General features: G+C 38.4%; 4 protein-coding genes across 9 annotated transcripts; 3 read left to right on the forward strand and 1 right to left on the reverse strand.

The window, feature by feature from the left end:
• Positions 1-33,884: 33,884 nt before the first annotated feature.
• Positions 33,885-113,186, forward strand: KIF2A (kinesin family member 2A). 3 transcript variants are annotated; one of them, XM_064272391.1, is made up of 21 exons: positions 33,885-34,054; positions 68,793-68,887; positions 70,055-70,174; positions 71,699-71,753; positions 75,351-75,473; positions 76,051-76,151; positions 82,418-82,513; positions 84,526-84,580; positions 84,982-85,144; positions 87,140-87,230; positions 87,365-87,428; positions 87,990-88,081; positions 88,280-88,422; positions 88,745-88,949; positions 89,641-89,751; positions 90,744-90,811; positions 95,183-95,296; positions 96,202-96,352; positions 101,990-102,091; positions 107,624-107,759; positions 109,499-113,186. In XM_064272391.1, the coding sequence occupies exons 1-21, from the start codon at positions 33,991-33,993 to the stop codon at positions 109,582-109,584; spliced, it is 2,235 nt and encodes a 744-aa protein (XP_064128461.1). In that variant the 5' UTR covers positions 33,885-33,990; the 3' UTR covers positions 109,585-113,186. The 3 variants fall into 3 exon arrangements, with proteins under 3 accessions (XP_064128461.1, XP_064128458.1, XP_064128448.1); XM_064272388.1 differs by lacking the exon at positions 95,183-95,296 and having other exon boundaries at positions 33,890-34,054; positions 75,351-75,416; XM_064272378.1 differs by lacking the exon at positions 95,183-95,296 and having other exon boundaries at positions 33,891-34,054.
• DIMT1 (DIM1 rRNA methyltransferase and ribosome maturation factor) lies at positions 112,385-124,826 on the reverse strand. 3 transcript variants are annotated; one of them, XM_003408055.4, is made up of 12 exons: positions 124,624-124,824; positions 124,204-124,277; positions 122,355-122,441; positions 120,191-120,252; positions 120,013-120,106; positions 119,878-119,927; positions 118,332-118,455; positions 118,107-118,199; positions 117,030-117,094; positions 116,340-116,403; positions 114,837-114,943; positions 112,385-113,160 (listed from the first exon to the last, which is right to left on the reverse strand). In XM_003408055.4, the coding sequence occupies exons 1-12, from the start codon at positions 124,700-124,702 to the stop codon at positions 113,118-113,120; spliced, it is 942 nt and encodes a 313-aa protein (XP_003408103.1). In that variant the 5' UTR covers positions 124,703-124,824; the 3' UTR covers positions 112,385-113,117. The 3 variants fall into 3 exon arrangements, with proteins under 3 accessions (XP_003408103.1, XP_023401261.1, XP_023401262.1); XM_023545493.2 differs by lacking the exon at positions 122,355-122,441 and having other exon boundaries at positions 124,624-124,826; XM_023545494.2 differs by lacking the exons at positions 124,204-124,277; positions 124,624-124,824 and having other exon boundaries at positions 120,191-120,254; positions 122,356-122,385.
• Positions 124,827-131,038: 6,212 nt separating this feature from the next.
• On the forward strand, positions 131,039-375,583 carry IPO11 (importin 11). 2 transcript variants are annotated; one of them, XM_010588166.3, is made up of 30 exons: positions 131,039-131,225; positions 156,725-156,868; positions 159,455-159,555; positions 169,711-169,783; positions 171,237-171,440; positions 190,787-190,919; positions 198,315-198,373; positions 211,844-211,892; positions 213,211-213,281; positions 215,524-215,716; positions 216,412-216,564; positions 217,658-217,701; positions 224,262-224,352; positions 226,179-226,226; positions 227,014-227,119; positions 236,534-236,660; positions 237,952-237,985; positions 238,187-238,227; positions 239,485-239,601; positions 243,744-243,857; positions 254,292-254,407; positions 263,104-263,180; positions 266,675-266,754; positions 267,136-267,216; positions 276,043-276,138; positions 276,837-276,950; positions 282,922-283,043; positions 327,234-327,329; positions 338,399-338,483; positions 374,123-375,583. In XM_010588166.3, exons 2-30 carry the CDS (start codon positions 156,731-156,733, stop codon positions 374,285-374,287), a joined length of 2,928 nt encoding a protein of 975 aa, XP_010586468.1. In that variant the 5' UTR covers positions 131,039-131,225; positions 156,725-156,730; the 3' UTR covers positions 374,288-375,583. The 2 variants fall into 2 exon arrangements, with proteins under 2 accessions (XP_010586468.1, XP_064128440.1); XM_064272370.1 differs by lacking the exons at positions 327,234-327,329; positions 338,399-338,483; positions 374,123-375,583 and adding an exon at positions 300,629-300,764.
• Positions 301,481-311,634, forward strand: LRRC70 (leucine rich repeat containing 70). Its single transcript, XM_064272399.1, has 2 exons — positions 301,481-306,764; positions 307,243-311,634. The coding sequence occupies exon 2, from the start codon at positions 307,254-307,256 to the stop codon at positions 309,153-309,155; it is 1,902 nt and encodes a 633-aa protein (XP_064128469.1). The 5' UTR covers positions 301,481-306,764; positions 307,243-307,253; the 3' UTR covers positions 309,156-311,634.
• Positions 375,584-576,716: the final 201,133 nt, after the last annotated feature.

Below are 576,716 nucleotides of genomic sequence, written 5' to 3' on the forward strand. Positions count from 1 at the left end.
CCCCACCCCCAACCCCACACCATCTTCTTGGCTGGCTCTGCTGTCTTTGCTGCTCGTGCAGCTCTCTCACAAGCTAGCAGTCTCTGGACAGACAACTCTGCAGGCCGACCTCCTGAGCTTCAGACAGGTTCCCAGCACCTCGGATGTGGTTTCTCCCACTGCTTGGGCCAATTTTTGGTCTCTGCTGGTTCCTGTGCTGTCAGCCCTAAACCGAAAAAACTAAACCCAGTGCCATCGAGTCGATTCTGACTCATACCGATCCTATAGGACAGACTAGAACTGCCCCATAGAGTTTCCAAGGAGCAGCTCGCAGATTTGAACTGCTGACCCTTTGGTTAGCAATCCTAGCACTTAACCACTATGCCACCAGGGTTTCCCTCAGCTGTAAGCGCATTACAATTCTCAGCCCACTCCTCTCAGGCCTCTCTGCTGTTACTTTAGTTGGCACTGGCTTCTGCTTCGCCTGGCCTCTGCTGCTCTTTCTCTTTCTCTGCTGTCTACCTAGTCCAGAGTTTCTGCTGCTTCTGGTGCCAGTTCCTTCTGAGGAATTACCAGTCTCTTAAAAAAAAATTTTTTTTTTTTTTACTCTCCAGGCTGACTACCTACTCTTTAATTTAGTACTGCCAACTATCTGCCCCACCAAAACTCTTTTCCTTCTTCCCCACTGGGATATAAGATCCCTGAGGACAGGGCTACTTGTTTTGTACACTGATGCATCCCACATACCTACAATAATAGCTAATACATTGCAGGCATTCAATATATTTGCATTAATGAATGAGTGAATGAATTCTCTTAGGAGAATTTTGCGGATATTCAGTCTACAGTGCTCTCAATTTCAGAAACAGTTTGCAAAGAATTCTTTGATAGCAAATTCACTATCATATATACTGTATTATTTAACAACAAAAAACTTGGTCATGAATTTTTATAGAGTACTTTGCATACCTCCTTTTACAGTTTATATTTATTAACATTTTCATCCACACACACACACGCAACTCTAAATAGCATGGTACCTCGTTTCTTCTAAAGCGAAGCCTGTGATTTCTGTTCCAATGAGATGCCCATTGAAAAGACTGATTTTCCCTAGAAATGGAAACTTAGAAAATGCTAACCTGAAATTCGCAAGTGTGGTTATTTAGGACAGCTTGCTGGGTTGCATCATAGGGTACAGTTACTTCTAACAAGAACCGTCTGTTCTCAATTTATTGCTACTGAGTTGTTGGAAATTTTGTTTTGCTTCACATTGCCAGTTTCTGAAAGAGGCCAGTATCTTGTGAGGTTTCAGGAAGTTCCCTTTGAAGTCGGCACTCCAACAAAAACAGGAACTAGATCAACTGAGAGCCCATGAAGTTGGCGCGAGGATTTATTTCAGTAGTGCTGAATTCTCAGGGGACTTTCCTCTCCTGGGAAAAAGCACCCACTTTTTCACCATCTGTCTTGAAAGTTAGGGAAGGGTAAGTAAATGTCATTATGCAGATTAGAAAGGCATTCATACTATTATATTTAAGTATCATTCAAACCAATCATTTCTTCATAAAAAGCAAAGAAAATAATTCTAAAAATATTTAAGTAAAAAAATGATCAGACAATGACTAGATTACTAAGTTTGTAATAATGGGTAGCAGAAATACAAATGTTGTTTCATTCTTTTAATCCTTGTGGAGATATGTTAATAACTTCGAAGAGGAAGATAGGTAATCAGCCACCGAAGTTCTTTGGTTACCCCTGGAGCAATGTTCCCTTCAGCCAATCTACCCATCACTCATTCATGTGAAGCAAGTACACTTTAGAAGGTAATTTAAAGACCTTTAGACTTAAGGTCCAAATGGAGGACCATTTCTCTTCAGGCAACTTTTCTATCCTTCCAAGATACTATTTTATAGCAAATAATGAAGATTTGTTAAAAGAAAAATTACCTTCTTAAAATACATATTAATAAGAATCAAGGGTAGCCAGTCCTGGTGGTGCAGTGGTTAAGAACTCGGCTGCCGCCCGGAAGGTCAGCAGTTCAAACCCAGCTGCTGCTCCTCGGGAGGAAGATGTGGCAGTCTGCTTCTGTAAAGATTTGCAGCCTTGGAAACCCTACAGAGCAGTTCTACTCTGTTCTGTAGGGTCGCTATGAGCCGGGATCAACTCGATGGCAATTTTTTTTTATCGCTCTTTTAAAAACCCCAGTAAGTACTATTTTAGCCATGTGACTTTCTACCTGCCCCTAACTGGTTTTTAATGAAACTTGATTACTATTGTTGAATAGATAATCTGAAAGTCCTTGGAGGATAAATAACTAGAAGTTGTATTTCATTCCATGTAGGAATCTTCAACTGAGCTTCTCCACAGTTAAAACCTCAGGGAATGTTCTCTTGCTTCTTCTATCTACCATTTTCCGGTGTTTTGATATTATTTTCTCAAACTCTTTGGCATGTAATAGAGACTTTACTTATCCCTTGGCCTCAGTAACAATGAATAGCTCTTTGACCTCTTCATAGAAACCATTTCATCATTTACAAGTCAGCTTCTGGAATATTCCTAAAGTGGATGTTGTGGTGCCCTGCCCAGATCCATCTTTAAGACCGAGGCACTCATTTCTCTAGTTGTAGGAGTGTTGGCTACTGAGAACTCACAACTGAGTTCCTATTAAGGAATTGCCCCCCCCACCCCTCCAACTCCCACCCCTTCCCCCCTACACCCCCCAAAAAAACAAGCCAGTTGCCCTTAAGTCACTTCCGACTCATGGCAATCTCAGGTGTGTCAGAGTAGAACTGCACTCCATAGGGTTCTTCAAAGGCTTTGATCTTTCAGAAATAGATTTCGAGGTCTTACCTCTAAGGCAGCTGTGAGTGGATTCAAATCATCAACTTTTCAGTTAGTAGCTGAGCACTTAACTCTTTGCACCACCCAGGGATTCCATTTACCTCCCAACCCCCTGCCTAAGAAAGCTGCCTCATGCAAGACGCATTCCCCTCCCCCAGGGGTACTCACACCCAAAAACTGGCCCATGTGCAGGAGTACAAAAGCCCCCCTGTCTCATCTTGGGACAATTCTAGCTTTTGGCTAAACATTCTAGCTCTAAAGCTACCCATGGAATTGGTGGAGGCCTTTGTTGTCACTGCATCACAGTTCACCTTCTCCTTCTGCTCAGCCCTCCTTCTTTCACACTCCTGCAGGTATTAATCCCAAGACCATGTCCCAGTAAATTTCCTGTATACTAATCTTCATTTCAGAGTCAGCTTCCTAGGAACTTTTACCTGTGATAATTCTTTTGTTATACTTAAACCACCACTTTCAGTTATCATTTAAAAACCTAAAATTTTGATGATGGCTTGTATACTAGTCGTGGTATAACACACAATTCCAAAACGTTAGTGGCTTAATCCAATAAAAACGTGTTTCTTAACCCATTGCGAAACCCTGATGGCATGGTAGTTAAGCGCTATGGCTGCTAACTAAAAGGTTGGTAGTTTAAATTCACCGGGTGCTCCTTGGAAACCCTATGGGGCAGTTCTACTCTGTCCTATAGGGTCGCTGTAAGTCGGAATCAACTCAACAGCAATGGATTTGGTTTTTTTGGTTTAACTCATTGCATAATTCGTTGCTGTTTAATGGAGTAAAGAGGCAGTATAATGGAGGCTCAGCTCCACATAACCCAGACTCCTTCCATCTTTTGGCTCCACCCTCTTCTAAACCCTTAGAGTCCTGTCCTTCAGCTGGCAGATGAGGAAAGGAAATAAGAAGCATGCATGGGAGTTTTTTTTAATATATAATTTTTATTGTGCTTTAAGTGAAAGTTTACAAATAAAGTCAGTCTCTAACACAAAAACTTATATACACCTTGCTACATACTCCCAGTTACTCTTCCCCCAATGAGACAGCCTGCTCTCACCCTCTACTCTCTCCTTTTGTGTCCGTTTCGCCAGCTTCTAACCCACTCTACCCTCTCATCTACCCTCCAGGCAGGAGATGCCAACATAGTCTCAAGTGTCCACCTGATCCAAGAAGCTCACTCCTCACCAGCATCCCTCTCCAACCCATTGTCCAGTCCAATCCATGTCTGAAGAGTTAGCTTTGGAAATGGTTCCTGTCCTGGACCAACAGAAGGTCTGGGGACCTTGACCACTGGGCTCCTTCCAGTCTCAGTCAGACTATTAAGTCTGGTCTTTTTAAGACAATTTGGGGTCTGCATCCCACTGCTCTCCTGCCCCCTCAGGGGTTCTCTCTTGTGTTCCCTGTCAGAGCAGTCATCAGTTGTAGCCAGGCACCATCTAGTTCTTCCGGTCTCAGGATGATGTAGTCTCTGGTTCGTGTGGCCCTTTCTGTCTCTTGGGCTTGTAATTACCTTGAGTCCTTGGTGTTCTTCATTCTCCTTTGATCCAGGTGGGTTGAGACCAATTGATGCATCTTAGATGGCTGCTTGCTAGCGTTTAAGTGCATGGGAGTTTTGATAGCCTGGAAGGGCACACTAAACTTTACTAACATATCATTAACCGGAACTCAGTCATATAACCTCATTAAGTCAAGGGGGGCTGAAGAGCACTAGCAGTCTCTGCTAGACATTTATTAAATACTTGTGATCTTCAAGTCTTCCATTTTCCATGACCTGCAACATTCCTGTACTATCACTCAAGGACTGAGGCATGGTCTCTCTACTTCAACAAAATTTTCTGTAGTGTTTGTTTCTTTTCTCTTTCTTCCTTCTTGTATCTTTAACAAATAAGGACTTTTAAGAAAAACAGAACCACAACATCACTATCATATCTAATAAAATTAATAATAATTCATTAATATAACTATAGGATATGTGCACATTTCCTTGATTGTTCCCCAAAAAGTTTTTTCTGCAGTTTTAGTTCATGGACAGTTAGTGACAGCCATGTTACTGCAATTGGCCATGTCACTGCTCCACTTAAACCTTCCCAAAATGTCTGAAGGGTTCTTCTTTTTTGACTACTCTTATGATTTTGTAACAATTACAGCCACGTTGTAAATGAAGTTCTAAATCATAAACCAGCCTTTTCCTTCATGAATGATTCTTTGAGACTAGCTGGTGATTTATTTGTGTTTTCTTTTCCATAGATAGTCTTCATTCATTTTACTTACTATTACCCTTATATCCATAATATTGGCGCCATTCCTGCTACTGCCTCTTCAGGATTAATATGATTTACAGAAAAAAGTTTCCACACCTTCAGAAAAATCTCTCCTTCCAAAAGATTTCCCAATCTTCAAGTTCAGCAATAAGGACATACGTTTACCCGATAATTTGTTTCAAATAAGATTTTATATCTTCAGGTTATAGTTGGGGTATTATATAAAAATGATGTGATTACAAAAATAAAAGCTTAAATGCCACATTTTTTTTTACATCTTTAAATGTCACGCAAATAATTTCCATCAAGAGGTTAGAAAATGAACTGAAATTATTCATCCAATCTGCTTTACATTTTTAGCACCATCTCTCCTAGTACACACTCAAATTATAAAATGAAGCTTAATAGATTTCTGAAAATATTCCTAAAAGCTGACTTGTAATACAGCTACTAATGAGACACTCTTAAACTCTACTAAAAATTCCATAACCCTATGGAAAATTGCACCTAGCGACTTTAAATTCTGCCTTTAACTCTGCAAAGCCCAGACAAATTCAAACCCTAACCAGAGATCCATTTACTATATGAACACCTTTGATGCATGACACATGATACTAATGTCCTACAGAGCTCAGGACAATACTGACATCCATAAATGCCATGGCACTTGTATTAGTTGGGATTTTTGGTTGTAGGTAGCAGAAAATCCAACTGAAACTTCTAAAACAATGAAGTGAATTTATGGATTATGTTCCTGAAAATTTCAAAAGTAGATCTGACTTCAGATGAGCTTTCGTTTAAAACAGCAGCTTAAGAAGTAAGACAACTATCCAGTTTCTCTCTCTCTCAACTTCTTGGCTCTGTTTCTTCAATGTTTATGCTATTTTCACCAGGCCCTTTCTTTGTGATCACAAGATGGCTGTCAACAACTTTGGGACTACTTTCTCCCAGGTCCATTTTCTAGCAGAAAAGAGACAGTTTGCTTTCCCAACAATTCAAACCAACTCTGAGAATTTAGACTGTACCTTTTTGGCCTGAAATGGGTCATATTTCCATCTATTTACCAATCATGAGCTCTGGAGGATGGAATACAGCGATTGGCTTAAGCCAATCACAGCCTACCCTTGGAGCTGTTGAAGGAGGGATCAACCACACCTAAACAATATGATTGAGAAATTCAAAGTACTTGCTAGGAAGAGACAGGGGAAGACAACAACAGTTGTTCACTACAATACTAAACCCAAAGTTACTCACTTGGGCCTTCTCCTGGGATAAAGTGTAAAGGGCAATATAAACCAAAAAACCAAACCCATTGCCAATGAGTCAATTAAGACTAGTTTTTGCTTTGTATTCTATTAATTTGAACTCTGAAAGAGGTTTTAGGTGAAGATATACTTCATTGCAGGTAAATAATTTCTTCTCAAGATATTAAATGTGGTTGTAGAATTTCATGGTACCACCACTTGATAATAAACTAGAACATCAGATTCCAACAAAATCTTGTCATATGAAGGTATGTTCTTTAACATCTTTCTCTAAATTATAAGTTATCTATAGACCCTTTGGCTTCTATCTTACCTTGTTCTTGCTTCCCAAGCCACTGTGTATACGAGAAAAATTACAATATCTTCTAATGATTATCTTTTTTCTTTTTAAGAATCAAAGCACTATATATATCGCTCTCCTTTATCCTATATGTTTTATAAGTAATCAGATTCTATTCTTTATATTTCCTATATCTATCTGTCCTTTTCCTCTCCTCCTGTCACCCCACTAACCCAAACTTGAATACTTTCATACCTGGACTTCTCATAAGTCTCCTAACTGACTATTCCGATGCAAGACTCACCTCCCTCCAAATTGTTTGGCATAACACTTCTAGACTAATATTCCTTAAATAACTATAAACCAACCAACTAGCTGCCATCAAGGTGATTCCAATTCATGATGACACCATAGGTATCAAAGTAGAACTGTGTTCCATATGGTTTTCAATAATTGTGATCTTTTGGAAATAGATAGCCAGGCCTTTCTTTCAATGTGCCTCTGGGTAGATTCAAACTGCCAAACTCTTGGTTAATAGCTGAGCACATTAACCATTTGCACCATCCAGGGACTCCTTAAATAACTATTGTTGTTGCTGTTGTTAGGTGCTGTCAAGTTGGTTCCAACTCATACTAACACTATGTACAAGAGAACAAAACACTGCCCAGTCCCGTGCCATCCTTACAATTGTTGCTATGTTTGAGCCCATTGTTGCAGCCACTGTGTCAATCCATCTCATCTAGGGTCTTCCTCTTTTTTGCTTACTCTCTACCTTAACGAGCATAATGTCGCTCTCCAGGGACAGGTCCCTCCTGATGACACATCTAGAGAACATGAGACAGTCTTGTCATCCTCGCTTCCAAGGAACACTCTGGCTGTACTCTTCTAAGACAGACTTGTTTGTTCTTCTGGCAGTCCATGGTATATTCAGTATTCTTCACCAACACCATAATTCAAAGGCATCAATTCTTCTTCAATCTTCCTTATTCATTGTCCAGCTTTCGCATGCATACAAGGCAGTTGAAAATATCATGGCTTGGATAAGGCGCACCTTAGTCTTCAAGGTGACATATTTGCTCTTCAACACTTTAAAGAGGTCTTTTCAGCAGATTTGCCCAATGCAAAACTTCATTTGATTTCTTGACTGCTGCTTGCATGGGCATTGACTATGGATCCAAGTGAAATGAAATTCTTGATAACTTCAATTTTTTCTCCGTTTATCATGATGTTGCTTATTGGTTCAGTTGTGTGGATTTTTGTTTTCTTTTTATTGATGTGTAATCCATACTGAAGGCTTTAGTCTTTGATCTTCTTCAGTAAGTGCTTCAAGTCCTCTTCGCTTTCAGCAAGCAAGGTTCTGTCATCTGTATATCACAAGTTGCTAATAAGTCTTCCTCTAATCCTGATGCCTTATTCTTCTTTATATAGTTCAGCTTCTCAGATTATTTGCTCAGCATACAGATTGAATAAGTGTGGTGATAGGATACAACCCTGACGCACACCTTTTCTGACTTTAAACCGTGCAGTATCCCCTTGTTCTGTTTGAATGACTGCCTCTTTGTCTATGTACAGGTTCCTCATGAGCACAATTAAGTGTTCTGGAATTCCCAATCTTCCCAATGTTATCCATAATTTGTTATGATCCACACAGTCAAAGCGTTTGCACAGTCAACAAAACACAGGTAAACATCTTTCTGATATTCTCTTCTTTCAGCCAGGATCCATCTGATATCAGCAATGATATACCTCATTCTACTTCCTCTTTCTGAATCTGGGATGAACTTCTGGCAGTTTCCTGTTGTACTTACTCCTGCAACAACTTTTGAATTATCTTCAGGAACATCTTACTTGACATGATATTAATGATATTGTTTGATAGTTTCTACATTTTGTTGAATCACCTTTCTTTGGAACAGGCACATATATGGATCTCTTTCAGTCATTTGGCCAAGCAGCTGTCTTCCAAAGTTCTCAGCATAGATGAGTGAGCACTTTTAGCACCGCATTCCTTTGTTGAAATAACTGTGATAACTATAGCAACTACTTATGAAGGACCTATTTTGTGCCAGGTGCTTTACAGCTTTAACATCATTTTATTTAATCATTATAAAAACTCTGTGACATAGCTATTATCCCCATTTTATACATGAGAAAACTGAGACTCAGAAAAGTCAATAACGTGCCCAAGGCCACACACATAAGAAGCAGGTACGTGGAACCAGATAAGTCATACTTCAAAGCTCGTGCTCCTTCCATTATATCATGATGCTGCTCTATGACATTTCTGTTCTCAAAGAAGTTCCATACTAAATCCATTATCAAAGGTAAACATCTCTGCATGGCTATCAAGGCCTCCATCATTATATCCTACCTACAGGTTTTTACAGTTACTCCCAATGAATACATCTCTCGTCTGATGGGCTTCTTCAACTTCCCTCCTGTAAACCGGCCATGTTCATCACCCTGTACTTCTGCAGAAAAAAAAAAAAAAAATCTTGATTGTAAAAACAATACCAACTAATTTAAAGGTCAAGCAATATAAAAATGACTAAAGTAGGAGGCGGAGCCAAGATGGCGGAATAGACAGATGCTTCCGGCAAGCCCTCTTTACAACACCCAAAAAAACAGGTGAAACGAGTATATTTGTGACAAGCTGGGAGCCCTGAGCTTCAAAGGCAAGCTTAGAAAACAAACTGAGGGGCAGGGGAAGGAAGAGACAGTTCAAAAGAGGAGAGGAGTTACTGGACCTGAATCGCAGGAAGCCCTCAGGCACCATTGCCGGAGCCGTGGAGGCGGCGGGCTGGTACTAGCATTGGGCCGCAGTTTCCTCAAGGAGAAGCAGCCCGCCACACAGCCCACTCACAACTCTGGAACCTGAGGAGGACGGCGCTCTGGGCAAAAGCTAAGTACTTGAGTATATTTTACTGCCCCCCCCCACCCCCAAGCTGGCTTCAGTGGATAGGCACTGTTGAGCACCTAGAGCCATCCTCCCGGCCTTGGGGAAGGAAAAAATTTGCAACTGGGGGAAAAGATAATTTGCTAGCTCCACTAAACAGAGGAGCTCAGGACTGAAGCAGCTCCTGTCCAGGCATAAACCATCGATGGACTCTGAGCACCTTTCCCTTCTGCATGGATCTGTGTGGGCCTGTTTCAGGAGAATAGGCCCTTGTTGGCAGACTCCAACCATTTCAGCTGTGCAGTGGAGAGGTGGGTGTTTGATGTTTGACATTGCTTTGCCCATTCAACAAGGTCCCCACCTACCCACATCAGGGACCTACGGACTGGTAGCTCCACTCAGGTCACCCAGCCACCCGTGACAGAGATCCAAAGATAACTGGTACCTCCCAGTCCTTACAACCAAAAACTTTGGGTGCCCGTGGTCCATCTGCAGAACCCACCCACCTGCATGCTCTAGGGAACAGGGACATGCTTTCCTCAGAGACAATCAAGGGTCAGTTCTCAGCCCCGTGCCTTGTTCAGAGTGTGACCCCCTGCTGCAATCAGATACTGGTATATATGCCGATCACCCCTGCCCCTCTAAGACTGTAGGACAGAGCCTGTACCACACACTTGGTGATCAGCTACCTGGAAACCTGAGCTGAATTCATACAAGAAAACTGAATGGACTCCTAGACTTATGTACCTGATAACAGCTCTAGCCATCTGGGGACAGGACGTCAGCAATCCAAAGGTGAAAATAATCAAGCTAGCTCACTCAAGCAACCCATAGGGGGATACCAAAACAAAACAAAGCCAGAAGCTATGACACAGTAAGCAAGCATAAACTAATACAATAACTTATAGATGGCTCAGAGACAACAGTCAATATCAAGTCACATAAAGAAACAGAACATGATCACCTCAACAGGCTCTCAAAACAAAGACTCCAGGGATCTTCTAGATGAAAGTGCATTCCTGGAATTACCAGAGCCAGAATACAAAAGTTTAATTTACGAAGAACTCTTCAAGACATCAGGAAGGAAGTAAGACAATATGCAGAACAAGCCAAGGAACACACAGATAATGCAACTGAATAAATTAGAAAGATTATTCAGGAACGTAATGAAAAGTTTAATAAGCTGGAAAAATCTATAGATAGGCAGCAATCAGAAATTCAGAAGATTAACCATAAAATTACAGAAGTAGACAACTCAATAGAAAGTAGGAAGAGGAGAATTGAGCAAGTAGAAGCTAGGATTTCTGAACTCGAAGATAAATCACTTTCCACTAATATATCTAAAGAAAAATCAGATAAAAGAATTAAAAAAAATGAAGAAACCTTAAGAATCACATGGGACTCTATCAAGAGAAATAATCTACGAGTGATTGGAGTACCAGAACGGGGAGGGATAACAGAAAATACAGAGAGAATTGTTGAAGATTTGTTGGCAGAAAACTTCCCTGATATCGTGAAAGATGAGACGATATCTATGCAGGATGCTCATTGAACTCCACATAAGGTAGATCTTAAAAGAAAGTCACCAAAACATATTATAATCAAACTTGCCAAGACCAAAGATAAAGAGAGAATTATAAGAGCAGCAAGGGATAAACAAAAAGTCACCTACAAAGGAGAGCCAATAAGAATGAGCTCGGACTACTCGGCAGAAACCATGCAGGCAAGAAGGAATTGGGATGACATATTTAAAAAATTGAAGGAAAAAAATTGCCTGCCAAAAATCATATATCCAGCAAAACTGTCTCTTAAATATGAAGGTGAAATTAAGACATTTCCAGATAAACACAAGTTTAGGGAATTCATAAAAACCAAACCAAAACCACAAGAAGTACTAAAGGGAGTTCTTTCATTAGAAAACCAATAATATCAGGTATCAACCCAAGACTAGAACGCTGGGCAGAGCAACCAGAAGTCAACTCAGACAGGAAAATCCAAAAAAACAAAGCAAAATTATTCAAAAAAAAAAAAAAAAAAAACTCAATACAGGCTAACAGCAATGTTACTATATACAAGAAGACAACATTAGAATAATAAAGAGGGACTAAGAAATGTAATCATACACCTTCCATATGGAGAGGAAGATACGGCAATACAAAGAAAAAAAGTTAGGTTTAAATTTAGAAAAATAGGGGTAAATAATAAGTTAACCACAAAGGAGACAAGCCATCCTACTCATCAAAATAAAATACAAGAAAAAAATAGAGACTCAGCAGAAGCAAAATCAACGATAACAAACATGAGGAAAGGACAATGTATAAAGACAATCTACTCAGCACATAAAATTAAGTGGGAAAAAGAAACTGTCAACAACACACAAAAAAAGACATCAAAATGATAGCACTAAATTCATACCTATCCATAATTACCCTGAATGAAATGGAGTAAATGCACCAATAAAGAGACAGAGTGGCAGAATGGATTAAAAAACAAGATCTGACTATATGCTGCCTACAAGAGACACACCTTAGGCTTAGAGACACAAACAAACTAAAACTCAAATGATGGAAAAAAATATATCAAGCAAACAACGGTCAAAAAAGAGCAGGAGTGGCAATATTAATTTCTGACAAAATAGACTTTAAAGTTAAATCTATCAGAAAAGATAAGGAAGGACACTATATAATGATTAAAGGGACAACACACCAAGAAGATAAGACCATATTAAATATTTTTGTACCCAATGATAGGGCTACAAGATACATAAAACAAATTCTATCAGCATTGAAAAGTGAGATAGACAGCTCCCCAATAATAGTAGGAGACTTCAACACAGCACTTTCAGTGAAGGCCAGGACATCCAGAAAGAAGCTCATTAAAGACACGGAAGATCTAAATGCCACAATCAACCAACTTGACCTCGTAGACATATACAGAACATTCCACCCAAGAGCAACCAACTATACTTTCTTTTCTAGTGCAAGATGGAACATTCTCTAGAATAGACCACGTATTAGGTCATAAAGCAAGCCTTAGCAGAATCCAAAACATTGAAATATTACAAAGCATCTTCTCTGATGATAAGGCCATAAAAGAAGAAATCAATAACAGGAAAAGCAGGGAAAAGAAATCAAACACTTGGAAACTGAACAATACCCTGCTCAAAAAAGACTGGATTATAGAAGACATTAAGGATGGAATAAAGAAATTCATAGAATCCAATGAGAAAGAAAACACTTCCTATCAGAACCTTTGGGACACAGCAAAAGTGGTGCTCAGAGGCCAATTTATATCAATAAATGCACACATCCAAAAAGAAGAAGGGCCAAAATCAAAGAATTATCCCTACAACTTGAACAAATAGAAAGAGAGCAACAAAAGAAACCCTCAGGCACCAGAAGAAAACAAATAATAAAATTAGAGCTGAACTAAATGAAACAGAACACAGGAAAAACAATTGAGAGAATTAACAAGACCAAAAGCTGGTTTTTTTAAAAAAAATCAACAAAATTGATGAACCACTGGCCAAACTGACAAAAGAAAAACAGGAGAGGAAGCAAATAACCCGAGTAAGCAATGAGATGGGCAATATTACAACAGACCGAACTGAAATTAAAAGAATCATATCAGATTACTATGAAAAATTGTACTCTAACAAATTTGAAAACCTAAAGAAATGGACGAATTCCTAGAAACACACTACCTACCTAAACTAACACAAACAGAGGTAGAACAACTAAACAGACCCATAACAAAAGAAGAGATTGAAAAGGTAATCAAAAAACTCCCAACAAAAAAAAACCCTGGTCTGGACTGGTTCACTGCAGAGTTCTACCAAACTTTCAGGGAAGAGTTAACACCACTACTGCTAAGGGTATTTCAGGGTGCAGAAAAGGACAGAATACTACCAAACTCATTCTATGAAGCCACCATATCCCTGATACCAAAACCAGGTAAAGACACCACAAGAAAAGAAGATTACAGACCTGTATCCCTCATGAACATAGATGCAAAAATCCTCAACAAAATTCTAGCCGATAGATTTCAACAACACATCAAAAAACAATTCACCATGACCAAGTGGGATTCATACCAGGTATGTAGGGATGGTTCAGCATTAGAAAAACAATTAATGTAATCCACCACATAAATCAACTCGACGGCATTGGGTTTACCACATAAATAAAACAAAAGGTAAGAATCACATGATTTTATCAATTGATGCAGAAAAGGCATTTGACAAAGTTCAACGCTCAGTCACGATAAAAAAAACTCTCAGCAAAATAGGAATAGAAGGAAAATTCCTCAACATAATAAAGGGCATTTATACAAAGCCAATAGCCAACATCTTCCTAAATGGAGAGAGCCTGAAATCATTCCCCTTGATATTGGGAACCAGACAAGGATGCCCTTTATCACCACTCTTATTCAACATTGTGCTGGAAGACCTAGCCAGAGCAATTAAACTAGATAAAGAAATAAAGGGCATCCAGATTGGCAAGGAAGAAGTAGAAGTATCTCTATTTGCGGATGACATGATCTTATACACAGAAAACCCTAAGGAATCCTTCAGAAAACTACTGAAACTAACAGAAGAACTCAGCATAGTATCAGGATACAAGATAAACGTAAAAAAATCAGTTGGATTCCTCTACACCAACAAAAAGAACATTGAAGAGGAACTCACCAAATCGATGCCATTTACAGTAGTCCCCAAGAAGATAAAATACTTAGGAATAAATCTTACCAGAGATGTAAAAGACTTATACAAAGAAAACTACAGTACACTTCTGTAAGAAACCAAAAGTGATACATAAGTGGAAAAATGTACCTTGCTCATGGATAGGAAGACTTAACATTACAAGAATGTCTATTCTACCAAAGGGGTTCTATACATTTAATGCAATTCCGATCCAAATCCCAACAACATTCTTTAATGAGATGGAGAAACAAATCACCAACTTCATATGGAAGGGAAAGAGGCCCCGGATAAGTAAAGCATTACTGAAAAAGAAGGACAAAGTGGGAGGCCTTACTTTACCTGATTTTAGAACCTATTATACTGCCACAGTAGTCAAAACAGCCTGGTACTGGTACAACAACAGATACGTAGACCAATGGAACAGAATTGAGAATCCAGACATAAATCCATCCACACTTGAGCAGTTGATATTTGACAAAGGCCCTAAAACAGTTAAATGGGGGGAAAGACAGTCTTTTTAACATATGGTACTGGCATAACTGGATATCCATCTGAAAAAAAATGAAACAAGACCCATACCTCACTCCATGCACAAAAATGAGCTGAAAATGAATCAAAGACCTAAACATAAAATCTAAAACGATAAAGATCATGGAAGAAAAAATAGGGACAAGGTTAGGAGCCCTAATACATGGCATAAACAGTATACAAAACACTGTTAAGAATGCAGAAGAAAAACTAGATAACTGGAAGCTCCTAAAAATCAAACACCTATGCTCATCCAAAGACTTCACCAAAAGAGTAAAAAGACTACCTACAGACTGGGAAAAAGTTTTTAGCTATGACATTTCTGATCAGGGCCTGATCTCTAAAATCTACATGATACTGCAAATACTCAACTGCAAAAAGACAAATAACCCAATTAAAAAATGGGCAAAAGATGTGAATGGACACTTCACTAAAGAAGACATTCAGGTAGCTAACAGATACATGAGGAAATGTTCACGATCATTAGCCATTAAAGAAATGCAGATCAAAACTACAATGAGATTTCATCTCACTCCAACAAGGCTGACATTAAGACAAAAAACACAAAATATTAAATGTTGGAGAGTCTGTAGGGAGATTGAAACACTTATACACTGCTGGTGGGAATGTCAAGTGGTACAACCACTTAGGAAATCTATTTGGCACTTCCCTAAAAAGCTAGAAATAGAACTACCATACAATCCAGCAATCCCACTCCTCGAAATATATCCTAGAGAAATAATAGCCTTTACACGAACAGACATATGCACACCCAAGCTTATTGCAGCACTGTTTAAAATAGTAAAAATGGAAGCAACCAAGGTGCCCATCAACGGATGAATGGATAAATAAATTACGGTATATTCACACAATGGAATACTATGCAACTAAAGAACAGTGAGGACTCTGTGAAACATTTCATAACATGGAGGAACCTGGAAGGCATTATGCTGAGTGAAATTAATCAATTGCAAAAGGACAAATATTGTATAAGACCACTAGTATAAGAAGTTGAGAAATAGTTTAAACTGAGAAGAAAATATTCTTTTGTGGTTACGAGAGAGGGGAGGGTGGGAGGGTGGGAGAAGGGTATTCACTAATTAGTTGGTAGATTAGAATTACTTTAGGTGAAGGGAAAGACACACAATACAGGGGAGGTCAGCACAACTGGACTAAACCAAAAGCAAAGAAATTTCCTGAATAAACTGAATGTTTCAAAGGCCAGTGTAGCAGGGGCAGGGGTTTGGGGACCATGATTTCAGGGTACATCTAAGTCAATTGGCATAATAAAATCTATTAAGAAAACAGTCTGCGTTCCACTTTAAAAAGTGGCATCGGGGGTCTTAAACGCTAGCAAGCAGCCTTCTAAGATGCATCAATTGGTCTCAGCCCACCTGGATCAAAGGAGAAAGAAGAACACCAAGGACACAAGGTAATTACAAGCCGAAGAGACAGAAAGGGCCACATGAACCAGAGACTACATCATCCTGAGACCAGAAGAACTAGATGGTGCCTGGCTACAACTGATGACTGCCCTGACGGGGAATATAACAGAGAACCCCTGAGCGGGGAGGAGAGCAGTGGGATGCAGACCCCAAATTCTCATAAGACCAGACGTAATGGTCTGACTGAGACTAGAAGAACCCCAGTGGTCATGGCCCCCAGACCTTCTGTTACCCCAGGACAGGAACCATTCCCAAAGCCAACTCTTCAGACATGGATTGGACTGGACAATGGGTTGGAGAGAGATGCTGGTGAGGAGTGAGCTTCTTGGATCAGGTGGACACTTGAGACTATGTTGGTATCTCCTGCCTGGAGGGTAGTTGAGAAGGTAGAGTGGGTTAGAAGCTGGCAAAACGGATATGAAAAGAGAGAGTGGAGGGAGAGGGTGGGCTGTCTCATTAGAGGGAGAATAATTGGGAGTATGTAGCAAGGTGTATATGAGTTTTTATGTGAGAGACTGACTTTATTTGTAAATTTTCACTTAAAGCACAATAAAAATTATTTTTTAAAAAAGTGACTAAAGTAGAAAACAGAAGTCCACCATATTTGGAGTAAGCATTAGGGATGAAATACAGGTCATGGATGTCCGAAGAAATAGTGATTTTTACATTTTGTCCTATGTGGCATCAGAATGGTTGCATCAAACCAGCCAGATAAAAAAATATGCCTTGTTTGTTTTCCTTTCTGCCATCTGCCTATTTAAAGCCCAGTCATCTTCCAGGGCCTAGATGAAGCCACACCTCTTGACCCTTACTCCTTTTTTAAATATCCTCTGAAGTTCCTGGATGCTCATAAACAAAACACATAATTTAGCATCAGGAAATCTTCCCTGACTGCTGCAGTTCTCATTGATTTTTCCCCTACTCTCTACTTAGAGCTTGTACCACACAATTTAACACTTAATTACATATTGCTTGAATTGTTTGCTATTGTTCCTTGTGTGTAGGGTAGATGACAAGGATGTGGGTGGAATTGGATTATGGGGACCTGGGCTAGGGCATGGATTTACAGAGCCATAATATAGCGATAAATGCAAAGGCAGCCTTGGGAACAGCTAACCCTGAGAAATGACAGTAAATTAGGTTGTGAATTTAGAGCAGAGGCCTGAAGCAGGTTTTGTACTGGAGCCTGAAGTTAAAACAAAGCAGTAGGTTAAGGCCAAGAATTTGGCTAAAGATCTGGAAAGCCACAAGAATGAAAGGTGGTGAGGCAGGGTGTGGGGTAATAATAAAAGTGATGATGATATATTACGCTTAGTTCAAATACTGTGTGGCACATAATTGATGTGTAACACCAAAGCATCAAAACAACATCAGAAATTGCTTGATTTTACCAAAATTCTAAACGTGCCTATACCTTGGCTCAGAAATTTCACTTTTAGAAGGTTATCCTAAAGAGCTATTCAAACAACTGTATAACATGCATGTATTCAACATTGTTAATAAAAACAAAAAATAACCCTGATGAAGCAGGAGGAAAGTGGGGTGCAGAACTCAAATTCTAGTAAAAAGATCAGACTTAACAGTCTCACTGAGACTGCAGAAACCCCAGACGATATGGCCCCCAGACTCTCTGTTAACCCAGAACCAGAACCGTTCCTGAAGCCAACTCTTCAGACAAAGATTAGACTAGACATAACACATAATATCTTACTCACGAAGAGTGTGCTTCTTAGTTCAAGTAGATACATGAGACTAAATGGGTAGCTCCTGTCCAGTGGCAAGATGAGAAGGCAGAAAGGGACAGGAGCTGGTTGAATGGACACAGGAAACCTGGGGCGGAAAGGGGGAGTGTGCTGTCACATTATAGAGAGAACAACTAGGGTCACATAACAACATGTGTACAAATTTTTGTACGAGTAACTAAATTGAGCTGCAAACTTTCGCTTAAAGCTCACTAATAAATTATGAAAAAAAACAAAAAATAAAATGGAAACAGGCCAAATATTCATCTATAAATGCTTGTTTGCTTGCAGTCTCCACTAATATCCACGCATATGATAAAATAATAGCCAGCAGTTAAAAAGAGGTAGATCTATGAACGTCGGCATGGAAAGAGGCCCAAAATATATTTTAAGAAGAAAGTTTCAGAACAGTATACACAGCATGATATCTTAAATATACAAATTACAGAGGTATAGTTATAGGTGCTTAATGGACTCAAAGGCAAAGGGTTTTTTTTATAATGGATATTTTCAAACATTTTTCAAAGCGTCATCTCCTAATACTGCTCCTGATAAATACCAAATCACCTCGAGTAGATGCTAAAAATACATATTCCTGAACTTTATGCTATATATACTCAATCAGAATCTCCGGTGAGGGGACCCAAGAACCTAGATAATAATCAGACCACATGAATTTTGTGCCCCGTAAGGTTTGAGAATTACCGCCTTAATATGGTACTTAACAGTGGTTACTTCCAGGGAGTGGGATTTGGAAGGCAAGGAGGGTTTCTTCTGTTATTTTATTTTATTCTCTTCTGTATTTTTTTAATTTTTATGAATATTTACTATATATGTAATAATCTACATCCACTAGAGATTTTTCAGGTTTAGATGACTGAAACATTAAATGCCAATTTTCCGGTCCATATAAATGAGAATACACATTACCAATTTAGTTTATTCAGGAGGAAAAAAGACTATCAAATCAAAGACTATACATTTGACACTATATAAAGAAGAGTTATCAAATTTCTTTCTTTATACAACAAATAGCTGTTGAGCATCTGTGTACCAGATGCTGTTCTATGTGCTCAAGACAGAGTGAAAAACAAGGTTTCTACCCTCAAGGAGCTTACTTTAAAGTGCAGGAGGAGGCAACCAAAAGGTAAATAACTAAGCAATGTAACTGAAGATTGTTTTAACAAGATTATGTGATAGAGGACAAGGTGGGGGTGAGGTAGGGTGTCAGGGAAGGCTTTTTTGAGAGGTGATTTTTGACTGAGAAGAGTAAAATGAGAAGAGTCAGTCAAATGAAAAATTGAGCAAGAGTGACAATCCTGCTTTGGGGCAGGGAGGAAAACCCACCCATTGCCGTCGAGTCGATTCTGACTCATAGCGACCCTATAGGACAGAGTAGAACTGCCCCAGGGGCAGGGAGGATGGGGGAAGAACTTGGCGTATAAGAGGGACAGAAAAGAGCTCTGTGAGGCTGGAGCAGAGCGAGCAGAACACCAGACGAGGCTGGAGAGGTGGGCCAGAGCTGTATCATAGAGACCTGAAAGGAATTTAGATTCTATTCTAAGAGTAAAGAGAAGCCAGTAATTTGTTTTTGAGAAGGAAATTATCTCTTTTGCATTTTTAAGTGATCACTTTCATACCCTTTGAGCTGGTATTCCTGCTTGGAAGAATGAGTCTACAAGAAAAAAAGTTTGACAAAGATGTTCATAATAGGGATTTTAAAGCCATACAAAAGTTAACACATTCGAACTATATGTGAACAAAAAAGGATTCAGAAATATTATGGAGTACTAATACGGCCATTAGGAGTCCCAGTAGCACAGTGGTTAAGAGCTCAGCTACTAACCAAAAGGTCGATGGTTCGAAACCACCAGCCGCTCTGTGGGAGAAAGATGTGGCAGCCTGCTTCCATAGAGATTACAGCCTTGGAAACCCTATGAGGCAGTTCTACTCTGTCCTATAGGGTCGCTATGAGTTAGAATCAACTCAATGGCAACAGGGGAATATGGCCATCAGGAGCCCTGGTGGCACAGTTGTTAAGTGCTCAGCTGCTAACTGAAAGGTCAGCAGTTTGAACCTACCAGGGCCTCCGTGGGAGAAAAGACCTGGTGACCTGCTCACGTAAGGTTTAAACCCATTGCTTTGGAGTAGATTCTGACTCATAGCTTACCACCTGGGTAATCCTATGGGCAGACCTAGTCTGTCATATAGGGTTGTTGTGAGTTGGAATCTACTCAACGGCACACAACAACAATATGGCCATTAAAAATTACAAGTGTGTGGAATATAAAAACATGTTAAAAAAGTAATAAGAGACAAAGCCAAGCAAAAAAAGAAGTCTTATAACAGAAAACTAACTCTGTGATGTGAAAAACAACAAGCAACTTCGTAACATATTTACACTGTTGTAAATGTATATCCTATGTCCTAGACATTCTCTGTCGATGCTCTGTAAACTATATTTTCAATTTAAACAAGGAAATCAAACAGCCATGAAAGATAAGTATGTATATTAACAACGAATTGAAAACAAAGGGATATTTTTGAGTTTACCATTTATTGGAAGCTTTGCTTTCTGTACAGTTGTTTAAATTCATAACAAAATAATCAGGTGCTATCCTTTGGTTTATCCATTAATATGGAGCCCTGGTGGTTCAGCAGTTAAGAGCTCAGCTGCTAACCAAAAGGTAGGCAGTTCGACTCCACCAGCTGCCCTTGGAAACCCTATGGGGGCAGTTCCACTCTGCCCTGTAGGGTTGCTATGAGTCAGAATCGACTCAACGGCAATGGGTTTGGGTTTTTTTGTTGTTGTTGTTATCCTTTAATAAGAAGAAACATTTCATTGAAACCTCATCCTCTCTATTTGTGCCTAACTTGGAACTGAATACATTAAGCAAAAACTAACGCTGGTCGTGGTTTTTAAAAAACAATCATGACACACAGACCAATGGAATAGAATTGAGAACCCAGAAGAAAAATCTATCCATCTATTAGCAGCTGATCTTCAACAAAGGGTCAAAATCCATTCAAGAAGAAGAAACAGTCTCTTTTACAAACGGTGTTGGCAAAACTGGATGTCCATATGCAGAAAAATGAAACAGGATTCATACCCCATACTATGCACAAAAACTAACTCAGAATGGACAATTGACCTACTTGTTACAATTAAAACTATAAAGTTCCTGAAAGATAACATAGGGTCAGAACTAGGGGACCTAATTTTTGGCATAAATAGCCTATAAACAAAACTAAAAACACACGAATGACAGAAGATAAATTAGATAACAGGGACCTCCTAAAATTAAATACTTATGCTCATCTAAAGACTTTATCAAGAGAGTAAAAAGAGAATCTACAGACTGGGAAAAAACCTTCGGCAATGACATATCTGATAAGGGTCTAATCTCCAGAATACACAGAAAATTTTAACAACTCGACAACAAAAAAATAAACAACCCAATTAAAAAATGGACAAAGGATATAAACAGACACATCACCAAACAGGACTGTGGTGCAATGGATCACTTTTATATGGCCTTTCTCATCATGGTCTTGTAACTCTCATCAAAGGATTGGGTAAAACTATGCAAATAAGGTGATTGTGTCCCACCAAGAGAACTGGACATCTTGCTAATAATGCAAATAAGATGTGTGGCACCCTTGTGGAAGTGGGACCCTGAAAATAAGGTGTATGGAACTCTAACAAGTGAATCCGTCAATTTTCCAATCATGCTTAAAATGAGCCATCCCTGAGGTGGACAGGGAGGACCTCGCTATTGCCAAGAAAGAAAAGCTGAGAGAGGAGCACATCCTTTGGACCCGGTGTCCATGCACTGAGAATCTCCTAGACTTGGGAGGCAGAAAGCTGTTATACTGGAGATGGCACAAGATGGCACGAAGTGGCGGCGAACACAGCAGAGAAATGGCAGCAGCAGGACTAGGAGACCAGCAGGAGACAGTGCAATGGTCTTCCCAGCCCAAAAGGCAAGAAAGTTGAGCACTTTTGGGCAGGGGGCTGGCTGGCACAGTGGGGTGCCTCCAGGCAATTGGTAGAGATAGGCTTGTTGACTCATGGAGCTAGAGAGCTGAGTATTTTGGGGCCAAGGCTTACTGGGAGAGTGGGGTGCCTCTGGGAACTTATCAGAGGAGCTAAGGAGTTATGTAACACTTGCCTAAGCAGGACAGAGGCCAGGCCAGCCAAAGAGGCCTGGCGGGCCGAGAGCTGAGGGGTCAAGAGCCCACTAGAGGCCTGCCTGTGGGCATAGCCAACAAGCTGTCCTGACCAAAGAATTGTATCCTGAGTTGTTCTTGATCTTGAATTGTAACCTGTTATTTCCCTAATAAACCCTGTAATTGTGAGCATTGTCTGTGAGCTCTGCGTGTCCACTGCAACAAATTACTGAACCCAGCAGAGAAGTAGAGAGTGAAATGGGAGGGACAGCTGGTGTCAGAATTGGTAAAAAGTTTGAAAGGAGGAGGTATGTCTGACCTCCACCTCATAGCAATCAGCCTTGGGCTATCACTGCTGATGGTGATTCTCTCTTCCCCTCATGAAGTTAGAGGGGGTCAGATGCCTCTGCCGTGCCATTTTTACAAGGACATTCAGGAGGCCACAAATACATTAAAAAACACTCATGATCATAAGCCATTAACCCACCCAGTGCTGTCGAGTTGATTACTGACTCATAGCGACCCTAAAGGACAGAGTAGAACTGCCTCATAGAGTTTCCAAGGAGTGCCTGGCGGATTCAAACAGCCGACTCTTTGCTTAGCAGCCATAGCACTTAACCACCACGCCACCAGCATTTCCCGTTAGCTTTCGAGAGAAGCAAATCAAAACTACAATGAGAGAGGAACAACCAAGATGGCGGAATAGACAGATGCTTCCGGCAAGCCCTCTTTACAACAAAGACCCAAAGAAACAAGTGAAACAAATATATTTGTGAAAAGCTGGGAGCCCTGAGCTTCAAAGGCAAGCTTAGAAAACGAACTGAGGGGCAGGGGAGGAAGAGACCGTTCAGAAGAGGAGAGGAGTTACTGGACTTGAATTGTGGGGAGCCCTCAGGCACCATTCCCGGAGCGGTGGCAGCAGGCTGGTACTAGCATTCTGCTGCAGTTTCCTCAGGGAGAAGCAGCCAGCCACTGCAGCCTACTCACACCTCCGGAACCTGAGAAGAGGGGCGCTTTTGGAAAAAGCTAAGTACTTGCAAATATTTTACCGCGCCCCACCCCACCCCCAAGCCGGCTTCAGCGGCTGAATTCCCTGGGCCTGAGATAGCACCTAGAGCCACCCTCCCAGCCTTGGGGAAGGAAAAAATTTGCAATTCGGGGAAAAGATAATTTGCTAGCTCCACTACCGGGGGGAGCTCAGGGCAGAAGCAGATCCTGTCCAGGCATAAACCATCCATGGACTCTGAGCACCTTTCCCTTCTGCATGGATCTGTGTGGGCCTATTTCAGGAGAATAGGCCCTTGTTGGCAGACTCCAACCATTTCAGCTGTGCAGTGGAGAGGTGGGTGTTTGATGTTTGACATTGCTTTGCCCATTCAACAAGGTCCCCACCTACCCACATCAGGGACCTAAGAACTGGTAGCTCCACTCAGGTCACCCAGCCACCCGCGACAGAGATCCAAAGATAACTGGTACCTCCCAGTCCTTACAACCAAAAACTTTGGGTGCCCGTGGTCCGTCTGCAGAACCCACCCACCTGCACGGTCTAGGAAACAGGGATGCACTTTCATCGGAGACACTCGGGGGTCAGTTCTCAGCCCCCTGCCTTGTTCAGAGTGTGACCCCCCTGCTGCAATCAGGTACTGGTATATATGCCAACCACCCCTGCCCCTCTAAGACTGTAGGACAGAGCCTGTACCACACACTCGGTGATCAGCTACCTGGAAACCTGAGCTGAATTCATACAAGAAAACTGAATGGACTCCTAGACTGATATACCTGATAACAGCTCTAGCCATCTGGGGACAGGACGTCAGCAATCCAAAGGTGAAAATAATCAAGCTAGCTCACTCAAGCAACCCATAGGGGGATACCAAAACAAAACAAAGCCAGAAGCTATGACACAGTAAGCAAGCATAAACTAATACAATAACTTATAGATGGCTCAGAGACAACAGTCAATATCAAGTCACATAAAGAAACAGAACATGATCACCTCAACAGGCTCTCAAAACAAAGACTCCAGGGATCTTCTAGATGAAAGTGCATTCCTGGAATTACCAGAGCCAGAATACAAAAGGTTAATATACAAAGAACCCTTCAAGACATCAGGAAGGAAGTGAGGCAATATGCAGAATAAGCCAAGGAACACACAGATAAAGCAATTGAAGAAATTAGAAAGATTATTCAGGAACATAATGAAAAGTTTAATAAGCTGGAAAAATCTATAGATAGGCAGCAATCAGAAATTCAGAAGATTAACCATAAAATTACAGAAGTAGACAACTCAATGGAAAGTCAGAGGAGGAGAATTGAACAAGTAGATGCTAGAATTTCTGAACTCAAAGATAAATCACTTGACACTAATATATCTGAAGAAAAATCAGATAAAAGAATTTTAAAAAAATGAAGAAACCTTAAGAATCATGTGGGACTCTATCAAGAGAAATACTCTACGAGTGATTGGAGTACCAGAACGGGGAGGCATAACAGAAAATACAGAGAGAATTGTTGAAGATTTGTTGGCAGAAAACTTCCCTGATATCATGAAAGATGAGAAGATATCTATCCAAGAGGCTCATTGAACTCCACATAAGGTAGATCTTAAAAGAAAGGCACCAAGGCATATTATAATCAAACTTGCCAAAACCAAAGATAAAGAGAGAATTATAAGAGCAGCGAGGGATAAGTGAAAAGTCACCTACAAAGGAGAGCCAGTAAGAATGAGCTCGGACTACTCGGCAGAAACCATGCAGGCAAGAAGGAAATGGGATGCCATATTTAAAAAATTGAAGGAAAAAGATTGCCTACCAAGAATTGTATATCCAGCAAAACTGTCTCTTAAATATGAAGGTGAAATTAAGACATTTCCAGGTAAACACAAGTTTAGGGAATTCAGAAAAACCAAACCAACACTACAAGAAATACTAAAGGGAGTTCTTTGGTTAGAAAATCAATAATATCAGGTATCAACCCTAGACTAGAACACTGGGCAGAGCAACCAGAAGTCAACCCAGACAGGGAAATCCAAAAACACAAAGAAAGATTATATAAAAAAAAAAAATACAATGAGATACCATCTCACCCTAATAAATGAAAATGATTTTAAAAAAAAAAAAAAACAGCAAATGCTGGCGAGGTTGAAGGGGACTGGAACTCTTACACTTTCCTGGTGAGATTTAAAAAAACGGTACAACCACTATGGAAAACAGTATGGTGATTCCTCAAAAAGCTAGAAATAGAAATACTGTATGATCCAGGTGTATATTCTAGAGATATAAAAGCAGTGACACAAATAGACATATGCATACCTATGTTCATTGCAGCATTATTCACAATAGCAAAAAGATGGAAACAACCTAAGTGTCCATCAACAGATGAATAGATAAACAAATTGTGGTATATACTATACAACTATAAACAATAATGAGGAGTGCACAAAACATCTTATAACATGGATGAATCTAGAGGACATTATGCTGACTGAAATAAATCAACCACAAAAAGACAAATATTGTATTGTCCCATTATTACAAAAAGGCAAGAATAGATATACACACAGAAAGCAATGTTCTTTGGTGGTTACCAGGGATGGGAGGGAGAGGAAGGGGGGAATCAGTTTCTAGGTAGTAGATACTTCCTACTTTTGGTGATGGGAAAGGCAATCCCAAATATGGATGAAGTCAGCGCAAGACACTAAGAAGTACACAGAAACAGGGACAATTTTGGTAAATGCTACAACATACACAATTTTTTAACAACAGTAAAAGCAGCCAAAAAATGTGCATGGTTGCATAGGTAGATATAGATGCATATATGTGTACAGGAAGGCATATGCAAGTAAATTCATGTGCATGTATAGGTATATCTGTAGGCATATGCATATACACATTTGTGTGCGCTGTATGTAACAAACCACATAGCGGGCACAGTTATAGAGACTTCCTAGACATATCCAAACAACTCATGGGATTGGTTTACTGGGTTAAAAGCCTCCCGACCATAGTCTTGGGGGACAACTTAGTCAACTGGCATAACACAGTTCACAAAGACAACGTTCTATATCCTAGTTTGGTGAGTAACAGCTGGGGTCTTAAGAGCTTGCGAGAGGCCATCTAAGATACAATTATTGGTCTCTTCTCATATGGAGCAAAAGAGAGTGAAGGAAATCAAAGGCTCAAGGAAGAAACTACATAGAACCACAGCCTCTTCTAACTTGAGACCAGAAGAACTAGATGGTACCTGACTACCACTACCAACTGTTGTGACCAGGGACATAATAGAAGATCCCAGACACAATGGAAGAAAAACATAGAACAAAACTCAGTTCCTAAAAAAGGCCAGACCTACTGGACTGATAGAGCCTAGAGAAACCCCCAAGATTATCGCCCTAAGATACTCTTTGAACTTGAAATTGAAGCTATTTCTGCAGGTCACCTGTCAGCCAAAGAATAGATTGCTTATGAAATAAACAATATCACCTGTGAGTAATGTGCTCCCTTAAACAATTTACATGAAACCAAACTGTCAACATACACCCAAAACCAAAGATGAGGAGGCAAGGAAGGGAAGGGAAGCTAAATCAATGGAAACAGAACAAAAAGAATGGAAATAATGAGGATGTTGACACATTGTAAAAATTGCAACCAATGGCATGGAAGAATCTATATAAAAATTGTTGAAGGGGAATCTAATTTGCTGTGTGGAGCCCTGGTGGTGTGGTGGTTAAGAACTCAGCTGCTAACCAAAAGGTTGGCAGTTTGAATCCACCAGCCGCTCCTTGGAAACACTACAGGGCAGTTCTACTCTGTCCTATAGGGTTGCTATGAGTCGAAATCGACTCGACAGAAGTGGGGTTGGTTGGTTGGGTAATTTGCTGTGTTAATTTTCCCCTAAAACACAATAAAATATTATTAGAAACAACAATTAGAAGGCGTAGCACACGCCACCTCTCATTTTGTATTATACGACTGATGCTCTATGAAAACTTCACAACACAGCTTTCCAAGCTCCTGAATTAATAAGAATTATTGTAAGGAATACGTAAGTTGCTTTTAGTTTGGATAAAAAAAATACACCACTACAAATGGTGAAAAGACATCTGTTATTTATGAGTTTAAATTCATCATATTTTTGAAACTCTGGTATAAGGGAAATCTCTAGATTTCTTATAGTTGAGAGGAATTAGTCATGCAAATTAAAATTAAAGCAAACATTACATTAACAAGTACAAATATTAGGAACGTCACAATGTAGATCATAATTAAATGTGACATTGTATCGTTTGATATTTCTATATAGATCTAAATCCAATATGGACTTTAAGGTCCTTGTACATTAGCTCTCCATCAATAGATTACGATTAAGACAATCCTATGCCCTATCAAAAAGTGCAAGTAAAAGAATCATAATAAAGAAGTTGGACTAGGAAAACAATCAATCAATCAATGTCTGTTTAGTGCCCAGGCCCTAAGTGGCAAATGTGTAGAAAATACTGTATTGTGGGAATTCAGGGGTAATTAATAGTTCTCAACTAGGTGCACATACACCTCAGAATCTCCTGACGATTTTTTTTTTTTCCATAATAGTTTATTGTGTTTTAGGTTTAGGTTTAGGTTCTGGTTCCCGTTCAACAATTTCTACGTAAGTTGTTCAGTGATACTGCTTACATTCTTCACAACACATGAACATTCTTGTTATTTCCGTTCTGGTTGTTCTGTTTCCATTAATCTAGTTTCCTGTCCCCTTACGGTCTCATCTTTGTTTTAAGAAATTGTTGATCCTTGGTCTGATATAGGTGATTTTTTAAAGGTGCACCATACTTAAGGGTGATATTATTTTTTGAGTCAGTTTGTTATTTAACTACAAGATGACATTAGAGGTTAGTTTCAAATCAAGGTCTGAAGGGTATTTCGGAGCAATTGCCTCGGGAAGTTTTCTAGTCTCCATCAGTCCAGTAAGTATGGTTTTGTTTCTGTTTTTTAGAAATTTGAGGTTCTGGTCCACATTTGCCTTCCATTTTACTAGGGTCCATCTCTTGTGGCTCTGATTAGAATGACTGGTAGTGCTAGCAGGGCATCCTCTAGTTCTTCTGGACTCAGGGTAGATTAAGCCGTGGTTTGTGTAAACTACTTATCCTGTAGACTAGTTTCTTCTTTGAGTCTTTGGTTTACTTCTTTCTTTTTTTGCTCTGGGTGAGTAGGCCAATAATTGTATCTTAGATGGCCGCTCGAAAGCTTTTAAGACCTCAGACATTACTCACTAAACTAAGATGTAGAACATAACTTTATGAACTATATTATGCCAATTGACTGAGATGTCCTACGAGACTATGGTTACATAGTCCTTCAAACCCAGACATTCCTTCAACCCCAGAAAGCTAATTCCGTGAGGTATTTGGTTATGTCTAAGAAGTATCCATAACTCTGTCCCCTCTCCTGATGAGTTTTTCAAAAACAGACTACCCTAAGCCCCACCTCTTGAGATTCTAAACCAGTAGGCCTAAGGTAGGGAGTCCCTGGGTAGTGCAAATGGTTAAGTACTTGATTACTAACTGAAAGGTTGGTGGTTCAAACCATCCAGAAGCACCTTGAAAGAAAGCCTTGGCAATCTGCTTCTGAAAGGTGACAGCCATTGAAAATTCTACAGAGTGCAGTTCTACTCTGAAACACATGAGGTCACCTTGAGTCAGAATTGACTGGACAGCAACTGGTGTTTTTGTTTTGTTTTGTTGTTAGGCCTGGGTAGAGCTTGCACCTCTATATCTGTTTAAAAAAAAAAAGTAAAACCCTGTTAGGTTCTTCTGGTGAGCATGGTTAGGTAAGGATCACTAGATAGAATGGTTATGGTAGGCTGGATTGGTGGAGAAAGCCCCATAAAGAGAAACTTTAGATGTTCCTTGCTAGGTGCGAAGCGTTTAAATAGGTAGAGAAGAAAAGAGGAGGACAAATCATTCTAGTCGCTGGGGCAAGACGTGCCACACTGAGCAAAACTGAGAAGCAGAAATGGGCAAGCACTCTTTGGGGGAGAGTAGTAGGCCATTCTGCAAAGAATTCAAGGCAAATAAAGATGCTAGAATGTCCACTGGGTGTGGTAATTAGAAAGTAATTATTTGACTTTTAAAAATATAAGGCAGTAGAGGATTGAATCCAGATTTAGGAGTTAAGAAGTGAATGGGTGGTGGAAAATCAAGGCAGTGGGAATTTAGAGCACTCATCTGAGAATGTGGCAAGGAAAGGAAAGGAAAGCAAAAAATAGAATGGAATTTAAATAGTAAGAGGAAGACCAAGAGATTTTTTTCTGGAGAAGGGAGCCTGAACATGTTTGCAGGAGGTAGAATGGAATGCAAAGGAGAAGAAGGGACAGTTTAGAGATAGAGTATAATTGGGATATATATGTCCCAGGGTTAATGTATTTGTTTAAAGCCTGAGGTACATCATAGAGAGATTACACCAATTTAATTAGAATTAAAATTTGAATAAATTTACGGGAATTGGAATCTCTGACAACCAAAAAGTCTCTAAAAAAAAGTCCAGAGCAGAAAGTGAATAGTAGAGGGAAAAAAAGTTTCTGCCAACCGTGCCTATTTCTCCCACATGATCCCAGACCCACAAACTTTGTGGAAGTAATCCAGGATAGATAAAAAAAATTGAATGGAAAAGCTTCAAATCAGAATACAAATACATATAATCTGAGCTAGAACTGGAGCTAAACTGTATCTCTGTTCTTCCACAAGGAACAGGTAACCCCTTAAGGTGAGTGCTGGCTCTGGCCTCAAATCTCAGTTACTAGCTTAATGGCCTCTTCCTTGGAGTAACCCCTAGGGTTTGTGTACTAATAATCCAACGCAGAGAAGCAAAACAACAACAATGAACAACAAGGCATAATAAGGAATTCCAATAATTAAAAATTTTTGAAATGGATTATAAACTCAGAATTCATAAAATAAACCAACATCAGCCACTCTTAGTAAGATGGGTGATGGAAATGGTTTTTGAGCAAGAACATTCTGTCAGTTAAAGTTAGGGTAGACTAGAGCAGGTAAAAGAATACAACCCGAACTGTAGAGTTCTTGCTATCCTTTTGATATGAGGTGATGAGGGTCAGAGCCAAATCAATGTGTTTAGTTTTATATCACTGGATACAAAATCCTAACTAATGATTTGAGGATTACAAAAGAGAACTAAACTTTTTTTTTAATGAGATAGTTTTACTTTGTATTAAACTTTATAAATTTCCAAGTACCTTTTATTATTTCATTTGACCTTCCCCAAAACTTTGTGCAGTTGGCACCCATGTTCATTGCAACACTGTTTACAATAGCAAAAAGATGGAAGCAACCAAGGTACCCATCAATGGATGAATGGATAAATAAATTATGGTGTATTCACATAATAGAATACTACACAACGATTAAGAACAACAATGAATCCATGAAATATCTCATAACATGGAGGAATCTGGAAGGCATTATACTGAGTGAAAATAGTCAGCTGCAAAAGGACAAATATTGTGTGAGACCAGTATTATAAGAACTCTAGAAAAAGTTTAAACACAGAAGAAAATATTCTTTGATGGTTATGAGGGTGAGGCAGGAGGGAAAGAGGTATTCACTAATTACATAGTTGACAAGAACTATTCAAGAACTATTTTAGGTGAAGGGAAAGACAACACACAATACAGGAGAGGTCAGCACAACTGGACCAAACCAAAAGCAAAGCAGTTTCCTGAATACAACCGAACGCTTCGAATGCCAGAGTAGCAGGGGTGGGGGTCTGAGGATCATGGTTTCAGGGGACATCTAGGTCAATTGGCATAGCAAAATGTATTCAGAGAACTTTCTGCACCCACTTTGATAACAGGCGTCTGGGGTCTTAAACGTTAGCAGGCATCCATCTAAGATGCATCCATCGGTCTCAACCTACCTGGAGCAAAGGAAAATGAAGAACACCAAAGACTTATGGTAAAGATAAACCCAAGAGACAGAAAGGGCCACATAAACCAGAGACCCCATCAGCCTGAGACCAGAACTAGATGGTGTCCAGCTACCACCGATCACTTCCCTGACAGGAAACACAACAGAGAATCAGGACCAGGATAACAGTGGGATGCAGATCTCAAATTCTCGTAAAAAGACCAGACTTAATGGTCTGACTGAAACTAGAGGGACCCTGGAGGTCATGGTCCTGGATTTTTTGTTAGCCCAAGACTGGAACCATTCCTGAAGCCAACTCTTCAGACAGGGATTGGACTAGACTATAAGATAATGAATGATACTGGTGAGGAGTGAGCTTCCTGGCTCAAGTAGACACATGAGACTACGTAGGCAACTCCTGTCTGGAGGTGAGATGAGAAGGAAGAGCAGGACAGGAGCTGATGAATGAACATGGGGAATACACGGTAGAGAGGAGGATGTGCTGTCTCATTAGGGAGAGAGCAACTAGGAGTACATAGCAAGGTGTGTGTAACTTTTTGTATGAGAGACTCACTTGCTTTGTAAATTTTCACTTAAAGCACAATAAATAAATTAAAAAAAAACTTTGTGCAGTTGGAAGAATGGAATTTATTATCTCAGGTTGATCAAACATGTAACAGAGACACAGAACAGTTTAATAAGTTAATTCATTCAACATTTGTTGAGTGCCTACTATGTGCCAGGCACTGTTCTAGTTAGGGTTGTGTATCTTGCTAATGCTTGACCCAGAGTCAGAATCCTTGATCCGTTATTGTTGGTGGAAATGTAGTCACACTGCATTCATTTATGGCTGCTATTCAGTGGCCCACTTGAATACTAAACCCATGATGCAAAGTTTATAAATACAGATGCTGGGGCATACCAAATAGCATAAGTCTTTTGGGTATGACTTGGAAAGGTTTTTGTGTTTTGTACATTAGGCAAATGGTATGTCTCACACATGTTCATGGAACAGGATGATGTATATACAAAATACCTTTGTATACTGATTAAAGATTGTCTCATAACCCACAGGGTGCAAGGTATGTAACCGTGTATAAAATATGTTATGGAATAATTTTAAATTTATAGCTTTATAGCTCAATGTCTTTGGATTCTTTAAAGAATTTTCAAGCAAATAAATAGATGCTTTATGCATTAGTCATAGAGACATTAGAGAACAGGCTCTATTAGACACCAACTCAGTTGCTAAAACTCTTTAGATTTTCAAGAAAAAAAAACTGAGCCCTGATTTGGTCAAATTCTATTCTGAAACAGAGGTCTTGAAGTGAAATGTACAGTAATTTCTGGAATGTAAAAAACCCAACCCAGTGCCGTCGAGTCAATTCCGACTCATAGCGACCCTATAGGACAGAGTAGAACCGCCCGATGGAGTTTCCAAGTAATGTAAAAGCAGACGTTGTTTTCCACATGGTCTAACCAGTGTTTTTCATATAAATTAAATGGCCCAAATCCACTTTACAACGGATTTAAGAGGTTTTCTTCTTTTGACAAGTATACCTCCAATATGTTTAAATTACAGGTGAGCTCGAGTCTTTTAATGCTTTTTGTTAGGGTCTACTGGACTCCATTACCTATATTAGTTGAAAACTCTAGGACTGTGCATGTATGTATATGTATCCGGTTTCCAATTTTTAAATTTTGAAACAGTGTTTTTAGTTACAACGAGATTAACAAATACTAGAGAAAGTGGGGCACGAAAAATGTTTCCTCAACATCAAGTCCCAATACTAGAAGCAAGAGCCACAGGTTTGGAGGTTTGTACACGGTGCTGGAAACATGGTTTCCAGGATCCCTGCCAGGATGGAGAGTCTTGCTCGCCACATTGCTGATGTGGTCAAACTAGTCAAGTGACTCTGCAGAAAATGCACAGCCCTTAGTCAAGCTGATGTATCTGACCTCCATCCTTGAGTCATTGTAGTTGGCTTTACAGGCCAGGAAAAATAAGTCTTGAGCCCAATAGTAGGGCCAGGATACTAGCATCTGATGCACCATAAACGGAAGTCAAGGCCGCGCCAATGCAGGGCTTCTTTTTAAGCGGCGATGAGCTAAGAGGCAAGGTCAGGAAGAGGCAGATCTTCATTCCCTGACTTATAGAGTGGCTGACCATAAAGCTGTTCCGTTTCTTTCAAAACTGGATGGGAAACCTGAACCAGGTGTGCCTTGGGAGGATTACCTGGGTCAGCCACCTCTATATGTGGGGTGACACTTTCAGATGAAACACCAAACTCATGCCGTCACTGGCCAGTCCCAAATTTGCATCGCTCAGCCCCGCACTCCACCCAGAAAACCCTGAAACCTCAAGGCCCTCAATCCTTTGCAGCAACAGCTTCAACTCATAAAAGCCAGGGCGTAAAGAAAAGCACCGGCTCGGAGGATCCCGCCTCTTTTAGGCCGCGCGCTGAAATCAAACTCGACGCAGACTTGTGGGGGGCCGGGCCGCGCGCACTCCGCTCCCCGACCCAGGCAAGCCCGGGCCGCCGCCCGCCCGCAGCAGAGCTGGGCGGGGCCGCCTCGAGACAGCGGAGAAAAGGGAGTCTAGGAGGAAGAGACGCCGGAGGTGCGCTCTGCGCAGGCGCGCGGCGCCCCGCCTCCCCAGCGTCGGCTGCTGGGCGGGAGGAGCGGGCCCTCCTACTCTCCGCGGCGCCGCCTCACGGCCCCGTCCCTTGCTTCACCCCGACGGCCCGGTGTGCGCGTCCTCCCGCCGGCCTGCAGGCCGGGCGCTTCCGCCTGCCCCGCCGCTGCTCCTCGCGGCCCCAGCTTGCGTTCACGCTGTCGCCCGGGCCAGCGCGGCCGCGGGCAACCGCTCCCCCTCCCGCACGTACCCCGCCCCCTCCCTGCCTTTTCCGCTCTCCGATCCCCCTCCCTCGGCCCGCAGCCGCTGCTCCAGATGAGGTGATGGCAGCGTCCAACTTCGGCAAGATCCAGATCGGGATTTACGTGGAGATCAAACGGAGCGATGGTGAGCCGCGTCGCGGGCCTGGCCAGCCCCGCGTTCCGGTGTACACGGAGGGGACGCGGGCGCCGGCCGCCTCATTGATTGCTCCGTGGGCTGTGGGGGCGGGAAGGCGGCGGCCGTGGCGCTTTTGTGTGTGGCTTGTGTGCGGGTGAGGCCGGCGTGGGGTCCGCCCGGGGCGCCGCTGTAGTGCTGGGGGCGGGGAGGGGCCTTGAGGAGGGCTGCGGGGGGCTGGGCCGCGGGGGACGGCGGGCGGGCAAGGGGCCCGGGTGTCGCGGCCTGCGCCTGTGGGGGCTTCGGGCGGGCGCGGTGGCCGGGAGGACGGCCCCTCGCTCCGCCTGCGATCGCCATCCTCTCCGGCGGCTGCAGCCCTGAAGGGAGTGGGCTTCGTGAGGGCTGACCCTGCCGCGCGTTTCCTCCCGGCCTCTTCATTTTTACTGGCCTCTTTGAACGTTGGGGGTGGGGAGGATGCAGAGCAGTGATTTCAGCGTGTGCAGAGCCGACTTCTGCTTCAGAGGCTGAGATGGGGGGGAAGACCGATTCCGCTGGTTTAAACTGCTGTGTGGTTGTCAGGCCTCTCCCCCGGCTCTCGTTTCTGGAGCTTGTTTCTTCATTTTTGCTAGCCCCTTTTTTGGGAGAACGATGTAGAGAATGTCATGCTCAGCCATGAATAAGGATGGGGGAGCAATGGGAAGAAATAGTCGATAAGCTTTTCAAAGATGATGAGACTGAAAGGGAAAGAGAGGAGATGAGCGCCGTCAGTGCGAGACATTGCCCAGAGGGTGGGGGCGGGCGACCGGATGTTGATATTTTCACACCCCCGGGAGAGGTAAGAGGGAAGTGTGAGGGGCGGTGAAGACATGTTTAATAATAATTAAAAAAAAAAAAAAAGGCTTGTGTGTCTTTCTGTAGATTCCTCTTGGGGAAAATGTTTATTTCAGTAACTTTGGGTGGGGAGTGAGGCACGCCGCCAGACTTGGAAACAACCTATGTCGTAAAGGAGAGAAGTAAAATTCTTTTCTTTCGGTGTGAATATTGAAGGAACTAGAGGTGTGTGATGTTCTTGACTGACTCTGCCTCGCTAAACCAATTTCTTTAATTTATGGCTTACTTTCTGTCCCTTAGCCTAGTCTGTAGCAATCTTGGTATCACATCCGCATCGTCTGGGTTTCTACGAAGTTCGACCAAGTTATGGGAAGCTAGATTGACTTATCTGTGTGATATACTGGAAGACCCAGTATAGGTGATGGATTTTTTCCCCCTTCTTTGTACTTCAGGTCGTTTGTGTTAGCAACTGGAAGCATCATTATCCTGTATGTAAAAAGATAGATTATACCCATTGAGCTTTAGAAGTTAATGGTAACACTAGTGGGAAAGAGATGTCTCCTTTACTTGGGTTGGGGTTTCTTTATTTTTTTTTTCTCCTCAGATTAACTTTATTGGAACAGCGCTGTGTCATTTCCTTTTTAGGTGAATGTGATTTCGCTGTATACCAGCAAAAGTAGTATTTACATATAATTTTCAAAACTTTGGGTGCAATAAAATGTATCTTTTTAACCTTCTTATAAACCTTTCATTATGAGTGTTAACTGTAAAATCTGTTATTGGAAAAAGTAGCATTTATTTGACATTTGAGAGGTTTGTATGTTTTCAAGGCATTTTTCTGAGTCGACATCTTTTTTTAAAATGTATTGAGCTTGAAGCTGTATTGGTTCTTCTGGAGTTCTAGCCTCTTGTTAATTGCTGTCAAGTCAATTCCTAGAGCCTTATAATATTCTTTGCCCTATTCAGCCTGTACCAGAAATTCTCAGACATACAAGAGTATTGTGTTCTTATATATGTGTTAGTAACCTAAACTCACATTTCAAAAGCAATTTTCCCGTAAGAAATAATGGTAAAAAATGGAAATCTTTACAATGTGTATTATCCTAACCTAGTAGTTTTGTGATACTGCACATATTTATGGGCCTTGGGTGCATGATGGAGTTGGTGGAAGACAAAAGATAAGTTGAGAATTTGAAAGGAATAATCATTTGCATTTAATGATGGTGTTTCATAGTAGAAACTGATATATCAGAGACCTCCCTCAAGCTTTTCCTTTTTCCCTTTAAAGACACTTTTGCTTCCTCCCCCTTGTATAGCAGATCTGTGTTGAGTAAAACACTAGTGGTTATTGTAACTAAAATAAACTTTACTGTTTGATGAGCACTAATGCCTGAGACAATAGAAATCACATAAATGAAGAAGGGCTGCTTCAGATGGCTATTAACTAGTTACTTGACGTTCTGCACCTTGTTAGTGGTAATCCTTGTCCTTTTTTCAGACCAGGCTTTTCTCATCAGTGATGCTTATATGTTAGGGCATGTTCCAAGGGCAAACAGGTAAACTTAAGATGATTTATACTATCTTTCAAGACCCTGCTCAAAAACTAATCCCAGCAAGTCTTCACTGTGCTAAAACCAGATGGCCAACTTGCCTCTGACTTCCTCAGTCACTTTGTACCATTCACTAGACATCATATTTCCTTGACTATTAGTATTTAGGTACATTTCTCTTAATATTATGCTTTCAAACTATACTAGGGGAGGGGTGGTATGAAGAATGCAATGGTGGGGGGATGGCAGGCTAATAGACTGTTAAGTTCCCTGTATTCCCCTTATGTGCCTGACAGGGTTCTTTGCATTTGTTTTTGAGTAAATCATCCATTATTGGATTTTTGGTTTTCAACATTATTTTAATTAACCACTCAGACGAAATCTTACTGGGAGGTGAAAGTTCCATCTAGGCTCATCTGTACTGCAACTATTCTACTATGACCCCCCACTGCCTACACTGGCCCCTTAGTTCAGGATCCCCAGATTCCATTGAAACTGAGTGATCTGCTAAGGCTAACTTGAGTTTTCTGGTATTCTAAGGTTAGAGATGACAGGAGTTAGGCTTGGACTACTGAGATTGTTCCCAGCCATAGATGATAATCTAGTATGAAATTGGATTGGTTTCTGGAAATGGACACTTACGTGTAATTTATTCTCTTGCATTTGTCTTTTAACTTTATGATTCAATTCCTTAAAGTCCAACGACTCTAAAAACTACAATATTAACTGTTGTGTAGCTTAGTCTTATTGGCAGATTTTAAAAACTGCACTGTTAAAGCATTTCTTACTGGTTGTACAGCGTCTGTGACTACGTTTTGGTAAATGGGGGAGGGATAAGAAATGTTGAATATTTCGAAGCTGCAGCCAAGACGGGATTATTTTGGGGGTCATTTAGTCACAATGTTGATATATAGGAACTGAAGGAAATCAGGATGTCTAACCTAGAAGGATTCTTGGAGATAATCTAGTTGTCAGTTTTACAAAGGTAGAAACTTAGTCTCAAATAAGTGGATTGTCTAGGTTTATACAGCTTGTTAATGACAGCCATGTATGTCTTGCATAGCAGAGAATCTATACTGTTAAGAACTGTAGCGGTAAAGAGAGAATTCTGTTACTTCAGAAACATACTGATTTCTACAGCCAGATAAAGGTATAGGAAATTAACTTCTTATTTGGGAAAGCCACCAGAGAGCAGTGTCACAGAGCCCGATTGGAATGATTCCTGGTAGAACGTGATACAGTATAGTTACTAAAACCAAAAAACCAAATCTGTTGCTGTTGAGTCAGTTCCGACTTATAGCAACCCTATGGGACAGAGTAGAACTAGAACTGCCCCATACAGTTTCCAAGGAGCGCCAGGTGGATTTGAAATGCCGACCTTTTGGTTAGCAGCCGTAGGTCTTAGCCACTACGCTACCAGGCTTTCCGTATAGTTACTAGAAGATCACAAAACCAAGAATAAATTTGTAGGACTGTGAAAAGAAAATATTGCTGCTTCTTAATTAAACGTTGGTGAAAAAGTGTTTTTGATTAGCCCTGAAATCCATGGGAAATTGAAAAATTTCAAAGAATTTTTGTTATTTGGGAATTTTGGAGCTTAGGGCAGGCAACCTTTAGAAAAGGTTTTAAATGGCCTAATTCTCATATGGGAATTCCACAACACTTAATTTTGCACATGCAGAACCTATACATGGACCAAGAGGCAGGCATTCAAACAGAACAAGGTGATACTGCACGGTTTAAAATCAGGAAAGGTGTGTGTCAGGGTTATATCCTTTCACCATACTTACTCAATATGTATGCTGACCAAATAATCCAAGAAGCTGGATTTAATGAAGAATGCAGCATCAGGATTGGAGGAAGACTCATTAACAACCTGATAATATGCAAATGACACAACCTTGCATGCTGAGAGTGAAGAGGACTTGAAGCACTCACTGACTACAGCCTTCAGTATGGATTACACCTCAATATAAAACAAAAATCGTCACAACTGGACCAATAAGCAACATCATGATAAGTGGAGAAACTTTTGAAGTTGTCAGTGATATCATTTTGCTTGGACCCACAATCAGTGCCCATTGAAGCAGCAGTCAAGAAATCAGATGACGTATTGCATTGGACATATCTGCAAAACACCTTTCTAAAGCATTAAAGCAAAGATGTCACTTTGAGGACTAAGGTGTGCCTGACCCAAGCCATGGTATTTTTAGTTGCCTTATATGCATTCCAAAGCTGGACAGTGAGTAAGGAAGACCAAAGCAGAACTGATGCATTTGAATTATGGTGTTGGTGAAGAGTATTAAATATACCATGGTCTGCCAGAAAAATGAACAAATCTGTCTTGGAAGAAGTACAGCTAGAATGCTCCTTAGAAGGGAGGATGATGAGGCTTCATCTTACATACTTTGGACAGGTTATCAGGAGGCACCAGTACCTGGAGAAAGACATCATACTTGGTAAAGCAGAGGGTCAGCAAAAAAGAGGAAGACCCTTCAGGAGAGGGATTGACACAGTGGCTCAAACATAGCAATGATTGTGAGGATGGCACAGGACCGGGCAGCATTTTGTTCTGTTGTACATAAGGTCACTATGAGTCAGAGGGGACTCAGAGGCACCTAACAACAACAACAACAATTCTCCACATACTTTGCAACATTTAATCTTCTGGTAGTTCATCTGTATGTCATTGTATAGGTTTTTGGCAAATAGAACGTGTGTATTTAGGTAATAAAAATGAACCACATAGCAATTTATTGTTTTTAGGTTCAGTTTTGTAACTCTGATTATGGGGATGGGATGGGAGAATTTATAGATTAATAATATCCTTTTATATGGTGACTAGCATGATAATGGTTCCATATATGTATTTGTTAGGCCTTCATAATTTGCCAAAAACCTATTGCTGTCAAGTTCATTCCGACTCATAGCAACCCTATAGTACAGGGTAGAACTGCCCTATAGCGTTTCCGATGAGTGCCTGGTGGATTCAAACTGTCGACCTTTTGGTTAGCAGCTGTAGCTCTTAACTACTATGCCACCAGGGTTTCCATAGTTTGCCAAGTGCTTCCAAATGTGTTGTCTACTTGGATCCTCGTAGAAACCGTGAGGTAAGCAAGGTAGAAAGGTGGTAGAGTTAACATTTTTACTGAGGTGAAATTCACGTAACATACAGTTAACCATTTTAAAACACACGGTTCAGTGGCATTTAGTGTAATCACGGTATCGTGCAACTACCACCTCTCTATAGTTTCAGAACTTTTTCATCACTCCAGAAGATACCCCGTAGATATTAAGCAGCCACTCCCCCATTTGCCCTCTTCCTTTGTCCCTTGGTAGCCACTAATCTCCTTTCCGTCTCTATGGATTTGTCTGTCACGGATACATCATATAAAGGGAATCATACAATAGTCAACCTTTGTGTCTGGCTGCTTTCACTTAGCATAATGTTTTCAGGGTTCAGCCAAGTTCTGGCATTTATCAGTACTTTGTTCTTTTTTAATACTAAATAATAATCCATCGTATGAATATACCATAAGTTGTCTACCCATTCATCTGTTGATGAACATTGGAATTGGTTCTGTCTTTTGGCCATTGTGAATAGCGCTGCTATGAACATCTGTGTACAAGTTTCTCTGTGGACATATCTTTTCATTTCCCTTGGGTATATGCAAAGGAGTAGAATTGCTTGGTCATATAATAATCCTGTGTTTAACTTTTTGCAGAACCACCAGGCTGCTTTCCACAGCAGCCACACAGTTTTTCATTCCTACCAGGCATGTATGATGGTTCCAATTTCTCTAAGTCCTTGTTTTGTTTTGTTTTTTAAAGTCATCCTAGTGACTGTGGAGTGGATTTTCTTTGTGGACTTAATATAGAAAATTGAATAAGCTCATGGACATTGGAGTCTTGTCTAAAGAAAATTTAGATTAAACGGAGTATCATCTCATTGTTGGTTAACCCTAAGTTAACTTTTTGCTACTCTCTCCGAAGAGTGAAATGAAGAGGATATCCTTTTTTAAAGTTACGCTTCTAATTCTAGTCCTTCCCTATGGCCTTCTCATTTTTGGCTTTAACTGTTTTTCTCCCAGGGTGGCACAGATGGTTACGTGCTAGACTACTTTTGGTTTGAACTCACCCAGAGGCACCTTGAAAGAAAGGCCTGGTGGTCTGCTTCTAAAAGGTCACAGTCTTGAAAACCCTGTGGAACTCAGTTCTATTCTGCAACTCATGGGGTCACCATGAGTCAGAATCAACTTCAGAGCAACTGGTTTGGTTTAGTGTTTATTTTTCTCACTATCTACCCATAAAGCCTGCAGTTCAAATGGACCTTCAGTGGTGTACGGGAGTATTTAGGTGTATAGATCTTAAAAGATTATGGCATGTCACAAAATAATATCTCACATTGCTCTGTTTTCTTACTGCAGATATGAAATACAGTTTTATTTACAGCCTACTGTATGTCAAGCAAGGGAGCCCTGGTGGCACAGTGGTTAAAGTGCTCAGCTGCTACCTGAAAGGTCAGTGGTTTGAACCCACCAGCTGCCCTGTGGGAGAAAGATGTGGCAGTCTGCTCCCATAAAGATTTACAGCCTTGGAAACCATATGGGACAGTTCTACCGTGTTCTCTAGGGTCACTTTGAGTCAGAATCGACTCGATGGCAGTGGGTCAGGTATTGGAAATACAAAAAGGATAAGGCACACACATAGTTCCTGCTCTCAAACGTAAATAAATGACTGATATGTAGTGTGATTAGTACTGATAGAGAATGCCATCTATGTGTACATCATAATTACTGCCCTTTTGAGGTTTAGGTCCTTGAGTTAGACTCTTAAAGTTATGGGTCTTCTGGATGAAAAGTACATGTTACACATGCTGCCCCCTCACCTCCTCTAACCATGACCGTTATCATTCATGGCATGCTTTCCTGATGAATCCACATTCAGCCTTGGAATCCTTAATGTCGTACTGCCAGCCTTGGTAGACCCCGTTAGTCAGTTGACATCTTCATCATTTGTCATTACTGGCCTATTTTCTCTAATATCCATTTGAGTTATAACTTTTAACCTCTGTTTTGATATCTGAAGGAATAAAGTCGATTCAGTTTACATTTCTGGCAGACGTGCCCCTGGCAGCAGGTTTCTCTCTCGATATCCTGGGTTGGAGTGCAGGTAAACACAGGAACCAAGGTAGCAGAGCATGAAAACAAGTAGAACCAGCTACAGGTGCCAGTGGCTCCACACAGTATGGCCAAGGGACTATAAGAATCAGACATCTTCCTGGTCTATATTTTGTTTACTGTCAGAGATTTTTTTTTCCAGGTTTTGATTGGCCATTAATTTTAATCAGACTTCACCTATATAAAAGATTTTAAAGGAAAGACAGGATAACAAGGGGGCATCCTTATAGTAAAAGTGCTAAGAGTCTACAACCAGCTAAGAATGACCCTTTTGATCTTAACTCTTGACCAGCAGCTCTCTTTCCAGCCTCACCTTCGTATCTTACACCTTCCACACTGCTGCTTGAATTGTTTCTCTAGTAAGTCAACCTAGGTGATTGTTGATACCTGAAGGGAGTTAACATTTGTGTGTCCATTTGTAAGCCAGTTGCTTTGCTAAACGTATCATATACGGCATCTTGTTTGATTTTTACGACAACCTATAAGGTAGATGAATCTTCCGCAGTTTACAGAATAGGAACTCTTTACTGCACGGAACATGTAAACTGTAAAGTATTTAAGCCTTAAGAAAGGCCATTTCAGACATTAACATCATATGCGTTGTTCAAGGCTTTGGTAAGTATTTTAGGTGTATGGGATATGGGTATATTTAGTGTGAAGATTAGAAATGTAGTTGTGGGATTCTCTTTCCAGACTGGGTAGGGCAAATATAGTAGGTCACAACCCTGACTGCTCATTAGAATCACCTATGCATTTGGGGGCGGGGGGTGGGGGAATTAAACAAAGGAACAAAAACCCCACCAATATCTGGGTCTTTTGTCTAGATATTCTGTTTTAATTGGGTAAGTGTGGAATGAGGCATTAGCATTTTATTTCAGTGTGCAGCCAGGGTTGTGATCTGTTATTTTAGAAAAAGTGCCATCTCCTAACAGTGATCTGACAAGATTTTATGGAAAGTGAAATTTAAGTGGTGGGAAGAAGATGACCAGTAAATCGCTTTTGTGGGGGAAGGAGACATTCCAGGCATGTGGCACAACATCAGAGGAGCCCCTGATCTGGAAACAGAGGGCAGTCAGGTAAAGAACGATTTAACCAGACAGAAGGCAGAGTGAACGTGAGGAAATAAGGGAGGAGTGATCTGTGATAGCTTTTTAAGACATGGAAATAAAGGTGAGGTAAGGATCTTGGAATTAATTTCTAGGATGCTTGGAAGCTACTGTAGGACTTAATCTCCTGAAAGCAGTAGTAGGAGTTGGTGATTAGTGATAGATTAGAGGGAGAGTAGAGCTGAAAATGAGAGCTAGCAAGGATAAGATTGCATTATTGTAGGAGGGTGAACAACCTTAAGGATCAGAGATGAGCTACAGAAACACTGCAAAAAGAGTTGCTGTCATATGGTGATGTATCACTTGGGCTGAGGAAGCGACAGAGTTGAAAAAAAAGACTAAACATTTGGAAAGTCTCGAGTGTAGGTTATAAAATCTCTTCAGTTCTGTTTAATCAAGCTAATCCTGTTGATGAACACAGTATGGATGACTGGATAGCCTGTATGCAAAGAAGGCGTCTAACTCACCTGAGGCAGTTTACTGTTTTTGCCACTAATATCTTAAAAGTGAGTGAGTGTAAGATTTAGGTCACTTCAGGTGAATTTCCACATGTAGATCAGGAATTTACTATTCTGTAACTAACCCTTTTGCCCTCTTAAGACTGAGCTACAGTGTATTAGCCAAGGCCCTCTTGGAATTCCTGGAAGGGAACAGGAAGGAAAACCTGTATTTAAAGAATCTGGTTTTAGCCTTTAGTTTTTAAGGGATGAAGGTTTTTGATTTCTTGAAATGCAGCTGTTCTCTACTTTTTCTTTGCTCTTATTTTTGGCTCTTTTTTTTTTTTTGTGCCCTGGCTTTTGCCATCCCTTTTTCGTCCTCAAGATTCTGAATGACATATCGGCATTTAGAATCTTGTAACTGCTATTTTAGGACTTAAAAAAGGGATAGGAAAACATTAGGTTTTAAGAGTCAAAGCCACTTTTGAAGTAATGGACCAATTAATGACAAGAATCAATAATTTTTTAAGAGTGAGTATCAACCATAAATGGTTGAAGTTAAGGTAAATTTTTGCTCTTCGTTTTTGTCATGCTCAGTCATATTGGCCAATATGAAATATTTAGGGTGTGTTGATGAGAAAATTTTTTATCATGCAATGGGAGGGACTCGGATATAAGTGCTTGACAACCTTTGCCATAATTTCTCTCCTGCAGCCCTGGACATTTTGAGTTTATGTAAAGTTCATATATCATGACAAATACCCATGTGTTGTGTATGGAAACTTCATTCCTAAGATCAAATGGAATCTATAGTACCTGTTCTACTTGAATGATAGGGAATACTTTCTGTAAGCTGTGCACATGAAATTTCATTACATTGTATTTCATGAAAATTGAGTTGGGGGTGCAAATAACATTAGACTTCTTTTTGTTTGTTTGGTAGTATTTTTAAGCCTGTAATTTACTATGGTAGATAGTAGATAATTAGTGAACTGCCTATATTATATTTAGAAAACAAGACTAAATTAGAGGTCCTAATTGAGTGAAGTAAGTTTTAGAATTTAACCAGACACAGCTCTTTGATGAAATACTGCTCTTGGTCAAAACTTGGCTTATACTTTTATAATGAGGAAAATGATGTGTTCAACATTACACATAAATGAGTAGCAAATCTGAGATTAGAACACAGATTGTTGCCAGATTCTACACTGTAATTTCTTTTAGAAAAATTCTTTGTGTACTATGGATATTTCAGGCATTGGAAGTCAAATATACATAATGCTTTCATTTTTCTTCCTATATTATAATTTACTCTCAGGTGTTTTATTAATCCAAGTAGTCGCTTTATCCGATGCCCTTTGAGGGTGTGGATAAAGGACTTTTCACTAGGAAAGATTACTGTGTCAGTTAAAATAGTAAATAGCTTTTACACGCGATGCAAGCGCTCTGTGTCTCTGTAACTTCTTTTGAAAAAGAAATTATGGTCGTCTCTAGTCTGTCTGTCATTGCCTAAATTTAGGCCCTTCTCACTGACAAGAATTTCAAAAGCTTAGACAGGTACCATGCTGTCATGTCAAAGAATGCTTTCTATCAGATGAGCAGCTATATTGTCGGGAAAAAAAACCAGATTATAGCAACTTGCTAAGAATGTGCTGACATAATAGACCAGTTTGGGTGTCTGTTCAGATTTAGTGATCTTTATTTTACAAAATTGTTATTTGAACTTGTTTTGGAATTCTATGTAGGTTGCATTTTTACTGTTGTTTTGTTTCCACAGTTATAGCTGAGGATTGACTATAGCATGACCCTAAATATATATGTATATTTTCTTTGTATGCTCCTCGAGTTGCAGTTTCATTAAGAGTGGTACATTGCCTTTAACCTTACATGTTCTTTAGGGTTCCTATTAAGAGCCATTCTTTAATTAAAAGTAAATAGAGTAGCAAAGTGTATATGGGTTTTTGTGTGAGAGACTGACTTGATTTGTAAACTTTCACTTAAAGCACAATAAAAATTATATACATAAAAAAAGTAAACAGAACTTCTTGTTTTCTTCCTATCCTTCAGATCTTTACTTCTTTATTCACGTAGGCGCTTCTTTGTCTATTCTGTTAAATGATAGTGTTCTTCAGGGATTGGTTCTCAACCTGCTGTACTTTACAGTCAGTATTCTCTCCCTGGGTAAACTAAATGCTTCTCTTCAGCCCAGGCCAAAAAAAAAAAAAAAAAAAATCCATTGCCATTGAGTCAGTCCCTGCTGATAGGGACCCTATCAGACAGAGTAGAACTGTCCCATAGAGTTTCCAAGGCTGTAAATCTTTATAGAAAGCAGACTGCCGCGTCTTTCTCCAGTGGAGTGGCTGGTGAGTTCCAACTGCCAACCTTTCAGTCAGCAGCCCAGCACTTTAACCAGGGAGACATCTCAAATTCATCATGTCCAAAAATGAACCCAACGTCTACCCTCTTTCAGCCCTGCAAATCTGCATCAGTATCTCTCATGTCTTCCTTGACTTGTTCTTTCTTAATACCATATCCTATCACATTCTCTTGAATCCATACACTTTTTCCATCTGTACAACTATCGGTCAGGCTAGCATTATATCTTGCCTGTACTGTTGCAACAAATTCTTAATAGGTCTCTCCATCTCTGGTTATTAGTTTTTGAAAGTAATTTTCAATCAAATAATTTTTATCCCCTCATGTCCTTGGTTAAAACTTTTTGATAGCTTCCTCTTCTGCCCTTGATATGTATAAAGCTCAACTCTAATATGGCCTGCAAGACTCTGAACAATCTGACTTGCCTCTCCAGTCTCATTTCTTTCCACTTTGTTTAACGGACACTATAGGAGGAGCTCTGGTGATGCAGCGGTTAAGACCTCAGCTGCTAACCAAAAGATAGGCAGTAAACCCTATGGGGCAGTTCTACTCTGCCATATAGGGTCACTGTGAGTTCGAATCGACTTTACAGCAATGGGTTTTTGGTTCCATACTCTAGGTACAGTGAACACCTCACTTTCATCTAACCTAGGTAACTGCTGCTTCTCCTTTACGCTTCTGTTAAATATCTCATCTTTAGGGAGGTCGTCCTTGATTCCTAGACTAGGATGGGTCCCCTGCTTTATGTTCCCCTACTCCTCTCTGCTTACCCTGTCAAATACTCGTAAGATTGTATTAACTGTTAGTTATCTCTCTGGCTCAGATCCAAGTTCTACTGTATCCGCAGTGCCTAGCAAAGGGTCTCTACACAAATATATTTGCTGAACCAATGATTAAGTGAATTTCTAGCTTGGGCTGTTCTTTCAATTCTCTGTCTATTCAAGTTTTGGCATTCTAAAAAAAAATTGGTTTGTATTCATCTCAAGGCGTCAAAAGTATGACATGACAAGGTATGTGTCATTGCTTTTAATGCATACCTTTAATTTTCCTTTTAAGTTTAATTATCTGTTTTTAACAGCAGTCAGTGGTTAAAGCACTTGGCTGCTAATCGAAAGATCGATGGTTCGAACCCAGTAGCTGTTTCGCAGGAGAAAGATGTGGCAGTTGCTCCTGTAAAGATTATAGTCTTGGAAATCCTGTGGGGCATTTCTCCTTTGTCCTGTAGTGTTGTCGTGAGTCAGAATAGACTCCGGCAGTGGGTTGGTTTATAGTAAATCCAAAGTTCTGTAAGGGTGTATACCTTCTTCCTCCTCCTCTCCTCTGCAGCCACCCTGTTCTCCCACAGGAGACAACAAGTATTACCAGTGTCTTGTGTATTTGCATCAGTGTTTTTTGTTCGGTTGGTTGGTTTTTTGCATTTTCGAGCAAATATGTGTTTGTGTATGTCTATTTATATGTGATATAGGTATGTGTACGTATGTATTTTTTCCCTTACAGATGGTATATGGTACACGCTGGTGCTTCTTTAAAAAAAAAAAAAAAAAAAAAAAATTTTTTTTTTTTTTCCATTTAGCAATGTCTCGGAGAACCTTTTTCTTGAGTCCATAAATTTTCTCATTCTTTCTCATAGCTGTATTTTATGACTGATTAAATATACCACAATCTTCTGTTGATGACATTTAGGTTGTACCTAATCTGTACCTACTACAACCTATACTGTATTGAATAACGTTGAACCTTTTTCATGTTATACATATGTGGATATATCTCTAGGAGAAAGTCCTAGAAGTAGAATTGTTGGTTCATAAAGTTGTATATTTGTAATTTTGGTAGATTTTGCCTTCCATAGAGAACGTATAAATTTACCTTCCAGCAGTATCTAGGGTTCCAATTTCTCTATATCCTCTCCAGATGTTGTTATTGCCTGTCTTATTATAGCTGTTCTGTTGTTGTGTGCCTTCAAGTTGATTCCAATTCATCATGACCCACCCCGTAGAACAGAGTAGAACTGCCCCATAGGATTTCTTTAGACTGTATTCTTTACAGGAACAGATCACCAGGTCTTTTCTCTCAAAGAGCAGCTGGTATGTTTGAGCTATGGACCTTTCAGTTAGCAGCTGAGCACTTAGCCATTGCACCGTCACGCTCTTAGCCATTACAGTGAGTACGAAGTGACATCTCATTGTGAGTTTGATTTGTATTTTCCTAATAAATAATGATGTTGATTATCTTTTCATGTGCTTATTGGCCATTCGTATATCTTTGGATAAGTAAATTTAAGTCTTTTGCCAGTTTTTTTGTTGTGTTATCTTTTGTTGTTGAATTGTTAGAATGCTTTATATATTCTAGATATATACTAGTTCCTTATCAGATATATGATTTGCAAATACTTTCTCCCATCCTGTTGATTGTCTTTTCACTTTTTTGATAGTGTCCACTGAAGCACGAAAGTTTTACATTTTGATAAAGTCCAGTTTATTTTTCTTTTGTTGCTTGTGCTTTTACTGTCCTGTCTAAGAAACCATTGCCTAATCTAAGGTATGACCTACTCCTTTTACTTTCTTCTACCATCTTCTCCATGGCCTATATTACCTGAGATATTTATATATGTTCTTCCTTGGTCTTAACCTCTTAAAACAGAGAGCAGAGTAATTGGGCATTTGTCAGCAAATACATTGCAGTTCATTGGTGTTATCCATAAGACCTTGGGTATGTTTAAATTCTACCCTTGAAGTTATCTGTCTTTGTTACCAGGGCTTAAGGGTGGTAGATGGTTGCCTATTGTATGTGTAGGTGTGTATATGTGGTATAATGTGCCTGGAGTTCGAAGAGACCATACTAAACACAGCATAGAACCAGGCATAAAGCGATTCATGGAAGGTAGAGTTCAAACTCGAACTATGATAACATCTTGTACTTCATAATCATATCCTATATATGATTTTTAAACAAATCAGTGGCATGTGATTCAGTTTACTAAAAAATTATCAGCTATACTAAAACAGCAGCAAAAGCTGGGAAATGAAAATAAATGGATTAAAAAAAAGGGGGTTAAAGTAAAAAGAATGTTTTAAAAACTCATAAAATTATATTTCCATGTGTACTGAAGTAAATATGGATGGATTGATATGATATCTGGGATCTGCTTCAAAATTATCCAGGAGTGATGGTGGGAGGCATCCCAACAGGATTGGCCATGTGTTAAATATTAATGAAGCTGAATGAAGAGTATATGGGGGTTTATAATATATTGTACAGTAAAACCCATCAAAGCCAGAACCTGTGTAAGGTGGAAGCCTGTCAGAGAAGGAAAACTGGAATATTTTCCACTAAAACAAGTGATAGAAAAGTGGCAAGACTATGCCGCGTCAAAGATGGAAAACTTGTGAGACCTGAGAAAACAAGGCAGTACCATTGAGTTCTGGCTCTTACAGGTTTCACTGTATATGTTTGCAGTTTTTCATAATAGACTTAAAAGAATTTTTTTTTTAATAGAAACAGTTAAAACAAAATGACTCTCCAGACCTTATCTTTCTCCTGAGCTTCGGACCTGCCTTCTAGATATTATATTAGCACATAGATTTCCTGCTAGTATCTCAAATTTAACTCATCAAAAATGGAGCCCAATTACTTTTTCCTTACATCTCTTGTATTTTCCTGTATTCCATATCTTGGTTAATGAAAACACTGTATACCTAGTCTCCCAAGATAGAAATTTCATAGATATTGTCAGCTTCCCTCATTTCCTGAATATTTTTGCTCCTCACTCACTGCTCTTCTCTTCAACCCTGGCCTCTCAGTTCTTTAACCTTTGTTGCAGTGGTCTTGACCTCCACCTCACCTCACCTCACTATACCTTGGCATTCTTTTCTTACCAATACCATTTCCATAATGTCACTTAGAGGCGCTGATTCTTCACTCACCTACCCGCCTCCCCTTTTCCTTTCCAGCGTACTCCCTCGAGTATCCTGACTCCATTAGTTTTTTGACCACATCAGGATTTGCAATCTTACTATTTTTTATTGTTCTTGCAAAAAACTAAAAAAAAAAAAAAAAAAAACCAAACCCATTGCTAGTCAAGTTGTTTCTGACTCATAGCGACCCTAGAGGACAGAGTAAAACTGCGCTGCAGGGTTTCCAGGTGTGGCTGGTAGGTTTGAACTGCTGACCTTTTGCTTAGTAGCTGAACACTTAAAAGCTGTGCGACCAGGGCCTTAGTTTCCCTCAAACCCTCACTTGCCTCCTGATAAAAGCACTCCCTTGTACGTATAATGTCAACTACCTTTACTCTTTCTTAATTGACAACCCCAAATCACTTTCTTATATATATTTTAAATACCCTTTCCTATTTCTTAATTGGCTGAAAGTGATTGCAGGGGAAAAATGTTGAATTTTTGTGACTGATCGCAATTTAAATTCATGACTGCTTACCTTGAATGAACAATCATATCCATAGTCCAGTCATTCATCTTTCCTTGCAGACTTTTTTTTTTTATAAAATCCTTAGTATTTATCTACTCAGCCACACTCCCAGCAGATGACCTTGTTCGCTGTTTCACCACTGAAAGATGTAAGTGATTACAAAAGAACTTCCACACATCTACCATATCCACCCACCTGCTAGCATCTGTGCCTATAACTCTGCCTTCCTTACTCTTGCTTTGGATGTGTGTTTGCCTGTTCCTATTTTAGGCCGAAACCCTGGTGGTGTAATGGCTAAGTGCTATGGCTGCTAACCAAGAGGTTGGCAGTTCTATTCTGTTCTATAGGGTTGCTGTGAGTTGGAATCTACTCGACAGTAGTGGGTTTGGTTTTTGGGTTTTATTTTAGGCCAGTTTTCTCCACTTGTGTGCTAGATCCTATCCCTACTCACCTACCCAAAGTCACTACCTAAGCAGCTCTCGCCTATCTGTGCTGCATCATTAGTTTTTTATTTTGTTTTTGTTTCTCTATTAAATCATTCCATCAGCATATTGCAATGGTTTTTTTCTTTCATCTTAAAAAAAAAAAGACCTGGATCCTACTTTCACTTGTAGGTATTGCTCTTACTTAACCTGTGGACAGCATTTCACACAGTTGATTTACTTTACCTTTCTTGAAACACCTTCTTCACTTAGCTCCTAGGACTCTACTCCTGGTTTTTTTTGTTGTCGTTGTTGCTGCCGCTGTTGTTCCTTTTTTTTCTTCCTGCTAACTTCTTGATCTTCTTTGGTGGTTCCTCATTTTCTCCCTAACCTCCATACATTGAATACCAGAACTTATATCCCTTTTCTCTTGGTGATCACTTCTATTTTCATGGCTTTAAATACCATCCATATCAGTGTTCTCCAGGCTTTTTTTTTTTTTTTCCATTATCATTTCCCCAGAGAGACTTTTTGGACATTTCTTTCCAAACTCCGCCCCCCTCCCCTGATGTTTTAATACCACAGATATAGTATATATCTGTAAATGTGCTATGGCCCTTTGAAGGGCCACAAACCATTGTGGTATCTTAAGATCTCCCCCTCCCAAGAACCAAATTTTGCCCCCTTGGGGGGTGTTATTACCCCTATTGAGAAAGCATGCCCTAAAAAAAATGCTGAAAATTCTGAAGTTTATAAGCCTGGGATATCCCCAGTGCATCAGACAGCCAGTTGCTACCTCCACTAGATGTCCAATAAAAAAACCAAACTAAACCCACTGCCATTGAGTCGGTTCCGACTCATAGCGACCCTAGGACAGAGTAGAACTGTCCGATAGGGTTTCCAAGGAGTGCTTGGTGGATTTGAACTGCGGATCTTTTGGTTAGCTGCTGTAGCGCTTAACTACTACGCCACCAGGGTTTCCAGATGTCCAATAGGTATCTCAAATTCAATATGTCCAAAACCAAACTCATAAACTGGCACTTACCTATCTCTCCACGTTGAGCATCGTTGGCTCTACCCTTCTTTGTGCACCTTTTGCTTTAGCCACTTTGGATTTACTATTCTGCATTTTAACCTAGTTGTAAAAGGGCTTAAAGGAGTGATCGGTTATTCTCACAATCCAGACTGGCTAGGCATTTAAAGTAGAAATTTCCCTGGCTCAGAACCACTTACCATCATTGGCTTGCACGGGTAGATTGAAGCAGGGATTGTGATGACAAATTCCTGGGGGAAGTAGTGACATTGCCAGCAGGGATGGAAATTTCAGCAGAAGGCAAGGACTCTTATCTTACTCATTTTTGTATTCCTCCTACCTAAATATGGCCTTTACTACTTGAAAGAAGTTGTGGGTAAACATTCTGAAACTGGTCTGTTGTTCATGACTGCAGCAACACAATAATGCATGTAGGAATTTTGTGTAGTACTTAAAAGTGTGACTATTTTAAAATTAAACTAAGTCAGTTTTAATAATGGCTGATTTAACATTGTACTGGTATCAGCATTTTTCAATTTTATTTTTAATGTTTAAATGTAAACATCATTATTATTTGGCTTGGGTAAGCATTTTCATATTCTCTTCTGGTTCAGAATAGTGCTTTTTGGAATGTATTTTTGAAAATCCCTTATGATGTGTTTGTAACATTCTTTAAAGTTTCCAGGAGAGCTCTTCAATCTTGTTATCCTGGGAGACTGGAAAGACGGACAGCTTTTTAACACTGGGGGCTTTTCCCTATTAGTGTTGGCATATGCCACTGTTTCTATAAACAGTAGCAAGTTTCTTTTCCAGGTCTTATATGGGGCAGTTCTACTCTGTCACTGGGTTTTATATGGTAAGGTTTATCTCATAGTAGAATATTCAGATTGCTTGATTTGTTTATCAGCAAGATAGTCTTTAGAAGATTCTTGGTGTTGTCAGTCTGCTTGGCATCCTCTTTAGCACTTCTTTGACTTTGACTAAACACTTATTTTTTTTTTTCTTATTGTGCTCAGTCACCCAACTTCAGGCCTTAAATTTTCTAACAACAGTTAGGAAAGATAACTGAAAACCAAATTGAATGCCTTAACATTTTATGGTGTTTTTGGCAGTTTTCTAAGCTATGTCTAAATTTCATTAGTAAATACATGTACAAGTCACATTGCTTGGGTTACTGCTCCTGAAAACTGTTGAACATTCCAAAAGATCCCTGTGAGCCTAAGAGAGGATTGTATCTAATGTTGCTATAAAAAGTTTACATAATAGCCCAGCTGTATGGGTGTAGAATTCCCTTTTGAGTAAATAAGAATTTAAGCCAAGGAGCCAGTTAGATTGCATTGCTCAGTGTGTCTAGTGGAACATCTGTGAAAGGCAGTTCTTCACAATTTTGGACTATTAACACGTTATTTTAACAACACAGTAAAACTCAAGATTATAGATAGCAAATCTTTTATTCTCTAACAAATGAACAAAGATATGTTTTGTATATTGTATTAGTTGGAGGAATAGATAAGAATGTGGACTTAAGATCATACATGTGGTGAGTAGCATCTGGGATCTTAAAAGCTTGTGAACAGCCGTCTAAGATACTCCACTGGTCCCACCCTACCTGGAGCAAGGGAGAAACCAAAGACACAAGAGTAAGATTAGTCCAAAGTACTAATGGACCACAACTACCACAGCCTCTAGCAGACAGTCCAGCACAGCTGGATGGTGCCCAGCTACCACCACCAGCTGCTCTGACAGGGATCACAATAGAGGGTCCTGGACAGAGCTGGAGAAAAATGTAGAACAAAATTCAAACTCACAAAAAAGACCAGACTTACTGGTCTGACAGAGAATGGAAACCCTGAGAATACGGCCCCCAGACATCTTTTTAACTCAGTACTGTGGTCACTCCTGAGGTTCACCCTTCAGCCAAAGATTAGACAGGCCCATAAAATAAACAATAATACACATAGCTCAACCATGTATAGGAGACTAAATGGGCACACCAGTTCAGGGGCAAGGGCAAGAAGGTAGGAGGGGACAGGAAAGCTGGTAACAGTGAGCCCAAGGTCGAGAAGAGGGGAGTGCTGACCTGTGATGGGGCTGACAACCAATGTCACAAAACAATATATGTATTAATTGTTTAATGAGAAACTAAATTGCTCTGTAAACCTTCATGTAAAATACAATTTAGAAAGCATTGCAAAAATCTTATGTTTCCTAAATATAACGGGCAAATGATGAACCAAGTCTTTAAAAGCATAAAAGTGTATTTCTTCCCTCTCGTTTTTTTTTCTTTGGTTGTTTCCATATTGGTAGTCTTTAGATCTTATTTATCATGTACTGAGATGTCTGTATTTTTTATTGTTTTATCTTCATGTTTCTTTTTTTAAATTTTTACTTATTTTAGCTAGAATCATAACTATGTAACTTATCATGAATTTTAGTTTTTAGCTTTTCTACATGCAATTTTATACTTTTAAACATATCTTCCCCACTCCCACCCCAAAGTAAGCAAAATAATGTAAGAAAACTCTGATTTCATGCTTTTTGCTGGTGTCATGACCCCTTTGTGACATTTTTCTTATTACCCATATGTAAATTCAGAGTGAACTGTTCCAAAAAGCTGCACATTTGGCCCTTCTAAATGATAATTTTGTTAAAATTGTTAGTTTGCATTATGGTCAATTATTACAGCAAAACAGCCCACAGATCTGAAGTTTACTTGTCACCCCCAGAGGAACTGAGCAGTATTAAATTTATACAACTCTTTTCAAAACAATGGACAGTTGAGGTAAGAATTTGAAAAATTATACTTTGTGTGTAATACAAACAAAATTTGTCTCATTTTTAAGTTGTATTTTCTTCATGAAAATCCTTAACTGTATCATTCCCCTTTTTCTGTCCTAGTGTCAGAACCCTAGCTTTGTGTTTAAAGTCTAAGAAGGGAAAGGGAAATGGTAGAACTTTTTAATTTAGTTATAAACAGTAACATCTTAAGTGTGATAAACCAAAACAGAAAGGTCTCTATGTTTGGCGAAGTCATATCCCCCAGGGATTTACTAAACAGCAACAGCGCTGTTAGCAGTGTCAGCTGAGGCATTATTTGTGTCCTTCTCTAATGACTCCTTGTTCCACCAAAGCTATTGAAGAAGGTGTGATGCTTACGTAGTGCTCATTAAGGATTCTTCTTACTGTTGTTTAGATTAGCTAACAGAACCTGTATATTTGAGTTTGACTTTTGGATCTGCTACTGATTTGCTGTAATGATCTCTGACAAATCACCAGATTCCTTTCTGTCCTCATTTACTGGTCAGTGACATATAGTAACAGATTGACATTTATTTACTGTGGGAGAGAATATAAATAATAGATCATAAACTACTTTGAAGTAGTTGACAACACCAAGAAATAACGTGTGAATATTACTGTGTAGTTGCAAGTGTCTTTCATTTTCTAAATAATGCTCTTAGTAGCATCCTTTGGTTGTCATGTTTAGTTTTATTGTTTGAAAGCAGCATTTTGGCAATCCTTACTCTCCCAACTTTTCGCCTTTTACCTTAGGGTATTAAATCTTTATATTGTAAAATGATAAAGAGGTGGCTGTTTTTCATGTTCTTGAAAGAACATTATTTTAAAATGGTTTTACTGAGTTGCAGAAAGGACTTGTATCTTAAGACAAGCCTTGTTAGACTACAAAAGCTAGTGAACATAATTATAACAAAACACTTTTGTTATGATTCTACTTGGAAAGATGCACTCAGATGTTTGGATTTGCATTCTACACTGGCATTTGCGTCTTTTAACTAAATATACAGTTTGTTTGACTAGAATCAGTATTTTATACAAAACTAAATTATTGTTTTAAGGAAAATGGGAAACCTAATTAAGACAGACTATAATCAATCACATGATATATAGTGGCAGCGTTTTGAGGTCAGTGTGTTCTAAATTAATTTATTAGTATTCTGTTCTGGTAGGAGCTGGACTGTCTTGGAAGAAAGTGCTTCTTTTAGATGTTTACCAACTCCTTTGAGTAAGCATATGTGTTTTACTCATCGCCTGGAAACAACGTTGTTCTGCCAGGCACTTGCTCTTATTGTGTGATTTTATAATTTAGAGTAATATTTATTTCTTTGTTCTTCTGAAAATGAATATATATGCTTTTTTTTTTAAGTTTGTTTTATTTTTTTCCTTTGAGTCTCTGCTTGGGGAGAGGAGACAACTAAATTTTATTAGCATACTTTTTAAAGTCTTTAAAAAAGATCATTTCAAGTTATGCATTGATAATCTGATTGAAAATTGATGGGGTTGCTAGAGACTTCATTAAGAATAGATCCACCAGAGAACTGTATATTTAAATTTATTGGCATATAATGTAGATTTTTGTATTTGCTTTTATTACATAGCTACATACACACGAAAGATCAATGTCTATTAGTTTTTTTGAAAGTATTGTAGTAGATTTAGTTAATGTCATTTAAAAGCATTAATTTTTCTCATTTTTAAATTTATCAAACTTTAAATAAAAAAGTAGATTTTAACAATTTTAAAGGATTTGGAAATCACATAAACAATCTTGTCATTCAGATTTTATTTTTACTCATTTCAGTTATGCTCTTCTCACATACTCAATTCTGAAAATTTTATTGAATCTTAGTATTCTTGGAAGTATGAAAAGAAAATTTCATAGACATCTGAAGAGGGACAAATAATGTTCACTTTTTGGGAAGACTCATCATATGTATGCTCATGTATACCTCAACCCTATGATTAGTGTAATTAGAAATAGAAAAAAGCATGGAGTTTGTAATGCTGGGTATGTCAGAAACAGCTGCAGTCTTTTTAGAAACCGCTTGGGTCTAAAAAGAATTGATCATTGCTTTTTCATACTTTCCCTGATGTTCTACCACTGTATCCTTTTATTAAATACATACATTTATTAGTATTTTAAATAATCTGATTTTTAAATACTTGCAATGAAATTTTATTAGTATTCTTGGCTGGTTTATTTTGGCTCTTATCTCCTACATTTGAAACAAAATTATACTTTATATGCTAGACAAAGTTTATGCCAGCCTAATTGGTTGCTGGCATTTCTTAGCCTCACAGCTGCTCTGGATTCAGCTGTGAACTAGGAAACATATAATAGGATCCTGTTTTCAGAGACCAAAAGGCAATTGTAACGTAAAAAATTTGTTTTTGACAGCTCAACATACATATGTACTCTTTGAATGACAGATTAAATAGCACTAATATACCAATCTTAAGTAACGATCTTAATTTTAAAGACTAGAAAGTCCTGAAATATAGAATCCATATGTCATGGATTGAATTATGTCCCCCTGAAAATGTGTGTATCAATTTGGCTGGGCCATGATTCCCAGTATTGTGTGGCTGTCCTCCATTTTGTGATTGTAATTTTATGTTAAAGAGGATTAGGGTGGGATTGTAAAACCACCCTTACTCAGGTCACCTCCCTGATCCAGTATAAAGGGAGTTTACCTGGGGTGTGGCCTGCACCACGTTTTATCTCTCAAGAGATAGGAAGTAAAGAGAAGCAAGCGGAGAGTGGGGGACCTTGTATCACCCAAGAAAGCAGTGCCAGGAGCAAAGCATGTCCTTTGTACCTGGGGTTCTGGTGCAGATTAGCTCCTATTCTGGGGGGAAGGTTAATGAGAAGGCCAACAGACACCCTAAATTTGGACATTTAGCCTACTTTAACTGTGAGGAAATAAATTTCACTTGGTTAAAGCCACCCACTTGTGGTATTTCTGTTATAACAGTACTAGATGACTAAGACACCATGTAAGTGGTACCTTTCTTCAGTGGGGCAAAAAAAAAAAAAAAAAATGCCAAAGCCTTTGCCATCAAGTTGATTCCATCCAACTCATAGCAGCCCTGTAGGATAGAGTAGAACTGCCTCATGGGGTTTCCAAGAAGCTGCTGGTGAATTCGAACTGCCAGTGTTTTGGTTAGCAGCCTAACCCTTAACACTGTACCACCAGGGCTTCCAGTGGGGCAGAGATGGCTTGAATTTGGGTATTTGTTTTTTTGTTCGGTCATTTGTGGCTTCTTTCTTTTAAAAATAAAATTGTTTGTCTTAATATTTACCAACAGATATTAAAAAGTTGAGACTATACTGTTTTCCCTTTATTTTCAGCATAAAAAAGTTGTCTTAAATGATGTAAACATATTTCTTAAATGAACTGCATAGACTGTCTTTGGAATAAAGGTTACAATTTTTAAGTATTTTATTATATGTTTGTTTTTTATTTAGCAGATTAATTTTTATAAATTATCTCAACAGATATTATATTTGGGAGTTTTATCTTAAGATAAATTTGGGGTGAAATTTACTTTTCTTTTAGGTTGAACCACATGAAATTGTCATTTTTTAGGTCTTAAAAAGAGTCAAAAGCAGATTTATTTTTAACCGATACAGTCGTGTCCCACTTAAGGTCAGTAGTCTATTCCTAAAATTAGATGTTGTGTGTGAAAATGCTGACAGGGAGCCTATTTGCCTTTTATTTTAAATGGAAAAAAATTGCATTGCATTGCTCATCAGCCTTAAATTCCTAACCAGTTTTAAAAAACATAACTGACACTGTAAATCATTTATAGTTAAGTGCCATTCGTCATCAAAAATAATGTGTTAACAATCATTTGTTTTATATGCAGTACAATCTTTTGTTATAATTTCTTCAAGTTTTTTTTATTATTTTGGCATTCATTCAACACAAGGCAAAATAATGAAAGGACAGGTTGTTCTAGATTAAAATGAAACTTAAGAGATAAAACACCCAAATATAATGGTGGATTGTTTGGGTACTGATATAAATAACCCAACTATAAAAAGATATTTAGGGAACATTGTGGGAAATTTGAGTATGGACTTTATACTACTTAATATTATTAATATTGTTCGGTTTGATAATGATATTGTGATTATTTAAGAAAATGTTCTTATTAAATGTGTGTTTGGAAGTATTTAGTGATGAAATATCTGGGATTTGCTTTAAAATAATTTGGTAAAAAAAAGTGAAGAAAATATGAAAAAAATATTTTAAATTATTAGATGTAGATAAAAGATATATGGGGTTTTTGCTGGTCAGGCCCTTTCCCCTGTTCTGCTCTGCCTTACATCACAGGGGCTTCCTCTCGAAGGCTGTTTCCTAGGCTGCTTTTTAGCTGACTTTCTTCTTGGTGAATAGGAGGCGCTAATGGTTGAAGATTTTTTTTTATTTGTGTATTTCTTATAAGACCATGACTGAAACAGGGTTTTACTATATCATGTTATCCATTTTATGTGTGTTTGACATTTTTCATAATTTCTTTTAGAAAAAATGTTGCTTTAGAGGTTAAGAATTACACATTGGATTGTTTTTGGCTATCTAGAGGTGGTTGTTGACTTCGAACAATTTTAATAATAATGATAGCCTAAAAAAAAAATTTTTTTTTTTTTAATGGAAGTGGGTTTAAAGAAGCAGTGGAAAAGTTTTTGTTTTTGGTAAAATGGTACCTAAGTACCTGCTCTAACCCTCCTTGTGAAAACAACTAAAATGTTGCATAAAGTTCTTTAAAAACAAAAAACAAAACAAAAACAGTGTTCCTGAAACATGTGAACTGTCAGAAAAATAAGACATACTTAGGCCAGGGACTGTGCTAAAGGTGGAAATCCAAAGACGTTAGAGGAGCACTGACCTGCTTTTATCTAGCAGATAGTTTCCAAACAATGAGAACCTAAGCTAATGTTTTCCTTCTTCGTGGCGTGTGGGACACAGGAGCTAAAGCCTAGGCCCTAGTCTCCCCAATAACACTGGTGTTCCTAGACAATTAGTTCTTTAATATAAGAATGCATTAGAAACTAACCAACCACTTATCTTGGAAAATTGCCTGTGTTAAGTCAGGATTCAGGAGGGGAAAATGTGACTATGTCACAAACAAGCTCTATGCCAATTTGAAGCTAGGATTCATACTACCTTCATGGAATGGAAAACCTCATGTCTCTTTGTGAACCTTTGAGAAAATGTATATTCTTTTTGGGGGGGAATCTACCTTCATCCTAGATCTCAAAGAATTCCCAAAATAAAACTTGAGGGAAAATGAATAGCTCTTTGTCAAAAATCACTGAACAAATGGGGATGCACAGCACTATGAATAGAATCGGCAGAAACAGATTTTCAGGGGCATAGAAAATAACTATTTCCTATGATTTTCTTAAACAGAAAAGACAAATTGGAAAATCTGTAAGCCCTCACTATCCTGATCCATTCAGTTCCTGAGTTAGGGTAGTGAATTCGAATAGCAGGAGATACTGCATTATTGGAATCTTTTTGGTTTCTGTATTTTGGATAGCAAGTAGTGAGAGTTTAGATGATGAGGAATTAGCTAGGAAAAGATTTTGAATGTATGTACTCTGAGGACTCAAGTAGTAAGTTTTCAGGCAGCAAAAGAGACAGACAGCCTTATATGCTGAGGCCATGAAGCTATAAAGAGCGAACAAGTAGATTGGAAAAATGAGCAAATAAATCTTCTAAAAGTGAAAAGCATTTTTAAAAACGAATGCAGGAACACAGGTATGCAGGGCACTGAAACTGCTTTTGCCGTTTAGGCATTTGATGAACCCGACAATAATGAGCCACAGTTTGCGTGGAGTGCAGGGGGGAAAAAGCCCAGCACTTACACAGAGTGGTGGGTGGTAGTATTAATGCTCTGCACTAAATATTTCCAGCTCCTTCTGCCTTGTAGGCATATGATAGAATTGCTCTTCCCTATTCCCTTGGAAATTAGGCATGGCCATGTGACTTGGCTGATGAAATTGTAAGTATAAGTGATATATCATTTCTGGGTGGAATCTTTAAGATCTAGATCATGAGTTAACATATTTTTTGTCCCCTGCACAGCAAGCATTGAAAAATAGTAACGGAGACTCCCTCAGCCTGAAACGCTGAGTGAGGACAACATAGAATAGAGTCCCCGTTTCATCTATGATGACCCTATAACACAATCAAAAAAGAAAGCTTTATTTTACATATCTCAGATTTTGGAGGTGGTGTGTTAACGTAGTATAACCTAGCCTATCCTGACTGATAAGTGGGGAGACTAATAAAGTGGATATTCCCATAAAACTGAGGCCACAAAAGACTAAAGCCTGAGTCATTGTAGACCAGAGGTAAATCCATTCCATTCACATCTACTCCCGCCACATCCAGAGAGGATATTAAAGACCATTTCTGGAAAGTTGATACCACAGGTTAGCCTTCCTATTGATTTGTTGTCCAAATTGATATCATCTGGATGGTCTGAAAAATCTGAAGCTTGAGTATATAATTTAAATAGGTTCTGGAATGATCGAATTCCAGGCTGCTGACAGAGCAATTGAAGTCTTCTCTGTAAAACCACAATTTGATCGTAGCCCTCAAAAAGTTCTACCAGCAAGGCATTATGAGTAAGAGCCACCAGAAATAGACATCAGAAAGAGGATCTCTTAAGACTTTAGATATTGCTATTATTAGACAGATTATAAAATAATTGTGTTTACTATGTTTAAAGAAATAAAAATCAAGAATGAAAATATTTCCATAGTACAGGAAAGTTAATATAAAAGTTAGCAGATTTGATAAAGAAACAAAACATTTGAATTATAAAAATGTAGGAAGTTAAAAACTTAATGGTTGCATTTATCACTGTAATATTAGACAAAGGTTTTAAGAAAATTAGTGACCTGGGAAATAGGTCAGAGTGAATTACCAGCAAGCAATCTAGAAAGGCAAGAGGTAGAAAGCTTGAAAGAAAAGCTAAGAGAGATGAAGGATGGAGTGACAAGTTGTAAATTTAATCAGAGCTTTAAAAGGAGAGAAAAAAGAATGAATCGAGGCAGTATTTGAAAAAAGAATGAATAGAGGCAATGTTTGAAAAAAATAATTGCGAATTTTTTTAAGTCTGTGAAAGATACCAGTCCTTAGATACAAAAGGCCCAGTGAATGCCCAGAAGGGTATAGTGAAACTACTGAACACTGAAACATAAAGACCTTAAAAGCAGCCTGAGGAAAAAGCAGTTAGCCTTCAAAGGAGCTACATTTAGATGAGTACGATTGTCATCTGACATCTTAACAACAACAGTGGAGTATCATTAATGTGCTGATGGGGTAAAAAAGCTATCACTCTGTAACAGGTCCAGTAGAACTTTATGCAATGATGGAAATATTTCTCCTCTGCCCAGTTTATTAGCCACTAGCCATGCGAGGCTATTGAACATTAGAAATATGGCTAGTGTGACTGAGGAATTGAATTTTTCATTTTATTTAATTTTAATTAAATTTACATACACGTGTAGCTAATAACTACTGTATTGGACAGTGAAGCTCTAGAGTGAAGTTAAAAATACATTGTTAAACTAATTTGCTCTGTAACTCTTCACCTAAAACACAATAAAATTAAAAAAAAAATTATCAGACAGTAAAAAACTGAGAGATTACCACGGGTAGATCCTTACTGAAGTGAATTTTTCAAGGTGTTCTTCAGGCAGAAAGAAAGTGATCTCATATCATAGGAGGACTGATAGGTAAAAAAGGTGTGAAGAGCAAAGAACGTGGCAAATATGTGGAAAAGCCCCAACAAATATTAACTGTGTAAAACAATAATATTACATCATATGAAGTTAAAAATATAATTAAAATGCATGACAAGAATCACAAGTCAGGAGAGGGGGAAGAGGGTAAAAATATTAAGAGTGCAAGTTGTAGTTTCTAAGACTCACTAAAAGAACAGAAAGAGAAATCCAAATTCCAAAATAGAATGAAGAAAAACAATCAGTTCAAAAGATGGCAAGAAAGGAGAGTAAAAGATACGTAAAAAAGGCAGATCAACTAGAAAGCACAATATTACCAATAAATGTCTTTAAAAAGCCAAACCCATTGCCATCAAGTGAATTCCAACTCGTAACAACCCTATAGGACAGGGTAGAACTGCCCCATAGGGTTTCCAAGGAACGGCTGGTAGCTTTGAACTGCAGACCTTTTGGTTAGCAGCCGAACTCTTAACCACTGCACCACATGTAAATGGGCTTAAAATGCCAGTTAAGCCAAAGAACTTTTACTAATCTAGCTGTGTATACTGTTTATAAAAGAAACCTGAAATAAAATGATCTAGAAGAGTAAAAAATGAAAGGATGTGAAAAGATTTATCAGAAAGATACTAACAGTAAGAAAGCTGGTGTGTTATTGTTAGATGACATCGAGGTGGTTCTGACTTATAGCATCCCTTTGTCCAACAGAATGAAACACTGCCCAGTCCTCTGCCATCTTCATAATTGTTGCTGTGTTTGAGCCTATTGTTGCAGCCACTGTGTCAATCCATCTCTTTGAGGGCCTTCCTCTTTTTTGCTGACCCTCTACCATACCAAGCATGATGTTCTTCTCCAAGGACTGGTGCCTCCTAATAACATGTCCAAAGTACATGAGACAAAGTCTTGCCATCCTTGATATCCTAGCTGGTATAACTATGTTAATATCAGACCATGTAAACTTCAAGGCAAACAAACTTAGTAGAAATGGAGGGGGTCACTGATAATAATAAAAGTTTCAGTTCACCAAGAGAATATATCGATTTTAATTTTGAATGCACTTTTCAGTAAAGCAAAAATTGATCTATAAATAGAAATAAGCAAATCCGTAATTATAAGGAAGATTTTTAAATACCTTTCACAATAATTGATAAAACAAGCAGAAAAAGCAAGAACTTAACCCAGTTAAAAAGCTTATTCTATTAAAAATTGAATACTGAATCTGACAATTTCAAAACTCATATTTTTTTCAAACACATGTAACGTTTATAAAAATTGATCATTTAATGGTCCGTTACACAAATTTTAACACATTCCAGAGCATTAGTATCAAGCAGAATATGTTCTTTCACCACAGCAAAATTAGGAAAGAAATACAGAGTGATACTCAGCTACTCTGCATTAAAAAAAGAACCCCCCCAAAAAAAACCAAACCCATTGCCATCGAGTTGATTCTGACTCATAGTGACTCTATAGGTTAGGGTAGAACTGCCCTATAGGGTTTCCAGGGAGCAGCTGGTGGATTTGAACTGCCAGGCTTTTAGTTAGCAGTCAAATGCTCAACCACTGTGCCACCAGGGCCCCATGCACTAGGAAAGTCATTAATTATTTGTAGCTGTCTTTATTCTGGTTAGTCAGGTATCTCACCTTTAGAAATTGTTAACAGGATATTCAGAAAGCCCACATGTGTTTGGAATCTGAGTAACAATTCTAGGTAACTCATGAGTCAAAGAAGGAATCATAAGGAAAATTATAAGATAGTTGGAACTGGGCAAAAACAAAAATGCTATATATAAAAATTTCTAGGATGCTGCTAAGGCAGTTCTTAGAGGGAAACACATAGCCATAACTGTTTAGGAATAAGGAAAAAAGAATAACAATGAATGAGCTAAATACTCACCTTAAGACTTTAGGGAAATACTGAAAAATATATACAAAGTTCATGGGAAGAAATAATAAGGGCAGTAATTAGGTACTTAAGGTCCCTAGGTGGCACAAATGGTTTATTGAACTAAAGGTTGGCGGCCGAATCCACGTAATCTGTAGAATCCACTCAATCTCTGTCGCTGAAGAATAGGCCTGGCCATCTACTGTTGTTAAGATAATAGCCAAGAAGACCCTATACAGCAGTACTACTCTAACACATGTGGTCATCATGAGTCAGAATCATCTTGACAACTACCAAGAACAGTTAAGCACTTAAGAACATGTAGTAAAGCGGCTCAATAAAACCAGATGTTTGTTCTTGGGAAAACACAAATAAAATGGACACATTTCAGGTGAGATTGATCAAGGAAAAAAAAGTTACAAAAAAATTTGGAAAAAATGGGTATCAGTACAGATGCCACAGGTATTAAATGGATAATAATTGGATATTATGAACAACTTTATGCCAGAAATGTGAAAAATTTTATTAAAAAATTCCTGGAAAAATATGATTATCAAAACAGGAGTAGAAAACTATAATAATCTTATAATTAATAAGGGAATTAAATTTTCTCAAAATAAAAACCCAAGCCAAGGTGGTTTTAACAAGTGCCTACCAAACATTCAAGGTTCAAATAATTCTAATGTGATATTAATTACTCCAGAGTATGGAAAGGGGAAACTCCACTACAAGTCATTTTATAAGGCTAATATAACCATGATACCAAAATCTAATAAGGCTAATATGATAAAGGAAAACTAGCCAATATCACCCTTGAACAATGGTATTTTGGAAAAAAAAAAAAAAGTGCAATTCTTTTCAGACTCCATACAGGTAGTATTTTGTTATCATTTGTTTATTTGATGTTTGGTTAATTTGACAAGCTAATTCTAAAATTTATACAGACGTGCAAAAGGCCAAGAAAATTAAAGAAACTTAAAGAACAGTAAGGCGAGAAGGTTTATTCTACCAAATGGCAAGACTAATTGCAAGCTATAGTAATAATTAAGATGATGTAGTTTTGGTTCAGGGAGAAAGAAATAGACCCAGGCATAAGGCTTGAAATATGACAGGTAGCTAAATAGAGGAAAGAAGGGCTTTCAGGAAATGGTACTGGAACACTTTATTTTCTATATGGAAAAAAATGGAAATTGTGTTGTTGTTCTTAGTTGCCATGGAGTCAATTCCATCTTATGGTGATCCCATGTGTGCAGAGTAGAACTGCTCCATAAGTTGTTCAAGGCTGTGACTTTTTTGGAAGGGACCCTGATGGTACAATGGTTAAGCCCTTAGCTGCTAACTGAAAGATCAGTGGCTCCAACCCACCAGCTGCTCCATGGGAGAAAGATACAGCAGCCAGCTTCCCTAATGATTACCTCAGACCCTGTGGGGCAGTTCTACTCTGCCTGTAGGATCGACTTGACAGCAACAGGTTTGTTTTTTGGTCTTGACTTTTGGAAACAGATCGCCAGGTCTGTCTTCTAAGGCACTGCTGGGCGAGTTCGAACCACTGATCTTTTGGCTAGTAGTCAAACATTGTTTGCGCCACCCAGAGAACCACATTAAAATTAAGAACTTAAATTTATCAAGAGGCTCCATGTTGTTGTTCTGAGCTGTCAAGCCGATTCCCACTCATTGCATCCTTACGGTATAGAGCAGTACTGCCTCATAGGGTTTCCTAGGCTGTTAGCTTTATGAGAGCAGATCAACAGATTTTTCCTCCTGCAGAGTAGGGCTAAACCAAACCCATTGCCGTCAAGTCGATTCCAACTCAGTAGGGCTAGAGGGTTCAAAATACCGACCTTTCTGTTAGTAGCTGAGCACTTAACTCTTGCACCACCAAGGCTCCTTAAAGGACTTCGTCAAGAATGTGAAAGATGAAAATATATGCAACCCATATGACAGAAGCTATATTACCAAGACATAGAGAGATTCCTATGGAAAAGCAGTAAGAAAAAGGCACTCAAAAAATATTTTACGGAAGAAAAAACCTGAATGGCTAACAGGCAACCTCATGAAATCAGAGAAATTGGAACCACAATATGACACTATTAAATCTGACAAATACTAAGTATTATTATAGATACGAAGCAGTTGCTAGTGAGATTACAAATCATTACAGGTACAGCTACTATAAGAAACGTGGTGGCATTCACTAGAAAAGTTTTATATGTGCATACTCTGTTATTCTGTTATTTCTTAAGTTTATATCCTAGGGAAATGCTTGCACGTTTGTACTAGTTCCCATGAGTAAGAATGCCCATGGTACCATTGTTCCTAATAGCAAAAACTTAAAAAACAACTCAGATGTCCACCAACAATGGAATAGAAAAAAAAAATTTTGGCACAGTCATGTAATGAAATAACACTGTAAAAATGAGTAAACTACAATTATATACAACATAAATGAATCTCAGAAATACAGCATTGAATGAAAGAAAAAAGACTTAAAGTAGTGTTAATCCATATATATATATATATATATATAATCTTAAAAATAGGAAAACCGTGCAGATCTTTTATATTGCATTCACAGGTGGTAAAACTATAACAAAAAGCCAGGTACGATTATCTTAAAAATCAAGATAGTGGTTACTTCTCAGAGTGAGGAAGGGAAAAGAGAAGGGGATACAATTAAAAACTTGTTGCTGTCAAGTCAATTTCAACTCAACGAACTTACAGGACAGAATAGAACTGCCCGATAGGGTTTCCAAGGAGTGACTGGTAGATTCCTGTTGCCAACCTTTTGGTTAGCAGCTGAAGCTCTTAATCACTACACCACCAGGACTCCTAGGAGGGATATGTGTGGGGTTTCAAAGGCACTTTTTTAACCTGGGTGGTGGATATACTCTACTGTTTTAAAATGAGGAGGTATGTATTATACATTCTTCAGTATAAATTATATAATTCACAATAAAGTAGATGGGGAATCAAAGAGAGTTAAAGGACAGTAAATTAATGAATATGGAGCATAAGAATTTTCTCTAAATGAACCAGAAAAATAGGATGGTATTTGTTTGGAAGGCCATGTGGGAAGATTTTCCCAGGTTCTAAGGAAGAGATTTCCAATCCTGGTTTCTCTGAGCTATAATGTTGTATCTCTGGTAGTCTTAATTACCATCCATTCTTTGATCCCTATTAACAACTGAAACTTAGGATAAAGGATCGTTGTTCTGCCCCTAGTACCACCATCCAGGCTTGAAACTTTCCTGCTATTTCTATATCTTGTCACCAAATCAGTGATTTTTTTCCTTTAAGAGAGCTCACATATACCTGTTCTTTTATTGTTTAATGTCTTTATTAACAGATACTTGCTATTTGACTTTTGAAAAAATTAAGTGGTAAATTTTTATTACAATAGAAAATGAGGTACTTGTTATCTCAATTGAACCAGATATGAAATACATTAAAAAAAAAAAACTTTTAAAGGTATATTGAGAAAAGTGAAGCTTAAGAAAAAGCTTTTATTAGAGACATCTCTAGGTAAAAATAATAAAAACCCATGCAAGTACTGCAGATACTTCTAGTTATCTGATCAACTGGCAAAAAATAAGCACTTAAGATTTTGTTCTGCTTCAGTCTTTTTTCATTTCTTAGTTACTGAAATTTCATATTCATTTCTTGTTGAACGAGTAAACTGGGTTATGGTAGAGATAAGCCAGTTTTCCCAGTCTTTCCCTGCCCAACCTCTGGAGCTGATCACTGCTTTTGACTCTTTCAGCTTGTGGTTTAAGACTTTTGGGGTGACTGTCTGCATTAGTAGTTGAAGTTGCAGAGGTGCCAGTGTTGACTATTGATGCTGGGTGTCAGCTCCTTGATTTTCTCTAGCTTCAAGTGGCCAGAGGCAGAGAGAGGGAGTGAAGCATGGGTGGCTGCTTCAAGTTATTCTTTATGACATTTTAATATTCATGTCATTCATTTGTGACATTTCCTGCTTGGAATTATCCTTTTTGGTGATCTGGTGTTCAAATACATCTTCCTTGTGGTCACTTCCTATTGATGAAGTCATACCGGTATCTTATATCAAAACATTTCACTTTGCCCAAAACCTTTGTTTGTGGTAAACTTCTTGTCCCCACTAGTGGGTATTACTGTTATGAGACTGCCAGGAGAATTGAGGGTGAATGTGGCTGCTGGATCTCAGCTTCGCCACGCATGTTGTGAAGATGGTGATATGAGGCTTGATGGAACAAGGGTAGCTCCTGCCAGGATGTGATGGTAACAAGGCCTGCACCACAATGAGCACGGTGAGCTGACAGCCTCCGTTAGTACCTTTTGGACCCTTAGCATTTGAGCTGAGGCCTTGTGCTTCCTGGGAAACCATCACCCGGTGACTGAGCATGGCAGAGTTATGAGGGCCTGTCCGCTCTGACTCCGTACAGGATTCCTAATGGGCAGTCTTTGCTCGGAGCCCTACCAGGTTAGCTGAGACTGTCAGATCTATATCAGGGTCTGAGGTTTTCTCTGCGCCATCCTGTTTCCTATCCCCTTTCTTTAACAGGCTTCAGATCTGTATCATGATCTGAAAGTTTTCCATGCCCAGTCCCTGTTTCCTCCCCCCTTTATCTTCCACAGGCATTACCCCCTAATAAACCTCTTGCACGCCTAACTCTATCTCCATACGACTAAAGGTATTTAAATAGGGGCTTCAGTTGTGACCATTTATCATATATGCTGAAAATAAACTTTCTGTCTCATCCAATTTCTTGAATTCATGGTTTTGGTGAGTAGCAAATTGATGTATAGACAAAGTTCATTCCCTAATCCTGAGTCTTTGGAGCTCCCTTGTGAGAAAGGTAGTATCATTTGTTTTCTAAAAAAAACTTAAGGTTATAAAATTGTATATAACAGTGTTTAGGAATCCCACGTTTGTGACATTTTTTAAATGTATTAAATTTTATTCTCACTTAGGCCGAATACATCAAGCAATGGTAACATCTTTAAATGAAGATAATGAAAGCGTAACTGTTGAATGGATAGAAAATGGAGATACAAAAGGCAAAGAGGTATGATTACTGGCTTAATTTCTAGTCCTGCAATCAAGATTCTGAATATGTAAACAAAACAGAAAAGTATATCATTTTTATATAGTCCATATATTCTTTATAATTCTCTGAAAACTATTTAAATGGTGATAATTTTCACTCAAAAAAAGATATTTTTCCTATATATCTTACGTGATTGGATGTGTCAGTCCTGTTAATTATATTATGCAAATATTGGTATATGAAGATGTACTACTCTTTTAATCCAGTTCATAAAATTTAAAAGTTGCTGTGGTAGTTAATTACGTGGTTCTGTTGATCATTTTATTGTTAGCAATTCACGGGATCAAGATTCACACAGAAATGCCATTTTAAGATAAATTCTTTAAATGTGTGTAGATTATAATTCTAGATAATCCAGTTTGCAAGACAGTACCATCATCATTGTTGTTGTTAGGTGCCCTTGAGTTGGTTCTGACTGATAGTGACCCTGTGTACAACAGAGTGAAACACTACCCAGTTCTGCGCCATCCTCACAGTTGTTGCTATGCTTGAGGCCATTGTTGCAGCCACTGTGTCAATCCATCTTGTTGAGGGTCTTCCTGTTTTTCACTGACCTTCTGTATAACCAAGCATGATGCCCTTCTCTAGGGACTGATCCCTCCTGATGACATGTCCAAAGTATGTGAGACATAGCCTTGCCGTCCTTGCTTCTAAGAAACATTTTGTTTGTCCTTCTTCCAAGACAGATTTGTTCGTTCTTCTGACAATCCATGGTATATTCGATATTCTTTACCAACACCGCAATTCAAAGACATCAGTTCTTCTTTGGTTTTCCTTATTCATTGTCAAGGTTTCGAATGCATATGAGGAAATTGAAAACACCTGGCTTGGGTCAGGCACACCTTAGTCTTCAACGTGACGTCTTTGCTTTTCAACACTTAAAAGAGGTCTTTTTGCAGCAGCTTGCCCAGTGCAGTATGTCTTTTGATTTCTTGACTGCTGCTTCCATGGATGTTGTTTCTGGATTCAAGTAGAATGAAATCCTTGACAATTTCAGTCTTTTCCCCTGTTTATCATGATGTTGCTTATTGGTCCAGTAATGAGGCTGACATTTATTTGAAAATTAAGGGGTTAATTGTCAAAATAAACTCTCAAAATATGTGTGTATTTGTGTTTTTTAAACAGATTGACCTGGAGAGCATCTTTTCACTTAACCCTGACCTTGTACCTGATGAAGAAATTGAACCTAGTCCAGAAACACCACCACCTCCAGCGTCCTCAGCCAAAATAAACAAAATTGTAAAGGTTAGTGATGAAAATTCAGAATAGGGTGTATGTGCATGTTGTCTGGTTTAAAATTGTTAGGCTGTGAGCCGTATCAACAAAATTTTCTGCTTTGTAAACCAGGCATGTGAACGTAAGGCTTAACTTTCAGTTTATGTTAAGCGTATTGACATTGGCTGCTTAGAGGTCATTAGTTATTGTGGTTGGGTGCCACCGAGACTATTCCAACTCATAGTGACCCCATGTAACAGAGTAGAACTGCCCCACAGGGATTTCTTGTCTGTAATCTTTACAGAAGCAGATCTCCAGCTCTTTCTTCCATGGGCCCACTGAGTGGGTTTGAACCACCAAGCTTTTGGTTTGCAGCCAAGTGCTTAATGGTTGCACCACCAGGGCTCCTTAGTGGTCATTGTTATTGTGTTATATGCCATTGAGTCAGTTCCAACTCAAAGCCACCCTGTAGGATGGAATAGAACTGTCCTATAGGGTTTCCTAGGCTATAATCTTTATGGAAGCAGACTGTGACAGCTTTCTCCCGTAGAGCAGCTGGTGGGTTTGAACCACTAACCTTTTGGTTAGCAACCAACTGGTGATCGCTGCACCACCAGGACTCCTTTAGAGTTACCACTTATAAATGAATTTTTTGTAGTCATCTTCAAAAGCCTGGGAGGATCTTCATAGTTTATCCTGCTTAGGATATCATTAACAACCTTTGCTGTGAATTAGAATCACCTGGGGAGTTTTTAAAAATACTGATTCTGAGGCCCTACCACCAGATTCAATTTTATTTTCTCTAAGGGGAGGCCCTAGCATCAATATCCTTTTAATAGTACCTATCTGATTTGAATGTACATTCAGAGTTGAGAATCACTGCATTAATTGGTATCTTTTTTTCAGGTGAAGAAGTAAAATCTGGGTAAATAAATAATAGGACTGAGAATTTGCTGTCCTAATCTATATAGTGTCCAAGTCTTTGAAACGCCAATGAAACATTTTTAGGGTAACGTGGCCATGAGCATTTCATAATATTTTGATATTTCTGTTTAGCCATGAGCTCTAAACTGTCTAAAACTAATATTTTATTAATTAGCCCCTGCCTTTCAGAGATGAAATTTATTATGTACTTTTGGCTGGATAGCATGGTGATTAAAAGCACACACTATAGTGAGAATGCCTGACCTTGGGGAAGTTGCTTAACCTCTCTTTACTTCACTTTTCTCATCGGTGGAACAGGAATAATTGTAATAATGTCCTCATAGGTTGTGAAAATTAAATGAATTAATACAAATAAAGTGTGTAGTGCAGTGCCTGGCTCATGTTGATTCCTAAATATTTTTGGAGGGGAGGGGATAGAGAGGAAAAAATATCTCTTATATAAAGGAGCTAGAATAATGACAGCATTAGTAGTAATTCTTCAGTAGGTTATTTATAATTTTTGTCCATTTAGTTTTATATATCGTATGTCTGCCTACTTTAGTTAAATGAAGCTGATATATGATGTATGTATATAGAAAGAAAATGTAATGAACATTTTTTCTTTTATAGAATCGGCGGACTGTGGCTTCTATTAAGAATGACCCCCCTCCAAGAGACAATAGAGGTAAAGTAAAATTCTATTAATTTTGTCTATTGACTTCTTAGTATGGCTGTGACAAGTTAAATCAAAAGTAAATGTTATTCTTAATGTTAATTTTTTAAACTTGGCTAATTTGAAGATTGGTACCTCTTTGGTTTCCTTGATAGAGTAATGTCATTAATAAAAAAAGATTTAAAAATGTGTGTGATGAATATGAAACTCTATGAAATAATACAATTTTTGATCCATCTTCCATCTACCCAGTAATTTGCAGATTTGAGGAGAGTATTGTGAGGAAGAAAGGAGCAGGACAAGTGTCAGTTAATTGATTTCACAAGGGTTGATTTAATCATCGTGATATTATTAAACAATTTTCTGGCCAGCAAGCTTCCAAAAAGGGCCATGGGTAACTCTGAAGTTGAACTAAAGTTGAACAGGTATCAATTGCAGTTAACTGCAGTTCAGTTCTTCTATAAATTTTCAACCAAACATAATTAATTCCTTTTCTTCTATTCAGCAGTTCAGACTTCTTTCTAATAACAGTGTTTGTATGATTAGATGGTGGGGCATGAGGGGCACATAGGTATTATAGGTATAGGAACATAGGTAGTATATATAGTATATATTCCAGATTGGAAGTAAAGGGAAAATTCCTTACTTTAAATACTCTTCTTTAAGCCTTTGAACATTTGTATTTCTTTGTACCTTTATGTTCGTTTTTCCACTTTTAAAGCATCTATATTGGGAAATTCTCTGCAGAAGATTAACCTATTAGAGGAACAAAGAGTGGGATTTAGAATACAGGGAGGGCTGAACCGCTTTCAGGTTTTTAGTTTCTGCACTTCTGTATTGTATGAGGTTTTAAAAATGTGAATGCATTTAAATTTATATTTTATACACACATGTATATTTTAATAATGTTTATTAAAAGATCAAGCTTGGCTAGCCAGAGCAATTAGGCTAGGGGAAAAAAAGTATACAAATTAGGAATGAGAAAGTAAAACTATCCCTTTTCGCAGATAACACGATCTGATACATAAAAACCCCAAAGGATCCACAAGAAAGCTATTAGAACTAATAATTGAATTCAGCAAGGTGTCAGGATGCATGCACAAAAATCAGTAGGGTTTCCATACATGAGCAGTGAGCAAGTGGAAAAGGAAATTAACAAAACATTACCATTTACAATAGCATCTAAAAAGAATAAGCTTCCTTGGAATAAATTTAACCAGGAAGGTGTACACAGAAAACCATAAAACATTACTAAAAGAAATTAAAGATGATCTAAATAAATTGAAGGACATTCTGTCTTTGTGGATTGGAAGGCTTAATACAGTTAAGATGTCAGTACTACCCAAAGCAATCTGTTAGTTCAGTGCAGTCCTAATCAAAATTCTAGCAACCTTCTTTGCAGGAGTGAAAAAGCCAATCCTCAAGTCTATATGAAAGGGCAAGGGACCCTGATCAGCTGAAACAGCCTTGAAGAGTAAAGGAGGAGGATTAACATTTCCTGATTTCAAAGCGTACCATTAAGTCACAGTAATTTAAATAGCCTGGTATTGGTATAATAACAGACATATAGACCAAATGAATAGTATTCAGAGTTCAGAAATAAATTCATACATCTGTGGTTACCAGATTTTCAATGGGGGTGCTGTGTCCATTCAATGGGGAAGGAAGAGTTTCTTCAATAAATGATGCTGGGAAAATGGAATTTCTGCAAGTCGAAGAATGAATTAGAGTCCATGCCTCACACCATATAACGAAAACCAACTCAGAATGAATCGGGAACCTAAATGTGAAAAATAAAACAATAAAATACTTAGAAGAAAATATAGGGATGTGGCTTCTGTGCCTAGTTTTTAATGATGGATTATCAAATATAACAACAAAAGCACAAGCAACAAAAGACAAAATAGATCCGTGGGACTTCATAAATTTAAATGCTTTTGTTTGTCAAAGGACGTTATCACAACAGCAAAAAGAGAACTTACAGGTTGGGAAAACATTTTCAGGAACCATATATCAGATAAGGGTCTAATATCCAAAATATGTTTTAAAAGGAAAAAAAAAACCTTCTACAACTTAACAAAAAGACAACCCAGACCAAAAATGGACAAAGGATTTGAACAGGCATTTTACCAGAGAGGTTATTCAGATGTTCAGCAAGCACACCAGTGTGTCATTAGCCATTCAGCCCGTTGCCATCAAGGCAAGTCCGATTCTTAGTCAGACTATAGGACGCAGTAGAACTGCCCCATAGGGTTTCCAAGGAGCAGCTGGTGGATTCAAACTGCTGTTTAGGTTAACAGCCGAGCTCTTAACCACTGCACCACCAGGGCTTCCATTAGCCATTAAAAAAAAAAAAAAAAAAAAACCCATTGCCATCAAGTAGATTCTGACTCATAAAACCTATTGACTCATAGGGACCCTAAAGGCCAGAGTGGAACTACCCCATTGGGTTTCCAGGGAACACCTGGTGGATTTGAACTGCCGACCTTTTAGTTAGCAGCCATGGCTCTTAACAATTATGCCACCAGGATTTCTGTATGAAAACCATTAGGGAGATGCATATCAATACTATAATGAGATACTGCCTAACCCTCATAAGAATGGCAGTGATCAAAAATATATATGTAAAAGGAAAATAGCAGGTGTGAGCAAAGTTGTAGAGAAACTGGAACTCACATTCATTGCTGATGGGGATGTAAAATGGTATAGCCATTGTGGAAAGAGTTTGGTGATTCCTCAAAATGTTGACTATATGTAACTACCATATGACCCAGCAATCCCAATCCTGAGTATATACACAGAAGTGGTGAAGGCAAGAGTGCAAAGAGAAATCTGTATACCAGTGTTATTGCAGCACTTTTCACAATAGTCAAAAGATAGAAATAACTGAAATGTCCATCAGCAGATGAATGGATAAACAAAATGTGATGTCCGTACACACAGTGGAGTAATTACGCAGCCATGAAGAGGAATGAAGCCCTGGTGCATGGCACTATGTTGTAGATGAACCTTGAAAACATGCTGAATGAAATAAGTCAGGTGCAAAAGGACAAATAGCGTATGATCTTAATTATATGAAATATGTAGAAACCAAAGAGTATTAGTGGTTACCAGGGGTGGGAAATAGGGGGAAGGGGAGAGTTTTTGTTTAGTAGGCATTGAGTTTATGTTGCTGGTGGTGCAATGATTTGGAAAAGGATAGCAAGAATGGATGTACAACTTGAAGAATCATTGTTGCTGAATTGTACGTGTAGAAATTACTGAGATATTGTATATGTTTTGTTACATGTATTTTTACCACAATAAAATTTTAAAAATCAAGCTTGGCTTTGTTTTTTGTGTAAATTATTTAGATTGAGTTTTTGAAGCTAAAATTACACTGGTAAAACCAAAGTAGATAATGTGTTATGTTGAAAACCTTTTAGCTTATGTCAGTTTATTAAACAGAATTGATTGTTATATGTTCTGCTGACACCTATATAAATTGAAAAGTTGGCAGTTCACTAGTATGGCTTTTAAGTATCAGTGTTTTTGAGGTATCTTAGTCCTTTTTACCATGGTTCACCTTTACTAATTTTCTGTTCTGACTTAAATTTTTTTCACTTACAGTGGTTGGTTCTGCACGTGCACGGCCTAGTCAGCTTCCTGAGCAGTCTTCATCTGTGCAACAGAATGGTAGTGTTTCAGATATATCTCCAGTTCAAGCTGCAAAAAAGGAATTTGGACCCCCTTGTATGTAAATCATGTATCAAGGATTCAGTCATTCTAGGCATACATGTATTCTCTCTTGGTCATCCTTTTGAGTTCCCAAATGGTAAACAGTCTAATTACCAGCTTGACTGCAGATGTCACTTTATCACTGTGGAAAATTTAATTTTTTTCTTTTTCTGTTTAGTCTGTTGAGTTTTTAATTGTATTTGTTGAAGAAAGGCGTTTTTGTTTGAATGTAAAATTACAACAGTATTTCAGCTACTTTGAATTTAAAAATTTGCCCAGATGATAATTTATCAAATGTAACAGAAGAAATTCATGTGTTTCTTGATCCTTTCCAATTTTTATGATTCTAAACCAAGAGATGACATGTATCAATCAATATGTTTGAGTCATTTTTATTGGCTCTTTATTTGTATATTGTCCTGTTCTTAGTTTTGTTAAAACAGCTCATAAGTAAAGTTCACATAGTTGCTGTAGGCATGCTTTGTCACTATGTACTTTTTTGTGTGTGTGTATGGTGAAATTATACATACAATTTTTGTATAGCACCCTAAAAAAGAAAACTACTTCTACAGCTCATATGTTTTTCTTTCAGCACGTAGAAAATCTAATTGTGTGAAAGAAGTAGAGAAATTACAAGAAAAACGAGAGAAAAGGAGATTACAACAGCAAGAACTTCGAGAAAAGAGAGCCCAGGTTTGTAACATAAAACATATATTTTGTTTACGCACCAAGTGAAGATTAGACTACGTTGGTGAAATTGATTGACTTGGGAAGAAAAAGTTGAGGCATTCATTTAAAAGTTTTAATAATGGTTCCTTAAATTAGATATTGAAGACTAATACGAACTCTTGTGAAAATAAGTTACCGTAACAGATTTTTATTATATGTACTTTTCACGTTTTAGTGTGTATGGGTAGCCCCGTTTATTCCATTTTGAATAATAAACCATTGTATTACAGAATTTTAATGCAAATATTATAACATTCAAGAATAATAGACATTTAATTTTAAAAATGATCTAAAAATACAGTTAGAAAAATATTCTGTTAAGGTACATGATCGTACTTTAATTTCATTACTGTTTTTCCATTGTTAATAAGTTCAGCATGTCACAGTGAAGGGGAGAAATTCTTAGTGTTTATACTAAATATTGAATGTTTGCTTACTCATGAGGTTGTCCCTCGTATTATTAATTACCTTATAGGTGATTATTTCATTATTACACAGAAAAGCTATATTTAACTGTTGTTTATAAAACAAGAAAGCTTTTTATATGTAATTTTGTTCAGTTCATCTTAATATTTTTTCAAAAACACCTTTTTATGGGGTGAAAGTTATTTATGTTATAAAGGATTTCTGTATACCATCATGTCTCTGTGTAATTCCTGAGTTTTGCTTCATAGTAAAGTGGCCATTCTTAAAGATGACACTAAAGTGATTCAAGATAAAACTACCTAAATTTTAATTATCATGGATTTTTTTTTTTAATCATCATCTATGTTTTAGGCTCATCTATTTCCAGGTGGATAAAATCCTGATCATAAAATACAATTGTCGTGTATAAACATAAGAGTATAAATAACGTACATTTCATTCATTCTTCCTAATCTTCTCACATTGGTACCTTCCTTTTCCTTGCCCAGGAAAACTGAGATTATTATAGCCAATTTTTTCTCTTTGGAACAAATTGAAGAGAACCAAGGAAAAGAAAATATATAATATATGGTTAGAATAAGCTATAACCTGTATGAGGGCAAGTATGTAGTATGGTGGCTGGCACAGAAAGCACTCAGTAAATGCTGAAGTTTTTATTTATATCCTAAATGAAAATTACATATAAAACCCTTTCGGTTAGTGAATTACTTGTTAACATCTCAGTAGTTCTGTCCGATAGTCATATTAGTTAGATGTATTAATACTGCCTTTGTCGCGTTACTTCAGGCTTGGAGATTTTGAGGTTCCTTTAAAAAAAAAAAAAATTAGCTTTCATTTAGGTTCCCTTCAAAAGCAGAAAACCAGTGTTAAATTAAAATCTGAGATGTTAGAAAGATTCTAGTTTGAGCACAGGAAATCCTGTTTAACAACACATACCCCAACTATAGCATAATGGAGGTTACATTTTATAATAAAATATGTGCTGTATGTTGTTATTCTTAGGTGCTGTCAAGGCAGTTTCGACCCATAGTGACCCTATGCACAGCAGAACGAAACACTGCCTGGTCCTGTGCCATCCTCACAATTGCTGCTGTGCTTGAGCCCATAGTTGAACCCACTGTGTCAGTCCGTCTCGTTCAGGGTCTTCCTCTTTTTTGCTGACCCTCTACTTCACCAAGCACGATGTCTTTCTCCAGGAACTGATCCCTCCTGATAACTGGTTCAAAGTATGTGAGACGTAGTCTTGCCATCCTTGCTTCTAAGGACCATTCTGGTTGTACTTCTTCCAAGGCAGATTTGTTTTTTCTTTTGGCAGTCCATGGTATATTCAGTATTCTTCACCAACACCACAATTCAAAGACATCAATTCTTTGGTCTTCCTTATTCATTGTCTAACTTTCACATGCATATGAAGCAATTGAAAGCACCCTAGCTTGGGTCAGGTGCACCTTAGTCTTCACGGTGACATCTTTGCTTTTCAACACTTTAAAGAGGTTCTTTGCAGCCAGTTTTCCTGGTGCAGTGCATCTTTTGATTTCTTGATCGCTGCTTCCACGGGTGTTGATTGTGGATCCAAGTAAAATGAAATCCTTGACAACCTCAATCTTTTCTCCGTTTATCATAATGTGGCTTATTGGTCCAGTTGTGAGGATTTTTGTTTTGTTTATGTTGAGGCATAATCTATACTGAAGGCTGTGGTCTTTGATCTTCATTAGTAAGGGCTTCAAGTTCTCTTCACTTTCAGCAAGCAAGGTTGTGTCATCTGCATATCAAAGGCTGTTAATGAGTCTTCCTCCAGCCCTGATGCCTTGCTCTTCATACAGTCCAGCTTCTTGGATCATTTGCTCAGCATACAGATTGAATAGGTATGGTGAAAGGATACAACCCTGATGCACACCTTTGCTGACTTTAAACCATGCAGTATCCCCTTGTTCTGTTCGAAGCTGCCTCTTGATCTTTGTATAGATTCCTCATGAGCACAATTAAGTGTTCCGGACTTCCTTATTCTCGGCAATGTTATCCATAATTTGTTATGATCCACACAGTTGAATGCCTTAGCATAGTCAGTAAAACACAGATAAACATCTTTCTTGTATTCTCTTCTTTCAGCCAGGATCCATCTGACATCAGCAGTGATATCCCTGGTTCCACATCCTCTTCTAAATCCAGCTTGAATTTCTGGCAGTTCCCTGTTGATATACTGCTACAGCTGCTTTTGAATGAACTTCAGCAAAATTTTGTGCTGTATAATACTCTTAATATTAAAAGATAGTCTACCTGTACCGTACCCGTTGCCATTGAGTCGATTCCAACTCATAGCAACCCTATAAGACAGAGTAGAACTGCCCTATAGGATTTCCAAGGAGCGGCTGGTGGATTTGAACTGCCGACCTTTTGGTTAGCAGCCATAGTTCTTAACCACTACACTACCAGGGTTTACAAAAGATAGCCTACTATGTGGTTTTTACCTGGCTCCTTAGTAGGAGCGTGATATGGTTAATTTCATATCTTTTTTTAAAAAATATTTTCTCTTTGATTGGAGTTAGCAGTACTAACATAGAATACTTTGTGGACAGGGCATAAGTTTTCTTTGTTTTTGTGTTCTGACCAGAGTTAATTTCACAAAAGTTAATTTAGTTATAGATATGTAGTTGAATTAATATAAACATTCATGTATTTGGATAGTTTCTTTACAAAGGAGCTACGTGACAAAAGCTTCGTTACAAGGGGACATTGTCGTATAACATAGGCCAGCTGTTACTCTGAAGTCTTTATATCCTCTAACATGGTATGTAAAATTTTGTGTTTGTGAGTTCACCTTCTTCTCTGGCGAAGACTTTGCTTTGAACTGATTCTCAAAAGGATACATAACTCAATTTAAGAACCACTGAATTGGGCTATAGGGACCCTGGGTAGTCTTTAAGAGTTCCGTTCTTGAGATCGGATTAATGTGTCTTTTTCCTGAGCTGGCACCACCTTCTTCAGTCTATTATATGCTGAGGAGATCTCAGCAAACATTTACTGAGTACTAGCCCTGTGGTAAAAGGCAAATCAGGCAAGATCCCTGTCCTCAGCTCAACCAGTCACAGTATTTCTTGCTTGAGCTGACACCTTATTCTAAGACTATTTATCAATCACATTTTGTATAGTATTCATTTTTACCTAAATTTTAAAATATTCATAAGGCACAATGTAATAAAGATAAATTCATGACACCATCTATCAGTTATATTTTATGTAATGATTAGAATACTTCTTTATATTAGTCTTACATTCTAAGTAGGTAAATTAGATGAGTATCCTTCTGAGGTACTTTACTGTAGTTATGAATAGTACCAGAGTCAGGAGTATCTAAGTCCTTAGCATGTCATAGAAGGCCTTGTGTGATATAGCTATATTAGCTCTCTAGGCTTAATTGCTTTCTGCCTCTCCCACTTTAGTTTATGCTCCAGCCACGCTTCCAAGCCTCTGCCTGAAGTGTAACTTCTCCCTTACCTCCCTACTTGTTCCTTTTTGCTTCTTTGCCTGTCTGTCTCCTGTTTAGCTGAGATGTTATCTCCTTCCCTGGCTCTCTTGGCCTGCATTAGGTGTTTCTGTATCACAGCGTGTTTACTTCTAAGTGTTAACTTTTCTTCCCCTACTCTTGACTGGACTTTATCAGGGCACATGCTGATCTCATTTTCTGTAGTATCCTTGGTGTCCAACCCAGTGATTCATAGCAGGTGCTCAGTGAAAACTTAGCTAAACATAAGCTAGCTCAGTAATCATCTCTGCTGCTTTTATGATTGCAATTTTCTTTTTCTGTCTGAGGTTTTCAGTTGAGCTGATGGCAATGGTAGGCATGTTTAGATGTGAAAAATGGATCTCTATTGTACCCCTCCAACATTCCCTTCAGATGGTAGCAAAGCCATTTAATAGCAATGGTGAAATTACATAGAAGACTGGTTCCTTATCCCTCTACAGATTTTCACATATTAGAAGCTTTGTAATTATATATATACCTCCTCCATTGTGCTTGGATGGTATCTATTCTCAGAACTTGTTTCTCTTAATAAAACCGTCAAGATTGTGTCCTTATTTAGGAATATGTTCAAATGCTTTTTATCGTGTTAAACTACCGGTTGAGGTGTTATGTTGCAGACTTGTGGAACCAGTATAAATATTCACCCTGAATTAATCTTATTATATCTGAAAGCGACCTGAGAATGACCATATGGATTTTGAAATAAGTTATACACAGAGTAGATGTCCTCTGATATATAGCACAGATGCCACCTGGTGTTTGCTGTGGGTACTTCATATGTTCTTACACATTTTGTGATTTCTTTCTCACTTCACGTTCTGCTTATCAGTTGACACAGTTGGTTAATTGAAGAAGGTTGATTGAAAGTCTCAGTAACGGTTTTGAAATTTGGTTACATTTGAAGCGAATCTCAATATGATGTATGAAAAAGTTGACTTATAATAGTCATTAATTTCTTACTCATGACTAGGAGAGGCTATTGAATATTGCCATTTGTATATTAACTTGAATTTTCTTAGTTTTGAAGCAAAACAGTAAGTTTCAATCAGCGTTTAATAATTTTGAGTTTTAAAGATGATCTTGGCTTTTTATTCTTTTAAGTTCTATGTTTTATCAATTGGGGCTTGTGTTGCCATACATTAGCTCTTTTTAGAGGGTCAGAAAAAGGAGATAAACATAAATGAATCCATTTTTCTACTTTGTTAAAATACTAGATTAAGTTTCAGGATTAAGAAAATTTTCATTTAAGAATTAAGGATTAAAAAATTGGAAGCCGAATCTGATTAAATAAGTTTTTCTAAAATTTAAGTTTTTTTAGAGTCCTTTGTTGATGGTTTAGATGAATACTGTTCCTATCTTGCTCTCTTTTCTGGGATGATTAAGGTTTACGTATAACTAATGAATTTTTGAAATAGATGAAATATGGCTTTAATGAGCCTTTGGTTTGGAGTTAGCAAAATACAGGTAGACAAACAGAATTGTGTTTTTAAAATGAAAGTGACTCGTGAGCATGTTATTAAATCTGAACGTAGAAACTAAATTATAGTTAGTACATCTTCAGTTTAAATTTGGGCTTGGGTGTGACAAATGACACACCTATCCGATTAATTAAGGAGCCCTGGTGGCACAGTGGTTAAGAGATGGGCTGCTACCCAAAAGGTTGGCAGTTTGAATCTACTAGCTGCTCCTTGGAAACTGTGGGGCAGTTCTACCCGGTCCTATACGGTTATTATAAGTTGCAATTGACTCGATGGCAACAGGTCTGGTTTCTTTGTTCGTTTGGTGATGCAAATGCTTTTAAGCGCTCGGCTGCTAGTTGAAAGACTGGCATTTCGAACCCAACCAGCAGCTCTGCAGGAGAAAAACCTGGCAATCTGCTTTCATAAAATTAAAAACCAAAACCAAACCCATTGTTGTCAAGTCGATTCCAACTCATAGCAACCTTACAGGACAGAGTAGAACTGCTCCATTGGGTTTCCAAGGCTGTAATCTTTATGGAAGCCAACTGCCATATCTTTTTCTCACAGGGCACCTGGTGGGTTCGAACCACCAACCTTTTGCATCGTAGCTGAGTGCTTAACCACTGCACTACCAGGTCTCCTTTATCGTAAAGATTACAGCCTAGAAAACCCTATGGGAAGTTCTCATAGGGTCCCTTTGAGTCAAAATTGACTCGACAGCACCTAACAACATTAGTTTTAATTTTCAAACTATGTAAAAATAAATGCAGCATATAGCATTATCATACCATAAATGATAAACTCTCTTTGTCTTTTTATAGGATGTTGATGCTACAAACCCAAATTACGAAATTATGTGCATGATCAGAGACTTTAGAGGAAGTTTGGATTACAGACCGTTAACGACAGCAGATCCTGTGAGATTCTTTTTTTGTAAACCATTGCTCTAGAATTTTTTATATTGCAAGTAAAAACCTTTATTTTAGGTATATATAAAAGTTTGATACCCACTAAACTCTTAGCATATTTAGTTGTGTATTTTCTTCCTCTCCTTATGGGTGTGTATTCCTCACATTTTAAGAAGAAAATCAAGAAATCATCCATGTTTATTCTTATCTCCCACTATTTGATATGTCAGACATGCTCTCCACAGAGATGTCCTTTTCAAAGCAAGCCTCCCTGTCTCTGGAAGGGCAGAGCCACAGTAAAAGTGATTGTTGTCAGAAGACAACAATCTTCTGTTTCCTTTCCGATCCTCACTTACACCTTGATCTCATTTCCAGGTGTATTTTCTCAGTTCCAGGTTTGGGCTATAGATCCCACCATCATTCCAATGAACTTTACTATTAATTGATTTGTTATTTTAAAATAAGTGAAATAAATGTTATCCTGGCTTTTAAAATGATAGTTATCGAGGGCTGCCATAGACCAGAAACCTAGTGCTTGACAAATGTTCTGCTGTCCCATTACTCAACTCCTCTTTGTTGAAGAATGAGAATTTATTGGACAGGGAATACTTTTGCGAGTATTTGGTACTTGGGAAAAATAACCCATCTAACGTAATGTTTACAGAAGGTATGGATTACACAGGAGCCCCAGTGGCCCAGTGGTTAAAAGATTATGGTTTGAAACCACCAGCAGCTCTGCAGGAGAAAGATACGGCAGTCTGCTTCCGTAGAGATTTACAGCCTTGGAAACCCTGTGGGGTCACTATGAGTCGGAATTGACTCGACAGCAGTGGGTTTGAGTTTTGGTTTATTGGTTACACAAGGAGCTCTGATGGCACAAATGCTGAAGTGTTTGCCTGCTAACTGATAGGTTGGCGATTCAAACCCCCACCCAGTGGCTCTACAGGAGAAACCTGGTGATCTGCTCCCATAAAGATTACAGCCAAGAAAACTCTTTGGGGCAGTTCTCTTACATCACATGAGGTCACTAGGAGTTAAAATTGTCTCAACAGCACTTAACAACAACAACATTGGTTATGCAAGATATGTTTGTGTTAGACCGATGTATTATATGGAATTTAAGAGAATCGTTTAACACTTGTATTCCGTATATTTTAGGCCTTGATACCCCTCCATGTGTTTAACCTATTACATCTGAGCTCATTGTTTTGGAGAGGAATTTGCAAACTCTGAAAGGACCTGATAGTAAATATATATTTGGCTTTCTGGGTTGTGGGATCTCTGTCCCAGCTATTCACTTCTGCCACTGTAGTGCAAAAGCAGCCATAGACAATACATAAATGAAGGGGTGTGACTGTGTTCCAGTAAGACTTTACAAAAGCAGGTAGTGGGCCAGATTGGGCCTGTAGTTTATAGTTTTCCCATCCTTGCTTTATGATATTTATTCTATTATTAAAAGGAGCCAGGTATTGAGAACATACATCTTATGAAGAAATATTGATGTGTAAGAATTGGCACATTTATAAAATCGTATAAATTATTTTGCATAGTAATCCTTTGGGAATTATGTTTCTTGCCTATGGTTACCTTTGCTGACAACTTTCCCTATAATCAACCTGAAAATAGACCACTTGGAAGAAATTTTTACATCTGTTGTACACGGTACTACCAAGTTCAACAAATAGTTGTATACACTAATTATTCGTTGAAAAACGTAAGATAGCTTCTTAAACATGAACCTTATGCTCCTAAGAACAACAGTAGTACCAGACCCTCTGTAAAGTTATTTACTAAGGTTGATGGTTTACCAAATAACAAAATAAACAAGTGTCTATTGCACTCAGAGTTTTAGAAATAATTGTGTGTAACACCATTAAAAGTTGTGTGAGCTAATTTGTTTTCTAAGTTTGCTTATCATATTTATGTTATGCATAAATTCCTAAAACCACTGGAGGAAATATTGCATGATTGATTTTTCCATATTTTGTTACCGCTGATAATCACTAAAATATTTTTCATAGATTGATGAACACAGAATATGTGTTTGTGTAAGGAAACGACCGCTCAATAAAAAAGGTATGATGCTTAATGAGTTCTAATAAAAGATTAATTTTATCTTATTTGTAATGTATCTTGATAGTTGCATAAATTACATTGGTTTGAAAGAGTTAGATATATATCGTTTTCTTTCATTTGTACATAACCATTAGGTAGATTTCTATGGCTACATTTATTGATTTGTTGTTACTTTGAGTCATTGCCATTCTTGGTTCTTGCTTCACAGAAATCTTAATTTTTTTTTTTTTTAACTTCATTGTTGAGATATTTTGTCTTATTGAATAGCATATCTGTGGGCATATCTTTATGTTTAAAAACTGATTACTTTTATCTAAATTCTTACTACTTAAAATTATTTTTGTACATTAATTCAAATGCTGTGCAAATTACTGGACATTGGTTTTCATTTATTCTTTTAGAAACGCAAATGAAAGATCTTGATGTAATCACAATCCCTAGTAAAGATGTTGTGATGGTACATGAGCCAAAACAAAAAGTAGATTTAACAAGGTACCTAGAAAACCAAACATTTCGTTTTGATTATGCCTTTGATGACTCAGCTCCTAATGAAATGGTTTACAGGTAGGTAAATTCCTTTTGAATCAGAACTTCGTTCTTATCCCTTGCATTCATTTATCACTACCGTAAAATTTACATTGATTTCAGCATCTCTCTCCAGAAGTGTATTACTCTTTCATTCTGAGTTTAAACAAAGAAGAAAATATAATAAATGCTGTATGAATATTAAGACTTGTTCTCTTTAGTGCTTCCAAAAATTACTTTTCATTACTGATTTATTTTACATATTATACACACATGCACACATGCCATATTTATGGATAAGAAATTTCCATGTCTAGAAAATGTTAACATTTCTGTTACCTTTGGGAATGGGGTGTGGTGAGAGGGACTTTTGTCTTTCACTTTTAATTCTTTGTACTATTAAAAAATTTTGAAAATACTTGGTAAGTTCTGTAAATCTACTTGTATCTTCCTAATTTTTATCATCCGAAAGCTTTGGGATAGTTTTAGTGCATGAAATTCTTATAAGGTCATGTATTCAGTTTATAAACAGTACAAACTTACATGTATTATACTTTGATATCCCAAATTTTTATGCCCAGTATACATGTTCATGCATCAGTTACCAAATATTTCTAACAAGTTTAGCATCATTGCTATCTTAACCTATATGGAACTATCTTTGCAACTATTTCAATGCTCTGTTTTGTTGCCCTTTTATCATATAAAAATGACTGGATGTAAGAAAATTAAACAGTTATTAAGACTACTAAGAATTGAAGGTATTAAGAATGAAACTGTTGAGACCAACTTCATTGGCTTTAAGGTAGTAAACTGAGAGTTCAGTTGTAAGGAAAGTGAACAAAGTTAAAGAACATATGAAATACTAGAAATTTTGTGAAGAATGTGTTTAAAAAGGGAATTAAATTGGATAATATTTTTTAGCTTTCTGAGAACAGTCTTCTCTTCCCCCTCACTCCCTCCTCTGCTTTCATTCCTGCCTCATAAAATACTTGTTTGACTTCCATAATCATTTTCAAGAAATCATTATAAATTAAGGTATATTTCTGTCTACTTGCTAGATTTAGTAAACACTTTGTCTCACCCTATATGTATGCCAGTATTAATCTTATCCTTAACTTTTTTAGATTGAGAAGTTACACATACTTTTGTCTAATTGCCCTGCAGATGCAGACTCGTTTCTAATTCTGTTTAATCAGAACTTCTCCTTTTTTTCTGTATTCTTTAGTTTTACTGTATCCTTAAAAAATCAGCAGAACTATATACAGTGTTCCACTTACATTATGTTAAAGCCTGTAGAAAACATAGATTTGTTTCTTATCATACTTTTCAGTGCTCTGCTCAATGAAGAAGTATTTGTTGTCCCCCCTGCCCCCTTCTTTTTTAACTGTATTGGTGGATTGTACCAACACGATTGAAAAATAATTCACACAGCCGTAGTATTTTGTCATCCTTTTTCTGAGTCAAGACTGTCAACTCAGAACTCAAAATCTTACAAACATAATTTATATTCTTTTCCTATATGTAAAAATTACTTGTCCACATTCCAGCAAATCTTAATCATTTTTCTCTTAAATAGTCAAGAGAACATTTTTGCAAGTTTTTTTTTTTTCCTCCAATAGCTTTTCTCTATTGAAATTATCACTTTCTTGATTCTGTTTTGATTGAAATTGTAAGGGGATCCTTTTTTTTTGGAGGAGGAGGAATATTTGGTTTCATCATACATGTCTTACTTGCCTTGTTAATATTACTGTTTTTTTATTATTTCTTAAAACTTTTCCCACTTTCCTCTATGTAAGTCATAACTCAGTTAATATTTTTATTTTGCCCATCACCATTGTTAACCATTGTTTTGGAATTATTGCATGAAATCATATGCTTTAAATATGCTTTAAACAATTCTGGAATATAGTTAATTAATATTTTCCATAAACTATTGGGTTCAGTTGTGGCTTGTAAGACTTGGTATTAGTGTTGTTGTCTGTTTAACTTAAATATTGACAGCAAATTCTGACAGATGCATTTAATTTTAAGGTTTACAGCTAGACCACTAGTGGAAACTATATTTGAAAGAGGAATGGCTACATGCTTTGCTTATGGGCAAACTGGAAGTGGAAAAACCCATGTAAGTAATTCACTGAAGTTACTTCCTGGTGTGAAGCTACGTTATTTTTCTTATAACTTAATTCTAAGACCTCAATTCTTAAGACTTTTTCCTGAATAACAGCTATTAATGTTTATTTTCTTTTTAACATATAGACTATGGGTGGTGACTTTTCAGGAAAGAATCAAGATTGTTCTAAAGGCATTTATGCATTAGCAGGTAACCGTTGTTTTTACATATAGTTTGCAATATTCTCACTGGATTTTATTCAGGTGGCTTTGAAATAAGACTTTTGGAAATATTGTCCAGGTTTTTAAGAGCACCCGCAAATACTATACTTACTGCACATCATATTAATTACAGGTTACCAGATTGCTTGAAAAGAACTATGGGATTAAGCTTTTGGAGACAGAAATCATGATTATATTTGTGACAATGTAATCTGGCACATTGTCGGGGTATTTGTTGAACAGTTGAATTGTGAGAAGTTATGTTTCGTATGGTTACAAGAGTAACCTTATTATGACCAGTTATAATTTTATGCTATTTAGAAGAGTAAGTAGTAGCATGCTTTTTTGGAATGTGAAAGAAGTACATCTGGACCTTAAAAAATGTAAACAAGAACAATTACTAGTCTTGTTTTAAAATTAATTTCAGTCTTTATTTTCATTATTGCTATTTTCATTCAAGACATTAACTTCTCTAAAAAGAAGAAATTTGAATTGCTTTTAAAAGATATCTATTACCTTAACAATTTTCTGTATTTGAAATTCTTGACAGCACGAGATGTCTTTTTAATGCTAAAGAAGCCAAACTATAAGAAATTAGAACTTCAAGTATATGCAACCTTTTTTGAAATTTATAGTGGAAAAGTAAGTAAATTTTTTATGTGTACTGGAATATTTTATTAAAATTTGTTAGGAGATTTTTTAAAATGTGCTTTGGAACTTTTCAGCTTTAATGTTGAGCATTACTATAAATTTAAAAATTTCAGCCTTTGACTCATTTTTTAGAACTGATTCTTTCTTTTCTGAAAAACTAGTTAGCTAATTTAACATGGTTTTTTGCAGGTGTTTGACTTGCTGAACAGGAAAACAAAATTAAGAGTGCTAGAAGATGGAAAACAGCAGGTTCAAGTGGTGGGATTACAGGAACGGGAAGTCAAATGTGTTGAAGATGTTCTGAAACTCATTGACATAGGCAACAGTTGCAGGTAAATTTTCTCATTTTAATTAAGAAAGGGAAACTTAATTTCCTAATCAGTCTTAGATTCCTTGATATAGTATAACAACAAAATGAAGGTGTTAGTCAGTGCACCTTGGAAGTAAAAATCTTTGTTCATAAAAACTTAAGTTGTACATGTAACGTTTGAGCGACATCTATTATATGGATATCATACTACAAATTGAAAGTATTGTTAGCTCAAAATCTTTCTTTTGTATTTAAATGATGAAACTTTTTTTAATGAAAATACTGCAATATGAATATGTATATCGAAGTTGTCATATGTCAAAATTTCCTTAATCACATTGTAGAACATCCGGTCAGACATCTGCAAATGCGCATTCATCTCGGAGCCATGCAGTGTTTCAGATTATTCTTAGGAGGAAAGGAAAACTACATGGCAAATTTTCTCTCATTGATTTGGCTGGAAATGAAAGAGGAGCTGATACTTCGAGTGCAGACAGGCAAACTAGGCTTGAAGGTGCTGAAATTAATAAAAGCCTTTTAGCACTCAAGGTAAATTAAACATTTTATTGTAAAAGGTCTTTCTCTTTTATTGTTTACTCAGCCACAAAATGAGAATATTTGTTTTGTCCAGTGTGTAAGAGAGGCTATCAAAATTTAGTTTATATTTAGCTGTAGATTTATATTGCACCCAGTATTTTTCTTTGCACACATTATTCATTCATTTTAGGTTAGAGTAGCTAAGGGATCTGTGAGTTGACAGGCTACTGAGGGAGATTCCAAAGGACCGTAATTAGTCAGACTCTGATTAAGGAGGGCAAGGAACCACAGAACTGAGCTAAGAAATAGCTTCTCAGAAAAAATGTGGAACAACTTTCAAAAAGTTAGGCCAGGCTGTATATCTGTTTCTTAAGTAGAAAACCAAAGGTTGGAAGAACTGTAATAAAGTATATTGTGCTTTTTCTTTTGGATTGCCACTTTAAAAGCTTAAGATTTTAGTTATTGCCTGTCACTGCTAAATACTAGTCAGAGCCTCCATAAGCATCTTTTGGAATAATGATCTAGGGTTTTTGTTGTTGTTGTTTTGTTTTTTCATTTTCTTGAATTAGGGCTTACGGGAACATCTTTCATAAGCTATAAAACTTTTAGTAGAATTTTCAGAGCTGGTCAGAGACACCTTTAAAAATGTTAAGATTACTCTTTATAAGAGGCCTAATCTGAGACTTACTTTCTTCGTTTTCAGGAGTGCATCAGAGCCTTAGGTAGAAATAAACCTCACACTCCTTTCCGAGCAAGCAAACTCACTCAAGTGTTGAGAGATTCATTCATAGGTGAGAACTCCCGCACCTGCATGGTAAGTTATTTTTGGTTTTGTTTTTTTCCCAAGGGAATGACCATATACAGCATTTGTGGGAAAATGATGACATATATTGACAATCATTTGAATCTTTTATTTTAAGACATATAGTGATACTTAAGATGAGGTCCCTGTGAGTGTGATGGAGAGGATTATATTACAGTTGTCATGCATTCAGCTAGTTCCAACATCTGGGGCTTCCTGAGCCTTGGTCACCATTGATTGTCTTTTTTCTTGAGTATGGGTTACACTTTCCTTTTTCTTTGTATGTCTAGAAATTTTGGACATTATGAATGAATACATTATAGAGACTCAGTTCTGTTCTTGTGAAGATGATTGATTTTTTGTTTTGTTTTAAACGACAGCTCACTCAGCTAAACTTCAAACTCTTATTTCCTCTGCAGTAGTCTACAACTGAAATTAAATCTCTGTTTACTTCTTTTAGACTTAGCTATGTTGTTTGGAGTTCTAGTTTGGGGGTCAGCCAGAGATTTGGGCAGTGAATAGTTAATATGTAGAATTTGAGATCCCTCATTTGCTGTTCTCACCTTTCTGGACTTTTCCCTTCACTTCAGCTACAGTAGTTGGCTCCTCTCCCCAACTCTGTCCTTTGGTTTCTTAACCAAATACTACTGCAATTTTCTAATCAAGTTTTTGTTGTCAAGTTTGCCCTCAGGCAAAAAGCTGCAAAAAAAATAAGAGGAGGGGGTGGCCAGTCAATTTGTGCTCTTCCCTTCTTCTAGGTGTTGACCTCCTCCATTTTCTGCCAGGATTTGATCATTTTCTGGTACCTTCAGAGAGTTGTTTGTTTTAACCGAAGTTTGTAATTAATCTAATCATGACTGTGAGATAGCAAATTATCTTGAAGTTCAGATATCATTAATCTTTATTTTTAGATATCAGTGTTAAGACCGGAATGAACTATATGTCGGTGTTGTCGTTTTGATCATTTATAATGTTTTCTTTACCTTTGAATTTTTCTCCCATAGATTGCCACAATCTCTCCAGGGATGGCATCCTGTGAAAATACTCTTAATACATTAAGATACGCAAATAGGTATGAGAGATGGTTCTCCATTTTGAAATTTGAAGCAAATAGAGTCATATAGAGTATGATTTAATATGTGATAAGGCAAATCTCACTGCATTGTTCTTTAAATTTTCCAAAAAATTTTTTGTGTGTTATTCTTTAAGATGATATTTAGAATCATTTTGTCAAGTTCTAAAAATATTTGAAACTGTGTTGTATAATTTGGGAGGGGATTGATATCTTTAGTAGGATTAGTCTTTCTATCCTAGAAAATGATATTCTTTTCATTTCACAAAGTTATATTTCATAATATTGTATTACATTTAAATCACATGTAAATTCTCTTATTAAGACTCTAAGTCAGTACATTTGTAACTTGAACTTAGAGATAAAATTCCTCTTTGTAATCCATTTCTAGTGTGGAGATTCTCTTAATTTTACTGAACACAAGAATTTGTCCTATTTCTTTCTTTTAATCATTATGGAAATTTTATTTTTAGCCTTTTTCCAAAATGTATACAGAAACGCATCCAAGACATTAATGAACAATTTAATGAACACCTATAAAGTAAAAACTCTCGTCACCAGATCAGGACATAGAACATTGCCAGCCACCAGAAGGTCCCCTTCCTGATCATTAGTGTGCCCCTTTACAAATCATGAATAATATGCCCAAATCCATCAATTCCTGTCATGATGTAACCACTGTCCTGACTTGTATGAAATAATTTTTCTTTTTTCTCTTTTTAAAAATTGTTTTACTACCTACAAGTGCATGCCTGAGCAATATCATGTAGCTATATTTGAACTTTACATAAATTAAATCATATCCTTTATTCTTCTGTGTTTTGCTTTTGTTTCAACTGAAGATTTTTTTTTTTTTAATTTAGATGAAGGTTTACAGACCAAACTAGTTTCTCATTAAGCAATTAATACACAAATTATTTTGTGACATCTGTTGCCAACGCCACGACATGTCAACACTAGCCCCTTCTTTACCTTGGGTTCCCCATTAGCGGCTTTCCTGTCCCCTCCTGCCTTCTTGTCCTTGCCCCTGGGCTCATATGCCCATTTGGCCTCATTTTGTTTTTATGGGCCTGAATCTTTGGCTGATGGGTAAACCTCGGCAGTGACTATTACTGAGATACGGGGGCCATTCTCTCAAGTTTTCTGCAGTGTCTTGTCAGAATAGTAAGCCTGGTCTTTTTTTTTGTTATTGTTGAGTTTGAATTTTGTTCTACATTTTTATCTAGCTCTATCCAGGATCCTCTACTGCGATCCTTGTCAGAGCAGTTGGTGGTGGTAGCTGGGCACCATCTATTTGTACTGGATTCAGTCTGGTAGAAGCTGTGGTGGTTGTGGTCCGGAATATTTTTTTTTAATGATAAAAACTGTTGGAAAGTATAAACCTGTTGACATTTTGTAAAAAGGCATTAAAATATAATAGCTTCTTTTAAAATGTAATAGAATTTTAATTATTTTCTAAATTTAGTCCTTTTTAAACTTTGAATTATAAGTTCATAGCTGCAAAGGCTTATTGTATTACTTTTAATGGACATTTTGGTATGGTGTATTTTAACATTAAAATGCTTGTGTCTACACAAAACTTCCAAAATTGTCATGGGAGAGATGAGGACCAGTTTAGTACGGTAGAATCTTGACATGTTGTAAAATTTAGAAGAACACAGTTTCATGTTGAATTTTTCCTAGGTGATGGTGTTATATTTCAACTACTTGTTTCATTAATAAGATGAAGTTTTGAGAATGTGATACAGCTTCGTGAAGAGTGAAAATTAAATTAGGGTTAAAGTAAAATAAACAAAAACCCTCCATGTTATGAAACCTCTCAAATATTGTGAAAATACTGTATCTGGCCATTCCTCTAGTTCATTTAGGTCCATGTAAAATGTTCTGATTTGTTATCATAATATAATTCACTTATAATATGGCTGACCATCTGGGACAAATAATTCTGTCTCACTATTTTTAAACAGTCAGGCAGAAGTTGTTCTTCTTTAATATTAAATCTATCTCCCCCTATTTAGGCCATGTAGAAAACTGGTCAAAATTTTCTCCTGTTTTAATAATTCTGAATAACATACCCACATGCATCAAATTTAAAAATTAAGCTTTGTTGGTTGTCTTATCACGGAAATGGATAAACATTTATTTTGAATGTGCATTTTGAGGTTATGCTAGTATTAAAATTTATACACTTTTGGGAAATTGGTTATATCTCTAGTGTTTAAAATTCTTTGCTTTTTAACACTCAGAATAGTGATTGAAGAGTTTTAGTTATCAAGTCAAAATGCCTTTTAATACTTGCGTCACCAGTTAGTGGCAACAGGGCCTCAGGAAGATTCCTTAACTTCTCTGTGCCTCAGCTTCCTCACCTTTAAAATCTGAAGATTAGTAATCATGTCTATCTTAAAGCATTGTTTTGCGGATAAAAGATGATCTCTGTAAAATGTTTAGCATGGTGTGTGGAATACATTAAGTGTATTAGTAATTATTCCTATTGTTATTTTAGTTAGCAATTTGGTTTTAAAAATTAAGTTAGATGTGAAAACAGTATTCTTTTGAATTCTTAGAATCGTATACTTTAGAAGTGGCTTGTGGGAGTTGGGAAATTATTTATGGTAATATATATTGATTTCAATAAGGTGACAAGTCAATTTGTAATCAGATGACAAAATTGAGATATTTTAGAGGAGAGTAGTGGGAGAAACTTTCAGAGTGGAAGGAGTGGTTTGTCTCTAGGCAAAACAAGTCCAAGATGTGTTTAAAAAATCAAATAGTAGCCTCTATTCTGAATCAGAGGAGCCCCGGTGGCATAGTGGTTAAGAGCTTGGCTGCTAACCAAAAAGTTGGCAGTTTGAAGCCACCAGCCGCACCTTGGAAGCTCTGTGGGGCAGTTCTCCTCTGTCCTATAAGGTCATTATGAGTCGGAATTGACTTGATGGCAATGGGTGGGTTTTTATCCTGAATCAGAGAGGATTATTTTTGGGTAATGGAAGAAGTTAGAATGATTGGATTTTGGATGCAAGAGTGATTTAAGAGTTTTTTTAAGGGCATATTTGAAGACTCTAATTCTTGTATATACTCTTGAGCAGTAGGGCTTTGAATAGAGGAAAAATGTGTAAATAGGAAGTAATGGACTGTCTAAATTAGGAGATTCTGAAGCAGGTAAGAAATGGGATTGGGAGTAAAAAGAGTTAAGTCAGTATTAGAAATTTAGATTTGTTAACATGTTTCATGAAAAAGCTTTATAAAGTGATTATAAAAGATGAATGGCAGATGAATCTAGTATTGAGCCTTTGACAGTAAATACTAATAGGTCAGAGAAAGATTGTAAGTAGAAGAAATATATTAGTTTGAATTATGCAAAAGTATTGGTATTTGACTATTTTTTACTTATAAAAACAGAAATTTCTTATAGCTCATCCTGAGAGAAGTGAGGAGGGAAACAATATGCTTAGTATATTGAGGTGGTTAAATAGCATGGGGTTTGTACTCATACCTAGAGCTGATCCTTGGGTCTGCCATATTCTCATTGAATGACCTGGGGTAAGAGAGACTTTATTTCTCTGAGCTAGTTTTCTCATCTATGAAATGGAGATAATAATATCACAAGGTTTTTATAAGGATTAAATAACATAACGCCTAAAAATTGCTAGTCATAATACCCGGCCAGCACTTGATAAATGTTGCCTACTATTGTGAAATGGGGTTGGCCAAAAAGCAACATAGGGAATCACAAAGATGGGAACAGAAACGCCATAATTTGGCTAAGTAAAACTATTATGGATGGTAGCAAAAGCAATTTAAATTTTATTGCCAAAGGCTTAGGCAACTTTCTTAACCAGGGCTCTTCATCTAAATCACCAAACACAAAATTGTGTAAGTAACTGACAATTCTCTCAGTTCTCTTAAGGATGCTTCATAGTTGGTACCTTTCTGGATGAATAGGAGAGAAGTTAGTTCATTACAAACAATGGATGCCTTTAAGACATTGAGGCTTAATTCTCCTGGGTCATGTTTAAGAGACTGCAAGAGTCTGGATGACATACTAATGCTAATAAACAGAATATTCATGGTATCAACTGCAGGAGGAAATAGATTGAATGGTCATGTAGTTAAATATAAGGGGCATTTCAAATTTAGACGATAGCCGAGTTAAACTTCCAGGTAGAATTATGAGACAAGGGGAAAATAGAAAGGAAGGAAGGATTTGGGACTATAAGGCCAGGGGATGAATAATCTAAATACATTAAATCACAACAGTATTGATTTTCTTTCTAAACAAATTAAAATGAATACTAAATGAAAACTTGAAATGTACATTGCTGTTTTTACAAGAGCGTTTTCTTTTAATTTGTTGCTGTTTTGGTGCTGCAGAGTAAAGGAGTTTGGAATTAGTCCATCAGACATTCCCTTCTCACAGGGTAGTGGCAGTCGCCCTGATCTCTCTCCTTCTTATGAGTATGACGACTTTTCTCCTTCGATTACCAGGTCTACTTCATTCTATATATAAGATGTTTATTCTAACAGTTTCTTTTGAATTGTGTTGTGTATAAAACATTTTATTTACTTCTTTTGTCCTGAGCCATTTTATTTTTCATTTCCATTGCATTTGGCAGGTGGTGGTTGTACTGCATGATCTGCATTTTTATGTACTTTATTAATTTTTTTGCTTTAAGCTGTTGATTTAGTATTTAGGCTTCCTGTTTGCCTTTATATATTTCAAGGATGATATCACTTTTGTGTATTTATCACTAAAAGTTAAAGTGTTATGTTTAAAATGAAGTTTACCTTTATTCTGTGTGATCTTATAATTTTCCTTGTCTGCCAGCAAATAACAAGTATCCTCTTAACATAGAAAGCATACCCTTACCCAAATGTGTAAATTTAAGTATAACAGGTAAACATTTTTTAAATAGTAGAACTTATACGTTAAGTTCTATTATGTTTATATATATAACAAATATAATTACATGCAGCTATTTTAATTGAGCATTATGACCACCAAAAATCTGCAAAGGGTTATGAGATTCTCTGATTTCAGCAGTGATCCATTCATTGATCTAAATTACGTGGTTAACGTTTTTTCTGTTTGTATAATTTAATAGCAACGATTGTCTCTTATTTTCCCTAAAATACTGAATCTATATACTTTGCTAATTCTCATTTTTAATTTTGCATTAGTAATTATATTTAAACTAATTATAAAGTTGCCTAGGTAAATTTCAAAATATATACCCAAACATCCCCTTAGTATATCCACAGATTTCAGGTAAACTTGACCTGTAAAGCTGACATCATCAATATGTTAATTGACTTCATATTGAATAGTCTGATATTTCTTGTTTTTCTGCAGGAGCCTATATTAATTTCAGATGCCTTTTATATATTTATAGGGTGAAAGAATTGACTGTGGATCCAACTGCTGCTGGTGATGTTCGTCCAGTAATGCACCATCCACCAAGTCAGATTGATGACTTAGAGACACAGTGGGGTGTGGGGAGTTCCCCTCAGAGAGATGATTTAAAACTTCTTTGTGAACAAAATGTGAGTGACATAGTTGTAACGTCTAATCTTACTTCATTTTATCAGTAGTGGAACTGAATAATTGAAAACTATCATTTAAGTAAGGGGTCAGCAAACTATGACCTGTGGACTAGCTATCTGTATCTTTATAAACAAAGCTTTATTGGAACACAGCCATGCTCATTTATATGTTGTTGTGCTGCTTTATCACTATAGCAGCAGGGACAGAACATATGACCCACAAGCTGAAAATATTTACCATCTGGCCCTTTAAGAAAGTTTGCTGACTCATGATCCAAACTTTTTTTTTTAATACTGATATTAAAATTTGGAAATTTTAAAATTTTGGTGGAAAAAACAAGTTAGAGAATTATATACATAGTATATCGCATGTAAAAAAAACTGTAGACATTCATATGTTTTTAAAATATGCTGTACTATATCAGTAATTTATTTTAAGAAAGATCAAAAGTCAAATATGTTAAAACATTAATATTTGTTAAATCTGGCTGTTTTTCTGTATGTTTGAAGTATTTAGTGATATTTATAATTTAAAAACTTGATTCACCAGTTACTCAAAAAATAGTAATAAAATACATGCCAATTGTATAATGATAGAAAGGTATAAAGAAATAACAAAAAAGCACAACAATACTCGTTTTCATGTAATTACTTTTAATACATTGGGAAGAGGGGTGTGATGTAAAAGTTGAAGCATGTAGTTATTTAACTTTATTTTAAAATGTATACTCTATATAGTTTTATGGAGCCATGGTGGCATAATGGTTAAGAGCTCGGTTGGTAACCAAAACGTTGGGACTTTGAGTCCACCATTTGCTCCTTGGAAACCCTATGGGGCAGTTCTACTCTGTACTATAGGGTCACTATGCATCAGAATCTACTTGACAGCAACAGGTTTGGTTTGGTTTGTGTTTGTTTTTTATATAGTTTTATATCATTTTTTCTCCATTAAGAATCCTATTGTAAGAATTTTCTCATAATGATAAAAGGTGGCATTTATTAATTGCTTACTATGGGATATAAGTGTTTGTTAAGCATCTTACTTATTGTCTTATTTAATGCTCATAACTCTGTGATAGATACTATCATTATCCCTACTTTATATCTGAGAAAACTGATATTCTAAGAGGTTAAATAACTTGACCAAGATCCTTCTAATTTTTACGTGCTGAAGCTAGGATTAAAATCTGGGCCTTTTTTGTTCCATGGCCAAATCTTATGTCAGCTAAACTACTTGCAATAAAATATTCTTTATAAACATGGTATTTAATGTAAGCATACCCCTAGATTACCTCACAATTAGTCGTTAGCTAGTTTTTATACTCTAACCACCCAAACCCACTGCTGTCAAGTCAACTCTGACTCATACCGAACCCTGTAAGACAGTAGAACTGCCTTATAGGGTTTCCAAGGCTGTAAATTTTTACGGAAGCAGACTGCCACATCCCCACCACCGCCCCTGGAGGGGCTGGTGGGTTCCAACTGCTGACCTTTTGGACAGCAGCCAAGAGCTTTAACCACTGTGCCATCAAGGGTCTTTTAATACTTACTAACTAGCAGATATTAAATCCAAAATATCCTGGAGTAACAAATGAACATAGTACTTTTTGTTACCTTGTTCCAAATCACTGTTTATTGTTGAAGCATTGGTCATTAGTTCTCAACCAGGGGTGATTTGGCCTCCTGAGGTAAAATGTCTGGAGACATTTTTAGTTGTCACAACTGGGGTATTGATACTGGCATCTACTAGATACAGGCCAGGGTTGCAACTAAACATCCTACAATGCACATAACAGAACCAGACACAAAGAATGTCAGTAGTGCTGAAGTTGAGAAAACCTGGTAGCTTAGTATCTAGGGCTGCTATAACAGAAATACCGCAAGTGGGTGGCTTTAACAAACACATTTGTTTTCTCACAGTTTAGGAGGCTAGAAGTTTGAATTCAGAGTTCAGCTCTAGGTGAAGCCTTTCTCTGTTGACTCTGAGTGAAGGTCCTTGCCTCTTTTCATCTTTTGTTCCTTGGTGAGGTGGTCTGGCATCTGTCTTCCCCCAACTGTGCTTCCTTGTTTAATCTACTCTTTTATATCCTAAAAGAGATTGATTTAAGACTCACCCTACACCAGTACTGCCTCATTTACATAACAAAGAAACCCTATTTCCAAATGGGATTATAACCACAGGTATACCCAGTGCCATCGAGTCGATTCTGACTCGTAGCAACCCTGTAGGACAGAGTAGAACTGCCCCATAGAGTTTCCAAGGGACGCCTGGTGGATTCAAACTGCAGACCCTTTGGTTAGCAGCCATAGCACTTAACCACTATGCCACCAGGGTTTCCAACCACAAGTACAGCAGTTAGGATTTACAGCACATATTTTGTGAGCGACACAATTCAATCTATAGCACCTGGTTTAAAATGAGAATTCTAAACTTTGAACCATAGAAGTTAAAAAACTAAAAATGACCTTCTGGCCTCAGTCCATCCCCCTGCCCCAAAAGTTTTGAAGGAGATTGTATTTGTTCTTGGAATCTCTTAAACTCTGAGTTGTATCTAGATATGGTGCTTTGCAAAGATGTGTGAAAACTAGCAGAAGATAGATACTCCCTATTTCCATTTTATTCTTGCATCTGCAGGGCTTCTTTATTTGAAGAGTTGGACTAGGTGACAAAAGCTAATCCAAAGGCTTTAAGCATAACATCATGAGTTCTGCTTGAGAGAGAGTGAATTTCTTCAACTTTGCCACCACCCCCAGGGAACTATCTTAAGATGATAGTTTACCATTAACCTTTATTTAAGTATGGGGACGTGGGTACATACTCTCATTACTATATTAAGTCTCAACAGTAGGTTAAAAGGGGATAGTCTAGGCCATGTCCTAGGGATAAAACTCATAGGTAGACAAATGAGAGCATAATCAAATGCATTTAGAATTCCAGAAGTAGAAGAAATTTGTATAGAAAAAAGTATTATCAGTATACCGCATGGAAGGGATAGAAATTTGCATAGTATCTTGAAGCAAGGGAAGAAAGAGGACATTCTTAGGATTAGGAGATGAGCTGGGCAGATAAAATGAGTAAAGGTGTATTGAGTGTGCGTGTGTTTATTAGAGAATATGAGCAAATACCTACGTGCCCTGATAAAAGGCAGCTTTTCCTAAAGATGAAAAAGTTCTTTGACCAACTTGATTATATACACCTTTAGTAATGGTAGGTTATTAATGAAAGAGATGTTGACTTATAATGTTTAATTTAGCAAAAATACGCATATATATGTATATTTAGAATCGTGTATTTTATTTGAAAAATAATTTTTTCCTACTCAAATGTTATTTAAAAATTTTATGTATACTTCTACCTGGTTGTCTTTATCACTAGAGCCACATTTTGAGGAAATAAAATAATTCATTAGACACGGGGGTTAGGAAAGAAGCCCAAAAAAGATAGCTAGTCCAGAGAAGTTTTGACTAAATGTAGGGTCAAAATGTGGATATGTTGTATACTTGTGTGGTTTTCTTACTAATGAAGTAAAATTGTGAATTGTTGAGATACCCGTAAAAACTGATAAGCAAATCGTATAGTGCAATTATGAAATTAAGATTTCACAAGACTTTATCAAATGCTTTATTAAAAATCATCAACTATGTTCCTACCATCCATGAAATACACGCAATCATATATTCTGGGTCAGTAAAAGTAGCACTTCCAATATACTATTTTAGAACAGAAGGTGATGAAACTCCACCTGTAGGAGCCAGAGCTTTGTGTTAATTGGCTTTTTCCATTTGCTATAAAGTATATCCATTTCATCATTTTTCTCCCCCTCCTTGTGGGTTTTCTTATGGTTATATTATCTAAGTTGTATTTGCTTAATTTATATAGATTCAGACAGTATTCTTCCCGTAAGATGTTAAAGAACCAGGTTTAGCTTCTAAGATTATAATGTCAAGTATATAATGTATTTTAGCTGAGGTGAATATTTGAAACATTTATCTAAAGTCATCATGCAAATTAGCCCTGGTCTGGGTCTCCCAATTTTGAAAAATATTTTAGTAAGAGGTAGTCCTCCAGAAAAGAGCTCTCGTGGTACAGTGGGTAAGTACTCAGCTGCTAACCAAAAGGTGAGTAGTTTGAACCTACCTAGCATCTCTGCAGGGGGAAGACCTGGCAATTTGCTTCCCTAAAGATTACAGCCTAGAAAACCTTATGGGGCCAGTCTGCTCTATCATATGGGGTTACTATGAGTCAAAATTGACTCAACGGTACCTAACAACAACAGTCCTTTGGAACATTAATTTGAATGTCACAGTCATAAAAGAATTGTCTATATATATCTCTCCTCTGGTGAGAAAACATTTATGTATGTGCGTGTGTGTATAAATTGTAGTTAATTTAATTTTATTTTTTGAGTTTTTAAATTTTATTTATAATTCTTTTTTTGTTTTTATTGTGCTTTAAGTGAAGTTTACAAATTAAGTCAGTCTCTCATACAAGAGTTTATACACCCCTTTTCATATACTTCTAGTTGCTCTCCCCCTAATGAGACAGCACACTCCTTCTCTCCACCCTGTATTCCAATGTCCATTCAGCCAGCTTTTGTCCCCCTCCAGACAGGAGCTGCCCACATAGTCTCGTGCCTGCTTGAGCCAAGAAGCTCACTCCTTGCCAGTATCATTTTCTATCTTATTAGTCCAGCCCAATCCCTATCTGAAGAGTTGGCTTTGGGAATGGTTCCAGCCTGGTGACTATGACCTCCAGGGTCCTACTAGCCTTAGTCAGACCATTAAGTCTGGTCTTTTTACGAGAATTTGAGGTCTGCATCCCACTGCTCTGCTTCATCAAGGATTCTCTGTTGTGTTCCCTGTTGGGGCAGCCATCGGTTGTAGCCGGGCACCATCTAGTTCTTCTGGTCTCAGGCTGATGTAGTTTCTGATTTATGTGGCCCTTTCTGTCTCTTGGGTTCATAATTACCTCGTGTTATTTGGTGTTCTTCATTCTCTTTTGCTACAGGTGGGTTGAGACCAATTGATACATCTTAGATGGCCACATGCTAGTGTTTAAGACCTCAGACGCCACTCAACAAGTGGGATGCAGGATGTTTTCTTAATAGATTTTACCATGTCAATTGACCTAGATGTCCCCTGAAACTATGGTCCCCAAGCTCCCACCCTTGCTACTCTGGCCTTCGAAATGTTTGGCTTATTCAGGAAACTTCTTTGCTTTTGTAGTTAATTTTATTTTAAGGTTGAGAATAAAGTAACTGAAACAATGACAATCCCTTTTTGAAAAGTAGACAATACTGAGGGAATGTTTGAGTATAATTGTAGCTGGCAATAAATGTATTTTTGAAAAGTTCCACTATTCCAAATCCAAAAGAGATTACTTTTTTAGTGTAATTCTGCAATAAAGCCAGGGGTTTAAATTTCTTACTTAATATGCTTAAATTTTGGTTATCTTATTGAGTGTTAAATATTTTTGACTCATAGAAATTGTGGCTTTGCCTTTCATGTGTGTTTTAGTACTCTTTGCCATTTAAACTTTTTCAAATTCTAAATGACAGTTTTGCAAGTGGTATTGAAAAACTACCTGTATAACATGACAGTGCAAACTTTATCTTTTTCAACTGTGTTTATTTTAAGGAAGAAGAGGTTTCTCCACAATTGTTTACTTTCCATGAAGCTGTCTCACAAATGGTAGAAATGGAAGAACAAGTTGTAGAAGATCACAGGGCAGTGTTCCAGGTAAAGTCAGACAATACCCGTCATCAAAATGTTTCTTTAAATGAATTAAAGTTTTCAGAATTCTTCAGATATCCTGCTGTTCTAAAAACTACTTGTTTATATGTGTTGCACTGTCTGTCAAGGTTCTCTCTAGCTAACCGTGCTAGCTGCACTAATTGTATCAATTTAATCTAGGGAGGCTGTGATCATTCCACATGCCAACTACATCCTGCAGAAATCTAAGCTTCCTCTTCCTGGTCATTTCACACCCCAGCTGCTCCGTGCAGCCCTTTCTTTCTCATCCCTATTCACCCTAGGCTAGGGCAGTAGGCAGCACTGCTCCTCTGTTTCTTATGTCTGGTAATCTATTAGAACAACTCACAAACCCCAGGGAAAGGAGCTATCTTTAATCTAGCAGAAAAAGGATACAAACACACGGGGCAAGGTTTGGGAGGGATCTCAGCACAGAACTTCCATGTCCCCCAGAGGGCGCGCTTACCCTTATAGCATCAGATGCTTGCCATCACCATCCGCTAAGCACCATGTGAGCCACTGTCTGCCAGGGGCTTTATTGGCCTCACCAGGTGGCCATGATAGATTACATCATGCCTCCTGAGGCTAAGTCAGCATCAGGCCCCAGGTGGTCCCTCTTGGTCTGGTCATCATCCTGTCTTTGGCCTCAGGTGTGGTCAGATTCTCAGGCCCACTACCGTTTTCTTCATGTTAGGCCAGTTTATTTGACAGCAGTAAGAAGTTCTAAAGGGTATTAGCAGTTGAAGAAGCGTCAGTCTTTGCAAAAAAAAGACGACTGCTTCAGGACATGCAGAGTTAGTGCTATGACTGAGCTGTCTGTGACAGACTGAGTAAGGGTTGTTGTGTCCCTGCCTGTAGCGGTAACTCCTTACTATTTATGCTATTGTGTTCTATCTATTAAAAGCACTGTACGATCCTCCTTTATTCACCCTTTTTTAAAAAGAAAATATCCTAGAAGGTGATTTTTATGACTTCCTGTAGTATGGATACTTCCTGAGGAAAAAAAAAACCTCAGTCTTCCTTACTGTATTCTTTCTCCGATGTTGAAGAAGTCTTTATCTGTCAGCAAATATTAAGGTGCTCGTCAGCTCTAGATCATTCAAGCACCTGTATGAAGGGCTCAAATATATGAGAACACTATTTCTTAATAGGGTGTACATTCATTAAAACTGTCAGAGTTAAGTCCTTATTAGTAGAATCTCTTTAGAGGCTTAAGTATTGCAGTAAAGTCACAAAAAGACAAGAGTCTCACAGCTGTTGCTTGCAGAACTGGGTGTTCTGACTCTCAATTTAGTATTCTTATAACAATTCCACATAACTGTTACTCCGTACTATAATCTGTTATTTCTCAAAATAGGGTTTTGTTTTTAAAAACTAAGTGTATAGCTGAAGGATAAGAAAAAAATTATGGTGTGTGTGTATGTTTTCTAATTTTTACACACACACACACACACACACACACACACACACTTTCCAACAGATGCCTATACATAGGTTAACCACTTCTGCCTGGTGATACACAGTCTAGTTTTAATTAGCCATTAAAGTGCATTGGTGTTTGGAAAGTTTAGACTGTAACTATCCTAAAAAGCCACAAAGCACCCATTTTCATATCCAAAAAACTCTTTGATTCACAATAATCTCACTTTGTTAACAATATATATGATTTATGACATTGCTAGAAAATGAAACTCATGAATTCCACGTATTTAAAATTGGTTAAAAGAAAAAAAAAAAAAACGAAGTTTCCTTGTAGCATTTCTGAACAGTAAGTAGCTACTATTCAGTGGCTTCATTTGACTGTTCCTGAAATTGGCTACCTAGTGGTCCCTTATAGTAAAAATAATATTGAAGAGCTAGTATCCAGAAGTTAGGGTTAACTCTTGGCCCCGCCACTCTTAGGCCCCCAACTGATATGTTAATTCCAGACAACTTACAAGTTCTAGGTTACCATGTTGTTGTTAGATGCCATCAAGTCAGTTCTGACTCATAGCACAACAGAACGAAGTACTGCCCAGTCCTGTGCCATCCTCACAATTGCTGCTATGCTTGAGCCCATTGTTGCAGCCACTGTGTCAGTCCATCTCATTGACAGTGTTCCTGTTTTTCGCTGACCCTCTACTTTACCGAACATGATTTCCTTCTCCAGGGACTGATCCTTCCTGACAACATGTCCAAAGTATGTGAGACGCAGTCTCGCCATCCTTGCTTCCAAGGAGCATTTTGGTTTTACTTCTTCCAAGACAGATTTGTTCATTCTTTTGGCAGTTGATGGTATGTTCAGTATTCTTTGCCAACACCATAATTCAAAGGTATCGGTTCTTTTTTGGACTTCCTTATTCATTGTCCAGCTTTTGCATGCATATGAGGTAATTGAAAATACCATAGCGTGGGTCAGGTACACCCTAGTCCCCAAGGTGACATCTTTGCTTTTGAACACTTCAAAGAGGTTTCTTCCAGCCGATTTGCCCCTGGTGCAGTGCATCTTTCGATTTCTTGTCTGCTGCTTCCATAGGCATTGGTTGTGGATCCCAGTAAAATGAAATCCTTGACAGCCTCAGTCTTTTGTCCATTTATCATGATGTTGCTTATTGGTCCAGTTGTGAGGATTTTTGTTCTCTTTATGTTGAGGTGTAATTCATACTGAAACCTGTGGTCTTTGATCTTCATCAGTAAGTGCTTCAAGTCCTCTTAACTTTCACAAGCAGGGTTGTATCATCTGCATATCGCAGGCTGTTAATGAGCCCTTCTCCAGTCCTGATGCCCTATTCTTCATGTAGCCCAGCTTCTCGGATTATTTACTCAGCACACAGATTGAATAGGTATGGTGAACGGATACAATCCTGACGCACACCTTTCCTGACTTTAAACCATGCAGTATCCCCTTGTTCTGTTAGAATGACTGCCTCTTGATCCATGTACAGAGTCCTCTTGAGCACAGTTAAGTGTTCTGGAATTCCCATTCTCCATAATGTTATCCGTGATTTGTTATGATAGTCAAAACACAGGTGAACATCTTTCTGGTATTCTCTGCTTTCAGCTGGGATCCATCTGACATCAGCAGTGATATCCCTGGTTCCACGTCTTCTAAATCTGGCTTGAATTTCTGGCAGCTCCCTGTCCATATACTGCTGCAGCTGCTTTCGCATGATCTTCAGCAAAATTATGCTTGCATGTGATATTAATGATACTGTTTGATAATTTCCACATTTGGTTGGACCACCTTTCTTGGGAATAGGCATAAATATGGATCTCTTCCAGTCAGTTGGCTAGGTACCTGTCTTTGATATTTCTTGGCATAGATGGGTGAACACTTCGAGTGCTGCATCTGTCTGTTGAAACATCTCAATTTGTAGTCTGTCCACTCTTGGAGCCTTGTTTTTCGCCATTGCCTTCAGTGCAGCTTCCTTCAGTACCAGCAGTTCCTGATCATATGTTAACTCCTGAAATGGTTGAACGTCCACCAGTTCTTTTTGGTATAGTGACTCTGTGTATTCCTTCCATCTTGTTTTGATGCTTCCTGTGTTATTTAATATTTTCCCTGTAGAATCCTTCAGTATTGCAGTTGGAGGCTTGAGTTTTTCCTTCAGTTCTTTCAGCTTGAGAAATGGCTGAGTGTGTTCTTTCCTTTTGGTTTTCTATCTCCAGCTGTTCACACATCATCATCATACTTTAGCCTTCTCGAGCTGCTCTTTGAAATCTTCTGTTCAGCTCTTTCACTTCATCATTTTTTTTCCTTTTGTTTTAGCTACTCAGTGTTCAAGAGCAAGTTTCAGTTTCTTCTGGCATCCATTTAGGTCTTTCCTGTCTTTTTAATGACCTCTTGCTTTCTTCATGTATGATGTCCTCGATGTCATTCCACAACTTGTCTGGTTTTAGGTCATTAGTGTTCAACGCATCAAATCTGTTCTTGAGATGGTCTCTTAATTCAGGTGGGATATACTCAAGGTTGTACTTTGGCTCTCATGGAGGTGTTCTAATTTTCTTCACTTTCACCTCGAACTTGGATACAGGTAATTGATGGTTTGACCTGCAGTCGACCTCTGGCTTTGTTCCGACTGATGATATTGAGCTTTTCCATCCTCTCGTTCCACAGATATAGTTGATTTGATTCCTGTGTATTCCATCTGGTGAGATCCACGTATATAGTTGCCGTTTATGTTGGTGAAAAAAAAGTATTTGCGATGAAGTTGAGTTTGTAAAATTCAGTCATGTGATCTCCAACATTGTTTCTATGACCAAGGTCATATTTTCCAACTACCAATCCATCTTTGTTTCCAGCTTTTTCATTCCAATCACCAGTCAGTGAATTCTGATGGCACGTTTGATCAATTTCAGACTGCAGAAGTTGGTAAAAATCGTCAGTTTCTTCATCTTTGGCCCTAGTGGTTGGTGCGTAAATTTGAATGATAGTCGTATTAACTAGTCTTCCTTGTAGGCGTATGTATGTTATCCTATCACTGACAGCGTTGTACATCAGGATAGATCTTGAAATGGTGTTTTTGACGATGACTGCAATGGTATCTCTCTTCAAGCTGTCATTCCCGGCATAGTAGACCATATGATTGTCTGATTCAAAATGACCAATACTAGTCCGTTTCAGCTCACCAGTGCCTAGGATATTGATCTTTATGTGTTCCATTTCATTTTTGATGGTTTCCGATGTTCCTAGATACATACCTTGTACATTCCAGGTTCCAATTGTTAGTGGATGTTTGCAGCTGTTTCTTCTCATTTTGAGTCAGGCCACATCAGCAAATGAAGGTCCCAAAAGCTTGACTCCATCCACATCATTAAGGTCAACTGTGCTTTGAAGAGGCAGCTCTTTGCCAGTCATCTCTTGAGTGTCTTCCAACATGGGGGCTCATTTTCCGGCAATTTATCGGACAGTGTTCCGCTGCTATAAACATAAGGTTTTCACTGGCTAATTCCTTTCAGAAGTAGACTGCCAGATCCTTCTTCCTGGTCTGTCTTAGTCTGGAAGCTCAGCTAAAACCTGTGCACCGTGGGTGACTCTGCTAGTATTTGAATACCAGTGGCATAGCTTCCAGCATCACAGCAACACACAAGCAACACACAAGCCAGCACAGTACGACAAACTAGGTTACTATAACCCATTGCCGTTGAGTCGATTCTGACTCATAGCGACCCTATAGCCCCATCATACTGCTCCGTAGCTTTATTATTCCCTTTTTGCCTGTTTAGGGATAGCTGTTGAGGTTTTGACACTTACTTTGCTCGTTGATATTTATGTGTTTGAGTCATTCCCTCCCCACAAGCTGAACCCAAGGTAGAATAAAAGCAGGAAAATTAAGTCAGCTTGCATGGCCCGTCATGTGTGTTTGTGTTCGAATGAAGGAAATACTCCTTAATTTTACTATCTATAAATAGAAATCTTTAATGTTTATTAATATTTTAGAGGATGCCATGGTAAGGATGTTTATGTTTAACAAAATTTGTAAATTGGTTTCTGCCTTAACCTAGAGACTTACTGGGTTATTTAATTTTTTGTTCCTTTAGGAATCTATACGATGGTTAGAAGATGAAAAAGCTCTCCTAGAAATGACTGAAGAAGTAGACTACGATGTAGATTCATACGCCACACAACTTGAAGCTATTCTTGAGCAAAAAATAGACATTTTAACTGAGCTACGGGGTAATTGTTTTTTCATTTTAGTGATTGAAATTTGCTTAGTATTTGTATGTATATTAGTGGGAGGATTTCATATTGCAAGAGGACTTCTGAAGTGAAAATTATGGTCACCATTTAGTGTTTTCTTTCCAAAGATATGAAGACAAAGATACCCTAAAAAACATGGAGTATCATTTGCAGTTCTCTCTAGTTGTCTTGATTTTTATCTTAATCTTTTCTTAAGAGAAGGCTATCCTATTATTAAAGAAGAAAAGATATTTTAACAAATTAGTAAATTCTACACACACGCACACTCAGATCTTTAAGTAGGCCAGTGCTTTTTAAAGAATTATTTCCTTTGAATTAGGACTATTCAGGATCATCTTTCTATAACCTCTGGTCTACATTTTCTTTCTGTGCATGTTGCCATCTTTGAACGCTTGTTTTAAGAAAATTAAGTAGAAGCTTTCAGGAAGACTTCCTTTTTTACCTTGCTCTTGAAGGGAAGTAGCTGAAATGGCCACTAAAGCAGCTTCTTGGCTCTGTTATGCTTGCCCAGGATATAATGCATTCTGATTTTTTTCCTCTATAATATGTATCATTCAACTTAATTGACTTCCTTTCCTTAATTTTCTCAGGTTCCATGTATATTTAGCATATTCACAACTTTGAGTAAATTACTATCAAGATATTATTCAGTCCTTTCATAGGATTTTTTTTTTTAACCATCCAGAGATAATTTTGTTATTAATATAAGAAGTTGGAGAGCTATATTAGCAGGCCTCAAATCATGAATTCTCAAATTCCTTTCTAGTTTTCAGAAAAGTTAACTTTTTAAACATCATTGTGTTTCTGAAGAGGGGAGTTAAATTGAGGTTCCAACTTTGTATCTTCTTTTTTTTCTGAAGGTTATATAGGCTAAATGTTCATAACCTCAGCATTATTGACATATTGGGCAGGTAATTGTTTGGGGTTGGAGGCTGTCCTTTGCGTAGTATGATGCTTAGCAACATCTTTGGTCTCTACCCATGAGATACCTGTAACACCACCCCAGTTGTGACAACCAAAAATGTCTCTAGACATTACCAAATGTCCCCTGAGGGGCAAAATCACAGTCAGTTGAGAACCACTATTACAGTTTCTTATCTTTACACCTGTTATTTGCCTTTGCCAATTTGCTTATCTGTTTCTTATTCTTATTAGAGTCTGAATCAGTACATGATAGTAGCATAGAATATGTAAATGTGTATTTAAAATATTAGTAAAAATGGTATCTTCCCCATTCCATTCACAATCTCTGATGAAAAAATGAGCCATTTCTTTAAAAAAAAAATTCAAATATTAAATTTCATAGCTTAAAAAGATAAAACAGGAATTAGGGGTGGGAATATCCTAATATTGAGAGAAATGTCGGTTTTATAGTTTAATAAGACTGACAGTTTCCTTTTGGACACAAGTGTACATATTTTACATACATATACAGCCTGCGTATATTCCAAAATGAATTGAAATAAATTAAAATTGTACTAAAAAGAACAGAAGCCTGTTGAAAGATAAAAATAGGTATTTTCAGGAATCTGTAATGAAACTGTTGGTCTAGTTGGACGTTGCATTTAATTCTGTGTTTCCAGACAACAAAGACCACAAGGAAACATACTGAGTTATTGCTACGAAATAAGACTTGCCTTGCTGAGACCCATAAAGCTGTGTACCATATTGCGTGTAATACAGTACTTACTCCTGTGTTCTTTTCTTTCTCCCAGATAAAGTGAAATCTTTTCGTGCAGCGCTACAAGAAGAAGAACAGGCCAGCAAGCAAATCAACCCTAAGAGACCCCGTGCCCTTTAAATCTGAGTTGCTGCTGAAGGATCTCAGAACCCTCACTACTTTAATAACGTCCAATGGTTCAGCTGTAAGGGCCATTTGAAAGTTTGAAATTTTAAGTGTCTGTGGAAAATGTTTTGTCTTTTACCTGAATGACATTTCACTTTTGTGAAACGCTCTTTTGTCCACAAAATGCTTCTAGTTCAGGAGGCACAACCAAGAACTGGGATTGGTGAAGCATTTTGTTTCATTTATGCAAATAGTGATTTACTTTGGAGATCCTTGCCAATTTCTGTATGATGAAGTAAGATTGCGGACTTGATCCACGGGTAGTAGGGGGAAGCCACAGCATTTCCTTTTAACTGTTCAATTTTTGTAGCAAGACTGAGCGGTTTTAAATCCTGTGCGTGCATGCATACCTCATCAGTGATTGTACATACCTTGCCCACTCCTAGACACAGCTGTGCTCACCTCTTCCTGCTTTGTGCCTTGACCAAGGCTATTGACCCTAAATTTCTGAAGCACAGCCAAGATAAATTACATTCCTTATTTGTCATTGTAAATTACCTTTGTGTGTACATTTTTACTGTATTTGAGACATTTTTTGTGTGTGACTAGTTAATTTTGCAGGATGTGCCATATCATTGAACGGAACTAAAGTCTGTGACAGTGGACATAGCTGCTGGACCATTCCATCTTATATGTAAAGAATTCTGGAATTATGAAATTTAAAACCATATAACGTGGTTATAATTTTCTTAGCATTTTCTTTGTAAAGAACTAAAATATAAACTAGTTGGTGTAAAATAAAAATGAAATTCTGAGAAGAGTTTTATCTTAGGATAATACATATATATGCAGTGTGTGTTCCAGTGTGGTGTTAACAAGATTAATAGTGCAATTTGATCCTTACCAATACCATTACTTGAGTCGAAGTGTCCGTTAACACCCAGAAATGTACCCTTTTAATGTACTGTTAAAGGAAATTGGCTTCTGCTGCATGAACATTTACATGTACATTAAAAATAGAACTGCTAGTTGAAGCAAAGTATAGACAGTACCTAACAACCTTAAAAAAGAATTTAAGCTAAAAAAAAGTTGACTTTGCCTTAAAAGGCACCATCTAACCCAGGCTCCACGTAGGACCTAACGTGTGATGTTTTACCATTATTTGGTGAAAATCTGAATTCTTACCGGTAGGTTGCAGTGGCATATGCTGCTTTTTAAATGGCAGCACTTATTTTTACAGATCGCTACTCCAGGGAAGAAAAACTGGCCAATTCTCATGTAAATATTTTGTTAGAAGATTTCTACTTCTCTCTAGGAGTTTTCCCTCAGTTCCCAGGATAGGGTCCAGGAATAGATTAACAACAACAACAACAACAACAAAACCTCCCAAGGATGTATTTCGATTTACTCTAAGGGAACTATTAGCTCATTCTTACAGACTCAAAGGGAAGCTATGAATAGAGAGTCACCTGAGCCAGATTCTCTACTTCACTGTTCGTAGAACTCAGAAGGTAGTTGTGGGAAATCCTAACACCGTGGTGAAAAGCTCCTTCTTGGTAAACATGAAATCTAAAACAAATGTAGATTTTCACAATGTGCTTAGGAAGAAATCTATGGAATGACTTTTAGAGAGAATTTACTTCAATACAATCACATTTGTTTTGGAAGGGACTCAGGTTTTCTTGCAGCTGTAACGTATGTTATATTTGTGTTTATTTCAACAAGAGAGAACAAATGGAGAACTGTTAATTGACCTCGCAAGGCTGTGAAAAGGGTAGTTTTGGGGACTTAACCAACCTCCAAAGGACAATAAAGAGAACTTGCTCATTGTAAAAGCACAACAGATTAGCTTTATTATTTATATTAGGTGGGTACTATCTTTGGAAGGTCTTCTCCGATAGACAAATGTGTTGCCTTTATTATGACTGGCTTCATTCTGGTTCAGTAGTCAAAGTATTTAAAAAATCAGTAGTAGGAGATCTTAAAGGTGTTATATAATCTGATCAGTTTTACAGATAGGGGAGGGAGGAAATTAACCTAAGAAAGCTGAATTAAATTTTAAATTAAAATCTTGCTATTTGGGGATATACAGAGATGGTACAAGTGAACTCTGTCAGTAATTCTGTAAGATAAAAAAAATCCAGCACTCAAAGTATACTTAGTATTCAGATAACAAAAGTGGCTTAATGCAGCTACTATTTAACCTTTTTTTGTTCTTTACTACTTTCTCAGACTTGAACACTGATACCCCTCTGTTAATAAATAAGAACATGCATTATTTTAATTATGTAGGAATGGTTAGTATATGACATTAAAACCAGGTTTCCAAAAAATCTGTTTTAGGCAAACAACTTATCTTCCCTTCTGGGTTTACTCAGTGTACTTTTTGCTAAATTAACTTGGAAATTTTCCTTCTATCATGTGAGGTATAAAGAAAGTGAAATTATCAAGAAGATATTTTTATTAATTTTATTGTATAATCAGATACTATAATTATTAAAGGACATTAATAGCACTTATTGATGATTTAAACATAGTAGCTCATAAAGACCTGTTTATGACATACATCAAAATTCTTAGTTTTAAAACAGCTTAAAACTAAGCATCAGATATGGGTGGAGGGGGGAAGCTGGAAAGTTTATTTTTCCAGAAGTTATATAAATATTGGGAGCCTGTAGTTTTTGGGAAAATGGCTGTTTTTCACATTTTTTTTTTTTTAATTAAAAGACAAGACTTTTTGATTTATAAAACACTTTGAAATTTTGTTAATCCTTTAACTATCTCCCCAAGAAAAAACATACAACTTCACAGTTGATTTCATTCTAACTGAACTTTATTTTACAGGTAAAAGGAATCATGTCCACAAGTAATATGCCTGGCACCACATGGTGACAGTAGCAGATTCAGGCTTACACAGAACCCTGATGTAGTCTGATGCTATAGGATAGGTAAAGGGGTGCGCAAAGGAAATTAATAGCAATTGTATAGGATAAACGGGAAGAATGAGAGAAGCTAAGAAAACAGTCTAAGAAACACAGGAGCCCTGGTGGCACAGTGGTTAAGAAACCATTGTTTTACTGTACATGTGAATAACAAGAAGAAATGGTATGGGAAAAATGTGACTAGCAAAGCTTATTTTAACTTCACTACTTGAGGGACAGAGCCCAAAAAGGTCCTCACAGTAATATATACAATAGTAAATAGAGTTAAAATCTTTATACAATAAACTGTAAGAAATGATAAAGTATGATAAAATGTAAAGTTGTGCCTGTCTGCAGCTCTTGAACTTGATTATTATGTATGGATTGGACCCTATATATTAAAAACAAACCAAAAACAAAATTCAACAAAAAACTTTGGGCACTTAAAACTGACTGACTACCTTAAAAACTGAGAGTAGTAAATGGTGACAACCATAGTAGTAAATCAAAAAGTAGTCAAGCAAATATTGTCCCAATGGTACAAAACGTAGTTCATCTTCTCGAACTATTAAAAATACATAATTCCAGTTTTTTTCTTGACTTTGAAAAATGCTGCTTTCCAGATACCTAAGAAAAATGGATGCCTTCTGCATTGAATCCATGTAGCAATCTGAAAAAAAAAAAAAAACCCAAAAATGGGATGGTATTAAAAAGCTAATATCCAGCACGTAACATTGTATAGTTCCTGTACCATGAATTCTAAAACATGAACACATCAACAAACCCATGAAGCCTACCCTCTCCTAACACCAGTCACTGAAGAAGCCTCATTCTCCAAATAAATTTACAAGGTATATATTGATTAAAATCATCTATGTTAGTGCTTTTGTCACAGCTCATACATCTGAAGTTATAATGCATTTGACCCAAATCATCTTATACTTCATTTGTCCCAGGCTTGGCACTCTTTCCACTTCAACATGGTAACTGAACAAAAAGCTGTTTGGATTTAGAGGCAGAAGTCAGATGAATGACTAATCTTACGGGCCCATTCTTCCTCTCTGAATTCACTGCTGTTGAAATTCAGATTAAATACTTACACATTGCTTCTCTCTGTGGTTACCTATATACATATCAGAGTCTAGCTGGCAAACTGCATGTGCTCAATAACAAGGGAATTTGGTGAGAATGGAGGGTAGCAAGATTAAATATTTTCTATTTTGACCTGATATTATTTACAGCCTGGCTCATACGAACAGGTCAGATGGGTTATAATGCCTGAAAAAGTACTTAGGAATAATGTTCGACTCACAGGCTTAACATCTAATAAAGGTGAGTAGTACTGCTAGCCTGCCAATAAAATAGAACAGACACCACGTTTGTCGTAGTTATACAGACTCCTTTCTAGCTTAGGAAAGTCAAACCAATGACTTTGTAACAATCTACTCTCATTTTTATTCAGCTTCTAGAATGTGGAAGCTTTAAAAGTGAATGAGCTAAATAGGTAAGAACTTGATTTATTATAGGAGTTAAAAAGTGTTTATAATTTAAAATAATTGAGTGCAGGTTAATAATTACCTGGATTATTTAAGCCTGCTTTCATAGACTTGGAAACCCTGGTGGCGTAGTGGTTAAGTGCTACAGCTGCTACCAAGGGTCGGCAGTTCGAATCCGCCGGGTGCTCCTTAGAAACTCTATGGGGCAGTTCTACTCTGTCTTACAGGGTTTCTATGAGTTGGAATTGACTCGATGGCACTGGGTTTGGTTTTTTTTTTTTTTCATAGACTTTCTTGCTTAATTCAAGAGAAACAAATTTTGGTCTAAATTTCTCAGATCATCATTAAACCTTTATTTTACCCTAGATGTGTAGAACTTGCCTCAGTTACAAAACAACTACCTATATATTTCTAAATGGATAACCAGGCATGACTGTAAATGCCATTACTTCATGTTTAAGATCTATTTAACAATAGCTATTTCCAACCAAGAAAAATGAATCAGATCCAGTTACAGCTAAGGAAATCATTCTACCTTACAATCTACTTTGAAAGAGACAAGCTGTTAAGACTGTCTGTGAACAAATGGGGGTGGGGAGAAGCAGGGAGGAAGGACAGAAAAACACCACACAAAGGTTATCTTCTGGCTCTGACTGTTCTTTAAAAAAATGCTCATTCTGCTGTAGCTAGCTAGCTTCCATCTTCTACACCAAATACTATTCCATGCCATGGAAGTGCTATGCAATAACTCTCCCAGGTAGCACCTTACACTACTTAAAAGCCTTTAAATCTCTTAATCTGAAGGTATCATGATAAATGTAAACACTTAGGAAAAGAGAAATGTAATTACCTAATGAAGTCATCTATGTCCATGGAACGGGCCCGTTTGTCACTAAAACCTGTGTTGGTTAGGATTTGCTGTATTTTATCTGCTATGCTGAAATCTTCTGGTATTATCTATCAACATAAGATCAGAATAAATGAACAACATACCTTTAATGAAGTCACCCTGACTCTTTTTTTTTTAGCTTAGTAAGTAACAAAATAGTTACCTTTAATAAATATATTAATGACAATTTGGAAACCTTGATTATGCAGATTAAGAGTTGGATCTCTTGTTAATTAACTGATTAATGTTTACCACATACTAAATACCCAGGAGACCCTGAATGAGCTAATTGGGAATACTGCCCTTTTTCTTCTTTAAAATCCCCAAATAGTTACTAGTTTCAGGCTTCATAACATAAAGCTGTAAACTATAAAGCAGCTGTTACTCCTTTTGAAATAACTCCTTTTTCTGCCACAAATTTCAACTCACCAAATAATTCTGCTCAAACTGATGACTTCTCCAACCCCTGAGAATATTAAATACTTCATACTTAATTCACATTTTTCATCCAAAGATTTTTCTTAATCCAGTTTAATATTCTCCTACTTAGGCAGATGTTTAGTAACTGCTCATAAAAAAGAAAATGGGATAGCAATGTGGTACATTATACCATACGGGACCTGAGTCATAAACACAAAGGAAACTTGCGTATGTCTGCTAAAGTAAACTAAAAAAGCTAAGAAGTTAGTGGACACCACATACTCCTTACCTGTGGATATGTGTTTGCACTTCTACACAATATTTAAAAAACATGTTGCACACATAATGTCTAAGAAAAAAGGCATGAGGCTCACCACAAGAAATCTGCTATTCAGCCTATAGTTTAACCATTTCAATTTCTGGGTATAAAAAAAGTTACAGAGCAAATATCCATTGCCATCCAGTTGATTCCAACTCGTGGTGACCCTGATTACAAACTAAGACTGCTCCATAGGGCTTTCTTGGCTGTAATATTTATGGAAGCCAGGCCTTCTGAGGAGCTACTGGGTGGGTCTGAACCACCAACCTTATAGGCTATAGTGAGCCAAGTCATTTGTGCCACCTGGGACCTTCTACAAAGCCAATGTTTAAATCTGTAATTGCTATGTAAGCAAAAAACTAGAGCCAAGAATGGATGGTCACAATTCAGAGGACGGGAAATAGGGACAAAATTATTTTAAGCCCTGAGCAAGCTACATAGACCTAAAGCTTTGAGAAAGTTATGACTAAGCTGAATCTGATTCTCAACTAAAAACTGTCACTTAAAGAGGAGAGAGCAGAATAACAAAAATTGTTCAGATCTGTTCCACAGACTATAGCAGCACTGATCTCTCAGAATTCAAGTTAGAGTTATATCGTCTTTCAAGTATACTGTGGAATACTTACGAAACGTGCAAATTAAGAAACTTGTAATGACAGATTCAAAAGACAGGGACATTTGAAAGACAACAAATCACTGAAACTACAGAAACATTTTCTACTTACAGTATTATGGAGGGAACAGTGAATTCTGTAGTTTTTCTCCAGCAGCTGTTGCACAGCACTTGACCTATAGCATAATGAAGTCATATTACTATTATTCCAAAATCGAGATTATAAATTTCCTTTCTGTTAACTATGCTCCATATTGTGAAATTAAGAAAAGGTATTTCATCTTTAAATTTATGGAACCACCACAAACATTTAAAAAGTAAGAGTCATAAACATCTCTTTAAAGTCTTAGAAAAGTTCTCCTAGATTCTACAAAACATTGTCTCAAAAAAAGATCCCAAAACCATTTAAAAATATGGCTCTCAGTTCTCTTTTATTGCCCTTGGATCCAAAATTAATATATTACATTTTTCAGGTAATAATGGCATGAATCCTTCACGAGTGTGGAAGGGGTCCATCAAAGCCCAGTTTTACTGAGGAAAAACTAAGATGTATGGTCAGAGTTTCCATGGGATTTTTTTTCCCCATTTTACCAAAAAAACCTGTTCTGACTCCCAACACTAGGAACTTTCTTCATTAAATTCTTCTGCCACCTAAAGTGCCAAATTAGTTAAAAAGGTGAAATATGTCTGGAAATGCTTAAGTTTTACGCTTAAGGTAGCTGCTCAGGAAATGGATCAAATTCTAGCACTTAGTTTCTGGGGTAGTGGTCTCTCATACATTATACGTGAGTGAAATACTTACTTAAATGCAGCAGACAGTGTCTTGTTTTTCCTAACAAAGGTGATTCTTACTAGGCCATCCCATTCCTGAAACAGATGATGAGTATTTTCTTACAAAATACCAAACTCCTTGTCCATTCCTGCTAGGTATTATTTTGTCTTTCAATATACAAAATTGGAGGAAACCTTCTAGAGTGATGAAAATGTTCTATATCTAGATCTGACCGGCGCACACATGCAAAAGCAAGACGTATACTTCAGAGTTTTGCACTCTTCTATACTTCACTGAATGATTTTATCCTCAAAAAAAAAAAGTTCCACATCTGAACAATGAGCAACATGGCATTTATTTAAACCTAAGTATCATTTTCAAAAGGAGCCCTCGTGATGCGATGGTTAGAACTCTCAGCTGCTAACTGAAAGGTCGGCGGTTCAAACCCACCAGTGGCTCTATGGGAGAAAAGTCCTGGCCATCTGCTCCCATAACGATTATAGCCCAGCAAACCCTATGGGCTGCTTCTACTGTCTTATAGGGTCACTGTGAGTTGGAATCGACTAGATGGCAACAGTTTTGGTTTGGTGTATCATTTTCAAAATCAACATGATTCGAAACAGACATGATTTAATATACAGCCTGAACTCACATAAACCACTCCATTTACCACTAGCCATGTTTTTATCCAACATGACTATACTAAGGTTTTACATCAAATGGTCTGGCTTTTTCTCTTTTTAAATGGCAAAAACAAAAATTCTGATTTCAAAGTATTACCTACAATATTATTCTAACACACTATTTTCATTTTATCTTGTATTCCAAAGTCATGTTCAAATAGATTGTTTTCCATAGCTATAATCTTGAGTGAAATGCAGCTGCATTCTAATATTTTTGCCCATTGCAAGCATTTCCATTGCTTTTTGTGGTCTTTACAACTATTTTGCTTCAAATTATTCTACCTACTCCATCATAGATGTATTATAAATAATATTTTCCTATTTTTGAAAATTTAGGTTGATTAAATATTTGTTGCTACAGATACACATTTTCCAGCATGTACTTTTTTTTTCTGTATTGAATGAGCTAGTATTTTAACCTTACCTGAAAATTGATAGGTGGTGGTGGATTCTTAGGTTCTATCCTTACAACACTGGATTCTACCTTGGGTGGTGGTCTGAAGTTATTCTTTCCAACCTATAAATCAAAAAATGTTGTACCAGTCCTTAAAGTTAAGTTAGTAATCAAGGATGCTCTCCCCAGGGAAGGCACAGCAAGATACTGAAGGATGAGATAGGCTAGATTGTTTCAATAATAAAAATCACTTACTTTCATTAGATGGTCTACACGTGCTAACAGCTGTGTGTTAATAGAGAGTCTGCAGTATAACTTATCTCCAGGTTTTGCAACCAGTCGGAGGGCAAATTCTCTTTGAAACATAAGTATGGCACATCTGAAAAGAAAGTAGAAGGGTACAGGAAAATGGTCATTTCCAACTGATAAATTTTCTTCAGAGAGAAATAGTGAAGCAGTTATCTGTGGTTAATGATAATTAGTTCAGTTGGTTAGAATACTGGAGAACACTTTCAGCCTTAGCTTTATTTATTAGCACAAAATGAGTCAGCTGGCTTTGTTTTTATAATGGCTGTACCCCTCACCACAAGGAAGCCAGCGAATATAAGATCTCAATGATCAGAGGAGAACGTATTTTAGATTACCACTTCTGGGGAAACAAAACCAAAACACACAATATTGATATTCATGGTGTAGCAAACGCCCTTCTTTCCAGAAGAGCTGAGGCTGGAGAGGCAGGTTGTGACATTCGGTGTTCCTGATTTAACGGATTAAGGCATGTGGACTATTTATTTAGTAGGCAATGGGGAGGGTTTTTGAAAGCTCTTGAATAGGAGAAGAGAATCTTCAAAGCTGAACTTTGACTTTCCGAACTTTTTTGACAATGAGCTGCACTGAGAAATGCTTTTAACACTGCATTCCAGGCCACTAACACCTGTGTATAAGTAAATGCATTTATATAACAAAAATTTCATGAAACAATAATCATATGGACCACAGGCAATACCCTCTGTTCTGTGTAATTAAAAATAAATAAATAAAAAGATGATCATGACTCACTAAGGTGCTTTCATGACCACAAAGGGGTTTTTAGTCCCTGGGTGGTGCAAACAGTTCAGCACTGGACTACTAGCCAAAAGGTTGGCAGTTCAAGCCTACCCAGAAGCACTTCAGAAGACAGGCCTGGCGATCTGCTTCTGAAAGATCACAGCGTTGAAAACTCTACGGAGCAGTTCTACTCTGCACACATGGGGTTGCCAGGAGTCTAAATCGACTCAATGGCAAATAACAACCACAAAAAGGGGTTTTTGACTGGCAGTTAGGCAACTACCAGTATGGACTGTACTAGAGACCAGTTAGGAGGCCACTGCAATCGTCTGGACAAAGATAATAAAAACCCTGACCTACAAAAAAGAAAAGACCGTTAGGAGGCCACTGCAATCGTCTGGACAAAGATAATAAAAACCCTGACCTAGGGTTAGAAAATAAGGGAAGGCTGTGTGGCCTCAGAAACAATACTTAGACAATACCTCCCCAAATAATGAAAGGAGGGAAAGGAAAGAGTGAAGAAGGAAAGAAGGGAGAAAAAGAGGGAGACGAAGAAGGGGAGGAAGGAAAGTAGGGAGTGAGAGAGGGAAGGAAAGGAGGAAAGACCTTCACACAAATCATTTATTTTCTACAAAACAAATTCTCCAGTAGTCTTCCAAATGAGTGGATTTTCATAACTGGTTATCTGTTATTCATGGCCTAAACTGTCAATCTTTCTAAAATTTGGTAATAAGGTTGGTCTTTGGTCACATACCTGAAGAAAGGTCGGTGCAGCAACAACTTGAAGACAAAAGGAGAAGAGATCTGTAGGAGAATTAACTAGTCATTTCCAGGAAAGACACACCAGAGACACATTAAGGAGACTGTCCCTAACAGTTTGAGGACATACCTGATAAGGCAAATTTGCCACACAAGCATCAAAGAATGGTAAATCTGCTTTCAACACATCACCCACCATAACCTGAAGTTTGCTGGCCAGAGGGCTGATAATAAGAAAAGAAGAAATTAAAAAAAAAAACTTGTTTTGAGAGATTGAAATGCACTTTGATTGTATTACGTATACTCACGTGCCCTGAACTCTTTTGTGAAGCTCAGCTACCAGCCTTGGGTCAAGCTCGCAGGCAACTACCTAAAGTAAAAAAGTTTCTTTAAAATTGCAAATGCTTAGTTACACACAGTTTTACAACAATTTTTTTAAGTTTATTTAAATTATGGAATATAAATCTTTTCTTGTTATCCCAATAACTCTCACATGATTTAAATTTCTTTTCCCAATTCTACCGTCAATATTCTTTCAATTCTACCTTACTCTACAAGTTCAAACAAAAAAACACCCATAAAAGTAGACAACCAGATTATGTAAGAATTTTTACCCAAATAATCAACAGAATGGACATGTTTTATCTGACTACATGCTGTGTAACTGAACTGCTACAGAATGTCTGTGTAGTCAAATTTCCTTACACTGAAGCACCGAGAGCAAATGTCAACTGCTCTTAGAATCACTTCTCTCATGTACTAAAGTCTACACTATACACCATAAATAACTTCTCAAGTAAATGAAAAGGGATATGAAATAATAGCTGAAATTGTAATTTTATTATAATATTGGCTGAGGTTTCACTGATTTCCAGGAAGGCCATGTCTACAGGTTAGATGTATGTGCTGCTTATCCTGGTCACCTCCAGGATTCATCCTACACCTTTCTGTCCTGGATTGTGCAGTGATGGAATCCAGCTCCTTAGGCCTTTGACCTCTGGTTGGGTTGGGATTAGCCAGTGTCTAATGCCTGCCCCATACCTTGCGCAAGTTCTGGCAGTGGCTGCCTTCTGCTATAAGTGGCCCCTCTTCACTGGCTCCTGCTCTCACTAGCCTCTGGTAACAAAGCTCCCTCCCCTTTCCCCTTCAGGCTTTTGGGTGGTAAATGTTCGCTTCAGTTGCTAGTCTTTGGCTTTTATTAACCCTTACCGTTTCCCTTAACCCAAACCCACACTGATAAGCACTTCAAAGTGTGCTGCCTGCTTCCACCAGGGGGCGTTAACACTGGACAATGGTTCCATTTAATTGGATGCTGGGTCAACCAAGACAAGACGCACAGAAGGTACAGCAGTAGCCAGGTGGTGCCCTGATTTCAGAGGCCTGAGCTCTAGCTTTGCAGGTCTCCTCCCCTGAAGTTCTGGATTCTGGTAATTACATTCTTCTCCTGTCTTAGTTATCTAGTGCTGCTATAACAGAAATACCACAAAGTGGATGGCTTTAATAAACAGAAGTTTATTTTCTCACAGTTTAGGAGATTAGAAGTCTGAAATCAGGGCGCAAGCTCCTGAGGAAGGCTTTCTCTCTCTGTCGGTTCTGGCGGAAGGTCTTTATCATCAATATTCCCCTGGTCTCGGAGCTTCTCAGCACACGGACCCCAGGTCCAAAGGAAGCACTTCACTCCTGGTACTTCTTACTTGGTGGCATGAAGTCCCTCCCTCACTGTTCACTTCTCTCTCTTTTAAGATAAAAGGTGATGCAGGCCACATCCCAGGGAAACTTCCTTACATCTGATCAGGGCTATGACTAGAGTAAGGATGTTGCATCCCTCCTTAATTCTCTATAACATAACCTAACCTTGCCTCATTAACCACAGGCAGAGATTAGGATTTAAAACAACACATAGGAAAATTACATCAGATCACAAAATGGAGGACAACCACACAATACTAGGCCTCATGGCCAAGCCAAGTTGACACACATTTTGGGGGGATACAATTCAATCCATAACCTCCCTTTGTTCTCCCAGGCCTAGAGGTGTTAACTGCTCTTTGCAATTATTATTCAAGGTTCCCATTTTGTTTTTTCAGTATTCTAACAACCATATAATCAGTTCTCTATTTTAAATGCCCTGGGTTGAAATACCTAATATAGTTTCTCATTTCCTCACTAGTATATCCCATTTTTTCTAAAATAAAGTTCCTAGCAAGGAATCAAGGATTACTATTAAGATAAAAACAAAAAACCAAATCCAATGCCATCGAGTCGATTCCAACTCATAGCGACCCCATAGTGTTTCCAAGGAGCACCTGGTGGATTCGAACTGCCATCCTTTTGGTTAGCAGCTGTAGCACTTAACCACTACACCACCAGGGTTTCCACTATTAAGATAATAACAATTAATTAAAACACCTTTGTTAGCCAGCTGAGCTTGCTAGTCATTTCTGACACCAAAATGTTCAATTTCCATTTTACCTTTTTTGCCTTTTCTAACAACTTTACAGTCATGTTGCCAGTCCCAGGTCCAACTTCCAGGACCACATCAGTTGGTCTTAAGGCAGCCTAAAAGCAAGCATAACATTAGCTCTTCCGGCACATCTGAACACACAGTTTAATTTACACCTGAACATCTTTGCTCAACTGGACCAATAAGCAACATCATGATAAAAAGAGAAAATACTGAAGTTGTCAAGGATTTAATTTTATTGGGATCCATAATCAACACCCATGGAAGCAGTAGTCAAAAAATCAAAAGACACACTGCATTGGGCAAATCTGCTGCAAAAGACCTCTTTAAAGTGTTAAAAAGCAAACACATCACTTCGAGGACTAAGGTGAGCCTGACCCAAGCCATGGTGTTTTCAATCGCCTTATATGCATGTGAAAGCTGGACAATGAATAAGGAAGACTGAAGAAGAATTAATGCCTTTGAATTATGGCGGTGGCAAAGAATATCGAATATACCATGGACTACCAGAAGAATGAACAAATCTGTCTTGGAAGAAGTACAGCCAGAATGCTCCTTAGAAGCAAGGATGGCGAGACTTTTGTCTCACGTACTTTGGACATGTTATCAGAAGAGACAGGTCCCTGGAGAAGGACCTCATGCTTGATAAGGCAGAGGGTCAGTGAAAAAGAGGGAGACCCTTGACAAGATAGACTGACACAGTGGCTGTAACAATGGGCTGAAATGTAGCAATGACTATGAGGATGGTGCAGGACTGGGCAGTGTTTCGTTCTGTTGTACACTGGGTCGCTATGACTCAACTGACTGGACAGCACCTAACAACAACATATTTGTTTATAAGCTCTCAGGAAATCTTTGTCTACATTTTTAGGAGCTTTCTTCATGATTTTAGTGCTTCACAAAATTAGCTCATAAACATTCGGTGTAAGTGGAAATCTAACACCTCTCTTCAACTTTAGAAGTCAGAACAGCAGTTCTTTCTGGGATTGTCATTCCACTTTCTACTTTGGAAGTGACTCCTATAGCACTTTCTCACTAACTTTGTTCATATTACACAACTTCGAATGGGAAAGGATTGTATATGATTACCTTGCCTGAGAATCACAGTGTTGGACCAGGAATTCTCAACCCATGTATGGATTTCAGGGGATGCAGGAATACCCAGAAATTGTACTTAAAACTGGTATATGTACACTGCTGCAATATTCTGGGTCCAGAGCTTTCATCAGGAAATGCTCAAGAATCCATGAGTAAAACAGGTTAAAAAGCAAGGCTAACGCTCATTTTGCAAATGATACTAGATCAGAATGAGATCACAGAACTATGTAATGCTCTTTCTATAGCTTCAAGATGCTTCCCAGTTAATGTAAACTTTGCAACCACAAAAGTAATTTGCACCACTTATATCTCACATCCTAGCTCCCAATCATCCATAACAAAAAGAAGTCACCAATGACCCATACAGAAGGCATATTTCAAATAATTTATATATGACGTTGGATTGTACCACATAAGCTTTTCTGGGGAACAGTCTTCCTAATGAGCAAACAGAAACCGACAGTGACATCTGGTGACTAGGACAAAAAGAATAAAAAAAATAGCAACCTGTAATTCAACAAGTACAAAGGTCCTGGTAATGAAGTGGATAATCTACAGAAAGAAAAGAACTTGGGGACAGAAGAAACCCACACCTACAGATTGAAGCACATCATGCAGAAGACAGCATGTGAATCCTACATAAGTCTTCACCGATTCAACAAATATTTACAGAGCATTTACAGCAGGCATGCTCTCTGCGCTTAAGTATTCCTCAAAGCAAAATTACTAACTCAACTCTCTTTCCTCTTTCACACCCACCTTATCGATAATGCTGTTAACAATGAGGGGATTTTTCAAAATGTGTTGCCCAATCCCAGTGTTGAACATGAGTCCTGGAACAACAACAAAAAAAAAAAAACAAAATAGCTTTAATTTCCCAACCTGATTAGACATTAGACCGTCCTGGAGAAGAAAGCAGAAAGCAGAATGGGATGGGGGAAGACTTCTGCAACAACCAGAGACACCAAACGTCGATCTTGGAGCTGGGACTGACATAGCGCTTTAAGCCCATCCCTTCAGCGGACAAGGCCGAAGGCGGCGTGGGGGCCTGCGAGCCGGCCGCGTTCCGGGAGCCCCAGACTTCCGCGCTCACGGGAGCGGCCCCGGCTCGGGTTAACGTGTGATCAGCCCCGCTGGAAGGCCCGGCCCACGCCCAGACCCCCTCCCGGCTGCCCGGACCTCCGGTGCTCTTCAGCTCCTGGCGCTGTTCCTGCCGCTTCCGGCGCCGGACGCTCGCCCCCGACTTGACTTTCGGCATCTCTGCGGGGTGCGGGCTCCGAGGCCCGAGAAGGTCAGGAGGACCAAAGCCGGCAGCCCGAGCCACGGCACCACATGGTACTCGCCGCGCCCCGCCACACGCGCCACTCCTGGCCACGAGGGGGAGGGGCGAGCACCCCGCGAGGTGAGCCCCGGGCTCCGCCCCCAGGCAAGAGGGCGGACCTTGGAGCCCAATGGCTGCTGGGAATTGTAGTCACGAGCCGGAGGAAAGTCTACCCTCACCGATTCCGGCAGTTTGGATTGGCTGTCTAGTTTAGAGTCAGGGGCGGTGTTTCTCGTCCCTAACCCCACAGGAGTCACTTAAGCACCGCAGATGGCGGTGTAAGTTCCACGTTGTGGAGATTTAAATTGTATGCGATTAGGCCCGCGATTGCTTTATCAGGCCAGGTTCCGGGATCGCGGGAATTTAAAACAGGTATTTTCCCTCTGGTTTCCCCGCAGGTCCCCAAAAAACACGGTGGGGTGGAAAACCCAGGATCCTTTGGAGCGGTGAATTTCTACACTGCTAGCGTTTTGGAAAGGACCTCTGAGAGTGGAATTAGCTTTTTGTTTCACTAGGGCTACTGGTTGCTTTACTTCCTTTATTGTCACGTCATTCATTTCCTACACATTTACTGAGCTCCGGGTGTGTATCAGACACTGCTGGATGCTGGGGATTCAAAGTTAAACAAGAAAATGCCTTGCTCAAAGTTCCGTTGAGAGAGAGAGGCCAAAAAAAGTGCAAAATGCTGTAAATGTACTAATAGATATTAGGTATGCGTTGGGTTTTGCTGTAGGACATTGTACTCGACTGTAAGCTCCAGGAACACGAAGTCCACATCTGTTTTGACTGTCAGTGTAATGACTTTTAGTTTCTAATTTTTCTAGTGTACCCTATTGCCTTTAAGAAACAGTTTCTTCCTATCATTACTATGACTCTTCCCTGTGCTATTAATTGCCCGAAGTTCAAAGCCTTGGTTTTACTCTGTCCTTTCTTTGTGGTAATTCTAACTCAGGAAAAAACTCATAACCTAGTAGCATCTTCAACTACCTATTTCATTCCATTAATCATGTATTTATTCCACAACTTCTGGAGAGTCAACAGTGTGCCAAGCAGTGAGTCAAATACTGGAAATAAAAAGATGAACATAAAATGATCTCTGCTGGCCCTAACCGGTTTTAACAGGTTTTCAACACCATCTTGGCACTTTAAGTGATTAGGCCATTAGGATGTGGAAACAGGGGTATCATTGTTGATGTCAGATGGATCCTGGCTGAAAGCAGAAAATACCAGAAAGATGTTTACCTGTGTTTTATTGACTATGCAAAGGCATTGGACTTCGTGGATTATAATAAGCTATGGATAATATTGCAAAGAAAGGGAATTCCAGAACACTTAATTGTGCTCATGAAGAACCTGTACATAGATCAAGAGGCAGTTGTTCAAACAGAACAAGGGGATGCTGTGTGGTTTAAAGTCAGGAAAGGTGTCAGGGTTGTATCCTTTCACCATACCTATTCAATCTGTATGCTGAGCAAATAAACTGAGAAGCTGGACTATATGAAGAAGAATGGGGCATCAGGATTGGAGGAAGACTCGTTGACAACCTGCGTTATGCAGATGACACCACCTTGCTTACAGAAAGTTAAGAGGACTTGGGGCACTTACCGATGAAGATTGAAGACCACAGCCTTCAGTATGGATTACACCGCAACATAAAGAAAACAAAAATTCTCAGAAACTGGACCGATAAGCAACATCGTGATCAACATAGAAAAGATTGAAGTTGTCAAGGATTTCATTTTATTTGGATGCACAATCAACGCCCAAGGAAGCAGCAGTCAGGAAATCAAAAGACGCATTGTATTGGGCAAATCTGCTGCAAAAGACCTCTTTAAAATGTTGAAAAGCAAAGATGTCACATTGAGGACTAAGGTGCGCCTGACCCAAGCCATGGTGTTTTCAATTGCCTCATATGCATTCGAAAGCTGGACGATGAATAATGAGGACTGAAGAAGAATTGATGCCTTTGAATTGTGGCATTGGTGAAGAATATTGAATATACCATGGACTGCCAAATGAAGGAATAAATATGTCTTGGAAGAAGTATAGCCAGAATGCTTCTTAGAAGCACGGATGGCAAGACTACGTCTCACATATTTTGGACATGTTGTCAGGAAGGATCAGTCCCTAGAGAAGAACATCATGCTTGGTAAAGTAGAGGGCCAGCAAAAATAGGAAGACCCTCAACAAGATGGATTGATACAGTGGCTGCAACAATGGGCTCAAGCATAACAGTGATTGTGAGAATGGCGCAGGACCAGGCAGTATTTCTTTCTGTTGTACATAGGGTCACTATGAGTTGGAAACAACTCGATGGCACCTAATGACAACAAAACAGTAGCTCATTAAGTGCAAAATACATATAAGCACCTTGCCTCTGTGTAGAGACTTAACACGCTAACAAAGGAAAATTGACCTCTTCCTCCATCCCAGGGAATCAAATCCTTGTCTAAAGAAAAATGCATAGTCATCCCCAGGCTCTGGCCACCTTCTCAAAGATCGATTCTGAATATTTATTATAAATTTACATTTCCTTGTCTGCTCTCTGTAAAAGCTCCCCGCCTCAAGCTACCTAGGAGCATTCTTGGAAGTGGCAGCACTGACTGTTCCTTTCCTTGCGCCACAAAATAAACACCTTCCTCACTGGTAGATGGGCAAGGAAACAAAACATACCAGTTGAGACATCCTAAATACAGTTTTAATGAATTTTACCTTTTAACATCAATATAATGTAAAATTCAGTAGATTCTAAAATATAGTTAAAAAATTAAATCTTTGATTATCATGAATTTAAGAATCAGATATATCCGAAGTAAAAATTAATCACAGAGATGTAGTACATAAAGCTAATATGTTTCCTGGACTCCAAAGATAAGACTACCACATTGAAAACAAAATAACATCATCAACAACAACAAATGAAGAAGCTTAACTTAAAAAAAAAAATTAGAAAATACAGAAAGTAGAAAGAACGTGAAAAAATTACCTATAACCTCACTACCCACTGATAGCTTTGATGGGTGTTTTGGCATTTTTTTTTTAATTTTCTTTTAGTATTTTAGCGACACATGTTTTTACATAGTTGAGATCATACTGTATATAAAACTCACTTAAATAATTTCTTTTCTAAGGAACCGCACAAAGCACAAAGTTAAAGAAATCCCAAATTTCCAACTCTTCCAAATTTCTGTACTACTCCATCATCTCTAATATCAACTACTCTCCCTCCTGTCTTTGGGTTCTATAATTCACTACAGGATCTCATAGAATTCATGAACCATATCAAGGAAGTGGCTCATGCAGTTGGAATAATGGACCCTTTAGGAATCTAGGAAGTGGAGTAGTAATTAAGAGCTATGGCTACTAACCTAAAGGTCAGTAGTTGGAATCCACCAGGCACTCCTTGGATACTCTACGGGGCAGTTCTACTCTGTCCTATAAGGCCACTATGAGTCAGAATTGACTCAACCACTATGGGTTTTTGGTTTGGGGATCTAAGGAAAAAGTCTATGACGTAGAAAAATGCACATGCAAAAATTTTCCATACACTTGGAAGTTCCATCTACAGCTACTATGAGTCCAAAATCTAGTCATATACTACATCCAAAACAATATGCATAGCTTGATAAATAATTTCATGCTACTGCATTTCATTGCCATATTCCCAGATTCTTTGGAGGAAAGGGCAAAAAATGCATACAAATTAAAGTCTTTTGGGGTTCTGAACTGGTATTGTGTCTGTTCAGGATATTTTTTTTCTTTTTTTATTGTGTATTCAGGATATTTCTGAAATATAAATTCCGTGTTTCCCCCAGCGTATGGTTAAGAATTGAAACAGGAAAGGAGAAAGTTGAAGCAATTGCTAAATTAATTGAAACATTGGCATCCCTCACCCCTCAGGCTCAAGTAGATTCCAAGAAAATAAGTACAATGACAATGCAACTCTTCACTTCAAAATAATTATATTATTATAACTAACTTTTATTAAATATTTAGTATGTGTCACTATTCTAAGTGTGTTTTTTTCATGTACCAAGTATTGAACTGTAAACATTTTATATGATTTATTTTATTAATCCTCATCACCACCTGTCGTGGATTGAATTGTGTATCCCAAAAATATGTGTCAACCTGGCTAGGCCATGATTCCCGGTATTGTGTAGCTGTCCACCATTTTGTGATTTGATATGATTTTCCTATGTGTTGTAAATCCTACCTCTGTGATGTTAATGGGGGCCCTGGTGGCACAGTGGTTAAGAGCTAAGGCTGCTAACCAAAAGGTCAGCAATTCAGATCCACCAGCTGTTCCTTGGAAACCCGATGGGGCAGTTCTTCTCCGTCCTATTGGGTCACTATGGAATCAAAGGCATCGGGTTTGGTTTGTTTGGTTTTATGATGTTAATAGTGCAGGATTAGAGGCAGTTATGTTAATGAGGCAGGACTCTTTTGAGATATAAAAAAAGAGAAGCAAGCAGAGAGACAGGGGAACCTCACACCACCAAGAAACAGGAGCCAGGAGAATCGGGTGTCCTCTGGATCCAGGGTTCCTTGCACTGAGAAGCTCCTCCACCGAGAAGACTGGAAGATTGATGACAAGGACCTTCCCTCAGAGCTGACAGAGAGAGAAAGCCTTCCCCTGGAGCTGGCACCCTGAATTTGGACTTGTAGCCTTCTAGACTGTGAGACTTAACCACTACTTCACTTCCTAGATTCCTAAAGCATCTATTATTCCAATAGGTTAAGATTTACTTTTCTAAACCAATTTCTTCCTTTTAATTTGAATTAGGTAATTTATTATTTTTTTTTACTTACTACACATTTCTTTATACCTTGTTACTCCAAGTGTGATCCATGGAGCAGCAGCACTGGCATCACCTAAAAACATGTTAGAGATGAAGACTCTCAGGCCCTATCTCAGACCAACTGAATCAGGGTCTGTATTTTAACAAGATCCCCAAGTGATTCTATGCACACTTAAAGTTTGAGATGTGCTACCTTTCAGTAAAATCAGAAGATACAGTCAAGCAAAAAGAAAATAAAACATGCCTACAATACCATCCAATTAGTGATAGACACTTAACACAATGGCATATAAAACTCTTTCAAACCCTCCTATACATATTTATTTCCAAAAATGGAACCTTACTGAACATACTGTTTTGTAAACCACTTTTTTCACTCAATGATGCATTGTGAATGTTAACATGTGAACAAATACATTTAAACATTTTTAAAAGTTAAGTGGTCATTTTTAATGACCAATTTATATTTAATTATATGTGGATTATTTAATCTCTTTCTTGGTGGTAATTTAGGGAATATTTATCTTTTTACTTAAAAAAAAAAAAAGCCCTTGTGTGATGAACGTTCTTGTAATACAGGGCTTATTATTGCCTTGTTCGAATCCTAACACTGTCACTTACTAGCTGTGTGACTTCAGGCAGGTTACTTCTCTGCGCTTCAGTTTCCTCATCTGTAAAATGGGCATAATAGGGGCATATACCTCATAGGGTTGTTTTGAAGATTAAAATAGATGATTCACGTAAAGATCTTAGAATTGTACCTGGCACACTTTAAGTTCTCAATAAATGTCACCAAATATTATTATTGATCTTTATGAACACTCCTAATTTTTCTTTTTAATGACAAGATGATAAGAAAACTTAGGTCATCCAGCTAGTAACAGAGGCAGAGGCAGGCAGGACTGGATTTCCTTTTAAAATTATTCCGCCCTTACTATCCCTATGGAGTAGAGCCCCCAGGAAGTTCTGGAATTTATATTGTAATAATTTTTCTTTGCTGCTAAAAAAAAAAATTTTAATGCGACAGAGTCAAACTGCCCCATAGAGTTTTCTTGGCTGGGGCCGCTTGGGGGATTTAGAACCTTTAAGACTTATGGTTAAGCAGTCGAGCATTTAATCGTTGCACCACCAGAGCTCCCTACGTGTAGAATATCAAGCCCATTCCCGTCATGTCGATTCGGACTCATAGCGACCCTATGAGTGGAATAGGAAAGGGGACATAGTCCTGGTTTAAGCTTCAGCCAACCAAGACGATACTCGATTTTCCTGGGAATGGGGCAACAGAAAGTCCGGTTTCTATGGTTACGGATCTGGCCGCTTCCAGGGTCCCACCTCCAAGTACTGAGCAAGCGCATACCCTGATTTCCACAACGGACGCCTTTGCCTTAGCTGAGGAAGCCCCTCCCTCCTCTTCCTGCCCCTAGCCTATCGCCTTCTTTCTTTGCCCTTCCATGCGCTTTGGTGCCTGTGACGCAGTTTTCGCGCGTCCGCGTCGTTTGGAGCTGCGACGCTGAACATGGCGTGTTCCTAGAAGCGGCTTTCGACATCAGTAGGCGGCGGCGTGTGGACTAGAAGCGCGGGGCGTGGGACCAACCGACGCCGCTTCGTGTTCGGGAGTAGGAGCAGGAGAGCCGGGCCATTCCGGACCGAATCAAACGGTGAGGCCCCGGCCTGACAGTCCCCGAGCGCACGCGAGCGGAAGGGAGGAGTGGGTTGGGCAGCGGAGACCCAAGGAACGGGGGAGGAACGTGGGGCTACCGGGGACAAGGGATAGCAGTGGCGAGGCGAGGGCGGCCTGCAGGCGTGGCTTTCTGCATAACCGTAGGAACCTCTGGGAGCTGGGCGCGCACCGAGTGAGCCCGGGGTGGAGAAGCATGGCCGCGGAGGAATAGGGCGCTGGGAGGCAAGGACCGTGTGCCAAGATGAGGAGAGCGGAGGATACCCATTGGGGCTCCGGTTGCGGGCCAGGATGATGCATTTGCCCTTGCGGGATAGGTAGTGCAGATTTTGAGAGAACGTGATGGTCTGTAGTGTAAAACCAGTGGTTTTTTTTTTTTTTGGCTTATATGACACTGTAATGGCAATTCTGTGAAAGCTTTAAGCGTTATACCCTTCCCTTGTTATTAATGGAAAAGTAAAGAAAGGTACATATGAGAGGAGCTTCATGCTGAGGTATGGTCGCCAATGCTCAAGCCCAGCGACTCCTTGCAGTTTTATATTTGGGGGTATTTCATGCAGTAAATACGTTTTGAGGTCTTTTGCATTTGTTATTTTTCTCCATTTTATGACATGGTGGGTGAGGGATTTACCTTTCTTATCTCAAAGTGATTTGACTAAATTGCTAGAATTGGTAAATTGCCTGCTGGTGCTAAGGTGGCACATGACATACTTCCGCCATTCCCGTTTTAAAGGAACTCATTTCTAGTGTGGTCAACAACAACAAAACCAAACCCATTGCTCTCAAGTCAATTCCAACTCCTAGTGACCCTGTGAGTGGAATAGAACTGTCCCATATGTTTCCCAAGCCTGTAAATCTTTATAGAAACAAGACTGCTGGATCTTTCTCCCACAGAGCGACTGGTGAGTTCAGACTGCTGCCAGAAAGTCAGCGCTTAACTGCTGTGCCATCAGGCCTCCTCTCCAGTATGACCAAAAAACAAAACAAAAAACCAAAAAATAACCATTGCCATCAAGTCAATTTCAGCTCATTGTGACCCTTTAAGACAAAGTAGAACTGCCTCATAGGGTTTCCAGGGCTGCAGTCTTTGTGGAGAATACCTGGTGGCATACTGGTCAAGAGCTCGGCTGCTAATCAGAAAGTTGACAGTTCAGATCCATGAGCTACTCCTGGGAAATCCCTTAGGGCAGTTGTACTCTGTTCTGTAGGGTCCCTATGAGTCAGAATTGACTCCACGGCAATGGGTTAATCTTTACAGAAGCAGACCACCATATCTTTCTTCTGCAGAGTGGCTGGTGGATTCCAACAGCTGACCTTTTGGTTAGCTTCTGAGCACTGTAATCACAAGGGCTCCTTTCTAGGGCGGTAGTGCCCTTGAAATTTGGTTATTTTTCGGGAGGGAGTAAGCAAGAGCACTTTACTGCAATAATGTTTTTTTTTTTTTCTTGGGTAAGGCAGCTCCTCTATTTTCACGTTATTTCAAACTTCTCTGTTTAGTGCAGATACTTCAGGTTAAGGAGAGTGACTCTGCTTTCTGAGACATCCATTGCATCAGATCTTTTCTGACATCTTTCTTCACTGAGGAAGATTTATGTGAAATTAGAATGAGAATTTCCTTTCCTTTTTGCTATAGGATTGTAATTCTTCCCCTGGAACCTAGCACAGGGAATACTGCAAACGGTTTAATTATAGCTGTGGTTTGTGGCCATGTACTAATTGCCCTAGGACAGGGACCTGTCTTTGCCCTACTTTCCGTGCCTAAAGCAGAAGAAATTTTTTACCGTAAACATTTTGAGTGGAAGTTCTGTTATAACAAATACGTAAAGATTATTTTGTAATTAATATAAAAATATTTAGATTTTATGACAGTGTATATGTATTTGCATTCAGGACCAAACTAGAATGCAGAATAATCCTGGTGGACATGTGGCAGTTCAAATATACTGAAGATTTTTCCAGAAATATGCATATTTACAGAGATAAAAATATTTCTGTTTTGGGAAAGCTGATTTGTTTAAGGGAAACCCTGGTGAGCTACGGCTTGCAAATCAAAAGGTCATCAGCGTGAATCCCCCAGGCGCTCCTTGGAAACCCTTTGGGACAGTTCTGCTCTGTCTTACAGGGTTGCTATGTAATGGAATCGACTCGACTGGCAGTGGATTTGGTTTGGTTTGGTAATTTAGGATTTTAACCTTTGTATGTATGTGCATATGTGTTCCCACGTGTGTGTTCTCATTCCTCTGAATTTGGTGTTACTAATGGTGATAATGATTTTTCCCCCTTTATTTGTACCAAATGGGCATTATAGTTAATTTCAGCATGGTAAGACACATTTAGTGCACGTGCGAGCCTGGTGGGTCTTTGACTTTCTAAATATCAGGCTAATTACAGATAAGCACACAATTATAAACTTTGTGTGGCTAGTAACTGCTCCTGTTTTCCACGATGGCTATTAACCTACTGTCTTCCCTCCTTACTCTCCACGATAATATTATCTTCTTCACAGAGAAAATGCATTGGGTGGGAATTTCATTGCTTTCTCTCCTCTTTCACCTGCGAACATGTCTTCCTCTACGTGTCTGTCTCTTAATTGTGCTTCAGGTTTTTTCTCCTCAGTGACGAATTTTCCTCAGTTACCTCTTTTTCAGTTTCAACTGGCACTAGGCAGAATTTAAACATATGTAAGCCTCTCATAAGGAGCCCTGGTGGTGCAATGGTTAAGCACTCAGATGGTAGCTGAAGGGTTGGTGATTCGAACCCACCAACCGCTCCATGGGCGAAAGACGTGGCAGTTGGCTTCTGTAAAGATGGCAGCCTTGGAAACCCTATGGGGCAGTTCTCTGTCCTGTAGGGTCGCGATGAGTTGGAATCGACTCGGTGGCAGTGGGTTTGGTTTTTGCCTTAAGCCTCTCGTGTCGAATACCCTCTCCCTCCCTTTTCAGGTTGTTTTATGATTTACAGTAAAACCTGCTAAAGCTGGAACATGTGTAAGGCAGAAACCTGTTGAGAAGGAAAATGCGAATATTTTCCAGTAAAATGAGTGATAGAAAAGTGGTAAGAATGCACACTGTCAAAGGTGGAAAACTTATGAGACCCGGAAAAACAAGGCAGTCTGGTCAAATTCTAGCTCTCACAAATTTCACTGTAATTTCCTTAAGTTTCATGAAAGAGTTATCTGCGTTCATTTTCTCCATATCCCTTATTATTCTTTTTTCAGTATATTGCGGTCTGCTGGTCCCCTGAAGTCACTGAATTTGGTGGGGTGGTGATCACTGTTGACCATTTGACATTTTTGGCCACTGGATCCTTCTTGAAATTCTCTTCTTTAGCTTCTAGGGTACCATCTTTTCTTTATTACTGCCTATGTCTTGCCTAACCTTTTCTTTTCTTATCTTTTTTCTTTAACTGCTTCATTCTGGGATTCTGTCTTCTGTTCTCTTCCCACTGCCTACTCTCCTTAAATGGTCTCATCTCTGGTGACTTCAGCTGCTCTTTCTATTTCAATGGCTCTCAAATCTCTGTCTCTTTAACACAGATTGTTTTTCAACTCCGACTTGTTGTGGTTGTGTTAAGATACCTTAAACTTATATCAAAAAAATTATATTTCTCTCCCTTCCTGAAGTTGCTTCTCTTCCTCCTGTGATCCAAGCACCAATGAGTTGGAGACACCAAGAGCCTTAAAACTCTTTCCACTTATTACCCTTGTGTGCCATCCCTATCCTTAAGTATCTAACTACAGGAAAACCTGTGAGAGCTGGAACTCAACAGGACTGCCTTGTTTTTCGGGGCTCACAAGTTTTCTGCCTCTGATAGGGTGCAGTCTGTCGATTTCTGTTAGGGGAAAATATTTGAGTTTTCCTTTTCTGACAAGTTTTTTGCTTTACACAGATCCCAGCTTCCACAGCTTTTACTGTGTTTACCAAATCTTGGCTATTTCACCTGCTTTTTCACTGCTGCTACTACCTTAGTTCATATTATCATTTATTATCTGGATTTTTGTGTAAACTGCCTAGATGATTTCCCTGCTTCCAAGGATGTTTACCACCCCTCCCACCCTGTCTTTTTCTGTAGGCAGACTGTGGTGTTCTGTAGTCCATGCAAACCTTCAGATTAAAATCCAAACCACCTAGCGTTAAAAATAAGGACCTTAGTTTTTTGAACCTTGCTTGCTTTTTCTCTTTTCACCTGCCTCACATTCTTGGGTCATGCCAAACTATTTACAGCCCTCATAAATGGTAGGATATTCTGAAAAATTCAAACTTTTATGTGTTGTTATACCATCTGCCTACAGTGTACCCACTGCTTGTCTGACAAACCCCCATAATGCACTTATCTGGATAACTCCTACTGAACTTCCAGGACTCATCTCAGTGCTACCTTCTTCCGCTCTGGGAACTCTTCCCTAGCTTCCCTAGGGTGAGTTAGGTCCTCATCTTATGTTTTTCCAAAAGCAGCTTATTGTAGCCTTTGTACTGTACTGTAATTATAGTTTTTCCTTGTCTTTTTTTCCTTTCTAGACATGAATGCAAAGACTCCCTTATTTATTTTTGTATCTCTCAGAATAGTACCTGGCTAATAGAAGCTGCTTTACTGAATACTGTGAATGCAAGTTGAATATCCAGAGTTAACGATAAAGGTGGAATGTTAGACTGAGGTGAAGGTTAGATGGAGTAGTCTTGGAAAGTCAGAGATTTGGGTACTTTTTGTGGTGTTACACTCCTGTAAGCAGAGATTGGGATTTATTTATTGAATTTATTTAACAAGTATTTATTCATCACTTTCATATATGCTAAGTTTTATTCTGGGAATATAGCTTTGAATAAATCAAAGTCTCTAGTCTCTGAACAATAAGCACATGTATATTAGAATGTCAGATAGTTAAAAGTCCTATGCAGAAAAGTTAAGAAGGGTATTAGGACCAGAGAGACTGGTTGAGGGATGAGCTATTTTAGATTGGTAAGGGAACAGTTCTTTGAGTAGTGGACAATTTGAGCAGAGACTGGAAGGAAGTGAATGAACAAGACATGCAGATGTCTATAGGCAAAAGCTTTCCAGCCAGAGGAAACAAATTCAATAAAGAAAGAACCAGACACATTTTACATAGCCGTTTCCCTAAAATGGACACGTTGTCTCTAACTCTGTCTTAACTACCGACAATAAAGATGACTATTGTCTTTACCTTTGTCTCTTTGTAAGTCTCTGTAGGAGTTTTTTTGGTTATAGCACCTGAAGTGGAACTACTGGATCATAGGGTATGTACATTTTGTTGTTAGGTGCTTTCGAGTAGATTTCAACTCTCAGTGACCCTATGTACTACGGAATGAAACACCACCTAGTCCTGTCCCATGTTCACAATTGTACTTGAGCCCATTGTTGCAGCCACTGTGTCAGTCCATCTTGTTAGGCTCTTCCTCTTTTTCGTTGACCCTGTACTTTACCAAGCACGATGTCCTTCTCCAGGGGCTGATCCCTCTTGATAACATGTCCAAAGTATGTAAGATATAGTCTCACCATCCTTGCCTCTAAGGGGCATCCTGGTTGTACTTCTTCCAAGACAGATTTGTTTGTTCTTTTGGCACTCTGTGATATTCTTCGCCAACACCACAATTCAAAGGCATCAATGATTCTATTTTCCTTATTCGTTGTCCAGCTTTCACATGCATATGATGCGATTGAAAATACCATAGCTTGGATCAGGAGCACCTTAGTCCTCAAGGTAACATCGTTCCATTTCAACACTTTGAAGAGGCCTTTCACGGCAGATTTGCCCAACGCAATGCATCTCTTGACTTCTACTTCCATGGGTGTTGATTGTGGATCCAAGTAAAATGAAATCCTTGACACCGTCAGTCTTTTCTCCGTTTATCGTGATGTTGCTCATTGGTCCAGTTGTGAGGATTTTGTTTTATTTTGAGGTGTAATCCATACTGAAGGCTACTGTCTTTGATTTTCATCAGTAAGTGCATTAAGTCCTCTTCACTTTCAGCAAGCAAGTTTGTGTCGTCTGCATAATGCAGGTTGTTAATGAATCTTCCTCCAATCCTGATGCCCTGTTCTTCATACAGCCCAGCTTCTTGTATTATTTGCTCAGTATGCGAATTGAATAGGTATGATGAAAGGATACAACCCTGGCGCACACCTTTCCTGTCTTTAAACCAATCAGTATCCCCTTGTTCTGCCTGAACAACTGCCTCTTGATCTATGTACAGGTTCCTCATGAGCACAATTAAGTGTTCTGGAATTCCCATTCTTTGCAGTGTTACCTGTAATTTGTTATGATCCACACAGTTGAATGCCTTTACATAGTCAGTAAAACACACGTAAACACCTTTCTGGTATTCTCTGCTTTCAGCCAGGATCCATCTGGCATCAGCAGCGATTCCCCTGGTTCCACGTTCTTTTCTGAATCTGGCCTGAGTTTCTGTCAGTTCCCTGTCAATATATTGCTACAGCTGCTTTTGAATGATCTTCAGCAAAATTTTATTTGCATGTGATATTAATGATATTGTTCGATAATCTCCGCATTTGGTTGGATCACCTTTCTTGGGAATAGGGATAAATATGGATCTCTTCCAGTCAGTTGCCCAGGTAGCTGTCTTCCAGATCTCCTGGCGCAGAAGAGTGAGTGCTTCCAGCACTGCATCTGTTTGTTGAAACATCTCAGATGATATTCCGTCAATTCCTGGAGCCTTGTATGCCTTCAGTATAGCTTGGACTTCTTTCTTCAGTACCATCAGTTCTTGATCATATGCTGCCTCTTGAAATGGCTGAACGTTGACCAATTCTTTTTGGTATAATGACCCTGTGTGTTTTTTCCATTTTCTTTTGATGCTTCCTGCGTCGTTTAACATTTTCCCCGTGGAATTCTTCACTATTGCAGCCTGAGGCTTGAATTTTTTCTTCAGTTCTTTCAGCTTGAGAAATTCCAAACGTGTTCTTCCGTTTTGGTTTTCTTTCTCCAGCTTTTGAACATGTCATTATAATACTTTGTCTTCTCGAGCCACCCTTTGAAAGCTTGTGTTCACTTCTTTTACTTCATCATTTCTTCCTTTTGCTTTAGCTACTTAACGTTCAAGAACAAGTTTCAGTGTCTCTTCTGACATCCATTTCGGTCTTTTCCTTCTTTCTTGTCTTTTTAATGACCTCTTGCTTTTTTTATGGATGATATCCTTAATGTCATTCCACAACTCGTCTGGTCTTCAGTCGTCAGTGTTCAACGTATCAAATCTATTCTTGAGATGGTCTATAAATTCAGGTGGGATATACTCAAGGTCATACTTTAGCTCTTGTGGACTTGTTCTCATTTTCTTCAGTTTCCAACTTGAACTTGCACTTGAGCAATTGATGCTCTGTTCCGCAGTTGGCCCCGGCCTTGTTCTGACTGATGATATTAAGCTTTTCCATCCTCTCTTCCCACAGATGTTGTCAGTTTGATTCCTGTGTATTCCATCTGGTGAGGTTCACATATATAGTCGCTGTTTATGTTGGTAAAAAAAGTATTTGCAATGAAGAAGTTGTTGGTCTTGCAAAATTCTGTCATTCAATCTTCGGCATGTTTCTGTCACCAAGGCCATATTTTCCAACTACTTTTCCTTCTTTGTTTCCAACTTTTGCGTTCCAATCACCAGAAATTATCAGTGCGTCCTGATCGTGTGTTTGATCAATTTCAGACTGCAGCAGCTGGTAAAAATCTTCAGTTTCTTCATCTGTGGCCTTAGTGGTTGGGGCGTAAATTTGAGTAATGGTCTTATTAACTGGTCGTCCTTGTTGGTGTGTGGATATTATCCTATCACTGACAGCATTGTACTTCAGGATAGATCTTGAAATGTTCTTTTTGACAATGAATGCAACGCTATTCCTCTTCAATTTGTCATTCCTGGCATAGTCGACCATATGATTGTCTGATTCAGAATGCCCAATGCAAGTCCATTTTAGCTCACTAATGCCTAGGATATCGATCTTTATGGGTTCCATTTTATTTTTGATGATTTCCAGTTTTCCTTGATTCATACTTCGTATATTCCAGGTTCCAATTATTACTGGATGTTTGCAGCTGTTTCTTCTCATTTTGAGTCGTGCCATATTAGCAAATGAAGGTCCCGAAAGCTTGACTTCATCTACATCTTTAAGGTCAACTCTACTTTGAGGAGGCAGCTCTCCCCAGTTGTCTTTTGAGTACCTTCCAACCTCGGGGGCTCATCTTCCGGCAGTACATCTGACAGTGTTCCGCTGCTATTCATAAGGTTTTCACTGGCTTATTTTTTTCAGAAGTAGACTGCCAGGTCCTTCTTTCTAATCTGTGTTAGTCTGGAAACTCAGCTGAAACCTGGGTGACCCTGCTGGTGTCTGAATACCTGTGGCGTAGCTTCCAGCATCACAGCAACATGCAAGCCCCCACAGTATGACAAACTGCTAGACATATGGGAGGATATGTACGTATATTTACTTAATTTCATTACAGATGGCAAGAGCGCTCTCCAAATTGGTTGTACCAGTATATACGCCTTGCAGCAATGCCTAAGTGTTTCTGTCCATGTATCCTTGGCAGCACTGAATATTGTTGTAAAGTCAATGACTGTCTAGGTGAACTCTCTCTACAAGAATTAGATTCTTCTAAGATAAAGCGTTATAGACGGTGATGTTCTGGACCAGTAATTAAACTACCAATCAAAGAAGATTATATTTGGAGAGGACTGATGATCGTGTGCCCCGATGATCAGGAGCCCGGGTGGCACACTGGTTAAGGGCTTGCCTGCTCACCTAAAGATCAGCGGTTCGAACTCACCAGCCACTCTGCGGGAGAAAGATATGGCAGTCTGCTTCCATAAAGGTTACAGCCTTGGAAACCCTGTGGGGCCAGTTCTCTTATAGGGTCGCTGTGTGTCAGAGTTGACGCAATGGCAGTAGGTTTTTTGGTTTAGATGATCATGTGTTTAACACTTAAACTTATCAAAAGGTTTTGACTAAACTTTGATTAGTTCTAGTCTGTTAGTTTAGGCTGTAGGTATTATTTTGATTCAAAGAACAATGTCTTGCTCAAAATCAGGCTTCAAACTTCTATCTCTTTGTTTTCACCAGAGAAGGAACTTTAACAGTGATAAGCATAACTGACGTTCTCTAATAGTTTTTATACAGATGTGTATTTCTGTGTTTCAGCTAAAGAGGGTGATGGTAACGTTAGTTGGGGCCTCACAGATGGGCACTTCTGGGTTGGGGTCACTGTTGTTTAGGATAAGGTCCTTAACTTTTCCTGCTAGCCCAGGCACAATCAGCCTTGGAGGACTTTCATGTCTACCCAACAGGCAAGACACTTAATAGCAATTTATCAATGCCATTTTACTAATAACTCAGCAAGACCCAAATACTAAGGTTTATTAGAGCGTACTTCTCTTGCAGCAGCCTTCTGCCCTGTTGACTATCTTCTTACATGTTCTGTAATTGACCCATTTATTTGTTTGCCTCTACCCACTAGAATAGAAGCTCCATAAGGTCATGAGTTTTTATCTTTTTAGTTCATGGATGTATCTCAAATGCTGTACGATGTCTGGCATTTGTAATTTTTTAATAAAAATTTGTTGAATGAATGAATGTAGAAAAAATTACATGCCAAGTAAGTGTTGGAAGGTTGATTGGTGAGTACAGGATTAGAACAAAGGGAGTTAGTTAAGCCCAGTGGAAAGTATTGTTAAATTTTGTTGGCTCGATGTATCCCATTTTACCGAACGGACTGTTCATCCATTGATTGATCTACTCATTTTTATCATTTCAACGTTCCATTATTTTTGGAATATCTTGTGGATATTTTTTTCTGTGATATAATTCGTATTCTTTCTAGGAGGATTGTTTCTTTGACCTCTTTCTGTCTCACCTTTTCTAAGTCTGCTTTTCACCCTTAGAAATTACAATTTACCGTATTGCTGTGTTTACTTAATGGGACGTTATTGAACATTTGCTCCATCCCTGACACTCTGCTCGGCACAGGCATATATAGATGAATAAACCCAGTTCTTGCCTTTAAACAGCTCCCAATTTAGTAGATGAGAAACAAGTAAACAAGGTGGTAAGTGTAGTAGTAGAAATGCATACTAGGTGGAATGGTTGCACGGAGGAAGGAGCGCTTTATTATCTGGTGCAGTTAAAGACTTCCAGAGGAGGTGATGCCTGCTGTGAACAGCAGCTTTAGTCACCTCTGTGTCACGGTCCATTAGCTGCCATTTAAAAAGAAAACGCCTTTTATTATGAAAAAGTTTAGACATGTACAAAAGTATGTAGAATTATATAATGAACCCCCGTCCATCCATCACCCAGCTTTAACAATTATCAGGTCATAGTTAGTCTTATTTCATCTACCTGTTTCTCCTCTAACTAAATTTGTAGTGGGATCTAGAAGCTTGGTCAGATGCAGATTTATTTATTTTTTCAAGCTGTCGTTCTTTTAAGATTTTGGTTTCTGAAAGTAATAAATGCCCCTTCCTTTAATTTCTAATATGGCAACTTTTATGTTTTGATAATCTATAAACTCTTCCCTGATCTTCTTCACAGAAATTCCTTTCTTTCTTGTTTTTGACATGTTGTTTTTCTCTAGTTTGATTTTGCCTCCAAGCAGTTTAGCAATTTTATAATATCTCTATTTCATAATTCCTCAAAAATATATTTTCTGCCTCTTTTTCTTCTCTTTTAGGCTTTGTTTATAGATCATGATTTGACTTACAGGAATGTGACTATCTTTGAAAAAGATGGTGTCTTTCTCTCCTGTCCCGGTGGAAATGTTCTACGCTAATACATTGCAAGGAAACCCTGGTGGCATAGTAGTTAAGTGCTATGGCTGCTAACCAAGAGGTTGGCAGTTCAAATCCACCAGGCGCTCCTTGGAAACTATTGGGCGGTTCTGCTCTGTCCTGTAGGGCCGCTATGAGTTGGAATTGACTTGACGGTAGTGGGTTTGGTTTGGTGGGTTTAATACATGGCAAGCAGGTTACTTCCTTGGTGAGTTATTTGTCCAGTGCCTGTTCTTTCAGGAGAAAAAATGGAGATTCAGAAACCTACTTTCAGGCTTCTCATGTCAGTTTCACATTGACATGCATTTGCGCATTCTTTTTACTCTTTTATCTGAATACTTATCCTTCTTTTTGGAAACCCTGATGGCGTAGTGTTTAAGTGCTATGGCTGCTAACCAAAAGGTTGTTAGTTCGAATCTACCAGGTGCTCCTTGGAAACTAAAGGGGCAGTTCTACTCTGTCCTATAGGGTTGCTGTGAGTCAGAATCGATTCGACGGCAACGGGTTTGGTTTTTTTTCTTACCCTTCTTTGTATGTGGAATACTCAATGCTTTCTTCACTATGGGGATTCCATTCTCCTCATAGCACTCTGCCTGCTCCTATTTCACAGTTTCACAGTCTCCTTTGTGCTAAAATGTTGCTTACATTACAATTTCTTAAATTCCCTCATGTATGTTTTGAGTAAAGCTCAAAACCACATTCCAGTCTTCATTTCACATTCTCTTTTCTATAGAGTAGCATTTAACTATAAGAGTGGTTGCAGTGCTGCAAGGAAATTCCTTGGTAGTCATGTTTTGCCTCAAGGTAGGGTTTTAATTTTCATCTTTTGAATCTCGTCTTCCTTGCATTGCATTATTCTTTAGGCTCCCGTTTATTTCTTCCCCTCAGAAATGCTATTCTCAGCATTCTTTGCCCAAACCTATTTAACCCTGAAAACCCTTGCTACATTTCTAGGTGTCCTGGTGAAGTGGTCAATAAGAATTCCAGCACTCCCCTTTCTCCTCACTCCTTGAAGAGGAAAGGATCCTAGGGAACTATTCTTTGAGATGTGATACTTACTTCTTGCCATCAGATGGCACTGCAGATTTTTTCCTTTAGTTTTATAACTTTAGGAATTGTAGACTTAATAGTACATTATATGGTGAAGAAACAAGTTGATGTGGGAACTGTAGTGGAGTTGACTTAAAGATGAAATTAAATACATTACTGCTAACATAAAATTTTATTTTTCTTTTATGTGATGCATATGTATTGCATATAATATGGGAAGCTTAAATGAAAGAAAATCATCAGTAAATTAGAATTTGTCGTTTGATTTTTTTCCCATACTGTTTGTTAACTGTTCTAAACTGTTGTCTTCATAAACACCAAGTAATAAGAATATTAAGTGCCTTTCAGAGATGACACTTTGCCATTGACTGCAACTCTTAGAGTCCCCTGGGTGAGGAAAATTGTCTTTTGGTAAACATTTCCATCACAGATCGAGGTGATGTGGTAGACCTCTTGCTGCTTTGCTCAGGGTATCTACCCTTACTACTGATGACCACGTTTGTAATTTTTTCTGCTGAACTCGATGATGTGCAAGTGTGACCTCAATATACGCTTTAACATGGCATATTTTGTTTTTCTCATCATACAGGTAAAATGTGTATGTAACAAGAATCATCATAATCCCTGGGGCTACCTTAATACAACTCTTGCTTATAATGTGAGATTTCGTGCCTATTTTAAAAATATTTTTATTCTTAGGAATTTTTATATTTGTATAATTTTGTACATATATTTTATATAATACTTTTTGTTTTAACATTGTGCATAATCCTGTAATTACAAAACAGACTTATTTAAGAAAGAGTAGCTTTTAAGTCCTGATTGGATTAGGCACATTTAGGATTGTAATTTCCAGGTACATTTCTACCACCACACAGGAGTTTGGAGTATGTAAGACAAGGCAGGAAAATAATCTCTTTTCCTTGATGTATATATGTTTATTGTGTATCTTTTCCCAAACTAGACCAGTTTGTCTTTGACATTGTGGATGAACTGTCATAGGAAATACTTGGGTAACCCTGATGGTTCTTTAACTTGAGGGCATTTGGAAATACATGGGAGCATCTTTCTTTCTGACAATCCCTTGGAAGTGTTATTGGCATATGGTGTGCACAAACCCAGGGATGAATGCAAGCTCAGGGAAGAATTTTCCTGCTGAACGTCCATTGTTGAGAAACTCTGACACGAATCCAAACGTGCTATATGAATTTGAGCCACATTCAAGTCCTTATAGCGTGTTTGGATTCATGTCAGAGTTTCTCAGCAATAGAGGAGCCCTGGTGGTGCAGTGGTTAAGAGCTGGGCTGCTAACCAAAAGGTTGGCAGTTCAAATCCACCAGCCACTCTTTGCAAAGCCTGTGGGGCAGTTCTCCCCTGTCCTGTAGGGTCGGTATTAGTCAGAATTGACTAGGTGGCAGTGGATTAGTATATTTGGGAGGAGCCTTGGTGGCACAATGGTTAAGTGTTTGGCCGCTAACTGAAAGGTTGGCAGTTCGACCCCACCAGTGGCTTGACAGGAGAAAAGACCTGTCATATGCTCCCGTAAAGATGACCAGCCTGGGAAGCCCTATGGGGCAGTTCTGCTCTGTCCTGTAGGGTCACTATGAATTGGAATCAACTCAGTGACACGCAATATATTTGGAACCATCCTTGGCTTATGACAAAAGTCTTATGTCCTTTATTTTTTAAATTATACTTTAGGTGAAAGTTTACAGCTCAAGTTAATTTCTCATACAAAAATTTATACACATACTGTTATGTCACACTAGTTGCAGTCCATATAATGTGACAGCACACTATCCCTTTCCACCCCAGATTTCCTGTGTCCATTCAACTGGCTCCTGTCCCTTTCTGCCTTTTCATCTTGCTGCTGGACAGGAGCTGCCCATTTAGTTTCGTGTATCTACTTGAACTGAGAAGCATACTCTTTATGAGTTTTATTTTATGTTTTATAGTCCAGCCTAAGCCTTGTCTGGAAGGTTGGCTTCAGGAATGGTTTCAGTTCTGGGTTAACCGAGGGTCCAGGGGCCATGTCTTTGAGGGTTCCTCTGGTCTCAGTCAGACAATTAAGTCTGGTTTTTTCCTGTGAATTTGAGTTCTGCACCCACTTTTCTCCTGCTCGGTCAGGGACTCTTGTGTTCCCTGTCAGGGTGGTCATTGGTAGTAGCAGGCACCATCTAGTTCTTCTGGTCTCATCCTAATGGAGTCTCTGGTTTATGTGGCCCGTTTGTCTCTTGGGCTAATATCTTCCCTTTGTCTTTCAGTGTTCTTCATTCTACTTTGCTCCAGGTTGGGCTGGGACCAATTGATGCATCTTAGATGGCCGCTTGCAAGCTTATTTTAAGACCCTGGACACCACTCCTGAAAGTGGGATGCAGAACATTTTCTTAATAAACTTTCTTATGCCAGTTGACCTAGATGTCCCCCCAAATCATGGTCCCAGACCCCCAGCCATGCTACTCCATCCCTTGAAGTGTTTGGTTATGTTCAGGAAACTTCTAAGCTTTTGCTTTAGTCCAGTTGTGTTGACTTCCCCTGTATTGTGTGTTGTCCTTCCCTTCACCAAGATAATTCTTGTCTTTTTTTTATCTAGTTAGTGAATTCCCCTGTCCCTCCCTCCCCACCCTCATAACCATCAAAGAATGTTTTCTCCTGTGTTTAAACCTTTTCTTGGTTCTTATAATAGTGGTCTCAAACAATATTTATACTTTTGTGACCAGTAATTTCACTCAGCATGATGCCTTCCAGATTCATCCATGTTGTGAGGTGTTTCACAGATTCATCATTGTTCTTTATCATTGTGTGGTATTTCATTGTGTGTGTATTCTGTAATTTGTTTATCCATTCGTCTGTTGATGGGCACCTGGGTTGTTTCCATCTTTTTGCTATTGTGAACAGTGCTGCAGTGAACATGGGCGTGCATATATCTATTTGTGTGACTGCTCTTATTTTTCTAGGATATATTCTGAGGAGTAAGATTGCTGGATCTTATGGTACTTCTGTTTCTAGCTTTTTTTCTTTTTTTATTAAGTTTTATTGAGCTTCAAGTGAACGTTTACAAATCAAGTCAGTCTGTCACATATAAGTTTACATACATCTTACTCCGTACTCCCACTTGCTCTCCCCCTAATGAGTCAGCCCTTCCACTCTCTCCTTTTGTGACAATTTTGCAAGCTCCCACTCTCTCTATCCTCCCATCCCCCCTCCAGACAGGAGATGCCAACACAATCTCAAATGTCCACCTGATATCATTAGCTCACTCTTCATCAGCATCTCTCTCCCACCCACTGTCCAGTCCCTTTCATGTCTGATGAGTTGTCTTTGGGGATGGTTCCTGTCCTGTGCCAACAGAAGGTCTGGGGACCATGGCCACCGGGATTCCTCTAGTCTCAGTCAGACCATTAAGTATGGTCTTTTTATGAGAATTTGGGGTCTGCATCCCACTGATCTCCTGCTCCCTCAGGAGTTCTCTGTTGTGCTCCCTGTCAGGGCAGTCATCGATTGTGGCCGGGCACCAACTAGTTCTTCTGGTCTCAGGATGATGTAGGTCTCTGGTTCATGTGGCCTTTTCTGTCTCTTGGGCTCTTAGTTGTCGTGTGACCTTGGTGTTCTTCATTCTCCTTTGCTCCAGGTGGGTTGAGACCAATTGATGCATCTTAGATGGCCGCTTGTTAGCATTTAAGACCCCAGACACCACATTTCAAAGTGGGATGCAGACTGTTTTCATAATAGAATTATTTTGCCAATTGACTTAGAAGTCCCCTTAAACCATGGTCCCCAAACCCCCGCCCTTGCTCCGCTGACCTTTGAAGCATTCATTTTATCCCCGAAACTTCTCTGCTATTTCTAGCTTTTTAAGGAAGCGCCAAATCGATTTTCAAAGTGGTTGTACCATTTCACATTCCCACCAGCAGTGTCTAGATGGTCTAGTCTCTCCACAACCTCTCCAACATTTATTATTTTGTGTTTTCTGGATTAGTGCTAGCCTTGTTGGGGTGAGATGGTATCTCATTGTAGTTTTGATTTGCATTTCTCTAATGCTAATGAGTGTGAGCATTTCCTCGTGTATCTGTTAGCCACCTTAGTGTCTTTGGTTAAGTGCCTGTTCATATCCATTGCCCACTTTTTAATTGGGTCACTTGTGTTTTTGTTGTTGAGGTTTTGCAGTATCGTGCAGATTTTCAAGATTAGACCCTGATCGGATATGTTGTAGCCAAAATTTTTTTCCCAGCCTGTAGGTAATCTTTTTATTCTTTTGGTGTCTTTTCATGAGCATAAGTGTTTGATTTTTAGGAGCCCCCAGTTACCTAATTTCTATACAAACAAAAAGAAAAAAAGAAAAAAAATTTTTTTTTTTGGTATATTGTTAGTTATGGTTCATGTTGTCTATGCCATGTATTAGGGCTTCTAGCATTGTCCCTATTTTTTCTTCCATGATTTTATTGTTTTAGATTTTATATTTGGGTCTTTGATCCATTTTGAGTTACTTTTTGTCCATGGTGTGAGTTATGGGTCTTGTTTCATTTTTTTTTGCAGATGCATATCCAGTTATGCCAGAGCCGTTTGTTAAAGATACTGTCTTTTTGCATTTAGCAGACTTTGGGGCTTTGTCAAATATGAGCAGCTCATAGGTGGATAAATTTACATCTGGATTCTCAATTCTGTTCCACTGGTCTATATATCTGTTCTTGTGCCAGTACCAGGCTGTTTTGAATACTGTGGTGGTATAATAGGTCCTAAAATCCCATAGTGTGAGGCCTCCCACTTTGTTGTTCTTCTTCATTAACGCTTTACTTCTCCGGGACCTTTTCCCTTTCCATATGAACTCGGCGATTTCTTTATCCATCTCGTTAAAAAAAGTTGCTGGAATTTGGATTGGGATTTCATTGTATCTGTAGATTGCTTTGGGTAGAAAAGACATTTTCACAATGTTGAATCATCCTATCCATGAGCAAGGTATGTTATTCCATTTATGTAGGTCTCTTTTAGCTTCTTGCAGTAGTGTCTTGTAGTTTTCTTTGTATAGGTCTTTTGCATTTCTGGTTAGATATATTCCTAAGTACTTTATCTTCTTGGGGGCTATTGTACATGGCATTGATTTGGTGATTTCCTCTTTAAATTTCTCTTTGTTGGTGTAGAGGAATCCAGCTGATTTTTGTATGTTTATCTCATATCCTGAGACTTTGCTGAAATCTTCTATTAATTCCAGTAGTTTCCTTGTGGATTCTTTCGTGTTTTCTGTGTATAAGATCGTATCATCTGCAGATAAGGGATACTTTTACTTTTGTCTTACCAATTTGGATGCCCTTTATTTCTTTTTTCTTACCTTACTGCTGTGGCTAGGACCTCCAGCACAGTAATGAATAAGAGTGATGATAAAGGGCATCCTCGTCTGGTTCCCTTTCTCAAGGGGACTGCTTTCAGACTGTCTTTATTTAGGATGATGTTGGCTGTTGGCTTTGTGTAAATGCCCTTTATTCTGTTGAGAAATTTCCCTTCTCTTCCAATTTTGGTGAGAGTTTTTATCATGAATGGGTGTTGGACTTTGTCAAATGCCTTTTCTGTATCAATCGATAAGATCATGTGGTGGATTACATTGCTCGTTTTTCTAATGTTGAACCATCCCTGCATACCTGGTATGAATCCTACTTGGTTGTGGTGAATTATTTTTTTGATAGATTGTTGAATTGAACTAGCTAGAATTGTTGAGGATTTTGTGCCTATGTTCATGAGGGATATAGGTCTGTAATTTTCTTTTTTTTGTGGTTTCTTTACCTGGTTTTGGTATCAGGGTTATGCTGGGTTTACAGAATGAGTTCGGGAGTATTCCATCCTTTTCTGTGCTTTAGTAGTAGTGGTGTTAACTCCTCTCTGAAATTTTGGTAGAATTCTCTAGTGAAGCCATCAGGGCCAGGGCTTTTTTTTTGTCGTGAGTTTTTAAAAAATTACTTCTTCAATCTCTTTTTTTGTTATAGGTTTATTTAGTTTTTCCACCTCACTTTGTGTTAGTTTAGGTAGGTAGTGTCTTTCTAGAAGTTTGTCCATTTCCTCTAGGTTTTCAAATTTGTTGGACTATGGTTTTTCATAGTATTCTGTTATGATTCTTTTAATTTCAGTTAGTTCTGTTGTGATATCGCCCATCTCATTTCTTATTCAGGTTATTTGCTCTCTCTTCTACTTTTCTATTGTCAGTTTGGCCAGTGTTTTATTGATTTTGTTGGCCTTTTCAAAGAATCAGCTTTTGGTCTTATTAGCGCTCTCAATTTTTTTTTTTTTAATTCTCTATATCGTTTGATTCTGCCCTAATTTTTATTATTTTCTTTTCTTCTGGTGCCCGAGGGCTTCTTTTGCTGCTCTATATTTGTTTAAGTTGTAGCGTTGATATTTTGATTTTAGCCCTTTGTTCTTTTGCATGTGTGCATTTATTGCAATAAATTAACCTCTGAGCACTGCTTTTGCTATGTCCCAAAGGTATCTGGTTGAATGTGTTTTCATTCTTATTTGATTCTGTGAATTTTATTCTCTTCTTTATTTCTTCTATAACCTAGTAGTTTTTGAACAAGGTATTGTTCAGTTTCCATGTGTTTGATTTTTTTCCTTAACTTTTTCTGTTATTGATTTCTGCTTTATGGCTTTATGGTCAGAAAAGATGCTTTGTAATATTTCTATGCTTTGGATCCTGGCCTAATATGTGGTCTATTCTGGAGAATCTTCCATGTGCTTTGGAAAAGAAAGTGTACTTGGCTGCTTTTGAGTGGAGTGTTCTGTGTATGTCTATGAGATCAAGTTGGTTGATTGTGGCATTTGGATTTTCCAGTCTTTGTTGAGCTTCCTTCTGGATCTTCTGTCCTTCACCAAAAGTGGCGTGTTGAAGTCTCCTACTATTATTGTGGAGCTGTTTCTCTTTTCAGTGCTGTTAGGGTTTGTTTTACATATTTTAGAGCTGTGTAGTTGGGTGCATAAATATTTATTATGGTTATGTGCCCCTGGTATATTGACCCTTCAGTCGTTATATAGTGTCCTTCCTTATCCTTTGTGGTGGATTTTGGTTTAAAGTCTCATTTGTCAGAGATGTATATTGCCACTCCTGCTCTTTTTTGGTTGCTATTTGTTTGATATATCTTTTTCCATCCTTTGAGTTTTAGTTTGTGTCTTTGAGCCTAAGGTGTGTCTCTTGTTGGCAGTATATAGACGGATAGTTTTTTTTTTTTAATCCATTCTGTCACTGTCTGTCTTTTTATTGGTTTATTTAGTCCATTTACATTCAGCATAATTGTTGATAGATATGAGTATAGTGCCATCATTTTGATGTATTTTTGGGTATTTGTGTGTGTTGTTGACAGTTTCTTTGTTCCACTTAATTTTCCGTGCTGAGTCGTTTTTCTTTATGTATTTTCTTTTCATCTTTTTCATTGTTGATTTTGTATTTGTTGAGTCTTTATGTTTTTCTTTTTTATTTTGATGTAGGATTGTTAGTTTCCTTGGTGGTTACCTTAAAATTTATCTCTATTTTTATAAGTTTAAACCAGTCTTTTATTTCTCGGTATCATCTTAACTGCCTCTCCATATGTAAATTCTATGACTACTTTAGTCTCTGTTTTTTGTTTTAATGTTGTCACCTTTTACATATTGATGTCTCTGTTTTCCCTATTTTCAGTGTTTTAGAATTGACTTATTTTTATGACTTCCCTATCTGGGTTGATACCTGGTTATTCTGACCTGTGTTCTAGTCTTGGGTTGTTACCTGATATTATTGATTCTCTAACTGGAGGACTCCCTTTAATATTTCTTATAATTTTGGTTTGGTTTTTACAAATGCCCTTCTGTTTTTCTGGAAATGCCCTAATTTTGCTATCATATTTGAGAGACAATTTTGCTGGATATATAATTCTTGGCTGGTAAATTTTTTCCTTAAAGGCTCTATATGTGTCATCCCATTGCTTTCTTGCCTGCATGGTTTCTGCTGAGTAATCAGAGTTTAGTCTTATTGATTCTCCTTTGTAGATGACTTTTCATTTATCCCTAGCTGCTCTTGAAATTCTCTATCTTTGGTTTTGGTTTGATAATAATCTGTCTTGGTGACTTTCTTTTGGGATCTGTCCTGTATGGCATTCAAAGAGTTTCTTGAATGGATACCTTCTCTTCTTTTATGATTTCAGGGAAGTTTTCTGCCAACAAATCTTCAGCAGTTCTCTGTGCTTTCTGTCATCCCCCCCACCCCGTTCTCGTACTACAGTCACTTGTAGGCTATTCCTCTTGATGGTGTCCCACATACTTCTTAGAATTGCTTCATTTTTAAAAATTCTTCTATCTGATTTTCCTCAAAAAATAAATTGGTGTCAAATACTTTTATGTTCATTCTCATTAATTCTGCCTTACATTGCCTCAGTTCTGCTCCTCTGACTTTGTATTGAGTTGTCTAATTTTGAAATTTTATTGTTAATCTTTTGGATTTCTATTTACTGTCCCTCTGTGGATTCTTGTAGCCTGTTAAATTTGTCATTTCGCTCTTGTATAATCTTCTAAGTTCCTCTGTTTCTTTGTCTGTGTGTTCCTTGGCTTGGTCTGCGTTTTGCCTGATCACCGTCCTGATCTCTTCAAGAGCTCTGTATATTTAATCTTGTAAATTCTGTCTCTGGTAATTCTAAGACCTTTTCTTAATCTGGGATGTTTCCTGGTTCTTTGTTTTGATTGCTTGCTGAAGCCATCATGGTCTACCTCTTTATGTGATTTGGTATTGACTGTTGGCCTGTGAGCTATCAATAAGTTATTATATGTATTTACTTTTTGTTTGCTTATTGTGTCCTAGTTTCTTACTTTTTGTTTTGATATGCCCAAATAGGCTGGTTGTGTGAGCTACTTTAGTTACTTGCGTCTTGGAAGCTCTTACGCCCTGTCACCAGGTGGTTAGAGCTGCTCCTAGGTTTGTGAACCCAGCGGTCCATTTACTTTTCTTGTGTGGATTCAGCTCAGGTGTCCAGGTAATTGGTCACCGAGTGTGTGCTGCAGGCTCTCACCTACAGTCCTGGACGAGCAGGGCTATGTAGGGGTGATTGGAGCAGACACAGGTATCTGGCTGCAGTCAGAGGTTATATACTGAGCAAGATAGGGGGCCGACGGCTGCCCTTGAGTGCCTGGGTGGAAGGCGTGTCCCTGTTCCTAGAGTGCGTAGGTGGGTGAGTTTTGCAACTGAACTTTGGGCACCCTGTGCAGTTGGCCATAAGGACTGGGTGGCACCACTGCTTCTTGGACTGCTGTTGCATGTGGCTAAGTGGAATAGGTGGAGCTACCAGTCCTCAGGCCCCAGATGTGGGTAGGTGAAAAAAACCTGCTTAATAGGCAGGGAGGTGTCAAATGTCATGAATCTGCCATTCCCCCTTCACTGTTGTATTTGGAAATAGGCTTCAGATATAAACCTTGTTGTACTATACTAATAAGGATCTACACTGTTGAAATGGGCCCACATAGGTCTAGGCAGGGGTGAAAGGCATTCAGAGTCCGTGGACCCCTTATACATGTGCCTAGGCAAAGGAGCTGTGCCTTCCCTGAGTTCCTGGCTTAGGAGAGTTGGCAGATTATTTTTTCCTGTTTGTTTTTTGTTAATTTATTCCCTCTCCAAAGCCAGGAGAATGACTGGGCGTGTGCGACAGTTCCCAGTTCTGGCCCATGGGACAAGGCAATTGCTGAAGCCAGACCAGGACTAGAGCAGAGCGGGGAGGGGGCGGGTGAATGGGAGAGAGGTACTTCCTAGAGGGGGAAGAGTTTTTTGGACAATTCCGTGTGGTAGGTTAGACGCTTGCGCTCAACTTTTGCAGATCCAGCCCCGCTTTCCCCTAGTTCTGCAGGTTTATGCGTACTCTTCACCACTTGGTTTCTCTCAGTTTGGAAAATATATCCCAAGTGCTACTCCTTGCCTGAGCCCATGTGCACAGGCTGATCCAGCCTGCAGGGTGTTGGCCAGGTCAGGTCTGGCAAATCTTCGCTGCTTCCGAACTATCTCTCCTTCCTCCTGCGGCTTAGTCCAACTCCTCAACTTTGTCTTTGATGTTCAAGGCTCCTGTTGTTGTTAGGTGCTGTTGAGTCAGTTCTGACCCATAGTGAACCTGTGTACCACAGAATGGAACACTGCCTGGTCCTGCACCATGCTCACAGTCGTCGTTATGCTTGAGCCCGTTGTTGTAGCCACTGTGTCAGTCCATCTCAATGAGGCTCTTCCTCTCTTCCACTGACCCTGTACTTTACGAAGCATGATGTCCCTTCTCCAGGGACTGATCCTTCCTGATGACATGTCCAAGGTATGTAAAACACAGTCTCATCATCCTTGCTTCTAAGGAGTGTTCTCTCTGTACTTGTTCCAAGACAGATGTGTTTGTTCTTTTGGCAGTCCATGGTATATTCAATACTCTTCACCAGAACCACAATTCAAGGCGTCAATTCTTCTTCAGTCTTCCTTATTCATTGTACAGCTTTCGCATGCATATGATACAATTGAAAATACCATGGCTTGGGTTAGGTACACTTTAGTCTTCAAGGTGACATCTTTGCTTTTCAACATTTTAAAGAGGTCCTTTGCAGCAGGTTTGCCCAATACAATGTGTCTTTTGGTTTCTTGACTGCTACTTCCATGGGTGTTGATTGTGGATCCAAGTAAAATGAAATCCTTGACAACTTCAGTCTTTTCTATGTTTATCATGACGTTGCTTATTGGTCCAGTTGTGAGGATTTTGTTTCCTTTGTGGTGAGGTATAATCCACCCTGAAGGCTGTGGTCTTTGGTCTTCATTAGCAAGTGCTTCAAGTCCTCTTTACTTTCAGCAAGCAAAATTGTGTCATCTGCATATAGCACAGGTTGTTAAGGAGTCTTCCTCCAATCCTGACGCCCTGTTCTTCATACAGTCCAGTTTATTGGATTATTTGCTCAGCATACAGATTGAATAGATACGGTGAAAGGATACAACCCTGACACACACCTTTCCTGACTTTAAACCAATCAGTATCCCCTCGTTCTGTCTGAACAACTCCCTCTTGATCTATGTACACGTTCCTCATGAGCACAATTAAGGGTCCTGGAATTTCCATTCTTCCCAGTGTTACCCATAATTTGTTATGATCCACACAGTCGAATGCCTTTGCGTAGTCAATAAAATACAGGTAAACATCCTTCTTGTATTCTCTGCTTTCAGCCAGGATCCATGTGACATCAGCAGTGATACCCCTGGCTCTGTGTTCTCTTCAGAATCCGGCCCGAAATTCTGGCAGTGCCCTGTTGATATACTGCTATATCTGCTTTTGAATGATCTTCAGCAAAATTTTGCTTGCGTGTGACATTAATGATACTGTTTGATAATTTCCATATTCTGTTGGATTACCTTCCTTTGGAATGGGCACAAATAAGCTATCGATGGTACTGAAGGAAGAAGTCCAACTTGACCCTGGTAACAATGAGTAAACTTTGTTCTCGGTACATTTTCTTTGTCTTTTTTATGTAAGTGAGGTCATACAATATTTGTCCTTTTATATTGGCTTATTTCACTCAGCATAATGTCTTCAGCCTCCATCCATACCGTTGTTGTTGTTAGGTGCCGTCGAGTTGGTTTCGACTCATAGTGACCCTATGCACAACAAAATGAAACACTGCCCAGTCCTGAGCCATCCTTATAATCGTTGTTATGCTCGAGCCCATTGTTGCAGCCACTGTGTCAGTCCACCTCGTTGAGGGTCTTTCTCTTTTCCACTGACCCTGTACTCTGCCAAGCATTATGTCCTTCTCCAGGGACTGATGCATACTGTAGCATGTATCAAGACTTCATTTCTTCTCCTGGCTGAGTAGTATTCTGTTATATCTATGTACCGCATTTTGTTTGTCCTGCTTATCACAGTTTGTTAATGAGTCTTCCTCCAGTTCTCATGCCACGTTCTTCATATAGTCCAGCTTCTTGGATGTTTGTTCTGCATACAGATTTAATAAGTATGGTGAAAAGATGCAACCTCGCAGCACACCTTTTCCAATTCTGAACCACAAAGTAAATCCCTTGTTCTGTTCGAATGAATCCATCTTGACCCAGGCATACGTTTTGCACGAGCACAATTAAGTGTTCTGGAATTCCTGTTCTTCATAGTGTTATCCGTAATATGATCCACACAGTCAAATGCCTTTGCATAATCGATAAAACACAGGTAAGTATGGTTTTGGTATTTTCTATTTTGAGCCAAGATACATGTGACATCAGCAGTGATATCACTTCTCCTGAGTCGTCTTCTGAATCTGGCTTAAACTCCTGGCAGTTTCTTGCCTATGTACGGCTGCAGCCCTTTTTGGATTATCTTTAGTAGAATTTCACTAGCGTGTGATATTAGTAATGCTGTTTGATAATTTCCATATTCTGTTTGATGGCCTTTCTTTGGAATGGGCAGGAATATGGATCTCTTCCAATCAGTTGGCTGGGTAGCTGTCTTCTAAATTTCTTGACATAAATGTGTAAGCACTTCGAGTGCTGCTTCTCTTTGTTGAAATATCTCAATTGATATTTTGTCCATTCCTGGAGCCTTGTTTTTCACTAATGTCTTCACGAAGAGCAGCTTGAACCTCTTCCTTCATTGCTAGCAGTTTTTGATCATATACTGCCTCCTGAAATAGTTGAACATTGACCAGTTCTTTTTGGTACAGTGACTTTGTGTATTCCTTCCATCTTCTTTTGATGCTTCCTGTGTGTACTATGATTTGAAGCTTGAACTTTTTCTTCAGTTCTTTCAGCTTGAAAAGTGTTGATCATGTTCTTCTCTTCTGGTTTTCTAACTCCTGGTCTTTGCACGTTTCATTATAGCACTTTACCTTGCCTTTAGCTTCCCTTTGAAATATTCTGTTCACCGCTTTTACTTCATCATTTCTTCCTTTTGCTTTAGCTATTCTGCCTTTTAAAGCAAGCTTCAGAGTCTCTTCTGAAATCTGGTGTTTTCCTTCTATTCTGTCTTTTTTCAGGAAGAGCTATTTTAATTTTCTGTTGAACATTTTTCCAAAAGCATTATTTTTGGATATAAGTTTAGTTTTTATTTTATTTAAAATGTTTTGGATATGTACCATTGGTGGCACATAAGGTAATACTAGGAGGCACTTGCCAGTGAGCCAAAGGATTCCTGTTCTATTTTTTTTTCTTCTAATTTTGTCAGGGATAAAGTTGGGTACTAGTATGTGACTAACACTTCTCCAACATTAATCTGTTTTTTTAAACAAAGACAGAAGGCATTATGCTGAGTCTTATGCAGGCAATGATAGTTAAGCAGAATTTAGTAACTTTCATTTTTCTTTCTTAAAAATTTATTATTACCTTCTATTTATGGCACAATGAAAGACAGGTTCCTTTAGAGATAAATCTATTTAAGCAAAAATGAATTCTGGGAATTTTAAGTAAGAGCATAAAAAAAACCAAAAACGAAACGCATTGCCATCTAGTCAGTTCCAACTCATAGCAACATAGAAAAGATACAAATCTGGCAGAAACATGAAAGAATAGGTGAATGATTGAAGTATAGTAGTGATTCAGCATATTGATGCTTTTTTTCTCCCTTTGCTTATTTGTCTTTACATTGTTTGTCTCCACTGTTAATTTTTTTTATGTATAACATATAGTCAATTATGTTAACATCATTGGCAGGTTTCCATGGATCTCAATAGCGCCAGCACTATTGTTCTTCGGGTCTTAACCCAGGCCACCAGTCAGGATACTGCTGTGTTAAAACCAGCTGAGGAACAATTGAAACAGTGGGAGACACAGCCAGGTTTCTATTCAGTGTTGCTGGTAAGTTTGTTCTAAAATAATTTACTTTTATTTTTGGTAAAAGGAGACACCATTATTTAAATTGTTCTAAAAACCTAATTGCATCGGTGATTTACTGTAGTGAAACTGATCCAGATGTTTGGCAGTTGTTGCTACTGCCATTAATTCAGGGCATGGCTTTTTGAGGGTATTTAAGAAATATTTATTGATGGATGAATGAATAAATGAGCAGCGTGTTGGTAGTATCTCCTGTAAGGATTTTTAATTTTAACACGTTGATGCTGACCATAGGACTATAGATGGTACTCTTTAATGTCTTCTCTTTATCTCTACCCCAGTTGTGTTATGTTGCCAGAGTTGTTCACATCTCTGCACTGCAGCCTTAGGGTCAGATATACTCTCTTAATGTATTTTATTTTAATACATTATTTTTTTCCTTTCTTATCTAAAAATTTTATGTTCTTGAGATACCTGATTTTTTCCTGGGTGTTGTGGGAAATACAACACTGTCAGTGATAGGGTGATATCCACATGCCTACAAGGAGGACCAATTAATATGACTATTACTCAAATTTTCACACCAACCACTATTGCCAAAGATGAATAAATTTAAGATTTTTACCAACTTTTGCAGTCTGAAATTGATCAAACATGCAATCAGGATAATGTATTGATAATTATTGGTGATTGGAATGTAAAAGTTGGAAATGAAGAAGGATCAGTAGTTGGAAAATACGACCTTGGTGATGGAAATGATGCAGAAGATCTCATGCTGGAATTTTGTGAGACCATGACTTATTCATCAGCAATACCTTTTCTCAACAACATTAATGGCAGCTCTACGTGTGGACTTTGCTAGATGGAATACACAGGAATCAAATGGAGTACATCTGCAGAAAGAGATGATGGAGAACCTCAGTATCATCACTCAGAACAAGGCCGGGGCTGACTGTGGGACAAACCATCATTTGCCCATATGCAAGTTCAGGTTGAAGCTGAATAAAATTAAAATAAGTCCATGAGAGCCAAAATACGACCTTGAGTATATCCCACCTAGATTTAGAGACCAGCTCAAGAATAAATTTGATGCGTCCAACAATAATGACCGAAGCCCAGCTGAGTTGTGGGATGAAATCAAAGACATCATGCATGAAGAAAGCAAAAGGTCATTAAAAAGAAAAAAGAAAAAAAAAGGCAATGGTTGTCAGAAGAGACTCTGAAACTTGTTCTTGAACAACGTATTACAGCTAAAGCGAATGGAAGAAATGAAATAAAAGTGCTGAACAGAAGATTTCAAAGGGCAGCTTCAGAAGACAAAGTAAAGTATTATAATGACATGTGGAAAGAAAGACCTGAAGTTACAAAACCAAAAGGGGAGAACACGCTCAGCATTTCTCAAGCAGAACTGAAGAGAAATTCAAGCCTCCAGTTAAAATATTGCAGGATTCTATGGGTAAAATATTGAATGATGCAGGAAGAATCAAGAGAAGATGGAAGGAATACACAGAGTCATCGTACCAAAAGAATTGGTTGACTTTCAGCCATTTCAAGAGGTAGCATATAACCAAAAACTGCTGGTATTGAAGGAAGATGGAGGTCCAAGCTATACTGAAGGGAATGGTGAAAAACAAGGTCCCCGAATTGATGGAGTAAAAATTGAGGTGTTTCAACAAATGAACGCAACTCTGAAATCATTTGCTTGTCTATGCCAAGAAATCTGGAAGAGAGCTGTATAGTTATCAGACTGGAAGTGATCCATATTCTTGCCCATTTCAAAGAAAGGTGATTCAACAGAATGCAGAAATTATTGAAGAATAGGATTAATATCACATGCAAGTGAAATTCATGCTAAAAATAATTAAAAAATGGTTGCAGCAGTACACTGACAAGGAAATGGCCAGAGTTCAAGCCAGATGCTGAGGAGGTTGTGTAACTAGGGATATCACTGTTGATGGCAGATGAATCTTGACTGAAAGCAGAGAAAACCAGAAAAGATGTTTATTTTTGTTTTATTGAGTTTGCAAAGGCATTCAGCTGTGGATCATAACAAATAGTGGATAATATTGCGAAGAATGGGAATTCCAGAACACTTAATTGTGCTCATGAGGAACCTGTACATAGACCAAGAGACATTCCTTCCAGCAGAACAAGGTGATACTGCCGTGGTTTAAAGTCAGGAAAGGTGTGCGTCAGGGTTGTATCCTTTCCCCACACTTATTCAATTTGTATGCTGAGTAAATAATCCGAGAAGCTGGACTATAAAAAAAAAGAACACGGCATCAAGATTGGAGGAAGACTCATTAATATGCTGCAGTACACAGATGATACAACCTTGCTTGCTGAAAGTGAAGAAGACTTGAAGCACTTACTGATGAAGATCAGACTACTTACTGCATACTTATTACTCATCTTAAAATTAGTGTACTGCTTAGCAGGTTTGCTTTTTATATGAATTGTTGAGCTATATTTATAAAGTAAAAATATGACATATAGTGATTAAATTTAGACAAAACATTGAATGAAAAGCACACTTTAGTACCTTATATTGGGTATTTTAATTTTAAACTTACTGCTTGTACATTCTAATACCATGTTTTTTGTTCACAGAATATTTTCACCAACCATGCTCTGGATATCAATGTAAGGTGGCTCGCTGTGCTGTATTTTAAAAATGGGATTGATCGCTACTGGAGACGTGTAGCACCTCAGTGAGTTCTCCCCCCCACCCTGCCCAATATAATCCTTTTTAAACTCAAGGTATAAAAATGTATCTGCTTATTTTCATTCTTTATATAAAAGAATGTGTTAACTAGTGAAGAAGAAAAGTTATTTTTAGTTAATTACAAATCAACATCTTTATTATTTTTCTCCATGGGTTTTTTTTTTTTTTTGTAGTGGGTAGGTGGTGGTGGCGTGTGGACCTTTTGCTTGTGAAGATGAGAGGATCTTTAATTTTATAGATAAAATAAATGCTGAGTGAATTAGGCATGTTGATTAAAAAAAGGTTTTTATTTTGGGAAGTAGAACATTAGGATTTTGAAAAAAAAGTCATTGAGAATATCATAGGTCATTTGTGAACCAACTGGGTGTTAATTCCTGAGTTATTTGTGGTCCCGATGGGGTAGTGCACGTGTGTAATCTAATCAGATTCAGTTGTAGCTTTTATGTAGGTAATTAAGTGAGTAGATGTCTCTTAATAGTTAATTACGTGCTGTAAAGGTAGTGTAGACATGATCCTGGAATTTGAGAGGAAATACTGAATTTTTACACAATGATGAAGAACAGGGATGAATCCGGGAAACATCTCCCAACATAGATGAATCTGGAAGGCATTATGCTGAGTGAAATTAGTAGTCACAAAAGGACAAATACTGTATGAGACCACTATTACAAGAACCAAGAAAAGGTTTAAACACAGAAGAAAACATTTTTTGATGGTTATGAGGGTGGGGAGGGAGGGACAGGGGAATTCACTAACTAGATAGTAGACAAGGATTATCTTAGGTGAAAGGAAGGACAGCACACAATACAGGGGAAGTCAGCACAGCTAGACTAACGCAAAAGCTAAGAAATTTCCTGAACACAACCAAACACTTCAAGGGACAGAGTAGCAGGGGCGGGTGTCTGGGGACCATGATTTCGGGAGACATCTAGGTCAATTGGCATAACAAAGTTTATTAAGGAATGTTCTGCATCCCACTTTGATGAGTGGTGTCTGGGGTCTTAAAAGCTAGCAAGCGGCCATCTAAGATGTGTCAATTGGTCCCAACCCACCTGGAGCAAAGAAGAATAAAGAACATCAAAGACACAAGGAAAATATTAGCCTAAGAGACAGATGGGCCACATAAACCAGAGACTCCATCAGGCTGAGACTGGAAGAACTAGATGGTGCCTGGCTACCACCCAATGACTGCCCTGACAGGGAACGCAACAGAGAATCCCCAAGGGAGCAGGAGAAGAGTGTGGTGTAGAACTCAAATACATGTAAACAGACACTAGAGGAATCTCAGAAGACATGGCCCTTGGACTTCTGTTAACCCAGAACTAAAACTGTTCTCAAAGCCAACTCTTCAGGTGAAGATTAGACTGGAGTGTAAAACTTGAGATAATACTTGTGAAGACTGTCCTTTTTAGTTCTAGTAGATACATGAGACTAAATGGCAGCTCCTGTCTGGAGGTAGGATGAGAAGGCAGAAAGGGATAGGAACTGGTTGAATGGACATGGGAAACTCAAGGTGGAATGGGGGAGTGTGCTGTCACATTATAGGGATTGCAACTAGGGTCGCATAACAATACGTGTATAAATTTCTGTATGAGAAATGGACTTGAGCGGTAAACTTTCACCCAAAGCACAACACAAAATGAATTTTGCAGAATAAGTAATAGTCTTTATTCTCCAGTAGATGGCACTATAGCTGTGTAAATCCTTATACCCATAAAACATTAATTAAAAAAAAAAAGTGTGTACTTCAACGGGCACAAAAAACACTGCCTTTGAGTAATATTGGAAGCAACCAGAAAGTTTTAGGCTGTACTTTTGTTTACTGTAGTGTAAAGCCAGTGCTTCTCATTTTAGGGTTGATCTTCATTTTGGGAGAAATAAAATATTAGTGAGAGAAATTGTGCATTACTGGGTTACAGAAGACTGCCTAGCAGCACGCACTCTTCTGCTGCCGTACCCAGTTACATCTTAAATGTCTCCTAAAATTCATTCTAATTCATGGAGATGATAAGGAGCCCTGGGGGAACAGTGCGTGGTTAAGTACTCAGCTGCTAAGGAAAAGTTTGGTGGTTTGGACCCACCCAGCGGCTCCATGGAGAAAAACCAAACCCGTTGCCATCGAGTTGGTTCCGACTCATAGCGACCCTATAGGACAGAGTAGAGCTTCCCCATAGGGTTTCCAAGGAGTGCCTGGTGGATTTGAACTGCCGACCTTTTGGTTAGCAGCTGTAGCACTTACCCACTACGCCACCAGGGTTTCCCCATGGAGAAAAGACCTGGTGATTTTCTGTCTTAGAGATTACAGCCCAGGAAATCCTATGGGGTAGTTCTGTTACACAGGGTCGCAGTGAGCTGGAATCGACTCAACAGCACACAACAACAACAACAACAACCTGAAGATGATGGTCATAAATGACTTTATTGAAGGCAGAGTAAGCTACGATTAAATATTTCAGATTGTGCTTTCACATAAATAATTAGAAACTGGAATTTAGTTTAAATTTAAAAAGTTAAGGAGAAACCATATTAGGTAGTTAAATCTCAAGCCGTGTCTTTTAGTATACATCAAAGTAAAGTCTAGAAGGTTCATGAAAGTACTTAGGAAATGACCCAAGGATTGCACATTAGTCATTGAATTTATGTTGACATTTAATGCACTTTAAAAATCTCCTTAAGATTGTGTATGTATTTAGGTTTCATTTTATGTAGTTCCTGGAAACCCTGGTGGCGTAGTGGTTAAGTGCTACGGCTGCTAACTAAAGGATCAGGAGTTCGAATCCGCGAGGTGCTCCTTGGAAACTCTATGGGGCAGTTCTACTCTGTCCTATACGGTCGCTATGAGTCGGAATCGACTCGACAGCACTGGGTTTTTTTTTATATAGTTCCTACTCTGACCATTATTTTCACAGAATAGGAATTAACAGACTTAAGCTTATACATCATTACTGTATCCTATGCAATTTCATTTAGGTTCCGCTTAATTAGAAATGATCCAGTTTCTGCTTGAGATACACTCTGAATTCATCTAATGATAGTATATGCATAAAATCAAAGGTGGAATGTTAACTATTATTAGAGAGTTGCTAAACACATGCTAAAAGCAAGGTTAGTGACTTCGTTTTATTTAATATGTATATATTTTTTGCATGGTCTCAATCTGTTGAGTAGCCAATTTTTATACCTTATAGTAATTAAAATTATGAATACCATAAAAACTGCTGGACCTGACTCCCTGGTATAGGAGAAAAGTTAAATTTCAAGCTTGCAGTGAAACATTACAGGAGGAAACACTATTTCCGGGGTTTCATGACAGAAGGGAGTTATTAAAGTTGGAAAGTACTGCAGAGTTATAAAAAATTAGATCATTTCTAGTGGGAAAACATAGGCCTACATTGGGCCTTGACTCTGTGTTTTTTAATGTTGTTTTCTCATTAGTTTATTAGCTTTGAGAAAGTCACTTAAACACTCTAGGTTTCAGTCTCCTCATATACAAGTAGACTTATGATGTATTCGAGTTATGACAAACTGCACTTATGACCTCTGTTTTTGTTTTTTTTTTTTGGTACATCTTATTGTTAGTAATATGTACTGCATACATGTTTGCAGTTATCGTTCTCAGATGTCTGCTTACAGTTGTTCAGAGGTTGAATTTGTAAAGATACTGATAATGAAAGACAATAATAATGAAAACTAAAAAGGAAAAAACAAAAAAAGTTATTCTACTTATGTCAGAACCACTTTAGGATGGAGTCATCGAAGTGGAACCCTGTCATAAGTCAAGGACTGTTTGTTGTTGTTAGGTGCAACAGTGATTCCAACTCATAACGACCCTGTGTACAATAGAATGAAACACTGCCTAGTCCTGCGCTACTCTCGCAATCATTGTTACACTTGAGCCCATTGTTGCAGCCACTGGGTCTTCCTCTTTTTAGCCGATCCTCTACTTTACCAAGCGTGATGCCCTTCTGAAAACATATCCAAAGTATGTGAGATGAAGTCTGGCCATCCTTGCTTCTAAGGAGCATTCTGGCTGTATTTCTTCCAAGACAGATTTGTTCGTTCTTCTGGCAGTCCATGGTATAGTCAGTATTCTTTGCTACACCACCATTCAGAGGTGTCAGTTCTTTGGTTTTCCTTATTCATTGTCCAGCTTTCACATGCATATGAGGCAGTTGAAAATACCTGGGTAAGGCGCACCTTAGTCCTTAAAGTGATATCTCTAAAGAGGTCATTTCCAGCAGATTTGCTCAAGGCAATGTGTCCTTTGACTTCTCAACTGCTGCTTCCATGGATATTGATTATGGATCCAAGTAAAATGAAATCCTTGACAACTTCAGTCTTTTCTCCGTTTATTATGATGTTGCTTATTAGTCCAGTTGTGAGAATTTTTGTTTTCTTTTTTAAGGTACAGTCCATACTGAAGGCTGTGGTCTTTGATCTTCATCAGTAAGTGCTTCAAGTCTTCTTCACTTTCAGTGAGCAAGGTTGTGTCATCTGTATTACGCAGGTTGTTAATGAGTCTTCCTCCAATCCTGATGGCACATTCTTCTTTATATAGTCCAGCTTCTCAGATTATTTGCTCGTTGTACAGACTGAATAAGTGTGGTGAAAGGATACAACTCTGATGCACACTTTTCCTGACTTTAAACCATGCAGTATCCCCTTGTTCTATTCGAATGACTGCCTCTTGGTCATGTGCAGGATCCTCGTGAGGACAGTTATGTGTTCTGGAATTCCCATTCTTCACAGTGTTATCTGTAATTTATTATGATCCACACAGTCGAATACCTTTGCATAGTCAGTAAAACACAGGTAAACTTCTTTCTGGTATTCTCTGCTGTTAGCCGAGATCCATCTGACATCAGCAATGATATCCTTTTGAATCTGGCGTAAACTTTTGGCAGTTCCCTGTCAATGTGCTGCTGCAACTGCTTTTGAATGATTTTCAGCAGAATTTTACTTGTGTGGTATTAATGGTGTTGTTTGATAATTTCTGCATTCTGTTTGATCACCTTTCTTTGGAATGGGCATGAATATCTATCTTTTCCATTCACTTGGCAAAGAAACTGTCTTCCAAATTTCTCGACATAGGCAAGTGACTACCTCCGGTGCTGCATCCATTTACCGAAACATCTCATTTGGTGTTCTGTCAATTCCTGGAGCCTTGTTTTTCACCATTCCTTTCAGTGCAGTGTGGATTTCTTCCTTAAGTACCATCAGTTCTTGATCATATGCTGCTTCATGAAGTGGTAGAATGGTGACCCATTCTTTTTGTATGGTGACTCTATTCCTTTCATCTTCTTTTGATGGTTCTTGCATTGTTCAATATTTTCTCCATAGAATGCTTCAGTATCGCAGCTTGAGCTTCAGTTTTTTTTTTTTTCAGTTCTTTCAGCTTGAGAAATGCCGAGCGTGTTCTTCACTTTTGGTTTTCTAACTCCACGTCTTTGCACACTTCATTCTAATACTTCGACATCTTGAGCCACCCTTTGAAATTTTCTGTTCAGCTCTTTTACTTCATCATCATTTTACATACAGGGCTACCTGTACAACTATCAGCAAGAGCTAGATAGGGCATTCCCAGCACCTCAGAAATCTTAGTGTCCCCGAACAGTCATCTGTCCCCAACTCCCAAACAAAGGTAAGCATCATCTAAAATCTCTCACCATGGGTTAGTTTTGTTTTTGAACTTCGTATAAGTAGAAATCATGAAGTATGTTCTCTTTTATGTCTGACTTAGTCAGCTTTGTATTTGTGAGATTTTTCCATGTAGTTGCATGGAGCAATAGTTCACTTTTTTACATAGAATTATAGGCAGCTGCCAGCTTCCATTCCAACGACTACATCATAAGTCAGTTCTTAACATGAATTGAATATTTATTTATTTTTTCATTATTAATTGCCTTTTATTTTCAGTGTCTTTGTAAATCCGATCTTTATCTTTGAGGGTTGGGAACATTACATATAAACTTACAGATATATTTTAATAATACATACATAAAAAAAAACACAAATCATAAAAATTTCCTCTGAAAATGAAGAAGAGTTGGATGACGTTGGCATTTTGTCAGTTGCAGTAGTAACTTCACTTGTGGAAGGTTCTAGATCATCTGGATTATCCCTAGGAATGGAGATTGTGTTTCTGGTCAAAAAATTAGTCAGAGTCGTCTGTATGGTTCTTTTCTTTTTTCTTTACATATTTCACTGTAACGTCTCACTACCTCCTGAATCTGTGTCGACTTTAGCGGAGCGACCGGTAATTGGGTCTATGTTTTGAAGTAACTGTAGCCCCGATTTAGTTTAAAGCACTAAATCTGTGGGGGATTGATTGGAACACTAAATCTTAAAATTGAACATCTGTTAGTGAACATCTGAGAGATAACGTCAGCAAATTACACGTTGCATCATTGTATGTCGTACCTATAAGTAACCAGATGTATATAAAGAAAAAAAAAAACCAGAAATGGACGGTCCCAAGTGTGGCTTGTTGTAACTCGAATACTTTTAAATCTAGGACTACCTGTATAGTATTGCATTTTAGGAACACACAACACTTATCTATCTGTTCTGCTTTTGGTGGGCAATCAGTTTGTTTCTGGTTGATTTTTTTTATTCTATCGTACTAAATATATACAACAAAAATTTGCCATTTCAGCCATTTTTACGTGTACAGTTCAGTGACGTTAATTATTGTGATAGTGTGCAATTATCACCGCTCTATGTCCAATTTTTTATATCACCCTTAACAGAATCTTAATACCCCTTGAGCAACAACTCCCCATTTTTTCCTCCCATCCACCCTGGTAACCACTTTTTAGTCTGTTGTAGATATTTCATGTAAGTGGAATCATATAATTTTAGTCCTTTTATGTCTGATTTACTTCACTCAGCATGTTTTCAAAGCTTATCCATGTTGTAGCATGTATCAGAACTTCCATTTTTCTTTATGGCTGAATAATATTCTATTGTGTGTTTACAGGCAGTCCATGGGTTACAAATGTCCAACTTACATACAACCCGTAGTTATGAACCAACCCCTGTAAAACCTGTTTTATTAAAAATTCGAGGTGTATACAGTGGTTCATAGTAACAAATGGGCACTACTTTGCCACACGCATCAAAGCATTATTATTATTATTATTATTATTGTATTATGTTAAAGATGTTTTATCTGGAAGTGTTCAATTTTTTTATGTATAGAAAGGTACAGCATATACTGTATACCAAAACAAACATTTGACTAAGTGACATTAGATACTAACTATACCTAACTGTTCCTGCTTATGTACAATTTCTACTTAAAGATAAACTTAGGAACAGAACTTGTTCGTAATCCAGGTATTGCCTGTATTCTACATTTTGTTTATCCATTTATCTCTTGATGGACACTTGGATTGTTTTTACTTTTTTTGGCTCTGATAAACAATGCCACAATGAACATTTGCATCCCTGCTTTCAAGTCTTTTGAATGTACACTTAGAAGTGGAATTACTGGGCCATGATTATTCCGATGATCCCTGTTGGCACAGTGGTTAAACACTTGGCTGCTAACTGAAAGGTTGGCGGTTCAAAGCCATCAGCTGCTCCACAGGAGAAAGACCTGGCAATCTGCTTTCATAATGATTACAGCCTAGGAAACCCTATGGGGCCGTTCTGGCTATGATGGAGTAGCTGATATCAGCTGAAGCATCCCAACAGGATCAGCTATAGAAGTTGTATACAGCAACAACCTTAGATTAACTAGTTGCTGTCAGTTGCTTGTAACTCCTGGCGACCCCATGTGTTTCAGAGTATAACTGCACCATAGGGTTTTCCATGGCTGATTTTTCAGAAGTAGATTGCCGGGCCTTTCTTCCCAGGTGCCTGACTGGACTCCAATTTCCACCCCTTAGGTTAGCAACCATGTGCAGTAATTGTTTGCACTATACCAAGACTCCAGATTAGTATTCCACTTTTTGCATATAATGCAAGAACCTTGTAATACTTTAACTCCATTTACTCCTTCCTGTCTTTTGTGCCATTGTTGTTGGGAATTTTAATTCCAGATGTAAGTTAAATTTCACAAAATACTATTTTATCCGCAGTTAGTATTCAGTTAAATTTACTTTTGTAGTGCTCTTCGTTCGTTTTGGTGTTACCATTCTTCCATCTGGGCTTATTTGTCTTCTGCCTGAAGAACTGCCTTTAGTATTTTTTTTTAGTAAACATTTGCTGGCAGTGAATTCTGTCTCAGAAGCAGAAGTTTTTTTGTACCCTTCAATCTAGATGTTTTCCAATGACCTATCTTCAAGTTTATTACTTTGATTTATTGCATTTTTCAGTTCTAGTATTTCATTTGGTTTTTTAAAAAAAGATTCATGTGTTTTTGTGAAATTCTCTGTCTTTTTTACTTATTTTCTTGAACTTGTAATTATTTTAAGTGTGGTTTTGATAACTACAGTAATTATATCTCTTATTTCTATTTGTTTATTCTTTTGGTTTCAGTAATTTTTTCCTGTTTCTTTATATGCCTGGTAATCATTGACCGAATACTGAACATTATGTTGGAGAAAAATTGAGAGGCTTTGAATGATGTTATCTTTTTCCAGAGAGAATTCAGTTTTCTTAGGGAAAATAGAGTATAAGCAGAGCACATTGATTCAGTTGAGGTTGGTGTCTTTCTGGTTTACTCTTACTCCAAGGTCTCTGTCTAGGGCAGTCATCAGCATTATGATCGTTTGAGCTACAAGTTGTGTTTATGAATATATTGTCTTCGTTGGTAGGGCTTGCACTTCAGTTTTTCTCTCTCCATCACTGTGAGACTTGCTGAAATCTCTGAGATTTAACTTCTTAGCTGTTGCTTTCAGCTTGATTTCTTGTTGGCAAATGCCTCAGGGTAAAATGTATGATTCATCACAGTTTATTTCCCCACCTTTTGAGACCTTGGTCTCTCAAACCCTGACTGCCTAGGTTGTTTTAAAATATTTGCCTTGGTTACCTAGTGCTGCTGTAACAGAAGGTAGCTTTAAAGAACAGAAATTAATTTTCTCACAGTTCTGGAGGCTGAAAAGTCCAAATCAGAGTCCTGGCCTTGTTGATTCCTTCTGTGGTGTGATTCCTTCTGTGATCCTCTCTGTCTGGTGTTTGCCAGTGATCCTTGATGTTCCTTAGCATTCCTTGGCCTCTGTCTTCCCCTTGTGTATTTCTTTGTCTTTTCAGCTCTTTTAATAACTCGGAACTGATTAGGTTTAGGATCCACCCTACTCTGATGTAACTTCATTAACATAACAAGAAAAATCCTATTTCCAAACAGGATCACATCCATATGTACAAGGGCCAGGGATTCAACACGTACTTTTTGGGGGGAGGTGGGGGACACCATTCAATCCATATAATGCCTTAAAACTTTTTAACTGTGTACAACTTTTATAGCTGATCTATACGGATGCTTCATCTGATACCAGCTACTTCATCATAGCAGTACTGATACCAGCTACTCTATCATAGCCAGAATGAAAAAAAAACTTAAAATGAAGGTTTTAAAATTTAATTTTTAAGTAAATAATACATTCATACAGTTCAAAATTCAAAATGTTTAAAAGTTATACAGTGAATATTCTCCATCTCTGTCCTGTGTCTAGTTTCTTTCCTCCTATGTGGTCAAAATTATTAGTTTTATGTTTATACTTTCCAAAGATATGAAATGAGAGGTTTTAAACTGATTTATAATAAGTCTTCCATCCCAGATATTTTTCTAATTCTGTATCGCTTTCCCCATAGAACAACCCGCTCAGATTTTATAAATGAAGTGAGCAGAAAAGCAATATTTACTCATACAATTCTGTTTTAGCCAATCATTAATTTCTTTTGTAGCCAACTTTTTACATCAGTTAAAGTGAACATTGAAATATCATAATTTTCCTTTGTTTTATTTCCTATTCCTTATTTTGTAGTGTTTCACTTCTATTCAATTGTAAAGGAATTTTATGCTTCTAAATTATTTGATGTGCAAATACACAAGTAATGGGACTAAGCATATTTACCAAAAACAACTGGGGACACCTTGTTTGAAAGACTTTTATTGGTAAAAGTCATAGTAGTGCTTACATGCATTCATCATTAGGTAACATTCTCTTTCATAACAAATACCTTTTTTTTACAGTGCTCTCTCAGAGGAGGAGAAGTCTACATTGCGTGCAGGGCTCATCACCAACTTCAATGAACCAATAAACCAGGTTAGTGAGAAAGTGAATGCCGATTAATCTTTTTCTTAATTTTTGCTTCTTTTCTAATCTAATTTTGTTTCTTCAATTTAAAAAAATCTTATTACATAATATTCATTTGTGATTTATACACATATTCTCTGTTGGTTTTTTAAAATCGAGAAACAGTTCTAGCTATTAAGAATTTTGGTTAGATTTGGCTATTAATAATTTAAAACTCAGAAGTCATTATAAGGTAAATTAGTACAATTCTTAACTTACTTTCTCAATTTTTTAGCCAGATTTAAATCACATCTCTGACATATTTATAGTCTTAACCGCATAGAAATTAATTTTAATGATTTATATTAAAAAACTTAAAAGAAAATACAGAATGTCTTCAGGTTTTTGTCTGTTTCCTGTATCCGTCGCATTTTCAATTCCCACTGCATTGTGGGGCATAGTTATAAAGTTTAATTTTTTCTTTCTGTCATAGTGAGATTTTTCTTTTATGAATAAAGTAAGTTTTTTTCTCTGAGTCCAAAAACTCTTAAATTTGTCCAAGTTAATGCTATTTGTTATACTTGATTTTAATATTTGAATATTAAAACACAATTTAAATGGTGGTGCTTCAGCTTTTATCTTGACTTCTTTTATGTTGTCCTACTTCTCTGCTTTGTAATTCAGAGACATGGAGAAGAGTGATAACGGAGGGAAACCGAGTTCTCTGATTGGGACAGGAGGTGATTGGGAAGGTTTTGGTTGACTGAGGGTTCACTCTCTCTCTGCCTTAGTGTTCTGTCAGCCAGCATTTGGGAAACATTGACCTGTAGATATATCATTATTTAAATACTTAATATTTGATGTTAGTTTCTAGCCTTAAGTCAGTAGTTCTAGAACTTTGTGGTCTCAGGACCTCCTTATATTATTAAAACAGAAGACCCCGAAAGTGTTAGATATATTGATATTTACTGTATTAGAAGTTAAAGCTGAGAAACTCTAAAAATACTTCTTAGTTCATTTAAAAAAAAATTATTTGCCAACATAAATAACATTTAAAAATAAAAAATAGCTATTTCTCAAAACACTAAAAATTAGCAAGAAGAGTGGCATTTTGCATTTTTGCAAATCTCTTTAATATCTGGCTATTAAAAAGAAGGCATCCAGCTGTTTATATCTGTTCTTTCATTTAGTTTGTTGTGATACGTTGTTCTGGTTGAAGTTACATGAAGAAAATACAGCCTTACACTGATAGGTAATTGGAAGACGGAGGACCCCACACTTCCCTGAAAGGGTTGTAGGCCCCCAGGGATCCATGGACTATACTTCAAGAACCACTGTTTTAAAACAATTGTTTAATGAAACTGTATTCATTTTTGTCAAGTGTACAATCAACAGAAAATGTTATTTTCAACTGTGAATGTTTTCTGTATCCATTGCTTTGATTCTATACATTTTTTTCTGATGATTAATCTTTTCCCTCTAGATTGCAACTCAGATCGCAGTGCTGATTGCAAAAGTTGCTAGATTAGATTGCCCTAGACAGTGGCCTGAACTGATTCCCACTCTCATAGAATCTGTTAAAGTCCAAGATGATCTTCGACAGCACAGAGCATTACTCACCTTTTATCATGTTACCAAGACTCTGGCATCTAAACGACTGGCTGCTGATAGAAAATTGTTTTATGATGTAAGTGATTTAACATAGCTTTGATTATGAAAACTGTGTTATTTGTATAAAAATGACTATAGTTGTACCTCAAGGTTAATGTTTTATTGAAAGATTATGAATTCTTCTGTTATGCTTCAAAAAGGTTCAGGTTAAAGCTTGACATAACTGGGAAAGGTAGAGACCTTTAACTGTGTGTTTTAGCACCATTTGTTGAAAAGGCTTTCTTTCTCCATTCCATTGTTTTGACACTTTTATATTTGACTCTTTTTCACCGATTGAAACAGTGATTTCATATGGTTCAGGCTTACGTTTTGAACTGCACCATGCAATGCTGATGAGCCTCAAAAATTATTAACAATGTCTTGCTTACTATTGGTAATTGTAGAGAAATTAAAGGTTAGAAATCATATTATAAGGCCACATAGTAGGGCCTCATGAAACTGTTTAAAGTGTGTTCTGAGCCGTGCATACTCTCCAGAAGAGAAAGGGAAGTATAATGTTTTGTAGAAGGTTTTTTTGGCCTTTCTTTCCTCCCTCAACTGAAATACATTTATTGCTCTTGGTTTTCCCCAACGAGCAGGCTTTTCCCTGTGAATTTCCAGAGTTCCTTTAGCCCCTAAATTTACCATATACTCTTAAGCAGCCTTTCCCAGACCTACTTTGTTCAGTACCCTATCCTGGTCCCCAGTTTGCCTTCCATGTGTAGGAGTGTTTCATTCTTATTTATTTGTTTTTTTTTGAAATATAATTTTATTTTGTTGTTGCTGAGAATATACACAGCAAAACATAAACTAGTTCAACAGTTTCTACGTTTGTGTGACCATTCTCACCCTTGTTCCTCCTCCATTAACGTAAATTCACTGTCCCCTAAGGTTCCTATGTAATCTTTTGAGTTGCCGTTATCATTTCTGATCCCATATAGATAGTTTATAAAAGCACAGTGCTCAAGGCAGACCTTTTTTTTTTTTTTTTTCCCAAACTAGTTAAGCCAATGTATTGTTTGGTTTTCAGAAGACTCAGTGGATATTTTTGGTTTAAGGTTTAAAGATTCAGGGCAGTAGTTTAAGGGGTTCATTCAATCTTCATGGCTCCAGGAAGTCTGGAGTCCATGAGTATTTGAAATTCTGTTCTCCATTTTCCCCCTTTTGATAAGAATTTTTCTATGGAATCTCTGATCAAAATGTTCAGTAATGGCATCTGGGCACCATCCAGTTATTCTGGTCTCACGGGAAAGGAAGCAGTTGTTCACGGAGACAGTTAGCCACACATTCCACGTCCTTCTCCTGTTCCTAACTTTCCTTCTTTCTCTGTTGTTCCAGGCTAGTAGAGACCAGTCGTGCCTTGAATGGCCAGGCACTTATGCATCGAACTAGGAGGTAGAACAGAAGCACTAAACATGTTATTAGGCAAGTTAACTGGGACGTCTCATTAAACCATGCCCCTAAACCTCCAATTTCATGAGGGTTTTGTTTGTACATAGCAGCCTTAGCAGCTAGTTTTTTTTTTTTTTTGGTAATTGTGAATATACTTAATATGTGACTTTTGCTAGTTCAACTTTTTACAAGCGTATAACTTATTGACAGCAATTGCAATAATTGGCTGTGCAACCCTACCCTTAATGTGATTTTTCCATCACTGCTGACATCCCTTTTCCCCCTCCATCCCTCCCCTGGTAACCACTAACAAACGTTGTTCTCAATACTTTGTATTTTCTTGTCTTTTTTATGTAAGTGAGGTCATAAAATATTTGTCCTTTTGTGATTGACTCATTTCACTCAGCATAAAGTCTTCTAGCTCCATCCATATCGTAGCATGTATCAAGTCTTAATTTTTCCTACTGATTAGGTAGTATACCATTATACGTATGTGCCACATTTTGTTTATCCGCTCACCTGTTCTGTTGATGGACATTAAGGTTTGTTCCACCTTTTGGCTATTGTGAGTAGTGCTGCAGTGAACATTAGTATACAAGTCTCTGTCTGAGTCTCTGCTTTCAAGTCTTTGGGAGTTTTTGGGTCATATGGTAGTCTGACAGTTTGTTGTACTGTGGTGGCTTGTGTATTGCTGCGATACTGGAAACTCTGCCACTGGTATTTCAAGAGCCAGCAGGATCACCGTTGGTGGATAGGTTTCACTGGAGTTTCCGGAGTAAGATAGACTAGGAAGAAGGACCTGGCAGTCTACTTCTGAAAAAATTGGACGATGGAAACCTTATGGATAGCACCGGAACACTGTCTGATACAGTGCCGGAGGATGAACCCCTCAGGTTGGAAGGCATTCAGAATATGACTGGGAAAAGCTGCCTCCTCAAAGTAGAGTCGACCATAATGATGTGAATGGAGGCTGCCAGAAATTCAAGCCAGGTACAGAAGAGGACGTGGAACAGGGAGTATCATTGCCGATGTCAGATGGATCTTGGCTGAAAGCAGAGAATACCAAAAAGATATTTACCTGTGTTTCATTGACTATGCAAAGACATTTGACTGTGTGGGTCTTAACCAATTATGGATAACATTGTGAAGAATGGGAATTCCTGAATACTTAGTTGTGCTCCGGAGGAACCTGGACTTAAACCAAGCAGCAGTCTTTCAAACAGAACAAGGGAATATTGCGTGGTTTAAAGTCAAGAAAGGTGAACATCATGATTGTAAATCTTTCACCATACTTAGTCTGTCTGCTGAGCAAATAATCAGAGAAGGTGGACTATATGAAGAACAACACTATGTTAGGATTGGAGGAAGACACATTAACAACCTACGATATGCAGATTACACAGCTTTGCTTGCTGAGAGCAAAAAGGACTTGAAGCACTTACTGATGAAGATCAAAGACTGCAGCCTTCAGTATGGGTTATACCTCAATGTAAAGAAAACAGAAATCCTCACAACTGGACCGACAAGCAACATGATAATAAATGGAGAAAATATTGAAGTTGTCAAGGATTTCATTTGGCTGGGACGCACAATCAATGCCCATGAAAGCAGCAGTCAAGAAATCAAAACGACACATTGCATTGGGCAAGGATGCTGCAAAAGACCTCCTTAAAGTTTTGAAAAGCAAAGATGTCACTTTAAAGTCCAAGGTGCCCCTGACCCACGCCATGGTATTTTCAGTCACCTTGTATGCATGTGAAAGCTGAGTGGTGAATAAGGAAGACCAAAGAAGAATTGATGTCTTTGGATTGTGTTGGTGAATAATATCGACTATACCACGGATTGCCAAAAGAACGAACAAATCTGTCTTGGAAGAAGTACAGCCAGGATGCTTCTTAAAAGCAAGGATGGTGACACTTTGTCTCACGTGCTTTGGACATATTATCAGGAGGGACTAGTACCTGGTAAAGTAGAGGGTCAATGAAAAAGAAAGACCCTCAGTGAGTTGGATTGACACAGTGGCTGCAACAATGGGCTCAAGCCTAGCACCGATTGTGAGAATGATGCAGGACTGGAAAGTGTTTTGTTCTTTCGTACATAGAGTCACTATGAGTCAGAACCTGCTGGAGAGCACCTAACAACATCAACAATAACAAGGTAGTTTTATTTTTAGTTTTTTGCCTGGTTTTGGTATCTGGTATGCTGGCTTCATAGAATGAATTCAGAAGTACCCCTTTCTTTTCTGTGTTCTGAAATAATTGAGTAGTAATTGGTGTAAACTCTTCCCTGAATGCTTGGTAGAATTCTCCAGTAAAGCCATCTGGGCCAGGGCTTTTTTTGAGGGGGGAGTTTTTTTATTACCTTTTTAATCTCCTCTCTTGTGATGGTTCTGTTCAGATTTTCAACATCATTTTCTGTTAGTTTGGGTAGGTAGTGTGCTTCTAGAAATTTGTCCATTTTCTCTAGGTTTTCAAACTTGTTGGAATATAGTTTTTCAGAGCACTCTGTTATGATCCCTTTTATTTCAGTTGGGTCCCCCATTTCATTTCTTATTTAGGTGTTTGCATTGTCTCCTGTTTTTCTTTTGTCAGTTTGGCCAGTGGTTTGTCATTTTTGTTGATCCTTTCAAAGAACCAACTTTTGGTTTTGTTGATTTCTTTCTATTGTTTTTCTCTTTATTTCATTTATTGCTGCTCCGCTCTTTATTATTTCCTTCTTCTGGTGGTTGTGGGCTTTTTTTTTTTTTTTTTTTTTTTGCTGTTCTCTGTTTGTTGGAGTTGTATAGCTGATGCTTGGATTTTGTCCCTTTTTTCTTTCTGATGTTGCATCCATTGCTGTAAATTGACCTCTGAGGACTGCCTTTGCTGTGTCCCAACGGTTTTGGTATGATGTGTTTTCATTCTCTTTTGATTCTCGGAATTTTTTGATTCCATCTCTGATTTCTTCTATTACCCAGTGGTTTTTAAGCAGGGTGTTATTCAGATTCCATGTAATTTTTTTTTTTTCCTTGTTCTTTCTGTTGTTAATTTCTACTTTGATAGCATTGTGGTCAGAGAAGATACTTTGTATTACCTCAGCGTTTTGAATTTTGTTGAGGGTTGCTCTGTGGCCCAAGATGTGGTCTATTCTGGATAACATTGCAAATGTGTTGGAAAAGAATGTAGTTGCTTTTCCATACTCCCTGTCTGCCGAGCTCTGATGTGGGCAGGGTGAACCTAAGTGGCATGGACCCTGCACTTCCCACCCAGCCAAGCAACCACAGCCAGCTAGGAAGCTGTGGAGACTGAGCAGGGTGGAGAAGAATGAGGGGTGGGAGAGCGTATATCGCTGGTCACCGGGTGCTGTGTCTCCTGCTGGGTGCTCCATGAAGCTGCTTTCCCATACTCCCTGTCTGCCAGTCTCCGACTGGAGTTCAAGATGGCAAATCTGTGCTGTGTTAGCTTATAGGGGACCTCTGCACATATCTCTCCTTGCTCTCTGTTCTCTGCCAGTTTCTCGTTCCATTCGGTGCTTGGCTGAATTCTTTATCTCTTCATTTGATGCTTAGGGTTCCAGGACTGACATTTGTCTCTACTTAGTTTTTTGGGTCTTTGCTGTGGAGAGACGGCGTGGTGCTTCTGTCTGTAGTGCCATGTTGGCTCTGCTTCCTCTTTTTACTTTTTTGAGGAACTACCACACTGTTTCTACAATGGCTGTGCCATTTTGCATTCCCATCAGCAGTGGATAAGAGTTCCAATTTCCCCACATGCTTGCCAAGATTTGGTTTTTTTTTTTTTTTTTAATCTTAGCCATCCTAATGGGAGTGAAATGGTACTTAATTATGGTTTTGATTTGCATCTCTGAAGGCTAATGATGCTGAGCATATCTTCATGTGTTTGGTGGCCGTTTGAATGTCCTCTTCGGTGAAATGTCTATTCAAGTCCTTTTCCCATTTTATGATTGGGTTGTCTTTCTGTTGTTGTCAAAATTTTATATATGTTTTGATTATACTTGTCGTGTATCTGGTTTTTGAAGATGTTTTCTCAGTCGATAGGTTGTCTTTTCACTTTTTTGATGAACAAAAGTTTTTGATTTTATGACGTCCCATTTATTTGTCTTTTGCTGTTCGTGCTCTTGTTATTAGATAATGCATTGTTGACAGCTAGGGCTGACAGCATTGCCTCTGCTTGTTTTTCTAAGAATTTAACGGTTTTACTTTGCACATTTTAAGTCCTTAATCTATTTCGTATTTGTTTTTGTGTGTGATGTGAGTATGGATCCTGTTGCATTTTTCTGTATCTGGAAATCCAATTTTCCCAGTACCATTTATTGAAGATTGCTAAAGATCTCTTTAAAGTGTTAAAAAGATGTCACTTTGAGGACTAAGGTGCGCCTGACCCAGGCCATGGTATTTTCATTTGCCTTATATGCATGAGAAAGCTGGACACTGAATAAGGAAGACCAGAGAAGAATTGACATCTTTGAACCATAATTTCCTTTTCATATTTCCCATTGCTGGTATATAGAAGCCCCACTGGTGCGTGTTTATTGACTTTGTACCCTGCAACTTTGCTAAATTCATCTATTAGTGCTAGAAGTTTCCTTTGGGTTCTTTCAGATTTTCTATATATAGGATCATATTATTCATGAATAGAGATAATTTTATTTCTTTTCCAATGTGGATACCTTTTATTTTATTTTCTTGTCTTAATGCTCTAATGTAGTATTGAATAGAATTGGTGACAGCAGACTCCCTTGTCTTACTCCCGATTTCAACGGGAAAGTTCTCAGTCCTCTTAATCAAGTGTAATGTTGGCTGTTGTCTTTTCATATATGCCCTGAATCATATTTAGGAATTTCCCTTCTCTTCCAATCTTCTTTAGAGTTTTCATCAAGAAGGGATGTTGGATTTTATCAGATGCTTTTTCTACTTTTATAGAAATGATCATGTGTTTCTTTTCCTTTGTTCTATTGATGTGGTGTGTTAAGTTGACTGATTTTCTAATGTTGAACCATCCCTGCATTCCTGCAATGGAGTGCTTCGTTGTTTAAGAAGGGAGACAACCCGATCCTGAGTGGTAAGGAATCAGTGAAGAGTATGCAGCATGTGGAAGAGAAGGGAGACTGTCCAGTAAAGAGAGATTCTAGGAGAAAAAAGTAGTTGGCCTAGTTTGGTTCTGTTTATAATGCCTTTATTCTTCCTACAAAGAGTCAACTTTTTGTCTCTTGAGTACTTATTTTGTCTTTACTCGTACTATAGTACTTCTTCTTTGAGAGTGAGATAGGGAAGGAGAGTAGTGTATAATCTTGTGCTGTCCTTCGCGTTCAAGCATTAGTTCTCAATCTGTCACAAACAGATCAGAAGTTTTCTGGGCCCTGCTTGTGGAATCCTCACCTCTGTGCATATGGCTTGGGAATCTGCCTTTTTAACAGTCTCTTTACCCACTGTCATTGAGTCGATTCTGACTCATAGCGACCCTATAGGACACTGTAGAACTGCCCCATAGGGTTTCCAGGGAGCGCCTGGTGGATTCAAACTGCCAACCTTCTGGTTAGCAGCCTTAGCTCTTAATCACTGTGCCAACTGGGTTTCCAACAGTCTCTTCAGGTGATGCTTAGATACACCAAAGTTTAAGCCAGAACCACATTATGTCCTTTTTATTGGTAACCCTTTAGGTTTAAATAGGAAGTCTTACAGTCATCCAAGGATGTTCAGTATAAGAGAAATTCTTTTTGTTGTTCATAAGCCTACTTTTTAAATTGTCAGTTTTGCTGAATATCAACAAGGCATAAAGAAATGCACACTTTATCCTTTTAAGACTTTCTATGAATACCTTTTTTGTTTTCCTCACCTTTATCCTAACCTCAAACTCCTCCACCTCTGGGACTTACTCTTATGCTGGTTTAACAAAGTCAGGTGTTTAAAAGATTGAGTTTCAGTTGCTCTTTATTAAAGGGTACCCTTCTATAGGAGTGTTAATCCTTAGTTCTTCTTTCTCAAATTGTACTTACCAATGTGCCTTGGCTTTCAGGTATAATTTATATTCAATCTAGGCAATCTCTATAAATTAATCTAACCAGGGGCTTTATTCTGAATAGTTTGTGTCAGTTAGCTTCCTGATCACATCAGCTTTCTTGCTTGGTTTTCTTGTAGTGTGTGTCTTACAATGTCTCCACGTAGAATGAAATATAGGCCTACCTATCTTGTACTTACTTCCAGGATAGTATTTTCCATACTGAGCTGCATTGTAATTGCTTACTTATCTTTCTCAGATCCACTACACTATGAATTTTATGAGAGATGTTTTTATTGTTATACTTCTATTACCTAGCTGTCTTAGTTTCCTAGTGCTACTGTAACACAAATACCACAAGCGGGTGCCTTTAAAGAACAGAAATTTGTTTTCTCACAGTTTAGGAGGCTAGAAGTTTGAATTGAATGCACCAGCTCTAGAAGAATGCTCTCTGTGTGTCATCTCTGGCAACAGGTCCTTGTCTCAGCTTCTGTAGCCCTGGTGTTCCTTGGTGATGTTCACAAGGCATTTATCTTCCTCCTCTTTGTGCGTGCTTCTTTTTCTAACCTGCTTTTTTTTTTCAAGTCATAATTGACTAGGTTTAGGATATACCCTACACTGATATGGTCTCAATTAACAAAACAGAGAAAACCTATTTCCAGTCAGGATTACATCCATGTATATAGCTGTTAGGATTCCAACACATATTTTTATGGGACACAGTTCAATCCATAGTACTAAACCAGGTGCACGTAGTGGTTGGTGCTTGCAGTGCATTGAACTGCTTTTATATGGCCTTCCAACCCATGCCTTGTAACTCCCACAAAATGATTGGGTTCGGAACTGTGCAAATAAGGTGCATGGAATCCTTGCGGGGAATGGACAATCTTTTAATGCAAATAAGCTTCATGGCACCTTTGCAGATGTGAGACTATGCAAATAAATTGAATAGTGGCCCACCAAGGGGATTGGTCAGTTTTGCCATCCTGCTAGGCTTAAGAAGAGCCAATTCTAGAGGCTGAGGGGAATCTCACTACCGTCAAGAAGAAGCGCTGGGAGTGGTACACATCCTTTGGACCCAGGGTCCCTATGCCGAGAACCTCCTAGACCCGGGAGACAGAGCTATAACACTGGAGAGCTGTAACACTGGAGAGAGCAGAGGCGCAGGACCGGCAGATGGTTGCTGTGGGCTTGCCAACCTATGGACTGAGGGAGCTGTCAGCTTTCTGGTGGAGTGGGGTGCCTCTGGGCATTTACAAGTGGGGTTAAAGAGCTTTGTAACACTTGTCTGAGCAGGGCAGATGCCAGGCCAGCTGGGGGTAGAGGCCAGGAGTGAGGCTTGCCTGACTGTGGGCATGATAGAGAAGGAACTGAGAAGTTGGAAGCTGTCCTGATTGAAGAACTGCATCCTGTCTACTGAGTTCTTCCTGTTACTTCTAAGTTAATCCTGATCCTGAATTATAACCTATTACTTCCCTAATACACCCAATCATTGAAAGTATGGTCCATGAATTCTCTGTGACCATTGCAATGAATTATCAAACTCAGCAGAAAAATAGAGGGTGCTGTGGGAGGAATGGCTAAAGTAAGAATTGGTAAGAAGGTTGGAGAGTGGAGGTATGTCTGAACTTCTCCTCATGGGAATCAGTTTTGGGCTGATGCTGATCTTGATTTTCCTCCCCCCTTGTGAAGTTAGAGGATGTCTGATTCCACCATTTTACAGTGTTCAATAACTGTTTGCTAAAGAATAAATGATGACAAGGAGAATTGTTCTTACATACAAATGTTCTTGTTAAATTGCAAAACTTCAAATAGAAAAAGGATTTTTTTTTTTAGTGCCACATGCCTTTATTTTTTTTTCTGCTTTCCACTAGATTTTTTTTTTTTAATTGTGCTTTAGATGAGTTTACAGTTTCTCAAACAAAAATTTATGCACACATTGTTATATGACCCTAGCGGCATTCCCTATAATGTGATTATACATTCCTCCTTTCCACTCTGGATTTCCTGTGTCCATTCAGCTAACTCCTATCCCTTTCTGCCTTCTCATCTTGCCTCCAGGTAGGAGCTATCCATTTAGTCTTGTGTATCTGCTAGAACTAAGAAGGACACTCTTCAAAAGTATCATTTTATAACTTACAGTCCAGTCTATTCTTGGTCTGAAGAGTTGGCTTCGGGAATGGTTTTAGTTCTGGGTTAACAGAGAGTCTGGGGGCCATGTCTTCTGGAGTTCCTCCAGTCTCAGTCAAACCATTAAGTCTGGTCTTTTTACAAGAACTTGAGTTCTGCACCCCACTTTTCTCTTGTACAGTCAGGGACTCTCTGTTGTGTTCCCGGTCAGGGCGGTCATTGGTGGTAGCTGGGCACCATCTAGTTCTTCGGGTCTCAGGCTTATGGAAGCTCTGGTTTATGTGGCCCCTTTTGTCTCTTGGGCTAATATTTCCTTTTGTCTTTGGTGTTCTTCATTCTTCTTTGCTCCAGGTGGGTTGGGACCAATTGATGCATCCTAGATGGCCGCTCGCTAGAAAAAGCAGGATTTTTTGGAGAGTATACAGATCTCAGGATACCTGGAAAAAAACAGATTAGCAACTTTCATTTTGGAGTGGAGTAGCTGAACCTAGAAATATATTGAGTATAGTAGGGCCTAGCAAGACATGTGTGCTGGCGTTTGGGTATAAGACGAGTTGCTTAAGTGGAGGTAGCATATGTGGGAAGTCAATATAAAGAGAAATTTTGCTAATTAATAAAGCTGCCCCTATTATTTTGGTAACCCGAAGTGTAGAAGGAAACCCTGGTGGCGTAGCGGTTGAGGGCTACGGCTGCTAACCGAAGGGTAGGCAGTTCAAATCTGCCGGGTGCTCCTTGGAAACTCTTTGGGGCAGTTCTTCTCTGTCCTGTAGGGTTGCTATGAGTCGGAATCGACTCGACGGCACTGGGTTTTGTTTTGTTTTTTGGAAGTGTAGAAAATCTTCCTTTTAATAATGTGTTTACTGTAATGCCAAGATGGTCTTCAGGTACCAGATTAGTTTTCCACATAGAAAAATGTGATGTCACAGTTAGGCTAGTTGCTATGGCAAAGTAGTGCATTGTGCACTTAAAACTGCTCGCTGCTGCTCAGTGTGTCCCAACAATTTTACATCCTTTTTTTCCTCCACAGTAAAATAAAGTAAGCTCTTCTCAGGGAGAAATCAAAATCAACAGTTGGGAGAAAATTGTTTTGCAGTAACAAAATTGAGCTTGATTTGACACAAAAAGGAATTTGTTTTCTATAAAACGGTATACCTTTTCATACAAAACTGAATTAAAAAAAATTGAGAGCAAATAGAGTTAAGATAGAAATCTGGATACCATGAAAGCAAGCAAATTTAAGGCACAAATAGTAATTCTGATGTAATTATAAGTGTACTAACTAAAATCTCATAGGTATGTTGTGTAATCAACAAAGGAAGATGTTATGGTAGCTGAAGTAATCTAAACCCCAAAACAAAAAAATCTTTTGAAAGCAAAACAGTCCTCTTGTTTTTAGAAATATGGGCTAACAGTTACAGAAATGAAAACATACATGGACAGTAATCTGGGAATGAGAAGAATATTTCTTTTTAGTAAGCAGTTTTGGGATTTTGAACAAGATACTTAAACTTTGTGATTCTTTAAAATTCCTTTCAGTTTTAAAATGCTGTGTGGTAAAGTGATGTGAAGTTATAGTACTTCAGAAGAGTCTTCCTGGTAAGTTACTGAGTTTTCTAAACAAAGAAAGAAAACAGAACCACATAGCTGCTTTGATTGGTATAGGGTAGATCCCTCAGCCTCATAGCAAAGACTTTTCAGACGTACTTCTTACAAACTTATACGAAACTTACAACATGGTCCTCCAGGGGCATTCCTAAATAGTTGAGATTGTGAATGTTGAATTTGAGAATGCTAAGATATCACTTTCTAATAGCCCTAACCTTTGAATTATTTATAGTATAGTAAAATTTTTTTAAAAGATAAAAGTACTTATAAGCAAATTGTCACGTAGGTTAAGTAGATCTTGCTTTCACCTTTGTTTGGCTAAGACACTAAATGCCATATTGATTCTGGATCCTGTCTCTTGCTCTACTGAGTTTTATATTGTCTTTTAAAACATATTCAAAATATAGCTCTTATAGTTTATAAAGGATCATTTCTTTTTTTTTGATTGAACTTTAGATGGTTTACAAAACAAACTAGTTTCTCATCAAATAGTTAGTACACACTTTTGTATGACATTGGTTAACAACCCCACGACATGTGAACACTCTCCCTTCTCAACCCTGGGTTCCCTTTTACCTGCTTTCCTGTTCACTCCTACCTTCCTGTCCCTGCCCCAGGGCCGGTGTGCCACTTTAGTTTTGATCCATGGGCCTGTTCAATCTTTGGCTGAGGGGTGAACCTCAGGAGTGACCTCATTACTGAGCTGAAAGGGTATCCAGGGGCCATACTCTGAGGGTTTCTCCAGTCTCTGTCAGGCCAGCAAGTCTGGTCTTTGTTTTTCAGTTAGAATTTTGTTCTCTGTCTGGGACCCTCTATTGTGATCCCTGTCAGAGCAGTCAGTGGTGGTAACTGGGCACCATCTAGTTGTACTGGACTCAGTCTGGTGGAGGCCGTGGTAGATATCGTCCATTAGTACTGTGGTCTAATCTTTCCCTTGCGGCTTTAGTTTTCTTCATTCTTCCTATAAAGGATCATTTCTGCTGTGAACTTGTGTGGGGATTTGTGTGTGTGTTTATGCCTGTGTCTTTGTGTGTTACCCTGGGCTTATATTGATATGAGGGAAACATGAGCTTTCTGGTGGCAAGTTTCTTTAGGGGAGGAGAGACTCAACATGACTAGCTTGATCCAAACAAAAAGGAGCTGTGCATTGGACAGAAGAGAAGATTTTGAGTAGCATGGTGCATATCCTTCCCGTATGAGAATGCTGCATTGGAGCTTTAATAGATACCTAGTGTCCTTAACCAGGTGCTTAGCTACAGAATTGGAATATGAAACAAAGGTGCATGTTGAAAAAAAAATTCATGCTACTATTTCTTTCTTCTAGTTTCCTGTCTCAGACGCTGTATGCCTTCATTCAGCAGTACCTACTGCGCCAAATCAGGCAGAGTCACGGGCTTTGCATACCTACAGTTATCATTTAAAGTAGTGCTTTCCTACTGAGCGTTACTTTTTAGGGCCAGAAAGGAGGAAGAAGTGGTAGATCAAGGTCTAACTTTGCCATTAATATCATCCTAAATTTGGTCTCATTTATTTATTTAAGAAATAGGGATGAAAATTTTGAAAACTGATGAAAGTTATATAAGCTGGAATGGTACACCCTTTGATTACTTGAATTACTAAATTTTCTCATACATGTTTTAGAGTCAGATTACAAGAGGAAACAGCACAATTTTGTGGAGCTAAATAGAATTTTATTTTAAGGAAGTTAATTCCACTGTGATGAAAATGCTTCCCTTTTCCAAAATTTGTGACGTTAAGTAAGTTTTGGTGTAGTCTTCAGAGATGTTCTCTGGTATTTTTGGTCCTTTGAATTGGGGGTGAGTGAGGAGGAGTTTATGTGTAGTCTGTATGCTGTAATTTGCATTATGCATATGCTGGTGGTAGATTCTGTTAAAGGGATACCAGAGACCCACTGCCATGGACTTAATCCGGACTCATAGCCACCCTCTAGGACAGAGTAGAATTGCCCCCTAGAGTTTCCAAGGCTGTAGATCTTTACGGATGCCGATGGCCACATCTTTTCTCCCCTGGACCGGCAGGTGGGTTCGAACTACTGACCTTGCAGTTAGCAGCTCAGAGCCCTTTGCCACCAGGGCTCCTGTTAAAAGGATCGTCTCCTGATAATAGAATTAGTGCCTGAAAAAATTGTAATAGTTAAAACCTTTTGTTTTAACTAACATTACTTTAAGGAGTCTTGGTGGCACAACGGTTAAGCACTTGGCAGCTAACTGAAGAGGTTGGCATTTCAACCCACCCAGTGGCTTCTGGAGAGAAAGACCTGGTGATCTGCTTCCATAAAGATTGCAGCCTAGGAAACCCTATGGGTCAGTTCTGCTCTGTCACATGGTATCGCTATGAGTCAGAATCAACTCGAGGGCATCTAACAACAACCGTTACTTCAAAATAAATTTAAAATACAATATGACAATATTCAAATATTATCCTGGCAGATTCTCCCCTAATGTTTTCCTTCTTGAATTGGCGCTATGATCCATTTAGTCAACCCTTTTCCTCAAGTTTAATCTTAGTAAAAAAGAAGATGACCCTGGATGAAATGGATTGACACAATGGCCTGAATGGTAGGCTTAAATGTAGCAATGATTGTGAATATGGTGCATGGCATAGGACCGGGCAGTGTTTTGTTGTATAGGATTACTGTGAGTCGGAAACTCCTTGAAGATACCTAACAGCAACAACAGTCATACTTTTAATTGAGGAACTAGGAAATGGTTATCATCTTTTTCCTTAGTGAGTTCTGGTTGTGTATGCTATCACCAGGTCTTTCTCCCTCGGAGCCACTGGGTGAGTTCCAACTGCCAGCCTTTCAGTTAGCTGCTGAGCAAGTGCTAGCCATTGTGCCACTGGGGCATATTGAGTCTGGTATATGTTGGTAGAGGGAAGGTATTGAGAATTGGATAAAAGGCCCCCCTGGCTCTCATGACTAGTGAATGATACCAAAAAACCCCAAATCTGTTGCTGTGGAATTGATTCCGACTCATTGTGACCCTATCAGACAGAATAGAACTGCCCCATAGTGTTTCCAAGGCTGTAATCTTTATAGAAGCAGACTGCCACATCTTTCTCCCACAGAGTGGCTGGTGGGCTCAAGCCACCAATGTTTCAGCTAGCAATTGTGTGCTTAACCACTATGCCTCTAGCTCCAAATTACAAATAAGGTTAAGCCTAGACAATAATAGAATACAAGAATTTTAAACTTCATTTTGTGATGTGTAATCAGTGGGTTTTTAATTTTTAATCCAGAGGTCTCCATCACACTATATTGTCTATTTAAATTTTGCTATAGTATATACTATAATTAGGGATTAATCTATATGTATATGAGCCTTTCTAGATATTTTGATGACCCAATATTGGTTTTCATGCTGTGATTTTCACGTTTTATCAAGAAATACCAGCAATATACTTTTAAAGAGCAAATCCAACCAAATACGTACATATACATATGCATAGATGCCTAAGAAGAACATACAATATATTAACTTTCACTTCAAGCACAATTAAAAAGTTGTGAGGTGCCATCCAGTCTACACTGACTCATAGCCACCCTGTATACAACACAACGAAACACTGCGCAGTCCTGTGCCATCCTCATAGTTGTTGCCATATTTGTCCATCTTTCACTTGCACGTGAGGTTATTGAAAATACCATGGTTTGGGTTAGGCGTACCTTAGTCTTCAAGGAGAAACCTTTGGTTTTGAGCACTTTAAAGAAGTCTTTCATAGCAGATCTGCCTACTATAATGCGTCTTTTGATTTCTTGACTGCTGCTTCCATGGGTGTTGATTATGGTTGTTGTTGTTGTTAGGTGCCTTGGAGTCAGTTCTGACTAATAGCAATCATGGGTGTTGAATGTTTATCCAAGTAAAACGAAATCCTTGACAACTTCAATCTTTTCCCTGTTTATCATGATGTTGTTTATGGGCCCAGTTGTAAGGATTTTTGTTTTCTTTATGTTGAGGTATAATCCATACTGAAGGCTGTGGTCTTTGATCTTCATCAGTAAATGCTTCAAGTCCTCTTCACTTTTCAGCAAGCAAGGTTGTGTCATCTGCATAACGCTGATTGTTAATTAGTCTTCCTTTTCATATAGCTCAGTTCCTTGGATTATCTGCTCAGCATACAGATTGAATAGATATGGTGAAGGGATACAACCCAGACTCACACATTTCCTGACTTTAAACCACGCAGTGTCCCCTTGTTCTGTCCGAACTACTGCCTCTTGATCTACATACAGGTTCCTCATGAGCACAATTAAGTGTTCTTTAATTCCCATTCTTCTCAATGTTATTCATAATTTGTTATGATCCATGTAGTCAAATGCCTTTGCATAGCCAGTAAATCACAGGTAAACATCTTTTTGGTATTCTCTGCTTTCAGCCAGGATCCATCTGACATCGGCAGTGATATAGCCCTGGTTCTGCATTCTCTTATGAATCCGGCCTGAATTTCTGGCAGTTCCCTGTTGAAATGCTGTTGTAGCTGCTTTTGAATGATCTTCAGTGTGTGATATTGTTCGATAATCTCTGCCTTTTTTTTTTTTTTTTCTTTAAATCTCTGCATTTGGTGGGATCACCTTTCTGGAGAATAGGCATAAATATAGATCTCTTCCAGTTGATTGGTCAGGTAGCTGTCTTTCAGATTTTTTGGCATAGATGGGTGAGCACTTTCAGTGCTGCATCCGTTTATTGGAACATCTCAACTGGTATTCCATCAATTTCTGGAGCTTTGTTTTTCACCAATGCCTTCAGTGCAGCTTGGACTTCTTCCTTTAGTACTGTTGGTTCCTGCTAATGTGGTACCTCTTGAAATGGCTGAATGTTGACAAATTCTTTCTGATATAGTGACTCTGTGTATTCCTTCTGCCTTTTTGATGCTTTCTGTGTCATTTTTTATTTTCCCATAGAATCCTTCAATATCGCAACTCGAGGCTTGAGTTTTTCTTTCAGTTCTTTCAGCTTGAGAAATGTAGAGTGTGTTCTTTCCTTTTGATTTTCCATCTTCAGGTCTTTGCAGATATTTTAATACTTTATTTTGCCCACTTGAGCTGCCCTTTGAAATCTTCTTTTCACCTCTTTTACTTCATCATTTCTTCCTTTCGCTTTAGCTACTCGACATTCAAGAGCAAGTTTCAGAGTATCTTCTGACATCCATTTTGGTCTTTTCTTTCCTTCCTGTATTGGTCTTCATCAGTAGGTGCTTCAAGTCCTCTTCACTTACAGCAAGCAAGGTTGTGTCATCTGCAAAATGCAGGTTTTTAGTGAGTTTTCCTCCAATTCCGATGCCCTGTTCTTCATGTCATCCAACTTCTAGGATTATTTGTTCACCATACATATTAAGCGATTATGGTGAAACAATACAACCCTGACGCACACCTTTCCTGACTTCACACCACACAGTATTCCGTTGTTCTGTTCATGACTGCCTTTTGATCTATGTACAGGTTCCTCATGAGCAAGACTAAGTGTTCTGGAATTCCCATCCTTTGCAGTGTTATCCGTAATTATCCAAAAATTAGATAGGCCTTTAAAACAAAAAATAATACACATGAGGAATGTACTTCTTAGTTCAGTCAAATATAGGAGACCAAACAGGCAACTCCTGTCTAAAAGCAAGATGAGAAGGCAAGGAGGAACAGCAGCTGGACGAATGGACACAGGGAACCCAGGGTGAAAACAAGGAGCATACTGTCATATTGTGGGAATTGCAACCAGTGTCACAGAAGAATTTGTGTATAAATTTTTGAATCAGAAATTAACTTAAGCTGTGAAGTTTCTACTAAAGCAGAATTAAAAAAAACAAAAAAACAAACTTGTTGAAAGAATTGAAGTGATGTCAAGTAACACTGGTAGAAAGAAACTTCTTTATAAAGACAATTGTGATGAACAATTTTAATAGAATGTCTATGTAGAAGCTAAGCAAGTAGTTTAAGGAGCAGGTGTAAAGAAGGGTATAAAATAATTTACAGTGTCATTTTGTTGTAAACAAGAATCTGATTCAGAGTATAACAATTTTTTGGTCGTGTTTGAAATTTGGATATGGCACCCTTTTAGTTTTGTTTTATATCCTGCATAAAGACAGTACAAAATGGATCTCTAGAATTATAGCCAAGTCGGTAGGTATCTTTTTTTTTTTTTGGTTGAAATATTTGCTACATTAAGAAATTGTAAATTTAGTTTAAAATTTAAATTTTAACCCTAACATAGAATTCTCACCACATCATTGCCTCCAAATTGTATTCTTTTACTTTTCTTTCGGCTGTCAAATATTTTTTGATTTATACATTTGAAAAAGTGTAGGATGTTATATTATAAATTAAACAGTAAGTATAATAAGAATTAGAATTACGGATTTTCCAACTCAAGAAATGTATTTTAGCCTCATACTCTCTGAAAAACTTCACTTAAGTAAAACTATTGAGTTTAAAGGTTATTGAAGTTGTAGATAAAACTTAACCACATTTCTTCAGTAAAGTTTAGTTTTACTTTCGATTATATCCCTTCTGATTAGATTGAGTGCTTGTTTCTCTGCTATAACATTATTAGATGAGATAATGTCAACTTTAGGATCTTACTCTTTACGACACTGCTGCTTGTACTATAACATTACATTGATTGAGATAATGATCAATATAACGTATTGGCTGTAATGAAACATTTGGATTAAATAACTTCCTTTTCCTCTTTTGAATCTATTACACGTATATTAAAGTGACTTAGTAAGTAGTTATTGTACCTGTTGTCAGGCACATACACAAGACAACAGAAGGTAAAGGCCAACCCCTTACTGATTCAAGTGGTAAAGTATGAACCACTTTTAGAGAAAGGAAGTTAGCCAGAGGTACCAGTTTCTCAAGATCCTGTCCCACACACTAAAAAGGATGACACTGCAACAAAGTGGGCTGGATGACTTCGAGTTTTGGGACACCACGTTGCTGAGGAAACCCTGGTGGTGTAGTGGTTAAGTGCTACAGCTGCAAACCAAAGGGTCTGCAGTTCGAATCCACCAGGCACTCCTTGGAAACTCCATGGGGCAGTTCTACTCTGTCCTGTATGGTTGCTATGAGTCAGAATCAACTTGATGGCCACAGGTTTGGTTTTTTGGTTTTGTTTATTGCTGAGGAGCGAATTCTAGATTCTAACTAAGTGGTTTTATAATTTGCAGTTTTATTCTGAGGGGAGGTGATGAGAAAGTGTCTCAAGAGAGCAATTCAGGGGAGATAGGAAAGGAAGTGTGAGACAGTCTTATAGCAGTTCCTTATGACCCTCCATCCTTTTGTGTTCTTGGAGGATCACAAGATGTTCTGCCAAGACTCAGGTTAGCTACAGTTCTAGCCTTTGCCTGTGAGGCCGGTGTGGATAGGTTCAGGGTCACCAGGAACACCTGGTTCTCTACACCTGTAAGTGTAGGCCATTAAAAATACTGAAGTAATAGAAATAGAACTTGAGTTTTGAAATTAGTATATTAACAGAATTGCCTTTCTGTTTGCTGATGCCTAACATTTTAAATATAGTATTTGATCAACAAAAATGATTTATCTTTAATAAGTATTCTTAAGTACACTAATAATAAAGTCATTATATACTTCCACCTAATTTTTATTTAAAGTAAATGGCTATATAGGGTCAGCTAGGTTGCTTTGAGAATTTCTGGAAAAAACTGAAGATTATCACTGGAATATGGTGCTGCCTCAAAGTGGGAGGCAGAAGCCAATAATTCTCCATATGAGAGACAGTTTTTAGAAATACCAGAACACACTAGCAAAAGCAGCCTGATAAGCCATATGCTTTGTAAGTTTTTGGTGTTAAATACCAATAAAACATATGGGTAGAACTGACAGAGATAGATAATTGATCTCTTTGTATATCTTGATGTATTGATTTACTGATATACTCAGTGACAGTCCATAAACCAGTGGCTTACTGAATTTTGCTACCTCTTGGTGAATAAATAAAAGAAGCAAGTATCAGACTCCAATGCAGGCATTAGATTAAGTACTGTTTCAGCAGACTAATGTTTTAGATGTGTGTGTGTGTGTGTGTGTAGCAGCAGCCAATGTATTATATATTAACGAAGCTCATTATGACTAAAAAAATTGAAACATTGCCTTATATGACTTGACTATTTTAAATTTTATTGAAAATATATGTTTAATTGTAAAACCAAAATGTATTACTTTGTAGGTCTTGTTGGTTACTGAAATCTAAAATACATTGTAAGCAAATTTGTTAATATTTCTTTGCAGTTAGCTTCTGGAATTTATAATTTTGCCTGCTCTCTGTGGAATCACCATACAGACACATTCCTGCAACAAGTTTCTTCTGGGGATGAAGCTGCAGTTCAAAGTTCACTAGAACGAACTTTACTATCATTGAAAGGTACTATTAAACTTAATACAGATATATTTATTTTGAAATATCAGTCCTGGATGGATTTTCTGTTCACACTTGTATTGGGAGAATAAAGCATTACATTCTCCCTCAGAGATAGAGGCTTACTTTGCAGTTGCTTTTCTTTTGTGCAAATAGCTCTTCCTCCACCCTGTCTAACTTACGTTTATCTTAATATAGTTAAACAGGTTACATATGCACTGCACCACTTGACTGTCAGTTTGTGGTACTGTGTTGACATGTGTATTGCTGTGATGCTGGAACCTATGCCACTGGTATTTCAGTTACCAGAAGGGTCATCCATGGTGGGCAGGTTTCAGTGGAGCTTCGAGTTTAAGACAGAGTAGGAAGAAGTACCTGGCAATCTACTTCTGAAAAAATTGACTAGTGAAAACCTTATGAATAGCAGCAGAACACTGTCTGATAATAGCGCTGGAAGATGAGCCCTTCAGGTTGGAAAGCACTCGAAATATGACTGGGGAAGTTGCTTCCTCAAATTGTAGTCAATATTAATGATGCACATGGAGTTGAGCTTTCGGGACCTTCATTTGCTAGTGTGGCACAACTCAAAATGAGAAGAAACAGCTACAAACATCCATTAATTAGAACGTGGAATGTATGAAGTATGAATTTAGAAAAATTGTGACGCATGTAATGCATAAAGATCGATTTCCTAGGCATTAGTGAGCTGAAATGGACTGGTATGGGCTATTTTGAATCGGAAAATCATAAGGTCTACTATGCCGGGAATGACAGATTGAAGAGGAATGGCATTGCATTCATTGTCAAAAAGAGTATTTCAAGATCTGTCCTGAAGTACAATGCTGTCAGTAATAGGATAATATTCATACGCCTACAGAGAAGACTAGTTAATATCATGATTATTCAAATTTACACACTAAGCACTCAAACCAAAGATGAAGAAATTTAAGATTTTTACCAACATCTACAGTCTGAAATTGATCAAAAGTGCGATCAGGATGCATCGATAATTATTGGTGATTGGAATGTGAAAGTTGGAAACAGGAGGAGGATCCATAGTTGGAAAATATGGCCTTGGTGATAGAAATGATGCTGGAGATAGCATGATGGAATTTTTCGAGACCAATGGCTTCTTCATCGCAAAAACCTTTTCTCAACAATGTAAAGGTTGACTGTACACATGAAACTCACTGGATGGAATACACAGGAAACGAATTAACTACATCTGTGGAAAGAGACGATGGAGAAGTCAATATAATCAGTCAGAACAAGTCCAGGGGCTGACATGGAACAGACCATCAATTGCTCATATGTAGGTTCAAGTTGAAGCAGAAGAAAATTAAAACGAGTCCACAAGAGCCAAAGTATGACCTTGAGCATATCCCACCTAAATTTAGAGACCATCTCAAGAATAGATTTGACATGTTGAACGCTGACGATTAGATGAATTGTGGGATGATGTCAAGGACAACATACATGAAGGAAGCAAAAGGTCATTAAAAAGACAGGAAAGAAAGAAAAGACCAAAATGGATGTCAGAAGAGAGTCTGAAATTTGGTCTTGAACATAGAGTAGCTAAATGGAATAGAAGAAATGATGAAGTAAAAGAGTTGAACAGAAGATGTCAAGGGATGGCTTGATAGGTCAGAGTAAAGTATTATACGAAAATGTGCAAGCAAATATAGGTAGAAAACCAAAATGGAAGAACACGCTCAGCATTTCTGAAACTGAAAGAACTGAAAATTCAAGCCTTGAGTTGTAATATTGAAGAATTCAGTGGGCAAAATATTGGACAATGCAGGAAGCATCAAAAGAAGATAGAAGGAATACACAGAGTCCCTGCACCAAAAAGAAGTGGTCGATGATGACACATTTCAGCAGGTACCACATGAGCAGGAACCAATGGTACTGAAGGAAGAAGTTCAAGCTTCACTGAAGGGAATGTCGAAAAAGAAGTCTTCAGGAATTGACGGAATATCAGCTGAGATATTTCAACAAACGGATGCAATGCTAGAAGTGCTCACTCATCTAAGCAAGAAATTTGGAAGAAATTTGGCTGAAAGTAGAGAATTCCAGAAGGATGTGTACCTGTGTTTTATTGACTATGTAAAAGCATTTGACCATGTGGATCGTATCCAGTTATGTATAACATTGTGAAGAATGGGAATTCCAGAACACTTACTCGTGTTCATGCAGAACCTGAACATAGACCAAGAGTCAGTCGTTAAAACAGAACAAGGGGATACTGGATGGTTTAAGATCAGGAAAGGTGTGCATCAGGATTGCATCCTTTCACCATACTTATTCAATATGTATGCTGAGCATATAATCTGAGAAGTTGGACTGTACAAAGAATAACGTGGCATTTGATCTGGAAGAAGACTCATCAACAGTCTGCGATATTCAGATGACACAACCTTGCTTGCTTAAAATAAAGAGGACTTGAAGCACTTACTAATGAACGTCAGAGACTGCAGCCTTCAGTATGGATTACTCCTCAACTTAAAGAAAACAAAAATCCTCGCAGCTGGACGAATAAACGACATTGTCATATATGGAGAAAATATTGAGGTTGTCAAATATTTCATGTGAACCCACAATCAATGTTCACAGAAGCAGCAGTCAAGAAATCAAATGACGCGTTGCATTGGGCAAATCTGCTGCAAAAGACCTCTTTAAAGTGTTGAAAAGCAAATATGTCACTTTGAAGACTAAGGTGCACCTGATTTTAGCCATGGTATTTTCAGTCGCTTCATGTGCATGTGAAAGCTGAATAGTGAATAAGGAAGACGGAAGAATAGCTGCCTTTGAATTATGGTGTTGGTGAAGAATATTGAATATACCACAAACTTCTAGATAAACAAACAAATCTGTCTTGGAAGATATACAGCCAGAATGCTTCTTAGAGGCAAGGATGGTTAGATTTCTTCTCACATAGTTTGGACATGTTATCAAGAGGGACCAGTCCCTGGAGGACATCACACTAGAGGGTTAGTGAAAAAGAGGAAGAACCTCAACGAGATGGAGTGACACAGTGGCTACAACAATGGGCTCAAGCATAATAATTATGAGGATGGCGTAGGCCTGAGCAGTGTTTCTTTCTATGAGTAGGAATGACTTGATGGCATCTGACAACAACAACAACGTTTCTATCACTGAGGCTTTTAATGTGTTCCTTTCAAATGCTTACTTTTTTTTGCTTCTAATTTATACCTTCCCATCATGGGCCCCTACCCTTGTCATTGACTAGCTAATTTTCCTAAACTTTTTCCTCTTTTGATTGAGTCGTGTCTTTCTCCTCTTATCTTCTTGAGAGGCTCTATCTTTCTTGTTTGTGTGTCAGGTTCACTTGGATTTTAGAAGGTGATTGATGGGATGCCCTCATGGACCTCTCTCTTCCTGTGTTGTGCTTGTAGTTGTTCCCTTACCATAACTCCATTTCACCTTCCCTGTGCTCAGTTATTTATCTTGATGAATATGTACCTAGGTTCCTTTTCCTTTATAAAACGTACACACTTTACATTTACACTTCTCTCATTCCCTGTCCTGATCTCTCCTGCCCTGATTACTAAGATTCTTTTAGTGTGTTTTTCTTAGTTGGATCTTAGGCAGCCTTTGCTTTTTGTTTATTACAGCTTATTTTTCATCTTTCTAAGGTTTTTTCATAAGTCTTTTTATCGTATTTGCTTTAATACTTGGAATCCTATCACACAGTCTTGGCACTGCCGTACATTAATCAGTAGATGCAATCAAAACCTAAATGGTCAGCACATTTGGTGAAACCTGTGGAAAAACCCGTGAGTAATTTTAAAGGACAGTTAACAAGTATAAGCCGTTTCACAAATGATCTAGACAAGGGAGCAGAGATGGTTTTGTTACCATCTTGAGGAACAAATTAAAGGACCTTAGATAAATGTTGACTGAGAAAGAATTAGAGAAAGTGATAAAAGGTTGTATATACCAAGTGATTATAGTTCTGTATGTCATTGTTAAGGACTCTTTAAGAATTCTTTTGTCCCCCCCCCAAAAAAACTTAAAAGTTATTGTATTAATAAGACAAAATTCATTTTTATTAAATTATTATGTTTTAAAAATTTATGTATTTTTTGTTGTTGAGAATATATGAGCAGGGGGAAGAAGAAAGCAAGAAATGGCTGGTGCATTGAACTGCCGACCTGTTGTTTAGCAGCCATAGCTTTTAACTGCTTCGCCTCCAGGGCCCCACGTAAAGCGGAAACATACACGAGTTCAGCAATGTCTACATGTACATTTCAGTGACATTGATTATGTTCTTTGAGTTGTGTAACCATTCTCATCCTCTTTTTCTGAGGCATTCCTTCCCCATTAACATAAACTCCTTGTCGCCTAAGGTTCGTATCTAGTCTTTCAAGTTGCTCTGACCAGTTTGATCACATGTAGATAGATGTTAAAAGAGCATAATGCTCAAGGCAGATATTTTTTACTAGTTAAATTAAACTATAGTTTTAAGAAGACATTGGGATATTTTTGGTTTAAAGTTTAAAGATTATCTCAGGGCAATAATTTCAGGGGTTCATCCAGCCTCAATAGCTCCAGAAAGTCTGGAGTCCATGGGAATTTGAAATTCTGTTTTCGTTGTGTTCTCACCCTTTTGATCAGGATTCTTCTATGGAATCTGATCAAAATATTCAATAATGGTAGCCGGGCACCATCCTGTTTTTCTGGTCTCCTGGCAGAGGAGGCAGTTGTTCATGGAGGCATTTAGCCACACATTCCATTTTCTCCTGCTATTCCTGACTCTCCTTCCCCTCTTGCTCCAGTGGTTGTACCTTGAAGGGCTGCTTGCAAGCTTATAAGCCCCTGGGATCTATGAACTAGGAGTCGGAAAAGAAACACTGAACATGTTGGTAGGTCAGTTAACTGGGATGTCCCATGAAACCATGACCTTAAATGTTCAAACCAAGAAACCAAATCCCATGAGGTGTTTGGTTGTACATAAGCAGCCTCAGCAGTTACTCATTTGTTGTTGTTGTCATCCTCAGCACATCTGCCACACAACTTTTGTCAATTTAACTTTTTATAGGTGTACAACTTATTGACAGCAATTAATTAATTGGCTGTGCAACCCTACTCTTAATCAGTGCAATTTTTCCATCTCCATAAACTGAAACACAGTACTCCATAAGCAATAATCTACCCCTCACCATCCCTCGTAACCACTAATAAACTTTGCTCTCTGTAACTACCGACAGGATGCAACAGCTCTACTCTGTATCAGCCTGCTTTGAAGTTTTCAATACCTTTCCATCTCAAGGTCTTAGACATAATTTTTAAGATATCCTCCCCTGGAAAATCCTATTTTCCTTTAAAGTACTTATTGTGTATAGTTATAAATTTCTGTCCTGTTATGATTTAAGAAATAAGGCTAGAGTTTTTGTTAACTTGTAATCATTTAGAATCCTATAGACATGCTTGTATTCGTTACTTCAGCAAATTCACAGGTGCTTGGCACTGGGGAGAGAAAGATAATGAAATGGATACCCAAATACATGTAAAATGACATCTTTGAGGGGCCCTACAATGTTATGATAGCTGATAATATGGTCAAAAAAAAAGCAATTCCCTGAGAATGTGATGTTCAAGCCAAGATCTTTAAGGATAAGTGACAGTTAACTAGGCTAGAGAATGGAGGAAGAATCCTTACAGGTAGTGGGGACCAAAATTTTGTGGTGAGAAAGAGCTTATGCAGAATAAGAAGCTCAAATTGAACACTATTATCCCCTAGTATGATGCAGTAACTTCTTAGTTGTATATTATTGATGGTATCAAATAGAAGGTCTCATGGTCAGTCACATTCTAAACCTAATTTTAATACACTGCTTTTAGGCTTCACCCCATGAACACTATCTAAATGATAACTTTTTAGTTACATAGATAGCAGTGCTTATTAGGGAAGTGCCTTTAAATTTTGTAGAGTCTGATGCTGTTATCATCCTCATTGTTGCTGAATTGTGTAAGTGTTGTACGTATATTATAGCATTGAATCTTTTAATAATCATGTGTTGTTATGTGCAGTGGTGTTGATTTTCGACTCATGTTACCCTATGTGACAGATCTTAAAACTGCAGAATGACTGCATAGGGTTTTCTAGACTGTAACGTTTACAGTCGAGAGGTGAATTGACACGGTGGCTGCAACAGTGAGCTCAAGCATAACAACGATTGTGAGGATGGTGCAGGACCGGGCAGTGTTTCATTCTGTTGTGCATAGGGTCGCTATGAGTCAGAACTGACTCAACGGCACCTAACAACAACAATGTTTACAGGAAGAATTTCTGGTGGCACAGTATTTAAGCCAGTTTGTCTGCTAACTGAAAGGTCAGCGGTTTGAACTCTCCAGCAGCTTTGCAGGAAAAATGACCTGCGATCTACTCCCTTGAAGATTGCAGCCTAAGAAACCCTATGTGGCAGTTTTATTCTGTCATATATAGGGTTGCTGTAAGTTAGAATCTACTCAGTGGCACACGACAGTCTTTATGGTAGCTGATCACCGCGTCTTTCTCCTGCAGAGCAGCTGAGTGGGTTTGAACTGGCAACCTTTTGGTCTGGAGCCAGGCAAGCGCTTAACTGTTGTTACACCAGGGCTTTTAGTAACCATGTAGGGTAGGATTTATTATTCACATTTTATAGATGAGGAAAGTGACATCTAGAAAAGTTGCCCAAATTAGTACAGTTATAGATGGTAGAGCTAGGATTTAAATCTAGCTCTGACTCTGAATCTCTTACCTTAGTTTTCTCCTTGTTTACAGCAGTTTGTTAGTATTACTCATAAAATATGGAGTAATACTGAGCATTATAGTCTATTCCAGATTTAGAAATAGAGTACAATATAATACCATTGAATCTTTTAATAACTATCTGTTGTTGTTAGGCGCCATTGGGTTGATTTTTGATTCATAATGACTCCATGTGACAGGGTAGTTGAGTTGTTTTATTCCTTTTGAGGAGATATATTTCTATTAATGTAGTCTAAAACGGAATGAACCTGTTCGGTTACTCTTGTGTCATAGCTTAAAGTTTGTGGAGGTAACCTTCTTAATTTCTACCTGAAGGGTTTATTGCAGATGATAAGTGCTAATAATTATATAAATTAAACTGAATTTTGCAATATGGTACTAGAAACATAAGTAGTTGTGATCTCTAGGAGTCAGGAAAACTAGGCTTTATCTTTCTCACTAGCTGTGCAACCACATTTCCAAGGGATTACTGTTCTGTATCCACTAAATGAGAGGATTAAGCTAGACTAATCCCAAAATTGATTAGACTTTGTAATTTTGAGTCTGTTTTTTATTATCATCGTGATTTTAGTGGGATAAAATATGAAAGAAATAAGATACAAGTAAACCTTGGTTTTACTTTTCAGTGCTGCGTAAGTTAACTGTTAATGGATTTGTGGAGCCTCATAAGAATATGGAAGTGATGGTAAGTATAGAAGTAATTTATTCTTTGTTACTTCTGGAAAGTGTTCGATATATTCCTGAATGTTTTTAAGCATGTTCTTTTTCTTAAGGAACTTCTTGGCATTTATTTAAAAGTTTTTGTTAACTGACCACCTAGTTTTTTTTTTTTTTTACCATTGATGTATGTTATGGAAACCCTGGTGGCGTAGTGGTTAAGTACTACCGCTGCTTACCTAGGGGTTGGCAGTTTGCATCTGCCAGGCGCTCTTTGGAAACTGTGGGGCAGTCTACTCTGTCCTTTAGGGTCGCTATGATTCAGAATTGACTCGACGGCACTGGGTTTGGTTTGTTTTTTTTTATGTATGTTACAGTGTACTTTTAAACTTCTAGTCTGCTTCTGTTACATCAATCTGGCTGTTGGATAAAAGAGAGGGAATAGGCCCGTGATATTTCTCAAGAAGCAATGGTATATTGAGTATTAACATTCTTATGAATTTGGATATTATTTATAACAACCAGGCACACTGTAGATACTTATAGCTTTGACTTTTTTTTTTTGCCTTTTTATTTTTATATATTTAAAATTAATTTTTTTTTTTTTCTCTGATCATAATGTTAATACATGGTCTTTGCAATCAAAAAACATATATATACGCAAGAGGGAAAAACCCCATTCAGAAGACCATTATAAGTTGTGGTCTATATTCTTTGTATATAGCCATCTACTTTTTTCTGTGCAAACATATGTAGCTGCTGTTTCCTTTTCTAAACAAAACGGGACTATGCTGTGCTTTAAAAAGCAAAACCAAACCCATTGTTGTTAAGTTGATTCCTACTCATAGCGATGCTATAGGACGGGATAGTACTGCCCCATAGGGTTTCCAAGGAGGGACTGGTGGATTCGAACTGCCAGTCTTTTAGTTAGCATCCCAACTCTTAGCCGCTATGCCCCCAGGGCTCCCTATTATACTCACTAAGGTCTGTATTAGTTCTCACAGTGCATTTAGCTTAGCTAAATCTTTGCTTTCTGTGGATTGCCTTGAGGTCTGCTCAAGAGTTGAGGAAAAAAAGTATATCTAATTGAGTCTTAGGGCCTGCCCTACTAGATTTGGCTGGAGCCATTCTGTCTGTTATTTTTTAACTTTAATATATTTTGTATACCAGTTAGAGTGATGGAAATAATGGTTCTCTTTTAAAGGAGTTTAAAAATGACTAATACACACCGTTATACTGTGATGCCTGTTTTGTCTATAATAGCATTACATGCTTATTTTTTAAAAACTTAAAAAATGCAGACACTCGAAAACAAAGTGTTTAAAATCTCACTGTCCAGAGTATCACTACTGTTAAAGCTTGTAAGTATACTTTAAGACATCTTATATATACTCTTCTACATAGTTTCTTTTTCAATTTTTTAAAAATTTTCTATGAATAGCATTTTCTATATGCCATTTCCTTACCTGCTTTTTTTCCCCCTAAACTTACTATATTATGGATAGGTTTTCCATGTCAGTAATAGTGTTATATGTCATGTTTTTTAATGATTGCATAGCACACTTATATCATTACTGCCAATGGACATTTTTTTAAAAAAAGATAAAATCAATATAGACTATCTATAATTTACTTACCCAGTTATGTATTGATGGACATATAGGTCATTTTTAATTGCTAATAAATGATGCTAAAATAAACATTTTGGTGTATATGCCAGTATATAGTTTTCTAATTATCTCTTTAAGATAAATTCCTAGAGATGGAAGTGTTGGGTTAACATGTGTGCACTTTTAAAATATTGTTGATACATATTAACAAATTTCCAGAAGATATATAAAAAATTAACCTCAATTTTAAATACTTAAGCATTTTAAAATTTATGTGCATTGCTATACTGCCAAAAAAGATTTTCCAAAAATTAACTGGACTACTGCCCTTCAATTTCCTCACTGAAGTTTTGGTTTTGTGAAAGCCGGGAGTTTGTTTTGTTCACTGTTCACCTCAGAGTTTAGAACCAACTTCGCCATGTAATAAATGCTCCATTATTATCTGTTGAATCAATGAATGTATGATATAGAAGCAATTTGTTAAAAGGCTCAATAATTATCTTCAATTGTAATATTATTCTGAGTTTCTTAAAGTTATGCTGACTAAAAGTGATTATGTTCATATTTGTTTATTTCATTGACAGCAAATTGATTTGACTCATATTCCTACAAGCTGGAATAGTGGTTCTAGTAGATACTGTCTAGAGGTGTCAGTGTTTTGAAAGCCTTTACCACTTTTTTTTTTCTTCAGAGTCCCCCTCCTCCTGTCTATAGAAACTATACGTCAGCCTTTACATAGTTATAAATATTTTGTTATATGTAGCATTTAAGGTGTATTGACTCTTTAGAGAGAGGATGAAATTTTAATAAGTAAGGGATGAAGCACTCTTCAGGATGGATTACACCTCAGCATAAAGAAAACAAAAATCCTCACAACTGGACCAGTAAGCAACATCATTGTAAATAGAGAAAATAATGAAGTTGTAAAGGATTCCATTTGGTTCCACAATCAACGCCCATGGAAGCAGCAGTTAGGAAATCAAACAACATATTGCATTGGGCAGATCTGCTGCAAAAGACCTCTTTAAAGTGTTAAAAAAGCAAAGATGTCACCTTAAGGACTAAGGTGTGCCTGACCCAAGACATGGTATTTTCAGTTGCCTCACGTGCATGGGAAAGCACCAAGAGCCAAGAATTGATGCCTTTGAATTATGGTGTTGGGGAAGAATATAGAATGTACCATGGACTGCCAGAAGAACAAACAAATCTGTCTTGAAAGAAGTACAGCCGGAGTGGTTCTTAGAAATGAGGGTGTTGAGACTTCATTTCACATACATTGGGCATGTTATCAGAAGGGGTCATGTCAGTTCCTGGAAGGCATCATGCTTGGTTAAGTCAGTGAAAAATAGGAAGATCCTCAAGAGATGGATTGACACACTGGCTGCAACCATGGGCTGAAACATAGCAACTGTTGTGAGGATGGCTCGGGACTGAACAGTGTTTTGTTCTGTTACACATAGGGTCTCTATGAGTGGGACCTGACTTGATGGCACCTTACAACAACAAAAGGGACAACTTTTTTTTTTTAATTTTTATTGTGCTTTAAGTGAAAGTTTACAAATCAAGTCAGTCTCTCACACAAAAACTTATATACACCTTGCTACATACTCCCAATTGCTCTCCGCCTAATGAGACAGCCCACTCCCTCCCTCCGCTCTCTCTTTACGTGTCCATTTCTCCAGCTTCTAATGCCCTCTACCCTCTCATCTCCCCTCCAGGGAGGAGAAGCCAACATAGTCTCAAGGGTCTACCTGATGGAAGAAGCTCACTCCTCACCAGCATCCCTCTCCAACCCATTGTCCAGTAAAAGGGACAGCTTTTTAAAATCCTAAAAATATGGGCGTCAAAACGTGCTCAAGAAGCAGTATATAATAGTGATGAGATTTTGGGCTCTGGTGACAGGCAGATTTGGATTTGAATATTGACTTGGCATTTTTTGATAGTTTTTTTTTTTTTTTTTGATAGTAATCCCCAGTAGTTCAGTGATTCTTAACCTTTTTTGGGTTGCCTGTCCCAAATCATATCATGAGATCTATAGATAAAAAAAAAACTCTGTCCTAAAAATAGCACATTTGAACTTACAGCATTATTTTTGGGAATCCACTGGCCTACTGGAAACCCTGGTGGTGTAGTGGTTAAGTGCTACGACTGTTAACCAAGAGGTCGGCAGTTTGAATCCACCAGACGCTCCTTGGAAACTCTGTGGTGCAGTTCTACTTTGTCCTACAGGGTCGCTGTGAGTTGGAATTGACTCGACGGTGGTGGATTTTTTTTTTTTTTTTTTTAAACTGGCCTACTAGAATCCTTATCCATATTCTTGAACTTTGGTATGCCATTAGAGTCTTTCTGACTTAATTTTGTTTTTTTTATTTACTTTTTTGAGCAGTTCAGCTATTTGTAACGACTGATATTTCATGACTTTTGTCATTGGCTTTCAAGATGATACAAAAGAAGACTGGAGATACCATCTCTTTACTCTGTTGTTAGCTTTCATTTAACACAGTTGAAAATTGAGAATTTTTCATTTGTTGCCCAAAATGACAAAAGAGAAGTTTTATGATTTTTAGATGGAATGAAAGATGGGCGCTTTCTTTTTTTTTTAATTAATTTTTATTGAGCTTTAAGTGAAAGTTTACAAATCAGGTCAGTTTCTCATACAAAAATTTACATACACCTTGCTGTGCACTCTTAATTGCTCTTCTCCTAGTGAGATAGCACAGTCCTTCCCTCCACTTTTTCTCCTTGTGTCCATTTGGGCAGCTTCTGGCCCTTTCTGCCCTCTCGTCTCCCCTCCAGACAGGAGATGCCAACATAGTCTCATATGTCTACTTGATCCAAGAAGCTCGTTCTTCACCGGTATCATTTTCCATCCCATATTCCAGTCTAATCCCTGTGTGAAGAGTTGGCTTTGGGAATTGTTCCTGTCTTTGGGCTAACAGAAGGTCTGGGACCATGGACTCCGGGGTCTTTCTAGTCCCAGTCTGACCATTAAGTCTGGTCTTTTTATGAGAATTTGGGGCCTGCCTCCCACTGCTCTTCCACTCCCTCAGGGGTTCTCTGTTGTGTTCCCTGTCAGGGCAGTCATTGGTTGTGGCTGGGCACCATCTAGTTTTTCTGGTCTCAGGCTGATATAGTCTCTGGTTTCTGTGGTCCTTTCTGTCTCTTAGGCTCATAATTACTTTGTGTCTTTGGTGTTCTTCAATCTTCCTTGCTCTAGGTGGGCTGAGACCAATTGATGGATCTTAGATGGCCACTTTCTAGCATTTCAGACAAGGTGGGCATTCTTTTTTTTTTTTTTATTTTGAGCTTCAAGTGAACGTTTACAAATCAAGTCAGTCTGTCACATATAAGTTAATATACATCTTACTCCTTACTCCAACTTGCTCTCCCCCTAATGAGTCAGCCCTTCCAGTCTCTCCTTTCGTGAAAACTTTGGCAGCCTCGAACTCTCTCTATCCTCCCATCCCCCCTCCAGACAGGAGATGCCAACACAATCTCAAGTGTCCACCTGATATTATTAGCTCACTCTTCATCAGCATCTCTCTCCCACCCACTGTCCAGTCCCTTTCATGTCTGATGAATTGTCTTCGGGGATGGTTCCCGTCCTGAGCCAACAGAAGGTTTGGGGACCATGACCGCCGGGATTCCTCTAGTCACATCCAGACCATTAAGTATGGTCTTTTTATGAGAATTTGCGGTCTGCATCCCACTGATCTCCTGCTCCCTCAGGGGTTGTCTATTGTGCTCCCTGTGAGGGCAGTCATCGATTATGGCCGGGCACCAACTAGTTCTTCTGTACTCAGGATAATGTAGGTCTCTGGTTCATGTGGCCCTCTCTGTCTCTTGGGCTCTTAGTTGTCGTGTGACCTTGGTGTTCTTCATTCTCCTTTGCTCCAGGTGGGTTGAGACCAGTTGATGCATCTTAGACGGCCGCTTGTTAGCTTTTAAGACCCCAGACGCCACATTTCAAAGTGGGATGCAGAATGTTTTCATAATAGAATTATTTTGCCAATTGACTTAGAAGTCCCCTTAAACCATGGTCCCCAAACCCCCGCCCTTGCTCCGCTGACCTTAGAAGTATTCATTTTATCCCGGAAACTTCTTTGCTTTTGGTCCAGTCCAGTCCAGCTGAGCTGACCTTCCATGTATTGAGTGTTGTCCTTCCCTTCACCTAAAGCAGTTCTTTTCAGCTAATTAATCAGTAAAAAAAACCCACTCCCTCCCTCCCTCCCCCCCTCGTAACCACAAAAGTATGTGTTCTTCTCAGTTTATACTATTTCTCAAGATCTTATAATAGTGGTCTTATACAATATTTGTCCCTTTGCCTCTGACTGATTTCGCTCAGCGTAATGCCTTCCAGGTTCCTCCATGTTATGAAATGTTTGACAGATTCCTCGCTGTTCTTTATTGATGCGTAGTATTCCATTGTGTGAATATACCACAGTTTATTTACCCATTCATCCGTAGATGGACACCTTGGTTGCTTCCAGCTTTTTGCTATTGTGAACAGAGCTGCAATAAACATGGGTGTGCATATATCTGTTTGTGTGAAGGCTCTTGTTTCTCTAGGGTATATTCCAAGGAGTGGGATTTCTGCATTGTATGGTAGTTCTATTTCTAACTGTTTAAGATAACGCCAGATAGATTTCCGAAGTGGCTATACCATTTTACATTCCCACCAGCAGTGTATAAGAGTTCCAATCTCTCCGCAGCCTCTCCAACATTTATTATTTTGTGTTTTTTGGATTAATGCCAGCCTTGTTGGCGTGAGATGGAATCTCATCGTAGTTTTAATCTGCATTTCTCTAATGGCTAACGATCGAGAGCATTTTCTCATGTATCTGTTAGCTGCCCGAATATCTTCTTTAGTGAAATGTGTGTTCATATCCTTTGCCCACTTCTTGATTGGGTTGTTTATCTTTTTGTGGTTGTGTTTTGACAGAATCATGTAGATTTTAGAGATCAGGCGCTGGTCGGAGATGTCATAGCTGAAAATTCTTTTCCAGTCTGTAGGTGGTCTTTTTACTCTTTTGGTGAAGTCTTTAGATGAGCATAGGTGTTTGATTTTTAGGAGCTCCCAGTTATCCGGTTTCTCTTCGTCATTTTTGGTAATGTTTTGTATTCTGTTTATGCCTTGTATTAGGGCTCCTAGGGTTGTCCCTGTTTTTTCTTCCATGATCTTTATCGTTTTAATGTTTATGTTTAGGTCTTTGATCCACTTGGCGTTAGTTTTTGTGCATGGTGTGAGGTATGGGTCCTGTTTTGTTTTTTTCCAAATGGTATCCAGTTATGCCAGCACCATTTGTTAAAAAGACTATCTTTTCCCCAATTAACTGACACTGGGCCTTTGTCAAATATCAGCTGCTCATATGTGGATGGATTTATATCTGGGTTCTCAGTTCTGTTCCATTGGTCTATGTGCCTGTTGTACCAGTACCAGGCTGCTTTGACTGCTGTGGTTGTATAATAGCTTCTGAAATCAGGTAGAGTGAGGCCTCCCACTTTCTTCTTCTTTTTCAGTAATGCTTTGCTTATCCGAGGCTTCTTTCCCTTCCATGTGAAATTGGTGATTTGTTTCTCTATCACCTTAAAAAATGACATTGGAATTTGGATCGGAATTGCATTGTATGTATAGATGGCTTTTGGTAGAACAGACATTTTTACTATGTTAAGTCTTCCTATCCATGAGCAAGGTATGTTTTTCCACTTAAGTAAGTCCTTTTGAATTTCTTGTAGTAGAGCTTTGTAGTTTTCTTTGTATAGGTCTTTTACATCCTTGGTAAGATTTATTCCTAAATATTTTATCTTCTTGGGGGCTACTGTGAATGGTATTGATTTGGTGATTTCCTCTTCGATGTTCTTTTTGTTGATGTAGTGGAATCCAAGTGATTTTTGTATGTTTATTTTATAACCTGAGACTCTGCCAAACTCTTCTATTAGTTTCAGTAGTTTTCTGGAGGATTCCTTAGGGTTTTCTGTGTATAAGATCATGTCATCTGCAAATAGAGATAATTTTACTTCCTCCTTGCCAATGCGGATACCTTTTATTTCTTTGTCTAGCCTAATTGCCCTGGCTAGGACTTCTAGCACGATGTTGAATAAGAGCAGTGATAAAGGGCATCCTTGTCTGGTTCCCATTCTCAAGGGAAGTGCTTTCAGGTTCTCTCCATTTAGAGTGATGTTGGCTGTTGGCTTTGCATAGATACCCTTTATTATGTTGAGGAATTTTCCTTCAATTCCTATTTTGGTGAGAGTTTTTATCATAAATGGGTGTTGGACTTTGTCAAATGCCTTTTCTGCATCAATTGATAAGATCATGTGGTTTTTGTCTTTTGTTTTATTTATGTGGTGGATTACATTAATGGTTTTTCTGGTATTAAACCAGCCTTGCATACCTGGTATAAATCCCACTTGATCGTGGTGAATTATTTTTTTGATATGTTGTTGAATTCTGTTGGCTAGAATTTTGTTGAGGATTTTTGCATCTATGTTCATGAGGGATATAAGTCTGTAATTTTCTTTTTTTGTGATGTCTTTACCTGGTTTTGGTATCAGGGAGATGGTGGCTTCATAGAATGAGTTGGGTAGTATTCTGTCATTTTCTATACTTTGAAATACCTTTAGTAGTAGTGGTGTTAACTCTTCTCTGAAAGTTTGGTAGAACTCTGCAGTGAAGCTGTCCAGGCCGGGGCTTTTTTTTGTTGGGAGTTTTTTGATTACCGTTTCAATCTCTTTTTTCGTTGTGGGTGTATTTAGTTCTACTTCTGAATGTGTTAGTTTAGGTAGGTAGTGTTTTTCCAGGAATTCATCCATTTCTTCTAGGTTTGCAAATTTGTTAGAGTACAATTTTTCGTAATAATCTGATATGATTCTTTTAATTTCATTTGGTTCTGTTGTGATGTGGTCCTTCTCGTTTCTTATTCGGGTTATTTGTTTCCTTTCCTGTATTTCTTTAGTCAGTCTAGCCAATGGTTTATCAATTTTGTTAATTTTTTCAAAGAACCAGCTTTTGGCTTTGTTAATTCTTTCAATTGTTTTTCTGTTCTCTAATTCATTTAGTTCAGCTCTAATTTTTATTATTTGTTTTCTTCTGGTGCCTGATGGATTCTTTTGTTGCTCAGTTTCTATTTGTTCAAGTTGTAGGGACAGTTCTCTGCTTTTGGCTCTTTCTTCTTTTTGTATGTGTGCATTTATCGATATAAATTGGCCTCTGAGCACTGCTTTTGCTGTGTCCCAGAGGTTTTGATAGGAAGTATTTTCATTCTCGTTGCATTCTATGAATTTCCTTATTCCCTCCTTGATGTCTTCTATAACCCAGTCTTTTTTCAGGAGGGTATTGTTCATTTTCCAAGTATTTGATTTCTTTTCCCTAGTTTTTCTGTTATTGATTTCTAGTTTTATTGCCTTGTGGTCTGAGAAGATGCTTTGTAATATTTCGATGTTTTGGACTCTGCAAAGGTTTGTTTTATGACCTAATATGTGGTCTATTCTAGAGAATGTTCCATGTGCACTAGAAAAAAAAGTATACTTTGCAGCAGTTGGGTGGAGAGTTCTGTATAAGTCAATGAGGTCAAGTTGGTTGATTGTTGTAAGTAGGTCTTCCGTGTCTCTATTGAGCTTCTTACTGGATGTCCTGTCCTTCTCCGAAAGTGGTGTGTTGAAGTCTCCTACTATAATTGTGGAGGTGTCTATATCATTTTTCAGTTCTGTTAAAATTTGATTTATGTATCTTGCAGCCCTGTCATTGGGTGCATAAATATTTAATATGGTTATGTCTTCCTGATCAATTGTCCCTTTTATCATTATGTTGTGTCCTTCTTTATCCTTTGTGGTGGATTTAAGTCTAAAGTCTATTTTGTCAGAAATTAATATTGCTACTCCTCTTCTTTTTTGCTTATTGTTTGCTTGATGTATTTTTTTCCATCCTTTGAGTTTTTGTTTGTGTCTCTAAGGTGTGTCTCTTGTAGGCAGCATATAGACGGATCGTTTTTCTTTATCCAGTCCGAGACTCTCTGTCTCTTTATTGGTGCATTTAGTCCATTTACATTGAGCGTAATTATAGATAAATAAGTGTTTAGTGTTGTCATTTTGATGCCTTTTTATGTGTGTTATTGACAATTTCATTTTTCCACATACTTTTTTGTGCTGAGACATTTTTCTTAGTAAATTGTGAGATCCTCATTTTCGTAGTGTTTGACTTTATGTTTGTTGAGTCGTTAACGCTTTTCTTGGCTTTTATCTTGAGTTATGGAGTTGTTATACCTCTTTGTGGTTACCTTATTACTTACCCCTATTTTCTAAGTAAAAACCTAACTTGTATTGTTCTATGTCGCCTTGTATCACTCTCCATATGGCAGTTCTATGCCTCCTGTATTTAGTCCCTCTTTTTGATTATTGTGATCTTTTACATATTGACTTCAGTGATTCCCTTTTATGAGCCTTTTTTTTTTTTTTTTAATTAATCTTAATTTGTTTTTGTGATTTCCCTATTTGAGTTGATACCAGAATGTTCTGTTTTGTGACCTTGTGTTTTGCTGGTATCTGATATTATTGGTTTTCTGACCAAACAATATCCTTTAGTATTTCTTGTAGCTTTGGTTTGGTTTTTGCAAATTCTCTAAACTTGTGTTTATCTGTAAATATCTTAATTTCGCCTTCATATTTCAGAGAGAGTGTTGCTGGATATATGATCCTTGGCTGGCAGTTTTTCTCCTTCAGTGCTCTGTATATGTCGTCCCATTCCCTTCTTTCCTGCATGGTTTCTGCTGAGTTGTCTGAACTTATTCTTATTGATTCTCCCTTGAAGGAAACCTTTCTTTTCTCCCTGGCTGCTTTTAAAATTTTCTGTTTATCTTTGGTTTTGGCGAGTTTGATGATAATATGTCTTGGTGTTTTTCTTTTTGGATCAATCTTAAATGGGGTTTGATGAGCATCTTGTATAGATATCCTTTCGTCTTTCATGATGTCAGGGAAGTTTTCTGTCCTCCCTCCCTGTTCTGGGACTCCAATCACCCGCAAGTTATCCTTCTTGATAGAGTCCCACATGATTCTTAGGGTTTCTTCATTTTTTTTAATTCTTTTATCTGATTTTTTTTTCAGCTGTGTTGGTGTTGATTCCCTGGTCCTCCAGATGTCCCAGTCTGCATTCTAATTGCTCGAGTCTGCTCCTCTGACTTCCTATTGCGTTGTCTAATTCTGTAATTTTATTGTTAATCTTTTGGATTTCTACATGCTGTCTCTCTATGGATTCTTGCAACTTATTAATTTTTCCACTATGTTCTTGAATAATCTTTTTGAGTTCTTCTACTGTGTTATCAGTGTGTTCCTTGGCTTTTTCTGCAGTTTGCCTTATTTCATTTGTGATGTCTTGAAGCATTCTATAAATTAGTTTTTTATATTCTGTATCTGATAATTCCAGAATTGTATCTTCATTTGGGAAAGATTTTGATTCTTTTGTTTGGGGGGTTGTAGAAGCTGTCATGGTCTGATTTTTTATGTCGTTTGATATGGACTGCTGTCTGCGAGCCATCACTGGAAAACTAGTTTTTCCAGAAAATCCGCTGACTGGGATGCTGGCTCCAGGCTCCGAAAACAATCGCTGCGTCCCCCGTATTTGTTCGTTTTCCGTCTCTAAATCTGTGTTTGTTGTTCAGGGTTCGTAGATTGTTATGTATGTGATCGATTCACTTGTTTTTCCGTGTCTTTAAAGCAAGAGGGATCCGAGGTAGCGTCCACCTAGTCCGCCATCTTGGCCCCGCCTCTCAAGGTGGGATTTCTTAAAGAGACTAATAGCAGCGTTCTAGACCTTAGTGATGGCAAAATTAATTTTCCAAGTAAAATCGCAGACTCTAAGTCCTTAGATGGTAATTAAAAAAAAACCAAACCCTTTGCCGTCAGGTCTATTCCAACTCACAGTGACCCTCTAGCACAGAATAAAACTGCCCCAGGTGTTTTTCCAAGGTTGTAATCTTTCTGGAAGCACACCGTTACATCCTTTTCTTGTGGACTCTCTGGTGGATTTGAACCGCTTACTCTTGATTAGCAGAGCCAAGTACTTGACCACTGTGCCACCAGGGTTGATTTTTCCTCAAACTCAAGAATTGGTGAATGAACGTTTATTTCTGAGGGCAAAGAGGAAATGTATTTTATTCCAGTTAGCCATTCTTCAGGAAGTACTTTATCATGCAGTATTTTGTGAAATAATGGAATGCATTTTGCTAAAAAGACACCTGACAATGTTCTTGTTATCTTTTGTTTTTTAAGTACCAAAATTTATTGATACAAAGAAGTTTATGTTTAAATTCTTACTAAAATTTTTAATAAAGTTGTTTTTCACGATCCCTTTATTTTTATTATAGTAAATTATTCATATACACATGTGCACATATATGTAAAAATACATATAGCGTGTATCAAGGTTGTATCCTTTTGTCATACTTATTCAATCTGTATGCTGAGTAAATAATCTGAGAAGCTGGACTATATGATGACGAATGAGGCATCAGAATTGGGGGAAGACTCAATAACAACCTGCGATATGCAGATGACACAACCTTGCCTGCTGAAAGTAAAGAGGGCTTGAAGTACTTACTGATGAAGGTCAAAGACCACAGCCTTCAGTATAGATTACACATCAACATAAAGAAAACAAAAATCCCCATAACTGGACCAATAAGCAACATCATGATAAATGGAGAAAATATTGAAGTTGTCAAAGATTTCATTTTACTTTGGTTTACAATCAGTGCCCATGGAAGCACCAGTCAGGAAATCAAAGTATGCATTGCATTGGGCAAATCTGCAAAAGACCTCTTTAAAGTATTAAAAATCAAAGATTTCACCCTGAGGACTAAGGTGTGCCTAATCCAAGCTGTGGTATTTTCAAGTTGCCTCATATGCATGGGAAAGCTGGACAATGAATAAGGAAGACTGGAGAAGAGTTGACACCTTTGAATTGTGGTGTTAGAGAAAAATATTTAATATACTGTGGACAGCCAGAAGAACAAACAAATCTGTCTTGGAAGAAGTACAACCAGAAGGTGCCTTAGAAGCAATGATGGTGAGACATTGTCTCACATAGTTTGAATGTGTCATTGGGAGGGACCAGTCCCTGGAGAAGGACATCATGCTTGGTAAAGTGGAGGGTGAGCAGAAAAGAGGAAGACCCTCAATGAAATGGATTGACACAGTGGCTGCAACGATGGGCTCAAACATAACAATGATTCTGAGGATGGTGCAGGACTAGGCAGTATTTCATTCTGTTGTACATAGGATCGCTATGAGTCTGAACCAACTCGACAGTACCTAACAACAAATAATGTAAAAAGGCTCATTGGACCCAGGTGGTAAATGGCAATGATTGCATGTTCTGTTATCTGAGGGGTAGTGTGTCTGTTACTTGAGGTTAAGAACTTCTGGTTTAAGTAGTTGGTACCACATATTATTTAATTTTTGAGCATTTATTATTGCCAAACACTGTTCCTGGATTCTGGGACATTACAGTGAACAAAGTAAAGTTCTGCATCTCAATGAGCTTACATTCTAGTGGGAAGAGACAGATAATAAAGACAAATAATAAGTCAGGGTTATAAGCACTATAAAGAAAAATAAAGCAGAGTACGGAGAATAGAGAATACTTAAACAGAATGCTTAAAAATTTTTTATTTATTGCAAAGTGATTTAGGTAACTGAGTAAAGAGGTGAAATATTACAGTTCTTTTCTTGTGGCAGACTTGTTTATAATAGTGAAATATATTTTACTTTCTCTAATTTTAACTTACTTTTTCTAATTTTTTTCAGGGGTGTTATGTTTTAATATCCTTGAAAAGGTATAAGGCAAATATTAATAACAAAATAAATTGAGACACTTTAAAAATACTATTTTCTAGGGTTTTTTACATGGCCTATTTGAACGTCTGAAACAGTTTCTGGATTGCAGTAAGTACTCCCTTGACAGCACTGTTGATGGCAGAGGGCTTATTCATGGACAGCTCCTGCCCTGCACTTGCACGTCTGGAGACAGTGTTATGACCAAGCGCCCCATTTGTTGGTCAATCTGGGTGGGCTCTTGGTAGCTGGGAAGATACTAGATATATAATTATTAAAGTAAATTTTTAAATTAAAGTAAAATTATTTAATTAAAGAAATGTATTTCTTAATTAGATGGATATGGTTAAAATTAGTTACCTTTTATCTTCATAATTCTCTGGAGTTAAATTAGACCCTTAGCTATATCTTCATAAACCTATTTTGTCTTGAGTACTGAGGAAACTTTTTTATTTTTTATTTATTTTGTGTCCATTCCTTTCTCTATACTTACACTGTTACCACCCTGTTTCAGGCAGTTATGCATGACAATCATTTGTTTAACAAATACTCATTAAGTGCAAACTATGTGCCAAATGCTGTTTAGATTTATAGACCCTCTTTTAGTACATTTTATGCATTACTTTAAGTCACCTTTAACGATACTTTCATTTTGTAAATTCCTTTCTCATTAACCTTCACTGGCTTACTTTTAGGACCCTTTGTAATACACTACTCCTTACTATCCCTTCACAACCCTACGCCAACATTGTACTCTGTTAGGGTCAAATCAGCCTTCTTGCAGACACACACCTATTCTCTATGCGAACTTTTGCGTCTATGCCTCAGCCATAGGGTTTGCCTTTTCTCAAATGCCTCCGTGTGTCAAGGCCAAGTGAAATTAACTTCTGTTGTGTGCATTAAAAAAAGTGCATTAGCCCTCAGTAATTTTCCACTTCTCTGAACTTCTAGAGCTGTCTTAATATATGTGTAAGAAAGGTTAGCATTTATACTTGATTTTGATATTACTGGTAGTCTGTTTATGTTCCTCTCTTTCGTAAATGGTAAGCACCTTTGTGATAAGAATCTTGTTTTATACATCTTCTACTTCTAGGTCTTTGTTCACACGAATGTGTGTATATACAAAATATACACACATCTTGTATGTATTATTTTAAAATGGGCTCAGTTCATAGTTTAGGCTTAATTTTGTGAATTATGGTACTGAGGACTATTGTAAAGTACAAATCTTGATATTCTTTTTTAAAGTTTATTTTTAATAGTTTGTTTAGAGCTGAGAATGTACAGTAGTGAATTCATGATGCAAAATATTCATCATTATTACAATACATGCATAAATAATACAGTATTAGTTTTGAAAAATGTTTTCGCATTGTCTTCATTGTAAACTTACACACTTGTACTAATATTTGAAATGTATTTTTTACAGGTAGAAGTATAGGTACAGATAATTTATGTAGAGATAGATTGGAAAAGACCATCATTCTTTTTACTAAAGTGGTGAGTTCTCTTTTGACTATAAATTTTTCTCAAATATGGTATGTTTATTCATGTCTAGGTGTTTTTATTTGAGTAAGGAAAATGACATTTTTATAACCATACCTGTTCTGGGGACTGCATTGCTTTAAAATAGAAATCTTTAGCCTATTTTCCCTTCTTACTGAAGATTCAGTAATAGGGTTTTAATGTGCTGTTCTTATTTTTATGGTTAGGTAGCAGTTACCCTCAGTTTCAGTTGTCTTGATTTCTTCAACTCTTATATCCAAAATAGCCCCAACAGCACAAGCCCAACTAACACAAGATCCAGCATAAAACTGACACAGATCCTTTAAATTAAAAACCAGAAATACAAAGCCAAATAAACAGGATGGTGTGGCTAGTCAATGGGGCTATGTTAGGATACATCACTGACGCCAGCCTACATCTCTGTTACTGTCAGTTCCTGCTCAGTATGTCAGTTACATAAGTAAAATTGAAAAACTACCTTTTAGATAGTTTGTTTGAAAAACATTAATTGTTGAGCTGCCGTATTTTTCAGTTCTTTCTTTTAGTTCTTAAGGTAATAATGTAAGGTAAAAATTCATATTTATGTTCTCTGGAGCTTTAGTAAAGCTTTGTAAAATGGAAAATTTCAAATATACCCTCAAATTCAGGGAACCGAATATCTGAGCCCCATGAAGTCATCACTCAGCTTCAACACTTAGCAGCACAGGGTCATGGTCAGTCCTTTTTTATATGTGTGTATCCCTGTGCCCCCTTCGCTGGTTATTTTAAAGCAAATCTCAGGTAGCGTGTGTGTGTGTGTGTGTGTGTGTGTGTGTGTGTGTACAGCATATATAGTATTCTCTGCAAATATTAATTAAAATAGTGAATTAAGCAATGGGATTTAAAACAAAACAAAAAACTTAAACACCATTATACATTTAAGCATTGGTAATGATTTCTTGGAGTCCCTGGGTGGTGCAAATGGTTTAATGTGGTAGGCTGCTAACCAAAAGGTTGGAAGTTCCAGTCTACCCAAAGGCTTTAGGAAGGAAGGCCTGATAGCCACCGATAATTTTATGAGCGGCCGATTATTGTTATTGCTGCCTGTAAGTTGTATACCTGTAAAAAGTTGTGTTGGCAAAGAAAAGAAAACCCCTATGATCACAGTTCTACTCTGAACCATGCATTGACTCTATGGCAACTGGTTTTTAATGACTTTTTAATATAATCTAAATATGTAGTCAGTTTTCAGATTTCTCTGATTGTCTCGTAGGTTTTTTATAGTTGGTTTGTTTGACTTAAGACCCAAATAGTGTCAGCTCCCTTAATGTCTTATTCTTTTCCTTGATAAGGAAGGGTAATGTTCCCTCACTGACGAAGTGGGTCACTTCCGTGTCCTCAGTTTGACCGCTTACACCTCTGTTGTTTCACATGTAAACGTGTGCCTTTGCTCCTAACGCCCGTATATTTCTTATAAATTTATGACTAGATCTAGAGACTGGATCACATTTGGGATTTTTTTTTTTTTTTCCACCTACTGAGGGAGGGGTGGAAATGGTAAGAATAATTTTAGGTGGTGCTGTGTATTTCCTGTTGCTTCACATCAGGAGGCACCCAGTGTCTGGTTTTCCCTTGCATTGTGTGGCTAAGATTGATGAGTGACCTATCCATTATAAAGTTGTCCAACAGTTCTTCCCCCATTGATTTTAGCTGCCGTTGATGATTATTGCTTAAATCCATTGTTTGATTAGGGAGTATAAGATGATGGCATTCTAATTCTATTATTCCTTTTTTATTTATTAGCTGAGTTGACTAAAGAAGAAATCTCCCTCATCAGCTATTTGATACACCAAAATAGAGTTCATGCAGTAAAGGCAGGATACTTTTTTAATTCTTTCCCTGTACCTATTTTTAAAAGCCTGTCTTTTATATACCTGTACTTTTTGTATCATATTTACCCACGGCTATCAAATTTTTTTTTTTTTTATCAAATTAAAATACGAAGTGAGTCTGTATTGGACCCTGTTCCTGAAGTAATAGAAAGTTCTTGTTATGAGATATATTTTGATAATTAATACATGTTATATGATGTAGCCTAAGCAATGCTGTGTTACATATAAAACTACATACATTCCCCACTAAGGTTCGACACTTGTTAAATGTTTATAAGCAACATTATAACATAAGGTGTACTTATGGAATGATTATATTCGAATATGAAATTGGGAAAAAAACATTTTTTTTCTTTTCTTCCTAGCTTTTGGATTTCCTTGACCAGCATCCCTTTTCATTTACTCCTTTAATTCAAAGATCACTGGAGTTTTCTGTAAGCTATGTTTTTACAGAAGTTGGTGATGGGGTTACATTTGAACGATTCATTGTCCAGTGCATGAATCTTATTAAGATGATTGTCAAAAATTACGCTTATAAGCCATCGAAAAATTTTGAAGGTAATGCTTTACTGGTAATATTGTTTTTTCACTTTATTATTTTAATCTAAGTGTGAAGTAGTTGCTGTTTCTATACAGTTGTTTCTTTTTTTTTTTTTTGAAATTTAGTCATTTAAGTTGAAAAAATAAAATGTCTCTGGGACATGAAATAGAGGTAACGATTAGAGTCTTTATTATGTGAACGGTAGCTTTTAAAAACCATACAGTCTATTTAGTCAGTTGTCTGTTTGGGGGCACAAGAAAAGATCAATTAAAGTTTAGGAACTTTACAAATTAAGTACTACAGTAACTACTGCAGCTCATGTTATATGCTGTATTCATTTGAACAGTTAAAAGCTTTCTCTGAGTTTATATAAAGGTTAAGTTGTTTGTTAAATTACTTGGAGTTCTTTCATGTGTATATGCACAAAGATGAATGAGGCAGTCTTGAAAGAGAGAGACATGAGTAAGTCACTTCAATGTGGTGTGATGACACAGCATGGTAATATACAAACTGTAGTGGTAAGATAGAGACAGGACTGATATGGGTGTAATATGAATAAAGGAGAGGGTGTCTTTGAGATTTGTTTTTAATGAAAATTTATACATAAGCGTATGTTTTCCCCAGAATGTATTTTTTATTTAAGTTATGTAATTATACTTGAATAGAATGTTTGTTTGGCTGTACCATTAACTTGGAAATTTTATTTTTCTAGATAGTAGCCCTGAAACTCTTGAAGCTCATAAGATTAAGATGGCATTTTTCACATATCCCACTTTGACAGAGATTTGTAGGCGATTAGTCTCTCATTATTTTCTGCTAACTGAAGAAGAGCTGACAATGTGGGAAGAAGACCCAGAAGGCTTTAGTAAGAATTAGTTTTTCAGTTCTAGTATTGCTTTTCTCCCTCCACCATAAATAGATATCATCTATTTGACTGATAAGTATGATTACATTTTATCTTAATATAGTACATTTGATCCTAGGGTCTTGGCTTTTTAAAACTAATTTGTCATCCTCTCTTTTGTTACCTGTTGAAAAATAGAAAATGAATGGCTTGTTCAAATATGATACAGAATGTTGTCCAAAAAGAGACCTTTTTAATTTTTACAGACTTTAACAACCATATCATGTATTTCAAAACAAAAATATAGGTAGAATGAAAGAAAATCAGAGAATTATTTGTCAAATAAAGTGCCTGTGTGAATTGCTTTGGCTATGGTAGGACATAGGCTAGATTTTAGCCTTTATTCATCCCTTTGGCTGAGTGACCTTGTGTAGGTATACATGCATGTCTCGTCTTATTTTAAGAAAGCCTTAAACTTTTGAAAGGCTTATCTTCCTCTCTTTGTTACTTAGAAATAATTTTAATTTATTTAAAAGATAAATCATTCCACTCCACAATGGATCTTTTTTTGGTTAGCTTTTTTCTATTAGTTAAAATCTTATGTGTTATTGCTTTCTTTATGTAATATATGTAATATTGTAGCATGAAGCACTGAGTCCCTCAATTTTTAAAAGTCTGGAAGTATTGCATTTTAAATATAAGCTTAGGTAATTTATGGGGAATGTGACTATAATCATTTTAACTTCAAAAATATGATTATTGAAAATGCAGTGATTCTCAGGATTTTAGTGATACAGTATACCAGGTAATATCAGATATTTTGGAAATGTTGAAGTACTTTGAACTTTCCTCCATAAAGAATTTTTAATGAAAATGAGAATGCTTATGGATGTAAGCCCTTGATAGGTTACTGTGAGATACACAGTGGTTTATATAGTACATCTTAATGACGTATGTTTAAGACCTTTGTTTCCAGGATTTGCTTTTAGTGTTTAAAACAGTTCACACAAATATTATTCTGATGTAATTCAGATCTTTGCTTTGCAAACTGAGATTTTGGAAGCACGATTGTTGCACTTTTGGAGAGCATCATTTGTCATATTTTTAATTGCAGCAGTGGAAGAAACAGGAGGAGATTCTTGGAAATATAGTTTAAGGGTAAGTATTAAATTGAATGAAAAATTGATAGGGGAAAGCTTTATGTTTCCATAGCTCTTGATAAAGAATGACATTGCATTCAAGATTCTAGGCATTATGTTAGACAGACAGGAAACAATTTATTTATAATTGCAAGAAACTATATTTGAGAGGAAAGCACTTAATTATGAATTTCACTCCAAATTTTTCTTATTGTTAACTTCAGGTTTGCAAAGTGAATTTTTCTACATTTTGCAGTCAAATTCATTGGAAAGTAATTGTCAATGCATAAATAATGTTTATGAAAGTGAAAGTTGCTGCTTTTTGACTAGAATGATGCTCCCCCCCTAAAGTAATTATGAGGCTTTTCTGTTTTTTTTTTTTTTTTTTGAGTATGTTTTCAGTGAAAGTTTACAGCTCAAGTTAGTTTCTCATACAAAATTTTGCACACACATTATCATGTGACGCTAGTTGAACTCCCTGTAATGTGACAGTACATTCCTCCTTTCCACCCTGGATTTCCTGTGTCCGTTCAACCAGCTCCTGTCCCTGTCCGCCTTCTCATCTCGCCTCCGGACAGAAGCTGCCCATTTAGTCTCATGTGTCTACTTGAGCGGAAACCCTGGTGGCGTAGTGGCTAAGTGCTATGCCTGCTAACCAAAAGGTCAGCAGTTCGAATCTACCAGGCGCTCCTTGGAAACTCTGTGGGACAGTTCTACTCTGTCCTCTAGGGTTGCTATGAGTCAGAATCAACTCAATGGCAATGGGTTTGGTTTGGTTTTGGTTATCTACTTGAGCTAAGAAGCACACTCTTCATGAGTATCATTTTATGTCTTATAGTCCAGTCTAATCTTTGTCTGAAGAGTTGGCTTTGGAAATGGTTTTAGTTTTGTGCCCACAGAGAGTTAGGGGGCCATGTCTTCTCGGGTCCCTCCAGTCTCAGTCAGACTATTAAGTCTGGTCTTTTTACCAGAATTTGGGTTTTGTACCCTACTTTGCTCCTGCTCCATCAGGGATTCTCTGTTGTGTTCCCTGTCAGGATGGTTGTTGGTGGTACTCGAGCACCATCTAGTTATTCTGGTTGCAGGCTGGTGGAGTGTTGGTTATCCCTAGCCACTGTTAAAATTCTTTCTTTATCTTTGGTTTTGCCAAGTTTGATTATAATATGTTTTGGTGACTTCCTTTTGGGATCTACCTTTTGTGGAATTCAGTGAGGTTCTTGAATAGATATCTTCTCGTCTTTCACAATATTGGGGAAGTTTTCTGCCAACAAATTTTCAACAATTCTCTCTGTATTTTCTGTTATCTCCCCCTTGTTCTGGTACTCCAGTTGCTTGTAGTTTATTCCTCTTGAAAGAGTCCCACATAATTCTTAGGGTTTCTTCATTTTTTTAAATTCTTTTATCTGATTTTTCCTCAGAGAAGTTGGTGTCAAGTGCTTTATCTTCAGTCTCACTAATTCTGAATTCTGTTGCCTCAATTCTGTTCCTGTGACTTTCTTTTGAGTTGTCTAATTCTGAAATTTTATTGTTAATCTTTTGGATTTCAGTTTGCTGTCTCTCTGTGGGTTCTTGCAGCCTGTTAAATTTGTCATTGTGCTCTTCTATAACCTTCTTAAGTTCCTCTGTTGCTTTGTCTATGTGTTCCTTGGCTTAGTCTGCTTTTTACCTGATCTCCTCTCTGTTCTCTTGAAGAGCTGTGTCTGTTGATCTTTTGGATTCTACCTCTGGTAATTCCAAGAAGTTCTCTTCCTCCAAAATGTTCTGGATTATTTGTTTTGGGTGCTTGCTGAAGCCATCATGGTCTCCCTCTTTATGTGCCTTGATATTGACTGTTGTCTTCTAGCCATCAATAAGTTATTACATTTATTTATTGTATGTTTGCTTACTGTGTCCTAGCTTCTTATTTTGTTTTGATATGCTCAAATAGTCAGGCCATGTGAGCTGGTTTGATTATTGGCGCCTTTGAAGCTCTCATGTCCTTTCACCAGGTGGTTAGTGCTGTTACTAGGTATGTGAGCCTAGGAGTCCATTTACTTTTCTTGTATACATTCAGGTCAGGTGTCCAGGTAGTTGGTCACCAAGTGTGTGGTGCAGGCTCTCAGCTACAGTCTTAGATGGGCAGGGTTGATTGAAGTAGGCACAGGTATCTTGCTGCAGTAGGGGGTTATGCGCTGAGCAAGGCAAGGGGCTGACGGCTGCCGTTGAGCGTCTGGGAGGAAACTGTGCCCGTGTTCCCTAGAGTGCGTAGGTGAATGGGTTTTGCATCTGGACTGTGGGCACACAGTGCTGTTGGCTGTAAGGTCTGGGAGGCATCACTTCTTGGACCTGTGTCGTAGGTGGCGTGGGTGGAGGCACCAGTCCTCAGGCCCCTTCTGTGGGTTGGTGAGTACCCTGCGTAATGGGCAGAAGGGTGTCTAGTGTCTCTAATTGCCACTCCACCTTATAACTGATAAGAGTTGAAGTTGGGCTTTAGGTATATACCGTGTTGCACTATGCTAATGAGGGCCTGTGCTTTAAAAATGGGCCCACACAGGTCTGTGCAGAGGTGAAAGGTTTTCAAAGTCTGTGGATCTGTTATGCTTGTGACTAGGCAAAGGAGCTGTGCCTGCCTTGAGTTCCCAGCTTAGGGGAGCTGGCAGATTATTTTTTCCCTGTTTGTTAACTTGTTCCCTCTCCAAAGCTGGGAGAATGGCTCAGGGCTTGTGATGGGTCCTACTTCCTGCCCAGACCAAGTGAAGAACTGGGAGGGAACAGGTAAATGAGAGAGAGGTTCTTCCCAAATGGGGTGATTTTTGATCCACGTGGTAGGTTAGATGCATGTACTTATCTTTGGCCAGTTGAACACTGCTTCTTGTTAGTTCTGGAGAGTTGAATATACTCTCTGCTGCTCCGTCCCTCCCAATGTGGAAAACGTGCCCCAAGCGCCTTTGCTTGTCTTACTGTATACACCAGCTGATCCAGCCTACAGAGTGACGGTTCCCATGGGTCTAGTCTGGCAACTCCTCGCTGCTTCTGAACTGTGTCTCCATCTGCCGCTCAGTCCAATTCCTCAACTTTGCCTTTCATGTTCAGCGTTCCTAGATTGTCATATATTATCGATTCACTTATTTTTTTTGGGTTGTTGTTGTAAGAGGGACCGTAGGAAGCATCTGACTACTCCACCGTCTTGGCCCCTCCTCTTCTTTTTTTAATTGTGTTAAATGTATATATAACTCAACATCTGCCATTTCAACCAGTTTTTATGTGTACAATTCAGTGTCATTAATCGCATATACCATGTTATACAGTTATTACTACTATCCATTTCCAGATTTTACTATTCACCGTTAATAAAAATTCAGTGCCCCTTAAGCCATAACTCCTCCTTTCTTCCTTCTTCACACTAATCACTAATCAACTCTGGTCTCTGTGCATTTTCCCATTCTAGATATTTCATGTAATTGGGATCATATAATATATGTCCTTTTGTGTTTGACAAATTTCACTCAGCATAATATTTTCAAGGTTCATCATGTCATGCATGTATCAGAACTTCATTTGTCTTTATGGCTGAATAATATTCCATGGTATGCATATACCATTTTGTGTACTGTTTCACTTGTTCGTGGACACTTGAGTTGTTTTTACCTTTTGGCTATTGTGAATAATTCTGTAATGAACATTGGTGTGTAAGTATGTTTTCACGTTCCTGCTTTCATAGTATTGAATATATTTATAGGAGTAGAATTGCAGGGTCATGTGGCACTGGTTTTTGTTTTTGGGTATGGTTAATCTATGTTTAACTTTTTGACCAACTGATAGTTATTTCTTTTACCATCTATTGTGAGTCTTAGAGACCAGGGCCATTGTTTTCAGTTTTAAAAACCAAACCTATTGCCATTGAGTTGATTTCGACTCATAACGACCTATAGGACAGAATAAAACTTCCCCATAGGCTTTCCAAGGCTGTAAATCTTTATGGGAGCAGATTGACACATCTTTCTTTTGTGGAGCAGCTGGTGGGTTTGAACCTCCCAGTTTTTGGTTAGCAGCCAAAAACTTAACCACTGTGCAACCGAGGCTCCTCACTTGTAGTTACGAGATACTTTTAAGGTTTTTGATATGGAACGTGTTTTGCCTTTGAGGAAGATTATCAAATTGGGTATTAAGCTATTCTGTTTGTTAAGACTTATGTTTACATAATTAATTGTTGTTGTTGTAAGCCCTTTGAGTGAATTTCGACTCAGGGACCCTATAGGACAGTGTAGAACTGTCCCATAGGGATTTCCTAGGCAGTAATCTTTGCAGAAGCAGATTGTCCTAGCTTTCTACCATGTAGCCATGGGTGGTTTCAAATTGCTGACTTTTTGGTTAGGAGGTGAGTGCTTAACCACTGGACCACCAGGGCTCCTAGATAATTAGTTTAGTCATTGTTTTTTTAAAAAGCTACATTACTGTTTTTAGGTTTAAACCGGTAAAATTATTAATGCTTTAAAATTTTCTTTTAATTCAATATTTTAATTATTAAAAATTTTCTCTTACAAAAATAAGAGCCTTTACACAAACAGAGATATGCACACCCATGTTCATTGCAGCACTGTTTACAATAGCAAAAAGATGGAAGCAACCAAGATGCCCATCAGCAGATGAATGGATAAATAAATTATGGTATATTCACATAATAGAATACTGCCCATTGATAAAGAACAATGATCAATCTGTGAAACATTTCATAACATGGAGGAATCTGGAAGGCATTATGCTGAGTGAAATTAGTTACAAAAGGACAAATATTGTATGGGACCAGTATTATAAGAACTCAAGAAATAGTCTAAACAGACAAGAAAATATCCTTTGATGGTTACGAGAGTGAAGAGAGAGGGAGAGGGCGAGAGTGGTATTCACTAATTAGGTAGTTGACAAGAACTATTTTAGGTGAAGGGAAAGAACACAGTACAGGCGAGGTCATCTCAATTGGACTAAACCAAAAGCAAAGAAGTTTACTGAATAAACTGAACGCTTCAAAGGCCAGTGTAGCAGGGGTCGGGGTTTGGGGACCATGGTTTCAGAGGACATCTAGGTCAATTGGCATAATAAAATCTGTTAAGAAAACATTCTGTATCCCACTTTGGAGAGTGGCGTCTAGGGACTTAAACGCTGGCAAGCGGCCACCTAAGATGCATCGTTTGGTCTCAACCCACCTGGACCAAAGGCGAATAAAGAACACCAAAGACACAAGGTAATTATGAGCCCAGGGGCCATGTAAATCAGAGTCTACATCAGCCTGAGACCCAAAGAATTAGACGGTGCCCAGCTACAACCGATAACTGCCCTGACAGAGAACACAACAGAGAACCCCTGATGAAGCAGGAGAGCAGTGGGATGCGGACCTCAAATTCTTGTAAAAAGACCAGACTTAATGGTCTGATGGAGACTAGAAGGACCCCAGACCTTCTGTTAGCCTAAGACAGGAACCATTCCCAAAGCCAACTCTTCAGACAGGGATTGGACTGGACTATAAGATAGAAAAATGGTACGGGTGAGGAGTGAGCTTCTTGGCTCAAGTAGAAACATGAGACTGTGTGTCTGGAGGGGAGATGAGAAGACAGAGGGGGGCAGAAGCTGGCTGAGTGGACACGGAAATACACAGTGGAGAGAGGGAGTGTGCTGTCTCACTGGGGGAGAGCAACTAGGAGTGTATAGCAAGGTGTATATAAATTTTTGTATGAGAGACTGACTTGATTTGTAAACTTTCACTTAAAACACAATAAAAATTAAAAAAAATTTTTTTTCTCTTGTGGAAAATTTCTGACGTATTAAAAAATAGAATTATATCAAGAACCTTCTATATTCAAAGCTTAGTTTATCATTTATCAGCTCATGATTAGTGTTTTATATAAATACCACTCCTCTCCCAAAACATGGGTTATTTTGAGGCAGATCCCTGAGATGACATATATTTCATCTGTATATATTTCAGTGTGTGTGTCTGTAAGATTTTTTTAAGTGTAGTGCTCAATACCTTAAAAATTTAATCATCATTTCTTTATATTATGAAATAACTAGTGATTCAGTGCTTTTAAAAACAAAATGAATTGCTTTTTTATGTAGCTAACACCGTGTCTTCTGTTATTCTTTGTGTCTGTTAAAAGGATACTGCTTCATGTGGATTGAATACATAAGTTGCTGTTATTGTTTATATCATTACTAAGAAAGTATATAATTTTTAAGATATTAATTTCTCATCATTTATAGTACTGAAGCTATAAACGAATGTGGCCCCAGAATGATTTAATTTATTATGCTTAATTAATAATGTAACCTATTTATGTTCTGTAGCTTTAATTTTTTGAATTTGTAGTACCAAAATGATTGGGCTATTAAACCTTATTTTGTGAATTAAATGATTACGTGAATTCTTCCCATGGTGGTCTTTATAAAAAAAAATAGTGATTATTTTGAACAAAAACAAATCAAGAATTGCAAACATTTTCAAAGCTTTAGGATTTTAAGAATATGTATGCTTTGTTTTAGTGTAGAATTATTCAGTATAATATACCTTTGTTTTTATTAGGAATTTGTCTTTTTTTTCCTCTCTAGCCTTGCACTGAAGTATTATTTATAGATATATTCCATGAATATAATCAAACTCTTACTCCTGTACTTCTAGAAATGATGCAGACACTTCAAGGTGAGGTATATTTTGTGATACTTTTAATTTATCCATTTATTTAATGTTCATTTCGAATGGTTTGAGGGCCAGATATGTGCAATGCATTATTTCCTATGTCATGTAATGAATATGAATTGAGAAAGAAAGGAAATGTGCCTTCCTAAAGGTGTAGCATTTAAGACAGGCCTAGAATTATAGTTTGGAATATGTAGTTAGATTTTGCTATAATAGCAGTATAATAGCAGCATAAACAAAAACAAATAACAAACAAAAAAGAACCCATTGCTGTCGACTTAATTCCGACTCATAGTGACCCTATATAGAACAGAGTAGAACTGCCCCAATAGGATTTCCAAGGAACAGCTGGTGATTTGAACTGGTGACCTTTTGGTTAATAGCCAATCTCTTAACCACCATGCATGTAGCAGGCAGTAAAGTATATTGCTTGGGGAAACAGTCAATCTGGAGCATGTTCTGGAAAGTAGTGGGAGAAAAGGTTAGAATATAAGTTGGAATGGTGTCAGTGGGACAGGAAAGAAGATGATAGATTTAAGAGATAATGGGGAAGTGAAATTTATGGCAATTGATCATCGTCCTTTGTACACAAGTAATTATTTAGCTCTTGACAGTGATTTATGATTTGTGACTTTGCTGCTAGGCTGTAAGTTTTAGGAGTTTGCGATTGTGTCTCTTGTTCACACTTTATTCCCAGTGCTTGGTATACTCAGTAAATAATTTGGTTATTGACTTTTTGGCAGTTGATTGAATTTGTTGGCCATAAGGGAGAATTATCAAAGATAATTCTGAACTTTTGAGTCTGGATAATAGACAGAACAGTTGTCTTGTTAGTAGAGACTGTTGATGGAGATACACTTTAGGAATGTATCTATAAGGAGCCTTGGTAGAAGAAAAGGGGCTCTAGGACAGAAATTGAGACTTTGAACTGTAGTGATATGAGGAAAGGGAAAGCCCCCTTTAAAAGAATCAAAAAACAAACTATCACAGACATACAAAGAGCAGTATGAGGGTGTATCCTGGAGAAGAGCATGTTGTCAGAAGTGTTAAGTATTGTAAAAGGCAGAAGGCAGCAGAATCCTCTGAGAGAATAAAATTGTCAGATTGGTTAGGAATTAAATTGTAAGGAATCAAGGATTGAGTGGTGATACAAAGAAATGACAGCAATAGAGAAGTTCCTGCAGGACAGGAGATTTCTGATTTTGTTTGTAGTAGTAAGAGGATAAAGAAATAGAAGAGCTAAAGAGAGGGAGGAGAGTTGATGTAGTAAGACTTGAAGAGAGATTGGCACTGATAAAGACCAGGGCACTGTTAAATGGGAAGGAACACAGGGAGTGACTGCCTAGTTCCCAGATCCAGTTGAGGAGTGCTACTTCCTAAAAAATACAGAGCAAAGCTGAATATTTTCTGTGGATAATAGGGAAATTTAGGGTATTGGATGGCCGCTGAAGTAAGGGACAGTGCCAATTTGTGAAAATTATGGGGTTGAAGGAATTAAATATGTTTAGGATAGCCCTGGGGGCACTGTGATGGGTCAACAAGAAATGAATAAAAAGATTGCAGAGCAATTCTGAAGGTCAAAGTCTGGGATAGATCACTGTGTGCTGGACTAAATCTGTTCAGTTTTCTTACTGCATCTAACGCCTTGAGACAAGGCAAGAGTTGGAGAGGAAAGAGTATTATGTAGGTTACAGAATTATTGTTATGTCGTTTCCCCAATATGTTATATACGATTAGAAAACTAAACAAGTTGAGTTTAAAATAAAAAGTACCTTTTTTTAAGTTTAAAGATTAGTTTTATTTACTTTTACTGATGCTTATCTTTTCAGGGCCCACCAATGTGGAAGATATGAATGCACTCTTAATCAAAGATGCTGGTATGTTAAACTTAAGCGATTTAGAAACATTTATTTGTTCAATAGATTGAGTCTGTTTTGTGGCAAGTTCTGAGCATGGAGAGATGGGGTACAAGCCTAGCTACAACAGCAGCTATCTGGTGGGGTAGATAACTGAGTAAGTATACAATTAATTACAACATAGAACAGGATGATTCATGCTGACAATGGTAGTAATCAGGTAGTGCTGTGGAAAAATACAAGTTAGTTTTCATGTGCTAAGGAAAAGGCTGCTGGAGAAGTCTAATGTGAGAACACAGGAAACAGGAGTTAGCTGTGAAAGGGAACGGTGCGGAAAGAGGGTTCCAGGCAGAAGGAGCAGTGTGTACAAAGACTTTAAGAGGAGAAAGTACAGCTAACTTTTTGAGTCGAGTTCTTTGGTTAAACTAGAACATGGAGGTTAAGGGGTTGTGGAATGGTGGAAAGAGTAGGCTGGAGAGAGATAAGCAGGGGCCAGTCAGATAATATCACATCCATTTGGAAACTTTTGAATTTGACTTAAGTATTTCTAAAAGAATTTTATTGTTTCTGAAGGCACTAGGGAGTATTTAGGAAAAACAGTAAAATTACTTAAATAATGTTCTAAAATGGTCTATATAAATAATTTCCATGATTAACATTGCATATTTCCCTTTACTTACATATACGTATTTCAAAATAGTCCCTAATGCTTAGCTTTTACATGAAGACATTTAGCATTTTCTATTCATAAGATATAATAATTGACTAAAAGTCCTGTATCTAAATAAAAAAAAATTTTTCTCCTCAGTGTATAATGCTGTGGGATTAGCTGCTTACGAGCTGTTTGACAGTGTTGATTTTGATCAGTGGTTTAAAAACCAGCTTCTTCCAGAACTACAGGTCATTCACAATAGGCAAGTATAAAATTTGTTTTGTTACATACTTACTTCACCTTATTAATTTTCTAAGGAAGATACGGCATTAAAATTGGTTACACTTTAAAAAAAATCACAATATGACTAAGCAGGTAGTGGCTAGTGTAGAAAGGAATAGACCTGTGAATTTCATAACTGATAAGTAAGCAAAACAGATTACTGTTTTGTTATTTTACTTCAAATGTGAATTGTGACACCTAGGAAGTATCTGATGCTATATAAGAGAGTTTGCAGGAGAAAAGAAGTAGGACGTTATGGAAAGGAAAAATAGAGGTCTCTGGGACCCAGGAAGACAATATGCACAAAAGGAAACCATTTGGAGACTTAGGAAGATCTGGGCATGTTGTCAGAATTGAAAAACCAACTAAAATAACGTGTACAAATGGTAACTGCTTTGGGATCACAGACAGCATATGGCAAGTATTTGGGGAGAGAGTGGAGAGGTGGCCAAAGCATTTTGAACACACTTTAGGCTCTTATCAAGATGCCTAATTTACCGGGCGCTTCTTGGAAACTCTATAGGGCAGTTCTACTCTGTCCCATAGGGTCGCTATGAGTTGGAATTGACTGAAAGGCGACAAGCTAACGAGTTTTAATTCAACAGTATAGATCCTTCTGACATTTAGTAGGATTTTGCCCCATGCATAAGTTTTATATACATTTAAGAACTTGCCTCATTGTTTTAAGTGCTGAATGACTAAAATCAAAGGTTTATTTTTTTATTTTTTAAACAGTTTTCTAAACTATATATATCCATATAAAATAAAAAGAGTTTCATAAATGATAAAGTTTTATAAATTATTTCTTAGTTTAAAATTGTTGTTGTTAGGGGCCATCGAGTTGGTTCCGACTCATAGCAACCCTGTGCACAACAGAACAAAACACTGCCCTGTCCTGAGCCAGCCTCACAGTCGTCGTTATGCTTGAGCTCGTTGCAGCCACTGTGTCAATCCACCTCGTTTAGCGTCTTCCTTTTTTCTGCTAACCCTGTACTCTGCCAAGCATGATGTCCTTCTCCAGGGACTGACCCCTCCTGACAACATGTCCAAAGTATGTAAGACGCAGTCTTGCCATCCTTGCTTCTAAGGAGCATTCTGGTTGTACTTCTTCCAAGACAGATTTGTTTGTTCTTTTTGCTTGTTAGGTGCCTTTGAGTCAGTTCCGACTCATACTGACCCTGTGCGCAACAGAACGAAACACTGCCCTATCCTGAGCCATCCTTAAAATCGTTGTTGTGCTTGACCTCATTGTTGCAGCCTCTGTGTCAATCCACCTTGTTGAGGGTCTTCCCCTTTTCCACTGACCCTGTACTCTGCCAAGCATGATGTCCTTCTCCAAGGACTGATGCCTCCTGACAACATGTCCAAAGTATGTAAGACACTGTCTCACCATCCTTGCCTCTAAGACGCATTCTGGCCGCACTTCTTCCAAGACAGATTTGTTCGTTCTTTTGGCAGTCCATGGTATATTCAATATTCTTCCCCAACACCACAATTCAAAGGCGTCAACTCTTCTTCGGTCTTCCTTATTCATTGTCCGCTTTCACATGCATATGATTCGATTGAAAATACCATGGCTTGGGTCAGGCGCACCTAAGTCTTCAGGGTGACATCTTTGCTCTTCAACACTGTGAAGAGGTCCTTTGCAGCAGATTTGCCCAATGCAGTGTGTCTTTTGATTTCTTGACTGCTGCTTCCATGGCTGTTGATTGTGGATCCAAGTAAAATGAAATCCTTGACAACTTCAGTCTTTTCTCCGTTTATCATGATGTTGCTCATTGGTCCAGTTGTAAGGATTTTTGTTTTCTTTATGTTGAGGTGTAATCCATACTGAAGGCTGTGGTCTTTGATCTTCATTAGTAGGTGCTTCAAGTCCTCTTCACTTTCAGCAAGCAAGGTTGTGTCATCTGCATAACACAGGTTGTTAATGAGTCGTCCTCCAATCCTGATGCCCCGTTCTTCTTCATATAGTCGAGCTTCTTGGATTATTTGTTCAGCATACAGATTAAATAGGTGTGGTGAAAGAATACAACCCTGACACACATCTTTCCTGACTTTCAACCAATCAGTATCCCCTTGTTCTGTCCGAACAACTGCCTCTTGATCCATGTAAAGGTTCCTCATGAGCACAATTAAGTGTTCTGAAATTCCCATTCTTCACAGTGTTATCCATAGTTTGTTATGATCCACACAGTTGAATGCCTTTGCATAGTCAATAAACCACAGGTAAACATCCTTCTGGTATTCTCTGCTTTCAGCCAGGATCCATCTGATGTGAGCAGTGGTATCCCTGGTTCCACGTCCGCTTCTGAAACCAGCCTGAATTTCTGGCAGTTCCCTGTCGATATACTGCTGTAGCTGTTTTTGAATCATCTTCAGCAAAATTTTGCTTGTGTGTGATATTAATGATATTGTTCTATAATTTCGACATTCATTTGGATCACCTTTCTTGGGACTAGGCATAAATACGGATCCTTTTTTTTTTTTTTTTTTCTTCCAGTCAGTTGGCCAGGAAGCTGTCTTCCATATTTCTTGGCATAGACGAGTGAGCACCTCCAGCGCTGCATCTGTTTGTTGAAACATCTCAATTGATGTTCCATCAATTCCTGGAGCCTTATTTTTCACCAGTGCCTGCAGAGCAGCTTGGACTTCTTCCTTCAGTACCATCGGTTCCAGATCATATGCCACCTCTTGAAATAGTTGAATATCGACTAATTCTTTTTGGTATAATGACTCTGTCTATTCCTTCCATCTTCTTTTGGTGCTTCCTGCGTTGTTTAATATTTTCCCCATGGAATCCTTCACTATTGCAACTCGAGGCTTGAATTTTTTCTTCAGTTCTTTCAGCTTGAGAAACACCAAGCGTATTCTTCCCTTTTGGTTTTCCATCTCCAGCTCTTTGCACATTTCATTATAATACTTGATTTTGTCTTCTCGAGACGGCCTTTGAAATCTTCTTCTACTTCATCAATTCTTCTTTTGCTTTAGCTGCTCGACGCTCAAGAGCAAGTTTCAGAGTCTTCTCTGACATCCATCTTGGTCTTTTCTTTATTTCCTGTCTTTTCAGTGACCTCTTGCTTTCTTCATGGATGATGTCCTTGATGTCATTCCACAACTCGTCTGGTCTGCAGCCACTAGTGTTCAGTGCATCAGATCTATTCTTCAGATGGTCTTTAAATTCAGGTGGGATACGCTTAAGGTCATATTTTGGCTCTCGTGGACTTGCTCTGATTTTCTTCAGTTTCAGCTTGAATTTATATAGGAGCAATTGATGGTCTGTTCCGCAGTCGGCCCCTGACCTTGTTCTGACTGATGATATTGAGCTTTTCCATTGTCTCTTCCACAGATGTAGTTAATTTGATTTCTGTGTGTTCCATCTGGCGAGGTCCATGTGTATAGTCGCCGTTTATGTTGGTGAAAGAAGGTATTTGCAATGAAGAAGTCAGTGGTCTTACAATATTCTATCGTTTGATCTCCGGCATTGTTTCTCTCACCAAGGCCATATTTTCCAACTACTGATCCTTCTTTTGTTTCCAACTTCCGCATTGCAATCACCAGTAATTATCAATGCATCTTGATCGCCATGTTCAATCAATTTCAGACTGTAGCAGCTGATAAAAATCTTCTATTTCTTCATCTTTGGCCCTATTGTTTGGTGCGTAAATTTGAATAACAGTCGTATTAACTCGTCTTCCTTGTAGGTGTGTGGATATTAGCCTATCACTGACAGCATTGCACTTCAGGATAGATCTTGAAACGTTCTTTTTCATGATGAATGCAACACCATTCCTCTTCAAGTTGCCTATATGATCGCCTGATTCAAAATGGCCAGTACCAGTCCATTTCAGCTCACTAATGCCTAGGATATCGATGTTTATGTGTTCCATTTTATTTTTGACGATTTCCGATTTTCCTAGATTCATACTTCATACGTTCCAGGTTCTGATTGTTAATGGATGTTTGCAGCTGTTTCTTCTCATTTTGTTACGTGCCACATCAGCGAATGAAGGTCACGAAAGCTTTATTCCATCCGTGTCATTAGAGTCGACTCTACTTTGAGGAGGCAGCTCTTCCCCAGTCATCTTTTGAGTGCCTTCCAACCTGGGGGGCTCATCTTCCAGTACTATATCAGACAGTGTTCCGCTGCTATTCATAAGGTTTTCACTGGCTAATGCTTTTCAGAAGTAGACTGCTGGTCCTTCTTCCTAGTCCATCTCAGTCTGGAAGCTCAGCTGAAACCTGTCGTCCATGGAAGACCCTGCTGGTATCTCAATACGGGTGGCATAGCTTCCAGCATCACAGCAACACGCAAGCCCCCACAGTATGACAAACTGACAGACATGTTGAGGAGTTTGAAATTAGACACTAAAAAAATATTCCAGATGGCTTTTTTTAAAAAAAATGTGCAGTTCTGTTTATTTACTTTTGTTTACTTAGTGCCTATCAGAATTGTAGTGTGTGCTGTCCAGCTGATTCTGACTCATTTATCAGTGGCCCTGTATACCTAGCGTGTCATAATAGATGACTACCTTAGTTGAGTACATTAATAAATGAATAGAAGGCCTGTGATTCCACCCATATGTGGATCATTTTATAAATATTTAACGTCAGAGTTACAGAGCTGGAGATTCTTTATAAGTAAAAAGTAGTTTTGACCAGCAAGTAGCTATTTCTCTATTCATTTATTTGATTAACAGCTTTTTTAGCACTTGGAATTTGCCAGGTCCTGTACAGCCAGTGGCGAAATAAGATAGACTCTTCCTCTGCCCTCAGGGGGTTATTGGGTCTTTGATGGGGAGAAAACTTCAGTGAGGAAATAGACATTGTGGTTTGATTATCTTTAAGCCCTTGAGGCTATTTAATTTAGACCTGTAATGTCTAGCACTTTAGCCATTCGCCATGTATGGCTATTGAGCACTTGAAATATGCTTAGTGCAACTGAGGAAATGACTTCTGAATTTTAATTAATTTAAATTTAAAAACTGAAGCTCTGTAAAATATGCAGTGATTACATGTTGAGAAATGATAGTATTTCGGTTATGTTGGGATAAGTAAAATATTAAAATTTTACTTTTTATTTTAGTGAGGGTACTAAAAATTTTTAAATTGCACGTTTGACTTGAATTATATTTCTGTTGACAGAGCTGGCCTAGACCATTGTTTCTTAAACTAGTGTGTGTATGAATCACCTGGGGATCTTGCTAAAATGCGAGTTCTGATTTATTCGGTCTGGGCATAAGATTTTGTACTTCTAGCGAGCTGCTGGTCCAGAGACCATATTTTGAGGAACAAACTGACATCTAATCTTGACTCTGCCCTGAAGTGACTGTGTCCTGGGAATGTACCTTCCTGGGGGTCATTCTTTTTATCCAGAAGAGAGAGTTCAGTGTGGTAATCCCAACGGTCTCAGTCTAAAAATTATGCTTTACTTAAAAAAAAAAGAAAAACCCAGCTCGTTGCCTCCGAGTTGATTCTGACTCATAGCTACCCTATAGGACAGAAACATAGAATTTCCAGGCAGTGCCTGGTGGATTTGAACTGCTAACCTTTTGGTTAGCAGCTGTAGCTCTTAACCACTACGACACCAGGGTTTCCATGCTTTTCTTAAGTCTCGTTTATTTCCACCTCTCTGACTTTGTTCAAAAAGTTCCTGTCCCTTGAAATGACATTTTCTCATTTTTTGCCCAATAATGTTTATCTTTTTTTTTTTTTTTTTTTGGCTTTAAAGAACAGAAATTCATTGTCTCATAGTTCTGGAGGTTCAAAGTCCAAATCAGGGTCTCAGCCATGTCAATTCCTTTCTTATAGGTGATCCCAGGTGTTTCTTAGTTCCTTGGCTTGTAGACAGTCCTCATGTGGTGTGTCTTTCCCCCGTGTGTATGTACCTCCGTGTGTAATATACTCTTTTTAACTCAGAAGTGATTAGATTTAGACCCCACCCTACTCTGATATGATCTAATTAACAGACAGACAAAAAAACCATCAAACTGGTTACTGTTGCATCAATCCCAGCTTATGGCAATGCCCTGTGTATCAGAGTAGAACTGTGCTTCATAGGGTATTCAGTGGATAATTTTTCTAAAGTAGATTGCCAGGCCTTTCTTTCAAGATGCCTCTGGGTGGACTTGAACCTCCAACTTTTTGGTTAGCAGCTGAGCTCTTAATTGTTTGCACCACTCCCAGCATAAGGGCAGAGAGGGATGGTTTATCAACAGGAGGCACCAGAACAGGACCTGGAATGTTATTAAGAGCTAAGGAACTTCTTGTTCTCTCTTCTCTCTGTCTCTGTCTCTGTCTCGCTCTCAGAAATGGGGCCTGGGTTACCCATAGAACAGCACCTATCACGCTTCCTGGAAATGTTTCTCTATGATGCCTCCTCTGCTACACTGTCAGCCCTCTGGAGGGCCCATCTCTATAGCTCCAGTACCAAGCACAGTGTCTGCTATATTGTGGGTACTCAACAAAGATTCCTTGAATGAATAACGTTTATTCATTTACTTCCATAAGTAAATGATAAGGAAAGCCCCTGTTTACAAACCTGTTTTTTTTTTTTTCATTTTTTAATTTTTATTGTGCTTTAAGTAAAAATTTACAAATCAAGTCAGTCTGTCATACAAAACCTTATATATACCTTGCTATATACTCCTGGAAACCCTGGTGGCATAATGGTTAAGTGCTATGGCTGCTATCCAGAAGGTCAGCAGTTCAAATACACCAGGTGCTCCTTGGAAACTCTATGGGGCAGTTCTGCTCTGTCCTATAGTGTTGCTATGAGTCAGAATTGACTCAGCGGCAGTGGGTTTATATACTCCTAGTTGCTCTCCCCCTAATGAGATAGCGCACTCCTTCTCTTTACCCTGTATTTCCATGTCCATTCAGCCAGCTTCTGTCCCCCTCTGTCTTCTCATCTCCCCTCCAGACAGGAGCTGCCTACATTGTCTCATGTGTCTACTTGAGCCAAGAAACCCACTCCTCACCAGTATCATTTTCTGTCTCCTAGTCTAGTAAGTCCAATCCCTGTCTGAAGAGTTGGCTTCAGGAATGGTTAATGTCTTGGGGTAACAAAAGATCTAGGGACCATGACCTCTGGGGTCGTTTTAGTCTCAGTCAGACCATTAAGCCTGGTCTTTTTATGAGAATTTGGGATCTGCATCCCCCTGCTCTCCTGTCCATCAGGGGTTCTCTGTTGTATTCCCTGTCATGACAGTCATCGGTTGTAGCCGGACACCATCTAGTTCTTCTGGTCTCAGGCTAATGTAGTCTCTGATTTATGTGGCCCATCTAACTCTTGGGCTCATACTTACCTTGTGTCTTTGGTGTTCTTCATTCTCCTTTGTTCCATGTGGACTGAGACCAATTGTATCTTCCAATAATGTTTATTTTAAAGGATTGCTCAAATTCCATCTCCCCTTGTTTTCTCTAACTTTTCTAAAACCCTAGTATACATGTATCTTTGCGTTCTTTAATTTTTTTAGGTGTGTTATAAAGTGTTTGAAGGCAGAAAACACTTGTCCGTATATATTTCAACTTTAATGATGATTCTTTCTAGTGCTTGGTAGTTGTTTAAGGTTGCGATTTTCTAAACAATGTCGTATTACATGCAGAATATAAATGTATATCATTTTGCCACTTAAATTTATATAATATCAAGAAATAGTATGTAGAATTATTTTTTATTAATATTTTATTTATTTTGATGTTGAGAATATACACAGCAAAACATACACCAATTTGACAGTTTCTACATGTCCAATTCAGTGACGTTGATTACATTCTTCAAGTCGTGCAGCCATTCTCACCCTCCTCTGAGTTGTTTCCTCCCCTACCAATACAAACTCACTCACTCCTGAGGTTCCCATCCAGACTGTTGAGTTGCTTCTGTCAACTTGATCCCATACAGGTAGTTCTCAAAAGAGCACAATGCTCAAGGCAGATACCTTCCACTAGCTAAGCTAAACTATTTTTTGGTTTCAAGAAGACATCAGGGGGATACTTTCGGTTTAAGGTTTAAAGATTATCTCACAGCAGTAGTTCTGGGGGTTTGTCTAGCCTCCATGGCTGCAGAAAGTCTGAGTCCATGATAATTTGCAATTCTCTTTTACATTTTCCCTGTTTTGATCAGGATTCTTGTATAGAATCTTTGATCAAAATGTTTAGTAATAGTTTTTCTGGTCTCATGGCAAAGGAGGCAGTTGTTTGTGGAGGGAATTTAGTATGTGAAATTCTAGGAAACAGATAATTTAACTTCCTTACTGTCATGGATTAAAGTATGTCCCACCAAAAATAAGTGTATCAACTTGGTTAGGCCATGATGCCTAGTATTCTGCGGTTGTCCTCCATTTTATTGTTGTAATTTTATGTTAGGGTTAGGATGAGATTGTAACACCCTTACCGGGTCACATTCCTGATCCAGTGTAAAGGGAGTTTCCTGGGGGTGTGGCCTTGCACCGCCTTTTATCTCTCAAGAGGTAAAAGGAAAGGGAAGCAAGCAGAGAGTTGGGGACCTCATATCACCAAGAAAGGACAGGGAGCAGAGTGTGTCCTTTGGACCTGGGTCCCTGATCCTGAGAGGCTCCTCGACCAGGGGAAGATTGATAACAAGGGATCTTCCTCCAGAGCCGACAGAGAGAAAGCTATCCCTTGGAGCTGACACCCTGAGTTTGGACTTGTAACCTCCTACACCGCCAGAGAATAAACTTCTCTTTGTTAAAGCCATCCACTTGTGGTGTTTCTGTTAGGGCAGCACTAGATGACTAAGACGCATACCTAAAGAACCTTTATTTACCTTAGCAAAATTGACCATAGTAAAAGAAAAAAAAATACTTTTTTATAAATATCATTATGCTTGATAATCTTAGTTATATTCTGTATTGATTACCCCCTGTAAAGTTAGAAAGTTTAGGTGAAATTATTGTTAAGGTCATGTGAATATTATATATAAGCCTTGAGGTCTCTCACAGTGTTCTGAAAATAATCTTTATGGAATTAACAGAATTGGAATGGAATGGTTACATATTGGAGCTCCTTTATTATGACTTTTTCGGTCCCCTCCAACCTTAGGTTTGGGTATTAGCTAGTTACACATATTCTGGTTATCTATTTTTGGTTACTTGAGGAATAGAAATGGACTTAGTTTTTATGTACACATCTATGTTACATTTCTTTAATGCAAAAGAATCAGGGCTATAACATATCTACCTAAGAATTTTCACTTAGGTTGGAAATTTACTGTTAATATTTTATATTATGGTACAGTTAGAGGTAGCTTTTGAACTTTTATGTAAAAAATGGGTATTGCATTTCTTATTACATTTTGATTTAGAATGACTAAAAGCACTCAGTGAAATAGGCTTCTTAAATTATTTAACATTTTTATTTCATGACTTTTCTTTAGGTATAAGCCATTGCGACGCAGGGTGATCTGGCTCATTGGTCAGTGGGTTTCTGTGAAATTCAAGTCTGACTTAAGACCAATGCTATATGAGGCAATTTGTAACTTACTTCAAGACCAAGATTTAGTGGTATGTTGCCTAAATGTCTTAAAATAGCTTATTTTTTAAAGTTTATCCTGTGTTAAAGTTCAAATTCAGAAATGGTGTTCATCTTTCTTCAGAATGTTTGTGGCCTGTCATTTGCGTGGTTATGTTCCTTGGTGTGGATTTGGCAGTATTTAACGTTTGGTGAATGTTTCTAATCAGCATCTGAAGACCTCAGAAGCTCCTGTAAAGTGATGAAAACTTTCTCTCTTTGTGTGTAAATGGTTGCAGAGAGAAAACCAATTGCTGTTACAGATGTGGAGCCCTGGTGGTGTAGTGCTTAAGAATTATGGCTGCTAACCAAAAGGTTGGCAGTTAAAGTCCACCAGTTGCTCCTTGGAAACCCTTTGGGGCAGTTCTTCTCTGTCCTATAGGGTCTCTATGAGTCAGAATTGACTCAATGGCAGCAGGTTTGGTTTGGTGTTTTTTTATTACAGATGTAGGAAGAATAGCATCTAAGAAAGTAATGACTCCGAACCAGTATATAAGAGTTTTAGATTTATTTTAAAAAGTATAATACAGAATTTAGTTGTGGCTTGGGATCACGTTACTTAAAGTAGAAATTGTAAGTGTTAGCCAGTACCAAAATGCTGATCAAGTCAGGAGTAAAACCTGAAAGATGAGGAGATAATGTTGTTATGAATTGCCCAGGTATCTTGCTGATTCATAAAGAAAATATGATTTGAGAGGGTCAGGAGCTTGTACAAACCTATATGATACAGACACCTACATATTTCTGTATATGTGAACTTGGGAATTTAGAAGATCTCAGGGTATATCTTTTGAGTATTTCAGAGATTTACTGTAATTGAGGTTATAGATGAGAATTAATGCTCTTTCTCTTTCCCTCTTTCTTCTTTTCTTCCTGTTTTATTCTTCCCTCGCCTTTCACTTATGTATTTCCTAGCTTCCCCAAAACTACCTTGCTTTCCTGTTCCTCTTCTTCTGGCATCATCTACATGCTATTCTCAGTCCCACCGTCTTTACACATCTATGACAAATGATCTTTCTTCCCGGAAGTACCCACTGGATTAAAGGCTTCTTAAGCAAATTCTGTGAAACAGAGAAGGGTGGGACTAGACACTACCTCATATTTTTAGGCCTTAGTGTAAAATAAGGGGATTATCTTGTATTTCTGGATGTTAACATGCTCTGTGACTTTAATGTTAACAAAAAGAATGAAAAAAATTGATTTGGAATAAGTTTTTTCCTTTTGCTATTAATGATGTTTAATAATTCTAGAATGATTAAAAAGTTATGCTGTACATTCTTTTAGGTCCGTATCGAAACAGCTACAACTCTGAAGTTAAATATCCTTTAAGAAATCTAAAAAAAGACTTCATCACAGAGAATTTTGTTAATAGCACTTTAAAATTGAGAATTATTTTGTGAAATTTTTTTATGGGATAGTTTAAATATAATTTTGATTGATTTATTATATTTGTTTTATATACACTTTATCTTGATAAACTGCATATATTAGCTCTCAGTATTCCTTAACTGCTCTTCACCTGTTGATGATTTTGAATTTCGAACTGATCAGTTCCTACCGGTAAGAATACTTATTTTCAGATTTTAAAAGAATTTTTGCTTATGTCTTTGGAACATGAAGTTTTATATTATTTTATAGCAAGTAACATATATCTGTTATTTATTAAAGCTCAGTTTAAAAGTATATTGGATTCTTTTGAGGTCATTAACGTCTATCAATGATTGTTCTGCTCAGTTTACTGTTTATTCTGTTGATTTATGTTAGCTATCTTGTCATTTATTTTGAAGTTGACTCCTAAACTTTTTCTTTTCTCACAATTGTAAAACATCAGTTTTTTGGTTTTATGTATGTATGTTACTTTTTACTCCTTAGGTTACCCACCTGTATTATTTGTTTATATATATTTGTATCATACACTAGATTGCAAATTTCTCGAAGAGCAGAATATGAAGTCTTTCTAATTTTTTTATTCTTGACTATACCCCCTGCACCTAGCATGGTGTTTTCACATAATTTATACTCAGTAAGCGCTTGTTAAATATGTCAATAAAACTGGGGTGAAAGTGTGTGTTCTTTTTAAGAGAACTAGGTGAGAACAAAGTTGTATGATGTCTGTATTTCTTCTGGGGGCCATAGATGGAGAAACTTGTAGAACAGTGATTTTTCTTTAATAAAAGAATCTGTCTTATATTTGGATGAAAGAAGTGTATTTTAGGAATCTGTATAAAAATGAACTGAATATCTGAAAGAATAAATGTTTGTTTTATGAAAGTATCTGGCAGCTTATAATTTGTTATTTCCTAACGTAATTTTCATAGCGTTGGGTATTTGTTTTCTGCTTCCTAATAGCAGACCGCCATTCTTACAATAACAAGTACATGATCTATGTAAATGTATGTCTCCATGCAGCATATGTAAAGGGCCGCAGACAGCTGGCATGTGAGTGCAGTAATTGGTATTCTTTTTGCTTTAATTAGTAAGCCTTGAAAACAAAACATTTTGTGATTGGCAACAGGCATATGTTGAAGAGCAATGACAAGACACTGTAAACAGTTTACTTAGCAGTGTAATGTTGAAACACACAGTTTAGACAGTTTTCTTCTGAAAATGTTATTTATAAAACAGACACATTTTGCAGCAATGAAGAAAATCACTGTCTTAAATATCGGCAGCTTGAACACTTTGAATGCTAAAAGTTTTAGCTTTCGGTTTGTTTGGTTTTTATTGCTTTGATGTTATGATTTAATTTTATTTCTGTCTGCATGTATGTAGAGGTTTTTACGTTTCTATTCTGAACCTTTTATTTCCTATCTGCAGTATTTGGAAACCATGTTCACACTACTTTTTCAGTTACTGCAACAAGTTACAGAATGTGACACAAAGATGCATGTTTTGCATGTCCTTTCTTGTGTGATCGAAAGAGTCAACATACAGGTAATTTTGTTGTAAAACATGAAAATAAATGTCAGAAAGGTGAGTAGAGTATATATGTGTACAATTCATTAACATCTTTACTTTCTTTGCTTTACCTACATTGTTTAAAACTTAAAACATTTATTACGATGCTTCCAAGTTATAGGTTGTGATTTTAGTTACATGTGATTCAAAACTGACATTTATACTCTTGAGATTTAATAATAAAATCACTAAGAAAATTAGGATTTAAAAAATTGCATCAGCAAGATAAAGATGTTTAGAAAGCAGAAATTTCTACCCCTTAGCAAACCCTGTTTACACTTAATAATACTTATAAAAATTCAGTGTGTTTAAGGGCATACCCACAGGTATATGGCAGCAAACATAAATTTTCTTAGAAGTCTGCTATTTTTACTGTAAAAATTAAGTTAGTTTTTCAGTCCAGTCCTCATTATATCCGTTTGATTTAATATAAATATAATGAGTCAGAATTGACTCGTTGGCAGTGGGTCTGGTTTTGATTTTTAGAGTTCTTGACGGTTAAATTTTTCAGCTTTCCTAATCATTTTTAATCTTTGGGACAAATTGATAATCCGGGAAGCTGCACTGTAATTATCATGTGGCTTCTTATACCCTAGTTCACCACTGCATATCCTTGTTTGAAAAGCACTAAGGTGAATCTGTGAGATATTGGTGAAAGATAATTGATTTGGAGTCCACAGACTTGAAGTCTACTCTTGGATTTGCTGTTAGTGAATTCTGACAACTGAGCCTGCTTTAAGTGTTATTGGATTTTGACAGTTCATCATCTTAACTAACTTTATTATCTTTATTCAAAAGCTTATACTTTTCAGGCTCATAATTCTGCTTTTGCAATCCAGAAGACCTCAGTTCAAGTCCCTGACTTTGCTATTTAGCTTGGGCAAGGTCTTTAACCTTTTTTTCCTCATGTATAAAATGATGAAGATAATCCTGAGCTCACCTATTTCACAATGTTTCATGGATAATTTGAAATTATTTCAATTATTATAGATATCCAGTATGCTTTAGAATACTGTACAATTGCAAAAATTATTATTTATATAAAATTGATGAAAACAAATTTGGTAATTTTTTATAATTTTATTTGGATATCATTTGGCTAGTGGAACTTTCTTAAAGAAAAATGTTTTTCTTTGTGTAGAAATGAAGTTTCTTACTTATGTCTTTGTAAACCTCTAACTAAACCTTTTACCTCAAAAGTTTCAAATTCTTCTTGGTTAGTAAATTTAAAAATGCTTTTGCATTTCTATCCACACTCTTTTCTTCAGAACACAAATAGCTTAAGCAGCTCAGGTGACAGTATCATCAGTAAGTAATAATAAGATGTATTTATCCAATAATAATTTTTATATTCAGAACTCGGACTAAGATAAGAAATGGTTAAGAAAAATATTTTCAGCAGTCTCATTCTTGGACTTTTTCCTGTGTTAACCTTTGAACAAACCCATCATTTATATACCCTACAATAATCTTCCGTATGCTACGTTGGATTTTTGTCCACTAGTTTGCAAACACTTTGAGCCATCTTACAGTAGTGCTTTCTGACACAAAATAGTTTAAGTTTTAGTGAAGTTACTAGCTTTGTACCATAGTGTGTAATTATCTGAATATTATATTTGTCTACTTTTTGAAAAAGGAGGTGAAGATGTACAATTAAATTATCCCAATACAAAGATCCTGTAATGATGATGTAGTTAGAAAAAAGATGGAAATGATCAGGCATGATGTCAGGCAGACAGTCTTGGACTTGTGCTTTCTAATGGAAAATAATAAAAGCCTGTGTGAAATATTAAATATCTGTTGAAAATTGTGTCTGAAAGAGGACGCATCATCAGGAATTTATAATATTTTTGAAACCCCGTGGGGTTGGAACCCTTGTTAAAACATTTGTTAAAATGTCACATACTTGATTTTTCATGTGTTTTCCGTAATAGATTGTGAAGGAAAGTGGAGATCTCCTTACATGTGAACTAACTAATGAGACCATAATACGCATAATACTCCCTCCATTCTGTTTTTTTTTTTGGTGGGGGAGGGGTACCAAAAGATCAGTACGTTTAATGTATGTTTTCACCTCAGTTGTGCTACACTGATTGCTAAACTTCTATTGTAGTGTTAGTGTTATTTAGCTTGATGTATATAAACGTTCTTAATTCCATTTGTTTTTAAAATATTATGCAAGTAATTGATAATTGGCCTATCAGAAAACTGTGGTTGGTAATTATTTTCAGAATTGTCTATGGGTAATATTTTTTCTTTCACATCTTCTCATTTGAAAATTTCAAACACATAGAAAAGTTATAAAAACAGAACAGTCAGCACCCATGCACCCTTTGCCTAGATGGATTAGTTACTAACATTTTACCACATTTACTATGTATCTATGCACATATATAGACTTTTTGTTGTTAAACCCTTTGAGCTTTAGTTGCAGACATCATGATACTTTACCCTGGTATTAGACCACTCCTTCTTAGGAGATGTATATTCCTCTTGCACTGGAACCATAATACTGTGTTTAGACTCAGGAAATTTAACATTGATGCGATACTGTTACCTAATATCAAGCCTGTATTCACATTTTCCCAGTTGTCCCAATTATGTACTCAGCCTATTGGAACGTTTTGCTGTTGTGTTACTACTCTGGTCTTCTTTAAACCCCAGCCTTTTTTAAAAAATCTTTTTCCACAGTGACTCTATTGGTGAATTTTGAAATAATGTTTTAGAAGCATTAATTTTAATTTAGAACATCATATATTCTAATGAATAGTTAGGATTGAAACATAAATTTTTTTTTTTTTTTACAATATTTAAAATGTAACTGGGTACTTTGGTTTTACATAACATATATTTCCCTTCTGCCACTCCTTATTCTCTATTTGTTCAAAACCAGCTTATTTTCCTTATCAGTAGAGCGTTCTGTTACATGCTGTTTATAGTTGGGTATGAAAGAGTTAGGTACTTATTTTGAAACCTCAGTTTTCATGTATTAATTGGTCTGCTTTCATCAGCTAATTGGAGTCGTCTTTGAGATAGAGCACTTAGCAAAACTGAGTAAGTGCTCAGTAAGTACTAACTATTACAATACAGTATGGTTCAAATTTTGAAAATAAGGTAATGTAATTAAAGCGTTTGTTAATATTCAGTTTTATCTCACTGAAATATTTGAGCAAATATTTATCTTTCTGCAATCCTCAGACCTGCAGGAGGGAAGACAAATCTTACATATTTCTTGCTACTCATTTAGTATATGATATTTCAGAAGCAGAATAAGAAAACAGTAACCTTTTTTGGAATCTTTTTTTTTTTTTTTAATAATCCATTGGATTGAAATAGGTAGTGTTGAAGCTGTGAAGATGTAATATTTTCGTTTCATCACTGAAGATTTTTTTTGTCAGAGCAGTTTCAAATACTGTGATTCTAAGCCTGGAGCAGAAGAGCTGTCCAGCTTCAGTTCAGATCTGTTTTATTTTTCAAGAAATTCACTGTCAAGCTGTATTGGGCTTCAGGATATATATTTTTTAAATGGTTAACTTAATCCATAGTGGGCTTAACAGTATTATCCTTTGAAAATGCTTTCCTTCTCCTGTGTTTCGACTACAGCTTATGTACACCTTTATCATTGCTGTGATCTTTTTGTGTTTTCAGGTTTATATGTTTTTCTTTACACCCTTTTCTTTCCAGTGCTTTGCCTACAGGGCCTAACACTTAGAAGATGCCCATCAGATAATTGTTGCTGGCTCTTTTTAAAACCTAGTGTAATTGCTGGTTAGGTAAGCTGTTTTATTAAAAAGGAATCAGGATATAACAGCATTTCCTATTAATAATCTCCAAAGAAGTGACCGTCTTCACTATATTTTATATTTCCTAAGTTTTTGTTCATTAAATAAATGTGGTACTTGTTTAAAATTGCTTAGAAACATTTACCAAAGAGGCCTGTGTCTGTAGTTAATCTCTGATTTATCTTTAAAAGGATATATGCTTAATACATTGCATCCTATAAATATTAAATATTTGCTGCCTGGGATTTTATAGTGCTGTTGTCAGTGTTTCTCGAAGTAAATCGCCTTCTTTAGTAATAAAATTCTGTTCCTTGCCCTGTTTCTGTTGTGTGATAGATCCGACCATATGTAGGATGTTTGGTACAGTATCTGCCTCTTCTTTGGAAGCAGAGTGAAGAACACAATATGCTGAGATGTGCTATTCTGACAACACTAATTCATCTTGTTCAGGTAAGTCACTTCTCCACAGAATTTCTTAGTCTCGTGTTTTTTTTTTTTTAATTGTTTCCAGTGATTTGTGGAAGATTTCATGTTTTACTCTTATGTTTTTTCATGTGTGATCTGGAAACTTTTAAGAACAACTTTCTTATGTTTATTTTGAATATTTTTTGAGGACATCCAAAGAGTATTTTCTTTTTCTTTAAATGAGTTTTTACATTAGTTGTTTCTGGTGATGATAGACTGTCATGATTTGTTTAGCTCGTTGTACCTTGCATGCAGTTTCCCTGATATTCAGGGCTTTTCTGCATAAACTTACTCACTATGCCCACCTTTTTTTAATTGACTTTAAATAAAAAATTTTCCTTTCATAAATTGAGAAGGCAGGAAAACAGATGAGTTGCTTTTGAGAAGAGAAGGGTGAATTTGACTTCAGATATTTTGACTTTGAAGTGTTGGGGATGTGTAGCAGGTAGACAGAAACCCGAAACTTGAGAGAGAGAACTGGACTATACTTCTCATTAGAACTGCTAAAGTGAAATATAGCCTGACAGTGCGAGTATAGTGAGGAAGGAGCTTAAGACCAAGAGTGAGACTATCTCAGTGCAGGGAAGCTCAAATAATTCTTCTGACCTCTCCTGAAGTTTAAGAGATTTTTCAGTGGGGGTGGGGTGAGGTGGGTAGGAATCTGCCTCTAAATTAAGAATTCTTACTCTAAAATTTTCTGAATAACATTTGTTTAAAAAACCTTTCCCAGGCACCTGGACACTTTGTTGAAACGTGAACTCATTCTTTCTGTAAATGTGGATAACTTTTACCAGTTGGTTACAAATTCCTAGATGAGGCAGTTTTAGGTAGATTAATAGCGATGCATTTAATAAGTATCTGACTCTTCCTCTCTGCCCTTTAATTCTTGAATTCTGTAAGGTAAAGATTATATCCCCTTTTTAGATAAGGAGTCAAAGGCTAAAAGAAGGTAAGTGGCTAGCCCTAGTTTGCATCTGTGAATAACAGAACAAAGGCTAATCCTTAGATTTTTTATATTTTTTCTTTGCCAAAATGTGTTTTTAGACTCAGCTTGGGAGTTTTATGAGGGAGATGTGAAACCCACCTCTCACCCCCTCTTCTTTATCTCCTCAGACAGTTACCTCAGGAAATGTTAGGAAACTAGAGTAACCCATATGGAATGTTGGGAGTGTATAGGATCTTTTTCTTTAATTATGCTATGTCGGTTCTCTCTGTATTTGTGTAGGTCAAAGGTGTAAGGTTCCAAGCAAGTAATCATCCTTCTTGGGGAAGGTATATAATGTTTAACATTAAAACGGAGATTGTAGTTTAAAATTTATTTTTCTGTAATTTGAGAAGATCATACTAAGGTTTATTGGTAAATTGCCTTTTATGGAAAACACTCATCTTTTGGCTGATAACACTTAATAGGCAGCTACTGATGTTTTTCTTTTTTGTTTTGTTTTTTCTATAAACCTGGGGACCAGAGTCTGATAGTATTTGACTGGGGAAGGTGAAAACTGGCTTAGGGTAAATTTTCTAGCCTACAGTAGTTGGCCTCAGTGGAAATAGGCATTCACTCATGCAATAAGCATTTGTTAATACATGCAGTGCATAGTACATGGTGCTGGGCCCTGGGATACAGAAATGAATAGAGCAAGCTCTTTGTGAAGGTAGCTGTCTAGGGGATGATGGATCGCTAAAAACAGTCATGTTAAGTGCTCTTTTAGCAGTAAGAGCATAGTTCTATAAGGGCACATAGAATGTTATGTATCTCAGACTGGAGGGTAAGGTGGAACGTCAGAGCCCTCTTAATAGACGTAGTACCCAAAGAGTGTTGGTGTTAAATAGGAGATATTAATTGTTGTTTAAGGATGGAAATTGTAAGCATATTTTAGACAAATCGACCAACATGTGTAAAGCCAACTAGGCATGAGAAAATACGGTGTGCTTTATTTTTTTAAGGTTTTTATATTAATCAGGTCCATGGGTGGTGCAAATGGTTTGCACTCAAGTACTAACTGAAGGGATGGCAGTTTGAATCCACCTAGTGGTGCTGTGGAGGAAAGTCCCGGTCGTCTACTTCTGTAAGATTGCAGCCATTGAAAACCCCATGGAGCACATTGCTATTGTGAAGCGCTTGGGGTTGCTGTGATCTGGAATCACTCAATGCCAGTGGGTTCTGAGGGTTATGTATGAATCCCTTTTACATGTGTATAAGTTAATGGGGTTAGTTCTTGAAGATTTTTTTATGAAAACAAGCAGTACCCTGCCCCTTTTTCTCTCCATTTCCTGTGTGATGGAAGAACCCATTTTCGACTCTTAGTGCCGGATCTCTTAGGTTTTACCTGTTCAGCTGTAAATAACTGACTTATATTGTTCATCCTTGATTTAAGCATTGTAGGCATTATCTCTTGACTTCCTTGTATAGGAGACGAGGATTTAATCTTTTTATATTCCTCTGTCACTCCTACTCACAGCCCCTACCTACCAGCCAACACCTACACGTTTCCCACATTGCCACACTCCCAGTGTAGTTATGGTGTAATTTAAGTTAGATGAGTATTTAGTGTTTTTATTTTTACAACTATATAAATGCTTTTTAAGGTACGTATCATGTTTAAATTTCTTTCTTGTACAAGCATCGCCCAAAACCCCACCCCTGCTTTAATAATTTTGTTTCTTAGTATATTACTTTTCTATTGCTGTGTAACAAATTACCACAAACTTAGCAGCTTAAAACAGCATCCATTTTTAGCTCACAGTTCTGTAGGTCAGAAGTCCAGATGAGGTACATCTGGATTCTCTGCTCAGGGCCTTGACTGGCGAAATCAAGGCATCAGACTAAATTTTCCCCTAGAGGCTTTGGGGAAGAATCTGATTCCATGTTTCTCAAGTTGTTGGAGGAATTCAGTTTCTTGCAGATGCAGGACTGAGACCTCAGCTTACTTGCTGGCTCTCAGCTGGGAGCCCCTCTTAGCTACTAGAGTCCAACCATAGTCCTTGACATGTGGCTCTCCCTCCAGCTTCAAATGCTTATGTGTCAAATCTTCTGATGCTTTGAATCTGACTTTCCCCTTTGCAATGTCAGAGAAAGCTCTTGCTTTATTTTATTGTGGTCAGTATATATATGTATAACAAAATATTTGCTGTTTCAACCTTTTTTAGTAAAACTTCTCTGCAGTGATCAGACCACTAGATGATCTCTGTATTTTAAGGTCAGCTGCTTTAGAGCCTTAATCACATCTGCATAATTCCTTCACAGCAGTACCTGGATTAAAATGTTTGGATGGTTAAGTCACCTGGGGCCGAGAATCTGACGTGGGGTGGTCATCTTAGAATTCTGCCTACTACCCTTAGTTTTCTATATAATTGAGCCCACTTTTTCATCCATTGTCTAAGTGTTCCTTCAGTATATTCAGACACACCAGGTATTTTGCCAGTTTCATCATCTTGAAGAAATCTGGATGTTCTTCGGCACTCTAGTCTAAGCTGGTTTTACTCTGTGCTTGTGTACAACTGTTACAGCTAAATCCCCTTTTAGTGTCATTAAGAAAATTATTTTTTCTCTCCGTTTGATGAGATGCCTGTTTTCAGTATCTTATGTCTTCTTTCTTGTTTTAATCCCTCTTTCTGAGGGAGCACACCCTCGAGTGACATTCTGCAGAAGATACATAGGAGGTACATTTTTTGAGATTATGTATGTGTGGAAATGTCTTTGTTCTTCTCTCACATTTGATGAGTAATTTGGGTGTAAAATTCTGGGTAGTATCTCAAAATTTTAGAAGTATTGTTCCTTTGCCTACTTGCTTTCAGAGTTGCTCTTTAGAACTCTGAAGCCATTCTAATTCGTAATTGTTGAATGTGTCATCCTTTCTTCCTCTTTTTGGCAACTTGTATGGTATTGTTTGTGTTCCCATTTTTAATTTCATGTAGCTGCTGATGTGTTAACATCCCATAGTTCTGGGTACTTGATGGACCTTTCAAACTGGAGATTCACGTTCTTGGATTCTAGATAACTTTATTGTGTTGTTATTTTTTTAGATAATAATTCGTTGTGTTTTTGGTGAAAGTTTACACAGCAAATTAGGTTCTCATTTGACAGTTTCTACACAAATTGTTTAGTGACATTAGTTACATTTTTCACAATGTGTCAGTGTTTTCTTTAATTGCGTTCTGATCGTTCTGTTACTGATACTCTGTTTCCCTACCCCCCACCCCCCATCTCATTTTTGCTTTAGAGTAATTGTTGACATTTTGGTCTCATTTAGATGATTTTTATGTTATTGTGTTTTATCATTTCCTCCACTTTGTGTTTTCTCTCTTTCTGAACCTTTTATTGCTTAAATGTATGATACATGTTCTGAATCATTTCTTAATGACACTGAAAGGGGATTCAGCTGTAACAGTTGTACACAAGCACAGAATAAAACCAGTTCAGACTAGAGTGCATAAGAACATCCACATTTCTCCAAATGATGAAACTGGCAAAATACCTGGTGTGTCTGAACATACTGAGGGAATACTTAGGTTATAGATGAAAGACATGGGCTTTCTTTTTATTCCTTTCCTGCTTTTTCTTATCTTTGCCCTTTTGCTCTACTTTCTGAGGGATTTCCTCAACTTTATCTTCTAACTTTTTTGAGGTTTTCTGTCCTGCTATCATGTTTTTAAGGTCTGTAAGTTCATTTTTGTTCTGTTGACTAACCCTTTTGTATGGTGTTTCGTTTTTAATGAATGCAGTGTTTTCTGTTCTACCAGTGAGGATGTTAATAATATACTTCTCCAAACTTTGATCTCTCTGGATAGTGTGGTTTTTTTTTTTTTTTTCCACCTTCGAGATGCTGTATTCTATTTATTTTCATGTTAGAGGTTTTAATCATATCTGTTGGTTGCCTCAATTTTTTTTTTATATTTTATTACGAAAAGTGTGAAGCATACATAAAAGAATGAAGAACAATGTAATGAATTCTTAGGTAACCATCATCCAGCTCCAAGAACTATCAACATTTTGTCTGTGTGAATTAAGGAGTTGGCACTAAAAAGTTGATTGAAGGGTCGAATGTGTGTGGGGAGCTTACTGATTCTGGGTTTTTCTTTTAGGATGATCTAACTGAATTGTTTCCTATGGAACTTTCCATGCTAATATTTTAAGAACTTTCTTGACGAAAGAGTCTTCAGTCTCCTTGCCTAATGTGTTCTAAGTTAATCTCTCTGTTTTGTATAGTACTGTTGTACTTTTACGTGGTATCTCACAGTCTTGAGACTGTTTTACGTTTGTAGAAAATATTCTTTTATCTGATTTTTCCTCAAATAAGTTGGTGTCAAGTGTTTATCTTCTGTTTCACTAATCCTGACTTCCATTGCCTCAGTTTTCTTCCTGTGACTTTCTTATTGAGTTGTCCAATTCTGTAATTTTATTGGTAATCTTCTGGATTTCTGTTCGCTGTCTCTCTATGGATTCTTGCAGCCTGTTAAATTTGTTGGTTATGCTCTTCTGTAGTCTTGTTAAGTTCTTCTCTTGCTTTATCTATGTGTTCCTTGGCTTGTTTTGTGTTTTGCCTGATCTCTTTCTGGATCTCTTCAAGAGTTCTGTATATTAATCTTTTGTACTCTACCTCTGGTAATTCCAGGAAGTTTTCTTCCTCCAAAAGTTTTCTTGAATCTTTGTCTTGGGAGCCTGTTGAAGCCATTGTGGTCTGCCTCTTTATGTGATTTGATATTGACTGTTGTCTCCGAGCCATCAATAAGTTATTCTTTTTATTTAATGTTTGCTTACTGTGTCCGAACTTCTTATTTTGTTTTGATATGCCCAGATAGGCTGCTTGTGTGAGCTAGTTTGATTATTGGTGCCTTTGAAGCTCTAATGTCCTGTCCCCAGGCGGATAGATCTGTTATTAGGTATGTGAGCCCAGGAGTCCTTTTCCTTTTCTTGCATGGATTCAGCTTAGGCATCCAGGTAGTTGGTCACCAAGTATGTGGTGCACAGTCTCACCTATACTCCTAGACAGACAATTGTGATTGGTGTAGGCATAGGTATCTGGTTGCAGTAGGGGGTCATGCACTGAGCAAGGCAGGAGGCTGACAAGCTGCCTCTGAGTGTCTGGAAGGAAAGCATGTCCCTGTTACCTAGAGTGCGTAGGAGGGTGGGTTTTGTGGCCAGAATGGGCACCCAGTGGTATTGGCTGTAAGGAATGGGAGGCACCAGTTATTCTTGGACCTCTGTCATGGGCGGCTAGGGAGTGGGTACAGCCACCAGTTCTTAGGCCCCTGATATGGGTAGGTGAGGACCCTACTTAACAGGCAGAGTGGTGTCAAATGTCACAGACCTGCCACTCCACCATATAGCTGATACAGTGAAGTTAGGCTTCAGGTACATACCCTGCTGTATTGTGCTAATGAAGGCGTACACTGTTGAAATGGGCCCTCACAGGTCTGTGCAGGGGTGAAAGGCTTTCAGAATCTGTAGACCCCTTATCTCTGTGCCTAGGCAAGAGAGGTGTGCCTGCCCTGAGTTCCTAGCTTAGGGGAGCTGGCAGATTATTTTTTTCCTGTTTGTTAATTTGTTCCCTCTCCAAGGCTGGGTGAATGGTTCAGGGCACTTGACGGGTCCTACTTCCAGCCCATGGGACACAGCAATCACTGAAACCAGCCCAGACTGGTTCAGAGCGAGGAGGGAGCAGATAAATGGGAGAGCAATTTTTCCCGAAGGGGTGCTTTTTAATCTGCATGGTAGGTTAGACGCATGTACTTATCTTTCACCAGTTGTACGCTGCTTTTCACTGGTTTTGTGGCTTGAGTGGACTCTCCGCCGCTCAGTCTCTCCCGATGTGGAAAACTCGTCATGAGCGCCACTGCTTGCCTCACTGCTGGCACCAGCAGATCCGGCCTTCAGGGTGCTGGTTCCTGCCGGGTCAGGTCTGGCAACTCCTTGCAGATTCTGGATCATCTCTCCCTCACCCTCCTGCTCAGTCCGATTCTTCAACTTTGCCTTTGATGTTCAGAGTTCCTAGATTGTTATATGTAATAGATTCACTTGTTTTTTCGAGTCTTTGTTTTAAGAGGGACCACAGGAAGCATCTGCCTACTCTGCAATCTTGGCCCTGCTCTATCTCCTTTTATTTTTAACACTTTTCTTCTAGCCTTCCACTTTTCAAAATATGTGATGGCACAGTTCCTGAATCTTTTGGAGGTTCTGTGGTATAAATGAAGTTGCTTATTGCCTGCCCCACCCCTGGCTCTGTACTTCTGTTTTCTGAGACTGCTAAATCATTTACCATTTCCTTTCTAGCTTCCAAATATGAGTTGCTTTTATCTCTTTTTAAACTGTTTTTGTAATTAAGGTTTTAGGTCTTAATAAAAAAAAATCCTTCTAGGTCCTATTAGTAGGTTTAGGGAGAGAACAGTACTAAATTCATACATTCAATCTATGAGCTTTCTCCAGATACCAATATAGTAATTTCTTATACTGACAGTTGTTTGGTGTTGCTGGAGCATAGATAGGGTACAGCTTAGGTGTGGTAGACTCATCAGGAAAGCTAAGAGAACTTCTCTTTTGATGTTCAGAGAAAGGAGTGATATGATAATTTTCACTATACAGAGGTAATCAGGGTACCAATGGGGCCATTAGTTTGGAATGGGGTAAAACTAAGAACATGGAGACCTGTTAAGCGTGAAATTCTGGTGACGTTTTTAGTGGTTAAGTGCTACAGCTGCTCACCAAAAGGTTGGCAGTTCGAATCCACCAGGCTCTATGGAAGCTCTATGGGGCAGCTCAACTCTGTCTTACAGGGTTGCTATGAGTAGAAATTGACTGAATGGCAACGAGTTTTAACGGGTGTGTTAACCATGAAAGAGATGATGAGGATCTGAATGCCATGGAAAGAAGGGGAAAAATTTGAAAAAATATTACGAAAGTAGAATTAAGGATGCTTTGGATGTAGGGGAAACTCTGGTGGCGTAGTGGTTAAGTGCTACGGCTGCTAACCAAGGGGTCGGCAGTTCAAATCCGCCAGGCGCTCCTTGGAAACTCTACGGGGCAGTTCTCCTCTGTCCTGTAGGGTCGCTGTGAGTCGAAATCGACTTGACGGCACTGGGTTTGGTTTTTTTTTTTGGTTTTTGATGTGGGTTTGAGGAGAAAGAGGATCTAGTAGGTGGCTGTGTAATTTATCACTGTATTGATACATGTCACTTGTGTTTGGAAATGGAAGGATAGGAACCGTCTTTTAAGAACAGTGTATTTGTTCAGTAATAGAGTTTAAGATGTCTTTAGTCATGTGGATACATGTCTGGAGTTCATAAGAGATTTGGATGGGAGATACATAATGGGCATCATCAGTGCTTACATGGGACGTGAGACTAGAGCCAAAAATAATGCCCTGAGATAGGCCAGTATTCAGAGAGTGAGATTCCTTTTTTCCTTTCCTTAATTTTTTACTTTAAAAATTATTATAGAGTCACAGGAAGTTGTAAAGACAGTACAGTGAGGTCCCATGTAACTTTTACCCATTTTGTCACAGTGGTACATCTTATGCAATTAAAATATAATTTTTTTCCCCTCCTTAAACATTTCTGTTAGTTTTCTAAATATTTGCTGGGTTTATTTTTGAGCTTTCCTGATAAAGGCTAGTTATATCTCATAGTTGTTTCTGTGAGCCCAAAGAATATTCAGATTAAATTTACTTAAACCACGTAGCTGGAATTGGGCACATTCTTCAAGCCACTAATTTACAAGGTATTGAATCTGTTTAGGCTTTGCCAGCCTTCAGGAGGACATCCTCTAGAAATTTAAGATTTGCTTACCATATTATCTTGTTTGGCTGGTGAAATCTTATTATCTAGTCTTAATGTCAGTAATTGGCAGTGATACTTACGTTCTTTGTCAAGAATGGTATTGCCCTCAAGAGTCTTTGTATGTTTAGCAGTTGGCTTACTTTACTTTTGCTAATGCTAACATATTTTACTTATTGGGATATACACTAAGTAAGTAGATACCTTCTAATTTTCTCAGAAAATTTTAAGTCTACGTGATAATTAAAACTAATTTAACTAGTTTTTCTTATCGTTCTTCTTTTTTCTACTGAAGATTGAACTACCTTTTCTATGGAGAGTGAAATTTAACTGAATGTACTACTTTGTTAAATATGGCATTTTTATAATTCTCTTCCTTTGGGAAAAATACTTAGGAAGGTCTTTAATTGATTTTTAGTTATAGAAAGGGCAAAACTCAAGCTATTTAAAGATGAATTTTATGTATTACTACTGAATTGTTTACACCCCATTGATAAAGAGTGAGATTACTTAATATGTATATGTTGCCCAAGGGGGGACTATGTATATGTTTTATGGCATTGTAATTTGCTATAAACTGTATTGACATTTGAATTACTTTTTAAGCGACCAGGTGTTTTTATATAAAAGAGAATTTTGTTCACTTAAAAATCGTTTATAATATACTAGCAAATAGAAACCATTAAACATTTTCATAGTTTATTCGGTTTCCTTTCAGTATTTATCAGATGATAGATATTATTATGGTTTTGAGATTAATTTTTTATCCATGTTACTTTCTTCCAAAATGCTTAGATTATAGTGTGATACGTTAAATGAGACAACATTCATAAGAAAATAATTTGGCAAATTGGAATTTTAGATAAAACTTCCACTTCTTCCTCCAGATTTGTGTTGTTGGTGCGTTGTATATATTAATAAAAATCCTTCATTTAATACATGCACTTAATTTCTTTTTTAAAGCATACGGGAAAGTGTATATATTTATATAAAATCTTTCTTTGCCACTTCTCCAACATGCTTTTCCCCTTCCCAAATCTACCTAGTGTTAAGATTTTTTTCTGTTTGCTTCTAATATTTTTATGTGTATCTACACATTACAGATATGTGGATATTTTAACAAATTCTTTGACATATGGAATTGTGATAAACACTTCTGTATGTTTTTTATTTGATTTGTAATTTTTTTTTTCTTCCATGCTTAATTCTTTGCCATGGCTGCTCAGAATTCTAGAATATGAATGTGCCATAATTTAATTATCCTACTGGTAAACATTTAGGCTGAGTTCATTTTAAATTAGTTATTTAGGTGAGATAGTTCATAGATTTTAAAATATGAATGTTAATACCTCTTCAGGAGACAGAAAGGAGAAAATAAATGTTTCTTATGTGGAATCTGTCAAAACTAACAAATGTGTGGAACATTGGCATATATTCTTTTATTGCCATTAGGTAGTCTAATAGTATTTTTTTGTTACTTGCTTTCCAGTTGTAACTTTGTTTTAGTGGTCCTTATAATTAGGACCATCCTAAAAAAACCTGATGTATTTTTTATAAATTGGTTTTAAGACTTTTTAAATGATAGGTGATTTTTTGTTGGGGTGGGACCTTAGAGTGTCTTATGTTAAGTTTTATTTATACTTCCTATAGGGATTAGGAGCAGACAGCAAGAACCTGTACCCTTTCCTGCTCCCAGTAATTCAACTGAGTACAGATGTTTCCCAGCCTCCACATGTTTATCTTCTGGAAGATGGTTTAGAATTATGGTAAGAGGAAAAACTTGATACCATGGATCTTTTTTTTTTTTTCTGGCCTTCTTTATTCTTATGCCAGTAAAGTAAAGGTCATGCAACAGGGTTTTAAAAATTCAGCATTTAAAAACAAAAACAAAATCAATTTCCCCAAATTGGGTAACATAGTTACCTCTTCTTGGCAACTGTCACTCAGTGTAGGCCTATAATAGGCAAAATTAAACAGGAAATCTCAGTAGGAACTCAGCTACATTTCATTTTTGGGAATTTGGCAAGTAAAATGGGAATCCAATAAATTCTCCAAACTAAAAATTGACTCGAAATTCCCAGTCTGTTCAATGAGATATTTTGGGGGATATTGAGTTATTTCTCATCCTCTTAACTGCCATATCCACTAAGTGGTGAGATACTATGCCTCAGCCCCAAATATTAGTGCTACTTTTGGCCTTGACTTAATGTTTTGCTGAGTAATAGCATGTAGTGGTAAGAGGTATAAAAGTTGGCTTCTGTGGCTGGTCAGTGCCATAAACCTTTATTGCATGCCTGCTATGTTTAAGGAGCTGTACTAGAAAATCCTTTTGCTTTAAAAAACTTACTTTACTGATGGCAACAAGTTTCTCCGGGGTAATCTTTATTTAATATGTAGTTTATAATACATGAAAGGTTAAAAAACTCCAAAATTCCAATATTTTTATTGGAATTATAAAAACAAATCACAGAAGTAAACTGTGGGGAAAAAAATGAACATTTGTGGTTGTTTCTCTCTCCCTCCTCTATTCCCCTTCCTTCCTCCCATTTTTCTGAATTAACATCTTTGATTTTAAAGAAATTGTCTTTGGAGTAAATTATAAATTAATGATATAAATCAGAATACTGGGGTCCCTGCATGGCACAAATGGTTACATGCTGGACTACTAACCGAAAGGTTGGTGGTTCAGAGTCACCCAAGGTACCTCAGAAGTAAGGTCTGGCAGTCTGCTTCCCAGAGGTCACAGCCTTGAAAACCTGAGGGAGTGCACTTCTGCCTTGCACGCTTGTGGTCATCATGGATTGAAATTGCCTTGATGACAACTAATAACAATAACATTGGAATTCCAGATGAATGATTTTAAAGCATAACTGGGTAGATACTTATTGCTTTATAATTTGAATTTTTCTTATATTTTCTTCTAGGTTATGTTGTTTGAACTTAAAGGGCATGAGCATGTTGTTGAGACCTTTTATATTCATATATTTATATTTGTACAAGGATGGATTACTCTAGATTAGGGGTTGGCAAATTTTTTTTGTAAAGGTCTAAATAGTAAATAGGCTTTCTAGATCTTTCCTTCTCTGTCCAACTACTCATTTCGGCTGTTGTCCCACCAAAGCAGCCAAAGAAAATATAAAGAGTGGGCATGGCTGTGTTCTTCTTTTACAGAAATAGGCTGTTGGCTGTATTTGACCTACAGGTTGTAGTTTGACAACGTTTGCTTTAGAGTACGTATTATAGAGTACATATTAGAATATTTGTCTCTAGCACGTAAGTACTTCGTTAGAAGCATATAGATACAAGATAATGTTGAATATTAGGAAAAATACAAAATATTAATTACAATAAAGAGACAAACTTGGGTACTTTGTTGATTTGAACCACAAAATTACTTATCAGTATTTCCTTTGCCGTCGATTCCAGCTCACAGCAACCATATAGGGCGGAGTAGAACTGCCCCATAGGGTTTCCAAGGCCGTAATCTTTACGGAAGCAGACTGCCACATCTTTCTCCCAAAGAGCAGCTGGTGGGATCAAACTGTCAGCCTTTCGGTTAGCAGCTGAGTGCTTAACCACTGTGTCACCAGGGCTCCTTTACCAATATTACAGACCTGATATACTGTTTTTATTATATGACTATAAATTTTTAAAGGATAACAGAAACATGTAATAATAACAGTGCATTTCCTTTTACAGTAATTAATTTTTTCCTAGCCTTTATTTGTATGTAAAACAAAGTAGCATTTTATATAATATGTAAAAACAAAATTTTTTTATTAATTTACTAAATTAATACAGATTTCTTCATGTATTTTTCTTAGCGACTTAGAGCTCTTATTCGGAATGAGATAAAAGTGCCAATTCCAAGGTTATCACAATGTTAGCTTTGTGATTTGAATAAGTTAATAATCTTCAGTGAGCCTGGGTTTCTAAGGTGTTTAGTGCTTTGTATATGGCATTTAAGGTCTGGGAATGGATGAGATTGCACAAGAAGGGAAGGATAGATAGAGACCATTCTGTCCAAGGCGGAATCCTGATGCACTTAAAACATTTTGAGGTCACTGGAGGTGCCATCAAAGAAGACAGATAAGGGCTGTCTGTCTACTGATACAGGAGGAAAGCCAAGCCAAGAGGAGAATGTTTCTTAAAAGAAGGAATGGTGGGCTATGTCAAATCCTGCTGATTGGCCTAGTAAGAGAAGTGAATTTGGTCCCATGGACATGATGGGAGTTTGAATGGCATGGTAAGAACAGAAGTTAAAATTGGAGTAGACTAAAGAATGAAGTGTAGATATTTAAGGACTGAGAGCATTGACAGCTTGTTTGAGAACTTTGTCTATGAAGAAGGCATGGAAATGGGGCAGCAGTTGGCTGGTGTGGGGAATGGGAGGTCAGGAGCAATGATGCTGGAGAGAAGTGGTATAGCTGAGGTAGGTAATCAGGGATAGTGTTCAGAGCTCAAGTGGAGGGGTTGATATTTGGCGGCAGCAGGGACACTTCATTATAACTGGAGGCAGGAAGGTGAATTTCTGTATTTTGTATTGGGTCTAGGTTGGAGGCCTTTAATGGCTTCTGTTTGCACAAAGAGAATAGGAAGCACAGTCATCAGCTGAGAATTATGAGCTGGAGTGTACACAGGATATGAGAGGTTTATGAAGAGAGTATAAATAGCCTGGAGAAAAAGAATTTGAACTTATTAGGGATAATTAATGAGTGCCAGTTAATGTTTGTGATCATGAATATAAAGGCGAAACCCCTCAGATTGGTGATGTTGTTTAATTTTTTTCGTGGCTCTTTTTTACCTCCTTTTTCACCTCACTAGAATTTCATCAATGTAAATGGTCTTTTCAAAGAACCAGCCTTTGGCTTTGATTCTCTCTCTGTTTGCTTGCTGTCTATTAATTTCTTCTTTTATATTTATTATTACCTCTTTCTGCTTGTTTTAGGTTTGTTTTTTGTCTTTTGACCTACATTCTATAGAATTAGCTCATTAATTTTTAGTCTTCTTTCCTAATATAAACATGCACTATTATAAGTTACTTTTATTTTTAGACAGAATTTGAACAAAAGACTTCAGATAAACAGTTTTTGTTTTAGGAGATAAGAGGTAATGGATGCTAGGAAGGAGCTGGCAGTGATAACCATGCACTATTTAATGTAATATGCTCTTCATCATTAAAAATAAAAACAACTGTTTTGATTCCTTTCGCCATATACTAAGAAGTTTGTATCATTGTCTTTTTAAAAACTTTTCAGATAAACTTTACATGGTGGGGTGAATTATACTTTTAAGTATTGTAAAATTTTATTTTCTAGCATTTTATCTAATTTATTTTTCTCTGCAGATTAATTAGATTTTTAATTTATATTTTGTGATACTATAGTTTTGTATCAGTTACAGTTGTGTTACCAGTTTGTTAGGTTGTGTTCTTATTTTCTTTGTACTGGAATGGTTGGTTTCTGTAATATGAAAACTATCCTTTGGAACATTTGAAAATTCAGTAATGAAGCCAACTGAAACTGTACCTGTGGTAGTAGGGAGGAGTCAGTTATATTGTGGTAACGTTCCCAAGTTGTTCCTAAGCTTTTAGGTTATGCGTATTTTATTTTGGTTTTAATTTTAATTTTCTCTGTGTATTAATTTTGGTAGCTAGTCCCTTAAAATAACTCTTAAATACATTTTTTAGAGTTTTGTCTTTTCATTATTTTTAAAGAATTTACTCTTAGTTTTATTAATTGTGTGTTTTTGTCTTTTCATTAATTTGTGTTTGCTTTTTTTTTGAATTTTTTACTTTCTACATTTAATTATTGGTGGATTTTTCTAACAGTGTGAAAAAAATGGTTAGTTTCTTACCCTTGTTTTTCTTATTAAGTACTGGAACGTGTAAAGCTGTGAATTTGTCTTGGAGTATAAGTGGCTGTTTTCCATAAGTTTTGATATGTAATATTCTACTTTTTATTTTGGTGCTAGCATTACAAATTTTTAAATGACTTCTTTGACCCAACATTGTTTATTTTTTGCTGGTATAAAAATATATAACTCAGATCTGGATGTATTGCATTACAGTTGTAACATGTGGCTTGTACAGTTTTTTTTTTAACGTAATACGAATTTTAATGACCCATCACAGGCTCCATTTTTGTAACATATCCATATAGAATAGTAATGATGTTGTCTTTGTTTCAAGATAGATGTTCACATTTATTCCTTCTGTTTTCAGTTGTATAGTTCACATTGTCATTTTGTTATTTCATCATGACACTTGTTTATTAAAATCTCTGACTTAGTTTTCTTTGTGCCCTTGTCCCTTTTTTATTTCTAATGGCCTTTGATCTGTACATTAAAAAAAATATTATTTACTCTGGAAAATTTTGATACTTTTCTATATTGTTAAAATATTCAATAAATAGAATATAACATTTAAAATATTTTCATGAAGCTTAATGTGATGTAATATCTGTATGCATTGATTGATTTTGCACCTTTTAATTTTATCGGAAGGAGCCCTGGTGGCACGATTGTGAAGCCCTTGGCTGCTAACCGAAAGGTTGGCAGTTTGAACCCACCAACTGCTTTGCAGGGGAAAGATGTGGCAGTCTGCTCCCAGAAAGGTTACAGTCTTGGCAACCCTATGTAGCAGTTATATTCTGTCATATAGGGTCACTAGGAGTCAGAATTTTAACAATAACAACACAGTTCTTTTGGATTTAAAGTTTATCATAATACTGACATATTTACTTTGTTTAGATTTAACTATTTTTGTTAAGTAAGTCAAGTCATCGAAGTTAAATGTCTTTTTATATGTTCGTTGCCAATTTGGGTCTCCTCCTCTGTGAAATGCCTGCTTGTTTGTTTTGTCTATTTTTCTCATATTGACTTCTTTTGGATATTATTCCTCTGGCTACCACTCCTTTATTAATTTTATAGATTGCAAACATTTTTTCCCCAGTATATAACTTTTTTGGGAATAAACCAAAAGCAAACCAACCCCAGTGCTGTCGAGTTGATTCCGACTCATAGCGACCCTATAGGACAGAGTAGAACTGCCCCATAGAGTTTCCAGGGAGTGCCTGGCAGATTCGAACCACCAACCCTTTGGTTAGCAGCCATAGCACTTAACCACTACACCACCAAGGTTTCCTTTTTGGGAATATCATTTGAAAAATAGTAGTTATTAACTTCAGTGTAGTCAAATTTATCAATTTTGTTTTAAAATCTTTCTCTAACCTAAAGTCATAGAAAAATTCCCCGAATGTCTTGCAAAGTAAAGCCCTACTCTTCTCATGTAACTCCTACTAGACTTAATTTCTGTATATGGTGTGACGTAGAGGTTCAGTATCTAAACAGCAAAGACTGAGTAGTTCAGCCTTTCCTTACTGATCCTAATAGCCTCTTCTATTATATATGAGAAGGTCTTCTGTTCCGTGTACTATATTAAGTATAACAGATTTGTAGTAAGTAAGATAGATCTTGGCTAAAACCAGAGAATACAGCAATGTTTACCTGTGTTTGATTGTCTATGCAAAGGCATTCAACTGTGTGGATCATAACAAATTATGGATAACATTAGGAAGAAGGGGAACTCCAGAAGAGTTAATTGTGCTCATGTGGAGCCTGTACATAGGCCAAGAGGCAGTTGTTCGAACAGAACAAGGGATACTGCATGGTATAAAATTGGAAAGGTGTACGTCAGGGTTGTATCCTTTCACCGTATGTATTCAATCTGTATGCTGAGCAAATAATCTGAGAAGCTGGACTGGAGGATTGGAGGAAGACTCATTAACAATTTGCAGTATGCAGATGACACAACCTTGCTTGCTGAAAGTGAAGAGGACTTGAAACACTAACTGATGAAGATCAAAGACTACAGCCTTTGAATTACATCTCAACATAAATAAAACAAAATCCTCGCAGCTGGACCAATAAGCAACACGGTGATAAATGGAGAAAAGATTGAAGTTGTCAAGGATTTCATTTAACTTGGATCTGTAATCAGTGTCCATGGAAACAGCAGTCAAGAAATCAAATGAAGTTTTGCTTTGGGCAAATCTGTTGCAAAAGACCTGTTTAAAGTGTTAAAAAGCAAAGATGTCACTTTGAGGACTAAGGTGCGCCTGACCCAAGCCATGGTATTTTCAGTCACCGCATATGCATTTAAAAGCTGGACAGTGAATAAGGTAGACTGAAGAAGAATTGATGCATTTGAATTATGGTGTTGTCGAAGAATATTGAATATACCACGGACTGCTAGAAGAACAAACAAGTCTGTCTTGGAAGAAGTACAGCCAGAATGCTCCTTAGAAGTGAAGATGGTGAGACTTCATCTCACATACTTTGGACATGCTATCAGGAGGTACCAATCCCTGGAGACATCATACGTCGTAAAGCATAGGGTTGTCAAACAAAAGGGCAAGACCTCCAATGAGGTGGATTGACACAGTGGTTGTAACAACGGACTGAAACATGCAGTGATTGTGAGGATGACACAGGATCAGGCAGTGTTTCGTTCTTTTATATGTAGGGTCACTGTGAGTTGAACTGACTTGACGGCAGCTAACCACAAAAACACAGGAAGTCTTATTATCTGGTAAAGCAAGTGTATTCCCCACCCTACTGGTTTATACATGCTTTTCTTTTCTTCAGAAATTTTCTGTTTCTTCTTGGCCATTTGTTCTCCGAATCCCTTTAGAATCAACTTGACTAAGTTCCAGGGAAAACCCTCTAGGGATTTGAACTGAAATCACATTCATTTTGTATAACAATTTAGAAAGAATGTACATCTTCATGATGTTGGATTTTTGTGTCTATGCCTGTGGTAATGTCATTTATTTAGATCTTAACTGTTTGTTCTTAGCGTATAGAAATAACTGATCTTAGTTGTTTGTTCTTGGTATATAGAAACTGTTGTTTTTGTATATCAATATACGCTGTAACCTTGCTGAACTCTCTTTTTCAAAATTATTGAGATAATTTATATACAGAGTCTCTCCCTTTCTCTTTCTTTTCTATGTTATATCTTGTGAGAAAGGAATATTTAACTTTTTCTTCTTCTCTCCTTGTATTTTTTATTAATTGACAGATGATTCGAGAGACCCTCTTCATATAACATGAAATAGATGTGACAGTCGACATGGTGATAGAGAGTATTCATTGCTTGCTTCTGTTCTTCAGGAGATTTCTTTCAACATATCACTATGTGTATTTGCTGTGGGTGTTTCATGTTGTTGTCGTTAGGTGCCATTGAGTCGGCTCTGACTCATGGCGACCCTGTGTACAACAGAACAAAACACTGCCCGGTCCTGCACCATCCTCACAATCGTTGCTGTGTTTGAGCCCATTGGTGCAGCCACTGTGTCAGTCCATTTCGTCAAGGGTCTTCCTCTTTTTCAGTGACCCTCTGCTTTGTCAACCATGATGTTCTCCAAGGACTGGTCCCTCCTGATAACATGTTCAAAGTACATGAGTTGAAGTCTTGCCATCTTTGCCTCCAAGGAGCACTCTGGCTGTTTTTCTTCCACGACAGACTTGTTCATTTTTCTGGCAGTCCATGGTATATTCTGTATTCTTCGCCAGCACCATAATTCAAAGGCATCAGTTCTTTGGTTTTCTTAATTCATTGTCCAGCTTTTGTATGCATACGAAGCGATTAAAAATGTCATGGTTTGGGTCAGGCACACCTTAGTCCTCACAGTGACATCTTTATAGTGGTCTTTTGTAGCAGATTTGCCCAATGCAATTTGATAGATACCCTCTTATCCGATGAAGAAAGTTTCTATTTATGATCTGATAAGAGTTTATATTATAAATGAATGTATTTTTTTAAAGTAGAATTCCCCTTGTTTTGGAGCTGGTGTCACAATCATGGGTTTTTCCCTGTATCTTTTTGGGGGAAATGAGTAGGTAAACTAGCTATGTAATACTGTGATAAACTACAGCCCATATATATTTTTTATGCATTGATTGTTTCACATGGTCACACTGTGAAACATGCTTATAAGTAGCCTTTGTCATACTGTGAAGTTCATATTTATTAAGCACACCACATAAGTAGTTTTACTAATTAGCCAAATTTTGCAGTAAAGGACATACCAGTGAAATGTGGCAGAAAAATATTTCAGGAAAATCAGAACAATGAAATAATGTTTATCTCTCCTTAATGAATTCATAATAAGCATGCTTTTATCTTTGTCGTTATAGTTTCATTGTTACAGGTATTTTATTTTTGCTATGTGGGCAGCAATAATATTACATACAAAAAAAATCTTTTTTTTTTTGTAGGTAGATTTTTAAATTTTGATGAATTTGGTAATTTTTTTTTCCTAGAAAGACAATTTTTATAATATTCTGTCTTGTCCATTTGTTTTTCTTCCTGCATTTGCAACTATTTTTATATTTGTTATTATGTTAATGGCTTTAATGAGCATGGAAGATGATTTAATCATTTGTTTTTTCTTCGTAGGTTAGTGACATTGGAAAACAGCCCATGTATAACACCGGAGTTACTTCGTATATTTCAGAATATGTCAGCACTTCTTGGTATGTGTTAAAGCAGAAATTTAATGATATTTTCGAATGTAGCTATAATTTTGGGGCTTTATAAGTGACTTTCAATTACAGCTTCTGTTTTTTTTATTAAAGTCCGTGATTTTGATTTAAAAAATAAAGTCTGAATGTATTACAATGATTTCTAGATTTTTCTATAAAATTTTTAGTATCAATTTTGCTTATTAAAGAAAACGGTTGCTATCTGATCGATTCTGACTCATGACGACCCAGCATGTGTTAGAGTAGAGCTGTGCTGTGTAGGGTTTTCAGTGGCTGATTTTGGGGAAGTAAATCACCAGGCATCTGGGTGGACTTGAATTTCCGACCTTTTGGTTGGCAGCCAAACATGTTAACTGTTTGCACCACCCAGGGACCAGGGACCCCTACTTCTTAAAGAGTAAACACCAAATTTCATTACCTTGTGGGAAATTTTGTAATAAAAATAAAAAAACGTTCTTGGGAAACTAACTATAAATTAAACTTGAACACTGCCTGGTAAAATTTCTATGTATGATGGCAGTTCTATAAATTATTTAGAAGACTGTAGTGAAACTGCTTCTATATGCTGTAATTTTATCCAGCTTCCTTTACAGAGTGATTTTACAAGTGATTATTCATAAATGAGCTTTGTACCTATTTCTCTGATTTAGCTAAGGAACCACCACGATAAAGGTTATTATATATTAGGAAATCAAATTTATTGTTGAATTATTAGTTACATACAGACTGTAAAATCATGAAGTTTCATGTTTTCTAAGCAACAGTTTTGGCATATGCAACCTGGAAACTAGGCTCTGTGTTAGTGGTCTCTTAGTCTCTCAGCCTTCCTGGATGAGATCTACTTAAATTCATTTTGCCAATCTGAACATGTATTCTGACAATAATTAATAATAGAAAGGCAATACTTTTCTATTACTTATCAGCCTCCATTCACAAATGTGTAATTATTTTTGAATTTCTCTTTATAATATCCTGTTTATATTATTATTGTTTTGTGTGGGCGCTTACACTATAGGTTCACACCTAAAATTCTGCCTTCTTTTATTGTTTATAATATGTATTGCAAAAACAATTTTTTTCCATTCAGAGTCTTCATTCTTCAAGACTCATCCATGAAGCATCTCTAATTCCTTCATTAGAACTTTGGGCATACTAATATTGTCATGAGAAAGCACTTAGGCAGGAAAACACTAGGAAAAAAGTCATAATTATTATGGCAATATTTAAAGACTTTTGTCTGCAAAATTATTGTGATAAATTTTATTAGAGGCAGGAATATTACTGAGGTTTAATGATGTACCAGGAAAGTAGACTCACACTTTGAAAATATCAGTAAATGTGGACTAAAACACAGTTTCAACTGATAAAAAAAATTTTCCTCTCCTCATTTGTTGGATGACCATGGTGGCTGGATTATGTCCCTCACATTTTCTCTGAGTTTTTCTCTTCTTCTGCTCCATTCCTCAGAATCAGGTGAGATCTCAAATAATACCAAAATAACCATTTGTTTTCCCATAAAGAGACATTTGTTATTTATCATCTAGCATCTCCATGAAAGGGAACAATTCCAAAGATAAAGTCAGTGGCAATAGGCCAGTCACTTAACAGCACTCTTCTAGGAAAAGTAAATTTTGTCTCTTTCAGTCATCATAAAGAGAATAGATAACATCTTCCCTTTCCTTTATTCTCTAGTGAAGGCCTTGCTAGTTCTATTCTTCCTAACTTGCAGACCACATATAGGTCATACTGGGTAATCCATAATACTTCTTTATACTTTACACAGGAATGGAAATCTCAAGCCTGACCCGTTATCAACTATGTCTTATAAAGAAAACCAGCCACTGTCATGTATGTGTGATTCCACACAGTGGCCTCACTTCACCTTTGTATTCCACCCCAAATTCAGCATGCCTTTTTGCCTCTATAATGTGAAATTCCCATAGGGTTATGGAAAGGGGGTTTAGGAACCAGAAGGAAGAGATTTAAGCAAACAAGAAAGTATATAACTAACTTTAGTATAACCTTAAGACACTATTGCCAATTTTGTTAAGTGCTCAAGTACAGCTTTTTTTTTGTTTTAGATAGTATTTTATTGTGTTTTCAGTGAAAGTTTACACAGTAAGTTAGGTTCCCGTTTAACAATTACTACACATATTATTTAGAGACATTGGTTACATTTTTCACAGTGTTTTAACATTCTCATTAATTCCATTGTTGATGTTTTGCTTCCTGTAATCTAGTTTTCCCTGTCCCTGTACCCTTTCATTTGTGCTTTAATTATTGATGGAAAGCTTTTTAGTTGATGTGTAGTCCTTATCAAATCAATATTCAGTCAGCTGTTATGTGTTTAGAATATCTGGCACATTGTAAGCACTGTTGAAGTGTTTTGCTATTATGTTTGTTACTGCTATGGCTACTCCTACTGTTAACATTACTAGTATTTTAAAAGAAAAAGTACCCAATGACTGACTCCGTAGGATTTGTTACTTGAGTGAAGTATTAATGAAATTTCAACACTGTGATGATGAATACGTGATTTAAACTAATTTTCAAAGCTTTTTAAAATTGTGTGTTTTATAAATAGTATCAATGAGTAGTGATATGGATGCAGTTTGCATCTGAAGAACGTGTTTTCTCACTTCTTTATGTTACGAGTTAAGCAAGAACCAGCAGACTAAGCCAGTATTTTGCCAGGGGGAATTTTTTTTTTTTTTAAAAGTCTGTCTTATTGCATGTATATAGAATTTCTTAAAATTTTACCAATAAAGAATTTATACATATATGATTTTTGGGATCATGTTTTGATCTGGGTAGTGATGAATATACAGTCTATATTCTGTTGTATTATACTGTTATATGTAATAAGACATGTAAAATAGCATTGCATGAGCATTTGCTCATATTCCAAATGGTTTTCACTTTGTACCTGAAAAGAATTCCTACTCGTATGTTATTCTGGTGATTACATTTTTAAGACCATTATTACTAGTATTTTTTTTATGTGCAAGTTTTTATAAGGGAGCCGATTTGAAGAACAAAGTCTGAGGATTGAGAATATCTAAACAAAATATAATTGGGGGGCATGTAATAGGAAATCTTTTCATAAGTAGGGTAGCATATTCCATGTCAGCACAGTAGACACTCAGTAAATGCTCACTGAGTTAACCCCTTTAACCAGCACCAAAAATTTTAAATGAAATGAAAAGTTGGATCACATAGTTATCTAGTTCTTTTCTGAAAGCACCAAAAAAGGATCTTGATGTTCTTTTCTAAGTTTTCTAACTAGTGGGAAGTAGTTAGAATAGCATTGCTATCATTTAATGCCAGGTTTTAGACAGATACATGTACTACTCATTTAAATAGCACTCAGAAAATATTTGTAAAAAAGGTATATTACTTAATTTTAGAATTAAATCACTTCTTTTAAACTAATTTTAAGCAATGAGTTAATTTGACCATTTTTTTTTAATTTTTTATTTTGGCAGAACTAAGTTCAGAAAATCTCAGAACATGCTTTAAGATCATCAATGGTTATATCTTTTTGTCATCAACAGAATTTTTACAGGTATGTTGTAGTAGTTTTTGCATTATTTTGATTGTTTTCCCTTTGAAATCAGGGTATACGTTTTCAAAATTTAAGATTTGTGTGTTACTTTAAGGGGGAAAAAAAAACTTTGATCCACTAGAAGACAGATGTAATGCAGTTCTATAAGTCATGTTGTTTAACACAGAAAATACGTAAATAAATATATCCTTAGGTTCCTATAAAAATCAATGTAGTAGTGAACTTTGTGTACACTAAAATAGTGTAATTTTGAATTTGAATCTTTATATGCTTAGTCTATAATTTTTAAATAGATTATAATGAGTTTCAAATTGGATTTTGTGCCTTTTTGATATTGCACATATATTCGTATGTATAATTGGCTTTTTGATTGAATTTCAGACATATGCACTAGGTCTCTGTCAGTCCTTTTGTGAGCTGTTAAAGGAAATTACTACAGAAGGTCAAGTTCAAGTGCTCAAGGTATTGTCTTTTAAAACGAATATCGTTGTAAGTTTTATCTTTGCTTTTTATGAAATTATACCTTCATTTGGGTTTGGATGATTGGTAAGAAGGAGAAGAGTTGATATAGTTTTGGACAGGAAATTTTATTTTAGCAGTATTTAGTTGTACACTGCCTCTGGGAGGGCACTGGTGGTTCAGTGGGAGAATTCTCACCTTGCACTGGGAAGATCTGGGCTCTGTTTCTGGCCAGTGCACCTCAAGTATAGCCATCACACGTGTTTCAGTGGAGACTTGTCTGCTGCTGTGTTGCTAAACGGGTGTCAGTGGAGCTTCCAGATTAAGATGGACTAGGAAGAAAGGCCTGGCGATCTACTTCGGAAAATCAGCCAGTGAAAACCCTGTGGTTCACAATGGTCTGATCCACAGTAGGGCAGGACTGGGCAGCATTTTGTTCCATTGTGTGTGTGGTCGCCACAAGTCGGGGGCAACTTAATGGTAGCCAACAACAACAAACCCTTTGCAAATGGGAGGTAGAGAAGACAGTAAGAGGAATTTACACTTTGTACTTAATTCTGGCTGAAGGAAGGAAAAACTGATTGGTCATGTGGAAATGAAAGAAACTTGGAAGAAAATTGGCATGTAATTTTGATATTTTCATTATTGATCTGTCAGTTTGTGTTTTTTGATCTTTTTCTTCTACTAGACTATACTGTCTTCCATTATCCAAGGTTCAGTAAATATGCCCCCTATTTTCTCTGAATACGTAGTAAGTGAGTTGGAAGGGTGGGAGGTTCATAATTCTTATTGTTAAGGATTATGCAGCAATAATCACTGTATCCATTAGGAATACCATCTCAAGCACCTAGAATGTTACTGTCTTCTGTCCTGTGTATTCAAGAGTGTACATCCAAGTAGAGGGTACAGGAGTTGCCCTGACAAAATGTTAGGGGTATTCTAGAAAAAGCTTTAACATTCTTTTAAAAACTCTTTGTTAGTTGCCCAAATGTCTTATCACTTGCATACAGTTTGCCTCCACAGTACCTGGTGTGTAGTAGACACTTGAGTGTTTATTGAATAAACGAAAGTAAATGAATATATGGATGCCTATGTGAATGAATAGAAGTTTTTCTAAACAGGCATTCAGCAGACTAGATTTAAAAATGTAGATCCTACATTTTTTAATTATAATTTTTAAAATATATTCATGTGATATGTCATTTACATAAAACTCTAGAGATCATCTAAATGTATATACAGCTTAAGCTGATCTGATAAAAATTTCTAATTTAACCTTGGGTATCTTCAAAATACAGGCATTGATACTTTGACTGTGTCTATGAAGGAAGCTTGGGGAAAGGAAGAGGTTCCCGCTATGTAAAGTTGAACATATGTTCAAATTTTAAAAATCATGTAAACTGTTTAACCTTTCCAGTAGTAGTAACCACCACTCGTTAGAGCACTTCCAATAAAAAGAGGCTCTGACAAGCTTAGCGATCAAGTATACTTTAGGGAGATCAGTATAGAAAGTCATTGTAAAAGTTGTGCTGCTCAGAAGTTTGCCCACAGTGCATATTAAACTTGAATTTGTTCATTCATGTACTGAATTCCTACTCTGGGTAAAGCACTGTGCTAGTTGCTTAGCAGAGGATGAGACTTTTAGAAACAAAATATAAAAAATCATGGACTGCTATTTTAGGTTCTCAGTAGTTCAGAATACAAGGCGCTTGAAAAAACAACAGCATTGTAAGGCAGTGATCTCAATTATAGCCCAATTTCTAGTAATTATATCTGGGTAGCCTTGGGAATTTAAACATTTTATGCTTCAGTTTTCTCACTTTATAACAAGTGAGGTTTGGAATAAATGGATAAAAAAACAGTCTTTCAGCCCTTAAATTGTATAATTCTTGGGACAGATAATGTACGACTAGTGCAAATAATGTGTGTTACAGAAATTAGGAGGAGTGGTGGTCATTTCTGATCGGAATATTTAGACAAGATTTCATGGACTTCATCATTTGAAGTCCCCTGGAAATGGAAGATAGTGTTCTTCATGGGAGAGGCAGTGATAAATTCCAGTTGCTCCTGTGCATTGGTTTATACACCCAGCTATGCTACTTACATAGTTCTTGAATATTCTTTGGACTTCAGTTTCCTCATCTGTTATGTAAGGAATTGTGCTAAATTATTTTTAATGATATGTAATTGTGCATTATCTGAAATGCTATGTGTTAAACTATAATCCATATATTCTAAGTGATTAATAAAGGGGGTTGTTGCTCACATTGAAAACTTCTTGGACCAAATTTGAATTGAAAGCTTTTTTTTTTTTTGCTTTTGTGCAACATTATTAGTGAAGTAATTGTTGAAAGAGTCCTTGTTCTGAATTACTCGAAGTGGGCATTCTGTAATTTTCTTCATACAAGAAGCAAGGTTTTAGAATGTGTCCTAAGGAGAATAGTGTTCAGTTCTTCTTAGTATTTGTTTTCAATTCTGTGCTTGTGAAATAATTAGAGGCAGAATAGTGTAGTGGGTAAGACTGTAGACTGAAGGCAGACTGCTAGAGTTAGAATATTGGCTCTACTTCATAGGTATGTTACTGGACAAGATATTTTACTTCTCTGTTCCTCACTTTCCGTCTGTAAAATGGGGGTGATGATACCTTCATTTATTTTCTAGGGTTGATAGGAAGATTACGTGAGCTTATATATATAAAGCACTAAAAACAATGCCTAGCATGTAATAACCTAATGTAAGTGTTGCTATTTTTATCTAATTATATAATTTCCCTTTTGGGGGAAAACAGTATTACTTGTTAGACTCAAATGATTAATTTGGTTACTAACACCTTAGTATAGAAAAACAAAACAAACCAAATTGTTCTACCTCATTATTTTGACCATTTTCTCGAACGAAATGTTTATTTAAAATGAAGAATGTTGTTAGGTGCTGTTGAGTCGGTTCCAACTCATAGTGACCCTGTTTACAACACATCAAAATACTGCCCAGTCCTTTGCCATCGTCACAGTCTTTGTTATGTCTGAGCCCATTGTTGCAGCCACCGTGTCAATCCATTTCATTGAGAGTCTTCCTCTTTTTCGCTGACTGTCTACTTTACCAAGCATAGTGTCCTCCTCCAGGGACTGTCCTTCCTGAAAACATGTCCAAAGCACTTGAGACAAAATCTCTCCATCCTTACTTTTAAGCAGCATTCTGGCTGTACTTCTTCCAAGTCAGATTTGTTCCTTCCTCTGGCAGTCCATGGTATAGTCAGTATTTCTCACCAACACCATAATTCAAAGGCATCAGTTGTGCTTGGTCTTCCTTACTTATTGTCCAGCTTTTGCATGCACAGGAGGCAATTGAAAACACCATGGCTTGGGTCATAAAGAACGCGTAAGTTAAACTTACTTTTAAAAAACAGATGATTTACACACTGATGAAGCTTTACTCCTTATCAAAAACCTGTGTATCTCTGCAGGTTCCTTAAAAATAATTGTATTGATTCTTCTTCTCAGGATCACACAATTATTGAAAAATTTTTTATTGTGGAAAATTCTAAACTTGCATACTGTATACCACTACCCTTATTATAATTTTACTTGAAAGAAAATCTTTCCTTCCCCTTTTTCCCTTGAAATGGAAAAAAGTGATGTCATTATTTCTCCATTGGTTGTATTTTTTGTTGAATGATTCACCACAAATTAATCATCAACCAAATGTATTTTAAGTATTTATAACACTTAACACAAGCTACAGATTAAACAATTTCTGTGCAAGTATGCCAGCAGTAGGTCATTAGCAGGGTACATATACTTGAATTAAAAACTGGCGATCTGATAATGTTTAAGACTTTTTTTTGTAATAACATTGCTGTAGCTATGACTGTACATTTGATTTGAGGTACCAGAGCTGGATTTTATTATTTAATAAATGGATGTCAAATACTAAGAATATACTAGTTATCATGAATAAATTATTTGTTTTTATATAAGGAATATTTTAGGACTGTAATACTTGTATGCCATTACTTGAAGGCTGAGAGAACACTCAAAACTTTTGGTGTTGTCCTATTCTCAGAGTTCTGGTATAAATGTAATTACAGTTTTTAATATTAGATCATTGTTTTTAGTTTTTAAATACTGCTCAGATAGTGTTTCTTTATTATGCTGTGTAACATTTTTAATATATTTTTGAGTAAATGTTACTGTTATACCAATTTCTGGCAGTATGTGGAAGTTACCTTCTTTGTTCTTTGAAGCAGAAAATTACAATGTTATAAAAATTGAATGGAGAGACCAGTATGCCTGTTGTAGGATCAGATGGTTTAGACTTTTGTTGTACTCTGTGACTCTGAACAAGTTATCTAGATGAATACAATTATAATCTAAAAATATGCACATTTCAATTTTTTGTATTTCTTTAATTTAGAATTTGTTGATACGTATTATACACTACTTTAAGTTTTGAAATTCTCTTTTCTGTTAAAAACAGTCATATCAAACAGTATAGAGCCAAATTTCTTTCATTCGCTGTAATAAGACTTATTTAAGATGGCACAAATATCTTTAAGGTATAATTTATATTCTGTAATATTAGAAATAGCTGATCCTTTGCATTGCCATGTGCTACATGAAGAGCTTAGATGGCAGAGTGGTTAAGCGCTGAGCTGCTAACTGAAAGGTCAGCAGTTTGAACCCACTAACCTCTCCACAGGAGGCTACGGGAGAAAGATGTGGCAGTCTGCTTCCTTAAAGATTTATAGCCTTGGACACTCTGTGGGGCAGTTCTGCCCTGTCCGATAGGGTTGTTATGAGTCAGAATCGACCCGACGGCAGTGGGTTTGGTTTTGGTTTGGTTTACATGCTACGCATGTTTCTAAGCACACAGCATACAGAGTTCATTTAATTCTCATATCAACCTATGATGATAGTAGTTATTTTCCCCACTTTTACAGATAAGAAATTAAATCACAAAGAGGTAAATAACTTATCTAAGGTCACACACCTTGTCTAAGTGTTGGAGTCTTGATGAAAACCCAGGCATTCTTACTTCAAAGTCTATTTTGACTTCCAGTCTAAGCCTCAGTCAAGAAAATTGTGTTTGAGTGCTTGACACAAACTAAAAGTCTGTGTGTTGGAGCAGGTTTTAGGAACACAGTCTCTGTAAGTATATGTGGAGGAGAGATGGATTAAAACTAAAGTACAAAAGCTTTATTTGTAATAGCAAAGTGCTGACAAAAAAAATAATCAGCAATAGGTGATTGAATGAACAGCTGTACCGCAGCTTATTGAGCCATTCAGTAGAGTACCATGCAGCTTTAAAAAGAAGTGAAAAAGATCTCTGCATACAGGTTTAGAGTAATTTCTAGAATATTAGCAAATAGAACAGTCTACAGATTGCTTCTGTTCAAAGAGTGGGAAAAAAGATAACAATGGAAAAATAAACCAGTTTAATAAAGGTGGTTATCTAGGGAAAATACGGAGAGAGGATGGAAGCTAGATCTTTCAGGATGTATATTGTTTCATATTTCTTTACTTTGGAGACATGATTAAAGAAGTATGTAATTTTTTTACATGATTAAAAAAGTATATACAACATGCCTCTTTCCTTCAAGTGTATTGATAAACTCAATGTAGATTTGTTTTTGGCAGTGGTATAGGTATTACTAACTTCCTTTTTCACCACTTCCCTTTTGTTGCCTTTATGAGTGTAGTATTTTTTAAGGGTAATTGGTTTAAAATGTAAAGGTAAGAGTTACAGTAACAACAGAAAGTCGAAAATATGAATCAGCGTACATCCTGAAAGGTCCAGCTTCCATCTCCTCTGCCTCTTTGATTTTGAAGACTGTGGATCCTTTACATGATTAAGATAGAAAGTTAACCATATAAATAATCTGCATGTCTCCAAAGTAAAAAACATGAAACAGTGTACATCTGAAGATCTAGCTTCTGTCTGCTCTCCCTCTGACTTTGAGGACATTTAGATACCTTACATGATTAAAAAAGAAAGTTAACCTCCATTAAAAATGCCCCCTTTGACGTGAGACCCAAAGAACTGGATGATGCCAAGCTACCACTACTGAGCCCTTTGAGCAAAGATTCTATAAAAGAATCCTGATCAAAAGGGGAAAAACGCAGAACAGAATTTCAAGTTCTCATGGAATCCAGAATTTCTGGCGCCATGGAGGCTGGATGAATCGCTGAAACTATTACCCTGAGATAATTGTTAATTTGCATTCACTAGTCTTACTGTTGTTTGTATTATTGGTACTGTTATTTTGAAGCTTATGTATATGTAGAAATATATACAGTAGGTAATAAAAAATATACAGTAGGTAGAAGCAATAAATTAAACTTATTAAGATCTGAGATTTTTCAGTTTAAGAAAAAAAAGATGTAAATATAAAATCAAGGAAGTTAAGTAAAACACTATAATCTTAAATTGGATTTGGGGAATTCATGGTACATACTTTATAGAAAAAAAAATTATAGCAAAAACTAACTCAAAATGGATCAAAGACCTAAATGTAAAACCTAAAAGTGTAAAGATCATGGAAGAAAAATAGAGACAACACTAGGGGCCCTAATATATGGCATAAATAGAATACTAAAGAATACTAAAAATGTACAAGCAGCAGAAGATAAAGTAGATAACTGAGATCTCTTAAAGAATTAAACACTTAGTTTCATCAAAAGACTTGACCAAAAGAATAAGAAGAGAACCTACCAACTGGGAAAAGATTTTTGGCTATGACGTATCCAAAGAGGGTTAATCTCTAAAATTTATAGAAAACTTGAAACACCTCAACAACAAAAAGACAACTCAGTTAAAAATGAGCAAGGGACATGAACAGACACTTCACCAAAGAAGACATTAAGGTGGCTAAAAAACACATGAAGAGATGTTTGTGATCATTAGCTATTTGAGAGATGCAAATCAAAACTACCATGAGATACCATCTGACCTGGCAATAATGGCCTTGATCAAAAAAACAGAAAACAACAAATGCTGGAGAGGTTGTGGGCAGATTGGAACTCTTATACACTGCTGGTGGGAATGTAAAATGGTACAATCACTATGGAAAACGGTATGGCACCTCCTTAAAAAGCTAGAAATAGAAATACCCTATGATCCAGCGATCGCATTCCTAGGTATATATCCTAGGGAAATAAGAGCCGTAACAGGAATAGACATATGCACACCCATGCTCATTGCAGCATTACAGACAATAACAAAAAGATGGAACCAATCTAAGTGCCCATCAGCAGGTGAATGGATAAAGAAACTGGTGCATGCACGCAGTGGGATACTACACAGTTACAAAGAATGATGATGAATTTGCAAAGCATCTCACAACATGGATGAATCTGGGGGACGTTATGCTGATCAGTGTTTGGTAGGATTTTGATCATCATGGAAGAACCTTCAGTGTGGAATTAGTCATAATTTGAACTCTGACTTTTAAGTCATCACTAGAGTGTCTTCCTATTTTTAATCTTGTCTTTGGATGTTCCTTTCACTTTTTGCTCAAAATTAGAGAGTGGTGTTAGCCATGGGCGCTTCTTGCTTACCTTGGGAATGTCTTAAAATGTGTGGAGGTGTTTTTGTTGTCATAGTGTTTGGATCAGGCTGGCACATAATAAGCAGAGATTGGAGAGGTAAAAAGCTGTTCTGTGCATAGAACGAACGGTGTGTCCTGCTTTAGAATGCTAATATCAGCCTTGATAAAGGCTACTGGAAGCCATAAAAGAAACCTGGCTCTGCCTTGAGACTACTGTTCCCTGCAGTCCTCTCAAACGGTGTCTGTTTTCTCTTCCACCCCTTGACCAGTGGGGCTGGAAGAGTGGTAGATGTTCTTGGTTCTCTTTGCTGATTCCTGGCCACTGACTTCCTCTTTCTCTAAAAAATAATAAACAAAAATAAACCAACAAAAAATCCCTCCCCACGCTACCTTTGTTACAGAGGGCACATCTAATGTCATGCTACGTTTGTTACAGAGGGCACATCTCACTCCTATAAAAGTAATTTCTATTTATTGATTAAAGAAAAAAATTAAAAAATTCTATTTCAGAATTTTCACATGCAACATCAGTGTTCATGATTAATAATCTGTACAAGTGTACATGAAAAAAGAACACGATTTTTCATTTAATATGCAGTGTATATACAACATGCCATTTACCTTCCAATTTACTGATAAACGTGGATTTGTTTTTGGCAGTAGAATAGTTATTACTCACTTCCTTTTTTCACTGTTCAAAGCCTTTTGCTACCTTTACGACTGAACGTTTTCTAAGTGTTATTGGTTTAAAATGCAAAGGTAAGAATTATATTAACATGATGCCTATGTTACTTCCTCTAACATAATGTTATTAAATATAATTCTGTACAAGATGTATAGCTGTGTCAAAATATTTATACATTAGATGAAACTGCTTGTTTTTAAAAATAGAATGCCTTATAATAGTGTGTTTAGTGCTAGAATAAGGAGCCATGGTGGCACAGTGGTTAAAGCCCTTGGCTGCCAATCAAAAGGTCGGTGGTTCTAACCCACCCAGCTGCTCCTTGGGAGAAAAGACCTGGCAGTTGGCTCCTGTAAAGATTACAGCCTCAGAAACCCTCTGGGGCAGTTTTACTCTGTCCTGTAGGGTCACTGTGAGTTGGAACGGACTCAAGGGCACACAACAACAATGCTAGAATATTGCGTGCCGGAATATTGCATACCCTATGTACTGTATTCTCAAACTTGGTGTGTAATATTTAAATACATTGTTGTTGTTAAGTGTTTTGCATGAAGCAATGACTTATAATTCTGAGTATTAAAAATGTTCTTTCTGGTTTCAGGTTGTGGAAAATGCCCTTAAAGTGAACCCAGTATTAGGCCCGCAAATGTTCCAACCGATTCTACCTTGTGTTTTCAGGGGGATTATAGAAGGAGAGGTAAGATTTTACTTAAGCTTCTAAGGGTAGTATTGGACTCTAGGGTTCTAGTTTTAATTATTCTCCATTCTTCATTGGGAAAGTATTTCTTCATTGTTGTTAGATATAAAAAGAAAGCTGTCTTTTTATTTTGATCGTCTTAAGTAAATTTTCATGGTAGTTATACAACTTTGTCTTTCCTTCTCCACACAGGAAAGTATAGATTTCCTTTTACATTTCTTCTCTTTCACTCACATGCATGTGTATTCACACACAATAATTCAAAGCAGAAGGAATGGTTAATGACCTAATTCCAATGCTTAACTATTAAGAATATGAGGGGAAAGTAGTGCTCGTTTTTTTGTATACTGAACATACCATAATACTGGCTATTTTGTAAATCCAACTCTTAAATAGATTCATGTAACCATGTTAGGAGCACTTAAAGCAATATACATATGCCATTGATTTCTCTCTCTCTCACATGCACAAACATGGATACGCACATAGACATATATTTCATAAGTTAGAAGTCAGGCATTCATTCATTTATTAGAGTGAATTTATTACTAATAATATTTATTGATCATTTAGAATTCAGTTAATTCTAAAGAGAAGAATATGAAGAATGTTTTTTATATTGCTGATGACTGTTACTGTCAATTTCTTATACTTGTACCTTAACACAGTTTTACATGTGCTGTTTTTTAATTGTACAGAGGTATCCTGTAGTGATGTCCACATATCTTGGAGTCATGGGTCGAGTACTGCTGCAAAACACTAGCTTTTTTTCTTCACTTCTTAATGAGATGGCACATAAATTTAATCAGGAGGTAAGAAATCATATATTTGAATGTAAGGAAGTGTTTATCCAAATACATATTAGAAATAGTTTGATGAAATACTGAGTCTTTATTTAAAAAGTCCTTTTATATTATTTAAACCTTTACATTTTTAATATTTAATAACTTAAGCTGTGCTGATAATTTGGGAGAGAAGAAAGAAAAAGGAGTCTGAGAATGGCAGTTGCAACTTTTTTTACATTTTGTTATTGCTCAGATTAGGCAATTGTATTCTGCTTAGTCATAGGGTAGAGTTTTGATTTGTAGTCTTTACTCACACATAATCTGAAACAGGAATACTTCGTATAATCATGTACTCACTCGGCTTCGTTTCTTTAATCAATTCATTCTAAATGGCATGGGTTGAGAGAGTTTGTTATAATTACTATTGAAAATGACGTTTTTAGCAAATAAGAACAGTTTTGGTTATTCTCAGTCCATTGCATTTCCATATAAATAATAGAATTTATCTGTCAGTTTCTTAAAAAACTTGCCTGCTGAAATATTGACTGGGATCTCATTAACTCTAGTAATTTGGAGAGAGATGACATTTAAGCAATATTGAGTCTTCTCATTCGTGAACATGAATTTATGTTTATTTAGGTGTTATTAATGTTTCCTAAGAATATTATATAGTTTTTGTTATACAGGTGTTGCACATATTTTGTTAAATTCATACCTAAGTATTTCTTGTTTTTTATACTGTTGCGAATGATGTTTTTAGAATTTCAGTTTGTAGTTGCTCATTGGTAGTGAAGAGAAATAAAATTGATTTTGGTATATTGACCAAGTATCCTGTAACCCCAGTAAATCTACCACTCAGCTTATTGTAGATTCCTTAGAATTTCGCACATACACAATTATGTTGTCTGTAAGTAGAGACAGTTTTACTTCTTCTTTTCCAATCTGTATGCCTTTTATTTAATTTTCTTGCCTTACTGTACCAGTTAGGTCTCCTAGTATTATGTTGAATAGAAGTATTGATGAATCTCTTATAATTATGCCTAGTCTGTTGCAAAGTACTTCAGGCATTAAAGCTGATGGATTCTGATAAAAATTAAAAGTGAACGTATAAAATGTGAAAAAAGCAGAAGATATTACGGAGATGAAGAAATAGCATATACCATTGAATCAAAACAAAGTATTAATCCCAAGTTGATTTAAATGAGTGTTGGGTTCCTGAATGGTGAAACACTCTCAACCTTTCTTTGTTCTTGGTATCTTGAGTTGGTGCTTCTCTGATTTCATTTCTCCAGACACTATCTCTTTATACTGCATCAGGATTGGTGAAGGTGACTTAAGGAATCTGTACGGATTTTCAGCCAGTTCTACTGCTTTGAGCTCTGTGCCATACCCTTGCCGTCTTTGTTGCCTGAAAATTGCAAAGTTCTGAATGGCAGATCTGCTTGCATTGGATAGCTGTTCGCCCTGGCAAGCAGTTAGGTGTCAGTCTTTTCTGTTCTGCTGAGTCACTTGCCACTCTTTTATCCATGTGTTACTGTTTTTGTTGTTAGGTGCTGTTGAGTCGGTTCCAACTTATAGCGACCCTGTGTACAACAGAACGAAGCACTGCCCAATCCTGTGCCATCCTCACAGTCATTATTATGCTTGAGCCCATTGTTGTAGCCACTGTGTCAGTCCATCTCGTTGAGGGTCTTGCTCTTTTCCGCTGACCCTCTACCAAGCATGGTGTCCTTCTCTAGGAATTGATTCCTCCTGACAACATGTCTAAAGTATGTGAGATGTAGTCTTGCCATCCTTGCTTCTAAGGAGCATTTGGGTTGTGCTTCTTCCAAGACAGATTTGTTCATTCGTCTGGCAGCCCACGGTATATTCAGTATTCTTTGTCATCACCACAATTCAAAGGCGTCAGTTCTTCTTGGGTCTTATTCATTGTCCAGCTTTTGCATGCATATGCAGTGATTGAAAACATCATGGCTTGGGTCAGGCACCTTAGTCTTCAAGGTGACATCTTTGCTTTTTGAGACTTTAAACAGGTTTTTTGCAGCAGATTTGTCCAAGACAATGGGTTTTTTGATTTCTTGACTCTTGCTTCCATGGGTATTGATTGTGGATCCAAGCAAAATGAAATTCTTGACAACTTCAGTATTTTTTCCATTGTTACCTTATTCTTGCTGGCAATATCCTTTAATTTAGATTTTATAAATTTTGAAGGGAGAACAATACTTGAGTAACTTACCCCAAATCCTGAAAATTCCAAATTCTTCATCCTAAGACGACGACTGTCCTCAGTATGTACCACTTAGACCATAATATTTTCCCTTAAGCAATCCTAAATGTTTACCTTGAAAAAGAACTCATCTTTTAGATTCTAAAAAGATCAAAAGTACTTTTTTTGTCTGCATGATGAGTCAAATTTTTTATGAAATCTTATGTAAAAATGACGTTTTATTTCTTGAATAGCAGTTGGTATGAAGGTTAGACTAAGGAGGTAACATTTGGAGACAAAAAAAAAAAAAGTGATCTTTATTTGCCTAAACATTTTTCTGTCCTTCTACAGAGGATTGCTGGACTTCTCATGTGTAAAATTACTCTGTCCTTACAGAAGCCACATTTAGAACTTAGATTCATTAAATTTATAAAAAAGTGATAGAACTAGGCAGGGAAATAACGGTCTTTATACAATAGATAATTATTTAGCTGATTTTTTTTTTTTCTTCTTCAGCATGAATAGTTTGTACTTTTGTCTGCACCTACCAGCGTAGCCCTGGTTGCCCAGTGGTTAAGAGTTCGGGCTGCTAACCAAAAGGTCAGCATTTCGAATCCACCAGCCACTCCTTTGAAACCCTGTGGGGCAGTTTTACTCTGTCCTGTAGGATTGCTATGAGTTGGAATTGACTCAGCAGCAATGGGGTTATTGTTTACTGGGATAGAATTTGGCAAACAGTATCAAAGTAGAGAAATTTCATCATTTTCTTTTACTGTTTAGAAAATATACAGTTTTCAGAAATTAGTTTTCTGGAGATGCCACAGAATTCTTTTGTTGCTTTATGATTTGCTGCAGATGGTCATCAACATTTAGTACAGTTATCCTGCTCTGTTTTTGTGACCTTACAGTCTGTTCAGTTCAAAGTAGCCATGTTATGTTTTCTGACATATATGTATGATTTTGTCATTTCCTGTTTCAAACCTTTTCAGTCTGTGCTTTGGGTTTATGATTGAGCCCAAGTTCTATAATGTAGGTTTGCCTACAGAGACCTGCCATAACCTGGTTCATCTTTACTCCTTTAGCCTTGTCTTTTATTACTGTCCTTTTTGAAGTCCATGATCTAACATTCACTGTTTTTTCAATTCCCTTAAAAACACCTTTTCTCCCTCTTGCTTCAGAGGTTTTGCGTATAGGCTGCATTCCGTCTGCCTAACACTCTCCATCCCAATTCTTCAGTCACCTTTAGTTGATTCCCAGTCTTCTCTTTGATTATAGCTTAAAAATGACCTCTTTTGGAAACCTTGCGCTGACTCCCCAAGCCTTAGTTAGGTCTCTCTTACATGTTTCTATAATATTGGAAACTATACTTAAGTACTTTTTTTAGTATTTATCATCAGGATGAGGCAAGTGAGACACCAAGTATGAGTGCCTCCTTAAATTTTGTACCTCAGGTCCCTTGTTTGCTTCACCCCTAGCTCTGGCCTTGCTTATCAGGATCAGCAAACTATGGCCTGTGGGCTAAATCCAGCCTGCCGTCTGTTTTTAGACAGCCTATAAACTAAGAATGGTTATTACATTTTTTAATGATTGGAAAAATTTTTTTTAAAAAGTAATATTTTTTGGCAAATGAAAAGTATGTGAAGCTCTATATTGGGACACATCCGTGCATTCATTGATACATTGCTTTTACTACTTTTGGGAGTTGACTGGCTACGAGTTAGACCTTCTGGTCCATAAAGCCTTTTTGGCCCTTTACAGAAAAAGCTTGCTGGCTCCTCAAATTCTAACTGCTTGTTTAATTAAAATCTCAAGAGACTAGAAGCTCACTATGTGCTGTTATGTGCTGTTTTTTTATTAAATATTCTTTTGCTAAATAGATAAATGTAAGTGATAAATGAATAAAATAGACTGTACTGAGATACCTGTCTTTGTTGATTATACATCTTTTATTTCAACCAGATATATTACTGTAGCTTCAGTTTTATATGTTAAATTTTAACGATATCTTGATATTTGCTTTTATACTGGTTACAATTTTTTTTTTAATTTTGCACAAAGGATTAACTGTACTAAATTTTTATAGCACATCTGTACCATTTGTTTCTAAATTAAATATGATTTACGGACCAAAACCAAAAGCCATTGCTGTTGAGTTGATTCAGACTCGTAGTGACCCCATAGGACAGAGTAGGACTACCCCATAGGGTTTTCAAGGCTGTAATCTTTACAGGAACAGACTGCCACATCTTTCTCCCTCAGTGTGGGTATGGGTTTGAAACGCCTATGTTTTAGTTAGCAGCTGAGTACTCAACCGCTGTACCACCAGCGCTCCTTGAATTGAAGACCAGAAAACCAAAAGCCAAACCCAGTGCACATGTTGAGTCAATTCTGACTTATAGAGAGCCTATAGGATAGGGTAAAACCCCAGAGGGTTTCCAAGGCTGTGAATCTTTACAGAAGCAGACTGCCATATCTTTCGCCTGCACAGAGTCTGGTGGGCTCGAACTGCAGACCTTTTGGTTAGCTTTAACCACTGTGCCACACCATGGTATAAATCAGTGGCTGTCAAACTTTTTTGGTTCACAGCGCTATTCTTGTCTTAGTAGTGTTTTTACGGTGACCTTAGGCTAAAAGAAATATCTAACAGTTGCATTTAACCACTATTTCTTGCTAACAGAATATGTGTGTCCACTGGACACTACCCAAATTCTCAAACCTTGGAATCAGATTGTACACTTCTGCCCTCATTTTCTGTTCTGCCTTGACTTTTGGGTAGAACTTCGTGAAGATATAAAGTTATTGAAAGAAATGTAAGATTGAAAGTGGGAATTACCGTGAACTAGTAGTTCTTCTTGCAGTGTCCGATAGATGTTGCTGTTTCTCTCAGAAATTTAAAATATCATGTGAGTTTTGCTATGGCACCTTAGGGTGCAGTACAGTTTGGGGACTCATGCATGAATAATTATCTCACAGCAGTAGGTGTTTTCTTGGCTTCTCATTATAAGCAATGTGCCGAAGCATTTCTTGGAAAAGATGTGGGAATATTAAAGAAGACAAGAATGGGAACTTAAAGGTTGATTTTATATTATCAGTATCCCTTCAGTAGAAAAACAAAAAAAAACCCAGTGCTGTCGAGTCGATCCCTTCAGTAGAGATTTTAATATTAAATGTATTTTTTAAAAGGTGTTAGAAGTAGAAAAATGTTTATAAGCAAACCCTGTGACTCACTTTCAGTCTATATGATCAGTACACTTGGTTGTTGAATTATTTTAACTTTATTTTTAATGTAGGATATGAATGTCCAAGAATGATTCATTGGTTTTCCTTTGAAATTCTTGAGGTTGAGGTTGCAACCTGTGTTTCCTCTGAGAGTAGCAACAACTCTGTCCAGCAAATTACAGAACAATGAACTGTAATTATCCAACTGAATAAACTATAACCTAAGTACAAGTTGACAGTTCTGAAAAATGTGTGTACTTTTTCAGTGTACTGATAAGAATGTATTAGATTGGTGATTTATTAAATGAAGTTACTAAAATCACTCATTGATTACATAACTGGTTTTGAACAAATCTACTTAGATGTCATGATTAATTGCCTGTGAAACGAGTCAGTTTCAGGCTTTACTCACATTATCTCTTTCCAGATCAAGGCTTGCTCCACATTTTATTCAAGCTGTGTGGTTTGCTGGGATTGAATTTTAACGATTCCTTATGAGGTTTTAGCCTTCAGAAGTATTTGTCCACTGGTAAATAGCATTTCAAATATTTTGAGATGTGTTCTGTTTTTTAGATGGACCAGCTTTTGGGAAATATGATTGAAATGTGGGTTGATCGCATGGACAACATTACCCAGCCTGAAAGAAGAAAACTTTCAGCTTTGGCTTTGCTTTCTCTTCTGCCATCTGATAATAGGTGAGGAAATGTTTTCTTAAAACTTATTTCTGTAAAGCATCAAAATGCTAACACTATTTTTGGTCTTCGGTATTGCTCTGTGTTGCTGGGCAGCGTTGCACTGGGTTTTTGGTGGGTTTTTAATGCTAATTTTGTCAGTAGATAACGATGTGGCAAGTGTTAAGCTAAATATAGAAAGGTATAAAAAGGATATGTACTCCTGAGTGGGGGCTGCAGTTTAACTTGGCTGTATTAATTTTACCAGTTTATATCATTCCAGTCTGAATTTCCTTTTTTTTTTTTTTTTTAAATCAGGTTTTATTAGACTTATTTTAGGTCTTCCTGGTGATTCAAAAGTATCATTACCTTATTTTATTTTGAATTATCTCTAAAGAAGCTTGCAAGGTTTTTTTTTTTTTTAATAGAGATGAAGTATTTGTTAAAATTCTTATTTCCATTTGGACATTTAAAGATGAATGTCTATTTTCTTTGTTTTTGTTCTTGTCTTTGGTGAGTTTGGTATTACAAGCTTTTTCTTTTTGGCACTTTTAATTTTAAATGTTTAAAAAGCAGCCTTAAGACCTGATACTGTGTGAGAAGAATGATGATAATATGTTAGATCTTTATATCTTAGAGCCATTTTAGAGCATATGCATCCTATTAGTAAATTAGTAACATAAATCCATTTGGTTTTAGAGAACCTTATTTTTCTTCATGAATTATTTGCACCTAGCATGATAATTTGGATTAAGAATACAGGTAATTGATTTATACTAACCAAGCACTTAGTGTATTTTTTTTTTTTTTAGTGTATGCCATATATGTTGCCAAGTGTATTACATTTATCTCATTTAATCCTTAAAACAATCCTTTGAGGAACAGGCGTGATCGTTTTCTTACATTTAAAGCAAACAAGTGCTTTAAAATGTTAAGTAATTTGGCTAGGGTTAGAGAACTAGCATGTGGCACAGGCCAAATTTAAACCTGGGCAGCTTGTTGCCGGGATTACTCTTTTCACCACTAGGTGATGCTGCTTCCCAGCTAAAATTTAGGGGCATCGTATTTATTTTTGGAAACCAACTTCTGGTTACCTACATTTTAACTTACTGCTCTTTCCCTTTCTCTTAGTGGGGAAAAAGTAGCTTGAGAATTATTCAGGGTTTTAAAATTGAAATGTTGAAGATCCTGCTCCTTGGCAGTAGTCAGCACTCAACAAACATTTGCTGAACAAATTAACAGAAAAAACTACTAAGGTTAATAATAAAAGCATTTTAGAATTTTCTTTAATGTAAAGTACTGGTATTAAGAGGAAGCTAGAAGTGACACATTAAGAAGTGTAAAAGCATACCTGTCTCAGTTATCTAATGTTGCTGTAACTAAGGCTTGAGGCCCAGCCCTCTGACCACACTGGTGCTTACGCTGCCTGTGAATGCAAAACTGACAGAAGAGGTCTTGAACCATTTTGTACATAGCTGTAATAGCTACAGAGCCCCGGAGGCACAGTGGTTAAGAGCTACAGCTGCTAACCAAAAGGCCAGCAGTTCGAATCCACTAGTTGCTCCTTGGAAACCCTGTGGGGCAGTTCTACTCCTAATTGTGTCAGAAGCATATTGTTTTGCATTTTTTGTGACAATGCTCTTTGCCTCAATATTTAATTTTATTTAAGTTGGTTGTCCAAAAATATTTTAATAAATTTAATGGCTTCTGTGAGGAAAAATAGTTGATTGAGGTTTATGGCAAACCACCTTAATTGAAGAGGCAGGACTTCATTAAGACTAGAAAATTCTCTTAAACATTAAAATTTCACATGTAAAAGTTGTGAGTTGATAGCTTTGTGATGGGAAGATCAGGTCTTATTTTTGTTTTTAAAGTGAAGTAACTGTTGAAAATCTAATGGGCATTAGTGAAATCATGTCTTTTTAAGGGCACTGACAAAGTCCTGAATAATGTGCTAATGGAATTTTAAAGAGTAATCGTTTAACTTTATAATGTTCATAATGGACTAGTGACTGAAGAAATATTGATACAAAAAATGCTACAATTTGAAAATAAAGAAAACTTTACTCCTTCTCTGTCCCCCATGATTACTTCCTGGTTAATTTTCCATGTAATATTAATTTCTTGGTCCTGTATTTTTTTCATCTTTGCCTCAATATGCATGCCTAGTGAATTAATAAGGCTTTTTTAAAGCAGATTAAATTGGAATGTTATCTTCTCCTTCTATTATACCCGATTTTCAAATCCAGAAATAAATCTGTTGTTCTAAAGCAGGGTTTCTCAACCTGGGCACTAATGACAGTTTCAGTCCGATGATTATTCGTTGGGGAATGGGGTGCTTTCCTAAGCATTGTAGAATGTGTGACAGCATCCCTGGCCTCTATGCACTACCCAGTATTTTAGGCAAATCACACATGCCTACCTTTGTTAACTGTGCTGTCCCCCCCGCCCCCGCCCGCTGCGAGATGTTTTCATAAGTGCCCCTATACCAACTTTTTTTTTTTTTACATGTTGCTTTAAAAAAAATGAGCATCACACACTTAAAATATAACCTCGAAGGGTGAGGGCGAGGCTGGCAAACCATCATAGAAGGTGAGTGTTATTTTAGCATAAAAATGCAGTAGATGCTAGTAGCACATCTCTCCTTCCCTCTAGTCATGACAATAAAAAAAACATCTTCAGACATTGCTATCAGACAGCCCCTTGACAACAAAATTGCCCCCAGCTGAGAACCTGCCGTAATGAAAGATCATTTGGGACACTATTAAGCTTTCTTTTATTCTGATGCACTACTCCTGCTTCAGAGACACAGTGAAAACTATAGACTTTAGAAAACACAGTTGTTTTGGAGTCATTCCAACTCACGATGACACCATGGTGTCAGAGTAGAATTATCCCTGTAGGAGTTTCAGTGGCTGATTTTTTCAGGAAGTAGATTGCTGGGCCTTTTTTTGAGGTGCCTCTGGATGTACCCAAACTAGCAACTTTTCCGTTACCAGCCTAGCAAGTCGACCATTCGTTCCACCCAGGGATTCCACAGACTTTAGAACCACATCTACCCAAATCCCAGTGCCACCAGTCACTTGCTAATGACCGTTGCTAAGTTACTTAACTTCCCTTTGCCTCAGTGCCCTCATTTTTAAAATGGGAATACTAATAGTATCTTTCTAATGATGTTGTTGTAAAGATTACAGGAGCTTACTTATTAAGGTCAAACTGCATAGATGGTTAGCTGTTATTATTGCCTCACTTTCTCCCTCCCTCCCTCCTTCACCCATCCACTTACTCAGTACCTAGTTCTAAAAGATTATCTCTGTGTATACATGCCTTCATTTTTATTTCCATACATTTCAAATGTATTGGATATCTGTATAGCTAGCTGTTCATTAATTTCAAAATGTGTGTTAACCATGTATGTTCTATGATTGCCCCCACTGCCCTATTTCTGACCTATCTTGCCACTATTTGACAAGTGTATTCTCTCCCAGTGGTTTCTGAAGAACAGTATATTACAGGCATTAGAAACATGTCCCAAGATTCTTGAGACTTAGTGTTTATGAAACAGATGATAAGTTTAGGTTATAACTACATTGTTTCCTAGGATGTCACTAATCAGAAAATAGGAAAATGAAGAGAGAAATGTAAACATTTTTAGTATAAAGTTTGCTATTCATTCAGCATTGTCATTCATTAACCTTCAGCATGTTAAATGATTTTGATATTACAATGTGCATGTTAAATGATTTTGATATTACAATGTGAGATTCATTTCAATTTGCTAGGAATTTTTAGGCCTAAAAAACTATATTGGACAGATTGTTATATATTTGTCCAGACTGCATGAATGGACTCTGTCAGGATCAGATGAAGAGGGATGTGGTGTTGGGGTAGGGATCTGATACTATGTGAGACCCTTTTTATAATCACATTTCAATGATAAAAATGTTTTTGCATCTGAAATTTAAATGGGTAAAGTTTTACTTAGAAAATAAACTTAAATAACTAAATTCAGAATGCAGAAAGTTAGGTATAGAAGAATCTGAGTTTGTTTCACTCATGTCTTTGATCTAGGTATTATACATTTTTGTAGTAGTCCAATATTGACAGTATCCTTAATGTTTAAGAATAACAATTCGTTACTTGTTACCTTCAACTTGATGATCTTTTGTGGTATTCTGTATTATCAATAACTTAACAATACATTATTCTGTGCCTCTTATATACATTCTTGGAAACCGTGGTGGCGTAGTAGTTAAGTACTATGGCTGCTAACCAAGAGGTCGGTAGTTCGAATCCACCAGGTGCTCCTTGGAAACTATATGGGGCAGCTCTATTCTGTCCTAAAGGGTCGCTATGAGTCGGAGTCGACTTGACGGCAGTGGGTTTTTGGTTTTATATACATTCTTGAAACCCTGGCAGTGTAGTGGTTAAGAGCTATGGCTGCTAACCAAAAGGTTGGCAGTTCGAATCCACCAGGTGCTCCTTGGAAACCATATGGGGCAATTCTACTCTGTCCTATAGAGTCACTTTGAGTTAGAATCAACTCTATGGCAGTGGGTTTGGTTTTTGGTATTGTTACATTTTCTTCATCACCTGAGCATGGTAGTCTTTTTTTTTTTTAATTGTGCAAGTTCTTGTATCCTTTCTGTTTACTAGTTTTTAGCTAGAATCGTTTTCAGATTCTGAATATTCTAAGCTTGAGTTTTCTTCCTTTTTTATGGTCTATGTTATTTTTACACAAGGACCCCTGCTGGTACAGTGGTTAAAGTGCTTTACTGCTAACAAAAAAAAGGTCAGCAGTTTGAACTCACTAGCTGCTCTGTGGGAGAAAGATGTGGCAGTCTGCTTCCATAAAGATGTATAGCCTTGGAAACTATGCGGGCGGTTCTACTCTGTCCTGTAGGGTCGCTATGAGTCAGAACTGACTCAATGTCAGTGAGAGTTTATTATTTATACACATAAGGAGTAGTATTTTCCTCAGCTAATTTTTATTGAAAATAAGATCCAGCTTACTCTTTACATATGCCTCTCTTAATGCTTTCCTGAACGATATAAGTTAAAAAAAAAAAAAAAAAGCTACTGCTTATAGATGAGAATGAGACTATTCAAACTTTTGTGTCTGTTTTCTTAAAATATCAGTTCCTTTTCCAACTTCAAAGACACGTTTTTATGATAGAGTTCTAAGAATTTCATATATAAATAAGTATTCTTTGACCAAGCTTTTTAAAGAATTTTAAATTTCACTTAATTTTTTTAGGTTCAAGGAAGTCACCAGTGGTGAATATTTAACATAAACTAGTTGAATGTTCAGAAGACTTGGTTGTTTAAGTGTGTGTGATGGCTTGCTTGCCAGGAGAAATTGCCTGATAATACAGTTATCTGAGCATCTGGTTTACTAAACCCACTTGGATTGAACACTCAGTACCTCTTCGTGATTTTCATTTATCCGAAAATAGTACATGTAATATCAACATTTGGAAACTTAGTATAACTTAAGAATTTTTTAAGATAATGGAATTATTTTCCGTTTTAAGGGTTTTGAAGGATTGGACTAGTAGAATCAAGGTAACAGTGAGATTCCAAAGGATAACAGTTTGATATAATTTAAATTAAGTAAGTATCCATTTACAGTATTTAATTCTGTACTATGAATTTTGTCTGAATTATGAATGGCTTAAACTGAACATTTCTAAGTGAATATTTAACATAATAGAATTTTATTTCCATCTTTTAAAATTGGGTTTTTTTTTGTGCATTTCATATATAAAATATATAAAATATATTGAGTGGACTTTTTTTTCTATAAATTTTTTTTTTTTTGTAGTTTAGATGAAGGTTTACAGAACAAACTAGCTGCTCTTTTAACAGTTAGTACACATATTGTTTTATGACATTGGTTAACAACCCCACAATATGTCAGCACTCTCCCTTCTTAACCTTGGGTTCACTGTTGCCAGCTTTCCTGTCTTTTCCTGCCCTCTAGTCTTGCCCCTGGGCTGGTGTTCCCTGTTAGTCTCATTTTGTTTTATAAGCCTATCTAATCTTTGGCTGAAGGATGAACCTCAGCAGTAACTTCGTTACTGAGCTAAAAGGGTGCCCAGGGGCCATACTCAGGGTTTCTCCAGGCTGTGACAGGCCAGTAAGTCTGGTCTTCTTTTTTTTTTTTTTTTGTGAGTTAGAATTTTGTTCTACGTTTTTCTCTAGCTCTGTCCAGGACCCTGTATTGTGACCCCTGTCAGAGCAGTCAGTGGTGGTAGCCGGGTACCACCTGGTTACACTAGACTCAGCCTGGTGGAGGCTGTGGTAGTTGTGGTCAGTTAGTCCTTTGGCCTAATCTTTCCCTTGAGTGTTTGCTATTCTTCATTCTCCCTTGCTCCGGAAGGGGTGAAACCAGTGGACTGTCTTAGGTGGCTGCTCACAGGCTTTTTAAGACCCCAAAGGCTACTCACCAAAGTAGAATGTAGAACATTTTCTTTACAAACTATGTTATGCCAGTTGAGCTAGATGTTCCACGAAACCATGGTCCCCACAGTCCTCAGTCCAGCAATTTGGTCCCTAAGAAAGTTTGGATGTGTCTATGGAGCTTCTATGACCTTGCCTTGTACAAGTTGTGCTGGCTTTCCCAGTATTGTGTACTGTCTTATCCTTCACCAAAGTTATCACTTATCAGTTGTCTAGTTAATGTTTTTCCATCCCTACCCCTCACCTCCCTCATAAGCATCAAAGACTGTTTCTTAAAATTGGATGTTTTTTACTCACCTCCCTCATAAGCATCAAAGACTGTTTCTTAAAATTGGATGTTTTTTACTTTTAGTTTATGTGTTCTTATTTAGCATTTTATAGTATTTTCTTGTATCTGTAAATCCTTAATCTGAGATTTTTATTAGCTTTTCAAGAGTAAAAGCTTGTTCTCAAATTTTTACATGTCTTTCACACACACACACATACACACACACACACAAACTTAGAAACATTTTTTGTAACAGTTTTATTGAGATATAATTCATAGACTGTACAATTCATCCATCAAGTGTATAATTCGTAGTGTTTAGTATGTCCACAGAGTTGTACAACCATCACCACAATCAATTTTAGAACAGTTTCCTTACCCCAGAAAGAAAGACTGTATGTACTCTTTTGTAGTTACTCCTCCTTCCCTCACCCACCTCTAGTCCTAAACAACTAGTCTAATCTACTTTCTGTCTCTATTATTTGCCAATTCTGGGCATTTCATGTAAATGGTATCATATAATATATGGTCTTTTATGACTAGTTTCTTTCATTTAGCATAGTGTTGTCATCTTTGTGTTCTTAACACCATGCCAGATCATAGTACGTTCATAGTCAGTTTATCGAATGAATGAAGAATGAATTTAATGAATATCTACACTGCGATAGTCAGCAAGTGTGCTAACTTTTCCTCCCTAATAACATTCTGGCTTCTATACTCCCAAGGAATGTTTATGCTTGAAAAATTAAGCTAGTTTGACATCTAAGTGTTTTCATCCTGGTAGGAAGTGTAGCATACTTATTGGTCACTCTTTAAAGTACCATTCAGTTTATTATTAGCACACCATAAAAACATGTTTCTATGTAACAACCTTAAAGAGGAGAGTTTCTGTATACAGCCTGGTTTATAGTATCATTATAAATCAGTGAGGCAACTTGAGGTATACTTTCAGTCTTTTTATTATATTTATTTTATCTGTAAATTTTGGACACTTGTCTATTAATGCCCCTGTCTAAAATAGTGTAGCATAAATTTAGATATATTCACATTGAAAAGGATTTATCATTTAAAATTAGTCATTTGAGCATTAAATATATTTTCATAAATTCAGAAAGGAGATAGTGTAGAATTGTGGGATTTGGAATTAAATTAGGTTCAGACACTTCGAAAGTAAATTAGTATCTTTGGCTATCATTTTACTGTAAAAAACAAAGCCAAACCGATTTTCATCCAGTCTATTCCAGCTCATAGCAACCCTATAGGACAGAGTAGAACCTGCCCCAAGGGGTTTCCAGGGAGCGGCTTGTGGATTGGAACTGCCGACCATTTGGTTAGCAGCTGAGCTCTTAATTATTGTGCCACCAGGGTGCCATCATTTTTCTATAGTAAAGAATTGATATTGTTATTGTTATTGTGTGCCATCAAGTCAATTCCAACTCATAGTGACCCTATAAGACAGCATAGAACTGCCCCATAGGGTTTCCTAGGCTGTAAATCTTTACTGGAGCAGATCACCAGGTCTTTTCTTCCATGGAGCCATTGGTGGGTTCAAAGCGCTGACCTTTCAGTTAGCAGCTGAATGCTTAACCATTGTGCCACCAAGGCAAAGAATTAATAGTATTTTATAGTTCTATTATTAAAAATGAAATGAGATGGACAGGATTTATAACTGCAGTATAATTAAAGTAATTCCTAAGGCATTTAATAATCAGTGAATGCTAAAAAGTCCCTTTGTGTCATTTATTGCTTCTATTATAGTGATGGTTAAGTTTGGAATGAAAAGTCATTAGTGGACACATTTGTTTATATTTATTATCTGACATAATTCAAAAACAAATGAGTGACTTCAAGTTGAATTATTTCCAAAATGAATAATCAGTCTCAGTTCTGAATTACCCATTCTTACATAATGGAGTTGGGCAAAGGACAACTTGAAAACAGCAAATTCCCATACATTGTATAGTTCGATTTTATAAATAGGTTTCTCTTAGCAGGCTGAAGTTGTTACCCACTAAAGTCACATTGTCCCTTTAGCCATTGAAAAGCTATATTATGTATGAATATCAAGCTCCAGATAGGAGAAGCCAGTCAGTGAAGACTGATGGTAGTCACTTTCCTCTCCTCTACCTCGTGTTTTCAGTTGAACAAGATGACCAAGGCTTGGCTAAGCTATCTCATGCCCTACGTTGTACTAAATATGCAGTCAGATTGGCATAAGGCACCATTAGTGATCACCTTATCCCTAAACTGTATGACCTTTCCCTCTCTCTTTACCTCTTCCCATCAAATACTTACAGAATGTCTTTGGTGCTCTGGGCAATGGGATTACAGTGGGGAGCCAAACAGATCTAGTCCTTGACTTCATGGAATTTATAGTCTTAAGGTTTTCAATTTTGTGGTGGTTGCTGTTGTTGCTGTGTTTACTCAAGATTTAGCTTGGCCTGATATCTAACTTAGTTTGTATTATCTGATTATATGGTAATTAATGGTAAGGGATAGCAAGGTGCCAACAGAAAAGTCCTTTAGAAGTTTTGTTTTGCCAGAGTAAACCATAAAATGAGCAATCCTTTTGAAGTATGCTGAGTGATGATAATTTCTCTTTTTCTCATTGCTATGTAAGGAAAACAAAAACATGAATAAGATTACTTCAAAGTTTCAGAACCTCAGCTATTGAGGTTTTGTTTGCTTCCTGCCCGCCCTTTGAATATATGATTTGCAAAGGGAGTAGATCAATTATACCCTTAGACGTTCAAAAGAATAATCTTTGAATTGTAAATGTTTTCTTTCTTTTTATGTAACCTAATGTAATTTTTAGTAATTATTCGTTCTGGTCATTTCAACTCAATTAGGAAAAAAAAAAAACCCTCTTTGATACAGCTTTTAATTTTTTTTTCTTTTTTGGACTAGGCTATGCATATGTATTTTTTGGATCTTGTTGTGAATTTATGGGCTGGTTTTCTACCCAGGCATAATTTGAGTAAGTTATCTACTTTTGAACTGGTTAATATTCATAAACTGAATTCTTATTTATTTATTTACTTTTAGCTTTAACAGAAGCTGACAAATGTAGACAAGATACAGGTGGTTTAGGAAGATGAATAGTTGGTACCAATTATATGTTCATTGCCTTCATCTGCATACCAAGCAGTTTTATGAAGAACGCAAAAAACCCATTGCTGTTGAGTTAATTCTGACTCATAGCGCCCCTATAGGAGAGAGTAGAACTGCCCCACCAGGTTTCCAAGGAGTGGCTGTTGAATTAGAACTGCCAACATTTTGGTTAGCAGCCAAGCCCTTAACCACGGTGCCACCAGGGTTCATTTATGAAGAAAGAGGTACATTATTTTTTCTTGGGCTTAGTGATTGTAAAAACAGCCTTGGGGCAGTGTCTGATCTCCTCCAGTCCCACAAGGGGGAAGGAGAACCCAGATGAACAGCGCGATGAGATGGAGGCCAGACAAAAGCCTTCTCTGTCCGCGGTCTTTACTAATTCTGATGCCGGTCATTCCTTGCACAGCACACTCTACTTATCTGCTGGGTTCAGTAATTCATTGCAGTGGCTGCGTAGAACTCATAGACCACACTCAACGATTATGGAGTTTATTAGGGAAACAACAGTTATAATTCAGGCTTAGGAACACTCAGGTTACAGTTCTTCTATCAGGACAGCCTCTTCGCAACTGTGCTTGCAGGCATGTCTCTCCCTGGCCCTAGGCCTCTCCGCAGAGAAACTCAGCTTTCTTTGTGTGCTGGAAAGTCAGTCACACCATCTCCTGCTGCCAGGACTATCCTACCACTGCTTCTCACTATCTTCAGGCTACAGCTTGCACTCTATCTCTCGGTTTCTTGCTTCCAGGAGCTTCTCAGTGCAGGATCCTGGATCCAAAGGATATATTCTCTGTTCCTGACTGTTCTTCCTTGGTGGTGGTAGGATCCTTTTCTTTGCTCTGGAATTAGCTCTATTGTAAGGCAAAATTGACCAGTCCCCTTGGTGTGCCACAACTGCCTTATCACATAGTCCTGCCTAATCACCTGGACTGGAGTTACAAGACCATGGCTAGAAAGGCCACTCAAATACAGTCAGTTGCAGCATAGTGATTTTTTGATTGAGAGGTTATTATCATTTATAAAATTTTTTTCTCTTTTTAAAGGCAAATGTCATTTTTTTTTTTTTCTGGCAGTCGTTTGTAAACCCAATATCCCCCCCCCAAAAAAAAAAAAAGTTTGAAGTGTTTCTATCCTTCTGCCTTAGGATTTGAATGGTAATAATCCATTTTGGTTTCATTTCCAGTAGAAATTCACTTTATCCTTTGCCTTAGTTTCCTAGGCTGCTATAACAAAATACCACAAAGTGAGTAGCTTTAAAAATCAGAAATTTATTTTCTCACAGTCTGAAGAAGGCTAGAAGTCCACAAGGAGGGCTCTCTTTCTCTCTCTCTCTGTCTAGTTACTAAATTATCTTTTAAGCTCCCTTCTTTCCTTGTTCTTCCGTCCTTGCACATGCCTGTGTGAGTATATGTGATAAAATGTAAATAGGTAATAAAAGCATAAATAAGAACCATGAAAATGGAAAGGATATGCAGCAAAGAGAAATTCTAATATAGTTTAGATCTAAGATTGTTAACCTATCTCAGCAAAACCTAGAAAGTGATGAATTGCATCAGAGGAGTTATTAGTGTTCCAAAGGTATCATATGGAACTTAGGGGACAGTGGAGATACTCTGATGTCTGATGTACCTCTGCTAGCTTTCCTAAGTAGAAATACCAAAGAAAATCAAACCCACTGCCATCGAGTCGATCCTGACTCATAATGACCCTATAGGGCAGAGTAGAACTGCCCCATAGAGTTTCCAAGGCTGTAATCTTTAGGGGAGCAGACTGCCACATCTTTCTCCCTAGGAATGACTGGTGGGTTCAATCGGTGACCTTTCAATTAGTAGCTGAGCGCTTAAACTGCTGTGCCACCAGGACTCTTTGAGTAGGAATAGCCTTCCTGTTTAATATGTTCTACTTACTGTGCTTCACGTGTTAATCTTGCCTGATATACAAGAAAGAATTTTATCATCATGTAACAGATTATGAGGTTGTTATTCAAAATTATTTAAAATTTTATAGATTTTGTCTCTCAAAATGACTGTGTAACAGGAATTTGTATCAAGAAGTTAAAAATGTTCTTATAAAGCTTCCAAACTAGGGGGAATGATAAAATTTGTTCCTTGGAAGTCTCCAGCGTTGTCTGATATAATGCCAGAAGATGAGCCCAGCAGGTTGGAAGGCATTCAAAATATGGTGGGGGAAGAGCTGTCTTCTCAAAGTAGAGTCCACTGTAATGACAAGGATGGAGTCAAACTTTCTGGACCTTCATTTGCTGATGTGGCACAACTCAAAAAGAGAAAAACAGCTGCAAATACCCATTAATAATCTGAACGTGCAATGTACGAAGTATGAAACTAGGAAAATTGAAATTCTTAAAAAAATAAAATGGAATGCATAGAGATCAATATCCTAGGCATTAGTGAGCTGAAATGGACTAGTACTGAGCATTCTGAATTGGACTACTGTGCCTGGAATAACAAATTGAAGAGGAATGGCATCATATTCATTGTCAAAAAGAACATTTCAAGATCTGTCTTGAAGTACCGTGCTGTCAGTGATAGGATAATATCCATATGCCTATAAGGAAAACCAGTTAACACGACTATTTTTCAAATTTATACACCAACTACTAATGCCAAAGATGAAGAAATTGAAGATTTTTACCAATTTACGAAATCTGAAATGGATCAAATGTGCAGTCAAGATGCATTGATAATTACTGGTGATTGTGATGAGAAAATTGGAAACAAAAGAAGGATCAATAGTTGGAAAATATGGCCTTGGTGATAGAAATAACTTTGGAGATCACAGGATAGAATTTTGCAAGACCAACAACCTCTTCATTGCAAATACCTTTTTCCAACAACGTAAATGGTGACTTACACATGGACCTCACCAAATGGAATGCACAGAAATCAAATCAACTATACCTGTGGAAAGAGATGATCGAGAAGCTCAGTATCATTAGAACAAGGCCAGGGGCTGACTGGAACAGACTATCAATTGCTCATTTGCAAGTTCAAGTTGAAGCTGAAGAAAATTAGGACAAGTCCATGAGAGCCAAAATACAACCTTGAGTATAATTGTCCCTGAATTTAGAGTTCATTTCAGGAGTCGATTTGGTGCATTGAACACTAAGGAACGAAGGCCACATAAGTTGTGGAATGACATCAAGGATATCATATATGAAAAAGTAAAAGGTCATTCAAAAGACAGGATAGAAAGAAAAGACCAAAATGGATGTCGGAAGAGACTCCGAAACTCGCTTTGAATGTAGAATAGCTAAAGCAAAAAGGAAGAAATGATGAAGTAAAAGAGCTGAATGAAAAATTTTAAAGGGCTGCTCAAGAAGGCAGAGTAAATTATTATAATGAAATGTGCAAAGACCTAGATTTACAAAGCCAAAATGGAAGAACACCTCAGCATTTCCCAAGCAAAAGAACTGAAGAAAAAATTCAAGCCTCAAGCTGCAGTATTGAAGGATTGTATGAGGAAAATACTGAAGGATGCAGGATACATCAAAAGAAGATGAAAGGAATACACAGTCACTGTAACAAAAAGAATTGGTTGACAGTCCACCATTTCAGGAGGTAGCATACGATCAAGAACCAGTGGTATTGAACGGTGAAGTCCAAGCTGCACTGAAGGTATTGGTGTAAAACAAGGCTCCAGGAATTGATGGAATACCAGTTGAGAAATGGGTATCAGCTGATGGTGCTGACTCGTCTATGCCAAGAAATTTGGAACACAGCTACCTGGCTGACCGGCTGAAAGAGATCCATATTTGTGCTCATTCCAAAGAAAGGTGATGCCACGGAAGGCTGAAATTATAGAACAATATTATTAATAACACACAAGTAAAGTTTTGCTGAAGATCATTCAAAAGCATTGGCAGCAGTGCATCAACAGGAAAATGCCAGATGTTCAAGCCGGATTTAGAAGAACACGTAGAACGAGGGATATCGTTGTGGATGTCAGATGGATCTTGGCACAACGCAGAGAATACCAGAAAGATGTTTACTTGTGTGTTATGGTGATTATGGAAAGGCAGTCAGTTGTGTGGATCATAAAAATTATGTATAACATTGTGAAGAATGGGAGTTCCAGAACACTAAATTGTGCTCATGCGGAACCTGTACGTAGACCAAGAGGCAGTTGTTCAGACAGCACAAGGGGAATACTTGGTTGTTTAAAGTCAGGAATGGTGTGTGTCATGGTTGTATCCTTTCATGTGTCTGTAGTCTCCTTTAATCTGGAATGTCATCTTCTCAGCCTCTTTTATGATTTATGGTTAACATTTTGGGAGAAAAAAAAAAAAAAAACCATTGCCATCGAGTCGATTCTGACTCATAGCAACCCTATAGAACAGAGTAGAACTGCCCCTTAAAGTTTCCATGGAGCACCTGGTGGGTTCAAACTGCCCACCTCTTGGTTAGCAGCTGTAGCACTTAACCACTATGCCACCAGGGTTTCCTTTGGAGAAAACAGTCCTTTTTTTCCCCGCCCCCCCCCTCTCTAAATACAGTGTTGCTCATCTGGGCTTTGTTTGATGTTTCTTCATGAATAGATTCAGGTTACACATCCATAGTAGGAATGGGTATTATCTAAGTGATATCGTGTCCTTGGAATATTCCATCCATAGGTACAAAATGTCCTTCTGCCTCTCATTAGTGGTAATTGTGATCATCTTAGGAAGGTGTTGATCGATTTTTCCACAGTATACTTTTTTCCCTTATACCTAATAATGCAATCTGTATTGACATACCGTTCCTCGTTAAAATTTCTCCCTACATTGAGCAAAATAATAGACTTAGAAAAATGTTTACTAAATTTTTTTTATTGTAAATTCATTTTCAAATTTTGGTTCTCTTGATTTTAGGGTCAGTAAACTTTTTTTTTTCAAGTAATTTTAGAATCCATAATAGCAGTTACTGCTATATATAAATGTATACCAATCTTGGTGTGTATTTTGATTATTGTTGTATGCTGTCAGGTCAATGCCGTAAATTTCAGTCTTGTATGGGCAGAATCTGAATAGAAAAGAAAACAGATGTGTGTTGATACCTGAAGCGTGAGATTATTTGAAGACAGTAACAGTATATAAAAAAAGGCACATTAGCAAGATTAAAGAAGGATAATTCAACGAGAGATCAATTTGTTAGAAAGAAGGAGGGAAGTTTATTTAAAGGCTTAGTGCACCATTGAGAAATGGTTGTATCGAAAATTAGTAGAAACTGGAAAAGGAATAACACATTTTGATGTTATTGTGGTGCAAAATCGAAATGTCAGAATTCAGATTGGGGAGAATTATTACGCAATGGAAGTGATTAGATTTAACACAGCCTATTTTCATTATAGTATTTAAAGCTCATGAGAAAAAAAATTTTTTTTTAATTTTTATTGTGCTTTAAGTAGTGAAAGTTTATAAACTCAGTCAGTCTCATACAAAAACTCACATACATCTTGCTATATACTCCTAGTCGATCTTCCTCTAATGAGACAACACACTCCTCCCCTCCACTCTCTATTTTCGTGTCCATTCGGCCAGCTTCTGACCCTCTGTGCCCTCTCATCTCTTCAGACAGGACCTGCCCACATAGTCTCATGTGTTTACTTGATCCAGGAAGCTCATTCTTCACCAGTATCATTTTCTGTCCCATAGTCTATCCAGTCCAATCCGTGTCTGAAGAACTGGCTTTGGGAATGGTTCCTTTCTTGAGCTAACAGAAGGTCTGGGAACCGTGGCCCCTGGGGTCCTTCAAATCTCATGAGAAAAATTTTAAACTACCTAAATAAATGAATTGTTACGAAATGATAGTACTCAGCCAAAGCACAGGGAAATACCACCTAGTAAACTGAGGGGAAGTCGGGGAATTTGTATTCTAATCCCAGTTTTGTCACTTATAAGGGGCATAATCGTAGCAAATAAGATGAAGGAGTTGCTGAGTTCCCTTGCCGTATCACCTTTTCTTGAGCTTTTGGTTTGTATGGTCTTCTCTAGCAGTGATCACTAATCTCTAAGAGCAAGAACTCAGAGATACACAGACGGGCTTTGTTTTGCTGGATATCAGATTTTTTTCCAAATTAACCTGAGAGCTGCAATGTACTATTTAGATTTAGATTTTGGTTGCAGTCACTTTACCTCAATTTTTACAACGTGGGAAATAAGAGATTTTTTTTTTTTTGGTCATTTTTCTTTATGTAATTTTTGGCAAATTTTACATCTTAAAAACCCCAAAACCAAACTCCTCATCGTCCAGTTGATTCCGACTTAAAGTGACCCTATAGGACAGAGTAGAACTGCACCATAAGGGTTTTTAAGGAGCAGGTGGTGGATTCGAACTGCCGACCTTTTGGTTAGCAGCCAAGCTCTTAACTACTGTGCTAACCAGGGCTCTTTTACTTCTAAGATCTGACTAATAGTAAGAATAATTATTTTTATCTGCTTTGGGTTTTTCTGGAGGAAGAGAGGACAAAATTAATTAATGTACATCTTATTTTATACCCCCAAAAGTGATTTCACTTTACAAAAGATAAATTCACGAGTTAAAATTTGTCTACTATTTTGCCCATACTTTTCAGTGATATTTCTGAAAGGGTAGTCTAGGATGTGTATAGTAGTTGTTGCTTCAGATGTTTTTCACATTCTTAACTAGGTTGATCATACAATTCCTCACTCAGACTTGAACGCATTTGAGCACGAAAGAGTGTGCTAATTAGCTAGGACACCTGGATAACAATCGTTAGCCGGGATGATGTTGAGCAAACTAACGATGTTTAAGTACCCAGCCTTAACCTTAATTGCAATATTGTGTATCTGGTTTATCTCTTATTTTAAATATGTGTGTGTATATATATATATATATATATATGCATAGTATATGTATGTAATATGTGTTTGAAACCATGGACTTTTTGAAAATTTAGAATAATTTATTATTTGGATTGGGTAATACATTTACATTGTTTACAAGTCACAGTGATATTAAAAGACTTATGTAAGTCTCATTCCCACCTCGCCCACTTCCTGCTCATATTCCCTTCTACTAACAATTTTTATTAGTTTCTCCTTTATTCTTCCAGTGTTTGTATAAACAAAAGTAAATATGTTCTTTTATTTTTCCATTTTTAAGGAAAATGTTGCTTACCATATAAACTGTTTTGCTCTTGTTTTTATTAAAAAATTTAAAATATATTCTAGTTATCTTTTATCAGTGAATAGGAATTTTCCATTTTTTCAAATAATTGAGCAAATGGAAAATTACATTCTGTTTTAGGCATAACATCATACCAAACCGGAGTTGATTCTGAGTCATAGTGACAGAACATTGTAAATCTTTTCGGAAGCAAACTGCCACATCTTCCGAGGCACCTCTGGGTGTATTCAAACTTCTAACCTTTCAGTTACTAGCTGAGTGCTTTACTGGTTGCACCACCCAGGGATTCCTAGACCAAATACTACTTGGAGCAAAATCTGAATCAGATAACATGTGGTTTTATTTTTTACAGAAAGATCATTCTTCCTTCTTTCTACATGGTTTTCCCTATTTTAAAGCCATACTATAATTTTGTACATGTTGCAGTTTCTGTTTGAAATGCTAATTATGTTACATCTCTTTGTTTGCCATAAATATTAATCATAAAAGTAAAGATACTTGAATATTACCTTGTTTATTTACAAAGTAATAAGTAAGGAGCAATTTTGCTCTTTTTAAACCCATAGGGTTTTCATTGGCTAATTTTTGGTCATAGATCACCAGGCCTTTCTTTCTGGTCTTCTTAGTCTGGAAGCTCTGCTGAAACCTCTTCACCGTGGGCGACCGTGCTGGTATTTGAAATATTGGTGGCATGATTTCCAGCATCATAGCTACATGCAAGCTACCACAATATGACAGACTGACAGATGGGTGGTGGAAATTACTAACAGCTGGCTGAATATCCTGTTCTAACTTTGTTTCGCCCTAAAGTGTTACCTAATGTTTCAAGTTTGATTCTCACATTTCATTTAGTAAATGTGTTTGCCTCTTTATTCAATAAAAAGTTGTGTCTACTTTATCGCTTTGTATTCTGTTTTCCACTGTTATAATTAATGTGTTTCTCTAGTAGGATTTTTCAGGTTTTTCCTATGGTTTGAAAGTGGCTGTATTATCTAGGCTATGTGAGTTCCTCTGCCCTCCCACTTACTCCCCACCCCCCGGCTGTTTTCCGTTTCCCGAACTCACTTACCTATTCTTGCAATCGTCTGTTTTACATGGTGCCCTCTCTTTCCAAGTTTGCAGTACATCTTACCTCCTCCATTGACTTGGTTGCTTATTTCATTACGAAAATAGCAGCAGTCAGATGAGCACTATCTCATGTATCAGTGTACTTGCCTCTGTACCCAAAAGCTCAGCTAACTCTGATGTTACAGCATATAAACTGTTCCTTTTTTGGCGAAGGCCGTCTCCTCCACTTGTGCATTGAATCCCATCCCTCCAAAGTTCTTTGCTCCTGTGATTGCCCTTTTCTCTTTCCCATCAAATTTTTTTTTCTCTGTTGGATCCTACTCAATAGCATAAAAATGTGCTGAATATTTCTCAACTTAAAAAGAAGAAAGGAAAAGTGTGACTGAACATTCAACTTCAGTAATGTCCCTTTTCTCTACTGGCAAAAGAGCCATGTGTTCTTTTTTCCTGAACCCATTTCATTTAGTCTTTTATCCCCCTCATTGCACTGAAATTACTCTTGTCAAGTTTAATAATTTCTTCTCTGTTGCTGATTCCAGTGGTCAGTGCTCAGGCCCATCCCAATGTTACTTCTTAGTATCACTTGATATTTGATCAGTTTTTCGTTCTTAGAACCTTCTTTTCACTGGGCTTCTAGAACATTACAGTGTCCTGGTTTCTCATTTGTTTTGTGACTTTGTCCTCTCATTGTCCTCTGCTACAGCTAGATCTTTCTTCATTTTTAAGCTCTTAAACTTTGGAATGCTGGAGGTTCAGCCTCTAACCTTTTTTGTATCTACTGTTTGAACTCCTTAGTTGGTTTCAGCCAGTTCCTTGTCTGATGATGCCCAAATTAATATTCGTATTCCTGACCTTTCCTCTAATCTCCAAGCTTGTGTGTCCAGCTGCCAAAATAGCATCTACGGTTGGAAGGTGATTAGACACATCAGACAGAACATTTCCAAAATATAACCAGTTTGTTGTATATAAAAACTGTTTGTTATATATAAAATTCTGTAGGCGACTCCTTGGAATATATCCTAGAGAAATAAGAGCCTTTACACAAACATATGTTTGCACACCCATGTTCATTGCAGCACTGTTTACAATAACAAAAAGATGTAGGCAACCAAGACGCCCATCAACGGATGAGTGGATAAATAAATTATGGTATGTTCATAGAATGGAATACTATGCATCTATAAAGAACAGTGATGAATCCGTGAAACATTTCATAACGTTGAGGAATCTGGAAGGCATTATGCTGAGTGAAATTAGTCGGTTGCAAAAGGACAAATGTTGTATGAGACCACTATTATAAGAACTTGAGAAATAGTTTAAACAGAGAAGAAAATGTTCTTTGATGGTTACGAGAGTGGGGAGGGAGGAACAGAGGGAGAAGGTTTGCACTAATTGGATAGCAGATAAGAACTATTTTAGGTGAAGGGAAAGACAGCACACAATACAGGAGAGGTTAGCACAACTTGACTGAACCGAAAGCAAAGAAGTTTCCTGAATAAAGTAATGCTTCAAAGTCCAGTGTAGCAGGGGCGGGGGTTTGGGGACCATGGTTTCAGGGGACATCTAAGTCAGTTGGCGTAATGAAATCTGTTAAGAAAACATTCTGCATCTCACTTTGGAGAGTGGTGCCTGGGGTCTTAAACGCTAGTAAGCGGCCACCTAAGATGCATCAGCTGGCCTCAACTCACCTGGAGCAAAGGAGAATGAAAAACCCCCAAAACACAAGGTAATTATGAGCCCAAGAGACAGAAAGGGCCACATAAACCAGAGGCTACATTAGCCTGAGACCAGAAGAACCAGATGGTGCCTGACTACAACCAATGACTGCCCTGACAGGGAACACAACAGAGAACCCCTAAGGGAGCAGGAGAGCAGTGGGATGCAGACCCCAAATTCTCGTAAGAAGACCAGACTTAATGGTCTGACTCAGACTAGAAGGATCCCAGAGGTTATTGTCCCCAGACCTTCTGTTAGCCCAAGACAGGAACCATACCCAAAGCTAAAACTTCAGACAGGGATTAGACTGGACTATGGGATAGACAATGATACTGGTGAAGAGTGAGCTTCTTGGATCAGGTAGACACATGAGACTATGTGGGCAGCTCCTGTCTGGAGGAGAGATGAAAGGGCCGAGGGGGTCAGAAGCTGGCTGAATGGACATGAAAAGAGCGAGTGGAGGGAAGGAGTGTGCTGTCTCATTAGCAGGAGAGCAACTAGGAATATATAGCAAGGTGTATATAAATTTTTATATGAGAGACTAACTTGTAAACTTTCACTTAAAGCACAATAAAAATTAAAAAAAAAAAATCTGTAGGTGAGAGTTTACACTTTTGAATGGGAGAATGCCAGAAACATAAGAGTATTAGTTATTCTGTATGATAATATGTTGCATTTGGTAGGTGTTAAGATTTATACTTTTAATACTAATTCTCTGGCTTTTTAGTTTCTTTTTAAAAATTTGTCTTGTACTTTTTTTTATTTGAAACATCTCTTTTATTTGTGATTTTAAAAGTGATATGAGAATATTGCAAAAATTTTAAAAATACAGAGAATTAGGAAGAAAATTCACTACTCTCTGGGTGCTTAGTGATAACCAATAAATGTTAGTGTAAGATCCACGAACAAGCACATAAAAATGTTGAAAGCCAAAGACAAGGAGAAAACCTTGAAAGCTGCAAGAGAAAAATGACTTGTACTTACAAGAGAACCCCAATAAAATTAACGGTTAACCTCTCATAAGAAACAGGCTAGAAGGCAGTGGGATAACATACTCAAATGCTCAAAACACCATCAACCAGCAGCCTGATATCTAACAAAGCTGTCTTTCAAAATAAAGGCAAAATAAAGACATTACCAGATAAATAAAACTGAGATAATTTGTTGCTAGCAAACTCATAAGAAACAGTAATGGAAGTTCTTCATGTGAAAGCATGTAACCCCAGACACTAATTAGAAGCCACACATGCACAAAAAAACAAAGAGCACGAGACAAGTTAATTGTGTAATTATAAAAGGCAGTGTAAATGTATACTGCTTTTTTTTTTCTTAATCGATTTGAAAATGGATTCATGTATTCAGTTGTGTAAATGAATATATAATTCATTTTTGGTCCTGTGACATTTAGAAGTGCAATAATATGTGCTAATAACAACACAGAGAAGGTGGATGGGAGCAAAGCTGTATTGGACTATGGAAAGGACTCCATATAGTAACTTAAACCCACAAGAACAAATGAAGAGACCAGAAATGATAAGTAAGGAGGTTAATTATATTGTTTGCTTTGTAACATTTGTTTATGTAATATATGTAACAGTAGTACTACAAATAGAGGGAAAAGTGAATAGAGCTATATAGGAGGAACATTTCTATATCTCACTTGAATTCAGTTAGTATAAACCTGAAGCTGATTCTGATAAATTCAGATGTATATGGAAAGCCCTTGGTGCCCTGGTGGTGCATGGTTAAGTGTTTGGCTGCTAACCAAAAAGTCAGCAGTTCAAATCCACCATCCACTCCTTGAATACCAATAGGGCAGTTCTACCCTGTCCTGTAGTTGAAATCGACTTGACAGCAATGGGTATATCAATAATAACATTAAATGCAAATGGATTAACAATTTAATCAAAAGGCAGAGATTATCAGACTGCATTTAAAAAAAGAAAAGATCTATACGTTGCCTACAGGTTCAAAGATACAAATAGTTGGAGACTAAAAGAATGAAAAATGATGATCTCATGCAAATAGCAACCACAAAAGAAAGAAAAAAAAGCTAAAGTGGTTCTCTGGGGCTGCCATGGTTCTCTTGAGGTTCCATCTTTTGTGTTATTTATTTCCACATTTAAATCATCCCTGCCTCCTTTATAAATATTTCTAGGAGTACTTTTTTTTTTTAATGAGCTTTGCTAGCCAATTTCTGATTCCTTTTAAATTAGTTACCCTTGTACTAATTTAATGTACCCTGGTGGCACAGTGGTTAAGCGCTTGGCTAGTAACCAGAAGTCTGCAGCTTGAACCCAACAGCTGCTCTGCAGGAGAAAGATGTGGCAGTCTGTTTCTGCTAAGATGGAAACCCTATGGGGGCAGTTCTGCCCTGTCCTGTAGGGTCGCCATGAGTTGGAATCTATTTAGAGGCAGTAAGTTTTGGGTACTCTTTGGACTCTCTTTAGTTTATCATTTAAAATAATAAAAGAAAGAAAAACTTACAAGAACCTAACTAATGACAATGCTAATGAAATATTTTTTCCCTTATTTATTTCATGATATTCAGATAAAAGCGTCTTAAGATCACGGTAGTTTTTCTTCAATTACAGTGTGCACGGCTCATTTATATTCACTAGTTTACAAACCCATTCCTGTTCTCTCATCTCCTATGTGAGGTTCTATTTTTTTTTTTATCTCTGATTTTATTACCTTGTAGTTTTCCCCTTCAAATTTTGATTTTGATAGACCATTTCTCTGATGTTTTTCTTAATCTCTTAAAAGTTGAATGATTCATTTGAAAAATCCATTGGATGTACTTCATTCCACTTTGTGTATTACTGAACATACGAAAGAAGATGGGTTTGAGAAACCTGTTCCATCTTTACTTTTAATTCATGCCATTTCTGTCATTTGTTTTTTAGTTTCTTTATCCATAAAATAGTAGTAGCCAGCCACAAACGGGAGTTGTGAAAATTGTAAATCATTTTGATAAAGATGTGTTATCTTAAATGTACCTTTTGATTTTTTTTTAGTCTTAGAAAGTTAGTGCTGGGTACTACAGGAAAAAATATGAAAATAATTTACATTATAACCTAAACTAATTGTTGCCTGGATGTGAAATAAAGTACTTTAATATCAAAAGGGAGTTCTGTATACAATTATATTATTATTGTTATTGATTTCAACTCATATTGATCCCATGTGACAGCGTAGAACTGCCCCATAGGGTTTTCTAAGGGTCGATATGAGTTGGAATTGACTTGATGGCTACTAACAAGGCATTTGCTGTATATTAAAATGCTAATTTGTAGTAGTCAGTATTTTTAATACCTAAAAATTAGTTGAAAAAGAGCACAGAGGATAATGAAACAAGATTCATATTTACGTCTTTCAATTCCCTGATGTATTTGCTACCCCCCGTTTTTTTTTAAAGGAATTTGTCATTAAAGTTGAAGTCCCAGTATGTATAAGAAACAATATATATTTTATACATTTTTATAATTTACAAAAATTGTATTACTCTATGCACATCTTATTCCAACTTCCTTTTTTTACTCAATATACATAGTTTTTTTTATTCCGAATATCTTAAAAATTTCAGGTTTCCATTTTTTAAAAAATCATTTATTTTTAAAATTATAAGAGATATTTAGATGTGTATATTAGGAAAGCTGAAATTAGCTGCATTCTGGAAAAAAAAAAAAAGTTCCTGAGATTTCCTTTCAACAATACTTTTGAAACATAGATAAAATTACTTCCTGTCTCTCAGTTTCCTGAATCCATGGCAACCTTGTTTTACACACTGACTGTAGAGGAACCAATGGGAAGAGTGGTGTTTCCTGAGCAAACTGTGACTTAAAAAAAAGTGGGGAGGGGTGGAAATCAACAGTGCCACAGAAAGAAGTGGGGCTTAGAAATGTCGCTTAGCAGATTTAAAAAGAAATTTTGTGCTTAAATCAGCGGAGTGATAATACGATGACTTTCCTGTTGTTGGTAAGATTATTTAAATACGAACTTTTAGCTGAAATAAAAAACAATTTGGTTTTGGTAAAAAATGGTAATTTAAAGAAAGCTTACTTTGTTGTATAATGAATTTGTAGTGTCACCAATTGTAATGTTATTTAATTGATATTTGTCTTTAATCTGTGTTGGTAAAGACATATCCAGACTTTCATCCCTACATCATCATTTGTCATTTTGTTACAGTTGTAATATTTTAAGTTAACTCAGCATACATTTTATTTTATAGTTCATTAAATTTGAATTACCATTTTGTCAAACACTGAGTTAACAGGTATTAATAATCCTAGAACATATGCCAACCCTCATTTTTTGTTATCAGTATAATATGATTTATGATATTTAGTATTCTTGATAATAAAAACAAAATAGAATACAGAAAATCTGTTATTATAAACTTTCAACCTAAGAACTTTCTGATGATTTACAGTTTTACCTTCTCTTTTTATAGCCAATTCTGATATGAACAGAAAAACCAAGAACAGGGCTATGTGTGGATTACAGTTTTCTCTGCCTTGTCTACGACTGTTTCTACTTGTTACCTGTTATCTTGTGTTACTGTTCCATAAAGAGATACTTGGATGTTCGTCTGTGTGCCAGCTCTGCACTGGGAGACAAATTAACTGCCGTAATTTAGGCCTTTCAAGTGTTCCCAAGAATTTTCCTGAAAGTACAGTTTTTCTATATCTGACTGGAAATAATATATCACATATAAGCAAAAGTGAATTTACAGGACTTTATTCTCTTGTAGCCTTGTATTTGGATAATTCTGGTATTGTGTATGTATACCCAAAAGCCTTTGTTGAATTGAAACATCTATATTTCTTATATCTAAATGATAATTTTATAAAACGCTTGGATCCTGGAATGTTTGAGGGCCTTTCAAACCTTCGTAATTTATATTTACAGTCTAATCAAGTATCTTTCGTTCCAAGAGGAGTATTTAATGATCTCGTTTCAGTTCAGTACTTAAATCTACAAAGGAATCGCCTCACCGTCCTTGGGAGTGGTACCTTTGTTGGTATGATTGCTCTTCGAATACTTGATTTATCAAACAATGAAATTTTGAGGATATCAGACTCAGGCTTTCAACATCTTGAGAACCTTGATTGTTTGTCTCTAGAAGGTAATAACTTAACAAAAGTACCATCTAATGCTTTTAGAGTACTTAGGAGTCTTAAAAGACTTTCTTTGTCTCATAACCATATTGAAGCAATACAGCCGTTTGCATTTAAAGGACTTGTCAACTTGGAGTATCTACTCCTGAAAAATGCAAGAATTAAAAATGTTACCAGGCATGGGTTTAGTGGAATTAATAATCTTAAACATTTAATCTTAAGTCATAATGGTTTACAAAATTTAAATTCTGACACATTTAGTTTGTTAAAGAACTTGATACACCTTCAGCTAGATAGAAACAGAATAATCAACATCGATAATGATACATTTGAAAACATGGGAGCCTCTTTGAAGATCCTTAACTTGTCATTTAATAATCTTACAGATTTACACCCTAAGGTTCTTATGCCATTGTCTTCATTGACTCATCTTCAGGCAAATTCTAATCCTTGGGAATGTAACTGCAAACTCTTGGGCCTTCGAGACTGGCTAGTGTCTTCAGCCATTACTCTAAACATCTATTGTCAGAATCCCCCATCTATGCGTGGCAGAGCATTGCATTATATTAAGTGGACTGATTTTACAAATTGTGCTACATCTTCAACAAATGTATCCAGAACTTGGGCTGTAAAATCTCTTCATATTCATCACAAGACCACTGCATTAATGATGGCCTGGCATAAAGTAACCACAAATGGGAAACATTTGGAAAATACTGAGACTGAGAGCATTACTTCTTGGGAACAAATTCATACTTCACCTGCCAGTAGATTTTTTCAAGAGAATACCTTTGGTAATCCGTTAGAAACTACTGCAGCATTACCTGTGCAAAAACAGCTTAATTCTTCTGTTAACTTGAACTTGGAAAAAAACAGTGCTCTATCAAGTGATGCTGCACCGGTATCAGGAAAAACATCTCTAATTTGTACACAAGAAGTTGAAAAGTTGAATGAGGCTTTTGACATCTTGCTAGCCTTTTTCGTCTTAGCTTGTGTTTTTATCATTTTTCTGATCTACAAGATTGTTCAGTTTAAGCAAAAATTAAAAGCACCGGAAAACTCAGGGGAAAGTAGGCTTGAATACTACAGCTTTTATCAGTCAGCGAGCTATAATGTAGCAGCTTCAGTTTGTAACGCTTCCCCAAACTCTTTAGAAAGTCCTGGTTTGGAGCAAACTCAACTTCATAAACAAATTGTTCCAGAAAGCGAGGCACAGGTCGTTATCTTTGAACATTCTGCATTATAATTCAGCTAAACGTTGGCCATAAGGAAACTTCAGTGCTATGGGTATAAACAAAATGGGAGCCTCCTTAGAGAAGTAAACACTTTATTTGTAAATATAGTGAATTATATGATATCATTATTAAAATATATGTTTTTAATAATTTGCGAATAGTGTACTCATTCAGCAAATATTTTCTTTGGCAAGCACTGCATTAAGTAATAATAGTGGCTAACACTTCTGTGTAAGCAAGCACTATACTAAACACTTCAAGTATCACATTTAATTTTTTAACAGGCTTGTAAGGTAGTACTGTCTACATTTTGTAGGGAAGGAAGTCTCGGAAGATAGAGAATGAGTAACTGTATCAAATTCTCAGGCATGTGACCCTTTCAAGTCCATCTGTCTCCAGATGCCATGCTGTACTGCTGCTTAGGTGTTGGGGTCTGGGTGGGGACAAGGTAATGAGTTCCATTTTAGATCTACTGAATTTGAGGTTCCTTAGCATCTCTAAGTGGAAATGACTGATAGGCAGAAATTCAGGAGAGAGGTCTGTCCTGGTCAAGGTCAGTAATTCTTCAACTTTCTTCTGCCCAAAATACCAGAAGTAGATGATGCGCTCACAACAGGAACAACAACCACTTGAGCAGTGATTTTGGGAGATGGTAACTGGGGAAGAACTTGTGGTAGAAGCTGAACGACCCCCAGGAGATGTGAATAGCCTCAGTGGAGAATCTTATGTTAGTAAAATTGGTAATAATAGAGGGGAATTGAAGCTGTAGAAGTGATGTAATGTTTTCCTGAATAGTATAGATTTTTTACTTGTATAGCATTCTTCAGAGTGTTAGGTGTATAGTAAGTGCCTAGGCTTGTTGATCCATTAATACTGACCTGAACCATAGGTATATATTAACGATTTCTTTGTAAACATTATTATCTTTTGTCTTTGTGTCTGCCCTCCTTATTCCCCGAAACTTGTATTAGTAAAAGTTATTACTATCCATATAAAATTAGCTTGAAACAATCTGGGAGTGTTTAAAACCAAGTAGTAATAATCCAGTTTGTATTATGAAACAAAAGCTTTTAAGAAGGTGTTAGGTTGTCTATTGTACCGTAAGACTTGGTTATCAAGCTCAGAACCGCCTGGAAGCCACCAGTTGCTTCCCTCTCACCCCCCAGAGTACTTGATTTAGTGGATATGGGGTTGGGCCTGAGATTTGGCAATTCTAATAAGTTTACTGCTGATGCTGCTGGAAATGATGCTTTCACACTTGGAAAACTACTACCTTAAGGTATTAGAGGGAAAAACTGAAAGGGGCTGAGGAGTGGTTTTGAGACATCCTCAGAGACTGCAAAGAGAAATTAAAGCCTCCCATACAAAAGTTTTAACACAACGCTCTACCTTTCTCCACCTGGCTTTAAGTTGTGCCCCTTGCCTAAGTCACAATTAGCAGAAAACGTGAGTATCTTTTAAATAAATCTATTTCAACTTAAAGTACTCATTTTATTATAGAAGAGGTTGTGCTGTGTGCTTTACCTCAAAGGGCATTTGTAATAATTTCTTTTCCTTGTTCTGTTACCCCCACTACCCACAACTCCAATTAAGTTTTTTCTTTAATTACCAGAAGTGTGTGTTCATTGAAAAAATTGAAACAATAAAGAAATATATGAGGTAAATGAACACGCCTCTACGTCCCCATTCCTCACCAGCTAAACCACTTCCTATTAAAGATGTTTTGTAGCAGCATAGCTGACTATTGGAAGTTCGGAAAAACCCATATAGCAAAGTATTGATCCTAAAACAGAATTCCACCCGAATTCAAAGGCAATTTAGAAATTCAACAATGTTTTCTGTGTTTATATAGAACTTCTAATTGATTTAGGCTTAACTAGAAAACTTCAGTCTTATTATATGGAGCTAAAGGAGCAGTGGTGGCACAGTGGTTAAGTGCTCAGCTGTGGTTTGAACCCACCAGCCACTCAGCGAAAGAAAGATGTGGCAGCCTGCTTCAATAAAGATGGCAGCCTTGGAAACCCGACGGGAAGTTCTATTCTGTCCTGTAGGATTGCTGTGAGTAAGAACTGACTCAATGACAGTGGGTTTGGTTTTATACATGGAGCCATAGTTGTAATATTAAGTGCTCATTTAAGTTTCTGTCAACAGCCACCCTTTTTCAAAATGTTAGCCAGCTTACATTTCACTTTTATTTGATATTTGAAAGTTTATTTAGGATAAAATCTATCTGAAATAATGTGTACATAGTAATTTTCTGCTGTAATTTCTGTATTATTTCACATTTTGGACAATTCTGCCTTGAACAGAACAGCAAAGTTAAAACCAAGTAGCATTTTGGATTAATATAGTTAAAGCAGCTTACTCTTCTGAAGAGTTTTGTGTTTCCCTAGCATTTACTAAAAGTTCTTCATTAGTGCACTCAAGGATAGATAGGCTCCAACTGAAATGGTTGTGTTTCAGAAGGATGTTTTTAGATACAGAGTCTATTTCTTTTTTTTTTTTTATTGGGCTTTAGGTACAGCTCGTTAATTTCTCATACAGAAATTTATACACATATTGTTACATGACACTGGTTGCAATCTCTATAATGTGAGCGCACACTCCCGCTTTCCACCCCATGTTTCCCATGTCCATTCAGCCGGCTTCTCTCCCTTTCTGCCCTCTCAGCCTGCCTCCAGGCAGCAGCTGCCCATTTAGTGTACCCAGCTGAACTAAGAAACACACTATTCACGAGTATTATTTTCTCTATTATACTCTAGTCTAATCTTTGAAGAGATGCCTTCGGGAATGGTTTTAGTTCTGGGTGAACGCAGAGTCTGGAGGCCATGTCTTCTGTGGTTCCTCTAGTCTCAGTCAGACCATTAAGTCTGGTCTTTTTACTAGAATTTGAGGTCTGCACCCCACTTTTCTCCTGCTCCATCAGGGATTCTCTGCTGTGTGTTCCCTGTCAGGGTGGTCATTGATGGTAGCCGGGCACCATCTAGTACTTCTGGTATCAGGCTGATGAAGTCTCTGGTTTATGTGGCGCTTTTTGTCTCTTGGGCTCGTATTTTCCTCGTGTCCTTGGTGTTCATTCTTGTTTGCAGCAAGTAGGTTGGGACCAATTGATGCATCTCAGGTGGCTGCTTGCAAACTTTTAAGATCACAGGCGGCACTTACCAAGTGGGATGGAGAACATTTTCTTAATAAACTTTGTTATGCCAGTTGACCTAGATGTCCCCTGAACCATGGTCCCCAGACCACTGCCCCTGCTGCTCTCTCCGTCAGAGTGCTTGGTTGTGTTCAGAAAATTTCTTAGCTTTTGGTTTAGTCTAGTTGTGCTGACTTCCCATGTATTGTGTGTTGTCTTCCCCTTCACCTGAGATAATTGCTGTCTACTGCCTAGTTAGTGAATATCCGTTTCCCTCTCTCCCCACCCTGCTAACCATCAAAGAATGTTTTCTGTGTTTCAGCCTTTTCTTTAGTTCTTATAATAGTGGTCTCATACAATGTTTGTCCTTTTGTGACTAATTTAACTCAGCATAGTGCCTTTCAGATTTATCCACGTTGTGAGATGTTACACAGATTCATTGTTGTTCTTTATCGTTGCGTAGTATTATGTGAATATACCATAATTTGTTTATTCATTCAGCTGTTGTTGGGCATCTACGTTGTTTGAATTTGTTTGCTATTGTAAACGGTGCTGCAGAGAACATGGGTGTGCATATATCTATTTGTGTGATGGCTCTTATTTCTCTAGGATATATTCTAAGGAGTGGGATTGCTGGATTGTATGGTAGTTCTATTTCTAGCTTTTTAAGGAAGCACCAAATCTATTGCCAAGTGCTTGTACCATTTTACATTCCTACCAGCCATACATAAGTGTTGCAGTCTCCACAAGCTCTCCAACGTTTATTATTTGTGTTTTTTGGATTAGTGCCAGCCTTGTTGGTGTGAGATGGTATCTCACTGTAGTTTTGATTTGCATTTCTCTGATGGCTAATGATTGTAAACATTTCCTCATGTATCTGTTAGCCACCTGAATGTCTTCTTCTGTGAAGTGTCTGTTCAAATCCTTTGCCCATTTTTTTTAATTGAATTATTTGTCTTTTTGTTGTTGAAGTTTTGCAGTATCTTATAGATTTTAGAGATTAGACCCTGATAAGATATGTCATAGCTAAAAATTTTTTCTGAGTCTGTAGGTTATCTTTTTACTCTTTTGGTGAAGTCTTTTGATGAGCGTATGTTTTTTATTTTTAGGAGCTCCCAGTTATCTATTTTCTCTTCTTGTGTTTGTGCATTGTTACTTATGTTTTACATTCTGTTTATGCCATGTATTAGGGCTCCTAGCATTGTTCCTGTTTTTTCTTCCATGATCTTTATCGTTTTAGATTTTATATTTAGGTCTTTGATCCATTTTGAGTTAGTTTTTGTACATCGTGTGAGGTATGGGTCTTGTTCCATTTTTTTGCAGGTGGATATCCAGTTATGCCAGCACCATTTGTTAAAGAGACTGTCTTTTCTGCAATTAATGGACTTTGGGCCTTTGTCGAACATCAACTGCTCGTAGGTGGATGAGTCTACATCTGGATTCGCACTTCTCTTCCGTTGGTCTGTGTATCTATTGTACCAGTACAAAGCTGTTTTGACTACTGTGGCGGTATAATAGCTTCTAAAATCAGGTAGTGTGGAACCTCCCATCTTGTTCTTCTTCAGTAATGCTTTGCTTATTGGGGCCTCTTCCCTTTCTGTATGAAGTTGGTGATTTGTTTCTCCATCTCATTAAAAAATGCTGTTGGAATTTGGATTGGGATTGCATTGTATCTATAGATCACTTTTGGTAGAGTAGACGTTTTCACGATGTTGAGTCTTCCTATCTGTGAGCAAAGTATGTTTTTCCACTTATGTAGGTCTCTTTTGGTTTCTTGCAGTAGGGTCTTGTAGTTTTGTTTGTATAGGTCTTTTACGTCTCTAGTTAGATTTATTCCTAAGTATTTTATCTTCTTTATCATTGATTTGATGATTTCCTCTTCGAAGTTCTCTTTGTTGGTGTAGAAGAATACACCAACAAAGTATTCTTTGTATGTATGTATGTTTATCTTGTATCCTGATACTCTGCTGAACTCTTCTGTTAGTTCCAGTAGTTTTCTTGTGGATTCTTCAGGATTTTCTGTGTATAAGATCGTGTCATCTGCAAATAGAGATACTTTTACTTCTTCCTTACCAATTTGGATGCCATTGATTTCTTTTTCTAGCCTAATAGCTCTGGCTAGGACCTCCAGCACAATGTTGAATAAGAGTGGTGATAAAGGACATCCTTGTCTGGTTCCCGTTTATGTTTTATGTGAAAGTTTACAGTGTACATTCATTTCTCGTTCAAAAGTTTATACACAAGTTGTTTTGTGACACTGGTTGCAATTCCCACGTTGTGTCAGCACTCTCCCCCTATCCCTTTATACCCTGAGTTCCCCCATGTCCATTTGTCTGGGTTTCCTGTCCCTTCCTGCCTTCTCATCTTTGCTTTTGGGTAGGTGTTGTCCATTAGGTCTCCTATACTTGATTGTACTGAGAAGTATGTTCCTCACATGTATTGTTTTTTTTAGTAGGCCTGTCTAATCTTTGACTGAAAGGTGGACTTCGGGACTGGTTTCAGTTTTGAGTCAGCAGGGTGTCCCGGGGCCACAGTGTCAAAGGTCCCTCCAGTCTCTGTCAGACCAGTAAGTCTGGCCTTTTTTTGTGAATTTGAATTTTGCTCTATGTTTTTCTCCCACTCTGTCTGGAATCCTCTGTTGTAGCCCTGTCAGAGCAGTTGGTGGTGGTAGCACCATCTATTTCTTCTGGGCTCAGGCTGATGGAGGCAATGGGTCATGTGGTTTAGATTAATAAACCACATGACCCATTGCCTTTAGACTGGTATTTTCCTGGCATCTTTGATTTTCTTCATTCTTTTTTGCTCCAGATGTGATGGAACCATTAAATGTATTTTAGATGACTGCTCACAAGCTTTTAAGACCCCAGGCTCTACTCACCAAAGTAGAAGGTAGAACATTTTCTTCAAGAACTATGATGTTCTCCTTTTGACTAAGAGGAAGAATTGGTTTTGTGGAACAAAACAGAAGGCTCTGTGTTTACATATTAGACTTTATTTGTATCCATCTCCCACTTAATAGTATCTTAATTTATTTTTCTTCTGAGAAGACCCTTTTCATTTCTCATTAAATTTATATTTGTCTTTTTTGTTATTGGACTTATCACTTCTAAACGAGTGAGGAGGGATGTGTAGCGGTGTTCTCAAATTGTTTATTAACTAGTTTCATGGTTATGGAAACAATAACAACAAACAAGGTGGTGGGCCCAATTTTTGTCTATACCATTATTGTACTGTCTTAAGCATAGTTTTTTTTTTTTTTTTTAAATATATTCTCTACCACTTGTCTTCTACCCTCTACACTTTGCTGAAGTTGGTAGGCTCTTGTAGCTACACACTTATAATGTAGGAAGACCAGTGAATTAACATAGAATCATTTTGGTGAAAGCAGCATAAATGAGATGAATTTTAGTATGCCTGCTGCTGGCCCAGATGAATCTCCTTTCATTGCTTCCAATGTTTTGAGGCATCACATTATGTAGTAAACCAAACCAAACCGGTTGCCGTCGAGTCGATTCCAATTCATAGTGACCCTGTAGGACAGTAGAACTGCCCTGTAGAGTTTCCAGAGAGAGGCTGGTGGATTCGAACTCCCAACCTTTTGGTTAGCAGCTGTAGTAGCACTTAACCACTACGCCACCAGGGTTTCCATGTGATACAGTAGAGGACACTATATTTTAGTAGGAAGTAGTTTTCTGAGACTGAATAGTGTGGACATTATATATATGTTGTCTTCCTTGTTTCTTTTGTCTGCATTTCTTCCTGTGTGTCTTGGGTTTTCAGTACATAAACGTCACCCTGTTCTTAGTTTGGGTCTTTGACTTCGGAAAACCTTCTTACTTTTTGCCAGATACCTTCTGCGAAATTCCTTTTTCTAGCCTTAATACATACATCTGCATTTTCTTTGAGGTTCTGAGGAGCAAAACTTTTATATTCTAGTGAAGTTTTCTCTTGATTTGATATTCAAAACCCCTTATCCTCCTCAAATCTACTTATTGGCTATGCAAGCCTCCTTGTACATTGTCTTCTAGAATTAAACTATTCACAAATTGCAAGTACAGCTAGCTAGATGAATTCAAGGAGGAGGACATCAGGCAGATAAAAAGCCCCTGAGATGAAAGCCCTGAGCCTGGAAAGTGTCGAGAAGGCTGGTGTAGCTGGAGAGTAGTGAATGTGGTGAAAAGGGCGTTATATGAGGTCTAAGAAGTAGGCAGGAATCAGGTAAAGATGGGCTGAGTAAACTATGATTAGGTGTTTGGATTTTTAAGTGTAATGGAAAGCTATTGAAAGGTATAACTCTTGCTCTCTCAAGCAAGAGAAAGATGTGATCAAAGAGTATTGTGGCCTGTTCTTGGAGAATGGATTAGAGGAAGCCAAGAATAGAAACGTCTTCATTTGCAAAGTTATGCAGTAATTCAAGCCAGAGAGGGAGTTGACTTATGTAGCACAGTGTCTTAGTCATCTAGTGCTGCCATAACAGAAATACCACAAGTGGATGGCTTTAACAAAGAGAAATTTATTTCCTCCCAATAAAGTAGGATAACAGGCCAAATTCAGGGTGCTGGCTCCAGGGGAAGGCTTTCTTTCTCGTTAGGCTCTGGAGGAAGGTCCTTGTCCTCAATTTTCCCATGGTCAAGGAGCTTCTCAGGCCCAGGGACCCCGGGCACAAAGGACGCGCTCTGCTTCCAGTGCTGCCTTCTTGGTGGTATGAGGCCCCCCTGTCTCTCTGCTCACTTCTGTCTTTTATATCTCAAGAAATTGCCTCAAGACACAATCCACTCGTGTAGATTGAGTCCTGCCTCACTAACACAACTGCCAGCTATCCTCCCTCATTAGCATCATAGAGGCAGGATTTACAACATATAGGAAAATCGCACAATGCCCAGAATCATGGCCCAGCCAAATTGATACATGCATTTTTGGGGTGACATAATTCAATCCATGACACACAGTGTTTGTACTGAGAACATGGAGAAGTAGAAACAAAGAAAATTTTCAGAGATAACTGTGACAGGATTTGGTGATGAATTGGATGCCAGAAGGGTGAATGAGAAGAGAGGCCAAGACTGAATCCCAGGTTCCTGCCTTATGTCATTGGTTATGTGGACATGATCTTTTTTTATCAGATAAAGAAATCTAGAAAAGAGCTTGGTTTTTATATTCTGTTTTGTTTTGTTTCTTGTCTCATTGTTTTTGTTGGGGAGGCACTCATAAGTTTGATGTTGGATATATTAAGTTTGAGGTGTTTGTGAGACTGTCAAGAGTGAGAGAGAAGTATACAGGCGTCCTTAGGGTTCTGGAGCTCAGAGAGAGGTCGTTGTGTGTGTGTTAGCAGTATTTATGAGGAATTTGGCAGTGAGTCTGCATAAGGCAGGTGTAAACATAAGGTGACGCCCCCCATTTTCCTTATAAGAAAACTCTGTTGTTGCTAGCTGCTGCCAAATTGACTCTACTCGTGGCAACTTCATGTTCAATAGAACAAAACATTGCCTGGTCCTTTGTCATCCTCACAATCGCCATGTTTGCGTCCCGTCATTGCAGCTGTTGTGCCAGTCCATCTTACTGAGGGTATCCCATGCCTCTCTGGTTCTCTTCATATAAGAAAACTCTACATAAGGTTTTTTGAGCAACTTGAATACATATACTTCTAGCTGTAACAAATAGGTATCTTTATAATACCAAGTAGTTGGTTTAATTACACATAATTACACATACATACTCTAAAATAATGTGAGGTTTACTTTAGGTTTGTTTTTTCTTCATTTCATGAAACTGTTTTGTTAAAATCCTTCTTATAAATCTTTGATAATAGTGTCATCATCATTACCAGTAAAAGTCGTCTTTGACCATGTAACACTTTTCCAGGGCACAGTATCTTTATTTCAATCTGAGCTGTGTAACTTGTAGTACTTTCCTGGGAATTTAACCCGAAGCCATGAATATCTTTCATATAACTGTAATAACATTAGCACAGTTGACTTTTTAAATTTGTCCTGAAGGTGTATATTCATGATTACCTTGTAAATATTTATTGTATAGCTTTGTTTTCATCCGTGTCCAACATTTTCTTTGTAAGGTCATATCTTGTAATCTAGTGTCAGAACTTTTCTAGATTCTTGAGGAATAAGAATCAGGATCAGCACAAAGCTGGTTCCAATGAAGTGGAGGTCAGACATACCTCTACTCTCCCAACTTTTTTTTTTACCATTTGGGACACCAGCTGTTCCCCCCATGGCACTCTCTACTTCTCTGCTGGGTTTGATAGTTCATTGTAAGGCCACACAGAACCGCAGACCATACTCACAGTTATGTGGTTTATTAGGAAAACAACACACTACAACTTGGGATCAGGATCATCTTGGAAGTAACAAGGTACAACTTAAGAGACAGGATGTATTTTGTCAATCAGGACAGTGCCCAACCAGGATAGCTCTCTCAGCTGCTCTTGGATGTGCATGCAAGCAAGCTGCCCCTCTGGGCTGTGCAGGCCTCTCTGCCTTCAGCTACTACCTGCTCTCCAGGGAACCTTCCTGGCTCCTGAGGCTTCTGCTCTGCTGCTGGGACTCAACTGAGCCTCTTCTGCTGGGCCCTTGCTGTTAGCACAGCCAGGGTGCCAAAGGCAGGCCAGCTTGGTCCCTACATTACTGCCTGCTCTGCTCGAGCATCTGCCCAAACTGTGGCTGCTTCTCCTTTACAGGGCATCTGGCTCCATTGGTAACTGCTGGGAGATGCCCATTTCTGCTCTATTGGCCAACTTGCCCACCACCACCTTCTACCAGTCTTGTGGTTCCTGCCATTCATAACTGCTGCCGCTGCCATGTCTCTACCGCTTGACTCTACTCTGCTTGCTGCTGTTTTTCTGCCACTTCTCATGCTCTTCAGCATTAGAGCTCTCACTTCTGGGCCTAGGAGATTCTAGTGCAAAGACACCGGGTCCAAAAGATGTGCTACTGTAGACTCCTCTTGATGGTAATGAGGTCCCCCCTCCACCCTGAGTTTGGCCACTTATATAAGCAAACTTATTAATTTTAAGGCATGGCCCCACTGCAGGACCACAAACTGGCCAATCCCCACAAGTCACTCAATCCTGTTGGGAGGCTTTATGTACCACTCTTTGCATAGTAAATTGACTAATCCGTGCAAAGCGCGTAAAGTAGACCAGTCACAGGGCAGAGTGTGGTTCAAGCAATCATTTTTGGCAGAATTATAAACCCAAGGCCAGAAAGGCCATATATAAAAAGAAACCTATTCACCATATATCCCAAACCCCTAATTACCAAATCTCTGTTAATTTCTTTTTAAAAATTGTTTGTGCTTTAGTCGAAAGTTTTCAGAGCAAATTGTTAATTTCTTTATAGCCTTTCTTTTACTGTAATAGACACAGAACAACCATACAACATTTCATTAATTTCTACATGTACACTTTATTGACATTGAATATCCTCTTCTCCCAGCGGTTCTGGAGAGGATAGGTCTGCATATCTTTTCAAATGCAGATATCCTGGGTGGAGCTCATGTTTAAGCCCCCAGTACTCCATACACAAGGCTACTGGTGATTCAGACCAACAACCTTTTGTCTTTCAGGCAATTCTAGTCCCCTTTTAGCATTTTTTTTTTTTTTTAGCATATCCAGTCACAAGCATTGGCTGAAGGTGGAGTTACATACTCTTATCTATAATACTTTATATTCATTTCTGTCATACATGTAGGTCTGTTTACAACACTAGGTAGGGGAAGCATTCAGTATCTCTAGTACATTCAGATAAACACATAAACCTTTTTAAAACATTTCATCTTCTCCACACCTTGACTATCTTCCCACTCATCATATACATATGGCCTTGGGCCTCCAGCTGAGTAGAACCAGAAGACTCTGGCTCCCTGTCAGTCGTTCCATTTAACCGGCCTGGCCCTTCCCCAGAGCCACTCCAGATGTGGCTTTTCTCACCTCACATGTAGCATAACATCTCTCACTTTCCATTCAGCCATTATAAATAACAACAACCAAAGTAACCATCTAAGAATCAGTAGTTTCACTTCCCATACTCCTTCATTGTTTCTCTTACTAAGGCCTGTTCTTCAATGAGTCTGGAGCCACTGCAAAGAGTCGCACTTCTGACACCAACTATGAAAATGATGTGGTGAAGGCGTTTGAGCTCCTCCTCTAACTTCACAAAAAGGAGAACCATTATCAACATCACCAGCCCCAAGGCTGATTGCTGTGAGACAGAGGTCAACCATGCCTCCATTCTCCAAACTTTTTACCAATTCTCATGTCAACCACCCATCTCACAGCCCTCTCTCTACTTTTCTACTGGGTTCAGTAATTCATTGCAGTGGCCACACAGAACTCCCAGAGGATATTCACAGTTATGGGGTTTATTGAGGAAGTAACAGTACAATTCTGGATCGGGATCAATTTGGAAGTAACAGGAATAACTCAGGATGCAGTTCTTTGATCAGGACAGCTGCTTCTCACCCTTTTCTGCTGGACCCTGGTGGGGCCTTACTGCTGCCGGGTTCTGCTGAGGGCTTTGCTGACGCTGGGCTGGGCGTCTTCTCAGGCACGTGTTACAACCCTTAGCTCCATGGGTCAGCAGACCCCACTGCAGCCATCTCACACTGGTCTCCTGGTTCCTGCTATGTTGCATTGCTATCACTCTTGCTATTGCTATGCCACCATCTCTCACTGTCTTCCATGTTACAGCTCTTCTCTCTCTCTCTCACTTTAAGCCTAGCGAGATAGCAAAACTGACCAATCCCCACTCTAGGGTTCCGTGCACTTTATTTGCATAGTCTCACCCCCACAAAAGTGCCAAGCACCTTATTTACAATATTAGCAAGTTGTCCAATCCTCTTGGTGGGCCACAAACACCTCATTTGCATAGTCCTACCCAGTCACTTGGTGGGCGTTACAAAGAGTATGGCTAGAAGGGCCATATTAAGTAATTCACTGCACCGCAATTACACATTCTTCAAGTTGCGCACCCGTTTACATTCTCTTTCCAAACATTCCCACCACTGTCAGCATACCTGCAATGCACTCCAAGTTAAAACTTTCCCTTTCCTTTCCTCTTCCATCTCGCCCTGGTAACTGCTAATTGCCTTTAGTTTCTATATATGCTTATTTCATATAAGTGATACAGAATATTGGTTTGTTATTCATAATTTTGCTTACTTATGGACTTACTTCACCTAGCATGGTGTCCTCAAGGTTCATCCATGTTGTGACATGTATCAGGACTTCATTCCCTTCAATGGCTGAATAATATTTCATTGTATGTATATACCGGTTTTCGCAGATCCATTCATCATTTGGTGGATATTTTGGTTGTTTCCACCTTTTGGCTATTGGGAATAGTGCTGCAGTGAACATTGCTATACATATATCTGTGTGTGTTTTTGCTTTCAGGTCTAGGTTATATGGTAGTTCTATGTTCAATTTTTCTAGGACCTGCCAGACTTTTCCACAGTGGCTGCACCATTTTGCATTTCCACCAGCGTTGGTTGAGGGGTTTTATATCTTTTAATAAAACATCAATTCTGTCAATTAATACCTCTAAGCCTCCAAAATAAGCATTGATTTGGGCTATTTCAGTTTACTGTCTTTTCCAGATAGTTCTCTACCAGTCATTGATCATCTAATTCTTTTCATGTGACCTTAGTGTGTCTTCAGTGCGCAGTGTTTCTACTAGCATGGGTTTCTCTTGAAACTCGTATAAGACGGCAGTTTCTTCTTATTTCCCATCACACATAGGTTCATTAACTTATATCTTACTGTCTTGAAAATATGGGTTTATTGTCTATACTGTATATGTATGTGTACTCAAAAAAGTAATCAGGAGCATTGTTTATAATTTAAAAGCTTTTGTAAGGACCATTGTTGGGTGCAAAGAAATTTAACTTTCATTTTCAGGTAACTTAGTTAATTTCCACTATGAATCTTTTGTGTATTTCCTTGCCACTATTTGTCAGGGGAATTGGATTTATTAGTACACTTTTCCACAGTCATGCAGAGAATTACTGTGTAGAAAGGATGTGTGTTTCCATCTAAGTGACAAAAGTATCTGCATCCAAAGTTCTGGAAAATATCTAAGAGGAAGAAAAAAAAGAACCCGCTCTAATTTTAGTGTAAATGTCACCACTTTTGTAGTCTGTGGTGTCATAGAAATTCTGGAATAGGATTGATTAAATGAAAGCTTTTTTTTCCCCCTTCATTTCTTTCAATAAACCGCTCTTCTTTGCATAATCCTGTTACATGACACAGGCAGAGAAATATAGTTATGAGAATATTTTATTTGGTTGTGGTTTTAAGGAACTCTAACTTTCTTGACCTTCTGTATTTGAAATATTGTAGTACAAGAAAGATACAAATATTAAGCAGGTGTGATGTGTAAATACTGTAATTGTGGGCTGGTTAGATCAGAGAAAATTCCAATGTGACTTTGGTTCTGATTCATTCCCTTCTTAGGTTTGCTGCTGTGAAATCAGTTTCAGCTTGTAAAACTGCTCTGTAAAGTTAATTTACAATTTTGTGTGTGTTTCTGTGTGTTTTTTCCTTCCAGGTCCAAGAGGATGAGGATGTGACGTAAATATTTAAGTCCATCACTTAAAGATAATTTAAGGCGTATGCACTATGGCGCTGGGTCAGTTATCTAAAAAATGAGAGTGCTCACTAGACAGATACTAATAAATATTGGATAAGTAGAAAGAAACTAGAGATCTGTTTACATTCAATCTAATATTTGTTTAGGCTAACCAAATTTGTATTAAAATCTGTCCTTTTTTGTGCCTTTGGAAATTGAAAATTCTGCTCTATGTCTCTCTAAGGACATTTAGTTTCCTGAATACCTGTGGTTTGGGTTCATAGTGATACAAGACAGAAATCATTTTAAGCCAGCATGGTTTTAAAAATCGGGTCAATAAACATAAGGAAAATTGATTAATATATTTTTTTCTTTAATATGTAGTTTTCAAAAGCAAAGAAAAATCACTCTGCATTGTTTCTACAGTTCACATACTCTGCAAATATACTTTTATGTACCCAGAAAAATGCCTTAAAATACCACACCTTTAGGAAATACTAAGACAAGATTAAGGACTGGTGACAATTTTATTCATGTGTATTTCTTTTACTGAAAAAGAGTTAACTGGAAACTATGTAGAAATGGTTTAAAAGGTCAAATGGTCTTTTTTGGTATGATCACCATTTTTTATGCCCTCACCTACTAATTTAATACTTGTACGCGTGTAACATCATTTATGACATACAAGCTGATCTTTAAAGATAGGCCTGTCTTCTTTCTGCGGTATATGTCTATGGGAATAAATTACTATACCAACCATACATGTAAAATAAATCAAGTATTTGTGACAAGTAAGAAGGAAGAAAATATTCAGGTTATTAGTGCTTTTTCCCCTTTTGGTTTTACTTTCACTTTCCTATCTTTTGTCTTTGATACTAAACTTACCTTGCATTTTCCAAAGAATGTTTCAGAAATAGATTTCTAACACAGCCACCCTCTGTTCTATAATCTGACTCATGCCCCCTATAATCAGTTGTAATATTTGGTATCTACAACTCAGCTCTTCAGGCTTACAATTTAAAAGAGAAGTAAGTAAAAATAAAATTGTAAAAAGAAGAGAGGGCAATTGCAATTCTCAAGCTCTTGGTTTCATTAATTTCTTTGATTTATTGAGTTTTCATGTTACGCATAATGTTACCCTATGGGAGATAAAAAATAAATGTAATATATGGTCTCTGCATCAAATTACTTAAAATCTTAGGGAGAGAAGGCATGCAGGCATGAAAGATTAAAGGACATTAGGAAAAAGTAATATAAAAGAAGCCACATGAGTTGCCTGCCAAATGAGTTGTACAAAGAGTTTATGCTATTGGAAATTCAAAGGACAGAGTGCTCACTTACAGTGAGTTAGAGAGTGGTCAGGGAAGGCTTCATGGAGAAAGGGTGAACTAAGGTGAGTTGAGAATATTGTCAGTAGCAGGAAGGGAGTAAGCAGAGTTGAGTTGGTAGCCATTATATTCAGGAGATGGTGACTTAACTGTTGCCTGAGAGTGGTGAAGGAAAGAGTAATGGGATATAATTTAGGAAATTTGGGGTTTAATAGAGCTTGCTGAAGTCCTTGATAACCCTTGAAAGTTTTAAACTAAGAATAAAGAGAATGAAATTTAAGAGACAGGAGTAACAAGTACCCATTTGTCTCCTGGAAACCCTCAGTAACAAGGAAATAAATAGAACCCATTAGGTCCCATTTAGCATTGTAAACTGCAAATAACTATATCAAAATTGGGATTTCTTTGTTTAGTGGGAGCATCTATCCTAATGCAATCAATGAAAGACGGCGTTTTTAACTTGAAAATTCCAAGATCTTAAGTGATAATAGAATGACTCAAATCTGTAAAGGTCATTGGTGAGAACTGGAGAATAATAATTTGACATTGCTTCTCTAATATCATCCAGGGGACTGGATACTCTGACTTAGGATGAGTGCCAGTTAATGAGTCAGAAATATCCCTAAAAATGAGAAAGGGAGTTAATCAGGATATCATAATGTGATTGAAAACAAACAAAAGGAACATCTAATTTATTACCTAATTTCTTTGTCCTTCCTTCAGATTTCTCATCCATAATGAGCTCTTGAGCTTGCAGCCCAGGGTTTCTCAAATTTTTCTTTGAAACAGAGAACAGATAACATTCACGTATGTAACAGATCTCCTCCATATGTGTATTCAAAGTTATCTGCAGTAAAAGTTTCCTTTAGTTTCTGAGTTCCTGAGGTAGCCATCTTTTTATCCCCGAGACCTATTAGGGTATCTGACACATTTCATGGACTCCCATGGTGTTTAAAATGAATTAGCTATGATGATCTATTTACCAGGAAGGGTTGGTCTGGGTAATATATATGACCATTTATTCTCTCTACTCCCTTCTTTAAAAATTAACTTGTATCTTGATATAAATCAGCCACCTGATTTTTAATTCACAGTGAGCCAGTCTTCTAAAGTCTCCTCATAGGACTACAGCAAGATGTAAAGTTTTTTTTTTTCTGGAATAATCACTTGATCTTTTTTGTTTTGTACTGTTATGTAGAAGTTATATATACTGTAGGTTAGTGATTGAAAACTCCACGGAGCACACTTCTACCCTGACACACATGGGGTTGCCATGAGGCAAAATTGAGTTGATGACCACTGTTTGTTCTGTTTTGTTTTTAATAGACTAGCATGGATCTTAGCTAATTCTTTCAAGGGCTTCTAGATTGCTTTGTCTTTCTGGTTAATGTCAGCTGTCACGTCTCCATCACTAAGCAGTCGTTTGAAGGGTTAAGAACTGAGTGAGATCTAAGATTACATGATTTCCTCTGGGTACCTTCAGCTCTTTTACATTATATCCTGTCTCAGGTTTGAATGGATGATGGGGGAGGGGGCGGGGGAGGCCTTCTAGAAGGTGACATACTGAGAATAATTGTAATGAAGTCTTACTTAAGGTTAGCAGCCAATCTCAAACCACCTGTACCACCCAGGCTCCTATCCTCCTGCAAGAGGGTGTTAAAAGCAGATGAGAACGATATCTGTATATCAGAATACTATCTTGCACATCTGGTGAGGTAGTTCTTCAAAATTTATTTACATCTGAAAGTATAGACAAAAGGCATTGACCTTACAAATGTTGAACAAAGGTTGAAACAAGACCCAAACTGTGCTGACCCTGGCAGTTGCTTCACTGAACTTTTTTCATTACTTATGCATGTTAACGCGGGATGAGAAACACCATAAGTCCCTTTTAAGAATGATGTTATATACTCCATAGAGGCAGGAATTAGAATTTATTCAGTTAGTTTTAAATGCAGTATTATAATTTAGTGTGCCAATAGATGATTATATACTTTAACTGTTTTTTAAAAATTAGGGTGAAGTATGTAGTTTACATGTAGTAAAACCCTTTTAAGTATACAGTTTTGACAGATGTATATAGTTGTGTAACCACCGCAATGCTCAAGCTATAGAACATTCCCATTGCCTCAGAAAGTTCTGTTGTACCCCTTTGCAGTCAGTCCCAGTTCCTGGCAACCATTTATCTGATTTCTCTTGTAATGGTTTTGGTCTTTTCAGGGCATCACATAAATGTAATCATACAGTATATAGCATTTTGAGCCTGGCTTCTTTCTCATAGCTTAAAGCTTTTGAGATTTATCCATGTTGTTGCTTGTATCTGTAGTTTGCTTTATTGCTGAATACTATTCCATTGGATAAGTGTTCCACGGTTTGCTTTTTTATTCACTAGCTGATGGACATTCGCGTAGTTTGAAGTTTTAGACTATTATGAATGAAACTACCATAAACATTCACATACAGGTCTTAAAACATTTGTTTTCATTTTTTGGGGGTAAATACCTAGGAATGGGATTGCTTTGTTGTATGGTAAGTGTATGTTTATAAAAGTTGCCAAAGTGTTTTCCAAATGGATGTAACATTTTGTATTCTTACTAGTAGTGTATGAGAATTCCAGTTGTTTCTCATCCTTGCCAAATATTTTTTCCCAGCCTGTGGCTTACCTTCTATTTTTCTTGACAGTGTCTTAAGAAGAGCAAAGGTTTTTAATCTTGAACACTTTGTATCTTTAGAATTATAAAAGTAACTCATGAGTCAGATTTGACTAGACAAGTGGTGTGCTTTTTTGGTGTAATAAATCAAAGAATATAAAAAATCTCTCAAATCTACTCTCCTAGTATTTAAACACACTAATAATCTAGTAAAATAAATTCTTTTTTCATGTTATATGCAAAGGTAAAGTGTTTGCATTAAGAAATATATTTTTGAAGTTTCTTTTATATTTCAGAACTAAAAGTTATCACCTGTATAAGAGGATAATTAGAAAAAAAAGAATTACCTGTTGAAATACTCTAGTTAACCTGTTTTGCTTCCCTTTTATTCTAGTGTTATCCAAGATAAATTCTGTGGGATTATAAACATCTCAGTGGAGGGCCTGCATGATGTGATGACGGAAGATCCTGACACAGGAACTTATAAAGAGTAGGTGGAGCATTTAATTACTTAGGGAATAATTAAATACATACTGCATGAATTTTGTTTATTATCACCATATAAATGATCATCATAATATGGAAACATTGTAGTTTTACCTTTTGTAAGAAAAGTTTTAATTCTTACAATTCTTACTGCTTGATCTTGAGATCATTTATTCTATTACAGTGATCTTCTAATTTGGGCTTTTTTGGTCTAATCATCATTTTATGATTTGACATTATGTTCTTAAAAAATTCCAAGTGTGTTTTAGCATATGAATTCTTTTTTTTGAAATGTTTTGAATGTTCTCTTTTTTTCAACTTAAAAAGATCCCTTGCTCTTTAGGCAAGTTATAGGAAAAAGATGATAAATTGCTTTGTGTTTGACTGAGTATGTTTGGTGTCTTTAAGATGTTTGAGGTCATGTAGTACTTGATTACTGTTGTTAGGTGCCGTCGAGTTAATTTTTGACTCATAGCTACCCATTGTGACATAGTGGAACTGCCCATAGGGTTTTCTGAGCTGTAATCTTTATGGGAGCAGATCCTCAGGTCTAATGTATGAGAAACCCGGACAGTGAGAAAGGAAGACCAAAGAAGAATTAACACATTTGAATTGTGGAGTTGGCAAAAGATACTGAATATACTATGGATTGCCAAAAGAATGAATAAAACTGTCTTGGAGGAAGTACAGCCAGAATGCTCCTTAGAAGCAAGGATGGCAAGACTTTGTCTTGCTTACTTTGGACATGTTATTGGGGAAATCAGTCAGTCTCTGGAGAAGGCCATCATGCTTGATAAAATAGAGGGTCGGTGAAAAAAGATGACCCTCAACAAGATGGATTGACACAGTGGCTACAGCAGTGGGCTCAAAGATAGCAATGATTGTGAGGATGGCACAGGACTGAGCAACGTTTTGTTCTGTTATACATAACATTGCTGTCTTAGGCTGGGTTCTCTAGAGAAACAAAACTAATAAAGCATATTATATATAGAGAGAGAGAGATTTATATCAAGGAAATGGCACACGTGGTTATAGAGACTGGAGTCCCCCAAGTCTGCAGGTCAGACGGGAGGCTTCCTCTGATTCATGTAGCCACAGGGGTTGGCGAACCCAGGATTGGCAGGTCATAGAGCAGGGCTGTTCACAGGCTGCGAAGATTGAAGAATCCCAAGATCGGCAGGCAAAATTGCAGGTAAGTTGTTAGCTCAAGTCCCAAGAACTGGTGGTCAGACAAGCAGGAGCCAGCTGCAGGATGCAGAATGAGCAAAAGCCATGAGCCTTGCCAGAATGTCTGCTTGTATCTGATGCAGGCCACAAACCAAAGGAAACTCCCTTTTAACCAATTGGCTACTCATAGCAGATCCCATCATGGGAGCGATCACGACGTCATATGACTGCCAAACCACTGAGAATCATGGCCTAGCCAAGTTAACACAGTCTTACCCATCACAGTCACTTTGGGTTGGAGCCAACTCAGTGGCACCTAACAACAGCAACAACAACAGTACTTGGTTAATTCCAAAAAAGACTAGTTAAAATTATATTATTTGAGATAGGGGTTGAAATCATGTTATTGGGAGTGCTAATAATCTCTTATATACCTATTAATTTGAAATTTTCTGTTTTTTTTTTTTTAAATTGATCATGATATCCTTTTGTAATTAGTGAGAATAATCACACCTTTTCTCTCATTATTACTGTTAATAAAGGGCATGTTTCACATAATGATAAGCAAGGCTGTGTAAGTGTCTAGACCACTTGACTTCCATTCATTAATAATATATGGAGCCTGTTTGCTTTTTCTAAAACCATCTGTACAAAAAAAAAAACAAACCCATTGCCCCTGAGTCAATGCAGACTCATAGTGATCCTATAGCATAGCATATTTTTTAAAAAAAGATAGAGATCATATGTATGTTGATATCTTTTTTAATATCTATAAATAAAATGTGTCTGTGACATGCAACTTAGGTTTTTAAGAAAACAGGAGTTCAGATGAAGTGGAAACATCAAACTTCGTGATTACCAGCCAAAAATTAGAAACCATTCATACATTTAGGCAGTTTTTTTAAAGTTAACATAAGGGTTTGTGCCACATGACTGTAAATACTATGTTTTTATACATAACACATAACACAGTTTACAGCTACATCCACTCCTCATATATTGACACAGTTAGGGTCCAAAGACCAGGTCGGTATGTGAAAATTGGTGTTACGCAAAAATGGAGGATGACCACATCAGATCACAAAACGGAAGAAGACTACCTCATTACATAACTACGAAACCACAACAAATCGTGGCCCAGCCAAGTTGACAAATAACCTTAACCATCATAGCGTTACTTTCACCTTGCACCTTGGCATTTGTTACTTCCAGACATGTGTTGTTTATGTGCAAAGTAGATTTTTCACTTCTGTTGGATAGTAAAATATTGTCAATTTTTTACTATGTCTTAAGTGCAAAATGTCACATAACACGATAGTTGATAAGTGAGGAGTAGGTGTACTTGTGAAATATGTTCAGATGTTCCTTGTTCTTTCTTTTTAGAGTATATAATTTATTTGGAGAGGGTGAAACACTAGTAATAATTAAAAGCTGTTATGTATGTTTTATACAGAACACACATAAAATAGTAGAACTCCTGATTATGCTTTAATGGATATTCAGAGAAAGAAAAGGCACGGTGGGTTACAGTCTTCAGGGAGGAATGAGAGTCAGAATTTAGGAAGTAGAACAAAATAATAGCACTTTTCAGTCGGAAGAGACAAGAATCTGGAAGTTGTTAGAAGTAAAATTTAGAAATTTTGTAGTACAGTTTCATGATTTTAAAGATCAGGATAGTGGAGCTCAGAAAAGTACAAGTGACACAGCAAATGAGTGGAAGAATTGAGCCTTCTGTCTCAGTATGGCAACCACAGCCATGAAGTAAAAGATGGTTTGGAAGGGGAAGATGTTGGAAGTAAGGAAAACAAACTGACTAGAAGACCATTACAGGGTTTCAGACTAGACAGACCTAGACTTGAAGGTTAGTGTGTATGGGTAGCGGGAACGTAGAGTCACTGTTTTCTTCCCCAGAATTGCTTGGTGATTGCTTTCTGCCCTGGGGTGGTATTTAGTATAGCAAAAGTAGAGACACATCTGTATTTCGGTTTCTAAGAGGAGCTACATCTCTGATAAATCTTCCCACTTTGTAATTCTTTGTATACATAGTTGTGTGAATTACAGTGCATGGGAGTGTATGGCATAATTAGACTTTCAGAAGAGTCAACGTGAGAAACATAAAGTATTTAGTTATGTAGCTAACTTAGCCTCCAACTTCCCCTTCCTGTTTACTGAAACAGTTTATTTAAAGAAAGTTAATTTTTCCACTTCTTTTGAACTCTTATTGTATTCTCAGTTTAGAAACAATTGGAACAAATAAAGAAAACCCTGTTTTCTTCCCTTGCATAAGGAAGCCTCGTTGACAGATCATCTCTTTATTCAGACGCATTTGTGCCAGGCACTGTGCTGTGTGAGCAAGTCGTTTCAGTGCCTGAAGAAGATGAATCTTGTCCTGAAAGAGCTCATAGCCTAGAAGGGGAGGTGGGGACCAATCGACCAGCCCTCTCCAACTGCGGGAAAGGAAGGGGCCTGGGGAAACTGAGTGTAACTTTGGAGAAGTGTACTGTGATCTACCATATATTTTCATATTTGATACAAAACTCGGGGGGTATTTATTAAGTGTCCTAAGTGCAGGTGCATGAGGAATGCAGAGCAGAAATCAAAAATGAGAATTAATGAAGAAGGTGACATTTTACTTACACCATAAAGGATAAACGTGTGTTTTTCAGAACAAAAAAAAGGGGGGGAAAGGTGTAAGTGTTCCAAGAACAGAGAGAAATTTGGCTTGATTGGATCATAAGATTGTAGGAGTGTGGAATAAGATAGATTAGAGCCAGCTACTGAAGTGACCTCCATGAAATGCTAGGGATTCCAGGCTATTTTCTGTAGACAGTGGAGATTCATTGGGGATTTAAAGTATCAAAGTCACATGATGAGATTCATACTTCAGAAAAGTCACTTTTTTTTTTATACATTGTGGGTGATTGGGAGGGGTAGAGGTACACAGCATAGTGAAACTTATATCATCAGAACAGTCTGGGGGACATGTTTAATTAAAATGCAGATTCCCTTTCTCCAGTCTAGATCCATATCAATCATTAGGGGTAGGACAGTAGAACCTGCATTATAAACAGGACCCTGGATAATTCATATGTGCTCTAAAAATTGAGAATCTGCCACGTTGGAGGTAAAGAAGCCTTTTAAGTAGCTGTTAGTCTCAGTGAGCAATGATGAGGCAAATTTGAGAGAGTTTGGAGGAAGGACAGGTGACAGGCTGGGTGTGGCTAAAGGGATGAACTTGGGTCGGTGCGTATCTGTCCACACACACACTTTTTTTTTTTTAATCCTTTTGCTTATACCTAATAGCCTGTGCTTATTTTTGCCCTTTAATATGTCCTCATAAAAAACCAAAAACCAAACCCATTGCCATCAAGTCAATTCCGACTCATAGCAACCCTGTAGGACAGAGTAGAACTGCCCCATAGGGTTTCCAAGGAGTGCCTGGTGGATTTGAATTGCCAGCCTTTTGGTTAGCAGCCATAACTCTTAACCACTACGCCACCAGGGTTTCCATGTCCTCATAGCTGTATTCATATAGACATTTTAAAATTTAAATATAACATTTTGTGTAGAAAAGATAGAAATGGAATTTTATTCCTCTAATGATTCGTTTTTTTTTTTTTTATTTTGCCAAAAATTTATCTTCCAAGATAAAATAGTTGGCTATAATTAATCTTGATACTAGTATTTGTTGATAGTCGTACAGAAATTAAATCCCATTTAGAAGAAGGAAGAGTTCCATTTTGAGAGTTTAAGAGTCTTGAAGGTTTTTTGTTTGTTTTTATTCAGTTAGAGTTCTTATTAAGCCAGGAAAATATAGGCATGAAGTTTAATCATTATTTATTGTATTTAGAGATTTGTCTTCTACTTACCTTTGCTTGGTATGTTTTGTTTTTCTTTCCTTAAGTAGTATTTTGTTGCCAGACACATCAGGAAATGAGATCGACAGCCCCCTGCCAAAGTTTGGGAAGTAAAAAGGAAGAAAGAATTTAACCAGTACTTTAGGAAGCCTAGAGGCACTAACATTGATTAGGGGGAGAAAAACCCAAACCTGTTGCCATCCAGTTGATTCTGACTGATAGCGACCATGTAAGACAGAGTAGAACTGTCCTGTAGGGTTTCCAAGGCTGTACTCTTTACGGAAGCAGACTGCCACATCTTTCTCCCTCGGAGTCGCTGCTGGGTCTGAACTGCCAACCTTTCACTTAGCAGCCAAAGCTTAACCACTGCACCACTAGTGCTCCTTTATTGATTAGAAGAGGACTTATAAATTCTTTCTTTTTACCTAGAGAGTGTAAAATACACAGGCTATACAGGAAACAGAGGGCATGAGTGGCTCAGTGTAGAACTCTGCCTTCCACGCCGGAGATAATGTATCACATGTGCAACCACCACCTGTCTGTCATTGGAGGCCTGCCTGTTGCTCTGATGTAAACAGGCTTCAACGGAGCTTCCAGACTAAAATGAACTGGTGATCTACTTCCGAAAAATCATCCACTGAAAACCCCGTGGATCAGAATGATCCAATCTGCAGCCGATCATGGGGCTATCACAGGACCAAGCAGTGTTCTCTGTCATTGTGTGTGGGGCTGCCATGCGTCGAGGGCTGATTCCAGGGCAGCTAACAGTAAAGGAAGTAGTTTTATTTAAAACAGAAGTAAAATTCAGGCTTTTGTAAGTCTTCTTTCTCCTTTACTTGCTACAAGGAATATTGACCCAACAGATAACTCTTCAGAATAGGCAGTGCCTGAAGACACCTTGATTCCCTGATTCTGATATTGTCAACTGTGTGTTATTCTAACTTGTGTAGGTCCCTGTGACCTCTTCGGGATCTCTTTCTCCAGTTTTCCCCCTCTGGAGCATACTGCCCCACTTGTTAATATTAAAACCCCAGTGTCTTACAGGATAAAGTTGGTAGGGTCTTATTGTAAGCTGACGCTCAATCTACATTATTACTGGGCTTTTATCTCCCTGGAGTCGGCATCATTCCCCAGGCATGCATACACCTTTATACTCGTGCCTTGGCTCATAATATTTCTTCCCCTTCACTTGTCATGCCTGTAATCCTGCTCTGCCTCGTAGATGCTTACCACTAAGATTCCTTTCCAGACCCTCAGGAAGAGTGGATTGCATCCTTCTCTGTTTTTTCGTGACACTTTGTCTGTACTGCTATTATATGGCATTTAGTTATTTGCTTATGTTCTATTCAGTTCCCATAAGAGAATTTGAGACAATGCTTAAGAAAAGCACATGCTTATTATGACAGGAAACTATTAACACAGGATCAAAGGATTTGGAACAAGAAACCTTTAACTGGCACAACCTGTGGTATCTGGACGTACAACTTAGCTCTGTGCTTTCTAACTGCCAGGGCAAAAAGAAACTTCAAAAATTACATAGTTTCTATTTTTAAGGAGAAGGAAATATTTAGGAGAGACTTTTTCTTGGCCTGTGCCCAGAAATGACTTTTTTTTTAAATAAGATATTTATATAAAGGACTATAAAAGAACTTCTAGCTGCAAGTAAGAGGAAACTGATTCAACAAACCTTAACACTAAAGAAGTTATCATTGACAGCAAAACAAACAAAAAATGCCACTGCTCTCGAGTCGATTCCGATTCATAGGGATCCTGTAGGACACAGTAGAACTGTCCCCATAAGGTTTCCAAGGCTGTAAGTCTTTACAGAAGCAGACTGCCACATCTTTCTCCCACGGAGCCGCTGGTGGTTTTGAACCACCAACCTTTTTTTTAGCAGCTGAGTGCTTTGCCACCAGGGCTTTTCCATTGACAACAAAATGACAGTGTTTAAGTAGCCTCAGGATTAGCTAATTGTGGGCTCAGCAGTATCACCTAGACCCATTACTCCCATCATCCGCAGCACGTTAACCTCATCTGTAGGGTTCTTTCCTCATTGTCACAAAGTAGTTCTAGTCTACACCAGACATCACAGCTCATGAGCGTGTCTTTTTCTTTTGTCATTTTTTAAGATCAAGTGAAACCATTCCTAGAAGTCATTTTGTCAGACTTCGCCTTATATCAAATTGGCCATGATTTCTTAAACATAACCCTGCAGAAAGCAGTCACTGACTGGAGACTAGGATCACCATGATTGCTTATTGAGCCACTGGGAGTGGGGCTGGGATTAGCTTTTTCTGAAGCATAAAGTGTCATGGAAGAAGAGGATAACAGGGCAGAATCATGGTTCTGGTAGGAAAGGGGAGTATTATATAGGTTACCAATGTGTCCACTACAGAGGCTAGTTGAATAATGTCAATTCTGGTTTTATTTATAACATTTAGAAGTGACCCATATATGGTTCTTATGTCAGCCTGGCTGAAAGCTGGTTGTGTAGCATGAAAAAAAAAATTCATTCTTTTAGAAGCAGTTTCACAATGACCCTATAGGACAGAGTAAAACTGCCCCATAGGGTTTCCACGGAGTGCCTGGTAGATTCGAACTGCTGACCTTTTGGTTAGCAGCTGAGCTCTTATCCACTGCATCACCAGGGCTTCTTCATGTGGCCTACAGAGCTATAAGTAGGACGCATTTAGAACTGTGCTTAGCGAAGTATGACCTCTAACCACTGTTACGGGGTAATTTGTGAGAAATGCAGATTTTCAGGCCCACACAACTGTACTAAATTAGAAACTCTGGGAGTAGGGCGCAGCAGTCTGTGTTTTAAGATAGCCCTCAGGGGATCAAATGCAAGCTGAAATTTGAGAACCGCTGATAATGGACATCAAAGCATGACTTGAGTACTTGCCTTTGTTGCCAACCATTTCACCTTTGCACACAGGTGGGCTCAGGCTCAGGCAGAGTGGGACAAGGCTGTTTTCAGACAGTAGCTCTGATCTGTTCAGGTGCTAAAGTAAGGGCAAAATTAAAGCATCTCAATCTGAGACTGTGAATTATGCAGAAGTTCACTTTGGCTAGGAAAATTTTGAGGACAAGTCCTATTTATCAGTGTTCAGTGAATAAATTCAGCCTTACATTTCTCATCTGTAAAATGGCTGAAATACTTAGAGTACAGAGTTTGTGTTGATCCAGTGAGAGACATTATTGCAAGTACCGTTTAAACCAGGAATGATTGAAAAGGCTTCATGCTGCATGACCACACTTGGTGGTTGTGTTTGATTGGAGTCCCTAGTTGAGAAAAAATCTGATTTAACAGGCTAGTGTACTACTTCAGTCTGTTCAATGATTTCTGCTGTGAGTACAGTCAAGCGTCTTTTGATGTCCACAACATGTTCTGTGAAGTAGGACGTTATGTGATTTGGATGTTGTGCAAAGGCGCTTGTGCAGCTGTGGGCTCCTCCTTTGGGTGCTGAAGCCCAGGATTCCTGTGTCCTGAGCTGTGTGCAGGGCCCTGTGCGAGTAATGGCTACTGCCCCTCTGCTCCAGCTCTGGGAATTGCACGGGCTTGGGGGTGACAATCCCTGGTGGCAGGGACCAGGCGTTAGTCCGCCTGCGGACCAGCACCCTCACATTGTTATGAACCAAAGCCATACCTGGGAGCTGGCATTCATGCATAAGCTTCGATTCTGACTTTGGAGCCTTAAAAGATATTGGTGATTGTGGAGACCCAGGGAGGTACTTTGTTAGGCAGTACACTCATGATAGAACAATGGTTAGTATCCCAGACCTCTTATTATTCATTGCTGTGTAGGCAGTAAAGAATATAACCTTACAGGACCACGGACGTATACGCAGACGGACATTGCATGAATGGACATTATGTGGGGCATGACTGTATAGGATAGAGGCATGGCTGCATGTGTTCAGATATTGACTAATCCCTGTTTTAAACTGCTGTTGTTACTATTATTACATTCATAGTCCATACATTTTAGCTTACTAGAAATCTATTCATTCTCATCATGCTTTTTATATAAAACATGATTGTCTTTCTTTGATCTTCGTTGTCATGATAAGATTTGACTTTTAGTTGGAGATTTTCATGCAGGAGAGTTTCAGCTTTGGAATTTTTCAATCCAAATATTATTGCATCACCCACATGAATGTAATTTGCAGAATACCAAAGCAAAAACTATATGCCCTCTAGGTAGTTCTTGGTCAGTGGACAAAGTGTATCTCCAGAATATAGTCCGTTATTAGTGTGATAAATGGTTTAATTTAAGGAAGGCAAAACAGAGTTTTTACTGTACAAGTAAATTAACAGATTTTGAAATGCAGAGAAAGAATTTGATGTAAAACAAAGCATAACCAAAAGCAAACCTGCTGCCGTGGAGTTGATTCCGACTCATAGTGACCCTATAGGACAGAGTAGAACTGTCCCATAGTGTTTCCAAGGAGCACCTGATAGATTCAGACTGCTGACTGTTTAGTTAGCAGTTGTAACTCTTAACCACTACGCCACCAGGGTTTCCAAAATAAAGCACATACTGCCTCTAAAAATGTGACCCTTCCCTGGAGATCCCTATTCATTGGAGCTAGAATGCAAATTTGCAACAGCCATTTATGGCTAGTGTGAGGGAACCCCATAATATCATACAGTTCTAAAATACAAACTTTGAAATCTAGACTTTTTCTTGACAAGGAGGTCTCCTCTGCCTTTCATACTCAGAAGTGGTAATGGACTGCCAGCGGTTCTGGTATACCTTGGAGGTACATCCTTCCTGGCTGTATCGTCTTTCTTCTCTACCAGTAACCCAGGGCTAGAGAAAGGAAACTTCTTCTGTCACCCTCTCTACCCAGGGCTGTGTTATTAATAAGAGAATATTACATGGCACATTTCACTTTATTAAATGGTTTTTAAACTGGTAAAATGTTGTCTTAATTTTCTCACTTTGTGCCAGGGTCCATTGCCCAACTACTTGTGCTTCATTATAATATGCCAATTACGTGCCAGGTGAAAGCATTGTGGCTCTGAGAGATCCAGGCCAGGCGTTGAGTTAGGAATTGCGCCCTTGCTGTTTTTCAGGGCTTCTGATTTCCATTCTAAGGTTCTCATTATTTGATCCACCAGTGTGCACTGACTGGGTGAGAGGTAGTTCAAAAAGCTGTATTTTTAATGATAGGGAATAGAGAGAAAAGGACACCTGTATCCACTGGAAGAGTGGTCTTGATCTAGTTCCTGGTGTCATGCTGTAGCCGAGTCAGGAATTTTCCTTCATCTGTCCTTGCTACATGCATAAGAGAGACCAGGCTTTTTGTTGCCACAGTTTATTGGTTAGGAACCTATGACTGATAAATTACTGAATTCTACAACTCTAAAATAGGAAACAATGGGTTTGTTCCATCAACTTGATTCATTAGGCAATATTCATTTCTTGTCTCCCTGGAACCAGTGTTGACTGTATAGGAAACTATACTTCTATTATTTCTGCTAGTGGTGAAGAGCAATGGTGCTGATAATCAAAATAAAATGATTTATAACTGTTGTTCAGGTACAAGTGCTATCACGGACAAGTTCCCTATAGCATAGTAATGACACTTGGAACACAAAGTAGGCGTTTACTTGATTAAGGGTGTTTTAATAATATTGTTTAAATGATTATTGCTATTGTTATGAAACATGTATAACCTATAAACACATAAAGATTAGTGAAAAGTATTCATTTCAGGTGTTTATAAGTATCATTTTTTAAAAAGATATGAAGGGTACACCTTGCTTTGTAAAGGTTATGTTTGGTTCAGAAGTTGCCTATATATAGTCTACAGTTCATCACTTTAAGTGCCTGAGGAAAATGCTCTAAAATATTTTGATGTGGGCTTTTTAAATAAAATTTATCTTAAAAGAAAAATCAAATTCATCTGGTCTGTTGCTCACGTTTTCACACATAGAATCATTTGTATTCTCAGTGATTTTGAGGGCTTGTTTTTATTATGTTGCAGATGTTTCTTACTCATTTAAAACATCTGTTTTTTTGTTTTTTGTTTACATTAGCTGTATGCTGATGTCTCATCTTGAGGAACCAAAAGCAACAGAAGATGAAGAACCACCCACAGAGCAGGATAAGAGGGAAAAAATGGTAAGTTAGAAACGTGGCTTCTAAAAATTAGGGAAAATTATATCATTATATTCTGTAAGTTTGAAAATGTCTCTCATTGCATCTGTCTATCCATACATCTATCCATCCATCTCTTGTTGAAGGATTAATGTAAGGCATCTGAGTTTTGAAATTTGGGTTGTACCCCTAGAACAGATCATTTGTATTCCTAGTATACGAAGTTGAGGTTAACTCTTGATCTGAAATAACTGTGCTTTATCTTAGCTGAACAGAAGTTTAACTTTTAAGATTTACAATTTAAGTAAGGCTTGAGGGTCACATGTTATTTATGATTTTTTTGAGATTTACTGAAATTTCTTGCATTCCCTGTTATTTTATAGACCCAGCAAACTTTTTCTGAAATACATCACAGGCCTTTGTAAAAATGCCCTGAAATACACCTAACTGCTATATCGTTTTGAAAATCATTAATTCTCGCTACAGGAATCCAGTAAGAAGAAGGAACAAACAAAAACAAACAAAAAAATAGGGACCATATGAAATATCTTGTCTTTTAAAATTACTTATGATCTTGAGTTTTTAAGTACTTTGTAAACATCTGGATAAATTTAGACACGTAGATAGAATGGGTACATAAACTTTGTTCCCCTTTCCTCTTGAATCTCCTCTAGTCTCCTGGCTTCACCACTTAACTAACTTCATTGTGTCTTCTTTCTTCCTTTGCAAAATGAGAACAGTAGTATATATCTCATAGGTTGTTGTTGTTAGGTGCTGTCGAGTCAGTTCTGACTCACTGCGACTCTATGCACAACAAAATGAAACACTGCCCAGTCCTGAGCCATCATTACAACCGTTGTTATGCTTGAGCTCGTTGTTGCAGCCACTGTGTCAGTCTTCCTCGTTGAGGGTCTTCCTCTTTTTCGCTGACCCTGTACTCTGCTAAGCATGATGTCTTTCTCCAGGGACTGATCCCTCCTGACAACGTGTCCAAAGTATGTAAGACACAGTCTTGCCATCCTTGCTTCTAAGGGGCATTCTGGTTGTACTTCTTCTGAGACAGATTTGTTCGTTCTTTTGGCAGTCCATGGTATATTCAGTATTCTTCGCCATCACCACAATTCAAAGGCGTCAGTTCTTCTTCTGTCTTCCTTATTTATTCTCCAGCTTTCACATGCATATGATGTGATTGAAAATACCATGGCTTGGGTCAGGTGCACCTTAGTCTTTGAGGTGACATCTTTGCTCTTCAACACTTTAAAGAGGTCCTTTGCGGCAGATTTACCCAATGCAATGTGTCTTTTGTGAAAGTATTATAAGTAAAGTATTATAATGTAAAATGTTATAAGTAAAGTATCATAATGACACGTGCAAAGAGCTGGAGATGGAAAAACAAAAGGGAAGAACACGCTCGGAGTTTCTCAAGCTGAAAGAACTGAAGAAAAAAATTCAAGCCTCAAGTTGCAATAGTGAAAAATTCTATGAGGAAAATATTAAATGATGCAGGAAGCATCAAAAGAAGATGGAAGGAATACACAGAGTCATTATACCAAAAAGAATTAGTCGATGTTCAACCATTTCAAAAGGTGGCATACGATCAGGAACCGATGGTACTGAAGGAAGAAGTCCAAGCTGCTCTGAAGGCATTGGTGAAAAACAAGGCTCCAGGAATTGATGGAATATCAATTGAGATGTTTCAACAAACAGATGCAGCGCTGGAGGTGCTCACTCATCTATGCCAAGAAATACGGAAGACAACTTCCTGGCCAACTGACTGGAAAAGATCCGTATCTATGCCTATTCCCAAGAAAGGTGATCCAACCGAATGTGGGAACTATAGAACAGTATCATTAATATCACTCACAAGCAAAATTTTGCTGAAGATCATTCAAAAATGACTACAGCAGTATCTCGACAGGGAACTGCCAGAAATTCAGGCTGGTTTCAGAAGAGGACGTGGAACCAGGAATATCATTGCTGATGTCAGATGGATCCTGGCTGAAAGCAGAGAACACCAGAAGGATGTTTACTTGTGTTTTATTGACTATGCAAAGGCATTCGACTGTGTGGATCATAACAAACTATGGATAATATTGTGAAGAATGGGAATTCCAGAACACATAATTGTGCTCATGAGGAACCTTTACATAGATCAAGAGGAGTTGTTTGGACAGAACAAGGGCACACTGGTTGGTTTGAAGTCAGGAAAGGTGTGTGTCAGGGTTGTATTCTTTCATTATACGTATTCGATCTGTATGCTGAGCAAATAATCCGAGAAGCTGGACTATATGAAGAAGAACGGGGCATCAGGATTAGAGGAGGGCTCATTAACAATCTGCGTTATGCAGATGACACAACCTTGCTTGCTGAAAGTGAAGAGGACTTGAAGTACTTACTGCTGAAGATCAAAGACCACAGCCTTCAGTATGGATTACACCTCAACATAAAGAAAGACAACAAAAATCCTCACAACTGGACCAATGAGCAACATTATGATAAACGGAGAAAAGATTGAAGTTGTCAAGGATTTCATGTTACTTGGATCCACAATCAATAGCCGTGGAAGCAGCAGTCAAGAAATCAAAAGATGCATACTTCATAGGTAGAATATATGAATTAATGTATAAAGTGGTCATTAAATAATACTGGATAGCTAGTAATTACAGTTTAAAGGTTAGCTATCACTGTTCTAGTCTGATCATAATACTCCTTAGAATTACTTACATTAACCTTCAGGGATTTAATCCTCAGCCTGTGGCTAATACTGCATAGTTCTAACAGCCTTCTTTTACATTGCGTTTGAGCTTAACTCAGTTTAGTTTGCTTTTATGCTAGAAATCATTTCCTTAGCAGCTAGCTGGTACAGAGGAAAGGACAACATCCAAGAAAGTCTAATTGTGACCTTGAGCAAGTCACCTTGTGTTTCCAGAGCTGTTTCCTCATCTGTGAAATGAGAGGGAAATTGCATTTGCAGATCCTGAGGGCCTATCAGCTGAAAGAGTATTTGATTTGGTAGCTCTTACTGCTGTCCCTTACCTCTCCCAGTGTGCAGTATTCTGGTGAAGTATTCATTTACGAATAAACCTTCTGAAATATTTCTTGCCTTGAAATGAGGCTGTTATGTGGTGTCCTAAATTATATGAAAGTTCATTACAACCTAACAGTTTGTCTTACTCCACTCTCACTCTCACAGTTTTTAAGCATTGAATATATCATTGATTTTACAGAAAAATGTGTATTTTCTTCACAAGATTCTGAATTTTTAAGTGAACAGTAGGTATTCTGCTTCTGTCCGTTTATCAGCTCCTGTGCAACTTATTAACGTCAGTTAGCCTGATAGATCTACTCTTGACAAAGTAATTTACCCAAATCTGTATATAGTTTTCGTTCAATATAAAACACTCAGTAACATCATTTAGTCATTTATTTAAATTTTAACTTTATTTTCAACGTAAGTGGAATATTGTCTCAGAGCAATATAATATCAGAATTTTAGAAATAGCACCTACATTTCCTTGCTTTAGTTTTGTGATTTTAAATTTTATTTGACAGCTGATTATCATTTTCATTCTAATGATAGATAGTATTGATTTATAGAACAACTAGCATTTTTTAAAGTGCCTGATTTCATTTGAATAGCTGTTTGATGTGTATTTACATTGTCATATCTACTAAGGCTTCCAATCCTTTAGTCTTAAGAGATAAGCTGAAGATACCACAGTAGTTTATGATTGAAGCTGGGATTATGTATCCCAGTCTTCAATAAATCTAAGTATGAATACAATGCTAATTTTTAAATGAGTTTAACAAAAATTAGTTTCACTGTCTCTTTAGGGTTATAAGTATAGATTATGTAATTTTTTTAGTAATTATATCGCTGTTTTTGTACTGTGATGTCTTTAACATTAGAAATTTCTTGAAAGCTCTCTGGAGGTATCTTGTGCTGTTCTCCCAGTTGGAATGGTAATGTGTTTGATGGCAGATGATTATTATATAAAAGAAAAGCAAATTCAGCGGCAGAAGTTTTTTTTTTTCATTTTAAAATGAAGTTGTTCATTTACCAGGATGAAAAAAATATAGCTGCCCAGTTGAAAGGTTACATAGATAAAAATTTGATTTACTGACTGTCATTGTTGTATTCAAGTGGTCCCTAAAGTGTGATGTCTGGTTCAGCATCTGCTTTGGCAGAGGACAGCAGTGATGATTGTAATCCAGAAGACCGGATGATTAATATATTCACTGTGCCTAATAATTTTCTATAGTTTCCTGAGAATTCTCCATATTTCACCTTAAATAAAAATGAAGTTTTCTTTCAGGAAAACCGTTAAGCTGTACAGACTCTTTTAAAATTTTTCATTTATATCCAGCCTCTCTTTGTACCTTCCATTTTGGGGGAAAATATGTAGAAGATTGAATGCAGCTCAAGGGTTTCATAATTTCTATGTTCCCTCTCTGTCTAGTATGTTCCTCTAGGATCATTTTATGGCCCTTTTCTCTGAAGAGTTAAAGAAATACCTTAACATCTTAAGTTGTTTGTAGTTTCTGTCTTACGGCATGTGACCTACTAAGCATCTTAAGGTTATACTTTCTTTGCAACTTGAAGCTTTTGAACAAATTAATGTTTTCTGGCAACTTTATAGTACTTGCTAAAAAGCCTTTTTAATAAAATGATACAATAAGTAAAGCTGTGCTAATGAGGTATTTCTGATCAGTCCTTCCTATTATATAATTCTCATTTTAAGCCCTGGAAGGATTTTGATAATCTACATCTATCAGTAATAATCTACTTGTACATATGCTTACTAGATTATTTAATTGGTAATGGCAGTATAAATAAGTTTGAACAGTGTTAAAACTATTCTAAGTTCTCATTCACTTGTGCTGGTAGAAGCAATAACACAAATAATGCAGAATGGTCTATCCAAATATCACTCATATGACTTTGAAATAGTACTACTAATAACATCCTTTATGTATGACAGTAGAGAATTCCTGGGTGGTATAAATAGCTAAGTGCTCAACTACTAGCTGAAAGGTTGGTGATTCAAACCCATCTAGAGGCGCCTCAGAAGGCAGTCCTTGTGACCTGCTTCTGAAAGGTCGCAAACCCTATGGAGCACACATGGGGTCGCATGAGTAGGAACTGGCTAAACAACTGACAACAACAACATATATAACAGTGTCTATTTTTCATAGCAATTTTTCAGGCTGTAGTTTTATTTTACCCCCATAACTGTTTTATGACCAGGTATAGTATAAAAACTCTTTTGCTTAGAGTCACAAATCCAGGTAATGACTAGGCCAAGGTAAGAGCAGAGCTTTGTGACTGAGTCTCATACACACTTTTTATAATTTTAGTGTCTAAAAATCCTGTAGCTTTTCTGAATATTTTGAAGAGTCCCCAACACTGTTTTGCTGAAACTGCAGACTGTATAGGAACTACATGTTTGGGGGGAAATACACCAGGTTACAACACAGCTCAGCTACCAAAGTCAGTAGAAATTGGAACTAGGCTTGCAGAGAAAGTGTAGTTTTTTACATCCTTGTGACAGACATGGACAGGAAAATGTGGTTTATTAATTTGTGTGTTTGCTTTAGTCATTAAATTTAGCTTGCAGTCGTTGAACAACCTGTAACTGAGTACTGGAGAAATGACCTTGAGGAACACCCACTGACAGGGAAGATCGATTTTAGGGAGAACATTATCAAACGTTGACACAACTAATGCCTGCCCTCTGTGTTTGTTTGCTAACCATGTCCTCCCCCGTGAGGTATTTTCATAAGTGCCACTATGCCAATTTTTTTCTGTATGTTGCTGTAAAAAAAATTAGGATAGCATGCTTATAAAAATACCTTGCAGGGGGAGGTCACAGTTGGGCAAACAAATGTGGAAGGTGCACATTATTTGCATAAAAATATGGTAATAATAATTCACAAAGATGGTAGCTCTTTTGTAACTAACATTTGAGTGTTCATTGTATATAAACAGCACTTTAAGTATTTTCTGTATTTATTTACTGCCTACTACATGCCAGACATGTTCTTGGCCTTGGGGATATGGCATTAGAAAAAAAAAAAAAAAAAAAACAAGATAAAGCCCCCATTATAATGGAGCTTATAGTCTAGTATTCATTGTGCAATAAATAAGTTTATATATATGCATGTTGTTATTTTTGTTGTTATTGTTGGGTACCACTGAGTCAATTTCAACTCATAGCGACCCCATGTGACAGAGTAGAACTGCCCCATAGAGTTTTCTTGGTTCTAATCTTCACAGAAGCAGATCACCAGGTCTTTTTTCCCACAGATCCTCTGGGTGGATTTGAACTGCCAGCCTTTTGGTTAACAGCCAAGTGCTTAACCAATGCACCGCCAGGGCTACTTTCTATATATGCATATATATCTGTTTCTATCCATATGCACAAACACATATGACAGTGTCAAGTAGTGTTAAGTTTTTCAAGATTTAATTAATAAACATTTCTATAGTTTCCTAGTTTTATAGCATGTTTATAAAATTTGGAAGATTGTATATATTATTTCTATAACTATTTTTACAGCATTTTTATGTGTCAGTTAAAATACATGGTTTTTTTTGACACTCTTGATTTATTGATACTTTTTTTGGGGGGTTCTACTTTTCTAGTATTTTGCATCTGTTTGATTTAATGATATATGTTTTGAGAACTCTGTCTTAGTCATCTAGTTTTATTGTAATGCTGTCAATAAGTTGTACACATGTAAAAAGTTGAATTGGCAAAAGTTGTATGATAGATATTGTCTTAGTTATTTAGTGTTGCTGTAACAGAAATACCACAAGTTTATAGAAGAATATATTCTCTCTCAGTCTAGGAGAGGCTAGAAGTCCGAATTCAGGGCACCAACTCTAGGGGAAGGCTTTCTCTCTCTGTTGGCTCTGGAGAAAGGTCCTTGTTATCAATCTTCCTCCTGTCTAGGAGCTTCTCAGTGTGGGGACTCCAGGTCCAAAGGACATTGTTCTCCTGGCTCTTGTTTCCTGGTGGTATGAGGCCCCCATGTCTCTTTGCTTGCCTCTCTCTTTTATATCTCAAAAGAGATTGGTTTAAGACACAACCTAATCTTGTAGATTGAGTCCTGCCCTATTAACATAACTGCTGCTAATCCTACCTCATTAACATCATACCCAGTACCCAGTGCCGTCGAGTCAATTCCGACTCATAGCGACCCTATAGGACAGAGTAGAACCGCGCCATAACATCATAGAGATAGGATTTATAACAACATAGGAAAATCACATCAGATGACAAAATGGTGGACAATCATACAATACTAGGAATCATGGCCTAGCCAAATTGACATATATTTTGGGGGACATAATCCAACCCATGATAGGGACCTTTTAACAATAGCTTCCAAAGTCAGTTGAATAAATTAAATCTATTTTTCACAGTCTATACATGTTTTTTATACATGGATGGGAATATATCTTTATATATTTTAGACAAAAATTTAAAATTACCTTATGTCTAGTTCATGAATCCAAAAAAACCAACCAAACCCAGTGCTGTTGCTTCGATTACAACTCATAGTCACCCTATAGGACAGAGTAGAACTGCCCCATGGAGTTTCCAAGGAGCACCTGGCGGATTCGAACTGCTGACCGTTTGATTAGCAGCCATAGCACTTCTACGCCACCAGCATTTCCCGTTCATGAATACAAACCATTATTTTCCACAACATTGTCTGTCTTATGAGGTAAAATGGAATTGAAAACATTTATGTCATATTACAAACTACTGAAAATAAAGTGTTTCATACATTATCATTTGAATATGTCACATTTTAAGTTGCTATTTGGTGAATGAGCTCTGCAAGTAAATTTTCACTGGTTTGTAATAAATGCTTCAATTTTTAGTTTTATTGTGGCAAAATGTGTATAACAAAAAATTTGTCGTTTTAACCATTTGTAAGTGTACAATTTAGTGGTATTAATTATGTTCATCATGTTGTGCAGCCACCGCCACTGTCTATTTCCAGAAGTTTTCATTACACCAAAAAGAAACTCAATACCTCTTAAGCAATAACTCCGCATTCTTCCTTTCCCCCAGTTTCTGGTAGCCACTGATAAGCTTTTGTCTCTAGGCATTTGCCAGTTCTAGATGTCATAAAAGTGGGATCATATAATAATTTTCCTTTTGTGTCTCAGTCCTACCTTGGAGTTTGTTGAGCCTCTTAGATATGTAGATTTATGTCTTTCATCAAATGTGGGAAGTTTTTGCTCATCATTTCTTTATATAGTCTTTCTGTTCCTTTGTCTCTCTCTTCTCCTCTGGCATTCATAATGCAAATGTTAATTGACTTAAGGGTGTTCCATAAGTCCCTTAGGCTCTGTTCCTGTTTCTTCATTCTTTTCTCTTTTTGAGCTCCAGGCTCAATAATTTCAATTGCCCTGTCTTCAAGTTTGCTGATTCTTTCTTCTGCCAGCTTAAATCTCTTGTTGAGCTCCTCTAGTGAGTTTTTTATTTAAGTTATGTACCTTTCAGCTCAAGTATTTGTGTTGTGTTCTTTTTGACAATTTCTATCTCTGTATCTATCCTTTCATTTTGTTCATATATCCTTTTCTTGATTTTCTTTATTCTTTCTGTCCATGTTTTCCTTGAGCTCTTTGAGCATATTTAATACTGTTGTTTTAAAGTGTTTGTCTATTAAGTCTATTATGTAGGCTTCCATTAAATGGTTTCTGTCATTTTATTTTATTTTGAATGGGTTATTCTTTACTGTTTCTTTTGATTCCTTGTGATTTTTTGTTGAAATTGGTACACTTGAATGTTACAATGTGGTAACTCTGAAAATCAGATTCTTCCTCTTCCCCATGGTTTGCTTTTTGAAGGCTATAGTTGTGCGTTTGTTTAGTCACTTCCACTTGTTATTTTGTAAAGACTACCATCCTGGATCTGTGTGGACACTGAAGAAAGACTGCTTCTTAGCTTGTGTTTTGACAGATTTTTTTGAATGCCAGGGAAAGAAAACAAAAACACGATAAAAGCAAAACAAAAATCCTTTTTGCTCTTTGCAAATTGGCTTTATATTGGGGCTCTCCTTCACCCTTTAGGCTTACACTGAGCCTAGATACATACATGCCAGGGTGAAAGTGTAGGTCTTCTCAGGTAATTTCTGAGCATGTGTCTTGCCCTGGGTACGTGTATGGCTTTCTCAACTTCCCTATTTATGCAGTACTTTTGAAAGCCATAATTTCTGAAAGAAACTCTCTGCCAGCCCATCCTTCCACCGTAAGCTTTAAGACAGACTAAACAGAGATGAGCACCTTGCTTCAGTCCTTCAGCAGCCCCCAGATAGGTTGGAACAGACATACACGATGATTTGCAAATAACATCTGCAATACTGTGGAGCCAGAGACCAGCCTCCCTTTCTGGAAGTATGGGCTGCTGCCATTGCTTTAATATGTGCATGTCAAGCTAGGGGTACAGGGAGGCACGCGTGGGTAGAAAACCAAAGCTTTCTTACCAAGTATGTATTGCCTCTTTTTGATTCTGTATTTACTTAGTTGCTTTAACTCTGACTGGTTTCCAGAGTTCTGACACCATTGATTTTGCCAGTTTTTTCTTGTTTTTTTCTTTTTTTTTTTCGGTGGGGGAGGTGTTGGTGTTTTTTTGTTGTTGGTGGTGGTGGTTTATGCTGCCATCTTGCTCTGACTCACTCATTAACTTTTGACAAGCTCAAATACTTACATGGCTATCAGAGTGTTTATTTTAACTGGGTCTTATATAGAGTGAACAGATCTGCAGCCTAACTGAGTTGGCCTTTGAATGCCAAATATGTGTAGATCATGGCCCTGGCAAATTTTGCATCACAGTCTTCTGCTTTGGCTGTAGCATATATAAGCAAATTGATTGTATATTAGACTGGATTGCATTTTATTTGATAAATTCATAACCAGATCCTAAATCTTATGCCAAAAATAATAAACCCTGGGTGGTGCAAATGGTTAACATGCTTGGCTGTTAACCAAAAGGTTGGAGGTTTGAGCCTACCTAGAGGTACTTCAGAAGAAGGGCCCGGCAATCCACTTCCAAAATCCTGTGGAACACACTTCTGTTCTGACACACATGAAGCTGCCATGAGTTAGAACTGACTTGATGGCAACTGGTTATGACTAGCGTATCATTGCCTTAGAAAACAACCAAATAAAACCCGTTGCCAGTGAGTTGATTCCAACTCATAGCAAACTAATATAACTATTATAATTAGATAAAATTTGTCTTGCTTCTTCTGCCTCCTAGAAATCTTTAAAATGTAATTCTTCAATTTTAATATTAAATAACTGTGAGAAAAATAGTGATGACTAATGATTGCTTCTCCTTCAAAGAATGCAATTTCACTGTTAATTTTCATTGATATATGTTCCATTTGGTTGTCATTTTTATCTTGGTTATTACTTAGATGGTTTCACCCAAATCTGATTATTTTAAGGCTCAATTTATTAAAAATGTTTGCAGTTTTCTATACTTTGCCATCTCTTAAAAGCTGTTCTCTGTTTACTGCTAATCAAGTACCAAATAATCCTACCTGCTGCAGTTGCTCAAGTTTCCTCTTAAATGCTCACGATCATTAGCCATTAGAGAAATGTAAATCAAAACTACAGTGAGGTACAGCCTTACCCCAGCAAGGCTGGCACTAATCCAAAAAACACAAAATAATAAATGTTGGGAAGGTTGTGGAGAGACTGGAACACTTGTACACTGCTGGTGAGAATGTAAAATGGTATAACCACTTTGGAAATCAAATTGGCGCTTCCTTAAAAAGCTAGAAATAGAAGTACCATACAATCCAGCAAACCCACTCCTTGGAATATGTCCTAGAGAAGTAAGAGCCATCACACGAATGAATATATGCACACCCGTGTTCTTTGCAGCACTATTCACAATAGCAAAAAGATGGAAACAGCCTAGATGCCCATCAACAGATGAATGGATAAACAAATTATGGTACATAACACACAGTGGAATACTATGCAGCAATAAAGAAAAATGATGAATCTGCAAAACATCTCACAATCTGGATGAGTCTGAAAGGCATTATGCTGAGTGAAATTGGTCAAGCACAAAAGGACAAATATTGTATGAGACCACTATCATAAAAACTCAAGAAAAGGTTGAAATAGAAGAAAACATTCTTTGATGGTTATGAGGGTGGGCAGGGAGGGAGAGTGAAATTCATTAACTAGATATTAGACAAAAATTATCTTAGGTGAAGGGAAGGACAACACACAATACAGGGGAAGTCAGCACAACTGGACTAAACCAAAAGCTAAGAAGTTTCCTGAACACAACCAAACACTTCGAGGGTCTGGGGACCATGGTTTCGGGGCACATCTAAGTCAATTGGCATAACAAAGTTTGTTAAGAAAATGTTCTGTATCCCACTTTGGTTAGTGGTGTCTCAGGTCTTAAAAGCTAGCAAGCGGCCGTCTAAGATGCATCAATTGGTCCCAACCCACTTGGAGCAAAGGAGAATGAAGAACACCAAAGACAAAAGGAAAATATTAGCCCAAGAGACAAAAGGGCCACATAAGCCAGAGATTCCATCAGCCTGAAACCAGAAAAACTAGATGGTGCCTAGCTACCACCAGTGACCGCCCTGACAGGCAACACAACAGAGAGTTCCTGATTGAGAGGGATAAAAGTGTAGAGCAGAACTCAAATTGTATGTAAAAAGACGAGACTGAATGGTATGACTGAGATTGGAGGAACCCCCGAAGCCATGGCTCCCTGTTAACTCAGAACTAAAACCATTCCCGAAGCCCACTCTTCAGACAAAGATTAGACTGGACTATAAAACATAAAATATACTCGTGAAGAATGTGTTCCTTAGTACAAACAGGTACGCAAGACCGAATGGGCAGCTCCTGCCCGGACGTGGGATGAGAAGGCAGGAAGGGGCAGGAGCTGGTTGGATGGACATGGGAAACCTGAGGTGGCAAGGGGAATGTGCTGTCACGTTATGGGTCACATAACGATACATGTTTAAATTTTTGTGTAAGAAACTAACTTCTGCTATAAACCTTCACCTAAAGTACAATTAAAAAAAAAAAGTTTTGTCTTCTGTACAATGAAATAGAGCAACATCTTCAAAATGAAGTTTTTCTTTTGTATTCATTCCACATACATTTTTTAATGCTCACCACGTACAGGGCATTGATCTTTATAATCAGTATTTTCTCTGCTAATGTGTATTTCTACCTACGGAACCTACCTTCTGGGGTATTATGATAATAAAACATAAGTATTCTTAAAAAAGATACTTAATACCAATTGCTTTTTTACCAGGCCAATTTCTTAAAATGAAAGTTTTCTTGTTTTTATAATTTCCTGTGATTCTACCTTCTTCACTAAGCTTGACTAACTTTGACTTTTATGTTGCTGTTCCAAACCAAACCCATTGCTCTCGAGTTGATTCCGACTCATAGCAAGACTATAAGCGGAGTAGAACTGTCTCATAGCTTTTCCAAGGCTGTAAGTCTTTGTGGAAGCAGACTGCCACGTCTTCCAGTGAGAGGCAAGTAAGTTCCATCACTGACCTTTCGGTTAGCAGCTGAGCACTTAACCACTGCTGTTATTAAATCCTTATTTTCATTTCCAGATGATACTGAGACATAGAAAAGGCTGTCGTAGGACACATACACTTAAAACATACATAAATATAAAATATAGCCAGATTGCAAAGTTGTGAACTGAACATAGCTTTCCTTACAAGTGAGCCCTTCAATGTTAAACGTCCCCCAAATGTTATAAATACACCATCGCAATGGGCAACTCACTTCTTAGAACATCGAAACAATCCGAAGAGGATAGTGAGAGAATAAATCGAAGTACTCCAACTGAGATGTAATAAAGATACAGACTTCTGCCCGAGATAGCAGTTCTTCCCATGATGGAGCTAAAATGTTGAGCAAAAATAGTGTGAGACCACAGAGGTTAAGAGCCTTCACAGTAGGCTAGATAATAGTAATCAAAAGGCACTGGAAAAGAAAATTCTATTGAAAATGCCTTTGGAACTAAATCAAGTAATGGCCTCTGAGTTTTTTTAGTTGTGATTTCAGATTAATCTCCTGCTGACATCAGTATTGTTCTTGAGTATTGCAAAGCAGGCAGCCTAGCTATTTCTTCCTTATTTACTTGAATTGTTACTGAAAACCATAATTAGGAAGAGCTCAGTAACTTTTCGGCTTTTGAGATGAAAGCTTTGGCAGTGCAGTATCGGCTTAATGTAAATAAAATCTTTTTGTTTGTAGGTGAATATGGGACAGTATGGGAGAACTTATTTTCAGTAACTTGAGTTACATCCCCTTCTTGGCAGTTTTTCCTAATTTCATTCCTGCTTTCCCTACTATCTCTCTCTTTTCTCAACAAATAATCAGTGATGCTACTTGTGTTTTTCTAAGGGACTATCTTTTGTAGGCGAGGATATTGTAGAGCTTTTTAAAGATGTGTTCTACAGAAGGCCGTTACCATTTTGAAGAGTTTTTTTTTTTTTTTTAAATGTAACCCATACCGATTTTAAAACCACTAATTTTTTAATAATTATGTGATATGAAATACCCTTTCCCCAAAGTAGCCTTTACTAACATTGTGGTATATATCCTTCTAAACATTTTATTTGCACGAATTAATATATATGATTTGTATGTACTTCATAAATTAAAAATAATGTAATTCTGTTCTGCTTGATTTTTTTTTTAAGTATAGTAATACATGTGTATATCCTATGTACATAAATTTAGATTTGCATTGTTTGCACCGTAGCTTCATATGATGACATTGCATTGAATGGATCCCCATCCCAGGCAACTGGGGGTCCCCAAACCCTTCAGGAGTATTATTACTTCATAATATAATAATAAATATTTCCTAATAATACTAAGATATTTTCGATGTGTAGACATTTGTACTTGTCTTGAAAAAGCAGTGTTACATAAAACTCGCTGGCACTTTCTCATCAGTCAAGGCAATAGCAGCAAACTGCACTAGCAGTCATATTCTTGATTGCCACAGTTAAAAAGCTCACAGTTCAGAAAATGCCATTTTCATTTAAGAATGCCCTTATTGAAGTAGTACAAATTATTAATTGTATTAAATCTCCACTCTGGAGTACGCATCTTTTTAATATTTTCTGTGACAAAGTGGGAGTACTCTCGGTGACAGTGGTTTTCCCCAGGAAAAGTACTTTTGCAGTTGAGTTGTGAGATGAGTTAACAGCCTTTTTCATGCATCACCATTTGAACTTGAAAGAATGACTGATAGAAGTTATTTAGACTAGGGTATTAGGCAGACATTTTCTCAAAAATGAAGAAAGTAAGACTGTAACTTCCAGGAAGACAACTCAAAACAACTAACAGTATTTATTACCAGTGCTAAAATTTGAGCTTTTAAGGAAAAATTATAATTTTGGAAAACTTGCATCTGCCACCCTTGAGTTTGGTACCTTCCCACTGCTTAAAGACTTTTCAGATGCAGTTGGCAGTGATATTAACAAACATGATGTTTTCATAATGAAACCTGTCAACATCTGGAAAAGCTGCTTAACTCAGCTTCCAGTATTTTCTGTATGACCAATGCATATTGTTACAAAATCATGCATGAGTAAAAGTATTCAGAGTGCAAGATATAGGCCAATGGATTTTAATATAACTGAGAAAGAAAAGTTCATGATAAGGTTTCACATTCCACATTGCAACTAACCATTAAAAAACTATTTATGGGTTTCAGTATAGTTTCAAAGAATATCCGCCTTTTTTTGTGTGTGTGTGTGGATCTTCCAAAGGATTTATTGGTCATATTTACATCTGATGCAAATAGTGAGGAGGCAGCAGGGGCCGAGCCTCAGTCCTCGTCTCGGCTCCAGTGTGAAGTCCAGGAGATGCCTGGGTCTTCCTGTCCCTGGGGAGACCTGAGATGCAGAGATGATTCTTCTTGCTCCTTCTGTCAGAGTCGTGGATCCTCTCTCCTTGGGAGGGTTCTGGGCCTAGGGGCTGCCTGCCCAGCTCAAGGCACAAACACTGTGGGTGGGGGTATGGAGGCAAGGCATGGGGTCATGCTTGGTTGGCATCAGGTGGCCTAGCCCATCTTCTCTCCCAGGGCCTATCCTTTTTCTTCCCCCACTGGCCCTATTCCAGGCAGGGTCTAGATGGGTGGACACTTATACCCCAGACCAAAACCCTTACCTCCTGGACCATGGCTAGCCCGCCAGAGGCTGGAGTCCAAGCACCATCAGTACACTGGACAGGGGCACGTCCCTATCCTTGCAGAAAAGACAGAATCCAGCAAGTGGGGCCTTGGCCAGCCTCTCGTCCCCTTCTGGGAGCTTTCCAGTCCTCTTGTGGACCCAGAGGGCAAGTCCGGGAGGAGCAAGGGTTATTTATTTTGACATGGATTATTAGCATTTTTAAATGTCCTCAGTTTTAATTTTCAATCCAGTAAATATTAACAGATTTAACCAATCAAATCAAAACTTCTTGAGGTCACCAATAGCTTTGAAGTGTATAAAGCGTCTTAAGGCCAATAAGTTTGAGAACCTCCCTCTGCTCTCGAGGGACATTTAGATTTTCATTTTTGTTTATGATAAACAGTCCTTCAGTAAATATCATTATACACATATCTTTGTGCATTTCTACAAGTATATCTGTAGGGTAAATTCTTGGAAATAGAAATACTAGCCAAAGGGTATGTGCTTTTGAAATATTGATTTAAAAAAAAAAAAAAAAAAAACCTAGTGCCATCAAGTTGATTCCGACTCATAGCAACCGCATAGGACGGAGTAGAACTGCCCCATAGAGTTTCCAAGGAGCGCCTGGCAGATAGACACTACCAAATTGCCAATTTATATGCTCACTGGTGATATATGAGTTATCCCACAGCCTGGCCAACATGTGCGTTTTATTAATCTTGTCTTTGCTAATGTAATAGATGGAAACTGATACCTGTTGCCTAATGTGCTTTCTCTAATTATGAGTGAGGCAGAGCATTTTTCAGATGTCTATAGCCCATTTATATCCCTTTGTTTAATGAATGACATGTTCATATCTTTTTGTTTTTCATTTTTCTATTAGAATTTTTTATTTTTATTTTTGCTTTTCAATAAAAGTTCTGTAGTAGGTTGCATTTTCCAAAGAATAGCCCTAATATCTTCCATTTCACATGCTATTCTTACATTGTGACTTTGGCACTCCTTCAATCGAGAGGTTGATCCATCCATTCTCTCTCCTTGAAATTGGTCAAGCTTGCAGATGCTTTGGACCACAGAGTTTAGATCCTATCGTACAGCTTTCTGTTGGTTCTCTAGTGACACATGTTCTTAGACCCCAACCACTGTGCTGTAAGGAAGTCCAAGCAACCACTAGGAGAATGCGGTACCTGTTTTCCCTAGCTGAGGCCCCAAATAATAGCCAGCATCAACTGTTAGACGTGTGAGTGAATGAATGAGCTTTCAGATGATTTCAGCCCCAAGCTGTTGAGTCATCTCTAGCCTTCAAGTCTTCCCAGACAAAACTCCAAAGGTCATGGAGCAGAGACAATCCATCCTTCCTCTGCCCTTATGAATTCCTGACCCACAGAACCTGTCAGCATAAAAAAAAAAAGGTTATTTTTTTATGCCACCAAGGTGGAGTAGTTTGTTACGCAGTGACCAGCAACAGGAACAAGCTGTTTATAGGTTGCGGAAATAGGCAAATCGACCCTTAGTCTCTCGTCTTTTACAAATGTTTCCTGTAACTCATTTGTTTTTTACTTTGTTTTATGCTGAGCTTCTTTTTTTTTACCTTTTGTGTGTGTGTGTGTCAAAAGTCAAATTTCTTTTCTTTCATGGTCTGTCTTTATGACATGCTTGGAATAAACTACCCTCATTCTCAAGAACATAATTACTTTTGTATTTTCTTCTGTGTTTTTATAGTTTTAATTGTTTCATTTAAATCTTTAATCCATCTGGAAATTTTTTGATAAAGGAGTGAGGTAGAGTGCCAACTATAGCCTCTTGCCACAAAACTAATCAATAGCCTATCTTTTCTCTATTGTTTTAAAATGCTACCTACCAGATTCACGTGGGTTTATTTTTGGGGTCCAGATGGTAGCCTATTGACCTGTCTATTAAAATTACTCTAGCTTAACAATGCATTTTAATATCCATTATTCATGTTTTGAAGATATTTGACCTGAAAAGTCAGCATTATATAATTGATAAGATAAACTGAATAACTCCTAAAGAATTGTTAAAAATTTTAGTCTAAAATGGGAAGCACTCGTGCTTATTGGAAAACAGTGTTGTTTGAAAGTCAGGCATAAAACTTAGGCTATTTTAATGCTATGAATTGCAGGTTTGTTTTCCTTTTAGAATATTTCTTAGATCAATCTAACAATACTAAAGCCTATTCTTTCAAGCAGTGTATTGAAAGTAATTGCTTCTTTATGGTTTCAGCCTAACAGTATGATAGGAATAAAGACATAGCTTATGTTTTTTATGTTAAAAGCTAAAATGTGCTGCCATAATTCAAAGTCAAATGAGAAAAATAAGAGAAAGAACATACCCATTTAAGTCAATTTAAATCCAGTTTTGAAAAATTAGTTTTAATTTTCTTGTGTAGAGTGATATGTTCACAAATAAAAGATACTACTTTTTCTGAAAGGGGATTTATTAACAGAAGAAATTAAATGATTTGGATTTCATCATATCCTTTACTTTATTTTTACATGAACTTTAGCATGGTGAAATTATCTGTGACAGACTGTAAAACAGTTTTGCAGTCTTATTTTGTATCTCATATGTGCATAGTATATGTAAAGATCATATTAATAAGTCATCTGATTTTCTGGATCTGTCCTCTTAAATAAAAGTATTTTAAAATGGAACGGATATAATAGAGGAAAGCTTTTGTAATAGAAACTATTCAGGTGTTATTTATAACTTTCTTTAAATTTAAACCACAGTTAATTTCTTCCCCATAACTTTCTTCCTAAACTGGAAGAAACTTCGATGAAGAAAGTGATGAATTTCTTAACCCTATTCAAAATGGCCCTATTTTATTGTGTGAATTAAGTATATAGTTACATTTGCTTTTACATATAACAATAAAGAGGAAAAATCCTTGTTTAATGGTGGTTCTCAATAGGGGCCTATTTTGGTCTCCAGGGGACATACAGCAATATCTGAAGGCATTTTTTAATTGTCACAGAGTAGGGGAGTGCTACTGGCATTTAGTAGGCAGAGGCCAAAGATGCTGCTAAACATCCTATGATACACAGAATCTCCCCACAGGGTAAAAAATTATCCTGTCCAAAACGTCAGTAATGCTGAAGTTGAGAGACCAAAATATTCACATCCTAATCCCTGAAACCTGTGAATACGTTTTGTTGCATACGAGAACCAAACCAAACCCATTGCCTTCAGGTTGATTCCAACTCAGAGTGACCTATATGATAGAGTAGAACGGCCCCATACGGTTTCCAAGGAGCGGCTGGTGTATTTGAACTGCCAGCCTTTTGGTTAGCAGCCGTAGCTCTTAACTACTGCTCTACCAGGGCTCCGTTTATGTTGCATAGCAGAGTAGAATTAAGGTTGCTAATCAACTGAGTATAAAATAGATTATCCTGGACTGTCCTGGGTTCCAGTGTAATCCCAAAGGGCCTTTAAAATGGAAGAGGGAAGTAGAAGAGAGGGTCAGAGTGGTGTGATATGAGAAGAACTCCACCTGTTGTTGCTAGCTTTGAAGATGGAGAAAGGGGGCCATGACCTGAGGAGACGGCCTTTAGAAAGTGGAAAAGTCAAGGGAACAGAAACTGATTCTCTCCTAGAGTCATAGACACTAATACACTAAGGAATTTAAATTTTATTTGGTAGGAAAAAGGGAGCCATCAAAAACTTGTCATTAGGGGAGTGACACGGTCACAGATTTGAATTATAGAAAAAGATTATTGTACAACCATTTCCTACCACGAATTTGCTTGCTCATCTGCTATGACTGCTTAAATGACCAAGGGCCATGAAAATTCAGATACCATTTGAAATGGGGTTATATATAAGCCCTGAGTTCCAAAAAATTGTGTATTCGCATTTTCGTAGTTAAGTCCACATTTCATGGCTAGAAGACAGTGTTTACTGATGGTTTCTATTTTACCTTCCCTTTGAACTAAATAGAGAAGCCCTGGTGGGGTAGTGGTTAAGAGCTACAGCTGCTAACAAAAGGTCAGCAGTTTGAATCCACCAGGCGCTCCTTAGAAAATCTATAGAGCAGTCCTATTCTGTCCTCTAGGGCCACTATGAGTCTAAATCGACTTGACGGCAACAGGTCTGGTTTTGGTTTTTGAACTAAATTTGTCTATATAGCAGGCCTTTGACTTGTAATTTCATAGCGTACTTTACATATGAATTTTATAGGTGTTCAGTCTTATTTATTTATTCATTAATTTCCTCATACTTCCCTCCTCCTCTCTTTCCCTTCCTCCCTCCCTCCTTTCCAGGAAAATGACCACTATATAATCAGACTGATTGGTACACTATAGGCTCTCTGCTTTGTTTCCTTTGTGCATTTCCACAAACTCCAGAATTGTTAACCACATGGTCTCTCCATTACCCGTCAGCTTTTTGTCACCCCTGTAGGCTGCCTCCGGTGCCACCACTGCACCAAAAATCACTGTAGGTTTTTTTAAATTGAGCAGTTTTGTAAACAAAATTGTATTTCCTTGAGAAAATCACAATGCTGCTTGTCAGAGTTTCTCAAAATAAAAGGCAATCTTTTCGCCTTTTCATTTTATGTTTTAAAACTCAGTTATTTAAAAAAAAAAAATCAGTTACTGGTATTTTACAGAATATCAACCTTCTCACCAAGTGTGGCTATAAAGCCAGTTTTTCTAATGCGGATCTTGTTCTATCATTAACTTACATCGTAGACCAGATGTATACACATTTCAAAGTAAATTTTTGTTTTTTAAAAAATTCCTTAATAAAAATTTCTGACAGGAAAAGGTTTGAGAGCATACGTTAAAACATGGGGAAGCTGGAATCCACATAACGCAAAAACCCATCACAGAAGGGAGAACTCAAATTTTTTCCACTAAAATGAGCAATAGAAAAGTAGTAAGACTGTACCCTGTCAAAGGCAGAAAACTTGGGAGACCTGGAAAAACAAGGCAGTTCCTTGGAGTTCTGGTTCTCACAGGTGTCACTGTAGGGAAAAGGTTTCCAGTAGTGTTGTTAGGCTTGCTGTCTAACAAATTAATAGCATTTCCTACTCCGGGGTCTCAACCCTTTCCCGCATTCTCTCTTTTCTCCTTTACCGTTCAGTCTGCTGCAGATTAATTACATCCACCTGGTGATGCCATCACATATGCCCCCATATCTTCCTAGCTTTCCTCAGACCAGAGTAGCTAAGAGAAATTTATCTTTCCTGCATTCCTTTTCCCCCTTTATCTCCTCCCTCTGCCTTCTCGCCGTAGCATATGTGTGCGTGCAAGCCTGCCTCATTTTAAGCAATATTTAATGCATCTGCTTTTTACCATGTAATAAAAACATTTTTATTACCTTACTAATTTTCATCTTGCCTTAACCCTTTTTTTAACTTTTTTTTTACATACATTTATTTTTTCATTGCATCCCTTAAACTTAGTTTGGTACTCAGTGGGCCCTCAATACTTTTCATTGAGTTAGGTGCCAGTGATAGCCACCTTCTCAAATCCATAAGTCAGCAATAACATGAGCTGTCTACTAAGAACTGGAGGTTTGGTGACCTTTGTCACCAGATGGTGACCTTCATTTTTCTGAAGAAAATCTGACTTTTGATAACCAGTTGTACCAGTTAGCTAATATTGTTTTGTAATTGGTTCTGAAATTCTACTTGCTCTCATTTCCCTACACATTTGTTCCTTGAACAAAAAATAAGCCTGATTCTCAGAGATAGTTCAAGGTCATTTATTCTCTTAAATCACAAGAGTATTGAAGATGCTGTGCTTGTGATTACTGCATTTTTATGTGGACTAAATGTTGATAGGTTTAGTGCTCTGAGACTTAAGTAAACTGTTGTAATGAAAGGTAGATTGTGGGACAGATGTATTGAAATGGTTAGTGTTGTATTTTAAATAATTATCACAGTGTTGCATTTTTTTGTTTATCCTAATGCCTTTTTTTTTTTTTGAGAGTTTTTCATTTGATTTCTGTAGATTATTCAATATCGTGGGCATTTGCTGGCAAATTATTTTGTGGCAAACCTGCCTTCTAACATAAATACATAGCTTAGTCTGAATTGAATCGAAGGTAGTGGGCTTATTTTTAAACATGATAAAGATTATTTAGAGTACTCTAGCAAGCTTAGGCTAACAACAGCTACAGTTTTTGAAATGGATGGTTTTCATTCAGCATTTCCTATTTATAGCACTTTTCAGTCTTTCACCTGATAACTTGACCTTGTAGAGCATTTTATCAAGAAATTTGAGATTTTAGATCCCCGTAAGATTTGCTCAGTGATCTCAATACTTGGAATCACAGAGGCAATTGAAGCAATAGGCGATACAAGGGAGCAGGTGTTTCTTCTAGATGTTTTAGACACATAACGTTCAAGTTCTTCAGTCACTTTAATAAGTTATACACAGAAACAAATGATATTCAGAAAAACTCAGATACCATATCCAAAGATGACACTTAGATTACAAATAGAAATCTCACCCAGCTTCTCTTCACTGGTTCTTTTATACTTTTATATTTTCTGCATCCCACCTTTAATTGGATCAATGATTGTTGCATAGATTTGGTAATATAGTATATTTTGTCACAGAATGGCCAAACATAAGCATTAATTATATTTCTGAAAAATAAGTGGTAGAATAAAAGGCATTGCTAGGTAGTGACGCTTTTAGGTATCTGGCAGGCTAATGTTTTCTAATTCAGTAACATTGGCGTTCATAGCACATCCCTAAATATCCTATTATAGTTTGTGATATAGTCATTTTACTTTTTTTTTTTTTGTATTTTAGATGAAGATTTACAGAGCAAACTAGTATCTCATTAATCAATTAATACACATATTGTTTTGTGACATTGATTGCCAACCCTATGACATATCAGCACTCTCCCCTTCTCTACCTTGAGTTCCCCATTACCAGCTTTCCTATCCCCTCCTGCCTTCTAGTCCTTGCCTCTGGGGTGGTATGCCACTTTAGTCTGGCTTTGTTTTATGGGCCTGTCTATCTTTGGCTAAAGGGTGAGCCTCAGGAGTGGCTTCATTACTGAGCTATAAGGGTTTTCTAGGGCTATACTCTCAGGATTTCTCCAGTTTCTGTCTGACCAGCAAGTCTGATCTTTTTTGTGCATGTGTGAGTTAGAATTTGTTTTACATTTTTCTCCAGCTCTGTCTGGGACTCTTTATTGTGGTCTCTGTCAGAGCAGTCAGTGATGGTAGCCAGATACCATCTAGTTGTGCTGGACTCAGTCTGGTGAAGGCTGTGGTAGTTGCGGTCTGTTAGTCCACTGGACTAATCTTTCCCTTGTGTCTTTGGTTTTCTTCATTCTCCCTTGCTCTGGATGGGGTGGGACCAGTGGATTATCTTAGATGGCCACTCACAAGCTTTTAAGACCCCAGATGCTACGTACCAAAGTAGAATATAGAACATTTTCTTTATAAACTATATGACTCCAGTTCAGCTAGATGTTCCCTGAGACCATGGTCCCCAGCCCTCAGCTCAGTAATTTGGTCCCTCAGGGAGTGTGGATGTATCTTTAGAGCTTCTATGACCTAACCTTGGACAACTTGTGCTGGCTTCCCCAGTACTGTGTACTGTCTTACCCTTCACCAGAGTTACCATTTATCTGTTGTCTATTTAGTGTTTTTCCATCTCTACCCCTCCCCTCCCCTCCCTTGTAACCATCAAAGATGGTTTCTTTTTGTTTGTAAATTTTTTCATGTGTTTTTCTATTAGTGGTCTTATGCAGTATTTGTCTTTTTGTGATTGATTGACTTACTTCACTCAGCATAATGCACTCTAGATTCGTCCATGTTGTAAGATGCTTCACAGATTCATCATCATTGTTCTTTATTGTAGCACTCCGTTTTGTGTATGCATCATAGTTTATTCATCTGTTGCTGAGCACCTAGGTTGTTTCCATCTTTTTGCTATTGTGAACAATGCTGCAGTGAACATGGGTGTGCAGATGTCTATTTGTGTGACAGCTCTTATTTCTCTAGGATATATTCCTAGGAGTGGGAAGTGCCATATCGTTTTCCAAAATGGTTGTACCATTTCGGATTCCCACCAGTAGTGCATAAGAGTTCCAATATTTGTCATTTTCTGTTTTTTTGATTTGTGCCAGTAATGTCGAGCTGAGATGGTATCTCATTGTAGTTTTGATTTGCATTTCTCAAATGGCTCGTGATCGTGAGCCTTTCCTCATATATCTGTTAGCCCCTTGAATGTCTTCTTTGGTGAAGTGTCTGTTCATTTCCTTTGCCCATTTTTTAATTGAATTATTTGTCTTTTTGTTGTCGATGTGTTGGATTTTCCCATAGATTTTAAAGATCAGACCTTCTTTGGATTTGTCATAGCCAAAATTTTTTTTCCTAGTCTGGAGGTTCTCTTTTTACTCTTGTGGTGAAGTCTTTTGATGAGTGTATTTACTTTTTAGAAGATCCCAGTTATATAGCTTATCTTCTGGTGTTTGTGTATTGTTAGTTATGGTGTGTATCCTGTTAATGCCGTGTATTAGGGCCACTAACGTTGACCCTGTTTTTTCTTCTCTGATCTTTATAGTTTTTGGTTTTGTATTTAGGTCTTTGATCCATTTTGAATTAGTTTTTGCATATGGTGTGAGGCATGGGTCCTGTTTCATTTTTTTGTAGATGGATATTCAGTTTTGCTAGCACCATTTGTTAAAAAGACTGTGTTTTCCCCCATTCAATGGACTTTGGGCCTTTGTGAAAGGTCAGGTGACTGTAGGTGGATGGATTTACATCTGGGTTCTCAACTCTGTTCCATTGGTCAATGTGTATGTCGTTATACCAGTACCAGGATGTTTTGACTACCGTAGCCGTATACTAGCTTCTGAGATCAGGTAGTGCAAGGCCTCCTACTTTCTTCTTCTTCAGCAGTGCTTTACTTATCCAGGACCCCTTTCCTTTCCATATAAAGTTAATGGTTAGTTTTTCTGTTTCTTTAAAGAATGATATTGGTATTTGGATCAGGATTGCATTGTATTTGTAGGTTACTTTGGGCAGAATTGACATTTTTACAACGTTAAGTCTTCCTATCCACAAGCATGCTATGTTTTCCTTTTTATGCCGGTCTCTCTTGGTTTCTTACAGTAGTGTTTTGTAGTTTTCTTTGTATAGATCTTTTACATTCCTAGTTAGATTTATTCCTAAGTATTTTATTTTTTTAGGGGCTATTATAAATGGTATTGTTTTCCTGATTCCTTTTTGTAGATTTCTTTATTGGTGTATAGGAATCCAACTGATTTTTATATGTTTATCTTGTATCTTACTACTGTGCTGAATCTATTAGTTCCAGTAGTTTTCTCGTGGAGTCTTTTGGGTTTTCTATGTATAGCATCATTGTATCCACAAATAGGGACAGTTTACTTCTTTGCTTACGAATTTGAATGCCCTTTATTTCTTTATCTTGCCTTACCACCCTAGCTAGGATTTCCAGCACAATGTTAAATAGCAGTGGTAATAAAGGGTGTCCTTGTCTGTTCCTGTTCTCAACGGGAATGTTTTCAGCCTCTTACCGTTAAGAATGATGTTGGCTGTTGGTTTTGTATAAATGGCCCTTTATTATGTTGAGGAATTTCTTATTGAGTTTTTATCAGGAATGGGTGTTAGACTTTGTTGAATGCCTTTTGTGCATTGGAAACCATGGTGGCATAGTGGTTAACAGCTGCGGCTGCAGACCAAAAGGTCAGCAGTTCGAATCTGCCAGGTGCTCCTTGGAAACCCTATGGGGCAGTTCTACTCTGTCGTTTAGGGTCGCTGTGAGTTGGAATCAACTTGATGGCAGTGGGTATGGTTTTCTGCATCAATTGAGATGATCATGTGGTTCTTGTATTTATGTAGTGGATTATGTTGATTGATTTTCTAATGTTGAACCATCCTTGCATACCTGGTAGCAATCCCATTAGTCATGGTGTATGGGTTTTTTTGGGGGTTTTTTTTTTTTTTTTTAATGCTGAATTCTATTGACTAGAATTTTGTTGAGAATTTTTACATCTATATTCATAAGAGATACTGGTCTGTAATTTTCTTATTTTGTGGTGTCTTTGCCTGGTTTTGGCATTGAGGTTATGCTGACGTCTTAGAATGAATTCAGAAGTATCCCTTCCTTTTCTATGTTCTGAAATAGTTTGATTAGTACTGGTGTAAGCTCTTCTCTGACTGTTTGGTAGAATTCTCCAGTGATGCCATCTGGGCTGGGTCTTTTGTCGTTGTTGTTGTTGGAAGTTTTTTGTTTTTAAATTATCTTTTCAGTCTCTTCTCTTGTTATGGGTCTGTTCAGATTTTCAACATCAGTTTGTGTTAGTTTGGTTAGGGAGTATATTTCTAGAAGTTTGTCCATTTCCTCTAGGTTTTCAAATTTGTTGGAGTGTAGTTTTATAATCATTTTACTTTAATGAGTGTAAGCTGGATGTGAGGAGATCAGCTTCCTATTACTGATTAATTTAGTAATAAATTAAAGGTTTTTTTTTTTTTATGCTAAGTAAGGTAAAGGAGTTACCATTGCTAAAAACTGAATCAGGACAGCCCTTAAATTACTGTCAAAATTGGTTTCTGGAAGAAAATGTTTTCTTAAGACATGAAAAGAGTCATCTCAAACAGCAGTGTATTTTATAAAAGTTACGTGTTATATAAGAATTCTACCATACAAATAGAATATACATTTGCTAAATGTTCATGAAACATTTACAAAAACTGAACTTATTCTAGGGTCACAAAGAAAACCTCAAATTTCCCACAGTAGCAATAGTTTAGATCATATTCTCTGTCCACTGTGCAATAAAAACAGAAAAAAGTGTTGAGAAAACTGTCAGTCACTTAAAAGTTTTTAAAAGTATTTTAAAGAGGAGACTTGCAATTTTGAACTAGGTAACATATGACACAGTAAGATTATTACAAATAAAATATTGGATATAACTCAAAGAAATATAACCTTAAATAATTTAATTGTTAAACAAGAAATAACAAAGATAAACTCATTTCAAGAAGCAAGAAAAAGAAAAAAGTCAACCTTGAGGATATTTATAAACTGTAAGACTTTAATTTAGAAAGTGAATTAAAGGAAAAAAATTACTAAAATTGATGAACAAGCATAAGAATTTTTTTAAAATGTCAACAAAATATAAAAACCTAGCAGTTTAAGTCAAGGAGTGGGAAAGTGACTATAAATACACAATATTAGGAATAAGAAAGTTTACAATATAATTTCAGGGATTGTATGTGCAACTCTAGGTTACTAAAAAGGTTACTAGGTTTTAAAAATCTGGTCAAATGTGCACTTTTCTAGTAAAATATAAATTATAAAAAATTGACTTCGGACTAGGTAGAAAGCATCAATAGACTTATAACCATGGAAGAAATGTTTTAAGATGTCCTCCTTTCAGTTATGTTGCCTGTTTGCTCATTTTGAGTGGTTTTACTGAGTTGAATTTAATTTTAATAAGTAAATCCTTTCAGCAGCACCTTGTCCATCCTTCCTTCCCTCCTTCCTTATTCCCCTCCTTTCTGTTGTACTGTTGAATTTTAAGGAAGAGTTAAATATTATGCTAGTTCAGCTATTTTAGAGCCTAGAAAACTGGAGATCTTTTGATCTATTTTACTCTGTTATTCTAATTCAAATAACAGAACCAACAGGAAAAGAACAAAGTAGAAAAAATAAAATTGTAGATGGTTTTTATTTATAAAAGTACGAAAAAAAAAATACCTATATTGCTATTAGCAAATTTCTGTAGAATTAAATTCAGTTTTTAATCCTGATAAAATTTCTTACTGAAGTAGGAATAAAATGTCTTTAATATGACTTAAAATATCATCTATTTGAAACTAACAACAAACCACTGAATAGTGAATGTTGTAAATGCTATCTTCTGTAATAGATGCCTGGAATCTCAGCTTACTGTAATAGTTTATTTCTTGCTCATATAATGTGCAGAAAGGGAAGGGTAGTGGTGGGTATGCCACCAACGCTTGACTTCTGTCTAGCTGAAGACAGGGAAAGAAAATTGTGCTGGGAAGTAGTACATACCATTTCTGCTCACATCCCCTGTTGGCTAGGAAATATGGTCTATCCATTTGTCCAGGAAGAAGAGTAAAGGGGTTTGGTGAGCAGCTGTCATGTGGAATTTAAAGCCAATGTGATGAAAAGAAAAAAAAAGAATAAATGCATGCAAGTACAGGGTTAAGTATGGGCAAAGAAGAGAAGAAAGCCATTAGCTGTGTAAACGTGATGAACATAATGTCACTGAACTGTACATGTGAAGATTGTAGAAATGGCAAATGTTTTATTACCTAATATTTACCACAATTAGAAAAAACTCATTAGTTGTGGAAATGACCATTTAGGCCAGAAGATTTCAGGAAAATCAACAGATCAGCTACTAAGAGTTTAATTAGGTAGCCAGTTAAACAATAAATATATAAATCTATGTTGCTTTTTATATACCAGCAATAAAACCCAAAAACCCCAGAATAAAAAAAAGCTAGTTAGAAAAAACAGGCTAAATTAAAATCCCTCACGAGTCTGAATCTTATTTACCCTGAGACTTTGAGTTCCTCTGAAACTGTGGACTTAAAAACCAAAATTAGAAGGATATTAAACTTCTAGATTTTGGAGAAGTCACAGAATTGGGAGGGAAAAAAAAAAAAAAATGCCAGCGACACTGCTTAGTATGCACGGGACACAGCAGAACTAACTCCAAAATGCCCCTGTGAGACTGCGGGAGGAAGGAAGCCTCTGTGAGACTGCAGGGGGAAGGAAGCCTGAATGTTCTAGCAAATAAGTAGTGGTTAACGGGGACCAAGTTCGTAGTGTTTATAATTACTAGATTAAGTTTTTTTGTTTTTTTTTTTATTGTGCTCCAGGTGAAAGTTTACAGCTCAAGTTAATTTCTCATACAAAAATTTATATGCATATTGCTATGCAACCCTAGTTGCAATCCCTATAATGTGACAGCACACTCCCCCTTTTCACCCCGGGTTTCCGTGTCCATTCACCCAACTCCTGTCCCTTCCTGCCTTCTCATCTCGCCTCTGGACAGGAGCTGCCCGTTTAGTCTCAAGCATCTACTTGAACTAAGAAGCATACTCTTCATGAGTATTATTTTATATTTTATAGTCCAGTCTAATCTTTGTTTGAAGAGTTGACTTCGGGAATGATTTTAGTTCTAGGTTAACAGAGTGTCCGGAGGCCATGTCTTCTGGGGTTCCTCTAGCCTCAGCCAGACCATTAAGTCTGGTCTTTTTATTTGAATTTGAGGTCTGTAGATTAAGACTTTCTTAATGACGTATGTTTTATTTAGTCTGTTGCCTGTATTTTATCTTAAGGAATGTGAAAATGTCCTTAGAGGTTTTATTGGGCTCATTGGCAATCTCAGTTCTCAAAATATTTTTCCCCCCAATTTTTCTGTAACAGTGGTTTCCACTCTTGTATGTACATCAGGATCACCTGGGGAGCTTTTAAAAATCCTGGTACCGCAGTACAGTTAAATAAGAATCTCTAGGAGTGGGACTTAGACATCAGCGTTTTTAAAGCTCTCTAAGTGATTCCCAGTGTGCTGCTGAGAGTGAGAACCATGTTCTGTGTAAGGGCTTTGGGGGAGATTTGTGGAGGTTCTCTCTCTTCCTTCATCTTTATTGTGAATTTTCAATGAGATCATATGTATGACGGGCCTAGCCTGTGCCTAGCACATGCCCTGCATGTGGTTACAGTTTAGTAAATGTACCAAAATCAGAAGGGCATTGAACTTTTGGATGTTGGAGAATTTTGGCACTTGCAGGGCTCATACTCTTCATTAAGCCAGAGTCAGGACAGTCTGTATCCAACAGATACATGTATTTTAGAAAATGGCAGTTACCTGCACTGAAACAATTAGAGGTCAGAAGAGAAGGGAATTTTAAAATCAACACTTTTGATCATGCTAAGGAATTTTTGAAGACCACATGGTTAAGCATATTGTCTTAGACAAATCTGCCTTTAAAATTTTTGGCTTGTTGCATAGCTAGTGTGTTTATACATAACCTGCCAAGCTCCATAAAAAAAAAAAAAAAGTACATTATTTTCTCACAAAGCTATTCTGCATTTTTTTTAGGGGGGAAAAATTCTAGCAAAATTCCATATCAAATAACTTTACAGTAAGTAATTGCTGAAAAGTTATCATAGGGTATATGGAGGCTTCAGTGAGTAATATGATATGCCACATACCTTGAGGAAAAGGAAAGATCAGCACCACAGAACTCCTGCTGGCTGAAATTGCTGATTCATGCGGTAAAATGATGCAGTGGAAAACTTGTTTCAAGGGATGAAAATCCCAACGACCGAGAAATACACATCCTGATAAGTAGAACCATAGGAGCTAAAATCTTGCATCAACTTTAAAGACTAACTACCTTATAAATTGAAGCATACATAAAAAGACTGTAATTACCAGCAGAGGGACCTGATACACAGTTCAACAGGAACTGTTCTGTCTTTAGAGTATTAATTTTAAAACCAAGGAATACTGAACTACTTGCTCATTAAAATCCAGTGTATGGACTTTTGAAGTGTGTCAGGCTGGTTATATTAACACCTAATTTATCTGGCATTATCCTAGAGTCAGAAATTCTGGGGGTAGTTTTTGCTAGTAACTAATGCTTGTAAAGGTTCCTGATTTTATCTAAGCCATTTTAATGGAAATATGTCCTAAATTATCACATACTTCCTTGGAGGGTGCAGGTGAAAAGGGAGGCATAGAGAAGTAATGGAAAGAGAACAGAACTAGGAATTTGGGTATCTGTATTCTAGTTCTTCGGATGTCATTAACTTGAAAACATACACCTTAAATACCTAGGGACGTCAGTTTTTCTCATCTCCAAAATGAAATTGCCACACTAGCTGCTCTGAAGGTCTTCAGCTGAACTTTGTTTAAGCTAATTGAGATGTCGGGGGGAGCTTTTCCCCACACCCAGTGGCCACAGAAGGATGCTTTTTGAGTCCCTGAGTCCATTTTTTTTAAAGGAACATTTTATTTTTTGAATAGTTTTAGATTTAGAGAAAAGTAACAGAGGTAGTACAGAGAGTTCCCACGTGCCCCTCTACCCAGTTTCCCTGATGTCAGCGTCTTATATTACCATGGTACATTTATGCTAAGAAAACAACATGGATAGACTACTCTTAACTGTAGACTTCATTCAGATTTTACCAGTTTTCCTGTTAATGCTCTTAGTTCCAGGACTTAGTCCAGAACACCGCACATTGCATGTAGCATGGTTCCATTTTTAATAGTTTTCTTTCTCTTCCATTAATGCCACACATTATCAGCTGATCTTTCACATTGTTGTCTTTGTTTCTGCTTGTTTTTAATCTTCTCAAATTTGTGCATTTAAGCAACTCTGAACTAGAAACTAGATTAGACAAGATAATCACACTTGTTAGAAATGTGTGAGCGAAGAATAAGCAATTTCTGATTTTGTAAGGTTCTGCTGTGAATAATCTGTGTGAATTCTGGCACATGGTTGTCACAAAAGCTATTTTTGTTGTTCAAAGACCTTTGGAAATTGCTCAGTCCCCCCTCTCCCTTGCCAGTGTATTCTTGGTGGTTGAGGTTGCCAGATTACTTAGCTCTCTGGAGTGTGACATGTTGCTATGCATGAAGAACGCTGACGAATCATTTACTCAATCCAATTCACATAAGATTTCTTGAAAAGAAGATACTAAGAGCTACTTTTAATGAATGTCTGTCAAATGCCAAAATAGACATTAAACAACAACAACCAAAAAGGACATTACAGTGAATTAAAAGTTGGCTTCTGTATACCATCAGTCCTGTGGAACTACTGTCTTGCTATGATTGGTGTACCCAGGAACTGTGCATCTATGATGATACATTGTGGTAGAAGGGAGAACTTTAGGCAGAATGCTGGATTTGATATAACAGACTTTAGAAATAATATGGAACCACCTTTAGTTGCTCGATGAAAGGGAATACCATACCAGAAAAGGTGAGAAGGTTGAAGATGCTGGAGATGAATATTCATTTCCAAAGAAGCAGGGCTTCAAACCCATTCATTCCAATTCAAACCCCTGCCGAGAAATTTGTTTCTAACAAGTACCCGGGTGGTGCTAATAATGCTAGTTAGGGCCCAATTCTGAGAACCACTAGTAGAACAGCGGTCCTCAAAATTTATTGTACATAAGAATCACCTGGGGATCTTGTTAAGCTGCAGATTCTGATTCAGTATATCTGGGGTAGAAATGCAAATTCTCAGCAGGGGTTTGAACTGGTTTGAAGCCCTGCAAAGAAGGGTAGTGGTTATTTCTTTTTAGATGGGTGGAATTACTTTTCTCTGCATCTTAGGAACACCAGGGGGAAACCCATGACACTCTGATTTCACTATCGAACAGTGGTTCTCAGAGTGGGTTGGAGGAGGGACTGCAGAATCACCGTGGCTTTTAAAAACTATACATGTGGTGCATCCCATTGCTTGGAATGTGTAACCTTCTGAGTCAGGGACAAAGTAAACTGTATATAGTTTGAAACTGATAGGTAACTTTGATCCCTCTACCCCAGCGTACATATAACTTGACAATCATTAGTGTATTGTGAACATACATGTATGGTTTCACAGACACAAACTGAACCCAGAAAATAGTTGGTCTCTTTACTGCAAGGTAAGATCTGGAAAATCATAGGAGTCATTCTAGATAGTTCTATGTGGCAGGAATCTTATGTATTACTACCCCAAATACCATCAAATTGGTAAGCTTATAAAAAAAGTGTATTATTATTCTACCTTTATCATCCTCTTTTACAGAATTGTGTACTTGTCTGTTTCTGGAATATACATATAGTCCTGATAATTGTGTACTTAACACATACTGTGATTGTATAAAATCTAGAAAAATTCAATGGAGTATGGGGGGGTAGCATTAGATAGCTTTCTTTACTAAGAATAACCAAAATATTAACTCTTGAAAAATTTTAAAAACAAATCTATAAGGAACACACTAGATTTTTTGTTTGCCAAATTTTTTTATTTAGATACATTTATATTTGAAAGAATATAAATAAATTGTATTAGTAATTAAAAATCTTTTCATAAAACAATACTGAAACCCAGATGGCTTCCATGGTGAATTTATGAAGCATTTAAAGAATTAATATCAGTAGTCCCCAAACTCTTCCAGAAAATAGAGGAGGGTAGAACACTTCCCAACTCATTATATGGTGCTGGTATGACCCTAATACCAGAACCAGACAAATGTTATTAACAGAAAGAGAGACTAGAGACCAATATGGCTCATAAATATAGATTAATAAATCCCCAACACAATACTAGCAAACCAAATCCAACAACATATGCATCATGACCAAGTGGAGTGTATCCCAGGAATACAAGGCTAGTTTAGCATCTGCAAATCAATTCATGTTACATATTAATAGGATAAAGGACAAAACCACATGATCGTCTTAATATAGAAGCAGATATAAAAAGCATTTGACAAAATCTAATACCCATTCATGATTAAAAACAAACAGAACAAAACTTGGAACACAAGGGAACTTCCTTACGCTGGCACTTACAAAAAACCTACAGCAAACATCCTACTTAATGGTGAAAGACAGAATGCTTTCTCCCTAAGATTGAGAACAAGGAAGCAGGTCTGCTCTTGCCTCTTAATAGTCAACATAGTGAGGTTCTAGCCAGTGTAGTCAGGCAAGAAAATGAAATAAAAAGCACCCAAACTGGAAAAGGAGAAGTAAAACTGTCTTTATTCATAGATGACACGGTCCTCTTTATAGAAAATCCTAAGAAACTCACACACACACAAAACCTGTTAGAACTGATAAACAACTACAGTAAGGTTGCTGAGTATAAAATCAGTATAAAAAGTATCTGGAAAAAGGAAAGGGAATTAGATACTTCTACAAATGATTAATTGGGACAAAACATTCCTAAGTATTCCTGTCAGAACTAGAATGGAAATTGGGGTAGGTGTGATATGATTTAGTTGTTAAATGCAATTTTGAGGTAGATGGACGTAACATCAAAGTCACACAGAGTCATTTGGGGGCATGTATAATGAGGTGACTCTAGGAATCTGACCTCCACAACTCCCAATTTGGTGATGGGGTGTGCACTCAGGAGGCATGACAAGGCAGGAGGTCAGCTTATGTTGTTCTCTCCTGTTCCAAGTTCCAGAATCAGGTACCTCTGATGTCCCAAGGAGTTGGTAGGTGACATTGCCATAGGTGATTCCACAAGTTACGTGAAAATACTTTTTACTGAACTTTTTATGTAGAGGTAATTGTAGATTCACATGTAGTTGTAAAAAATAATAGAGAACCTATAGGGTACCCTTTGTACAGTTTCCTTCAATGATGATCTTTCTGTTTTTTTTTTTTTTTTTACTTTAAATCAGATAATTTAAATCAGGTGGATGGTATTTACGTAAAGGTAATAGTTTTTTGAAAAGGCTATCAGTGATTGACTTCTCATTGTCTCTTAATTATGGTGACTGTAGGCACTATTGGAAACCCTGGTGGCATAGTGGTTAAGAGTTTGGCTGCTAACCAAAAGGTTGGCAGTTCAAATCCATCGGACACTCCTGGGAAACCCTATGGGGGATTTCTGCTCAGTCCTACAGGGCCGCTATGAGTCAAAATCTACTTAACAGCAGTGGGTTTAGTTTGGTTTTGTTTTTGGTTATAGGCACTACCACATTCAAGAGTCGGAATCGACTCGAAGGCAGTGGGAGTTATGGGTACATTCAAGAAATGGTATTTGAGTTTTTAGTGGAAGCACAGTATTGGTTCTGCACTAGTGAATCATTTACTCAATCTGTTTCACATAATATTTCTTGAAAAGAAGATACAAATATCTACTTATAATGAGTGTCTGCCATATGCCAAAATAGACATTTATTTGTAAACAGGTGTGTTTTTGGCTAGAAAATGTGCTTTTAAAAAAAAAAAAATACCCTTTAAGGTATGCAGTTGGAGATGCTGTATCTGCCTTCTTCCTTCTCTCCTCCAGAACTCTCCTTCCAAAAGAGATTATTGCTTTTAATCTTTTCATGATTGCTTAGTTTCCTCCATTGTTTGATATAACACTGTTATTGTGTTATGCAGTCCTGGTGGGTTCTACTATGTTAATACTTTTCCTTTTAATTTATCTATTGGAAACTAAGGCATGGAAGTGTGGTAACTGTTAACTGTTCACAGTTTCTTATAGCAAATTGAAACAAAGCATTTAAACCACACTCTGAAGCTTTATTTAGTTAGACTGACTTGCTGAACACCAATTTCAAGCTCAGCTGCTTTTCATTCATATTGAGCAGATAGTTTTAGTTACAGATAATTTTAAATTCATTTGCATGATGTTTCAACAAAGTCTGCATCTATTTTAGTAAGAAGTCTATTTGGTAGTAATTAAAATAATATTGAACATTATTGCATGTTGCTTTAAGAGAACAAATAAAATGTCCATCATCAAGTTCGATGCGTTTTCTAGAATGGTATCTTCAGACTTGTGGTTGCAGACCTTCATGTGTACAGTTCTTCATATTCTTTCTCCTACCCATCTTCTAGGGAAATGAGTATTGAAATTGTCCTTGCCTTGGATTTATCATGTAGCTTGGAATGGTCACATATTGGGTTTCGCATATTTCAAATTCACAGCATCTGTGTCCCTGCCTTTCAGTTACATTGTCCATCTGTAATCATTATTTTAAAACGTGTCTGTATCACTCCGACTGCAGAGGTGATTCAGCTGCTTCGTCTACTTAGCACAAAATTGATCATCACTAAGAAAGATTTCTGTGCAGACAGAAACTCATGCACTTAAAATAAAGCCTTGCTAGATGTTCAGCTTATTCATAATGAGAGAAATGCAGCTTAAAGCAATGTGTTGTTTTTCAGTTGTTACATTTTGAAGTATTTTAAACATAATAATACCAATGGTAACAACAATGTGGGAAGCCAGAAGCTCTCATACCTTTTAAATTGGCATACACCATGGGAAAAAAACTTGATAGCAGTCCCAAGGGCATCACGGAGTTGCCACATCGCTGAGTGTCTGAGCTCCCTAGCAGTAGCCCTAGACAACTGTGTCTGAGTGCTCCTCAGCATGTTATATTCCTGGCGGAGTGCTTTCTACCAGGATTTGAGGCTTTAAATGGATGAGCCCTCAGCTCTTGAGAAATTGGGCTAATGGTAGCAACTTAGGTTCAGAGGACCTTAGAGAGCTGAGGTTAAACTAACTGAATGAAATTTTTTTTTTTTTACGAACTTTTCCACCATGAGACTATTTTAGGATCCTTTGTAAGAAGGGAGGCAAGAGCAGTTTTGTTATTGCAGAAGGGATTACAAAGAATTTCAGTAAGTCCCATGAGAATGATGTGTTTTGCTGTCTTTGACCCATTTTGGCTTCTCCCTGTGTCCCACAGCTGGCCCTGAAGGACCCCGTGCACACGGTGTCACTGCAGCAGTTCATCTACGAGAAGCTCAAGGCACAGCAGGAGTTACTGGGAGAACAAGGCTTCCAGTCCCTCATGGAAACAGTGGACACAGAGATCGTCACCGAGCTACAGGAGTTTTTGCAGGGATTCTAAGAGCACATGACGGAATTGTGACTGCCTCTCCTTTCTGAAACAAGCCGAATAACCCAGCCTGCCATCTGTACATGAGAGCCTGCTGAGATGATGGAGAAATCACTTGTGTTCGAAAATAAACAAAGACCATACATTTTTTTTACTACAAAATTCAAGAAATAAATGTAAAATGCCACATAACTAAAATCGCAAACCGATTCCTCAAAAGAATTTAATTTTATATTTATGAGGGGCCCTGCGTTTGCTAGAGATACGTTTGATGACAGTAGCTGCTTAGTTTCCTGTTAAGAGAAGAAACTGTTTATCTTTTAATCATGTACTCTTAACACTTGAGAAGATGAATGTTAATGTCAGAGATTTTTGCAACCAAAACTAGTTACATTTGGCTGCCTTTTCCTTTTTTTAAGCTAATGAAACTATAGGTTTGAAAAATGGCAAAGCTGTTCAGATGATGCAGTTAAAGAAATTTGTGCACCAGGCAAAAATATATAAATAGTGAGAAGTACACATTACTAGGATTATCTTGCAAGGGAGTTGTTTTCATCAGACCTAGAAAACATGTTTTATCAGACAAGTGCTTTTAATTTTCATTATAGTAATTTGATATGGGAATTAGGGTTTTTTTCTGGTTCCTTTTTCAGTAACTACATTTAGTCTTTAAGTGCATATTGTAAGGCCTGCAAAAGTGAACCTGTGGTACTGCAGTCTCAGGTGGGAGACCTCTGGTCATGGTTTGGTCCTAGTGACTTTGTTACTCTTGAAGGTCAGCAGCCCTGTGAGCACCGAGAAGAGCCAGGCAGCCTGCCACCTGACTGTGCTGTGACATGACTGTGACAGGCTGCTCTGTACTCTCCTGGCTCAGGTTCATTCATGTGCCAGGGCCTCCATGGCATGGCTGGACCTCAGAGGACCCAGCAGCAGCTCCCAGATTGGGGCTGAACTTAAAAGGCAGAAACATGCCAGGTTCATCAGGGCACCAACACAGACGCGACTAGTCTTCCTTCCGTATTCCTCCAACACACAGTACCAAAAAGGGGGAAGAGGAGAAAATGAAGCCTTACTTTGTTTTACTTGCCATTTGTTGTAAGGAACCTTTGAAGCATTTTTTAGGAAATATTCAAAAGCCAGGTTGCAAAATGTCTAATCTTTCGATAGAAAGTTGGGTACAGTATGTAACACTGCGGGAAACCCACTGCCCCTTTGTAAGCTGTGGAACCCAAAATGTATGAAAATATATGATGTTTTCAGCAAGAGAAAGAAAATATGGTCTCAATTAAATTTTCCGAAGATACCTCACGTTTGAATGAGATTTGTCTGGTTATTTTTTCTTGCCCCACAAAAATGAGTTCATAAAAATTTCACAGTGACTTTTAAAGGGAAGTGTTATTTCATACTCTGGCTTTAGCTCTGTGCTAGTAGGTGGCAGTGCTACATGTAGCAACATCTAGTTATCCTTTTAGTTTATCTTTCCATTTAGAGACTAAAAGGTTCTTTAATAGGATGTTTTGATACCACTATTATTCAGTCTTCAAGACTGATCTAAGAATAATAATTGCTATCTCTTAATTATTTCTGTTTGAGGCACTACCCCATTAGTGTTATCAAGCGTTCTCAAACATGCTCTAGTTCTTCAGTTGTAGTAAAATATTCATCTTTCCAATGATAGATTTTCTTATGGACCACGTCATAGCAAATATTACTAAAATAGTTACCTTGTAAAAAAAAAAAAAGCTAATTTTAGGGAAAGACTTTGGTTAATTTTTAAAACAGATTAACATAAGCTTTATAAATAGCTCAGAAAAAATTCTTGTATCTTGAATTTTTAAATGCTCAATTAAGACATAAAAATATAATCATTGATGTACAGAATTTTACTCATGAGACCAACTCAACCAGGCCTCTGGTTGAACTTTACTGTGGCTTGTGATACAAGGTAATGATCATTTCTGTTCCATAAACATAACCTGCTTTTCTGTTTATTCTGTGATCCAAAGATGACTTCTAGTCTTTGGCAGAGGCCCACGTGGTCAACAGTAACAGTCTAAGGTTTTTGTTATTAATTGATCTTCATTCTCATCTCCTGCCAGCTAACATTATACATATTAAAATACTTGTATATTTGCTCTTGAAAATGGATCACCTTAGATATTGATTTTACCTATTCATATATTCAACCAGTATTTATTGAGTTCCTGTTTATGCTAGACACTATGCTAAATGTTGGGATTAGAACAGGGTACCTATCTTCATGAAGCTTTGCAGTTCAGTGGGAACACATATTTCCAACATGAAATAAAATAAGGGTCCTAATGGAAAAATACCTCCAGGGGCAGCAGATGCACAGGGAATGGAGGTAGTGTACAGAAGAGAATGATGCCATCATTTTATAGTTTGATAGCAATTTAAAACCCACTCTCAAACAGCACAGTTGCATGCAATTGTTCAAAAGTAAATGACATTATACTGGAACTGCTCTTTGAGTCCAGACTCAGAGCTGTTTGAAATTACTCTGACATAAAAAATCATCGGTGATTTTTAAAAAAATGTTTAATCTCTGTAACCTCACAACTAAGTTCTAATTTCAGAAATTACAACATATGGCTCACATACAAATGGGTAGTGGTCTTCTGTTCTACAAGTAAGTAGAAATTGAAAAACTCTTTGTGAGTTGTTGAGAGGAAGATAAGAGATGTATGTCATGGAAAACAGGAAAATAACTTATCTTTCCCCAATTTAAAAAAATTTTAAACCTACAGAAGCGTTGAGAGAATAATGTAATGAATACCAGAATACCCTCCCTCTAGATTAACCAATTGATGTACTGTCATTTTTCCCTGTACGCACACACGTACATATATATGTATTTTGCTGAATCATTTGAAAAGTAGCACTTCACCACCCCCAAATACTTCCACACATATCTCCTAAGAATGGCATTCCTCTACATATTCACTAATACCCTTATATACCTAAGAAAAATTAATATTAATTCAATATTTAATAAACTGTTCATATTCCAATTTTCCGAACTGCCTAGAAGATGTCTTTTAGATGATACTAATTTGTTCTTTGACCCAGAATCCAATCAACGTTCATTTGGTTAATAGCTCTATAGGATGGGGTAGAATTGCCCCATAGAGTTTCCAAGCTGTAATTCTTCACAGAAGCAGACTGCCACATCTTTCTCCCATGGAGGGGACGTTGAGTTGATCCCTACTCATAGTGACCCTATAGGACAGAGTAGAACTGCCTCTTAGGGTTCCCAAGGAGCAGCTGGTGGATTTGAACTGCTGACCTTTTGGTTAGCAGTCAAGCCCTTAAACACTACACCACCAGTGGCTCTGTACTGAACCTGGTGTCTCATAAAATGTGAAAACGAATCCATCTAAGCTGCAGAGCTTGAACTTTTTCCACAGCCCCATGCTGCTTGCCTACAGTTGAGCTTTAGAGCCCTTGGGGTGAATGCTCCCCTAGAAAAGAACTGTAGACACAGATCTGAATTTCTCTAGTTTTGCTGCTTCTGTGTGGTTCAGCTGGCCTGAGGGACTCCTTATGGTAGGGAACATTTGGATAGTGCAAAACAGAGTCACTGACTACATTTTCTCTTGAATTCTTTCTTAGCATAGCAAGTGGAGAGTATCTGATAAGCTCAAGATCTTTAACGAGCAAGAAGATTTTCTTCTTGTTCCAGCTAATGCATGCATTCTAAGTCGTCTGGGCCTGTTGGAATTTATTTAGCCAAATGTGCTTTGAAGTACTGTCTAATCCAGGAAGAAATGTACTGATGTCTGGTCAGCTGGCCCTTTTTCCTTAGAAATGAAACATTGATTTTCATGCCACTTTAATTTCCTAGTAGGGTAAAAATAGAATCCGATTAAGAGCAGGTTATCAGTCCAGTGAAGCTTAAAGCATTTCTATCTGTCTGCCACTAAGCAGATGGTTTTAAATGGGAAACAGGCCTTTTGGCTAGAATTTGGCTTGTTGGAGAGTTTTATTGCAAGGGGTTAAAGCAGAAAAGTCTGGAGATGAGACTGTCAACAGACTTGCAAGTGAGCTTTTATTTTTCCTCTGTAGCTTTAACCTGAAGGTAGATCAACATCTAATTTCAAAAGGGGCAGGTCATTTCCACAGCACTCTATAGGCTAGCCCCTGAGTGAGTGGCTTTTCTTTTTTAATGAACACAGCAACTAAGCAATAATCTAAAAGAGTAAGACTTTTTGATTGGCAGAGAAGTTATAGCTCATGAAAGTGTTTCCTGAGCTCAGAGGAGTTGTACTGAGCTAGCCAGGGGAGGAAAGGCTATTGACAACTGGAGATGATTGCAAACTAATTGTCTTAGGCTGGGTTGTCTACAGAAGCAAAACCAGTGAAGTGTAGAGAGAGAGAAATTTATCTCAAGGAAATGGCTCACACGGTTGGGGGAGCTGAGAATACCTAAACCCATGGGTCAGGCATCAGGCTGGAGGCTTCTCCTGACTCGTGGTTGTAGGGACTGACAAACCCAAAACTGGCAGGTCAGATGGCAGGCCATTGGCCCACAGGGCTGTGGAAGTTAATGAATCCCAGAAGTGGTAGGTCAGACAGCAAGCTGCTAGCTCAAGTCCCAAGAACTGGAGGTGAGATGATGACAGACTGGATGCAGGATCCAGAACAGAGCAAGCCTTGCTAGAACATCTGTATGTATTGGATGCAGGCCATACCCCCAAGGAAATTCCTTTTTCGACTGATTGCTCACATCAGATCACAAAATGGAGAATGATTACATCAGATCATGCAATGGAGGATGACTACGTCATTACAGAACTGCCAAATTACATCATTACATAACTGCCAAACTATATCATTACATAACTGCCAAACTATATCTTCATGTAACTGTCAAACTACGTCACATAACTGCCAAACTATTGAGAATCATGGCCCAGCCAAGTTGACACACAACCTTAACCATCACATTAATTATGAGCTCTATTTAGGCAAAGAAGGCAGCTCAGTTTATTCATTTATTTTTCTGTTTTTTGGATTAAAAGAAAAACACATCCTGTGCTGTGTCTAGCAGTGAAATCATTACTATGAAATGGCCTTTTCCTTTCAGCCTTGTATCTTCTTTACTTACATGACAATGCGTGGAGGTAAGCAGGTAAGCAAATTCAATATATTATTGTATTTGCTAGATAAGCCTGCTAAAGGCAATCCACGATATGGAAATGCAGATTTATGGAAACAATGGATTAGGGAATTGATTGAAAGGTTTTTTATACCTTTTGAAAATCTCCTTCTTGCAGATATCACATAGAATTTCAGAGCAGGAAGGAAATCAGAGAGAGATGATCTGTTTTAACTTGATCATTTCACAGATGATGAACCAGACCCAGAAAGCTTAGGCCTAAGCCTGGAGTCCCTGGTGCCTACTTCAATGTACTTTCAATAATGCTTTTTTTCCAAAAAGTTCTTAGTGGTCGCCCTAGAGTTTATAACATATGTTTTTAAAGAACCTAAGCCCACTTTTAAATAACACTATTCCACTGGACATGTAGCGCAGGTGCCTTATAGTATCTTCAATTCCTCTTTCCTATCCCTTATGACATTGCAGTCACTCATTATACTTATCAATACGCATAATCACCTAATACATTGTTGCTATTATCACTTTAAACAAAATTATTTTTTAGATCAGTTAAAAATTAATTTTTTAATTTTACCATTGTTCCAACACTTTACCATATATATATACACATACTTTTTATTTTACTTTAGATGAAGGTTTACAGAATAAACTAGCTTCTCATTAAACAATTAGTACACATATCGTTTTGTGACATTGGTTGCGAACCCCACAACACTCTCCCCTTCTTAACCTTGGGTTCCCTATTACCAGCTTTCCTGTCCCTGCCTTCTGGCCCTTCCCCCTGGGCTATTTACCTTTATTTATTCTCCGACACCCTTGCTGTATATATGTAGATCCAAGTTTCTGACCTATATAATTTTCCTTTTGCCTGATGAAAATATTTTAACAATTCTTGCAGGGCAAGTCTGCTGGTGATGAATTCCCTCAGCTTTTGTTTGTCTGAGAAAGTATTTATCCCTCACTTTTGAAGTTTAATTTTGCTGGATATAGAATTCTAGGTTGATTTTTTTTTTTTTTTTTCTGTCAACACAATATTTTCACTCTCTTCTTGCATGGTTTCTGATGAAAAGTTCTTATCCTTGTTCCTCTGTAGGTAAGGTGGGTTCCTCTCCCAACCCCTGGTTTCTTTCAAGATTTTTTACTTTGTCTTTGGTTATCTGAAGTTTGAATATGATATGCCTAGCCTAAGGTGTAGTTTTTTTTGTTTCTTTGTTTATGTCTGTTACAGTGTTTTTTGATTTCTAGCATTTATTTTTGATTCTTAGGATTTCTGTGTCATCGCTTACATTACCCATCTCTTTTTGTCTGCTGTCTACTTTTTACCATTAAAGCCTTTAACATATTAGTGGTAGTTATTTTAAATTTCTTGTCTGATAATTCTAGCATCTGTGTCATATCTGAGCCTGGTTCTGATGATTGCTTTATTTCTTCAGACTTTTTTCTTGCCTTTGGAGGTGTCTTGTAATTTTTGGTTGGAAGCTGGACATGTTGAATTGGGTAATAGAAATTGAGATAAATAGACATCTAGTGTGAGGATTTATGTGAATCTGGCTTTGTTTAATGTTTGTGGTAGCTGTAGGTGCCAGATGCTTCAAATTCCTTTAGTGTCCTTGTTTTCATATTTGCCCTTCACTTCAGCCTTTTCTAAGTATGACTCTTCATAGAGAGTCTGTGTCTTGCAGGTTTCAGCTATACTCCACTATGGTTATACTGGAGTATGTTGGTGTGGTGGTAAACTGTGGGAGAAGGAGAGTATTCTATACTCTTAGGATTAAATCTCAGTCTTTTAGTGGGCCTATGTCTTTGGCTGTGACCTGCACAAATGTGACTTCTTATGTAGCTTTCTCCCTGCCCTAGGTGAGACAAAAAGGCTAGAAGGGGCTGGAGAGAGGAATGTCCTTCCCCCATGGCTCTAGGACAAGGCTCTGGTAAAGTCTTTCCTCCTGGAGAGAACTTTGTTAAGGAGAAGGTTCTGGGCATATTTCACAAGGATTACTCTTCCCCTCTTCCTGCCAGGGACAGAAGGGGCTCTTTCCTGGATCTTCAATGTGTGAACCTGGTAGAATTCCTGGAGGTAAAGCCCAGAAAAGGAGGGGACTCCTTTAAGACTGTGGCCCCCAGGAGTTTCTTACTTTATGCTAGTCCAACTCAGCCTCCATCAATTCATCAAAATTATCATTTAAGTTTTCATACCAGTTTATGGCTCCAGCAGTCTGCTCCAGGTGAGTGTGTGATTCTCTGGATTCACCTGTTTCTCCAGATTTCTGGGTGATGGTTTGCCCTGCAAACTCAGTTCTTTGGTGGACCTAAGAATAGCCATTGATTTTTAGTTTGTCCAGCTTTTTCTTGTTACAAGAATGGGAGGGACAACTTCCAAGCTCTTCATACTTCAAACCTGAGACCAGTAGTCCAAAGTACTTTCCACATTGCCTGTTATGTAAATAACCTAAAGGATGAACATTAGTCAAAAAAAAATTCCTTGGAAGACTAGCAATCTTGTTTCAGAGAATGTGAAGGATAATGTGAATGTTTTTGTATTTTAAAGTCAATCATACCTGTGACATGTCAGGGGTGATGGGGGGACTGGAGGCCAAGCAGCTTAGAAGATATTATGAGTCCAGGGCAGAGATGATGGCAGCTGGAATTCAGGTGGCAATGGTAAAAATGGAAAGAAATGAATAATTTAAGGAATATTTATGAATTTATGTAAATGGACTTGAGTCTACCAATGATCATGAAGATGGCACAGGACCATGCACTGTTTCATTTTGTTGTACATAATGTCACCATGGATTGAAGCTGACTCAACTCCGGCTAACAACAATGTCAGTAGGAATTGATGACTTCAGAGTGAAGCCATTCTCTCTGGCATATGACTTTCTCCGGCAGTATTGTGCTGCTTTGTTGCAGCCACAGAGGTTGGATTTTAACTAAATGATGTTACTAAAAGTCAAGGGACACAGGAGTTTAGGGCAAGATGATGGACAATGGATTCTAAGCAAGATAAAAGAGAAGTAAAGAAAGAGGAATGTAAATGATCAGGAGAGTAGTGGGATCAGTGGACTGTAAGTTCTGAAGAGTTAGAACAGTGGTAACAAGACTGTTGATAAACAGCTTGGAAGATGGTAGCTGGAGAAGGAGATGTTGAGATTACTGATTCAGAAGGAGGAACACTTTTAATGATGACAAGTTTCAAGGTGTGGCCGTGGAAGAGAGTTCTACTTGGTTATATTTGCAAATGGTTAATCACTTGACTGCTAGCCAAAAGTTTGGTAGTTCTAACCCACCCATAGGCACCTTGGAAGACAGGCTTGGTGATCTGCCTTAAAAGCCCTATGGAGCAGTTCTCTGCACACATGGGACTGTCCTGAGTTTGGATCAAGTGGCTGGCAACTAACAACAACATATTATTTATTCTCCTCCTCCTGCCTTTTCCAAAAGAGGAGGTTTTTGTTGTTGTTGTAATAGTCTGGAAAAATATTTACATAAAACACATCTGGCACATGGTAGGTGCTCTACAAGGGAGAGTTTCCTAAAGAAATTAGAGTTTCAATGCTGCTGCTACTGCTAAGCTGTGTCCTGGGTCCATGCCCTATAAAGTTACTTTAGAACGTCTTCTGTAACTGAATCTATTTAGGGACTGCCCACTATGCTGAATTCAATTTATAATAAATAGTATTTTGGCAAAGTTTCTATGATGTGCTTTAAGTAACATCTTGTAGTCAGAATTATCCTCTTGGACTGCATCTCCAATGTGTAAGCCACACTTGATCATTGTGTGATCTATATACATCCACCTTTTCAGAAATGCATCCATTCTGTAAAGTGAGAGATGTTGTTGCTGTTGGTGTTGGTAGGTGTCTTTCAGTCAGTTCCGAGTCATAGCGACCCCATGCACAACAGAACAAAGCCCAATCCTGCACCAACCTCACAGTCATTGTTATGCTTGAGCCCATTGTTGCAGCCACTGTGTAAATCCATCTCATTGAAAGTCTTCCTCTTTTTCACTGACCCTCCACTTTACCAGGCATGATGTCCTTCTCTAGGGACTGGTCTGTCCTGGTAATATGTCCAAGGTATATGATATGTAGTCTCACCATCTTTGCTTATAAGGAGCATTTTGGCTGTACCTCTTTGGCAGTCCATGGTATATTCAGTATTCTTTGCCAACACCATAATTCAAAAGCATCAATTCTTCTTTGGTCTTCCTTATTCATTGTCCAGGTTTCCCATGCATATGAGGTGATTAAAAACACCATGGCCTGGGTCAGGTGCACCTTAGTCTTCAAGGTGACATCTTTGCTTTTTAACACTTTAAAGAGGCCTTTTGCAGCAGATTTTCCCAATGCAATGTGTCATTTGATTTCTTAACTGATGCTTCCATGGGTGTTGATTGTGGATCCAAGTAAAATGAAATCTTTGACAATTTCAACCCTTTCTCCTTTTATCATGATGTTGCTTGTTGGTTCAGTTGTGAGGATTTTTGTTTTCTTCGTGTTGAGGTGTAATCCATAGTGAAGGCTGTGGTCTTTGATCATCAGTAAATGCATCAAGTCCTCTACACTTTCAGCAAGGAAGGTTGTGTCATCTACATAATGCAGGTTGTTAATGAGTCTTCTTCCAATCCTGATGTTCCATTCTTCTTCATATAGTTCAGTTTCTAGGATTATTTGCTGAGCATACAGATTGAATAGGTATGGTGAAAGGATACAACCCTAACACACACCTTTCCTGACTTTAAACTGTGCCGTATCCCCTTGTTCTGTTCCAATGACTGCCTCTTGATCTATGTACAGGTTCCTCATGAGCACAATTAAGTGTTCTGAAATTCCCATTCTTCACAATGTCATCCAGAATTTCTTATGATCCACACAGTTCAATGACTTTGTGTAGTCAATAAAACACAGGTAACCATCTTTCTGGTATTCTCTTCTTTCAGCCAGGATCCATCTGATATCAGCAATGAAATCCTTCGTTCCACATCCTATCTGGCTTGGATTTCTGGCAGTTCCCTGTCAATGTACAGCTGAAGACACTTTTGAATGATCTTCAACAAAATTTTACTTGTGTGTGATATTTATGATATTATTAAATAATTTCCACATTCCATTCAATCACCTTTCTTTGGAATAGGCATAAATATGGATCTCTTCCAGTCAGTTGGCCAAGTAGCTGTCTTCCAAATTTCTTGGCACAGATGAGTGAGCACTTCCAGTGCTGCATTCATTGTTGAAACATCTCAATTGGTATTCTCTCAATTCCTGGCACCTGGTTTTTCACCAATGCATTTAGTGCAGCTGGGACCTCTTCCTTCAGTACCATTGGTTCCTGATCATATGCTACCTCCTGAAATGGTTGAACATCAAAAAGTTCTTTTTGGTATAGTGACTCTGTGTATTCCTTCCATCTTCTTTTGATGCTTCCTGTGTCGTTTAATATTTTCCCTGTAGAATCCTTCAGTATTGCAATTTGAGGTTTGAACTTTTTTCTTCAGTTCTTTCAGCTTGAGAATTGCTGAGTGTGTTCTTCCCTTTTGGTTTTCTAACTCCAGGTGTTTGTACATGTCATTATAGTACTTCAGTTTGTCTTCTTGAGCCACCGTTTGAAATCTTCGGTTCAGCTCTTTTACTTCATCATTTCTTCTGTTTGCTTTAGCTATTCAACGTTCAAGAGTAACTTTCAGAGTCACTTTGGACATCTGTGTTGGTCTTTTCTTTCTTTCCTGTCTTTTTAATGACTTCTTGCTTTTTTCAAGTATAATGTCCTTGGGACGTCATTTCACAACTGGTCTGGTCCTCAGTCATTAATGTTCAACACGTCAAATCTATTCCTGAGATGGTCTCTAAATTCAGGTGGGATATACTCAAGGTTGTACTTTGGTTCTCATGGACTTGTTCTGATTTTCTTCATTTTCAACTTGAACTTACATATGAGGAATCAGTGGTCTATTCTGCAATCAGCCCCTGGCCTTGTTCTGACTGATGATATTGAGGTTTTCCATCATCTCTTTCCACAAATGTAGTCAATTGATTCCTGTGTATTCCATCTGGTGAGGTCCATGTGTATAGTTGCCATTTATGTTGTTGAAAAAAGGTGTTTGCAGCAAAGAAGTCATTGGTCTTGCAAAATTCTACCATAAGGCCTCTGGCATTGTTTCTATTGTCAAGGTCATATTTTCCAAAGAGAGATATAAGTTGTAGTAATATCCTGAAAGATGGGTTTAAAAGTACATACACTATTTCTTTGTTGGTATTATCCTGATGATAATGGGCTTGACAACTCTGAGCCCAATGTTCTGGATTGTACTTGCTGCCTGAACATGAAACCTAGTTATGAATGCACTCAAGAGTGTGGGATGAGTTTTGCCTGAGTTTAGGGCTAAGCCTCTGCAATCAGGAGCCCCTGGCTCCTGCGGTGTTGAGGTTGGGTGAGTTGGTGAACATAATACCTCAAAAGTCATCCAGCTCTTTGCCCGGAAGTTGAGTGTTGAAGGCTCATTTACTAATTTTGTTTCAGTAAGGTTGCTTAAAAGTATAATTCATTCTTTGCCAAATCTTAATCAACAACATTCAATCGAGCTAATGTTTGAGTTGTATAGTGGAGGAGCGTGACCTCTGGAGTCAGACAGGTCTGAACTTGATTCCAGGCTCCAAATCCTGGTTTTCCCATGGTGGTAGGCAGAATGATGATCTCCCCAAAGGTGTGTATTCCTTAATCCCCGAAACATGTGAATATGGTTTTACTTTATATGGTAAAAGAGACTTTGCAGATTTGATTAAGGGTGTAGACACAATAGCAACAATATACTGAAACATACCAATGATCGTGAAGATGGCACAGGAATGGGCAATGTTTTGTTCTGTTATACATAAGGTTGCTATGAGTTGGAGCTGACTCAAAAGCAGCTAACAACAAACACAACATAGACCTTGAGATAGGGAGACTAGCCAGGATTATCCAGGTGGGTCCAATCTAATTACATGAGTCTTTAAAAGCAAAGAACCTGTTACCATCTATGGTTAGAGAGAAATGTGACCAAGGAAGAAGGGTCAGAGAGATATGATGTTGCTGGCTTTGAAGATGGTGGAAGGGAGCCATGAGCCAAGGAATGCAGGCAGCTTCTAGAAGCTGGAATAGGCAAAGAATCAGATTCCCTCCTAGAGTCTCCAGAAGGAGCACTGCCCTGCTGACATCTTGATTTTAGCTAAGTGAGACCCATGTCACGCTTCTGACCTACAGAACTGTAAGATAATAAATTTGTGTTGTTTTAAGTCACTAAATTTATGGCCACTAGGTTTTTTAAGCCACTAGGTTTGTGCTGTTACCATAGCTAAGAGACCAAGACACTCACTTTCTAAGTGTATTACTTCCTGAGTTCTGGCTTTTTCATTTATAAGAAAGATATAATTGCATTGATCTCTGGAGTTTATGTGCAGATTTGATGAGATAATGTATGCAGTGCCCACTGTTAGTCACTTCATAACTCAGCTTTGTTGGAGTCCAGTACTTAGGAGTCTGATTATGTTCTCTTGAGTGTCTTACCTCCCATTTCGGCAAGTGGCCATTAGGTAGTGGCTGTATCCTGGTTATGTGGTCCAGTACCTAGCTCTTCTAAGTGTGGTCTTTGGACCAGCAGCATCAGCCTCTCCTGGGAGCTGGTTAGGCCAAATCTCAGGCCTTAGCCCAGACCTGCTGATCAGAATCTGTATTTTTTAACAAGATCTCCAGGTGATTTGGCTGCTCTTTAAAGTTTGAGAAGCACTAGACTAGTGGTCCTCAAACCTCAGGGATGCTCGGCAAAATACATGCCTGAGCCCAGAATTTATGGGAAGAGGGCTTTAACATTTGTATTTTTAATATGCTCCCAAGTTATTTCTAATGCACTGGGGTTGAGACCCATTGGAAAAAATGCTAAGAAAGGCGCTTTAATATATGAAATTAAAATCAGAATTGTAAAATCTTCAATTAATACCTTTTTCTCTAAGAAAACAGCTATGCTACTTATATATAACAAAGTACTATATTTTAAAGATGACACTTCAGTGAACATCAAACCCCCAGGACAGGCTTTTTATTATCGAAATTACAACTTCCCACTGTCGTCATAGAAAAAATAAAATGACACCTCCTTTTAGAATCCTTTCATAGTTCTGAAATATGTCTATGATACCCAGCCTTTCACTGAGTTTGCCCTCACCCAGAATAAACCACTTAAGATGGCATTTAAGCAATCCCTTTATCTGATGTAAAATAGAGATATAACCTGGGTTTCCCACAGAGACTCCAGGGACAGACTAGAAACCTGACTGGGTTTTATTCTGCAACTGTGGCTTAAAGCTAGTGCAGTTAAACACCTCTGGAGACTCAAGTTTTTTATATTTCTCCTACTTCTCTCTTTCTTTTTCCTTTCTTTCTCTTAGCCTTAGCCCTGTCTTCTGATTCTTACTGGCAGAGTCCAAAATCACTATTGTCTAAAGCCATGGGATCATATCCAAGTGCACATCACGACCCTGTGCAATTTCCAACATGATTCCATCATGTCAAACCAGAACATCAGACTCTCCCAGAGGTGGAGGATGTCAGTACCATAAAGTCAAGAGGAGACAGCCTTGAGCCAAGTCAACTGGGCTGCCATGGCCTGATGGACTTAAACTTTAGCACAGAAGAACCTCCCCTGCAAGTCTACACTCACTCTTCAGGGAAAGAGAGCATTGCCTGGTCTCCTTTGAATTGTACTTTTTTTTCATTGTAGACTAATATTCTGGCATTCTACTTTCACTGAAAAAAATCATATAAAAGTCAGACCCTTAGGTTTGAAAGCCACACACGACGTGGTCATATTCCTCAAAGAATACCAGGGACCTTTTTTCTCTGCTCTGCATCCTTGATTATAACTTAGCAAATAACAATGGTGATGCTATTTAATTTGACTTTTACAATAGCCCAATGAAATAAGCAGAATTATTTCCTCCATTTTATAGATAGAAAAAAGGCTTGGGACAGCCAACTAATCTGCTGTGTGTGGGTCATATACTAGTCACTGGTGTTGCTAGTCTTGTGGCTCTTCATAACGTCTTTGCATGGCCCCTTGCCACCCCCGTTCTCCCTCGTCCTGCCTCCTCACTCATACTACGAGGCCGCCTGCTTCTCTTCCTCCCACCATACAATCTTGTCAGACTTGGCCCCGCTCTGTCCCTCACACTGCCATCCTGTGCACGCACTGCTAGTGCCAGGTGCCCTTAAGCTCTCCTTATCTGCCAAGTCCCTCTCTTTAGGATTGGCATGATCGTGGATTGTCTGGAAGCAAACAAGGCCCAGCAGAGCCTATGCTGGCTGCTGCATGAGTCTGCAAGCCTCATGCTCCTGGTACAGGGAAAGTCTGGTGGGCTCTGGAAGGCTGTCCCAGCTCCAGCTGCTGGCTTGTCACTGCTCACTGAGATGTTCTGGATCGCAGCACTGTTTAGGCAAAAGCCAAAAAGGGCATAGTTTCAGACCTGTGCTGCCTTCAAACAGATAAAGTCTCCTGCTCAGGCAACCCTGTGGGCCCTTCTCAGTTGCCAGGACTGTGTGATTTGTGCAAATGACCTGCCTGCAGTTGTTGGAAGCAGGTGTTCATGTATAAAGAAAAAGCCAGGTGAGCAGTGACCTTCCACATCAAATCAGAGAAATGCTCTTGAAGGGGCCTAAGGGCAGGAAGCTCTGTTCTTTGGATCAGAAAAACCAGAACTGAGAAATCGCAAGATGCCAAGTCAAATTTCTGAAACGCAATTTTGCCAGCAATCTAGGACTCAAGTCAGACAGTGTGTTCTGGGCTGGATGAGCCCCTGTCCTGCTGAGAAGGCCACTGAGGTCACCCACTTAGGCAATGAGGAAGGCTGCAATGAGGTGCAGGAGGAGGTGAGTAACACTTTGGTCTGATCATTGGAAACCACCGCAGATGCAGCAGTAGCCCGATCTCCAAAGACTACATTTGTTCAGCAAATAATTATGGCCCAGCACTTATTGTATGCCAGGAATGGTCCTAAACTGCTTTACATGTATTACGGACAAGAAATCGAGGCACAACAGGTATAGTGATTTGCTGGCAGTCACCCAGCAGGTAAGTGGCAAAGCAAAGCTTCAAATCCAGGTTGCTAGCCCTGATGTCCTTGGAGAAAGATAACTCAGGATTCTTAGGCTCCCTGCCTTGTCATCTCTCTTTCTGCAGAGAGCAAAGACTCCAAGATAACGATATTTCAGCCTCAGTTTCCATTTCTTTTCTAGCTGTGACTCAGTTGTGAGGATGGAACTCAACTCAAACTAGCTTAAGAAAAATGGGAGCTTATTGGCTCATTTAATTGACATTGCCAGAATATATTGGCAGGTGCAGCCTGAGCCAAGAGTTCAAACAGTGTTGCAAGAGCCAGGTTTTTCTCCATTTCTTGGCGCTGTCTTTCATATTGCTGATACCCTGGCAGCTCCAGGCACACGTCATCTGACTAAGGGAAATTCCATCAGAAAAAACTGAATGCGCTAACTCCAACTGCCCCAGCAAAGGTCTTATTGCACCTCATTGGTTTTGATTGGGCCACAGGCTCAAGTCTAAACCAATCACTGTGGCCAAATAAATGCAGCGTCCTTATTGGCCAGGCGGGCCTGGGTCACATACCTACCTCTAGCCATAAGAATAGACTCAGAAGTGTGTGGCCCGAAACAGGGGAGGAAATTGCCAGGAGAAGGGTGAACGGTTTTGGGAAACAAAAATATATAAAATAAAAGCAGCCTTTTTGCATTGGGCCAATGGAGAGATTTATAAAAATGACATTTGTGTGTCTGAAATATAGGCTCAAGTGACTTTTAATCTTAGTTATCCTGGGGGATGCCTGCAGAAGTTTTCTTCTTAATTGCTCTAGTTCCTCAGGCTTTGCCAAGTGTACCCTGTACAAATTGCTGTTTATTTTTAAGCCTGACAATTGTAGGCATCTATCTTAAAAAAAAATTTTTTTTATCTTAAAACACAATGTTCTAGGATTATTTTTCCAGTTGAAATTATATGACATTTGCTCCATCTTCTCATTCCTTTAATCGTGAAATCCCCAACTAATCTCCCTCCTCTTCTGCTGCTATTTGATCAGAAAGCTTCTCTCCAGTGACCCAGTGCTGTCATCTCATCTGATCCAAACTCGACTAATATTTCAGGGTAAATAAGTGCCACTTACGATGCTTCCTCACTCCCCTCACCTTGGCCTGAGAGAGCTAGTGGGTAGATAAATCTCTATGACTCATGACTAAGCTCCATGATGAAGGAGACCCATGCCATTTAATTCTTCATTCTTCTCACATAGGCCTTTTGGCATTTCTGAGTAGGATGAACACCGCCAAGATTTAATGAATCAATTCTCTGATTCAGGCTGATTGGGGCTAGTCAATGGAAGGATTTGAATGCCAGGTCAGGGTATCTGGACTTTTGTCCTTTGACAGTTGGTTGCCACGGATTATTTTTGGAGTAGGAGAGGGACTACCTTCTCTTCTTGGCACCATTCATTGAGCACACAGTAAGTGTTAAGCCCTGCACTAATTCTGTTACATATGTGATCTTACTTTTTTAATCGAATTTTATTCATTTTGTTGTTGTTGAGAGTATACGCAGCAAAACATATACCAATTCAACAGTTTCCACATGTACCTTTTAGTGAGATTGATTATACTCTTTGAGTTGTATAACCATTCTTGACCTCCTTTTCTGAGTTGTTCCTCCCCCATTAACATAAATTCACTATCCTCTAGAGTTCGTATTTAACCTTTTGAGTTGGTGTTGTCAATTTGATCCTGTATAGATAGTTTTTAAAAGAGCATAATGCTCAAGGCAGACATTTTTTACTAGTTAAGCTAAACTATTGCTTGCTTTTAAGAAGACTTCAGGGGATATTTTTGGTTTAAGGTTAAAGATTATCTATCTCAGGCCATAGTTTCAGGGGTTCATCCAACCTTCATGGCTTCAGGAAATCTGGAGTCCATAGGAAGCTGGAATTCTGTTCTTCATTTCCTTCCTTTTGATCAGGATTCTTCTATGGAATCTTTGATCAAAAAAATGTTTAATAATGATAGCTGGGCACCATCAAGTTCTTCTGGTCTCATTGCAAAGAAGGCAGTTATTCATGGAGACAATTAGCCACGCATTCCATATCCTCCTCCTATTCCTAACTCTCTTTCTTCCTCTATTGTTGTAGATGAATACAGACCAATTGTTGTGCTTTGGAAGGCTGCTTGCAAGCTTTTAAGACCACAGGCACTACTCATTGAACTAGGAAGTAGAACAGAGGCACTAAATATGTTATTATGCCAATTAACTGAGATGCCCCATGAAACCATGACCTTAAACCTGCCTGTGCTCATGAGGAACCTGTACATAGATCAAGAGGCTGTGATTTGAACAGAACAAGGGGATATTGCAAGGTTTAAGATCAGGAAAGGTGTGCGTCAGGGTTGTATCCTTTCACCATACTTGTTCAATCTGTATGCTGAGCAAATAATCCAAGAAGCTGGACTACATAAAGAAGAACAGGGCGTCAGGATTGGAGGAAGACTCATTAATAACCTGTGTTGTGCATATGACACAACCTTGCTTGTTGAAAGTGAAGAGGACTTGAAGCACCTACTGATGAAGATCAAAGACCACACCCTCAACATAAAGAAAACAAAACTCCTCACAACTGGTCCAATGAGCAACACCATGATAAACAGAAAATATTGAAGTTGTCAAGGATTTCATTTTACTTGGATCCATAATAACACCCATGGAAGCAGCAGTCAAGAAATCAAGTGACGCATTGTGTTGAGCAAATCTGCTGCAAAAGACCTCTTTAAAGTGTTAAAAAGCAAATATGTCACTTTTGATGACTAAGGTGCACTTAGCCCAAGCCATGGTATTTTCATCACCTCATATGCATGTGAAAGCTGGACAACGAATAAGAAAGACCAAAGAAGAATTGATGCCTTTGAATTATGGTGTTGGTGAAGAATATTGAATATACCATGAACTGCCAGAGGAATGAACAAATCTGTTTTGGAAGAAGTACAGCCAGAATGCTCCTTAGAAGTGAGGACGGCAAGACTTACGTCTCACATGGTTTGGGCACGTTATAGGAGGGACCAGTCTCTGGAGAAAGAAATCATGCTTGGTAAAGTAGGGGGTCCGTGAAAAAGAGGAAGATCCCCAATGAGATGGATTGACAGAGTGGCTGCAGCAACGGGTTCAAGAATAACGATTGTGAGGATGGCACAGGACAGGGCAGTGTTCCATTCTATTGTACATAGGGTCCCAATGATTTGGAACTGACTCAATTGCACCTAACAACAACATAATAACAAACCTCCAAACTAAGAAACCAAATTCCATGAGGTTTTTGGTTGTACATAATCAGCCTCAGCAGCTACTCTGTTGTTGTTGTTGCTGTAACTATATCTATCACACAACTTTTGCCAATTCAGCTTCTTACAGGTGTACAACTTATTGACAGCAATTATAACAATCAGCTGTACAACCTTACCATTAATGTGATATTTCTATCACTGTTAACCCCCCTTTCCTCCTCCCTTCTGCCCCTGATAACATTAATAAACTTCGTTCTCTATACATGTGCCTTTTCTTATCTTTTTATATAAGCGAGGTCATACAGTATTTGTCCTTTTGTGATTGACTTACTTCACTCGGCATAGTGTCTTCCAGCTCCATTCATGTTGTAGCATGTATCAAGAATTCATTTCTCCTACTGGGTGAGTGACATTCCATTGTTTGTATGTACCACATTTTTATCCATTCATGCATTGATGGGCATTTAAGTTGTTTCCACCTTTTGCCTATTGTGAATAGTGCTGCAATGAACGTTGCTGTAAAAACCTCTGTTTAAGCCTCTACTTTTTTTTTTAGTCTTTTGGGTATACACCTAGGAGTGGAATTGCTGGGGCATATGGTAGTTCTATTTCTAGTTTTTTGAGGAACTGCCACACTGATAGCTCCTTCTCCCCCCAGTTTAGTTACGATTTGAAAATTCCAGATGTCTGTTTTCAACTTTCGATATCTCCCAAACACACAGGAGAGCACCGCTACTCAAGTAACATGCCATGTACTAATCAATCTGTTCACTGGGGGTACCCTCTTCTCTGGTTATTTCTCTGTTTTTGCAACCATGTTTTTTTTAGTAAGAAAACCCACACACAGAGAGCCTGCAAACCCCCTTCGGAGCTGTGTGTTGCCCTCCAGTTTTGCCTGAAGCTTCCTTCCCTGCTCCGTGGGCGCTGCTTATAACTGAGCTGGCATTTAGGGGAAGCACTGGCAGTTTCCTCCATTTTAGGTAGAGGAGGGACTGGAACTCCCCAAAAGGACCTCCAAGAGATCTGTGTTGTTTGTTTCATAGTCCCAGGGCCCCTATGGTGGTTGTGGGAGCAGTTTCCATTTAGGCGACCCATCTCCTAACTCCACTGTAAGGAACCTTCTGTAGGAGTTCATATCAATCCAGCAGCTGACAGTTACCAATTGGGGGAGGGGGTGTCACACTCCAAATGGACCCCTGGGGAGATATGCCTTGTTGCTATCAGAACCTCCCTGTAGTGTGTTCCTCGTGGGTGTAGCCTCCACTAAAGATGCCTGCTTCCTAGCACACAGAAGCCTCAATCAGCAGTTCTCAGGGCTGAATGGAAAAGGAAATAGACAGACCCAAACTGATCCCCAGGGAAGTCTGTCTTGTTGGTTTCAGAGGCCTGAGCTATGGGGTGCCGCAGGGAGGCAGTAGAGTGCTGACTATGCACACAGGCTGCACTTGGGTGCTTTCTGTAGTAGTTTGCAACAGCCTGGCAACCAACAATTCCTAGGTGGGGAGGGGGTGTCACACTCTGGTCAGATCCCCATGGAGGTCTGCCTTGTTGCTGCCAGAGCCTCCCCCTGCCATAGATTGTTGGCTGTGAGTGCAGCCTCCACTCAAGACTCCTGTTTCGTATCACATAGCAGCCTCAGTCAGCAGTCCTTAGTGCCAACCAGAAGTGGGGGCAGGCTAACCCTAACTGACCCCCAGGGAAGTTTGATATTTTGGTTTCAGAGGCTAGAGCTATGGGGTGTGCAGGGAGGCAGATAGGGTACTATGGGAGCAGACTCCACTGCAAGAATCTTCTGTAGCAATTCATAGACAGCTTTCAGGTGACAGTGTCTGGGTGGGAGAGGGCTTGTCATGCTCCATATGGGCCCAGGGAGGTCTGCCTTGTTGCTATCAGAGCTCACCTGTAGCATGAAGTCTCCACTAAAGGTGCTTTCTCCCTAGCACATAGCAGCCTCAGTCAGCAGTCCTCAGCACCTACAGAAAAGGGAGCAGACAGACAAGAATCAACTCCCCAGGAGGTTTCAGAGGCCTGAGCTATGGGGTGCACAAGGAGGCAGGTAGAGTGTTGACTGTGACAGCAGACCCCACAGCAGGCTTTCTATAACAATTCACCGTAGGCTTGCAGCCAACAATGTCTGGGTGGGAGAGGTGTTGGCATACTCCAAACGGATGCCAAGGAAGTCTGCCTTGTTGATTTTAGAGCAGAAGCTTGGGGTCTTGTCTCTTTGTACAAGCAGGGGCCATGGTGGTTAGGGAAGCAGGCTGCTTTTCTGGGACCACTTCCCCAGTTCACAGCAGCCGTCATCCCGCATGGCTGGGGGGAGAGGCAGGGACAGTGGGAGAAGTGATTTTCCTACCACAGGCAACTCGTTGTTGATTTGTTGATTCTTGCATGTCTGCAGTTCCACACTGCTTTCCTCTGCTTCCCAATTCATAGTCTCTCAAAGCCAAGCACTGTTTACTTGTATTTGTGGGGGAGGGTCAAAACAATGGTCTGTATACGCCGCCATCCTCCCAGGATCTGTGACTTATTTAATGGCCTTAATAATCAAACGAGAGAAGAATCCCCTATTTAAACCCTCTGAAATCATAACTTATTCTTTGTAGGAATCCCTAAAAACACAGAAGACATACGGAAAACCATCCAGCCTAACTCAGTGCACCATGGGACAGTGACAGCTGGCATGTTGCTTTTTTATTCTGCAGGACATTAAACACTGAGAGAAGAGTTCATCTTTCTCAATCTTTTTGGCAAAGCAACTAAGGAAGATATCATGCAATGGTTAAAATAACAGTGAAAAGGAAATGATGGAATTCCCTCTCAAATCAGTTGTTTCCCTCCTCCTTTCCTCTTGCTTTTCCAGAGTGGAAATATCTATACCCCTGAGTTTCCATTTCTTCCCTTTGCTGACAATTCCATCTCTGTCATTGACTTTGTTTCAAATCTCTTATACCTGATCTTCACACACTCACCTCCTTTCCTGTCCATTGCTCTTCTCCCCATGGACTGGGCTTCCTGGACTTGTTGACTGTGTCCTCCAACTTGTCTGTAACCTGTAATATACAGTTTCACCTGTTTTTCACCATTGTGTGCTACAGATCAGTAAGTAAACATAATTAAGCCCCTGCGTACCTTGCTTACTGCAAGCCAGTACTACTGTGCTTGCTGGTTAACACACCCGAGTCCACTTCTTCCATGTCTGCATCATTTTACCTGTTTGTCTTCCAGTCTTTACCCAGTGACCTTTGCCTGGCTTTCTCCTTTGTTTTTTTTTTAGATCTCATCCTCTTGTCTGTTTTGACTGATTTGTACTCCGGTAGTATCTCACTTCCCTGGCTGCTTATCTAGCTTTGCCCAACTTCCATTTCTGTTAAGGATGCTGGCTGCGTACCTGAGCTGCATACTTGTCCTCAATTTTATTTCTCAATTGTGACTCCCTGTGTTTAAACTCCAGCTTCACCACATGCTAACTGTGTGATTCTGGCCAAGTGACTTTACCTATCTATATTTCTGTGTCTTCCTCTATAAAAGTGGTATGAGTACCTACCTTGTAGGATTCTTGTGACGATTACATGACTTATTTAATACATGGAAAGTGGTTGGAACTTTGCCTGGCACGTGGAAACCATCCAATAAGTGTTAGTTATCACTATTGTGTTGTTGTTGGTATTACATTATTCTGGCATCTTGAGTCACAAAGCTTCCCCAGAAATAGCAAAGACAGAGGCAGCTTCATGGTGGAGACACAAAGTCCCAGTTCGAGCGTGAATAGGTGAAACAACAGTGAGTTTGCCCTCTGCCAGCATAGGTTCCCCTGACTCATCCCTTTTAAAGACTTGGAAATAAAGTTGCCTGTCCTTCAAGGGAAAGAAAACAACACTCTTCTTGCTTATCAGATAAGCGATAAAATGCAAAATAAAGTGGTTTGGGTAAACACAGACTTGGTAGAAATGTCTTTTAAAACATAAGGAAACTGAAACAAGCAATGCTCAGTAGAACTGGCACTCCATCTGTTTTGCTCTCTTCTGGAGCTCCATGAAGAGTCCTGAATGCAGTCTGGATTTTGAGAACACCTGGAGCCAGCCAAGCACGTTTTCAAAGCTGTTGAGCATTGACGTTATAATCTATTTCTTGCTGTTTGGTTTTGCCTTCCTACTGTGGGCCGACTTCCAGAGATGAGGCCAACCAGTGTGTCCCATTCAGACAGCATTCCACTCCTCAGAATAACAGCAAATCCTCAGGTGTACTTTGTATATGTGTGTACTCACTGTACCTTTGTTTCTTATTATGAAGGCAGTAAAATCAAAAAACCAAACCCGTTGCCTTTGAGTCAATTCCAACTCATAGAGACCCCATAGGACTGCATAGAACTGCTGTATGCAGTTTCCAAGGAACGGTTGGTGGATTCATACTGCTGCACCATATGTTCCTTGTTGAAACATTGGAAAATAAAAGAGCAAAGAAGCAGTAGTAAAAAGCCCTCATAATCTAATCACCCAGAAATAACCACTGTTAATATCGTGGTGTATATTTGTGAAGGAGTACATACACATGTTGCTGTATAAACAGCTTATCTTAATTTATGCAAATTCAAGTATACGCTTTTCATGCAAACAAGGACAAATGGTCAACCAACAGATATCAGATCTGCTTGAGCAGTGTTTACTTGGAAAAACGCGTGGAGAAGAAGGAGACGTGCCTGTCCACTTTTGTCCACCTGGGTTGGGCATAGAAATCTGGCAGGCCAGGCATCAGACGCCAGAAGAGGAATACCACCCTCCCTGACTCTATGGTAATTCTAAACTTTTTGAGGACCTGCCTGTTTTCCACAGTGACTGTACCATTTAACAGTCTTGTCAGCAATGCATGAGAGTTCCATTTTCTCCACATTGTCACCAACACTTGTTTTCTCTCTTTCTTTTTTTCTTAACCATGACATCTTATAGGGTTGTTATGAGCCAGATTTGACTCAACAATGGCTTTGGTTTTTTTGTAGCTATTGTAGTGGGGTGAAAAGGTATTGTGGTTTTGATTTACATCTCCTTAGAGACTAATGGGGAGCCCTGGTGGTGCAGAGGTTAAGAGTTCAGCAGCTAGCCAAAAGGTCAGCAGTTCAAATCCACCAGCCACTCCTTGGCAACCCTATGGGGCAGTTCTACTCTGTCCTATAGGGTCACTATGAGTTGGAATTGACTCAACGGCAACAAGTTTGGTTTGGTTTGGAATGACTAATGGGACCTTGGGTGGTACAAACAGTTTGTACTGGAGCACTAACCTATAAAGATTGGTGATTCGAACCCATCAAGAAGTGCTATGGAAGAAAGGCCCGGTGATTTGCTTCTGTAAAGATTATAATCAAGAAAATCCTATGGAGCAGTTCTACTGTGTAATACATGGGGTCATCATGAGTCGGAATCAACTGCATGGCAACAGGTTTCCTTTTTTGTTTTAATGACTAATGATGTTGAGCAAATTTCCATGTGCTTGTTAGCGATTTATATATCTTCTTTGGAGATATGTCTATTTGAGCCCTTTGCCTATTTTTGGATTGGGTTGTCTTTTTGTGCTAAGTTGTAGGGGTTCTTTATAGTCTGGATATTAAAACCTTATCTGATACATGATTCCCAAAATGTTTTTCCCAATCTGCGGGTTGTCTTTTTACTTTGTTGATAAAGTCCTTTGTTACACAAAAGTTCTTAATTTTACTGAAGTCCAGTTTATCTATGTTGTCTTTTGCTGCTAACACTTTTGGTGTCATAGCTAAGAATCCATTGTCAAAAATTAGATCTTAAAGCATTACCTGTATGTTTTCTTCTAAAAATTTTATGGTTTAGTTCTTACATTTAGATCCTTGATCCATTTTGGGTTGATTTTCATATATGGTGTGAAGTATGAGTCCAGCTTCATTCTTTTGGATGTGGACATCCAGTTGTTCCTGTATCATTTTTTAAAGAGATTATTCTTTCTCTATTGAATAGATTTAGCACCCTTGTCAAAAATCGGTTGGCTATATCGATGGATTTATGTTTGGATTCTCAACTCTAGTCCACTGATCTATATGTCTATCTTTATACCATTTTGATTACTGTAGCTTTTTAGTATGTTTTTGAAGTCAGAAAGCGTAAGTCCTTCTACTTTGTTCTTCTTTTTCAAGATTGCTTGGCTATTTAGAACCTCTTATAGTTCCAAACGGAAACCCTGGTGGCATAGTTGTTAAGAGTTACAGCTGCTAACCAAAAGGTCAGCAGTTTGAATCCACCAGGTGCTCCTTGGAAACCCTATGGGGCAGTTCTGCTCTATCCTCTAAGGTCGCTATGAGTTGGAATTGACTTGATTGCAATGGGTGGTGGTGGTGGCCTCCCTATAAAATTGTAAGTTCCTGGCTTGAGAGCTGGGAAGGGCAACAGGTTAAGAGCAGGGGCTCTAGGGCTAGACTCACTGAGTCCTGGTTCTGCAGCCTATCAGCTAAGTGACCTTGTACAAGTTATTAACCTTTCAATGCCCTAGTTTCTTCATCTGTATAATGAGGATATAATATTGTCAACATCCTAGGGTACAAGTGGTTAATGTGCTCAGCTGCTAACAGAAAGGTTGGAGGTTTGAGTCTACCCAGAGTTGCCTCAGAAGAAAGGGCTAGTGACCCATTTCCAAAAAAAAAAAAAAATAAGCCACGAAAATCTTATAGAACCCAGTTCTACTCTGACATACATAGTGTTTCCTTGAGTCAGAGTTGACCTGATGGCAAATGGTTTTAGTTTACATCCTAGGGTTGTTGTAAGGATTAAATAAGTTAATATTTTTCATTAATGCCTAACAGAGTATAAGCACCACGTAAGTATAATATGATAAAGAAATAACTCTGAGTGACGACAACTTCTAATCCCCAAAGGCAGGTCCTAGATCTTAATCCCTTTTCAGGAGTTTTCGGCTATTGCTAAATTGAATATGGAGCTGTACCATGTGTTGCCTCAACTTCCCGGAGACAGGATGAAATGTTTCCAGAGACTCTTTCATGAACTGTTACAGCTGAGTGGGCCCTCAGCTGCAGTCTAGCCCCTTTGTTTTGTACATGGAGAAAATGAGACCCAGGCGGCTTTAGTCACTTGCTCAATTGCACAAGCTGGCTCATGGCGGGGCCACAGCCAGAGCGCTTGACTCCAAACACATTTTTTACTACGTTAAGTTGAAATTACTTTTTTCCCCTCCATAAATATCTGATACAGTCAAGTATGCATGTAATTTGGTAAAGGGAAAAAATTCATGAATAAGCCTCTTTCCGAATAAATAGATTACATTCATTAGCATGCTTTCATCTAACAAATTATCTAATCATTATCCTTATTGAAAATACTCAATGCCAGATATAAATTACATCTCTGAGAATATAAAACTATATTGCTGGTAAATTTTGTCTTAGGCTAGTTAAAGTCTTTTTCCCTCTTTAGTCTTTTATTTGCTTTCTCACTTCTTTCCCTCTCCCTATATTCCTATGGAATGCTGCAAATAGCACCCCTATTTTTAACAGCATTAACTTAAAAAAATCTAGTACCCTAACTCATCTGGTTTTGTCTTTGAGTGTTATCTTTTTGTTTTTGTCCATACACGCACAGATTTTTGCATAGTTACATCCATTAAAACCAAATAACCAAACCAATTGCCATCAATTCGATTCTGACTCATAGTGACCCTATAGGACGGCATAGAACTGCCCCATAGATTTTCCAAGGAGCACCTGGTGGATTTGAACTGCTGACCTTTTGGTTAGCAGCCGTAGCTCTTAAGCACTACGCCACCAGAGTTTCCTTTCATCCGTTAGTACTTACAAAACTTTGAAGTCTGCTTTTCTCATGTGATGTTATTTATAAACATTTTTTGTTTATCTACAAATTTTTATATTTCTCCATTAAAAAAATATGTCTACAAATTTCCCATAAACATCTATTTTGAATGGATGCGTAATACACAAAAATCAAACTTACCATAAAGTTATAAAGTCATTTCCTTATTGTTGACATCTAGATTGCTTCCATTTGGGGTTATTGAATATGACGCTATTGTATGTACTTCCCCCCCCCCCCCGCCTTCTGTTGATTCTGTTGTCAAAGGACATATTTTCATGATTGGAATTATGTGGTCAAATGTAAGAACATTTTTTTCTGGTGACAACATCACCAGCAGTGTATGAGTACACCATTTTCACCTTACTTTTATCAACATTGAGTACCTAACAGCTTTTACTCAAAACAAGTGCTCTTGTATTGGAAAAATGGTGCTTAAGTGTTCATGCCTCATCTTTGGGTGTTATGTGGAATGAGCTTGATGGTCTCCCCAGGGTGAAAAATTTCCCTGTTCAATTTTATTCTCAATTAGTAAAACCCATAAGCACTATGGCTTTTAATTACATAATAGTGCTTTGCATAGTAGGTATTCAATAAGAACCTATTGGTTTAGTTTTATACCCTGTAAGAGGCTGCCATCTGGTAGTAGGCTCCCATGGTATCTGTATGAGTGACCTAGAGCCGCTGTAACAGAGCACCACAAACGGGATGGCTTAAATCAATCGATATTTATTCTGTCACAGTTCTGGAGGCTAGGAGTCTAAATTCAGGTACTGGCAGGACCAAGCTCCCTCTGAAGCCTCTAGGGGAATATTCTTCTTGTCTCTCCCAGATTCCGGTAACCCCCCACATTCCTTGGCTTGCAGATGCATTCTCCAGTCTCTGTCTCTGTTGTCACGTGGCAGCCTCCCCTCTGTGTTTGCCTGTCTTCACGTAGCATTCTGTTCTGCCTGTCTCTTCTCTGTTTATAAGGAAAACCAACAATAAAGAGATGGTGGTACAAATGGTTAAGTGCTTGACTACTGAAAGGTTGGTGGTTCGAACCCACCCAGAGACACCTCAGAAGAAAGACCTGGTGATCTGTTTCCCAAAGGTCATGGTCATGAAAATGCTATGGAGCAGTTCTACTCTGCACTCGTGGGGTTGTCATGAGTTATAATCAACTTGACGGCAACTGGAAATAAAGAGATCAGGGTCCACCATAATGACCTCATTATAACTAATTACATTTACAATTACCCTATTTTTAAATAATGTCACAATTACAGGTACTATGGGTTAGGACTTCAATGTATATTTTGAGGGGACACAATTCAACCTGTAAGAATACTGTACACTAGAAAGGAAACTAGAACAGAAAAAAAGTAAAAGGAGAGGGGAGGAAGGAAATATGGAAGTGATACTGTCAGATTTCCCAGGAAGGGAAACAAGGAGTAAGCATCTCCCTCAAGGGCAGGCCACAGTCCTGTCCCCCCAGTGCCCTGAGCATGCCCAAGTCCACGTCTACGCCTGACCCCTGAACCTGAATCACTCCCCACTCCCACTGCATCTCTTCTGACTCAGAATCCCTCCATTTCTTCTCCCCCAGGCTGGACTAGTGCTGCCAGTGCTCACTTGTTCAGTAAGCATGTGGCATAATTCTCAGTCTCGTGGGAGATCCAAAATTAACATGTGTGGACCCTGTCTTCCCAGAGTTAAAAGTCTGAGAGGAGAGACAAGCAATTTTTAAAAGGTAAACCATGATAAATGCCATAAGAGAGCTACAGATAAGGTGCTCTGGGAGGCTTCTTCTGGGTAAGATGTCAGAGAACCATGTAGAAGAGTGACACTGAGGCTGGACCATGAGGATTAAAAAGAATTTGGTTGTACACTGGATCTAGTGCTGCCCTCCATTATACCAGGATCCTCAATACTCTCTACACTTTTAACACCTTAATCACCAACCCAGGTACACCCAGAGAGCTGAATATGCCAGGGGGTGTGCAAAAGATTCAAACTCTTGGCTGGCGGTGTTTCCTTCTCATTTTGGACGATGGTTTTGACATTTCCTTTTTCAGTGGAAGAAAGAAAAAGCATTTTTAAAAAGTGAGTGTGCTTGGGCTAAATGAGGCAGTCCCAGGAACTCCACTGTGTTGCCTGGATTTGTGGAGGAAGGCAGCTGGTTGAGATCTGCCTGGGGGGTGGCAACTGGCATTCCTCTGGTTGGTTCATGCCTGTGCCTTCTTGATCATTGCCTGTGCTTTGTTGACCACAGGCTATGCTGGACCAGTTGTTGAATTCACTATCCTGGGGAGAGGGGACACTAGCATTTCTTGTAATCGAAGGAGAATGCAGGTGCGATCTTGTTAACCAGGGCCCTAGAGCCAATCATGAGGCGTAGTATCAAAAAAGAATGCAGCTTGCTGATTTTAAGTGCATGAGAATTGGATCATTTACACCTTCTCTCTAGTATTATAATCTTCTTTGTTTAATCCTCCTCTGCACCGACCCAAGCCTCCCCAACTATTTCTCTTTCTTTAATTGCAGAGCTCTGTTAACCTAGTTGATCCTTTCACAGTTTTCACCAAATTTACCAGGCTGAGGATATCACAGAATTAGAAGTACATCATCTCAAGTGATGCAGTGTTGGAGGAGATGCTGAAACCCTCAGCTTATAAATGTTTCTAAATGCGTGTATAATTTCAGTGTCTGGGAATACTTGTAATTGCTATATCATTATGACACAATATGGACAGACACATTTATCTCCTGCTTTTTCCAATTCTAATTATCATGGTAATGAAGCTGACACTCATCCTCCCCATCCCCAAAGAGACAAAACGACAATCCAAATGAACTATCAGCCTCACTGAGGCCAGGTTGAGGCCAGGTTGGTTCTAAGTGAGCCTTCCTCAGAACATGTGTCTGGAAGTGTTGCATTTAGGGATTGGCCATGATTTTTCCCACTTTCAATCAGGAAGCTCTAGTTTTGGAGTGTAGCGTGCTTTTTCAGGGGATGGGGTTGGGGTGAAGTCAGGCTCCTAGTTAGAGGGTCTGTGATGCATCTAGACTTGTTCCTATTCCTAGTCTATTGATCTGAAACCAGGCCCCTTTCCCATTCTTCCATTTGGGGGAAACTGTGGTGGGTCTATAAATTAATCAGTTTTCAGAAGTCCTGAGTGGTGGGATTTATTCAGAGTAAAGTAAAATTCACACACTGTGCCCCTTCTCCCTACTGGACAACTTGACCCCCTAAAGCTCTAAAGTTGGGGGTGATTGGAGGCATACAGAGAATAGTCTTTCAAGTTATTATTTCCCTGGGGCTGGGGTTTGGAATACGTGGAGCTTGTCAAACGACTTTTTTTTTTTTTTTTTTTTTAAACTAGTTCCCCTGGGAGATATTTCCAACCTGCTGCTACAATAATTCTGTATTCCTAGGAATCTCTTTTGAGTTAAAGAATCATTGAATTCTGATTCTTGAGCATGGATGCACTCCACACATCATCCCAGTCTCACCAGAGTCCTTGTGCATTTTCAACTGAGACATACCTTTTTTATAAGTCAGGATAGATTTGGATATGGTATGGTATAAGATGAATCCTGAAATCTCAGTGGCTTAAAAAAAATTTTTTTTTTTTTAACACAGCAAATTTTTATTACTCGCTCAGGTAAAGTAGAACCCAGGTTGGGTGGCCCTCCTTAATCTTGAAGCTGTACCACCTGGTACAAGTGGACTTCAAGGTCATTGCTGAAAGGGCAAAAGAGAGGTAGGAATAACACATAACCCATTAACCAGAACTAGTCGCATGGCCCCAATCTAATGGCAAAGGAGGGAAGGAGATACAAGATGAACAGGGAACGTTTGGTGAAAACCAACTGTCTCTGCCACACCATTCTTATCCCCAAAATGTTTGTAACTTGGAAGGTAAAAACAGTTCTTGCTCTAAAAGTATCTTAAGTTGTTGAAATAATACGGGTGTCTTATATTACTTCTATTGCATGGTTTTGCTAGAAGATCTTCATTCCCCCTATAAATCTTATAGTCCAATGTGGTTGGCACCTGCTGGGACACTCTCAGCTACCAGATTACTAAGTGCTCTCATTCATATCTGTTCCTACCCCTCCAGGGGTATGTTTGCCAGGTGTGATAGATTGTAGAAAATGTTCACAATTAGCTCCTCTGTGATATGACTTTGCAGCTCCTCCCATCAAGAGGTGGAGTCCATTTCCCCACCCCTTGAATCTGGCTGGCTTCATGACTTGTTTTGAACAACAGAATGTGGCGGAAGTGACACTGTGCCAGATTTGAATGTAGGCCTCAAGGGGCCTTGCACGTGAGCTCACTTTCTTGGGTCCTGCTGCTGTCCTGTGAACAAGCCCAAGTAGTCTGTTGGATGGTGGCCCTGTTGCCCTCTTTGCCTCAGCCAGCTCCCAGAAGCAAAGCTGCCCAGTTGGCTTGAGATGACAGATGAAGGAAATCAGCTGAACCTACCATAAACTGCTGACTGCAGAATTGTGAATTTAAAAATGGTGGTTGTTTTACCCAAGAGACAACAGAACTACATAAACCAGAGGCTCCATCAGCCTGAGATCAGAAGAACTAGATGGTACCTGGCTACCATCAAGGACCGCCCTGACAGGGAACACAACAGAGAGTCCCTGATAGAGCAGGAGAAAAGTGTGGAGCAGAACTCAAATTCACATAAAAAGACCGGACTTTTTAGTGGTCTGACTGAGACTGGGGGGACCCCCGAAGCCATGGCCCCAAGCATTCTGTTAACCCAGAACTAAAACCATTCCCAAAGCCTACTCTTCACACAAAGATTAGACTGAACTATAAAATATAAAATAATACTCATAAAGAGTGTGCTTCTTAGTTAAACCGGATATACTAGACCAAATGGGCAGCTCCTGTTTCAAGGTCTATCTTGAAGTACAACACTGTCAGTGATAGGATAATATCCATACGCCCGCAAGGAAGACCAGTTAATATGACTATTATTCAAATTTATGCACCAACCACTAGGGCCAAAGATGAAGAAATAGAAGATTTTTATCAGCTGCTGCAGTCTGAAATTGATCAAACATGCAATCAAGATGCATTGATAATTATTGGCGATTGGAATGCAGAAGTTGGAAACAAAGAAGAAGGATCAGTAGTTGGAAAATATGGCCTTGGTGATAGAAACAATGCCAGAGATCAAATGATAGAGTTTTGCAACACCAAAGACTTCTTCATTGGAAATACCTTCTTTTACCAACATAAACAGCGACTAGACATATGGGCCTCGCCAGGTGGAACACACAGAAATCAAATTGACTACATCTGTGGAAAGAAACAATAGAAAGCTCAATATCATCAGTCAGAACAAGGTCAGGGACTGACTGTGGAACAGACCATCAATTGCTTATATGCAAGTTCAAGCTGAAACTGAAGAAAATCAGAGCAAGTCCATGAGAGCCAAAATATGACCTTGAGTATACCCACGTGAATTGAGAGACCATCCGAAGAATAGATTTGACGCATTGAACACTCGTGACCGAAGACCAGACGAGTTATGGAATGACATCAAGGACATCATCCATGAAGAAAGAGTCACTGAAAAGACAGGAAAGAAAGAAAAGACCAAGATGGATGTCAGAGAAGACTCTGAAACTTGCTCTCGAACATCAAGCAGCTAAAGCAAAAGGAAGAATTGATGAAGTAAAATAATTGAACAGAAGATGTCAAAGGCCGTCTCGAGAAGACAAAGTAAAGTATTATAACGACAAAGAGATGGAGATGGAAAACCAAAAGGGAAGGACACGCTCAGTGTTTCTCAAGCTGAAAGAACTGAAGAAAAAATTCAAGCCTCCAGTTGCAATAGTGAAGGATTCCTTGGGGAAAATATTAAACGACGCAAGAAGCATCAAAAGAAGATGGAAGGAATACACAGAGCCATTGTACCAAAAAGAATTAGTCGACGTTCAACCATTTCAAGAGGTGACATATGATCAGGAACCAATGGCACTGAAGGAAGAAGTCCAAGCTGCTCTAAAGGCATTGGCAAAAAACAAGGCTCCAGGAATTGATGGAATATCGATTGAGATGTTTCAATAAACAGATGCAGTGCTGGAGGTGCTCACTCATCTATACCAGGAAAAATGGAGGACAGCTTCCTGGCCAACTGACTGGAAGAGATCCAAATGTATGCCTATCCAACTGAACGTGGAAATTATAGAACAATATCATTAATATCACAGGCAAGCAAAATTTTGCTGAAGATCATTCAAAAACGGCTTTAGCAGTATATCGACAGGGAACTGCCAGAAATTCAGGCTGGTTTCAGAAGAGGACATGGAACTAGGGATATCATTGCTGATGTCAGATGGATTCTGGCTGAAAGCAGAGAATACCAGAAGGGTGTTTACCTGTGTTTTATTGACTATGCAAAGGCATTCGACTGTGTGGATCATAGCAAATTATAGATAACACTGCGAAGAATGGGAATTTCAGAACACTTGATTGTGCTCATGAGGAAGCTTTACATAGATCAAGAGGCAGTTGTTCGGACAGAACAAGGGATACTGATTGGTTTAAATTCAGGAAAGGTGTGCATCAGGGTTGTATTCTTTCACCATACCTCTTCAATCTGTATGCTGAGCAAAAATCTGAGAAGCTGGACTGTATGAAGAAGAACAGGGCATCAGGATTGGAGGAAGACTCATTAACAACCTGCATTATGCAGATGACACAACCTTGCTTGCTGAAAGTGAAGAGGGCTTGAAGCACTTACTAATGAAGATCAAAGACCACAGCCTTTAGCATGGATTGCACCTCAACATAAAGAAAACAAAAATCCTCACAGGTGGACCAACGAGCCACATCGTGATAAACAGAGAAAAGATTGAAATTGTCAAGGATTTCATTTTACTTTGGTCCACAATCAACAGCCATGGAAGCAGCAGTCAAGAAATCAAAAGACGTGTTGCATTGGGTAAATCTGCTGCAAGGGACCTCTTCAAAGCGTTGAAGAGCAAAGATGTCACCCTGAAAACTGAGGTGCGCCTGACCCAAGCCATGGTATTTCCAATCGCATCATATGCATGTGAAAGCTGGACAATGAATAAGGAAGACCAAAGAAGAATTGAAGCCTTTGTGGTGTTGGCAAAGAATATTGAATATACCAGGGACTTCCAAAAGAAAATCTGTCTTGGAAGAAGTACAACCAGAATGCTCCTTAGAGGCAAGGATGGCAAGACTGCATCTTACATACTTTGGACACGTTGTCAGGAGGGATCAGTCCTTGGAGAAGAACATCATGCTTGGCAAAGGTCAGCAGAAAAGAGGAAGACCCTCAGCAAGGTGGATTGACACAGTGGGTGCAATAATGAGCTCAAGCATAACAAGGATTGTAAGGATGTCTCAGGACCGGGCAGTGTCTTTTTCTGTTGTGCGTAGGGTCACTTTGAGTCAGAACCAACTTGAGGGCATCTAACAACAACAACATGTGGTTTAACTAAGATGCATACTCTTTATGAGTATTATTTTGTATTTTATAGTTCTGTTAGGATGAGAAGGCAAGAAGGGACAGGAACTGGTTGAACAGACACAAGAAACCTTGGGTGGAAAGAGGGGAGTGTGCTGTTACATTATAGGGATTGCAACTAAATGTCACATAGCAATATTTGTATACATTTTTGTATGGGAAATTAACTTGAGCTGTAAACTTTCACCTATAGCAGAGTAAAAAAAAAAAGTGGTTGTTTTAAGTCACTAAATTCTGAGTGTGATTTTTTATGAAGTAACGGCTGATACACCAAGAGTCAATGTGTCCCCCAAAATGTTCATGGCAAATGTATTGCTTCATAAGTATACAATTAAATTAAATGTCACTTAAAAGAGTAAAAACATAAGTGTGAAAATGAGGAAATTTGCTTCTATAAGAGCTAAAGTGAGTACTTTGTAAAAACCTGATAAAAACAAGTACTTCAAAAAAATGTCAAGTAAAGTAGAAGACATTTGTAAAACCCAGAGGGAAAGTAATAAAAATATAGAAGGAGTCTCCTTTGGATTGTTTCCTTTATCTCTTACTTTTTAGTCCATATTAGCAAATCAAAACTCCATCCAATCATAGATGATTGGAATATGAGGATAAGACTAAGGCTGATGACAGAGACCTAACATTATTCCAATGACTTAAAGAAGATGGAATTGTATTTGCTTGTTTTTCTATGTAGTGGTTCATGGTGAGCCACAGGGAGCTCTGTTTTATGCAGTCACTCAGGGACCAAGGGTTTTTCATCATTTTGAGCTGCGGTCATCTAGGGCCTTGTTGTTACATAAATGGGTGAAAAAAAACCTGTCTTCGTGGGGTCCAAACTTAGTAAGAAGAAAGGGAGCATGAAGCAGGCATACCCCTTATCTTAGGGCATCATCCCAGAAGCGGAACACGTAGATTCTGCAAACATTCTACTGCCAAAACTCAGTCAAGGGAGACTGGAAAATGTATGATATCTTGTCAGAAGCACACTGAGTTACAACCCTTTTATTATGTAAGAGGGAAGGAATGGATTCTGGTGGACAGCTAACGGTCTCTACCTGACTGATGCATCTTAATTTTTTTGTTTTTGCAAGAAAGATAATAGGAAGCTTGAATTAATGGACCCATAACCAAAGGAATGGTTTAAAAATCAGAAATGGGTGCATCACGGTTGTATCCTTTCACCATACTTATTCAATCTGTATGCTGAACAACTAACCTGAGAAGCTGGACTATATGAAGAAGAATGTAACATCGAGATTGGAGTAAAATCTATATACCTGCGATTTGCAGATGACACAACCTTGCTTGCTGAAATTGAAGAGGACTTGAAGCACTTACTGATGAAGACCAAAGTCTACAGCCTTTAGTATGCATTACACCTCAACATAAAGAAAATAAAAATCCTCACAACTGGACCAATAAGCAACATTATGATAAACAGAGAAAATAGTGAAGTTGTCAAGGATTTTGTTTTACCCGGATCCACAATCAATGCTCATGGAGGGAGCATTCAAGAAATCAAATGACACATCTCATTGGGCAAATCTGCTGCAAAAGACTTCTTTAAAGTCTTAAAAAAAAAAAAAAGACATCACTTTGAGGACTAAGGTGTCCCTGACCCAAGTTACAGCATTTTCAGTCCCCTCATTTGCATGCAAAAGTTGAACAATGAATAAGGGAGACTGAAGAAGAATTGATGCATTTGAATTATGGTGTTGGCAAAGAATATTGAATATACAATGGACTGCCAGAAGAACATAAAAGTCTGTCTTGGAAGAAGTACAGCCAGAATGTTCCTAAGAAGTGAGGATAGTGAGACTTCATCTCATGTACTTCAGACATATTATCAGGAGGGACCAAATCCTGGTGAGCATCAGGCTTGGTAAAGTAGAGGGCCAGCGAAAAAGAGGAAAACACTCATCAAGATGGATTGACGTAGTGGCTGAAACAATGGGCTCAAACAAAGCAGCAATTGTGAGGATGCTGCAGGACTGGGCAGTGTTTCATTCTGTTACACATGGAATCTTTATGAGTAGGAACCAACTCGATGACACCTAACAACAAAGAAAGGCCTTGGTAAAGCGATATGCATTTCTATGTTTTAAATTAGAATAACACCTTTGTGGTGGGAAATACCTGTTTTTATGATTTGTAGCCTTGATTTCTTAAGAATAATTGACCAACTCTAATGATCCTGTTTATGATAGGTATGAGGACTTTTTATCCTTTCTTTCCCTTGGTTCTTAAATATCTGTCTATAATATTTTTCCTTTGTTTTCACTTTGGGGGGATCAAGAATGTGGCAGATGCTTGAATATCTACATGTTATTTTGAAGTGACATACGTTTCTGAAGTAGCCACCTGTTTTTAAAAGAAAATATAGAGTTAGCGCACTGCTTGTGACGTGGCCAACTGCCTAAGATAAGTCAAGAAGAAAAGCAATGCCATTCCCTTAGTCAGTGCTAAAAGAAGAAAAGGTTAAGATTAAAGATGAAGACAAGGTGCTTCTCAAGTTAGGTTTGCTTTCATGCCATGGCTCCTAAACAAGGTAAAATAACACCATTTATCTAGGGAGATGAGGGCATGAGAGCTTGATTTCTGCCAAACTGAACTGTTGAAGTCCTTGTCAGAGCTATCCTCAGTCAATGGTCCTGGTCTGTCCTGCACCAAACCGTTCTGAAGATTCGAAGAGGTGGATGCTGGCCTCTGAGTTGACCATGTGCCTTTTGAAACTCCCATAGTTTGAGGTCCGTTCTCCTCAGTTCATCCCTGAGCACAGAAGACTCTAATCCCATATGTCCCTTCATGTGGGATGTTTGTATCTAGACTCTTCTTTTAGCCTTCAGTGCTTCTTCAGGAATCATTAGTCTTATCATATCACCTCCTCCCATGCTCTCTTTTCATATTTGCCCTAGTTCACATTGGTGAGCTTGACTCTGAAAGGGACTTTGAAATAAAAGAACATTGTCGTTTTTCTACCAGAGTTTTCTGAAAAAAAGACCTGAAAGTGATAAAGTTGAAAAGACTAAATAGATATGCAGCAACAGGATATTACAGACATTTTATAATTTGACAGTGTGTAAGAGAGCTGGGTTTTGTTGTGTCAGCTTCCTGATACTGTCCCATATCTGTTCAGTACCAGTCACACAGTGCTGATCTGGGAGACAGTGTTTATTAAACACGGGTTTTTATTTTTTATTTATTAAATAAGGAGAAACATGAAGGGCTTTGGGACACCATAAATTCAAAGTTGTTATGTTATGTTCCATTCTAAGCGTAGGTTTGAACTGTAGAGAAACTATTATGATAGCTGTTCTTTTTGAATACCTACTATCTGCCAGGCATAGAATTCAAAGCTTTACATGTATCATTTCATTTAATTTTTGGGACAATCTGGTGATCATTATCCCCACTCTAGAGAGGAATCCCTGGGTGGTACAAATGGTTCGCACAGTCGGTGGCTAACCTAAAGGTTGGCAGTTTGAGTCTACCCAGAGGTCCCTTGTAAGAAAGGTCTGGTGATCTACTTCCAAAAAAGCAGCCACTGAAAGCCCTATGGAGCACGATTCTACTCTGACACTCATGAGGTCACCATGAGTGGGAATCAACTTGACCACAACTGGTTTTTTTTTTTTTTTGAAGACTACAGACGTAAGTAGCATTTGTTGTTGTTGGGTGACTTCGAGTTGATTCCACCTCATAGTGATTCCATGTGACAAGGTTTTCTTGGCTGTAATCTTTATGGAAGCATATTGTCAAGTCTTTCTCCCATGGAGCAGTTGGGTGGATTTGAACTGCCAACCTTTTGGTTAGCAGCCAATTGCTTAACCATTTGTACTACCAGGGCTACTTAAGCAGCATTTAACCCAGGCTAAATGGAAAATTCCTATTCCCTGTAATGTGGCTGGAGGCAGTTACTACCTGTCCCCAAGAGCAAGTAATAAAATTTCTGCATGGCAAGTCTGAGCATGTCTTGTCTTCTCCAGCTCCAATTTTGCATGTGCTCCCTGACAGCTCTGCTCTGGCTAGGTGTCCTTCCGTAGACGTTTCCACTGTGACACTGGCTTCCTCTATGTAGATTATGCCAGGGGTTGATTTTATCATTCTATTCTCAAGCTTGAAACTCACTCAGAATGTGTAACTTAAGAATTTCCATGTAACCTTGGAGGTTAGGAGCATATATACATATATATATAGACAACTAACTATATATATTTTTTTGTTTTTGTTTTTTCCTGTTCTAACTGGAAAGCTTTGTTTTAAATCAGAGAAAGAAAAAGCTATTCAGGTGTTCCTAAGATTTATTAAAAGCACCACTGGCTTTGGTAAACCACTGCAAATTAGAACCCAAACCTCACAGTCACAAGAGCACAGGTATTGGAGGCACGGAGGTGGGGTGAGGCATTGTAGCCATGTGTCCAATAGCTGAGGCAGGCAGTAGAAGAAAGATATGGCTCCCCAAATAAAGGGTAGGTGCCCTTCCCCTGTGCTCTCGTGGCCTTCTGCACTCCCTCTCATAGCATTACAACTGCTGGTTCTCTTGTCTAACTAACCCTTGGACTGTGACTCCTTTAGAGTAGTGCTTGACATTTACTAGGTGATCAACAAATATTTACTGAATGAATGAATAAATGGATGAGATATGTGATTGCCAATTCAGGAGATATCTGTATCTATATATCTATATATGTGTGTGTGTCTGCCTACCTTCTCCATTTATCTACCCAGCCATCCATTTCTCTGTCTCTCTCTCAAGACTCACTTTAGTTCCCCCTCCAGAATGGAATGGATTTGGGGTAAAGCTTATTATTTGATATTTATATGTCCAAGGTTATACTTTCATGTTATGCTGTAACAAGATTTTCACACCTGTCTGCGCATTGGAATCACCTAAGTAGTTTAAAAAAAATATCAAAGTCTATAATACTCTACCCCTGGAGATTCTAATTTAATTGTTCTGGAGTGGGGCTGCTGGAAATATATGTATGTACAAATATATATGTATATCCAAAAAAACCAAACCAGTTGCTGTTGAGTTGATTCCAACTCATAGCAACCTTATAGGACAGAGTAGAACTGCCCCACAGGGTTTCCGAGGATTGGGTGGTGGATTTGAACTGCTGACCTTTTGATTAGCAGCCGAACGCTTAACCACTGCACCACCAGGGCTCCAATATGTATATGTGTATATATATTTTATATATATATTTATATGGCCATTGTCAGAAACCCTGGTGGTATAGTGGTTAAGTGCTGCGGCTGCTAACTAAGAGGTCAGCAGTTCGAATCCGCCAGGCGTTCCTTGGAAACTCTATGGGGCAGTTCTACTCTGTCCTATAGGGTCGCTATGAGTCAGAATCAACTCGACAGCAGTGGGTGGGTTTTTCATATATATAGCCAGATGGTGATTTTAATAAATCTTACAAACACCTGAATAGCTTTTTCTTTCTCTGATTTAAAACAAAGCTTTCCAATTAGAACAGGAAAAAAACAAAAACAAAAAAATATATATAGTCAGTTGTCTATATATGTATATATGCTCCATATCCCCCACTCGTCTGTCAGTTTGTTGTACTGTGGGGGCTTGTGTGTTGCTGTGATGCTGGAAGCTATGCCACCAGTATTCAAATACCAGAAGGGTCACCCATGGAGGACAGGTTTCAGCTGAGCTTCCAGACTAAGACTAGGAAGAAGGATGCAGTGGTCTACTTCTGAAAGGAATTAGCCAGTGAAAACCTTATGAGTAGTAGCAGAACATTGCCTGATACAGTGCTGGAAGTTTAGCTCTTCAGATTGGAAAGCACTCAAAGTACAACAGGAGAAGAGCTGCCTCGTCAAAGTAGAGTTGACCTTAATGACGTGGATAGAGTCAAGCTTTTGGGACCTTCGTTCACTGATGTGGCCTGACTCAAAATGAGAAGAAACAGTTGCAACATCCATTAATAATCGGAACTTTGAATGTACCAAGTATGAATCTAGGAAAACTGGAAATCGTCAAAATGAAATGGAACCTATAAACATCGATATCCTAGGCATTAGTGAGCTGAAATGGACTGGTATTGGTCACTCTGAATTGGACAATCATATGGCCAGGAATGAAAACTTGAAGAGGAATTGAGTTGCATTCATCATTAAAAAGAACATTTCAAGATTGATCCTGAAGTAGAACACTGTCAGTGATAGCATAATAGCCATATGCCTACAAGGAAGATCAGTTAATATGACTTATTCAAATTTACGCACCAACCACTAAGGCCAAAGATGAAGAAGTTGAGGATTTTTACCAACTTCTACACTCTGAAATTGATTGAACATGCAATCAGAATGCGTTGATAATTGCTGGTGATTGGAATGCAGAAGTTAAAAACAAAGAAGAAGGATTGGTAGTTGGAAAATATGGCATTGGTGATAGAAATGATGCAGGAGATTGCATGATTGAATTTTGCAAGACCAACAAATTCTTCATTATAAATACCTTTTTTCACCAACATAAATGGTTACTATACACATGGACCTCGCCAGAGGAAATATGCAGGAATCGAACTGACTACTTCTGCAGATAGAGATGATGGAAAAGCTCAATATCATCAGTCAGAACAAGGCCAGGGGCTGACTGCAGATCAGGCCACCAATTATTCACATGCAAGTTCAAGTTGAAACTGAAGAAAATTAGAACAAGTTGACAAGAGCCAAAGTATGTCCTTGAGTATATCCCACCTGAATTTAGAGACCATCTGAAAAATAGATTTGACACATCGAACACTAATGACTGAAGACCAGACAAGTTGTGGAATGACATCAAGGACATCATACATGAAGAAAGCAAAAGTTCATTGAAAAGAGAGGAGAGAGAGAAAAGACCAAAATGGATGTCAGAAGAGACTCTGAAACTTGTTATTGAATATTGAGTAGCTAAAGCAAAAGGAAAAAATGATGATGTAAAAAAGCTGAACAGGTTTCAAAGAGCAGCTCGAGAAGACAAAGTAAAGTATTACGATGACATGGGCAAAGACCTGGAGATAGAAAATCAAAAGGGAAGAACATGCTCAGCATTTTTCAAGCTGAAAAAACTGAAGAAAAATTCAGATCTCAAGTGTAATACTGAAGGATTCTATGGGGAAAACATTAAATGATTCAGGAAGCATCAAAAGAAAATGGAAGGAATACACAGAGTCACTGTACCAAAAAGAATTGGTCAATGTTCCACCGTTTCAGGAGGTAGCATATGATCAAGAACTGATTGTAGTGAAGGAAGAAGTCCAAGCTGCACTGAAGGCACTGATGAAGAACAAGGCTCTAGGAATTGACAGAATACCAGTTGAGAAGTTTCAACAATCAGATGCAGCACTGGAAGTGCTCACTCATCTGCGTCAAGAAATTAGGCCAACCATGTGTAGATCCATATTTATGCCTATTACCAAGAAAGGCAATCCAACTGAATGCAGAAATTATCGAACAATATCATTAATATCATGTACAAGTAAAATTTTGCTGAAGATCATTCAAAAGTGGCTGCAACAGTATATCAACAGGGAACTATAAGAAATTCAGACCAGATTCAGAAGAGGACGTGGAACCAGGGATACCATTGTTGATGTCAGATGGTCCTGGCTGGAAGCAGAGAATACTAGAAGGACGTTTACCTTTGTTTTCTTGGCTAAGCTAAGGCATTCAACTGTGTGGATCATAACAAATTATGGATAATGGTGCAGAGAATGGGAGTTCTAGAACACTTAATTGTGCTCATATGGAATCTGTACACAGATCAAGAGGCAGTCGTTTGAACAGAACAAGGGGGTTTAAAGTCAGGAAAGGTGTGCGTCAGGGTCGTATTGTTTCATCATACATATTCAATCTGTATGCTGAGCAAATAATCTGAGAAGCTGGACTATATGAAGAAGAAGGGAGCATCCGGATTGGAGGAAAACTCATTAACAACCTGCGTTATACAGATGACACAACCTTGCATGCAGAAAATGAAGAGGACTTGAATCATTTACTCATGATCAAAGACCACAGCCTTCAGAACGTATTACAACTCAACATAAAGAAAACAAAAATCTTCAGAACTGGACCAATAAGCAATATCATGATGAACAGAGAAAAGACTGAAGTTGTCAAGGATTTCACTTTACTTGGATCCACAATCAATAGCCATGGAAGCAGCAGCCAAGAAATCAAAAGACACATTGCACTGGGCAAATCTGCTGCAAAAGATCTCTTTAAAAGTGTTGAAAAGCAAAGATATCACCTTGAAGGGTAAGGTGCACCTGACCCAAGCCATGGTGTTTTCAATTGCCTCACATACATGTGAAAGCTGGACAAAGAAGAATTGACGCCTTTGAATTGTGGTGTTGGAGAAGAGTATTGAATATACCACGGGGCTGCCAAAAGAATGAACAAATCTATCTTGGATGAAGTAAAACCAGAATGCTCCTTAGAAGCAAGGGTGGTGAGACTATGTCTTACATACTTTGGCTGTTTTATCAGTCCCTCAAGAAGGACATCATGCTTGGTAAAATAGAAAAAAAAAAAAATAGAGGGTCAGTGAAAAAGAGGAAGACCCTCAACAAGACAGATTGACACAGTGGGTGCAACAATGGGCTCAAGCATAGCAATAATTGTGAGGATGACGCAGGACCAGACAGTGTTTCGTTCTGTTGTACACGGGGTTGCTATGAGTCGGAACCAACTCAGACAGCACCTAACAATGACAACTCAAAAACCAAACCAAACCCGTTGCCGTCGAGTCTAATCCAACTCATAGTGACCCTATGGGACAGGGTAGAACTCCCCATAGAGTTTCCAAGGAGCTGGTAGATTCGAACTGCCAACCTTTTGGTTAGCAGCTGTAGCACTTAACTGCTATGCCACCAGGGTTTCGAACAATGACAACAATATATTTGATATACCTGGAGGAACTACCTTTTGCCTGATGTACTGTGTGGATGGAGTAATATCCTACGGAATCTGAGCTTCGGGGGAAAATGGTATTGGCCTCTAAGCATTTTCCCAAAGACAGAGGACAAGGACATTTTCCGGAAACCCCTCCAGGGCTCAGCTAAGGGGCTTCCAATAAGTAACTGCTCATCTGTAGGACACCTCAGCAGCCATTTAACTGCTGCCCTAAGGAGTTAAACTTCAAGAGCTTTGGCACCTTTCCTGCATCTACGCGCTCTGCCAAGTTTTCTATTCTATGAACAATGGCTTATCTGACCAACCTGAGAACAGGTTAAATGTGTAGACGCAATGTCTTTGTGAAAATGGCTGAGTTGGAAATATTGGAGTTCGGAATGAATACATAAATCTATCTTGTTCTGAGGAAACCCTGATGGTGTAGTGGTTAAGTGCTACGGCTGCTAACCAAAAGGTCAGCAGTTCAAATCCACCAGGTGCTCCTTGGAAACTCTATGGAGCAGTTGTATTCTGTCCTCTAGGGTCCCTATGAGTTGGAATTGACTTGATGGCAACAGGTTTTTTTTTTTTGTTGTTTATCTTGTCCTGAAAATGGAGTTTTGAGTGTGTTAAAAGGCCAGGGTGCCTGAAAAGTTCTGTGAATGTAGCCGGTAGAACAAGAACCATGATTGTTTTTCCTGAGCTGTTACAGTAAAGGCTTAAAAAGTTGTCCGGGTTATAGTTTTCCGAATGTATGTGCTCCCTGACGTGGAGTTTGTGCATAGGTCTGAGTGGGTCATCTTCCTTTTAGCTGAGTGCTGGAGGGAAAAAAGCAGCAAGTGGAGAGACTAGCCATATTTTTCTTTTGCTGATAAAGCTCTGTGTTCTGAGGATATCTGTATCTAGACTGCCATTTCCTTTTTCTTTAGTGATTTAAAAAATGGATCTGGCCTTACTCCTTTCCCCTGTGTCCTTTAGATGAAAAAGAAGGATGGGCACAGATGTCACTGCCCTGGAATTCCTGGGAACAGAAACGTCATGGGCTTTTCAGGGTAATTTGCAGAGAAATGGACCTTTACAGACACTAAGCGATATCCCCTACGTGAGTTTGGCTGATAGTTTTATGTATAGAAGTTTTGATTAATTGGGTGTCAAGCACTGTAAAGAGTCTGAGATTTTACCCTCTTGCAAGCTAACAAATTACCCTGCCACAGTTCCGTGGATGCTGGCAGAAGACCCGAGACTCCTGGGTGGGACACAGGACTTTCTTGCTCGTAGCATTAGCAGAGGTCAGAATATCAGCAATTACTTGTGCCAGTTCCCCAAGTCCCAATTTCCACCAATTAAACCAGTTGCTGTGATATTAGCTGTAACTCATGGCTACTCCATGTGTATCAGAGTAGAACTGTTCCCCATAGGGTTTTCAATGGCTGGTTTTTTGGTGTTAGATCGCCAGGCCTTTACTCTGAGGTCTCTCTGGGCGTACTTGACCCTCCAACCTTTGGGTTATCAGCTGAGTGCGTTGACAATTTGCACCACTCAGGGACTCCTCTAGTTCCCACAGAGGTAGAAAACAGAACCAGGTGATAACTGCACATTCAGTAGGTTATGTCATAGGAGAGGAAGTCTGAGCTTATGGACTCTGAAACTTGTATACTGGGCAGTAAGCATGTCTGCCCTTTGTCCCAGAGGGCCACTTCATCTGTTTTCCCACGCTGTTCACTGAACAAACATTTGTGAAAAGACAGTCTGCCTGCAAGACGTGCAGAAATATGAGACACCCAGAGAAAATTGTCTTCCAAGAGAAAATCAGGATCACCAGGGACTGTTCATGAAGGTGTGCATAAAGCTGAATGCTGAGATGGAGAAAGGGCTTTATAAAGTTCCACAGAGCCCTGTCTAAAACATAACAAGTGAGTATACTTCCCCCATTGTCTTAGTCACCTAGTGCTGCTATAATGGAAATGCCACAAGTGGATGGCTTTAACAAACAAATTTATTTCTTCACAGTGTAAAAAAAAAAAAAAAAAGTAGGCTAAATGTCCAAATTCAGGGTGTCAGCTCCAGTGGATGGCTTTCTCTTTCAGCTGGTTCTGGAGGAAAATTCTTTGTCCTCAAACTTCCCCTGGTCAAGGAGCTTCTCAGGCCAGGGACCCCAGGTCCAAAGGATATGCTCTCCTCTCGGTGCTGCTTTCTTGGTAGTAAGAGGTCCCCAACTCTCTGCTTGATTCCCTTTCCTTTTATCTCTTGAGAGATAGAAGGTGGTGCAGGCCACACCCCAGGGAAACTCCCTTTCCTTTGGATCAGGGAGGTGACCTGAGTAAGGGTGGTATTACAATCCCACCCGAATTCTCTCAACATAAAGTTACAGTCACAAAATGGAGGACAACCACAGAATACTTGGAATCATGGCATAACCAAGTTAATACATACATTTTGGGGGGGACATAATTCAATCCATGACATTCCACCCCTTGGTCCCCCCCAAATCACATTCTTGCAACATGCAAAACATATTCATCCCATCATATTATAGCAAAAGTCTTAACTCCAAGTCCAAAATCCAAAAATTCCTCTTCACCTGTGAAATCTAGCATACAAGTTATCTGCTTCTAAAAGTACAATGGCAGAACAGGCACAAGCTAGACATTTCCATTACAAAATGGAGAAACTGGAGGGAAAGAAGGCATAACAGGCACGAATCAAGTCAACAGAACACAGTACATTAGGCCTCAAAGCTTCGAAAATAATCCTGTTCTCTCAGACAGTTTACACAATGGCCTGGCTTCCAGACTCTAGGTATTGGCTATACTCTCCAGATTCTGAGTGGAGGCCCCTTAGCCCTGGGCTTCAACTCTGCCTTCCAGGCCCACTGGGACAGCAGCTAGTCTCCCTCGGCTTTAGGCGCACCATTCTTCTAGTCCATCTGAGTAGTAACTCCACCCTTAGAAACTTCAGAGGCCATGACTTCACTGTTTGAAACCCCTGAGGTCATGGCCATATCTTTTCAGACTGAGGCAGCTAGGTAGGCTTCTTTTGTTGTCTCTTCAGCTCTGCTTCCTGGTTTCTTGGCCCCTTGGCTCCTCAGGCCTCATACCCATATCTGCCCTGCTAGGGCAAGTGTTCCAAAGCTCTGTAGCTCCACTGATAAGTGCCTAGAGGCAAGTGCCTAGAGGCACCCTACTCCACCAGGAAACCTCCTGCGCACAAGTGCTCAGCTCTCTCATGCTGGTCTCCTGGTTCTGCTGCTGCTGGTTCTCTGCTGTTGCCGTTTCTTGTCCTCTGCCACTGTCGCAGCTCTATCCATTCACAATTTCAAAACCGCTTCCACATTTTAGGTATCCTTTTTTTGTTAGAGCAGCATCCCACTCCCTGGGTACCAAATTCTGTCTTAGTCATCTAGTGCTGCTATAACAGAAATGCCACAAGTGGATGGCTTTAACAAAGAGAAATTTATTTCTTCACAGTAAAGTAGGCTAAAAGTCCAAAATCAGGGTGTCAGCTTCAGGGGATGGCTTTCTCTCTGTGTCGATTCTGGAGGAAGATCCCTTGTCCTTAAACTTCCCCTGGTCAAGGAACTTCTCAGGTGCAGGGACCCTGGGTCCAAATCTTCCAAAACAGATCTGTTTATTCTTCTGGCAGTCCATGGTATATTCAATATTCTTCGCCAACACCATAATTCAAATGCATCAATTTTTCTTCAGTCTTCCTTATTCATTGTCCAGCTTTATATGCATATGAGGTGACTGAAGATACCATGGCTTGGGTCAGATGCAATTTAGGGTTAATGATAGAGGGCTTGCTTGTTCTGAATGTCATGTGAAATAGCACACTGAAACACATGCTGTGAGTTGTATACTTAAAGTACTTTATACTCATCCAGTTGTGTTAATTACGTGAAAGCCCTTTGGAAGGTCATGGGGAAATATTTTTTTCAAGATAAAATTTGAAACCATTTAAAGCAAGATTTTTTTTTTTAATACAAATGTTGAAGCATTTAGAAAGGACTGCAGCTCTTGATTAAAAACAAAGCTCAGGAGAGCCCTTCAGAATGAAAATAATGGTGGCAGAAGAGCTGCTACGGTTCTCCAAAGTTTGAACTAGTTAAGCTGATGTGGGGCTTTTTTTTATTAGTGGGTTTTTAGACAATAGTTGTTTCACTTTTTGCAGGGCACTCACACTGAGGTGCTAAGTAAAGACTGAATTAAATCATGTTCAATTTATTTAATTTGAAGTACTTATCAGGAGGCTAAATTGTACGATGCCAAGTCCAATGCTGTCTTCTGGACCTAGGGCCTTGATCCCCCTAAAGTGGTCCCAGGGGACCCTTGACTTAGAAATAAACCTTTCCTGGTCTAAGAACAATGATTGGGAGTCTGCTTCCCTGTCCACTCTCTTCCTCCAGCAAAGAGAACCTCAGGTCACTTACAGAGGCTGCCCTCCTCCTTCTTGAAGTTCCAGGCCTTTAGAGTGGACAGTCCATTGTAGGAGTGGTCAGGGAGTTCCTGCTATTTAATTCCTTTTGACTTAACAGAGAGTGTATGCAGAGGAATCTCACCTCCAAGTGGCTCTGGTGTAATCAGACCCCAAATTTCTTATTTATGTTGGTAAAACACTGGTTTCTGGGGTCTCTTTGGTTTGTGGTCCCACTGAAAGGTACAAGGGCTGACCTATGTATTTACTCTCATCCTCAAAAGTATCTGGGTTGGTTTTCCTTCCTCCCTTACTGGTTTCAGTGTTGGTAGAGAGGACAGAGCAGATCCTGGCCTCCTTAAGGAGGCTGTGATGGTATTTTATACTCAGGAGCCCCTGACACCTATATATGGCCACCTTCTGTTGGGTGCTCTTTGAGGTGATTGAAAATACCATGGCTTGGGTCAGGTGCAGCTTAGTCCTCAAGGTGACATGTTTGCTTTTTAACACTTCGAAGAGGTCTTTTGCAGCAGATGGTGTCAACAGAGCATTTCAAGCTCTTCAAGTATAGATTAAACCTATAAACCAAAAAAACCAAACCAACCCATTGCCGATGAGTTGATTCCAACTCATAGCAACCCTACAGAACAGAGTAGAACTGCCCCATACGGTTCCCAAGGAGTGGCTGGTGGATTCAGACTGCTGACCTTTTGGTTAATAGCCTGAGCTCTTTACCACCGCAAAACCTATAAAGTGTTCTTATTAGTTAATTTTTCTTAGCTTCCTATGATAGCAATTTATTTGTACCTTACAAACACTGAAATCCAGTTAAAGAAATAGTATGACCTAAGAGACTTGTTTCTCTAGATAGGTAATCCAGACAATAACTGTACTATGGCCTGGGATTACGTCGTGCTTTTCCTTCAAAGAGCCCTAAGTGCTTTTGAATTATCCCACTCATCTTCAAGCACCCCTGAGAGGGATTACTGTCAACAGAATGTTTTCCAGTGAGAAGAAGTAAAAGAAAGAGATATTGTCTGAAATCGCAGGTCAACCACAAAGCTGGGAAGAGCATCCAGAACTCAGCACACCAGGCCAGTACATACTCCACCAGGTGATGTTTATTTTAAGGTGGCTCCAACTTGAATGAGATTGGCAAATATGTGGCCATGAATGCTGCCAGTCCCTTGATCATGGTATTCTTTCTCATAGAGCCAGTTTATGGCCTCAGAATCCTTCCCAACACAGTACTCTTCAGCAGCCACTTTAATCCTTGGTGGCAAGCAGATTGGATCCTCTTTGCAATTTATGATCCAGAGGCTGGGCTAAAATGCTACCTGAAGATTCTGTATCAAAATCCCAGTATGGCTATTGAGAGGTAAGTAACGTCATTCTGACCTGAACCCTCTATAAGGTTAGGTGTTATTTGACTGCACATGGAAAAGTGGCATGTGAAACTACGATAATATAGGAGAGGCCAGAAATGGAATCAGGCCCACCATGGACAGAAGTTTGTAGCTCCTATAAAAAGAGTGGGCTGAGGATTGAGGTAAGAGTTGTCACTTGTCTCAGTTAGCTCAGACATTTTCTAATGCTATTGTCAAACAGACATTCTTGGTTTTATGTGAAGGTCAGGTTCCTTGTATCTGCCTTCAGTGTTGTGCTGAAGCTGTACAACATGAATACAAAATAAGGTTTCCTTTTTTGTTAGTCACTTTGATGACCTCAAGAGGCCAAGGTGGAATGGAGAATCCAGGAAGACTAGTTATCCTCACCCAAGCCGTAGTGAGAAAAGGAGTGAATTTTCTGATTTCAAGAAGAGGAAAGCAATCAAGATTCACTCAACTCAAGGATATAATTATCTGACAAGTTTTTTTTGAAAGAGTCAAGTTTCCCATCAACAGATTTTGTATCCCTGATTTGAGAAAACGACAGAAGAAAGTCAAGATCGTTTGAAAAGGACTAATTATAACAATTTCACCTTTGAGATGACACTAAGTGGGTGGCAGAGGTGGAAACACCCTGTAACATCAATATTTTCAGGTGGATAAAATGGAGAAGGGGGGACAGACATATTTTTAGTATTTAAAATGTTGAAAGCCACTGATTTTAAAATAAGAACAGATTGCAAAGCCCACTGGTCTCATGATGTCTAAGACAAGAGCATTTCCTGAGTTACCTGAGCCTCTGGCTTTTTCTTAGAGCTACCCTAAGTAAAGGGTCAGCAAAAAAGAGGAATACCCTCAAAGAGATGGATTGACACTGTTGATGCAAAAATGGGCATAAGCATAATAAGAATTGTGAGGATGGTGCAGGACTCGGTAGCATTTTATTCTGTTTTATATAGGGCTGCTATGAGTTGGAACTGACTCAATGGCACCTAACAACAATAACAACAACAACCGTATGTAGAACCGTCAAGGAAATTAAGATTCCCTTTCTCATTTTAGTACATTGATCCCTCGAACATTCTGTGAATCTCCTTTAGTCACAGGTCACCCATTTTCTTAACCTACCCCCTGGTCTCCATAGAGGTGGCTCACCAGAGCCAGCCCTCTCATCATAGCTCCTCTGTGGTCCCACCTCTTCTGTCTTCCAGTCTTGCCCACCATAGATAGCCCCTCTATTGACACTCACTTTTTCCTGCCTATGTTTTGTGTTCTCAGGTTCTTGGATTACTCTGTCACCATCAGTAGATTAGAGTCCCTGGGTAGTGCAAATGGTTACTGTGCTTGTCTGTTAGCTGAAAGGTTAGAGGTTCAAGTCCACCTAGAGGAGCCTAAGAAGAAAGGCCTGGCTATCTTCTTCTGAAAAATTAGCCATTGAAAACTCTATGCAGCACAGTTCTACTCTGACACATATGCGGTTGCTATGAGTGAGAATTGACTCAACGGTAACTGGTAATTAATAGATTGCTGTATTACTACTCACCAGGCCCCTTGGCTACATGTTAACAGAAGGTATCTGGAAAAACACAGGTGGAAAGTTTCTGATGTGTAAAGGTTTTCGCAAGAAGGTTCTTTTGGGACTTCTCCAAATGTTGACTATAGCTCTTCTTTACCAGTACTGGGCTAAACCTCCTTGCTTCTTTTAATCCAACTATGACTCTCACATCCCAAGAGCAAGGGCCCATGATAGACACTGTCTTGTCAACACTTACATAATAGACAAGGTCATAAAAAATTGCCTGTTAGCTCTTCAGTTCTGTAATTCCATGGTAAATGGTTGGATGTGGTTCTTTAGAAACAGGCACTCATTCCGTCCTGTCTGTGCAATTAGGCTTGGTGACCACTACTTGGTGTTGTTTTCTTATATCTTTATTCTTCTCCTCCCAGAAAAGAAAACCGATATTTTATTTTTTGGTCTATGATGTTTCTAAACAATACCGAAATAGAAATGAATGAGAACTTCAGTGACTTGGATTCCTTGGAATCTCCTTTCTTTCATGTTTTCCTAGAAGCCTCCAAATGGAGAATTTTTGAGGAATCTATTACAAGATGAAGGATCCCTGGTGGCTCAGTGGTTAAGCACTTGGCTGCTAACCGAAAGGTCGGTGGCTTGAACCCACCAGCCACTCCATGGGAGAAAGATGTGGCAGTCTGTTTCCGTAAAGATTTACAGCCTTGAAAATCCTATGGGGCAGTTCTGCTCTGTCCTAGAGGGTCGCTATGAATCAGAATTGACTCAATGGCAATGAGTTTGGTTTGGGTATTACAGGATGATCAAACGAAAGTTGAAAATAGCTATGGCATGTAAAAGATTCCAATGCCATTTGTCACCATGCGTGGTAGAAGAACTTTTGGCTAAAAGTCAGTAGGCCTAGCTTCTTGACTCACTCACTATTTAGCTGTGTGACCTTTAGAAAGTTTCTTTGTGTCCTAAATTATTCATCAGGTTATTAACTCCACCTTAAACACATTCCTTAACCCCCCAACACCCTGTGTTAGGGTGAATAATGGCCCCATAAAATGTATCCACATCCTAATCCCTGGAACCTGTGAACCTTATATGGCAAAAGATGTAATGAAGGATTTTGAGATGGAGAGATTTTCCTAGATTATCAGGGCGGACCCTGAAAGTAATCACATGCATCCTTATAAGAGGGAGTCAGAGGAAGATTGTACCACACAGATAGAAGAGGAAAAGGCAATGTGACCACAGAGGAAGAGAGTGGAGTGAGATGGCCACAAGCCAAGGAACGCCAGCAACCACCAGAAACTAGAAGAGGCAAGGAAGTATTCTCCCCAAGAGCCTCTGGAGAGAGTGCAGTACTCTGACACCTTGATTTCAGGGAGACTGATTTTGGACTTCTGGTCTCCAGAACTATAAGAAAATAAATTTCTGTTGTTTTGAGTCACTAAGTTTATGGCAATTTGTAATAGCAGCCATAGGAAACTAATATATAGCCCTTCAAAGGCCGTAATATTATTACCTTTCACAGGAAACTGAGGTTCAGTGAAGTTGAGTTACCCACTCAAGTCAAAATTCATCTAATCAACTGGGGAAGAAGCTTGAAAAGCAGTGAGCATTATTTTCCTAGGGCTGCTCTAACAACAAAGTACCACACACTGCGTGGTTTATAAAAACAGACACTTATCCTTGCACAATTCTGGAGGCCAGAAGTCTGAATTCAGTGTGTTATATGTGTTCATTCCTTCTGAAGCCTTTGAGGGAGAATCTGTTCCATTCGTCCTGTGATGGCTGGCAATTCGTGGTGTTCCTTGACTTTTAAACGCCTCACTCCAGTCTCTGCTTGCATCTTCACGCAGTCTACTTTCCTCCGTGTGTTTATCTGTTCTCCTCTTTCATAAGAACACTGCTCATATTGGATTTGGAGCTCATGTTAACTGATAACATCTCCAAAGATTATATTTCCAAACAACGTCACACTCACAGGTACCAGGGGTTAGGAATTGCACATTTCTTTTTGGAGGGTGTAATTCAGTCTATAATACAACTGGATGGCCAGATGTTTTAAATAAGCAAAATGTCACTTGTATATGCAGGTGTTGGCTATTATTTTTTTAATTTGCTCTAGTTTCCCTGCTTGCTTTAGCTCAGTGGGTCATCTGCTGCAGCTGATGTTTATGTACCTTGCATCAGTGCCCAGTGCCTGTGTAATCATGAGGATGAAGATGTAAGTCTCAAGTAGCATAATCAGAAAACATCCTTTAAATTCCTTCCATGGACTTAGTTCTTCCCCCATCCCTGTATAAAATTTATGGCAGTCCCATGACTTTTTTTTTTTTATTATTGTACTTTAGATGAATATTTACAGAGCAAATTAGTTTCTCATTAAACAATTAATATACATATTGTTTTGTGACATTGGTTGCCAAACCCATGACATATCAACTCTCTCCCCTTCCTGATCTTGGGTTTCTCATTACCAGTTTTCCTGTCCTCTCCTGCCTTCTCATCCTTGCTCCTGAGCTGGTGTGCCCATTTAGTCTAGTTTTGTTTTATGGACCTCTCTAATCTTTGGCTGAAGTGTGAACCTCAGGAGTGACTTTAGTACTGAGTTAAAAGGGAGTCTGAGGGCCATACTCTTGGGATTTCTCCAGTCTCTGTCAAATCAGTAATTCTGGTCTTTTTTTGTGAGTTAGAATTTTGTTCTATGTTTTTCTCCAGCACAGTTCAGGAACCACTATTGTGATCCCTGTCAGAACAGCTGGTGGTGTCACCAGGCACCATCTAGTTGTGCTGGACTCAGTCTGGTGGAGGATGTGGTAGTTGTGGTCCTTTAGTCCTTTGGACTAATCTTTCCCTTGTGTCTTTGTTTTTTTTTTTTCTTCATTCTCCCTTGCTCCAGGTGAGGTAGAAACAGTAGAGTATCTTAGCTGCTTAAGACCCCAGATGCTACTCACCAAAGTAGGATGTAGAACATTTTGTTTATGAACTATGTTATGCCGGTTGAGTTAGATGTCCCCTGAGACCATGGTCCCCAGCCCTTAGCCCAGTAATTTAGTCCCTTGGGGAGTTTGGATGTATCTATGGAACTTCTAGGACCTTACTTTGGTCAAGTTGTGCTGACTTCCCCAGTATTGTGTACTGTCTCACCCTTCACCAAATTTACCACTTATCTATTGTCTATTTAGTGTTTTTCTCTTCCCACCCTTCCCCTGCCTTGTAACCATCAAAGATTGTTTCTTTCTGTGTGTAAAACTTTTCATGAGTTATTTTTATAATAGTGGTCTCATACAATATTTGTCCTTTTATGGTTGACTTATTTCACTTAGCATAATACCTTCCAGATTCATCCATGTTGTGAGATGTTTCCCAGATTCATTATTGTTCTTTATTGTTGCATAGTATCCTATCGTGTGTGTATACCATAGCTTGTTTATCCATTCATCTGTTGAAGGGCACCTAGGTTGTTTCCATCTTTTTGCTATTGTGAACAATGCTGCAAAGAACGTGGCTGTGCATATGTCTATTCATGTGATGGCTCTTATTTCTCTAGGATATATTTCTAGGAGTCGGATTGCTGGATCATATGGTATTTCTATTTCTAGCTTTTTAAGGAAGCACATGTCGTTTTCTAAAATGGTTTTACCGTTTTGCAGTCCCACCAGCAATGCATAAGAGTTCCAATCTTCTTGCAGCCTCTCCAACATTTGTTATTTTATTTATTTATTTTTTTGATTTGTGTTAGTAATGTTGGGGTGAGATGGTATCCCATCGTAGTTTTGATTTGTATTCCTCTAATGGCTAGTGATCTCCAGCATTTATTTCCTCATGTGTCTGTTACCCACCTGTATGTCTTTGGTTAAGTGTCTATTCATATCCTTGGCCAGTTTTTTTTTTTTTTTAATTGTGCTTTAGGTGAAAGTTCACAGCCCAAGCTAATTTCTCATACAAAATTTATACACCTATTGTTACATGACCCTAGTTGCAGTCCCTGTAGTGTGACAGCACACTCTGCCTTTCCACCTCGGGCTTCCAGTGTCCATTCAAACAGCTCCTATCAATTTCTGCCCTCCCAACCCACCTCCAGACAGGAGCTGCCCATTTAATCTTGTGTATCTACCTCAACTAAGAAGCACACTCTTCAAGAGTATTATTTTATGTTTTATAGTCCAGTTTAATCTTTGAAGAGTTGGCTTTAATTCTGGATTAACAGGGATTTCAGGGACCATGTCTTCTGTGGTTCTTCTTGCCTTAGTCAGATTATTAAGCCTGGCTTTTTTACTTTAATTTGAGTTCTGCACCCCGCTTTTCTCCTGCTCCTTCAGGGACTCTGTCGTGTGCCCTGTCAGGGTGGTCATTGGTGGTAGCCAGGTACCATCTAGTTCTTCTAGTCTCAGGCTGATGGAGTCTCTGGTTTATGTGGCCCTTTTGTCTCTTGGGCTAATGTTTCCCATGTGTCTTTGGTGTTCTTCATTCTTGTTTGCTCCAAGTGAGTTGGAACGAATTGATGCATCTTAGATAGCTGCTTGGCAGCTTTTAACACCCCAGATGCCACTCACCAAAGTGGGATGCAGAACATTTTCTTAATAAACTTTGTTATGCCAGTTGACATAGATGTCCCCTGAAACCATGGTCCCCAGACCCCAGCTCCTGCTACTCTGTCCCTCGAAGTGTTTGGTGGTATTTAAGACACTTCTTAGCTTTTGGTTAGTCAAGTCATGCTGACTTCCCCTGTGTTGTGTGTTGCCCTTCCCTTCACATAATTCTTGTTGGAAAACCTGGTAGCATAGCGGTTAAAAGCTACAGCTGCTAAGCAAAAGGTGGGCAGTTCAAATCCACCAGGTGCTCCTTGGAAACCCTATGGAGCAGTTCTACTCTGTCCGATAGGGCCACTGTGAGTCAGAATCGACTCAACTGCAATGGTTTTTTTTTTTTAATTTAGTTAGTGGATTCCCTTCTCCCTCCCTCCCCACCCTGGTAACCATCAAAGAGTGTTTCCTTCTGTGTCCAAACCTTTTCCTGAGTTCTTATAATAGTGGTCTCATGCAATATTCGTCCATTTGCAGCTCACTAATTTCACTCAGCATAAGGCCTTCCGGATTCATCCATGTTGTGAGATGTTTCCCGGATTCACCATCGTTCTTTATCATTGTGTAGTATTCTATTGTGAGAATATACCACAATTTGTTTATCCATTCGTCTGTTGATGGGCACCTAGGTTGTTACCATCTTTTTGCTAATGTGAACAGTACAACAATGAATATGGGTGTGCATATGTCTATTTGTGTGAAGGCTTTTATTTCTCTAGGATATATTCCAAGGAATAGGATTGCTGGATCATTTGGTATTTCTATTTCTAGCTTTTTAAGGAAGTGCCAATTGATTTCCAAAGTGGTTGTACCATTTTACATTCTCACCAGCAGTATATATGTGTTCCACTCTTTCCACAACCTCTCCAACATTTATTATTTTGTATTTTTTGGATTAGTGCTGTCCTAGTTGGTGTGAGATGGTATCTCATTGTAGTTTTCATTTGCATTTCTCTAATGGCTAATGATTGGGAGCATTTCCTCATGTATATGTTAGCTGCTTGAATGTACTCTTTGGTGAAGTGCCTTTTCATATCTTTGTCCATTTTTTAATTGGGTTATTTGTCTTTTTGTTGTTGAGATTTTGTAGTATCTTATAGGTTTTAGAGATTAGACCCTGATCTGATATGTCGTGGCCAAAATTTTTGCCCAGACTGTAGATTGTCTTCTCTTTTAATTAAGTTTTTTGATGAGCATAAATGTTTGATTTTTAGGTTTTTTTACCCAGTTATCTAGTTTCTCTTCTGGTGTTTGTGTGTTAGTTATATTTCGTGTTCTGTTTATGCCATGTATTAGGGCTCCTAATGTCCCTATTTTTTCTTCCACGATCTTTATCATTTTAGATTTGATATTTAGTTCTTTGATCCATTTTGAGTTTGTTTTTGTACATGGTGTGAGGTATGGTCCTGTTTCATTTTTCTGCAGATGGATATGTAGTTCTGCCAGCACCATTTGTTAAGAGACTGTCTTTTCCCCATTTAACAGATTTTGGGTCTTTGTCAAATATCAGCTGCTCATAGGTGGACGAATTTACATCTGGATTCTCACTTCTGTTCCACTGGTCTATATATCTGTTATTGTACCAGTACCAGGCTGTTTTGACTACTGTGGCGGTATAATACTTTCTAAAATCAGGAAGTGTCGGGCCTCCTACTTTGTTCTTCTCTTCAGTAATGCTTTACTTATCAGGGCCTCTTCCCTTTCTATATGAAGTTTATGATTTGTTTCTCCACCTCATTAAAAAATGTCATTGGAATTTGGATCAGGATTGCATTGTATCTATGTATCAGCTTGGGTAGAATAGACATTTTCACAATGCTGAGTCTTCCTATCCATGAGTAAGGTATGTTTTTCCACTTATGTAGGTCTCTTTCGGTTTCTTACAGTAGTGTCTTGTAGTTTTCTTTGTATAGGGTTTTAGGTCTCTGGTTAGTTTTATTCCTAAGTATTTTATCTTCTTGGGGGCTATTGTAAATGGTATTGATTTGGTGGTTTCCTTTTTGAAGTTCTCTTTGTTAATGTAGAGGAATCCAACTGATTTTTGTAAGTTTATCTTGTATCCTGATATTTTTGCTGAAATCTTCTATTAATTCCAGTAGTTTTCTTGTGGAGTCTTTGAGGTTTTCTGTGTATAAGATCATATCATCTTTAAATGGGGATACTTTTACTTCTTCCTTACCCCCTTTATTTCATTTTCTAGCCTTATTGCTCTGACTAGGGCCTCCAGCACAATGTTGAATAAGAGTGGTGATAAAGGGCATCCTTGTCTGGTTCCTGTTCTCTAGGGGAATGCTTTCAGACTCCATTTGGGATGATGTCGGCTGTTGGCTTTGTATAAATGCCTTTTATTAAGTTGAGGAATTTCCCTTCTATTCCTATTTTGCTGAGAGTTTTCATGATGAATGGGTGGTGGACTTTGTCAAATGCCTTTTCTGCATCAGTTGATAAGATCGTGTGGTTGTTCTCATTTGTTTGATTTATAAGATGGATTACATTGATTGTTTTTCTAATGTTGAACCATTCCTGGTATGAATCCCACTTGGTCATGATGAATTATTTTTTTGATATGTTGTTGAATTCTATTGGCTAGAATTTTGTTGAGGATTTTTGCATCGATGTTCATGAGGGATATAGGTCTGTAATTTTCTTTTTTTGTGTTATCTTTACCTGTTTTTGGGATCAGGGTTATGCTGGCTTCATAGAATGAGTTTGGAAGTAGTCCATCCTTTTCTACACTCTGAAATACCTTAGTAGTAGTGGTGTTAACTCTTCTCTGAAAGTTTGGTAGAATTCTCCAGTGAAGCCATCAGGGCCAGAGCTTTTTTTTGTTGCTGTTGAGAGTTTTTTTTTTTTTTTTTTTTTTTTTTTAAATTACCTCTTCAATTTCTTCTTTTGCTATAGGTTTATTTAGTTTTTCTGCTTTGGTTTGTGTTAGGCTAGGTCAGTAGTGTGTTTCTAGAAATTTATCCATTTCCTCTAGGTTTTTTAATTTGTTGGAGTGCAATTTTTCATAGTATTCTGTTACAATTCTTTTAATTTCAGTTGGGTCTGTTGTGATAGTGCCCATCTCATTTCTTATTTGGGTTATTTCTTCTTCTCCTGTTTTTCTTTTGTCAGTTTGGCCAGTGCTTTATTGATTTTGTAGATCTTTTCAAAGAACCAGGTTTCGGTCTTCTTAATACTTTCAATTCTCTATTTCATTTATTTCTGCTCTAATTTTTGTTATTTCCTTTCTTCTGGTACCCAAGGGCTTCTTTTGGTGCTCTCTATTTGTCCCATTTGCAGGGTTAATGTTTTGACTTTGGCTCTTTCTTCCTTTTGGATGTGTGCATTTATTGTTATAAGTTGAACTTCGAGCACTGCTTTTGCTGTGTCCTAAAGGTTCTGGTTGAATGTGTTTTCATTCTCATTTGATTCTGTGAATTTCTTTATTCAGTACTCAATTTCTTCTATAACCCAGGCATTTTTAGGCAAGGTGTTTTTCAGTTTCCATGTATATGAGTTTTTTTCTTGCTTTTTCTGCTGTTGATTTATACTTTTATGGCTTTATGGTGAGAAAAGATTCTTTGTAATATTTTGATGTTTTAGATTCTGTTAAGGCTTGCTTTGCGGCCTAATATAGGGTCTATTCTGGATAGTGTTCCATGTGCATTGGAAAAGAAAGTATACTTGGCTGCTGTTGGGTGGAGTATTCCATATATGACTATTGAGATCAAGTTGATTGATTGTGGCATTTAGATCTTCTGTGTCTTTATTGAGCTTCTTTCTGGATGTTCTGTCCTTCACCAAAAGTGGTGTGTTGTAGCCTCCTATTATTGTTGTGGTGCTGTCTATTTCTCTTGTCAATGCCGTTAGAGTTTTTTTTTTATGTATGCTGGAGCCCTGTCATTGTGTGTATAAATATTTGTTATGGTTATGTCCTTCTGCTGTATTGACCCTTTAATCATTATATACTGTCCTTCCTTATTCTTTGTGGCAGATTTTGCCTTAAATCCTATTTTTTCATATGTTAACATTTCCACTTCTGCTCTTTTTTGATTGTTTTTTGCTTGATATATGTATTTTTTCCATCCTTTGAGTTTTAGTTTGTGTCTTTGAATCTAAGGTGTGTCTCTTGTAGGCAGTATATATAGATGGATCATTTTTTTAATCCATTCTGCCACTTTCTATCTCTTTATTGGTGCATTTAACCGATTTACATTCTGCATAATTGTTGCTAGGTATAAGTTTAGTACTGTCATTTTGGTGTATTTTTTTTTTGTGTGTGTGTGTGTTTTGTTGACAGTCTTTATTCCACTTAATTTTCTATCCAGGGTCATTTTTCTTCAAGTATTTTCTTTTCATCGTTGTTGATTTTGTATTTATTGAGTCTTTATGTTTTGATGTGTAAGATTGTTAGTTTTCTTCTCAGTTACCTTATATCTACCTCTATTTTTCTAACTTTAAACCAAGCTTTTAATTCTTTATATCGCCTGACTTCCTCTCCATATGAAAGTTCTATGACTACATTATTTAGTTCCTCTTTTTTCTTTTAATATTGTCATCTTTTACATATTGATGTCTCTTTTTCCGTATTTTCAGTGTTTTAGCTTTGATTTATTTTTGTGACTTCCCTATCTGGGTTGATATCTGGTAGTTCTGTCCTGTGTTCTAGTCTTGGGTTACTGTCTGATATTTTTGATTTTCTAACTGGAGGACTCTCTTCAGTATTTCTTGTAATTTTGCCTTTTTTTTTTTACAAATTCCGTTAAGCTCTCTTTACCTGGAAAGGCCCTAATTTTGTCATCATCCTTGAGGGACAGTTTTGGTGGATATATAATTAGTGGCTGGCCATTTTTTTCCTTCAAGTCTTTATATATGTCATCCCATTGCCTTCTTGCTGTCATGGTTTCTGCCAAGTAGTCCAAGTTTAGTCTTATTGACTGTCCTTTGTAGGTGACTCTTCGTTTATCCCGGGCTGCTCTTTAAATTCTCTCTTTATATTTGGTTTTGGCAGGTTTGGTTATGTCTTGTTGACTTTCTTTTGGGATCTACCTTGTGTGGGGTTCAAAGAGTTTCTCGGATAGATGTTTTCTCATCTTTCACGATATCAGGGAAATTTTCTGCCAACAAATCTTCAACAATTCTCTCTGTATTTTCTGTTATTCCCCCCACCCCATTCTGGTACTTCAGTCACTCATAGGTTATTCCTCTTGATACAGCCCCACATAGTTCTTAGGATTTCTTCATTTTTTAAAATTCTTTTATCTGATGTTTCTTCAAGTAAGTTGACGTCATGTGCTTTATCTTCAGTCTCACTAATTCTGACTTCCATTGTCTCAATTCTGCTCCTATGACTTCCCATTGAGTTGTCTAATTCTGAAATTTTATTGTTAATATTTTGGATTTCTGTTTTTGGGTTGGGTTCTTCTATAGATTCTTGTAGCCTGTTAAATTTGTCACTTTGCTCTTGTATAACCTTCTTAAGTTCCTCTATTTCTTTGTCTGTGTGTTCCTTGGCTTGGTCTGCATTTTGCCTGATCTCCTTCCTGATCTTTTGAGGAGCTATGTATATTAATCTTTTGAATGCTACCTCTGGTAATTCCACAAAGTTATCTTCCTCCAGAAGATTTCTTGATTCTTTGTTTTGGGTGCTTGCTGAAGGCATCATTGTCTGCTTCTTTGTTTGATTTGAAATTGACTGTTGTCTTGGATCCATCAATAAGTTATAATATTTATTTATTGTATGTTTGTTTACTGTGTCCTAGCTTCTTGTTTTGTTTTGCTTTGATACAACCAAATAGGCTGGTAGTGTGAGCTAGTTTGATTATTGGCACCTTTGAAGCTCTTACTTCCTGTCACCAGGTGGCTAGTTCTGTTAATAGGTATGTGAGCCCAGGAGTCCAGTTACTTTTCTTGTATGGATTCAGCTCAGGTGTCCAGGAAGTCGGTCACCAAGTGTGTGATGCAGGCTTCACCTGCAGTCCATCTAGGGCAGGGGTGATTTGAGTAGGCACAGGTATCTGGCTGCAGTAGAGAGTCATGTGCTGAGCAAGGCAGGGGGCTGATTGCTGCCCCTGAGCATCTGGGAAGAAAGTGTGTCCCTCTTTCCTTGAACATGTAGGTGAGTGGGATTTGCAGCTGGACTACAGGCACCCCATGCTGTTGTGTAAGGACTAGGAGGCACCACTTGTTCTTGGACCCCTGTCACAGGTGGCTAGGTGGAGTGGGTGAGCCACCAATCCTTAGGCCTTTGATGTGGGTAGGTGAGGACCATGTTTAATGGGCAAAGTGGTGTCAAATGTCACAAACCTGCCACTCCACTTTATAGCTAATACAATTAACCTTAGGCTTCAGGTATATACCCTGTTGTACTGTGCTAATGTGGGCCTACACTGTTGAAATGGGTCCACACAGGTCTCTGCAGGGGTGAAAGGCATTCAAAGTCTGTGGACTCCTTATGCCTGTGCATAGGCAAAGGAGCTGTGGTTTCCCTGAGTTTCTGGCTTAGGGGAGCTGGCAGACTATTTTCTCCTGTTTGTTAATTTGTTCCCTCTCCAAAGCTGGGAGAATGGCTCAGGGTGCGGGATGGGTCCTACTTCTGGCTCAGGGGACGTGCTAATTGCTGAAGCTGACATGGACCTGTTGCTGAGTGGGGAGGAGGTAGGTAAATCAGAGACAGGTTCTTCCCAAAGTGGCTGTTTTTATCCGCTTGGTAGGTTAGACACATGTACTTCTCTTTTGCTGATTGAGCACCACTTTTTGCTGGTTCTGGAGGGTTGAGCAGACATTCCACTGCTTGGTCTCTCTCAATGTGGAAAACGCAGCCCAAGTGCCATTGCTTGCGTCACCAAGCATGTCAGCTGATCCAACCTGCAGGGTGTCGGTTTCTACTGAGTCATATCTGGCAACTCCTAGCAGGTTTTGAACTGTCTCTCTCCCCTCTTGCCACTGAGTTCAGTTCCTCAAATTTGCCTTTGATGTTTGGGGCTCCTAGATTGTCATATATTAAAACCAGATGTTGCATAATAAGATTTGGTTTCTAGAAATATATATGTGGCAGAGTGTAGAGGATGAATTAGAGAAGGAAGAAACTGATAAGAAGGGGGCAGGCACAGTTCTCTGTCTTCCTCCAGAAGATACTCAAATCATTCCTGTTATGCATCATATTGTCAGCAGAAAGCAGCTTTGATGCATTCTGGACAAGTCAGACCTGTTACGGATTGAATTGTGTGCTCCAAAAATATGTGTCGTAAATCCTAACCCCTATACTTGTGGCTGCTAACTAAAAGGTCTGTGGTTCAAACCCACCAGCTGCTCTATGGGAGAAAGATGTGGCAGTCTGCTTCTGTAAAGATTATAGCCTTTGGAAACCCTGTGGGGCCATTCTACTCTGTGCTCTAGGGTCACTGTGAGTCGGAATCAACTTGAAGGCAATGGGTTTTTTTTTTTTTTCTTGCATCAAAAGTGTGATGGTTCTATCAGCAAATAATGATAACAAGCAGCACCAGGAGCAGAGTGCGTCATTTGGACCCAGGGTCCCTACACCTGAGAAGCTCCTCGACTAGGGAAAGATTGAGGACAAGGACCTTCCTCCAGAGCTGACAGAAAGAGAAAGCCTTCCCCTGGAGCCAATGCCCTGAATTTGGACTTTTAGCCTACTTTACTGTGAGGAAATAAATTTCTCTTTGTTAAAGCCATCTACTTGTGGTATTTCTGTTATAGCAGCGCTAGGTGACTAAGGCTCCCTGCATCTTACTTAGTAAGTGCTGATGTATTCCACCACCTCAGCTCAGATGTCACCTCTTCCACGAAGCCTTCCTTAGCTCCTTCAGGATCCTCTTTTGTTGTAGGGTGAAAACATCACAGAGTTTAGTAAAGCAAAATCATTTCATTTTGCATACATTCGAAAAGGCAAAAGTACGAAGCAGACAAGCATACTGCCAAAGGTAATGTCTGCCTGAATCCAAGGAACTATTACAGAACAGACTAAGGTGGGAAAATGGACAAGCATGCTACCACAGCCATGTCTGTCCAAGTCCAGAGAAACCACAGAATAAGCAAGAATGGGAAAATGGACAAGCATGCTGCCACAGTCATGTCTGTCCTAGTCCAGGGGAAGTTAGAGAGTCATCGGTATATAAAAACATTACAAATGGGCAAAACCATTGAAAGCTTCACCTTTCCACAGATTGACTAGAAACTGTGATCCTGCTAGAAACTGTGATCCTACGTTTTGAATTGTCTTTCTTAACAATTGTTTGTACAGGTTTCAGTCAGGAGGGTCTTCATTGGTCCAACAAATTTCTGTTCACTAAATGCTAATAAAAGGAGATAAGGGTGAAAAGTCTTTGCATTCTGTTTGATTGGCCTTATGCGAAAAGTTCCCTAAAAGATATTTTTGAAGATTATCCAATCTATTGTCTTTATGCCTCAGGGCCCAGGTGATGTGTCCTTGTGAGTCCTTGTAAGCCCAGCTCTTGCTGAGTCACATTCTCTATGCTAAGCACAGGGAATAATGACTCCAACACTATTTCCTAAATCACTTCAGCCTCTCATAGACCTGGGGCATCCTTAATAGCACTTTCCACATTGTTTTAATTAATTAACTAATTTTTATGCCTCCCTCTCCAGCTGCGTACTACATATAGTAGATGTCAATGTGTGCTTACATAGCTAATAGGGAGCTGGCATCATTCTGCTTTTCCTGATTCCCTTTATAAATTTTTCGATAATTTCGACTGCCTGTGGTGAATCTGGAAACCCTGGTGGCATAGTGGTTGAGTGTTACGGCTGCTAACCAAAGGGTTGGGAGTTCGAACCCGCCAGGCGCTCCTTGGAAACTCTACGGGGGAGTTCTACTCTGTCCTATAGGGTTGTTATGAGTCGGGATCGACTCGACGACACTGGATTTGGTTTTGGTTTGCTGGTGAATCTGGCCTTGCTTCACCTGTCTCACAGAGATGTTTTGATGATACATGCAAGCACATAATGTAGATTCTTGATTAATATCCTCCAGTTCTGCTATTTTGTAGGTAAATTATGAATCAGGAAAGTGGTGCTCTTTTATTCTAAAGGCTTGGGAAGGACACAAAGAATTCAGCAATAAATCTATGTGACTACCCCAGGCTAGGGAGATTGGTGGCTCAGTGGAGGCATTCTCGCCTTCAGTGCAGGAAACAGGTTTCTTGTCCCAACCAGCGCACGTCATGTGCTGCCTCCACCCATCTGTCAGTGGAGGCGTGGGAGTTGCTATGATGCTGAACAGGTTTCAGCAGAACTTCCAGGCTAAGACAGGCTAGGAAGAAAGGCCTGGCAATCTACTCTGAAAATCAGCCTTTAGCAGAAACCCTCTCTCCCCCTTTCTTTTCCTAGGGGAGCATTTCCTCGAGCTGGCCTTTCCTCCCACCAGAGTGATGAACTCTACAAGACTGAGATGAGAAAGAGGGAAGGAGACTCAGGTGCCGTCAGGCCTGCTTTTGTCCTGGGCCTTTGGCCTGTCTGGAAACTTGGCCTGCGATGCTTCCACTAAACACAGCTCAGCCTAGCTTACCAAGAGAACATGTTAGGCTTTGAGGCTAAAGCTGTAGGAGAAGACATTTGAGGATTCAGAAATACTGAATTCCAACCAAAAATGGTGCCATTATGCTTAACAAGTTCTAAACAAAAGGTGAAGAAGAAGGTGGGAAAATTATCTGTCCTCAACCCATTTTGATTTGAACAATTTAAGAATGGTTGATGTAGCTGCTGCTCTAGAAAAATCTTGGAGTTAGCTAAAAACAACTCTGAATAAGAGGTTTCAGAGCTGTCACAGCACCATGCTCTCAGACACAGGTGTGTGTGTGTGTGTGTGTGTCCCTTTTGCCCAAAAAACACCCTGACTGCCCACAGCACACAACTCACTGCAGACATGAGGCTACTCGGGCCATGACCTCTTTCTGGAAGCCCTCAGAGCTCCCCTTCCCTGAGTTCTGCCCATATGCCTCACAACAAGTGTTCTCTAATTTAAACCCCACATTTCTACAGCCACCCTAACTATTCTAGCACCCTCTTGAGGTATCTATACAGTGGTAGCTCCTTAGGAGTGAATATCATGTTTATTTTGGTTGTGTCGTATTTTTTAAAATGTCTATTTGTAGAGTTCAGCGGATCTGAATTCTGGGTTCACATTAGAAACACCTGGTATCTTTATAAAACTACTGATGCTTGAGTCCCAGCTCTGACAAATTCAATCAGAATCTCCGGGGATGGAGCCCTGTTATTGGTCTCAGCCATCTCTCCTACCCCATTTGACCATAAACTCCTGGAGACAATGGTGGGGGTGTGATAGACTTTCATTTCCTTGACTCTCTCCAGATCAACTTTGGTCCATGTTGGTGAATGCTCAGTGCTTACGACTCACTCTGTGAGGTTTGTGAAGGCTCCTCATGTTTGGGTGGCCCTGCTGGGGTCTTCTTCTTTCTCAGTCTAACAGCTGAGGGGGGTGGGGAAAGAAGTGGGCACACATCCCACTTCTGCCAGGATGAGACATCTTCACCAGGGTCTTGCCCTCCTATCTTCAGAAGCACAGAGCTGTTGCAGTTAAAGGAGAAACAAACAAACAAACAAAAAAAAAGGACAAACTTGTGAAGAGGTGACTAGCTACTACCAGACCCACCTGGCAAGAGTTTTGAGTCTAAGAGTGAGAGATTTAAGCTGGGTCTGAAGGAGAAATGAGCCCATGTGGCAAGTTTCTATTGACTGTATCTGAGAACCAACAATGCAAATTGTTCACTTAGGTAAGAATCAAGTCCACTAGGGCTCAGATGGAATTAGCTAGGCTGCCTGCTGCTCAGAGAACTCAACCAGATCCTGAAAATCTGGCCAAGCATGCTGGGCCAGCCTCCTACTGTGATTCCAGAGCAGCCATTGAAATTGACTTTAATTGTGATCCCACTGTGAATGACTTTGTGCTCTCAAGAAAAAAGCCCTCATCTTGATCACGTGTAAACATATTGCCATTGATTCTAACTATAGTGACCTTATAGGACAGAGCAGAACTGCCCCATAGGGTTTCCAAGGAGCAGCTGGTGGATTCAAACTTTTGGTTAACAGCAGAGCTTTTAACCACTGGGCCACGAGGGCTCCCCTGATCACATGTGGGGTCCTGGAAAGGACATTGAACTAGGAAGATGTGGATTTGAGCTTGATCTTTGTCGAGTGACTTATTTCTCTGAGCCTCCGTTTCTTCATCTGTAAGTTTGGTCTCGATGTTGTTATTGTTGTTAGATGCCATCGAGTCAGTTCTGACTCATAGCAACCGCATGTACAACAGAAGAAAACACTACCCAGTCCTGCACCATCCTCACAATCGTTACCCTTGAGCCCATTGTTGCAGCCACTGTGCCAGTCTATCTTGTTGAAGTTCTTCCTCTTTTTTTGCTGACCCTCTACCAAGCATTATGTCCTTCTCCAGGGACTAGTCCCTCCTGATAACATGTCCAAAGTATGTAAGATGAAGTCTCGCATCCTTGCTTCTAAGGAGCATTCTAGCTGTGCCTCTTCCAAGAGAGATTTGTTCATTTTTCTGGCAGCCCATGGTACATTCAATATTTCTTCTCCAATACCATAATTCAAAGGCATCAATCCTTTGTTCTTCCTTATTCATTGTCCAGCTTTCACATACCTATGAGGTGATTGAAAACACCATGGCTTAGGTCAGACACACCTTAGCCCTTAAAGTGACATCTTTGCTTTTTAACATTTTAAAGAGGTCTTTTGTGTAATATATGCCCTCTTAAGTAGTGATGTGGGGACAAAATAAATGCCTTTCCCAGGAGGTAGCACACACTAGACACCACAGCTATTCTCATATAACTGGGATCCCTTGAGAAAAGCCTGGGAGAAGCCAGAACATTCTCCTGGCTGGAGATTTCTTACATCTCACCCAGATATTGGTATTCCAGTCAGGGCTTTAGTAACAGGCTGTAGAACTTGGACGGCTAAGAAATCTTCCTTTAATGGGCTCCTATTCTTTCAGCTGTACCTACCCTTCCTCCAAGCCCTCCTTCTCCCAACTCACTGCTTAGGTCTCTGTACAAGAGTCTAGAGAATAAAATTAGAAATTCTTTACAGTTTCTTATGTAACTTAATAAGGAGTATAAAAGATGCTTTCTTCTTTGCTTGAATGTTTTAGAGCTTAGCCAATTATTGTTGTTGAAATGTCTGGAATCAGTAATGATAGATACCACTGAAATAAATTATAGATAAGAGTAGGACTGCAAATTAGAAGCACAAGATGTCCCAAGACAAGGATAACAGAAAGAAAAACAGCCAGATGCTTAACTTCCTCAGCCCGCCACCGCCAGTGAGGTGGCTGTATTTGTTTGACACAAGATCAGACGGTGGTTTAAGGTTTTTTGGCTGAATTTAAAACTCAAAGTGTGAATAAGTGAATAGAGCAAGGCTCTGTCTACTAATTACCAGCTGGAGTTGCTTGCCAGCCTCAAGGAAACAAACATATTAATGTCATAAATCAACCTTTGACAGGGGCATCCATGGAGAAGACACTGTGAAAGTCACCATGTCCTCTGGGATAATCCATGTGCTTTTGGACCCAAACCCAGTGGCTCTCAGCCCCTTTGCACATTAAAATTATGTGTGGAGTTTTAAAAATACTGATGCCCAGGCCTCATCCTAGACCAATTAAATCAATCTCTGAGGGTAGGGACCCACCTTAGCATTTTTCAGGTCTTCGAACTGGCTCGTTTCTGTTTGACTTCCTGCTGAGAATTTGCGTTTCTGATATACTGCATCAGAATCTACAGTTTAATAAGACCCGTAGGTGTCTCTTACGGATCCCCAGCCTTGTTAAAGTGTAGATTCTGATTCAATATATCTGGAGCAGAAATGAAAAATTTCAGCAGGTGGGCAAATCAAAAGGAACCCGTTCAAAGCCCTGGAATGTTGCAATAGATCTTCAGGTGATTTTAACGTGCAGCCTGGTTAAGAACCATTGGGTTAACCTGTGGTTGGAACAGCTAATCTTTACAGATTTTCATCAATACCCTCTTTGTTTTAGCTTCCTAGGGCTGCCATAACAAAATACCACACATTTTGTGGGTTTAAAGAACAGAAATTTATTGTATTGCAGTTCTGGAAGCTAGAAATCTGGATTCAGGGTGTTAGCAGGACCATGAACTCCCTCTCTGCTCTGGGGGAAGATCCTTGTCTCTTCCAGCTTCTGGTAGCCCAGGCGTCTCTTGGCATTCCTTGGCTTGGAGATGCATCTTCACATGGTGTCTTCCCCAGTGTGACTCTGTGTCTGTTCTTCCCTTTTATAAGATACCACTCAGAAAGGACTAGGACCCACTCTACTTCAGTATGACCTTGTTGACTGATAACATCAGTGAAGAAAGAGCCTGTTTCCCCAAACATGGTCACATTCACAAGGGCAGACTTTAAGACTTCAACGTATCTTTTTGGGGGACACAATTCAATCCATTGTTGTTGTTGTTAGGTGCTATCCAGTCAGTTTCAACTCACGGTGAACCCATGCACAACAGAAGAAAACACTGCCCAGTCCTGCCCCATCCTCACAATTATTGCTATGCTTGAGCCTATTGTTGCAGTCATTGTGTCAATCTATCTTGTTGGGGGCCTTCCTCTTTTTTGTTGACCCTCTACTTTATCAAGTGCGATGTCCTCCAGGGGCTGATCCTTCCTGACAACATGTCCAAAGTATGTGAGACATAGTCTCACCATCCTTGCTTCTAAGGAGCATCCTGGTTGTACTTCTTCTAAGTCAGATTTGTTCGTTCTTTTGGCAGTCCATGGTATATTCAATATTCTTTGCCAATACCACAATTCAATGGTGTCAATTCTTCTTTGATCTTCCTCATCAATTGTCCAGCTTTTGCATGCATCTGAGGCAATTGAAAACACCCTGGGTTGGGTCAGGCGCACCTTAGATCTCAAAGTGACACCTTTGCTTTTCAACACTTTGAAGAAGTCCTTTGCAGCAGATTTGCCCAATGCAATGTGTCTTGATTTCTTGACTGCTGCTTTCATGGGTGTTGATTGTGAATCCAAGTAAAATGAAATCCTTGACAACATCAATCTTTTCTCCATTTATCATGATGCTGCTTATTGGTCCAATTGTGAGGATCTTTGTTTTCTTTATGTTGAGGTGCAATCCATGCTTAAGGCTGTGCTCTTTGATCTTCATCAGTAAGTGCTTCAAGCCCTCTTCACTTTCAGCAAGCAAGTTTGTGTCATCTGCATAATGCAGGTTCCTAATGAGTCTTCCTCCAAACCTGATGCCCCATTCTTCTTTGTATAGTTGAGCTTCAATCCATAACACTCCTCAAATGGAGTGTGTCTGGAACTCTGTAATGGATTGAATTGTGTCCCCCCAAAATGTACATTAACTTGGCTAGGCCATGATTCCCAGTATTGTGTGGTTGTCCACTATTTTGTTTTTTGAAGTGATTTTCCTATGTGTTGTAAATCCTAACCTTTGATGTCAATGAGGCAAGATTAGAAGCAGTTATGTTAATGAGGCAGGACTCAATCTACAGGATTAGGTTGTATCATGAGTCGATCTCTTTTGAGGTATAAAAGAGAGAATCGAGCAGAGAGAAGGGGGATCTCCTGCCACCAAGAAAGATGAGCTGGGAGCAGAGCTGGTCCTTTGGACCCAGGTCCCTGCACTGAGAAGATCCTACACCAGGGGAAGATTGATGACAAGGACCTTCCTTCAGAGCTGACAGAGAAAGCCTTCTCCTAGGGCTGGTGTTCTGAATTTGGACTTCTATTCTCCTAAACTGTGAAAGAATAAATTTCTCTTTGTTAAAACCATCTGCTTGTGGTATTTCTGTTATGGCAGCACTAGATAATTAAGACAGGCTCTAAGTCTTGATTATTAGAAGCCCATGTTTAATACTTTCTGCTGGATAAATGAATGTAATGTGAATAGTCCACAGAAAAGGAAGGAGAGACAGAGTTAGGAAAAGCTCTTGCTTCTACACCCAGGGCTCACCTTGTTGACTGACTTGACTGTCTCTCTTTCCTTTTGATAAGATTATGGAAGACAAAGGATCTACATTTATGTACCAGAGTCTCATTCTGGGAACATTATATAAAATGTGTCTTTTAATCTTCAAAAATGGGTGTTTTGTCTCCTTTTTGCAGATGAAAAAAACCAGGGCTAAGAGGAGGTAAATAGCTTGCTCAAGGGCCAGATGTGATATGTAGTAGGAATTTGAACCTAGTTCTGTCTGACTCCAAAAGCCTAGCCTCAGAACACAGTAATCACGTTTTGGGAAAGTTCATCATCAAAAACAAGTAAAGGCCACTGGGAAAACTTCAAGAGGAGTGGATGAATAGGCTTCACCTGTGTTGGGAAATGAGCTAGAATCAGCTGTCTAATCAGAGTGTAGACCTCCCAGCCCTACCCCTTCTTCTTAGGGTTGGGGGTCAGCAAGTGCAGCCGGGGGCTCTGTGTGCCTTGGCTGCATGAAGACCCTCGTCTGATGGACCCAAGACATAGGCAGAAGTGAAAGCAGAGAGCAGGGGAAACAAAGCAATAAGAATTGAGGAATAGGAGGAGTCACTTCATTGACCGTTGAAAACTCTGATTATCTTTGGACTTAAACAGCCTTGAGTCCTGACATTCCTTGTGTTTTTTGATACTCATGAAATCAAACAGCCACATATCTTAGAGGACCTCAAACTGGATCAAATCTCTGCCAAATGAGCGTCTCTGGTATACTGAGGTTGGAAATGGGAGCTGGAGCTCTGGTGACTACGCTCTACCTGCTCAGGTACCCTTGGTTTGACAGGGGTGGAGGTGGGAAGATCCTGGTGAAACCAGCCATAACATGACTGTCATGAGAGTTGCCTATCTGATCTGAGTACAAAGTCTGACTCTGTTTGAAACTCCACCATGATATCTTTGAAAATTTGTATCCACCCTGTTTCCAGTCCCTTAAGATATCTGGAATCGACCCCACGGCAGTGGGTTTGGTTTTTTGGTGGAAGATATCCTGTGAAGTTATAGCCTGGGGGCAAAACAACTGAATGTATAAACAACATTCATCTTATTCATAGAAAGATCCTGAGATTATTTTCCATCCATATACTGCCTACTAGTGTTCTAGACCCCAAATTATTCCAGGCACCTGAAACAGCGAGTGACATGAAGCAGGAAGCCTTGAAATTCTGAGATCAATGTTATGAAAAAGCTTTACGCTGTATATTGGTTTTTAGGTCTTATATCTTTTCTAACAGCAAAGTATTTTTTTTTAGCAAAATATTTTTGGAAAGCACTGTCTTATATCTGACTCTAACCATCTGGAAAATATGCGAACAAGTACTGCTAGAATATATATGTCTCTAGCTGTTACAGCTTCAGCACTTTGACACTACTATCAGGCAAGAGATAAGAGAGAGGGAAAGTAATTTTATGTTACTATATATTTTTTTTAATACCCCAGAGTAAAGTTTGCTTGTTTCTGGGCAAGTTGTAATCAGTTGTGATTGATACAAGTATCAATAAGGAATCTCACAGACATAGAGAACATATTCCTAAGATAAAAAAAATTCGAAAGAGGGATCTAATGAGTCTCATGCAAATATAATGAACACATGTCAAAGATTTTACCTCATTAATAAACGGAAGAATTACTAACATGTTAGAACCAGTTCAAAGGGCATTTGAGAAGTAGGTGTTTATAGGCAAAGTTAAGTTTGATGGCTTAAGTACACCACTGAGTCATGTCTAATAGGGCCATAAACCATAATCTGGTGAGTATATCTTCCATGGTACACTGTCCCTACTAGGCAAAAATTTGTAAGTTAAACTCTGCCCCTACAGAGTTGAAAAGTACCTCAGACAGTAGAATGTTAAATCTAGTAGGGCCCTAAAAGAATATTTGGTGATGTCTTATGACTATTTCAAAATTTTGGATAAACTTTCTCATAACTCCCTTTTTTTTTTTTTTATGGATGGGGAAATTGAGCCTCAAAGAGGGTCAATAACTTGTACAAGTTTTTATGGCTAGAAACAGCAGAGACAGAATTCAAATACCCCTACGTCCATGTTCTTTTCACTAAATTTGTTACTTACACTTAAATAGATTTCATTCTTTAAGGTGGTAACTAGACTATACAAAGACACTCCAGGTTTCCTCTGAGGGAGGTAGTGAGGGATCAAGGGAAACAAAACAAAACAAAACCCAAAAAACCTTCAGAATTCTCAGGACGCAAAAGGGCTGCCAATCTGCCCACTATCAGCAAAAACATCAGTTTTGTGCCCCCTCTTCTGCTTTTTTTAATCTACTGTGAGATAAAATTAATTTAAGGGCACATGGGGTAGGGGTGAAAGCGTCCAAGTATGTATGAAATCATTTATAGCTTTCAATGTTATTTCTTGATGGAAAAAATTTTTTTACTAATTTAATGAATTGTTATTAATTTAATGAATTTATTACTAATTTAATAACCATTTTCTTACATTCAGTGCAATTACTTTCAAATAGAAGTGAAGAATTTGTATTGTATTTAGAGAAAAAAAGATGTTCTAATTTTTATAAGTACCCCTTTCCTGTGTTATTCCTAGCAAAAAGAAAATTTAATTTCTTAAGATAAGTTTGAAGTAGTGACAGTTGGCTGCTTCATATTCATTTTTAACAGTCAGAATTTGTCAAAACATGATGTGAAGCAAAAATGCATGGTGTAAGTGAACCAGAGTCGGTTTATTTATAAACTGAAACTTGAGCCAAGTGCAGAAGTAAATAAAAAAATGGAACAAATCACATTAATTTAAAGGAGCAGAATTAAACACACACACACAAGCTAAGGAAACAGTTCAAAGCAGATCTGGATAGTACTGGGGTGGAAAACTTAGACTATCTTAGTGATTACACATTGCTGTTGATTCCGACTCATAGCGACCCTACAGGACAGAGTAGAACTGCCCCATAGAGTTTCCAAGGACCTCCTGGTGGATTCCAGCTGCCGACCTTTTGGTTAGCAGCTGTAGCACTTAAGGACTATGCCACCAGGGTTTTAACAGCAGGGATGTGTAATATTCAATTTAAAATTATTTACTGTTTGCTTTGCCACATTGCACACCTGCTTCCCTCAACCTTAGGCTGCATGTGCTAATGACTTGGGTGAATAGCATTTTGGTTTTGTTTTGTTTTTGGTAATGCTGGCATAATTGCTGGGGGGAATTCAATGGAAAATGATTAAATTCCATAAGTCATGTCAAGGGAACATCCATGAGAGGAGGCACGTGAGAGGTAGAGAGATCCCCCTGAACAGACATTTACAGCTGGTAGTGACCTGGGATTGCAGACCTCTGAAGGGCATGGTATGTAGGGGTTGTTGTTGCAGGTGCAGACGAGTTGGTTCCAGACTCATAGCGACCTCATGTACAACAGAACAAAACATTATCTGGTCCTGCACCATCCTCAACAATCATTGCTATATTTGAGCCCATTGTTGCAGCCGCTGTGTCAGCCTATCTCGTTGAGGGTCTTCCTTTTTTTCCATGACCCCATAATTTACCAAGCTGACGTCCTTCTCCAGAGACTGGTCCCTCCTGATAACAGGTCCAAGGTATGTGAGATGAAGTCCCATAATCCTTGCTTCTAAGAAGCATTCTGGCTGTACTTCTTCTGAGACAAATTTATTTGTTCTTCTGGCAGTCTTTGGTATATTCGATATTCTTTGCCAACACCATAATTCAAAGGTATCAACTCTTCTTTGTTCTTCCTTATTCATTGTCTAGCTTTCTCATGCATATGAGGTGATTGAAAACACCACGGCTTGGGTCAGGTGCACCTTAGTCCTCAAAGTAACATATTTGCTTTTCAACACTTTAAAGAGGTCTTTTGCAGCAGATTTGCACTGGGCAAATCTGCTGCAAAAGACCTCTTTAAAGTGTTGAAAAGCAAAGATGTCAGTGGGAGAGGGGAACTGAATTTAATGTTTTTAAATACCAAAGGGAGAGCTTTGGTAGTTCAGCGGGGGAATTCTTGCCTTACATGCTGAAGATCTCCGGGTTTGGTTCACCTCGTGTGCAGTTAACCAGGCTTGTGTGTTACTATGATGCTGAATAGGTTTCAGTGGAGCTTCCAGACTAAGACAGACTAGAAAGAAAGGTCTGGTTATATACCTCCAAAACTCAATCAGTGAAAACCCTATTGGTCTGATACTTAACTGATCATGGGGATGGTGCAGGACTGGGCAGCATTTTATTCTGTTGTACATGGGGTCGCCATGAGTTGGGGGCCAACTTGTTGGCAGCTAACAACAACAAAATACCAAAGGACAGGTTAACTTATTCTGGCATGTAGATTACACAGTGAAGAGAACAAAGCCATATCATTAAAATATTCTTTGCAGCAAACTTCCAATTCCCTGACTTCTATTACTTGTAGGCCCATCAAGGGTTGGGTTAATGAAGCGTTAGTTGAGAAGCCTCAAGTGTGATGTGAGTTGACTACAATTAAGTGCTCCTTGTAGTTTCATCCTGTAGAAGATGGCAAGGAGCGCTGGTGGTGCAGTGGTTAAGTACGTAGCTGCTAACAGAAAGGTCTGCAATTTGAACTTACCCAGCAGCTTTGCAGGAGAAAGATGTGGTGATCTGCTCCCGTAAAGATTGTAGCCTTGGAAACCCTACGGGGCAGTTCTACTCTGTGCTATAAGGGCACTATGAGTCGGAATTGACTCAATGGCACACACAATAACAGGATGGTAATTCTGAACTAATGATTACAAATCCGTCATGGCTTTAGAGTGTCTCTTTTTATTATTAAGTAATTATGGAGCAGCTGTGCACATATGGGCGCTGTTCTAGACGCAAGAGAAGATGCCCCCTGTCCTGTGAATCTGCAGGCTGAGGGAGGGCATGGCCATTCCCAGAGATGGCCAGGGACTGATGGGCAGTTCACCCGACTAGGCTTTCACCTGTACCCACTTGGATGAACACTGTGAGGAAACTAAGTGCTAAACATGTTGAAGATAGGTCTCTACCTCAAGAAGCCTTCAGTCTGATTGGTAAGTCAGAATTCTTTCCATTCAGATAAAATCCTTTTCTAATTCCCACTATAAACTGTCTTTTTCCCCTGCTAGAGCTGTAGTTTTAAACCTATAATTTACTGAAGCAAGTTTCCTGCAACTTTCAAGAGTATTTTCTCAGCAGGCATGTGGGGAACACCCCCTCCTGCAACCAAACAAATACAAAAAGCGGATGTTCTGTAATTGGAGGTGAGGTATGTTTTGCAAGTAAGGTACCAATAAAGCACAGAAGGGAATGATTTCCTCATATTCTTCACTCTTCTGAATGTCTTCATCCTCGGGAGATCCCAAGGCACGTTTAGTTGCGGCGCCTGTGCTTGCTGCCTGGCCCCCCGTTTGTGACGCCAGAGACTGGATTACTTCCAAAACTTGAGCTCCACCGAGGCCCAAACTTGCCATTTCTTAGTCCCTGATTCTTACAGGCCTTGGCACCTGGCCCTCCTGGAGGCAGCAGAAGCACCTCTTGATCCAGCCTTTGGATCTTGGAGGAGCAGAGAGGGTTTCATTGGCCTTGCTCACCCCTTCCCTTTGAAGCAGGCCCAGCTGAGTGTTAGCATTTTTAACCAGCTCCTTCATTTGGGCTCATTTTTTTCTTTCCTAGAACCTTCAGTTGAGTCAAGGACTTTCTTCTTTTTCTCTTTCCTGAAAGATCTGATCTATCCACTCCTCCCTCCTTTCTTCCCTCCCTTCCTGTGGGGCCCCTAATAGTGAGAGACATAGGTCAGGAGTCAATTAGTTCTGAGACTGAGCCAGTCCCATCATTGTTTGCACATCAGACAATTGTGATCCATAGGGTTTTTGTTGACTGATTGTTGGAAGTTGGTTGCCAGGCCTTTCTTCCTAATCTGTCTTAGTCTGGAAGCTCCAGTAAAATCTGTTCAACACCATAGCAACATGCAAGCCTCTATTGACAGATGGGTAGTGGCTATTCCCATTACCACATTGTGTTTAAAAAAAAAGCAGTGCCACTTAGGTAAAGTGATGCTTCCTATTTGACTCAGCCCATCTGGCCTTTAAGATCTCAAGGAAATTCCTCTTGTCCTTTAGCTTTGTCTCTACATCTTCTTAATTTTTTTTTTGTTCTCCCACTCCTCTATTCTGACTGCAAAATCCCAGCTCCTTGAGTGTGCATGCAAATCTGACCCCTAGAGATGGGTTAGGCTGGGCAAAGCTATTTACATTTCTCTATAACAAAAATTTATTGCAGTTTGAAGTCAAGTAAAAATCCATTTGTTTTCTGACTAGTGTTCGGTTCTCCAAATATTTCTCATTAAAGATTTGCTAGTGCTTAGCCTAGCCTTCACAGCTTTAATTCTGATTGGGAAAAAGCCTGTTAGGTGTGGAGAATGTGAAGGGAGCTGACTGAAGACAAGGCAGTTGCTCATTCAGTAATGTGACCTTGGAAATTAAGCATTTGTGGCAGCACCAATTTGTACCTTCTGTAGATTTCTTCAGGATGGCCCAGTTGCCTAGGTATAGATAACAACAGATCTGGGTTATGGTTTTACCAAGTGGTGGGACAGAAGGACCAAGAAAAAGGGCAGTTGAGTGTGCTGTGGAGAGTATTGTTCAGGTGATGTATTGGTGGTCCCTCCCTAGGTAGAAAAATTTTTTAACAAATTATTGTAATAACTACATAGTTGTGTGCTGTTTAGTTGATTCCAACTTGTCTTAGGCTGGGTTCTCTAGAGAAGCAAAACCAGTAATGCATATAAATATATATAGAGAGATTTATATTAAGGAAACAGCTCATGGGATTGTAAGGGTTGGGACGTCCCAAGTCCTTGGATCAGGTTAGAGTCTTTTCCCAATTCACAGAGCCACAGAAGCTGTTGAACCCAAGATGAGCAGGTTGGAGAGCAGGGATCTCGCTCACAGGTTGTGATGGTTGAGGAATCCCCAAGGTCGGCAGGCAAGACTGCAAGGTTTCTCCTAAGTCACTTAGCTGCAGGGGCTGGCGAACCTAAGACAGGCAAGAGGGAGCAGAGCTCTTGCTCGCAGGCCGTGAAGATTGGCGAATCCCAAGATGGACAGGTAAGCTGCTAGCTTAAGTCTCAAGAACGAGAGGTCAGACAAGAGACAGCTACTGGATCCAGAACAAGCCAACAACTTTTGCAAGGCCAGTAGGAAGGAAGTAGGCAGTGGAAGGCGGAGAGATGAAGGCCGAGGGGGCAGATGCCATCATGGGGGTGATCACATATCAAATGTCAACAGAGAATCGATCACAACATTATACAACTGCCAAAGCACTGAGAATCATGGCCCAGCCAAGCTGACACACAATCTTAACCACCACACAACTCTTATTTGATTCTCATGAAATGTATCTCCTAGAGTTGTTCTCCTCATTTTAGACATGGAGACCATGAGGTGCAGTGAGGTTAAATAACTTGTCCAATGTTACATAACTCCTAAGTGGTAGAGCCCTGTTGCAACCTCAGGGGTCTGGTTTCAGGGATTTTGTTTGTTACCCTGTCACTGTGCTGTGAGGACAGGAGTTATGCTATATACATGGGAGGAAAAGGGAGTCTCCAGGAACTGAGTGTGTCTATAAGGTCTGAGAAATGAGAGGACCAGGAGGATAGGGGAGCATGGACATGGAGTAGGATGAAGGTTTGATTTGAGATCTGAAGTAGTTCAGTGTTATGACAAAACCTAGAAGGTGGCTGTGGATGTGGGTAGCTGAAATGAAAAGGAATTGAAGGTTGCTGAAATTCAAGGGTCAGAGGACTCTGAGGCCAGGTATTGGGTGTGTCATCCCTCAGCACAGAGATCATTTAGAAGAGTGGAAGGACTTGGGTGGAAAGAAGACAGGGAGCTAGACACCAGAGTCTAACAAATGTGAGGGAACAACCAGGAGGTCAGTGGGCAATGGTGAGGGGTAGAAGAAAGAGGTCATCCAACCAGCAAATTTGGGAGTGTCATCGATGAGAAAGGAGAAATGTAGACACCGCCATCCACTCATGAGGTGACATGGGGCATGGGAGAAGAAGAAGCCTCTGTAAGGATGGCTGGAGGTAGGACTGAATTTTTAATTTTAGTTAATTTACATTTAAATTAAAAAAAAACTGTTCTCGATTCAGTTATTGGAAAACTCGTGTTTAAAACAACTTCGGCATGTGAATCTATTTTTTTAAACGGTAAATTTTATGACATCTAAATACAGATCGTGTACTTCCAATGAAAATTTCTCATCAGATGGAGATGTGTTTTAAGTGTAAAATACACACTAGATTCTGAACAGTTAGTAGAAAAAAAATAATTTAAAATAACATGTTAATATTTTTTTTAAATTTTGATTACAACTGGATGATATTTTTGATATATTGGGTTAAAAAATATTAAAGTTAATGTCACCCATTTCTTCCTACTTTTTTAAAGTAGCTACTGGTGGTACAGTGGTTAAGAGCTCAACTGCTAACCAAAAGGCCGGCAGTTCAAGTCCACCAGCTGCTCTTTGGAAGCCCTGTGGGGCAGTTCTCCTCTGCCCTACAGGGCTGCTATGAGCCAGAGTTGACGTGACAGCATTTTTTTTTTATTATTTATTTGTTTTTAACACTTGAAAACATACACTTACATGGTGGCTCACTTTGTATGTCTATTGGTCAGTGCTATGTTGGATGGGGACCAAGGAAGACAGGGATGGGCAATGTGCTGGGATTGGCTGCCTCAAGGTCTAACATAGAACTTCTGTGTCACCAGAAGGCAGTGGCAGCAGACATAAAATCGTGGGGGTATCTGCAGTGGCAGGGCTTTGGGTGGAGTTGTGCTGAGCTTCACGGAGTCTAGATGTGATGGCAGATGAGAAAAAAAGTAGCCAGGGTCGGGAAAGGTTGTTAGCCTTTCATGCATGAGAGACATTCACATTAATTACCCATCTTTTAAGTCAAACAAAACAAAACGAACAAGTTGCCGCCAAGTCGACTCCAACTCATGGTGACACCGTGTGTGTTGGAGTAGAAGTGTGTGCTCCGCAGGATTTTCAGTGGCTGATGTTTTAGAAGTAGATTACCAGGCCTTTCTTCTGAGACACCTCTGGGTGGACTTGAACCTCCGACCTTACAGTTAGTACTGAGCTCATTAACCGTTGCACCACCCAGCGACCCCCATCTTCTAAGCAGAGATGTATTTTTAGGACTACTGGAAAGAAAAATAAAGGAGCAGCTTAGGGAACTGAGGAGTGAGAGGGTCCAAATCATGAAGGAGGAGGAAGGCGGGAGCAGCAGAAGGGGTGAGGGTTTCAGATGTGCACGGATATGTCCCAGCCTCTTGTACCAATCTTGGAAGGCGGAAAAGTTTGAAGAGACAGGCAACACTACCAAAGTTTACAGAAATTCGTTAGTGGGCCAGATGATTACGAAAATTTGCAAGAGCCTAGGCTACTAGAGGTGAGAGCTAGAAGTATCTTTTTAGCTTAGAAAAGGAGTTACTCTTAAAAAATGGGAACAGAAATGCTTGGTTTCTGCTAAATGGAATGATTCTTATCATGGGTGGCTTTAGAGAACATAGATCTAAACTATCATAAACTGTGTTTCCCTCTGGATGTGTAGAGTGTTGGTGAATGCAAGCATACTGAGGATTTGTTGACCATTTTCTCTGCTCCCAGTGCAGCTAAAGGCCCACAGGGAGGTGGAAAGAGGCAGAGGCTGTCATGGTGGCCCAGAGCTGCCTCAATTAAAACATAGTTCCCAAGAGAGTGTGTTTGCCTTGGAACTACTCTCGCCTTAACTTCTTGTTTCTCCTCCCCAACTCAACCCTTTCCTTCCCTTGAGGAATGCTCTTAGATATAAACACCAGATAAACCAATACATGTGTGGCTGTTAGGTACTATCAAGTTGATATGACTCATAGTGACCCAATGTACAACAGAATAAAATGCTGCCCAGTCCTGTGACATCCTCACAATTGTTGCTATGTTTGAGCTCATTGTCAGAGCCACTGTGTCAATCTATCTCATTGAGGGTCTTCCTCTTTTTCACTTTACCAAGCATGATGCCCTTCTCTGGGGACTGGTCCCTTCTGATAACACAGCCTAAGGACGTGAGATGAAGCCCCGAGATCCTCACTTCTAAGGAGCATTCTGGCTGTACATCTTCCAAGATGGATTTGTTCCTTCTTCTGGCAGTCCGTGGTGTATTCGATATTCTTTGCCAGTGCCACAATTCAAAGGTGTTAATTATTCTTTGGTCTTCCTTATTCACTGTCCAGCTTGCCCATGCATATGAGGTGATTGAAAATGCCATGGTTTGGGTCAGGTGCACCTTAGTACCCAAAGTGGCATCTTTGCTTTTTAAAACTTTAATGTGCTCTTTTGTAGCAGATAGACCCAATGCATTGCGTCATTTGATTTCTTGGCTGTTGCTTCCGTGGGCATTGATTGTGGATCCAAGTAGAACGAAGTCCTTGATAATTTCAATATTTTCTTTTTTTATCATTATGTTGTTTACTGGGTCAGTTGTGAGGATTTTCGTTTTCTTTAACATGTAGCCATGCTAATTTTTAATCATTTGCTAATAGCATTAAACCTAACATACTGTACCTATGTCCTGATTTCAAAAGAGGTTCTCTAGGACTTATCTCCATCAGGGGCTAAAAGGAGGGATTTTCATCTCTGTGGTGGTCAGAGTCGGGAGATAATGTTCCTGGTCAGGCCTGTTATCCATGCCCATCAAGTTGGACCAACACGAGGACTCCTTTCCATGCTACTCCTTCAGAACCAAATGACCAATGAGTTACCCTGGATTAGGAACAAGACCTACTGAGGGCACAAAGGTCATACAATCAGAGTCCCAAATTTCTTCCCACCAACAGCATCTTTGTGGACTGGGTTGGCTCTCTGGCTGCCCCCTTTTTTGGTACTTCATTATTTGGAATCAGAATGCACAGAACACGCACAGTTACTTGGCTCACTCTGCTTTCAGATAAGACTGTTTGGCAATGACTTTGGTTCAGTCAGGGCTTAGCTTCTACATTGTCAGTCTTTCTACTTAGTACATTTTTAGACCACAAATGAATTTCTCTTTATAGGCAAATATAAAACCGAGAAAACCTGTATTCCTTCTAAACCCTATTGATTGGCATACATTGATTTTTATTTTTCCATCCTTTAGTGTATATTAAAGTTATTCTTCAAACCAAATACAGATACAGGTTGAGGGGAACAAGAGGAGCATTAGGCTTTCTATGTTTTAGGAAGCAGCCTGTAATAATTCTTTTCAGTGAAAAGGGGCAGAACCAAACTCTGTGCTGGCCAACTAGAAGGCTTGAGATGCAGCCACCACTTACACTAGACACTGCCCATAAACACTGGTTCACACAAAGACATTTCCAACTCAGTAATGACATATGGAAGAGGCCTGGGAAAGCTTTGTTGTTCTTCTGGTTTATTCCTTGACTTCCAAAGAGATTTTGCAAGGTGGTCGCAAAGGGGTTTATCTTGTTTTAAAAATTCTCCTGAGAAGGGGACCACATGGTTTCCATGATTCATCAAAGTTATACCTGTCAGGGAGCTACTTGGAACACCTTGTCTCAATTCTGTTGTTGTTAGGTGCCGTCGAGTCAGTTCTGACACATAGTGACCCCATAGGACATAGTAGAACTGCCCCACAGGGTTTCCAAGGAGCAGCTGGTGGATTTGAACTGTAGACCTTTTCGTTAGCAGCTGAGTGCTTAACCACTATGACACCAGGATTCCTGCTACAATTCTACATGTTCTATTTTCTGTTTGTTTCCTCCTGCTTTGGCTTCAGTGATACAAATTTCCTGGGTTAAACCCTTGGTTAAAGAAAGTGGGGTTTAAACAACTTACGTGTTCCCCCCAAAAAATCTGAGGGTGAGATTTTGCTATAATGTGGGATGATAGCATTTTCCCTAGTCATGTATATATTCCATATCCTGCATAGTTATAATGAAGTAGAGCCCATTTTACAAGTCTTGTACTCAGGATGTATTCTTCTGATACATACATGTATGTGTATATACATCCCTATCCCTACCTTTTCTTATCTCTAGAGCCTTTGGTTAAATTTTATACAAAGAAATGTAAGAGTGAGCTAACTACATCAATATCTTCACATTATCATGTTAGAACTACCATAAAGCTTAACATAGAAACTTTTAACTCTGGAGATATTTTCCCCCAAGCCCTAATCATTGTTTAGTAATAAAAAAGGAGTAACGTATTAAAAAAAAAAAATATATTTCTAAGAAAGGTAAGTGATTTTCTCCTTTAAACTTGAAACTCTTGTGGAACTGCACACAATTTAAGAAAACTGAAAACCATTTTCCTCTGCTGAAGGTTCTGGTCTCACCTGACAGAGGATTATTTCAAACCCTGAAGCCCTCTGGGAGTGTCATGGTCTTATGAGATATCACGTTTAACAGGACTGTGATGGTTCAAGCTATGTGTCAACTTGTCTAGGCTATGATTCTCAGTGATTTGGCAGGCACTGGATTCACTGCTTTTCAATAATATAATGTAATCACCTCAATGGTGAGATCTGATATAATGTAATCACTTCCATGATGAGATCTGATATGAGCAGCCAATAAGTTGAAAGGGAAGTTTCTTTGGGAGTTTGGCCTACCTCCGGTATGTAAATGGATGTTCCAGTAAGACTCTTTCTCTCTGGATCCTGCATTGTCATTGTCTGACCTCCAGTTCTTGGGATGTGAGCCTACCATCTGACCTACCGACTTTGGGATTTGTCATCCTCTGCAACCATGTAGGTCAGGAGAAGCCTCCAGCCTGATGCCTGACCCATGAATTTGGGACTTGCCAGCCTCCACAACTGCATGAGTTATTTCCTTGAATTAAATCTCTTTTTATATATTTATGTATGTGTATATGTTTATAAAAAAAAAAAGTTACATGCCCCAAAACCCAAACTCATTGCCATTGAGTTGATTCTGACTCATAGTGACCCATAAGACAGAGAAGAACTGCCCCATAGGGTTTCCAAGGAGCCCCTGGTGGATTCGAACTGCTGACCTTTTGGTTAGCCGCCTTAGCTCTTAACCACTACGCCACCAGGGTTTCCTCTGTGTGTGTGTGTGTGTGTGTGTGTGTGTATATATATATATACACACACATACGTGTGTTTCACTGGTTTTGCTCCTCTAGAGAACCCAGCCTAAGACAAGGACGTAATTAGTGAGAAAATAAAGAGAAACAGAATTTAAAGATTCCTGCACTCAAGGACTTACTTGGTAAAAAAAAAAAACTTGGTGGAAAGGATAAAACCAAAATATGTGAAGCAATGCAAGAACAGTTTTGATGTGATTCAAAAAAATCTTCCCAGAACTTTGTATTTACCCCTTTCATTATTTTGTTTCCCAAATACCCTCAGACTAAGCCCACAGCAACCCAGCTCTTGCCGAGCTGCTCAGCTGTTCCTACTGCATTACCCTGCGTGTGATAAATTCTCCATACTCTTGGTAATTTCTTCCTATTGAAATGTATTTATCTTGTCTCTTTCCTATGGTCCTGTTCTCTGCTATGGAGTTATGAACTTAGTGGCATAAAGTTATTCTTCACTGACAGTGTCTTACTGTATCGTCTTATTCTTAAATATCTGCATTTTAACAGCTGTCTTCAGGGATATAATACAAAGAAGTTAATGATGATGAGAAAATGGGGCACTATCCCTGTACAAGGGTTTTGCCTTCGTGAGAACTTTCTCCAGCACTCTTTATTTAGATCAACTGAGTGGGCAACTTCCTCCTTTACAAAATTTAATATCCACCTTAATTATGAAGTAGCATTTGTAAACTGATATGCCAAAATACAGGTGAACTAGGGCTTGATCTGACCTCTGGAGCACCCAAATATGGGAAAGAAGAGAGGGAAAGGCCTGACAACAATGAGAAGTGTCTAGAACTACACTTTCAGATATGGTAGCCACTAGCCACTTGTCCATCCTTGCAGAAAGTTTTATCACCAGGCTTGCTTGTCTAGAAAGTGAGGAGATCAGTGCTGAAAGGAGCTGATGCTACCTCTGAGTGCCAAGATCCTCCTCACTTGCTGGTAGACCTAAGGATTATGTTCCCTAGGTAAGGTGGGGAAAAGGCACATACATCAGTATCATGGAATCTTATTTTAGGGAATTAGTTCTTATGAAGAGGATTGTAGCTTATATAGATTTAGTAATAATAGATGCAATTTATTGCATATGTAAGGACTTAATGTACATTTTGGCTGATGCAATGATCCTTCACAAGTAGGTATATTAACTTCTACTCTACATTTTACAGACAAGGAAGCTGAGTTTTATGGTGTATAAGGTGAACTTCTTACTTACAAATAGAGCAAACTCTCCCCAGAGTCCCTGGGAAAAACTGCCCACCCAGGGCTCCTTTTCGTGCATCTGGCTGTACCCAAGGCAGTCCAATACAAGAGACCTGGATGAACGAATGTGGCCTCTTTAATGAATGACTCTCTGTAATGCCATTTCCCAAATTGTGGTCCAGGAATATGGTGTTATATGAAAAAGGTTTCCAAGGTCAAATAAGTTTGACAAATGTTAGGCGAAAGAAATTAAACAAGTTTATTTACTGCAGAACTTCTCAGCACCTTTAATATATTAATAATACAATGTGAATCTCCAAGAATGGCTATGGAAAGCCGTGTTTCCAAAACTTTCTTGACCACGAAAGCATTTTAAAACAGGCTATCTCATGGGATGAGTGTCCCACAGGACACTGTCTGACATATGAGGCTCTATACCAACAATTACTCAGAACGGAGGACTCAAACCCTTGTGGAACAGACACATTCTGAAAAAGCGGTTCTCTGTTGTTAGTAATCTCAGAATTGCTTGGCCCACATTAAAACCAAAATCAAACCCTCTGCCACTGAGTTGATTCCGACTCATGGTGACCTCATGTGTTACAGAGTAGAACTGCTTCATGGGGTTTTCTTGACTGTAATCTTTACAGAAGCAGATTGCCAGGCCTTTCTTCCACAACACTTCTGGGTGGGCTCAAACCACCAACCTTTATGTTAGTAGTCGAGTGCAAACTGTGCCACCCAGTGATGGTTGGCACACATTAGGTGCTCCATAAATGTTTTAGAATGCATCTTTATTGAATTAAAGAATCTATAATTTAGGCCTCTTCTGTGCTAGACCCAGGAATTAGGACTGAGTTTTCAGCTTGTAGGAGGGTACTGGGTCTCATTCGTGGTGGTGGTGGGTAGTGGTGGTGTATTCCCTGAGCTTACCTATAAATGGCAGTTCTTTTTCTAACTTTGATAATCATTTTCTTAAAAACTTCAAAATCATTAATTTTGATGCTTAAGTTGTTTACAGAATAATCCTTAGAAGAGTTCATGGCCAGATACAATGTTGAGTTTGGTGTTTACAGCAGGAGCTGAGTCGGCAGCGATGCTCCCCATCTTCACAAGAAGTGGATCAAAGCCTTGCCAAGGGGCTTGTGAAAGTAAGTGAACACAGGTGCATTTCCCTTTGTCAAAACAGAGGCACAGTGAAGAGGGATGTCCCTGTGGACGAATATTTGGTGGGAGAGAGGACCTCTATTATCTCTCCAGCAAAGCTTCTGTGTCATAGTGACCTGCCCTTGACCCCCATCTCAGAGGTTTCTGCCAGCTTACTGGGTGGGGCAGCTCCCCGACCACTGACCACTTGGCGGGCAGCCCTGGCAGACGATGGCCCTGCTGGGCCCCTCGCACAGCTTCAGGTAGCTTCTTCCTTCCCCACTGCCTTATTGAAATAAAAAGTTAGGCAGTAAAACAATACAACCCAAACAACCCCCAAAAGCCTGGTCAGTGTTCTTGTCTTATCTAAGCCATTGGCCCCTTATACTAGTCCCTGGATGTTTGGCTTACCTGGACAGATAACAGGTGGGACCCAAACTTTTATGCTGTGGGTGTTCTCAGCAAGGTTTGATCCCTTGCATCAAATCTAGCCTCATCACACAGCTCGATTCTGTTCATGACGGGTGCTGTTCTCTTTCACAAAACCCCCTCTTAGCTAAATGAGCCACTGGGCTGGCCAAGTAATTCTTTCTCCAGCTGAGCCCAGTTATGATCAAGTTTTCTGTGGGTGATAATGTTCCCTCATTCCACTCTGGAGTCAATCAATAGGAATGGAAGATGCTGCAGTATATGATTTAACAGCTATGAGCTAAACAATAAAAACAGTCCCCTGGTGAGAACTCCATTGATTCATCTTTATTAGTTGTCAAAACGCAATTAGCTAGGTATATAGCCAACAGAAACGAGTGCATATATGCATTAAAGACTTGTACAGGCATGCGCATAGTAGTGTTTATTGTAATAGCTCCAAACTGGAAATATCTTAAATGCCCCTCAACAGTCCGATGGCTAAATAGAGGTATAGTTACACAATGGAACATTGTACAGCAGAGACTGAATGAACTATAGCCACACACAACTACATGGATTCTCTCACAGACATGATGTGGAGCAAAAGAAGTTAGACACAAAGGGTACAATACTGTAGGATTCCATTTATGTAGATTTCAAGAACAGGAAGTGCTATCTCTGGTGTTTATAGTCACCTTTGGGAGAATGACTAACAGAGGACACAAGGGGTTCCTTTGGGGTGCTGGTAATGTTTCACTTCTTTATCTGTATGGTAGTTTTATGGGTGTGTTTATGCCATATAAATCCACTGAACTGTAGACTTATTTGTCTACTCTTGTGTATGCATGTTATACTTCAATAAAAATTTCATGTAAATAATGTAAAAAATATATTTAGGACTCAGCTGGTCTGTTCTCATCTTTTAGAGGGTTTGTTTTGGAAATGCAGGGAGGGAAAGAAGGGCTGTAACTGGGCCGGTTCCTTCTTCCAAACTCTCCCACTGGGAGCAGTGAGTGAGGATAAGAAGGAGAGTCCTGAGGTTCTATTCTAGAGAAATCCCTCATGTGAGATTTGGAGGAATAAGTGTCCCCCCAAACTGTAGATTCGAATTCTATCTGATTCCAAAGCCCTTACCTAATCCAAAGGAATGGCTCAAAGGTAGTATTTCAGACCAGCAGAGTGCGTATTTTAGGATCCTGGCTTTTGGGGGCCTTCTTACACCATCCACGTAGGTCCCCAGTGCCTGAAGTCACCTAGTTAGGATTGCTTTTCCTATTTGCTGTGTCTCACTTGAACTCGCGAACCTCTCACCTTGTTGCAGAAATTCATGAGTGTGTTATTAATGGTTTGTGGCTGCACATCCATCAAGAGATGAATTGTATGTCGGTTTCATGGGAAATTGGAAAACCTAAGTAATTTTTGATTAATGAGGATTTAAGCCGGGGTGTTGACTTCTCTTTTGTATATATTTGATGGGTACACTATTAACGGATACCTTTTTGGGGATGGATGCATTTATTCGGTAGTGGAAAATTTCTGCAAATAAAATGAGTAATTTCTTTCTTTTTTTTTTTTGCAAGAAACATTTAGGAAAGAATGAAAACATCCTCTGAGGTTCTTTCATTACAGTCCCGTCGAGGAGAGAGGAATAGCTTAAAATAGCCAGAACTCATGTTTAAAAATCCCAGATTCAGCATTCAGCATTGTCAAAGCCTTCAAGTGCAGAGGCTTGACAGTCTAAGGAGACTTAGCATTCACTTCATCAAGAGCGAATTCCTAGGACATGCCTAATTTGCGAGAAATCTTTGAGTTCAGAGAACTTGCTTAGTTGAGGTTTCATTATGTATAAAGTTGTTCATGTCTGGTTCAGATACTGAAACTGCAATTTGCCAGCTGTGGATTGAGAAAAAAATGCCTGACAGTTTTAAATGGGAAGACCAAGGCTAGGTTACCGTTCAAGGTCAAACCAGGGCTAAATAAGCTTCGGATCATTAAACATAGAAACTATTGAAATGTACTCATTAGGAAGGGCTGACCCTTGAGACCTCTACTTCAGTAATTATTGATATGATAACACTAGGAAAAATTATCATGTAAGTTTTGTTTTTAAGTTTCCTTTCTTTATGGTGTCCCTTTCTTCTTTTTTTTTTATTTTAATTTCCTTGGGCACCACCCCCAACAGAGCATTGCTCTAGGTCTGCCCAGAATCAATCTTAAGAAATATATACAGTTAAATTGGGGTCTTTTAGAAGTGATGTCCACCCTTTTGCAGTTTTATCCACTAGTGATTCTAGTGAAAGAAAATCCAAATCAGTTGATTGAGAAGGATACAATCGACAGGTTACAACTGACAGGTTGATGGGATACCTCTCAGTTAACGTCTAAAGATTTGATCGTGAACAGAGATTTTTCTTTCCCTCTTCTTTCATTGCCTGATGTCTTATGCAAAAAAATGTGAGTTTACACCATTAGTTATGAACGTGCCATGATGGCCTTCCTTGGGACAGTACAGTCAACTATTTAGAGCCAGTATCTGTCTAGCCACCACTCATCTGTCAGTTCGTTGTACTGTGGTGGCTTGCATGTCACTATGATGAAAGAAGCTGTGCCACTGATACTTCAAATACCAGCAGGGTTACCCATGATGCACAGGTTTCAGTGAAGCTTCTAGACTAAGACAGACTAGAAAGAAAGGTCTGGCAATCTCCTCCTAAAAATTAGCCAATGAAAACATGATGGATCACAACGGGATGTTTTCTGATATAGTGCTGGAAGAAGAGCCCTTAGGTTGGAAGCCACTCTGAATACATGGTGGCTGCAATAATGGACTCAAGCATACCAACGATTATGAAGATGGTACCAATGATTATGAAGATGGTACAGGACTGGGCAATGTTTTGTTCTGTTGTACACGGGGTCACCATGAGTTGGAGCCAATTCAATGGCACCACCACCAACAACCTATATCTAGAGAACTGCATGGTAGCCTGCTCTTTGTAGTTAGATGTAGATCTCTAGGACTTTGTTTTTATCTCTTACCCATGGGTAAAACATGCCAGAAGGTAGTAAGATAGTTACTTACAATAACCAAGGTTGATAACAGGAGACCCCAGCAGTCACCAGCTGCAGAGTGGTGTATTCCCAGTGGACATTTAGCTCTTTATTACCTTCAGGTTTCAGAGGCTAAATCAAAGATCCACCTGTGGTGATCAGGCTGGTGATCATGACAGCCAGTCTGTCTAGAAGTTTCAGTAGGTAAGTGTCCAGGGATTGGGTGACTGTCAGATGCTGCTTCTGATCAGTGTGATTCAAAAGAAGAGTAAAGTGATTCCAAAGGGACCACCCTAGCTGTCAGGCCTCCAATCTACCCAGCTGCAAATGGAACCATTCCTCATTTTGGTTTGCTCTAGAAAATGGAGAAGAGTATCTTCCCTTTCAAAATTTTCTTTTTTTTTTTTTGAAAGCCCCTTATTTTCTCCTCTGAGTTCTCTGATATCTTGCCTATGATATAATCGCTGAAAGGGACCATGGGAAGCATTGTAATTAGTTCCTTCTTTTGTGTCTTCAAGTCGTGCAATTAATCCTTGCAGGAAATATAGCCACTAACTGTAATCGTTTATTAACATCTCAACTCAGTGGAATTCAAATATGAAGTTGTTTATTTTTCTCCTATCATTTTCTTCAAACATTCTCTTTTGAATCACTTTTTTTTTTTTTTTGTATCCCATCGTGAGCACATGCTATAACTCTTCAGTCATGTTCAGACGTTTAAAAAGTCAGTCTTATCTGGTCTACATTGAAACTTTAATCTCTTATCTGAGTTAGTGCTGACCTCCTCCCTGACCCCACAGCCAGCCAGGCCTCAGTCTGAGGAATTTATACTGGTAATGAGGGGCACGGGCTGTTGTTCTATTCTTCCTTCCTATCTGCTTTTAGCAACTCTTGGGTTAGGGCAGATAACAGGAGTCTCAGAAAAGGCCAAATCTTTTCACTGTTCCTGTGGTGGTCCTTCTCTGGCTGTCCATGCCCACAGTGTGGCTGGCATTCAAATGCTGTTTCTCTTTGGGGCCCATGAGTTGGTCCTTGAAGGCCTAGACAGAAAAAAAAAATTTTTTTTTTTTTTTTTTTTTAGACAGAGGCATCTTTAATGCAGAATTCCTTGACTTCGGCTCAAGAAGGGAGGAGGAAGTCAGGCTAAAATGGCATAGCTTCAAAGATTCTTAAATTCCTAGTCTTCTGTTCATGGGGATAAGTGGTTCTCCATTCTGGCTAAATATTAGATTCCCCTGGAGGGCGTTCAAAAGAATACCAGTGTCTGGGCTGAACCTCAGAGATTCTGACTTGATTGTTTGTGCACAGGCACGGGTGTTTTTAAAAGCTCTCCAGCTTGTTTTGATGTGCAGACAAGTTTGAGATCCGCTGACGTATTCTGGTGCGAACAGGGGCGATGATAGCCACGCTGATTTGGATGCCTTCTACAGTGCTATGCGGATGTGGCTGCTGGTTCCTTGGTGGCTCTCTTCTAGAAAGTGGGATGTACAAAGAACCCATTATTTTCCTTTTGGGGACATTGCCGTGATTCAGAGTTAACAGGAAAACTTCAGTCAGCATCCTGTTTTGCTACCATTTCTGGCTGTCTTGCCTGTCTTGGCATCTCTACTTAGGAAGAGGAGGCGCACAGAAAGAGCTGCAGTTGCCTTTTCCCAACACAGGCAGGGGGCTCAGATGGTTAGGTCAGTTCTGTGAAATTGTGCCTCACTCCAGTGAAAAGCAACAGTGAAAAGATTTGGCCTTTTCTGAGACTCCTCTTATCTGTTCTAACCCAGGAGTTGCTAGAAGCGGATAGGAAGGAAGAGTGGAAGAATAGTCCATGCCCCTCATTACCAATATAAATTTCTTAACACGCTTTTGCTTTTCCAACTAACGTTAACAAGAGTTTTCTTCAGGAAACTGCAGACACATTTGTGACATTTTATTTTCTCTCATTCTCATCTCCTTTTCCTCTAACACGTTTTGCTAGCAACTTCTGTATGAAACTACTGTCTTTGTTTCTGAGATATTCATCAGTTCCTGCTATTCAGGTTACCCATGAAGGTCTTTATCCTTTGGTCTCTTAACACAACCATAATTGTTTCCATAGCAACAAATTGTAGTATCAGAAACTGAGTTGATGACTTCAGATGAAGAATAAATAACAGGAGCCGATAAGCTTAGGGGGACCAAGTCTACAGATACAAATGCAATGAAAGCCACTCTGAAAAAAATATGATTTCATACTGAAGCAGAATCATCTCTAGAGAATTTCCAAATTTTCCCATGAATCATCAGTGACTTTTTAAAAAATATATATTTTACATTTTATTGTGGAGAATATACACAGTGGAACACACACCAATTGAATAATTTCTACATGTAGATTCAGTGACATTGATTACATTCCTTGAGTTGTGCAATCATCTTACTCTCCTTTTCTGAGTTGTTCCTCCTCCATTAACATAAACTGACTGCCCCCTAGGTTTTCTATCTAATCTTTCCAGTTGCAGTTGATAATCTGATTCTGTATAGATAGTTCTTAAAAAAAACACAGTACTCAAGGGAGATGTTTTTTACTAGTTAAACTGAGCTATCGCTTGGTTTTAAGAAGGCTTCAGGGGATATTTTTGATTTAAAGTTTAAAGGTTATCACAGAGGAATAGCTTTGGGGGTTCATCCAGCCTCCATGGCTCCAGGAAATCTGAAATCCATGAGGATTTGAAATTCTGTTCTAAATTATCTTCCTTTTTTAAAAAAAATTTATTGTACTTTAGGTGCGAGTTTATAGCTCAAGCTAATTTCTCATATAAAAATTTATATGCATATTATTATGTGATGCTAGTTGAAATCCCTATAATGTGACAGCACACTCCCCCTTTCCTCCCCAGGTTTACTGTGTCCTTCCAACCAGCTCCTGTTCATTCCTGCCTTCTCATCCTGCCTCTGGACAGGAGCCCCCCCATTTAGTCTCATGTATCTGCTTGAACTAAGAAGCACAATCTTCATGATTATTATTTTCTGTTTTATAGTCCAGCCTAATCTTTGTCTGAGAGTGGGCTTCAGGAATGATTTTTGTTCTGGGTTAACAGAGTGTCCTGGGGCCACAGCATCAGGGGTTCCTCTAGTCTCAGTCAGACCATTAAGCCTTGTCTTTTTATGTGAATTTGAGTTCTGCTCCATACTTTTCACCTGCTGTGTCAGGGACTTTCTGTTACGTTCCCTGTCAGGGCAGTCATTGGTGGTAGCTGGGCACCATCTAGTTCTTCTGGTCTCAGGAGGATGGAGTCTCTGGTTTATGTGGCTCTTTGTCTCTTGGGCTAATATTTCCCTTGTGTCTTTTTTGTTCTTCATTCTCCTTTGTTCTAAGTGGGTTGGGACCAGTTGATACATCTTAGATAGCTGCTCGCAAACTTTTAAGACCCTGGATGCCACTCACCAAAGTGCGATTCAGAACTTTGTCATGCCAATTGACCTGGGTAGGGGGGAACCAAAACCAGTTGCCGTTGAGTCGATCCGGACTTATAGTGACCCTATAGCACAGAGTAGAACTGCCCTAAAATTTCCAAGGAGTGTGAGACCTCCCATGTAGTTCTTCTTCTTTAGTAATGCTTTACTTATTTGGAGCTTCTTCTCTTTCCACATGAAGTTGGTGATTTGTTTCTCCATCTTGTTAAAAAATGTCATTGGAATTTGAATCGGGATTGCATTGTATCTGTAGATCACTTGGGTAAAATCAACATTTTCACAATGTTGAGTCTTCCTGTCCATGAGCATGGTATATTTTTCCGCTAATGTAGGTCTCTTGTAGTAGTATCTTGTAGTTTTCTTTGTATAGGTCTTTGACATCTCTGATTAGATTTTTTTCTAAGTATTTTATCTTCTTTGGGGCTATTGTAAATGGTATTGATTTGGTGATTTCCTTTTTGAAGTTCTCTTTGTTAATGTAGAGGAATCCAACTGATTTTTGTAAGTTTATCTTGTATCCTGATACTTTGCTGAAATCATCTATTAAGTCTGGTAGTTTTCTTGTAGATTCTTTGAGGTTTTCTGTGTATAAGATCATATCATCTACAAATGGGGATACTTTTACTTCTTCCTTACCCATTTGGATGCCCTTTATTTCATTTTCTAGCCTTATTGCTCTGACTAGAGCCTCCAGCACAATGTTGAATAAGAGTGGTGATAAAGGGCATCCTTGTCTGGTTCCTGTTCTCTAGGGGAATGCTTTCAGACTCTCCATTTAGGATGATGTTGGCTGTTGGCTTTGTATAAATGCCTTTTATTAAGTTGAGGAATTTCCCTTCTATTCCTATTTTGCTGAGAGTTTTCATGATGAATGGGTGGTGGACTTTGTCAAATGCCTTTTCTGCATCAGTTGATAAGATCGTGTGGTTGTTCTCATTTGTTTGATTTATAAGATGGATTACATTGATTGTTTTTCTAATGTTGAACCATTCCTGCGTACCTGGTATGAATCCCACTTGGTCATGGTGAATTATTTTTTTGATATGTTGTTGAATTCTATTGGCTAGAATTTTGTTGAGGATTTTTGCATCTAAGTTCATGAGGGATATAGATCTGTAATTTTCTTTGTTTGTGGTATCTTTACCTGGTTTTGGGATCAGGGTTATGCTGGCTTCATAGAATGAGTTTGGGAGTATTCCATCATTTTCTATGTTCTGAAATACCTTTAGTAGTAGTGGAGTTAACTCTTCTCTGAAAGTTTAGTAGAATTCTCCAGTGAAACCATCAGGGCCAGAGCTTTTTTTGTTGTTGTTATCAAGAGCTTTTTTTTTTTTTTTAATTTTTTTTATTACCTCTTCCATCTCTTCTTATAGGTTTATTTAGTTTTTCTACTTTGGTTTGTGTTAAGTTAGGTTGGTAGTGTGTTTCTAGAAATTTGTCCATTTCCTCTAGGTTTTTTAAATTTGTTGGAGTGCAATTTTTCATAGTATTCTGTTACAATTCTTTTAATTTCATTTGGGTCTGTTTGATATCGCCCATCTCATTTCTTATTTGGGTTATTTTCTTCTTCTCCTGTTTTTCTTTTTTCAGTTTGGCCAATGGTTTATTGATTTTGTTGATCTTTTCAAAGAACTAGCTTGGCCTTTTGATTGTTTTTCTAGTCTGTATTTCATCTCTAATTTTTATTATTTGCTTTCTTCTGGTACCTGAGGGCTTCTTTTGCTACTCTCTTTCTATTTGTTCGAGTTGTAGGGTTAATGTTTTGATTTTGACCTTTTCTTCTTTTTGGATGTGTGCATTTATTGGTATAAATTGACCTCTAAGCAGTGCTTTTGCTGTGTTCCAAAGGTTCTAGTAGGATGTGTTTTCATTCTTGTTTGATTCTATGAATTTCTTCATTCCATCCTTGATTTCTTCCATAATCCAGTAGTTTTTGAGCGAGATGTTTAGTTCCCATGTGTTTGATTTTTTTTTTTTCCTTTTTCTGTTATTGATTTCTACTTTTATGGCTTTATGATCAGAAAACCTGCTATAATATTTTGATGCTTTGGATTCTGTTAAAGCTTGCTTTGTGGCCTAATATGTGGTCTATTCTGCAGGATGTTTCATGTGCACTGGAAAAGAAGTATACTTGTCTGCTGTTGGGTGGAGCGTCCTGTATGTGTCTCTTAGATCAAGTTGGTTGATTGTGGCATTTAGATCTTCCATGTCTTTATTGAGCTTGTCTCTGGATGTTCAGTCCTTTCCCAAAAGTGGTGTGTTGAAGTCTCCTACTACTATTGTGGAGCTGTCTGTTTCTTTTTTCAATGCCTTTAGAGTTTGTTTTCTGTATTTAGGAGCCCTGTCATTGGGTGAGTAAATATTTATTATGGTTATATCCTCCTGGTGTATTGACCCTTTAATCATTATATAGTGTCCTTCCTTATCCTTTGTGGTAGATTTTGCTTTAAAATCTGTTTTGTTACAGATCAATATTGCCACTCCTGCTGTTTTTTTTATTGTTGTTTGCTTGATATATATTTTTTTCCATCCTTCGAGTTTTAGTTTGTGTCTTTGAGTCTAAAGTGTGTTTCTTGTAGGCAGCGTATAGATGGATCATGTTTTTTAATCCATTCTGCCACTGTCTCTTTACTGGTGCATTTAGCCCATTTACATTCAGTGTAATTATTATTTGGTATAAGCTTTAAAAAAAAAAAATTTTTTTTTATGAGCTTAGTGCTCTCAGTTTGATGTATTTTTTTGTGTGTGCTGTTGACAATTTCTTTGTTTCACTTAATTTTCTGTGCTAAGTCTTTTTTTTAATCATTTTCTTTTGAATGTTTTTTTTATTTTTGTTGATTTCATATTTATCGAGTCTTTATATTTTTCTTCTTTTTAATTTTGATGTGTAGGTTTGTTAGTTTCCTTTGTGGTTACCTTAAAATTTACCTCTATTTTTCTTAGTTTAAACCAATCTTTCATTTCTTGATATCACCTAAACTTCCTCTCCATATAAAAGTCCTATGACTACACTATTTAGTCCCTCTTTTTGTTTTAATGTTGTCATCTTTTATGTATTGATGTCTCTGTTTCCCTATTTTCAGTGTTTTAGATTTGATTATTTTTGTGACTTCTCTACCTGGGTTGATATCTGATTGTTCTGTCCTTTGTTCAAGTCTTGGGGTTGTTACCTAATATTATTGATTCTCCAGCCAGAGAACTCCCTTTAGCATTTCTTGTAATTTTGGTTTGATTTTTACAAATTCCTTTAACTTCTATTTATCTAGAAATGCACTAATTTCACCTTCATATTTGAGAGACAGTTTTGCTGGATATGTAGTTCTTGGCTGGCAATTTTTTTTTCCTTCCAGGCTTTATATATGTCATCCCATTGCCTTCTTGCCTGCATGGTTTCTGCTGAGTAGTCAGAGTTCAGTCTTATTGACTCTCCTTTGTAGATGACTTTTCGTTTATCCCTAGCTGCTCTTAAAATTCTCTTTATCTTTGATTTTGGCGAGTTTGATTATAACATGTCTTGGTGACTTTCTTTTGGGACCTATCCTGTGTGGGGTTCAGTGAGCTTCTAGGATAGATATCTTCCTGTCTTTCGTGATATCAGCAAAGTTTTCTGCCAACAGATCTTCAACAATTCTCTTTGTATTTTCTGCTATCCACATCTGTTGTGGTACTCCAATCACTCATAGTTTATTCCTCTTGATAGAGTCCCACATAATTCTCAGGGTTTTTTTTTTTCTTAATTCTTTTATCTAATTTTTCTCAAATAAATTGGCGTCAAGTGCTTTATCTTCAATCTCACCAATTCTGACTTCCACTGCCTCAATTTTGCACCTATGACTTTATATTGAGTTGTCCGATTCTGAAATTTTATTGTTAATGTTTTGGATTTCTATTTGCTGCCTCTCCATGGGTTCTAGCAGCCTGTTAAATTAGTCATTTTGCTCTTGTGTAGCTCTCCTAAATTCATCTATTGCTTTGTCCATGTGTTCCTTGGCTTGGTCTGAGTTTTGTCTGATCTCCTTCGTGATCTCTTAAGAGCTCTATATATTAATTTTTTGAATTCTACCTCCAGTAATTCTAAGACCTTTTCTTCCTCTGGGAGGTTTCCTGATTCTTTGTTTTGGTTGCTTGCTGGAGCCACCATGGTCTGCCTGTTTATGTGATTTGATATTGACCATTGTCTCCAGCTCATCAACAAGTTTTTATATTTATTTATTGTATGTTTGCTTATCGTGCCCTAGCTTCTTGTTTTGTTTTGATATGCCCAGATAGGCTGGTTGTGTGAGCTACTTTTATTATTGGTATCTTTGAAACTCTCACATCCTGTTGCCAGGTAGTTAGAGCTGCTACTAGATATGTGAGCCCAGGAATCTGTTTACTTTTATTGTGTGGATTTAGCTCAGGTGTCTAGGTCATCGGTCACCAAGTGTGTGGTGCAGGCTCACCTACAGTCCTAGATGGGAAGTGCTATGTGGGAGTGATTGGAACTGGCACAGGCTGCAGTAGGGAGTTATGTGCTGAGCAAGGTAGGGGCTGATGGCTGCCCCTGAGTGCCTAGGTAGAAGGCGTGTCCCTGTCCCCTAGAGCATGAAGGTGGGTGAGTTTTGCATCCAGACTTTGGGCACTCACTGGTGTTGTCTGTAAGGACTGGGAGGCACCACTTATTTTCAGACCCGTGTCATGCGTTGCTAGGTGGAGTGGGTGGAGCCATCAGTCCTCAGGCCCCTGATGTGGGTAGGTGAAGACCCTGCTTAATGGCCAGGGCTGTGTCAAATATCACAAATCTCCTGCTCCTCTTTAGCTGTTGCAGTTGAAAATAGACTTCAGGTATATCCTCTGTTGTAGTATGCTAATGAGAGCCTATGTTGTTGAATGGGCCCACATAGGTCTAGGAGGTGGTAAAAGGCATTTGAAATCTATGGATGACTTAGACCTGTGCCTAGGCAAAGAGGCACTGCCCATCCTGAATTCCCAGGTTTGGAGACATGGTAATTTTTTAAAGCTGAGAGACGGGTTTGGGTGCCGTTAGCCCTGAACTTCCAGCTTAGGAGAGCTGGGGGGTTCTTTTTCTTGTTTGTTTTTTTGTTACCTCCTCATAGATGGGAGACTGGCTGGGGTGGGAAGGGTCTCACTTCAAGCCTAAGGGGAATGGCAACCACTGAACACTGTAGGACCAGGACCAGAGGAGAGCGAGAAGGGGTGGGTGAGAGGAAAAGAGGCACTTCCCAGAGAGGGAAGGGCTATTTTTTTTATTTGAATATTTTATAGATTAGGAAGAAAGGATTTCTTTAGAGGTTACTGGAAGTTATTATTATTTTTTATGCATTAAATAATTTTTTTTATTGTACTTTAGATGAAAGTTTAAAGAACAAACCAGTTTCTCATTAAACGGTCAGTACACACATTATTCTATGACATTGGTTAACAATCCCACAACATGTCGGCACTGCCTTTTCAACCTTGAGTTCCCTGTTACCAGCTTTCCTGTTCCCTCCTGTCTCCTATTCCCTGCCTCTGGGCTGGTGTGCCTCTTTAGTCTTGTCTTGTTTTATGGGCCTGTTCAATCTTTGGCTGAGGGGTGAACCTCAGGAGTGACTTCCTTACTGAGCTGAAAGGGTGTCTGGGGGCCATACTCTCAGGGTTTCTCCAGTCTCTGTCAGGCCAGCAAGTCTGGTCTTTTTTTTTTTTTTGCGTTAGAACTTTGTTCTACATTTTTCTCCAGCTCTGTCTGGGACCCTCTATTGTGATCCTTGTCAGAGCACTCAGTGGTTGCAGCTGGGCACCATATAGTTGTACTGGACTTAGTCTAATGGAGGCCATGGTAGAGGAAGGGCCATTTTGGTCCCATGTGGCAGGTTAGATGCTTGCACTTAACTTTTCCCCTGTCTCTAGAGACTTGTGTACTCTCTGCTGTTCGGTTCTCCCAACGTGGAAAATGTGTCCCGAGTGCTACTGCTTGCCTCAGGTCACATGTGCCAATCTGTAGGTACTCACCAGCTTACGTCTGGCACTTCTGAACTGTCTCTTCCTCTTCCTGTCACTCACTTGGACTCTTCAACTTTGTCTTTGATGGTCAGGGCTCCTAGATTGTCATATATAATCAATTAACTTGTTTTTTAAGGTCTTTGTTGTAAGAGGGACCACAGGAAACATCTGACTATTTCGCCATCTTGGACTCACCTCTGAATTTTCTCCCTTTTGATCAGGATTCTTCTATAAAATCTTTGATCTAAATGTTCAGCAATGGTAGCCAGGCAACATCGTGCTCTTCTGGTCCCAGGGCAAAGGGGTCAGTTGTTCACGGAGGCAATTAGCCACATATTCCATTTCTTCCTCCTATTCCTGACTCTCCTTCTTCCTCTGTTGCTCCAGGCAATCAAAGATCAATTGTACCTTGGATGGCTGCTTGCAAGCTTAAGGCCTTGGGTACTTCGCAAGGAACTAGGAGGTAGAACAGAAGCAGTAAACAAAATATTAGGCCAATTAACTGAGATTTCCCATGAAAATATGACCCTAAACCTCCAACCAAGAAATCAAATCCTATGAGGTGTTTGGTTATATATAAGTGCCTCAGCAGCTGCTCTCTCTCTCTCTCTTTTTTTAACGTATTCATTGCACAATTTTTGTCAATTCAACTTCTTACAGGTATACAACTTATTGACAGCAATTACATAATCTGCTGTGCAACTCTTAATCAATGTGATTTTTCCATCACGGTAAACTGAAACTCAGTGCTCTGTAAGCAATAAACACTCTCATCTTTCTCCCTCACTTCTACAACCTCTGGTAACCACTGATAAATTTTGTTCTCTATACGTTTTCCTATTCTTGTCTTTTTATATAAGTGAGGTCATATAATGTTTATTCTTTTGTGGTTAATTTATTTCACTCAGCATAATGCCTTCAAGCTCCATCCTTATTGTAGCATGTGTCAAGACTTCATTTCTTTCTGTCTGAGCAGTATTCCATCGTACGTGTGTATCACATTTTGTTTATTCATTCGTTGATGGACGTTTAGATTATTTTCACCTTTTGACTGTTGTGAGTAAAGCTGCAATGAACATTGGTGCATATAATAAGTCTGTTTGCATTGCTGCTTTCAAGTCCCTTGGATATATTCCTAGCAATGTAGTTGCTGGGTCACGGGGTAGTTCTATTTTTATTTTTTTTCAGGAGCCACCACACTGTTTTCCACAATGGCTGTACCATTTTGCATTCCCACCAGCAATGAACAAGTGTTCTAATTTTCCCGCATTCTCTCTAATATTTATTATTTTCTGTTTTTTTTTTTTTTAATTTTAGTGGGAGTGAAATTGTATCCCTTTGTGGTTTTGATTTGCATCTCTCTAGGTTTCTGGTAATGGCTAATGATGTTGAACGTCTTTTCATGTGTTTGGTGGCCATCTGAATGTCCTCTTTGGTGAAATGTCTATTCAGGTCTTTTGCCCATTTTTTGGATTGGCTTATTTGTCTTTTTGTTGTTAAGTTGTAGAAGTTTTATATGTATTTTGGTTATTATATTCTTATTGGATATGTGGTTTTCAAAGATATTATCCCAGTTGATACCTTATCTTTTCATTTTTTCAGAAAAGTCTTTTTATGAACAAAATTTTGTAATTTTTATGAGACCCCATTTATTTTTTCTTTTTCTGTTCGTGCTATTATTATATGATATATTCCATTGTTTAAAGCTAGGCCTGACAGCATTGCATCCGCATTTTCTTCTAAGAATTTTATAGTTTAATTTTCACATTTAGGTCCTCAATCCATTTTGAATTTGCTTTTGTATATGGTGTGAGGTAGGAATTCTGTTTCACTTTTCTGCATGTGGAAATCCAGTTTTCCCACCACCATTTATTGAAGAGGCTATTCTTTCCCCATTTAATGGACTCAACACTCTTGGCAAAAATCAGTTGACCATAGATGTTTGGGTTTACTTCTTGGCTCTCAATTCTATTCCATTAGTCTATGAATCCATTATTATATCAGTACCAGACTGTTTTGATTACTGTAGCTGTATAATATGTTTTAAAATCAGAACGCATGAGCTCTCCTACTTTGTTTTTCTCCTTCAGCATTGCTTTAGCTATTTAGGGTCTCTTGCATTTTTTGTGCCATTACATATAAGATTAAACCAAAAATGGAACTTACTGCTGTCAGGTAGATTCTGACTCATAGCAGCCCCTTAGGACAGAGTAGAACTGCTCCATAGGGTTTCCAAGGAGCAGCTGGCAGATCTGAGCTGCTGACCTTTTGGTTATCAACCATAGCTCTTAACCACTGTGCCACCAAGCTGAGGATTGGTTTTTCCATTTCTCTAAAAAGGCTGTCTGAATTTTGATCAGGACTGTATTGAATCTATAGATTGTTTTGAGTAGTATTGACATCTTAACAATAATAAGTCTTCCAATCCACGAATAGGGTCAGTTTTTTCACTTATTTTGTTGTTGTTTTATGTCATCGAATGTATTCCAACTCACACTGGCTCTATAGGAGAGAGTAGAACTGCCCCATAGCGTTTCCAAGGGTGAAATCTTTACATGAGTAAATCATCAGATATTTTCTCCTGCAGAGAGGCTTGTGGGTTCAAACCTCCAACCTTTTGGGTAATCAGCCAAGGGCTTAACCATTGCACTACCAGGGGTCCTTTTCCAGCTGTTTAAGCTTTCTTTAATCTCTTTCATCCCTGGTGGTGCAGTGGTTGAGAGCTACAGCTGCTAACCAGAAGCTTAGTGGTTTAAATCCACCAGCCGCTCCTTGGAAACCCTGTGAGACAGTTCTACTCTGTCTTATAGGATCACTATGAATAGGAATTGACTTGACAGCAATGGGTTTGGTTTGTTTGTTTGCTTTAAATCTCTTTCAGGAATGTTTTATAATTCTCATTGTATAGGTCTTTCATTTCCATGGTTAAATTTGTTCCTAGGTATTTTATTCTCTTAGATGCTATTGTAAATGGAATTGTTTCCCTAATTTACCTTTCGGATTTCTTATCGCTGATGCATATAAACCCAAATGATTTTTGTTTGTTGACCTTGTATCTTGAAACTTTGCTAAATTCATCTATTAGCTTTAGAAATTTTCTTGTTGATTCTTTGGGATTTTTCATATATAGGATCATATCATCTACAAATAGAGATAATTTTACTTCTTTTCCAGTGTGGATGCCTTTTATTTATTTTTCTTGTCTTATTGCTCTGGCTAGGACTTCTAATGCAATATTGAATAGAAGTGATGAGAGCAGACACCCTTGTTCCTGATTTCAAAGGGAAAATTCTCAGTCTTGCTCCAGTAAATATAACATTGGCTGTTGGTTTTTCATATATGTCCTTAATCATATTGAGGAACTTCCCTTCTAGTCCAATCTTATTGAGAGTTTTTATCAAGCAAGGTGTTGGATTTTATCAAATGCTTTTTCTGCATCCATAGAGATGATCATGTGGTTCTTTTATCAGTGACTTTTTAAATGTAATTCCTGTTGGGAAGAAATGTACACAGTTTTTGGTATTTATGCTACCAGAAAAGAAATAATTGCTTGAGAAATATTAAATGCATATAGTTCAAGATGGAACATTTGGGCCATTTAAAGATATTTTCTTGTAAATGTGAAAAACGGAGTCCTGCTGATAATGAGTGACATTAGGAATGTGAAATTATACCCTGATCATAGGTATATGCAGAAGTCAACAAGTGGTTATAGGTGTTATTTGGTTACAGTGTAAAACTCTGTTTCTCTCCATCTTTCCTGTCAAGTTCAATTTGGAGTCTTACAATTCTAACTGAAAAGTATTGGATCTATGTCTTTCATTAAAAACAGAAGGAAAAAAAAAAAAAAAACCTGGTGAAACTGAGCTGTAGCGAAAAAAAACACCAGGCTAAGATTCAAGGGATCTGAGTTCTTGTTCAGCCATTAAGTAGCTGTGTGATTTAAGAAAAGTCACTTAACCTCACTGGGCTTGAATTTCTTTGCTATAAAACAGGTGAGCCAGACAATCATACGTTGCTTCTTCACAGCTTTACGGTTCTGGGAAATTCTGATTTGTCACTTGTTCATCACTCTGCATTATGCTGGGAGGGTTGTGATCTAGTTAATTTTCGGCTCTTTTTCTTTTACTCTGTTTTTAATTATTTGCCCTTTGGAGAGTCTCATTACCAGATGAAAACTGGGGAGGAAGGAAATAACTGTATTACTTTCCTAGGGCTGCCATAACAAAGTACCCCAAACTGGGCGACTTAAAACAACAGAAATGCATTCTCTCACAGTCATAGAAGTTAGAGTCTAAAATCAAGATGTCTGCAGGGCCATACTGTCTCTGAAGGCTCTAGGGGAGGAAGCTTTCCTTGCCTGTCATCCCTCTGTGTTTGTGTCTCCGTGTCTGTTTTCCTCTTTTTATGAGGGTACAAGTTCTATTGGATTAGGACCCACCCTATTCCAGTATGACCTCATGTTAACTAATGATATCTGCAAAGACCTTACTTCCAAATTAGGTCACATTTACATGGACCAGATTTAAAATTTCAAAGATATCTTCTTTGAGGACACAATTTAACCCCTAGCAGGAACTGAGTAGATAAATCATAATTTTGGATTATCTATGGTTTGGTGACCGAGTTGGCTGGTCATTAATCAAAATATATGCTTTTTTTCATAGTACAGAATTTATCCAGTGACCTGACTTAGGCTTAAGGAAAAAAAAAACCCCAAAAAGGGTTTTTTTTTCCTTAAGCCTAAGTCAGGTCATGTAATTGGATTCTGCTATTAGAATGTAGGAAGAATTAATGGGTGCTTCTAAAAAAAAAAATTTTTTTTTTTCTGTTGGTAAATAAAAAGCAGGTTGCTTTCTCCATCTTTTCTTCCCCCTTCTGTTTTCTGGATATTAACGCTCAGAGCAACCTTGGAAGTATGTGTTGAAAATGGCTGAGCTTCTGTCAGCCTGGGTCCCTTAATGGCTATATGAATCAGAGCACTACGCCCACCATGAAAATCCATTTTTTTCTTTATTGTGTTGAGCCACTGAGTCCCTGGGTGGTGCAAAAGGTTAAGCATGCAATTGCTTGCCAAAAGTTTGGCAGTTCAAACCACCCAAAGGCACCTCAGAAGACAGGCCTGGCAGTCTGCTTCTGAACGGTCATAGCCTTGAAAACCCTACAGAACAGTTTTACTCAGTACACATAGGGTTGCCCTGAGTCGGAATTGACCTGACAATAACAAAAAACAATGAGCCAGTGTTACTCTGACCAATACAGTTGGAAACATTACTTCCATTCTGGTTTTTGTTCCTGTTTCTACAACTATGAGAGAAGTCTTTTTATTTCAAAGCTGGAGTGCCATCAAAATGATTTGACTAGATTGTCCAAGATGGTTTATTAGTGGGTAATTTTACCTTAGAAATTTGGGAAACAGTAGTCCATTTCTGTAGACATTCGGTTGGATTCTCTGAGATTTGTACGAGAACATCGTGGCAGTTCAGGAAGTTTAGGAGATCTAAACTTCCACCAGAATGCAGCCTTCAGAGGAGGCAGAGCCTGGATTAGAATGGCTACATGGACAACCACAGATACTAGAAGCTGGCAACCTTTGAATAAATCACATGAGCCTGGGGCTTCTTCATTTTTCTAGAGTATGTAACTGCTAGGTTTTTTTTTTTTTTTCCTGGAAGGAATCCCTAACATTTGATTAATTTTGTTCTTTTTGTCAACGTTGGCCAGTAGGGGCTTGAATTAGATTTAAGTTGATTTAGAAAAATAAAGAAATGTTAAGATTCTTGCATCCTGGGTGTTGTGGAACGATTGATACCAGTTATAAATGAACGGAGTGATTATTCCTGTAGATGCTGTGTAGGTATATGAATAATGCATAGCATCCAACTCTAGAAGACTGTACTTTATTACTAGGTAGATTAAGTGTCTCACAGACTAAGTAAATACATAAATATATACACACACTATATATACATACATACATACATATACACCCCCCCCCACACACATTTGTGCACATATAAAGCTTCTGTTCCTTTACCTCCAAATCCCCAGCTCCATTTAGTACATGCCCTGGAATGAAAACTCATTTTAACATTAAAAAAATTAGTCTAATAAAAATAGAATTAGTGAAATAAATCGACTGATGCTCTATCAAAACAAAGATCACACAATGCCCATTTTATCAGATAGAAATAACTTTTAAGATTATTCATATTCCTATTACTTTATTAGCTTGCCTAATTGGACATCAACTATTCCTGGAAAATATTATGTGTAAAATATTAGAAAAGTGTGTCATAGGTGATAAATAGGGAGAATAAATATCCTGAGATTCAAATACCTTTTCTTTCAAGCAGACAGTATTGAAGAGAAAGAAAAGGTATATTAGAAGAGGGGAGGGAAGGTATCAGGGCTAATTAGAAGGAATAGAAAGTGTGAAGGCAGTGGATTATGAATATTAACACAGGTACTACATTTTTATATGTAGAAAAAAACAAGACAAGGGAGAAAGCAGGGGTCCCAGTTTGTATTCTTTTAACCATGGAAAAGACGTGAATAAAAACATAGTTGACCACAGAGTGGAGAGTATACTTGATGCTGAACTGTGTGTGCCTCACTCCTGTTGACCTAGAAATGGTGTTCCTACTTTATAATAATGGATTTATATTGAGGGAAAACCTACATTAAAAGACAATTGAAAGTAATTAGAAGTGGTGCTGCATGTAGTCTAGCTAGGTTTATCTTGGAAAAAAGATCTGGTGAGACTGCTCTTATTCAATATTGTGCTAGAGGTCCTAGCCAGAGCAATTAGGCTAGACAAAGAAATAAAGGGCATCTGGATTGGCAAGGAGGAAGTAAAATTATCTCTATTTGCAGATGACATGATCTTATACACAGAAAACCCTAAGGAATCCTCCAGAAAACTACTGAAACTAATAGAAGAGTTTGGCAGAGTCTCAGGTTATAAGATAAACATACAAAAATCAGTTGGATTCCTCTACTTCAACAAAAAGAACATCGAAGAGGAAATCACCAAATCAATACCATTCACGGTAGCCCCCAAGAAGATAAAATACTTAGGGATAAATCTTATCAAAGATGTAAGAGACCTATACAAAGAAAACTACAAAGTACTACTGCGGGAAACTAAAAAGGACCTACTTAAGTGGAAAAACATACCTTGCTCATGGATAGGAAGACTTAACATAGTAAAAATGTCTATTCTACCAAAAGCCATCTATACATACAATGCACTTCCGTTCCAAATTCCAATGACATTTTTTAATGTGATGGAGAAACAAATCACCAACTTCATCTGGAAGGGAAAGAAGCCTCGGATAAGTAAAGCATTACTGAAAAAGAAGAAGAAAGTGGGAGGCCTCACTCTACCTGATTTTAGAACCTATTATACAGCCATAGTAGTCAAAACAGCCTGGTACTGGTACAACAACAGGCACATAGACCAATGGAACAGAATTGAGAACCCAGATATAAATCCATCCACATATGAGCAGCTGATATTTGACAAAGGCCCAGTGTCAGTTAATTGGGGAAAAGATAGTCTTTTTAACAAATGGTGCTGGCATAACTGGATATCCATTTGCAAAAAAACGAAACAGGACCCATACCTCACACCATGCACAAAAACTAACTCCAAGTGCATCAAAGACCTAAACATAAAGACTAAAACGATAAAGATCATGGAAGAAAAAATAGAGACAACCTTAGGAGCCCTAATACAAGGCATAAACAGAATACAAAATATTACCAAAAATGACGAAGAGAAACCAGATAACTGGGAGCTCCTAAAAATCAAACACCTATGTTCATCTAAAGACTTCACCAAAAGAGTAAAAAGACCACCTACAGACTGGGAAAGAATTTTCAGCTATGACATCTCCGACCAGCGCCTGATCTCTAAAATCTATATGATTCTGTTAAAACTCAACCACAAAAAGACAAACAACCCAATCAAGAAGTGGGCAAAGGATATGAACACACACTTCACTAAAGAAGATATTCAGGCAGCTAACAGATACATGAGAAAATGCTCTCGATCATTAGCCATTAGAGAAATGCAAATTAAAACTACGATGAGATTCCATCTCACTCCAACAAGGCTGGCATTAATCCAAAAAACACAAAATAATAAATGTTGGAGAGGCTGCGGAGAGATTGGAACTCTTATACACTGCTGGTGGGAATGTAAAATGGTACAACCGCTTTGGAAATCTATCTGGCGTTTTCTTAAAAAGTTAGAAATAGAACTACCATACAACCCAGAAATCCCACTCCTTGGAATATACCCTAGAGAAATAAGAGCCTTCACATGAACAGATATATGCACTCCCATGTTTACTGCAGCTCTGTTTACAATAGCAAAAAGCTGGAAGCAACCAAGATGTCCATCAACGGATGAATGGTTAAATAAATTGTGGTATATTCACACAATGGAATACTACGCATCGATAAAGAACAGTGAGGAATCTGTGAAACATTTCATAACATGGAGGAACCTGGAAGGCATTATGCTGAGTGAAATTAGTCAGAGGCAAAAGGACAAATATTGTATAAGACCACTATTATAAGATCTTGAGAAATAGTAAAAACTGAGAAGAACACACACTTTTGTGGTTATAAGGGGGGAGGGAGGGAGGGTGGGAGAGGGTTATTTACTGATTAGTTAGTAGATAAGAACTACTTTAGGTGAAGGAAAGGACAATACTCAATACATGGAAGGTCAGCTCAACTGGACTGGACCAAAAGCAAAGAAGTTTCTTGGATAAACTGAATGCTTCAAAGGTCAGTGGAGCAAGGGCAGGGGTTTAGGGACTGTGGCTTAAGGGGACTTCTAAGTCAATTGGCAAAATAATACTATTATGAAAACATTCTGCATCCCACTTTGAAATGTGGCATCTGGGGTCTTAAATGCTAACAAGCGGCCATCTAAGATGCATCAATTGGTCTCATCCACCTGGATCAAAGGAGAATGAAGAACACCAAGGTCACACGATAACTATAAGCCCAAGAGACAGAAAGGGCCACATGAACCTGAGACTTACATCAACCTGAGACCAGAAGAACTAGATGGTGCCTGGCCACAACCGATGACTGCCCTGACAGGGAGCACAACAGAGAACCCCTGAGGGAGCAGGAGATCAGTGGGATGCAGACCCCAAATTCTCATAAAAAGACCAGACTTAATGGTCTGACTGAGACTAGAGGAATCCTGGCGGTCATGGTCCCCAAACCTTCTGTTGGCCCAGGACAGGAACCATTTCCGAAGACAACTCATCAGACGTGGAAGGGACTGGACAATGGGTTGGAGAGAGATGCTGATGAAGAGTGAGCTACTTGCATCAGGTGGACACTTGAGACTGTGTTGGCATCTCTTGTCTGGAGGGGAGATAGAAGGGTAGAGAGGGTTAAAAACTGGCAAAATTGTCACGAAAGGAGAGACTGGAAGGGCTGACTCATTAGGGGGAGAGTAAGTGGGAGTATGGAATAAGGTGTGTGTAAGCTTATATGTGACAGACTGACTTGATTTGTAAACGTTCACTTAAAGCTCAATAAAAATTATTAAAAAAAAAAGATCTGGTGAGAAAGGTTGGGTGGGTTGGTGGCATAGATGAAGGGGTCATGTAGGGAGAGAATTACCTATGAAAGGGTTAACATGTGCTCAACATGCTTAGGGGAGCTGCTCAGTATCCCAGATCTGTTACTTCTTCCACCCATCCTTGTAGTGTCAGTGCAGGCAATAAATCACGTAGCTGCGTATCCACGTTGACTCTCCTGCTTCTGTCTGGAAGGACCAATACCAGCAAAGAGGTAGAAAGTTCCCTCTTTTGGTGCTCTGTGAAAGTTGGTCTATGTTCTTAGCAATCAAGGCAGCCTGCTTAATATTGTTATAGTTATTTTTACCATCACCCCAGAAGCACATCATGTTAAAATAGGAAATGAAAAACTTGTGTTGGTTTTGTAAGTGTCAGGATACCACCTCCTCTCTAAGGCAAGGATTTAACTTCTTAATCTTTGTATCTCAGTAGTATCTTGTGCAATTCCCTGCATGTAATATGCGTTCAATAACCTTGAATGAATGAATTTTTGACTGACTGACTGAAGTATTTGGGAGAAAATGGAATCTGTTTTTATCAGGTACCAGAGATAACAAATACTTTTTTATGTGTAGATGTAAATTTGACATTGCAAAAGATAGTCTTAAGATATAATCGTAAAATTAACTTTATTGTTTCACAACAGCCCTGTGTAAGTATTCCGTGATGCTATTTTCCCACCTTGAATAAAATTTCAGATACATTCCATAGCCTATCTGTTCACTCTTATTAATAAAAGTCTTTTGACCTCTTGAGCATTCAAAACAGATTCAGCTGAGTAATTAATATCTCTGATCCAGTGTTATAATCAACTTCCCTTTTTGCACTCAGCAATGGGAACAATGGGTATGGTTAATTACAATTCATTTCTCCGCTTTGAACTTTATGCCCTTCTCCCCAGCTCACTAACTACACTTTTAAACACATCCATGTTTGAAGTTGAGAATGAGATGTGGGGGAGGGGAGCAATAAATGTCTTACGTGACTGGTAACATCATGAATTGGCCCTCAGTGATTCAGAAGGGAATCAAAGTTGATAGCTTTTCAGGGCAACTTTTTTTTTTGTACTTTAGATGAAGTTTTACAGAGCAAATACACATTGTTTTGTGACATTGGTTGGCAACACCACAATATGTCAACACTCTTCCCTTCTCAACCTTGGGTTCTCAATTACCAGCTTTTCAGTCTCCTCCTGCCTTCTCGTCCTTGCCTCTGGGCTGGCGTGCCCATTTAGTCTCCTTCTGTTTTATGGGCCTGTCTAATCTTTGGCTAAAGGGTGAACTTAAGGAGTGACTTCAGTACTGAGTTAAAAGGGTGTCCAGGGGCCATACTCTCACGGTATCTCCAGTCTGTCAGGCTAGTAAGACTGGTCTGTTTTTGTGAGTTAGAATTTTGTTCTACATTTTTCTCCAGCTCTGTCTGGGACACTCTATTGTAATCCCTGTCAGAGCAGTTGGTGGTGGTAGATGGGTACCATCTAGTTGTGCTGGACTCAGTCTGGTGGAGGCTGTGGTAGTTGTGGTCCACAGACTTTTGGCCTAATCTTTTCCATGTATCTTTGGTGTTCTTCATTCTCTCTTTCTTCAGATGGGGTGGGACCAGTGTACTATCTTACATGGCCACTCACAAGCTTTTAAGACCCCAGATGCTACTTACCAAAATAGGATGTAGGGCATTTTCTTTATGAACTATGTTATCCTAGTTGAGCTAGATGTCACCCGAGATCATGGTCCCCAGCCCTCAGTCCAGAAATTCAGTCCCTCAGGGTGTTTGCATGTGTCTGTGAAGCTTCCATGACCTTGTCTTGGTCAAGTTGTGCTGACTTGCCCAGGATTGTGTACTTTGTTCCTTCATCAAAGTTACCACTTAACTATTGTCCGTTTAGTGTTTTTCCCTCCCCATCCCTCCCCTCCCTCGTAACCATCAAAGATTATTTCTTTCAGTGTGTAAACATTTTCGTGAGTTTTTACAGTAGTGGTCTCATATAATATTTGTCGTTTTGTGACTTACTTCAGTCAGCATAATGCCCTCCAGATTCATCTACATTGTGAGATGTTTTGCAGATTCATCCTTGTTTTTATTGTTGTATAGTATTCCATTGTGAGTATGTACCATAGTTTGTTTATCCATTCATCTGTTGATGGGCACTTAGGTTGTTTCCATCTTTTTGATACTGTGAATAATGCTGCAGTGAACATGGGTGTACCTATGTCTATTCTTGTGATGGCTCATACTTCTGTAAGATATGTTCCTAGGAGTGGGATTGCTGGGTCATATAGTATTTCTATTTCTAGCTTTTTAAGGAAGCACCATATTGTTTTTAAAAATAGTTGTACCATTTTACATTCCCACCAGCAGTGCATAAGAGTTTCAATCTCTCCACAGCCTCTCCAGCTCGTGTTATTTTCTGTTTTTTTTTAATTCATGCCAGTAATGTTGGGGTGAGATGGTATTTCGTTGTGGTTTTGATTTGCATTCCTCTAATGGCTCTTGAGCACAAGCATTTCCTCATGTGTCTGCTGGCTACCTGAATGTCTTCTTTGGTGAAGTGTCTGTTCATATCCTTTGCCCATTTTTTAATTGGATTTTTTGTTGTTGTAGTAGAGGTGTTGGATTTTCCTATAGATTTTAGAGATTAGAACTTTGTCTGATTGTCATAGCCAATTTTTTTTTTTCCCAGTCTGTAGGCTCTCTTTACTCTTTTGGTGAAGTCTTTGATGAGCATAAGTGTTTAATTTTTAGAAGATCCTAGTTATCTAGCTTATCTTTTGGTGTTCGTGTATTGTTAGTTTGGGTTTGTATTCTATTTATGCCATGTATTACAGCCTCTAGTGTTGATCCTATTTTTTCTTCTATGATCTTCATAGTTTTTTTTGTTTTATATTTAGGCCTTTGATCCATTTCGACAGGGCAACTTTTTTTTTGGTTCTTCAGAGGCCTTCCACTGTCATTGGTGAGCATCTCTCACAGTTCCCTTGAATATGAATATATTTGCTCTAACTGGTTGCTTAGGGCTCCTTTTCCTGTGTATCTGACTGTTCATCTTTAGTCTCTTTCTGCTGAGGGCTCCTCACCTTCCAGGTTGCCCTTTTGGGCAAGATGTATAAGATAACCTCATGCTGACATGCTCTCTTTCTTTCTCAGTCCATATCTGATCCCCATGAAATATGGATCTTTCACTCATCACTGGTGGGAGATTAATTACTATCTTAGGCTGTGTTCTCTAGAGAAGCAAAACCAGTAAAGCATATAAATATGTATATAACCGACCCACTGCCATCGAGTCGATTCCAACTCATAGTGGCCCTACAGGACAGAGTAGAACTGCCCCATAGAGTTTCCAAGGAGTGCCTGGTGGATTTGAACTGCCAAACTCTTGGTTAGCAGCCATAGCACTTAACCACTACACCACCAGGGTTTCCAAATATGTGGTATAGAGAGATTTATATCAAGCAAATGACTCACGCAGTTGTAAACGCTGGAACATCCCAACTCCGTGTATCAGGATAGAGGTTTCTTCTGACTCACGTAGCTGCAGGGGCTGGTGAGCCCAAGATTGACAGGTCAGAGAGCAGAGCTCTTGCTCACAGGCTGTGAAGATTGAAGAATCCCAAGACTGTCAGGCAAGACCACAGATAAGCTGCTAGCTCAAGTCCCAAGAACTAGAGGTCAGAAAAACAGGAGTCAGCTACAGGATCCAGAATGAGCAAAAGCCCTAGGACCTTGCCAGAACATCCACTTATATTTGAATGCAGGCCACATGTCCAAGGAAATTCTCTTTTATCTGATTGGCTACTCACAGCAGATCCCATCATGGGGGTGACCACATATCAAATCTCAACAGGGAGGTGATCACAACATTATACAACCAACAAAAACATTATACAACCACTGAGAATCATGGCCCATACAAGTTGACACACAGTCTTAACCATCACAGTTACTTTCCAAAAATAGCCTTCTTTTCATTAACTCACTGGCAGACAACTTCAACCACAGTCACTTCTCAGATGTGAGTCAGGCACCAATCCACTGTGCCCTAAGCTGCAAGGGATGCATATCACACCCTCTGAGTGGTTTTTATGAAGACTTTGTCTGTCACCAGGCCTGAGGTTAACAAAAAGCACAGCATTTATCTGGGAGGTTTAACTCATATAGCTCTTCCATAGATCAGATCTTCCCTCTGATCTCCCTCTTCAATTTAAATCTTCCAGGTCTTCTGTGTGAATGCACATCTAAGAAGTACAAGCACTTCCTTGGCCTGTCCTGCATGGTGGTCTATCAAACTCATTTTGGGATGTGGGAGTAGTTGTCTCCATCATCGTGGGGCCTTAAATAGAAGTGAATGTGAAGTAGTTCCATATATTCATCCTGATAGGTAATGAAAAAAATTCTTAATAGTTGATTTTTTTTTAAAGTTACCAAAAATAGGTTACTCAAAGGTGAGAAGCACAAATAAATTTTGAATATTTCAGTCTCTAGAGTAACAGACAGGTGGTGATTTTTAAAAAGTATTCCTGCAAAGAAAATCAAACATCAAAATTAGTTTAATCAGAAATTGATTCTCCAGTGTCTTTGGCTTGGGACTGATATGTTTTTTGGTTTATGCAAGACTCTGTCAGTCTCTTTATTCTGTCTCTTTTCTTCTTCTGGATGTGTTCTGGTGATATATGGGTTATTTAATTATTTTTTGAAAAGTAAGCCCTGGTATCTAAACAAATTTGGTAATAAAATCTCTGAGTTTTCCACTCATACTTTGAGTAACTAGTAGTTTTCTGGGCCAATTTCAGAGACATATTTTCTCTTCAGTCTATGAAAGAGATTGATGTGAAATAATAGCTTCAACAGTTTTTAGAATCCAGGACCCACACTCTGAAGTCCAAAAGGGGCATTCTGAACTTAAGAAGGAAGTAGAAGCTATTCTTTTTTGACATACCTATTTTAGATGGTTCCTGATCATACGCTACCTCTTGAAATGGTTGAACATCAACTAATTCTTTTTGGTATAATGACTCTGTGTATTCCTTCCATCTTCTTTTGATGCTTCCTGCATCGTTTAATATTTTCCCCATAGAATCCTTCACTATTGCAACTCAAAGCTTGAATTTTTTCTTCAGTTCTTTCGGCTTGAGAAACGCTGAGCATATGAAAGCCGGACAATGAATAAGGAACACTGAAGAAGAATTGACGCCTTGGAATTGTGGTGTTGGCGAAGAATATTGAATATACTATGGACGGCTAAAAGAACAAACAAACCTGTCTTGGAGGAAGTACAGCCAGAATGCTTCTTAGAAGCAAGGATGGCAAGACTACATCTCATATACTTTAGACATGTTGTCAGGAGGACTCAATCCCTGGAGAAAAACACCATGCTTGGTAGAGGGTCAGCAGAAAAGAGGAAGACCCTCAACGAGGTGGATTGACACAGTGGCTGCAACAATGAGCTCAAGCATAACAACGATTGTAAGGATGGCTCAGGACAGGGCCGTGTTTCATTCTGTTGTGCATAGGGTCGCTATGAATCAGAACTGACTCGATGGCACCTAAAAACAACAACATTTTAGATGGGGGAATGGCTTTCAAGATTCTTAGGGGAAAGAAGCCTTAAAAGTTCTCATTCCAAATGAACAAGTCTGTGATTTTTGAACTTAGGTCAATTGGTTTATATACTCGTATATGAGAGGAATGATTTTTGTTGTTGATATATAATGTGATTATAAGGTTTTTATGAGTTGGAGTTAACTTGATGGCAATGGGTTTTTAATGTGATTAGTATATTAAGCACATATTTATTGAGTATTTCTTATATGTCAGGCATTGTGATAGGGGCTGGGAATACAAAAACAATTAAGTCACTATTCCTGTATTATTTCAGCGTATTTGTATGTCCTTGTATTTTAAGTAGGAGACAGCGTCCTTTCATTTCATGTTTAAAATTCTTAGAGGCATGGATTTGAAAAGAACATGGAAATTATATCTATATCTACATGTATATATTTTTCCCCCCTAAGTGAGAAAATTCAGACAGGAGGATAGAAACCCAGATTTAAGAGTTTTCACTCTTATATCCACCACTGGCTTGCTAGGTCACCTTGCATAGGCTTTATTTTCTCAAAGCCCTTTTTCCTTTGACAGCTCAGCACTATGGAGATCATGATTGTTTGCCTAGTCTTTTGAAATCTTCAGAAGCAAATAAGTGTAAAATGATATGCAAAAGAGAAAGGATTTGAGGCTAGTGTTGGTTTTGCATTTATTAATGCAAGTATCTGTTATTTTTCTCAGTGAGATTAACTGGACAATGGAACTTGCCAAAATATTTATGGTACAAATTTCTTGTCTTAAAATTTGGATCTCATGGGAGGACTTTGGTGATTTATAATTCCTTGTTTTAGCAGGCGACCTGATTTTTTTCTTTCCACTTTGTAATTTCTTGGTAAGTATTATTTAAAAAATAAACTTCAGGATGAGAGCAATGCTACTGTTTTCACTGAACTTGAAATTTTATAATCATGGTAATCGTCCCTCAGTTCTCTTGTGCTTCTTCATTTAGACCCTTAAATTGTTTTCTAAGTCTGTAAGCTGACACTACCCATTCACCAGGCAATAATGATGCCTGGCCCATGATAGACACTCAATGTGGTTTAAATCTGGAGTTGCACCGTTGTATCTTCCCCGGGAATTTGTCCATCTGTCTTTAACAAAGCTGTGCGATATCTTTTCTTACCTCCATCTACCAGATCAGTCATGCTATCTTGGAAAAAGATTGGATTAACCTGACGGAATTTGTTCTTAATGAAGTCTTTTGGTTATTACCCAGTTTTCTTCAAAGGTCTGAGAATTTGATCTTGTAATGAGTGAAACCTGGATCTCTTGGGAAATGAAGGGTTTCATCCTGGCTAAGCCCTGCCTTTTGCTGATGCCGACCCTCTTACCTGACATGGTGCTTTGAGTTCTAGCAGCCTCACTGTAGAGGTGGTGTGGACAATGTCAGAAGCACAAAGCAAATTACCTAAAGTGTTTTTAGCTATTTAATTTTTAGACTCCAATCCCCAGCCAAATAACCACAGAGTAAATGCACTAGTTTCAGGCATGGGGCCACTTAGGGTGGGTTCGGCAAGCTTAAGTAGGGTGAAGAAAACAACCTCACACACATACAGGCCGGGTAATTAAAAGTGTGTAAGTGTGTGTGTACATATATATGTGTGTCTCTGTGTGTGTGTATATATATATATATACAGACACACATATATATATAGCATTTTAGCAATGCTGAGTCTGTCTCTTACCAGTTGACTTCAGAATGTGTTTTGGAACTTTGTATATAAGACTGATAGACTAATTATAACTGTACCGATGATCTTGGTAGCTAAGCACTTTGTTTGCCATTGTTAAAAATAGAGATTATAAACTTGTGATTTGTACTGTTTGGAACAAATTGGATTGTCTAGGCTTACAACACTCCAGCCAACCCAAAGTTTGTTCCATAATATCAAAGATTTTCAGGTTGGAACTATTTTAGGCCAGAGGCTGCAAACTGCTAATAAAGAAGGGGCCAGTCAGTTAATGTAAATGAGTGTAAAGTAATGTCATGAGCTTAAGGTAAAATACCTAACATAAATGATGTAAAGCACAAAGCCTTCTAGGTCCAGGCTTTTTTTCTCATTTTTGATAGAGATGTGTATTAAGAGAAATATTTTTTTGACTATACAAACAACAATAGTGCAAATATGACCTGACAAGTCAACAGTAACCTAACCCACTTCAGAACCACTCCAGTTGCCATCAAGTCGGTTCCAAGTTATGGCAATCCCATGTGGGTGGGAGTAGAACTGTGTTCCACAGGGTTTTCAATGGCTGAATTTTGAAAGTATATTGCCAGACTTTTCTTCTGAGGTGCCTCTGGGTGGACTCGAACCTTCAACCTTTCAGTTAGCAAACAAGTGTGTTAAACATTTGCACCACCCAGGGATGCCAGCTCACTCCTAGCTGCCAGAAATTCTAGCTACGTAAATAAAAGACAGATGAGCTAAGAACCTATGTTTATGTCTTTCTCCTGGTCAGTGCCACCTGGGCAACATGCCATGGATGGGTGTTAACCTGGTTTTGTAGCTCAGGATTTCTTGTTACCTGGTCGGGTGGTGCTGGGGTCACCAGAACAGGAGGTTGTTTCTGGTGTCTTTAGATGCACTTTCCTTCCAGGGCTCTCCTTTCTTTCTCTTCTCTCTTTCATTCTTACATTCTTCTGTCGCATATGGGCACGGTGGCTGCGGGGTGGGGGAACCAGCATTTTAGGTATCTAGGAATTCCCTTATCCTACTTAATTCACCTGGGCCTTCATAGTCTGGCTTCTGAAGATTGCTATTCTATAGCTTCTTATCATCTGTCTTTATCATGTATGTCATTCTGCCAGGCAATCACATGCCACTTCTGTGTTAGAAAGGTTTCAATCACACCCTGGGCTTGACAGTCCAGGAAGCACTGTCTACTCACAGTCTTTCTGTGCCTGAGAAGCTCCTCGACCAGGGGAAGATTGAGGACAAGGACCTTACTCCCGAGCCGACACAGAAAGAAAGCCTTCCTCTGGAGCTGACACCCTAAATTTGAACTTGTAACCTACTAGACTGTGAGAAAATAAGTTTCTCTTTGTTAAAGCCATCCACTTGTGGAATTTCTGTTACGGAAGCACTAGATGACTAAAATACCATCCAATACCTAAAGACCTGACACGCTGGCTCTACACTCCAGTCTGTCTGGACTTGTAAGAACAGGAGGGTCGTGAGACAACTGCATGCTTTCTTAGAGACCTCCATCCTCAGAAGTGAGAAGGGTAAAGTGAAATTTCTTATCTTTTAACCAAGGCTTTAACCACAGCCTTCAGTATGGATTACACCTCAACATAAAGAAAACAAAATTCCTCACAACTGGACCAATGAGCCACATCATGATAAACGGAGAAAAGATTGAAATTGTCAAGGATTTCATTTTACTTGGATCCACAATCAACAGCCATGGAAGCAGCGGTCAAGAAATCAAAAGACACATTGGATTGGGTAAATCTGTTGCAAAAGACTTCTTTAAAGTGTTGAAAAGCAAAGATGTCAACTTGAAGACTAAGGTGCACCTGACCCAAGCCATGGTATTTCCAATCGCCTCATATGCATGTGAAAACTGGACAATGAATAAGGAAGACCAAAGAAAAATTGACGGCTTTGAATTGTGGTGTTGACAAAGAATATTGAATATACCATGGACTGCCAAAAGAACGAACAAATCTGTCCTGGAAGAAGTACAACCGGAATGCTCCTTAGAAGCAAGGATGGCGAGACTGTGTCTTACATACTTTGGACATGTTGTCAGCAGGGATAAGTCCCTGGAGAAGGACATCATGCTTGGCAAAGTACAGGGTCAGCAGAAAAGAGGAGGACCCTCAATAAGGTGGATCGACACAGTGGGTGCAACAATGAGCTCAAGCATAGCAACAATTGTAAGGATGGCACAGGACCGGGCAGTGTTTCATTCTGTTTTGCATAGGGTCACTATGAATTGGAACCATCTCAACGGCACCTAAAAACAGCAACATTCCTTGTTCTGTTCGAATGACTGCCTCTTGGTCTAAGGACAGCTTCCTCATGAGTACAATTAAGTGTTTTGGAATTCCCATTCTTCACAGTGTTATCCATAATTTGTTATGAGCCAGTCAAATGCCTTTGCATAGTCAATAAAACACAGGTAAACATCTTTCTGGTATTCTCTACTTTCAGCCAAGTTTCATCTGACATCAGCAATGATATCCCTTGTGCCAAGTCCTCTTCTGAACCTGGCTTGGATTTCTGGCAGTTCCTGTTGATGTACTGTTGCAGTTGCTTTTGAATGATCTTCAGCAAAATTTTGCTTGTGTGTTGCTTGGTAATTTCCACATTCTGTTGAACCATTTTTCTTTAGAATGGGTACAAATATGGATCTCTTCCAGTTGGTTGGCCAGATAGCTGTCTTCCAAATTTCTTGACATAGATGAGTGAGTGCTTCCAGTGCTGCAACTGTTTGTCGAAACATCTCAATTGGTAGTCTATCCATTCCTGGAGCCTTGTTTTTCGCCAGTGTTGTTAGTACAGCTTGGACTTCTTCCTTCAGCACCATCAGTTCTTGATCATATGGTACCTCCTGAAATGGTTGAATATTGACCAATTCTTGCCAGAGTTATATTAAAAAAAACAATGGATTGTGCTCAATATGAAGTTTAACTTTATCCTGCCACACTGGCTTTCTGTTCCTTAAAAAAACTTTCTGTTCTTTAGATGTGTCTTTTCCCTTTCCTGTTTCAGCACCTTTGGACACAATTTTCCCTCCTTCTTTGTCCAGTTAATTTCTACTCATCCTTCAGGTCTTACCTTATAAATAATTTCCTCAGAAAAGCCTTCAATGATCTTCTGGATTTGGTCAGACTCTATTAGGTATGTTTAAAGCCCTCAGTACGCTTCCTTTTAAGCAGTTATTGCCTGTGTGGTGGAGTAATTGACTTTGTAAATAGATGTCAAATGAAGGCCTCACTAGCTGGTAAGTCCCATAAAGGCAGGTTGTATATCTGCATTTTCACTGTTATGTACCATCCCCTAGCAAAGTGCTACCACATCGGTAATTATTGGTTGACCGAGAGACTTGCCCAGTTACCTGGCTGTTCTGGTAGACATGAGATGCATGGAATTAAAGTCCAAAGAATCATGGTTGTCATTCCAGGGACTAGGTGGCCTCTGCAATCAAAAGAGTGCCTCTGTTACTAGTGGTACTTGGTCAAGTACTACCCCTACCCCAATCCTTGTATTATTAACTTCTCAATCTTATGTGGGAATGAATATGTTTAAGCTGCCTTAATTTTAGCCTAGCTGGTCAAGTAGGGTATGTCTCAGTTATGTATTCTTAGGTAGCAAATCCAAAACTTAGTGGCTTAAAATTATAGGCATTTGATTGCTCACAATTCTATGGGCTATCAATTTGATTAGGGCTCTCCTGGGGTGCCTTATATCTGTTTCACTTGGTCCTGGCTGGGTTTGCTCATGCATTTGCAGTCTACTGACAGGTTGGGTAGAGCTGACTGGTACTGGATGGCCCTGTTCACAGTCTGGAGCCTTAGGTAGGAGGGATGGGGTGGCTGGGCCTCTCTTTCTATGAGGTCTCTCTCATAAAAGTGCTCATCCACAGAAGGCTCCCTACACATCTGTCAGTTTGTCATACTGTGGGGGCTTGTGTGTTGCTGTGGTGCTGGGTGTTATGCCACTGGTATTCAAATACCAGTAGGGTCACCCATGTTGGACAGGTTTAGCTGAGCTTTCAGACTAAGACAGACTAGGAAAAAAGACCTGCTGGTCTACTTCTGAAAATAATTAGCCAGTGAAAATCTTATGAATAGAAGCAGAACACCGTCTGATATAGTGCTGGAAGATGAGCCCCCCAGGTTGGAAGGCACTCAAAATATGACTAGGAAAGAGCTGTGTCCTCAAAGCAGAGTTGATCTTAATGATGTGGTTGGAGCGAAGCTTTTGGGACTTTCATTTGCTGATATGGCATGACTCAAAATGAGAAGAAACAGCTGCAAACATCCATTAATAATCAGAATATGGATTGTATGATGTATGAATCTAGGGAAACTGGAAGCCATCAAAAATGAAAAGGAACACATAAACATCCATATCCTAGGCATTAGTGAGCTGAAATGGACTGGTATTGGTCCTTTTAAATCAGGCAATCATATGGCCTACTATGCTGGAACAACAACTTGAAGAGGAATGACGTTGCATTCATCAAAAGAACATTTCAAGATCAATCCTGAAGTACAATGGTGTCAGTGATAGGATGATATCCATACATCTATAAGGAAGACCAGTTAATATGACTGTTATTCAAATTTTCACACCAACCACTAAGGCCAAAGATGAAGAAACTGAAGATTTTTATCAATTTCTGCAGTCTGCAATTAGTTGAACATGTAATCAGAATGCATAGATAATTTACTAGTGTTTGGAAGGTGAAAGTTGGGAACAAAGAAGAAGGGTAAGTAGTTGGAAACCGTGGCCTTGGTGATAGAAATGATGCTGAAGATCGCATGATAGAACTTTGCAAGACCAACAACTTCATTGCAAATACCTTTTTTCACCAACATAAATGGTTACTATACATGTGGACCTCGCCAGATGGTATACACAGGAATCGAATGGATTATGTCTATGGAAAGAGATGATATAAATGCTCAATATCATCAGTCAGAACAAGGCCAGGGGCCAACCAACCACAGAACAGACCATCAATTGCTCATATGCAAGTTCAAGTTGAAACTGAAGAAAATTAGAACAGGTCCATGAGCACCAAAGTACAAACTTGAGTATATCTCACCTGAATTTAGGGACCATCTCAAGAATAGGTTTGATGTGTTGAACACTAATGACCAAAGACCAGATGAGTTGTGGAATGACACCAAGGACATTATACATGAAGAAAGCAAAAAGTCATTAAAAAGACAAGAAAGAAAGAAAAGATGTCAGAACAGACTCTGAAACTTGCTCTTGAATGTCATGTAGCTAAAGCAAAAGGGAGAAATGATGAAATAAAGGAGCTGAATGGAAGATTTCAAAGGGTGGCTTGAGAAGATAAAGTATTATAATGACATGTGCAAAGAGCTGGAGATAGAAAACCAAAAGGGAAGAACATGTTCAGCATTTCTCGAACTGAAAGAACTGAAGAAAAAAATTCAAGCCTCGAGTTGCAATATTGAAGGATTCTATGAGGAAAATATTAAACGATGCAGGAAGCATCAAAAGAAGATGCAAGGAATATACAGAGTCACTATACCAAAAGGAATTGGTCAACATTCAGCCATTTCAGAAGGCAGCATATGATCAGGAACCGATGGTACTGAAGGAAGAAGTCCAAGCTGCATTGAAGGCATTGGCGAAAAATAAGGCTCCAAGAATTGGCACAATACCAATTGAGATGTTTCAACAAATGGATGCAGTTCTGGGAGTGCTCACTCATCTATGCCAAGAAATTTGGAAGACAGCTACCTGGTCAACCGAATGGAAGAGATCCATAGTTGTGCCTATTCCAAAGAAATGTGATCCAACGGAATGTGAAAATCATCAAACAACATCATTAATACCATATGCAAGTAAAATTTTGCTGAAGATCATTCAAAAGCAGCTGGAGCAGTATATCAACAGGGAACTGCCAGAAATTCAAGCCAGATTCAGAAGAGAATGTGGAACCAGGGATATTATTGCTGATGTCAGATGGATCCTGGCTGAAAGCAGAGAATACCAGAAAGATGTTTACCTGCGTTTTATTGACTATGGAAAGGCATTGGACTATGTGGGTCATTGCAAATTATGGATGACATTGCGAAAAATGGGAATTTCCAAGTACTTGATTGTGCTCATGAGGAAACTGTAAACAGAAAAAGAGGCAGTCATTTGAATAGAGGAAGGGGATAGTGCATGTTTTACAGTCAGGAAAGATGTGCGTCAGGGTTGAGTCATTAAAAAAAAAAATACCAATTTTTTTTTTTTTTTATTCAATCTGTGGAAACCCTGGTGTGTAGTAGTTAAGTGCTATGGCTGCTAACCAAAGGGTTGGCAGTTCAAATCCACCAGGCGCTCCTGGGAAATTCTATGGGGCAGTTTTACTCTGTCCTATAGGGTCGCTATGAGTTGGAATTGGCTCGACGGCACTGGGTTTGGTTTTGGTTTGGGTATTCAATCTGTATGCTGGGCAAATAATCCAAGAAGCTGGACTATATGAAGAAGCAGGGGACATCAGAATTGGAGGAAGACCCATAAACAACCTGCGTTATGCAGATTACACAACCTTGCTTACTGAAAGTGAAGAGGACTTGAAGCACTTACTAGTGAAGATCAAAGACCACAGCCTTCAGTATGGATTACACCTCAACATAAAGAATACAAAAATCCCCACAACTGTAGCAATAAGCAACATCAAGAAAAATGGAGAAAAGATTGAAGTTGTCAAGGATTTCATTTTGTTTGGATCCACAATCAACATCCATGGAAGCAGCAGTCAAGAAATTAAGACGCGCTGCATTGAGCAAACCTGCTGCAAAAGGCCTCTTTAAAGTGTTCAAAAACAAAGATGTTGCCTTGAAGACTAAGGTGCACCTGACTCAAGCCATGGTGTTCTCAATTGCGTCATATGTGTGCAAAAGCTGGACGTTGAATAAGGAAAACTGCAGAATTGGTGCCTTTGAACTGTGGTGTTGGTGAAGGATATTCAATGTACCGTGGACTGCCAAAAGAATGAACAAATCTCTCTTGGAAGAAGTATAACCGAAATGCTCCTTAGAAGCAAGGATGGTGAGACATACTTTGGACATGTTATTAGAAGGGACCAGTCCCTGGAGAAGGACATCATGCTTGGTAAGGTAGAGGGTTAGTGAAAAAGAGGTAGAACCTCAGTGAGATGGACTGACACAGTGGCTGCAACAATCAGCTCAAGTATAACAAGAGTCATTCAGATTTAAGATCAGTTAAATATCTTATAACGCAGGGATAGTATTCCTTTGAGTCTTGCCAGGCATGTTTCTACCCAGTTATTATTTGTTGGTTAATGTTAAATAATGCTTACATTTCTTCTTAAACCTTTTTTTAAGCCAGCATTTGTCCAATGCATTCTCTAGTATGTTAAATATTACTGTTACAGGAAACCTTTACACTTAGATTTGTGTGACAACATGCTTAGTTGCACATTCAACTTTTTCAGAATTGTCAGATGTTAGAATTTATACCCAGAGATGTGTTATTTTTAATTGTCTTTCTACCAGAAGTCTGTATTTCCTAGTTAATCACTTCTCTATTAATTTACTAGAGAAACGATGGTAATATTATTATTAATTTATTTAATGTGCCCTAACTGCCAGGCACTGTGCTAAGCACTTTATCCACCTAATTGAATTTAACTTTCCCAACCACTCATTCACTAGATGAGGCACAGATTTTCCTTATTTTTTAAATGAGAAAACTGAGGCTTAGGGTAAATAATAAAAAAAAAATAATAACTTACCTCAAATCACCTACCTGCATTATCACTGTTTTAGGCTGGGTTCTCTAGAGAAGTGAAACCAGTAAAGCTTATATATCTATATCTGCCTATATAGGGACAGACAGAGAGAGAGATTTATGTCAAGGAAATGGCTCAAGTGGTTTCTAGAGACTGGGTAACATCCCAAGTCCACTGGGGCAGGAAAGAAGGTTCTCCTGATTCATGTAGCTGCAGGGGCTGGCAAACCCAAGATGGGCAGGCCAGAGAGTAGGCTGTGAAGATCAATGAATCTCAGGATTGGCAGGCAAGCTGCTAGCTCAAGTCCTGAGAACCAGAGGTCAGATGAACTGAAGCCAGCTACAGAATCTAGAACAAGCAAAAGCCTGAGCAAAGCAAGCAAGAAGGAAGGAGGTGGAGGAGGGTGGAGACATGAAGGGTGAGGGGGAGGTGAGCCGCCAGAGGCCCCGCCCCTGCCAGTACCACTCAGCAGATTCCATCATGAAGGTAATCATGTATCAAATTTCAACAGGGATGTGATCACAGCATTATAAAACTGCCAAAACATTGAGAATCATGGCCCACTTAAGTTGACACACAATCTCAACCATCACAATTGTTATGAGTTGAAATCTACTCAGTGGCAACGTTTTTTTTTTTTTTTCCATTTGGAGAACTTGAAGGCACACTTCAGCTATTTTTCAAAGACACGTTGCATTTCTTTGAGATAACAATGAATTAGCACAAAGGAAATTTTAATATATACTCAATGTGGATTTTATACCTATAACTTTATATTCCAAAGCTGGACATTTGGGTACTTATAAAATGTAATAAATTAATGATGAACTTGAACTTCAGTTAGAATCCAAGGTCCATATAGGTCAAAGATTGGCCAACTTTTTCTGTAAAGGACCAGGTAGTAAATACTTCAGGTTTTGCAAGTCATATTATCTCTGTTACAGCTGCTCAGCACTGCCCTCATAACATGCAACCAGTCATAGAGAATAAGTGAATGAATAGACATGTCTGTATTTCAGTAAATCTTTACTTAACAAAAACAAGTGGTGGGCCAAATTTGGTTCATAGACCATTGCTTGCTGACCCCTATTATGGGTGGTTTTGTGTAGGTTTAGTTACCAGTAGCTTTTTTTTCAACAAAGTCAGAATATGATTTTAATAATCATATGTTCTTCAGTATAAGGTCTAGGAGAGAGAAAAACCTGCACCTATCTACATTAACTGATGTTCAATGGCTTGTTGACTTTACGCTTCTGCATAATGGTTTTCCTTAGTCTAACTTACTAGCAGCTAATTGAGTAAGACGTATTGCATTGGGAAATCTGTGGCAGAAGACCTCTTTAGAGCAAAGCAAAGATGCCACTTTGAGGACTAAGGTGTGCCTGACCCAAGCCATGTTACTTTCAATCATGTCATATGCAAGTGAAAGGTGGACAATGAAAAAGAAAGATAGAAGAATTATTGACACATTCAAATTGTGGTATTGGCAAAGAATATTGAATATACCATGGACTGCCAGAAAAATGAACAAATTTGTCTTGAAAGTTGTACAGCCAGAATGCTCCTTAGAAGCAAGGATAGTGAGACCTTGTCTCACTTACTTTGGATGCGTCAAGAGGAGGGACCAGTTCCTGGAGAAGGACATCATGCTTGGTAAAGTAGAGGGTCAGCAAAAAAGAGGGAGACCCTCAATGAGATGGATTGATACAGTAGCTGCAACAATGGGCTCAAACAAAGCAATGATTGTGAGAATGGTGCAGACCGGGTAACGTTTCATTCTATTATACATAAGGTGGCTATGAGTCGGAGCCAGCTTGATGACATCTAAAAGCAGCAACGACAACAACATTTGGTAAGTCTGCTTATCATGTCTGCAGTCAAGATAAAAGTAAACCCACTTCGTACTCTGAGACAAACCAAAATGACAAAACAACTCTCTGATTTTTGCAAAGTTGATCTCTGAAGATGTATTATGACATTTGCAAGTATAAGTTATGAGAAAATTATTTTTCATCATGAACAGATTAACTGTAAGCTCAGTAACCTTGGCAATTTATAAAATTACCATATGTACTCGTGTGTGTTTATTTGACTAACAAGTCCTCTGAAGTCTGACTCCCTTGAAACTTCTTTGTAAGCGAGCTTCTTTTCTTCTTTTTTATGTTTGTTTCTGATTCTTCCTTTCACATATTTTAGGTTCAGAGACTTGTTTGTTTATGCCCCAGTGTGAAGAGAATAAACAATTTCCACCAGGCACATAAATGTTTAATAATTTAGGATTTTGAAGTTTGGCATTACTTTGAGGAGGTTAATCATGCCTATTTTGACTGACTAGGGTAAAGCTGTTGGACATGATGATTAGAAAAAGCTTTTCTTTGCCCTCCTTGCTTCCACGGTGATGAGAGGGGGAGGAATTGGGGAAGAGACTTGGAAAAGTTATTGTAGTTTTGAAATTTATAAAGTCTGTATGATATCCTTGTTACCTTAGTCAGACTAGTCCTAGTATTTGTGCTTGATTCACATGACGTGGCAGACATAACAAGGTCAGTAAAATCACCTAATATCCTACCTGCCTAATGGTTTCCATATTCTTTAAAGATATTACAGACCTCCAAAAAAGTCATGAATATGGGCAAAGGGTCCTGGCTTTTGCAATCCCAAGATACTATTATTCCATTTCTCTTCTAGCCTAAGATTGAGACTTAAGCCAAAATGACCCAGAAAAGGTCATCCAAATATTTACTAATGAAAGCCCCTTCAACACCATAGTTTTCATCATAATGTGATGCTGAAGCTGGTTTCATGCCAATTGATAGGGCCATTGGGTTAAATATGGCACAGTGAACATATGTATTTATCTTCGATACTTCTCAAAATTTCATGAGAATGACAATAAGGTAGTATTAAGGTATAAACTCATAAGGACAAAGAACAGGCGAGAACTTAGCAGATATTACTGGTGATTTATAGACATTTGTTTTCAACTTCACAACTCACAATTGGCAATACACGTTTTTAGGATTGTTGCCAAATGTGGGTAACTATCAAATTTCATACATAAGCTTTTATAAATGTACTTGGGATTTAATGTACTGCTATAGATTGGTCCCCCACGTGTCTGTCAGGTTGTCCTACTGTGGGGGCTTGTGTGTTGCTGTGATGCTGGAAGCTCTGCCACGGTATTCAGATACCAGCAGGGTCACCCATGGAGGACAGGTTTCAGCTGAGCTTCCAGGCTAAGACAGACTAGGAAGAAGGACACAGCAGTATACTTCTGAAAAGCATTAGCCAGTGAAAACCTTATGAATAGCAGCAGAGCATTGTCTGATATAGTGCTAGAAGATGAGCACCCCCAGGTTGGAAGGCACTCAAAAGGTGACTGGGGAAGAGCTGCCTCCTCACAGTAGAGTCAACCTTAACGACATGGATGGAGTAAAGCTTTCGGAACCTTCATTTGCTGATGTGGCACAACTCAAAATGAGAAGAAACACTTGCAAACATCCATTAATAATCAGAACCTGGAATGTATGAACAATGAATCTAGGAAAATTGGAAATCATCAAAAATGAAATGGAATGCATAAACATCGATATCCTGAGCATTAGTGAGCAGAAATGGACTGGTATTAGCCATTTTGAATTGGACAATCATAGAGTCTACTATGCTGGGAATGACAACTTGAAGAGGAATGGTGTTGCATTCATCATCAAAAAGAATGTTTCAAGATCTATCCTGAAGTACAACGCTGTCAGCGATAGGATAATATCCACACACCTACAAGGAAGACCAGTTAATATGACTATTATCCAAATTTACTCACCAACAACTAGGGCCAAAGATGAAGAAATAGAAGATTTTTATCAGCTGCTGCAGTCTGAAATTGATCAAACATGCAATCAAGGTGCATTAATAATTACTGGTGATTAGAAAACGAAAGATGAAAACAAAGAAGAAGGATCAGTAGTTGGAAAATATGGCCTTGGTGATAGAAACAATGTCGGAGATCAAATGATAGAATTTCGCAAGACCAACGACTTCTTCGTTGCAAATACCTTCTTTCACCAACATAAATGGCAACTATACACATGGACCTTGCCAGGTGGAACACACAGAAATCAAATTGATTACATCTGTGGAAAGAGACGATGGAAAAGCTCAATCTCATCAGTCAGAACAACGCCAGGGGCTGACTGTCGAACAGACCATCAGTTGCTCATATGCAAGTTCAAGCTGAAACTGAAGAAAATCAAAGTAAGTCCACGAGGGCCAAAATATGACCTTGAGTATAACCCACCTGAATTGAGAGACCATCTGAAGAATAGATTTGATGCACTGAACACTAGTGACCGAAGACCAGATGAGTTGTGGAATGACATCAAGGACATCATCCATGAAGAAAGCAAGAGGTCACTGAAAAGACAGGAAAGAAAGAAAAGACCAAGATGGATGTCAGAGGAGACTCTGAAACTTGCTCTTGAGCATCGAGCAGCTAAAGCAAAAGGAAGAATTGATGAAGAAAAAGAACTGAACAGAAGATTTCAAAGGGCCTCTCCAGAAGACAAAGTAAAGTATTACAATGACATGGGCGAAGAGCTGGAGATGGAAAACCAAAAGGGAAGAACACGCTTGGAGTTTCTCAAGCTGAAAGAACTGAAGAAAAAATTCATGTCTCGAATTGCAATAGTGAAGGATTCCTTAGGGAAAATATTAAACGACGCAGGAAGCATCAAAAGAAGATGGAAGGGATACACAGAGTTACTATACCAAAAAGAATTAGTTGATATTCAACCATTTCAAGAGGTGGCATATGATCAGGAACCGATGGTACTGAAGGAAGAAGTCCAAGCTGCTCTGAAGGCATTGGCGAAAAACAAGGCTCCAGGAATTGATGGAATATCAATTGAGATGTTTCAACAAATGGATGCAGCGCTGGAGGTGCTCACTCGTCTATGCCAAGAAATATGAAGACCGCTTCCTGGCCAACTGACTGGAAGAGATCCATATTTATGCCTATTCCCAAGAAAGGTGATCCAACTGAATGTGGAAATTATAGAACAATGTCATTAATATCACACGCAAGCAAAATTCTGCTGAAGATCATTCTAAGATGGCTGCAGCAGTATATCAACAGGGAATTGCCAGAAATTCAGGCTGGTTTCAGAAGAGGACGTGGAGCCAGGGATATCATTGCCGATGTCAGATGGACCCCGGCTGAAAGCAGAGAATACCAGAAGGATGTTTACCTGTGTTTTATTGACGATGCAAAGGCATTTGACTGTGTGGATCATAACAAACTATGGATAACACTGTGAAGAATGGGAATTCCAGAACACTTAATTGTGCTCATGAGGAAGCTTTACATAGATCAAGAGGCAGTTGTTCGGATAGAACAAGGGGATACTGATTGGTTTAAAGTCAGGAAAGGCATGCGTCAGGGTTGTATTCTTTCACCATACTTATTTAATCTGTATGCTGAGCAAATAATCCGAGAAGCTGGACTATATGAAGAAGAACGGGGCATCAGGATTGGAGGAAGGCTCATTAACAACCTGCATTATACAGATGACACAATCTTGCTTGCTGAAAGTGAAGAGGGCTTGAAGCACTTACTAATGAAGATCAAAGACCACAGCCTTCAGTATGGATTACACCTCAACATAAAGAAAACAAAAATCCTCACAGATGGACCAATGAGCAACATCATGATAAACGGAGAAAAGATTGAAGTTGTCAAGGATTTCATTTTACTTGGATCCACAATCAACAGCCATGAAGCAGCAGTGAAGAAATCAAATGACGCATTGCATTGGGTAAATCTGCTGCAAAGGACCTCTTCAAAGTGTTGAAGAGCTAAGATGTCACCCTGAAGACTAAGGTGCGCCTGACCCAAGCCATGGTATTTTCAATCACATCATATGCATTGAAAGCTGGACAATGAATAAGGAAGACCGAAGAAGAGTTGAAGCTTTTGAAATGTGGTGTTGGCAAAGAATATTGAATACACCATGGACTGCCAAAAGAACGGACAAATCTGTCTTGGAAGAAGTGTGGCCAGAATGCTCCTTAGAGGCAAGGATGGCGAAACTGCATCTTACATACTTTGGACATGTTGTCAGCAGGGCTCAGTCCCTGGAGAAGGACATCATGCTTGGCAGAGTACAGGGTCAGCGGAAAAGAGGAAGACCCTCAACGAGGTGGATTGACACAGTGGCTGCAACCATGAGCTCAAGCATAACAACGATTGTAAGGGTGGCGCAGGACTGGGCAGTGTTTCGTTCTGTAGTGCACAGGGTCACTATGAGTCAGAACCAACTCTACGGCACCTAACAACAACAAATAGATTGGTACCCTACAAATACAGGGATTGTATACAGTCTATGTAGTACACCCTGGTGGTGTAGTGGTTAAGTGCAACGGCTGCTAACCAAGAGGTTGGCAATTCGAATCCACCAGGCACTCCTTGAAAACTCTATGGGGCAGTTCGACTCTGTCCTATAGGTCGCTATGAGTCGGAATCACCTCGAAGGCAGTGGTTAGTGCATTTCCCAACTGAAAAACAGAAAAAAAGAGGAGTTTTAATTTAACGTAAAGTATTATTGAGTATACTACTGCTGCGGGAGACCGATTTGTTTTGGGCCAGATGCCAATGAGCACCAAGTTTGTATTTATAATTTTGCCTTCTCAGAGTTCTTATTTCTCTTTCACTCCCTGCGTATTTGCAGCACTGGGTGCTGTAGGACCATTTATATTTTGATAGAAGCCCTAGTCCTACATCTTCATGTCCCGTCAGCAAAGCAGCAGTAGGAATATTCTCTCTAGAAGCTATTCCTACACTGGATCAGTTAGCAATAATTTAGCTATACAGGAAGATGGCTATGAACCACATAACTACATCCCATTAAATTCAAACTAAATATATTTCCAACTCAACTGTTTTTCTTAGCCGAATCCCAAAATAACTGCAGCATTCCAGCACCATTCTGCAGCAAATGGTTGATTAAGGCCGCTGTTTCTTTCCACTCTGCATGAAGAAGGCATTGCTGAGGGAAGAAACAGTGGTCTTAACCTACCACAATTAAACTATTTTCCTTTTTCCAATTAAACACACACACACATAATCATGTGACATTGCTAGGGGTTTCCCCGGGTCTTGGAAGGGACCCATACAAGAGAAGGGCCTGAAAGTTAAACATTAGCTTCATAGGAGATCTGCTAGACATTTTTTTGAGTCTCTGCAGGGTCAGTACTTGCACATGAAATTAATTCATCCACTTTTCTGGAAAGCTAATACTAAAAAAAAAAAAAAAATACTAGTCAGGGGATTATAAGAGCACTGACCTGAGAGGCATTTTCTCATTTGAATCTGTTCCTATAATTGGCAAAAATCACTTTTGATTGTGAAGAAATTTTAGGGAAGAGTGACTAAGAAAGTGGCTTTAATTAATACACCCTCCAAACCTTGCAGCAGCACTTAGATCTTCCTTCCCCAACATTATTTGGCCTCTGTTCTCGCCTACACCACTTTACCCATCCTGCTGGACCATATAGTTCTTTCTTGGGGCAGAGCTGCTTGGTTGATTTCAACCCAAGTATCAACAATCAACCACCACCCATCTGTCAATTTGTCATGCCATAGTAACTTTGGGTGTTGCTATGATCCTTGAAGCTATGCCACTGGTTTTTCTAACATCAGCAGGGTTAACCATGGTGGACAAGTTCAGTGGAGCTTCCAGACTAAGATAGACTAGAAAGAAAGGCCTGGCAATCTACTTTAAAAAATTAGTCAGTGAAAACCTTATGGATCACAACACAATATTTTCTGGATCATTAGCTTTGGACACATTATCAGAAGGGATCAATCACTAGAGGAGGACCTCATGTTTGTGAAGTAGAGAATGGGAGACCCTAAGTAAGATGAATTGGCAAAATGGCTCCAGCAATGGACTCAGACATGCTGGTGATTGTGAGACTGATGTAGGACTGGGCAACAGTTCTTTCTGTTGTACATGGGGTCACCGTGGGTCAGAGTTGATTAGATGGCAGCTAACAACAGCAGTAATACCATCAACAATCAAAGAGGATCGTGCCGTGCCTTTCTTACGTGTATCAGCACACAGAGAAGTACCTTACTGACCAGAGAATACTATGAGGTTTTCTATGTTATTTCATCAGGAAATTAAGGTTTTTTTTTTGGATCAAATGATATTTCTGGTATCACTGAGGTTCAGGATCCCATGATTATGTGATTGGTGAATCTGTGGTGGTATATGAATCTACGGTGCTATATCAACCTGTGGTTTCAATCTAGATGTTCAGCTTTGAGTTATGATCAACCTCATCCACTTATCTGGGGCCTGCTGGCTCAGGATTTTAGCTGTAGCTGGCATGGGTGTCACAAACACAGTATCTCTTTCTTAAATGCGGTGAGGACTACCTGGTGAGGATAAGAAAGCCAAGCAGCCCATTGTGCAGGTGCTCCAGGAGGTAGTTAATTAAACTCAGGGGCCAAAGAGACTCAAAGAAAAAGCATATCTTGGAAGTTTCTGAGAGTGAAAGTCTACTGACTGACTCTTCACAAGATACATGATTTAGGATAAACCGTTTATCCGCCTTAGGCTCAGTTTCCTCAGCTGTATATAATGGAGGTTGTTGTGAGCTTTATAGTCCCTGGGTGATGCAAATGGTTAACACACTTGACTGCTAACCAAAAGGTTGGTGGATAGAGTCTACCCCAGACATCTCGGAAGAAAAGCCTGGTAACCTACTTCCAAAAAATCAATCGTTAAGAATCCTGTGGAGCACAGTTCTACTCTGACACAGACAGGGTCAACGTGAGTTGGCATCAGTTAACAGCCACTGATACTGGCACTGGGTCATGAGATTTAACTAAGTAAATAAAAGGGAATAGGTCCAGAGATACTAGTCCAAGTTCATGTTTATGTTCTAGTACTGGCATGAACAAGATAGGGAAGCTGAGGGAACAGTTTGTAGGGGTGTTGGATTTAAAGCTGTATCCAGAGAAAGTTATCAATGGACTCCAAGTGGGTACACAAAGTCAAGAGGAAAAACAAGTCAGTTGCTGGCCACTTGGTGTCTTTCCTCTATGACCTGGAGAAGAATATTGACAATATGTGGCTGTAAATTGTGTCTTCACTTACTGGCGCCACCAGGAGGACTGAGTTCTTTGTCCCTAGTATGGATTTAGGTCCTCGGACATCTCTGACTAGCTCTGTTGGTATCTTGTGAGCTTGGAGCTCCCAGAGGTTGCTGGTTTTTCAAGCATTAAAGGATTCTAGTTCAGCCCTGACTCCTCCAAACTAGCACCAGCCCTGGAGCAACCTGGATCTGTAATGTTATTTTAGCTTTTTAATACCTTGAAGTTATTTTTTAAAATTACTTTTAGATATCTGCTACCTAATGCACTTCAAAGGAGCCCTGGTGGTGCAAAGGTTAAGCGCTCGGCTGCTAATCAAAAGGTTGGCAGTTCCAACCCATCCAGTGGCTCCATGGAAGAAAGATCTGGCGATCTGCTTCCGTGAAGATTATAACCTAGAAAACGCTAGGGGACACGTCTATGCTGTAACATCAGGCTATTATGAGTCGAAACTGACTCACGACACCTAACAACAACACAGCAAAACACTTCAGCTTCCTGAAATCAGCGAAAAGATGTTCTTGGAAATTTTGAGATTTGACATTCGTGAGTTCTGATTTAGCACATTCCCTGCCAAATTTTACTTTTATGAATTGTTTGAATATTGCTACCTAACAGCCGTCTACTTTTGAGGAAAAATACTTTGTTATAGAATTGAAGGGCTTCATTTTAATGTTGCAATCACTTTTTCTTTTAACTTGAGATTTGAACTCATTTTCCCTATTAAAAAACCCAGTGCTGTCGGCTCTAGTTTCTGGCTCTGATTTGTAGAAAATGATTTTTTAAAAATGGAACAAGATTTTTCACAGATAATTACAAGTAATCTTCTGTTAGGGATACCACTCACAAGATTAACACATTATGCAACTTCTTTAAGCTTTGTAACATTCACAGCAAAAATCCAAGTATTTTGCTTACTTGGCCTGGGAGATAAGGATGTTAGAGGATAAATGGTTTTGTTGTTACTTTGAGTGAGATGAAACATTTCTGTTGTAACAGACCTCCATCAGACTCTCCTATTAAAGCTTTCTAAGCCTGTTTCTTAGTGTTCCACATTGCTTTTATAATTCGTTTTGAATTTAATCATATAAAATTCTGGGGTGGGGGAGCAAAGAAGGGCTTAGGGAAAAAAATCACATTTTCAACTGGATGCATTTTAAACTATTTAGCACAGACCTTTGACAGCATATTAAGGCAGAGATGCCCAAATGAAGAAATAAAGGGATTAGCTGGAATCGCCTTGACAGCAACGGGTTCACAGCCATGGCATAGCTGTGTGATTACACTAACCCTTTCCCCAGAGGTACAATAATAGACCTGGGCTAGAAGGCTGTCCCTAAGAATAGGGTAAATGTCCACAGGTGAGTATGCAACTTGATTTATTCTGTTCTGTAAAATTCTTAATATAAATGGACTGAACTCAGAGAACAGGTCGCCTTTGACAAAGAATTGATAATCATACATATATATGGAAACCCTAGTGGCATAGTGGTTAAGAGTGGTTAAGAGCTACTGCTGCTGACCCAAAGCTCAGTAGTTCAGATCCACCAGCACTCCTTGGAAACTCTATGGGGCAGTTCTACTCCGTCCTATAGGGTCTCTGTGAGTCGGAATTGAGTCGATGGCAACGGGTTTTACATATATAGATTAAAAAAAAAAAAAATTTTTTTTATAGATATAGATATATCTATCTATATACACGCACATGCAGAGTTCTTACCAATCCATAAGGCAGAGATAAATGCGCTATTAAAAATGAGAGACGATAGCTGTCAATATTTAATATATAAAAATATACATGGTTAATAAATATATGAAAAATATTCAGTTCATTGGTAATCAACACAATGCAAATGATTCAAAGAGATCCAACAGACTGATAATACTCCATGTTAGTTCTGAAGATTCAACAGATTTACCTGTTAGATTTGAAGAGATGCAACAAAATGATATTATCCCATGTTAGTGAAGGTAAGAGGAACCAAATATTCATTCATAGAAGAGTGTGAGCAACCATTACAAGCTTCCTAGAGGGCAATGCAATGTATATATATATAAATCTTAAAAAAATTTATATATATATAAATAGTCTGACTCAGCAATTCCACTTCTAAATTAATCTCAAAGAAATAATAGGGCAAATCTGACAAAGTTAAATTTTACCTGAGCCCTATGATCCTGGACAGCAATAATGGTTAAAGAAATCTCTCCATCCTTTTGTGTTCTAGAAATTATCGTACTACTGCAAAGAACTGATCGAGGTGGCCTTAAAGATCCCCTCTGTTTAAACATCTCCCTGACCTTCCTCTCTCCCTAAGAGGACATAAAGGTGAAAAAATAAAAATTCGTCTCCTTCCCAAAACTCCTCTCTAGAAATACATTCTAGCCTGTCACTTATTTTTTCGTGGGTCCCTGAAGAAATTTCTTTATAGGTGGAAATCACTCACAGTAATTCTACCTTCTTTCTAACCTAAACTTATCAAAAGATCTAATTCTTATCAAGTACTGAGGAAGATGAAGGAGCCCTGGTGGCACAAGTGTTAAGCACTTGGTTGCTAACTGAAATGCTGGCAGTTTGAACCTACCCAGTGACTCCGAGGGAGAAAGACCTGACAATTTGCTTCCATAGAGATTACAGCCTAGGAAACCCTATGGGGCAGTTCCACTTTGTCTCATAGTGTCACTATGAGTCGAAATTGCCTCAACAGCACCTAACTCCAACAAAGAAAGATATCTTCAGAGGATAGCTAATCCTTTTAGTGGATACCTTCCATTCCATTGTGTAGATGCTTATAATTTATTGAACCAGAGTCCCAATGATATTTTCAGTTTTTGATGACTACCAATAATGTTACAGTAAATCTTGTGTAGACATGTTGGTGCATTAGTAGGATCTGAGTTAAATAAAAACATTTGAAAAACTAATCATTAACTTTATATGGAAAGGGAAGAGTCCCCAGATACGTAAAGTACTACTGAAGAAGAATAAAGTAGGAGAACTTGCACTACCTGACCTCAGAACTTACTATACAGTTATGGTAGTCAAAACAGCCTGGTATTGGTATAATAACAGACACATTGACCAATGGAACAGGATTGAGAACCCAGATACAAATCCATTCACCTATGGTCACCTGATCTTTGACAAGGGCCTGAAGTCCATCAGATGGAGAAAAGATAGTCTTTTTTAACAAATGGTGCTGGCAAAACCAGATGTCTCTCTGCAAAAAAATGAAACAGGACCTATACCTCACAAAAACTAATTGAATGGTTAAAGACCTAGATATAAAACCACAAGCTATAAAGAAAAATATAGGATCAGAGCTAGTGATCATAATACACAGCATTTACAGGATGCACACCATAACTAACATCATACAAACACCAGAAGATAAGCTGGATAACTGGGATATCCTAAAAATTAAATACTTACGCTCATCAGAAGACTTCACCAAAAGAGTAAAAAGAGAACCTATAGGCTGGGAAAAAATTTTTGGCTATGACAAATCTGACATAAGTCTAATCTCTAAAATCTGCAGGAAAATCCAACATCTCTACAACAAAAAGAGAAATAATCCAATTAAAAAATGGGCAAAGGAAATGAACAGACACTTCACCAAAGGAGACATTAAAGCAACTAAGAGACACGTGAGGAAATACTTGAGATCACTAACCATTACAGAAATGCAAATCAAAACCACAATGAGATACCATCTCATCCCAGCATTACTGGCATGAATCAAAAAAAAAAAAAAACTCAGGAAATAACAAACGTTGGAGAGGCTGTGAGGAGATTGGAATTCTTATACACTGCTGGTGGGAATGCAAAATGGTACAGCCATTTTGCAAAACGAGGTGGCACTTCCTTAAAAAGCTAGAAGTAGAAATACCATATGATCCAGCAATCCCACTCCTAGGACTATATCCTAGAGAAACAAGAGTCATCACATGAATAGACATATGCACACCCATGTTCATTGCAGCATTGTTCACGATAGCAAAAATATGGAAACAAACTAGATGCTCATTAACAGATGAATGGATAAACAAAGTATGGTACATACACACTATGGAGTAACATAGAACAATGATGAATCTGTGAAGCATCTCACAACATTGGTGTATCTGAAGGGCATTATGATGAATGAAATAAGTCAATCACAAAATGACAAATATTGTATGAGACCACTGCTTTAAAAACTCATGAAAAGGTTTATAAACAAAGAGAAACAATCTTTAATGCTTATCAGGGAGGGGAGGGTTGGGAATGAAAACACACTAGCTAGAAAATAGATAAGTGGTAACTTTGGTGAAGGGTAAGAGAGAAGTCAGCACATCTTGTTTAAGGCAAGGTCATGGAAGCTTCTTAGACACATCCAAACTTCCTGAGGGACTGAATTACTGGGCTAAGGGCTGGGGACCATGGTCTCGGGGAACATCTAGTTCAATTGGTATAAAACAGTTTATAAAGAAAATATTCTACATTCTACTTTGGTGAGTAGCGTCTGAGATCTTAAAAGCTTGTGAGTGACCATCTAAGATCTTCCACTGGTCTCACTCCATCAGGAGAAAGGGAGAATGAAGAAAACCAAAGATACAAGGGAAAGATCAGCCCAAAGGACTAATGGACTGCTACCATAGTCTCCACCAGACTGAGTCCAGCAAGGCTGGGTGTGCCTAGCTACTACCACCAACTGCTCTGACAGGGATCAGAGTGGAGGGTCTTGACCAGAGCTGGAGAAAAATGTAGAACAAAATTCTAACTCACAAAAAAAAACAGACTTACTGGTCTGAGAGAGACTGGAGAAACCCTGAGATTGTGGCCCTGGGACACACTTTTAGCTCAGTAACAAAGTTGCTCTTGAGGTTCACCCTTCAGCCAAAGATTAGACAAGCTCATAAAACAAAACAAGACTAAAGGGGCATACCAGCTCAGGGGCGAGGACTAGAAGGCAGGAGGGGACAGGAAAGCTGGTAATAGGGCACCCAAGCTTGAGAAGGAAAAGTGTTGACATGTTGTGGGTTTGGTAAGCAATGTCACAAAACAATATGTGTATACTAATTGTTTAATGAGAAGCTAGTTCTGTAAACCTTCATCTAAAGTACAATTATAATAAAAAATAAAAATAAAGTTCAATAAAAAATAAAATAAAAACATTCTCAGACCTGTGTTGAAATGTTTTGACCATAGTGATCAGCTGGAAGCCATAGGCTTCTTTCATAGTACTAGGTTAGTGATGTTTTTGAAAAACAAAACAACCAAGCAAAAAGATATTAACGAGTGTGTGTAGCATGGTGTCATTTTGAACACAACAATAGGGAAAAGCCTGGAGGGAAGTCACTGAACTGTTAGCAGTGGTTAAATCTGAGTGGTGGGATTATCATTGACCTTTATTTTTTCTTTATAATCTTCCATGTCTTCTTTTTTTTTTTTTTAAATACTGAGCACATGTTACTCTTACAAGTAGAAGAAAAATAAAGCTACTGTAATTAAAAGGTAATAGACAATCAAAGCAAGGGTGAAAAAATGGGATATAGACAACAAGGCATCAAAAGATGTGAACTAAAAGTTTGATATCAAAGAAACTCAAGTAAGTTGACAGATTTTAATTAGAACAGTTTGATGAAACCTTAGCTTGTTTTGTGCTTAGAGGAAATAAATGCTTCCCAAAAAAGCAGACATGGAATTTTGCAGAGAACAGTTATTCATTTATTCTTTTATTTATTGTCCATGCTTATGTTTTTATTTCCAACATTTATTAATCGATTATATTTATTGAGTAGCTGCTCTATGCCTAGTCTTGCCCCCAGAAACAGGAATAATATGCCTTACAATGATTTTTACCTAGGAATTTCTCTCAGTTTGGGGTTGAGGGATTTATTTATCTTCTTCTTCGTCTTTTTTTTTTTTTTTTATCACTTTATTACTCATTAGTCCATTTCCTGCAAGTGTTTAGATTTGAGAAGGGATGCAGACATAAAATTAAGAGCCATTAATTTAGTCACATGCTGATCAAGTGAGTGTCTTGCAAGGAAATTACAGTAAGCCCTCAGTCACTTTAACTCGCTCATTTTTGGAAATAATGCATTTGTACATTAGATGGTTCATAGATTAACAGAAAGATATCAATTTAAATGGAAATTTCCCTTAACCAGTTTAAATGGAGATGCTAACACATATGAGGATGGGACTGAATTTGTACATTTCTGGTTCGTAGTCATTATGATGAGATTGAGCACATTCAGGGTGGTATGGCTGTAGACTATTGGTCATTATGAATGTCTTAGTTACCTAGTGCTGCTGTAACAGCAATACTACAAGTAGTGGCTTTAAAGAACAGAAATTCATTTTCTCACAGTTCTGGAGGCTGGAAGTCCAAATTAGGGTCTCAACCGTGTTAATTCCTTCCTTATTGTTAGCCCTGGGCATTCCTTGGTTCCTTGGTTTGTAGATGATCTCACATGGCCTCTGTCTTCCCCAATACATGTATGCTTGCTTCTGTGTCTATTTTGCTCTTTATACAATTTGGAAGTGATTACATTTCGGATCCACCCTACACTGGTATGGCCTCAACTGACTGATTATATTGCATTATGGAAGTAATTATATTACATTAGATTCAATGACATCCAAAGGTGTAAACCAAAAAACGTGTTGTTGAGGGGTGGATTCTGACTCATAGCATCCCAATAGGACAGGGTAGAATGGCCCCATAGGGTTTCCAAGGCTGTAATCTTTATGGTGTAGCCCTGGTGTAGCAGGGGTTAAGAGCTATGACTGCTAACCAAAAGGTCAGCAGTTCAAATCCACCAGCCACTCCCTGGAAACACTACAGGCAGTTCTATTCTGTCCTATAGGATCGCTATGAGTCAGAATTAACTCGACGGCAATGGGTTTGGTTTTTTTTTTTTTTTTTTGGTAATCCTTATGGTAGCTACATCTTTCTGCCACAGAGTGGCTGGTGGTTTGAACCACAAACTTTGGGTTAGCAGCCGAGCACTTAACCACTGCACCACCAGGGCTCCTTTACGAAGGTATGGGGTTAGAATTCTAACACATATTTTGGGGGGTCATAATTGAATCCCTAACAACGTGCTCAGATTTAGACCCTACATTTAGCCTCCGTATTAGAGAGTCATTTCCTATTAGTATTCCTTCTTACCCCTTTCTCCACCAGTAAAAATGATCGTGCTGGCCTTCAGGGGTGCCATCTGTGTCTGCTCTTCACTTGGTCCATGTCTTTATCACAACCAGAGTCTTCTGTGCGGTAGCGTTAGTGACTCCTTCTGACTTCTTTCATACCATTTTTGACCTATTACTCTGCCAAGCACATATACTTTTTAGCCCACAGAAATTCCTGTTAGGTCAAGAAATCTTTTCATTTCTTTTAACGGCAGCCTTTAAATTCATGCTGGAGGGAGTGAGGGATTTATAAAGTTTGTAATGAGACTTTAAATTCCAGCATTCAACTTGACAGAGCAGCTGATGACATTTGATCATATTTTGACCTCTTAAAAGCCTCTGGCTGACTTACAAATAAATCATGAGTGGCAAACCATTTAATTGCATGAACTATGAACATTTTTAATAGCCCAATATAATAAAACGGTCTACATTTCTTCATGGGCCTTTGCTTTTACCTGAGGCCGTGTGCACATTTCAGATACCTCTGACCATGTAAAAGGGAATTATTCCTATAAGCTACTAGCATGGGTGTTACCTTTTTAAAGCATTTGATTGTGTTTGACCTCACGGTAAAGTGAAGTTACAAACTTTGGTAGTATTACTGAGAGTGCTTGTTAACTCTAATGAAAACTTTGGCTGTGTAAGCGTGTAATTAAAACTACTTCTGGCTGCACAGAGGATGTGGTCTATGAAAATGATGACAAAGAGGTTGGGTTTTGCCCATAACATCTTTTCTAAAAGCACTTCCAACGCAACTTAAAAATAAAAACAAAAACAGATGACATCGAGTCGATTCTGACTTATAGCCACCCTATAGGACAGAGTAGAACTGTCCCATAGAGTATCCAAGGGGTGCCTGGTGGATTCAAACCGCCAACGTTTTGGTTAGTAGTGGTAGCACTTAAGCACTATGCCACCAGGGTTTCCAATGCAACTTTAGTTTTCTCTAAAAGAGACCAAGCGGTTACCTCCTACTGTCTCTTATATTATGATGCACTGGTGACTGTAGTGACTTCAAGGTAGTTGAAGGGGCTGATCAAAGAAAACAACGTGACGAGATGTGGCAGTCTGCTTCATAAAGACTACAGCATAGGAAACCCTACGGGGCAGTTCTACTCCGTCCTACAGGGGTGCTATGACTCGAAATCGACTTGACAACAACAGGCCTTTGGATCCTGAAGATCTTGATAAATCTCCAGGCCTTCAATTTATCCCAAAAAAGTGTACTATGAATGTAATAGTTGACAATTCTGAGAGTTACATTCAATTGTGAAAGTTGACAATTGTATTTAAACGCAGAGACAAAATTATTTTGTAGACCTTTATTGTGCCTTTTATATGAACGTAAGTATTTTCCTTCCATCTGCAAGACATACAATTATTGAAACATTTATATTAAATCATTTTGCTTGTGACCTAGGAAGGCTGAATTTTTCTTTTGATATGCCGCTTAAAGAAAATAAAATTCATCTTATACATTTTTTCCTGTAGAACACAGCTGTGTCACCAGTTTGAATAAACCCGGGGGGCTCAGCATAGAGACTGCCCATAGTCTTAGAAGAAAAATCTAACTTTTTACCCATATTATTTCTTTGCATGTTCTAGTTAGTAAGGAACCCAGACGACTTCACAAGCATTAAAAACCTCACTTGCACTCAAATATAACAAGTATATTCAGGTTACTTTTTACACTTAAAAAGTTAATAGGTTTAGACTACTCTTGGTTAATATTCGTTGATTGAAAAAAATACTACACAAAATTCAAGTGCTATTGATATTTTTGAGCAGAGAACTCAAACCTTGATTCTAAAGCTTAAAAGCTTAGTTTTAGTTGCTTTTTATTTTCCATTCAAGTTGCCTAAGTTTGTTATTTGCTACTTGAGTGACAGTCTCAGCAGAATGTAAAGTTTTGTTCCTGTAATAATGTGAAACGACTTCAAAAGTAAGTTTAGTTTCATTTTGGCATTTATTTAACAATGGGAGACTGTTCTTGGGTTGCAGGCTCACATCTGTCTAAGTTGTCTTCCAATGAGCCTGACGTATGCCTTCAGAGGCATAACTTTCTCTATACCGTAGGTCTCCAAACTTAAACTGTACCTTCCGTCAGCAACATATTTTGATCATGACTCTGTAAAATCTGTGTGTATACAGATTTGCTTTGCCCTCCAAACTGTACAATGTACTACCATCAATCTGTATGTTAGCTATTAGAAAAGTCTCATTTCCAGATTAAAAAAATAAATAAAAAGTCATTCATTTTAAAACATTTTATGAGGTATATAATCCCACTTTGGAAACCATAGTTCTATATTTCTCATTCTCAGTATTTTTTCTCTTCTAATATTTCTTCGGGGGTGTTGGTGGTTCTGTGGTAGAATTCTCACCTTCCATGTGGGAGACTTGGGTTCAATCTCCAGCCAACATACCTCATGGGCAGCCACCATGTGCGGTCTGTCAGCACAGGCTTACATGTTGCTGTGATGCTGAACAGGTTTCAGCAGACCTTCCAGCCTTTGACAGACTAGGAAGAAAGGCTTGGCAATCTACTTCCAAAAATCAACCAATAAAAACCCAAGGGACCACAATGGTCCAATCCACAACCAATGATGGGAATGGCACAAGATTAGGCACTGTTTCTTTCCAGTGTGCATGGGGTTACCATGAATCACAGACTGACTTAAAGGCAGCCAGTAACAACAGTAGCAATAATATTTCTTTAGGATACTTACCACTTCTGTTATTTCCCTCTCACCGGAGGGAAAATCTGAGGGGAGACACCTGAAAAAGCCTGAAAAAGGCCTGCCGGTGATCCTGATACAACTGCTGCCTCCTTGTCCCCCATACTTGCCACCACATCTTGTGAGTATTATTCCTGGTAGTAACAACATGGCCTGAAAATTCCTCGTCCGGGTAACATAATGATGTGACTTAACATTTTTTTGTGCAGATTGTAGTTGAGTCAACACGTTAGCATAATACCCAGGCAGAATGGTAAAACAAATATTTGGTGTCATATTGAACAAGAGGTCATCTGAATTTTTTTAAAAAAAGAAGTACATTGACATTTGTGTTTGTTCAAAGCAGTGACCACTGTACAATGCCATATGAAATTGTATCAATCTTAAGTCAGGAGTTTTTGTGAAAAGCTGAGTTTCATTTTGTAAATAGAATCATATTTTAAATGTGCTAGAAGAATCTATGATTTAAGGAATTTTATGGGGAATCATTTTATTGGAAATATACTGGGCTGAGTGGTTAAAACGAAAATCCTGATCTTTTATCTGTGCTTCTTTCCTTTGACCACAATCTCAGCAAATCTTAAGTAACGTACCTGAGAGAATGTTCTAACAAGAACCCCGAGAGAAAGCCCTTGAAAAAGGGTGATGTGGTCAAATAAGTTTCAGACACACTTCCTACTTGTTTCTTCTTTTGGAGATTCAGAATGCATTAAAGACTATGAGCAGCAAAGCACACTTTTAAATTTAGTTTCACCCAGTGTTTTCTACACTTTTTTGGCATGGAGACCTTTATTTACATAAAATTTATAACTCACAGTGAATCTGGTGTTCTTTAAACACTTTGGGAAATGCAGGTGTCAAAAATAGGTATATTTAAAAATATTTCTACAGCTACAAATACTAGAGTTGAAAGCACTAATTGATAGCTGTGTGCCTGAGGAGGAACCGGACGTGACCGAGGCATGACCAGTGCGCAGCCACACACTTCCGCTGCTGGCTGTCTGCGGGGTTTGCGGAGGGGATGTGCCAGGCAAATAAACACTGGGTTCCTTAACAGTTAGGGCTTTATCTCCAAAGAGAAAATGGTGGTGGTGGTGGTAGTTGCCATGCAGCTGGGTCCAACTCATGGTGATTTTATGTATAACAGAAGAAAATGCTGCCAGTCGTGGTCCATCTTTATGATCGTTGGCATGTTTGCTAATTTAGGGGGCTCATCTTCTAGCACTATATCAGACAATATTCTGTTGTGATCCATAGGGTTTTCATTGGCTGGCTTTCGGAAGTAGATTGCCTGGTCTTTCTTCCTAGTCTGTCTTAGTCTGGAAGCTCTGCTGAAACCTGTCCACCGTGGGTGATCCTACTGGTATTTGAAATACTGGTGGCATAGCTTCCAGAATCATAGCAACATACAAGCCAGCACAGTATGACAAACTGACAGGTGGTGGAAAGAGGAACTAGCCACCTGGTAAACTGAATAGGGCTGTTGGACCAGGTAAGGCTACTGGACCAGGGATTAGCTCAACAGCTATTCCAAAAACCTCTTTTTCTTCTGAAGCCCATATATATTTTTTGAGCTCTGATGGTGCACTTTTTAAGAGCAAGGGCTGTTAACCAAAACGCTGGCAGTTCGAATCCACCAGCCACTCATTGGAAACCCTGTGGAGCAGTTCTACTCTGTCCTACAGGATTGCTATAAGTGGGAATTGACTTGATGGGAATGAGTTTGGTTGTTTGGACCACCTTTTCCTAAGTGGAGAGGCTGAAGGACTGTTATCAGTGAAGACTCAAAAAGGAAGTGGCTAAAGAGGAGACTGTGTAGCCAGAAAGCCATGAGCTCCCTCTAGAGGTTAGTATCTGATCTTCACAACCGAGGCAGGAAACTTGAACATAATTTTTTTTTTTTTAGGTTTTTACATATCATGAAGATGATTTAAATTTCTATTTAAGAATTAGCCTAATATTTTACTGAAGAAGTAAACAGTACAGTATTAATATTAGCAGTTATTTGAATTGATATGTTATTTAACAATGGCAATATTTATGTAGTAACTGCACCCATCTAAGGAATCTGTATACCCAGTCTGAATCTGTGTCCTTATTTGGTAAGAAATAGCCACTTAACAGTCAGTGCAGATGACCCAATTTGTAAGTGCTATCTAAGCACAACTCTGGCTAAGGTGACTTGTAGGAAATCTTCAAAAGCAAACTCTTATTCCTCTTCCCGAAACTCAGTCACAGAAGTATTACCAAAAAAAAAAAAAAAAAAAAAAGTCTGTCTTTTTTTTTTTTTTAACCTGGATTTGGAAAACAGCTGAAGCTTCTATTCAACATGGTGACATTAAGTGATGTTTTCTCTTGAGATGTCCAAAACACCTGTGATTAGACATCATTTTAGAAAGATGGCTGGTTTAACTTTGTACCCAAATGCAATGTTCTTTATTTTATGGCACGCATGCCTGTCTTAGTCATCTAGTGCTGCTGTAACAGAAATACCACAAGGGCACGGGTTTAACAAAGAAAAGCTTATTCTCACACAGTCCAGTAGGCTAGAAATCTGAATTCAGGGCGCCGACTCTGGGGGAAGGCTCTCTGTCTTTCGGCTCTGGAGCAAGGTCCTTGTCATCAGTCTTCCCTTGGTCTGGGAGGATCTCAGTACAGGAGCCTCAGGTTCAAAGGATGCGCTCTGCTCCTGACAGTGCTTTCTTGGTGGTATGAGGTCCCCCACTCTCTGCTTGCTACCTTTTCCTTTCATCTCTTGTAAGATAAAAGATGATGGAGGCCATAACCCAGGGAAACTCCCTTTACATTGGATCAGGGATGTGACCTGAGCAAGGGTGTTACATCCCACTCTAATTTTCTTAAACCACAGGCAGAGATTATGATTTATAACACATAGGAAAATCACAAAGTGGAGGACAGCCACACAATACTGGGAATCATGGCCTAACCAAGTTGACATATATTTTTTGGGAACACAGTTCAATCCATGACAATGCCCAAAGAGGAAGGAGGACTGAGCTAGGAGAGCTGATCACTGTGTCAGTCCAACTCCCCTCATACTGTGCTTTGGGGAGTCACTTAGCTTTTCTGGGCCTCATAGTTTTATATATTAGTGGCAACCAAAAAAAAAAAAAGATTATTAATAGCAAGATACTGCAATTTCCCAAGATGAACCCACACTATTGTTTGTGCTAATGGAAAGACAACTCTACGTAGGTAGCCAACTGAGACACAGTTATCCCCAAGTGCAGGGGGAAGTGTTACTGGGTAGGCAAAGCCATAATATAACCATGGCACATTGTGGAGATTCAATTTTACTTGGAGATTTAGGGGAAGGTGGTTTTTTTTTTTATATTAAGACACATTTACTTGAGAGTAAATTAAAAACAGTCACGTGAAATTTGAAAAGAACTTAAGATTTCAATGAAACTTCAAGCTTCTAGAAGTGCCCTCCCCCCTCCTCACCATACAATCACTTTTCTTTACAGTTAGGGGTTATTTCAATAGAATTGCTTGAGAGGCACTGACCTGGGCTAGCAAAGCCTAAGGGCAACACAAATGGGGCCCGGAGGCAGGCTGGGAGCATTAACACATCACTGTCCTTCTCAAATTCACTCAGAGTTGGTTCCAGAGCCATACTTCTCTCATGCCCTGTTATTGCTGTATGCCAGCTAGTCCATCTGACTCAGTAATCTTTATGGGAAGGAGGCCTGGTGGCACAAAGTTTAAGAGCTAGGTTGTTAACCAAAAGGTTGGTGGTTGAAACCCACTAGGTACTTGGAGGGAGGAAAGACCTGGCAATCTGCTCCTGTAAAGATTTCAGCCTGGGGAACCCTACAGGGCAGTTCTGCTCCTTTATATAGGGTCGCTATGAATAGAAATCAACTCCATGGCACACAACAACAATAATTATTACTGGAGCAGATCGCCAGGTCTTTTTTCCCTCTGAGTGGCTGGTGGGTTTGAACTGCCAACCTTTTAGTTAGCAGCCTGAGTGCTTAACCATTACACCGCCAGGGCCCCTACCCCACACCCTACATGGGGTTATATTTATTCCACAATTGTTGTGTGCTGGCACTGTCCTAAGCCCTTTACTTACACTACCTCGTTTAATCTTCACAAGAACTCTATAGGGTAACAACTATAACCTCATTTTACAGATGAGAAAAAGAATGCACAGGGATTTATTTACCCAGTCAGTAAGTGTCAGAGGCAGGAACTGAATGCAAGTCTGTTTAGCTTTAATCCACTGAACTGTTGACCTCCAACCCAGAGGAAAAGTGACTAGGCTGCCCCTTGGAGGAGAAGAGATGGGAACATAGGGATAGGAGGGAGCTGGAGAAACAGAGATTGAATTTTAAGGGCTGAGCAGTATCAGTGGTCGTGTATCGTGTACTAGGTGCTGTTTGTGAGGATCCCATTATTAATCTGGCTTTACAGTTTGACTTAAATTTCATATCTCCGACAGGTTTATTATTTTGCCCGGTTGTGCTGGACACATTACAATAATGTACTCTGATGCCAAAGGAGATAAAGTCTTAGATAGGAAAAATGCTTTGAAGTTTTTAGATCTTTTGTGCTGCTAAAATAGAATTGTTGTTAATAGACAATAAATCCAATTTAGTTCAACTTAAGGAGTACGTATTAAAAAAAAAAATGTATTAGGTGCAAACAATTAACATGTTTGGCTGCTAACGGAAAGGTTGGAGGTTCGAGTCTACCCAGAGGAGCTTCAGAAGAAAGACCTGGCAATCCACTTCCAAAATATCCGTTCAAAACCCCATAGACCGCAATTCAACTCTGACCCAGACGGGGTCCCCGTGAATCAGAACTGACTCAATAGCAATTTTTGTTTTTAGTGTATTACGCGCTATAGTCTAGTTAGGAGAGACTGTCATCGCTTTTTTTGCAGAATGTGTTTAGTGACATAAGACAGGTGAAATAATATCCTTGATCTTGTATTTTCCAGTTCAAATTTTCAAAGAAGGAAATTACCTTTCTCTTTTTGGTGAGGCAAGGGCCATGTCCTAGGTCTCGGTCCCTATCATTTGTTAGGGGCGGGCAGGGTCAGAAGATCTCACGGCTTCCTAGGGCTGACCCTTCAGCAGCGGCTGTCATGGGAGCAGACACCAAGACTGACACGGCTAATGCATTACTGGATTTAGTAAAACTATTCCCTTTGTTCAGCCCTGTGATTGTTGGCCTGATGAGGGAAAATTGCGAACAAATTTGCTTGCTTCAGAACTTTTGGTTCTTATTCTGCCCATCTCCTCGCCTCTGCTATAACGTTATTTTTGTCTCCTTGTTTGCAATTATTTGGTTTACTAAGGGAACCAGTTATGAGGTGCTCAGTCAGTGCCATCTCATCTCCCAAATCCTGCCTGTTGGATCCGGGAGGAGGAGATTTAATGGGCTCTGCTCCCTTCAGGAAGCTTTGTTTGAAATTTATCTGGGTGCGTAAGCGTTATGGGTACAATCGGATCCAGACACTGCCTGATGAGGTCCTAGGCAGGGTGTGCAGTGAACGGTCCGTGCTTACCCCAAACCTTGGTTAAGCTTTTCAGATAAACCATTAGCATTTAGAAAACCACGATCTATGACCTAAACTGTAATTAACCCTAGGTTTTTAAGATGAGATGAGCAAAGGTCTATTCTTTTTTGCTTTAATTTTTCTTTATCTTACCAGCAAAGAATTTTCAACCATGGCTACAGTATTTAAATGTGTGTATTTTGAATTTTCAAAGTATGGAGATTAATGTGGAATTATCAGCAGGTCAATGAATTTGAGTATTTTTTGTGAGAACATTAAAACATTTTTGGTGTAATGTTTTCAGTTTTTCTTGCATCGACTATTGCTTGGGAGTAATTCAGTATCGTAATCTGTATTTACCTCATTCTACTTTGTGTAGGAATTTAAAATAATAACCCTTATGTTCTGTAACATATATTGTGACATTGGTATTATCATTCCTACTTGATATTTAAGGACACTAAAATTTAGAGTAACTTGCCTAATTTTACAGTTTTGGACCTTTGAAGTGAACAAGATATTCTAACACACAGCTCAGAGGTTTTTCCGCTAAAAGAATTGGTTCTCTACTGTTAAGTTTTGAGTTTTAGTTTATAAGCATATTAGTTGCTGCTGACTTTTGGTTTTCATATTGCCTTGTTGCCTTATATGGCCTTCCATAGGCCCTAGGCACTCAAATATGTACCAGTGCCAGGCAGCTAGTGGAAACGAGTGTGGTGGGCTGGGTGTCAGAAGAGGCACGGGTAGGGACAGTGGCAAATTGGAGTCCATATACTCCACCTAAATTGGGATGCCCTTATTTATCTCCAGAGCTCTGGTGGCGCAGTGATTGAGGGCTTGGCTGCTAACCAAAAAGTCGGCAGTTTGAATCCACTAGCAGCTCTTTGGTAAACCTATGGGGCAGTTCTACTCTGTTCTATAGGGTCGCTATGAGTCAGAATTGACTCAATGGCAGCAGATTTCTGTTTTTTTGTTAATTTATCTCCCCTGGACATGCTAGCCTGGTGTTGCCAAATCTCTGAAATTTTCAAGTAAAGCCATAGATCTAGATTTTGTGGGAAATCTCTCCATTTTAAGTGTTGGCAGCTAAAAAAAATTTTTTTTTTATTGATCCAGATGGATTCAGCTGTGGCTGTCAGTTTGTGACATGGCTGGTTTTTGTCTGTTTTTGTTTTTGAAGGAGTGGGAGTCTCTGGGAAGTTCAAAGGTTAATGTGCTAAACTGCTAATAGAAAGGGGGCAGTTTGAGTCTACCCAGAAGTACCTTGGAAGAAAGGCCTGGCAGTCCACCTCCAAAAAAAAAAGCCAAGCACTGAAAACCTTATGAAACACAGCTCTATTCTGACACACATCGCATTGCCATGAGTTGGAACTGACTCGAAGGGAACTGAATGGAGGGGTGAATGGGTAGGGGATATCAGCATCGTTTACTCAGGCTATAGATGCTTTGGAGTCCTGGTGGTGCAGTGGTTAAGCATTTGGCTACTAACCAAAAGGTTGGCAGTTGGAATCACCAGCCGCTCCTTGGAAACTCCATGGGGCAGTTCTAGTCTGTCTTACAGGGTTGCTATGAGTCGGAATCAAGTAGACGGGTTTAGGGCTGGGTAGATGCTTTATTTTCCTGAGGCCAGGAAGTCTCAGCAAAGCTGGAGAGCTCCACTGTGGTTTCCCAGGCTGCTTTAGTGTGGGCTATTTGGGGCTGCTTTCGTCTTCTAGAACCGCCTGAAAGGAGGGAACTTCTTTATAGTTAGGGGTTGAGCAGTGAGCCCCATGGCATTGCCCACTCTCCAAAACTTGGCTTGTGTTCATTGTTTAGCATCTTTACTGCTCTTCATTTTCTTCTTTCATTTCTTGCCTCTCCTTGGAGAATTTCACTTTCAGCTGAAGATGAAACTGAAATAAAAAAAATTTGCAAAATTTCCAGACAATGAGCTTTAGAAGAGGGTGAAGATGTGGTTTTAAACTAGATTTCTCTTTGTGTGATCTATGGATTTCATTTATTCAGTTTCCTGTCCCTGCAAGCACAGAAAATTGAAAACTAATTTGATTGAATTTCACCTGATGCAATCTCATGCGTAGTTCATGTTGGTTTAATTTTAAGCTTTTGAATAATCTCACACAGAGTGGTTATGGCACTGTTGTATGCCCCCTGAAAATATAAGCGTCACTCTGAGATTTTTCTTTATTTTAAAATCCAGAACTTTTGTGTGTGTGTCTAGGAAAATTCCATCTAGTTTAACGTGCTTTGACCAAAAGATTCTTTGTTGCTGTATTAGTGTAACGGTTTGAACGTTCTTGAATCTTGAAAGTGTGGTGGAAAGATAAAAAATAGCGTACTATGAAGAAGGTTCAGATACTCGATAATTAAAAACCATTATTTGTTGAGTGCTTACTACAGCATTTGCCAGGAATTGTCTAAGTACTTTATAGTCATTCTGCATTATCTCATTTAATCCATTAATAACAAGGTTTTATCAACAAGGACATATCAGTTCCACTTTAAAGATGAAAAAACTGAGTCTCAGAAAGGCTCAGTAAATTGCCTATGGTCCTGTGGCAAATCAGGGTTGGAGCTTGGATTTGAACTCAGATTTATTTGATCCCCAAAATGTCGTACTTCTAACCAGCATGTTATGTAGCATTCTCATTGTAGAAAGGATTATTTTAACTAGTTCATGAACAATGCAACAGAATAAGTCGGGGAAGTGGAACTAGTCAGAATGAGACATGAAGATTACTGTGTCCAGTTAAGGCAACACAGGACACTTGGTAGACAAAGAGAGGCACATTGGTCACAATCAGCAGGGCACCGAATGTCATGTTCTGCCTAGGACTGGTAGAGGATTAAGCTCTGGGAGTGCTGGCAAGGGCAGCAAACACATCTTGCTTGATATATAATGTATGGGATATGATATGTGAGAATATCATGTCTTCAGCAGTCTATGACATTGTCATGGATTGAATTATGTCCCCCGAAAAATGTGTGTATCAACTTGTTTAGGCCATGATTCCCAGCATTGTGTGGTTGTCCTCCATTTTGTGATTGTAATTTTATGTCGAGAGGATTAGGGTGGGATTGTAACACCACCCTCACTCAGGTAAAGGGAGTTTCCCTAGGGTGTGGCCTGCACCACCTTTTATCTCTAAAGGGATAAAAGGAAAGGGAAGCAAGCAGACAGTGAGGACCTCATACCACCAAGAAAGCAGCACCAGGAACAGAGCCCATCCTTTGGACATGGGGTCCCTGAGCCTGAGAAGCTCCTCGACCAGGGGAAGGTTGGGGACAAGGACCTTCTTCCAGAGCCGACAAAGAGAGAAAGCCTTCCCTTGGAGCTGACATCCTGAATTTGGACTTGTAACCTACTAGACTGTGAGAGAATAAATTTCTCTTTGTTAAAGCCATCCACTCGTGATATTTCTGTTATGGCAGCACTAGATAACTAAGACAGACGTTGACATTGAATGGTCATTGGAGGTAACAATCTCAAAAATTGTGGTAAGGTATAGTGTTTATTTCTACTGCTTTGTGTTTCAGTATATGAATATTCCTTTATTTAACCAGTTCCTTATTAATAGGCACTGAGAATTCAGTATGTACATATTTTTGGTGTCCAACAAATTGTTGTCATAACTAAACAATTCAATTTGTGCTTCACCATCTATAGACCCTCTAATGGGTTGAAAAGTATTCCTCCAAAAAGCATGTCCACGTGGAATCTCAGTATGTGACCTTATTTAGAAATAGGGTCTTTGCAGAAGTAATTAGTTAAATTGAGGTCATACTGAATTACTAAATCCAATGACTGATGTCCTTGTCAGAAAGGGAACAGATGCAGAGAAATACACAGAAGGGAATACCATATGAAGATGGAGACAGAGATTGAAGATATGCTGCCACAAGCCAAGGAATATCAGGAGTCACCCAAGGCTGAAAGAGGCAAGGAAGGATTGTCTCCTAGAGACTTTGGAGGAAGTGTGGCCCTGCCAAAATCTTGATTTCAGACTGTAGCCTTCTGAACTCTGAGAGAATAAGTTTCTGATGCTTTTAGCTATTCAGTTTGTAGTACTTTGTTATGGCAACCTGAAGAAATTAATACCAGTTATCAATGAGTCAATTCCAACTCAGCAATCTTACGTGTGTCAGAGTAGAACTGTGCTCCGTAGAGTTTTCAATGGCTAATTTTTTGGAAGTAGATCTCTAGCCTGTTCTTCCAAGGAGTTCCTAGGTGGACTTAAACTTCCAACGTTTTAGTTAGGAGCTGAGAGCAGAAACCACTTGGATCACCCAGGGATTTCAAGAAACTAATACAGAGCCCCATTTAGATCCTGGAGTGTGGTATCATTTCAGTCATGGTGCATTGCTTTTTAGGAACAATTAGGTCCAAATACCTCATCTTTGGCCATCAAGGCCTTCCGTGATGTTCCATCTCAGGGCATGGCTGGTTAACAAAACAGGAGACAAGACCTGTAGTTGAACCCGTTCCAGGTACTGTTTGTGCTTCCACACAAACTTTTGCCTAGATTGATGCTAAAATTGTTTGCCTCCAAGCATGTAGACAGCCTTCTGGAATTAAAATAACTGGAAAATAGGGAAGACTCAAGCTATTATTTTAATACTTCTTCCTTTTGAATCAGCTACTAAGTTAGAGCTTTACCAGTCTTTACTAGCCAAGAATGTGTTTTCTGTTGGCTGTTAAAATGCTTATAGGTTCTAAAGCCCATGGCAGGACAATTTGTGTATATTTTCTTTACCGGACATGTTTAGTTTTCAAACAACATTAATGAAGCCAAGTTAGAATAGAAATTCTGTGGCTGCTAATTTTTTTTATGCTAACAACAGTTATTTACATTAATAGCTACCAAGAATAAAAGGGGACACTAGTTTAAAACTAGTAACCTTAGAAGAAATACCACACTGGGTACATAGGGTATTGCCTGCGATGTTCTTTTGTGATGAAGTTTTTGGATTATCTCAGCCTTTGCCCCCTTAGTGTAATTAATGTGGTAACTTATTTTCATTTAAGTAGTAGTTGTTCCTGGCAAAAAATTCAAATGGTAGGGAAGAGTCTAGTGGAAAATAAACACCCCTTTAGCATTCCTCTGAGGCAAAGTTCAATATCATCAGTCAGAACAAGGCCAGGGGCTGACTGTGGAACAGACCATTAATTGCTCATATGCAAGTTCAAGTTGAAGCTGAAGAAAATTATAACAAGTCCAGGAGAGCCTGGACTTGTTACAAGTATGACCTTGAGTATATCCCACCTAAATTTAGAGCCCATCTCAAGAATAGATTTGGCTCATTAAACACTAATGACTGAAGACTAGACAAGTTGTGGAATAGCATCAAGGACATCATACATGAAGAAAGCAAGAGGTCATTACAAAGACAGGAAAGAAAGAAAAGAACAAAGTGGGTGTCAGAAGAGACTCTGAATCTTGCTCATGAATGTAGAGTAGCTAAAGCAAAAGGAAGAAATGATGAAGTAAAGAGCTGAATAGAAGATTTCAAGGGTGGCTCAGAAGACAAAGTAATGTATTATAATGAAATGTGCACAGCTAGGCAACCAAAAGGGAAGAACACACTCGGCATTTATCAAGCTGAAAGAACTGAGGAAAAATTTCAGGCCTTGAACTGCAATATTGAAGGATTCTATGGAGGAAATACTAAATGATGTAGGAAGCATCAAAAGAAGATGGAAGGAATACACAGAGTCACTGTACCAAAAATAATTGGTCGATGTTCAGTCATTTCAGGAGCTAACATATGATCAGGAAACCAACATTACTGAAGGAAGAGGTCCAAGCTGCGCTGAAGGCAATGGCAAAAAGCAAGACTCCTGGAATGGACAGAATACCAATGGATATGTTTCAACAAAATGGATGCAGTGCTGGATGTGCTCACTCATCTATGCCAAGAAATTTGGAAGACAGCTATCTGGCCAATCTACTGGAAGAGATCCATATTTGTACCTATTCCCAAAAAGGTGATCCAACACAAGTAAAATTTTGCTGAAGATATTCAAAAGCAGTTAGACTTTGGAATGTTCTGAAGGTTTCTGTAGCTACTTTAACCTGATTTAGCACACATTTTATCTCTAAATTGGTAAATATGGAAAGAGCATCTTCAGATAAATATTGTTTGGGTGGCAATTGTGACTACTGGAAATGGAATCAGAGTAACTCCTTGGGAAGGCTTGGAGTAAATGAAGAGCGATACCCAAAAGTTAAGTACACCTCTGTTTCTTTCACGAAATAATCTGCTGGTATCTCTTTCTCTGTTTTGTTCTACCTTCCAAGGTTGAATGTTGCTAAGCCCTTGGAGGAAAAAAGTACAGAGGAAAATAGATATCTATTCTTTTCAGTTTGGGAGGCATAAGCAAGTAAATATAAAAAACCTAAACCCATTGCCGTCGAGTCGATTCTGACTCATAGCTAGCCTATAGGACAGAGTAGAACTACCCCATAGGGTTTCCAAGGAGCACCTGGTAGATTCAAACTGCCGACCTTTTGGTTAGCCTCTGTAGCTCATAGCCACTATGCCACCAGGGTTTCTGCAAGTGAATATAATGCCCCTTTATTTATTTGATTTTGAATGGGAAAATGACATCTTAGTTATCCTGGAGTTCCCCAAATTTAAGGAGTTCAATGAACAGTGATTCTTTTTTTTAAATAGACTGTTGTGTTGAAGCAGTTTGTGTTGGAGCAGTTTTCAGTTTACGGAAAAACTGTACAGAAATTACAAAGAGTTCCCATATACTCTCACCTCCCACATGGTTTCTCCTATTCTTTTATTTAAAAAATAATTTATTTTATTTTTGTTGTTGTTATTGAGAGTTTACACAGCAAAAACATATACTAAGTTAAGTTTCTAAATGTATATTTTGGTGACATTGATTCCATTCTTTGAGTTCTATAACCATTCTCACTCTCCTTTTCAGAGTTGTTCCTCCCCCATTAACATACAGTCATTGTCCCCTTAGGTTCCTATCTAATCTTCTGAATTGCTGTTGTCAATATGACCCCATATAGATTAAAAAAAAAAAAAAAAAAAGCATAACACTCAAGGCAGACATTCCTTATTAGTTAAACTAACTTATTGTTTGCTTTTAGGAAGACTTTTTGTTTAAGGTTTAAAGATTATCTTAGGGCAACAGTTTTGGGGGTTCATCAGGCCTCCATGGCTCCAGAAAGTCTGGATTCCATGAGAATTTGAAATTCTGTTCTGTGTGTTTCTTCTGTTATTAGCATCTTATGTTGTGTGGTATATTCGTTACAATTGAGAAGCCAATATAGATACATTATTTTGAACTAAAATCCATAGCTTACATTAGGGTTCACTCTTTATATATTCCACAAGTTTTGAGAAATGTATATTGTCATGAGTCCACCATTACAGTATTATACAGGATAGTTTTGCTATCCTAAAAATGCCCCGTGTTGTACTTATTCATTTCACAGTGACTTTTTTAACCTCCGTTGAAAATTGGTTTCAAATTTTGAATTTAAAATTGAGAATTTTTGTTTTAATCCCTCCAACTTGAAAATGGCAAAGTATACATTGTATTTTTTTAGATCCAACATTATAATATGACATTATTAATTTATATGTTGATTTTCTTGAAAATTCAATAAAGAATTAATGACATTCCCTTGGCATAGTATTGCACAACCAAATGTTGAATTTGGGGCTATATGTAAGTGGAAGCTCTTGTTTTTAAGACTGAATTATTACATTAAAATATGACTCTGTAACAGAATTGATAACCTACACCAATAATTTTGGAATCAAGAGGCTGTTGTTAGGTGCCATCAAGTTGGTTCCAACTCATAGCGACTGCACGTACAACAGAATGACACACTGCTGGATTCTGTGCCATCCTCATGATTGTTGTTATGCTTGAGCCCACTGTTGCAGCCACTGTATCAATCCACCTCCCTGAGAGTCTTCCTGTTTTTCACTGACACTCCAATTTACCAAGCATGATATCCTCATCCTGAGACTGGTCCCTCCTGATAACATGTCCAAAGTATGTGAGACAAAGTCTCACCAACCTCACTTCTAAGGAACATTCCGGCTGTACTTCTTCCAAGACAAATTTGTTCATTCTTTTGGCAGTCCATGATATTTTCAATATTCTTTTTTTTATTTTTTTTATTATCATACTTTAGATGAAGGTTTATAGAATAAACTAACTTCTCATTAAACAATACACGCATTCTTTTGTGACATTGGTTACCAACCCCATGACATGTCAACACTCTCCCTTCTCGACCTTGGGTTCTCTATTACCAGCTTTCCTGTCCTCTCCTGACTTCTAGTCTTTGCCCCTGGGCTGGTGTGCCCCTTTAGTCTTGTTTTGTTTTATACGCCTGTCTTTTTTTTTTAAATCTTTGGCTGAAGGGTGAGCCTCAGAAGTGACTTCAGTACTGAGCTAAAAGGTTATCTGGGGCTATATTCTTGGGGTTTCTCAAGTCTCTGTTGGGCCAGTAAGTCTGGTCTTTTTTTTTCGAGTTAGAACTTTGTTCTACATTTTTCTCCGGCTCTGTCTAGGACCCTCTATTGTGATCTCTGTTGGGGCAGTCAGTGGTGGTAGCTGGGCACCATATAGATGTGCTGGAGTCAGTCTCGTTGACGCTGTGGTAGTTGTGGTCCATTAATTCCTTGGACTAATCTTTCCCTTGTGTCGTTGGTTTTCTTTATTCTCTCTTGCTTCCAATGGGGTGAAACCATTGGATTATCTTAGATGACTGCTCCCAAGCTTTTAAGACCCTAGATGCTACTCACGAAAGTAGAATGTAGAACATTTTCTTTAAAATCTATGCTATGCCAGTTGAGCTAGATGTCCCCCGAGACCATGCTTCCCACAGCCCTCGGCCCGATAATTCTGTCCCTCAGGAAGTTTGTTTATGTCTATGGAGCTTCCATGTTCTTGACTTGGACAATTTGTACTGGTTTCTCTAGTATTTTATGCTGTCTTACCATTCACCAAAGTTACCACTTATCTATTGTCTATTTAGTGTTTTTCCATCCCCACCCCTCCCTTCCCTTGTAACCACCAAATATTGTTTCTTTTTGTGTATAAACCTTTTCAAGGGTTTTTATAGTAGGGGTCTCATACAATATTTGTCCTTTGTGATTCACTTATTTCACTCATCATAATGCCTTCCAGATTCATCCATGTTGTGAGATGTTTTGCAGATTCTTCATTGTTTCTTTGTTGTTGCATAGTATTCCACTGTGTGTATGTATCATAGTTTGTTTATCCATTCATCTGTTGATGGGGATCTAGACTGTTCCCAACTTTTTGCTATTGTGAACAATGCTGCAATGAGCATTGGTGTGCATATGTCTATTTGTGTGATGGCTCTTATTTTTCTAGGATATATTCCTAGGAGTGGGATTGCTGGATCATATGGTATTTCTATTTCTAATTTAGCTTTCTAAGGAAGTGTCATATCATTTTCCAAAATGGTTGTACCATTTCGCATTCCCACCAGCAGTGCATAAGAGTTCCAGTCTCCCCACAGCCTCTCCAACATTTATTTTCTGTTTTTTTTGAGCCATGCCAGTAATACTGGGGTGAGATGGTATCTTATTGTGGTTTTGATTCGTATTTCTCTAATGGCTAGTGATTGTGAGCATTTCCTCACGTGTCTGTTGCCGCTTGAATGTCTTCTTTGGTGAAGTGTCTGTTCATTTCCTTTGGCCATTTTTTAATTGGATTATTTGTCTTTTTTGTAGAGATGTTGGACTTTCCTGTAGATTTTTGTGATTAGACCTCTGTCTGATTTACCATAGTCAAAAATTTTTTCCCAGCCTGTAGGTTCTCTTTTTACTTTTTTGGTGAAGTCTTTGACGAGCTTAAGTGTTTAAGTTTTAGAAGATCTTAGTTATCTAGCTTATCTTCTAGAGTTTGTGTGTTGTTAGTTATGGTTTGTATCCTGTTAATGCCTTGTATTAGGGCCTCTAGTGTTGATCCTATTTTTTTCTTCTATGATCTTTATAGTTTTTGATTTTATATTTAAGTCTTTGATCCATTTTTAATTTTTGTGTATGGTGTGAGGTGTGGGTCCTGTTTCATTTTATTTGCACAAGAACATTCAATTTTGCCAGCACCATTTGTTAAAAAGGCTGCCTTTTCCCCTTTTAATGGATATACTATAGACATATATATAGTATATATATGTCTATAATGTCAAGTTGGTTGAAATCTTCTGTATCTTTTTTGAGTTTCTTTCTAGATGTTCTGTCCTTTACCAAGAGTGGTGTGTTGAAGTCTCCTACTATTATTGTGGAACTGTCAATTTATTTTTTCAGTGCAATTAGAGTCTGTTTCATTTATTTTGGAGCCCTACATTGAGTGCAGAGCTATTTATTATGGTTATATCCTCATGGTGGATTGTCCCTTTAATCAGCATTATAATGTTCTTCCTTGTCTTTTGTAGTGGATTTTGCCTTAAAGTCTATTTTATCTGAGATTAGTATTGCCACTTCTGTTCTTTTTTTGGTTGCTGTTTTCCATCTTTTGATTTGCAAATATATCTATGTCTTTGTTTCTAAGCCATGTCTCCTGTACACAGCATATTGTTGGGTCATTTTTTTAATCCATTCTGTCACCCTCCATCTCTTTATGGGAGTATTTAAAGTATTTATGTTCAGTGTGGTTATAGAGAGATGTGAATATTATATTTCTGTTTTCTGAACACTGTACTTTTTAATCAATGAACCTAAAAACTGCATCAATTTGTTTAGGATCTGTAACATATTGTTAACCCACATTTAGTTTGTGGGTGGATAGGTCCCAATCTGTCTCAAAAGTGGGACAGATATAAATTATAATTCAGATTGTAACATATATTAGTTGTATGCCTTTAAAAAAAAAAAAATTGGGCAAGCTATATTTAACCTCCTAGTTAAATTTCTCTTAATTATAACATTTTCACATAATCTAATTTGTTTCTTACTTGGTTGTCATGAGTAATAAATAAGATTATGGATTAAAAGTGTAAGACTTATAGAAAGCACTTAGTAATGTTAACTGCTTTTCTACTTCCACCGTAATCTATTCTCTTGGGCCACGCCCTTCTGAAAAGTAGTTGGTGTGTGAAAAGAAGAAAGTTAAAAGTCATCCCTCCTTCTCAGGTTGTGTATATACTGCCCAGTGTTTCTTGGAGAAGGAAGAGCTACCTTTACTTCCTGGCACATGTAGGCTCTTAAGAAATAAGTATTTGTTGAATGACAGTGTGGAATTTTATTTCAGGTAGGGAGGGCAATTTGCTTGTGGTTTGGCTGGTGGGACCATTGGGTGGGTGGTCTCTTAGTTTTCTTATTTGTAGTTTTGGTTTTTTCTGCTTATCTTTCTCACAAACAATTATGAAGAGCTGCCAAGATGATACAATGGATGTCATTAGTAAATTATAAATAAAAAGATTGCTGTTTGCAGGGCTGTGAACACAGCCTGGCCGCTAGAGAGCCATCTATCCTTGGAATGGATCATTTGTTAAATGATACATAAGAAAGTTGAAAGAATTAAGTTCCTCTCCAAAGAGCAATTTACTCCTTCCTCCCCCCTTTTTTTTCATTCAGGCTAAATATTTGTTCAGAGCCTTGAATCCCTAACAAGAGAGAAGCTATAAAACAATAATATAATCATTTTTTAATTTTCTTATTTAGAGCAGTAAGACCTGAGGAAGAAATTTAATATTCAGATTGGATACTGGCAGACCTAAAGGAATTTCTACAAAGAATAGGAGTTTGCTGAACTGAATATTAGAGATCACAAATGACATGCAAAGCATTGGGAAAGTACCCCCATTTGCATAGAACCTTGTCAGGTACACTGTACAGCTAAACCTATTGTTACCTTTTGTAATCAAGAATGATATGTGTGGCTGCCAATGTAAATTTTAATCCAGGTTCTTTGGAAGGCTGTACTTCTTCCAGCCTTGGTGGGCTGTAGTTTGTAACACAAGGCTCAGAATTCCTTCCACCAGAATAAGAGATTCTGTGCCTCCCTGTCTGTTCTCACCTATGTGAGTATACACTATCTGTGTTGGATCATCCAAGACTGTTCAGTTCACCAGAGCCAAAAGAGGAAGAGTCTGTGGGTATTTGCATTCTTCTCAGACCTGTCCAGATTTTTTAACTACAATGGAAAATATTAGCCCAGATTAAAAACACTAACTTCACAAAGGTACTCAGCCAAAATAACTTAGTGTTGAAAGTCGATGATCTTAAAGAAATTGGGGCAACCTAAAAAGGAAAAAAAAAAAAATACTAAAATATAAAGCCTAATAACTCTCTGGGAACAACAGACTTGTGAGACTCACAGTGAGTGCACACGAAAGGCAATACCCTGAGAGTTGAAGAAAGAGTTGATATTAATTACAACTGATGTGGTGTATTTACCAATGTTGGTATTTAATGAATCAAGAATACAGTGCTCACCCATTCAGCTGTTTCAGTGTTTTGTCTGCTTGCACTGAAAATCTCATCCATGAGGTGATGAAGGAATGATCTGTGAAGCTTCATCATCAAGAACAGTCTTCTTCAGGGAAGTCCAGTTCAGTTTTCACTTGTCTTTTATTGTCATCAGTCCCTGGGTAGTACAAATGGTTAACGTGCTTGGCTACTAACCAAAAGGTTGGAGGTTTGAGTCCACCCAGAAATGACTAAGGAGAAAGGACTGGTAATCTACTTCCAGAAAAAAAAAAAAAAATCAACCACTGAAAACCCTATTAGCACAATTCTCCTCCGATACACATGATGTAAACCTGAGTCACAGTCAGCTAGGCAGCAACCTTTTCTTTTTGTTATCAGTCCTTAATGCAGGGTTGGCTCTAGGCATCAGTTGGAGTTTACAGGGATAGTGCTTCTGGACCCAGAGATTCTCAGACAACATCATAGTGACCATGTATTCTGATCCCTAAACTAGACACATGGTCTAATGACTGAGAGTTACACTGTTCTAGAAGGTACAGGCCATTTAATTTTCCTGGAACAAAATCACCCTGGATACATTGGCTGGAAAGCATTGACTTGGAGAAGCCAAGAGGGCTTGCTGTCTTCAACATTTCAGTGGCTGTGGGTGCTGCTAATTAGATCAAGGTATGCCAGTGGGCACCCAACCAATCTCTCTCCACTGGAATGTTTGTCATCTTGTGGTCCTTTTCTCCTTCAGTTCCTGGACCAGACTGGGTGGATAGGAAAGAAGCAGCACAGAGCTAGCCTAGCTTACCTTGGGCTCATTCACATGCCAATTCCTGGCTCCTCAGCTACCTCCCTCTGACTGTTTCAACTCCTTTATTGTCTCCATTTTGTCATCCCTTTAAAGAATTGTTGTTGCTGTGGTTAGGTGCTGTACAGTCCATTCTGATCCATACTGACCCCAAGTGACAGAGTGGAACTTCCCCATAGGGTTTTCTTGGCTGTAATCTTTACAGAAGTATATCACAAGATCTTTCTCCTGCAGAGCAGTTGGTGGGTTTGAACTGCCAACCTTGTGATTAGTAGATGAACCTTTAACCACTGTGCCACTAGGGCTAATTCCCTTAATGAATAGCTATTTAAAAATCAACCAAAAATTACACAAAATCCAAAAATCTGGGTTTATCAACTTTTGTGGTTAGTTGCCATTGAGTAGATTCTGACTAATGGCAACCTGATGTGTGCAGAGTAGAACTGTTCCATGGGGTTTTCAAGGCTGTGATCTTTTGGAAGCAGATTGGAAGGGCTGTCTTCTGCAGCTTCTCTGGGGGGGTTCAAATCACTGACTTTTTGACTAGTAGTTGAGTGTTTAACTGTTTGTGCCACCCACAGACTCCTTTGTATCCCTGTAGAACTTATGGTTTTAGGCTTAATATTACAGATTGAATTGTTTATCAACTTAGATGCAGTACTTAATGGAGGAAGAAAAACAAATGGGGAGCATTGAGGAAAATCACTGAAGAGTAGGTAAGAGATGGCTATAAAGACAGGGGGAGCGAGGCTGACGTTGAAGATCATGGCATTGGTGTGCACAGACGTAGCTTCTTTTGGGACAGTCGTCTCTCATATTGTAGTCAGACACTATCCCCTTCGAAATTGGTGGCAGCAGTTGACTCAATCTAAATTACAGGCATCCCTGATTTTTATGCCAAAAGACATTTTCTCCAGTGTGCTGCAGGAAGGCCAGATGGCCTTGTCATTGTTAATCAATGGATCACAAAGCTCTTGAAAGCATGCTGAGGACTCTGGCTTTGCCAATTAACACAAGCTCCAAGTCAGAGAAAAGAATTAGGCAATCAACCGCTTTCTCTAATTCTTACACATTTTGGAAGTGTGCCCATGATTAGCTTGATCTGAAAAGCCTCAAAATAGGAGGGAAAAAAAAAAAAAGCATAGCTTGTACTAAGCAAGGAATTATAGGAAAATTCTCATGTGAACTTGGAAAAAGAATTTAAATAAAATGCCTAATTAGGGCATGATATATAAAACCATGTATTATTTCTGTTGCTGGAGAGTGTGTAAGATTTTAAGAGTTAAGTGGAATTTGGTGGCCTTTGGTTAAGTTGGGAAACCCTGGTGGCGTAGTGGTTAAGTGCTATGGCTGCCAACCAAAAGGTTGGCAGTTTGAATCCACCAGGCGCTCCTTGGAAACTCTATGGGGCAGTTCTACTCTGTCCTATAGGGTTGCTATGAGTCGGAATCAACTCGATGGCACTGGGTTGGGTTTGGTTAAGTTGCATTTTAATATTTGATACAATATTTGAGGAGAGTAAAACTGCTATCAGTCAAGCAGATATTTTAAGTGCACACAAAGACTTATTTTTTTGTTGTTGTGGAACAGTGGGCCACAAAGAAATTGCTTCTTTTTCTTCAGTCGTTTTTGTGTTTATCATTTCTATATACACAGCATCTAATATAGTGACTCACACATAGTACTTAAAAATATTAGTTCAGAAAATGGAATGAATGAATGAATGAGTAGCAGTTTTGGAATAGGACTCTGTTCAGTACTATTGCTGTTGTATGTTTTTTGTATGGGAAGCTATGGAGCTGCTCATTAATTTGTTTGCTAAACAAATAATTGTTGATCTCCTATATGGGCTACTGTTCTAGGTACAGGGGATATACCAGTGAATAAAACAAAGCTTCCTGTTCTCTGGTATTAGTTTGAGTTTGTATGACCTTTTGAATTTGTGAAATTTCTTGATATTGATGACATGTGTCTTTTAATAGGGTAGCAATATGTTAGTAAAATACAAAAAAAAATCAACAACTTTTTGGCACTACAACCAAGCATGATGTTTTCCTCAATGTTTTGATTTCTAGCTCTATCCCTAACCTGTTACAGCCAAATTAAAATCAATGCATGGCAACCCCATGTATGTCAGAGTAGAACTGTGGCTCCATAGTGTTTTCAATAGCTGATTTTCTGGAACTTGATTCCCAGGGCTTTCTTCCAAGATGCCTTCTATAAAGTAGGGCTCTATTCCTAGTACCCCATTATTTTATAGAATGCTTCAGTCCTAGAGCAATTTATAGGAAGGTAGCTGCTTCTATTGCCCAGGCCAAAGTTCTTTTCAGGCATTGAGCCCAATGGATAGAGAACAGTGAGGCAATGCAAACCTGTACCACAAGATTTATTATTTCCGCTGGCCTGGAAAGAGTCAGCTGGAGGGAAAGAATAGATTTGCAGTATCCAAAGGTATTTCAGATATGCATGCTCAAACTAATCCTTATTTTATGCATAACTCATATTCTTTCCTTTACCGTGCAGCCTTTGCCTACAGTATGACTTTCTGTTAAAATCTCCCCAAAGCTCTTTCCTAACATTGTTCAAGTTCTAGACTTATACTGTCCTATATGGTAGCCATTAACTACACATGGCTATTAGAAACCTGAAATGTGATTAGTGCAACTGAGAAACTGAATTTTAATTTTAATCAAATTTAAATTTTAATGATAATTCCATTTCAAAAAATTTTAAGATTGTTTGGAACAACTTGGGCATGTGAATTTTTTTTCAACTGTAAATTTTAAGAAATCTAAATATAGATCAAGTACTTCTAATGAAAATTCAGTGCCTAAAGTGAGATGTACTACAAGTGCAAAATATACAGCCAATTTTAAAGACTTAGTACAGAAGAATATAAAATATCTCATAAATAATTTTTGAAATATTGATTCCCTGTTGACATAATGATATTCTGGTTGTATTAGGTATTAAATAAATTTCTCTTGCTTGTATTTAGTTTTTAAATCTGGCTACTAAAATTTAAAACCACCTGCACGGCTTGCATCATGTTGCCCTAGACTGTGTGTAGTTTCTTCTCTAATTACTGTTTATACTTTATTCTAATTACTGTTTATTTTTTCTCATTATAAAATAGTCAGTATAAGGTACAAGTGACTATGCCAGGACAGCCAGGAGTAACCTGCAGTTTCAGTCTTTTCTGAGACTTTAACTCTACGCTATTAAACTCCCAGTAAATCCTTCCTCACCTTACCAGTTGTCTTAATCATCTAGCACTGCTATAACAGAAGCACCACACGTGGATGGCTTTAACAAAGAGAAGTTTATTCTCTCACAGTTTGGTAGGCTAGAAGTCCGAATTCAGGGTGCCCACTCCAAGGGAAGACTTCCTCTCTCTGTTGGCTCTGGAAGAAGGTCCTTGTCATCAGTTTTCCCTTGGTTTGGGAACATCTCAGAGCAGGAACCTCAGGTCTAAAGGACACGCTCTACTCCCAGTGCTGCTTTCTTGGTAGTAAGAGGTTCTCATATCTCTCTGCTCGCTTCTCTCTTTTATATCTCAAAAGAGATTGGCTTAAGACACTACCTAAACTTGTAGACCTCATCAATACAACTGTTGCTAATCCATTTGATTACATCACAGTGATAGGATTTACAACGTATAGGAAAGTCACATAAAATGGTGGACAATCACACAATACTGACAATCATGGCCCAGCTAAGTTGACAGATTTTTGGGGGGACACAATTTAACCCATCACATTCCACCCTTTGGCCCCCTAAAATTCGTGGAACCTCATACCATCAAGAAAGTAGCACCGGGAGCAGAGCACGTCCTTTGGACCTGAGGTTGCTGTGCTGAGGTCCTCCCAGACCAAGGGAAAACTGATGACAAGGACCTTCCTCCAGAGCTGGCAGAGAGAGAAAGCCTTCCCCTGGAGCCGGCACCCTGATTTTGGACTTTTAGCCTACTGGACTGTGAGAGAATAAACTTCTCTTTGTTAAAGCCATCCACTTGTAGTATTTCTGCTATAGCAGCACTAGATGACTAAGACACTATTCAAAAGAATTCTGTTTTCTCTCCTTTCTTTTCTTCTCATTTTTCCCATCTACATTTTCTCTATCTGCTCACCTACACAGTTTCTCCTGAGTTAATAATTTACCTCATGTTAAGAGCCCTGATGGCACAAACAGTTAAGTGCTTGGCTGCTAACCAAAAGGGTGTTGGTTTGAACCCACCCAGCAGCTCCACGGGAGCAAGACCTGGTAATCTGTTTCCATGAAGATTATAGCCAAGAAAACCCTATAAGGCAGTTCTACTCTGTCATATGAGGTTGTTATGAGTCGAAATCGACTCAATGGCACCCATCATCAACAGCAACAACAACATTTCTACTACCTAGCCTATAGGACATCTTTCCCAGTCCTATACACCATAGATTCCTCCTTTGAAATTCCTCCTCTGGTCAATACAGACCATGTAGTTCACCTTATATTGACGTGATATTGAATACTGGCTAATATTTCTAAAAGGGAGCGAAATAATTAAGATACTGGAAAATGCATTAATTTGTTGCTGTACTCATTTGTTCGAAATTATTAATTATTTTCTTAAATGAGTTTTTCTTCCTTGATCAGAGGTGTGACAATGTAGTAAACCTGTGTAGCAAACTGCGTGTGGGAAAAAGGTGGGTGTCAAAGTAACTTTACCATCTGTTTGAATGAAAAAGAGCATATTTGTATAATTAGTATTATGCTGTTATGTGGGCAGAAACTGATGTTCTTGGATTGGACATATTCGTTTTGGAGTTCACTTTCTCAGCTTGTTGTTGTGTGCTGTAGAGTCAATTCTGACTCATAGTGACCCTATATGTCAGAGTAGAACTGCCTAATAGAGTTTCCTAGGTTGAAATATTTACTGGAGAAGATCACCAGGCCTTTTCTCTCATGGAGTGGCTGGTGGGTTTGAAATGCTAACTTTTCAGTTAGCAGCTCTTAATCATTGTGCCACCAGGGCTCCTAGTGTCTCAACAGGCAGCTACAGATGGAAGCCTAGAGCTGTGCTGTCCAGTATGGTAGCCATTGTATTTAAATTTAAGCTAATTATGTGTTCTATGGGTCGCTATGAGTCAGAATTTACTCTACCACAATGGGTTTGAGTTTTTGGCTTTTATAGTCTCTTGTGGCTAGTGGTTAACAGATTGGACAGCGCAGATTAGAATATTTCCATTATCACAGAAAGTTCTATGAAACTGCGCTTGTCCTAAAGTTAGGGGCTGGTTGAGGTTGAAGAGATTTGGGAGTTGTTAACATAAAGATGACAGCTGAAATTGGGAATTAGATGAAGTCACTGAAGTGGACAGGATATAATGAGAGAAGAGAGATAGGACTTAACCTGGGAAAACTTCCATCTTAACAAAGTGAGCAGAAAAAGAGAGGCCAAGAAAAAGGCAATCTCACTTTTCTTATTGTTTTGCACAAAATGAAAAGAGGAATTTATTGTGTAGATGATGAAGTTCCATATATAATGGCTATTGAGTGCTACAAGTGACGTCTTCAACTATGGTATCATGGAAGACACATTGTATCATAAATTACTATTTCTTGCAACAAAGCAAGATATATAAACTGCGGAATTAGATCATCTCTGCAAGGAAATGAGTAAAATGGCTGGAGGGTTTTTTTTTTTTTTGAGTTCCGGTTTAGAGCTGAGATAATTAACATGTCCAATAGAATCTCTTTCGAATATGATTTGTTTTAATAAGCTTTTGGTAAGTGCTGGGCGATGGTCAATTTATGATTGAATTCTGAAACAATTAACTGTGGTGCAGATGTTCTGCTCTTTTGGTTAAGACAGGGCCTTATTCTTCAGCTGCCAGATGTGAGGAAGGAAGAATCACTGTCTTCTGTGAGAGTTTCAGAGCCTGACTTGAATTCTTGTCCAGACAGGGCTACTCTCTACAGATGGGGTCTGTGGGGGACTTGAAGACAGCTGAAAATATTGCTGATGTTTTCCTTAAATGTGTTTATGCACTTGAATTCATGAATTGGCTCACAGAGTTGAACGATTTAAAGGGGAATTATGTTAACATAAAACACATAGTTTGGATGCAAAAATGATAAAAGCGCAAATATTGCAACGTGGCCGATTTTGCCATAAAGACAAGCCTCTTGAAAGTTCCTTGACTGTGAAAGCTGGGGCAGACCAATTGCACTTTTCAAGACCAAAAGATTATTTTTTGTTCAATAGTTTAAAATATTATTTTAGCAAATTTTATTATGCTGTAGTGAGATATTTGTTTATAAATAGTTCTTTATTTTATTTATATTCATTTTATAAACAATTGAATATTCACCAACAGTTTGATTTTATGAAAAAGCAGTCATCTCATGCTATTAATTTTAATTGTCTCAGGCAAACCACTTTATTTTTACTATTTTGTGTACCAACACTGCTCTGCTACACCTACCAATATTCTTGACACTGTAGTTACCTGTTGCCATCATAATGAAATAGAAAGTACAATCGGGGGTTGTGTTGGGATTTCAGACTGGATATCAGACAAACTTCTACTGATCTTGCTTAGATTTATCTGAACGTATAAGTTGCCCAGAAAAGAAATCTTCCTATCATGAAGCTTGGGGAGCAGTGATGGTTCCGTGGTAGGATTCTCGTCTTCCATACTGGACACCTGGGTTCCATTCCTGGTCAATGCGCCTCACGCACAGCCAGCAGCTGCCTGTTAGTGGAGGCTTGTGTGTTGCTATGGTGCTGAACAGGCTTCGGTCAAGCTTCCAGACTCAAACAAACTCTGAAGAATGGCCTGGCGGTCTACTTCCAAAAAATCAGCAATGAAAACCCTACAGATCACAACACATTGTGCATGGGGTTGCCGTGTATATGGGGCTAACTCAACAACATGGTTGAACCTCAGGACCTAAGTGGAACATAATTGGTAATTAGGGGCTTTCCATGACTCAGTAAAGAAACTGGTGTGCCATTTGGAAGTCTAACATGATGGCTAGACAATTAACTGGCAAGTTTGTCAATAAGCGATGTCACCCAATAAGAAAAACAGGACCAAGTGTTGCAGTAACTGCTCTGTTGGGTTTCCATGATTTCAATTCTTGTTTCATACTGATGCACTCGACATCAGAGCACCTCTTTAAAGATATGCTCTCAAGATTGCCAAATGTTTAAAACAGAAACTAATTTTCTTCACTGTGGCAGGTTCATCATTATAGTAGCAGCTTGGTCCTGGAAGGCATTCGTGTGAAGGTGGAAGTAAGGTTAAGTGGCAAGAAAGACCTGAACACGTTCAGAAAGATGTGCCCCAAAGGTCCGGATGCATCTGCTGAGCTTCGACTTCTGCACCTCCAAGGATCTGCTTGGTCAGATTTCCCTCATCTGAAGCATCGTTCAGAAACAGCCAGCTGGAAAAGAGCCCTTAGGAAATGGCTGTTTAATTGTTAATGTTTATGATCAATAGGGAAAAGCAGCACAGAGAAAGCAGAACAGGGAGGTTTAACTCCTGCACCCTCCCTGCGGGACCAGGACAGTGTCACATCTGCTGGGGACTCAGGTCCTCATCGGTGCCACAGAAGCAAGAGGAGGAAAAGCGAAAGGAAACCGGAAGGGGGAAACCCATTTGATTCAGAGGGTTTCTGTACTTAAGGAAGAATTGATTAACATGGTTTCTGAATCTCAGGAGGGAGGGCTAGATAGAGATGTGGAGATCCTGACCCCACTTGCATGGAATTACTTAGCACTTCCTCCTCTCCATTGATCATCATTTTGTGAGAAATAAGTGCTGAACAATGCATGGAAAATGTAACCCCCTTTACCTCAATCCTAGGCTTGTGGAAATGACACAACCAGCTGTGTGGTGCTCTCCTAGAGTCTTTCAGTTTGTGGAAAGTTACTTCTGTTTGACTTTCTGTCTGTCTTTCCGTCTGTCCCTATTTCCTTCACCTTTCTTTGATTCTTTTAAATACAAAATCCTTGTTTTCTACCCTATCTACAAAAGTCTTAAAATTTAAAATATTTAAACCTATAAAAAGCAACATAGGACTTGAATGCTTGAAGATAAATTACAGCTGAATTAGTGAGGTATTTCCTTAGTAATTTAAATGGGTGTATTTATTGAAATGGGTGTGCCTAGGGCAGTCAAAATTGCAGAGGTTAAATGATTCTGATTTTCTGGCCTCAAGGAGCTTCCAGTGAAACTTATACACAAACAGCTCTGGAAGATGGCATATGGTGGAAAAGGGAATCAATACAATGCTCTCTGAGAACCAAGAAGAAGATGCCAACAGGGTCCAGGGAAGGCTTAATGGGAGGAGTGGACAATGATTTGGGTCTGTGGACTGGAAATGTGTGGAGTGACCTTCTGTGACATGCATCTTTTGTTATGACATTTCTTCCTCTCATGGCAATGGGGTGGAATCTAGAATACGAAATTATATGCCCTTTTACCTAGAAGCCATTTAAAAATGCAAGTATTTGTTTTCTCTCCACAGCATTAAACCATGCCAGTAATGTTCATAGTATATGACCCTGATATCTAACAATATCCCACAGGGCCTTCAGAATCAAAAGAAAATTAGAAACAGATTAAAATGGTTTGCAAGTACAATATATTCCTATTCTGATTCATTGACTGTTAATTATGATTGAATATGAGCTGAGTATATGAATGGAACACTCCCGACATTCTTGATGAATGAATTTATTAAAATGAACCACCACTCTTTGGTTTGTTTGCTGTACTGCCATGTGTGTTACTGTGATTCTAGAAGCTATGCCACTGGTATTTCAAATATCAGCAGGGCCACCCGTGTTGGACAGGTTTCAGTGGAGCTTCCAGACTGAGACAGACTAGGAAAAAGGAACTGACAGTCTACTCTGAAAAAATTGGCCAGTGAAAACCGTATGAATACCAGCAGAACATTTTCTGATATATTGCCAGAAGATAAGCCCCTATGATTGGAAGGCACTCAAAATACAACTGGGGAAGAACTGCCTTCTCAAAGTAGGATTGATCTTAATGACCTTGATGAAGTAAAGTTTTCAAGACCTTCATTTGCTGAAGCGGCACAACTCAAAATGAGAAGAAACAGCTGCAAACATCCATTAATAATTGGAATGTGGAAAGTACAAAGTATGAGTCTAGGAAAAAAGGAAGTCATCAAAAATAAAATAAAATGCATAAACATTGATATCCTAGGCATAATAAGCTGAAATGAACTGGTAATGGCCATTTTGATTCCAATGGTCCACTTTGCTGGGAAAGGCATTTTGAAGAGGAATGACATTACATTCATCGTCAAAACAACATTTCAAGATCTATCCTGAAGTACAATGCTGCCAGCGATAGGATAATATCCATACACCTACAAGGAAGACCAGTTAATATAACTATTATTCAAATTTACACACCAACGACTAATCTAAAGATGAAGAAATTGAAGACTTTTTACCAATTCTGCAGTATGAAACTGATGAAACATATAATCAAGATGCATTGATAGTTATCAGTTATTGGAATGTGAAAGCTGGAAACAAAAAAGAAGGATCAGTAGTTGGAAAATGAGCCCTTGGTGATAGAAATGATGCCGAAGATTGCATAATAGAATTTTGCAAGGCCAACAACTTCTTCGTTGAAAATATCTTTTTTCAACAACATAAATGGCAACTGTACAAGTGGACCTTGCCAGATGGAATACATAGGAAGCAAACCAACTACATCTGTGGAAAGAGACTATAGACAATCTCCGTATCATCAGTCAGAATAAGGTCAAGGGCTGACTATGGATCAGACCATCAATTGGTCATATGAAAATTGAAAGTGACCAAAAACCAAACGAGATGTGGGATTACATCAAGGACATCATAAATGAAGAAAGCAAGAGGTCATTAAAAAGACAGGAAAGAAAGAAAAGGCCAAAATGGATATCAGAAGAGAATCTGAAACTAGCTCTCGAACACAGAATAGCTAAAATGAAAGGAAGAAATGATGACGTAAAAGAGCTGAACAGAAGTTTTCAAAGGGTAGTTTGAGAAGACAAGGTTAAGTATTATAATGAAATGTCCAAAGACTTGGGGATAGAAAACCAAAAGGGAAGAACATGCTTGGCGTTTCTCAAACTGAAAGAACTGAAGAAAAAATTCAGGCCTTAACTTGCAATTTTAAAGGATTCTGTGGCCGAAGAAAGAATCAAAAGAAGAAGGAAGGAGCACACAGAGACACTGTACCAAAAAGAATTGGTTGATGTTCAACCATTTCAGGACGTAGCATATGATCAAGAACTGATGGTATTGGAGGAAGAAGTCCAAGCGGCACTGAAGGCATTGGTGAAAAACAAGACTCCAGGAATTGACGGAATACCAATTGAGATGTTTCAACAAACAGATGCAGCACTGGAGGTGCTACTCGTCTACGCCAAAAAATTTGTAAGATAGCTACCTGGCTAACCGACTGAAAAAGATTCATATTTGTGTCCATTCCAAAGAAAGATGATCCAGCCAAATGCGGAAACTATCAAACTATATCATTATTATCACACACAAATACAATTTTGCTGAAGATCATTCAAAAGTGATTGCAGAGGTACATCGACAGGGAACTGCCAGAAATTCAAGTCAGATCAAAAGAGAATGTGGAATGAAGATCATTGCTGATGTTAGATGGATCCTGGCTGAAAGCGGAGCATACCAAAAAGAGGTTTATCTGTGTTTTATTGACTATGCATTGACTGTGTGGGTCATAACAAATTAGGGATAACATTGCAAAGAGTGGGAATTCCAGAACACTTAATTGTGCTTATGCAGAACCTGTACTAGACCAAGAGGCCATCATTCAAACAGAACAAGGTGATACTGCTTAGATTAAAATCAGGAAAGATGTGGGTCCAGGTTGTATACTTTCACCATACTTGTTCAATCTGTATGCTGAGCAGATAATCCAAGAAGCTGGACCGTATGAAGAACATGGCCTCAGGACTGGAAGAAGACTCATTAACAACCTGTGATATGCAGATGACAAGACATTGCTTGCTGAAAGTGGAGAGGACTTGAAGCACTTACTGATGAAGATCAAAGATTACAGCCTTTAGTATGGATTGCATCTCAACATAAAGAAAACAAAAATCCTCACAACTAGACCAATAAGCAACACCATAATAAACGGAGAAAAGATTGAAATTGTCAAGGATTTATTTTAAAATTGGAGCCACAATCAACGCCCATGGAAGCAGCAGTCAAGAAAACAAATGATGTATTGCTTTGGGCAAATCTGCTGCAAAAGATCTCTGTAAAGTGTTGAAAGGCAAAAATGTCAGTTTGAGGACTAAGGTGCACCTGACTCAATTCGCAGTATTTTCAATCACCTTATATGCATGTGAAAGCTGGACAATGACGAAGATTGAAGAATTGATGTGTTTGAATTATGGTATTGGTGAAGAATAATGAATATACCATGGACTGCCAGTAGAATGAACAAATCTGTCTTAGAAGAAGTACAGCTAGAATGCTCCTTAGAAGCAAGGATGTTGAGACTTTGTCTCATGTACATTGGCCTTGTTTTCAGGAGGGACCAGTCTCTTGAGAAGGACATCATGAAATTTATCTTCTTACATTTTAGGAGTCTGAATTCAGAGCACCAACTATACGCACAGGCTCTGGGAGACGGGGGATATCCTTGTCTCTTTCAGCTTCTATAGCTCCAGAGTTCCCTGGTTTCTTGGTGATCTTCATGCGGCATCTGTCTTCCCCATTTGCGCTTCCTATCTCTGTGTTTATGCTGCTCCTTATAACGTCAGGAGTGATTAGGTTTAGGACACATCCTATGCTGATACGAACTGATTAATACAACAAAGAAGACCCTATTTTCAAACGGGATTACACCCACAGGTATATGGGTAGGTATTCCAACACATATATTTGGGAGACACAATTCAATCCATAATAGGAGAGTTGAGTGACAGAGAGAGCATTATCCTGCTGGAGCAGAAGCATGGCAACAGATAACTGTGGGGCAGAGGAAGTCATCAGAGAGAGAAAAGATTGAAGCAGAAATGCTGTCTTGCCCTTGGGTGTTGTGAGAGCTCCCTGATCCCTTATAATCAACTTTCTTATAAAGCTAGTTAGTTTTTGTTACTTACTTCATTGTAACTAAAAGAGCCTCATGTTAGCCCTACTTGCGTTTATGCTACCCCTATCCCAAGTCTCATACTTCTTCCTGGCTTACCTGGGAACCCTGACTGAGCCCCCTAAACATACTGGGTCTAAGCCCCAGCGCCCTACTGACCTCACCGCTCTCTCCTCAAAATGTTCCTAGGGTGTGCTCATTCCTCCTGAAGCTATCCTCCACCAGCTGTCTCTTCAATTGCTACCATTTCTTGAGTATTTATATATTCCAGGCACAGTTTGCTTCTATGCTGTGGTATGATTCATTACTTTTGTGTGTGGCCTTTCTAGCCAATGGTCTGGTAACTCCCACCCAGGTGATTGAGTGGGACTGTGGGATAAGGTAATTGTGCCCCACCAAGGGGATTGGTCAATTTTGCCTTAAAAGAGAGCCAATTCCAGAGCAGAGAAGAGGATCCTACCATCACTAAGGAAGAACAGAGAGGAGCAGAGGGTGTATCCTTTTGATCTGGGATCCCTGTGCTGAGAAACTCCTGGAAGTAGGAGACTGAGAGACAGGGCAGGCTGTAACCCTGAAGATGGTGAGAAGAAGTGACAGGAGAGACCCAGCAGCAGAGACTCAGCAGCAGAGACTGCACAGTGAGCCAGAAGCCCACTTAGAGAGAAAGCTGAGTGCCTTTGGGGAGAGGTGTAGGGCCAGGGAGAGATGTGCCTATGAGCATGGCTGGGAAGAGGCTGTCCTGATGGAACAACTGTATCCTGAGTGTTCCTAAGCCTGAATTGTAACTGTTGCTTCCCTAATAAACCCTATGATCGTGAGTATGGTCTGTGAGTTTTGTGTGGCCGTTACAATGAATTATCGAACCCAGCAGAGAAGTAGAGTGCTGTGTGAGGGACGATTGGTGTCAATTAGTAAAGATGATGGAGAGAGGAAGCGTGTCTGACCGCTAGCTCATGGGAGTCAGCCTTGGGCTGTTGACCTTGGCTGTCCTTCCTCCTTGTGAAGTTGGAGGCAGTCAGACACCACCCCCATGCCATTCACAGAAGCCCTAGAAAATAGGCATTATAATCCCATTTTACATGCAACCCAGGTTTTACCTGGGCCTCCCAGGCCCTAGAGATTTAGCTAAGATCAGAGCAGATGTCTATCCATGGCCTGAGGAAGTACACAGCTTCCTCCCTGTACCCCCATCCTCCTCCCTGCCCCCCCATCCATGAATTCCCAGAGTCCTTATTTTGTCACGATTTTCTGCTTCCACTGCCTTCTTTTCTGTTCTTGTGGCTGCTTTTTTACTTCCTTTCTGGTAAGGGCCCAACCTTGTTATACAGCATATTTATTTGCCTTTAACTTTCCCCATGCACTTTAAAATCCTCAGAAAAAACCGTTGCCATTGAGTTGGTTTCAACTCATAGCGACCCTACAGGACAGAGTAAAACTGCCCCATAGGAGCAGCTGATGGATTTGAACTGCTGACCTTTTGGTTAGCAACTGTAGCTTTCAATCACTGCACCACCAGGGCTCCCGATACCCTCAAAAGCATCCATAAAGATCAGTGCACCAAGAAGAACCGACTTTTGCTGAGAGGTGTGGGTTGTGGGACTGGTCACCCTGTGCACTGCAAACAAACTGAAATCACATGTTAGGCATTACCCAACCCATTGTCGTCAGGTCGGTTCCTACTTGTAGTGACCGTCTAGGACAGACTACAACTTCCCCATAGGGCTTCCAAGGCTGTAAACTTTATGGAAGCAGACTGCTACAACTTTCTCCCTCTTAGCTGCTGGTGGATTCCAACTGCTGAACTTTTGGTTAGCAACGGAGCTCTTAACCACTGCACCACCAGGGCTCCTTATATTAGGTATTACTGTCCCTGAAAGTACTTTAGGCTTCCCGGCCTCCATGGGCTTGCAGTGGCCACTTCATTCTACGCCACACCCAGCCCTCTGCCCTGTCAGATTCACTGTCTTCTTTCTGCTCTCATTTCTCCTCTGGGCCTGGCCTATTTGAACAAGAGGGCCCTGGAAAAGGATTCGCTTTCCATAAAAATCATCTATGGTTATAAATAGCAATTCTCCCTTCATTTTCTATACTGATGAGGAAGCTGAGGCTCAAATTGGTGTTGTGAGTTGATCAAGGTTCCACACGGCTAGTATATTGTAGAAACAGGAGTTCAACCTGGAACCATTCGACTTTAAAAACCCTTATTGCTCCTTATTTAAAAATGTGTTACAGTGGCAAAAGTTATCTGAGTTTCAGCAAGAATCAGTACTTCAAAAACTCATTAAAAATAAAAGTAATAAATACACATTGTCAAACATTTCAAAGTACAAAAAAGTACAAAATGAAACCTAAGTCTCTTTTTTTCTCCCAACCTCCTATCCCCACTGCCAGTTCCTCTTTCAAAAGTAAAACCACATTGCTGTCGAGTCAATTATGCGTAGCGACTCTATAGCCCTTGCTTATTGCTTAGAAGATATAAAATTTTATGTGGTCAAAGGTATCCTTCATGGCTTTTGGGAGAATTCATTTTTCTATGTAAAGTATTCTCTAATGAAGGCATTCCAAGCTTTGTGGGTGGGGAGGTATTTGGAGCAATTTGCCACTGAGGGGGATGGTTGAGAGTTAACAGTCCCTTTGTACTATTGACCAATCTGTTTCTACCCCTTCCAAGAAGGCACCATTGTCATGAATTGCATATTATATCGTGTTTATGGATAAATACATATACGTATAAGAATATGCCCATTAATGATATGGACATCAAATTCTTGATGGTTAAGAGTATGGTTTAAGAAAGAAGCCCCAGCAAGATTTTCCTCATTAAGCAAAGAAGATGATAATAGTTACCGTATAAAGCAGAAGTGAGGATTAAAAGAGACTGTAGCTGTAAAGTGGCCTCTGAGTCCCTCAAAGCTTGTCTTTAATGGGCTTTTCATTCCAGAAGACTCCAGAGGACAATTTAATTAGCTCTTTAACTACTGTGTGTCATGGATGCAATTCCCATTCCTTACACAGCCTTGATTTCCGCTGTTCTCAGCTTCAACCAGCCAGAAAATCAACCCTGGTCCCCCATTCCCTGAGGGTGATGCCTACAATAATTCATTTCTGGTACCAGGTTTCATGCTAGTCTGGGTCCTTAGTGGCAAACAACAGAAATGGATATTGGTTGAATTTCAAAAAAGGGATTATTATTATTTTTTTTTCTTTTGGAAAGATAGCTGGAGAACCAGGTTCAGATGGAAACCTTAAGAGGCCAGGCTGATTAGGACACAGTGCTATGCTGCTAAACAATGTGTTAGTTACTGTCAGTACTGTTCTGGACTGTTCATAAGATGCAAAAGCTCAAGGGGAAGCTGCTGATCGGCTGCACTTAGCCCCAGGCCCAGGGTCCAGTTCCAGCAGTCAGGGAGAGGAAAACCACAGTTTCCCACAGATGCTCTGAAGTGAAGAGGTTTCCCAATGGGGGTGGTTTAGCATTGGCTTGGCTGGAGTCCTATATAGGTTTACTTCTGCATCAGGATTTTTTAAAATTTTATTTTAGTATTTTAAAAATTGATTGAGGTAAGATTTACATACAATGAAATGTTCAGGTCTTAAGGGTTCTGTTCAATCAGTTTTGATAAATACAAACACTTGTGTAAGCCACCTTCATATCAAGTCACAGATATTTCTATCATGCTAGAAAGTTCTCCCATGTCCCTTCTCAGTCAATCGCTGTCCCCAGAAGCAAACATGGACGATTTCCACCACCATATTCTAGAGTTTTATGTAAATGGAAGCAATTAGAATATACTTTTGTTTTTTTGGACCAGCTTTAAAAGCTGTTCTTTCCTCAGGGCTCCTTCACATGGGGTGGTATGAATTTAGCCCATCAGCATGGTTTGAGTGCTGATTCTCTGAGGCTGACTTTTGCCCAGTCACAAGCCAGGGAAAGTAAAGTGCTTTCATCTGGTTTCCCTGGGCCACTAGTTTAGTTTTCTTCAATTCCCCCATTCACTGTTGGAGCAACTCTTCATTGGCTCTGAGCTTTATTCAAGGAGCTCAGCCCTTGGCTTGGGGCCTTTATTCTGTCACTAAAAACCGTAACTTCTACTTGTTTTACTTCTCTGTTCTCTTCCCATTTCTGGCATACCTGGAAATCATTTGTTCATATTTTTAAGCCAACTATGTATTTTCAAATGATGTTCTTACAGTAGAGGGTGTCTATGTGTTTTGCTAGGAGCACTCTGAATCTGTCTCGCCTGGAAGTCCTAGTCTGCTGCTTTTGGCACTGAGGCACCCAGAGAACCTGTGCTCTGATGATTTTGTCTTTTGTTCCAGTAATCTCTATGGAGTTTCAAATAAGTAACTATTACTTTCTCTAATTTCTTTAAGTGCCACTGTAACGGAGGTTCCATACTAGGGCGACAGCCTAAATTATGTTCATGCTGGGGTTCAGACATCTTGGGGCATGCCAGGTTTGATGGTTAGTGAATGAAGTTGTCGGGGCTCTATTTGCATAAATGTCTGCTCCCAAGACAAGAGAGCAGAGGAGTTCAAGTTTGGGTTACTGGCAGCAGGCCAGCATCAGAGTGGCTGGGCAATTCTGAGTAGAGCATCACTCCTATCATCTTTCCTGGGTCTAAGCAAACACAAGCTGGGAGTGAAATCTGAAAAAGCTGCTTTAGAGAAATCTCTTAAGTCATTAGGCTCACAAGGAAACACAGTTTTGGGACAGATGTTACTGAATTTGCTACTCAAGTGGGGAAGAGAGCTTTGTTTTGCTTCGGTGACAATCACAGCAGGGCCTGGTCACATCGCAGGCTTTGGTGCAGCAGCCTCTGTATCTTGCTGTCAGCTTCTTCCGCAGGCTCACTGGGGGACAGGCATGAGCACCGGCTCCTCACCGAGGCATCAGAGAGGGGAGGTGAGGACAATGTAGAGATAGTGGAACACTGCTGCTCCTCTGCACTCCACAGCCGTGGAGATAAAAGTATGACGTTTGGAGGAAATGAAAGGCCCCTCAGACAATAATGGGCCAAAGCCAAAGATATTTACTGTATCACTGTTATTGTCATCTGAGACCGAGATGGCCTAGTGAATGGTGAAAGTGTAGGCAGCAACAGAGTGAAGAATCATCAATGCTCCAGAAATTGTTCGAATTTGAATGCAAAGAAACAAAACTGACCTTTACTTACTGACCTCATGTAGTTGAGCTTTGTAGATTATTTTGGATTTATCCTCTTTGTGTTAGTCATCTGGTGCTGCCATAACAAATACCACAAATGGATGGCTTTAACAAAGAGAAATTTATTTCCTCACAGTAAAGTAGGCTAAAAGTTGAATTCAAGGCATCAGCTCTAGGGTAAGGCTTTCTCTGTCTGTCGGCTCTGGAGGAAGGTCCTTGTCCTCAATCTTCCCATTGTTGAGGAGCTTCTCAGGTGCACGGACCCCAGGTCCAAAGGATGCGCTCTGCTCCTGGTGCTGGTTTCTTGGTGGTATGAGGCCCCCAACTCTTTGCTTGCTTCCTTTTCCTTTTATCTCTTGAGAGGTAAAACGTGGTGCAGGCTACACCCCACGGAAACTCTCTTTATACTGGATCAAGGAGGTGACCTGAGTAAGGGTGGTGTTACAATCCCACCCTAATTCTCTTAACATAAAGTTACAATCACAAAATGGAAGACAACCACACAATACTGGGAATCATGGCCTAACCAAGTTGACATGTATTTTTGGGGGGCCAAAATTCAATCCATGACAGTCTTAAATTTACTTTTTAAATAATTTTGTTTTTGCTGTTGTTAGGTGCCGTTGAGTAGGTTCTGATGCACAGTGATTCTATGTACAACAGAACGAAACACTGCTTGGTCCTGAGCCATCTCACAATTATTGTTATGCTTGAGTCCATCCTTACAGTCACCATGTGAATCCACCTCATTGAGGGTCTTCCTCTTTTTCACTGACCCTTTACTTTACAAAGCACAATGTAGCAGATTTGCACAATGAAATGCGTCATTACGCTGCTATTCATAAGGTTTTCACTGGCTAAATCTTTTCAGAAGCAGACTGCCAGGTTGACATTCAACCTTTTCAGGAGATACCATACAAGCAGGAACCAATGGTACTGAAGGACAAAGTCCAAGCTGCACTGATGGCATTGGCAAAAAACAAGGCTCCAGGAATTGATGGAATACCAGTTGAGATGTTTCAACAAACAGATGCAGCACTGGAAGTACTCACTCATCTATGCCAAGAAATTTGGAAGACAGCTACCTGGCCAACCTACTGGAAGATATCTATATTTACACCCATTCCCAAGAAAGGGAATCCCACTAAATGTAGAAATTATCTAATGATATCATTAATATCACACTCAAGCAGAATTTTGCTGAAGATCATACAAAAGTGACTGCATCAGTATATTGAAGGGAACTTCCAGAAATACAAGCAGGCCTCAGAAGAGGACACGGAACCAGGGATATCATTGCTGATGTCAGATGGATTTTGGCTGAAAGCAGAGAATACCAGAAAGATGTTTACCTGTGTCTTATTGACCTTGCAGAGGCATTCAACAGTGTGGGTCTTAACAAATTATGGATAACATTAGGAAGAATGGGAATTCTAGAACACTTATTGTGCTCATGAGGAACCTGTACATAGATCAAGAGGCAGTTATATGAACAGAACAAGAGGGTACTGCATGGTTTAAAGTCGGGAAAGGTGTCAGGGTTGTATCCTTTCACCATACCTATTCAATCTGTATGCTGAGCAAATAATCTGAGAAGCTGGACTATATGAAGAAGGATGGGGCATCGGGATTGGAGGAAGGCTTATTAACAACCTGTGTTATACAGATGACACAACCTCACTTGATGAAAATGAAGATGACCTAAAGCATTTACTGATGAAGATCAAAGAGTACAGCCTTTAGTATGGATTACACCTCAACATAAAGAAAACAAAATCCCCACAACTGGACCAATAATCAACATCATGATAAACAGGGAAAAGATTGAAGTTGTCAAGGGTTTCATTTTACTTGAATTCACAATCAACACCCATGAAGGCAGCAGTCAAGAAATCAAAAGACACATTGCATTGGGCAAATCTGCTGCAAAAGACCACTTTAAAGTGTTGAAAAGCAAAGATGTCACCTTGAAGCCTAAGGTGTGCCTGATCCAAACCATGGTGTTTTCAATCACCTCCTGTGCATGTGAAAGCTGGATGAAGAATATGGAAGACTGATGAAGAATTGATGCCTTTGAAATGTGGTGTTAGCAAAGAATATTGAATATACCATGGATTACCAAAAGAGCGAACAAATCTGTCTTGGAAGAAGTACAGCTAGAATGTGCCTTAGAAGCAATGATGGCAAGACTGCATCTCACAATGTTGTCAGCAGGGATCAGTCCCTGGAGAAGGACATTATGCTTGGTAGAGGATCAGTGAAAAAGAGAAAGTCCCTTAATGAGGTGGATTGACACAGTAGCTGCAATGATGGGCTTAAGCATAACAATGATTGTGAAGATGTCACAGGACTGGGCAATGTTTTGTTCTGTTCTGCACAGGGTCGCTATGAGTCAGAACTGACTGGAGAACACCTAACAACAACAACAACAAATGTGTTGTTTAATTTCTTGACTGCTGCTTCCATGGGAATTGACTGTGGATCCAAATAAAATGAAACCCTCAAAATTAAATAATTTTAACTATGTATTATTATCATCCTCTCCCACCCCAAAATAAGGTCTACCAGTTACCTTGTTCTGGCATGCCTTCCCATAAACACTACTCACAAGGTAGTATATCTTTGTAGACATACATCTCTCATGATATATTGATAGGTTCTATAATATAAGCAGAGATAATTACGAAGGGAATAGAAGTTTTATTAAAGCAAATTCAGGACTTCATAAGAAACGGAAAAGTACTTTTCAGTGGAGATGGATGTTTAATACAGAGTTTTTTTTTTTATGTTTCTGAAGAAATTATACCTTATATATCGGTGTTTTAAGTGAATATTTTAACCATGTTTTAAGAATGTGGCAAGATGTATTAAAAAATCCATGTACTGAATATTCTGTTTACAAAGGTTCTAGAGGAGAAATTTTCTTAAAAATGAGACGAGAACGTGGTGGTGACAGCAGAATAGTGATGATGATCATGGTTCAGCTGGGATAGCTACTTGTATCCAGCACTGGCCTCAAGAGCTAGCTGAACAAAATCATGACTGCCTCTCTCCATATCTACTTTAGCATGTTGGGCCTCCCAGTAGCCTCATTCCTTTAATGACTGTACCATAGATACTTTACCCCTGTATTTATCTAAATATTTGGATGCAAACAGACTTCAGATGGAGTCCCTGTTTCATCATGATCACAAACCCATTCTTTCACCTTTTAGAGCACAAGTTTCTATACAAATTGCATTGGCATGGAGGTACTCAATAAATATTAATTCCTATATTAGTCAAACTTTTACTGAAATAATTCCACATAGAAAATACCTACAAAATCTCATTAACATACAAAAATAACCTTTGTTTCTCACTCATGAATCCATGGGTGACTGGGGTAGCTCTGCTTCAGGATGTGGGTTATTTGGGACCAGGATGTACAGGAAAATCTACCTGAGGCATAGTTTTTACTTGGTGGAGGTCAGAAATTTCAGAGGGATGAACAGATGCATGCAATGCCTATTGAAGCCTTCCACCCACATTCCATGGGCCAAAGTAAGTCACATGGCCAACTCAAGTACCAGGGCAGAGAAGAAGTCTCCTTCCATAGAAGTGGGAGGGGGATAGGAGTGAATGTTTGACAAATAATAATTTAATCTACCACACACCCCTTCTTGACCTTTTTTTTTTTATTATTAACTCTTATTAAGCTTCAAGTGAACGTTTACAAATCCAATCAGTCTGTCACATATAAGTTTACATACATCTCACTCCCTTCTCCCACTTGCTCTCCCCCTCTTGAGTCAGCCCTTTCAGTCTCTCCTTTCTTGACAATTTTGCCGGCTTCTCTCTCTCTCTATCCTCCCATCCCCTCTCCAGACAAGAGTTGCCAACACAATCTCAAGTGTCCACCTGATATAATTAGCTCACTCTTCATCAGCGTCTCTCTCCCACCCGCTGACCAGTCCCTTTCATGTCTGATGAGTTTCTTCGGGGATGGTTCCTGTCCTGTGCCAACAGAAGGTCTGGGGACCATGGCCGCCGGGATTCCTCTAGTCTCAGTCAGACCATTAAGTTTGGTCTTTTTATGAGAATTTGGGGTCTGCATCCCACTGATCTCCTGCTCCCTCAGGGGTCCTCTGCTGTGCTCCCTGTCAGGGCAGTCATCTATTGTGGCCGGGCACCAACTAGTTCTTCTGGTCTCAGGATGATGTAGGTCTCTGGTTCATGTGGCCCTTTCTGTCTCTTGTGCTCTTAGTTGTCGTGTGGCCTTGGTGTGCTTCATTTTGCTTTGCTCCAGGTGGGTTGAGACCAATTGATGCATCTTAGATGGCCGCTTGTTAGCATTTAAGACCCCAGACGCCACATTTCAAAGTGGGATGCAGAATGATTTCATAATAGAATTATTTTGCCAATTGACTTAGAAGTCCCCGCAAACCATGTTCCCCAGACCCCCGCCCTTGCTCCGCTGACCTTTGAAGCATTCATTTTATCCCGGAAACATCTTTGCTTTTGGTCCAGTCCAATTGAGTTGACCTTCCATGTATTGAGTGTTGTCCTTCCGTTCACCTAAAGCAGTTCTTATCTACTGATTAATCAATAAAAAACCCTCTCCCACCCTCCCTCCCTCCCCCCCTCGTAACCACAAAAGTATGTGTTCTTCTCAGGTTTACTATTTCTCAAGATCTTATAATAGTGGTCTTATACAATATTTGTCGTTTTGCCTCTGACTCATTTCGCTCAGCATAATGCCTTCCAGGTTCCTCCATGTTATGAAATGTTTCACAGATTCGTCACTGTTCTTTATCGATGCGTAGTATTCCATTGTGTGAATATGCCACAATTTATTTACCCATTCATCCGTTGATGGACACCTTGGTTGCTTCCAACTTTTTGCTATTGTAAACAGAGCTGCAATAAACATGGTGTGCATATATCTATTTGTGTGAAGGCTCTTGTATTTCTAGGGTATATTCCGAGGAGTGGGATTTCTGGGTTGTATGTTAGTTCTATTTCTAACTGTTTAAGATAACGCCAGATGGATTTCCAAAGTGGTTGTACCATTTTACAATCCCACCAGCAGTGTATGAGAGTTCCAATCTCTCCGCAGCCTCTCCAACATTTATTATTTTGTGTTTTTTGGATTAATGCCAGCCTTGCTGGTGTGAGATGGAATCTCATCGTAGTTTTAATTTGCATTTCTCTAATGGCTAATGATTGAGAGCATTTTCTCATGTATCTGTTGGCTGCCTGAATATCTTCTTTAGTGAAATGTGTGTTCATATCCTTTGCCCACTTTTTGATTGGGTTGTTTGTCTTTTTGTGGTTGAGTTTTGACAGAATCATGTAGATTTTAGAGATCAGGCGCTGGTTGGAGATGTCATAGCTGAAAATTCTTTCCCAGTCTGTAGGTGGTCTTTTTAATCTTTTGGTGAAGTCTTTAGATGAGCATAGGTGTTTGATTTTTAGGAGCTCCCAGTTATCGGGTTTCTCTTCATCATGTTTGGTAATGTTTTGTATTCTGTTTATGCCTTGTATTAGGGCTCCTAGGGTTGTCCCAATTTTTTCTTCCATGATCTTTATCGTTTTAGTCTTTATGTTTAGGTCTTTGATCCACTTGGAGTTCGTTTTTGTGCATGGTGTAAGGTATGGGTCCTGTTTCGTTTTTTTGCAAATGCATATCCAATTATGCCAGCACCATTTGTTAAAAAGGCTATCTTTTCCCCAATTAATTGACACTGGTCCTTTGTCAAATATCAGCTGCTCATACGTGGATGGATCTATGTCTGGGTTCGCAATTCTGTTCCATTGGTCTATGTGCCTGTTGTTGTACCAGTACCAGTCTGTTTTGACTACTGTGGCTGTATAACAGGTTCTGAAATCAGGTAGAGTGAGGCCTCCCACTTTCTTCTTCTTTTTCAGTAGTGTTTTGCTTATGCGGGGCTTCTTTCCCTTCCATATGAAATTGGTGATTTGTTTCTCTATCCCCTTAAAATATGACATTGGAATTTGGATCGGAAGTGCGTTAAATGTATAGATGGCTTTTGGTAGAATAGACATTTTTACTATGTTAAGTCTTCCTATCCATGAGCAAGGTATGTTTTTCCACTTAAGTATGTCCTTTTGAATTTCTTGCAGTAGAGCTTTGTACTTTTCTTTGTATAGGTCTTTTACATCCTTGGTAAGATTTATTCCTAAGTATCTTATCTTCTTGGGGGCTACTGTGAATGGTATTGATTTGGTTATTTCCTCTTCGGTGTTCTTTTTGTTGATGTAGAGGAATCCAACTGATTTTTGTATGTTTATTTTATAACCTGAGACTCTGCCAAACTCTTCTATTAGTTTCAGTAGTTTTCTGGAGGATTCCTTAGGGTTTTCTGTGTATAAGATCATGTCATCTGCAAATAGTGATAACTTTACTTCTTCCTTGCCAATCCGGATACCTTTTATTTCTTTGTCTAGCCTAATTGCCCTGGCTAGGACTTCCAGCACGATGTTGAGTAAGAGCGGGGATAAAGGGCATCCTTGTCTGGTTCCCGTTCTCAAGGGAAATGCTTTCAGGTTCTCTCCATTTAGACTGATATTGGCTGTTGGCTTTGCATAGATGCCCTTTATTATGTTGAGGAATTTTCCTTCAATTCCTATTTTGGTAAGAGTTTTTATCATAAATGGGTGTTGGACTTTGTCAAATGCCTTTTCTGCATCAATTGATAAGATCATGTGGTTTTTGTCTTTTGTTTTATTTATGTGATGGATTACATTAATGGTTTTTCTGATATTAAACCAGCCTTGCATACCTGGTATAAATCCCACTTGATCATGGTGAGTTATTTTTTTGATGTGTCGTTGGATTCTATTGGCTAGAATTTTGTTGAGGATTTTTGCATCTATGTTCATGAGGGATATAGGTCTATAATTTTCTTTTTTTTGTAATGTCTTTACCTGGTTTTGGTATCAGGGAGATGGTGGCTTCATAGAATGAGTTGGGTAGTATTCCGTCATTTTCTATGGTTTGGAATACCTTCAGAAGTAGTGGTGTTAACTCTTCTCTGAAAGTTTGGTAGAACTCTGCAGTGAAGCTGTCCGGGCCAGGGCTTTTTTTTGTTGGGAGTTTTTTGATTACTGTTTCAATCTCTTTTTTTTGTTATGGGTCTATTTAGTTGTTCTACTTCTGAATGTGTTAGTTTAGGTAGGTAGTGTTTTTCCAGGAATTCATCCATTTCTGCCAGGTTTTCAAATTTGTTAGAGTACTATTGTTCATAATAATCTGAAATGATTCTTTTAATTTCATTTGGTTCTGTTGTGATGTGGTCCTTCTCATTTCTTATTCGGGTTATTTGTTTCCTTTCCTGTATTTCTTTAGTCAGTCTAGCCAATGGTTTATCAATTTTGTTAATTTTTTCAAAGAACCAGCTTTTGGCTTTGTTAATTCTTTCAATTGTTTTTCTGTTCTCTAATTCATTTAGTTCAGCTCTAATTTTTATTATTTGTTTTCTTCTGGTGCCTGATGGATTCTTTTGTTGCTCAGTTTCTATTTGTTCAAGTTGTAGGGACAGTTCTCTGATTTTGGCTCTTTCTTCTTTTTGTATGTGTGCATTTATCAATATAATAATGCTTTTGCTGTGTCCCAGAGGTTTTGATAGGAAGTATTTTCATTCTCGTTGCTTTCTAAGAATTTCCTTATTCCCTCCTTGATGTCTTCTATAACCCAGTCTTTTTTCAGGAGGGTATGGTTCATTTTCCAAGTATTTGATTTCTTTTCCCTAGTTTTTCTGTTATTGATCTCTAGTTTTATTGCCTTGTGGTCTGAGAAGATGCTTTGTAATATTTCGATGTTTTGGACTCTGCAAAGGTTTGTTTTATGACCTAATATGTGGTCTATTCTAGAGAATGTTCCATGTGCGCTAGAAAAAAAAGTATATTTTGCAGCAGTTGGGTGGAGAGTTCTGTATAAGTCAATGAGGTCAAGTTGGTTGATTGTTGTAAGTAGGTCTTCCGTGTCTCTATTGAGCTTCTTACTGGATGTCCTGTCCTTCTCCAAAAGTGGTGTGTTGAAGTCTCCTACTATAATTGTGGAGGTATCTATCTCACTTTTCAATTCTGTTAAAATTTGATTTATGTATCTTGCAGCCCTGTCACTGGGTGCATAAATATTTAATATGGTTATGTCTTCCTGATCAGTTGTCCCTTTTATCATTATATAGTGTCCTTCTTTATCCTTTGTGGTGGATTTAAGTCTAAAGTCTATTTTGTCAGAAATTAATATTGCTACTCCTCTTCTTTTTTGCTTATTGTTTGCCTGATGTATTTTTTTCCATCCTTTGAGTTTTAGTTTGTTTGTGTCTCTAAGTCTAAGGTGTGTCTCTTGTAGGCAGCATATAGATGGATCGTGTTTCTTTATGCAGTCTGTGACTCTCTGTCTCTTTGTTGCTGCATTTATTCCATTTACATTCAGTGTAATTATAGATAAATAAGTTTTTAGTGCTGTCATTTTGATGCCTTTTTATGTGTGTTGTTGACAATTTCATTTTTCCACATACTTTTTTGTGCTGAGGCGTTTTTCTTAGTAAATTGTGAGATCCTCATTTTCATAGTGCTTGACTTTATGTTAGTTGAGTCGTTACGTTTTTCTTGGCTTTTATCTTGAGTTATAGAGTTGTTATACCTTTTTGTGGTTACCTTATTATTTACCCCTATTTTTCTAAGTAAAAACCTAACTTGTATTGTTCTATATCGCCTTGTATCACTCTCCATATGGCAGTTCAATGCCTCCTATATTTAGTCCCTCTTTTTGATTATTGTGATCTTTTACCTATTGACTTCCATGATTCCCTGTTATGTGTATTTTTTTTTAATTAATCTTAATTTGTCTGTTTTTGTGATTTCCCTGTTTGAGTTGATATCAGGACGTTCTGTTTTGTGACCTTGTGTTGTGCTGATATCTGATATTATTGGTTCTCTGACCAAACGATATCCTTTAGTATTTCTTGTAGCTTTGGTTTGGTTTTTGCAAATTCTCTAAACTTGTGTTTATCTGAAAATATCTTAATTTTGCCTTCATATTTCAGAGAGAGTTTTGCTGAATATATGATCCTTGGCTGGCAGTTTTTCTCCTTCAGTGTTCTGTATATGTCGTCCCATTCCCTTCTTGCCTGCATGGTTTCTGCTGAGTTGTCTGAACTTATTCTTATTGATTCTCCCTTGAAGGAAACCTTTCTTTTCTCCCTGGCTGCTTTTAAAATTTTCTGTTTATCTTTGGTTTTGGTGAGTTTGATGATAATATGTCTTGGTGTTTTTCTTTTTGGATCAATCTTAAATGGGGTTCGATGAGCATCTTGGATAGATATCCTTTCGTCTTTCATGATGTCAGGGAAGTTTTGTGTCAGGATTTCTTCAACTATTTTCTCTGTGTTTTCTGTCCCCCCTCCCTGTTCTGGGACTCCAATCACCCGCAGGTTATCCTTCTTGATAGAGTCCCACATGATTCTTAGGGTTTCTTAATTTTTTTAAATTCTTTTATCTGATTTTTTTTCAGCTATGTTGGTGTCGATTCCCTGGTCCTCCAGATGTCCCAGTCTACATTCTAATTGCTCGAGTCTGCTCCTCTGACTTCCTATTGCATTGTCTAATTCTGTAATTTTATTGTTAATCTTTTGGATTTCTGCATGCTGTCTCTCAATGGATTCTTGCAACTTATTAATTTTTCCACTATGTTCTTGAATAATCTTTTTGAGTTCTTCAACAGTTTTATCAGTGTGTTCCTTGGCTTTTTCTGCAGTTTGCCTTATTTCATTTTTGATGTCTTGAAGCATTCTGTAAATTACTTTTTTATATTCTGTATCTGATAATTCCGGAATTGTATCTTCATTTGGGAAAGATTTTGATTCTTTTGTTTGGGGGGTTGGAGAAGCTGTCATGGTCTGCTTCTTTAAGTGGTTTGATATGGATTGTTGTCTCCGAGCCATCACTAAGAAACTAGTTTTTCCAGAAAATCCGCTAAAAAAAAATGCAGTCAGATCCCTATCAGAGTTCTCCCTCTGGCTCAGGCTATTCGGATGTTAATGAAGCCGCCTGGGGAGGGTGGGGGAGAGAACAGAGAGATAGGAGAGTAGCACCTCAGAATATAGCCAGAGTGGCTTGCCTTGCTTGGAATGACTATTATATCTGAGATTCCTGTGTGTGCTGGCTGTGTGGAGATTGCCCCCGGGGGGTCTGGCCCGCTGGAGTCACGGTCAGATCCTCCGCTTCAAGCCCCACGCCCAACGTCAAGGCTCCCCTGCTGGGACGGTGCACTCTCGACTCCAAAATCAGTCGCTGCCTCCCGGAGACTTCTTGTCCCGCCAGCCGCCTTGCCGTGCCGCCTCTGAAAACTGGTTGGGCCCCCTCCCGGGGTTAGTTCAGGTGGGTGGAGCAGCTCCCCGTGGTTGTGCCGTGACCAAGTGTCCCGGCTGGGACGCTGTTCTCCCTGCTCCAATACCAGTCTCTGCCTCCCGGGGACCTCTCCTATCGGCTGCGTCCCACGCTGCCGCCCGAACCAGCTGGGCCCCCTCCGGGGTTAGTTCAGGGGGGTGGAGCAGCTCTCTGTGCTTGTGCCGTACCTGACTGGTACGCTGACTTCAGGCTCTGAAAACAATCGCTGCTTCCCTGTATTAGTTCGTTCTCCGTCTCTAAATCTGTGTTTGTTGTTCAGGGTTCATAGATTCTTACGTATGTGACCGATTCACTTGTTTTTCCATGTCTTTGTTGTAAGAGGGATCTGAGGTAGCGTCTGCCTAGTCCACCATCTTGGCTCCGCCTCCCTTCTTGAGCTTTTAAAGCAACATCAGTTTCTTAACCTATTTTAAATGTAGTGGGAGTTAATTCACAAATGTACTAGGCTTTATGTAAAGAAGAACGTCCTCTTAATTATTATAAAATTAAACCTCCATTGTAGAGACAGTTTTTTCTTTTTTGCTTACTTCCTATACAATGACATTCTTGCTGCTTTGATTGATGATTGCACTTTTATTCTATTTAGTCTGGGCCAACTGGCCTGGTTACTGTCCTGTTACATAAAAAAAAAAAAAAATATAGCCACATGTAATTATTTAAAATTGAATTGATTAATTCATTTCCTCAATGACAGTTACCACATTTCAAGGCTCAATAGCTGTATGTGGCTAGCGGTTACCATGTAGTGTAGTATAGATATAAAAATTTACATAGCTGTAGAAAGTTTTGTTGGACAGCACTGGGTTAGACACAATAATAGCAATAATAGCTTTCATTTATCTATCATGAACCATGCGCCAGGCACATTGCTATGCATGCTACATGACTCATTTAAGTTCATTCTCACAATTACCCTATGAGATCAGTACTATTATTCTCCTCATTTTTCTAATGAGGAAACTGATGCTTAGCAATGTTAAGATTAGAAGCAAGCTTGCCAGTGGGGAAGTAATGGTAGTGTCAGGTATGTCTGATTCCAGAGCTGTGCCTCTGAGCCACTAGGGTCCTCAGTCTTCCAGTCTCAGGCTGTTGCCTCAAGAAAAGATGCCATGATGTTTGATAATAGAGCAAAGGCAGAGGGACATAGTGCCTAGTCCTAGGTCATGTCTGGGATGAGTAGGGACAGATCAGGAACTGGTTGATGGAGTACCACACTGTTGTTGGGCACCACTGAGTTTATTCCAACTCATAGCCACCCCACGTGACAGAATACGACTGCTCCATAAGGTTTTATAGGCTGTAATCATTGCAGTTATATCTCCAGGTCATTCTCCCACAGAGCCACTGGTGGGTTTGAACCGCCAACTTTTCAGTTAGCAGCCAGGTACTTAAGCATTGCACTACCAGGACACGCTAGAGATCCTCAGATCCCATAGTTGGTTGAAGAGCCAAGAGAGGTCTGTGGTTGTGGTTGCTCTAACAGTTTCCTGAAAGATCTCCTGCCTCTTCAGACAAACACTTTGTGATTCTGCCTCTCTAACTCCTCTGAGGTTTTAGTAACTTGTTCTTTTTCTGCTAAGCCGAGACACATTTTTGCAGGAGTTGAGTGCATTTTGAAGGGAATCTGAACACTATGAGTTCCTCAGCCATCTCCTCATTATCCTGGTCATATAGTAAGATCTCTGAGACAGCACAGTGTAAGAGTGCCCTGGAGTTGTATTCTGAGGGAGCAGAGTTCATATTCTGCCCATGCCCCAGTTTTCTCATTGGTAAAATGGGGTTAAAATGGCCATCTCTCAGCATTGCCGTGAGGTCTAACTGAATTCAGTAGAATGGCAGGCCTATTTATAGTAGAAAAACAATTACATAATAACTGTAAATGCCATGCTACTCTTAATGGTCTACATGATAAAATGATACCAAGACCTAAAACAGAGATGGTTCATGGACCATCCCGCTCTTTGAATAACTGTTTCAAATCTTTACATCTGAAATATTGCTAGTATTTAATTAAAATATGGCAACTTTTAAAATTTTTATTTTGAGATTATTGTAGATCAGCACGAAGTTAGAAATAATACAGAGAGAGTCTGTGTACCCTTTAACTAGTTTTCCCAGTGATAACATCTAGCAAAACCGTAATGCAGTATCACCAGCATGATATTGACATTAATATGGTCAAGTTACAGTACATTTCCGTTATCACAATGATCGCTCATATTGTCCTTTTCTAGTTGCATCCACTTATCTCCTGCCCATAACTACTTTCTGACTACTGGAAGATACTTATTAGTTCTCCACTTCTATAATTTTATCATTTCAAAAATGCTACATAAATAAAACCATACATTAGGGATTTTTTTTTTTTTCCCACTCAGCATAATTCTTTGGAGATTCATTGAGCTTTTGCGGGATATGAATAGTTCTTTCTTGTGGATGTACCAGAATTTGTTTAACTATTCATCCACCAAAGAACATTTGGGTTGTTTCCAGTGTTGAGGCATTACAAATAAAGTTTCTATAAACATATTTGTACCGGTTTTTGTGTGAATATGAGTTTTCATTTCTTTGGAAAAAATGCTCAGGAGGGTCATATTGTAGTTGCATATTTAGTTTTAACAAACTCCCAAGTTGTTTTCCAGAATGGCTGTACCATTTTCAGCAATGTATTTGTGGGTTTCTCTTTTAGCCATTATGGTAGCTGTGTAGTAATATCTCATTGTGATTTTAATTTGCATTTCCATAATGGATAATGGTGTTGAACATCTTTTCATGTGCTCATTTTCAATCTATATATTCTGTTGATGAAATTTCTTTTTTGTGTGTTTTGCCCATTTTTGAATTGCCCATAATTGAATTTTTTTTTTTTTTTTTAACTGTAGAGCTTTGAGAGTTCATACATTTTAGACACTAGCCCTTTGTTGGACAAGTGATCTTCCAGTTCATAGCTTGTTTTTGCATCTTCTTAACAGAGCCTTTAGCAGAGTAAAATCTTGATGAATTCCAATTTATTCTTTTATGGATTGTGCTTTTGATGTCAATTAAAAAAAAATCTTTACTTAGCTCAGATCCTGAAGTTTTTTTCCTGAAAGATTTATAGTTTTACATTTTACTTTGAAGTTCATGATGCATTTTAAGTTCACTTTTGTAAAGGTGTGAGATTTAGACTAAGGTTCATTTTTTTTTTTCTTACCAATGGATGTACATTGCTCCAGTACCATTTGTTGAAAAGGCTATCTTTCCTCCATTCAATTGCTTTTGCATCTTTGTCAAAAATCACTTGCATACATTTGTGTGGATCTATCCTGGTTTCTCTTTTTTGTCCATTGATCTGTGAGTCCATCCCTCTGATAATACTACAGTCTTGATTACTGTAGCTATAGAATAAGTTGTGAAATTGGGTAGACTGATAACTTCCACTTTATTCTCCTTTTTCAGAAGTATGTTTTTGCTGTTGTTAGATGCTATTGAGTTGGATCTGAATTATAGCAACCCTATATGATAGACTGAAATACTGCCTGGTCCTGGGCCATCCTCACAGTTGTTATGCTTCAGCCCATTGTTGCAGACACTGTGTCAATCCATCTCATTGAGGGTCTTCCTCTTTCTCACCTACCCTCCACTTTACCAAGCATGATGTTCTTCTCCAGGAACTGGTCCCTCCTGATAACATGTCCAAAGTACCTGAGACAATGTCTTGCCATCCTCGCTTCTTAGGAGCGTTCTAGCTGTACTTCTTCCAAGACAGATTTGTTCGTTCTTTTGGCAGTCCATGGTATATTCGATATTCTTGGCCAACACCGTAATTCAAAGGCATCAATTCTTCTTTGGTCTTCCTTATTCACTGTCCAGCTTTCACGTACATGTGAGATGACTGAAAATACCATGGCTTTGGTCAGGCACACCTTAATCCTCAGAGTGATATCTTCGCTTTTCACAGAAATGTTTTAGCTATTCTAATTTCTTTTTCTTTCCATATAAATTTTAGAATAATGTAGACTATTGCTACAGGAAATCTTGCTAGGATTTTGATGGGAATTGTGTTAAACTTGTCTATTAATTTGGGGAGAATCGATACGTGAATAATTTTTAGAATTATTTGCAGTGTTTTTTAATCTATAAGATTTTTGAATATATCACTTTGTATAGCTTTTTTATTGGCTGCTCTAGGTATTACACTATATATACACAATTTTTCAGTGTACTAGTGTTGTTATTTTACGAGTTCAAGTGAAGTATAAAAACATTACCTCCCTTAAATCCCTTCTTTGTTTATAATATAATCGTTTCCAAAATTCCCTCTGCATACATTTAGAACCACATCCATCATGGTTAAAATTTTTGTTTCCACTATCAGACATAATTTGGAAAACTCAAGAGGAGAAGGGAAGTCTGTTTCGTTTACTCATATTTTTGCTTACCATGTTGTTTCTTCTTTCCTCATATTCTAAGGTGCCTTTTTTTTTTTTTTTTATCATTTTCATTTAAATTTAAAGAATTTCCTTTAGTTGTTATTCTAGGGTAGGCCTACTGGCAATAATTTCTTTTAACTTCATCTGAGAGTGCCTGTATTTCCCTGCAATTTAAAAAAAAAAAATTTCACTAGATATAGAATTTTGTGCTGACAGTTTGCTTTGAGCTCTTGAAAAGTGTTGTGCCACTTCCTTCTGGCCTCTAGGGATTCTGATAATAATCTTCAGTCATTTGAATTGTTTTTCTCTATAGGTGAAGTGTTGTTTTTCTCTGGCTGCCCTCAAGATTTTGTCCTTAGTTTTCAGAAGTTTAATTATGATATGTCTTGTCATGGGTTTCTTCGGATTTATCCTGTTGAAGTTTGTTTAGCTTCTTGAATCTGTAGGTTGATGTTTTTGCCAGATTTGGGAAGTTTTCGGCCATTATTTCTTTGAGTCCTTTTTCAGTCCTGCTGTCTTTCTCCTCTCTTTCCAGGGCTATGATTACATGTTAGATTTTTTGTTATATTCCCACAGGTCCCTGAGTTGTTCTTTTCTTTTTCACTGTATTTTCTCTCCGCTGTTTAGACTGGGTAAATTCTATTGTTCTGTCTTCTAGTTCACTGATTCTTTCCTCTATAGTTCCATTCTGCATTTGAGTCAATCCACTGAGTTTTTTTATTTTGGTTATTGTGTTTTTCAGTTACAAAATTTGCATTTGGTTCTTCTTTACATCTTCTATTTCTTTGCTGAGATTTTCTATTTTTTTCATTTATTTTAAGTGTGCTTTCAGTTGCTCATTGAAAATCTTTGTCAGATAACTCAAATATATTTGTCATCTTGGTGCTGACATCTATTGAGTTTCTTTTGTCATTCAGTTTGAGAAATTTTTGGTTCTTGGTGTGACACATGATTTTCAACAAAAGCCTGGATATTTTATGTACAATATTGTAAGATTATGGCTTTATTTAAATTTTCTGTTTAGCTTTCTGTTTTTGACACCTCTCTGGTAGGAAAAAAAGAGAGCATTGCTTTTTTACTGCCAGTTGGGGGTACAGTCCACGTTCCTAACTTGGCTGACATTGACACCTGGAATGGAGGACTCCTCATTACTGCTGAGTCAGAGTTGTTGGAGTTTCAGCTTTCCACTTGGTCTCCACTGGTACCATGGTTGGGGGGAGGAAGGCTGAGTTACTGTTGCACAGTGGTGAAAGTTTTGACTTTCTACTGGGCCTCTCTGACACTACCTCAGTGGGTTGAGAGAGAGGAAACTCATTACTACTGGATGGGGGGAGAAGATCCCCATGTGATCTGTGATCTCCACTAACACTACAGGGGTTGGGCCTGGTTATTGTTGCTGGGGATGGAAGTTCCAGTTCCCTACTTGGCCTTTTTTAATACCACCCTGTGAGGAATGAGGAGGTCTACTTTTTCTACTTTGACTTTGCTGCTATGAATGTGGTTGGGACCACAGATTGTTCAGTGGTATTTGGCTGGAGTAGAGTGATTATTGTCAAAAAGTTTTGTTTTGCTAGGCTGTATTTTTGGCTAGAAAGAGCAGACTTTTTTTTAACTGCAATGATTAGTGTCTTAGTTACCTAGTGCAGCTTTAACAGAAATACCACAAGCGGATGGCTTTAACAAAGAGAAATTTATTCTCTTACAGTTTAGTAGGCTACAAGTCCAAATTCAGAGTGCCAGCTCTAGGGGAAGGCTTTCTTTCTCTGTTGGCTCTGGAGCAAGGTCCTTGTCATCAGTCTTCTCTTGTTCTAGGAGCTTCTCCATGCAGGAACCCCAGGTCCAAAGGATATGCTTTGCTCCTGGCATTGCTTTCTTGGTGGTATGAGGTCCCCCATGTCTCTCTGCTTGCTTCTATCTTTTATATCTCAAAACAGATTGACTTAAGACACAATTTAATCTTGCAGATCTCATCAACCAATCTATCTCATTAACATCATGGTGATAGGGTTTATAACACATAGGAAAATCATATCATATGACAAGATGGTGGGAATCACACAATACTGGGAATCATGGCCTAGCCAAATTGACACACAGATTTTTGGGAGATGTGATTCAATCCCTGACAATTGGCATTTCCAGGTTGCTGGCTTCTTTAGCTTCAATTCTGGAACATATGAGGCAAAAAGAAAACTTACATCCAAATTTGTTCCTTGGGTCCCGAGTTCCCTAGCTGGTCTGCCTTCTCTGCACCTGTTAGACTCTTCGTATATTTGCTTTATATATAATGTCCAGGGTTTTTAGTTTTACTAAGCAGGAGAAGTGAGGAAAAGTATATCTACTCTATCTCTTTTGGACAAGAAGCCAAGCAAAAAATACGGTAGTTTTAAATTGAAAAAGTTTCCATTATCAGGAGTTTGTATTCCATGTGCCCATTTTTCATTTTATTTTTATTAGAATCATTGTAAAGATGCTCATGGGTCCTTTCAGTCTTCCTTGGGCAAAGTGTCATCTATACCACTGTTTCCTAAGCTGCATTCTTTGAATTTTAATAGGGGCAGTCTCTTCTGGCATGAGAAGCATACTAGTTATGGTACTAAAGATGATTGATATTAGCCATTCCCTTTTACTACCTTTCCAATGAGGAAAGAACCTTTGTTATTCAGACACATTCAGTACTGAGCTGGGAATTTAGTTGTTTTAATGGAAGTAAGGGGCTAAAGGAAAACTACGGAGAATGCTGAACAGGTAGATGGATTTACATTGGAAAAAGTAGAGTTAATAGCAGAAGACTATAACCCAGATACAGAAAATGAGGGAAGAAATTTTATGGTACTCGGGTTTGGACAAAACTCCACTACAAGCTCCATTGTAAAAATGCATAAAGAAGTTGGAAGGTAGCTACTGTGGATGTGTGAAATTGAGAGAAGAGACTGGGAAAGAGAACTTTAAGAATTGTAGCGTGTTATAAATGGAGTATCCTTTTGGTGATTTCAATTCGGCTGTAATTAGTTTTTCAATTGTTTTTAACTGTCAGGTATATTCTTGCATACAAAAACATGCTAAGAATGGGCCACTAAGCAGTTGAAATTTGTATGAGAAGTCTGGCATTTGATAAAACCAATAGTTTCCAGTGGGAAAAGGGGAGTTAGAAACTAGAGAGGTTTAGATTCACAGTAACACTTATTTTTCTTGTAGGAATTACAAAAATTAATGTATAGTTAAAGACCTAGGCATCACTGAGCACATCTAGACTCTACATCTAGCTTTTGCTCAATAGTACTGGCCTTCGTCTTTCCACCCCAATTGGTACTTGTACTGTATATTCTTTAAACAATCACCTTTATCATCCATTATTAAGAGAAGCTACCGTACACATAAACATAGTCAACAAAGCAACTGAGTTGCAAACACAGTGGCTGTCCCTTTTATTCTTTGTGGTGGTAAGTTGTAATTGCATTATAAACCAAAAAAAAAAAAACCAAACCCGTTGCTGTCGAGTCAATTCTGACTCATAGCGACCCTATAGGATTGAGTAGAACTGCCCCATAGGGTTTCTAAGGAGCACCTGGTGGATTCGAACTGCTGACCTTTTTGGTTAGCAGCTGTAGCTCTTAAGCATCATGCCACCAGGGCTTCTAATAGCCAAGCGGAATTTGTTAAATGCAGGTTAGTTGACTTTACTACATTTAAATTGTATCTGAGAAACCTTTGCTGTAGCAGAAACATCAGCATTCTGAGGAGAAAAAATGTCTCATTATCAAATGTCTGGCATGGCTGCAAGCTTTGTGCTCCCAGCATAATACAGGGTCGCAAGTATTCTTCTGTGAAGGCACTTACATGGCCAGAATTTCCAAAGCTTTTGTGCTCATAAAACAGTTTTACCATGGAGCCCTTATTAGGCTCTCCTGGAACACTTGTGTTCTGCAAAGGATGGAAAATACTCATTTATAAATCATATCTAAGAGATGACTCTTCCCAGGTGGGATGAAACCACCTCTCTCGTCTGCAGAAAAACCCATTTCAATTCTTCAGTGAGACAGCTATTTCAGCACTCCTGAGGGAGGACCGAGTTTCCTCCTTTTAATTCTCCATTAAGTACCTGAAAGTTCAGTTATTACATGCATTGCTCCTGCCCTCTCCTTGAAGGCGGTATTCCTCAATTGTTTCTAGTTTACTGGGTCACAGAGCTGGAGCAGATTTCTCATTGATGAGGGAAGTTGACAAGTAAGTAAGCCAGAGAATGGAGACCATTGGATCCCTTCCACTACTTCCCTTTGAGCCAAAATTGTGGGCTTAAAGGAGACCCTGAATCTCACTGAAGGGCAGGTTTACAGAAATATAAAAGGCAAGCAAGTGGATTTCTAGACAAAGAGGGCCTTTTAGCAGGGGATTTGCAGACGTTAGCATCTTTGGCAAGGGCACACCGACCTGGGCCTATCCATTGTCAAGAGTAGAAGACTTCATTCACAGTTAGTCCCTCTGTTGGTCATGAGAAGAGAAAATAATGACATATTAGTGTCAGAGGACTTAGGCCCCATGTAGAGGGTGTTTCAAGAGTTTCACAATATGGTGACCTTCAGAGAATGTCTGATGGAGAATTACTATTTTACTTCTCAGTTGATTTTGTTTTGTCCCAGTCTTCATTACAGGTACATTTAATGTACAAGTCACGTATAGTATATAAATTATAATGTTCATTATTACTGTATAGATTTTATGTTTGGTAGGTCTAATTATGTACTTTTGAACATGGCTACTACTTTATTTTTAAGCACAGCTTAATCTATTTTAGGTAAATTATTTCCCACATTAACTTGCTTTATCCCAGGAAAATGATTTCTCTTCACCATGCTTATTTCTAACACCAGCCTTTTGCTTAATGTCTCCTCCTTCCTTTCCTTCCCAATTTTGAACTGCTCACTCCAATTTTTGTTGGCTAGCTAAATGATGTCTACCCTTAGAATTCTTCTCCAAGTCTCACTTATTTCAAGGTTTTTATGACTACTCCGGCCCACAATGATTTCACTTACCTCTGAAATTCTTTTGCATTGAAACAAAATTTGGCATCCTTGTCAGCTACATTGCCTTGTATTTCATGTTTGTCTTTTCTTCTGTATAGAACCCATATCTCTTAGTATGCACACTGTATTTTTCATTTGCTTTGTACCCCCTGAAGTATCTAAGAGATGTCAGGCATGGGTGTTTGTACTAGACAGAATATCCAAAACCAAACCTACAGCTGTTGAGCTGATTCTGACTCATAGTGACCCTACAGGACAGAGTAGAACTGCCCTATAGGGTTTCCAAGGCTGTAATCTTTACGGGAGCAGACTGCCACGTTTTTCTGCCGTGGAGTGGCTGGTGGGTTCAAACCTCTGCCCTTTTGGTTAGCAGCCAGGCACTTAAACCACTGCACTATCAGGTCTCCTCTAGACAGAATAATGGCCTCAAAATGTTCACCTAATCCCTGAAATCTGTGAATTTGTTAGGTCACGTGGCAGAGGAGAATTAAGGCTGCAGATAAATTAAGGCTGCTAAATGAGATGACCTTAAGATAGAGAAGGATCTTGAGATGAAGAAGGACCCAATACAATCACAGGGGTCCTTATACTTGAAAGACGGATGCAGAAAAGAGTGAACCATAGAGACAGCAGCATGCAGAGGACTCTGCCTGATGTTGCTGGCTTTGAAGATGGAGGAATAAAGCCATGATCCAAGGAATGTAAACTGCCCCATAGGGCTTCCAAGGCTGTAAATCTTTAGGGAAGCAGACTGCCACGTCTTTCTCCTGCAGAGTGGCTAGCAGTTCAAACCGCTGTCCTGTCAGTTAGCAGCTGAGCACTTAACCGCTGAACCACCAGGGTTCCTCCTCTAGAAGCTAAACAAGATTATTTCCTAGAGCCCCCAGCAGGAACGCAGCCTTTCTGACACTTTGATTTTAGCTCAATGAGACCCGTTTTGGACTATTAATCTCCAGAACCGTAAGATAATAAATCTGTGTTGTTTTAAAATAGTGTTTGTGGTAATTTGTTATAGCAGCAATAGAAAACTAATATACTAAAACCAAACCCATTGTCCTCAAGTTGATTCTGACTCATAGTGACCTATATAGTACTTAACAAATACTTTCTGACTGAAGAACCTGTTAAAAGGTATGGGCATAAAGTAAAGGTAACCTCAGTGTCAGTGTTATAAAATGTTCAAATATATTTGATATAAACCCTTTCTGTTACACTTAACAAATATCCTAAAATTTTTTCTTATTCCCTAGTTTGTGGAGACGGCGGTTCTATTCTGGGTGTGCACATAGCTTAAAATCAAACTATTAAATCCCCAGCTTCCTTCAGGTTAGAATTAGGCAAGTTTTTTGATGCGACTTGAAGGGTCCTGTTTTTTCCATAATTTAACAGTTTGTTTTCTCTGTGCTTATGTTTTGAGTCTTCAGTCAGGTGTTCTTATCTATCTTTGGCTTGGGATCCTGGATACTTTCCTTTTAGAAGCATTGTTATCCTGTTTGGTGTGTGGGAGAACTCTGACTCTGGAGGTTTATTTTAGTATCTCTAAAGAAAATAGTTATCACTATAGCTTAAAAGGATACATTTCTTTTTTTTTTTTTGGCTAGGTGTGACACCAATCAAATTAAATATACCTACTTTTTTTTTTTTTTAATAGGGTTGTGTTTTTTATAAGGTTGTAATGAGCTGGAATCAGCTCGACTGCAATGGGTTTTGTTTTTGGTTTATAGGGTCGCTAGGAATTAAAATTGACTTGACCACAAAGGGTTTTAATGGGTTAGAGAAGAAAGCATGGTTTTCTACCAGGAAGTAAAAAACCTTATAATAAAAAATTTAATGTATGGATATGACCCATATTTATTCTACTACCTGTGAAAGATATAGGCTGAATGTACTTGACTGGATTAATGCTTATACCTGTCCAGTTAACTTACAGATGTGGTTTAGGTAAAAGTTTTGCTACGTAAGTAATGCTAAATTTCAAGCCAATGAATTCTATGAGCCTTTTTTGTTGACAGGTGGGGATTCCCTTTGGGTGATTAGTCACAATTATACTGAAAGTGTTTTCAGAAAACTGACCACAAGGCTTATATGAAGTAAGGGCCTCTTATATCACCATTTGTGTAATTCCAAGCAGGGAGGTCCTAATTGGTTTAGAAATGATTCTGGTGTCACACTGCTCACCTGTGGAGAGGACAAGTGGGGCATCCTGATTAGCACTCTGAGATTGGAGTATCAATGGCTCTGAGAAAGAATTTACTGTGATCATGGAGAACATCCAGTCTCTGAAGCTTATTGGCATTATCTAGCATGTAAATCTTGCTTAAAAGAAAGCTCTTGACTAAAAGAGGCACAGTAAGTTGGGTTAATCAGACACTCGACATCTTTCACTAAAGGTCAAATTTATACATGCAGAGGTTTGTACAACCTGTACTTAAATGGGTATAAGATTCGTAAACCTCCAAATATTTCCTTCTTTCTCTTCTCATAATTATCACCTATTTTCATTTCATTTCTTCCCTTTGAATTATTTTTCACCTCCCCAATTCTTTTATGATTCAGTGTTTCATTGGGATGTGAGTTACTTAGGGAGTCTAAATTTAAGGGTTAGATATTTTCAAGGACCAGAGCAAGGCCATAAGTCAGATCTAGAAGGCAAATCAGAGCCCTGTTTTCCTTTCAGAGTAGAGATGAGGGCCGGATGTGTGTAAAAACCAGCTGGATTAACAAGAGCTAAGAAAATACAACAAGTAGACATTATACAAAATAAGAAGTCCAGAGTTCAGACCTTTGATGAGGAGCCAGAAAGATTGCAAGAACTGAAGGAACTAAAAGCTTTTGCAGAAATTAAATTCTGCAACTTCTTTCATAATAGGCTTCACCCTTTCAATCCCAAGGAACCCTGGTGGCATAGTGGTTAAGATTTCTGTTGCTAACCAAAAGGTCAGCAGTATGAATCCACCAACCACTCCTTGGAAACCCTATAGGATAGTTCTACTTTGTCCTACAGGGTCACTGTGAGTTGGAATTAACTCAACGGCAACAGGTTTGGCTTTTTAGGTTTCCAATCCCAAAGCTGCAGATTTTATGGTTAAGCTCTCAGTACTTCTTGATGTAATTATTCAGATTACCTTTTGAGTGGTCTCCACCCATTCCATCTCTTTCCTCTTTAACTTATCATACCTCAGGAATGATGGCCTTTCCAAAGTAAATAGCCAGTTAAGCCACTCCATTACTCTCGAATCTTCAATGGCTCCCTGTAGCTTTTCAGATAGAATATGTTTTTAGCTTTGGCTACATGGACTTTCATGCTAACATTTCACCTTCTTCATTATCTTTACAACCTATCTCCCCTTAATCTTTTGTAATTACTTTACCTGATATCCAAATTGCCAGTTTCTGAATATGCTCTGTGTATTCTCTCTTCTGAGTATTTTCCATCACTCTTTTCACCTCTTTAGTTAAAAACCTACTGATTCTTTAAATCTCTTTTAAATGTCATCTCTGATGAAGACAAATAACCTTTTTTGAATTCTCTCAGTTCTTTGTAAATCAGTACTTTGGGCCTCTATTGTACTTTTCTCATATTGCTGTTATAGATGCTTGCTTATATGTCCTAATTAAACCAGGGTTGTTTTATTTATTATTATTATGAACTATAAGCAGAGGTCCTAGGTTCTATGAGCTTTCTAAGGATCTATAAATAAGATAATGACTGAGAATTTCCCAGGTCCCTTAGATTTCAAACTGGAGAAGGATAAATAAAAACCAAGCCCATGCCATAGCCTTGGTGAGAGCAACAACACTGGTGATCACATGATAGAATTTTCAAGACCAATGACTTCTTCAAAGTGTATACATTTTTTCAATAATGTAGATGGTGACTGTACATGTGGACCTCACCAGATGGAATACACAGGAATCAGATAGACTATATCTGTGGAAAGAAACAATGGAGAAGCTCAATATTATCAGCAGAACAAGGCCAGGGGCCTGCTGTGGAACAGACCATCAATTGCTCATACGCAAGTTCAAATCAAAGCAGAAGAAAATTACAAGTCCATGAGAGCCAAAGTATGACCTTGAGTGTATCCCACCTGAATTTAGAGACCATCTCAAGAATGGATTTGATGCACTGAACACTAATGATTGAAGACCAGGCAAGTTGTCGAGTAACATCAAGGATATCATACAAGAAGAATGCAAGAGTTCATTAAAAAGACAGGAAAGAAAGTACCAAAATGGATGTCAGAAGAGACTCAGAAAGTTACTCTTGAATGTAGACTAACTAAAGCAAAAGGAAGAAATGATGAACTAAAAGAGCTGAATAGAAGATTTCAAAGGGTGGCTCGAGAAGACAAAGTAAAGTATTATAATGAAATGTGCAAAGACATGGAGACAGAAAATCTAAAGGGGAGAACATGCTCGGCATTTCTCAAGTTGAAAGAACTAAAATAAAAAAAATTCAAGAAAATGAAATCTTTGACAATTTCAATATTTCTCCATTTATCTTGATGTTGATTATTGGCCTAGTGGTGAAGATTTTTGTTTTATGTTGAGGTAAACCATACTAAAGGCTGTAGTCTTTAATCTTTATCTGCGAGTGAATTTACCATGAAAATATAATAATCTTGAACTGTTAAATACCTGAATATCTATTAAAATATAACACTTGCAAAACTTTTGACCCAGAAATTCCCATCTGGGAATCTATTTAATATAAGTATACCTACATGAAAGAGCTCTGGTGG

Source organism: Loxodonta africana, chromosome 2, assembly GCF_030014295.1.
Source record: "Loxodonta africana isolate mLoxAfr1 chromosome 2, mLoxAfr1.hap2, whole genome shotgun sequence".
NCBI lineage: Eukaryota > Metazoa > Chordata > Mammalia > Proboscidea > Elephantidae > Loxodonta > Loxodonta africana.

Bases quoted from the DNA above. Each gene is read 5' to 3' on its own strand.
- DIMT1 (XM_003408055.4), bottom strand. From the start codon at position 124,702: ATGCCGAAAGTCAAGTCGGGGGCGAGCGTCCGGCGCCGGAAGCGGCAG. The intron at 122,442-124,203 runs GTGGGTGTGAAA...GCTTGCTTTTAG, and splicing joins TTAACAGCATTATCGATAAG to GCTGCCTTAAGACCAACTGA. The intron at 113,161-114,836 runs GTAATTACATTT...TTTTTTTTTCAG, and splicing joins GACATAGATGACTTCATTAG to ATTGCTACATGGATTCAATG.
- KIF2A (XM_064272391.1), top strand. From the start codon at position 33,991: ATGGCAGCGTCCAACTTCGGCAAGATCCAGATCGGGATTTACGTGGAG. The intron at 87,231-87,364 runs GTAAGTAATTCA...TTTAACATATAG, and splicing joins CTGGAAGTGGAAAAACCCAT to ACTATGGGTGGTGACTTTTC. The intron at 102,092-107,623 runs GTAAAGTCAGAC...TTGTTCCTTTAG, and splicing joins ATCACAGGGCAGTGTTCCAG to GAATCTATACGATGGTTAGA.
- LRRC70 (XM_064272399.1), top strand. From the start codon at position 307,254: ATGAACAGAAAAACCAAGAACAGGGCTATGTGTGGATTACAGTTTTCT.
- IPO11 (XM_010588166.3), top strand. From the start codon at position 156,731: ATGGATCTCAATAGCGCCAGCACTATTGTTCTTCGGGTCTTAACCCAG. The intron at 159,556-169,710 runs GTGAGTTCTCCC...TTTTTTTTACAG, and splicing joins TGGAGACGTGTAGCACCTCA to TGCTCTCTCAGAGGAGGAGA. The intron at 198,374-211,843 runs GTAAGTATAGAA...ACTATTTTCTAG, and splicing joins ATAAGAATATGGAAGTGATG to GGTTTTTTACATGGCCTATT.